This window comes from Nomascus leucogenys, chromosome 1a (assembly GCF_006542625.1).
Source record: "Nomascus leucogenys isolate Asia chromosome 1a, Asia_NLE_v1, whole genome shotgun sequence".
NCBI lineage: Eukaryota > Metazoa > Chordata > Mammalia > Primates > Hylobatidae > Nomascus > Nomascus leucogenys.
Genome location: NC_044381.1, coordinates 78,577,793 through 79,154,508, shown reverse-complemented (window position 1 = coordinate 79,154,508; position 576,716 = coordinate 78,577,793). Strand labels below are relative to the sequence as shown.

The 576,716-nt window shown below is 39.1% G+C and overlaps 3 protein-coding genes, 1 long non-coding RNA gene and 2 pseudogenes across 14 annotated transcripts; 1 reads left to right on the top strand and 5 right to left on the bottom strand.

The window, feature by feature from the left end:
- Positions 1-108,084: 108,084 nt before the first annotated feature.
- On the bottom strand, positions 108,085-119,346 carry LOC100591212. The gene is made up of 4 exons (XR_001115155.2): positions 119,091-119,346; positions 117,872-117,995; positions 108,592-108,707; positions 108,085-108,480 (listed from the first exon to the last, which is right to left on the bottom strand). It is a non-coding gene; the product is annotated as an uncharacterized LOC100591212 (long non-coding RNA).
- A 4,752-nt stretch (positions 119,347-124,098) lies between these two features.
- On the bottom strand, positions 124,099-435,845 carry SYT16 (synaptotagmin 16). Of its 8 annotated transcripts, none has more exons than XM_030811764.1 (8): positions 435,211-435,318; positions 271,174-271,353; positions 244,980-245,646; positions 166,822-167,034; positions 161,246-161,502; positions 155,359-155,799; positions 152,255-152,444; positions 124,099-136,261 (listed from the first exon to the last, which is right to left on the bottom strand). In XM_030811764.1, the coding sequence occupies exons 3-8, from the start codon at positions 245,500-245,502 to the stop codon at positions 135,948-135,950; spliced, it is 1,938 nt and encodes a 645-aa protein (XP_030667624.1). In that variant the 5' UTR covers positions 245,503-245,646; positions 271,174-271,353; positions 435,211-435,318; the 3' UTR covers positions 124,099-135,947. The 8 variants fall into 8 exon arrangements, with proteins under 8 accessions (XP_030667624.1, XP_030667629.1, XP_030667670.1 ...); XM_030811769.1 differs by lacking the exon at positions 435,211-435,318 and adding an exon at positions 435,668-435,717 and having other exon boundaries at positions 134,948-136,261; XM_030811810.1 differs by lacking the exons at positions 244,980-245,646; positions 435,211-435,318 and adding an exon at positions 435,668-435,845 and having other exon boundaries at positions 134,948-136,261.
- Positions 382,474-383,804, bottom strand: LOC100587625 (annotated as a pseudogene).
- Positions 417,310-417,926, top strand: LOC100590535 (annotated as a pseudogene).
- Positions 435,846-451,792: 15,947 nt separating the features above from the next.
- Positions 451,793-485,793, bottom strand: SNAPC1 (small nuclear RNA activating complex polypeptide 1). Its single transcript, XM_003267785.1, has 10 exons — positions 485,562-485,793; positions 481,138-481,297; positions 480,824-480,964; positions 479,439-479,543; positions 471,946-472,104; positions 470,069-470,137; positions 469,299-469,361; positions 465,833-465,983; positions 455,343-455,438; positions 451,793-453,284 (listed from the first exon to the last, which is right to left on the bottom strand). The coding sequence occupies exons 1-10, from the start codon at positions 485,687-485,689 to the stop codon at positions 453,250-453,252; spliced, it is 1,107 nt and encodes a 368-aa protein (XP_003267833.1). The 5' UTR covers positions 485,690-485,793; the 3' UTR covers positions 451,793-453,249.
- Positions 485,794-498,925: 13,132 nt separating this feature from the next.
- On the bottom strand, positions 498,926-551,936 carry HIF1A (hypoxia inducible factor 1 subunit alpha). 4 transcript variants are annotated; one of them, XM_003267779.3, is made up of 15 exons: positions 551,446-551,936; positions 526,647-526,837; positions 525,536-525,681; positions 525,367-525,451; positions 520,347-520,459; positions 519,499-519,701; positions 514,630-514,736; positions 512,864-513,011; positions 510,049-510,269; positions 508,783-509,069; positions 506,527-506,649; positions 505,966-506,399; positions 502,333-502,441; positions 501,359-501,485; positions 498,926-500,251 (listed from the first exon to the last, which is right to left on the bottom strand). In XM_003267779.3, exons 1-15 carry the CDS (start codon positions 551,478-551,480, stop codon positions 500,100-500,102), a joined length of 2,481 nt encoding a protein of 826 aa, XP_003267827.1. In that variant the 5' UTR covers positions 551,481-551,936; the 3' UTR covers positions 498,926-500,099. The 4 variants fall into 4 exon arrangements, with proteins under 4 accessions (XP_003267827.1, XP_012359844.1, XP_003267829.1 ...); XM_012504390.1 differs by having other exon boundaries at positions 526,647-526,840; positions 551,446-551,889; XM_003267781.4 differs by lacking the exon at positions 551,446-551,936 and adding an exon at positions 549,335-549,453 and having other exon boundaries at positions 526,647-526,840.
- Positions 551,937-576,716: the final 24,780 nt, after the last annotated feature.

The window sequence follows — 576,716 nt, the reverse complement described above, 5'->3', positions numbered from 1 at the left end:
TTCACAAAAGGCAGAACATCTTTACAAGTGAGTAATTTATAAGCCTGTTTCCTGCATGTAGAATTTTTGAAGCCTGACAGCCTTCTTTCATTTCTTCCTCTCTATCAGTTTTAGCCCAAACTGGCAGTGTTTCTGATGGTATAACATCCTCAAGAATGGTGTGGGTTTTCCATGTATGTTCCAAGGACTTACTCCATTAGACAAGATGCTCCTTCAAAGATCCTTCCTGGATAATCTCATCTCTATTTTTCACTTCTCCTGACATGGTTTAGGGGACCAATGAAATATAAGACATAATGTGATTGAATTCTTGGACCTTTGATCCTTACAAGGAGCTAGCGAAAAGTTGTCCAGCCATAATCTTGGCTTTCTCTCCAGAGCACAACTTACTGACCACAAATCTCCTGATTGTAGCATTTTTTTCCATCTGGATAGGCTGAGAAATTCCCAAGTACCCAAGTCCTAGTTCTTTTTCTGCTTAGAGGACTTTCTCCAATCTGTCTCTTTTCTGTCACATTTCACTACAAGAAAGCAAGAAGATACCAAGCTAAACCTTCAACGCTTTGCTGATATTACATCAGCTAAACATCCACAAGTTCATAACCATGAGCTCTTCTTTCCATATAACAGTAGAATACAATTCAGCTGAGCTTTCTTCACTAAATCACAAGAATCTCCTTTACTCTCATCTCCATCAACAGCCAGTTAAATTTGAATTTCATATAAACAATAAAGACTACTTTATATAGATATGTCTCAAATATTGCCTGGGACATGCTTAAACTGAAATATAATTTTCCATTTACCTGAAATTCAAGTTTAACTGGCATCCTGAATTTTTATTTGCTAAATCTGATGTCAGTGAGGTGCCATGGATGATTCTGAGAGAACAGAATACAGAATAGAGAAATGATGAAGATGGGGAAGAAAAGCAGAAATTCACAATATAAGACTATGTATGGGATGGAAGACTTCTTCAAGGAGCCACAACAGGAAGCCCTGAATTCCAGGTAGGCAACGCTAAATATTCAGAGAAGGTGGAATGTGGGGCAGAGGGATTAATCCTGAAACAGCCACAGGCATTGAGGAAGAGCATGCTTCATCTCATTACATTTCTAGAAGAGCAAAGTTTTTTTCATTTTTCTCTGGACTTCCTGTGGGTATGTATACACATACACACAAACACACGCACACAAGATCTATGTGCATGGAAGCACCATGATGATTTTGGTCATACTTATTAATAAAATCTTTTTCCTCAGTGGCAACCTATTGGGGGAACCCACCCCCAATATTTCAACGTAGGTTCTTTCTATTTTCCATAAGTGTTGGACGGCTGAAAAATAGAGACCCTGTTTTCTGTTGTTTAAGATGTTTATCAAGACAAGACTCTGGTATTAAGATCACATGTTATCATCATTGCTACTATTATTTTTCTAACACCATTACAGTGCATTTATGGGAGAGAAGAACCACCATACTTTTGTATCATTAAATAATGTTACGAGTAGCAATCAGGAACAAGGAAAAGATTCAGCTTCCGCTGACTCAGATCCAGTGAAAATGTTGGGAGAATCCAGAGGCAGATGTGAAGGTACCAAAGGAGGACATAGAGATCCTGAGACAAAAGATTTTAAAAGAGCTGTAGCAATTTAACCTTCAGAATGAAAAAAAAAAGTGAACAGTGTTACTCAAACGCATGAAGGATAATCATTATACAGCTGCCTCTCATCTCCATTAAATCCAGAAAATTTACTCTGGATATACATTCTTATTCCTGATAAAGTATTAGACATAATCCTAGGAGACTAATTTTCTGGTGGGGATCGTCTAAAACAGGAACTTCACATCTATCTGGAATAATGTGGGAACATTCTGGCCTATATATTTTTCTGGAAATAAATGAGCCTGAGAATTCTATTAAAATAACATCTACACTATAATGTTAAATAATTATCATTTAGAAAAAATGATTTCTTGTATGTAGTTTATTTTTCCGTATCCATCCCACATCTCTTCTCTAGACTTATTCTTAGTAATTTAACTATCTCATACCTACTAATTTTATTTATTTGTTTTACCCTTCTTTATTCTGCTTAGAAGTTTGGAGGTAAGATTCTTTTTAATGTCTTTTCCTTTAATGGCTGAAAAAGTACATATTAAATGTAAACATTTTAGAAAACAAAGACAACTCAAAAGAAGATCGAAACTGCCCATAATCTCAATTAAAACATTCTGGCACATGTTATCCAGACTTTTCTGAAAACATGTGGGACAGGAAAAAAAAATAGTATATTTAGTATTCACAATCTCTCAATGCCTGTGACCAGCCCATGGAGGTTTTTTTTCTCTTTGCTCACTCTGTTTCTTGACTTTTGTCATGCAGAATTAGGCAGTTGAGATTATGAAGGAGTAGAAAGAGTTGAGTGATTTACGCTGGAAACAGCAAAACTTACTCTCCAGGAAGATCAAAGGAGGAGGATGTAAATGAGGAGGGGGAAAGAGTGAGAAAGACCAGAGCCATTCCAGTGGAAATTAAGGATGAGTCCTGGGGAAAGAGAGGGAATAATTGGGTAGCTTTCATTCTCCAATGACTAAGACATTGGGGCAATGGGAACCAGAAGAGAAACTTTAAGTAGATTAGATGTGTGTTATGAAAAAAATCCCCTCTAATGTTTTCCAAGAGAGCACATACACAAAAAAAGTGATTTACATTCATTCTTTTTGAGATTTTTCTCAGGTTTTTTGTTGTTATTTCTGAAGATGACCTTATGCCAAGGTTGACTTCAAGGGAACAGCAAACTATCCTAGCTATATGGTGTGCATAAATTTTGCCCAATTTTAATTATATTGCATATGCCTTTGTATAACCATCTTGATTCTTAGCAAAATGTTCATTAATGGTAATTAACTGTAATCAGTACACAGTCATTTTTAATTAACATACTATAACTGTACATCTAGGTTGATTATGTGTTCAATACCCTAAATAATACCTTGCTGAACATCTTTATGTATCAAGATTATTCTTTCTTTAAAATATTTCTTAAGAGACAGGGTCTCAGAATTCAAATTATTGGATCATTTTCAATAAAAATAAAGTAAACTTAAAAGGAAAATGGTTTATATTGATCATTTTTCAATAAAAATAGGGGGAAATTTTTAAAGGAGAATTATTGGGCCAAAGCGTATAAACGTTTTAATACTCTTGAGTCATGCTAACAAAGTGCTTTCCAAAAAGATATCAATTCTATTCTATTAGCACTTGGACCATCAGTGGATGAAGTTGCACGTTTTACTATATTTTCTCCAGTATTAAACATTCTCATGTTCAAAGAAATAATTATTTGTACATTCACTGAAGAGCCCTGGGGTTCAGATAATACCTTAAAAATTGACCCAAAAGCTTCAAATCATTCCTTGACCTTCTCGATGTCCCTGAAGGCCCATTTCAGTCAGATACTAATTAAATGGCAGCCAGGACTTTGAGTTGAAGAAATTGTTGTTTTCGTTTTTCAGAAGAAAGAGACAAATTACACGAATTACAGGAAAACAAGATCAAGTGAGGAAATTTGTTTTCAAAGGAACCTCTTCCACAGGAGTCATGAGTTTTATCTTATTCTCCCAATCTGCCTTCAACTTTGGTACCAGAGCCTCTGTGGTCAGAGTGATGGCAGAGGACAAGTGTGTAAGATCTGCCCTCATCAGTGGAGGGTGACATTCTGCACAACAGCCAATCCGAGGGAGGAAAGCAGTCAAGTCAGTTTTACAGAGATTTTCAGTACCAATTAGCAACTCTTAAAAAGATGTTTCTCGTAAATTCAGAATACCAGAACCATTTTTTCTGAGCTGTTCAAATTTCTTCTGACTTGGATGAGGGGATGTACGCACAGTAATGTTAAATGCTTGACACTATTCAAAAGAAACAACAAAGATTGGAAGTACACATTTTAGATCATTTAAATCTCTAAATTCACATCACCATCATACCCTTTCTGTAAGTTTATACATAGAATCTATCAAAGACGTAGGAGGGTCCAATCCTCAGGCTGTCATATGATTAGCACTTCAAGGAAGATTATATCTTGTCTGGGCAGCAGACTGTAAGAGATGATGCTCTGTTAGTTCTTCCTCTCTGAGCATCAGAATAATGGCTGCACATGTCAGTGGATCCCTTAAATTAAAGTTAACGATCCTGGCATGGTTACCCATTTGCTAGGCTTTATATTAGCAGAAAAATGTTCTGCAAATGACTCATTTTACCCTGCAGAATATACCACACAGATTTTTCTAAACCATGAAGTTATTAATTCACCCATACAATGTAAGGCTGGTTGTGAAATTAGCCTGGGCCCTTGCTTACCAGAGAGTTGGTGAAATCTTTCACCTGCTATGTCTCAGAATTATCTGAACCCAGACCCCATCTGAATGTTTTTTGCTCACCCTGGTTGTATTTGTATCTTCTGGGTCCCTGCTTCCCCATTATGACCTGAGTTGAAAAGGACTGTTGCTTAAATCAGGAAACAACTAATTTGATGATCCCAGTTTAGAGGTTGATTTACTAATTGGTGGCACTGATATCTGGGTTAATATATCACCTATGATAATTAGCGTCTAGCCCTATGAAAGCATGCTAAACATTTACAAACTTTTTCAGAGAATAAAAATAGTAATAATCATATTGATAATACATGCCATTTATTAAATTCCTGGTTTTTTGCCATAGATTACAATCATCCAACAAATTGTTGTCATTCATTCATTCACTTATTCAACAAATATTAACTGGACTCCAGCGTGTCTCAGACACCTAAGACCCAGGCTGAAAGGTGACTGTAACGTAGACCTTGATGAAGAGAATGGAGTATGCTATAAGAGATGCCCCTGCAAGTGTCAGACAAAGCTGGAGGAGACAGGATAAATAATACGGGGAGGTCACAGGGGTCTTCCTTGAGGAGGCAGCATCTGAGCTGCTAGAGGCAGAGTGGCTAGAAGCCAATTGCAGAAGTCTAAGCGCTCAATGACTGTAAAGGAACAAAGACATTGGCAATGTGAACGAAGAATTCATGATGAACACATTGGATTTATGGAATAAAAAGGGTAAAGGACTCTTAGCCTAGGAGGTGAATGGCAGTGCTAGCATCCAAATTTGCTCCAAGCAAATTTGGGGTGAAAGATGAGGAGTTCATCCTCATTTCATATATATAAAGAAACTAAAGCTCAAAATGTGCAAACATCCAACCCAAGGTCACACTAGTGGTTAATGGCCAAACTGGAATTCAAATATATTTTGGCTACCTCTAAATTTAGGCTCTTTCATTTATCTAACCTACTTTGTTAGTCTCCTTCTAGGAAAACTCACTGATAGCAGTTTGATTTCATTGGAGACAGTAAGAGGTATTTACTAAAAGCAAAGCTAGCTTATTTTTTGTCCCTGTGCTCACCAGAAAAGGTACCAAATCTAAAGCTATTTTTCTCCTCCCCACCACTCCTCACCCCTTTGGTCTTATTTTTTCTATTAGATTCCCTACAGAACAATAAGCCCTGAAAAGGAAAGGCATTTGATGACCCTCACACAGCTCAGCAAAATTATCATTATCTGCAAACTACATATTTGCATGTCTATATTGCCCAGTTTTAAAGGCCTGATGAAATTGCTTTTCTGTTGTTGCTGTCATGGTATCCAAAAGTAGATGCAGGTTGTAAAGTCAGCAAGGGGCAAAACACACTTTGCTGACAGTAGAACTCACTCATTAATCTTAGCTATTGAGTGAAAGACAATTTAGGTTTTAAGTCATCAACTTTCCATAAGGTTGGAATTACCAAATGAAAGAAAAGGTACCCCTTTTTTGTTTTAGAAAAATTGTTACAACCCTTTATGCTTTACTGGCAGATGGTAAGCCACAGACTTTGAACTACTCCAAGTTTCCTATACTGAATTTCAAGTATAAATATAAGCTGAAAAAAGTATTCAAAATTATAAACTTTGTGTCATTCAACCAAAATCTATTTGGGTTAATTCAGCCAAAATCTATTTGGGTTAAAATTATAAAATTTGTCTTATTCAACCAACATCTATCCAGGTTAATTAAACCTTATTAAAATTAAGGGAAAGTATTTCCTGATGTCTGAAAGAACCACATGGAACTTCATAATGTTACTACCTAAAAGTTTTTAAGAATATTTTGAAGTCACTATGTCAATCTTGTAATCCTTTCCATTAAATAGAAAAAGTACCAGTATCAGGAATCTTCAGCATTTAACATAAATATTTGATAGTCCAATTTAAAGAACTACCAACATCCCATCCATCAACATGCCAAATGGAAGAACGGAGTAATCTGCTAGAGTCTAACACCTAGTTATACAGAAATAAATGATGCTCTTCACTCCTATACATTTCACCAGTTTCTTATGTAAACACAGTGCAAAGATTAGTAAATATTTTTATTTACCTAATTTATTGATATTAATTACTACAAATTGTTCAGTGAAAATGTACTATCAAAAATGCCCTAAGGAGAATTACAAAATATTTCATTTACTTAGAAACTGACTTTTGCCTCCAGAAAGCTTTGAATATTTAACAAAAGCACAACTTTCTAACAAAACCCCAAAATTGCAGAATACCATTTTCTAATTTATTCAGCTCTAAAGTGGTCAAAAAGTCAGTCCTATAGTCTGAGGAGAGGTCATGGGATGAAAGACCACAAAACACAGCTATCAGACTTAAATGTGAAAATGTTACTTGTTCTGTAAATACCCATGCCATATGAAATAATTTCTGCTTGTTGGTACATTCAACCAAATATTTGCTGAGCATATACTTCCTTTACTAAGTATATCTAGTTCTTCGAAAAATACTGAGTAGTGTTTTTTTTTGTGCGTGTTTTTTTGTTTTTGTTTTTGAGACAGTGTTTCGCTCTTGTTACCCAGACTGGAATACAACGGCATGACTTCGGCTTACCGCAACCTCTGCCTCTCAGGTTCGAGTGATTCTCCTGCCTCAGCCTCCTGAGTAGCTGGAATTATAGGTGACTACCACCATGCCTGGCTAATTTTTGTATTTTTAGTACAGACAGCATTTCACCACATTGGCCATGCTGGTCTCGAACTCCTGACCTCGGGTGATCCTCTCGCCTTGACCTCCCAAAGTGCTGGGATTACAGGCATGAACCACCGCTGGCCAAGAATTATGATTTCTAAGCCAATTTGGGATATTTTGCCTAATCCCTGTCTTCATTTCTAATATTCATATAAGACAATGAACATTAACTAGCCGCAGTAATGCGGATTGAGCAAGTTGTTTCAAGGAAATGAAAGATGAGCATTCTCAAGGAGTTGTTTTGTGAAGAAAAGAAAATCGTAGTAGGAATATAGAGGAAGTACTATAGTACCGTTCGGACAGCTTCAAGTTTCTTATATGTGGTTAAGGAAAATAATATCAACTGGTTTGAGGTAAAGATAAAAGAAAGTAGAGGACTGAAAATAGTTCCAATAGTGGGACTTCTCTTTTCTCAGATTCACACAGTGCCATGGCACAGAGCATGGCATAATTCATGGAAGAACTGAGATTTGAGGGATTTGAACTGAGCATTGGAGGATATCCAGGACTTAGACATGTAAGGAAGTGAGAAGAAAAAAAAAAGTCATTTGTCAATGCTGGGCCCTTGAATGTGGGAGTTGAGTAGGGGGAGAGGTAACATCAGCAAGCCCTAGCTTCCAGAGGAGATGAGACCTCCAAGGATGGAGACTGATAGAAATAAAAACTATGAATGGCAGATCGTGCCAGGTCTGCAAAGCCCATTATAAACCCTGGGTTTGCTCCTGAAGGTCTATTCAACATCTTCTGGTGGGGCAGCGGGGGGCAGGGGTGGATAAGGAGGGGGATGCTAAAATACATAATGGCATGTTTTTCACAGGAAAGCTGTCAATCCGGCAGCTTAACTGCAAGCTAAGCTGGCAAGTCCCTAGAATTAGTGTTTATAAATTTCTGGTCCCTGGGATTGGTAACAGGGAAGCATGTGATTGCTTCATCCTTTGTGCACAAACTTTTCCCATCAGAAATCACAATCACTCAAAATAACCCAGATACTATGGGAGACGTGCTCCTCAATAAATAGATTTCATGCTAAAATACTCTCAGAGAAAGAAAGAGGCTTTGAGTGACAGTTGCTTCTTGCGGTAACTGATTGGCTGGGACCCAATGTCTAAGCTTACTTCCAGTGAGCTCCAAAGCTGAGTCAACCAAATGTTAAAAGTGATGAAGAAGGTGCTGCGAACAAGGTTAGTAATAGTATGTTACATTTTTACCTCACTTCTAAACTGCAACTAAGGATGAAACCATTATGTGCAACCTACTATTAACACCATGTTTCTTTAAGTATTTGGGCAGGAATATTGACTACCTATTAGTTCTGCATCAGCAAATTGAAGAGAGTGAAAATGTAAGGAATCTTGCTCAGTGTGCAGCTAAACTAAGAGATGTAAGGGAGAAAGCTTATCAATTAGCTTAACATACTGAAATGACAAAAAGTGCAAGCCCCAATATAATGCCTGAAAGCAATGGTAGGAGCTGAAGTAAGCTGACCACTACGGGCAATTTTGATTCTGCTAGCTAAGCATCAAACAGCCCCAAACTTGCTAGAATGCTGACTTCTAGTCATGGAATGACTGCCAATAATGCTCATGTATAAAGTGCAGACTGACATGGGGAAGAACAAATCAAGATGACCCATCTAAATATTCTCTCAATAATAGGAGAACTAGTGGGGTTAGCTGACTCTTCACCTTGAGCCCTACTGACGGGTGCCATCTTGGACTTGAAGATTACCACTCCAGAGCCATCTAAGTCATTATTCCTGGATGTCCTTTATAAAAGGATGGTTTTACTAAAATACAAATATTTACAGATGACAAAAAAGGTGTTTCTTACCAAGTTGTATGATAAAAGGAATGAAACAGTGTCAGACTGTTTTGTGACTGATTTAACAGGGCTACAAAAGCAAACCATACCCTGTATTTGGAGGTAAGGTATTCTCCATGAAGTAGAAATGCATGTTCACTCAGGAAATTATCTTGAAGAATGAATAAAGGAAACCAGTTAGGCAAGAGACCTGAGATTGGGTTTGAATAGGGTAGTAATTATAATTTGGAAAGCCACAGTATAAGAGAGGGAGTCATTGTGAAAGACAACTACACACAAAAGAGCTTCTGTCTCAGTGGAGCATGCTGACCTAGTATGCAGTAGGGCAGCAAAACAGAGAGGCCAGAGAAGCTTACCCAAAGGAGCATGTTTCCATAAGCCTGCATGAAAAAGTACTCAAGTAAATGCTCAGAAATAACAGAGGCATATAGACCAATGAAATAGAATTGAGAGTCCAGAAATAAACCATATGTGTATGTATATATATATATGTGTGTGTGTGTGTGTGTGTGTGTGTGTGTGTGCGTGTGTGTACGTGTGCGTGTGTGTGTGTGTGTATAGTCAAATGATTTTTACAGGGTTGCCAGAACCATCCAATGGGGAAAAAATAGACTCCTAAATGAAGGTTCTGGGACATTTGTATTTGCATGTGTGCAAAAGAATGAAGTTGAACCTTTTTCTCAAACCCTATATAGAAAAACTAACTGAAAATTAGCCAAAGAACTAAATGTAATAGCTAAAACTATAAAACTCTGAGAAAAAAGACATAGGGATAAATCCATAAGACCTTGAATTTAGTAAAAGATTCTTAGATAATGACACCAAAAGCATGAGCAACAAAAGGAAAAATAAATAAAACTTCATCAAAATTAAAAAATTTTGTGCTTCAAAGGACAGCATCAAGAAAGTGAAAAGATAACTCATAGAATGGGAGAAGATATTTTCATGTTATATATCTGATAAGGAACTTATGTCTAAAGTATATAAAGCAATATCACAACTAAATAATAAGACAAACCAATGAAAACTGAGGAAAGGATCTGAATAGACATTTCTCTACGGAATATATACAAGTGGCCAATAAGCACATGAAAAGATGTTTGAAATCATTAATTATCAGGAAAATACAAATTAAAACCACAATGAGATATCACTAGAATGGCTAGAATTAAAAAGTCAGATAATAACAAGTGTTGATGACAGTATAGCAACATCAGAATCTCACTGCTGGTGGGAAAGTAAAATGGTACAACTGCTTTGGGGAATAGCCTGGCATTTCCCTAAACCATTAAACATAGAGTAATTCCCCTATGTTTTCCTGGGTAGCTTTAGGATTTCAGCTCTCACATTTAAGTCTTATCTATTTGGAGTTGATTTGTATGTAGCATGTGGAATAAGCATCCAAGTTTATTCTTCTTCATGTGTGTATTAGTTCATTCTCACACTGCTGATAAAGACATACCTGAGACTGGGCAATTTACAAAAGAAAGGTTTAGTGGACTTACAATTCTACAGGGCTGGGGAAGCCTCACAATCATGACAGAAGGCAAGGAGGGGCAAGTCACATCTTACATGGCTGGCAGCAGGTAAAGAGAGAGCTTGTGCAGAGAAACTCTCATTTTTAAAACCATCAGATCTCATGAGACCCATTCACTATCATGAGAAAAGCACAGGAAAGACTTGCCCTCATGATTCAATCATCTTCCACCAGGTCCGTCCCACAACACGTAGGAATTATGGGAGCTACAAATGAGATTTGGGTGGGGACACAGAACCAAACCATATCTTTCTGCCCCTGGTCCCTCCCAAATCTCATATCTTCACATTTCAAAATGAATCATGCCTTCCCATCAGTCCCCCAAAGTCTCAACTTATTTCAGCATTAACTCAGAAGCCCACAGTCCAAAGTTTCATCCAAGACAAGTCAAGTCCCTTCCACCTATGAGCCTGTAAAGTCAAAACCAAGTTAGTTACTTCCTAGATACAATAGGGCTACAGGCATTGAGTAAATACAGCCATTTCAAACGGGAGAAATTGGCCAGAACAAAGGGGCTACAGGCCCCATGCAAGTACAAAATCCAGTGGGGCAGTCAAATCTTAAAGCTCCAAAATGATCTCCTTTGATTCCATGTCTCACATCCAGGTCACACTGAAGTAAGAGGAGGGTTTCCATGGTCTTGGACAGCTCTGCCCTTGTGGCTTTTGGGGTACAGCCTCCCTCCTGGCTGCCTTCATGAGCTGGCATTGAGTGTCTACAACTTTTCCAGGTGCACAGTGCAAGCTGTCAGTGTATCTACCATTCTGGTGTCTGGAGGATGGTGGCCCCCTTCTAACAGCTCCACTAGGCAGTGCCACAGTAGGGACTCTGTGTGGGGACTTCCACCCCACATTTCCCTTCCACATTGCCCTAGCAGAGGTTCTCCATGAGGACCCTGCCCCTACAGCAAACTTCTGCCTGGGCATCCAGGCATTTCCATACATCTTCTGAAATGTAGGCAGAGGTTCCCAAACCTCAATTCTTGACTTCTGTGCACTCACAGGCTCAATACCACATGGAAGCTGCCAAGCCTTGAGGCTTGCCTCCTCTGAAACATAGCTAGAGCTCTATGTTAGCCCCTTTCAGCCACAGCTGGAGCAGCTGGGATGCAGGGCACCAAGTTCCTAGGCTGCACACAGCACAGAGACCCTGGGCCCAGCACATGAAACCATTTTTTCCTCCTAGGCCTTCAAGCCTGTGATGTGAGGAGCTGCCATAAAGGTCTCTGACATGCTGTGGAGACGTTTTCCCTATTGTCTTGGGGATTAACATTTGGATCATTACTTATGCAAATTTCTGCAGCCAGCTTGAATTTTTCCTCAGAAGATGAGATTTTCTTTTCTATTGCATTGTCAGGCTGCAAATTTTCCAAACTTTAATGCTCTGTTTCCCTTTTGAAACTAAAAACCTTTAACAGCACCCAAGCCACTTCTTGAATGCTTTGCTGCTTAGAAATTTCTTCCATTAGATACCCTAAATCATCTCTCTCAAGTTCAAAGTTCCACAAATCTCTATGGCAGGGACAAAATGCCACCAGTCTACTTGCTAAAACATAACAAGAGTCACCTTTGCTCCAGTTCCTAATAAGTTCCTCATCTCTACCTGAGACCTTATTGTTCATATCACTGTCAGCAGTTTTGTCAAAGCCACCCAAGAAGTCTCTAGGAAGTTCCAAACTTTCCCACATTTCCCTATCTTCTTCTGAGCCCTCCAAATTGTTCCAACCTCTGCCTGTTACCCAGATCCAAAGTCACTTGCATATTTTCAGGTATCTTTTCAGCAACACCACACTCTCCTGGTACCAATTTACTGTATTGGTCTGTTCTCACTCTGCTAATAAAGACATACCCAAGACTGGGCAATTTACAAAAGAAAGAGGTTTAATGGACTTACAATTCCACATAGCTGGGGAAGCCTCACAATAATGGTGGAAGGCAAGGAGGGGCAAGTCACATCTTACATGGATGGCAACAGGCAAAGAGAGAGCTTGCACAGAGAAACTCCCCTTTTAAAACCATCAAATCTCATGAGAACCATTCACTATCATGAGAACAGCACAGGAAAGACTTGCCCCCATGATTCAGTCATCTCCCACTAGGTCCCTCCCACAACACGTGGGAAACATGGGAGCTACAAAATGAGATTTGGGTGGGGACACACAGCCAAACCATATCAATTTGGATATCCAGTTTTCCCAACATCATTTATTGAAGAGATTGTCCTTTCCCCATTGTGTGTTCTTTGGTACATTTGTGCCATCTTTATCATGGCATCTTTGTTGAAAACCAATTGCCCTTATAGACTTGGATTTATTTCTGGGCTTTCCTGTTCCATTAGTCTATATGTCTGTTTTTATGTCAGTTCCATGGTGTTTTGATTATAAGTCATTTTATAATATATTTTAAAATCAGGGAGTGTGATGCCTCCAAGTTTTTGTTTTTTTTTCTTTTTTTGTTGAAGATTGCTTTGGTTATTTGAAGTCTTTTCTGGCTTCACACATATTTTAAGATTTTTCTTTCTATTCTGTGAAAAACGATATGAGATTTTGATAGAAATTACACTGAATCTGTAGATTCCTTTGAGTAGTACAGATATTTTAAAAATATTAATCCTCCAATCATGATCATGAGATATCTTTTATTTTTGTTTCTTCAATTTCCTTCATCAAGCTTTTATAGTTTTCTGTGTACAGATCTTTCATCTCCTTGGTTAAATTTACTAAGTATTTTTTGACACCATGAGATTATTAATTTTTGGATCATCCATTATTAGCACATAGAAATGTTACTGATCTTTCTATTATGTTTTCATAACCTGCAACTTTAATAAATTTGTTTACCCATTCTAATAATTTTTGGTGGAGCCTTCAGAGTTGTCTATATATGTAATCATGTCATCAGCAGAGAAACTTTTACTTCATCCTTTCCTATACAGATGCCTTTTATTTCTTGATAAACCTTTAGCAAGACTTACAAATTTTAAAGAGAGAGATAAAAGGCACAACCAATATCAGGAATAAAAGAGATATCATTACAAAGCCCAGAGATATTAAAAGGACAATAAGAGAATATGCAATTGACAATTCCTCAAGAACCAGAGACTACCAAAATTTACTCAAACATAATCTGAAAAGTTTTACAACTAATAAATAAATTGAATCTATAATTTAAAATCTCCCAAAACAATCACCTCGAGGCCCTATGATTTTACCTAAGAATTTGCCAAACATTTAAGAAAGAATTGACACAAATTCTGCATATACTCTTCCAAATAATATAAAGAAGGCAATACTTCCCAATGAATATTATAAGGCCAAGTTAGTCCTGCTACTGAAACTGACAAAACAATGTTAAAGAAAACAGTAGACCAAATACCCCTCATAAACATACACGTAAAAATTCTCAAAAAAAAGAAGTAGTTTTACTCTAGCAATATATAAAGGGAATAATATAACAGGATCAAGTGGTATTTATTCTAGGAATGCAAGGCTGGTTCAACATACAAACTCAATTAATATAATCCATTACATTAAATTCTAAATAAACATAGAATGATTCTATCAACTGGTGTAGAAAAAAAGAGCGTTTGACAAAATTCAACATCCATTTATGATTAAGAACCCTTAAACAAGGCATAAAAGGCATCTGCAAAAACCTAGAGCTAACATCATTCTCAATGGTGAAATACTGAATGCTTTCTAAGACCAGGCAATAATGTCCACTATAACTTTTATTCAACATTGTACTCAAAATTTTCGCCAGTACAATTAAGGAAGGAAAGGACAGATGGGATAATGGGCAGAAGGACAGAGGGAAGAGAGTCATACAAAATGAAAAGGAAGAAATAAAACACTCTTCAAACACTGAAGACATAATCGTGTATACAATCCCATAAATCTAGGGGGTAAAAACGTGCAACTAAAAAACTGTGTTTAACAAGATCACAGGATACAAGGCCAACACTAAGATATCAACCATATTTCTACTGCCTAGCTGTGCTAGGCAGAATAGTGACCTTCCAAAGATATCCACGACAATACTGCAAGATTCCCAGAACCTGTTAATATATTACTTTACATGGCAAAAAAGGACTTTGTGGATATTACTAAGGTTATGGGCCTTGAAATAGAGAGATTATCCTGGATTATCCAGGTGGGACCAATAAAATTGCATAATTCCTTAAAATTGCAAAATATTCTTACCTATAATCAGAGAGAGATGCAAGAATGGATGGAAGTCAAAGAACTTCACATAACATTGTTGATTTTGCAGATGGAAGAAAGGTGCCATAAGCCAAGGAATGTGACTAACCTCTAGAATCTAAAATAGGCAAGCATTCTCCCCTAGAGCCTTCAGAAAGAAACAGCCCTGCTAACCATTTTAATTTTAGCCCAGTGAGAATCCAGTTGGATTTCTGACCTACAGAAAAAATAGTAAGATAACAACTATGTGTTGTTTAAAGCCATTAAGTGTGTGGCAATTTGTTACAATAGCAATAGAAAATTAATATAATAGTAATGAACAATTGGAAAAAGAAAGTTTAAACAATTTACAATAGCTCTGAAAATATGTAATATTTTGGTTTAAATCTAACAAAACATGGACAGAAACTGTATGTTAAAAACAATAAAATGCTGATGAAACAATTCAAAGGACACCTAAGTAAATTGACAAACATACCTTGTTTGTGGATTGGAAAACAGCGTAGGAAAGATCTCAGTTCTCTCTTTCTGTATCAATCTCAGATTCCCTGCAATCCCAATAAAATCCCCAGCAAGATTTATGACATAGAATTAGCCGAGCTGATGCTAAAATGTCTATGGAAAGGCAAAGGAAACACAATTTTGAATAAAAAAGAATAAACTTGGAAGACTCACACTATCCAATTTTAAGATTACAAAATAAAGCTACAGTAATCACAAAGTGTGAGACTGGTGAAAAGATGAACACATGGATCAATGGAATAGGGTCTAGAAGTAAAACCCTAGACATACGGCCAGAAAAAAATGATTTTTAATAGATGCAAAGGGAATTCAGTAGACATAATAATCTTTTCAAAAAATTGTTCCAAAACAATTGATAATCCATATGCAAAAACATAAAATAAACCTTGACCCCATACCCCTAACATCATCATTAATGGTGAAATACTGAATACTTTCCACCTAAGATCAGGGAATAATGTCCACTATCACAACTTTTATTTAACATTATACCCAAGATCCTAGCCAGCACTATAAAGCAAAGAAAGGACAGATGGAAAAATGGACAGAAAATTATACAAAATAAATACATAAAGTTATGCAAAATTCATGAAATTACACAAAAATTTTGAATGGATTATATATTTAAATATAAAACAGTTATAAAACTTTTAGAAGAAAACCAGGGAAAAAATCTTTATAATCTAACCTTAGGAAAAGAGATTTTAGACGTGTCACCAAAGGCATAATCCAGAAAAGAAAAAATTCATTAACTGAACTCCATCAAAATAAAAAAAATTTTGCTCTGCCAATGACAGATAAGAGACTTCAAAGACAAAATACCACTGGGAAAAAATTTTTCAAATCACACATTCGAAGGATCTGTATCCTAATATGCAAAGAATTCTCAAAGCTCCATAACAAAATAAACCACCTGATTTAAAAACAGGCATAAGGCTTTACCAAAGATTATTCGAAAAAGGCAAATAAGCCCATAGCAAGATGTCCAACATCACTAGATATTCTGGGAAAACAAAACAATAATGAGCTATCACTATACACGAATTAGAATGGCCAAAATGAAAAATACTGACAGCATACTAGGTGCTGATAAGGATACAGAGCAATTGGAACCATTGTACCTTTGCCTGAGGAAATGCAAAATGGTATAGACCCTCTAGAAAATAGCTTGGTAATTTCTTATAAAGGTAAACATACACCTATATATGATTCAGCAGTCCACTCATAGTATTCACCCTGGAAAAATAAAAACATGTTCACACTAAAACCTGCATATAAATGTTTATAGCATCTCTGTTCACAATCACCAAAAGATGAAAAACAAATGCCTTTCAATGGTTGAATGGATAAATACACTGTTAGGCCCATACAACAGAAAGCTACTAAGCAAGAGAAAGGAAAGAACTATTGAAACATGTAACAACATGGATAAATCCTAAAGTGATCACCCTGGGTTAAAGAAGCCAGTTTCGAAAAGTTACGTACTTTACGATTCTGTTTCTATAACATTCTGTAAAATAACTACAGATAGAAAGCAGATCGGTGGTTGCTGGGGGATAGGAGTGGGAGGAGTGTAGAATGGTTCTATATCATGATTACAGTGGAAGTTACACAGATAACAAATCTATACCTGTATTAATATTCATAGAACTGTATACCCCAAGAAGGTCAATTTTCCTGATTGGTCACATAAAAATTAAAAGTTTTTAAAGACACAGACTGGTTTCCAAGGTGCTGAAAGTCTAATAAGTTGAGGTAGATGAAAAATAACTCACAATCACACTCACACACACATACACACAAACACACACCTGATGCTAGAGACTCAATCACCCCCCACCCTATAGAAAGAGCACTTGTCTTACTCAGCTTTGTTTTACCATTCTCAAGATTTTGTACTCAGTAAGTAGTAATGGGACTGAACAGCTGATGAATGGTTTGTGTGGCTGCCCGACCATGGCTCACTGGCACAGAACCTGCCATGTTTACTCCATGGTGCTTTATCAGTCATGGAAACTTGAGGCTGAGAGAAAGATAGGATCCATACCTCCCTTTGTGCAATCAAAGATCACTAGAAGTGTGTACCATGTCCACTGACGGAAGGAATAAGAGTGGATTAAGATATTGCACATTGTGAATCTTCAAAAACCATATATTGAATGAATTCATTGAGGAACAAAGGTAGGGATGTTAAGGCACCTGAGTTTGAAGACATTTTTATGGACACATAGGCAAGGTTCTCCCAACAATCTGCAGTCAAGGAAGAAAAGTAACCTGCTGACTTTTATAGTATAATATAATCTTGCCTCTGAGCACAGTTACTTCTTTCAGAAGCAAAAATGGCTCCCAGGTCTCAAGAATATAATTTAAGTATAATGTTCTGAAATTTACTACTATAGACACTCCTTTCCTTTCTAATAGGAACCTGCAAGAAATAATTTAGGTTGCGGAGTTCTTTAATTTTGTTTTCATAGATGCAGTGAAATAAAACAAAGTTTTGCTCCATAGAAAAACAAAACCGTGAGCTTTTTTGTTGTCATGTGCTGATATGACCTGTAACACACAGGTTCCGAAAAGAGAACATATAAGACAAGTACATTTCCTACCTTATAGGCCCAGCAAAGGAACAAATAAATAACCTAGACAGACTATAATTAAGTGGCTTGAGAGAGGGATGAATTGCCGTGACTCTCAGAAGCAAGAGAGTACCTCTGGAGGACATGGGTAAGGGAAGGTGGGATCAAGGAAAGCTTTGTTGAAGATAATCTCTTTTAGCCTTTTTCTGTTCTAGCAATTGTTGCTTGTAGAATATTCTCTAATCTTCCATGCATATAGCAGATGAGGACTTTCAGTGTCCACTCTAACAATATTTTCATCTTCCAGAGGGTAAACTAAAGAGTTGGAAAATATTGCCTTTGGTTTGTTCAATTGCTCTTTTTCTGCAAGTAGCAAAATCTCGTTCCCTTTCCAAACAGTGAGAGCTCTTAGAAGAAAGGTGAATGTTTGGGATTAGGGCTGGCAATAAATCATCTCAGGCTGAGCACTTAAAACACTGTCCTAAGGCACTGTGTAAATATGAGCAAAAAAGACTACCTGCTGTCTAAATTATCTCTACCCCTCTATTTTCTTCTCTTTCCCATCAAATTCAATCACATTGTTTCCCTTATACAAAGATATAAGGAAGCCATTTTTCACAGCCTAAGAAAGCCCATTTCAACTTGTAAAGTTTTCATTGTGCAATAATAACAATCAAAAAGAAAACTACATGCTATATTCCTTTACCCCAAGGAGGAAAAAAATCTGTCATTTCCTCTTGGTATCAGCCACTGGCTGGCAGAGGAAGCTGGAGAAGCCCCTGGAGCTAAGTTACTTTGGGATCGAAGGCCATTGTTTATTTCTACTTTTATCCAAACATATTCTCGTATATCAATTTGATAGCACTTTCACAAATGGCCACTCCCATCTCAAAGGTTTTTATGCCATTGTTCTTATCACTTACATCTTTTATAACCATTAAGATCACACTGTTAGCCACACTGTATTGAGTTCTCATTAAGTATCAGGCATTGTGTTGTAATCCCCACAACAGTCCTGTGAGGTAATTATCATTAGTCCTGTTTTACAAATGAGAAAAGATGGACAACACAATGCAACCAGGAAGAGCTTCTCCCACTTAGAGAGACCAGACTATCAAGTAAACCAGCACACTTCAAAGAGATTTGGAAAGAAGGCACTGAGAGTGGACAGAAGGAGGACTCAGATCCCCGGAAGAAGCTGGAATTCCTGCATGGGCTTGCTGAGCACCAGAACTAATTCCTCGTCCTGAGCAGCTCCTAAAGAAGGGGTGAGTGAAACAGGCATGAAGTGACCAACTATTGTCAGAGACCTCCAGGATCCTAGCCACAGGAGACCCCAAAACCAAACTAGACATTTGAGTTGACAGGGAAAACTGCCTGGAGAGTTGCAGAGACAGAACCCTAGTCTGCATGGAGCCCAGAAGATTTGGTGCAGGAATAGCTGCAGGGGAGCACAAACATGGGTGCTCATCTGCCAAGCCTCATCATACTGTTCTAGGTGGCTTTGGTCTTTGTTAGCTGCCAGACCTAAAGAGAGTAGGGCTGTCTTGCTCGTGGGATAGGGCCAGTCTGATCTAAATGCCCCTGTCTGCCGGCTTCTCCCAGGCTTCCTGCCTGGCCTCACCCACTTGCAGTGCACCCTCAGCTGCCGCAGTGAAATGCTTGACTATAGCTACCACTATAGCTCTTTCACTAGCAGCCCCCATATACCCATTAGAACACTTTTGCAGACAGACTTCCACCAACACCCACCCACCTACAGCCTTCCCATGCCAGTGCACACTAGCCACAGCCTCCCTCTGCTGCCCACAGGTGCATATGCACACATAACCCCACTGCCACCCCACTAGATTGCTTTTGTTTGCAGCCCCAGTCACAAAGTCATTGCCAGCAGACTGGGAATACCCGAGCCCTTCCAGCACAGCAGGTGTTCTACCTTCAGAAGCCAGAGAACAAAGCCGTGGGCCTGGTCCCAACCCCTCAAGGTTAGAGCACACAGCCTAGGAATGCTGAGCTGAGCTTTGGCCCCCTGAAAGCATCTAGAAATGAAGCCAATCAACTAAACCCAACTTATACCAGAGTCAAACCATCAAGGGCATCAAAGAATGTAAAAGCAAAAATCCCCATCCAAAATACAGCAAGTTCAAAAGTCAAAGAAACATTAGCCCATACAGATGAGAAAGAACCAGCCCAAGAATTCTGGCAATGCTAAAAGCTAGAGTTACCACTTACCTGTAATTGACTGCACCAGTTCTTCAGCAGTAGTTCTTAATCAGATTGAAATGGCTGAAATGACAGTCATAGAATTTAGAATCTGGATGGCAAGGGAGCTCCAAAAGATACAGGAGAAGGTTGAAATACAATCTAAAGAAAGCTATACAATGATCCAAGAGTTGAAAGCTGACATAACCATTTTAAGAGAGAACCACACTGAACTTCTGGAAATGAAGAATTCCCTATTTCATAATGCAATTGAAAACATTAATAACAGAATAGACCAAGCCAAGGAAAGAACCTCAGAGCTCAAAGGCTGCTCCTTTGAATCAATGCAGATAAAAATAAAGAAAAAAGAATTTTAAAAAGAATGAAACCTCTGAGAAATGAGTTTATGTAAAAAGACCAAACCTACAACTCAATAGCATTTCTGAAAGAGATGGAGACCAAGCAAATTGGAAAACATATTTAAGGATAATGTCCACAAAAATATCCCAACTCACTAGAGAGGTTGATGTTCAAATTCAGAAAATGCAGAGAATCCCTGTGAGATACTATATAAGATGACCGTTCCCAAGAAACAGTCATTATATTTTCCATGGTCAATGTGAAAGAAAAAATTTTAAAGTCAGCAAGAGAAATGGATCAGGTCACCTAAAAATGGAACCTCATCAGGCTAACTGTGGACCTTTCAGCAGAAACCTTATAAACCAGAAGAGACTGGGGGCCTATATTTAGCATCCTTAAAGAAAAGAAATGCCAATCAAGAATTTCATATCCAGCCAAATTAAGTTTGGTAAGCAAAGGAGATATAAAATCCTTTTTAAACAAGCAAATGCTAAGGAAATGTGTTACCACCAGACCTGCCTTACATGAGGACCTTAAGGGAATGCTAAATATAGAAACAAAAGACTGATACTTACCACCACAAAAACATGCATAAGTGCATATCCCACTGACACTGTAAAGCAACTATATAATCAAGTCCACATAACAACCAGATAACGACATGATACAGGATAAAATCCTCATGTATCAATATTGGCCTTAAACATAAATGGACTAAATGCTTCACTTAAAAGGCACAGAGTGGCAAGTTAGATAAAGAATCAAGACCCAATTTTATGCTGTCTTCAAGAGATCCATCTCACATTCAATGACACTCATAGGCTCAAAGTAAAAGGATGGAGAAAGATCTATCAAGCAAATGGAAAACAAAAAGAGCAGGGGCTGCTGTTCTTATTTCAGACAAAACAGACATTAAGCTAACAATAATCATGAAGGGACATTACATAAAGTGTTCAATTCAACAAGAGGACTTAACTCTCCTAAATATATATGTGCCCAGCTTTAGAGCACCAGATTCATAAAACAAGTTCTTAGAGACCTACAAAGACACTTAGATAAGCACACAATAATATTTGCAGACTCCAACACCCCAATCACAATGTTAGGCTGATCATTGAGGTAGAAAACTAATAAAGATATTCTGGACCTAAACTTGACACTTCACAAATGGAACTAACAGACATCTATAGAATCCCCTACCTGAAACAACAGAATATACAGTTTTCTCACCTGCACACAGCACATACTCTAGGATCAACTACATGTTAGACCATAAAGCAATTCTTGACAAATTCAAAATAAGCGAATCATACCAACCACACTCTTGGACCACAGTGCAATAAAAATAGCAATCAATACCAAGAAGATCTCTCAAAACGAGACAATTACATGAAATTAAAAAACTTTCTCCTGAATGACTTTTCATTAAAGAATGAAATTAAGGCAGAAATCAAAAATTCTTTGAAACTAATGAAAACAAAGATACAACATACCAAAACCTCTGGGACACAACTAAAACAGTATTAAAAGGAAAGTTTACAGTATTAAACACCTTCATTAAGAAGGTAAAATGATCTCAGATTAATAAACTAACATCCTACCTAAAGGAACTAGAAAAACAAGAGCAATCGACCCCAAAGCTAGCAAAAGAAAATAACCAAAATCAGAGCTTAACAAAACAAAATTGATATGTGAAAATCTCTACAAAAGAACTAAACCAAAAGTTGATTATTTGAAAGAACAAGATGGATAGACTGATAGCTAGGCTAATAAAGAAAAAAGAAGACCCAGATAAAAACAATGAGAAACGACAAAAGTAACATTAACACCAACCCCACAGAAATACAAAAAACTCTCAGAGACTATTATGTACACCTCTATGCAGGCAAACGAGAAAACCTACAAGAAATGGATAAATTCCTAGAAGCATACAACCTCCAAAAATTGAACCAGGAAGAAATTGAAACCCCGAGCAGTCTAAAAGCAAGTTCTTGAATCAGGAACAGAAAAACTACCAAATGGAAAACCTCTGGATTAGACAGATTCAGAGTCAAATTCTAACACATGTACAAAGAAGAGCTGACACCAATTCTACTGAAATTATTTCCAGAAAAAGCAAAGAGAGGGTACTCCTCCCCTACTCATTCTGTTAGGTCAGTATCATTCTGATACCAAAACATGTGGGAGAGACATGAAAAAAAAGAAAACTTCAGGTTAATATACCTGATGAAGATAGATGCAAAAATCCTCAGTAAAATACCAGAAACCCCAATCCAGCAACACATCAAAAAGCTAATCTACCATAATCAAGTAGGCTTTATTCCTGGGAGGCAAGAATGGTTCAACACATGCAAGTCAATAAATGTGATTCATCACATAAACAGAATTAAAAACAAAAATCACATAATTATCTCAATAGATGCAGAAAAGGCCTTTGATAATATTCAACATCCCTTCATGTTAAAAAAAAAAAAAAAACTCAAACTAGCCATCAAACGAATATACTTAAAATAATAAGAGCCACCTATTACAAATCCACACCCAACATCATTCTGAATGGGCAAAAGCTAAAAGCATTTCGTTTGAGAGCCAAAACAAGGTAAAGGTGCCCACTCTCATCGCTCCTAGTCAACATAGCACTGGAAGTCCTAGTCAAAGTAATCAGGCAAGAAAAAGAAATAAAAGGAGAAGAACTAAAACTACTTCTCCATATACACTATGATTCTATACTAGAAAACTTCATAGTCTCTGCCCAAAGACTCCTAGTTCTGATAAATAACTTTAGTAAAGTTTCATAATACAAAATCAAGGTACAAAAACCAGTAGCATTTCAAAACTACAAAAATGCCCAAGCTGAGAGCCAAATCAAAAATGTAATCCCATTCACAATAGCTACAATAAGAATAAAATGGCTAGGAATAAGTCTAACTGGAGAGGTGAAAGATCTCCACATGAGAATTTCAAAACATTAAAAAAATCAGAGATGACAAAAATGAAAATACATGTCATGCTCATGGATAGGAAGAATCGATATTGTTAAAATGGCTGTACTGCCCAAAACAATTTATAGACTCAATGCTATTCCTATCAAACTACAAATGGCATTCTTCACAGAATTAGAAAAAAAATTACTTTAAATTCTTATGGAACCCAAAAAGAGCCTAAATAGCCACAGCAATTTTAAGCAGAAAGAATAAAGCCAGAGGCATCACACTATCAGACTTCAAACTATACTACAAGCCTGCGGTAACCAAAACAGTATTGTAATGGTACAAAAACAGACACATGGACTAATGAAACAGGTTAAAGAACCTAGAAATAAAGCCATACACCTACAGCCATCTGATCTTCAACAAAGTTGATGATAACAAACAATGGGGAAAAGACACCCTGGATTCAATAGATGGTGCTGGAATAATTGGCTAGCCATATGCAGAAGATTAAAACTGGACCCTTTCATCTTATAAAAAATCAACTCAAATTGATTAAAGACTTAAATATAAGACCTAAAACTATGAAAGCCCTAGAAAGAAACCAAGGAAATCCATTTTGGACATAGGCCTTGCCAAAGATTTCACAATGAAGTCTCCAAAAGCAATTACAACAAAACCAAAATAGTTGAGTGTAACTAAAGAGCTTAGCATAGCAAAATAACTATTACCAGTGTAAACAGATAATCTACAGTATGGGAGAAAATATTTACCAAATATCTGACAAAAGTCTAACAGCCAAAATCTGTAAGGTACTTAAACAAATCAACAAGCAAAAAATAAACAGCCCCATTAAAAAACGGGAAAAGGACATAAACAGAGAATTCTCAAAAGACAACATATATGCAGCCAACAAGCACATGAAAAAATGCTCAACATCACTAATCATTAGAAAAATGCAAATCAAAACCCCAGTGAGATACCATTTCACACCAGTCAGAATGGCAATTATCCAAAAGTCAAAAAATAACAGGTGCTGGCAAGGTTGTTTAGGAAAGAGAATGCTTATACACTGCTGGCTGGGAATGTAAATTAGTTCAACCACTATGGAAAGCAGTTTGAATATTTCTCAAAGAACTTAGAACTACTATTCCACCCAGGCATCACATTACCAGGCATATACCCAAAGGAATGTTAAGCATTCTACCAAAAAGACACATGCACTCACATGTTCATTGTTGTACTATTCACAATAGCAGAGACATGGAATCAACCTAGATGCCCATCAATAGTGGACTGGATTTTTTAAATGTGGTACATATACACATGAAATACTATATAGCCATTTAAAAAATTGAATCTTGTTCTTTGCAGAAACATGGATGCAGCTACAGGACATTATCCTAAACAAATTAACATAGCAACAGAAAACCAAATAGCACATATTCTCACTTACAAGTGGGAGCTAAACATTGAGTACACATGGACACAAAGATGGAAACAATAGACACCAGAGCCTACTTGAGATGGGAGGGTGGGAGGAGGAGGAAGATTGAAAAACTACCTATCAGGCACCATGCTCACTGCTTGAGGCATGAAATCATTTGTACACCAAACCCCAGCATAATGCAATTTACCCACGTAACAAACCTGCACATGTACCCCCTGAACCTAAAATTAAAGCTGAAGAAAAAAAAAAGAGACATGGAGACAAAATGAAGTAACTTGCCCAAGTGAATATATAGTACAGCTCACATAGGAACTCAGGTGTATTTGATCTTCAAAAATTATGAAACTTGATACTTGAGTAGGACTCTTCTTTTTGTTGAAGAATTTTGCCAATGACTCAATACTGAAGGTAACAATAAATATATTCTAAAGAAAAGCTGCCAGCCGGGCACAGTGGCCCATGCTTGTAATCTCAGCACTTTGGGAGGCCGAGGTGGGCAGATCACCTGAGGTCAGGAGTTCCAGACCAGCCTGACCAACATGGAGAAACCCCATCTCTACTAAAAATACAAAAATTAGCCCGGCATGGTAGTGCATGCCTGTAATCCCAGATACTCGGGAGGCTGAGGCAGGAGAATCGCTTGAACCTGGGAGGCGGAGGTTGTGGTGAGCTGAGATTGCACCATTGCACTCCAGCCTGGGCAAGAAGAGTGAAACTCCATCTCAAAAAAAAAAAAAAAATGCCAAACGTATTTCCAAAGCACTAACACAATTCTGAGATGATGAGAGATCATCATCTCATCATCTACCTTCAGCAGATAGAAGGCTAAACACTGAAAAAGAGTTACTGCAGGACAAGATCTGAGAGAGGGCAAGGAACAATGGACAGATACACAGTTAATCTCAGCTGGCATGTGCATCACCAATGTAAGGGAGTTCTGATCTGTGAGAACCCAGACAAGTGTCTCAAAGAACCGGCACTTGGATACCTACCTGCAACAGAGGGCTTCTTTGGGCCAGGTATCAGTCAAGAGAGGACCTTAATTATAGGACTAGATAAGTAAAGATTTTTGTCCCTTGCATCTGATTTCCTCTCCTCTGTAAGTACTAAAATGGGAGGCAGAAGAAATATAGAAAAATTGAAGACTAGATTACATCCTCTTCCCCTGTGGGTCCCAGTTGTGAGTATGGCCCACAATTGGAAGAGAGAAAAGAGGCTATGAATTGGATGTGAGACTCAAGCTTTTAAGTATTTGGTAGGAATTTTAATACTTGAAATCAAGTCTTAGTTACCAATGGGATACTATTCTTACAACAAAAAGGGTGAAAACTCTAGGATTTGCCCAAGGACAAGAGAGAACAGAGCATGTTAAAAGATAATAGTTAAGATGGGGTGTGCAGATGTGTCCAATGTTCCCCCACAACAAGTACATTTAAAAATCCAAAGCAATATTTGACACAATTACACTAGAGTAAAAGGGAGCCATCTCAAGGGGTACTAAAGTTTTAAAAAAACATGCAAGACAGCATAATTAGTTTTTTTAAAGTATTCCCGAGAAACAATAATGTTTACCTACAAAGCATGTGGCTTGTCATCAGTGAAAAAGGAGGCATTACTTTTCATTTTATAACCTTTCCACAGTTTCAATTCTTACCATATATATGTTATAGTTAAAATATCAATTAAAAATGATTCCATTTATTTCTGGATATAATATGAAGCAACCTTTTGAAATTTTTTTAAAAATTAATTTTTGCCAAGCCTCCAGTTGTTTTGTCTATTCACTTACAAAGAATCAGGAAAAATGTATTATTATTTTTACAAAAATAATTGTATGGTCTTCCTTGTACTATATCAGTCAGTAGTTTAAGGGGAAATAAACCACTCTGGACACTTTCATTAAAGTTCCCCTCACCCTGGGTTGTGTCTGGTATTTTTCTTAGTCCATTTGGGCTGCTATAACAAAACACCTTAGACTGAGTAACTTATCAACAACAGACATTTTTCACAGTTCTTGAGGCTGGGAAGTCCAAGATCAAGGCAGCAGCATATGTTTGGTGAGGGCCTGCTTCCTCAAAGAGGGCACCTTTTCACTGCATCTTCACATGGTGGAAGGTGTTCTCTCAAGCCTCTTTTATAAGGGCACTAATCCCATTCATGATGCTTCCAGCCTCATGACCTAAATAACCCTACTGCCCTGGGAGTTAGATTTCAACCTAAGAATTTTAAGGAAACACAAACACTCAGACCAAAGCAGTATTTCTGACTCTAGCATAGCTGCCATTGGCCAGGGTTCTGAAGCAGCCAGAGCTGTGTGTTTTCACTTTGTGCCACAGCCATGCTTGTGATAAAAGCTACAGGAAGCAACTGATTGGTGCGTGCACTGAAAGATCTCATTCGTTGATGAGGGAGTTCCAGAGTGATGCCAGCCCTGTCACTGAAATTTACCACACAGAACCTCAAAATCCAATTATCACTCATTTTCTCCACCTTCTTACCACTTGTATTTGACAACTGCTTGGTGACAATGAAAGTAACGTTTTCCATCTCAGGTATTATGCTGGTGGGCCAGATTAACTTCTGGAAAGATTTAATCATCTTTGAGAGGACAGCTCCTCTAATAACATCCCTTTTTCTATCTGGTCCAAATTAGTATTTGTTTGAATGATTCTCATCCTGAGACTTAGCTCCCCTATCACCATATACTGAGTGGGCTTTGTTAAAAAACCAGAGGCTGAGCCTCTTTTTAAGAAGCACTAATTCTGTGGCTGCCTACTTCCAGCTGTATCTTGATACACAGAAATGCACTTGAGGTTGTCCATCAGGATAAGCATTAAAATTGGGTCACAGAAAAAAAAACAGGTTATAAAAGAGCCTGTGTGGAATGAGCTCTTTAAAATGAATGCGTATGTCTAGAAAAATATATCATTATGTGATCAGTGACTATCTGTATAGTGGGATTACTAATCACCTTTATTTGCTTTATGCTGATACACTTTGATTTTCTTCCAGTACACATATGTTGCATCTTTAATCACACAAAATAACAAAGCTATTTTAAACATTTAATTGTCATTATTTCAGAGTTAGAGAATTTGAAAGATGATTAGGGAAGGCTTCAAATTTGAGAAATAGCTCTAAAAAGACCTTTTGAAACTGGCAGTCGTGATACTCTACCCTTTTCCAACTCTTACTCATTTGCTGAAATGGCTTGTGTGTAATTAGCCTACTTTCTGATTTGTCTGAATTTCTAAGCAGAAAGGTATGGGGAATGATATGGCATCAGTAACTGAATAGCATGCTAACAATGCCAGAGTTTTCAGTATCTCTGTAGACAAACTGTGTGTGTAGGGGGAAGGGAGGGTGTGTGTGTGAGAAATCTTCTCTAGATGGTCCACTGGGAAAGGGTTACAGTCACAGCAAATGAAGTTCTTCAGAAGTCCTCAGCTGGAGACAGACAGCAGTACACGCAAGACAGGAAGGAGTGTTTTTTTCCTGCATGCACCCCAAACTGCTCCCATGTGACAACATGCTACAGCATTCGCTGGTAGTTGGACATTAGGTGAGCCCAGAGCTTTCACGACAGACATCTCTTCTCAGCATGCTGGTGACCTGTGAAGCTGCCCAGAGAGAGAGGGATGGGGAAAAAAATGGCTACAGCTGTTTCTGGCTGATCCTCTGATGCTGGCATTTGGGGCAATATGTCTGAGGTATCTGTTTTTAGCCAACATGCTAAGTATTACTGTTCTTCCATAAGACAGCAGATTTATCTTAGGGCTTATAGGGATCTAATAAATAGCATTATTCTTATTCCTTGCCAGTGTTTAATAACTAGAATGATTGAGAAGCTGAAAAGATGAAAATCAAAATGCCAGATTTATTTCTGATAGAGCTGTTGAAGAACAAGGCTTAGGTGTGGGCTACAATTGGGCTTCCTGACAATGAACCCCAAAATTAGCCCTGCACAGACATAGGCAGTACTTGTGAAACTGCAGGCCTGTGTTTGTGTTGTGGGTACCCTGATAAGTCTATAGCACAGAGGAGCACGTCAGATTGCTTGCTCCCTGCAGGCAGGCAGGCAAATGTCATAGAGAAGAAAAGTGAGAGGAATGCCAGCCCAAACGTGTGTGGCTTATTTCCTCAACTTACCAATCAGAAAACAAAAGGAGTATGTGAGAAGGGCAGGGAGAGAAGCCAGGTGTGGATAGACAATACAAGGGAATAAGCTGTTTACCTAGAGTATTTGGTCTTACTTGCATTCTAGTCCTCACCACACAACTAGCTCTATCAAGTTGGCAGAGAGGGGTCATTAACCTTTTTGTGTCTGTTTTCTCATCTTTATGATGGTGTGTTGGCCCAAATTAGTAATAGCCTAATTAGGGTGATCTTTTACAATCTAGTTTCTTCCAGAATTCTTTCCAAATTTCAAAATTTTATTCTATGTTTTTTTTCTTCCCTAAGGTATCACTATCCACTATATATGTTAAGCTCTCTTGATGTTAAAACAAAAAATGTGAACAGGGTGGAATACGTGCTAAAAAAAAAAATTTAGAGCAATTATCCATCATTGACCCAAGGGGAAAAATATCCGAAATGCTAAATACTAAATCATTTGTAAAAGCTGATTAAACATTCAAATAAGAGAAACATTAAGTGATGATTTATACCTTTCTCCTCCATGAATATGCAGTAGGCTAGAAGATAGTTTCCCAGTTTTTATCCACGTCATGCAATTTGCTCATATCTATTACTATAAAGGACTATTCACTTTGAAACTTGGGTCATCTGAGAGAGAATATAAATAAACAAGACCACGTTAGCTGACAGAATTGGAGCTCAAGTCTGGATGTTAGCCAAGCATAGGTGATGGTGAAGTGTGGAAATTACCTAACAGCAAGGCTCAAATCTGACAGAAGAATGTATTAACACATCATATAACATGGCCCTCAACCCAATCAGAAATTCACTTCTTAAGCTGTTTTTGCACATATTGGAACAGACAGGATAACTACAGATAAACTAAACCACTAAGTCACCACTTGCCCAAACAGGCAGAGTTAGGGAAAAGAAAATGGACAAGTTTATGCCCTTCACTCATTCAACAAGAATTTTTTGAGCACCTTCTCTGTGCCAGGCACTGTGTTAGGAACTAGAGGTTATGGAAGTAAGACTAAGCCCTTGTTTTGAGTTTTCTCCCAAATGAGACATTTTCAAAACTGATTGAAACAAACTGAGCTATCTATCTTTAGCAAGACAGTAAAGAGTAGAGAGGGCATGATGCAGTAGAGTATCCCAAACAGAGTTATTTGTCCTACTGATGATTCATGACAAAGTTTCTCAGGCCCAGAACAAAGTGAAAAATTCAGATGTACGTGAATGTGGAGGTGGGGAGTGTGATTTGTTGGGTAAGGTTTGAAACAATTACTGGGAAAATTATTTAGTCTAACCTTAGTCCCTCCAAATTGTTTGGTATAAAAATTTTTAATAAAATGTAATATTAGTAAATAGTTGATTCTCTTTGTAATGTCCTCATTTTGCAAACTAAAAAGCTAGCAACCCTATGTCAGTCCCCAAATTGTTTTAGAAATGTTACTTGTTCTTAATTACTGAAGGTTTGGGAATTCTACTAGAAACAATAAAGAAGGTATGCAGATTGAGTTGGCAGATTTTCTACGCCCTTGAATGAAAAGGGAAGTTGATAAACCTCAAATTAGTAGATACTGACATAGTAAGGAAGAGTAGGTTGACATATAGTAAGTGTAAAATCATTGAGTCAGCTCTCCTTATTTTGTGGATTGATTCTAAAGCCTGGATCTAGATTTGTCTGTGATCACAGGCTTGTTGGGGCAAAAAACATTTTTCTTTGGAAACTCTGAACACCCTGTTCAAGAGTGGCCAGTTTTTATTGTCTGGTTTTCACACATTTTGGGGATAAAACTGAAGGAGGAGGAAGCTGGCAAACTTCTCAGTAGGAAATATACAAACCTTGCTCTTAAGAGAACAAATCCTACTTTTGCTATTTCTGTATGAGACAACACAAATGAGTAAATTATAACAAGCCAGATATGGAATATAAACAGCAGAAGTCTATAGCTCATATTTGAAAGGTAACTTATGGATCAGATATGTTTCCCCAAAATTCGTATGTTGAAACCCTAATCCTCATGTGGTGGCATTTGGAGGTAGGGCCATTGGGAGGTCATTATGGTTAGACTAAGTCATGAGGTAGAGCTCCCTTGATGGAATTAACACCCTTATAAAAAGAAGAGGAGACACAAGATCCCCTCTGTCTATGTGCACTTACTAAGGAAAGGTCAAGTCAGGATATAACCAGGAAGAGAGCCCTCCTTAAGAACCTGACCATGCGGTACCCTGACATCAGATTTCCAGCATTCAGAATCATGAGAAATAAATGTTTGTCAGTCTATGGTAATTTTTATAGCAGCCCAAACTAAGACAGAAATTGGTACTGACAGGTAGGGTGCTGCTATAACAAACACCTAAAAATGTGCAAGCAGTTTTGGAACTGGGAAATGAGTAGAGGCAGGATGAATTTGGAGGTACATGCTGGAAAAAGTCAATATTGCCATGAAGGAAGTTTTAAAGGCTATTCTTGTGAAGGCTTGGAAAGAAAACACAGCTGGAAATAAAAGCTCTATTTTCTTTGAGAATATATACTCATGAACAAAATACTGGTAGAAATATGGATCGTAAAAGCCATTCTGATAATATCTCAGACAAAAATAAGCAACATGTTATTGGAAACAGGAGGAATGGTGATCCTTTTTTATAAAGTAGCAAAGAAGTTGGCTGAATTGTTCATGTTCTAATGTTTTGTGAAAGGTGAAATTTGGGAATAATGAAATTTTATATTTAGCTGAGGAGATTTCTAAGCAAAGTGTTGAAGTGGTGGCTTTGTTCCTCCTAACAGCTTATTGTTAAATGCAAGAAGCCAAATGAATTGAAGATGGAATTGATCTTCAAATATGTGTTTGGGGAGGGGGTGGGTAGAGGGATAAGGAATTGTTAAGCAAAAAGAAACCAGAACTTAAAGACTTGGAAAATTCTCAGCCTATCTGTATTTTTAAAAATGAGAACACATATTCGGAAAAGAACTCTAAGAGTGTGGGCTTCATGATCATTTAATAAGGAGATTACTGCATATGTGAACCACTATCCTAATCAGCCACTCAGCAGGAACACTGCCAGTTTTAACTGAAGGGGATGGAGATAGGACAGAATGAAGAAAGACTGTCAAATGTCTTAATTTTATAAGACAGAACTATAGAATACTATGGCCACAAATATGCAGTGTTTGAAAATAAGGGAAGATTTATACTGAAGACAATTCAGAGATAATCAGGACTGCCTCCACAGTTTCAAAGGATTGGGGCAATCTCCTCAGTTTCAACATGTCAGACAGCCCCACAGTTTGGGGTGACAAAGCTATTGGGGCACAGCTACCAGAAGCCTTGGAGTCATGACCCCCTACCTGGCAGAGCTCTGGGAATAGAATCTCCAACTGGCATAGCTCTGAAAAGGCAACCCTGACCTGGTATAGCTTTGAAGGCAGGATCTCCATCCCACTGTGTTCAGAAGAAGGGACTTCTACCCTGTTAAAATTTTTTCATAACATTTGTTAGAGACAATACGGAAGACTATTCAAAAAGGACTACTGCAATGGGGGCTTTTCAGTAGGGGAGAGAGATCAGGTTCAATTCTGAAAACAACAAGGACAAGTGAAAATGTATAGCTAAGGAGTAGGTTTAGGGTGGGGGTCAGTGGATTACTAAAATAAAACATTAAGGCTTTGGGGGATTCTGGCTAAACTGCTTGACAGGTTTCTTGCTGAAGGCAGACCAGAGTGATAAGATATCAAGAATGAGGACTTTTCACTGAACTGACTCATCAGAATTCTTGCTAAAACTGAACTAACTGGCCCAGGGACAGAGCCCAAGGTCAAGACCAGATCAAAAAGAGTAGGAGCCTGTCTCAAGTTTGATCAAGGAGAGACTCTGTCAGACCTCCCTCTCATTCAAGGAAAAAAGAGATAGTCTTCTTTTCTTTGAATAATGTAAGTCCATTTCTCATTCAGACACTTTTGTTTATTAAGGACCAGTGGAACTCTTTGTTAAGACTTAGTAGTAGAGAAGCCAGTCAAGAAGATTTATACACATTGGGCTTAAAGTATCTTTAGAAAATAGAGTGAAGATTGCTGAGGCAGTCCCACAGATTTCCTAGTTGGCAGTTTGAATACTTTTGTGATGGCATAGACATCAGTGTCATGGATTTTTTTTTTTTTTGAGAAGAGCATGAAAGTGTTCAGTTTTAGCTCACAGGGCTTCTTTAGATAGTCCAAATAAGGATCAGGGCAATCAGGTTTTAGTTCTCAATGGTGCCATGTCAGAAGAGTGGGAGAAAAATTGGAAACATTAGAGAGTTGTAGCCAGATATTGGAGAAAACTAAAAGAATTGATCCTGTCCAGGTTAGAAATAGAAAAAAAAAAAAGTACATCAAGAGGTGAGAAATAGCCCAAACGCAATGAATACCCACAAAAAATGGATTCTAGTTTTCCACCAAAAGATAAAATATCTTTCTACAGTCATCCCCATTTTGATTAAAGTTAATCAAAATAAGACAACTTCTCTTCATAAAATAAGTCTGGTCTCATTAAATTTAGCCTGATTATGTAACAGCAGCAATAATAGAGATTGACTGCATAGGACTTTTTTTAAGTCAGTTTTGCTGGAATGTTTAACAAGGAATCTCAGATTAGACCTTCAAAAAAGCCTCTCAATGCTGGGAAATCTAGCCAAGAACTTGCCATTAGACTGTGCCTGCCATAACTAGATTTGAGTGAATTCATTTCTTCTTGAGGTCTCCAAAATATCCTATGTTTCCTAGGCCAACCAGGAAATGACTAACCAGGAAATTAGTCACCTGTAAGATTGGGAACCTTATAATCCAAGTATAAGAATAGCTTTTCCAAGAGGACTGTATAAGCATTCATTGCTTAAGTCATCCTCAGTTTATTTAAACGGTCTGATCATAACTGATTCCAGGTACATCATACTCAAATATGACATTTCAGTCAAAACCTGGATAATATAACAAATGTTTCCAATTATGTTCTGTTACAAGAATAACATATTCTTATTAAACTTATGCAAATAACTACATTACCATAAAGAATATTCAGAATTATAGAAGGATCAGGTAGAGAGAGAAATAAATGTTTCATTTTTATTTACAAAGGTATAAAATCTAAATTGTTGAGAGTTAGAGACTGCTTAATGGAAAAGAAAAAGAGGTTCCTTATACATGGACTACAGAACTTTAAAGGACCAGTAAGTTTTCAGCACAAAGTAATAAAAAAACACCACGTGGAAGGAAAATAATCAGCCTGCTCTAGCCATTCTCTCCCACCTAAGGCAGGCAAGGTCTGAGAAGCACTCGTGAAATTCAGTCTAGAAGCAAATGATCACCAAAGACTGAGACCTAACCATAAGATCATAGAATGCTTCTCCTCTTCCCACACCTTACTACCATATTAATAAGGCCTAGCCTATTTACAGCACTTTCTTTTATCCATTACATGGTGTCTGACTATAAAGAAAAGTTTACTAAACAAACTAAGAGCTAAAAAACAGAAGTTGAAGAGATAGAGCAAGAATCAGAATCAGACATGGCAGAGATGTAGGAACTAGCAAACCAGGAATTTGAAATAACTCATTAATATGCTAAAAAGCCCAAAGGATAAAGTGGACAGCATGCAAGAACAGATTGGCAGTATAAGAAGAAGACACAAATCATAGGAAAACAACTTTAAAATACTAAAGATCAAAGAAAAAAATTAAGAATGCCTTTGATGGTGCTATAGTTTGAATGTGTACCCCCAAAGTTTATATGTTAGAAACTTGATCCCTAATGTAGAGGTGTGGGAGATGGGGCCTAGTGAGGGGTAAGAGCTCTGCCCTCATGAATGGATTAATGCCATTATTGTGGAAGTAGGTTCATTATCACAGGACTGGGTTCTTATAAAAAGATGAGTTTGGCCCTCTTGTTCATTTTCTCTCACCCTCTCTTTGCCCTTCTGCTATGGGATGACACACAAAGCAGGCTTTGAAAGATGCCAGCCCCTCAGTCTTGGGCTTCCCAGCCTCCAGAACCATGAGCCAATAGGTTTTTGTTCATTATAAATTACCTTGTCTGTGGTATTCTGTTATAGCAGCAAAAATGGACTAATACCAAAAATTGGTACCAAGAATTGGAGTAGTTGCTATAACAAATACATGAAAATGTGGAAGTGGCTTTGAAACTGGGTAATGAGTAGAGGCTGGAACAGTTTTCAAGGAAATGCTAGGAAAAGCCTATATTTTCACAAAAGGAGCATTAAAGGTGATTCTGGTGAGGGTTCAGAAAAAAAGGAGAGCTGTAGGGAAAATATTTAAGTTCCTAAAGATTATTTTCAAGTAGTCATGATTAGAATGTTGGTAGATATATAAACAGTAAAGGCCATTCTGATGAGGTCTCATAACAATGCGGGCTATCTTCTTGGAAACTGGAGCAAAGCCTATTCTTGTTATAAGGTGGCAAAGAAATAGTCTGGATCGTGTTCATGTCCCAGGGCTTGGTGGAAGGCAGAGTTTAAGATCATTGAACTAGGATATCTGGCAAAAGAAACTCTATGTAAAATTTGAAGGAGCTCTGTGGCTTCTTTTAACTGCCTAGAGTAAAATAAAAGAGAAATGATTTAAAGGTGGAATTTATAATTAAAAGGAAAGCAAACAGATTTTTAAGATTTGCAGCCTTGTCACATAAAGAACAACAAAACTTACAGGATCCAGCCAAATGATGCTTAATAAAGGGATCAGTATGGCTATAAAAAATCCAAGTGGTATTCATCTAGATAATGGCAGAATGGCCCTAAAGACATTTGGAAATATTTGAGGCTGCCCTTCCCATCACAGGCCCAGAGCTTTGGAAGGCAGAATGGTTTTGAGCCACAGGCCAGAGGCACCCTCCATAGGATTGCTTCCCTGGGATGCCTCAAGTCTCTGCTCCCACATTGCAGCACAATACTCTTCAGATGTTCCAGTTGTGGCTCAGGCAGTCCTGGGTGTAACTCAGACCTCTGCTCCATAAAGCACAAGCAGTAAACCTTGATGGTATTCATGTGGTGCCAATTTTTTAGGCTTGCAGAATATACAGGGTGTGGGGCCATGGCAGCATTCACCTAGACTTCAAAGAATGTATCAGACAGCCTGGGGGCCCAGGTAGAAACTTGTTACAGAGGTGGAGCTACCACAGTGATCCCCAAGTAGAGTAGGGTAAGGCCCAGTGGAACTGTGGAGTCAGAGCTGCCACAGAGAGCCCAGAACTGTAGAGTTACCAGCATATAGCACAGCCTAGGAGAGCTGCAGGCAAAAGACTCCAATCCATGAGAGCTCCTACATGGGCTGAACTCAGCAAAGCCATGGGGCAGGGCTGCCTGAGGCCTTGGTAGCCCAAGCCCTACCCTCATGTGTCTGGAAGGTGGGACTTGGAGTGAAAGATGATTATTTCCATGCCTCAGGATTTAGTTTTGTTTGCCTGGTTGGGTTTTTAACTTACTTGAGACTAGTTACCCCTCCCCACTTTTTTTTAACCTATTTCTCACTTTTAGAATGGGAACATTTATTTTATGGCTGTCCTACCGCTGTATTTTGGAAGTAGATAACTTGTTTTTCTTTCACAGGGCCACAGATGGAGGAAAATTTGCCTCATGATGAGTCATGTCTCAAGTATCACCCATATCTGATTTAGATGAGGCTTCGGACTTGGACTTTTGAGTTGATGCTAGACTAAGGTAAGACTCTGAGGCTACTGGGATTTTGCATGTGAGAAGCACATAAATTTGGGGGTCCATGGGTGGCATGCTATGATTCGAATATATCCCCCAAAATTTATGTGTTGGAACCTGATCACTAATGTGGAGGTTTTAGGAGATGGGCCCTGATGGGAGGTGTTTGGGTAATGAGGGTTCCGTCCTCATGAATGGATTAATGCCATTATTATGAGTGCATTTATTATTACAGGAGGGTTTCCTTATTTACAAAAAGACTTTATCCCCCCTTGCTCCCTTTCTCACCCTATCTTTGCCCTTCTACCATGGCACAACACAGTGAGAAGGCTCTAGCTAGATGCCAGACCCTCAGGTTTGGACTTTCCAGCCTCCAAACTATAAGCCAATAAATTTCTGTTCATTATAAATTACCCTATCTTTGGTTCTATTAGTCCATTCTCACACTGCTATTAATATAAAGAACTACCCGAGACTGGCTAATTTATAAATGAAAAAGTTTGACTCACATTTCTGCATGGCTGGGGAGGCCTCAGGAAACTTACAATAATGGCAAAGGGGACATCAACATGTCCTTCACATGGCAGCAGGAGAGAGAAGTCCAGAAGTAAGTAGGGTAAAGTCCCTTATAACATCATCAGATCTTGTGAGAACTCACTCGCTATCATGAGAACAGCATAGGGCAACTGACCCCATGATTCAATTACTCCCACAAGTTTCCTCCCAGGACACGTAGGGATTATGGGAACTACAATTTAAGATGAGATTTGGGTGGGGACACAGCCAAACCATATCAGTGGCATTCTGTTATAATAGCAAAAACAGACTAAAACAGATGGGCTTAGTATACTGGACACAGCTCAAAGAATCTCTAAAATTGAGAATATAGCAATAGAAAACTCCAAAACTGAAAAGCAAAGAGGAAGAAGAAAAGAAGAAAAGAAAAAAGCAGAACATCCAAGAACTGTGGGATAACTACAAGAAAGAAAGGAACAGGAGAAATACTTGAAACAATAGTGACTGGGAATTTCCCCCAAGTTAATGCCAGACACTAAACCACAGATTTGAGAAGCTCAGAGTAAATCAAACAGGATAAATGACCAAAAAAATGCAAAACATAAAAAAAACAAGAAAACTCTATACCTATCAAACTATAGAAAAGAAAAGATACAGAAAACAATCCCAAAAGAAGCCACAGAGAAAAAGCATCTTACCTACAGAGGACCAATGATTGGAATTATATCTGACTTCTCAGAAATCATGCAGGCAAAAAGAGTGATTTAAAGTGTTGATAAAAAAAAAAATCAACTGGGTGGAGCAAAGATGGCCGAATAGGAACAGCTCCAGTCTACAGCTCCCAGCGTGAGCAATGCAGAAGACGGGTGATTTCTGCATTTCCAACTGAGGTACCAGGTTCATCTCACTGGGGAGTGTCAGAAGGTGGGTGCAGGAGAGTGGGTGCAGCACACGGAGCATAAGCTAAAGCGCCACCCAGGAAGCTCAAGGGATCAGGGAATTCCTTTTCCCAGTCAAAGAAAGGGGTGACAGATGGCACCTGGAAAATCGAGTCACTCCCACCCTAATACTGCACTTTTCCAATGGTCTTAGCAAACGGCACACCAGGAGATTATATCCCATGCCTGGCTCAGAGGGTCCTACGCCCACAGAGCCTCACTTATTGCTAGCACAGCAGTCTGAGATCAAACTGCAAGGAAGCAGCAAGGCTGGGGTAGGGTGCCCACCATTGCCGAGGCTTGAGTAGGTAAACAAAGCGGCCTGGAAGCTCGAACTGGGTGGAGCCCACCGCAGATCAAGGAGGCCTGCCTGCCTCTGTAGACTCCACCTCTGGGGGCAGGGCATAGCCAAACAAAAGGCAGCAGAAACCTCTCCAGACTTAAATGTCCCAGTCTGACAGCTTTGAAGAGAGTAGTGGTTCTCCCAGCATGCAGCTTGAGATCAGAGAATGGACAGACTGCCTCCTCAAGTGGGTCCCTGAACCCCGAGTAGCCTAACTGGGAGGCAGACTGACACCTCACACAGCCAGGTACTCCTCTGAGACAAAACTTCCAGAGGAACAATCAGGCAGCAACATTTTCTGTTCACGAATATCCGCTGTTCTGCAGCCTCCACTGCTGATACCCAGGCAAACAGGGTCTGGAGTGGACCTCCAGCAAACTCCAACAGACATGCAGCTGAGGGTCCTGACTGTTAGAAGGAAAACTAACAAACAGAAAGGACATTCACACCAAAACCCCATCTGTATGTCACCATCATCAAAGACCAAAGGTAGATAAAACCACAAAGATGGGAAAAAAACAGAGCAGAAAAACTGGAAACTCTAAAAATCAGAGCACCTCTCCTCCTCCAAAGGAATGCAGCTCCTCACCAGCAACGGAACAAAGCTGGACAGAGAATGACTTTCATGAGTTGAGATAAGAAGGCTTCAGAAGATCAAACTACTCTGAGTAAAAGGAGGAAGTTTGAACCCATGACAAAGAAGTTAAAAATTTTGAAAAAAAATTAGATGAATGGCTAACTAGAATAACCAATGCAGAGAGGTCCTTAAAGGACCTGATAGAGCTGAAAACCATGGCACGAGAACTACGTGATAAATGCACAAGCCTCAGTAGCTGATTCGATCAATTGGAAAAAAGGGTATCAGTGATGGAAGATGAAATGAATGAAATGAAGCGAGAAGAGAAGTTTAGAGAAAAAAGAATAAAAAGAAACAAAGCCTCCAAGAAATATGGGACTATGTGAAAAGACCAAATCTACATCTGATTGGTGTACCTGAAAGTGATGGGGAGAATGGAATCAAGTTGGAAAACACTCTGCAGGATATTATCCAGGAGAACTTCCCCAATCTAGCAAGGCAGGCCAACATTCAGATTCAGGAAATAGAGAGAACGCCACAAACATACTCCTCGAGAAGAGCAACTCCAAGACACATAACTGTTAGATTCACCAAAGTTGGAATGAAGGAAAAAATGTTAAGGGCAGCCAGAGAGAAAGGTCTGGTTACCCACAAAGGGAAGCCCATCAGACTAGCAGCAGATCTCTTGGCAGAAACTCTACAAGCCAGAAGAGAGTGGGGCCAATATTCAACATTCTTAAAGAAAAGAATTTTCAACCCAGAATTTCATATCCAGCCAAACTAAGCTTCATAAGTGAAGGAGAAATAAAATCCTTTACAGACAAGCAAATGCTGAGAGATTTTGTCACCACGAGGCCTGCCCTAATAGAGCTCCTGAAGGAAGCACTAAATATGGAAAGGAACAACTGGTACCAGCCACTGAAAAAACATGCCAAATTGTAGAGACCATCGAGGCTAGGAAGGAACTGCATCAACTAACGAGCAGAATAACCAGCTAACATCATAATGACAGGATCAAATTCACACATAACAATATTAACCTTAAATGTAAATGGGCTAAATGCTCCAATTAAAAGACACAGACTGGAAAATTGGATAAAGAGTCAAGACCCATCAGAGTGCTATATTCAGGAAACCCATCTCACGTGCAGAGAAACACATAGGCTCAAAATAAAGGGATGCAGGAAGATCTATCAAGCAAATGGAAAACAAAAAAAGACAGGGGTTGCAATCCTAGTCTCTGATAAAATGGACTTTAAACCAACAAAGATCAAAAGAGACAAAGAAGGCCATTACATAATGGTAAAGGGATCAATTCAACAAGAAGAGCGAATTATCCTAAATATATATGCACCCAATACAGGAGCAACCAGATTCATAAAGCAAGTCCTTAGAGATCTACAAAGAAACCTAGACTCCCACACAATAATAATGGGAGACTTTAGCACCCTACTGTCAACATTAGACAGATCAACGAGACAGAAAGTTAACAAGGATAGCCAGGAACTGAACTCAGCTCTGCACCAAGCAGACCTAATAGACATCTACAGAACTCTCCACCCCAAATCAACAGAGTATACATTCTTTTCAACACCACACCACACCTATTCCAAAATTGACCACATAGTTGGAAGTAAAGCTCTCCTCAGCAAATGTAAAAGAACAGAAATTATAACAAACTGTCTCTCAGACCACAGTGCAATCAAACTAAAACTCAGGATTAAGAAACTCACTCAAAACCACTCAACTACATGGAAACTGAACAACCTGCTCCTGAATGACTACTGGGTACATAACGAAATGAAGGCAGAAATAAAGATGTTCTTGGAAACCAATGAGAACAAAGACACAACATACCAGAATCTCTGGGACACATGCAAAGCAGTGTGTAGAGGGAAATTTATAACACTAAATGCCCACAAGAGAAAGCAAGAAACATCTAAAATTGACACATTAACAACACAATTAAAAGAACTACAGAAGCAAGAGCAAACACATTCAAAAGCTAGCAGAAGGCAAGAAATAACTAAGATCAGAGCAGAACTGAAGGAAATAGAGACACAAAAAAACCCTTCAAAAAATTAATGAATCCAGGAGCTGGTTTTTTGAAAAGATCAATAAAATTGATAGACTGCTAGCAAGACTAATGAAGAGAGAGAAGAATCAAATAGATGCAATAAAAAATGATAAAGGGGCTATGACTACCCCCACAGAAATACAAACAACCGTCAGAGAATACACAACCAAACTAGAAAATCTAGAAGAAATGGATAAATTCCTCGACAAATACACCCTCGCAAGACTAAACCAGGAAGAATTTGAATCTCTGAATAGACCAATAACAGGCTCTGAAATTGAGGCAATAATTAATAGCTTACCACCCAAAAAAAGTCCAGGACCAGATGGATTCACAGTCAAATTCTACCAGAGGTACAAGGAGGAGCTGGTACCATTCCTTCTGAAACTATTCCAATCAATAAAGAGGGAATCCTCCCTAACTCATTTTATGAGGCCAGCATCATCCTGATACCAAAGCCTGGCAGAGACACACACACAAAAAAAGAGAATTTTAGACCAATATCCCTGATGGACATCAATGCAAAAATCCTCAATAAAATACTGGTAAACCGAATCCAGCAGAACATCAAAAAGCTTATCCACCATGATCAAATGGGCTTCATCCCTGGGATGCAAGGCTGGTTCAACATACACAAATCAATAAATGTAATCCAGCATATAAACAGCACCAACGACAAAAACCACATGATTATCTCAATAGATGAAGAAAAGGCCTTTGACAAAATTCAACAACCCTTCATGCTAAAAACTCTCAGTAAATTAGGTATTGATGGGACGGATCTCAAAATAATAAGAGCTACCTATGACAAACCCACAGCCAATATCATATTGAATGGGCAAAAACTGGAAGCATTCCCTTTAAAAACTGGCACAAGACAGGGATGCCCTCTCTCACCACTCCTATTCAACATAGTGCTGGAAGTTCTGGCCAGGGCAATCAGGCAGGAGAAGGAAATAAAGGGTATTAAATTAGGAAAAGAGGAAGTCAAATTGTCCCTGTTTGCAGATGACATGATTGTATATCTAGGAAACCCCATCGTCTCAGCCCAAAATCTCCTTAAGCTGATAGGCAACTTCAGCAAAGTCTCAGGATACAAAATCAATGTGCAAAAATCACAAGCATTCTTATACACCAATAACAGACAAACAGAGAGCCAAATCATGAGTGAACTCCTATTCCCAATTGCTTCAAACGGAATAAAATACCTAGGAATCTAACTTACAAGGGAAGTGAAGGACCTCTTCAAGGAGAACTACAAACCACTGCTCAATGAAGTAAAAGAGGATACAAACAAATAGAAGAACATTCCATGCTCGTGGGCATGAAGAATCAATATTGTGAAAATGGCCATACTGCCCAAGGGAATTTATAGATTCAATGCCATCCCCATCAAGCTACCAATGACTTTCTTCACAGAATTGGAAAAAACTACTTTAAAGTTCATATGGAACCAAAAAAGAGCCCGCATCGCCAAGTCAATTCTAAACCAAAAGAACAAAGCTGGAGGCATCACGCTACCTGACTTCAAACTCTACTACAAGGCTACAGTAACCAAAACAGCATGGTAGTGGTACCAAAACAGAGATATAGACCAATGGAACAGAACAGAGCCCTCAGAAATAATGCCGCATATCTACAACTATCTGAACTTGACAAAACTGACAAAAACAAGAAATGGGGAAAGGATTCCCTATTTAATAAATGGTGCTGGCTATTACATTTAATAAATGGAAAACAGGCTAGCTATATGTAGAAAGCTGAAACTGGATCCCTTCCTTACACCTTATACTAAAATTAATTCAAGATGGACTAAAGATTTAAATGTTAGACCTAAAACCATAAGAACCTTAGAAGAAAACCTAGGCAATACCATTCAGGACATAGGCATGGGCAAGGACTTCATGTCTAAAACACCAAAAGCAATGGCAACAAAAGCCAAAATTGACAAATGGGATCTAATTAAACTAAAGAGCTTCTGCACAGCAAAAGAAACTACTATCAGAGTGAACAGGCAACCTACAGAATGGGAGAAAATTTTTGCAATCTACTCATCTGACAAAGGGCTAATATCCAGAATCTACAATGAACTCAAAAAAATTTACAAGAATAAAACAAACAACCCCATCAAAAAGTGGGTGAAGGATATGAACAGACACTTCTCAAAAGAAGACATTTATGCAGCCAAAAGACACATGAAAAAATGCTCATCATCACTGGCCATCAGAGAAATGCAAATCAAAACCACAGTGAGATACCATCTCACACCAGTTAGAATGATAATCATTAAAAAGTCAGGAAACAACAGGTGCTGGAAAGGATGTGGAGAAATAGGATACTTTTACACTGCTGGTGGGACTGTAAACTAGTTCAACCACTGTGGAAGTCAGTGTGGCGATTCCTCAGGAATCTAGAACTAGAAATACCATTTGACCCAGCCATCCCATTACTGGGTATATACCCAAAGGATTATAAAACATGCTGCTATAAAGACACATGTACACATATGTTTATTGTGGCACTATTCACAGTAGTAAAGACTTGGAACCAACCCAAATGTCCAACAATGATAGACTAGATTAAGAAAATGTGGCACATATACACCATGGAATACTATGCAGCCATAAAAAAGGATAAGTTCATGTTCTTTGTAGGGACATGGATGAAGCTGGAAACCATCATTCTCAGCAAACTATCACAAGGACAAAAAACCAAACACCGCATGTTGTCACTCATAGGTGGGAATTGAACAATGGGAACACATGGATACAGGAAGGAGAACATCATACACCGGGGCCTGTTGTGGGGTGGGAGGAGGGGGAAGGGACAGCATTAGGAGATATATCTAATGTTAAATGATGAGTCATTGGGTGCAGCACACCAACATGGCACGTGTATACATATGCAACAAACCTGCACATTATGCACATGTACCCTAAAACTTAAAGTATAATAAAAAAAAGAAAATAGATTATACTTTGAAGATATCGTGGGCATTATGAAAAAGTTTAAAAACCCACACTTCATGAGGTTTAGGAGAACAGAGGGCGATTTGCCAATACCTATGAAAATTACTAATATATTTTCTCTTTGACCTAGAAATTCCTCATCTTGGAATATAGAGATACTTGCACATGTGTGAAATGGAATATGTGCAAAAACTTTATTTAGTATAACTTAACAACACAATATGAGAAACAACCTAAATATCAATCAAAAAAGCAGCTCATTAAATGTATTACAGTGCATCTGTATAATGGAATATCTTATAGCCATTAAAGAAAAATAAGCAATGTGCAGAAAAATTAAGGTGTAATTAAGATGTAAAATACGTGTTTCCATTTACAAAAAAAAGAGAAGAAAAAGGATAACTATGTGTGAGGGCTTATTTATACATGCATAAAGTTTCCCTGGCAATACACAGAGGAAACTGTATCTTGCCTTTCTGCCTGGAGAAAACTCAGTGGGACAGATGTGGGAGGAAGACTTTTCTCTAGTTTTGAATTTTGAGCCATGTGACTATATTGCCTAAACAAAATAAATAAATGCATTTTAGAAACACACACACACACAAAATCAACCTAGAATTCTGTACATCCTGTGAAATTATCCCTCAAAAATGAAGGAGAAAAAGATTTTCTCAAACAAAAATTGAGAGAACTTGTTGCCAGTGGATCTGCCTTGCAAGAAATGTTAAAAGAAGTTCTTTAAAGAAAGTAATATGGGTCAAAAACTGAGCTCTACATAAAGGAAGCACGTGGAAGAAGAAATAAGATAAAATAAAAACTTTTATTTTCCTTATCCTTAATCTAATGGATAAATTTGTTCAAGATAATAATAGCCACAATACATCTGATTATATATATTTATTTTTTATGTATATGTATGCTATATATACATATATAAGTGAAATGAATGACAGCAATGATATAAGGGATGAGTGAGAGAAATTGGAATTTTGTTATTATAAGCTAATACTTCCCTTGAAGTAGTATAGTGTTATTTGAAACTGGACTTGGATTAGTTGTACATATATATTCCAAACTATATAACCACTCAAAAAAGGTAAAATATACATATTTTATATGTACATGTACATAAAATATATAAAATACATATTTTATATGTATATGTACATAAAATATATAAAATATATATTTTATATGTATATCTACATAAAATATATAAACTATGTTTTATATGTATATGTACATAAAATATATAAATTATATATTTTATATGTATATGTACTTTATATAATATATAATTTATATGTATAATATGTACTTTGTATATATAATATATATTTTATATGCATAATATGTACTTTGTATATATAATATGTATTTTATGTGCATAATATGTACTTTGTATATATAATGTATAATATATATATTTATTTTATATCTATAATATATACTATATATGATATATAATATATATTATATATACTAAATATGATACATAATATATATTATATATACTATATATGGTATATAATATATATTATATATACTATATATGGTATATAATATATGTTATATACATATCATATATGTGATATATAGTATATAGTATATATACTATATATCTATATATGATATATAGTATATAGTATATATACTATATATCTATATATGATATATAGTATATATCATATATATCATATATAATATATGATATATATGATATATATGATACGTATCATATATATTATATATGATACGTATCATATATAGTTTACATATGCTATATCATATATAGTTTACATATACGATATATCATATATAGTTTACATATACGATATATCATATATAGTTTACATATATAATGTATAGTTTATATATGATGCATAGTTTATATATAATATATAGTTTATATATAATATATAATATATAGTTTATATATAACATATAGTTTACATATAACATATAATATATAGTTATATATAATATATAGTTTATATATAATATATAGTTATATATAATATATAGTTTATATATAATATATAGTTATATATAATATATAGTTTATATATATTATATGTATTTTATATATAAGATATTAGGTATATTTTATATATAATATATTATATATTTTATATATAATATATATTTTATATATAATATATAATATATTATATATTGTATATTATAATATATATTTTATATCTAATATCTTATATATATTTTATATATAATATATTATACATATTATATTGTATATTATATTATATAATATATTACATTATATATATTATATACTATATAGTATATTACATTATATATTATACAGTATATTACATTATATATTGTATTATATATTATACATTATATGATATTATATATTATATATAATATATAAAAGGTAAAGTATATATATAAAACTAGGTAAAGTATATATATATATATATATAACTAGCAAGCTAAATAAAATTGAATTACACAAACTGCTCAATTAGAACCACAAAATGCAAAAAAAATGTGGAACATAAGAATAGGAACAAAGAAAAGGCAAAAAAATTAATAGAACTGCAAAAAGAAACAGAAGAATCCACTATTATAGATGAAGACTTTGAGATTCCTCTATTAGAAATGGATAGATCCAGCAAGCAAGAAGGATACAGTTGAACTCAACAATACTATCAATCAGCTGTATATAATTGACACCTAGATACTACTTCATCCAACAACAGCAGAATATACTTTCTTCTCAAGCTCACATGAAACATTCACCAAGGTAGACCACATTCTAGGTCACAAATCCCGCCTTAACAGATTTAAGAGAACAGAAATTATATGTCTGTTCTTCGATCAAAATGAAATTAAACTAGATATCAGTAACAGAAAGAACTGGAAAATCCCAAAGTACGTGGAGGCTAAGAACATTTCTGAATAACACATGGGTCAAAAAAGAAACCTTAAGAGAAAATTTTAAGCATTTTGAATTTATTGAAAATTAAAATACAGCATCAAATTTGGTGAGAGGCAGTGAAAGAAGTACTTAGAGGAAAATTTATAGCATTTTCTTCATGTATTGGAAAAGAAGAAAGATCTAAAATCAATGATCTGTGTGTTTATCTTAGGAAACTGGAAACAGCAAATTAAACTCAAAGTAAACAGGAAAAAGAAAATAATTAAAATTACAGCAGAAATCAATAAAATTGGAAATACAGAAAATCAATGAAGCCAAAAGCTAGAATCATTTAGGTTTAAAAGATTAATAAAATTGATAGGCCTCTAGCCAGACTAAGGAAAGAAGAATTATACACCATAATTTACTCAGGTATGAAAGGCTGTTTCAATATTGAAAATCAATTAAGATAATACATTACATATAAAGGCTAAAACTTAAAATCACATGATCACATCAATAGATGCAAAAAAGCATTTGACAAATGCCAATACCATTCATGATAAAAAAAAAATCTCTCAGTAAACTTAGAATAGATGGGGCTTTTCTCAACTTGAAGAGTATCTACAAAAAAAGCTATAGTTAACCTCATACTACATGTTTACAAACTGGAAGTGTTCTTACTAAAATCAGGAACAAGGAAAGGATGTCTCCTCTCATCACTAGTTTTTTGTTTGTTTGTTTGTTTTGGGGTGTTGCTTAAATACTCCCCAAGTGGCCTTTATTTCACAAAATTATTTTTATTAAAATTATTTTATCTACTACTTTTACCGTGTGATGCTATTTAAATGAAAAAAACAAGTGGCAAACTCACAACTTATGTCCTTCAAGTCATTTCTTCTGCTTTGAGGCTGAACGTATCGGACAGCATTAGTTCCCAGGCCTAGGCCAGTGAATTCTTAATGCTCTCACATTAACCTGAACTTGGACTTTCACATGAGGTCGGGTACCCATTATACCAAAGACAATTCTGTATCTTGTCATGTGGCCCAGGCGGAGGCTTAGATATTGTATGTCCTTGTGTGTGCTGTTTCCCCCAGCCCATTACTGAATCAATAAGCCAGTCTCTGAAAACACTGGTCTGCATGGGATGAAGTCTACCATTAGGAAGGATGGAGCAATACGATGTAAGCCAGAATTGTAGAAAATAAAAATGATGGAAACTTCTACATGAGACCTATATTAGGTTTTCTATTTTGTTACTTTAATAAATTGCCACAGTTTTAGCTGCTTAAAACATGCTATCATCTGACAGTTCTATTGGTCCAAAGTCCACCTGGTCTCACTGGACTAAAATTAAGGTGTCAGCAGGGCTGCACTCCTTTCCAGAGGCTCTAGTGGAGAATCTACTTTCTTGCCTTTTCCAGCTTCTGGATGGCACACACACTCCCTGGCTTCTGACCCTTTCCTTCCCATCTTCAAAACTAGCAGTGTCTAGTCAAGTCTTTCTTAAAAGTCTCTTTGACACGGACTCTTTTTTGCCTTCTTCTTCCACGCTGAGGGATCTTTGTGATTACATTGGGCCCACCTAGTAAGGCAGGATCCTCTGCTTGTTTTAAGGTCAGCTGATTAGCAAAGTTTTTCCCTTTTCTTTCGTAACCTAACAAATGCAGGTTCTGAGGTTATGTGGTAGGAAGGGGTGTTATTCTCACAACCCCTTTTGAGAGTGTCTATTTGGCAAATACTTTTTTTTGAGACAGGGTCTCACCCATCACTAGTTTTTAACATCATGCTGGAAGTCTTAGCTAATGAAATAAGACAAGAAAATAAAAGGAATACTGATAGGGGAGGAAACCATAAGCCTATCTTTGTTTGCAGATGACATAATCATCTATGTAGAAAATCCCAAAGAATTCTGGAATAAGCAATTATAGCAAAGTTGCAGGATAAAAGATTAGTATACAAAAAAAATCTCATATAAAAACACAATACCATTTACAGTAGCATCTCATAAAAATGAAATACTTGGGAATAAATCTAACAAAATATGTTCAAGATCTGTATGAGGAAAACTACAAAAGTGATTGAAGAAATCAAGAACAAACTAAATAAAAAGAGATACTCCATGTTTATGGGTAGGAAAACTTAATATTGTCAAGAGGTCAGTACTTTCCAACATGATCTATAGATTCCGTACAATCCCAATCAAAATCCAAGAAAGTTATTTTGTGGATACAGTATTGACAAACTGATTCTAAAGTTTATATGGGGAGGCAAAAGACTCAGAATAGCCAACACAATATTGAAAGAGAACAATAAAGTTGGAAGACTGCCAATACCCAACTCTAAGACTTAGTGTAAAGCCATAGTAATCAAGACAGTGTGGTACTGGTGAAAGAATAGACTGATATAAAGTAGAAAAATATATCTGTGGAACAGAATAGAGAGCCCAGAAATAGACCCAATTAACATAGTCAACTAATCTTTGACAAAGGAGCAAGGGTAATACAGTACAGAAAAGATAGTCTTTTCCACAAGTAGTGCTAAGCAACTGGACATCTACATACAAAAAATATGAATCTAGACACAGATATTATACCCTTTATAATAATTAATTTAAAATGGATCACGGAACTAAATATAAAAGGAGAACTATAAAATTCAAAGATATCACAGGGGAAAACCTAGATGACCTTGGGTATCATAATGACTTTTTAGATGTAACATGAAAGGCATGATCTATGAAAAAAATCATTGATAAGCTGGACGTTATTAAAATTAAAAACTTCTCTGCAAAATACGTATCAATAGAACAAAAAAAGCCATAGATGAGGAGAAAACATTTGCAAAAGACACATCTGATTAAAAAAAACTGTTACCCAAAATATAAAAAAGGACTCAAAATTCAACAGTAAAAAAAAAAAAAAACCCAGTTAAAAAATAGAACAGAGATCTTGACAACCCATCAAAGAGGATATGCAGATGGCAAATAAGCATATGAAAAGATGTTCCACATCACATCAGAGAAATGCAAATTAAAGTAATGATATACCACAATACATCTATTGGAATGACCAAAATTCACAACACTGACAACACCAAAGGCTATTGATGGTATGAAGCAACAGGAATTCTCATACATTACTAGTGAGAATGGAAAATGGTAAGGCTACTTTGGAAGACTGTACCAATTTCTCACGAGACTAAACATACTGTTACTATATGATCCAGCAATTGTGCTCCTTGGCATTTACCCAAAGGAAATAAAAACTTATATCCATACAAAAAGCTGCACATGGATTTTTATAGCAGCTTTGTTCATAATTGACAAAACTTGGAAGCAAGCAAGATGTACTTCAATAGGTGAATACATAAACTGTGGTACACACAGAAAATGGAGTATTACTCAGTGCTGAAAATGAGACATCAAGTCATGGAAAAACATGGAGAAAGTTTAAACACATACTACTAAACATAAGAAACCACTCTGAACAGGCTGCATACTGCATAATTCCAACCATATTATATTCTGGAAAAGGCAAAACTACAGAGACAGTAAAAAAATCAAAAGCTGCCAGGGGTTAGGGGGTAGGAAGTGATAAATGGGCAGAACACAGGATTTATTTTTTATGGGCCGGGGGGCGGTTAGCAATGCGGTTTTTTTTTTTTTTTTTTAAGTTCTGGGATACATGTGCAGAATGTGCAGGTTACATAGGTATACATGTGCCATAGTGGTTTGCTTCACTGATCAACCTGTCATCTAAGGTTTTCAGCCCCACATGCATTAGGTATTTGTCCTAATGCTCTCCCTCCCCTTACCCCCACTGCTCCCCAGCCAACAGGCCCTGGTATGTGATGTTCCCCTTCCTGTGTCCACGTGTTCTCATTGTTCAGCTCCCACTTATGAGTGAGAACATGTGGTGTTTGCTTTTCTATTCCTGAGAACGCAGAATTTTTAGAGCAGTAAAACTACTCCCTACAATACCATAACGGATATGTCAGTATACATTTGTCCAAACCCTTAGAACACACATCAACAGTAGACCCTAATGTGAACTATGGACTTGAGGTGATTATGATGTGTCAATGTAGGTTCAACTGTAACAAATGCACTCCTCTTCTGGGGGATGTTGGTAATGGGACAGGAGATGCATGTGTGGGAATAGGGAGCATGTGAGAGATATCTGTACTTCCTTTCATGTGGCTGTAAACCTAAAACTGCTTTTTAAAAATCCAATCAGGTTATTAAAATGGCACCATTGACAAGGGAATTTGTTTCTGTGGTATATAACATTTTAAAACAAGTGAAATTACAACGAATAACATATTAGGACATACCATGGAAAGTAAGGACATTGACAAAGGTTTAGAAACTTCATACAATTTCTGAAATATTTATAATAATATTTACCCGTACAAACATAATTTAGGAAAGATTAGCATCTTTTCTTATATGACAATGCCTTACATGAAATTCAACGTATCAACTAATGAAATTATCTTTAACATGTCTTTTTCTACCAAGTAAAAGAACAAATCTTTTGAGATTTTCCAGGGGGGGCCTCTGGAAAACCTCAAGATCAGTTTGAAAACAATATTTCATTTAGGATTTTATTTCAGGAAGCCACAATTGCCAAAAATATAAAAAAAAACTTAGCTCTTTTAAAAGTGAAACGTCTCAGTTCTCTTAAATAATCGAGGACATGACGAAAGTGAACATAAATCACAAGAAAATATTCTGATAAAACACAGAATCTTTGTTTCCTAGGCAGATCACTTGAAAGATAAGGTAAAACCTTTTTTACAATTTCTTAACAGCAGATCAATAATGCATGAGAATGTTGTCTTTTTTGACAGAAAGACACCAAAATTCTAGGTTTATATCAGTGTACTTTTGATATTGAGTTTATTTTTTAAAAAACAATTTATAAAATAAACTCATTTACCTTTAGCTAGCTCAACTATACATAAAATTACTTCTCTGCAAACCTTCTACAACTTTCTGTATTCATTCTGGTTTAGAAGCTTTTCCACACATTTCCCTCTCTCATTCTAGAATAACCAGCCATTCTACATCACAATAAAATTACTCTTTTTTCCTTAACAAAAACACATCCTTTATATCTTGTATAGTTTTATCAAAAATATATCCTACTTTTCTTGTAGACTTTGCATGCAGAGTTGTTTCTCCTTATTCCCATATATTGATTATAATTTTAATTATAGTAAATTTAATTTAATTATATAAATTTAATTTTAGTAAACTTTTAGAGAAATTCGGAGTAGATGATTGTGAACTACCTGTCACACAACAGTGTTCTCTGAAAGACTAGCAAATTTTATGAATACACCACCTCACCATTTTATAGGCATATGCTGTTTCATAATACAAATTCTCAAGGTGGCAAAAAGAACTGTTTATTAACAAGCTCAAATATAATTAGTCTCTCTCTGTATATATCATATATAAATAAGAAGACAAACATAAACTTGTATTTAGCAAAGTATGTTTTAGTACTTTTGTTTCAAAAGTACATTTGTTTAGAAATGATATAGACTCTTAATATCTAACTTGGCATAACTCTAAAGGATTCAAGTCACCAAAAAGATTTTTGGAAATGTATTTTTATATAGACACATAACACTGAACAGGGCTGGCTATCATCTCCAGTTATTTCCCTGCTAAGTATTTTTTAACCTCATATTACTAGTAGATCCAAGTAGATAATAATATATGTTCATATTATATTTAATGCTAACTCAGAATATAAAGCTGTTTTTATTAAACCAATACTATTAAACTGGCCCCTTTTTTAGGAAATATTTACCCAACCCATGTGAATTTGAAATACATTTTAGTTGGTTGTTGCATTTCTGGAAGTTTGGGAAGACAAGTCATATGAGCACTTATTTCTCTCTAAGCCAATTAGAACAGAACTACTTTAAGGAATTTTATAAACTTGGTAATAGTATGTAGAAGCAGGGAAATATACATGATAATATACATACATGTATACATAGAGACAAGATGCAAATTGAGATCTGTGGTTTTATTTTAAAATTTTAGCCCTGGGTCAGGCATAAAAACAAAAACTCAACAGTTTACATGAGTTGTTTTTCACTTTTTGCTCCATTTTATACTTTTATCCAATTTGTGTTTGTAACAGATGAAACAATTAAGTTTACCTGCTTAGTGTGAGGGTGAGTGCTTTTACCAATATTTATGAAGACTTTTAAGATTTCCTTTTGCTATGATCTGTAATCTTATCAAGGTAATAAACGACATTTTAGACAAGACACTGAGGGGACATCAAAGCTGTCTGGGTGTATCCAAAGCCTTATCCATCTGTTTCTAATTAGCTTTTTTTCTTTCCAGCCTCAGGTAGTTGATTTTGGGGGTCTGAGTTCCTTGAGAGTCCCACAGTGGGTCATGGGGCTAAAATTTTAGGGACTATAGGGAGCTGAGAAGCTGAACTGGGAAGGGAAAGGCCTGGCAGAAGCAAGCAGAGGGGTGGAGGATATAGGGGCTTGAAAGAACAATATCCAAGGACACAAAGGAGCTGAAGGGAAGACAAAACATGGTAAAAGGAGAAAGAAGTGAAGGTGATGGGAAGGGAAAGGTCTTAGAGGAGCCAGTTTGGGGAGATCATGTTTCCCAAAGATGCTATCAAATTTCCAAATTTGACACTGAGTTCAAGAAGGGAAGTTTTGGTGACTGATAAGTTCCCAAGAAGTGGGATCAAATAGAACAGAGAAGCCACACAAGGATCCAGGATAAAAATTTTCAACCCAAGAGTCAGGGAGTGAACCCCACTCAAAATAAGGAGCCAGAAAGAACTTTCAGCCCAGGAAGTACCTTTAATTATAAGAATGAAACTGCCCCTACCATCCGTCAGTAGACTGCCATTCAGAGCACTAGCTCAGAACCTAGACTCACCAATGAATCTGATCCCGAGTGGTGGAAGCCATAACTGTTAAAGAGAAAAAAATTAGACACCTGTTAATGACTTGTTAAAGATTCTATTCAAAAGAGACCACTGCTATGGGGCTTGACAGCAGAGAGAGATCAGGGGCTTGACAGGGAGAGAGATCAGGCTCAATTCTGTATACAACAAGAACAAGTAGGGATTTATAGCCAAGGAGAAGGTTTGATGGTGGGGATGTCAGTGGATTTCTAAGAGGAAACATCAAGGCTATGGGGGGATTCTGGCTAAGCAACCTAACAGGACTCTTACTGAAGTCAAGGAAAAGTGGTAAGATAAAAAAGGTGAGAGATTTGCACTGGACTGACTCATCAGGGTTCTTACTTAAACTGAACTAAGTGGCCCAAGGACAGGGCCCAAAGCTAGGGCTTAGTCAGAAAGAGGACTCAGAGGAGCCTGATTCAAATTCATTCAAGGAGAGTCCATTGTCATCCCCAGTGGGTCTAAAGGGCAGAGAACTGGACCAAATATTTTATTCTAAAGCTTTAAAACCTCATGGAGTTTGCCTTGCTAGGTTCAGGACTTGCTTTGGACCTGTCACCCCTTCCTTCCTCTGTCTTCCTCCCATTTGGAATGGGAATATCTATCTCATGCCTGTCCAACCATTGCATTTTGAAAACATGTAATTTGTCTGATTTCACAGGATGGAGAGGAATTTTGCCTCAGGATTAATCATACCTCAAGTCTCTTCCATATATGATTTAGATGATATTTAGATAAGACTCTGGATTTTAGAATTAACACTGGAATGAATTAAGACTTTTGGGCTGTTTGAATGGAATAAATGTATTTTGCAAGTGAGAAGGACATAAATCATAGAGGTCCAGGAACAGAATGCAATGGACTGAACGTTTGTGTCCCTCCATATGTTGAAGTCCTAATCCCCAATATGGTGGTATTTGGAGACAGGACCTTTGGAAAGTAATTAGGATTAGATTAGGTCATGAGGGTAGATCCTGCATGATAGAATTCATATACTTATAAAAATAGGAGGAGACAGGAGATCTCTTGCTTCACCATGAGAAGACACAGCAAGAAGGCGGCCATCAACAAGCCAGGAAGAGGGCCCTCACTAGGAATCAAATCAGCCAGCACCTTGCTCCTGAATTTCCCAGCCTCCATAACTGAGAGAAATCAGTTTCTGCTGTTTAAGCCACTCAGTCTATGGTATGCTGTTAGAGCAGTCTGCGCAGACGAAGACAATAACCAAGGGTCCATATGACTTTGGGGACATCTTACAAAATGCACCCTGTAGAGGTAAACTCATCCTGAACTACACACAATCCTGACCCCAATGATGTTCTCTATTGAAGCTGAGAGGTGAGATGGAAAAGAAAACCAGCAGTGGTTTGGGGGCTGCTCAATAAACAAAGTAATTAAATGGTAAGTGAATTACAGAGGTCTTAAAGCAAAGACCTTATATGCTTAATACCCATCTCCCCAATCACCTGCTGTATAACCCTTTGTTCAAGTTCATAATTAATTCCCGTTTTTCAGATGCAGTTTCATTCTATTTTATTTAGTCCTTTTCCTTTCTTGCCATCTTCCAGGTACATTAGTTGCCATGGGAACCATGATGCTAATTTTAAGGGTGGAGCCCAGAGAGATCCACAAACACAGAGGAAAAGAGATTTAATCTTTTTGATTGAAATGTAGACCCCAAAGTAGAAAATTTGGGGTTGAAATATAGACCCAAATTGGAAAATTGCCAAAGTTAAATAAACCACATGTGGCTTTAACCTCACAAATATATCCTTCATGGACCAGTTCACTTCCTCGGGCACATGAACCAAGTAATAAAAAACCTAACAGTAAAATCATCAAACATACAGAGGTCTCTGTGCTATTCTTTACTGGAGTTTTTACATAAAGTAATCTATGAGGAAAGTGGTTCCCATAAAAGGATCTGACTGAAGGATTTATGTTTTCTTGTCTCTCAGATGTGAGCCAGAGTCAAGCTCTTATAAACCATTGCCCTCTTTTCTATGGGTACCTATGTTATATTGCCTTCTGCTAAATTTTATCTAATTAAATGACTAAAGCCTTTCAAACTTTCTTAATGACCAAGAAGACGTTTTTCCAAAGAACCTATCAAAAACATCCAAGTCTAGAGTACTTGGGTCACTGTCTTGCCAGTGTTATGCTATTGCCATGGCTCTCTCTCCAATGTAGCGCCTGGCCATAAACTCAATCACCCCCACTAACTTAACTCAGACATTTTATTCCTGGCCTTGCCATCCAACGGGCACTAAATGTTAGTTTCAATACAACAAAATTATGTTAAAGAATGTAAGTTCTTTTATAACCCAGAGTGTTCTAAGAGTCATAATAAAACCTGTGTTCACTCCAATCCTTTGAGTTCATCTTTTACCATTTGGGTTTTCATACTGGAGATCATTGTATTTAGCCATGTAGAACATTCATGTCCTGCTGTTCTAGCAATGTTCTTCATATCCTATGGCACTGGACTCTGAAAGGGCCGATTCTGTATTGACATTGCAGGAGCAAGTTAAAATATTCCATTTTCTTCCCAACAGTAAGTCAGTGGGAAAGCATCAACCTTCTCAAGGTCAATATGTACCAGCTAGGAAATAGTGTGCTCAAAGAGGATAGCTGAAGAACTTTCAGTAAATGGACTACCGAGATGTGGCAAGAGATAAGGGAACAGGTAAGTGGCAGTACTTAGAACTAGGAAACAGAGGAGTCCTTCGGATCTGAAGGGGCAAGAGGAAGAGCAGCCACTGGAACCCAGCAGGAAGTTGTCAGACAGGAGCCACTTGAAAGAAGCTGTGGCATTTAGTAGAGGAATGCAGCCCCTGCCAGACTGCAGCCCAGAGGAAAAGGAATGTGTTGGGATGGGGGAGATAATCCTATAGCATCTCTCTTCTCCCGCTCTCTGATTGCCTCCCCGCACCTCCCTTTGACTCTAACCAGAATATAGTAGGCACAGGAGCCAGGCGATCATTAGAGGTCAGCCTGCTGGGGGCAAAAATCAGGGTGAAGAATGGAGGTAGATCTAGAGGTGCAGACAGAATATTCAGCACACAGTGCTGTTTGTAGACTTATAAACAAGCCAGTGCTCACCAAGGGACAGAAGCCTCCTCGTGTGCTGATAGAAGCCCTAGGAATTTGAAACACCTACCTTGCTACTGGAAGAGGAGAGACACACTAACCAACTGGAAAACACTAATGAGCACACTAGAGAGTTACCAAGACAGATGACTCACACGTGCACCTGGAAATAAATGCCACACCACATCTGAAAGGCGCAGCATCTCCCCTCTAAGTCTTTTACTTTGCAGAGACTAAAAACTCGAACTATAGGAGAAATCGTCACAATTCTAATAGCCAAAATTTGTTGGACACACCATGTGCCTGACTGTTAAAAACACTGTGCCCAAATTAACTCACTTAATTCTCACAACAACTCTATGAGATAAACAGCATTATTATCACTATTTTCTGGATGAGAAAAGTTAAATAGACTGAGAAATAGAGAAGCTACACACCAAGTCAGTAATGATACCAGGTTCCGAACCCAAACCGTCTGACTTTAGAGTCTGCACTTTCAAATGCTACACTTAAGGTGAGCACTCTTAACCATGTTTATTTTTAATATAGTTGAACTGCTCATCCATTATTTTCGTGTTGCCAGCATCTAACATCGCATTTGAACAGGTATGAAAGTAGCTACAGAGTTACAGAATTTCACAGCTGAAACGAACAGTAGCAACTCATTTCACTAGTAGAGAAATACAGATGCAAATGCACAGATTGATACTTAGTATATTTCTACCTGAGGTGTGGTACCAGAGACAAGATTAAAACTCATCTCCTAACCACTTTACCATGGCCCTTAGAACTTCACTGCAACTCCCCCTGCATGCAAAGAACTTGTGCCAGGCACTACAAGGGAGAAAAAATTCAGAGGAGAACTTGCCTTCCAGGTGCGACCAGCATGGACTAAGAGGAACTAAGGTAAGTATCACCATGAGAATCTAAGCGGTCTTGCTCACAACAGTGATTCCTCACAAAGTGTAATGGAGTTTAGAGAGCAATCATGTTTTTTCCAGAGGGGCATCTGATAGGGTAAGGTAAAGGGGATGACCTCTGGCTTAGGATTTTCAGAATAGGTCATACATGAGGAGTAATTTCTAGTTCACAAAGTTTATCTAGGGCCACCAATGATCTGTCAAGTTAGAGATAAAAGTGCTGCTCCCTAGAAACCTAAGAAACTTTGAAGTTTGTGAGGTGTGAGGTAGGGGATTTGTGGATACAAAGCACCAACAATGCCTTGCCTTCCCCCACCATTCAAGATTCTGCACCCCAATCACCCACAGGGTGCCATCGTTCAGGGGCTCTTTCCTTAAGAATTGAGCAGTAGATTGAAATAAAGTTTTAAAATAATGGAATGGATGAAGGCTATCAATAGGAAGAGCAATTATAGAATGCCAGTAGATGGAATTGTGCCCTACGGTATCATGAGATGTAATAACACTCTATCTTAAAGGAGACTTCCAGAGAGGGTAGATTTCTTCACCTTGAAGAACGTGCCCCAGCATTTGTGATTTAGACAAAGACCCCAGGAGGAGTCTACAGTCCCCCTTTGCTCTTGCTCCATTAGGCAGGCAAGCCAAGTAAAGGGCGTTCAAGCCATAGCATTAATGCTTTTTCTTCCATTATCCTCAGAGTAAGCCCACTAAACTTGCCATTCCCGTCACCTTCTCTTAAAGATTTTCCTTCAAAGCTCAAATGAGTCATTTAGAAGGTAAATAAATCCTCCATGAATGTATCTAAAATTTAGTTTCCACATCTACAAATTCCTGACCAACCACCTTACTCTGAACTGTTCCAAACACCACTGGCTGTCCACTTCCCTCCTCATGCCACCCCTCCAGCAGTGTTCAGCCTTCTCTGTGTATGCAATTATTCCATAAGTCTCCTGGGGTGGGGGCAAGTACAGGACATTCTTTTTAACTATATCCCATAATGCCCCCTTATGGTCAGTGCAGAGTAAAGGGTTATTGGTTTAATATAGTTTAATTACATGCAGTGGAAGATAAAATAGCTACAAAAAAAATGGCTTCTCAATGTTTTGGGGCTTTTCCCCACTTTGGAACTTCTCTTTTAGTGATCCCCACTCTGCTTGACTATCTCCAAAGCACTGTGTGTTGAGTGAACCAGTTGTCTTCTCAGGTATCACAAACCTCATGGTTTCTGCACTTTCCCTGAAGAGCCAGGGCAAACCATTTCTAACTGCTGCGCTGCACAATTTCCTCCAGAGAACCATTCCCGGAGCTCACTGATCTCACCAAACCCAGTTTGGTGGCCCTGTGACAGCCATTCAGCAGGCTGCATTGTGTCACACACTTGTCATGGTGTACAATGACTGATCTGTGCAGTTAGTTATGTAACACCCAAACCTAACTCAGGTCCCAGTCTCCTCAGACACCTTCACCATTCACAGCTCCCTTCAGGCTCATGGAAACCAACTATTCATCTTCAGAACAGTGATTTAAGAAGTTTTGAGTGGCCTTTCCAGGACAAATGTAGACACCATGAGAATATCTAGCAGTAAAGGGATATCACTAGCTCGTCAAGATTTTATCCAAGGTCTCAGTCTCTAGGTGTACTTGAAGGGTTTATTAGTCCGTTTTCATGCTGCTGATAAAGACATACCTGAGACTGGGAAGAAAAAGAGTTTCAATTGGATTTACAGTTCCACATGGCTGGGGAGGCCTCAGAATCATGTGGGAGGTGAAAGGTACTTCTCACATGGCAGCAGCAAGAAAAAAATGAGGAAGATGCAAAAGCAGAAACCCCTGATACGACCATTAGATCTCATGAGACTTATTCACTACCATGAGAACAGTAAGGGGGAAATTGCTCCCACGGTTCAAATTATCTCTCCCCAGGTCCCTCCCACAATTCAGGATGAGATTTGGGTGGAGAGACAGAGCCAAACCTTATCAAAGGGGATTTCTATCATCAACACTTGCAAGAATTTGGTCCTCTACTACAAGAATGGAACAAAAATAAAATGAATCCAAGGCCTTCTGTAAGCAGTGACAGGGAGATGGTAGCACGGTACCAGATTCAAGAGAAGGAGGCTCTCCTGCAAACAAGGAGGGCTCACAGCTGGCCTTTGGAGGATGGATGCTATTCTGCACTAAGAAGAGGAAGTAAGAAGACAGTCAACATGAATGGGATGGCCACGGAAATGACAGAATGTGAATCATAATGTGGAGTATACCATATGGTTGGAGAGGAGAAGTGGGAATGTTGATAATGAAGGTTAGTGCCAGATTATGGAGGATGTTGAGAATCCAGCTGCAAGGTTGGAACTTTGAACAACACATAGCTCTCTAAAAATCAGCTTTCAACAAAGAAATTGGCCACTTCTAAATGTGGTGACCTTCCATTATTAGAAGTTTGTCAATAGCCGATCTGTTAGGGGTGAACAATCAAAGGTTTTCCACTCTATGTTGTGGAGTGCAGAATTAGGCAGTGCAACAGAGGAACTTAGAATGTGGCATCAAACACCTAAATTTAAGACCAGCTCTGTTCTTTACTGCCTTTGTTATCCTAGGGTTGTAATTATAAGCCTCCTATCATCTGTAAAATGAGCATAATAGTAACTGCATCAGAGGGTGATTGGACAAAGTACATGCAATATGTGAATCTACTTTGTAAAAGTAGATTGTACCAATAATAGTTAATATTAACAAGTGTTAAACTTCTTTCCAACTTGCAATTCTGTGTTTATAGCCTAAAAATGTTATGGTCCAGAAGAGTGTTATGATGAAAATTATGTTGTAAGAACAATGGAACCTTTATAAGGCAAGATGAATTGAAGAGAACGTAGAGGTAGGGGGGAAGTTCTTAGGTAGCATAGAATGAAGTGATGGTGTAGGGTAAGCACAGCCTAAACTAAGACGGGAGCAATGGAAAAGGAAAAGAAAAGGATTATAGGGTTTTTTTTAATTATGTAAGTATATTTAGGAATCAAAGGTGACTGAGATCACAGATAAAATAGCTTTTTTGAAGCACCCCAGTTGCAGCACTTCCAGATTAAGCGAGAGACTGTCTAGGGATACACTATGCAATTCAGTAACCACTCACATGTGTACTGAGCACTTGAAACGCAGCTACCTCAACCTGAAATGTGCTGCAACTGTCAAGTACACACCTAGTTTCAAAGACCTAATATGAAAAAAGAATGTAATGCATCCCCATAATTTTATACTGATTATATGTGAAATGATGTCATATTGGTTTAAAGTTAAAATATTTTAAAAATTAATTTTACTTGTTGCACTTCACTTTTTAAATGTATCTACCAGCAAACTGTACAATATAGGTGTGACTGACATTATGTTTTTGTTGAACTCTACTGGTCTGGTGTATGATTCTCAATAAAATTGCAATGGAGCTTTTCTCATCTAGACATCCCAGAGGTCTCTCCCAGTACATACGAATCAGCAGAAACTATGAGTGGTCCTGTTTTTGAAGATGCTCCTCAGTGATTATAAGAGCCATAGAGTATCTGTACTAGAACATTCTAAGTGTGCTTCATAAGCTTTATTTTTGTACATGCATCACCTGGGGAGCTCATTAATCAGCTAACTTCAACTCCAGAGATTCTGATGAGTTCGATCTGAAATGAGCCTGAGGTCCCCTGGAATGTTCACTTACTATGCTCTGCACATGATCTAACTCAAGGGACCCTAGAACCACATTTGAAGAAATACCTCTCTGGAGGTGGGAAGTGCTGTTACACAAGGAACAGGTGAAAACAACCACCAGCATTGTACCAGCAATGCAGGGGCACAAAAGGGGAAGAGGACAATAAGGAAAGTAATTACTTAAGTAATTTGATATATGGCATTACAAAAAATATATCAAAATAATCAGAAAGTCATAACTGTTTATCTTGTTTAACTTTTAACTTTTTGGTTTGGAAAATTCTTCTATTATTTTAAATTACATGACAAGGAGTGGGTATAATCTTTTCAGAGCTTGGAGCTTCTACAGATTTGATCTTAACACTTAATAAAAATATTGCCCCAAACGTGGAGGCTGCTCTATCTTCTACTGTAGGATATTAGGATCAGAAGGATCTGTATGGACATTAGCCTTTGGGTTCATTAATCCTGAGGGCAGAGAGTCTTACCTTTTGGTCTTGATTTACTGTTTTTTGTTGTTTTGTAAATCAGATCATCCTTATTAAAGAAAGGAAAACTGCTGCATTCAGAGGAAGATAGATCTTTAGAAAACATTGTCAGGCAGAAGGCCTTTGGCTCATTAACTACCCAGGTTAAGGTCCCTCTTGCAGAGCCCTAAAGGACTCACCAATACCACAGCAGGAGAACCAATACCCCGGGCAAATGTCTTCCTGCCTACAGAAAGTCTCTTAGAAGAGAAGGTTCTAATTCTAGTTAAAAGCTCTCCCACCTCGATCTGCTTGGAACCCGGATTTAGGCTCTGATTCACCATCTCTGCATTCCAATAGCATGCAAATCACACCAAGAGCTGGAGTCCATTAAAAAAAATTTTAACAGATTTCTTAAGTGGTCATAAATCTTGTTTCTGATGTGTTCTGTTTCTTCCAACAAGTACCTTGCCATTAATGAGAGAATTATTTTAAGCCAATTCAAGATCCTCAAATTTAATCACATTTCCATATGACTTATTTTAGCAAATTGTTATAAAACAGGCAGTAGTTAGCAGAAAGTGACCACCATGCTAAAGCGTCCCTGGAAGATGATACTGTTGTTTTCACACCTGGGCAATTTGATTGACCTTCAGCAATTTAATTGACCTTCATCTTTTTGTCCCCTTGTAGTAGTCATGATGGCATGGTTGAATACCCCATATTTGTGAAAGTGTCCTTCTTTGTGCTCACAGAACATATGGCTGAGGTCAGAGAGATGACTTGAAACATAACTAACTAGGCCATTGTGGAATTAAGCCTATGACCCCAGCCTTTCAAACCTCAGCTTCTAATAGACTCAACCAGCCGGCCAATGTAGAGGATAGAGCACTGCATTACACTGTGTAAAGGCAAATCTTGGGAAATCTAAGGCTGGTAGTGTCAAAGGCACAGAAGCATCAGGCCCTATACTTCTCACCTGCATAAAGGAGTAAAGCCTGCAGGAGTTAAGAAACCTGTAAAAGGTGATATAATTAGTTAATGCCAGAGCCAGGGCCAATGTCCAAGTTCTAATTGCTAGGTTTAGAACTATTTCTCTTTAACATTAATTATGGAAATAACTATAATGTGTCTTCATCAAAAACTAAAGTAAGTAGGTATAAAGACCCTTAATTTTACATATACAGAAAAATAACCACAGATTATTTTAGTTTTCCTATCAAATCATCTATAACAATTTATTCACGATTTGCCATGGGTGGAGTATGTACTAGGAATGTGGGCATTATTAGACCCATTTTAGAAATGAGGACCCTGAGAAGTTGAGTGTTTATCCATGTTCATACAATGAAGAAATGGCAGAGTCTGAAGCCAACTTACTCTTTTCTACCTTCGAAGTGGACCATATTAACCACTATGCTACACCACCTCTTAGAACATCACCCACCATGTACAACGGGGTTTTGTTAGGGTCCTGAAGCTAGCTTAACTTCCTGCCAAAACTAGATCCTCATCCCTATGACCCTGCCCCTGACCACTCCCCACCCACACACACACTGCTGCCCATCTTCACTGTCTAGTGTCAATTTACCATGGGAATTTTCTGTGTGTTCTAATTAGGTTCAGCAGGGCCCTTGCCTAAAACTACCTAGTGGCCAAATGCTCCCCATTAGAAAGCACATTCCTGTAGATGTGAAGTATGATACCTAGAATGTCTTCAGAAGGAAAAGGAAGTTTGTGGAGCCTGTTGGAGCACTGTATAAATGTAACTCTTCGTTTGCAACTTGGCCACAAAGCCATCCAGCTTCAGAAGACATGGGAAGAAAGAGTTTACCCAAGCCCCAAAGTTCTCCTCCATGAATCCCACTTCCTCCTTCTACCTCTCACCTCTCAAATCTTAGATACTCATCAAGGCAATTGCTTCAGATTCATTTCGATTCTTTTCTTACACAGCTGAGGACCCAGATGGAAACATGAGGCCGCTCATGACCATACAACTTAGCCTCCACCCAAGCAAGAACACTTTGAGAGTGTAAGGGGACACTACTGCTAAATGTGTTGGCCTATCAGACGTAAGATAGGCTATCCTAGGCCACCTCAATATATAATCAACCTGTCATACCTCCCAGTCGCCTTCTCTGCAAGACAGTTTTTAACGGACTGCTGAGGCAAAGGGCACAACTGCAGCAGCAGCGCTTTCCCAGGAAGGGCATCTCCCCGGGTGGCTGCTGTTACTGGCACACAGAGCCTGCAAGGGCAACAGCTGGCAAGGCAGGTTGGCTCACTTTAATTCAAATTGAACTCCTTCTACTGAAATCTAGTTTATTCTGAAAGGGGTGCTGAGGATATTGTTCATGGAGCTGCATTTCTCAGCAAACTAGATCCAAAAGGCACCAAGTGGAAAAAGCAGGACACCTGTGAGCCATAACACAATTTGGCTGAGACACTTACTGCTACCAAGAGAAGAGCAAATGCAAAGGTTTGCTGCCACCTGCTGTTGCATATTCGTCCTTGCAAACAAGATGACAGCAGCTGGGCTTGAGGCATTTGGTGCTTTGGGACATCTCCAGGAACCCAGACTCTTCAACTTACTCATACCAGAGCTGAACCACGGGGCCATCAAGCATGTATTTCACAAGCATTTGTTGTGAACCTTCTGCACCCTAATCTAGGGAAGGAGATAAAAAGATGATTAAGATGAGACTCCTACCAGTGCTGAATTTAAATCTGTTTCATGAGAGGACAGAGAGCAGGGCAGTGAGAAGTTGAGGGCAGAGATATTGTCTGGAATATCTTTGCATCTTCCAAAAAAAGGGTTTACCTTGTGAGGTGTCAAAATGATTATTAGCTACCCAAGGAAGATGCACGTTCTAGTAATTTTTCTTTCATTTTGATTAGAAATCAATGAATGTGGCACACAGGAGCTGGTCCTAGAGAAATCTATGAAGTAGGGATTATCTTCACCCTTTCCTCATGATCCCTAGCCTTTTGTCTCTGTTTCTGTCATATCTAGGGACCCAGTGGTATCAGATTATGACAGGGACATTGAATTTTTTCTCATTATGGTCTTTTAACTTTTAAATTCAGGGGTACATATGCAGGATGTGCAGGTTTGTCAACATAAGTAAACCTGTGTCATGGGGGTTTGTTGTACAGATTATTTCATCGCCCAGATAATAAGCATACTACCCATTATTTTTTCTGATCCTCTCCCTCCTCTCACCCTTCACCCTCTGACAGACCCCAGTATGTGTTGGTCCCCTCTTTGTGCCCATGTGCTCTCATCATTTAGCTCCCACTTATAAGTGAGAACATGCAGTATTTGGTTTCCTGTTCCTTTGTTAGATTGCTAAGGATAATGGCTGATACAGTTTGGCTGTGTCCTCACCCAAATCTCATCTTGTGGTTCCCATAATCCCCATGTGTCATGGGAGGGACTTGGTGGGAGGTAATTGAATCGTGGTGGTGGTTCCCCCATGCTATTCTTATGATAGGAAATTCTCACAAGATCCGATGGTTTTATAAAGGGCTTCCTCCTTTATAAAAAGCGTCCTTTGCCCACTTATTAATGGGGTTGTTTTTTCCTGTAAATTTAAGTTCCTTATAGATGCTGGATATTAGACCTTTATCAGGTGTATAGTTTGCAAAATTTTTCCCCCATTCTGTAGGCTGTTTACTGTTGAGTTTCTTTTGCTGTGCAGCAGCTCTTTAGTTTAATTAGATCCCATTTGTCAATTTTTGCTTTTGTAGCATTTGCTTTTGGCATCTTTGTCATAAAATCTTTACTTGCACCTATGTCCTGAAGGGTATTGCCTAGGTCGTCTTCCAGGGTTTTCATAGTTTTAAGTCTCTAACCCATCTTAAGTTAATTTTTGTATATGATATAAGGAAGGGGTCCAGCTTCAACTGTTTGCATATGGCCAGCCAGTTCTCCCAGCACTATTTATTGAAAAGGGAATCCTTTCCCCATTACTTTTGTCAGGATTGTTGAAGATCAGATGGTTGTAGGTGTGTAGCCTTATTTCTGGGTTCTCCATTCTGTTCCATTGGTTAATGTGTCTGTTTTTGTACCAGTACCATGCTGTTTTGGTTATTGTAGCCCTGTAGTATAGTTTGAAGTTGGGTAGCATGATGCCTCCAGCTTTGTTCTTTTTGCTTAGGATTGCATTGACTATATGGGCTCTTTTTTGGTACCATATAAATTTTAAAATAGTTTTTTCTAGTTCTGTGAAGAATGTCAATGGTAGCTTAATGGGAATAGCATCGAATCTATAAATTCCTTTGGGCAGTAAGGCCATTTTAATGATACTGAGATTTCTTATTCAAGAGCATGGAATGTTTTTTCATTTGTTTGTGTCATCTCTTCTAAATACATTAAACCCTTTCTAAGGACTTGAAAGCAGAGGAAGAGCATGTAAAAGGAACAGTGCAAAATATAATGTGAACTGGTTAAAAAGAAAAATGCCATCAGGTATCATATGTAAGTTTTTGCCTCAATTGTTGATGTTGGGGAAGGAGCTGATGCCTCCATAATTGGGTTTCCCAAATTAAATGGGATAGCTGATAAGTGTGGTCATTAAGACATGACTTGAACTTGACTGCCTAGGATCCAAGTCTGGCTTTATCTTTTAGTAATTATGTAGCACCTTAAATGAATCACTTGACTTCTCTGTAGCTGTATTTTTGCTTATAAAATAATGGTAATAATATCTACTTCACACAGGAGAACACTTTGAAAGTATAAGGGTGCACTATAATAAATATTCCATTATCATTTCAATGGAAATAAGCAGATAATTATTTTAAAATATGTAAAGCAGAACAGTATCTGATACACATAAACACTCAACAAATTGTGCATGCCTGTATATTCCTGTATTTCCATCATACCCCTTACTGCCAACTACCTATAATCAGATAATCAGAATAAACTAAATTTTCTGAGGTTTCAATGACTTCATAGTAACTAATGGTTAAGTGGCTCCTGGAACCTGCTCTAGTTGTCAGTGTGGAGCTGTCTGTAGAATCACCTCCATATTATTTCCTACCACATGCCTCTTAGGAGGTCTGTTTCATGTGAATTTGTGAATCAGAAACATAAGAAACATAAACTGGTAAAAAGCAAAACCCAAGAAGTAGCAAATGGGTCATTTTAACTGCTGATGTTAGTTAGGCAAACTGACAGAGGAAAACAAACTACAGTCCCAAGCTTTCAGCAGTGGGAGAAACTGCTCTAGATGTACTCTGGAGAAAAGTCATCCCCACTTCCTCCAAAAACAATGGAGACTTATAAAGCCTATCCACCTCTGCAGCATGGAAATTTTGTAAGCAGTGGCTATAGTAAGCATTTTAGAGAATCAGAAAGGAAGTGCTTTGAAATCCCCAGCTTTATATCCCAATACAGACACACAATTGGTAACAACTGAATTTAGAGTTTAAACCATGAACAACTGCAGACAGGAAAACTGATGATACTCTGGAGTTGGTACGCCTGCCCTGATTCAAACAGGGGACCTGCTGACCATCACCTACCTCAAACCAGAAGGCAAACAGGAGAAAATGGGTAACAGGCACAGATGATCATGACAAGAAAGGGCAAACGCGGAAAACCAGGATGGCGACATTTCCTCTAGGGAAGGGCTTCTCTCATGTTAATGAGAAAGGATTATATTGTAATCGTAGCTATTATTTATAATGTGTTTCGTCGGTGTACTTAGGCCTGTTAAGGAAAATAAACATTGATCATCCCAAGGTCTCTTTCAATCTCAGTTGAAATTGAGCTGATGTTCTCTTCATAAAATCCCAACTTTTTTGACAGGATCTTGTTGTGTCATCCAGGCTGGAATACAGTGGCACAATCTCAGATCACTGCAACTTCCATCTCCCAGGCTCAAGCAATTATCCTGCCTCAGCCTCCTGAGTAGCTGGGACTACAGCTGCGTGACACGGTACCTGGCTAATTTTTGTTTTTTGTTTTTTTAGTAGAGACGGGGTTTCACCATGTTAGCCAAGTGGGTCTCAAACTCCTGTCCTCAAGTGATCCTCCTGCCTTATCCTCCCAAAGTGCTGGGATTATAGGTGTGAGCCACACACCCAGCCTAAAATCCCAACTTGTAAAATAATTTATTAAAATTTGTAGAAAAATACTAAAACAAGTCTATTCCTGTGTCTGTATGCAGTATGTTAAACTTGTCTTTCTTTAGCTATATTTTTTGACCCAAATTCAATTTTAAGGTGATCAGACTGATAAATCTTAATGTCCCTGTAGAAAACAGTGGATTTCTGATCCAGTGAGCATCATGGAAATTGATCAGAGTGACATCAAAATAAAAAAAAAAAGTAGGGCCAAAAAACTTTAACTGCATAGCTTCAGTCTCAATATGAATAGCTTGACAATTTGTCCAGACACTGCTTTCTACATAAAATTTAAGAATAAACCCCTTCTCAGCTCACTTGAAGAAACATGATCAATAAGAACAACGTTTTATTCCCAAATTATATTAAACTTTCCCATATAACAGTTCTCAGAGTCATCTACCGCTTTATCACATTCACCCTGAATCCTTACATATTTTTATAGTAAACACCTTATTGAAATTTACTTTCTATGACTATAGCAATGTTTCTACCAAAGTCAGTTACTGGAAATGGGGGAAATGCCAGATTCTGAGTTATTATTTTTATCATAAAGAGGAGCTGGTATGGTTAAGAAGATAGGTCATCCTACTTCATGTTCATTTAAAATAATGCAGGGAAAGGGAAAACTCAGTATCAATTTAGACTGAGCAAGTTTCCAATTTGAGAATGTGAGGTCGAAAGTGTCCACTAATGAGTTGTTCAAACTTGGTTGGTGAAGACTCTTGACCTGTGACAAAACTGAGGAAATCTTAGGCTAGCATTTCTTTGCTGACCCAAACAGAGTCTAGTTAATCACCTGAAAGACTGTCCTGCACATCACAGAAGAATCCCTCAGAAACTGCCCTTCGGTGCCTGCATATCAGAGCTGAGCTGCCACATGTCACAGTGCGCTTGATAGAGGTGAAGACAAAGGGAGACTTAATCTCAGATCCAGCATTGTTTCTTTCAGAGAACGCAGAGGAGAGATGCCGAGGAAAAAACACTTCAGTGGAAGAAAAAGCAAGAGCTTCACACTTTTCTCTCCATCTCATTGATTAGCACGCAGTCCCTATATCCTCATTTCCTGGTAGAAATCCAGCTGTGACACCATATTGATTGTGAGGGGAATGTGACCCTGTTAAGATGCTTCCACTTTTCAAAAATTCTTCCCATCTTCCTGTTCTTCCTCTTCTCCCAATTATTGCCCCTTATTTATTAACAAAAAATTGTGAAGCAGGAATAATCTAATCACATAAGAGATTAGAAAAGGGATTTGTGCAGATTTTCCTTTGAAATCCACACATAATTATGGACTGGGAAGGTTAGAATAAGTTGCTCCTTCTCTTGGTGGGCACGTGTTTAACAGTAGAAGAAAGAGAAGGTGCATATGGCTGTTAAAGACCTGATAGAATTTAAAAGAGGAAGAATGTACTAGAGATATTTAAAGGGGCACTAGAAAGCAAGCAAGAAATTTTCTGTTCCGTCGTTAAAGGTTGGCAGTAAGTGGCAAATTCTACAATGAGGTGGCATTTATAAGTTCACAGTGACATTAATTCAGTAAAGCAACTGGAGAAGTAACTGACAAAACAGTGAAACTAACTGGTATTTTGTACATGGTGCACGTGAACTACTAAGAAAAGGGGTTTCTGTTCCAATCCAGAGTAGCAAGCATCAAAAGGCTACCAGCATGAGCAAGAGTCCTTCCTGGGATGGAGAGAAAAGTATTCTTATGGCACATCCAGTCTGTGTGCACTGATAACCAAGACACATGCCCTGCATTTTCATACTGAGATGGCTATTTTTGCCTACACGTCCTTTTCAGTCCTAGTATTCTCCAAACTTCTGTCTATTCTTGCATTTACTCACTTACTATTTTGCAAGATACCGTGCAAAGTCCTAGGAAGTCAATGATTAAAAGACTCAGATAATACCCTTAAGTATCATAACCTATCATGTCTACAAATAATTCCTATAAATTCTATCATAGTGATATATACACATACTATAGAGAGAGGAGGAGTGGAGGAGGAAGGAGAGAATGAGAACTGAGAGCATAGGTGAGGGCTTCACTCAGCCTGGTAATTCAAAAGGTGTCACTGAAACAGGAAGGAATGTTGGAACTGAAACTTGAAGAGTGAGAAGATTTTTGGAAGGTCAGCAATGGAGTGGGACATAGTAGGCCATGTTAGCGCTTAAGGAACACCATGCACAGAGATTTAAAAGCATAGGCTGACAGAGCTATTCAGCTAACTATAAATCCTGCAATCACCCTCAATGTTTTCTATTGCTTCTTTGGCTGAATTTTGGTAGACTATAATTTCATACAATGACCCAAATCAATGTACCTAATGTGAAAGAATCACAGCATTGGACTCAGAAGGCTCTTTTCATGACCTTATTAGTGGTGGCTGTCAGTGAATTCAGTGAGCTGAGGTGATATGGTTTGGCTGTGTCCCCACCCAAATCTCAATTTGAATTGTATCTCCCAGAATTCCCACGTGTTATGGGAGGGACCCAGGGGGAGGTAATTGAATCATGGGGGCCGGTCCTTCCTCTGCTATTCTCCTCTGATATTCTCATGGCAGTTAATAAGTCTCACGAGATCTGATGGGTTTATCAGGGGCTTCCACTTTTGCTTCTTCCTCATTTTCTCTTGCCTCTACCATGTAAGAAGTGCTTTTCGCCTCCCACCAGGATTCTGAAGCATCCCCAGCCATATGGAACCGTAAGTCCAATTAAACCTCCCTTTCTTCCCAGTCTCAGGAATAAAGACATCAGCAGCAGCAGGAAAACAGACTAATACATGAGGGAGTGAAGAACAGCTCTCAAGACAAGCAAATGCACCATTGGACGGGCACACAGGTAGAGGCTAGGAATATGGCTTTGGAGTCAGGATGGGATGCCTGTGAGTGTCATGTAGGATGATGACAGATATTCAGCACCATGTCTGGCACATAAGCAGCACTTCATAAATATCAGATGCTACTCTATTACTTACTAAATTATTGGAAGGTGTATTCTATAGTTATACTGCGATATTTATGACTTTTGCTATCCATTAAGACATTTAGCTCTATAGGATGCACGTGTGAGTGAACAAGATGAGTAATATGAAATTATCTGGTGATTTTCCAAAAGAATTTAAATCTAAAAATCTATGTAAATTGTCATAACAATAACTCATAGTCCATAAACTATTTTTATACAATGTAGATTCACACACATATGTATATTTCTATCTATAGTAGCTATTCATAGTATAAACAAGAAAAATAGGAGAATAGGTAGGTGTCATTTTCACTACATGACAGATATTTGTAAAAGGATTTTTTTTTTTGCCAGATTATAAATAGGTAGGATTTTTTAATGGGACAAATTGACTGTAATTCTGGTGTCACTCACAAGTGGGAGTTGAACAATGAGAACACATAGACACAGGGAGGGGAACATCACATACTGGGGCCTGTCGGGGAGGTGGGGGGCAAGGGGAAGGAGAGCATTAGGACAAATACCTAATGCATGCAGGGCTTAAAATCTAGACAACGGGTTGATGGGTGCAGCAAACCACCATGGCACATGTGTACCTATGTAACAAATCTGCACATTCTGCACACATATCCCAGAACTTAAAGTACAATAAATGTAAAAGGATTCTTTTAAATGTTGCTTCCTGAGGGATTTTCACTTTTTACTACATTTTCTTGTTAGTTTGATAATATCTAGCAGGGAAAGATGTTCTATGTCAATTTGCATGTTTACCTTCTCTTTAGATGAGTGTTAGTATTTGGCTTGCCCAAAACATTCCTGAAGAGGTCAGATATTTTAAGGCCAAGACAAAAGTTAGATTTTTTTTTCCCATTGTGGCTGCATCATCATCTCTTAGAAAAAAAAAAAAAAAAACCTCAGCCAAATGCATACAAATGAATTATATGCCACTCGGTAATTTTCAAGAAAAAAATTATGAGTCAGGAATAACACTATGATGACTCAATCATCCACATAAGTCTCAGAAAACAGGAAAAACAACAGACTGTTTTCCATTTTAACATCAGTTGGTAAATATTAATTCACTAACCTCAATATACAGAAGATTGAATTTGAATCACAGACTATGGCAATAGAAACATGTGTGCAAAAGAAATAGTTCTGACCAAAGAGGTAGGAAGACACACTACATACCATGTCAGAATCTATGAATCTGAGAGTGACAAGCATTTGTCCAACAAATATTTCTGGAGCCAATACTATATGTCAGGCACTGTTCTAGGTGCTAGGACAAGAGCAATGCATAAAACAGACAAAAACCACTGCACTCATGTTGCTCACATTCCCAGGTCATTCATTTTCATCCCAACTTAAGCTTGTTCACCCTAAGAATTTAGATGTATTTGGATGTGGAGGATGCTCTACTGGGCCACCCATATCTCCAGATCCTCTTTCAAGAATGAAGGACTTGCTTCCTGAGCTGCTGGGAGTGCTGCTATCAACCCTTTCTAGAGATCTGAATTAGCTTTAAAAAAAAAAAAAAGTTTCACCTAACATCAGACCACCTTCCAGGGCATCCCATACCCAAAGAGTGATAAACACAGAGACATAAAGGCCCAATCTCCTCACTACAACTTAGGACAAGGGGCATGTCAGCTTCAGAGCAGCCTATGGCATCAGTAGAGATCTCTACTGGCTCTGCATTGGGATGCAACTTCCCCTCCTGCTTCCTTACTATCCACAAGAATTGATCCCAAGAGCATTACCAAAAACATTCTCTAATAAGCTCCTGCATGCCTTTCTCTATCTTAAAGTTGGCTTCCCGGGGAACCCAATCCGCAGGCATTGTCCTTGGGAGTGAGAAAACAAACGTCAAGATAAGAATTTTCATGTGGACTGCCTGCCCACCTGCTGGCAATGTGCCATCTACCCCATCTCTGATGCTAGAGGCAGCACACATACCTCCTGGCACAAGATAATAGGATAACTGTTGACACTTTTCCAATGGAAGGGAATGTATTGGCTGGATTTTGAGGCAAAATGGAGAAAGAGCAACCATGAGGACAGTGAAATAGGGTAGCTACTGCCACCTGCTGAAGCTCTAAAAAAAAAAACAACAAAAAGTTGAGATGGATACATTGGCAATTAAAAGCTAAATATAAGAAGAGTAAGTACTTCCATGGTAACAAATAAAGAGGTTCTTATCTCCTCAGCAGTAGGGCAGGAAAAGCTGTGAATCCCACGAAGGAACAGTCAGGTTTTATAGAAGATTAAACTCCCAACCAAGGAAGATCAGCTGTGCCACAGTCAAGGCCCTGATTTGAAAAGAATAGGAGCCTGACATATGGAATCGGAACGTCTAAGTTAATGGACTCAAATCTTGACTCACCAGACTGCCGTAAATTCTCTAAGCCTGCGGAATTGGCCCAATTTTCCCAGTTAAGGGCTAGCACTCTTCTTTGCTTGAGTACCATTCATAGATCTCACCCATGCAAAAGAACATGTGCCCCCTCAGGATTTGCCCTCACTTTCCTTCCCGGTCACTTGACAAATAAATATGGTTAAGTCACAACATAACTCAGTTGGGAACATGCTAAAAGGAGAGGTACTTTAATCCTAAAGTAACTGTATGGTACACTTGTGCCCAGAAAGATGTAAGTAGGAATTTCGGTGTCCTAGATCAAGGTGGGTAAAACAAATTTGAATAAGAGTTTGATATAGGAGTAGTTTCTTATAATACAGTCTTTAACGCTCCGGCAAGGACCCTTGGAAATGATGAAAACATACTGCTAGGCTGACTCATACTGAATGAGAAATACAAGAATTACTACCAGACAATGGAAGAAGAGATTGAAAGACTCAAGAAATGAATATGTCAAAATATACTATGAAAGTCCAGAAAATGCACCAGATTATTTCACAAGTGGGCTGGAGGATATGCCATTTACTAAAGCAATAAAGAGTGTCTAGTGAGAGGGGCAACAGCATCACTAAGGTGGTTTGTGGGGGCTCTCCTACATAGGCCAAGGCAGATGTAGAAATGAGCTCACTACTAACAGTGGGCGGTTAGATCCTTGAAACAATCAAGGCCGTGTATCAGCGCTTAACCAGGAGACTGGGTGGATGAAAGTATTGTAATGAATGTCAGCAAAAGGGAGCATGACTCATAGAGATGGTTAATAGAAAACAGCTTTGCTAGAGGCAAACTAGATGGGCAAGCAATAAGGGCACTTAAGCTGTACAATCAAAAGAAATCCAAGATGGTTAATCAGGAGTCTGAAAGCTGCCATCTCAATGCAGTCACAATCCCTTTCTCAGCTTCTAGACCTAAGCTAAGTTTCAGAATCAGAACCCATGGATGGAAAAAGTAGTCAGGTTTCCAGGAGGAAGAACCCAGCAATACCATGGCAAGTATGCTGGGAATGATTCCTCCAGTCTCTTTTCAAAGAGACCTATGCAATTGATTAGGAAACTACGGAGTTGAAAAAGGGAAATTGAAACATGTTAAGGACTGTTGACAGAGTCTGAGTTGACAATGATACCCGAATACTCAAACAGTCTACATCCAATGACTGATCAACTGAGGCCTATAAAATTCCTAGACCGCAACTCCAGAGAACCGTGAAAGGCCATCCCAGGCCTAGAGCTTCCCATGAGATTGGCTGAGAGCTTTTGGGGGACCATGTTGCATCTCATCCTCTCTCTGCCCAATCCTACTTCCTTTCCTTCCTTTCATGGGGGTTGACAGCAAGGACATTTCATATGAAATATTCTGCACGCTAATCTCATTTTCAGAGGCCACTTCCTAGGTTAACCGATCTGCAACATTGGGCAAGTCAGGGAAACTGGTGGAAAATGAGAGGTTCCTTGTGCTGGATATCTCCCATATCTATTCTCCACTCTTCTTCCTGCTCTGTTCCCTTCTCTATGGACTGCATCATCCAAGCCCTTTGCCCACTGGCTTCTCAAGGGAGACCCACAGGAGACTGAAGAGAGAATAAAACAATCAAAATACATAAGGCCCAGGCTCCCTAACTGTCTTCTTACAGTTTGGGCCATGGCTGCAATGCTCCACTGAAAACCTTGACTTTAAAAAGTGACCCTTTCTCAGGTTCAGAGGTGTAGCTCTCTGCAGTTTCCCTGAATTGTCCCCCACTTCCTCGCTCTTGTTTCGCTCTTTTGGATTTAAGAGTAGGAGTGAACCTTGTCTATTGTTAACCACAGAGAGTTTCATTGGCCTTTTTTGGTTTCCCTTAACTCTGCCCACACTTTTGTAGAGGATTCCTTATTAAGTGCTCTTTAATTACCCTACCCAAGTATGTCATCTGTTTTCTGCTGTGTCCCTGATAAACACAGACCAGTAGAGGTTTACTTGTATGGAGATGCAAGCAGCCTTCTGAGAAATAAATCTTCCTAAGGAACGAGAGAGAGGGCACACAGCCTTAGCTGGAGGCGTAAGGCTAACAGATAAGATTGTGGGCTTAGAAATCAGAAGTTCTGGGTTCAAATGTACAGCTGACAAGTGACTTCACCTCTATAAGTCTTACTTTACTCATCTATGTACTCAAGAAAACTGTGATACCTACCTGTGTCAGGATGCTTTCAGCTTCACGGAACAGAAAACCCGAACCAAACTGGCCAAAATAATCACATTTATCACCGACAGCAGGATAGTAAGAGATTGTGAGAACTCTAGGTTGTAGTTGCATCACGACTCTGGCACCATTTCGCTGCACTTCTCTTGTTTTACTTTCCTTTGCACGGTTTATCTTCAGACTAGCTTCCCTTACTGTTGAAAGAAGGCCATGAACAGCAATAGCAGGGATGTGCTTCCTTTGTCTCCTCCGGTGTAGTGAATGTCTTTCACCCAAATCACGGAGTAAAAGCCTTATCCTTCATTCTAATTGGTTCAACTTACTTTGCTTGTCCACGCCTGTACCAGTGAAAATTGCCCTGATTGGCTACGGCCTGGGCACTGAGCCAATCATTGTCAAGGAAGATGATATTACCATGATTAATTTAAACTAATTAGGATCTAACCCTGGAGGTAAAGGTAGGGATCCCATCCTGAGTCTCACATGCTTCCTCAGGGGAAAGATAGATACGTTTCAGGTGAAGGGCTCAGGTGAATACCAGCCAGCATTAGCAGGTGCTGAGTGGATCCTACAGGCAGAAGAGTCATCTAATGCACCTGTCCCTGTTCTCCAACATTCTGTAGAGAGCAGGCTTGGAATGGTGTAGCTGTACGCAGAGAAGGGCTGTGCTCCAGGCAAAGGACATCATCTCCTGTTACTCTCCATTTTTGTGATTGAGTTTGGTCACCAAGTTGTCTGAGTTGAGCCTCACGATTGTGATTTGTGCACTTTTCTATATGTTTGCTTAGAAAGCATATATTCTTTATAAAAAATGTCCGACTTCACATTTTCTGTCAAATTACCACTCACCTTTCATTTCCTGTTCTAAGAGGTTTATCAAAGAGAAATGTAGCACCCCATTTCTCCATCTTCCTCTCCTTCCTTAACACACACTCAACAGGCTGCTCGCCCCACGGTTCCCCCATAATTGCTGAAGCTGTGACCACCAACTGTTAAGCCAGTGGACCCATGTCAGTCTTCATTTTATCTGACCTCACAGCAGCCCTCCACACAATTGACCTCTCTCTCTCCTTTGGTTTCTGTGACTCTATACTTCCTCGGCTTTCCTCCTATAACTCTCATCGTTGCTTGGGATTCTTTGATTACACATCCTCCTCTACACAGCTTCTAAATGTTGGAGATATATGCTAGTAGTTCTCAAACTTTAGCATGAATCAGAATCATCTGGGGAACTTGTTAACACTCAGATTGCTGGGCTCTGCTCCCACTTCTGATTCCAGTGAATCAGAAACTTGCATTTCTAATAAGTTCCCAGGTGACACGGCTGCTCTAGGGATCACACTTTGAGGACAACTTTCCTACCTGACTTTCTTCCAGACCCCAAATCTATATATTTGACAATACTACTTAGCTATTTCTCAGGCATTTCCATGCTACTTGTCCAAAACTGACCTCATGAAATTGTACCCGTATCTGCTTCTCTTCCAGTTGCCCATGGTCTTAATAAACTCAATTACTTACTGAGGCCACAGACTTGGGTGCCATTCTTGATTATTCCCTCTCCCTCACTCTTCATATAACTAGTTACTACCTCATGGCTCCTTTACCTCCTACATGTCTGGAATCCATCCCTTTTATCTCCACCAGCACTAAAACCTTATGCCTGGAAGGTGGCATATCTTCCCAACTAGTCTCCCAGCATCTGTACACTGAACTATTCTCCACATGTCTGCCAGAGTGAGCTTCTCTAACTCAAATTGGATCGCATCACATTCTTATTTTAAACCTCTGCATAGTTTCCCAAATGCTCTTAGATAAATGCCAAGTCCATAGTACAGCCTATAGGCTGTGGGAGATTATCTCTAGCCTCGTCTCATGCCTCTCTCCATTAGGCACTGACTGTCCTGGGCCCACCCTGTTTCTCACATGTACTCAATTCCTTCTTCCTGGGGCCCTGTGTGCATGGCTTTCCTTCCTGCCCGACTCTCTTGCCCTTCTGCCGTCACCTCATTAACTTCTAGTCATTCTTGGCTTCCCAACCTGCGTTGTTTTAAATTCTGCAGGTATTTAAATTCCACAAGGATTTAAAACACCTGTACTTGTCCTTCATGATGCTTGTCAAAAATATTGTTGGTAATTAAATGGCATTTCATTTAGTTCTGAACTATGAAAAAGCAGCAGCCCTGTCTGTCTTGCTTGTAGTATACCCCAACTATAGTTAGCACTCAATAAATAATTTTGAAAAAAGAATGAATGAATGTGTTTGAGGGCACAGAGGAAAAACCTACTGTCTCTGGACTTAGAGGTGCTCTGCAGAAGATGAGACATATGAGTTGAATTGAGTCTTAAAAGATGCACAGGAGTTTGCCAGGTGAACAAAGTCTTTGTAGAATTTTCTCACAGTGATCAGCCCAAAAGAGTGACAAGGTTCCTACCTGTGTCTCTCAAAAGTGTTTCTTCAGTGCCATAAGGAGGCTTTGGGCTGCCTGAAGGGTGGCCACTCATCCAGAAGCTTTTGTATTCAGATTCAAATCCTGTTCTGTTTATGTAGGAGAGAGACTGGCTACAGGAAGAGAGGTGGGTGAGAGGTTTGCAGGACACACCACCAGACCTGTCCTCAGAACAGTGAATATTCCCACGCCCGCAAATCAGAAAGAACCCAGGGATAGAAAATCCACTGGAGAGTCATGGGATTAGGAGGGAAAGTGAGGGTATCCCCCTGCCAGGTTGACCTGAGAAATTGAGAGTAAGCGTGTGAGGGTAAGAGATAAGACAAGAACTTCATCTATGGGGGTTTATTTTCATCTTTTCAAGCTTCAAGATCTGCAACATCCCTGCACCCTTGTAAATAGTTACCCCTTTCCTCAGATTAATGTCACAAAGGGCGAACGCCAGCGTAGGACTTGTTGATTCTTGGCCTTGAATAAATAATACCTTTTAGACGAAAGTTATGTGACTACTGCATCCCCATTGTTGTCTCTCTTCTTTTAGTAGATCCACAGATAATTGGGAAAACGATTGTTACACATCTGTTCCACCGCAGAGCAGGCTTTTAAACTAATGAAACATCGCCATCTAGAGTAGAATGGCTTGTGCTGCAGCAAGTCACCCAGAAAGAGAACCTGACCACAGAATCCTAGAATCACACAATTGCATGTTGGAAAGCGGTTCTCTGGAGTAATGTGGAAAACTTCACCATTTTGCGTCCCTTTTGAGCTGGCAATGCCCCCTTACAGGAATGTATTCAATGAAATTTATTCCCAAACTGGAATCAACAAACCACTAGAAATCATGAGACATTACAGACCTGTAAACTCTAAAGTTTGTGAAATGATGGATGTATTCAAAATTAATTAATGGATGCACAAACAGATTTATACATTTCTTATCAGAGAGACATTTGTAACAGCAAAAATCTGAACTAATAATCATGTTCAACAATGGAGAACTTGCTGAATGGATTGTGTAACATTTTATAATCACCAAAAATAGTATTGTAGAAGAATATTTAATGACTTAAAAAGTTATCACCACAAATATATAAGGTGATTGTGTGTGTGTGCATGTGTGAGTGTGTGTGTGTAAAAGCCAGGTTTTTTTTAAAAAAAAAAAAAAAGGCCAGTATGTCCAGTATCATTTTGCTTTAGGAAGAGAAGGAGAAAAAGAAGAGAAAGAGGAAGGGAAATATATATATAGCAAAATACAGATAGTGATTGAGTGGTGGATTAAAAGTCATTTCTAGGCCTGGCGCAGTGGCTCATGCCTGTAATCTGGCACTTTGGGAGGCCGAGGCGGGCTGATCACCTGAGGTCGGGAGTTTGAGACCAGCCTGACCAACACGGAGAAACCCTACCTCTACTAAAAATACAAAATTAGCCGGATGTGGTGGCACATGCCTGTAATCCCAGCTACTCGGGAGGCTGAGGCAGGGGAATCACTTGAACCCAGGAGGCGGAGGTTTTGGTGAGCTGAGATCGCGCCCTTGTACTCCAGCCTGGGCAACAAGAGCAAAAGTCCATCTCACAAAAAAAAAAAAAAAAAAAAAAAAAAAAAAAAAAAAAAAAAAAAGTCACTTCTATATTCTTCTTTTTTCTTCCCTATATTTTTTAGGTTTTCCACCATAAACATCATGTTATTATTGAATTGTGCTTTTCTAATAGAAATAAAAACAGTAATATAACAAAGGGTTTATAAAGACAAACCACTTCACTGCAGCTCTAAGCACTCACCTGCACCCGAAATAATACCACAGGGGGGAGAATTCAATCTCAGTCATCAGTGGAGGCACACACACACGTGCACACGTGCACACACACATACATACACACACATACTCACACAGCTGTGGCAAAGCAGTCCCAGGACCTTAGGTAGTGGCAACAGGCAGGGAGGCCTCCTCTGGTTTAGCAAAGAAGAGCCCTGTTTCAGCTTGGTTTACCCTCTTCAGATCTAGCTGTTTCAGGGAATGGAAATATTTTATATAGCCAAAGCTCCCAAAAGCTGCAGTCCTGTCTCCCACAACCATCTAAGCAGTGTATCCCTGCCTGCTCTTTTCTGGGCTGCATAGACCTCTACTCCCCTTCCAAGTCCAAGGGAAATCTTTCCTCCCCAGTTTTTTGAAAACTTGTCCACCATTGTATTCCACTGAATACCTGGAATGGAGATATTCATTCTCTCTCTTTTTTTTTTTTTTTTTTTTTTTTTGAGACGTTGTCTTGCTCTGTCATCCAGGCTGGAGTGCAGTGGTGCCATCTCGGCTCACTACAAGCTCCACCCCCCAGGGTTCACGCCATTCTCCTGCCTCAGCCTCCCGAGTAGCTGGGACTACAAGCGCCCGCCACCACGCCCAGCTAATTTCTTTGTATTTTTTAGTAGAGACAGGGTTTCACCATGTTGGCCAGGATGATCTCGATCTCCTGACCTCGTGATCCGCCCGCCTTGGCCTCCCAAAGTGCTGGGATTACAGGCGTGAGCCACCGCACCCGGCCTCATTCTCTCTTATATTCACATCAGACATATTGATCAGGCAGCATACAAATGAAAGTTTAGTGCTTGGCAATTCCTGGGACATGACCTTAACATGTAGGTAGGAGAGCCGTTCTAGCTGGGAGAGAACTGGTTAACGAAAGTAAGCCCTTTCCAGCACTACAGCAACATCCTCAGTGCCAGCAGGGAAAACATCAAAGAGGTGAATAAGACAACCCAGGTGGATAAAGGAATTGACTGGATCACATCAGGCCTCAAATACCAGAGGAGAGGGGGAAGAAAAAAATTGCCCAAATTTTTGTTCCCCTTTATTCTTATCATTGGTGCTCTTTGTCCTTCTTGATGGTGTCATTTTAATGTTTAACACCACACTTAGTCACATTCCATGTTCCCTTTTGTATTATAAAGGTTGCCAGTCTTCTTTTTATTGGCCATGGAATTGTTCAATTTCCCATTCTTGCAATATAGGCTCTCAGGGATCTTAACATTTGCTTTGTCTATGGATGTTGCATGTTGGGAAAGCCACTCTCAGCTCTGAGCAGTAATTTCAGCATCTAGAGTCCTGAAGGAAGCCATCAAGTATTAATTGACCATGATTAGATGTTGTATACCACTAGAACTGAGAAGAAGATAAAAGTCACTGGCGATGAGCTTCCTGAGTATAAACACTGCTAAGGGAGTGAAGGCTGCAATTATAAACTGCAACACAGATCAAGTTACCATGAAGTTACCAACTTTTTACATGGCAACAGGAGGGAGGTCTTTTTACAAATTTTTAAACTTTTAATAATTTGGGAAGACTATTTTTAAGTATCACATCATCTACCACTGCCACAATTTCATAGTTATCAAAAATACCAGGATCTTAAATTGAGACATATTAATCAGCTGCTCCTATTCATTTATTCAACAAATATTATTGAGTGCTTACTAAGAGCAAGGCTTGCAGCTTGGCACTGAAGAACAAAACAAACATTGTCTCTGTGATCCTGGGGTTTATGGTTTATTGGGGGAAACTTGCCTTTAGAATGCAGAACTATAAGAGTTATAATACACATGGTTTCCAGGTATGCACTTCTGTAACAACCCCCGATTTTTGTCTGGGATCCCTTCCACTGCACTTACAGTCCAAGTCCAAGGGTAGGACACAATACCCAAAGCTAAGCCAGTCAGTCTGTTTTGCTCATCTGTGTTTAGGAATCGGTTCTGGGTTGGGTTTATGACCCAGGGAAAGCCAATCAGAACTAATAAGGACACAATTCCCAACCCTCAGTTTGAGCTATCAGAGATTAGGAATCTTTCATTTCCCACTAGACAGACAGAAAATATGCAGTTGGAACCCCATTGCAAGAGGGCAGACAATAGAGGCAGGAGCAGAACCAGGGAGGCTGGCAGAGAGGAAAACTGGCGCCCAAGGCATGGTCCAAGCCTCCATTCATTTCATTTAAAGTAGCTGTAATTCTGGAACTTCTATGTCCCTTGAGCCAATGTTTTCCCTAATTGGGTTGTGTTTCTGACACTAACAACTGAAAATGTGTAGATTGATAGGTAAAGCCCAGTACAGCATAGGATTCAGCCACTAAAAAAAGTTTTCCTAAAGAAATGTCCTGTAAACTTAGAAGACATATTAAAAGAGCTCACCAGAGAACCCTGGCTATTGTCACACATTGTGCACTGCCTGCAATGGTTTCATCCATATTGCTCTTAGGACGTGATTATTACGCGCTTTCCTGACTTTCAGATGGAAAAGAAAATGTTGTCAATCCCCTGAACAACCCAGTCATTCTTAGTGAGAGGGACAGTATGAAGAAGGCTGTGTGGTAAAGAAGGAAAACAAAAAAGACACAAAATAAATCAGAAGCCAGTCACACTTAAAAGTTGGGCACACCAGACTCCCACTGCAGATCCAGAATAAATAGCAGACAGGAAGAACAGACAGACACACACACTCCTGCCACACATATGCACATATCAACATACTGCAATGATGCTTTAATAATGCCAACTAATTACGCCATCTTTCATAGAGAGATACAGTAATTGTGTTTCTCGAGTGTGGTGACATAAGCATTTTCAGATTCTACAATGTAACCATTTTGAAAAATAAGTTGAGAGTATCTATCCAGAGTCTTATAAATGTATTTGACTTTAAAATTCCACTTTTATAAATCTATCATAAGAAAACTGAAAAGGCTTTATGTATGATATTGATAAAAGTACTATCGGTAATATCAAAAAATTAAAATCATTTATATTTCCAACAAAAATATAACATTATTGTCCCTCTAATTGAATAAGTATTTACACCAAAGGATGTTTTTCAAAAGCCAATAATGACAGAAGAATTTTTGTTGTAATGATAAGTGAAAAGAACTGGATATAAACTTGCATGTATGCCATCATCTTGACCCTGGGAAAACAAACTATGTTCATTTTAATTTATAGGAATAAATGAGAAATTGATTACATGCATTTCCCAGTGAGATTAATCTTAGCCGTTCTGGTATGATCAAAGTAGTCAGCTCAATTTTCCCCGAGTCCTCATCTGGATATTCAATGTGGTCAGCTGTCATGGGTGGTTTTGTTATGTCAGGAGACTTGATAGCCCAGACTGATAAACTAAACAGACAGTTATACCAGATTTGGGCTGGGCTGCCCACCACTGAGCTGAGCAGTTGTTAATATTGACACAATTTCTGTTAACAATGTGATCACATGCACTGCTGTACTTAAAGTGTAGTTTATATGTCACATCCTCATTTTTTCCCTTTTTTGTTAGTGTGCATTATAGATATGTGTTACCCAAAACCACATCAATTATACATACAAGCAAAAGTTACAATAATCTTATTTTTAAATATGTTTTTCTTTCTTCTGGGACATGAAAAATGGATTCATCTGGTAAATAGCCCTGATATCTGATTCATACATAAGAAAATAGACTATTTCCTGTCAAGAAAACTGTTCCAGAATGTAAAACTAAACAGGCAATCCAGTTCCCTCACGTACAAGTAGCCATTAGTAAAAGATGTACTCCCTTATGTGACATCAGAGGATGTTCTGTTACACCCAGGAAAGTGGGAAGGGGATAATGAAGTGGCGAGTACAATTCACAAAGATAATCGTTTTCATTTGATGGAGGAAAAAATAACATAGGCGTCTACTATAAAAGGTTATTTTAAAAGGCAAATCACAGGAAAAATAATCTAAAAGCCTAAAAATCTCTTACAAATGCCTGCCTGAATTCAATGACCAAAAGCCCGAATTTCAAGACCCTAAGGGAATTTCTGTGGACATCTGCACTGGTGATGAGAGGAGCAATCTCCAGTGCTCACCTATTCCTCATCGCCTGTGTTTTTTGCGTGTGTGTTTCTCACGCACCAACCAGAGCTAGTTACCACAAAACCGAGAGAGTGTAGAATCAGTCATTAAGTTGGTCCCAGAAACCATGGTGGCTGGGGTCTCAATTGTGACAAGATTTACAAGATCTAAGATCTAGCATTTTACTCTGCAAAATACAGCACCTTTGGGGATGTTTAGAAGCTTTCCATTTATCTACAAGGCATTTCTACTTCAGTGTCTCTCCACCCACAGGTACCCCATGGAAGAAGCTTAATAATAGTTCACCATATGTATGTCTATATTAGAAAATGCCTGGCAAATAGTAAGTTCTACATAAATGTTACTTAATCATCTGCATTATTATTATATATATAGTATATATGTATTCATTTAATCCTTACAATTCTATGAAGCAAGTACTATCATTCTCATTTTATACATAAGGAAACTGAGGCTCAGGGTGACTCAATAACTTTTTCATTTTATGATTAGTAAATAGAAGAGCAGAGATTTCAACCAGGGGTCCTTGAGACTATACTGATGAATGTATCAATGAGCAATGAAGAAACAATAGGCTCTAACACCTAATACCCATCTTTGTGTGCCTCAGCTACTGCTCTAATGACTAGTTTCTTTTGCTTTTTTCTTTTTTTTTTTAACTGTATTGGTTTTTGTTCATTTTTTAATTGTTGTATTGAGTTTTTAATTTTTATTTTTATTTCAATAGTTTTGGGTGTACAGGTGGTTTTTTGTTACATGGATACGTTCTTTAGTGGTGATTTCTGAGATTTTGGTGCACCCGTCACCCGAGCAGTGTACACTGTCCGCAGTATGTAGTCTTTTACCCCTTACCCCTCCACCCGCTTCCCTGACACCTAGACCCCAAAGCCCATTAGATTATTCTTATGCCGCTGCATCCTCATAGCTTAGCTCCCACTTATAAGTGAGAATATATAATTCAAATGACTAGTTTCTCTATCATTTATTATTTCCAAGCCCTTGTCTGGGGCTCTGAATTCTACCACCTACTCTCCCTGACTACAGAGCAACTCCTGTGCCTACATTTATGACATATGCAAAGCTCCATCTGTGCTGACATCGCAGACTCTGTCCCCATCTTCCTAGCCCAGGCTTCCTGGGACATGTTCTCCTATTTGGTAACATACTGATCATTGGCTCCACACCTCTTTGTTTCATGTTTCTCTCTCTTCGGCTACCATTTATTGTACACAGTGTTATTCCGTTAATATAATTGATTGAGTAACGCTTCCTCTGTGAAGCCACCTTTATTATATCTGTGTGTGTACATAGATATGTGTTTGTTTATTTACGGTTATTAGATCCCATTACTCTCAGCTCCTGTGGCATCCTATTTTTAATTACTATGGCTTTATAATAATGTTCCGTGATTGGTTCAGCAAATATTTTCTCCTTGCTCTCTCCTCTTCAAAATTTTATTATCTGGGCAAGCATGGTGGCTCACGCCTGTAATCCCAGCACTTTGGGAGGCCTAGGTGGATGGATCACGAGGTCAAGAGATCAAGATCATCCTGGCCAACATGGTGAAACCCCGTCTCTACTAAAAATACAAAAAATATTGGGCATGGTGGTGCGCGCCTGTAGTCCCAGCTACTCAGGAGGCTGAGGCAGGAGAATCGCTTTAACCTGGGAGGCGGAGGTTGCAGTGAGCCGAGATCACGTCACTGCACTCCACCCTGGTGACAGAGCAAGACTCCATCCCAGAAAAAAAAAAAAAAAAATTCATCCCCATAGTTTTATTCATTTAGAAGATCAGAATGACACCGGAATCATATTGCTGAAAGTTTTTTTAAAAGAGGTTTTATTCGAATTTCATTAAACATATAAATTAGTTTGGAAAAAAATGATATATTTATGGTAGTCACACTCCCCATCTAAAAATATGGTTCATCTCTCTCAGGTGTCCTGGTGTGTTAGGGTAAATCCATGAAATAGGATACCCTGAATGACTGTTATATCAAATATTTATTTGTACTTTTATTGCTATTCTGAATGGTATCCTTATTTCATTATTCTTTTTCCTAGCTGATAGTTACTACTTAATAGAAAAGCTTTTATTCCTCTACTTTTAAATCCGTCACCTAATTAAATTTTCTTATTATAGCTAATGGTTTTTTAATGGATTTTTTGTGTTGTGTCCATGGGAATAATACTATCTAAAACTAATAACGTCTACATTTTCTGTACCCATACCTAGAAATTCCAGGGCAACATTAAATAAAAGTAGTCATAGTAGGCATGCTTAGTGCACTACTAATTATGGAGGAAATGTTTCCGTTATTTCATTATTAAGTACATAACGTAGAATTGGAAACACGGAATGATATTCATTATCTTGTTAAAAACATCTTACACTTCTAGTTTACTGAGAGATTGGTTTTTATCAGAAACTAGAAATATTTCATATTCTTCCTTTATTAATATAATATGCTTTATTTCTAGCTTTTTTAGTTGAAACATCCTTATATCTCCAAAATAAAACTCATTTGGTCTTGATACATTAGTCTCTTCATTTACTACTGAATTTAGTATTTGACAACTGCATGTATAGCGTTTGTTCTGTTTTTCCTGTCTATGTTACATTTGACTGGATTTGTTGTCAGAGTTTCCCTAAATTTAAAAATAAACTGGAGTTATTATAAAGTCAAAAACAACAGATGCTGGTGAGGCTGTGGAGAAAAGGGAACACTTATATGCCATTAGTAGGAATGTAAATTAGTTCAGCCACTGTGGAAAGCAGTTTGGAGATGTCTCAAAGAACTTAAAACAGAGCTACCATTTAACCCAGCAATCCCATTACTAGCTATATGCCCAAAGGAAAATAGATAATTATACCAAAAACACACATGCACTTATAGTAGTAGTTCCACACTTCACAATAGCAAAGACATGGCATCAACCTAGGTGTCTATCAATGGTGAACTGGATAAAGAAAATGTGGTACATATGCACCATGGAGTAGTATGCAGCCATAAAAAATGAACTTGTGTCCTTTGCAGCAACATGGATGGAGCTGGAGGCCATTATCCTAAGCAAACTAACATTGGAACAGAAAACTAAATGCCACATATTCTCACTTATAAGTGGAAGCTGAACATTGAGCACCCATGGACATAAATGTGGGAACACTGCATACTACTAGACAGGGGAGGGAGGAAGCAAGGGTCAAAAACTACCTATTGGATACTCTGCTCACTACCAGGGTGCAATATACCTATGAAACAAACCTACACACGTACCCTCTGCATCTAAAAGTTGAAAACAATAAAACTACAAACTACAAATGAATGGAAAGCTTTTTATCTTTTTCTACACTATTTAACAGTTGATATACTATGTCTTCAATGCTTGAAATAATTCAAATTGCTAAGAATATCTGGCCCCACCAATTTTTTTGTAATTAAACTTTGATAATTTTTAAAGTTCTTGCTTCTTCAGCTTACCAATTTCACCTCCATTTCATTTTGGTTATTTATAATTTCTCCAAAAAAAATATTTTACTGAGATTTTCTGGCTTATGGGCATAAAGAAAGCTGTACATACCTTTTACTTGTAATTTTGAAAATCAATCATTTATAGAATTACTGTTTTTCTCTATTTTTCTTAATCCAACTTAGCAATGGTTTTTCTGCCCATTTTATACTTTTTTAAAAGAATGAACTCCTGAATTTATTTACCAATGCTATGAATTTTTCTGTATTATAATTTATTAACTTCTAAATATATATTCAATATACTTCTGCTTTTTCCATGTTTATTTTGCTGTAATATTTCCAACTTCTAAATTGAATGCCTTGTTTGTTATCATTTGTTCTTTTTAAATAGGAAGAATATATGCAGCTATAAATTTTTATCTGAGACTATTTCATCACAGCACAAAACTTTTGATATGTATTGTGTTCATTCTTTTCAAATAGTCTGTACATTTTTGCTCTGATACAATCCTTTGCTTTTGTTTTGTCAAGTTTATATTGGCTAATTCAACCATAGTATCTGGTATCTTGTGCTTTCGTATTTCATATTTTTAAAATTTTTATTATTTGTATTATCTAAATGGACTACATTTCCTTTACTTTTATTTTATTTAGTAAAAACTTTCAAAGCCACTATAACTCTGATACCAAAGCATTTTTTTTCTTCAGATGGATTCTCACTCTGTCACCCAGGCTGACGTGCTAGTGGTGCGATCTCGGCTCACTGCAACCTCTGCCTACCGGGTTCAAGCGATTCTCCCATCTCAGCCTCCCGAATAGCTGGGATTACAGGTGCCCACCACTGCGCCTGGTTCATTTTTGTATTTTTAGTAGAGACGGGGTTTCACCATTTTGGTCAGGCTGGTCTCGAACTCCTGACCTCAGGTGATCCACTTGCCTCGGCCTCCTAAAGTGCTGGGATTACAGGCGTGAGCCACCGTGTCTGGCCCTAAAGCATTTTTTAAAAAGACCATGTCATTATAGAGAAATGAAATTCCTAATTAAGACTCAACAAATCAAATTCAAAAAGGAAATAGAAATACATTACAACCAAATAACATTTAGTGTAGGAATGTAAGGATTGTTCAACTTAGAAAATCTATTAAATAAAAAGTTGAAAAATAAAGCGTCTTGTCAATAGATGCCAAAAAAGTTAATTTAATGAAATTCCATGTACTTTGCTAATGAAAACCTTCAACAAACTAATAATTGAAGAAAAATTCCTTAATCTAATAAAAGCCATCCCTGGTTTGGGTATTAGGGTGGCTTCATAGAATGAATTAGGGAGGGTTCCTTCTTTCTCTATCTTGTGGAATAGTGTCAAAAGGATTGGTACCAATTCTTCTTTGAATGTCTGGTAGAATTCTGCTGTGAATCCGTCTGGTCCTGGACTTTTTTGTGTTGGTAATTTTTAAATTACCATTTCAATCTTGCTGCTTGTTATTGGTCTATTCATGGTATCTCATTCTTCCTGATTTAAGCTAGGAAGGTTGTATTTTTCCAGGAATTTATCCATCTCTTCTAGGTATTCTAGTTTATGTGTGTAAAGGTGTTCATAGTAGCCTTGAATGATCTTTTGTATTTCAATGGTGTCAGTTGTAATATCTCCCCTTTTGTTTCTTAGTGAGGTTATTTGCAGGTACCATTGCTTTCATCATGTTCTTTGTTGCCTGTGTACATTGATTTTTGGGGTTTTTTTTTTTAACTTGTATTTTTGTTTTATAGGTCCTGTGTTATTTATGCTTTAAAGAGGTTCCGTTTTGATGTGTTTCCAGGATTTGTTTCAAGACTTAGAGCTCCTTTTAGCAGTTCTTGTAGTGGTGGCTTGGTAATTTGTCAACTTTTCCTCAAACATAGTGAGCCCTTTAATCTGTATGCTGAGAAGTATTTTCTTCAGTGATTTCTTTTAGTATCTCTTCTGTGACAGTTGTTTATCCTTCATAAATCTTTATACTTTAAACATTTTTCTCCACTGCATGTCCTCTGTAAATATTCTTTTTCATGATACTTAAAACTCTAATCAATTTTTGCCTCTGCATTAGGGAAGAAGTCATTAAATTTACTTTCATATTGCTACTCTCTGTTACTGATTTTATATTTACATTCTGCTGTTTCTGATGCTGATTTTAATTGTTTTGTATTTTTAATTGCTGTGTAATCTTTTTTCATTGCATTCAGCTTCACCTTGAAATAGTGGCTTTTGAGCTCATCTGGTCATCTCTTCTCTGTAACTTTTTCTCTTTTTATAGCTTTTCATTCCTATTTTATAGATGCTATATCGTCACTTATGTTACTGTGGACACTAACTTTTTCTAAACTTTTTTCTGACACCAGGAATTCATCATTTGAAGAGACTGTCATTCCTCTGAATTTTAACAATTATGTAATATCTCTTGTATTCCAACATAATTTCACATGTTGAACAACATCCCAGCTGTTGTTGAAGTCTGTTATTATTTTTCAGTTTACTCCTCGTGGAATGAGAAAAGATCTGTCTAGTCCCAATGTTTGCCAACAAACAGGGATTATGGCTTAGCTTTAACACAGCTTACTACAGTTGGAGGGTATAATGATATATTAGCATCTAACTTGATTTCCAGGGTTTAGAGTTATTCTGCTATTATGGCTTTGCTGGATTTCAGTGAAATCATTAATCCTATTCCTGCTATTTGACTATCTGATTTGGTGAACCATTGGAGTATTAGGGCTGTTCTTCTTTTTGTTCCCACCCACAGCCTTTTTATATATTGGTACTCTATCTCCAGTAATACAAAGTAAAACTGTTTGCCACCTCCCCACCCAAATGCCGATTTCTTGTCCTGTTGTTTTCTGGAAGTTTCAGTATCCAAATGAATGTTGAAAAAGAGGTACTAATAAGGAAGGTGAAAATAAGGGTTGGCACGTGGAGACAGTACTCAGATAGGACTATAAAGACCCCAATCAGAAGGCAAGCAAAGAAATGAGAAAGGGATGATGATGGGTTAGTTAAGTTTCAGGTGGCAAAATAGATGTCAACATCACTTCAGCTCCATTTGTCTTAGAAAATAGAAAATTTTCCCAGAAACTGGCAATAGATAAGGTGCAGCTTAGGTTTAAAGGTATTTTGAGTTTGTGTGTAATGGGGGGAACAGTGGTTCGTAGGGAGAGAGTGTGTGCCTTTACAGTGGACATCATAGTAGAAAGTAGGGGGTCAGTCAAGTGATTATTGACATGTATATTTCAACCCAGAAGTTTCTACCCTACACTGTAGACCTGCAAAAATCTGCTAGGAAATTGTTGAAATTGCCCACTATCTAAAAACTCTTAAAGTTGGCAATTGCTTCATATGCCTGAAGGGAAAATACAGATAAATTCAACCTCCACTGGAATCAGGTGGAAGAGGATAAAGATTTAGTAGTTTAAATGCACTATTAATTTATGTTGAAGTCACTGAAAATACTCATATCTTATGAATAATATTAATTACTGCTAGTAGAGTGTTCCTATTCCATTTGGGCTTGCAAATGTCAGCAGAAACCCAAGTCTGTCACAAATCAACATAATAAGATAATATTTCTGAAATATTACCAGATGTATTTTCATTTTCTAAAATTCTTGTTTCATATGTGGAAGCTGAGGCATCCAGCACTTCAGAGGAAGGAAAGATACAGCCAAGAACAACAAAGAAATCGTCCAACGCTGACTTTCAAAACAAACTTTCTAAAAGAGCATAAGTAGAAACAATAGTCTTTGGTTGCCAGAGCCAGGCATTGGAGAGAAAGGCGTTCTCTTAATCAAACAGCGTCCCTTTAAATATCCAGAATTATCTCTGGCTAACGCTTTTCTCCTTTTGCCTAAACTAGTTGTGTTTCTGTCACATGCAGTAAGAAGAATCCTTATCAATATATTGCCTTTTTAATGTGCTAAACTCTAGCTTCAATGTACAATACTCAGTGAACTGAGCTCTGGGTTCAAAATTAAGAACCCCAAATTTTATATTTACTTATTACTGCCTTTCGATGTAAGGTTGAGCAATCCATCAGTTTGCTGTTTTCAGTTTAATGGATTTCACCTAAAAGTCCATCTTTTCTAAGAAGCCTTTCCTGGCTATGGATAAAAGCAGTATGTCTCAGTACTAATTATTCCATCTATTAATATGATCTCTTGCAATATACCTAAAATTAGCATATAATATCCCTACCTCTTTTACTAATTTGATTTTAGCATAATATTTCTTTTATTTACTTGTTTGAAGATTTGCTCTGAGTTTGACCACAAGTAACAGCTATTGTGTTGCTCCATGATGGTGCCTACGGAGGTTAGAAATTGGATCTTTTCGTCTTGTCCTGAAAGCACCTTCTTCAGCACCACATGCATTTGTCATTGTGCTCCGTTTTAGCGTCTGCATTTATTTAACACGCCTTCTACTTGGTAGTTTCATTTTGTTGTTAACTGTTCATTCGCAATATAAATTATCTTTTATTGCTAGCGTCCAGTGAATAGGAAATGTGTGTTTTGTTCCATGGACTTACTTTCATTATCATCCTAGTAAATAAGTATGAGTTTACCTGAGTTTTACTATGTGTGAAGTGCCCTGTAAAGGGAATTTCACAGACAGGCCTATATCTATTCATTTATTCATTCAAGAAACATTTATTTAGTTCATGAGGATAAAGAGAAAAACAAAAGACACTCATTCTCCTGGGGATGTCACAGAGTAGAGGAGGGGACAGACAAAATCAGTTATGGCAACAAAGAATAACAGGGCTGTGAAACATGAGTGGAATAATATTGAAGCTTAACTCCTTTAATCTCTAGAATTTGTTAATGATTATGTTATCAGGCTACTGAAACCACTGCTGAACAGGTTATTATAATTACTGAAAAATATTCAGAACTGGGGAGGAGTTAAGATTTCCGGCTTCTACCCCAGATTTCAATCTTGAATCACATAACCTCTTGGGTTCTGTTCTCTCTATAAAAGGAGAATGCTACATGAGATGGCCTCCAACATTCTATCTGGCTATCACATGCCACAAATCTGTAATTCTAAAGGCTACAGAAGAAACTTCTCTACAACTAGTTCAAACTGCAACCTCTCAATAACACACAGCTTTGAAGTTCTGGTTCACTGCCATCTTATCTAGCTATGTTTAATCTCCCCTCAAGATGAACTATCTGTGTGGGAATTAAAAATTGGACACATTATTGGTAACTATACCACATTCCTGTGAATCAGACCAATAGCCATCTGGCCCTTGAGTGTGTTTGAAAACACTGCCAAGCTTGGGGAAGGGCCCTTACTCAGGCGTCTGGCAAGTATTGAGTCAGACTCTCGCTGTGATTGGAGTTCTTTGTTGGAAAAACTATTTGTGCTTGGGAAGGCTGTACTGCCTGTGTTGTGGGCATCACTTAGCTAATAGGAGCATGGCCTGGAAAATAAACAGTGAGAATGTCCTGGCAATGCTTTCCTTTATGCCCCTGTGTCAGTCACTCTCAGTTCATTTGTGGTGTGTATGTGTATATACGTTAGGTTTCCTTAGCACGTTCTTGGCAGGAAAAAAAAGAAATACCTCCTCTTATTTTGAAGTCTCCTCCATCTAATTAATTCATACGCATTGGCTTAGAACAGAGCATCTTTTATAAAGAATAAATACCTCATGCTTTGAGAAGTCTCATGAGAAGCATCAGAATTACTCGTCTGGAACCATTTTATACCGGGCCATTTTTGAATGAGTGAGGAACCTAGAATAACTGGAAAACTAAAGGTTTCTCATTATTTCTAAATCAGTAACGAAATTTTCTTAATCAGATTAATGGACTGACATTTTAATCTTGCATTGTTATTTATTTTACTCAGCTAAAATTTTTTTAGTTGGATCCTTAACCTTGGCATGGTATTAAATGCTGTACATGAGATAATTGGTGCTTCTCTTAGTAAACCTAAGACTTAGGTGAAATTGTTTCCCCTGGTTTAGAGACAAGACAACCAAAGTTTAATGCTTTTTCCATTTAGGAAAAAAAATGCAGCTCGCTGCCAGCACTCATTTAGTTTTACATAAACACATTCTTTGAGGCTAAAGCCAATCTGACTGATTTTCAATGTGAAAATAAAATATAAAAACTGTTCTTGGACTTACTTCTAAACAGAACTAACCTCAGAATCATCCATTTCAGAAGAAATCGAATTCATCAAATGAATCGTTGACCAACAACTCCTCGTCGTAGGAATGCTACATTTTCTAGGATTTGACATTTTCAGCGATGGAGAATTATACATTTTTGTAAATGAAAAATACCACTACTAAAAAGAGAATGCTATCAGTAGAATGGTGTCTCTTGTTTCCAAAGTTGATATAGTAGATCGATGTGAAAATAATAATAAAAGCGAGATATTTTGTGGCAAAGTTATCTTGGAGTAAACGCTGCAGCCGCCAACAAGTCATCTCAAGGAAAACAGGAAAAGGGTTAAAGAAGCTTAGACAGGAAATTTCCCAAAGTCCTACAGGTATAGGTAGCGGCATTAAGGCTTGAAGCTGGGTCTATCTTACTCCAAAACCATTTTTCTAAGCACAACAATACACTCTGTCACAGTGAAGGCTCGCAGTCAGGCCACGGGAGTTCTAATTTTGGCTCTACCACCAACCAGCTGGACAGCGCTGGACTAGTTTCTTAAACTCTTTGTACCTCAGTTTTCTTAATTATAAATTTGAAAATAATAAAATGTAACTTTTATGGTTGGTGAGAAGTCAATTAAATACTTACAGAACCTCACATATAGTAAATGCTGAACAAATGGTAGCTATTTTAATTTTTGTTCATTCAGCATAGCACTGGCTGAATGAACTAAAGACAAATTATCAGGAAAGATCAAGATAATATGTGGCCTCCATATCCAAGGGCCATATAGTCTAGGGGAGAGGAGAGATATGTAATGAAATAATTCAACACAAGGCAGACAATGAAAAAGAGAGAGAGAGATACAAAATGCTATAAAGGCTCAAATGAAAAAAAGAGTATATCCAGTTGGAAGAGTACAAGACATTTAATGAAAAAAAAAAACGACATTAGAATTGGACCAAAAATGAACGGAGCATTTAAATTGCTGGTCATATAGTTCTAGACACTGGGATCAAAAAAGAAAAATCCCACTGTCTGATAGTGTTTTATGTCCACAAATCAGATTATAAAATCATGAAGAGCAAAGACTGCTTCTGTTGTTCCCTCCTGAGTACTGCAAAACAAACGTGGGTGTTCTGAGTGTCAATATTCACTCACATCACCAACCCCTAGGGACAAGTTTGTTCACAATTGTGGCAGCAGCCTGCACCCCACACCATCATCTCTCACTCCATTGCAAGTCTCTGGCACCTTGTAAGTCATCCATATCTGTGAGCACTGGAAACTAGAGAAAATTTTGTAAGGAGAAGGCCCACATGGAAGGTCAAGGAGGTCCATATACACCATATGGAATTTTAAGGAGTATGCCCAGAGAAATTATTTGTCAGAGACTCATAATGATATAATATTTTTGAGTAATTATCAGTAGTTCTAGAAGATTTAGCAATTGGCTTTCTAACTGCTTCCCCCACTCAACTCCCTCCTAATCCTAGACTTATATTTTCAGCTGCTTTATTGATGTTCCACTTGAATGTTTCACTCCAAGGTAAAATATGAAACACTGAGTTGATGATCCCTGTCCCTACCTCATGTTCTTCCTTTTTCTTTGTCTGTAAGTGTTCCACCATTGTTCCATTTGTCCAAAATCTAAACGACCGCCATCCAATAGAAATAGAATGTGAGCCACGTACATAATTTTAAATTTTCTAGTATCCACACTAAACATTTTTAAAGAAACAGATTAATTTCAAATATATTCTATATAATGCAGCATATAATAAATATTAGCATTTCAACATGTAAGCAATGTGATATTTACATTCTTTAATATAAAAACCTTAGAAATCCAGAGTATATTTTACAATTACAGTACATCTCAATTTAGACCATCCACAGTTCAAGCGGCCAGTTGCTACATTACTGTGTCTACATCTGAAAAGTGACTCTTCACTCTTATTCCCTCACCCTCCATCTCCAAGCATTTAGTGTGTCTCTTTAATGTCTCTCATAACTATTTTGCCATTTCTATTCAACACATGTAAGACCAACCCTTCCAAAATGCTATCAAAAACACCATCAATGGCTTCCAGTTGCCTACCAAAGAGGATTCAGATGCCTCACACTGGTGTTCAAAGCCTTCCACAAAAGGTGCCCTGATTATTTTATGGCATCACTTTTCTTTGCCCCTCTCTAACACTCGTCTCCTTCAATTAATCCAGAATACAGATTGTTCCCCCATCGTATCCCTACTTTCCCAACCCTTTCCCTTTGGTCATTGGCTCCCCTCTCTGCCTATTAAAATTTTACTCTTTCTTCAAAGTTGTTGCTGAACTCTACTTTTTCATTAATACTTGCCTGTTTTTCCCAACTAGATAGAATCTCTTCATTATTTTATTGCACAATTCTGTATTTCTCATGCAACTTAGACAAATCTATTTTGTGTATATTTTTCTTATCCCTTCTAATTTTTAGCCTGTTGCGAGCCAGGATGGAATCTTTACAATCTCAGTATCCCAGGCAACAGTCAACTGGTTCCTTGAATCTACAAATAGATACCTAAGAGAAGCCAATCTCTGAGACCCATTGGTGAAGAAAAGCAAAAGTGCAGAAAACCATCTTTTCGAAAGAGCTTTCCATCATTCAGGCAACAGTAAGCACCCAGAAAGGCTGGGAGATTTAATGTCATATTTTTTTTTCTATGAGCTTAAATGGGAAGTTAAGGTTAAAACCCAAAAAGCTAGCCTACAACCTCTCTTTTGGAGATGTGTTTTCAGGCAGCATTGTTTTGGAAAGTGCTGCACAGGAGAGAGAAGGCTGGCATCATTACTGAAGTGCTGTCATATTATAATTCAGGTATAAATGTGTGCATCCTCACCATCTCCAGGGGCATTTTTCCCAATACTATAATCTTGTTTTTGGCTGAGGACATCCCTTATATCTCCCAGATGATGTCTAATTCTATAACCAGGACAATTACTGGGTCTTTGTTCCAGGGTAATAGGATACAAGTTTATAAATCAGTAGGCCAGTGGTATGTAAAAATAACATAAAAGTTTCTTTAGATAAAACCAAATCCATCAAACTAAATTCATTGTACAATATGCAAGCGAGGGTAGCAATCATTTCAGCCATCTGTCTGCAAGACACTCACACCCTTGGAGCAAATTCAAAGAAGGAAAAACAGCACTGTCGAAGTTTTGGGCCCATGCCTAGGGTTCTTTTCCTCTAAATATAGGAACAAATATTTAATTCCCTGGAGCATTTGTTCCCACTGTCCAGGTTGCTTCCATGCTGCTGCCTCCCCACAACTTGACTGCTTCTTATCCCCAGGCAGAAATCTCTCTCCGTCATTGCTGCCTACATCAATTCCATTCCATGCAGTTGAGCAGGGATTCGAGAAAGTGGACATAATACAAACCAGAGACAGTGAACTACTTAATGTTTTGGGGTTTGTTTGTTTTCCAGCTCCTAATGGCCTATCAACTACAACAGAGTGAAGAGTTTTTGTAGTTGGCTCATTTTGAAAGCTAAACAGAGACAACAGTTTCTAGTTTATCTGGGCCTCTTAATTATTTAGTATCAACAGAGATAATTTCCTTGGGGAGCTTGACATGAAAAGGAGTTTAGTCTACATGTGTTTTATAAAAATAGGGCAATCAGGATAAGGTTCCATTGTAAGAAGACAGTTTCCCTATTCACGGTAATCACAAGTAGTAAGGCCTGCCCTGGAAGGGCTTGGTTTCCATGGTGACATCACGTTGATACTTGAGCCCCAGCAGCCTCTAGTTGGCAAGATTAGACACCTTAAGCAGTCCTGCTCTCTCCTGACAAGCTGCAGCTGGCTATTGACCAGTGGACATGGCCCTGGAGCACCTTGGGGTAAGCTCTCCCAGGAGAAAGACGTCCAGTCTTTCCTCCTGCCAATGAGGTCAAGTGAACATGAAGTATTTTAATTAGATAATTAAAGAATTGTACCCTTTTTTTCACAAACTGATAAAAAGAAAGTGGCGGTAATATCAGACATACAGATAAAACTTCTGTGTTTGGCTTCTTCATAAACTATAGAAATACTATGACCATAATTGATCAAAGTGGTGCTGTATTCTACTTGTATGCATGAACTAATAATAATTTAATATCTCTTCTTTTGCATTGAGGGGAGTAATAATTTTGTATAACTTGAGTTTACATAGAACTGTTTGTAAACACTTCTAATTATAAAATCCATGGGGCAACAGTATGAATACCTTTCAGATAAGTACATGTTTAGGAGTGAGTCTCACTGTATGGAACATATGGAGGAATTGTAAGAAAACTAGTACAATATGAAGAAACGACTGGGGTGATTTAACCAAGGCCTTTGAAAGATTTGTCCTGGTAGAATTATTGTGAATATATAATTTCAGTGACAGCAATCAAGTCTGAAACAGAAGCAGTGGGCCAGGAATAAGCTAGAATAAGGTTGGGGACTAGTGTGGGGAAATAAAAACAGAAATTTTTTGGTGGTGGATCTTCGTTTTGAGGTTAAAACTATCAACTCACAAATTCTGCTATATTTAAGCTTCTCAATGTGGCTTGAAATTCTCATGCAGATTCCAAGGTTATTGAAAGAAACGCCCTGAGGCACTCACCCTTTCTTTTACTTCTTAATGGTAATAAATAAAGAGGCCCATTCACCTGCAATTGATGGTTTCTCTCTCTCTCTCTTGCTCCCACTCTTGCGCGCTCTGTGTGTGTGTGTGTGTGTGTATGTGTGTGTGTGTGTGTGTGTGTGTTCCATAAATTTTTTCTTTCTTCTATTTTTTGTTTATTTATTTTTTTTGAGACAGGTTCTTGCTCTGTTGCCCAGGCTGGAGTGCAACAGTGTGATCCTGGCTCACTGCAGCCTCAACCTCAGGGGCTCAAATGATTCTCCTACCTCAGCCCCCTGAGTAGCTGGGACCACAGGCATGCACTGCCACACCTGGCTAGTGTTTTTTTAATTATTTGTTGAGACAAGATCTCACTATGTTACCTAGGCTGGTCTTGAACTCCTGGTCTCAAGCTGTCCTCTTGCCTCAGCCTCCCAAAGTGTTAGGATTACAGGCATGAGCCACCAAGCCCAGCTTACAAATTTCAATATGAAAGAAAATTATATCGACCAACTTTTAAACTTTAAAGTAGAACACCAATGGAAAAAAAATACATTTATTTGTTTAAAAAATAAACTAAGAGTCATTTGGACAGTGCCATTTATTACTACCAGATATGCTCCAGGCAGTATCCAAGGCACTTACATAATATAATATTTAAGATTGATTCTTTACTGCTGGAAAGTGCTGATCAGCTCTTTATGTCACTGCCTTGGATGTGTCTGTTCATATGTGTTTAAGTTTCTACTAACACATACATGATAGTCTGTCATTTATATGAGTCAGTTGTTCATTTAAATTGAAATAACTGGGTTGCTCAAATAACTGTACATTTAATCAAGACTTTGTCTTGCTAGATGATATGGTTTGGCTGTGTCCCACCCAAATCGCACCGTGAATTGTAATAATCCCCACATGTCAAGTGCAGGGCCAGGTGGAGATAACTAAATCGTGGGGGCAGTTTCCCCCATATTATTCTCCTGATAGTGAATAAGTCTTACAAGATCTGATGACTTTATAAATGGGAGTTCCCCTGCACAAGCTCTCTTGCCTGCCACCATATAAGATGTGTCTTTGCTTCTCCTTTGCCTTCCACCATGATTGTGAGGCCTCCTCATCCATGGGGAACTGTGAATCCCCATTAAACCTCTTTCCTTTAAAAATTACTCAGTCTTGGGTCTGGTAGTGTGAGAATGAACACAGTAAATTGGTACTGGGTGGTGGGGCACTGCTGTAAAGATACCTGATAATGTGGAAGCGAATTTGGAACTGGGTAACAGGCAGAGGTTGGAACAGTTTGGAGGGCGCAGAAGACAGGACAATGTGGGAAAGTTTGGAACTTCCTAGAGACTTGTTGAATGGCTTTGAACAAAATGCTGATAGTGATATGGACAATAAGGTCCAGGCTGAGTTGGTCTCAGATGGAAATAAGGAATTTGTTGGGAACTGGAATAAAGGTGACTTTTGCTATGTTTTACAAAGAGACTGACAGCACTTTGCCCCTGCCCTAGAGATCTGTGGAACCTTGAACTTGAGAGAGATGATTTAAGACATCTGGCAGAAGAAATTTTCTAAGCAGCATGGTGATCAGGATTTGCTTGGGTGCTCTTGAAAGTATTCAGTTTTATGTATTCACGGAGAAGTGGTTTGGAATTGGAACTTATGTTTAAAAGGGAAGCAGAGCATAAAAGTTTAGAAAATTTGCAGCCTAATGATGTGATAGAAAAGAAAAACCCATTTTCTGAGGAACAATTCAACCTGGCTGCATAAGTAATAAGGAGCAAAATGTTAATCACCAAAACAATGGAGAAAATGCCTCCAGGGCATGTCAGAGGTCTTCACAGCAGCCCCTACCATCACAGGTCTGGAGGCCTAGGAATGAAAAATGGCTTTGTGGGCCGGGCCCAGGGCCTTGCTGCTTTGTGCAGTCTTGGGAGTTGGTGCTCTGCATCCCAGCCATGGCTAAAAAGGGCCAGTGTAGAGCACAGGCCATTGCTTCAGAGGGTGCAAGCCCCAAGCCTTGGTGGTTTCCACATGGTGTTGAGCCTGTGGGTGCACAAAAGCCAACAATTGAGGTTTGGTAACCTCTGCCTAGATTTCAGAGGAGATGTGGCAACTCCTGGATGTCCAGGCAGAAATCTGCTGCAGGGGCAGGGCCCTCATGGAGAACCTCTGCTAGGGCAGTCGAGAAGGGAAATGTGGGGTTGGATCCCCCAAACAGAGTTCCCACTGGGGCACTACCTAGTGGAGCTGTGAGAAGAAGGCCACTGTCCTCCAGAACCCAGAATAGTAGATCCACCAATAGCTTACACCGTGTGCCTGCAAAAGCCACAGACACTCAATGGCAGCCCATGAAAACAGCCGAGAGGGAGGCTGTACCCTGAAAAGCCACAGGGGTGGAGCTGCCCAAGACCATGGGAACCTACCTCTTGCATCAGCATGACCCGGATGTGAGACATGGAGTCAAAGGAGATCATTTTGGACCCTTAAGATTTGACTGCCCTGCTGGATTTTGGACTTGCATGGGGCCCGTAGCCCCATTGTTCTGGCCAATTTCTCCTATTTGGAATGGCTGTATTTACCCAATACCCATAACCCCATTGTATTAGGAAGTACCTAACTTGCTTTTGATTTTACAGGCTTATAAGCAGAAGAGACTTGCCTTGTCTCAGGTGAGACTTTTGACTGTAGACTTTCAAGTTAATGCTGAAATTAGTTAAAACTTTGGGGGACTGTTGGGAAGGCATGATTCATTTTGCAAAGTGAGGACATGAGATTTGGGAAGGGCCAGGGGTAGAATGGCTTGGCCACGTTTCCACCCAAAACTCACCTTGAATTGTAATAATCCCCACATGTCAAGGGTAGGGTCAGGTGGAGGTGATGGAATCGCGGGGGAGGTTTCTCCCATACTGTTCTTATGGTAGTGAATAAATCTCATGCTATCTGATGGTTTTATAAATGAGAGTTCCCCTGCACAAGCTCTCTTGCCTGCTGCCATGTAAGACATGACTTTGCTCCCCATTTGCCTTCTGCCATGATTGTGAAGCCTCCCCAGCCATGTGGAACTGTGAGTCCATTAAACTTCTTTCCTTTATAAATTACCCAGTCTCAGGTATGTCTTTATTAGCAGTGAGAACAGACTAAAACACTGGATATACACAGAAAAAGGTTATTTGCTTTGAAACACCTACATGGCCACTGGTGCCCCAGGTGAGTCAGTGTTTTGTAGGGGCCCCAGGATCATCTGTTTGCAAAGCTGATAACAAACACTAGCTCCTGCTAGAAAGAGAGGGACGCTCTCTCTTTGGTGCATGCCAGTTCACCTAATGAATCCAAGTTCATCTAATGCCCAGTTCACCTAATGAATCCAAGTTCATCTAATGCCCAGTTCACCTAAGGAATCATGGAGAATGATGCACACACCCACTGCTGTTCAATGGGTAGAGGAGCTAGCTGTCTTTCACCCTGAGATTTATAGTTGTTATGTTTAAATAATGCCTAAATGGAGTCAGTTCTGTTGTGTCTTTTTAATGACATGCACTATCTAAAAACCATTTCAGGGTCACTCAGTGAAGAAACTGTGCCAGGAGACTGGGAATATCTTCTAAATCCTTAAGCAAACTGTGCTGAAAACAAACTGCTGAAAGAAATATACGCATATGACTTTAAAATGATGCCTCTGGAAAAAAGGGACATACAGCAGCTGCCAGATGTTCATGATCCCACCTCCCCTACTTAACAAAGGCACCTATATTTCACCAGAAATAAAATTTTATTAGTAACATGTCAAATGTTTTAAAATACAATTACCTTTCTTCTTCCTCTCAGTTTAAAAAACAATCCAATAAAAACTCTAAATCATGACCCAAATATTTTTAAATGTGAAAAAGACATATTTTAGATTATGTAACAGATACACATTTTCCCAAATAAATGTTGTAGAACACCATCTGCTTGATATTTGAGTGCATTCCCACAGAAATAAATTTCTGCTTCTCTTCCTTCATTAATGGTTTATGACAAATTTATGACACTATATTTCACAATAGCTATACCAAAATTTTATGACCAAAAGAGCCTGACAAAAATCACTTGGCATGCTCAAATTAGACAATTTATGTGACGCTCTCATTTACACCAATCCTCCACCCCTTACTGAGACCCCAGCGACTGAGGAGAAATAGAAAAATCACTGTAGGGGAAGATCTCACAGAATAAAGCTCAAAAAAGAGTTCAAGACATGAAGTTACAGATCCAGGTGCCATTTTCAGCTCGGATTTTCCATAATCTTCAGCTTATGCAGCTACCCAAAATTCTGAATTTAATGTAGGATGTTTTTGTAAGGTTGTCTCAGATTTTGCCAAGCAAGAAATTGCTAAATTCTTGTTAACTGTGAACAGAATTTCATCTTTGTTACCAAATGGAGCTCCCTTATGTGAGTATAATCAAGAGGAAAATCAAGAAGAGAAATTTACCACGTGTCATCTCCTGACTGATAAGAATGCTATATGACTCTACCCATGTTCCTTTCCTGCGCTTGATATGGAGAAAACTTGTAAGAGGAATAATCTTTGCATTTTACTCTACAGAGTATTATAGTATTTGTGGCAAATTTGGAAAACCAGTGTTGTGGTTTTCTGATTTTACTTTATGCAGTTTATTTCTTAAAAGAAAAAAATTCTTGCAGAACACAGACATGAACACAGAGTCTTTGAGAGTTTAAGAGTATAGGCTTCAGTGTGCATATTTCTCAAAAGATGTAGAATCTCCCAACTCAAAGCATGGTCGATGAATTGGCAGCATCCACATCACCTGGGAGATTTGAGAGATGAAGACCTTCATTCCTCATCCCAAACCTACTAAAAGGGATCTGTATTTTCACAAGATCCCTAGTGACTTGTATGCTCAAGAAGAACTAATGTAATGTTTTCAATCCACCCAACCCTAAAGGATAATCCTTGAGAAAGACAAAACTACTTTAGTGGGGAAATTTTGTCCGTAATATTCAACCAGGAATGTAACAACTTTTAGACATGGCCCAATTAATAAAGAAACAAAAAACCTGAAATTTATCTTGTTGCTGCTGTATAGTAATGAAATATAAGAATAATAACATATAAATTAAAATGCCATATTTTACATAAATATTCATGACCTGATTGAATTAATTATACACAACCTTCCACTGTTTCCAACCTAAGTAGTTTCTTTTGTGAGACATACACAACTGTTAACTATTATACTGAATTCTAGAAACATGAAAATTGCCTTACTAAACAATTATTTGATGACTAAGTACAATAGCTTCAAAAAGAATTTTGTTCACCCAGTAATGACCATGTTACTATGATGAATTCTTATTTGATACACTCCAGAAACTTTCCCAAAGGAGTTCAGCCAGTACTGCAAATTGTTACTTTCCTCTAAGTATCAATGATAGGGAGCAAGGTGTGGGTGAAGAATAGAACTATAACTTCCACTTACAATGGACTATAAAGACTGGGGTCAGGCTGTGATTTAAAGAGGAAACCAGAGGGAGAGAAGGAAGGTGGGCTCCAGTACCTGGTGTTAAGAAATACCGAAGTGGCCGGGTGCGGTGGCTCACGCTTGTAATCCCAGCACTTTGGGAGGCCGAGGCGGGCGGATCACGAGGTCAGCAGATCGAGACCACGGTGAAACCCCGTCTCTACTAAAAATACAAAAAAAAAAATTAGCCAGGCGTGTTGGCGGGCGCCTGTAGTCCCAGCTACTCGGGAGGCTGAGGCAGGAGAATGGCGTGAACCCGGGAGGCGGAGCTTGCAGTGAGCCGAGATCGCGCCACTGCACTCCAGCCTGGGCGACAGAGCGAGACTCCGTCTCCAAAAAAAAAAAAAAAAAAGAAAGAAATACCGAAGTTCATTCAAGCAATTCACCAGCACAAGGCAAATTAAAGAAGGCTGCCCCTCTGAGCTTGCACACAACATACACAACTTTCAGGCTGTGATTTCTTGATTCTCTTTCTCCTTTAAGGCTCTCCTTAACATTAATATTAATCTGATTTGTTCCACAAAAGAACATGGAAGCTAGAGAGGTAAGGGGAGAAGGAATTGTTTCCTACCTGATTTGTCTCCCCACCACACGCACAAGATACGCCCCAGGGGTGGGCTAAGGTCAGCCATACTTCCCTTAGGCAATAGTGGCTTTTTGCCAACGATAAATACGCCGTAAAGCAAAATGTACCCTCTCCTTTCCTTCTAAGATCTGGGTCAGGAAAACTTTCCTTCACCTTGCGCATCTTCTCACCTGCAAACACTTTCTGAAAGACATGTTTGATAGCCATCCCAGTTTGGAAAACAGAAATGCAGGTACTGCATTTGAATTTGGTAAAACAAAACCAAATAATCTGAGTTCTGGGACTGTGCATTATTCACTTATGTATCCCCAGCCCTAGCACAGTGCCTAGCTCATAATAGCTGCTCAATAAATGGTGGTAAATTGCACTTATTTTCAAGTCTTCTAGCACTGAGTTTGTTAAATCTTGGGTGTTACATTGAAACCAGATAATGCATTTGAGCTTATTCATTTTCCATTTATACACAGGCTTATCCTTTAGCCTTTCCCTCACCTTAATTATTTTCTATTTTTCCTTTGCTTGTCCACCCAAAGAGCTCAGTTTCCGGGAAATTTTACAGTAGTAACACTTTGCAAATAGTAGATATGCCGAAAAGAATCGAGTCTTATGCATCACAGGTGAATGAAAGAAAGGCTCAATGCATTGCAGAGATCAGGTGTTTTGTGTGCAGCAGACACAGGAAAGCAAAATTGAGTATAGCAAGCAAGAACACCCCCCCACACACACAACAAAGCAACTTTTTCTTTCACTTACTAATCCTACTCTTTATTTCTCTGGCCCTGCCCTCTTTTTCCTCTCTTCTTCATTTTTCCTCTTCTACTTTTTTATGTTCTTCTTTACTTGGCCTTTAGGCTAGGCGGACACCCACAAGAAAGATCAACATTACCAAAGGTTCTCTATTTTCTATCTCACCTTCCTTATCATAAGGACGGCTCTTGTCACCAGAGAAAGGATGTCCAGGTTTAAAAAAAAAAAAGTTGTAACTGGTCTTCCACCTTTTGCATCTCCTGTAATAAAGCACGCTGGGTAGTCAGCAAAGCAAGCCTGTATTTGGGTCTCCCTACATATCAGTTTGCCATGCTAAAACCCCGGTAGCCTATTAGCTCACTCAGACAAGTTTACACAGTTTACATACAAATTTTCTAAATCAAGATAACATTAGTCAACCCCTTATCTATGAGTTGTTTATTGGGAAAAATAATTAAATGCCCTACAAGATATTTTTTAATTACCTGTTTCAAGGCAGACACTTTTTTAAAAAAGCATATTAACAAATATCACTGGGGAGGGATAGCATTAGGAGAAATACCTAATGTAGATGACAGGTTGATGGGTGCAGCAAACCACCATGGCACGTGTATACCTACGTAACAAACCTGCACATTCTGCACATGTATGCTAGAACTTAAAAAAAAAAACACTGGTTTTTAAGACAGTTCCTTCTCGATGTATGAATGTATAGATGAGAAAACTCAGTTAATGATGTCATCAAATAAAACAGGCTTTTATATCTGTCACTGGTTCATTGCTCAAGAGTTCTTTCTTCAAGATTTATTAAACACAATAAATATTACAATGTCACACTTTTTTGATATTTTTTTCTCTTCCTCTCTTCTCTATGCCAAAGTATATATATTTCAATCCTCAATCAATTTCGATATGTGGCATTTTTGTAAGTCATATCTATTAGCATTGGTGTCTTTTACTTATAGACACGGTCCTAAACCAAGTGAAATGTTCATTTCAGGAAATATTTTAAAGTATTAGAAAGCTAATTCTACCTTCAAAATTGTATGATGGTGTAACTATCCCATCAAATTTGGAGTTTTTCAAATAAGATGTTATTTTTTAAAAGAAGTGTTCTGATAAATTATTTTATAAGCAGTGAAATAAAATTTTTGAAACTTTGGTACCAAATCTTGCCCTCAAATTAATTTTTAAACATTTAAATCTGTATTTCAAAGCTAGCTTGTCATTTATACTAAGTTGCCTTTAAAAATTAACCTAAATTATAATTTTTTACTTTCTTCTAAAGCATTTCTTCCTAATTTTGATTGAGTAATTAAACATAAGCCTCATAGTCTTATCAACAATACATCTATGTGGTCTCCAACAATGCAGGCTAATTAGGGAACCAACACTCTTTATACCAACGGAATTCATGTTAATCACCCCAGTAATTAGTTAGAGGGACCAAGTATTGAATCAAAACTAAAACCAAATTTCTCTTGAATAGAAGAAAGTCTTCTTGGTTACAAGTTGGCATCCAACTAGGGAAGATACTTTGTTGACAAGTCACCATACATAGATTGTTTTCCAAGGCATATGATTCCTAAAGGTCGGTAGTATCTTCATTTACAGCAGTGCCCTTGATTACCATTATTATGTATAAAGTGTTCTGAAAGCACATTAGTAAGCAAATCATTCCAAACCCCTTTAACAATGTTCTTCTATGTCCTATGCAATCCTTGCTTTAGATTCTTATCTTCATTATCATAGTCTTCCTAACACTCATCTTTGAGTCTTTGGTATTTTCTTAAATACACCTTTGGCACCTAGTTTTTCCAATCTGTTTTATCAGTTAATGACAATTCTTTAAATGATATGCTCCATAGGACAAAACTTCAGACACTGAAATCAGACATCTCACTCAAACCTGAAAGAACAGTATGAACCACTTCAAACAATTTCATGAATCTATCCAACTTGTTAAATAATTATCTGTAAAACTGCAAAACATAGGGACTTATCTAAACTTCACTACCAAAGGCATTCTGAAACAATTTGTCAAATAGTGAATGATCAACTATTATACAAAAATCAGTGCAAAGTTTCATCCAGGCAGCCTTAAATGTACTCTTAGCTAGATGAAGAAATAACATCATGTGGAATTTGTTGTTCTCATTAATTTTTGCAGATAAGGTTTCTAAAAAGTATCAACTCATTAAAAACAAATTTTAACCTGCCTACTCTTTTCCTGAGCTTCACAGCCTATAAAAAAAAAATAAATAAAATGTAAACTGCTAACTAAAGGTCCACCACAAATTTTAACCAACCTGTAGAACTTATAGATAAGCCCATCTGCAAGGCTATTTTGTTAAATTTCACTTTTAAAGAGAAAAGTCTAAGCCCTCCCCACAAAATAGCAAAATGGATCAGCTTGGAGTAATCTGGTTGTTACATTCAGCAGTTTAGTGGCAGTGTCTTTGCCCCATCTTGAATTGCTACTAATGGTAAAAGGAGAATGGTGTCAGACAATTATTTGGCACAATGCTTGACAAGTCAAAGCACTTCAGAAAGAACCAGCCCTTCCTCATATCATTTACAGAAAATTAAATGTGTTCCACCCTTCATCCTCAGGGACATGGCATTATCAGTTTAATCTGTTACTTTCATTACTTTCCAGTAAGAGTGGCAGAATTTGGAAATCGGGCATAAAAGAAAATTTTTCATCTGTATAATTGTTTAATGTAGGCCGCTTCCTACAAATCTTATGTTTAAAAAAAAAATCTTTGCTTCTAAAGCGCTAAAAGACCGCTTTATCAAATGTGAACATATTTTCTATTCAATTTGATGATTCTAAGGACTGCTGAGTAATAACCATTGCTCTCTCCAATCAGTTCAGCATGCATCTCATCTTTGATATCAAGTGCACTGGTAATGAGTGCCTTATATTAACATCTTCACTATAAACAGTTCAAGCATTTAGAAACAAAGTATCAATGGACTTAACAGTTACTTTAATTCATTTTATAAATAAGCAACTGAGAATTTTGCTCCAAGTGGCTGCTAGTGTAGCCCATTTCATAAATGGCATTATCCGAAGCATAAGGCACAATATGATACGAATGCAGCTCTTCATAATAGAGAGACTGAGAACAGCATTCCTGTACCATAAACTTCAGCCGTTTTCTTGTATCAGAATATGCAGTCTTATAACAGGGAGCTTCTTTAAAGTATTCATAGCTCTCTTTCTCCGTCTCTAGATGTATCTTCCTCAGCAAATTGTTAATTAACACAGACCTTCTTAAGTAGGTTTCTGGGTCTTCAAGAAACCTGAGCTTCTCCAGAGAAAGTTTCAGAATGCAAGTTCTGTCCTCAGGTAATATCAGGTGCTGGAAAGCAAACACGATCATTAAATCTATATTTAGAAAAACAAAAACTACAGCTTTTTACTGTTGAAAATAGTCATAAAAATGAAACAATAATAATAAGTAAACCCTTACTTTTGGAAAATACCCATGGTAATCTTGATGTAAATCTTCTTCTTCTGCATATTTTCTCTTAAAGTAGGCTACTTTCGACGTTGTTAATGTGTATGTTAATACTTTTGTTGGATAAGCTAAACAAATAAAATAATTGAGGAAAGGTCAGATTTTATTGTGGCAAATAGTATCTTATAATATAAATTTTATCTATAAAAATAAACTGGTGATCCCAGAAATTGGTAGTCTCCCTTCAACGTGGTGAAGCAGTGACAACTGCCCTGGATTGAAAAGCCTGCAGGCAGGAAAATACCACCATTCACACCCAAAACAGATGTTCTAGATAGGATACTCACATTCATTTCCGTATGCAGCCCCTCAGAGATCAAATACCAATATACTATTTTATTTCATGCCATTTAATGTCAAAACACACCCAAATTTGAAATGGAATTTAATGGGAGGAGAAAAGAAATTTTTCATCATTCTTTTAGTTAAACTGCCTAATACAGAGAGGACATTTAGCGTCACTAGGTTGATGAAATTGGCATAAAATAGTTGGCAGCCCAACTACACTTTAAAGAAATAATGGTGTATCTATAGACAAAACACTCTATGATATGATTATGGTGTAGCCATCGTCCTAACACATGGTTTAACGGTGTTCTAAGTAAATGAAAGATTTAGGTAACGTTCTAACTTGCAAACTTGACCTTGTCATAATACTGAAAGTGAAGACCTTTGTTTTCTCCTTTAAAATACGATTGCTACTGAGGTTCTGAATTGTTTAAGGAAGGACGGAGTTCCAAAAGCCAATTTTCAGTAATCGTTTAGTTTAACGATAGTGCTTAAGGGAGTTCCCAGAGTGTACTCTAGGTGGCACTCATATCACAAAAAGGAGGCAGGATCAACTTTAAAAGCTAAAGACAAGCAGCTTCCTAGAGAAAGCACTGAATGAATTTAGAAAACAAATTGAGTCCAGTTCAATTCTCATCCAACCTCAGGGGACCAGGCCAGAAAGAAACTTCATATTTAAACATCATTTCTTTTACCCTTAATACACATCCTCAAATATTTCAATGTGTTGAAACCATTTAGTTCACAAAACAATGAATAATGCATGTTAGTTAAATAAATCTACAGCAAGACATTTGATGGTTTTCCACTAAAATCTTAAATTTTTCTAAGCTTATATATTTAAAATGTGTTCAAGAATTTGTTTTTTCTAGTTTGTCCTCCAACTCAGTGGCATCTAAGCTACAAAAGCTTCCCGCAACTTTTTGTAGCTAAATGATTTTCCTCAGTCAGTAAGAAAAGCTACAAAATCATTCCCAAGCATTCCAATTTTTCACTGGCACCACTGTGGATTATTAACCCAAGAGAGCCTTAAGTTATAGTTGTTATGTTTTGTTAAGGGAATGAAGAATTTTTAAACACTGGTGTATCTGATCTTAAAAGAAATGCGTATGTCATGATAATTCACAACGGAACTGAAGCAAAGACAATAGTTGCTACTATACCTACACAGTCCCTGAATTCAGTAAGCAAACTCAGCTTACATAGAGTTTTCACTGATTTCAAAAGTTTGGGAAAGAAGAACAAAACTGATTGTATAGAGAACAAAGAAAGCATCACTGAAACCAGGTTTCTCAGGGGCTGTTTTTTAGTAAACTGCATTTTCTTTGGTATATTTTTTAAGGATTTAATCAAATAATTTGGTGAAGCTTTGGGTTATCCTGTGTGACAATTACTTGTACTCCTTTTTTTTTAATTATTATGCTTTAGGTTTTAGGGTACATGTGCACAATGTGCAGGTTTGTTACATATGTATCCATGTGCCATGTTGTTTTGCTGCACCCATTAACTCGTCATTTAGCATTAGGTATATCTCCTAATGCTGTCCCTCCCCCCTCGGACTTGTACTTCTTTTTAAACTGTTTAACTAATTCATGTAATGGTAGTTTTCAAATGTTAGTGAGCATCAGAATTATCTGGAGGGTATGTTAAACCCAATTGCTGGGTCCCACCCACAGAGTTTCTAATTCAGTAGATCTGGGCTAGGAGCAGTGAATTTGCATTTCTAACAAATTTCCAGGTGATGCTGATGCTGCCAGTCTGGGGATTGCATTTTGAGAGCCTCTAGGTTGCAGCATTCAGCAGGTGTAGTAGTAGCACTATGGCAACAAGTTAAGAGCAGAACATTCAGTCAATCAGCTGATTGCCATAGCAATAGAATGCCAGGCAATTGGCTTGATTGATTGTTGTTGTTGTTGCTATTGCTTCCCTACACTGGCTTAGATGCTTTAGCCTCATGAACAAAGCCAGACTGCATTTTAACTAAATAGTGAAGAATGAAGTCACTTTTCTTGGGTTCACATTGAGAAGCATCAATGGCTATTATTAGCATTATAGCTGGGCAGGTCTCTAATTTTTTTAACAAGCTCTAATGACTTACTATAGTGTAGGTGACGGTGAGGAAAGACTAGAAAATGAGATGAGTAACTTCATCATGAGCAAACATGACTTTCTTATATGTATCTTTTTAAAATGTCTGCTCATTTTATCTTCCAATGTAATGCAATATCTACAGCATTTATGACCAATTAAGAATCTTTTAATGAGTGATACAAGGGAAGGCAGGTGGCAGATTAGAGAACCAAATGACAAACAAACTTATAGTTCTGGCTCCCAAGTGCACCTCCAGGAAAGATATTTAACAGATCAAGGCCAAAAAAATCATATCAAATGATTCCAAGGTTCATAAAGACTGTCTGGCTATCATCAACCAATTAGCCTAATATACTGAATGTATCAGATCCTGAAAGTACAGAGAAAATTCTCAGGAGTTCTAGATTTGAGTCTCGGCTCCTCCATGGGCAACACACTTAGCCATTTAGTTTATTCCTCTTAAAAAAATACCCCCATGGGTTGTTAAAATGCTGAAAAGCCTTCACAGCTGGTATCGGTTTGACAATTACCTCTTTGCAAGCTGTTTAGCTATTTAAAATGTTTTCAGTATCAATTTTGGAGGATGGCTCTAGCCACTTTTAGGTTAAAATATATAGCAAACATAAGTTCCTACGTCTGTTTGCTTGGCTGGATTAGAACTCAAAACATTCAGAGCTGATAACTATGTATCCATCACCTGATTCAGCCTCCTCAGTGTCCAGATGAGAAAACTACAGCCTAGATGAGTTCAATAATTTACATTCTGGTATGTGGCTAAGAGTTTGGGTTTTGAAGTCAGATGGAAGTGGTCTGAATTCCAGCTCTGCTGCTTCTTATTTGTGTGACTTGGAGCAAATTACATAAACTCTCTAGAAACCTCATTTGTAAAGTAAGGATAGAAATAACACTGGCTCATAAGATCATTGAAATAATTCATAGAAAGTGACTGGCACTGTGCCTAGCATATAGTAAACACTCAATCAAATTGTAGACCTTATTTGTGCCATTAGTCACAAATCTATCACATAGAAGCAAAGCCCAGCCTGGCCTCCTAGCTCTGACTCAAAGACTCCACTACCCTGCCTCCCAAAGATACTAGATTGTAATCAGACAGTTAAAAAAACTGCAAGAAGATATTGCAAATGATCAAGTTGAAAAAAAGTAGTAGATTCTATAACAACTCCAGATATTTCTGGTGTATTGCCACTGGTCATGCATTTTGGGTGAAGGAGGTGTAAACTATTTTTGAAACATACAGGTAATCATCTGGATAATTAATTAAAGCTGATCTGACTATCCAAACAAGTTTGGTTGTTATGATGCAGTAAACATGTGTAAATCTGTTATGGTTCTCCTGCAACTAAAAGGCCAAACTCAACCCAGCCTATTATTCAAATAAAGATGATGAAATAGACAAGAAAAAAAATGAAATGACTTTATGTCTTCATATTCTGAGTGTTCTGAGCTCTGAGAACAGTATGTAAATTACAAAACTGAATTAGGCTGAGCCTAAATTTATCTCTGAAAGTGAAATGGCTAATGCTGGCTTGAATATTCAAGCTGTTTCTAATGCTATATCCTCTGGGCCCGTAAAATATCTACGCCAGGCTCAGTGTATTTGGTAGTATAAAACATCAATAACCAACAAATTAAAAGTTACGGAACACAGTGACCATCCCTGTCATTAGAGTTCTAGCAATACAATTTATATATAATTCTTTAAATAAATGTTTAAAATGTGATTACAAATGATTGCTCAAATGCTCTTCCTGATTGCTCTGCTTCTGCCTCCAGAAGACTAAAATCCTATTATGGTGCAAGTGATTTCATTTGGTACATGGCCTGGGGACAGTACATTAAAGAAACATCATCAGCAAATTAATTTACAAACACTTTGAGATAACAGACCACAGTAAAAAGAACAACTCCTGTCAAAGTAATCCATTCTTTGTCCAAGACTCAAAAGCTGGAGACATGGTGAAGAAGTGATGAGTTCAATATATCTGAATTTTAGTTTGGTTTTCATTCCCCCCGCCCCCCGCCGACAACATTTAAATCAAAACATTCCAAAAACAGAGTTGAAACCATCCTATTAGATGTGTGCATCCTACCCACAGATGGAAGGGGTGGAGGCTGATCAATGAGGAGAAAGAAGGTGGGTTCCATCTCAGATCAACAACTGACTTGTGTTATAGATAAATCAGGCACCTCAGCTTCACAAAGTCTTACTGATTTTTCTTTGTAACATGTTAGCCTGGCATGAGCCTTTAAAAGTGCAATTGTCCCTATCTAGCTAAATAATGCTTTGCTGGTGACAAAGCTACTGGAGGTATTTCCTTAAGGGCCATGACTATAGTTGATTAGAAAGAGTTACCCCAACTGTCCCTGCTAACCACATTCTGCAGTCACGCTGCATGGCTTAAAATACTTCAGCGTAACCTTCTAGTTGTGTCCAACGGCACTAGTTCAAATACCAGCTCTACAGTTTATTTGCTTACTGACTTTAGCCAAGATATTTAACCTCAAAGAGCCTACCTTTTCTTTATCTGTTAAACGGGGGGAAAATATCAAACTCATTGAGTTTTACTGGAATTAGAAGAGATGATGTTTAAAAAGATGATGTTTACTCAGTGCCTGTCACATGTGTTCATATTTCCTGCTCAATAAATGTTACATATTATTATTGCAGTGACTTCATTTTGAAATCATAAGTACATATCCTGCTCAGCAGCGTTATGTTATACCTAGGACAATGGTCCTCTCTTTAGTGCTAAGCATGGGCTGCGTGAAGCATTCATGAGTGTATTCAAGAAGGTAGATGGATGCAAAGTTCAAGGCTATGATGCTGTGCCTTCTGGAGACCTTTGGCTCTGTTGATGTTTAACAATATTCCATCAGCCATCTTTCTTCTCTCACATAACCCCCTTGCCTAGCACCTTTCTGGATAATATCCTTTATGGTAGCAGAACTCAGTGCCAGGTTTTATCTCCAAATCAATGGAGCAATCTGTGTCTTCAGATTTATCCACCCCAAGCACAATATTGACTTTACTGGCAATTTAGAATTACCAACAAGTTCCAGCTCCTAGCAGACTTTCTTAGGAACTTCCAGGAATACTGAGAGCCAACGACTTAGAAGAGTTTCTCAAGATACCAGCGGCATTGTCTGGTACTAGATTGCATCCATGTCCCTTGGGATAACCCCAAGCACAGGCATGGAATAGTAAAGAAATCCCTACCAGTTCCACAAGCCTATCCTACTCCAATGGTAATTTGGTAATTGATCTCTGAACCAAACAGAACACCATTAGGTTTCCTTAGATGCTGCACTAAAGTCAATTGCTGCCGTGATCTGGCCCTGCTAATGATAGAGGCGAAGTGCAGGAGGCTTCTTGGGTAAACTTTGTGATTTTCCACCCCCTAGAAGTGCATTCCTGATTTTGAGGAATGATGCTTCCTTTTACCCCATCTTTTACTTTGGAGAGTAGAAATGAATTAGAAAGAAAATTGCTTTTTTGGAACCACATTGCAGTATACGGGTTCCAAGAAATCCATTGCCTAGATATATGCTGGAGAGATACTACAACTTCCCTCCATACCCAGGACTGGTACTCAAAGAAAAGAGTTTCAATCCCTAACCTATGGATAACAGTAGCCTTTCTAAAAGTACCTGATCTATATCACTCACATTGTCTTCCACTTTGATATCACCACCACCACCACCACTCCACGCTTGAGTATATTAACAAAAACATCTATCCAGGCCAATGTTGCTTCTGCTATCCTAGAAGGGTTGTAAAAAAACATAAGATTGAGCTAATCATTAATTTTACTCACTTTAAAACACATGAGGATTCGCCTGGAGTTGGATGACTCTCTGCCCTCACTCATATGGTACCTGATTTGTCTTTCACCTGGGTTTGCTCTAGTGGTGAAATAATTTTCATTCACAGTGTACCTTTTCGCTAAAGAGCTATAGGTGCTTCCATGGAGTAGCACACAGCTATACTATACAGCCATAAAAAAGCATGAAATCATGTCCTTTGCATCAACATAGATGGAGCTGGAAGCCATTATCCTAAGAGAACTAACACGTGAACAGAAAACCAAATACTTCATCTTCTCATTTATAAGTGGGAGCTACATTGAGTACACATGAACACGAAGAACAGACACAGGGGCCTACTTGAGGGAGGAGGGTGAGGATACAAAAACTACCTCTCAGGTACTATGCTTATTACCAGGGTGGTGAAATAATCTGTAGACCAAACCCAGTGACACACAATTCACCCATATAACAATCCTCCACATGTACCCGTGAACATAAAAGTTTTTCTGAAAGAGCTATAGGCGCTTCATTAAATTGTGGTACGTTCATGCTCAAGCAATCTACTTAAGCTTGTAGTCTTATACCCCACATTAGACAGACAGAAAATGAGCCATGAAGCAGTAAAATGAGCAGCACATGGAGGCAGAATTGAGGTTCTAGGCTCTTGAGTCTTGACTCTCTTTACAATATTCCCGACTTTTCTTCATGTTCCTTACTCATGCTCCCTTTTCCTAAGCACTTTGAAAACAATATGTACTCTGAAACACACACGCAGAATAGACTTCCCAGCCTCAAATTTGTTCCTCCTATCCTTCTAAGCACCACTGATATTTAGATAACCCTTGTGTTTCTACCAAGAAGCCTTTTTGCTGCACTTTACTTTCTGTCGTTCTTTTGTTTTCTAAATATAAGGCTATATTACAATATTGAGCACAACATTGGTTAGCTCTTAGTGCTTTTCAGTAATATCCTTCTGCCACCCCTTTCCCCCAGCTGAGAATTATTGCAGTGAATTGGACGGCTCTGTTAATTAGCCCATTTGTATAAATTTAATTAGGAAAAAGAAATATAAAAAATGGTATCAGATTACAAAGGGTAAACATTAATGTATTAACACTATTTAGATAAACAACTTAAAAAGAAAAAGGAAAAAAGAATCGACAAGGATTGGCCTCTCCCAAAACTCGAAGGTATCCTTCCTTCGTTTTAGTGCTGAAGGGTTTTGGTCAATGTACTCCTACCTCTGCTTCAGAGTTAGCAGTTGAGCCTTTTCTAGGTTTCTGAGGCATATTGCTTTGACAAATAGAGCAATCTGAATTGATTATTCCTTGTCTTTAGAGTTACTGTTGGATGCCAGCTGACATGAGTCATCAGTAGAGAGCCCAGGTATGGAGATAAGGGCCTCAACCTCTTGATAAAAGTTTTCAACATCTCTCTGTGCATCAAGGCGTCTTCTAAATTCCATGAAGTTTACATGACATAAAATTGAACATAGAATTTTCACACATACCTAAAAACTTCCAACTAGAGTATATGAGTAAAAAAGACTGAAATTAGAATTTGGTTTAGTTTTAACCTGCTTGATCTCAGCTTTAGCCAAATCTTATACTCCTAAGTGCATGCCTTCTTTATAACCCATTACATACACAAGTGCAGCTGGTGTTCAAATTGATGAGGGTGACTAGATCCTTAAATAAAAATTGGTGGAATTTTTTCCACACTCTAACTTTGGACCCACCAATGTCTCCAGGATTAAATGTGGATATTATAATGATACCATTTGATTTATTTTTGTTGATTTAAATAAATAAATAAAGCTAAATACCATAAAATTTTCTAACGAATGACTTTTCAAACAGATCCGTTTGTCCAAGTTGCACAGGATATAGTCTGTGTATTACACATTTATGACAGAATCAAAATTAAAATTTAAGAACCTCTTTCACTGGCCTTTTTGATTGTGGCAGTGGTCTCAACGAAAGGGCAGACTGATTCATGTAAATCAAAGGGCACTGAATGAGCTTCAACTTTTATGCACATGACATAAGAGATAGGCTGTGGTATAAATTACTAATCACACAACTAATTCATCTACATGAACCAATAATTGTGGCTGCTTTGCTCAAACTTTCTTCAGATTGATAGCATGAATGGAACTCTGTATACATCTCATGGCAGATGACGGTAAATATTATTGATCTCCTTGGGTTGTTTCTCACCATAAAATACAGTCAGTATGATAAATGAAGGAAGAAGGGTGGATGGTGCTAAGGGCTAACAAAACCAACATTTTTCACAGTTCAAATGCTAATCTTTAATGCTTAAAATTATTAAACTACAGATATTTAAATAAGTGACTATAGAGATCAATAATCTTAAAGTCTCATGGTATTCATAAATCTGTACCACTAGACCAGAATAAATTTTCAAATAGATTTCTGAATAAAAATTGTCAATTATTTATTTTTATAAAGGGAGGAAAGAAATGGGATGAAATGCAGCATGGCATATTCTTATAAATTTGATTGTGATTTGCTAGGCTGGTTACCTATAGGAAGGACACAGTACATGTGAAAGTTACAAATGCTGGAGAGTTGCACACTCATTTAAGATGTATTCAGTCTTGAAAATTGAGTTTAAAATGTTGAAGCCTCATAAGTTTCTATCATCATGACCTTATGCAAATTAAATTTGAAACATCACAATAATCTCTTTCTGCAACTTGGAGAGTTCTCCTCACTTCCTTCATTCAGACATGCACTCGTGTGCTCAGTAGGCTTCCGCTTGGCATGTTCCCGGAGCCAGGCTACCTAATTTGGCCCACCCTATTCACATGGGTCTTAGAGAGCAAAATCTGCCAGCCCACAAATGTCCTTTTTACAGAAAACCTCTGTTGACTTCTACCCAGCAACCATCTATATAAACAACCCCTTATATTGATCTTGTAAGTTATGGTAATGTTACATTAGCATTCATTTCTCTGGATACATATTTAAACAGTAATTTCTTTTAAGCTAGCAATTACCTGGTAATGCTGAATCAATCCGAAAAGTGTATTTCTAGAACAGCTTCAGAAAATCTGGTGAGAGTTCCCCTTTGCACAGCGAGCATTTCTCACAGCCTCAGGGTCATGAATGGTTACCTGAGATCTTGAAACAAGGAGACAGACACAAATAACATCGGGCGAGTCAGGACTGCACTGACATGAACTGGTTCTCAAGTCAGGAGAAAGCCTGCAGCAGGAGGATACTATCTAAGATATTTGAGATGGGGTTGGTCTGGGCTAGATAGATAGATAAACCTTCAAACACACACAATCACTTCAGTGTTCTCCAGATTTAAGTTTAAACATGAGGAATCTTAACTACCCTAAGAAATTTGGAAATAACTGAATAACTCATCTTACCAGTTATTTACTTGGGAGATTATTTTTGGAAGATTATCAGTAGGCTGATTTAAAAAAAAAATCAGAGTCATTCTTAAGTTTTAATGCCAGATTTTATATAATTTCAGGAAGTATTCCCTCTAAAGTAACAAACCAGCAGTTAAAACACAAACCCAGTCTTTCTTTGGAATGCACATTCTTTCTCACAAGATTTGAAATCGCCAAATGCTACTTTTTCTTTGAAGACAGCATTTCTTTAAAGGGCCATGTTTAACTGCACCTTTTCTACATGGATGTATGCTTACGGATCTCATCATCTTCTAAATTTAGAGAGATGCGCTTTCCAAAGGAAGATAGGCAGCCAATAAGGAGGATCCCATCAAAAGAGAGGTGAGTTACTATGGTTACTTTTCAGGAGGTTGAGTAACAGTGAACGGCTGCTCTTGGCCAAATGGACCCTTTCCAGAGGAGGACCTAAAAAGAATGTTGCTATCCATACGTGTTGATTCAATTAGTCGAGACTACACTATGTCGTTTGAGCTTTAACCACAGGGTTTCTATGGGCGCTTGCTGCTTCCAGGCTAGCCGCACATAGGCAGCGAAGTCAGCGGAAAAACAAGGACTGAAAACTTCCGAACGCTAACCTAATAGCGAAGAGCAGGGGAATCTTCACCCAAGAACCAAGCCCAAGATTTACATTTAAAAAATCAAATCAGGTCATTTGGGACCAGCAGCTGGCCACTCTTCAATGGCTGGGGGCGGGGTGGGATCCCGGAACACGTCCCTATCCTCCCCCTCAAGGAAAGGACTCTCTTCTGAGCTCGGAGGAAGGCACCTGGCTGGATGAATCCAGACATACCTTGCGAGCTGGGTCCACTCACCAAATCGGCGCATGCACCTGTTAGGTAGAAGCGCGGGGTTCGGTGCTCACTCCTGCTTTTGCGGCTGTCACTCTTCAGTCGGGCGCTGACAGCGGCAGTAGCGGCAACTGCAGCTCGGCGGGCAGCCCTGGCTCCTGCAGGTCCGTCCCTCCAGTCTCTGAAGCGCCTCTCACTCCGGGTTCGCAGCGCTAGGCGGGCGCGCAGCTGTTCTCAGCTCGCATTGGACCACAGGGAGCAGATGTTACCCGGTTGCTAGGAGCGTTGCTAGGAGGCGATGACGCCCCTCCACAGCTCGGGAGCAACTTTCCTGTAGGTCGAGTGCGCCGGCGGGGGCTGCTGGGAGCAAGGTTGAGAGCTGGAACGCCGAGGCGCGGTGAACAAAGAGCCCCGACAGAGGGGTCCCGACTGCGCTCGCCTAAGTTGGGGCCGGCAGAGTGGGCTGGGAGGCTGGGGCTGGGCGAGAGCCGCGGGCCCGGGTAGGTGAGCGGCCCCGCGCCTCCCCGGGCAGGTCACTCGCCGCAGGCCTTGGCTCGGTGTCCCCTGCGGAGGTCGGGTTTGGCGGGAGGGGTGGGGCGGCACTTTAAGCGGCTGAGGAAGCAGCGGGGTTTGACTCAATGTTTTTTTTTTTTTTTTTTTAGACCCTGACCCTTTCTCTGGGATACTCTTCGCCTTGGAGTAGGATCCTGAGAAGAGAGAACCGGATGAGTTCGTGGGTGTGACCCGGGATGAGGCGTTTGGGGATGAGCAGTACGGGATCTTCCGCCTTCTGGGACCCTCCTCCCTTGTGTGTTCGTGTTTGTGTCTGCAGGTTTGAGCACTTGATAGATTCTGAGGAGGGATATATTAACTAATCCATAAAAATCAGCCTAGAGTCTAATTCCTTTTGGCGTTGTCTGTGGCTGCCTACTGGCAGGGTGCCTCAGATTTAAAAAAAAAAAAAAAAAAAAAAAGTTCTTGTGGTCTAAAACACGTCCCTCACACAATTAGAAAGTCTTCATTTTGGTCCAACAGCTAATGAAAACCGCAGGCCAACAAACTTCTTTAACATGAAAATGCACAAAAGCAAAGGTATCTTTCACAAAGGAGACTAGAGGTGTGCATGTTTTAGCCTTTAGTATACTTTAGTGTACATGTACACTTTAGTATAAATTTACCCAAATGATTGCATAATTTCTCATATCTCAAGCTATGTTTTTATGTTTTACATTGCTTTTGTTGTTGTTGTTAAATAGGGCTGTTTTCTTGGGGATGGGGGATGATTAGAACATCAAAGTGGGCAATTTGGGTAGCCAGTAAGCCAAATTAAAGAAGGGAAGATGAAAAATCTACTAGAGAAATGTTACCCAAAGCTATCTTCGGAGAGAGAATCGCACTGAAGAAGAGACCCATCACTTCCCTGGTTCCCTGTAGAGTCACACCAGGGCCTGGAAGGAAGACAGCACTACTGGGAATCAATTAGAAAGGAAAGTTGCTGTCTTTGGAGCCAGGGCAGGGCTGCTGTGCAGTGTTACGTTGATTCCTGTGGTGGCTGGCACTCTGTGAGGCGGAAGGGGCTACACCAGCGACCCCACCACTCTCAGGGCCCCCTGCTTGCTCTCTCAGCACCTACTGAACGCCTGTGGCAAAGCTAACAGTTTGTTAGCCCTAAGATTGAAAAAGCCGGTAACCTAAAACCGAACTGTCTAAAGAAGTAATAATAAACCAAAGTGGGTTGAAGATCTGATCATAAAGTTTCAGCTATCGGGTATGACAGGGGGCTTTGAGACGGGTACACTTCAAATCCAGGAGATGGTCCTAGCCAGAAGCACACCATTGCTACTTACTTCTTAGTTGGAATAAGGGCAAGTTGCAGCTTATATCTCAATGAGCCTTGTCTTCTTGTCCAGCTCATCTCAAAACACTCTCCTCCTTGCTCTTTAAGGTCCAGTCACGCTGGACTTTTTTCAGTTTCCTTGAATAGGGAAGGGTCTCACTTGCCTAAGGTATTTTGTACATGCTGTTTCTTCTATCTTAATGTGCCTCCCTTTTACCTGGCTTACTCCTACTCAGCTTTCACATCTCAGCTTAAATACCACTTCCTCATAGCAGCTTCCCCTGACAGCCTCCCACCGACTACATTAGCCCCCTAATTACATTCCCAATTCACCCTACCAATCCTGTTTCACAATATCCATCACTCCAGATTTTAAGCTAGTTCACCTGGTTAACACCGTGTCCCCACTGTCTAGCACACAGTGCCTGGTACATCAAAGGTAACCAAGAACGCATGGGAATAGATGAATCCACCCTGCCTGGTTTGAGGTCCCTGTTTTCACCTTAGCTACGTAGCTATCAGTTCATGAACTTACACTAACCGTGAAGGCAGCCACTAGTTGCTGTCTTTACAGTTACTCAAGCAGAAGAGGGGAGCTGGGGGAAAGCCTATTATACAGAAAATAGTTTTCTTCCCTTAATGAGAATTGTGTTTATAAAGCGACTTTTTTTTTTCCTTTTCAAAACATCTTATAAAGGTCACTACCTGCATTTTAATAGCACTGGGAAATACTCACCTAAAGTCATTTATATCTTTTTCTAATTCTCGTCTTTCCACACCCTCTAAAGTGGTTGTGAGTCCTCCGAGATGAACGGTTTCATTTTTCGTTAAAATACTCCTCTACTTCAGGTAAAAGCAGCCTCCATAATCACACGCAATATCTTATGGAGAAAAAAAATGTATTTGGGAGCAACTAGGTAATTTGACCAGTATGGACGGTATGTCTAGTGTTAGACTTTAATCTGAATAGTCCAGGAAATCTTTCCTATTGTCAGTTTAACTCAACAAGTAATTGCCAAATCCCCTCCTCCTCTGGGACTACCTCAAGATATAACAGATGTTGGAAGACACGAAAGAAAGGTCAAGGTAATCCAAGATCACAGGATTCCTTGATGGCATAACTGGAATTAGAAAACAGGCATGATTTTAATCTTGACTGTGTTATTTATGTCTGAATACATAATTTGATAAATTCTGCAATTCTCCTTGTAAGATTAGAATCTTTCACTAAGCAATTTTGGATTTTAAAATACACAGTAAAATTCCATACTACCTACCTTAGAATTTATCCAAATTCTAATCTTCTCACCACTCAGTCTTGTCCCTCCTCGAGATGACCATAGATATAATGCCAATCCTGTCTCCTACTTCTTATCTGTTTGCTGAAAAGAATCAGATGTTTTATTATGTAGTGGAATGCACATTAAAATTTATCAGCACTGTGAAATGTCACCCAAACTTCCCCTTGAGCCATATTTCTGAATCTTTCTGGAGCAACTCCAGAGAATCTGTAAGGAGACTATGAAGCTTACGATACATACCATGTGATTTGACTTATTTGACTTATCAATAAAATGCTACACGGGATTTTTTAATTACTACAAAAGACAAAAAAAAGAACCAAAGAACCAGAGTCATAGATGGCTGTCTCAATTATTTTAACATTTCAGCATGGATAAGCCTGTGTCGAAGCAATGTCACAAGATAGCAATCATTTGCCAAGTTTAAGCTCTCCAGATGACATACTCTAAGATTCATATGTGGAAAAATGTTTCCTCTGCATTATTCTTCTTTTGCTCATATATTTGCTTTAATGTTTTCGGTATGCCATATATGTATGTACCTACTAGCGCACAGACACACGTAGAAGTGGTCAACCTTGCTCAGCCTACTAGCTCAAAACTCTTTGCCCTGTGGCTTTGGAAATGTAAACTCAAATGGTCTTTATCTGCAACAATGCTCCTTCACAGTGTTGAAATGGTCTAAGTCTAAGGTGACTATGGATGTACAAGTAGAAGTAGAACCCTTAATCAGCCCATAGTGTTCTAGCGCTGTCATGGGTTAGAAAGAACTTAAGCAACCAATAAGCTTGCCATTGGCAAGCTTTTCATAAATAATCACCAGTACCACAACATTTCAAATAATTTTTTTAAAAAAGTAAGTATGCCGTAACTTAACTGACTTAACGGGAGTCTTACCAATACTGTTTCATTTTCTCGGGCGTATAAATAAACTACAATTCCCAGCCTTCTTAAATATAGGTGGACCCATTAGACTAGTTCTGGCCAATGGAGTTTGGGCAGAAGTGAAGAGCAGCACCTCTAAGCCTGTCCCCTAAAACACATCATTTCACCCTCACGGCTTTTCTTCCTCCATTTGCATGGCAATACGTTCCTTCAAAGTCCACAAGGACTCTGAATGACCAAATCACAAAAGGAGCCTCAATCCCTGACATACTGCTAGAATAAAACTGAATGGCCAAAAACATCCCAGATTAGGGAGAAATAAACCTTTCTTATGGGAGTCAACTGACATTTTGGGTTATTACAACAGGTAACATTACCTCAACTAATACAGAATTGTAAAATTGTTTTAAAATTGTCACTGAAACATCTATAGAATTGTATTTCTCTATGCTTTCCTGTTTGGGGGAAGTCAGCCATGTTTTGAGTGCTATGTAGGTGTCTGAATAAAATAACTCAGCTCCCTCTACTTCTAGCTTGTTGCATCTGAGCCTTGCAAACTTCTGAGAACTGGGTATTCATAGAGGGGAAAGTGTTCTGGACAAGAGCTTCTCTAATGAGGAATTACATACACTTTTGTACATGAACACCTACACTTTGCATTTTGCCTTCTCAGAATCCCCTTTAGATGCAATTTAATTAATTCAGGTGATCCTTACCTGATGTTCTTCAAGTCAGCATTTGAACTGATATATGTTGATTTGCATATGTGTTCACCATAAAAGCCTACAGCACCCTGAAACCAAATAAACTGTATGGATCGTACATGTAATGCTTATAGTTCTAAAATATATGTCTGCAGTTGGTATGGTTTTGAAGTTAATGGTTTTTGTATATACTAAAATAAGCAGTATCATTCAGGCCCATAAAATTTGCATGTTGATGCTGCAAAACTGTATCTTTTTTTAACATAAAAAATTTTCACACATGTACATATAAGCCATCTGCTAAAACTTTATTGATAAAACCAGTAGCAGCAGTTTTACAAAATTGGAATGATTTTCGGTTTTCATGAACTATCATGAATTCAGTTGCAGCAGACATTTTATACAAACTGGGGCTAATGCTTCTTCTATGTTTCTGTTTTAAACAAAAAGCAATTAGAATTTATCCTCATGCATTTAAATATCTAATACAGAAATAGTGTTTAGACTGCATAAAATATGCTTTCCAACATCACTGTAAGACTGAACATCTGCCTTAAGTATTATTTGCACAAGAAAAACAGTATAATTCTTCTAATCATGAATTTATTCCTTGTCACAGGTAAAGTTTTACATTTTCTAACATTTTCAAAGGGCGTTTCTAACAAAAAGTATTGACATTCAATATTTCACTGATTGGTCTTGTTTAAACACAATACGTAATAGTAAGATAGTAATACATTAAAACCATTTTTATGAAATCTTAAAGACTACAAAAGGTAGAAAGGTATTCTAGTTTTTAACAATTAAAAAATTTCCACACCTTTTCCTATACACAAATTATCCACTGATAGAAGTAAATTTAGAAATAGGATGGGTCATTACATTCTACAGCTGTTTGTTCTGGTAACAGCTAGTGATACATTCATGCTTCTTTAATAAGAGACACCATGAGTCAATAAGTCATACTATGAGAAACACAAGGACACCCACATGGAATGTTCTGAAGATTGTCAGAAGTTTCTAAAATAAGGGTTCAATTCTTCTGAGGAGAAATTTTTTCTCTCTCTCTCTTGAACCTCTGGACCACATAGGAATTCTCTACTGGAAAACTAGAGGAGGAACTATAATAGCATCCAGGTCTGAAAATGCCTACGAAACACTGGGAGAGGATTGGGGTGGCTTCCACCTTACAACTAACAAAACTGGCCTTGAACAATCAATTTGCCAAGAAATTCTTCCAGTGACTTAGAAATCTAGAGGAAGACCAGATTTTATACTAAACCATGTTATACTTAACTATCCACAAAAGTGAAATTTACAAAATTATTGACTGCCTTTGACAACCACCAAAACTCAGCACAGTCTAGTACATAGAAATAATATATTAAAGTAAGCATAGAATAGAAAAAATACACGTTTACAATGTTAATACATCTGCAGCATCCAGCTGTGAGTAGAATAGTAATATAAAGCACATTCCCTGCTAAGAACAGTGTACTCCATGTAGGGTAAAATCTCCTGAAAATCTCCTAAAATAGTTACATATGTTCAAAATGAATGAATCATTCACATTTACATTTTTTTCATGAAAGTTCTTCAAGGACACCCATCAAAAGTTGAGATATAAAGGAAAACCAATAAAATATTTTAGAACAACAGAGCTGTACACAGTATGCATATGGTGAAACATAAATGTGTGAATGTGAACAACTGTTTCAGATGCCATATGAAGACCAAAAATATTGAGAAAGTCAGATTTATCTTGCACTGTGAACACAAATAAAATATTGCTATGAAATCTTGGATGTACCTTAAAAATGATTTTGTAAATCTTTACTTTTTCTGTGGGATAATAAAATGGCATTTATGAAGAAAATGATTACATGAGTGAGGAAAGTCACTTGGGAGGAGAGAGATGGACAAGATTGATTCTTCAAAAGAAAAATAATAAAGTAGATTGAAGGACCTTTTTTGGCAGGGGAAGAATTTTTCTAAGTACTGTATTCAAATCCACTTTGTAGGGGAGGAAAAGCTATTTCATTTAATACTTTCCCTGTACTCAAAGTTAGGCTGTTCTAAAGAAAGGTCTGCATTCAATTCAAAGGTTGGCGAACCCGCTGAAAACATGGATTTGCAGTTTGTTATATGATCCGTGTTTGAACAAAAAAATTATAACCTAATATTTTATTTCTAGCTTCTCAGAGACAGAACGGCTAAAGACCATTCAACTATAACTTGTATTCAGACAAATTACTGACATTCTATGAATATGGCCCACTGATTGGCAGAGGTCTAAAAGTGTCAAATACTTGGAAATATTGACATAAAGAGTTGATATGACCTTAATATAAAAATAACAAACTATCCTGTAGTCTTCAAAAACACTGCAAGTCTTCAAAAATTCTGCAAAATGTCTTTCCATCTATCACCTTGTCATATTTATGGCCCTGTTATATAGTGGGGTCTCAAAGTGTTCATTATATTAATGAAGGAATGAATGAATCCTGTTCCTACAACCACCTGGTAAAAATAGGTAAAATGAGTATTACTATTCCCATCTGATAGATGCAACAATGAAGGCTTGAAGAAATTGTGACTTAATATTTATTTTTGAGCTCATTAGTGGAAGATTTGATCTCAGAACACAGGCCTCATCAACTTTAATCCAGTATTCTTTACACAACTATACCTTCATCTCTGCAATAATGCCAGGTTCTGCAAGTTGCTCTAGCTACAAAGCAAAGAGCAGTCAGAAGACGTATAAATAATCTCAAAATGTTTCTCGGATACGAATCATTGGCCAGGCCTCCCCCTTCACCCGGAGTGACTATCAGTGTTATCTTTCCAACACACATCTACTTGTTCATGCAACCTATACATTAGCATGGGTTATCTTTTCATTCAGAATTCAGAGCTGCTGTGTGAGCCAGATGCTTACATACCATTTTTAATTGATTTGTACAATTAACTATGACGGGGCACAATCACAAAGCTTCCTTTCTCTTGGCAGGAGTGGTAAATGTAAAGTCATATAAACTAGCAACAGAAGGTGATTTTCTATCATGAATCAGTAATAACATAATTAGCACTTTTTCTCGACAGGTATTTAACTCATTGCTCAACAAAAGAAGACACTACAGAGTTACTAAATTTGGGATCACATCTTCGTAACCTTCAGAACTTTCTGTTTAGATTCCAATGGAGGGAAAAACTCGTAGATAGGGTAATATAAATTATGAAATTATTATATTTTTTCATAAATCTCCTCCTCCAATGTAAAATAAGCTCAATATCATATAGGTGAAATTTATTCTAGACTGGAAGTTGCTACATTTTATTTGATGGATCACATAAAATATATGAAGCTTTTCCTGAGAGCATACACTTTAATAAAATTTGCCATAGCAACTGGAACTAGAAATAAAAGCAAATAGGTCATAAATGGTGATACAACCAGACAATGAAATATTATTCAGCACTTAAAATAAATGAACTATCAAGCCACAAAAAGACATGAAAACTTACATGACTACCCCTAAGTGAAAAAAAAAAAAAAGCCAATCTGAAAAGGCTACATACTGTATGACATTCTGGAAAAGGCAAAACTATAGGGACAGCATAAGGACCAGTGGATGCCAGGGCTTAGGTGGGAGGAAGGAATGAATAGGCAGAGCACAGAGGATTTTTAGGGCAGTGAAAATCTTCTGTATAATACTACAATAATGGACACACGTCATTGTGCATTGGTCAAAACCCATAAAATACACAACACCAAGAATGAACCTTAATATGAACTACGCGCTTTGGGTGATAATGATATGTCAATGAAGGTTCATCAGCTGTAACAAATATACCACTGTGGTGTTCAAAATGTTCACGGGGGAGAAGGTTGTGTTTGGAGTATATGAGAACTCTCTGTATTTTAGGATCAATTTTGCTGTGAACCTAAAACCCTAAAAAATAAAATTTATTAATTTTCTTAAAAAGTAGATCTCAAAGACCAGCTTTTGCCCGAAAATGCAGGTCAAATCGTATCCCAAAACTATAACAGAAAATATTGTAACAGAAACCTCTTTCACAACAAGGTATACAAATACTAATTTCTTATTCACAAACTTAAAATCTATACTGAAATTAAGTTTTAAAATTCTGGAAAGGACTTTGTATTTCACAAAATTGAATTTGCGGCTGCATTCACATGGTGGCATAATAAAAGACTATTATAATTTTACAGAGTTGTGAATTAATAAAGATTATCATAACCCACAAGGAAATGTGGCAAAATTAGTAAGCTTTGGTCAAGGCATTTGGCTATAAGGAACTTGACAAAGAAACACTCTCAAAAAAGAAACATGGTCCTAGAATGCAACTATCTTAAAATAACTTACATGAAAATATCTTTTAATGTACATCTTCCTCACCTAATCCAAGTGTTTACTGGCAGGCTTCTGATATTCTCAGACATCAAGATCTTTACTAAACAAGATATGTACATTTTTTATTATGGACTATCAACTGGGCAACACGAAAAACTTGCTTTCAGTCAGAATTTTTAGGCCACCAAAGATTTTGAGTTAATTTGCATGTACTAAGACATATTGAGTAGAATTACAAACAATAAATCCATTGGAAAAACTCCTGCTTTAAAAATGGGTTGAGTCTAGGAAAAAAGTATTGGTCTATCTGCCAAGGTAGGGACACTCCCAATGTTGACCTTTACCTATTTCATAAGGATGCCCCAAATGTATTCAGTTTTTAAGACTAGTTTTAGTCACAGAGAGGTAAGCAGGGCTCTTTGTTTAGATTGTCACCTCTCTGGCGGCTACTGTTACCAGTTCACTCTTTCAAAAAGCAAAGGGTAGCAATGCCTTTGACTATTAAAACACAGAGCTTGTAAGAAATGTGTCAAGTTTGTACAGACCTAGCATTCCAGGATCTAACTTACTGTCTTGCAAAGGGCATGCAGTATTTAATTATAAAAGTCAAGAATACTAAATATCCTATTTGATGCTATAATTCTTTTCACTCCTGGAATGGAATGATGCATTTCCTCCCCCAGATACAAAACATATCCATTTATTTTGAATGAAAGCATAGACTGACAAATAAGTGTATCTATTTCTTAATTAGAGACAGGGTAATAACTTTCACCTTCCCTAAATCTTCTGCCTTTCAAAGGGGGAAAGAGACAATTACAGAAATACATTAAGCCAAAAATTCAAGGTTAATAAAAGATCTTATTATTTACCTAGATTTCTTATCAGACTCTGGTTTTTAAAAAGAATATTTAGAAACAAAAAAAATATTGTTGAACTTAAACTATTTTATCCATCTGCCATTCTCCAACCCCTAACCCTGAGTCTGGAACATTTACGCTTAAAAAGGTCTTGTTTTTTGGTTTTTTTGAGACAGTCTCACTCTGCTACCCAGGCTGAATGCAGTGGTATGATCCCGGCTCACTGCAGCCTTGACCTCACAGGCTCAAGCAATCCTCCCACCTCAGCCTCCTAAGGAGCTGGGACTATAGGCGCACACCACCATACCCAGCAAATTTTTGGTATTTTGTAGAGACAAGACCTCACCATGTTGCCCAGGCTGGTCTAGAAATCCTGAACACAAGCTGTTCTCCCACCTCGGCCTCCCAAAGTGCTGGGATTACAGGTGTGAGCCACCATGCCCAACCTATAAAGGTCTTTTTGAATGAATAAATTTTGTATAAAACAACAAAAAAAAACCCAGCAACTAGATACTTCAAGGGGGAAGTGAAGTAAACAAAAATAATGCATAAATATGGCAATACAATGGGAAGTCAGCCTTCTCATCATCCTCAAGGTGAAACTGGTAACACTGTCACTCAAAGGCATGAAGTAAAAATTCCCATGGAGAAACCTTAAGGTAGCATTAGTGAGCAATGGAAAGCAGTTAGCAAGTTAGCGGCGTCATTCCAAGAAGGGCCTCAGATCTCCATGACTGCCTATGGGCTTGTTCTATAAAGCCTCGAGCTGTTTCACAGGTTCCACAGTGGATATAAATAAGGTGATTATTGTCTGTGTGTCTAGGATACGGTTTTGTGACCCAAGGGAAACAAAAACAGTCAAAGCACCATAGGAGAGGAAACTCGCCCCGAGCCTGCAGGCATCCCCAAAGCCCTAAACAAAACCCAAATAGGAACTCTTCAGAGAAACCTTTCTATGATGCAGAGAAAAATCAATGTGGAAAAAATGTCCAAAGTGGAAGAGGACAGGCCTGGAGTGTTATTGTTGATTCTTTTTTAACGTTACACCTAAATATTAGAAGGAACTTTATAAAGGGTATATTCGTGGGTGTCCTCTCATTCTTCTTTAGCAGAACCAAGACTTCAAGTACATTTTTCTATTTTAAAAAACTTCCAAAGATGATAATTCTCTGACACCCCCATCCCCACAAATTTCCCATATAATGCAACCAAGACTCACTGCCAGTCCAAGGCTTCCTAGACGCTTGCCCCAATAAATTCAGCCAATGTTTCACCTTCCAATACTAGTAACAAGGAACTCTACTGTTTATGGCACATAGTTAGACTAACTTAACAGTTGTATATTGGTAAGCATCATTGTATAATGACGACTAACTGCTTCAATGTGCACTCATAGCACTCTAAAGAGATTTTAAGTTCTGTGCCAGCCCAGATAGCATAGTGCTAGACAAATGAATACATTTTGAATTAATGAGAAACAACCTTCACATAATTCTCCAGACTTGACTTAGGGGGATGCTCTGAAATCTATCCATGTGGTCAAGAAGAGAAAGTGTGCAGCAGCCCCCTGGTTAGAACTTCTGGATCATTGTTACTAGAAATCTCCTCAGCCTTCTTCCCTCCCATCTAACTCCTTCACCTTCCCTACATGTTTAATTATTCCCTACTAAAAGCCCTAAGCTAAGTGATTCTCCAATGTCTTCATGTTTCTCCTTAATTGGGATACTGAGGACTCAAAACAGTGCTTTGGGAATTTGATTATATTAGGAGTGTAGCCTTGCACTTCTCATCCCAGAATCATGTTTCGTTTAAAACCACAAGTAGCACATGACTGATTCATGGCACCTGGTTACACTAAATTTGAAGTGGTTTGCTCCTGAAGACTTCTCTAGATTAAATGTCAACAAAGATTTTTCTAAATTCTCCAGAAACTCTTTTTACTCAAGGTTTGAATCACTTGAAAACAAGTGGACATGCTATTATATCAACAAGCCACTCTTAAAAACCATTTTAAAAAGTAGTATCAACTGAATCTCTTTCATTATGATCTCATAAGGGAAACAGTGATAATTTGTTCTGAATAGAACATTCCAGTCAAACACATACGTTTTGAGAGCTGTGTTATTAGAGTATTTTTAAATGTTTGGCTATCAGGATATAAAATGGATATATAATGTAGGTTTTAAAGAAAGTGTTACCCATTTTTAAAAGAGTCTCAGTATAGTATCACATTTATTTTACTTTTTTGGATCACAGTTGAAATATGTAGTCAAACTGCCATTGTCACCAACTCTTTTGATAAAGGCAACAAGGTGCCTTGTCCATTTATGAATAAGAGAACTGGAGACAAGGAGAGGCCTTGTTTGTGATCGATCAGCAGGTACACACAAACCATCAAGGATTTGTACTCCCTCCAAACTAAGGGGATAAATGCAAAGACTTGGTTCTGCCACAGTTGGACTCTATTAAGGCTCAATTTCCTCCACATACCAGGCTTATCTCTGATTAGGCTGTCCTGATGAAGCCTCCTTTATTTACAAATCCAGCCTGGCTTCATGAGCCTATCCTTGTTACAGTATCTGAACGTTGGTTTTCGTTTTTCTCTAGTGTTATAGTAACATTTGCTAGAAAGAGAAGATACATCTTAAATATTTTCTTTTTCAGGCATGACTGTAAGGAGGAACTATGGAATGCTAACTACATGCCCGGCTCTATGCTTGGCGCATTACATCTGTGATTTCACTGATATCTTTTAAGACACCTAATGAGGTAGGTATTATTTCCATTTTCCAGTTGAAGAAACCAGGACACAGGCTGGTTAAGTAATTTTCTTAAGGCCACACAGCAGAGTTTCATGTAAACCCAGGCTAGGATCACAGTTTGTGCCAACTTCACTGTGCTATGCCAATCTCATTGCCTTAGGACAGTTTCGTTTCTCCCATCTTTAAATATTTTTCAGAATTCTACAAGTTTTAGAAAGGTGATAGCAAGTTGATCTGATATGTATTTTGGTTTATTAGTTTACTCTCCTTACATACTACTCACTGGAGGATGCTAAATGTATCCAGCACATTTATTTATTCTTTAATTCTTCCATAGGTGTGCTGTATGACCTTTTTATTTTGTTGTAAATGACTTTGCCCAAATGAATAATTTTTAAGACAAAAACACTTTTACCATTTCAGGATTATCCATCAATTGCTTTGCTCTTAGATCAAATAGAATAGAATGTTCTTTAACCACAGTTTCCTCAAAACAAAAGGAGATACCACATGCATGTTCTAGTCCTGTTTCTTTATCAGTAAAGAATATGCCTCCATCTGGTTTTATGACAATTACAAATAATCCTTTCCTACTTACTTTTCTGCTTTTAAAATACAAAGTCCTCTGCTGCAAAAGGATAACCAGTTTTTTTGGAAACCCGCAGTGATGTCCACACCGAATCATCAATTAAATCAAACTGGTGGCTATCAGAGAAGCACTTTTATTTAACCTAATGCTAGTTTCTACTTAAATAGTACTTCATCTGGAAAGAAAAGAATTTTGGTTCTCAGATAAGGTCATCTAAAGCACAGTGACTGCACAAGAGGTAACAGTAATTTGTAAAATATTATGAAATCTACACATTGAAAAGGCAGAAGCTGTGTTTCAGGCTCACTGGCACCTAGGACTATGGAGAATATTGACATTTGATGTCAGTTAATTTTCAATGAAGGATGTCAGAATTAATAGTGCCTAAAGTGAATGACTATGCAATGCCATACTCTTTTCCCTCTCACAAACATGGTGATGATTCTTTCCCTGATTTCATGCAGGTGGAATGCCGAGTATAATACATCCAAAGGCATTACAAATTCTTCTTATGTTAGGGAAGGCAAGACACCCCCACCTCCAACAGTTACGCAGCATCAGCAAAAACAGAGTCCAAAACAACTGTGCATCACACTGGGAGCCAGTGAAGGAGAGGGAACGGAGAGCAGGTGTTCGGCTGCCTGGTGAATGGTCCATTTAAAAATTCAACAATAGTCAGAGGGGAGCAGGGAGTACAACAGCCACCACCGTAATTGGTGAAATCAGGATTTCTCAATTCAGTGTAAACTCACACCCTAAAAGAAGGCACACTATAAAGCAGATTTCCATAAACCCAGCGCATCATTTACTCTTAACGATATTATTTTAAAAGCATGCTCTTCAGGCAAAATCACTGAAAGACCGACTCAAGCAATAAAAACCAGTGCTGCTTCAATGTCAAATCTCCCTATGAGATATTAATCATTAGCTGGAAGAAATAGGCACAAGCAGTTTTTCACTGCAGAACCAACTAATTATCTTTCATAACTCTTTTGAAAACCAAATGTAAAAGCTCAAGTGAAAAACATGTTAAATGCATTTGTGTCTAGACTTTGCCAAGAAAATAAGGGAGTTTAAGTGCACAAAATCAAAAGATCTTACTAAACTAGAATTTCAAATCAAGGTAAAAAAAAATCAGCCACATATTGTTATATATCTTGTCTTCAGCATTTAAATTTATACAATCAGCTGAGGGTGAATGTTGCTGTATATTCAAGATGTACATGCATCCTATTTGGTGAGCAGCACCAACATAGTAAAATTATAAAAATAAAAAATGTTTTCAGGCATTCCTTCCCTTAAAATGGTGTGCATTCCTGTAAACTGTATCATAAACAGACCATTGGAAGGCAGTTCAAGCACACAAATATCTTCACTACACCAGCCGAAAACCTTAAAAATGGGTGGGTCTTGGGAACAGAAAATGAAGTATAGGTGATTATTGGGTACCACGAAACAAGGATGCAGCAGCAGGAAAATATGAGAAGGAAAAATTCAGGGCTGTCTGTACAATATATACAGATTTTTTTCAAATGTAAATTTTAAAATGAATGCTGCTATTATGTTACTGCATAAAGGAAAGCATAGCGAGGCTGTTCTACTTCCCTTTAAACACAAGGCATAAAGAGTAAGAGATGTGAAAAGCCAATTCTTTGTGCTGCTACTTAATCAATCGCACTCAGTTCTACTCAATGACTTAGCCGCGCTGCAAAGACCACTCAGCAGTAAATGGATATAATGCTGGAAAAGCACGCTGAGGTCTCCCAAAGAAAGGCAGGGCACAAACCCAGAGGAACATGGTTTTATTACACATTCCTAATAACTGAGCAGCCATATATATGAAACTCCCATGACCTGAAAAGTAATTAAGGTATTAATTTTATTTCACAAATTCTCATTCTTCCATATGAAATCTTTCATTCAAAGACTGAACCCTGAAAGCATAGTAGAGTTATCCTGTGCCCTAGTCTGGTCTTGTCAGGATAACCATTACACACTGGAAGGAATAAATATGTTCTTCAAGTGTTACAGCCTACGCTTACAATCTGTCAAAACGTGGAGCTGAGGAGGAGTTATGTGTTTTTCACTGTATACAGCCATCACTAGCTATCACTCTTCCCACAGACAGGAAAAAGTCCACAATGAAACACAGAAACTAAAAATAGGTGACTGAGCAATTGCTCAGAAGAGCTGCACATCGAGCGCAGGGATTAAATGTACATACATTCTTTCCCTATTTTTTTATTAATGCCAATTGAAAGTAACTGAAATTAAGGGCCCAGACCTATGAATAAGGAAAGTAAACATGCACTGCATAAATATGTCAAATTAAGTCATAAGTATAATCCCATGCTCATAACCATACAAGATCAGTGTTCTGAATGGCACATGCCCAGATTGCAAGTAGTGACTAATATATGTTGTTGCAAATGCCATAAAAAATGACAGTTATAGGCACTTCAAATGCTCAGAGAAAAACTTAATGTCATTCCACACAAGCTGAAAATATTTCTCCATTCACAGGTGTTACAACATGTTCACTTTGAAGAGTCAATCAAATCAATATTTATTAAAGACTCACTGTGTACAATTTACTATGCTCTAGTGATGGAAAATACTCAATTTTAAAAGAGCATGGTTTACATGCAGTACATTCAAAATATTCATATATGAGTATATATAATTGAACATAGAAAAAGTATAATCCAAAAGAACACCAGAATCAGAAAAATCAATAAATCTATGACTGAAGTAGTCTTATTTTTCGTTTTCTTATTCTGTAAGAACTTATTGGGTGAGAAAGACAGCATAAAAACCTTGAAAGCTACAAGTTTGAAATCTTACATACTCAAAAGGAGACAAGTTGTCTTAAAACAGTAGTTTCTGAACTCTTTTCTTGCTTCAAAATGATTCATCTAACCAAATCTCATAGAAACCACAAAATATAAGATAAAAGAGGTATTTAATTAATACAAATTTATTTTAAAAGTGCAAGTTTATAATATTTACTCGTTAGGTAAATAGGTTTCTTTGATAAAGAGAAAAATGTGAAATAAGAGTTTATGGATTAGAGTTAGATTCTTTTATGAGGCTCAGCATCTGATTCATTTCTATATTTTGGAGTTTTTGTACCATATTAAGAAAATTCTGATTCATCCACCTAAATGGTTGCAAATAGTAACAATTAACAGCTCCCTTGCAATCTCAGGTTACTCTTCAAGCAAACAGAGACAGCAGAAGAAGCTTCACCCCATACCCTGAACTAAAACTCAGTGATCTATTGGCACAAATTAACTCATCAGTGGTCTTAATTGTGGTATAACATTTTCCATATGGACACTTCATTGTGTATGTGTGTTTTTAAAATTACAATATTTAAATCCAAATCAAACCATTGAGAAACCCAAAACTCCCACTCACAATGTCCTAGGGGTTAGTGGAATCTGTTTTTGAAACCCTGAAACCCTTGCCAGGACACTTGATGTCAGTAGACAGCAACATAGGTAACCAAGGTGGACACAGCACACAAATGCAGGTTAGCAAACCTAGGATTCCAGCAAAGTGTGCCATCTGCAGATCTGCTGGCCTTTGGTTTCCTTCATCTCCTCCCAGTGATCTTGTTCCTCCTCTCCACTGCTGTTCTGGCCCAGGGCAATCCAGCCAATCATCTCTTTACGCTTCATAGTACGCCTGTTATAAACGGAAATCATCAACGTGACATCAGACAGCTGAAAGAGGGCCACCTGGAAAACAAAGGTCTCCTTATAGACAGGATTGGGCTGACCACGCCGAATGGACGTCTTGCAACGGGACATCTCTTGACCCACAGAATTGAGGAGAAAGAGTTTTCCATATGTATCTAAGACAAAAAAAAAAAAAAAGGGTGGGGTGGGGATGATAAGAAACATTAGTGCTCTCTGTTTGGCTAGACTAGTTGTAACATTTATATGGGCTACAAATCTCTCCTTCCAGCATACTGATCAGTATCCTTAAGCCTGGTTCTTGCTGTTGGGCAACACATCTTGCATGAGTTATTAAGGAAGGGAATTATTACCTTGAATACCTAATGTTTCATGTGGCTCACTATCCAGCACACATTGCTGATGTTTATTAGTACCTCTCCGTGCACAGAGTGTATACATTCGCGCACAGGCATATGTGCAATGGTGCTTGTGGGCAGGCACAGTTCTTCATCTACATTTATTTATGTAACAAGATAAATATACACATTTTGCTCTACATGATTTTTTTCATAATCAAATTGTTATTTTATGCCTGAATTGGAGAATTCTTTTCTCACTCTCTACATATTCATATGTGTGTGTATGTGTGTGTGCGTGTGTGTGTGTGTGTGTGAGAGAGAGAGACAGACAGACAGACAGACAGACAAGGTCTTGCTCTGTTGCCCAGGCTGGGGTGCAGTGGCATGATCACAGCTCACTAAAGCCTTGACTTCTGGGCCCAAAGCGATCCTACCCCATCAGCCTCCTGAGTAGCTAGAACCACAATCATGCACCATCATGCCCAGCTAATTTTTTAACTTTTTGTAGAAATAGGGTCTCCCTATGTTGCCCAGGCGTCTACATATCCTTTGGACCATCTCATCCACTCCCATAGTTTCAGTGACATCTACCAAGTCCATAGGTCTGGCCTCAACTTATCTCCCAAACTCGAGATCCAACTGAATACTACACTTCTTCTCTTGAAATCCTACACTAATCTTACACTCAATATGCCCCCAACTCTAAACGTTTGCTGTTCCAGTGTTCCCTATTCCTGTGAATAGCAGCATCGTTCACCAAATTATCCAAGTGAGAAATCAGGACCTCATTTTTCACAAGACTGACTTCTTCATTCCCAGTCCACCCAATCAGTTGCCACGTTCTGTTGACTCTAATTCTCAAACAGCTCCCAAATCTACCCACTTCTTTCCATCCCCAGTGCCTCTGACCTTTGTGTACACTGTAAGCTCAGGTTGCCAGCATTTCTCACCTATATTACCTCAGGTTTCCTCACTGACCTCCTAGTCAGGGGACTGCCACAGCAATCTCTGTAAAATACAGAACTGGCCATGTCACTCTCACTAATAAACACAAACAAAGTCTTCAATACATCCCACTAGTCTCAAGATAAAAGCTCAATTTCTTGGTGTAGACGCTCTTCTTTGGCCCTATCTTCTAGTCTCATTGCTTACCACTGCTGCCATTATACACTGCATTCTACTACATTGAACTTCCTCCCCTCCTCCAACCCAATTTGTTCTTTTTCCCTGTCTCATCTGTACATGCTCCCCATGCTCTGACATCCTGACTAATACTCAGCCTCATATGACTTTTGTTCATTAAGTTCAATTTGGATATCACTTTATCTGGGAATATTTGCTGACCTTTCTGACCTTTTTCTCTCACTCCCACCAGTTCACATAACCCTCTTATAGTCTCCACTAAAACCTAGTTTTAGCCTGTCTCAGCACTGATCACCAGTATTATCACTGCCTATTTGTCTGCAAAGATGCAGTTTTCCAATGGTAGAGAGAGGGACTGCCTTATTAACCATTGTACCCCTGATGCTTATAGCTCGTGACTACCATGTGCTAGACCTTCAATAAACATTTTGTAATGAATGTTCATGCCTAGTCAGGAAGCTCAACTTTTTCTTTCAGCCTCAAGTTTTCAAACTTGTGCCATGAAGCTAAACCTCCTCACTGTAGAACCCCTCCACTAGAATGCCAGAAAACAGTGACTAGCATCATTATAGAAAGGAAAGAAAGCATTCAAATTTTACCAACATGATCTCCTTTTGCTAAAATTCCTGAATGGAACCATCATAAAATAATTATCTCCTCAATCACATTTTTATTAAAATCAATTTATAAATGTCTTGACCTTTATCTGCAATTTTTACTACTAACATGCACACATTATTCTCCTTAAAACTCAAAATGTTAGGGTGTTTCCCAAATTCAATCATTCCGTACTTTCTGTTCAATGCAGGCAGCAAGCTGATTAGTGTTTACTGCTCATTTTCCCACCTAACGACCAGTCAAACTTTTTAAAGCGTAAACGCAGATCTCTGTAATTTACTGTTCTCTCCAAGAGCATTGTAGGATAGGAAACAAATTACAACCTGCAGTTTTCTTTCTATGTTGATCTTTTTCTATTCCAGTTTGATGTGTTATTTTATGCACTTATCTGCTGAGAAACACAAGGTGTGAAATTACACTTCAGGTGTGAAAACACTTCTCTGTCTCAGAAACAGGGCTCTCTTCTCTTCAAACTGTTCTACAGAAAAAGCTGTCAGAAAACCAACAATGAGGGAGTGGATTTGTGTTTCTGAAGCTGCATAGCTACATGACTCCTGTAGAAAAAGTTCAACGCAGTCACCAAACTGATTGGGCAATTGTGCTGCCAGGTATAGCAGTGGGAATTGAGTTAATCTTGCAAACAAAAGCATGCTCATTTCACAAAGAGAGCAATTTCAAGCTTTATCCTGCCATAAGATTATTTTCTAATTATGAGAAAGGCCACTTACTACCAAATTACTATCACTGAAGTTGGATTGTATGTGTATAATGCAGAGAAATAATAATAATCTTAAAAGCAATCCAGTCTGAAGACACCAGACAAAAGGAAGGAAAATGTTCATTGTTCTAGTTCAAAAGGGAAACTTCTATTAACAATAATAATGCACCTACTTCTTAACTTTCAGAGCAGAGGCTTTGCCCAGGAAATTCTGCTTCTACGGAATAGCTGGGGAGCATGACCAGGGTCTTTTGGGGTTCCGTGACTTACTCTGATGAACACCAGTCAGAACGAATGGAGAAAGACTCTAGCTAAGTAAATATGCCATTTAAATAGGCTCTGTTTTAATCTTTGGAAACTGGTAATAGTGGCTACAAAACAATGCTGAGCAATATTTTCTTTTCTGGTGGTGATTCAGAAAGCTTTATAGTATCTTTAGTAACTCAGAACCATTAGCAAAACACTGAATGGGTCATAATCCCTTGACAGCCCTGTCAACTCTTTTACTAGTCACTTGCCTTTTTCTTGCTAAAGGAAGGTGCCACTTGTACTAAAATATTTATAATAGTATGTAATCCCCAAATTATTATGGCACAAAAGTACGTCATTTGGAACTCAGAAGGCATTTTTCCAAAGAAACAACATGGTACCCAGTAGTTAAACAGCCCCCACAAAATACCTACCCATTTGCAGCATGATTTTCTACCAATTGCTGAGCTGAGCCTTGGCCTGGGGGTCAGAGGAACTATGAATCTCTGGGATACAGGGTAAGAGAAAGGAATTTGGCCATTTAACTTTCCCTTTTAATTTATTAATATGTATAAACGATTTTAAACATATATGAAAATAAAAAAATAATATCACACAAACTGACAGGATATTTAGAATTTGTCACATATGCTACTAATGTTTCTGCCTTTTTAAGAAATAAAACATTGCAACTGAAGATCCTTTAGTCTCCATCTTTGGGATCCTGTCCAACTTCTTTTCTCAACAAAGGTAACTACTATGTTGGATTTGGGGTTTATCATTTCCATATATGTATTTAAACTTTCAATATGTAAATACAGGTGTCCAAAATATATTTAATAGAATTTTGCACATTAGAAAATTTAACATTGTAGTGTATGTCTTTCTGAAACTTAATTTACCATTAATTTTTTATATTATACATGTATGTGATTCATTTATTTCATCTTCTGTGTAATGTTCCAATGTATTAATAAATCATAATTCATTTTTTCATTCTGTTAATGAACACTTAATTGCTTATAACTACCAAGAATTAAAAAGATTTCAGTGAACGTTTTTCTCTATTTTGCATTATATCAATATTCAAAAATTTCTCTGGGATATACCTAGAAATGAATGACTGTGCTCTTTACAAATTCTAGACACAAAATCTTTGCTAGTTGTATTAATTGCTACTACCTTCTACCTGCCTTTCAGCTTCATTTATAGTCACTTGTAGTACAAATGTTTTAAATTTTTGTGGAATCAGGTTTATTGGTGTCTTCTTTTAAGTTGATACTTTTTAAAAGAAACCATACCCAAATTCAATAGTCTCCCATATTATCTTCTGAATCTTAAGATCTTATTTTTCACATTTGATCTTTAATACAGCTGTAATTGAGCTTTGCATGTGGTGTGAGGTAGGGATCTAAATTTTTTTCTATATGGGAAGGATTATTCATTAAATAATCTATTATCTCCCCACTAATTTGTAATGCCATGTCTGTCAAATATCAAGTTTCCAAGCTTCAGTGTCTTTCCCTAAGTCTGACAATGTTTATTATAATCATTTTATAACATGTCTTGATATCTGCTAGGGATAATCCCTCTACCATCTTTTTAAAAGCTATTTTAGTTATTCTACTCTCTTGCTTGGTTTAATTGGCTCTTGGGTATGAATTTTAGAATGAGTTTGCCAAGCTCTGTAAAAAACAAAACAAAATTAAAAAAAAAAACAAACTAAAACAAAAATACTAAGAAACACTTGGGATTCTGGTTGGTATTGTACTGGACATATAATTTGGAAACAAACTTGTTTTTACAATATGGAATATTCTTGCTAATGAACATAGTATATATAGATGTGTGTGTGCTTGTGTGTGTGTGTGTGTATATAGCTTCCCTTTCTGTCTTTCATAAAGTTCTGTTGTTTTTCTATAATTTTCATATTTATCTTTATTATTTTTTGGTATCTTAGATATTTTGTTCCTATTATAAATAGTAACATTTTAAAGCTCCACTTTCTGATTGTTGCTGATGTATTATAACACAACTGATTTTATATAAGAAATATTATTTTATAGATTTTCATTTATTTTTAATGTTGATAATCAGATTTTCTACAAATAATGAATGGCAGCTTCATTTCTTCCTTTCAATCTTTAAATGTTTATTTATTTTTCTTATTATACTGAACTGCCTCAAGCTTCCAGTCTAATATTAAACAAAACTGCTGGTGGGAATCCTTATTTTGCTCTTGACTATAAAGGGATTTGAGGATTAAGAATTGGTATAGATTTCTGTAAAATATCCACTGTCAAGTTGAGCAAGTTTCTTTCTGTGCCACATTATTAGTTATTGATATTTACTACAATATCCACCATTCTAAGATCTTTCCTGGGTGAAAGATTTAAACCCTTAAAATGACATTCCCGTAGTCTCTTATCAGTAAGGTTACACTAAAGAAAGCTACGGCAAGAGACAGGAAAGTGGAAGGGGAGAGAGCCCCAGTACTCTAGAACCAGTTGCAGGCATGTGTAGGCATGAGAAGATGACAATGGAAAAATTTTGCCCATAGTCATCATTAGATGAGAATGGAAAAATTTTGCCCATATTGATCAAAGATCCCTATAAAAAAAATCACCTGTCCTGTGTGCAAACAGTTCAGAGCCTGTTGACATCTCTCCTGTAATGCCTTATACTCCTGAACTTCCGGAAAACAGTCTTCCTGATCTTTACTCCCTTGTCTTCCAATGTTTAAACCTGATAATAACTTCTGATCAAACATACCTAGAATATTTGCTATTTTCCTGAAAATATGTGACTGATAAAGTAATTGCTAACCTGAACTGGAATGTTGCTATCATAAAAATAAAATAAGATTGGGGATTGGTCTAGAAGTTGGGTATCAGGTAATGAATAAACTAATATCAGAGGATATAACAGTGAAGATCCATAATCCATATTATGAGATGGTAAAACTTCCACCTGCTATAACTTAGAATAAAGAACATGTGCCTAATGAGTTTGTTGCTCTAAAAAAAAGAAATTGAAAAATTGAATGTTAGAAGTATATTCAGTACTACTGGCTGCATTTAGGAGGAAGAGGGGAAAAGTTAAGCTTGGGAAAGAACTGACCAGTATGGAAGAAAAAAGAGAAAATACAGAAATTCAGACCTGGCTGGAAGAGTTGATTGATTCTGGATCTCTGAAGAAAGAGATTTTAAAAGGCTTTGAGCCACAAAGGCCCAGTAAACTTTCTCAGGTGAATAATGTGATATTTAATTCAAGTCAAATATCAAATTAAGGGTGTGGTCTTTATACCAGATTTGAATTATCTGAGCCACGTGACTGAGTTCGGAAAAATGGAATATGAGAAGTGATAAATGTCACCTTCAATCATGGTTATATTCAACCACTCCCACCCAAGCAAGAAATCTTCCATGCTGTCTCTTCCCTTTGCATGCCAACAATGGAGATCACATGTTGAATATCATCACCTCAGTAATATCATCACCTCAGTAAACGGCAAGTGCCTGTATGTCTCAGTTACAGCTTAGAGAAGAGTCACATAACTACTTTGGACTGTAATGCAAAGGAGAAATAAGCTTGTGCTGTGTGAAGCCCCTGAGTCAGCAGGGTTTAATCGTCATTACATCATAGCCTAGTCTATATTAATACATCTTCTATTACACATCTGCTAAGATTTTTGTCAGTAATGAAGAGTGCATTTTGCCAAAAGCAACTTTTTGCATCTATTGAGATAATCATAATTTTTTCAAAAATTTTATTTTTTAATCAAAAGCTTCTATTTGCATCTACTGAGATTATCATAAGGCTTTCTCATAAACCAGTTAATATGGTGAATTACACTGGCAGATTCTCCTAATATTAAATCATTCTTGCATTCCTGAGCTAAGCCCAATTTATTGGTCATTAATGGCTTCCTTCCTTATATATTATAAAGCTAGGTAGACCCAGTATAAACTGTAGTGTGTTTATACTATGAGGCAGTGTGAGGAAGAGGGGCAGGGAGGGACTGGGAAAAAGAGAGAGACCTTAATCTAATATCTATCTTTTACACAGCAATTTTTGTCCCTTTATATTTATTGTGACTACTGACATATTTTGATTTATATTTACTGTTTGGTTTGTGCTTTCTATTTATCATGCATTTTTCTACACTTTAAAAAATATTTTCTCTGCTTTCTATTGAATTGGTTACATTTGCTTTGTTCTCATTTATTCCCTCTATTGGTTTAAAAGATTAAAATTTTAATATGTTCACTTGGTTTAATGTCTAAAATTAATCAAAATCTCCACTCTCTTCTATTTTTAAATCTCTTAATTTTTTAAATAGACTTTATTTTTTAGAACTGTTTTAGTTTCTTAACAAAATTGAGCAGAAGGTACAGAGATTTCCCATAAACTCCCTGCTCCCACATACATACAGCCTCCTAATCTCTTCATTTTAATACTAGTATTTCTTTTCCTTGAAGCAACATCAGTCTAAACATCCAGCTCTCATATGTCTTACTCATAACCTGGTTTTGCAATATCCTCTGATCTCTCTCCAGTGTATTTTTTTCAATTTTAAAAAATTGTGTTAAAATACACAAAACAAAATTTACCATTTTAACATATTAAAGTGTACATTTCAGTGGTATTAAATACATTCAGAATGTTGTACAACATCACCACCATCCATCTCCAGAACTCTTTTCATCTTGTAAAAACTGAAACTCCATATCCATTAAATGATAACTCCCCATTTCCCTCTCCTCCACCCCCTGGCAACCACCATTCTACTGGCTTTTATGATTTTTTTCCTACTCTAAATACCTCTTATAAGTGGAATCATACAGTGTTTGTCTTTTTGTGACTGGCTTATTTCATTTAGCATAATGTCCTCAAGGTTCATCCATACTGCAGCATATGTCAGAATTTTTTCCTTTTTAAGGCTGAATAGTATTCCTTATATGTATATACCACATTTTGCTCATACATTAATCCCTCAATGGACACTTAGGCTGCTTCCACATTTTAGCTATAGTGAATAATGTTGCTATGAACATGACCCTGCTTTCAATTCCTTGGAGTACATACCCACAAATGGATTTGCTGGGTTATGTGGTGATTCTATTTTTCATCTTTTCAGGAACTGTCATACTGTTTTCCACAGGACCTGTACCATTTTACATTCCTATCAGTAATGGACAAGGGCTCCAATTTCTCCACATTCTCATTAACACTTGTTAGTGTGTGTGTGTGTGTGTGTGTTATAGTAGCCATCCTAATGGGTATGAGGTGGTATCTCACTGTAGTTTTGATTTGCATTTTCCTGATGATTGATTTTGAGCATTTTTTCATATTTCCATTGGCCATTTATATATCAGCTTTGGAGGAATGTCTACTCAAGTCTTTAATCCATTTTTTAAACACACATTGTCTTGTTGTTGAGTTTTAGCAGTTCTCTATATATTCTGGATATTAGTTTGTTATCAGATATATAATTTGCAAATATTTTCTCCCATTCTACGGGTGGTCTATTTACTCTATTCTCTTTTGATGCATAAAATTTTTGAACTTACATGAAGTCCAGTTGTCTATTTTTAATTTTGTTGCCTATGCATTTGTTGTCATATCCAAGAAATCACCGCCAAATCCAAGGTCATAAAGTTTTTTCCCTATGTTTTCTTCAAAGAGTTTTATAGTTTTAGGTGTTATATTTAGGTCTTTCATCCATTTTGAGTTCATTTTTATATATGGTGTTAGGTAAGGATCCAACTTCATGCTTTTGCAGGTTGAAATCCACTTTTTCTAGCACCATTGGTTGAATAGACTATCCTTCTCCCTTTGAATGGTCTCGGCAGCCTTGTCAAAAATCATTTGGAGTCACTCTCCTGTTCCCATATTTATGTAATTTCTGCCTAGAATTTTATTACCATTTTGTGGTAGTACCCCAATATTAGTCATTTTTCCTACTGCTCCTGTTTTTGCTTTATGCAATCCATGCAGGCCTACATTTACTTACATGTTAACCACTTTATTTGTTCATTCTTCCTTCTTGCTTCTCATTACTTCCTTCTAATTTCAACTGCTTTCTTTCTCAATTGCATCATTTAGTTGCTTTTTTCTAATGAAAAACTCTGTCAAACTTTGTGGAAAATATCTTTATTTTTCCTTCACTCAGGGAACAAAATGCTAAGCTGAGTATTTTTCTCCCAATACTTTGATATTCTTTTCCCATTGTCCTCTGGTTTCTATTAATGTTGTTAAAAAGTCTGTCCTCAGTCTTACTGTGATTCCTCTGTAGGTAACTGGGTTTTTTAACATCTGTATTGCAATATAATTGACATACCATGTGACATGGTTTGGCTGTGTCCCCAGCCAAATCTCGTCTTGAATTGTGGCTCCCACACTTCCCATATGTTGTGGGAGGGACCCGGTGGGAGGTAACTGAATCATGGGGGTGGTCTTTCCCATGCTGTTCTCATGATAGTGAATAAATATCATGAGATCTGATGGTTTTATAAAGGGGAGTTTCCCTGCACAAGTTCTCTCTTGTCTGCCGCCATGTAAGACATGCCTTTTGCCTTCCATCATGATTGTGAGGCCTCCCCAGCCACGTGGAACTGTGAGTCCACTAAACCTCTTTTACTTTATAAATTACTCAGTCTTGGGTATGTCTTTATCAGCAGCATAAAAACAGACTAATACACCATGGTAACTATCTTTTCTTTCCTATTGCTTTTAATATTTTTAACTTTGATATCATTGTGAGAATTAAATGAGTTGATGTAGAAAAAGGAATATCACCTATGCACTCAATAAGTTAGTGCCTCATCTAAATTTTCATATGAAATGGCCATGACTCTGAGCAGACAGTGGCTCTCAATACACTATATTTAACAAAAACTGGACCAGGATTCTAAAAGAAGGTCATATGTCTCATATATATTCATTTTCACTGAGTCTTTTTTTCCCTGCACTCTGTTTGTGGAGCACACTTGCTGAATCCCACTTGTTCTTCACACAAAACATGAGGGAGCTTGATTTGCTTGTTTTTCTTTCCTTTAGTCTCTGCTATTGTGAGTGCCTAACAAGGTTAATATGCTGCTGCTGCTGTTAAGTATTATCATTTGGGGTGTAATTATCATGTGTGGCTAATCATGCACATGCTGAGAAGCTGGGGAACTTGTTTTTAACTGGAGGGAACATCTTAATGACAGTTTTTGACAAGGACCATTATATCTGTACATATACACATATATACACAATGCAGTAATACACTGTAGAAGGAGACATAGAAAAGATGAAGATGGAGAAAAAGAACCTGTCAACACAATAGCTAACATTTTTGAAACACAGCAGTATATCTGTAACACTAGCTTGTTAACCTCATTTAATAAGGAAAATGTAATTCAGAGAGGTTAAATCAAATGTTGAGGCCATGCAGCAGTTGGATAGCAGGGCTAGGATAAGAACAGAATAGAGCTGCAAAGTTGTTATTGAATTGCTTTCCCGTGAAGCCAAATTCAAAAGATGATCAAACGTTTCTAACTCTTACTGCTAACTTTTCCAAAAGCATTTGTAAGTGCACATCAGGATTTCAGATGTCTGCTAGACACTATACACTGCTTTTTCATCTGGACCATTAGCCAGGGACAGACCTGGAGGTTATCATTTGCCATCAGAAGATTTGTAGACTACCCTATACCATCTTAATAGCAACAATAGTTTTGAACACTGACCACGTGTAGTAAATGAGACATGACCTTGAAAATGGCTGGCGTGACGTTTGGCACGTCGTTACTTGATTTGCACTAAGGTAAGTTCATGCTGCTACCGCACTTATATATGTTTATAAATAGGTTCTATAGGCTAGTGACAGTAATTTTCAAATAGCCTATTTTATTTTCCTTAGCCCACATGTATGATTTTTTTTAAAAATCACAACACTTTATAACATGGGCATTTTCACCGAAAGATAATTGATTGATAGACAAATAGATACATAGAAATGAAGTTAGAAAAGAAGAAATGCCCAGCCAAATACTTTCCCTTGTGATGGAGTGGTTTATGGAGGACACTATAGACGATACCCTCAGGTTCAGATGCTCAGTACCCCTTTTTTTTTTTTTTTTTTTTTTTTTTTTGAGATGGTATCTCACTCTGTGGCCCAGGCTGGAGTGCAGTGGTGCGATCTTGGCACACTGCAACCTCCACCTCCCAGGTTCCAGCAATTCTCCTGCCTCAGCCTCCTAAGCAGCTGGGATTACAGGCACCTGCCACCATGCCCGGCTAATTTTTTGTATTTTTAGTAGACATGGGGTTTCACCATTTTGACCAGGCTGGTCTCAAACTCCTGACCTCAGGTGATCTGCCCACCTAGGCCTCCCAAAGTGCTGGGATTACAGGCATGAGCCACCAAGCCCAGCCAGTACCCCGTCTTTCTGATCCAAGGTTTATCTAGGGAAACAGAGTGACATCTCAATCACTCTAATTAAAAAAACAAAAACAAAAAGTATTGCCAACCACAGAAGTCCCTATCCATGGCTAAGACTCATATTTTACTTTTACCAACTTGACCCAGCTTATCTACTTCATACCACACTAGATCGTATTCCCCAGTATTTTATACCTAAAATTTAAAATACATAGAACATTAGAAATAATTGTACAGTGGAGGTCCATATACCCACCACCTTAAGTTTTCAATTGTTTTTTTTTTATTTTCTCACATATCTGTGCCTCTATTCATCCATTAATCCATTTTAATTGTAGCCATTGTTGCTCTTCAATGCTAAAAATTTCAACATGCATTTCATTAGCTAGAGTTTAATATTTTACAGTTCTTTTTTAAGGTAAAATTTACCTATAGTGAAGTGTACAAAGCTCAGTGCCATTCACCAACTTCTGACAAATGCATACATCCATTTAACTCACATCCCTATCAATATATAGATAAAAAATTTTAAAGAATAACAAAATACAGAATATTCCCATCACCCCAGAACATTTCCTCATGTCCCTACCTAGTACATCCTAGCACCAATACCATTCCTGACCAACCACTCCTTTGCTTTTTTTCCCCACTATAGAGTAGTTTTGCTTACCGCAGAACTTCTTACCAGTGGAATCAAGCAGTAGGTAACTCAGTAAGTTTGTGAGATCCCTCCATGCTGTTGAATGCCTAAGTTTAATTTTATTACTTTTTATTGCTGAATAGTATTCAATTATATAAGTGTATCTTAATTTGCTTATTCACTCTTCTCTAGATGGGCGTGAGGACTGTCTAGTTTTTGTCGTTATGAATAAAGCTGCTATAAACATTCTCGTATGGGTCTTTTTTTCTTTTTTGACTGATCGGTTACTGCCCAAGAATGTAACTGCTAGATTCTCAGTGCATGTTTAGTTTTATAAAAAAAAAAAAAAATCTTCTACGCCTTTTCCTAAAGTGGTTGCTCCATTTTACACTCCCACCAAGAATGTATTCTCCACATCCTCACCAATACTTGGTGCAAATTTTTCAATTTAGCCATGCTGGGGGCTGTGCAGTGGAGGCTCTGGTTGGAGCCGGTGGAGACTCACATTTCTATTCTTGCCCCCACTAGCTCCAGCCCATCAGAGAAAGGAGCCCTCTTGCCCAAGGATTTTACCTCAGAAGGGGAGGGGGTTTCTATCTCAGTGGCTTATTTCTTCTAAGATCCCAAAAGAGGAGAAGAACTTCATTTACTGTTTGTTCAGTTCCTCCGTCTTACTTAGGAGGAAAAGTTTAAAAAATATCCGATTATCTAACTGGGTCAGGTTGGTGAATTCAAAGTTGCCTTTTGTTTTATGATATATTTTCAGGCAAAAAGATTCTCACTTCTAAATCCTAGCCGCTGTCTCTCTTTCCAGCAACATGTAAAACCTTAACAATATTCAAGAGAAGAAAAGTTCCTGACACTCAGGCTCAACCTATTTCCCTTCACACTTCCCTAAGAACCATTCTTTACGTGATCATGACCGCCCCGTCGGGCAGGATTGAGCTCATGGAGGAGGTAACTGCACCTCAGCCGAGAGCCTCAACCACAAGCTGTCGTGGCCCTCAGTGGTACAAGTTCCCCTGGCCGGCGGCGACCCTGTGGTGCACTCCGCAGCAGGACCCCGGCTGCTGCTGGCTCTCCCTCTGCCGTGGGGAGCGGTGCACTTGGCACGCGGCCTCCGCCTTTCCCCGCTCACAGCTCCATTCCTCTCCTGGCTCCTGTCCTCTCTTCTTCTCCCTCTCTTCCTTCCAACTCTTCTCAGTTACCTCATAAAACTCGTGTCCCCTCATTCTTTCTCTCTCTTGTTCTCTTCCATATGGGAACTAAAAATGTATCCCAAGCTTGCCATGTAACTGTCAAAGTAGTGTGAGTGCCATAATGAAGCAAGACATAATGAAAAACCAAGGCCGTCGACATCTAAAGCCCTTGAAAATTCCAAGAGGTCCCTTTCAGAAGCTCCACAAAGGAACCTTCTACTTTCTCATCCCTTCCTAATTAAACTGGCTTTTCCTCAAGTACCAGCATTCTACAGAGACAAAAAACTTTTGTCTTCACTATTGGGTTTCTATTTTAATTACTAGCATCACAGCAGCATTGTTTTCTATTCCATGGGTTGCAAAGATACAACATGTCAGTTACATTTTAAGTTTTATTGCAACACTACGCCTATGGCAAATCATGTACTAAATGCCAAATAGACTTAAACTTCTGGAATAAAATCAATTTCTAAATTAGGACTTGCCTTTTCTTCCTATTTGGTTTTAAATATTTGTTACAAGAATCTCATCTTTAGCATATTTATATAGTTATTTATTAAGATATAATAGTTCCTTCCTCAACATCACAGTTTTGCATGTATTACAGGTATGTAAACTTATAAAGTATATACTATACTGACTCCTTTTTTATAGATGAGGAAACTGAGATTCAGAACAGTTTCATAACACAATTTTTTTGTTTGTTTGTTGTTTTTTGTTTTTTTGAGACAGAGTCTCATTCTGTCACCCAGGCTGGAGTGCGGTGGTGCCATCTTGGTTCACTGCAACCTCCACCTCCTGGGTTCAAGCTATTCTCTGGCCTCAGCCTCCCAAGTAGCTGGGATTACAGGCATGCACCACCAAGCTCAGCTAATTTTTGTTATTTTCCATAGAGATGGGGTTTCTCCATGTTGGCCAGGCTGGTCTCGAACCCCTGACCTGAGATGATCCATTCACCTCGGCCTCCCAAAGTGCTGGGATTACAGGCATTGAACCACCGCACCCAACCGGTAACTCACAACTATTATAATAAGTGGCAGAGCCTGAATTCACACCTTGGTTTGTCGGCCTCCAGCTGGTACTTTCTCAAGCACCATGATGTACCTCTCCTCTGGATTACCTGGTACCGCCCAATATACAAAATTAAGCTTCTCAGCATGGACTTAAATAGGCCATGATTGTGTGATCCACGACCCCATCATTCTCTGCATCTCTACCATGTTCCTAAAAAATTGTTCAGACTTTACCTGATCTCAGAAGGACAGGAAAAGAGGTTAGCAAAAGTTCATAAGGCAAAGCAGTAAATCCAGACAGACCTCTAGTAAATTCAGAGCTATTCTGGAAAACAAATTGGTATCTAGCAAAAAGAGTCTAGCTATGCAATTAATAATAAGCATCTATTATGCATTCTAAATAGCCCTCGTGTGGCTCTGAGTGTCGACATAGAATATGGCTGATAAACCCAGTCTATTCTGTTATCCAAAGTGCTGGGGCATTCCTTACTAATTTGCCCTAATGGTTTTCATACAAGTTGACTAACAAGATACCCCCATTCCACAGATCCTTTGTGGGCTGCAGCACCGTTAAGGGCAAAAAAAGAGTGAGAGCCCAGATTCAGTTGTAGATGACTCTTTTCCAGTGGCGCTCCTAGTTCTTCACCTGCTGCTGACACATGAGGCCTGAGTCCACTGACTCTTTCAGCCTGCCACAAATATACTGATTTCATCCTTCTTTCAATAACAGTTTGGTGCCCATGGTAGGCAGGCTCCCTAGCCCTCCACTCTACTCCCTTCTAGTTTACCTTCCTGACTTGAAAGACTAGAAATTCAATAACATTTTCAGACTCTCTTGCAGCTAGCATTCCAGATCAAAATTCAGTCCTCCAATTAGGTGTATTTGTATGAGGTTCAGAAGGCAGAAGCAAAAAAGAAACCATCTTCCTGTCCCCCTTTCAAGCTGTTTTGCTGAAAAACAAGATCATAAAAAGGTAAGCTAACTTTTTAACAGCATGCTTCTAATGTTCAGTCTCTAACTTCCTAGATAGTGAGAGGCTGTTGAGGCAACTGAAAACAGCAGCTTTTTGAGTCTGGCGTTCTGAACCTTGGACTGCAGCTCTGGGGATATACTTTGAACCCCTCTTTCCAGTTACAATCTCAAAAGTCGCAGTTCCCCTGGAGAGCCAGTCCTGCATTGCCCCAGATCTGCCTCCTTTACTTCCTTTCTCTGCCACCACCACAACCATTAACATTTCTTGTGCATTCACTACGTGGTAGGCATGGTACTAAATGCTTTAAATAAATCATTTCATTTAAACTCCAAAACAACTCCATCAGGAAGGTACTATTAATATCTTTTTTTGTCAGATGAGTTAGCTGTGTTCTGAAAAGGGATAAATTGCACAGGATCAGATCAACGCTACTGGTTAAGTGGTAGGTAAAGCTGGAATTCAATCCCAGATCTGCCTTACTCCAAAGCCAGAGCTCTTTTTCTTTAAAGTTGAGGGCCTAGGACATATTAGCAGATTTTAATTGCCCATACACATTATGTTGCTGAAAATGCTGTTCATTCTTTTCCTTTAAACAATATAGACACACAGGCCAGCCTATTTCATGTCCAGATACATCTAGATAGCAAAGAAGTCTAATTAAATAGAAAGCCATTTAAAAATACAGAGGTATCTCTTTGTGAAAGCTTGCTTAAGCCATAATAAGATCATTTTTATGGTAAAAATTAAAGAACTAAGATGAAAGCAGACAGGGCTTTCCACTTGCCTCTGGAAGAACCAGAGCTGGGAGAACAGACTCACACTTACCAGGTGCTCGGTTAACAGCGAGGTTTCGGAAATGGCTGCCTTTGATCATTTCCACAGATAATCGCCCCGTTGTGGCATTGTACGAGAGCCCCACCAACAGCTCTGGCGCCCCTCCATGAGACAGCGACTGCGTGGATGAAGTACTATCACTGTGAGAAACCGCAGATGGGCTGAGCGGAGACCCTCCACTCTGGAGGGGAAGAACAACAAAGCATCCATTGGCCCACGCTGCACTACTCTCTTTCAGAGAAAGCCGATATTATGTTTGGTGAAATTGTGACCCAATCCCCAATGACTGCCAAAGATGACTAAGGGCGCACTCGGCGTGAATTACAATGGGCCCAGGGAGCACAGTCATGGATGAGATCCCTGCATTAGGAACTGACATATTTGTTTCAAGAGCTGTCTCCATTCAATATTTCCTCTCTAAAGACAAAATGGACAAAGACGTTATTACTAGTGTAAATCAAACCCTCTAAGATACAAGGAGAGTTAATAATACATTCAATATAGACTCAAATTCCCTCCTGCGTAATCTGTGCTTGGATGTTTCTAAAGAACCCCTCCACTCCAGGCCTGAGGTTTGTTTCTGTTCTCTGCGGCTCCTTGATGAATATGGCAATACAGGAGCGTTGTGTCTTAACTATTAAAGAAATGACCACTGGACGTCTACCCCCACATAGAACATTTGGCTCCTAGTTCTGCTTAAGGTTGTTAAATATATGCCAGGTGCCAAATTTTGCCTTTTAAAGAAATAACTTACATTACAAATGAGCACTTTTACAACTGTTTGAGAAAAAAGACAACACATGGGTTGTGGGTCTCAGCAACCTGGCAGGCACCAAGTGAGCCCAGGAGAACCTGAGCTTTCTGTCATGTTTATTCATGGGCACGCTTCTCCTGAGCACCTACCCGTCCCCACCAGGCATGGGCACGTCAGGAGGAGGAGCGCAAAACTGAGCAGGATACTGATTGTCCCTCAAGGCACGGGAGTAGGAATCAGTCCTGAGGGGGCAGGCAATCCTGTCCCCCTGAAACGCCATCTCCTCCACCAGAAACAAGGGCCTTAGACTTGACTTAAACCTTCCTTTTCAATGTCTGAAATCATTTCTTCAAATTTCTGGCCAGAAACTCAATAATTAGAACCAATAAAAGGAATCAAATATTCTGCCCATCTGCAGGAAAGTATCCTGTTTACCAAACCACAGACATTTCTGCAGAGCGCCCCTCCATCTAACCCGAGGCTGTATGGAACACAATCTGTAAATGGCAGGGCTAGGTGGTTGTGATAGATGCCTTACAGACCCTGCTGTCTAGAAGATAAAAATTCAACAATGAAATATTTGCTTACTTTTAAGTGAGACTCACTCCCCCTCCTGTGCTCCTATAAAAGCTCCCCGCAGTGGCACCTGTCACTCACTGCTTGCCTCTCCCATCAAATTCTGGATCCGTATAAATCTCTCAGTCCCTGGTGCAGAGCCTGATGTCTGGCACATAACTATGCTCAACAAATAACTGGTGAATGAAAGATTTTCACCTGCTAAGTTCTTTTACACTAGCTCATTTTCCCCATTCAACTCCGTGCCACCAGCACACAGCATAGGGCCTAGCAAGCATAAATATGGGTCTGATCATCCCCATTCCCAAGCTCTATCACGCAGGATCCCTTCTGATCTCCGTTGCATTCTGTTCTCCATCATTTCAGATGTGCTTTACTCAGATATTAAGAAAAAAGGGAGATCTGAGCAGAGATGAGACATCATCTGGCTTATACTTTAAAAAGCTCATTCTGGCTCCCATGTCCAGAAGAGTCTGTAGAGGCAAAGGCAGAAGTGGAAGGACCACCGCTGAGCAGCTATTTCAGTAATCCAGCAGAGAGCCAGGCTCTGGCTGTACCTGAAGATAGAGTCAATAGGATTTCAGGTGGAAAATAGAAAAGTCACAGATGACTTCTGAGATTTTTGACCCCAGCAACTGGAAGAATGAAACTGCCTTCAAGCAACATGGGGAAGACTGCAGGTAGAATAGATTTGGGGAGGCAAAACTCAGGATTTCAAGTCCGAAGATGTTAATTTTGAGACATTATTGGACATTTAAGTAGACGGATCTGCCACCACTACAGTCCAGCCTGTCTCCTTTGTTCTTCCTCAGATATGACAAGCTTCCCCCCTCCCCTGGCCACCCCACATCCTGACTGCTTGCATGTGCTGTTCCATCTGTCTGGAACTCTCATCCTCCTCACGTCACCAGCCTCGTTCTCTCCAGGCTTTGAGTTCTGGCGTTTTACCACCACCTCAAAGAAACTTTCTCTGATCCTCTAAACAAGCAGCAGCCTATCACTCTCTCCTTGCCCGCTTGGCCACCACTAGACTGCAAGCTCTCCAAGGGCAGAGGCATCGCCTGCTTAGTTCTTTCCTGCATCCACTTTGCCTATACCAAAATTGACAGTAAACATCTCTGAATGAATGACTGATTGACCCCAGAGCCTAGAGAGCTCCCTGATCTGTTAACATGGTTTTGCAAAAGGAGATGGGCATATTACATGACATATAACCCACAGCAGTAGTGAGCTGCCCATCCTGTAGACATGTAAATTATGACACCTTTCCTTGAAACCCTGGAGCAAGCAGGGAAATGGGGTATGAGGAAAGACTGTAGTAATACAAATGAAAGGTTTTAGAAGTGGCTGAAGTTCTGGGCCGCTATCTCAGTCTGCCCCAGCATACCCGTTAAGAACCTTGCCCAGAAAGTCCCATCTCTGAGATTCATCATGATGCAGATTGGGGGCAGGAGGAGTAGGATCAGTTATCCACAAACCAGAAGGCCAAGCCACCTTCCCTGTTTTTCTCCATGCCCTCCACCACACTGCTGCTATCTTGTCCTAAAATGGACAGGGCATTTATCCATCAGATTATCAGGAAGACAGGCATGAAAGACCCATTGTACCATGAAGTGCAAATCATGGCTTACAAGGGTGAGGAGAGCCAAATGGAAAATTAAATTAAAGTCTCTGAATTCACAGAATGAATGTACTAAATCAAGGGCTGACAATCCCAGGTCTTCGAACACACCACGTCATTAGCAGCACCATTTAACATACTCACGCTTATATTATTTCTTGGCTCCAGAACCAGCGTCACTTTCATTTCCCCTTCTGGGTGCAGGTGGCTGAGATAGAATAGTTTCTCTCCCATCATTCTCTCTCGGGTCATCTTCCGGGCAGCATACAGGCGGAAGCGGACAGCACAGGCGGCCACGTCTCTGGGCTCCAGCTTGGCAAAGGTGACCTTCTCCCTGAAGATGGGGTTGGGCCCTCTCTGTATGTTCGTCCTGCCCCTCTGTTTCTTACCAGGCAGCAGCACTACATGAACTTGCCAGGAGTTGACACCACTTCGGTCCTTATCTGGGAGGCCCTGTGCCCTCACAATGGTCACTGTGAGCTTCTGGCTGGCGGCTCTATATTCAAAGATGACATCTAGGTCACCACACTTTGAGATGGGCTCTGAGACCCCGGATGGCACCTGCAAATTGGTCCTGTCCTGTTCCTGTTGCAGGCAGAGGAAACAATTAGAAATGGAAATGATGATACCAAATTACATTTTGGCCAGTTGGTGCCCCTTTGTGCTCCTTCAGAATCCCTGCTTCGTAACTGCCAGTGTATTCCCTCTATATCAGATAGGTCTGTTTACTGGTCTATCACTGCATTAAACTGTGAATTCTTTGACGGCAAAGTGCCTAGCATATGGTGCGCCTTCGTGAATGTTTTTGGAATGGATAACTAAATCTTTTATATTTTTGCAAAGTGTTTTCATATATACTGCCTCTCAAAAAGCACAATTGCCCAGGATCATTGAAACCAACTGAGATGCTAAATCTAAAATTAAGTCAACAGGCAATTGTCCATAGGCGACTTTTCCTTATGTCCCTAAATACAGATGGTTGAGCCTGAGCCTGTTCTCCACAGGCAAGAGTTTTCTACAGACAAGAATTTTGATGGGAGTCCCAGGAAGGTGATGCTTCAGCATATTTTCAATCTTAAGTGGGAGAAAAGGTTTAGGGCTGAGCTTCTCAAACTTTAATGTAGACCTAAATCATCTGAGAATTCTGATTCAGTAGGTCTGGAGTGGAGCTTGAGATTCTGCCATTTCTGGGACATGCACAAGGGATGTTGACGCTGCCAGCCTCGGCTCACACTTTGAGCAGCAAGGGTTTAGGGGGACACCTCCACAGCCCTTTAGTAAACAGCAACACTGAGCCTGGAGCCAGAACACCTAAACTAAAATCATAACTTTACCACTGACTAGCTTTTTCACCCTGGCCAAATAGACCAGCCTCTCGGTATTCTAGCTTAAAAATGCACATTAATGTGCCTACTTGCTGGTGTGTTGTTGTGAGGTTTTCACCGATGTGAAAATACCTGGCTCAGACCAGACTGCATAAATATCTATTCCCACCACTGGACTGGTGCTACCTATTCTCAAACACATATCCCTCTTTATGGAATGTCACCCTTGGGTAGCAATTTACTTGCAGCCACTCAGATCTGATGACCTAACTGGGAAAACTGAGCTGAGCCGCATTTATTATAATGAACCACCCCACTAACAAATTATAAATAATGTCAATAATAATTCTGTTTTCCTCTGAAGGCATGATCTTTACCTGTAACTAAACTTTGAACTGATTCTTATTGCAAACCAGTTCTTATTTATGCAATTGAACACCAGACCTTGCTAATTTAGAGATCTCATTTCAAATTATAATAAAATGCCTCAAAATCTGCATCCATCAGTGAAACTTTCCCACATAGTCTGGGTGAAAGTTCACGGTTCTCTGGGTTCATATTTCCTTAGGAAGCCCAGGCCTACCACTTAACTAGCTCTAGGACACTGGGCAAGTTATTTAATCCTTTCCATGTTCTATTTTCCTCAACTGTAAAATGGAGATGGTACCTTCTGTGTAGGAATGTTGTAAAAAGTAGAGGACTTGACAGACAGTAGACATCTAATAAATATCCTTTTAAGATTCAAATTAGCCTGCAAGAAAATTTAGATTTCTTTTAAAATAAGTGAAGTTTCTTATATCCTTTCCTCTGAGCATGCAATCATGCGTGAGTGTTTCTATTCAGAGGTACTTAGTTTCAAGTGATAAAAGTGGTTGCTATAGAGACCTTTGAATACAACTGACTAGTGTATATATATTAGAAGCAAGTCTCCAAGGATTTAGGCCAACTCAAAAATCAAGTCAGAATCTTCTCTCAAACTCCCGTGTCTCTTCCTAAAACTCCCATCTATTTTAGCCTACTCTTGATCATCTCTGTATTGCATTTCTGACCATAAGTAATAACAGCTAACATCTACTAAGCTATTTCTTATGCCAAATGCCATATCAAATCCTTTACAGACTATAAAAATTGGCTCTTAAATACTTCAGATCTTCTTGGCCTTAACTCATGTTCCCTCTTCCCCTAAGGCACAACCTATCTGGGCTCTAAGTAGTTTCAGCCTGGAACTACTCAATGAAGTCTTACCTTCTACCCACACAATATAATTCTCATTTCTTATCATTGGTCTCTCTGTTGACTGCCAAGGCTTAGACAGCTACAGAATCCTGCTTGACACCAATATATGTAAAGTCTACTTTTTGCCCCGTAGTCAGTTGTCCTATCAGTTCATACAGCTTCTTGGAGTGTGATCACACAAGATCAAGCAATTAGCCATACTGAGTGGTGGCCAATTCAACTGTGTATTCTCATACTTGATCTCCCTTCTTCCCTGCTTTACTTCCCTTGTCTTGCACTTTTGTTCCCTGGGGTTGCAGTCCCAAAGTAGGGAACAAAGCCTTTACTTAGGCTCTGCTTTTTTGAGGAACCCAACTAAGAAACATTATCTTTTTGAATATTTACATCAACGCAATGAGGTAGGTATTTTAATATCTTCGTTTTATGGAGGAAGAAACTAAAGCTTAGAAAGACTAAATAACTAACACGCTCTCTCCCCCCAAGCCCAGATCAAATTCCCAGACAAGATTATCCAGGACTCATTCCCTGGCAGTTTGAGTCCTGGGCCTGCCTGACCTCGTATTCAATACTCAAAATTCCAAACCTTATTTTGAAACATACAGTCTCTTTTCTTCTTCCCCAAACCTTTAGGCATAACTATTTCTACATATATACGTGTGTGTGTGTGTGTGTGTGTGTGTGTAGAGAGAGAGAGAGAGAGAGAGAGAGCGAGAGAGCACAAGAGAGAGCGAGCGCACACAAGATGAAGAAGGGAGAAGACGGAAGGTGGGGGTTGGAATCACACTCTCTGTGGTTTTCACATCCTTTGAGGCCCCTGCTCTTACTGTTAGTTAATAGCTCTTAGTTTTGTCAACTTCAATGCCAAGGTAAAAATATTTTAGTGAATGAGGAGCTCTCTCCACTTATGTCTCAGGCTATCTCTTCAGATAAATGCTCACTCCACCTGCAGGTTTCTAAGAGAGTCCTGGGTAGAGCTACTGACTGTCCTAAGAATTCCTCTGAATAAACAGATCCTGCCAATGGCTGGGCTTTGGATAGGCCAATTCAAGCTGTGGCCCATGAAAACTGGGCTTTGTGGCCCCTCCCTGGGTTGATTTGAGAAAAAGACTTGTGAATGTTGGTATTTTCATAGCAATTAATTATTTCAACACACTTTACCTCTCACCAGGCAACTGAAGGACCTCCTCATGTGGGTACTGTTAATACCACTAATCCATCTGACCTTCCTGCAAGGTAAAAATCTCTTCATTCTTATCCCCATTTGGCAGATTTTAATTAACTTCTCAAGGCCAACCAATTAATCAGTGGAAAGCAAAGATGAAAAGTGGGACACCTGTCTCCCTGTGTGCTCAAAATCACCAGCCACACTCCCATTGTCTTCCCTGCCAAGCCCTGGGTCTGCAGGAAAAAGCCAAAGGTCTTTGCCAGCAGAGAAGAGCAGAGCTCGAAAATCCATCAGCCTAACAGGTAGTCACACTGCACGACCAGTTTCCTGCTGAGACAAAATAAATGATTCCTTGAGCTCCCATATCCTGGGCTTTTCCTTAAGATGAGAATACTTGTGTCAAATTGTCAAAACCCATGTAGGTTTAAAGATTTTCTGTCAAATTGAAAGCCTTTCTGTTTTAGTAAGATAGTGTTGATGTCATCTGTGTGGCCTAAAGTAAACAGGCCTACAATATGTTCCTGATGCCAGATACACAGGGGAAGGCAGAGTTCTCAATACAGCTAAGAGGCAAATAAATCAATTCTTAAAAGGCAAGCTAAGCCTGCAAAGCAGGCAGTTACGGGAACTGCCTCTGAGTTGGATTTGAAGTTCTACTGTAGGAGCACCAAATTACAGTTTTTTCTCAAAATAGATAGGAGGTTGAATGGAGCACACAGAGATGTCTGGGTATTTTTGGAGTCTGAGAACATTTAGTACCCTTAATACCGAGTCTTCTATTAAAGCTCCAGCAGGCAGGTAAATGGGAGGTGACCTGGAGAAGGCACTGCCAAGCCTCATGGCACAATCACCAAGGAGATAGAGTATCAATAGGCAGGCAAATAGTTTGGTCTGTTTTGTTTTTGGGTGAGAGATTCAAAGTATTTTTTAAATGTTAGTGTGTGGGATTTGATATGGCTTGGTAGTAAACTAACGGGTAAGCAGAATTTTTTCTTTTTTTAAACAAAATGTATAAAGTTAATGGCTTTGGGTGCCTCTATGTGAAGGGCTGCTTTTTAACAAGCCACAAACCACATATGTGAGCTACCATTTCTGGTCCTCAGCAGAGACATCTACACACGGGCACAGATGTGTATGCGTACCCCTCCTTAGATACTACCTACACGCGCCAACGTGTTAGCAGTAAGGCTTGGAAACAGGGTTTTCTGTGATTTTTTTTTTTTTTACCTTGAGCATTTAGCATGTGTGACACTCCAAGTCCTAACAAGAGATGCATCCTGTTTATTTTCTCAAATGGATGCTAATAAAATCCATTCACCTCTCTCCTCCTTCCCCCATCCCTGCAAATTATATTAAAGGTTTATATATGTATATGACTTATTTCATCAAAATTAATTTCAAATTAGGTATTAAACACCATTCCTTAATGCCTTCCAATGTCACAGAATCATGATAGGAGGGATCTATCTAATGGAAAAATAACCGTAAGGGCCAGTAAAAGCAAACAATTTGGTAAAATCCTTATCACAGTGCCTGGCATATATTAACTGCTCAATAAATGGTAGCTACTACCATCATCACCTCCAGCCGTATCTCTGGATTGATTGTTACATTTATTCTGGACTAAGCTTTAATTGAAAAAGAACTTTGGAAGAAGTATCTTTTATCAGAGATTTACTACAAAAAGCAGTGTCAATGGCCAGAGGGCCATTACTGATTAATGCTCTCTCCTAGGCACAAAATATATGTTGTATATATATTTACAGTGCAAGATCTGCATCATTATACCTTGTATAATTTCACTTGGGAGGCCATTTCATTTTAGTTCAATTTTCAAATAATTTTCATATCAAATAATCATAACTTGAGATTTGGGCTAAATAAAAATAGACTCCACTTAATTGAAACCATGAAGTTAATAAACCAGTCCCTCTAAAGAACTGAAAATTCCATTATTTACAATTAAGCCTATAAAAAGCCTTTATACAAAAGAAAAGCCTGGCAGTTTCTGGATCCATTCTGCCACCATTCTTATTTTTCTTTATTTTTTTTTTTACCATTCTTCCTTTTTTTTCCATTTTGAGAGAAATTTATGATTCTTTTATTGACATGCATGGGATTTTTGTCATCTGAACAAAAATTTATTGCAGATAAAGGTAATGCTTCCTTTCTGGAATTTTTTTTTTTTTTTTTTTTTTTTTTTTTTTTTTTTTTTTTTTTTTTTTAGTGAGATGAGGAGAAAGGAGAATGCAAAGAGGGGAAGGGGAAAGGGAACCAATGAAAGAATGAAAAACAAATAACTTGCCTCTGGACTCCACATGGAGGAGCTGTCAGTGGCATAGGAATCTTCAAATCCCCGGCTACTAAAAGCCGCCTCCATCTCCAAGCTGCCCTCTGTGGATTGGCGCCTGAGGCTTTGGACCACACTGGACTCTTGGTGAGATGTGCCGTGGTGTTTGGCATCCCCCCTCTCACATGGGGACTGTGAGTGAGCAGGGATGTGGTCATCTTCACCGTAGGAGAGATTCTCAGAATAACGCCGTTGGCTGGCTCCATCCAAATCTAAATTTGCAATAAGAAAACCATTTCGAATGCATTATTTTTTAACACCTTTTTACCTAGAGAAATTGAGTAATTGCAGTCACAACAATCAAGACTGCAGAAACAGAACCCATACCAATAACACCTGCAGAAACATAATTCTATCCATACAGTGAAGAAACCTGATCCATAAAATGAAAAAGAACATTATCTCATTATGTGGGGGATCAGAAAGCTTAATACTTTTTAAATATGAGTGTGGAGAATGTGTATTTATGTCAAAAGGATAAAATAGACACAGCATTTTGCTGGAGCTAATGACCACAAGACTTCTGCAATGGATCTAGAAAGCAAAAAGAGTCATCTAATATGGAGATCATATGGTCTCCCGACTCTACCATGCTTCCTTTTCTCTTCAGTGTTTACTATATTACCTTCTGCTCAAAAAGCTTCAGTGACCCTACCAAGTAAAAAGTTCTCTCCTTGATCCATGGTCTTGGATTGACATGATCTGAGTTTAAATCCTGTCTCTGCCATAAGAACCCGGACAATATTCAAATTCTCTGAATCTTTGCTTCTTTATCTAAAAAATGATAAAAGCCATCAGAGGGTCACTGTGGACACATGAAATAATATTCACCTGGAAGCCAGCAGGCCTACCATAAATATTAGCCTTGCTTACCTGCCTGGCCTGAACTGGCCTCATCCAACCCATCCAACCTCATTTTCCACTGCTTCCCAAGTGACCATGTCTCATTCCTCTGGTCTCACTGGTTTATGAAAATGCTAGCTGTGTATTTCTGCCCACAGTGCCCCTCAAACCCTCCCTGTGTCCTGTCCTCCCTCCCCATACAACTCCTGAGCCTTCCCTGACTCCTTCAGTCTCCACACTTTTCTCTCTCAGCACCCCTCACCTCCATTCATCCCTTTCGTCTTCCTACGTGTCAAGAGTGTCCGGAGATGGTCAGGAAAATCTGGCAGGGTCTTCCTAAGAAATAGCTGCCCCCACTATTTGCCTCTCACACCCAAAGAGAAATTGAGGATCTCTTATTTCTTTGGCCTCTTTTCTCCTCCAGCAGACCCCATCCCAGGATGAAAGAAAACTAGAGATTTAGACAGGACAAGGGAGTGGGCTGGCAAAGTCTATGTCATAAAGCTCTTATATATACATTGTATGGTAGCAATTGTTTTTCCTCGTTAGCCTTATACCTCAGCTATTAATAGAATGTAAGCTCCTGGATGGTACTAAGCCACATATATCTACTGCATAGTCTTTATCTGCCAGTGCGTTATCACTTACCCTTCAGAGAACTTTAAAGTCTATGTAGGTAACAAATATTGAAAGCAGCCAGGTATGCAGCAATATGAGTGGTGGCGACAGGGGTTCACCAGAGTACATGACCCATGTATAGTAAGCATTCAAACTTTAAAAATATGTTATCAACCAGACCATATAAAAACATCTTCAGGCAGATCCTTGGGGCAGAACTTCAGACTCCTGGTATGGGGTTTTGTAAAATCACAGCAGGCCATTGAGAAAGTTCCCTATCTTCCTTGTTATCCTTAAGTATTCAGTTCAGACCCCTTGGAAACACTTTTATAGGACATCGCAAAATTTTTACATCCAGACTTTCGGTTATTTGGCAAACGTACTAAAAACAGGCCACACAAAATGACAGAACAAGGAAAAATCCACATGCAAAAACCTACAACATAAAGCAGGATTTTCTTCTAAGTCTCTAATTAGCACACCCATTCCTCGCATATGCGAACAGTAAAATGTCCTATTAAACAGTGGGTCATCCATCAACATGTGTAGAGCCCAGCAGGATTTCAGCACAAAATTTTACTTTGCCAAGAAATTACCCCCATAAAATTGTCTCATGACTTTAACTCCTACGGTGATAATACCAAGATCAGTAATAAGAGAATTTTCAAAACTACATTAAGCCTTGAAAAGTTATTCATAACTGAAAAACATAAGAATGATATTAATGTAACAAACCATTTTCCATGACAGACAAGCAAGGAATGAATTAGGGAAGCAAATCTGGGGTACAAGTCAAGTTGCGAGGAGGAGGAAAGGGAAAGGTGATTCACCTTTCCATAAAGCAGTCTTCCCGTGCCTTTAAATTAAAGAAGATCATGGCACCTTCAACACACGCACAAAAGTAATTGCCTGTTGTCAGAGAAATGTATCCTGGCTTCTCAGAAATTATAGGCCATAACTATGTCACATCAACCAAATTTATTTTAACAGAGAAATTCTTCCACTTGCTTAGTCCATATCCCACTTTGATGGAATAAAACCCCATTATTCAAATACTTTTTTCAAACTCCCAACCTCTCTCCCCGATCACCACCCAAATACAAAGACTTCTGCTTACCATCTGTGACGGCAATTTTTATGTGTCAACTTGGCTAGACTATAGGCACCAATTACTCAAACACTAAATCTACGTATTGCTGTGAAGGTATTTTATAAATGTGATTAAAGCCTATGATCAGTTGACTTTAAGCAAAGGAGATTATCCTACATAAGCAGTCAGCTGAAAGACCTGAAGAGAACTGAAGTTCCCTGAAGAAGAAATTTAACCTAAGAACTACAGCTTCAGCTCATGCCTAGAGTTTCCCCCTACCTTTCCCAACAACCTGTCCCGCAAATATGGGGGCTGTGTATTTCTGTTACCTAGCCAGCCACCACCTTCATATAAACCAATTCTTTGCAGTGAATCTCTTGGGGTACACACACACACACACACACACACACACACACACACCTGCATGTGCAGGTGTTTGTATGTACATGTACATTCTGTATGTACATATATGCATGTAATCCTGCTGATTCTAGTTCTCCAATTGAACCATGACAGATATACCATCTCAAACAAAACTGAGTACACACTCTAGAGACAATTGAGCTGGTTTTGAGGACACCAGAGTAATAACATCTAGCTTGTAGGAAATATCCTCAGAATAACTATTCCATACACAAAAATAAGGTTACTGCTAGAAAAAAAAAAAAAAAGCCCCAGGAAATGGACTATTATTCTGCAGCTAACCTTTCAGGCCTAAAGACCTTGCATACAGTCCTTCAATCCAGACCACTTAGACCAAAAACCCTCTTTAACGTTATCAGGAATGCATTGACAATTAGTGTGCAATAACCCTAAATCAGATACACAGGACAAAAGAGAACTTGCCTGGAATATGGTTCTAAATAGCCTCATCACAGAATCTAGAATGAAGGATTTCACTTAAGATTAAATATGAGACAACCTACCAATAGCTCATTCATGTTTCAGATTTTACTTGGGTTTGGCCCTTTAATTTCACTGTCCAACACTTTTGAACGCATTTTTAAAGTGGAAGAACTGTTTCTACAACTAAATTTGATCTTACAAAACAATGTTTACAGTGGAATAAAACAGCTAAATAGAGAACAGGCATACCAAAAAATTCCTCTCTGGAGTGCATGCTTAATCTTTTCATGATTCTTTACCACTGAAAAAAATCCACTGATATAAAGATGAACAAAAAAAAATCAAGCAATAAAAACCATGTTAACATTTCCATGGCATCTGGTAACCTAAAATTTGGCATGTGGCTATTTCTATGAAAATCCCGCTGATCTTCTTCAAAATCTACAGGTACTTCATTCAATGTAGTAGATTTTTTTTCCTCTTTAACCTTTTCTATCACCATCTGTCTAAAATTCAGAAATGCCAGTTAGGACAAGAGATAATTTGTTGCTCATTCCAGGAAGGATAAGGGTTAGAATGGTTGTCAGAACCCTCAGAACATCAGCCATTTGTGTAAATCAGAAGCCAGACACTTGGGCTTTTGGGAAATGGGGCCATTAGCTTTAGGATTAAACAAGCTGTTCTCAGGGAATCAACTGCTATTAACTTTCATTAGCTAACATTTGCCCTCTCAATGGAGAGAAAGGAATGCTGTGATGTAACATCAGAGAAAGAGAAAAGCCAAGAGAGGGGGTGGGGAAATGACAGTGTCAGCGGCCACTGATGTTGTGGTTCGGTTATATAAGGCCTTTACTTATTAATTTGAGCTAAAAAGAATGGCAATAAAATACATGATGTTGGCTTATGTCAATAAGTCAGATTACATGACGGATAGCAAGTTATTCCTGCCGGAAATTAGGGGTCTTTTTGTTAATTCCACCTCTTTAATCCTTTATTCTGTCTGCTTGTCCTGTGATCATCCTCAAATCAAAATTTCTTCTTTTTTATCTTCTCTCCATTTCTGCACCCTCCTTTTTATCTGTCTGGGTTTGAAAACATGGAACATCTACAGCTATGCCCTCATTTGACTGACCACCTTCCCAAAAGGAAAGAAGGAATAGTTAGAGAGCACAGGTAACTGAGACCAGGTCATGAAGGTGGGTGGCATAGCATTTTCTCTTGCTTTTTTACCAAATACACTTCACAGACCCTTCCCTGTTACAATGGCTGTGTCTATTCAGGGCTCTGGGCATAAAGGAGTCAGATAGATACCTTGACCTTTGCTTGGGAAAGCACAAAGAAATAGTGTACTGTTCTGTTTGCATCCTCTCTCCAGGTTACTTTGGAGGGGAGGGGAGGAGGACCTATAACGAGGTCTGCCCAACATCCCAAGCTGGCCACCCTACCTTTGAGTATCCCCTCCCCTTTGTGAAATGTAAATTTAGGATGATGATGCTGGAGAATGACATAAGACTTTGTGCTTACCCAGTAATTTTCATGCAGGTGGGGTGTGTCAGAAACTACAGGGACTGAGGGTAAGGATGCAGGGGCATGTGCTGTTTGAAAAAGGTTATTTAATATTGTTACACTACTTTTTTTATTCGAAAGATAAAAATACCCATTGCTTTCATAATGCAAACTAATTAGAAGAAAGGCTTCAAAATATCTTCTGGAATTATATAGATATATGGAAAACTTATTTTATGATTCTAAATGGGAGAAATGGCACAGACTGTCAATGTCAGTGGACAGGTACATGACATTTTCATATTTATCAAAAGGGAACAAGATTTGCTAAGCTCAATAAATACTATTCTAAATTTAGGAAGAAGTGGCCAATAAGAAAGAAAGGGAAGGGGTCCCACAACCTAGTATCGAGACCCACCCACTCCTGATCCATTCCCTCTCTCAACCTCCTGCATGGCAGTCCCCTTGAGAGGTTTAAAGCAGCCCCTTTGCTCCACGTACTGCGTCCTGTCTCATTTTCTTTTCCTCTCTGGACCCTCAGATGCAGAGTGCGGAGGTTGAATAACTCAGATGCACTCTTACCATTGGCCATCCCTGGTCTAAAGAAAGGGTGTGAGGCAAAGAATACCTTCGCAGGCAGATACTTCTGTGCCATCTTCTCCGTGTGTCAACAACGAGCGGCTGAATTTTGGTTTCTGCTCCAATCCTGTCTGCTTTCCTTTCTCAGATGTCACTGAACGGAAACTCTGGGACCGGGACACGGAAATCTCAAATTGTTTGATCACCTCCTCGTCACTGTCAGAAGATGTGGACAGCTCTTCGTCATCCCCAAAGCTGTTGACTGGGAGTAAACAAGAGCCATGAGTCACCTGTGTGGCCTATGTGCTCGAATACAGAGATAGACTCTCCAGGAAAACAGAAGAGAAGAACATGGACAATGAGTTTGAATGAAGGCACACTCAAACTGGATAGAAAAAAATTTAAAGCACTTTTGCAACACAAATGTGAGTCCAAAGCAAAGAATGCTCACGAAGGTAATCAGAAAGACAGTATATAGCTAGAACCCAAGACAAATCATTGGGACATCCATAATCTTCATAATGAACCCTCATGTTGAGCCAGGCAGCCCTGCTGATTTGTTATGTTGCTTAAATGTGTTCATAACTGGAAACAGAACGTTTATCAGCACATTTGCCTTATATGCAGTTCTAGTCAATGACCATGGGATGTATGCTCTTCATCTCATCTCATTTATTAAAACACACATAGCCAATCCCCACTTCGGAGAAGGAATATCTACAACACGATTTTCCAAAAGCTTTCTAGTTTTGAAAAGAAACTCCACCAGGCGCAGTGGTTCACGCCTGTAATCCCAGCACGTTGGGAGGCCGAGGTGGGCAGATCACTTGAGGTCAGGAGTTCCAGACCAGCCTGGCCAACATGGCAAAACCCTCTCTCTACAAAATATACAAAAATTAGCCAGGCAGTGTGTCAGGAGCCTGTAATCCTGGCTACTCGGGAGGCTGAGACAGGAGAATCACTTGAATCCAGGAAGTGGAGGTTGCAGTGAGCTGAGATCGCACCACTGCACTCCAGCCTCGGTGACAGAGTGAGACACCGTCTCAAAAAAAAAAACAAAAGAAAAGAAAAAGAAGAGAAAAGAGACTCATTGTGTGTGTGTGTGTTTTAACTCATTTAAAAATTTTCTGAATCTTTCTCAGCATCAACAACCCAACCTTTGAAAAATAAGTTGTATTGTATATATTTGAGATTTACAACATGATGGTATGGGATACATACAGATAGAAAAAGGGTTCCTAGAGTGAAGCAAATTAACATATCTATCACCTCACATAGTTACTTGTTTGTGTAACAAGAGCAGCTGAAATCTACTTATTCAACAAAAGCCCCTAATGAAATACAGTTTTATTCACTATAATCCACATTTTATAGGTTAGATCTGTAGACTTGTTCACCCTGCATATCCGCTTTGTATACTTTGACATGCATCCTTATTCCTGCCCCCTGCCCCTTGGTAACTGGTTTTTTGTTTGTTTTTTTTTTTTTTAGATTCCACATCTAAGTGAAATGATGCACTATGTCTCTTTCTGTGCCTGGCTTATTTCATTTAGCATAATGTCCTCCAGTTCCATTCATGTTAGGGCAAATGGCAGATCTCCTTTTTAAAAAATTTTTTTCATTGTCAATATAAAAATCTCCTTCCTTTCTAAGGCATATTTATGTACCACAATTTCTTCATCCATTTGTCCACTGATGGACACTTAGGTTGTTTCCTTATCTTGGCTACTGTGAATAATGCTGCAGTGAGCATGGGAGTGCAGATACCTTTATGAGGTGGTGATTTCACCTCCTTTAGGTATATACCCAGAAGATGGACTTGTGAATCATATAGTAGTATATTATTAATTTTTTTTCTTTTCTTTGAGACAGAGCCTCGCTCTGCCACCCAGGCTGGAGTGCAGTGGCACAATCTCAGCTCACTGCAACCTCTGCCTCCTAGGTTCAAGCAATTCTCATGCCTCAGCCACCAGAGTAGCTGAGATTACAGGCATGCACCAAAATACCCAGCTTTATTTATTTATTTATTTATTTGTTTGTTTTAGTAGAAACAGGGTTTCACCATGTTGGCCAGGGCCTCCCAAAGTGTTGGGATTACAGGCGTGAGCCACCGTGCCCCCAGCCTATTGTTAATTTATTTAGGAACCTCTATACTGTTTTCCATAACAGCTGCAACCATGTACATTCCCATCAACAGTGTGCTAGAGTTCCCTCTTCTCCATACCCTCACCAACACACATTGTCTTTTGTGTTTTTGATAATAGCCTTCCCAATGAAACACCCTTTGAATTATTCATACACTTTTCCCACATCCTTGATATACCAGCACACGGGCCCTCTTTCAGTTTCTCCAACAGGCCGAGATTGTTCCTGCTGTTGAGCTCTTTGACTTTGTTGTTCCTTCTGTCTCCCCCAGGTGTTTACATGTCTGGCTGCTTCACATCACAGGTCTCGGCTTGACTGGCACTTCATCCTGCAGTCCTCCCTGAACATCCTCCCTGAAGTAGTTGCCTTCATAGCACTAAGATTTAGTTCTCTGTTCTCCCCTATAACTTCCATGAAAATAAGGATATTTCCTATTTTGTTAACTGATGTCTCTCAATATGTAAAACAATGCCTGCTGCACACTAAGTAGTTCATAAACACTTGTTAAATATTGAATGACTTGGTGAATACCCAGAGTTCTCCTAAGCCTGAGTGTATATCCATGCGCACACACACACATGCACACACACAGTTCCCTGTGCTTAGAATACTCTTCTCCAGCCCCTATATACACTAGTCAGGAATCTACCTCATCACCGAGGTCTCAGCTTAGACATCACTTCTTCCAGAAAGTCTTTCCCTGCCCTCTCACAGCAGGTTAAGAGCTCCCTGCATGTGCTGTAAAACAATTTTCTGTTCTCTCTTGTCAGTGCTCCCTCGGATGCCATGGCAGCTTTACCTATCTAACTGCAAGTTACCCCACCTAACCTGCATATACCGTGAGGGTGAGGAGCACAGCAGACTGCCCACATTTGCATCCAGGTCCTATCTCCAAGCCAGGCACACAGCAGACTACTCTGTAAGTATTTACTGAATGCGAATTGGAAACCATAAGTAATGGAGAATAATTTTTCATCATTTTATATCCCAAAGTCACCTAGTGATTCCAGAGAAGAATATGGTTGTTCATTCACAGATGGGTCCTGAAGATCACTTCTGAATCAGAAGCCAGGAAGGAATAAAAAGCCATATTTCAAGTGACAGAAAATACTTTTAAACACCAGCCTGGTCAAAACATGTATTCTCTGGCTTGTCTTAGAGCTGACATTCCTGAGGTTCTTTGGAAGACTAGCAATAATAACACACTTACTGAGTGCTCATTACGTGCCAGGCACTGTCATAAGTGCCTTACGCACAAAACCTTTACGATTATTTCCATTTTTCCAAGTAAGAAAATTGAGGCAGAGAGAAGTACACAGCTGGCAGAAGATCACACTGCCAATTAAGAGCAGAACCAAGATCTGACTTAAAGCAGCCAGTCTCTAGCACTCACATTTCTAATCACAGTGCTGGAGAATCAGAGAGAGATGGTGGAAAGAACTCTCACTCTGTGTACTCACATTAACTAGTGGAGCTCCTGTGGCCAAGTCTCTTAACCTCTCTTATGCCTTGTTTTAGGATCATTTTAAAGGTCTGGATCATCTCCCAGGTCTTTTCTAGCTCTAAAATTCTCCAACTCCAAACTTCCTGCTGGACACGCATCAACATTTGATTTGTTTTTCACTGATCTCTTTTATGGAGCAGCTTCTCCATGAACATAAGAGTACATCTTTGTCATCTCACTTAATTCTATTGGCTGCATCTAACACCACAGTAGGGCTTGAAAACCTAAGTGTCAGAAGAGACTAGTTTTCCCAGCATTACTCCAATAAGCTATGCAAATACCATTCCATCAGAAAACCACTATAATGACCAGTCTCTTCATGCCTCCATGTGCTGGGCATAGCACTCTAGAATGGGATGGACCATTGCATATAGGAGAGATCCAGGGACAACGGGAACAAAATCAAACTACTTCTACCTTTAGAGTACAGGACCAGCTAAGCACCTGGGGAGATACATGAATGTGAGAGGTGTCTGGATTAGACAACAATTGGAGTGCTTTCCAACTCTGAGATTCCATTCTAATTTATATCTTTAGGCCAATTTTTAAAATTTAAGTAGTCCTAATTCATCCATTTCAAATGAGTTAGCCAATGTATGGATATCTTTCCATCTATAAAATTAATAATTGCAATGAATTTATTAGTATATGGTTCTTGATTTTTTTTCAGTGAGCCATTGATCATCCACGGAGCAAAAATTCTCCTTGCCTGATATACAATCATACAATAGTTATAACATTTCCCATATACTAAACATATATACCAGCTACCTTCTTGGGACTTTGCATCTACCCATTCCATGAAGTAGGAATTCTATTCTGATTATATACACAGAAACAAAAGACAGAGAAAAGTTAAGTAACTTGTCATAAGGCAACAAATTTAAGACATTATCAAAGTTGGGACTTAAGCGTAGCATCTATGTCCCTAACCACTGTGCATATCATCAGATTTCATTGCATTAGGAAGCTGAAGCCCTATCTAGCTTACTCCTCATAGTAAGGTTCAGGGAGCTCTCCTGCTTCCACCCTGAAACCTGTCAAGAGTGCTTTCTTTGTGATGGATAAAGGAAGAGCAGAGCAGTGAAAAGGGCAGCAGCAGTGTAGATGTGAGTACATACAGGCTTATTGCTCCTTGTGGGATTATAAATACATCTGCACGTGCTATTCTAAGCCTCACTCCCCAAGGAGCTCAGGGAATTCTCAGTCTAAAAATGAAACTTGCGATCTCTTGCAAAGGCCACTGAGCAGCAATAGAAGTCAGTAGTGGCACTGTTACAGTAATAAAAGCAATCCTTTATGCAGCATTTATCACATGCCAGGCATTGTTCTACTGCTTGACATATGTTAACTTATTTACCCCTCACAACAACCTAAGGAAGTGGGTACTATTATTATCCCCAGGCTATGAATGAAGAAACTAAGGCACAATGAGGTTAATAACTTGCCACAGTCATAACAGTTTATAAGCAGTGGGCCAAGATTCAAACCCAAGCTGTCTTGCTCCGAAGTCCATGTTATTAATAGTCCATTACGCTCCCTCTACCATCTGTTTCCCCGTGGAAAAAACTTCTTAAATTCTGGACAAAATGGATGCAACTGTGTTTTATCACAAGGAAAATAAAATCACATACATTGGGCTGGAAAAGATTTTCATGAGCATCTATTCCCTCTATTTCACATAGAAAAACTAAAGCCAAAAAGCTGAAGTGATTTGCCCACCATCACACCAAACCAGGACCAATCTAAAGTCTACCATGTTCCAAGTCAATGGTTTTTCCATAGCATTTTCCAATCTCTCCCCAATGGTTTTTTTTTTTTTTTTTTTTTTCAAATTTAAAGTTTAGCTCTTGTCTATTTGCAAGATCCCAGCTACTTGCCTTTCAACGTATCTATGCTACCAACTAAATAGCTGATGTGGGTTTCATTTAACTTAATCTTTGAAAATCACAAGGTCTCATCTAAGTTGTGACACTTATTTCAGCAATAAGATAGTATTTTCTGAAGCGTCATATAAATACCAAGTTCAAATCGCTTTCCAATTAAGTACCAAGGAAATAATACAGTAGAAATTTTTATTAAAATCTTTACCTCTTCATCCAATTAACTGGCTAATGTGACAGAAAAAAAAGTTACACAATTATTGTAAATGTGGATACACCTTGAAGCTGAAAGACTGTTCATTTCACTCAATCACAGAATTCAGACAGATCTCAGATATCATCTAAACATCTGCCACCAAAGAGAAGGCTGACTCTCCTGCAATCTTTCTGACACGTGTACTCCAGTAGCTTCCTCCCTTTATTAACACACAATCAAGGTGCTACTGTGGGCTTCTTGCACTGGCAGGCAATTAATGACTTTGACAGACAGAGAGGTATCTAAAAATGACCTATCAATATCAAGTTCCTATTGCAATGAAGCCAGAGTGTTCCTCTCTCTAATTTTTAATCTTTTTTTTTTTCTAGTTTAAGGAGGGGCAGAGGAAATTCCATCTTTATCTTCCAAAGAGACAGGATGGTTGGGTCTTAGCATGACAGAAACTGGCTGTTGGGAGTAGTATCAGCCACGGCTATAGTGGTTAAGAGCAAAGAATGTGAAGCCAAGCTGACAGAGTTAAAAACTGGGATGTTACATTTGCGAGTTTGGGACCTAAGCAAGATCCTTCACCCTCTCTAAACTTCAGTGTCCTCATTTTGATATCCCTTACCTCTTAAAATTGTTGAGAAGATTAAATGAGATAAGCCACGTAAAGGCACTCAGCATATGTCTGGCATATGATATACTTTTTAAATGTTTAACTACTATTGTTATATTCATCGTCTTCATCAGCATCCCCCATCATGTCTCTGCCCTTTGTGGAAATCCTTTTCTCCAGCTTGGCATTTATACGCAAAGGAAAGCATGTGCCTTCTCCCAGGGTCTGACTTTGAGAACTCACCATTAGGGTTGTTGTAGTGGAAGGGTGGAAAATACAAGGGCTGAGGCAGGAGGAGTTAAAGCTGATAGTGTGGGTTGTACTGCCCACCTTACCTTACAATCCTTTTTCCCAAGCCTGGAGGTGGAGTGCTCTGTAGGAGCTAACAACACTGCCTGGAAGTGGGAAGTGCCCAACACCTGCTCATTTTGTTGCTTCTTTTAAGGAAACAAAATTACCAACTGGCGATGCAAAGAGAGGATTTCTTGAGCCTGTCTGCTGCTACTTTACAGATGCAGAAAAAAATTATAAATGATCAGAGCAGCTCCAAGCTTATTAATTCCTTCCCTCCCACATAGGAGCAATGCAGTGGAGGCAAGTATTGCTTACATCGTATAGACGGGAAGTAGAGACAGGTAGGGGTGGGTTGTGCTCAGTGGTGCAGTACCCGAGTGCTACTTTCAACTACAATTTCAGGAAATCCCTCAGATACGAGATTTCTCCAATATCCACAGCAAATGGCTGCCTGTGTTGGTTGGATAAGGATAGAAATAAGGATAAGAAAAAGCAGAAAGGAGATCAAAGATGACAACTGCCCACATTAGACCCTAGGAAAAACGGCCACATTTCTAAAAGCACAATCTGGCCATTCCTGGACTCAAACAAGTTAGGAAAAGAGTTTTATAAATTACCCAGTCTTGATTTTTTTCAGACTATTCCCTGAGGAAGTCTAAGGTTCCCCAAAGGTGCTTCAATGCCAATGTAGACGTGGAGGTGTGTAAGGGATGCAACGCACAGGTTGGGCTCTGCACCCTTTTCAATCAGGGCTATTTTGTTTTAATATGCTTTATATTTTCATAAGATTATGCTGGGGGGAGAAGCAAGACTCTGACACATTAAGTTTTAAAAACACTGATGTAAACAAACTCCTTCATTCTCCTTCATCCCCCCCTTAAATAGAGAAATTAAGGCTGAGGCTACTTAAGAGACTTGAGTACAATCAAATAGCTAGTAAGTGGCAGAAAAAAGATCAACATCTGGTCCTCCTGCAAACATCTGTTTTGTCACCCAAACCTCGTATGAGATGTTTTGACAACTCCATTTCACATAGGAACAAAGCGATGGCAGTTGTAATAGTTAAATATGAGTGAGTCAAATAGAAAATCTTCCATTGCAATTGGTAACATACAAAGCACTATACTAGGAAACAAGTTACAATATTGAAAATTCCGATTCTGATAATGGTAGAGTGATTCAAACTAACCCCTCTACAAGTAAAAATTATAAATTCACAACAACATTTTTTAAGTCAACTATTTGAAGGCATGGTGAGCAAGAGCAGGCAGAAATTGGAGGAGATCCAATTTCTGAAAGAAGGGAACACAGATTATATATATACTTGCTGTTTTTTTTTTCATTGCTCTAGCAGCTACTGAGAAAGAGGTGTTAAAATCTCTAACTTATATTTTGAAATTTTATTTCCTCTTTTAGTTTGTTACTTCTTCCTTCATGTATTTTGAAGCCCTTAATAGGTGCATACACACTTACAATTTTGTGTCTTCTTGATGAATTGACCACTTTACCACTACAAAACATACTTCTTTCTTTCTCCTAATACTCCTTGTCTTGAAGTCTACTTTGTCTGATATTAATGTAACTGCACTAGCTTCCTTATGCTCACAGTTTGCATAACTCATATTTTTTAATTCTTTCATTTTCAACCCGTCTGTGTTTATATTTAATGTATGCTTCTTATAGCTATAATACAGTTGGATCTTGCTTTTTTCTTCGTTTTGACAATCTGTACTTTCAAGTGAGATATTTATTTAATTTGCATTTAATGTATGAACATTGTTGGGTTTAGGTAAGTCATTTTGCTGTTTGTTTTCTATTTGTTGCATCTGTTTTTTCATCTTCAGTTGCTCTTACTACTTTACGTATGTGTTAATAACCTGTTGGCTTAGAATTCAATTTTAATTTGTCTATTAAGTTCTTTAGCTATACCTATTTGCATTTTCTTTTGTCAACGGTTGTTCTAGGGATTGTGTCCTAAGTGAATCGCAGTCTATTTTAAGATAGTGTTATATCAATTTACAAAATTTATACGTTGCATTATACAATATTATACCACTCTACAATGATTTGTACTTTGCAACAGTATAATTTACCGCCCCCTCCTTTGTGTTATTGTCATCTCATATTTAACTTCACATCTTATCGACCCCACAATGCAATATTGTATCTTTTATTATCTCTGTACCTTGACATACAGTTGATCATAATGACATGCACTTGAAAAGAGTGTTCTGCAGTTTTGGGACATAGAGTTCAATAAATATCAAATAGTACCAATCTCTACACAACTCTTACAGAAAGAAGAGAAAGAACATTTCTCAACCCATTTTATGATGCCAGCATAATCCTAATATAAACACCTTTTAACAAAGACAAGTATAGAAAATCATATACCAATATCTCTTATGATTATAGTCATAAAAAATCCTCAGCAATATATTAAAAAAAGAAATCCAATAATGTTATTTAAAGGATTATATATTATGACCACATAAGGTTTATCCTAGAAAGGCAAGGTTGGTTTAAGATACTAAAGTTGATGCAATTCACCAAATTAACACAGTAAAAAAGAAAAACCAAATAATCATCTCAACACATACAGAAAAAAATGCTGACAGAATTTATTGTCAATTTCTGATTAAAAAAAAAATTCACCATCCTGTGGATATTTCTCAATCTTGAAAGAAAAGGAGTGTAGGGAATCTACTAAAACCCTATAGCTAAAATCAACTATGACAACTACTTAGTGAATTTGGCAAGGTCATTATGTAAAAATCAATTCTATTTTTATATTCTAGTAACAAATTACAAATGAAATTTTTTTAAAAATTCCATTTAGAAAGAGCATCAAAATGCACTAATACTTAGAAGTCAATTTAACAAAAGGCATTCAAAACTCTCACACTAAAAGCAATAAAACGTTACTGAGAGAAAATAGAGGACTCAACATTGTTAAGATGCTAATTTCCCTAATGATTTAATGCAATCCAAACCAAAATCCAAACAGAGGTTTTTTGTCAAATTTGACAAGTAGACTCTGAAGTGTTTAAGAAAACATAAAGGACCTAGAATAGTCAAAATAATTTTTAAGAAGAACAAAGTAGGGGGACCCACCTATCTGATTTTAAGACTTATTACATAGCTACATTAAATCAAGACAACTTGCTATTGGCAAAAGGATAGATCAATAAATCAATGAAGCAGAATAGAGAGTCCAGAAATAGTGCCACACAGGTATGATCTATTATTTTTTCACAACAGTGCCAACGTAATTCAATATTAAAGTCTTTTCGAAAACTGATGCTTGAGCATAAGGGTATCTATTTGGGAAAAGAAACATCAACCCTTCTATCTCACATTGAGTGTGTGTGTGTGTGTGTATGTGTATACATACACACACATATATGATTTTGATTAATTTATATATATGTAGATCTATATAATTTATATATGTAGATATACATATATATTAATTAATCCTAAATCTAACTGTAAAACTTTAAACTATAGAACACCCAGGAAAAACTTCAGAGCAATCTTTTGTGACCTTAGGATATACAAAAGCATTAACCATACCAGAAAAAAATTGTTAAGTTGGACTCCATCAAAATTAAAAACTTTTGCTCTTTGAACAATGTCATTTACAAAAAGGCAAGCCATAGGCTGAGGGAAAATAAAGGGCTTCTATCTAGAATTTATAAAGACCCTTTACAACTCATAAATAACACAACCAACAAAATTTAAAAATCCAGACACTTCATAAATTAATGTGTACAAATGGCTTATGAACAAATGAAAGATGCTCCACATCAGTGATCATCAGGGTAAGACACAGTAAAACTACATGAGATATCGATAAATTGAGGGCAGTTTTTAAAAATCTTTTCTTTTTTTAACTTTTAAGTCCAGGGGTACGTGTGCAGGTTTGTTACACAGGCAAACTTGTGTCATGGGGCTTTTTTTGTACAGATTATTTTATCACCCAGATACGAAGCCTAGTACCCATTAGTTATTTTTCTTGATCCTCTCCCTCCTCCCACCCTCCACCTTCCCGAAGGTCCCAGTGTCTGTTGTTCCCCTCTATGTGTCCATGTGTTCTCACCATTTAGCTCCCACTTAAAAGTGAGAACATGCAGTATTTGATTTTCTGCTCCTGTGTTAGTTTGCTAAGGATAATGGCCTCCAGCTCCATCCATGTCCCAGCAACGGACATGATCTCATTCTTTTTTATGACTGCATAGTATTCCAGGGTGCATATGTGCCACATTTTCTTTATCTAGTCTACCATCCACGGACATTTAGGCTGATTCCATGTCTTTACTATTGACAAAATTTTAAAAAACTTAACATATCAAAGTCAAGGAAGCAAAGCATCTGGAGCCCTCATACACTCCTGGTGAAAATGTAAAATGATAAAACTACTTTTGAACACTATTTGGCAGTTTCTTAAGAATTTAGGCCAGACATGGTGGCTCATGCCTGTAATCCCAGCACTTTGGGAGGCCAAGGCGGGCAGATTAACTAAGATCAGAGATCGAGACCAGCCTGGCCAGCATGGTGAAACCCCATCTCTACTAAAAAACACAAAAAATAGCTGGGCATGGTGACACATGCCTGTAATCCCAGCTACTCAGGAGGCTGAGGCAGGAGAATCACTTGAACCTGGGAGGCGGAGGTTGCAGTGAGCTGAGACTGCACCACTGCACTCCAGCCTGGGTGACAGAGTGAGACTCCTTCTCAAAAAAAAAAAAAAAAAGAATTTAAACATAACATACATTTGACCATATAATCTAGCCACCCACTCCCAGATATCTTCCCAAGAAAAACAAAGACACATGTTCACACAGACTTACAAATATTCATAGAAGCTTCATGTGTAATAGTCAAAATCTGGAAGCAAACCAAAAGCCTGGCAACACATGAACAGATAAACAAATTGTGGAATATCAATACGATGGAATACTACTCAGAAATCAAAAGGAAGGAACTATTTATACCTGCAACAACATGAATGAATCTCAAAAGCATTAAACTACTGGGAAAAAAGGTGAAAAAAATGTGCATCATATAACTCCATCTATATAATAATCTAAAAATTCAAAATAATATATAGTGACAGAAAACAGATCCATGGTTGCCTGGGGTGGGGTTAGAGAGAGAAATGGATTACAAAGAGGCAGGAGGAAATTTTTGGAGTGATGTAAATATATGTTTTCTTGACTGTGGTATTTGTTTCACAAGTACAATATGTCAAAACTCAACAACTTGTGTACTTTATGTATGTGCAGTTTATTGTACTTCAATTGTGCCTCAGTGGAGTTTTTTTAAAGGTGGCTTAAAAGAAATCTGTATCTTATAGCAGCCTTACCTCTTCCCATTGCGAGACCCAGAGGATCTCCCCTTGGTGACTCAAATATTCCCAGCATTAAGCCATCTCTGCAGTTGAGAAAGCTCAAATCCATAAGTCATGAGCCAATAAGCACTTGTCTTCCTGCTCTAAACCTAGGAAAGAAGCCCGAGTACCCATGAAATGTTGCATTTCTCTACTCCCCACTGTATAAACCTGGGAAGTTCTTCTGGCATTCCTATTTATATTGTGAGTTCCTAGACAAGCCTTTAAATCCAGCCCAGAGCTTACTTGTCTGACCCCGCCCCCATGTCTCTAGTTATTGGATCCTCTTCCCTGTCCCAGCAGCCACGAACTAAGGTCAGACCCAACTAACTCTGAATACAGACAATGATACTACAACCCGGGCCCTTCTGGTGCCATATTCAGCCCACTGTATTTATGCCCATAAGAAAAAGTGTTTACCTATTGTGATGGTTAATATTGAGTGTCAACTTGATTGGACTGAAGGATGCAAAGTATTGTTCCTGGGTATATCTGTGAGGGTGTTGCCAAAGGAGATTAACATTTGAGTCAGTGAAATGGGAAAGGCAGACCCACTCTCAATCTGGGTGGGAACCATCTAATCAGCTTCCACCATGGCCAGAATAAAATGCAGGCCGAAGAACATGGAAAAAGTAGACTGGTTGAGCCTTCTGGCCTCCACCTTTCTCCCACGCTGAATGCTTCCTGCCCTTGAACATCGGATTCCAAGTTCTTCAGCTTTGGGACTCTTGGACTTTCGACCACAGACTGAGGCTGCACTGTCGGCTTCACTACTTTTGAGGTTTTGGGACTCGGACTGACTTCCTTGCTCCTCAGCTTGCAGATAGCCCATTGCAGAACTTTACCTTGTGATCATGCGAGTCAATACCCCTTAATAAACTTCCCTTTATATATACATCCATCCTATTAGCTTTGTTCCTCTGGAGAACCCTGACAAATACACCTATATCAGCCCCAAGTTGTCCTTGCATCTTTGAGCAGGGATTTGTGTTGCTGATTATTCACCTAAGGGATCCACCCTATATCAAGGGCTCCTCTAGCCTCTTTGAGGCTTATTTTCTTTCCCCACCAGGCCAAACCCATCAAAGATAAAAGAAGAGCCATGATGAAAGTACTGAGAGGTAGGGTGATTGGTTCTGACTGCAGGGATCACAAAACCCTCACCATAGGTAGTATTCTAAACAGATCCATATCTGTAGTCAGATTCACTGGGCCCTCCTTTCTCACTGCAAGGACTCTCAAGTAACGATGTTTTCTGAACATTCGGCTTTGATGATTACTCTAAGCTGTTTCATCACTGCAACAAGATTCACCTAGACAAAAGCAAGTGTGAAACTGTCAGCCTCTCTAACTCTTCTAAGCTCTGCTCTCTCATTTGTACGCCTCCTACAAGGGAATTGCTTGATAGGACCCCAGTGTTGTGTTGTTTTCCTGCTATGGTGGCATTTGCATACAAATTAATGGCCAAGACTGTAATTTACTCTGCTGAGAACTGAGGTGACCTGATAATTAAATTTCTGCACATGCAGAGAAAACACAAAACCAAACAGTTGTTCTTGCTTTCTTTCCCCAAACCCCCAATATTTCTCTATCACTCCAATGAATCCTTACAAGCAAATGTTGAGTCAACATTTTAATTTACAAATTCTCTGATTAGAAAGATTTTTTTTTAATCTCATTGCCATAGATTCTAAAACGAAGGGCCTGGGATGTATAAACAGGCTGAAAAAGATCATGAATGGCTCTTGCAATTTTCAGGTGTTGTGAGTTTCTAGCTTTCTAGCTGTTCAGTTCATTCACCAGTCTTCCCATCCCATGCTGTAAATCATCCTCAAGGCAATTTCTAAAGTTATTCTTTTATCTCACAATAGAGCCAAGTCAAGCGACAGAGATAATCTCTATAAGGCAGTTACAAACTCTCCTCAGCGTTGACTCTATAATGAATATATCCAAATATACCACAACAACTGAAAATAAATAGACTGAATATTAAGAATAGACTCACTGGCCAGGCACAGTGGCTCACATCTGTAATCCCAGCACTTTGGGAGGCCAAGGCAGGCACATCACCTGAGCCCAGGAGTTTGAAACCAGCCTGGGCAACATGAGGAAACTGTGCCTCTACAAAAAATACAAAAACTACCTGAGCGTGGTGGCACACACCTGTAGTCCCAGTTACTAGTAAGGCTGAGGTGGGAGGATCGCTTGAGCCTGGGAGATTGAGGCTGCAGTGAGCCATGATCATGCCACTGCACTCCAGCCTGGATGACAGAGTGAGACCCTAACTCAAAAAAAAAAAAAAAAAAACTCACTTAACTAACAGCTTTTTTAAAAGCCATATTCCAAAACAAAAATCATACAATCTGTAGATCAGATATTTGGTGGTGGTGTGCTTATACTAGAATAGGAGCCCCCAAATGATTCCCTGATAAAATCTAATAATAAATAACTTTTCTCCATTTGCAAAAAGAAAAACGGAAAAGGTTTTCTAAATGTTCACTTTTCCCTCTGACATTTCCATGCCGTGGATGCCTGTTATCACACACATGCTGACAAGAATAAGCAGGTAATAAAACAAATGAATATTAACAAAGAAACTTGGAAATAGCTAATCACGTTTCTTTCTCCAGCTTGCTTTGTCATGGATATGCACATTCATGGCTGTGACTGTTAAATGGCTTCCATAATCTAGTCATATTTTCCACTGGTAAAATGATTGCTGATTCATGATGAAAATAAATCCATTAAAGTTTCATGGGGTTCCACAAAAAGCACCTCGACTTTTTAGGCATTCAACCACCTAAAAACAAGCCTGGCAGCATTGAACAAAAAATTGCCCTAGATATAATAATGCTCTTTGTTCCATTCATTTTCATAATTGTCATACAGAGTTTAGTTTACCTTCTATTATTTTTCTTATTTACATTTTCTAAATAGGTTTACGTAGTCGTGACTCCCCTAACATTTCTGAGGAATTTGCAGTCTTAATTCATACTTCTCTAGTCTCTGCCTTTAGCATCTATTATACTATTAAGAATAAAGCATATGCTTCAATAGTGAATGAACAAAGGAATTTAAAAATTGGTACAATACTGTATTAGGGTTCAGCAGAGAAATAGAATCAATAGGATATAAATGTGTATAGAAAGATTTGTTATAAGAGATGAGCTTATGCAATCATGGGAGCTGAGAAGTGCCAAGGTCTGCAGTCAGCATGCTGGAAACCCAAGAAAGCCAGTGATGTAGTTTCAGTCTGACTTTGAAGGTCTGAGAACCAGGGGAACCAATAACATAAGTTCCAGTCAGAGTCCAGAGACTTAAGAATCAGGAGAGCTGATGATGTAAGTTTCAGTCTGAGGGCAGGAGAAGGCTCATGTCCTTGAGAAAGGATCCCCTTTGCTCTAGTGTCCAAAAAACGTCTTTTTCATTTCCATCTGAGACTTCATCAGAATGGACTTTACTATCCACATTTCTACCAACAATCTGGACATGATTATTTACGTATTCTCTTGGAAGATGGGAGTTTTCTCTAGAGCTCTCCTCTTTTTTGAGCCCTTACCAGAATCACTTTTAAAAGTTCCTTCATGACAATTTTGGCATCTTCTAGCATGTACTTCAAAACCCTTCCAGCCTCTACCCATTACCCGGTTCCAAAGCTGCCTTCACATTTGTAGATATTTATTACAGCAGCACCCCACTGCTCAGAACCAATTTATGTCTTTCATGCTGCTATAAAAAAGCATCATAGACTGAGTGATTTATAAACAGCAGACATTTATTTCTTATAGTTCTTGAGGCTAGAAGTCTGAAATTGGGATGCCAGCATGCTTAGGCTCTGGTGAGGGCCCACTTCTAGGCTGCAGATAGCTGACTTCTCTTTTTATCCTCACATGACAGAAAGAGAGCTCACTAACTGCCTTGCCTTTTCTTATCGAGGCACTAATACCGTTCATGAGGGCTCCATCTCCATGACCTAATTACTTCCCAAAGACTCTACTTCTAAGTACCAACCCATCAGGATTAGGGTTTTAACAAATGAGTGTTTTGGGGGGGGATGTAAACATTTAGTGCATAACACCCCACAAACACACAGAAGATAATACATTAGAGGGATTAAACTAGCTTAAGGATGGAAAACAATCAAGGAATACATAGTAATGTCATGCATATGTGGAAGATTTACAAAAATTAGGCCTATATTAGGCCACCAGCACAGAAGCTTCAGAGCTACAATAAGACCACAGTCTAATTTCAACACCATTAGAAATAAAAGTCTCTTAAAAATTATAAAAATGCTTTTGGAAACCAGAAACCACATTTTTAAATAATTGATGGGTCAAAGAAGAAGCCCTAATTGGAATGATAAAATATTTACAACTGAAAAATAATGAACACATCACATACCATACATTTGTGGGGTATAGTTAAAGTGGTACTTAAAGGAAATTCATGGATTAATTTAATGCACATATTAGAAAGCAAAAATAGATTGAAAAATTAATATGATAAATGATCAACTTAAGATGTTATCAATCAACAGTTTAAACCAAAGCAAAATACAAGGAAGAACTATAAAAGATAAAAGCAGGTATTAATAAAAATAATAATATAAAGAAAACATAACAAAATCAGAGATGATAAAGACTGAATTTTTTTAAAATGTCTCCCAGGCTGGAGTGCACAGCTCACTGCAGCCTCGACCACCCAGGCTCAAGGGATCCTCCCCACTCAGCCTCCCAAGGAACTGAGACTACAGGTGTGTGCCACCACACCCAGCCAATTTTCTAACTTTTTATAAAGACAGAGTTTCACCAGGTTGCCAAGGCTAATCTCAAACTGCTGGGCTTAGGTGATCTACCTGCCTCGGCCTCTCAAAGTGCTAGGCATACAGCCACCATGCCAGGCCAAAAACTGCATGTTTTAAACGATAAGCCACTAACAAGATAGACTGAGAGGTAAGACTATATATACAGTGAACCTTTAAAAATCCAAAGAGAAAAAAATAAGTTTAAGCAACTAAGCAATTTTAAAAAGAAAAATAAAGGGAGGTGGAGAAAAGATGGCTGAATAGGAACAGCTCCAGTCTACAGCTCCTAGCGTGAGCGACGCAGAAGATGGGTGATTTCTGCATTTCCATCTCAGGTACTGGGTTCATCTCACTGGGGAGTGCCAGACAGTGGGTGCAGGACAGTGGGTGCAGTGCACCATGCATGAGCCGAAGCAGGTTGAGGCATCATCTCACCAGGGAAGCAAAAGGGGTCAGGGAATTCCCTTTCTTAGTCAAAAAAAGGGGTAACAGACCGCACCTGGAAAATCGGGTCACTCCCACCCTAATACTGCACTTTTCCAACAGGCTTAACAAACAGCACGCCGGGATATTATATCCTGCACCTGGCTCAGAGGGTCCTACGCCCACAGAGCCTCGCTCATTGCTAGCACAACAGTCTGAGATCAAACAGCAAGGTGGCAGCGAGTTTGGGGGAGGGGCACCTGCCATTGCCCAGGCTTAAGTAGGTAAACAAACCAGCCAGGAAGCTCGAACTGGGTGGAGCCCACCACAGCTCAAGGAGGCCTGCCTGCCTCTGTAGGCTCCACCTCTGGGGGCAGGGCACAGACAAACAAAAGGCAGCAGTAACCTCTGCAGACTTAAATGTCCCTGTCTGACAGCTTTGAAGAGACCAGTGGTTCTCCCAACACACAGCTGGAGATCTGAGAACGGGAAGACTGCCTCCTCAAGTGGGTCCCTGACCCCCAAGTAGCCTAACTGGGAGGCACCCCTCAGTAGGGGCAGACTGACAACACACATGGCCAGGTACTCCGCTGAGACAAAACTTCCAGAGGAATGATCAGGCAGCAGCATTTGCGGTTCACCAATATCTGCTGTTCTGCAGCCACTGCTACTGATACCCAGGCAAACAGGGTCTGGAGTAGACCTCCAGCAAACTCCAACAGACATGCAGCTGAGGGTCCTGACTGTTAGAAGGAAAACTAACAAACAGAAAGGACATTCACACCAAAAACCCATCTGTACGTCACCATCATCAAACACCAAAGGTAGATAAAACCACAAAGATGGGGAAAAAAACAGAGCAGAAAAACTGGAACTCTAAAAATCAGAGCGCCTCTCCTCCTCCAAAGGAATGCAGCTCCTCACCAGCAACGGAACAAAGCTGGACAGAGAATGACTTTGACAAGTTGAGAGAGGAAGCCTTCAGAAGATCAAACTACTCGGAGCTAAAGTAGGAACTTCGAACCAATGGCAAAGAAGTTAAAAACCTTGAAAAAAAATTAGACAAATGGCTAACTAGAATAACCAATGCAAAGAAGTCCTTAAAGGACCTGATGGAGCTGAAAACCATGGCACGAGAACTATGTGACGAATGCACAAGTCTCAGTAGCTGATGCGATCAACTGGAAGAAAGGGTATCAGTGATGGAAGACAAAATGAATTAAATGAAGCGAGAAGTTTAGAGAAAAAAGAAAAAAAAGAAATGAATAAAGCCTCCAAGAAATATGGAACTATGTGAAAAGACCAAATCTATGTCTGATTGGTGTACCTGAAAATAACAGGGAGAATGGAACCAAGTTGGAAAACACTCTGCAGGATATTATCCAGGAGAACTTCCCCAATCTAGCAAGGCAGGCCAACATTCAGATTCAGGAAATACAGAGAACACCACAAACATACTCCTCGAGAAGAGAAACTCCAAGACACATAATTGTCAGATTCACCAAAGTTGAAATGAAGGAAAAAATGTTAAGGGCAGCCAGGGAGAAAGGTCCGGTTACCCACAAAGGGAAGCCCATCAGACTAACAGCTGATCTCTTGGCAGAAACTCTACAAGCCAGAAGAGAGTGGGGGCCAATATTCAACATTCTTAAAGAAAAGAATTTTCAGCCCAGAATTTCATATCCAGCCAAAGTAAGCTTCATAAGTGAAGGAGAAATAAAATCCTTTACAGACAAGCAAATGCTGAGTGATTTTGTCACCACCAGGCCTGACCTAAAAGAGCTCCTGAAGGAAGCACTGAACACGGAAAGCAACAACTGGCACCAGCCACTGCAAAAATATGCCAAATTGTAAAGACCATCAAGGCGAGGAAGAAACTGCACCAACAAGCAAAATAACCAGCCAACATCATACTGACAGGATCAAATTTACACATAACAATATTAACTTTAAATGTAAATGGGCTAAATGCTCCAATTAAAAGACACAGACTGGCAAATTGGATAAAGAGTCAAGACCCATTAGTGTGCTGTATTCAGGAAACCCATCTCACCTGCAGAGACACACATAGGCTCAAAATAAAGGGATGGAGGAAGATCTACCAAGCAAATGGAAAACAAAAAAAGGCAGGGGTTGCAATCCTAGTCTCTGATAAACAGACTTTAAACCAACAAAGATCAAAAGAGACAAAGAAGGCCATTACATAATGGTAAAGGGATCAATTCAACAAGAAGAGCTAACTATCCTAAATATATATGCACCCAATACAGGAGCAACCAGATTCATAAAGCAAGTCCTGAGTGACCTACAAAGAGACTTAGACTCCCACACAATAATAATGGGAGACTTTAACACCCCACTGTCAACAGTAGACAGATCATTGAGACAGAAAGTTAACAAGGATATCCAGGAATTGAACTCACCTCTGCACCAAGCGGACCTAATAGACATCTACAGAACTCTCCACCCCAAATCAACAGAGTATACATTCTTTTCAGCACCGCACCACACCTATTCAAAAATTGGCCACATAGTTGGAAGTAAAGCCCTCCTCAGCAAATGTAAAACAACAGAAATTATAACAAACTGTCTCTCAGACCACAGTGCAATCAAATTAGAACTCAGGATTAAGAAACTCACTCAAAACTGCTCAACTACATGGAAACTGAACAACCTGCTCCTGAATAACTACTGGGTACATGGCGAAATGAAGGCAGAAATAAAGATGTTCTTTGAAACCAACGAGAACAAAGACACAGCATACCAGAATCTCTGGGACACATTCAAAGCAGTGTGTAGAGGGAAATTTATAGCACTAAATGCCCACAAGAGAAAGCAGGAAAGATCTAAAATTGACACCCTAACATCACAATTAAAAGAACTAGAAAAGCAAGAGCAAACACATTCAAAAGCTAGCAGAAGGCAAGAAATAACTAAGATCAGAGCAGAGCTGAAGGAGATAGAGACATAAAAAACCCTTCAAAAAATCAATGAATCCAGGAGCCGGTTTTTTGAAACGATCAACAAAATTGATAGACCGCTAGCAAGACTAATAAAGAAGAAAAGAGAGAAGAATCAAATAGATGCAATAAAAAATGATAAACGGGATATCACCACCGATCCCACAGAAATACAAACTACCATCAGAGAATACTATAAACACCTCTACGCAAATAAACTAGAAAATCTAGAAGAAATGGATAAATTCCTCGACACATACACCCTCCCAAGACTAAACCAGGAAGAAGTTGAATCTCTGAATGGACCAATAACAGGCTCTGAAATTGAGGCAATAATTAATAGCTTACCAACCAAAAAAAGTCCAGGACCAGATGGATTCACAGCCGAATTCTACCAGAGGTACAAGGACGAACTGGTACCATTCCTTCTGAAACTATTCCAATCAATAGAAAAAGAGGGAATCCTCCCTAACTCATTTTATGAGGCCAGCATCATCCTGATACCAAAGACTGGCAGAGACACAACCAAAAAAGAGAATTTTAGACTAATATCCTTGATGAACATTGATGCAAATATCCTCAATAAAATACTGGCAAACCGAATCCAGCAGCACATCAAAAAGCTTATCCACATGATCAAGTGGGCTGCATCCCTGGGATGCAAGGCTGGTTCAACATATGAAAATCAATAAATGTAATCCAGCATATAAACAGAACCAAAGACAAAAACCACATGATTACCTCAATAGATGCAGAAAAGGCCTTTGACAAAATTCAACAACACTTCATGCTAAAAACTCTCAATAAATTAGGTAATGATGGCAAGTATCTCAAAATAATAAGAGCTATCTATGACAAACCCATGGCCAATATCATACTGAATGGACAAAAACTGGAAGCATTCCCTTTGAAAACTGGCACAAGACAGGGATGCCCTCTCTCACCACTCCTATTCAACATAGCATTGGAAGTTCTGGCCAGGGCAATCAGGCAGGAGAAGGAAATAAAGGGCATTCAATTAGGAAAAGAGGAAGTAGTCAAATGGTCCCTGTTTGCAGATGACATGACTGTATATCTAGAAAACCCCATTGTCTCAGCCCAAAATCTCCTTAAGCTGATAAGCAACTTCAGCAAAGTCTCAGGATACAAAATCAACGTGCAAAAATCACAAGCATTCTTATACACCAATAACAGACAAACAGAGAGCCAAATCATGAGTGAACTCCCATTCACAATTGCTTCAAAGAGAATAAAATACCTAGGAATCCAACTTACAAGGGATGTGAAGGACCTCTTCAAGGAGAACTACAAATCACTGCTCAATGAAATAAAAGAGGATACAAGACACAATACAATAAAAGAGGATACAAACATTCCATGCTCATGGGTAGGAAGAATCAATATCATGAAAATGTCCATACTGCCCAAGGGAATTTATAGATTCAATGCCATCGCCATCAAGCTACCAATGACTTCCTTCACAGAATTGGAAAAAACTACTTTAAAGTTCATATGGAACCAAAAAAGAGCTCTCATTGCCAAGTCAATCCTAAGCCAAAAGAACAAAGCTGGAGGCATCACTCTACCTGACTTCAAACTATACTACAAGGCTATAGTAACCAAAACAGCATGGTACTGGTACCAAAACAGAGATATAGACCAATGGAACACAACAGAGCCCTCAGAAATAATGCCACATATCTACAACTATCTGATCTTTGACAAACCTGACAAAAACAAGCAATGGGGAAAGGATTCCCTATTTAATAAATGGTGCTGGGAAAACTGGCTAGCCATATGGAGAAAGCTGAAACTGGATCCCTTCCTTACACCTTATACAAAAATTAATTCAAGATGGATTAAAGACTTACATGTTAGACCTAAAACCATAAAAACCCTAGAAGAAAACCTAGGCAATACCATTCAGGACATAGGCATGGGCAAGGACTTCATGTCTAAAACACCAAAAGCAATGGCAACAAAGGCCAAAATTGACAAATGGGATCTAATTAAACTAAAGAGCTTCTGCATAGCAAAAGAAACTACCATCAGAGTGGACAGGTAACCTACAGAATGGGAGAAAATTTTTGCAACCTACTCATCTGACAAAGGGCTAATATTCAGAATCTACAATGAACTCAAACAAATTTACAAGAAAAAAACAAACAACCCCATCAAAAAGTGGGCAAAGGACATGAACAGACACTTCTCAAAAGAAGACATTTAAGCAGCCAAAAGATACATGAAAAAATGCTCATCATCACTGGCCATCAGAGAAATGCAAATCAAAACCACAATGAGATACCATCTCACACCAGTTAGAATGGCCATCATTAAAAAGTCAGGAAACAACAGGTGCTAGAGAGGATGTGGAGAAATAGGAACACTTTTACACTGTTGGTGGGACTATAAACTAGTTCAACCATTGTGGAAGTCAGTGTGGCGATTCCTCAGGGATCTAGAACTAGAAATACCATTTGACCTAGCCATCTCATTACTGGGTATATACCCAAAGGATTATAAATCATGCTGCTATAAAGACACATGCACACATATGTTTATTGTGGCATTATTCACAATAGCAAAGACTTGGAACCAACCCAAATGTCCAACAATGATAGACTGGATTAAGAAAATGCGGCACATATACACCATGGAATACTATGCAGCCATAAAAAAGGATGAGTTCATGTCCTTTGTAGGGACATGAATGAAGCTGGAAACCATCATTCTCAGCAAACTATCGCAAGGACAAAAAACCAAACACTGCATGTTCTCACTCATAGGTGGGAATTGAACAATGAGAACGCATGGACACAGGAAGGGGAACATCACACACCGGGGCCTGTTGTGGGGTGGGGGGAGGGGGGAGGGATAGCATTAGGAGATATACCTAATGTTAAATGACGAGTTAATGGGTGCAGCACACCAACATGGCACATGTATACATAGTTAACAAACCTGCAGGTTGTGCACACGTACCCTAAAAGTATAATAATAATAAAATTTTAAAAAAGAAAAATATAAAACATACAGACCAACAACCATTACAGAAATAATATTTAGAAAAAAATTCCAAAAGACTTAGCACACCCAGATGGTTTTATACACCTTTGTCCAACCTTCAAAGACTAGGTGACTGCTCTTTTATAGTAGATGTTTTAGAAGGAAAAACTTCCCATATAATTATATGAGAATAATGTAAACTCAAGGAAGGTAATTTATACAGTCGATCAATCTCACTTATGATCCTAGTAGCAAATATCCTAAACTACATAGCAGCAAACAAAATTTATTTATTTTATTTTATTTTTTTTAGACATAGTCTCACTCTGTCGCCCAGGCTGGAATGCAATGGCACAATCTTGGCTCACTGCAACCTCCGCCTCCCAGGTTCAAGCAATCCTCCTCCCTCAGCCTCCTGAGTAGCTGGGATTACAGGTGCGTGCCACCATGCCCAGCTACTTTTTGTATTTTTAGTAGAGATGGGGTTTCACCATGTTGGCCAGGCTGATCTCAAATTCCTGACCTCGTGATCCACCCGCCTCCGACTCCCAAAGTGCTAGAATTACATGCATGAGCCACCGCACTGGCCACAAAATTTATAACGTATTAAAAATAGTTGTTGTTGGTATATGCAGAGGATTGGTTCTAGGACATAACCCCCACATATTCTTATCAGCACTTACTCAAGTCCAGCAGTTAGCCCAGCAAAACCCACAAAGACCTGGAACCAACCCAAATGCCCATCAATGATAGACAGGATAAAGAAAATATGGCACATATACACAATGGAATACCATGCAGCCATGAAAAAGAATGAGTTCATATTCTTTGCAGGGACATGGATGAAGCTGGAAACCATCATTCTTAGCAAACTAACACAAGAACAGAAAACCAAACACCTCATGTTCTCACCCATAAGTGGGAGTTGAACAGTGAGAACACATGGACAGAGGGAGGGGAACATCACACACCGGGGCCTGTTGGGGGTGGGGAGGAAAGGGGAGGGAGAACATTAGCACAAATACCTAACGCAGGCGGGGCTTAAAACCTAGATGATGGGTTGATAGGTACAGCAAACCACCATGGCATGTGTATACCTATGTAACAAACCTGCACATTCTGCACATGTATCCCAGAACTTAAAGTAAAATTAAAAGAAAAAAGGAAAAGTCAGCCTTCTATATAGTCAAGTTTTGAATCCCAGGAATACTGTAATTTCTCTTTCCTATTTTTTTTTTTTTCCACAGACAGGGTCTTGCTCTGTCACCCAGGCTGGAGTCCAGTGGTACAATCATAGCTCACTGCAGCCTCAAACTTCTGGGCTCAAATGATCCTCCCTCCTCAGCCTCCAAGTTGTGTACTTTTGATCCATGTGTGAATGAAAAAGACCCCCTAAAAATGGAACTGTGCAGTTCGAATCTATGTTATTCAAGAGTCAGTGGTACATTAAGAATAAGAGCCTATAGCATAGGCCAGGCATGGTGGTTCATGCCTGTAATCCCAGCACTTTGAGAGGCCGAGGTAGGAGGATTGCTTGAGGCCAGGAGTTCTAAACTAGCCTGGGTAACATAGCAAGATTCTGTCTCTACAAAAACAGTTTATAGCAGTCATGCAAAGAAGTTTAAGTATCACGAAAGTCTCTTAAATATAATTAATCTCATTGACAGGTTAGGGATGAAAAACATATAATCATCTCAATAGATATGGAAAATCAATTTTAAAAATTTCAACATCAAGGCCGGGCGTGGTGGCTCATGCCTGTAATCCCAGCACTTTGGGAGGTCAAGGCAGGCGGATCACGAAGTCAAGAGATCGAGACCATCCTGGCCAACATGGTGAATCCCCGTCTCTACTAAAAACACAAAAAATTAGCTGGGCATGGTGGTGGGCACCTGTAGTCCCAGCTACTCAGGAGGCAGGAGAATGGCGTGAACCCAGGAGGTGGAGCTTGCAGTCAGCCAAGATCACACCACTGCACTCCAGCCTGGGTGACAGAGAAAGACTCCATCTCAAAAAAAAAAAAAAAAAAGAAAGAAAAATTTCAACATCCATTCCTGATTTTTTAAAAAAGAAAGTCTTAACAAACTAGGAATAGAAGATAACTTTCTCAACCTGAGAGAGAAAATCTATCAAGTATCACAGTCGATAGCGAAACTTTAGCATTCCTCAGAGATAATTCAAGACAACAATACATATCCTCATCACTTCCTTTTGAGGGGGTACTGGAGGTCTTAGAAGTACTATAGGACAAGAAAAATAAATGAAGTACATGAATTGGAAAGCAAGAAATAAAATTTCAAAAACAGAACTTTCTATGTAAAAAAAAAAAAAAGAGAAACCACAGGCAACCTTTAAAACTATTAAGAATTTATCAAGGACACTTCTGTTTCTGATCAAGATGGAATAACAAGTACCGAATTTACCAACACATAGACATAAAACAGGCAAAGATGGAGGCATAAACAATGGTTCTCAAGATACTGAACTCTAGTAAACAAAAAGCAGGGATTCCTGAGAGGTGAAAAATGAGAAAGGTAAGTCCTATGATTGCCCAAGCTGGCTCCCTAGAGAAAATTACCAGGCCACAGCTCAGAGAAGAGGACTCAAGACAAAGCTGGTGGTTTCCCTAATTTGAGAAGATGGAGTTAGATGTCCAGGGAGGTCAAGGACGTAAGAGCTCACAGAAACAGTATTAAAGAGGAAACCTGCCAAGAGAAAGAACTCCAGAGATACACAGTATGTGAGTGTTTAGCTGAATACTGATCAATATATACATGTGAGGATTCAGAATCATGAAAACAACCACTTGAAATGATTGGCAGGAACAGTACCCAGGGCTCACTGAGAGCCACGAATAGTGCCTTTTCCAGCTAGAATGGAAACCTCATTATTAACAGTGCACAGGGTAAACTCTTCAGAAAGATTTGGCCTCGGTAATGAGGAACAATCAGCCTCCAGGTAGACCATTGCTTTAGCCCTTCCTAAGAAAGCTTAAAGCAAGATCTGAAATGATTGAAGAGCCACTACACAACTTAACAACATCCTGGAACAAAGCTCAAAAATATTTATATATATCTTGCATGCAAAGGTAAAATTCACAATGTGTGATATTCAATCAAAAATTTTGGGGCTGGGCATGGTGGCTCACACCTATAATCCTAGCACTTTGGGAGGCTGAGATGGGAGGATCACTTGAGGCCAGGAGTTCAAGACCAGCCTGGTCAACATAGCAAGATCCCATCCCCCAAAAAAAAGAAGAAGAAGAAAATTTTTAGGGATGCAGAAAAGAAAATACACCCATAATGAGGGGGAAAGTCAATCAACTGACATGGAGCTAGAAATTACACAGAGAATAATTAGTAGGAAAGGACAGTTTATATTACTATATTCCATATATTCAACAAACTAGACAACAGATTGAACCTGATAGGTAAAGAGATGAAAGATTCAAATGAAACTTATAGAGATGAAAATTAAGCACTGTAAAATATACTGATTGGGATTGATGGCAGATTTGGGCAATGCAGAATACAAGACTAGTGAGCTTGAAAACAGCAATAGAAACCATCCAAAATGAAACACACAGAAAAATAATCAACGTAAGAAACATGAAGAAAGCACCAGTGAGATGTGGGACAATTTCAGGTGGCACAATACATATGTAATGGGAAACCCTGAAGGAGACAGGGGGCAGAAAAAAAAATCTAAAAAATAATGGCCCATATGGTGAAACCCCATCTCTACTAAAAATATAAAAAGTTAGCTGGGCATGGTGGCACTCACCTGTAGACCCAGCTACTCAGGAGGCTGAGGCAGGACAATTGCTTGAACCTGGGAGGCGGAGGTTGCAGTGAGCTGAGATCATGCCACTGCACTCCAGCCCAGGTGACAGAGCAAGACTCCCATCTCAAAAAAAAAAAAAAATGGTCCAGAGTTTTCTGTATTTGATGAAAATTATAAGCCCACCAATTCGACAGGCTCAACACAGTCTGAGCCTGAGAAAAATGGTGAAAACTCTATCAAGGCATATAATAAATTCCTTAAAATCAGTTAAAAGAAGCCAGGAACAGAACACAAAGAGTGAACACTAATACAAACTGTGGGCTTTAAGTAATAAGTGTGATGGTTAACACTGAGTGTCAACTTGATTGAAGGATGCACAGTATTGTTTGTGGGTGTGTTTGTGAGGGTGCTGCCAAAGGAGATTAACATTTGAGTCAGTGGAGTGGGAAAGGCAGACCCACTGTTAATCTGGGTGGGCACAACCTAATCAGAATAAAAAGCAGGCAGAAGAACATGAAAAGGCTAGACAGGCCTAGCCTCCCAGACTACATCTTTCTCCCGTGCCCGATGCTTCCTGCCCTTGAACATCAGACTCCAAGTTCTTCAGCTTTCGAACTTGGACTGGCTTCCTTGCTCCTCAGCTTACAGGCAGCCTATTGTGGGACCTTGTGATTGTGTGAGTTAACACTCCTTAATAAACTCCCCTTTATATATACATCTATCCTATTAGTTCTGTCCCTCTAGAGAACCCTAATTCAATAAGGTACCAATAACAGTTCATCAATTGTAACAAACATACCACACCAATCTAAGATGTTAACAGGGGAAACAAGGCAGGAAGAGGTAAGAGTATATGGGACCTCTTGGTACTTTCTGCTCTCTATTTCCATAAACCTAAAATTGCTCTAAAAATAATCTATTTTTTAAAAGTAGTTAGAGGAAAAAGAGATGTTTCATGTACAAAGGAACACAGATAAGGATGACAGCAGAATTCTCATTTTAAAATCTCACTGTGAAACAATATTTCTTAAATGCAGAAAGAAAAAAAACTGACAGAATTCTATACTTAGACAAAATATCTTTCAAAAACGAAGGCAAAATACACTTTTCAGAAAGAATTCATCACTGTCAGACCTGCAAAACAAAAAATGTTAAAGTCAGTCCTGCAAGCAAAAGAAAAATACCAAATATAAATCTGGATCTATGCACCTGAAATCACTATGTGGATAAATACATAAAGATTTAGGTTCTTATTATTTAAACCTCTTTTTGAAATGTCCCAATTGTACGTATGTGTTGTAGCAGGCAGATGTTAACTTTGACCTTCCAGCATCTTTCTCTCTTTTTTACTAACAATATCTTGATTTTCTTTTAGAAAACCACCCCTCTCCATATCTTCATGAGGTTTGGGTGAGATTGATCCCACATTCGTTCATTTTAGGCTGGGCAAAAAACTCAAGTCTAGCCAATGATAACGAGCCTCGGGACTTTGCTGGAAATATTATGAGCGAGCTTCCCCATTCCTGCAGCTGTGGTGGATAAACAAGTAGAACATAAACTGGTATCTGCCATCATCTGGGGAAAGTCTGCCTAAGAAAGAAGCCAACACAGTAAAAAAAGAAAAAAAGAAAAGCAGAACCAAGATTGCTGCTATATTACTGCCTTCAACACCCTCCGTGAACTGGAGCAAATAATTCTATCCAGCACTCACTGGATATGCTTTTCAAGCACATCACTTTTCACTAACGTGAGTCAGTAAAATCTAGTGTGTGTGTGTGTGTGTGTGTGTGTGTGTGTGTGTGTGTGTGTGTATGCTTAAGCCCCTCTGAATTTGGCTTCCATCACTTGAGCCCAGATGTATTCTCATATAGTGGTGAAGTGCAAAAGTATTATAGGTGAGAGCTCAGAGATCTCTGTTCAAGATCTGCCTCTGTCAACACGTAATTATGAAATCTTGGCCAAAGAACTTTATATTGCTCTCTCTGCTGAATTCCTGCAATAAATGCTGTCTCTATTTTTAATGCATTAAAAATGTATTAAATTCATTAAACATATCAATATATACTGTCTTGTGATGTCTTCTATCTCGACTAGCTGTTTAAATCTTTATTAACATTTTATTCATTTAATGTCTTATTTCTTCAGGTTGCATGTCCTTGTGTCCTCACACATAGCTAATGCTACCCTCTCTTAACCCAACATAGACCTAGCATACATAATATGTGGAAGTGGATTTTAGGGCCTTCTCAGCTTAGAATACTATATGAAACTATAATAATATCATAGCCCCAAATACCATTCATTACTGCTCCCTGATTTCATGGCATTCTATTCGTAATGACCGAGGCACCTTATGCCTTGTCTTTTCAACACTGCAAGTTCCCTGCAGCTGCAGGGTCTGCGTTAGGTCTCCACAACCCCAAGATGGATCACTGTTAGCATACTGAAAGCATTAGCTGAATTAAACTAAACTAGATCAAAATTTCCTCTTACAGTCAGAAATTTTTTTCTTCACTGAAGAAGAGGAGAAGTGAAGCATAAAGGATTCAGAATTTTAAAAACCCAAGTTAGGGTCCTAGTTCTGCCACTTGTTAGCTGTGTAACTTGCCATTTGTCACTTTACTTCTCTGACCTTCCATTTCTTCCTATATAAATGGGAATAATAATCCCTGCCTTGCCTTACAAAGTTGCTGTGACGAGCAAAAGAAATAATTTGTAGGCACAAAAGAACTCTACGCAACGTTTATTAGGCATTATGATGTGCTCCTCGTGTTACATATAATAATCCATTTAAAACTTACAATATCCTCAGAGAAAGCTATTAAATCGTTATTCAACAGATGAAGTTACTGAAGCCCAGAAAAGTTAAGTAACATGTGGGTGGGCCCTTTCTGATTCTCAAGTACATAGTCCTTCCATCACACTTTCCTGCTGGGTCAACACAAAGCACAAATGCCAGGTGTTCCATTCCTCAGGTTCCAGGGAACTATAAAGGCCAAACAGCGAGATGGGCCTCAAAACCAAAATGACACAAAACAAATGAGTCCTGGGACCCAAAGAGTCCTTGCTTTCCACAGTAGCTACGATCAACAAAATCGTGGAATATGTGCCACTGTTGATTAAGCGGATGGATTTGTAAATAAGTGATTTTCCCTCAATTCACTTTTCTTTTCCTATCCTGCTTCCAGGCTTGTTATAGCTCCACTCTGCCAGCTCCAAACAGAACGTAGACAGGGGTTTCCCCAGGGCCCACACATGGCCGGTAGTTTTATCTTGCAGGCATCCCTGATGGATTTTGTTGCCGCTAGAGTAAGGTATATGAATTGGATTCTGAGGCCACACTCAGGAAAGACTACCATATATCTTCTATATCAAAAGTAGAAGTTGTGAATTGGTTATGGTACTCTTTTATGGTACTCAATCAACAGTAATGACTCTATGACATGCCAGGCTCAAGCCTGATGCAGATGTACATGGTGATCATAAAAAGGCCTCTGCCCATACCTGGCTACAGGTTACCAACATACAGTTACAATATCACCAGCTCTCTCTTCTATGACACTAAAAGGCTCTGGGGGGCCACAAAGCAGGCAGGAAAGTCAGGTTCACTTACGAAATCAGAAATAGCCCAGATGATTCACTAGCTTAGACATGCCAAGTCCATTGTTGGAACCCTTGGGATTAGATGTTCCAGGATTCAGGTTCTTTCAGATTTTAAAAACACAATATGGTATATGTACCATATATTATTTAATATCCCAGTGGAGTCTGAGGAAACACCTTATAATAAAACACATTAATAATTAAAACATGATTATTCAAACTAACAGAGATAAGTAAACACTCTAAATAACCTCATCTCAGTTAAAACAATCTTAACGACAAGAAAAACATTCCAGTTTTAGATGGTTTGGTTTTTAGAATTCCAGATAAAGGTCTGTACACCTACATTAAGAATAGTGGGTGGAGCCAAGATGGCCGAATAGGAACAGCTCCGGTCTACAGCTCCCAGCGTGAGCAACACAGAAGACGGGTGATTTCTGCATTTCCATCTGAGGTACCGGGTTCATCACACTAGGGAGTGCCAAACAGTGGGTGCAGGACAGTCGGTGCAGCGCACCGTGCGTGAGCCAAAGCAGGGCGAGGCATTGCCTCACTCGGGAAGCACAAGGGGTCAGGGAGTTCCCTTTCCTAGTCAAAGAAAGGGGTGACAGATGGCACCTGGAAAATCGGGTCACACTCACCCTAATACTGCGCTTTTTCCAACAGGCTTGGAAAACGGCCCACCAGGAGTTTGTGTCCTGCACCTGGCTCAGAGGGTCCTACGCCCACGGAGTCTCGCTGATTGCTAGCACAGCAGTCTGAGATCAAACTGCAAGGCAGCAGCGAGGCCGGGGGAGGGGCGCCCGCCATTGCCCAGGCTTCCTTAAGTAAACAAAGCAGCCAGGAAGCTCAAACTGGGTGGAGCCCACCACAGCTCAAGGAGGCCTGCCTGCCTCTGTAGGCTCCACCTCTGGGGGCAGGGCACAGACAAACAAAAAGACAGCAGGAACCTCTGCAGATTTAAATGTCCCTGTCTGACAGCTTTGAAGAGAGTAGTGGTTCTCCCAGCACACAGCTGGAGATCTGAGAACCAGCAGACTGCCTCCTAAAGTGGGACCCTGACCCCTGAGCAGCCTAACTGGGAGGCACCCCCCAGTAGGACAGACTGACACCTCACTCAGCCGGGTACTCCTCTGAGACAAAACTTCCAGAGGAACGATCAGACAGCTGAATTTGCGGTTCACGAAAATCCGCTGCTCTGCAGCCACCACTGCTGACACCCAGCCAAACAGGGTCTGGAGTGGACCTCTAGCAAACTCCAACAGACCTGCAGCTGAGGGTCCTGTTAGAAGGAAAAGTAACAAACAGAAAGGACACCCACACCAAAAACCCATCTGTACATCACCATCATCAAAGACCAAAAGTAGAAAAAACTACAAAGATGGGGAGAAAACAGAGCAGAAAAACTGGAAACTCTAAAAAGCAGAGCGCCTCTCCTCCTCCAAAGGAATGCAGTTCCTCACCAGCAATGGAACAAAGCTGGACAGAGAATGACTTTGACGAGTTGAGAGAAGAAGGCTTCAGACGATCAAACTACTCCAAGTTACAGGAGGAAATTCAAACCAATGGCAAAGAAGTTAAAAACTTTGAAAAAAAATTAGACGAATGTTTAACTAAAATAACCAATGCAGAGAAGTGCTTAAAGGAGCTGATGGAGCTGAAAGCCAAGTTTCGAGAACTACATGAAGACTGCAGAAGCCTCAGTAGCCGATGGGATCAACTGGAAGAAAGGGTATCAGTGATGGAAGATGAAATGAATGAAATGAAGCAAGAAGGGAAGTTTAGAGAAAAAAAGAATAAAAAGAAACAAACAAACCCTCCAAGAAATATGGGACTATGTGAAAAGACCAATCCTACGTCTGATTGGTGTACCTGAAAGTGACAGGGAGAATGGAACCAAGTTGGAAAACACTCTGCAGGATATTATCCAGGAGAACTTCCCCAATCTAGCAAGGCAGGCCAACATTCAGATTCGGGAAATACAGAGAACACCACAAACATACTCCTCAAGAAGAGCAACTCCAAGACACATAATTATCAGATTCACCAAAGTTGAAATGAAGGAAAAAATGTTAAGGGCAGCCAGAGAGAAAGGTCCGGTTACCCACAAAGGGCAGCCCATCAGACTAACAGCTGATTTCTTGGCAGAAACTCTACAAGCCAGAAGAGAGTGGGGGCCAATATTCAACATTCTTAAAGAAAAGAATTTTCAACCCAGAATTTCATATCCAGCCAAACTAAGCTTCATAAGTGAAGGAGAAATAAAATACTTTACAGACAAGCAAATGCTGAGTGATTTTGTCACCACCAGGCCTGCCCTAAAAGAGCTCCTGAAGGAAGCACTGAACATGGAAAGGAACAACCGGTACCAGCCACTGCAAAAACATGACAAATTGTAAAGACCATTGAGGCTAGGAAGAAACTGCCTCAACTAACGAGCAAAATAACCAGCTAACATCATAATGACAGGACCAAATTGACACATAACAATATTAACTTTAAATGTAAAAGGGCTAAATGCTCCAATTAAAAGATACAGACCAGCAAATTGGATAAGGAGTCAAGACCCATCAGTGTGCTGTATTCAGGAAACCCATCTCATGTGCAGAGACACACATAGACTCAAAATAAAGGGATGGAGGAAGATCTACCAAGCAAATGGAAAACAAAAAAAGGCAGGGGTTGCAATCCTAGTCTCTGATAAAATAGACTTTAAACCAACAAAGATCAAAAGAGACAAAGAAGGCCATTACATAATGGTAAAGGGATCAATTCAACAAGAAGAGCTAACTATCCTAAATATATATGCACCCAACACAGGAGCACCCAGATTCATAAAGCAAGTCCTGAGTGACCTACAAAGAGACTTAGACTCCCACACAATAATAATGGGAGATTTTAACACCCCACTATCAACATTAGACAGATCGACGAGACAGAAAGTTAACAAAGATATCCAGGAATTGAACTCAGCTCTGCACCAAGCAGACCTAATAGACATCTACAGGACTCTCCACCACAAATCAACAGAATATACATTTTTTTCAGCACCGCACTACACCTATTCCAAAATTGACCACATAGTTGGAAGTAAAGCTCTCCTCAGCAAATGTAAAAGAACAGAAATTATAACAAACTGTCTCTCAGACCACAGTGCAATCAAACTAGAACTCAGGATTAAGAAACTCACTCAAAACCACTCAACTACATGGAAACTGAACAACCTGCTCCTGAATGACTACTGGGTACATAATGAAATGAAGGCAGAAATAAAGATGTTCTTTGAAACCAACAAGAACAAAGACACAACATACCAGAATCTCTGGGACACATTCAAAGTAGTGTGTAGGGGAAATTTATAGCACTAAATGCCCACAAGAGAAAGCAGGAAAGATCCAAAATTGACACCCTAACATCACAATTAAAAGAACTAGAAAAGCAAGAGCAAACACATTCAAAAGCTAGCAGAAGGCAAGAAATAACTAAGATCAGAGCAGAACGGAAGGAAATAGAGACACAAAAAACCCTTCAAAAAATTAATGAATCCAGGAGCTGGTTTATTTGAAAAGATCAACAAAATGGATAGACCACTAGCAAGACTAATAAAGAAGAAAAGAGAGAAGAATCAAATAGATGCAATAAAAAATGATAAAAGGGATATCACCACCGATCCCACAGAAATACAATCTACCATCAGAGAATACTACAAACACCTCTATGCAAATCAACTAGAAAATCTAGAAGAAATGGATAAATTCCTCAACAAATACACCCTCCCAAGACTAAACCAGGAAGAAGTTGAATCTCTGAATAGACCAATAACGGGCTCTGAAATTGTGGCAATAATCAATAGCTTACTAACGAAAAAGAGTCCAGGACCTGATGGATTCACAGCCGAATTCTACCAGAGGTACAAGGAGGAACTGGTACCATTCCTTCTGAAACTATTCCAATCAATAGAAAAAAAGGGAATCCTCCCTAACACATTTTATGAGGCCAGCATCATCCTGATACCAAAGCCTGGCAGAGACATAACCAAAAAAGAGAATTTTAGACCAATATCCTTGATGAACATTGGTGCAAATATCATCAATAAAATACTGGCAAACCGAATCCAGCAGCACATCAAAAAGCTTATCCACCATGATCAAGTGGGCTTCAGCCCTGGGATGCAAGGCCAGTTCAACATACGCAAATCAATAAATGTAATCCAGCATATAAACAGAACCAAAGACAAAAGCCACATGATTATCTCAATAGATGCAGAAAAGGCCTTTGACAAAATTCAACAACCCTTCATGCTAAAAACTCTCAATAAATTAGGTATTGATGGGACGTATCTCAAAATAATAAGAGCTATCTATGACAAACCCACACCCAATATCATACCGAATGGGCAAAAACTGGAAGCATTCCCTTTAAAAACTGGCACAAGACAGGGATGCCCTCTCTCACCACTCCTATCCAACATAGTGTTGGAAGTTCTGGCCAGTGCAATCAGGCAGGAGAAGGAAATAAAGGGTATTCAATTAGGAAAAGAAGAAGTCAAATTGTCCCTGTTTGCAGATGACATGATTGTATATCTAGAAAACCCCACTGTCTCAGCCCAAAATCTCAAGCTGGTAAGCAACTTCAGCAAAGTCTCAGGATACAAAATCAATGTACAAAAACCACAACCATCCTTCTACACCAATAACAGACAAACAGAGAGCCAAATCATGAGTGAACTCCCATTCACAATTGCTTCAAAGAGAATAAAATACCTAGGAATCCAACTTATAAGGGACGTGAAGGACCTCTTCAAGGAGAACTACAAACCACTGCTCAATGAAATAAAAGAGGATACAAACAAATGGAAGAACATTCCATGCTCATGGGTTGAAAGAATCAATATCGTGAAAATGGCCATACTGCCCAAGGTAATTTATAGATTCAATGCCATCCCCATCAAGCCACCAATGACTTTCTTCACAGAATTGGAAAAAACTACTTTAAAGTTCATACGGAACCAAAAAAGAGCCCGCATCGCCAAGTCAATCCTAAGCCAAAAGAACAAAGCTGGAGGCATCATGCTACCTGACTTCAAACTATACTACAAGGCAACAGTAACCAAAACAGCATGGTACTGGTACCAAAACAGAGATATAGACCAATGGAACAGAACAGAACCCTCAGAAATAATGCCACATATCTACAACTATCTGATCTTTGACAAACCTGACAAAAACAAGAAATGGGGAAAGGATTCCCTATTTAATAAATGGTGCTGGGAAAACTGGCTAGCCATATGGAGAAAGCTGAAACTGGATCCCTTCCTTACACCTTATACAAAAATTAATTCAAGATGGATTAAAGACTTACATGTTAGATCTAAAACCATAAAAACCCTAGAAAAAACCTAAGCAATACCATTCAGGACATAGGCATGGGCAAGGACTTCATGTCTAAAACACTAAAAGCAATGGCAACAAAGGCCAAAATTGACAAATGGGATCTAATTAAACTAAAGAGCTTCTGCACAGCAAAAGAAACTACCATCAGAGTGAACAGGCAACCTACAAAATGGGAGAAAATTTTTGCAACCTACTCATCTGACAAAGGGCTAATATCCAGAATCTACAATGAACTCAAACAAATTTACAAGAAAAAAACAAACAACCCTATCAAAAAGTGGACGAAGGACATGAACAGACACTTCTCAAAAGAAGACATTTATGCAGCCAAAAAACACATGAAAAAATGCTCATCATCACTGGCCATCAGAGAAATGCAAATCAAAACCACAATGAGATACCATCTCACACCAGTTAGAATGGCCATCATTAAAAAGTCAGGAAACAACAGGTGCTGGAGAGGATGTGGAGAAACAGGAACACTTTTACACTGTTGGTGGGACTGTAAACTAGTTCAACCATTGTGGAAGTCAGTGTGGCGATTCCTCAGGGATCTAGAACTAGAAATACCATTTGAGCCAGCCATCCCATTACTGGGTATATACCCAAAGGACTATAAATCATGCTGCTATAAAGACACATGCGCACGTATGTTTATTGTGGCACTATTCACAATAGCAAAGACTTGGAACCAACCCAAATGTCCAACAATGATAGACTGGATTAAGAAAATGTGGCACATATACACCATGGAATACTATGCAGCCATAAAAAAGGATGAGTTCATGTCCTTTGTAGGGACATGGATGAAACTGGAAAACATCATTCTCAGTAAACTATCACAAGGACAAAAAACCAAACACCACATGTTCTCACTCAGAGGTGGGAATTGAACAATGAGAACACATGGACACAGGAAGGGGAACATCACACTCCGGGGACTGTTGTGGGGTGGGGGGAGGGGGGAGGGATAGCATTAGGAGATATACCCAATGCTAAATGACGAGTTAATGGGTGCAGCACACCAACATGGCACATGGATACATATGTAACAAACCTGTACATTGTGCACATGTACCCTAAAACCTAAAGTATAATAATAAAAAAAATACGTTAACCAAGAGTACACAAGACCTCTATGGAGAAAATGTTCAAACTCTAATAAAAGTTGTAGGAAAAAAAAAAAGAATAGTGTTGAAAACATCAATTTAAGACACAAGCTAATTATGTGTCCCTGATTTCTAGAAGGACATCCCAAACCACATGTTGATAGTTAATAAAGACATGTAAACTTTTTCCCTAAGAGATTATTGGTAAATTAATATAAATTTAAGACACAGGATAGAGTCTGGAGATGATAGCATATGCAAGGAAGTTACATAAACACAAAGAAAACACTAAAAAACTACAGGACCTTGTGAGCAGGAATCCTGCCATAACTAAGCCAAAGGGGTAAAAAAAGCTCATGCCTCTGAAATTCATTTAAAGTGGGGACCAGATTCTCAGAGCATCTGAGACCTGACTGTAGCTCAGAGGCAAAAGTGTCTAAGAAACACAATAACTTGTTCTTAGTTGCTACATACAGTGGAGGCTTTTCAGTCTTCATTTGCCATCCTCTCAGCAGAACAGGTGGCCAATGACCAAGTTCCTTCCCTTGTCCTCCATGACAACACAGCCTCATTTTCCTCTGTTCTCTTTGTTCATCTCAGCCCCTGAAGCCAACTCATTTCTTCTACCATCTCTTGGCACCAGTGCTCCTCAGGAATCTACTGTGAGCACTTGGTCAGTATATGGTGTGGCTGTGTCCCCACCCAAATCTCATCTTGAGTTGTAGCTCCCATAATCCCCATGTGTCATGGGAGGGACCTGGTGGGAGGTAATTCAATCATGAGGGTGGGTTTTTCCCATGCTTTTCTCGTGCTAGTGAATAAGTCTCATGAGAGCTGATGGTTTTATAAAGGACAGCTCCCCTGCACAGGCTCTCTTGCCTGCCACTATGTAAGACGTGCCTTCGCTCCTCCTTTGCCTTCTGCCATGATTATGAAGCCTCCCCAGCCATGTGGAACTGTGAGTCTATTAAACCTCTTTCCTTAATAAATTACACAGTCTTGGATATGTCTTTATTAGCCACATGAGAATGGACTAACACAATGAGTCCACATGCTCTCTCTGCAAATCTTAACCCACAGCTCCAACTCCCACCTCCATAATGATGGCCAGCAGAGCAGCTTCTCCATCCCTCTCTTTGCTGAACTCTTGACACATGTATTCAACACTACCTCTAGCCTCACCTTTCACCACGTCCCCACCCTGCCCATCTCCGCTTCCAGCCATACCCAACCAATGTGTGGTTACCTCTTTTCTTTTTTCAGGTCCTCATGTCTCTATGCCCAGGATGTCTCTGCTCCCATACTCTCATTTCCAACTTTAACTTCATTCTTCAAAATGCTCTAAGCTTCACCTGCTTTGGGATCTATTCTCCACCTCCCACAGAAAACAAATCTGAGCTTGGGTTCCTTTCCTTCATTTTCATTCCTCCTACGCCCTGTGCTTACCCCTATGGAAGCACTTACCAAAATAATCTGAAGCTCTCCCTTTACTTGTAATGTTCCCCCCACCAGACTGACAGCTCCTTAAAAGTAGAAGCAGGATCCCTCTCCCTGCATCCTCAGAGCCTACATAGCTTGCGCAGTGTCAGCCTAACAGCAGCTGCTCGATAAATATTTATTGAATGAAGGCAGTAATTAATTAGCCCCATCCTACTGTAGTTGGAGGAGTAGGAATTCTAAAAGTATCTAACATGGAAAAGCATCTATCACCATAACCAGCACAATGGGTGCTTAACACGGATCTGTTGAATGAATCAATTATATATTTCATTAGTCTTTATAGGACTCTTCATCTTGAAATTCAGATATATGTGAAATTCAGATTAAATGGGCTTTTGTGCTCTGGATTTTAGCCCCAACTTTTATAAGAAAGTGTCTTTCAAGTTCCAAATAGCTTACAAAGCAATGCGTGGAACAACACCCATTGGTAAGCAAGGGCTGTGTGCACACCAGTGAAACACTGTTAATCAAATTTAGTTTCTATTAGTCTATTTTCACTTCTCTTCCCCAAACCTGGAAATTGATATCTGTCTCTTTGATGGAATTATATATTCCTTCATTATTTTCTTCCCATATTGTATCCGTCCTTTGTCTTCATGTTCTTTTTCTCTTAAGTGGATTCAACATTCTTAAGAGCTATTATAAAATGATAAAAAGATTAACAGAATAGTCTGACCAAATGATTAGGACAAAGTAAAAATCAAAGCAGTATACAGCACAAATAGAAAGAATTCATACTTTCAAAAATAAGATACTAAACAACTGGGCTACATGCCCTTGGAACTGCTGTATGCTGAGTTCTGGAATATATGCTAAAACTGGTCATGATCCAAATTGGATTTAAGGGGAGTCTAGCAACATGTTAAAGAACCTTCATACAAGAACCTACCACAGCTCTTGAGGCAAGCTGTGCCCAGAAGATTTGACCCTTCATACACAAAAATTACCCTTCCGATGCACCAGAAAAACAGACGACACACATAAATACTTAAGGTCACTTCAAAGACAATACTATCTGTCATACCAAAGCCACAAGGCAAACTAAGAAGCTTTCGGGGTAGGACAGTCAGTCAAATCCACCCTTAGACAGAAAAACTTTTGTCATTTTCTGGAAGATCAATTGGAACAGTTTTTGTTTTGTTTGTGAGGAAGGCTTTTTTAAAAAACAGCTTTATTGACATATAATCACATAACAATTCACCAATTTTAAGTATACAGTTCAATGTTGTACAGACTTATGCAACCATCACAATCAATTTTAGCACATTTTCATTGCATGAAAAGGAAACCTCATATCTATTACCTGTCACCAACCCATTCTCCCCCACCCCTGGAATCCTGCCTATCCCCTCAGCCCTAGTCAGCATAATCTACTTCCTGTCTGTATGGAATGGCCTATTGTGGACATTGCATATAAAAAAGAGTCATATAACATGTGGCATTTTGTTACTGACTTCTTTCATTTGCATGTTGCCAAGCTTCACCCATGTTGTAGCATATGTCAGTAGTTCATTCTTCTTATATCCAAGTAATATTCCATTCAATGAATAAACTACATTTTGTTGATGCATTCATCAGTTGATGGACATTTGGGTTGTGTTCATTTTTCAGCTATTATGACTGATGGTACTATGAATATTCATGTACAGGATTTTGTCTGAATATATGTTTTCATTTCTCTTGAATTTATGCCTAGGAGTGGCACTGCTGGGTTGTATGGTAACTCTATGTTTAATCTGTTGATGAACTGCTATACTATTTTCCAAAGAGGCTAAACAATTTAACATTCCCACTAGCAGTATATTAAGGTTCCAATTTTTCCACATCCTCACCAACACTTGTTATTACCTATCTTTTTTATTACAGCCATGCTGGTGGGTACAGGGTGGCACCTCATTGTGGTTTCAATCTGCTTTTCTCTGATAGCTAAGAATGTTGAGTATTTTTTCATGTACTTATTGGTCATTTGTATATCTTCTCTAGAAAAATAGACATATTCAAGTCCTCTGCCCATTTTAGTTGGGCTTTTTATTATTTAGTTGTAATAACTCTTTATACATTCTTGATGCATGTCCCTTACTAGATGTAAAATTTGCAAGTGCCTTCCCTCATTCTTTAGGATGTCTTCTCACTTTGCTGATCATATCATTTTCAGCACAAAAATTCTGAATTTCAATAACATCCAATATATCTAATTTTTTGTTTTGTCACTTGTGCTTTTAGTGTTATATCTAATATGGCTTTGCATAACCCAAAGTCATGAAGATTTACTCTCAGGTTTCTTTCTAAAAGTTTTATTGTTTTAACTTTTACATTTATGTCTATGGATCTATCTGAGTTTATTGTGTGTATGGTATAAGAAGGCTGTGTTTTCATTGGATATTAATTATATATTCATAAATTACACAGCAGCTCTCATGTCTTTCCATTTCCTATGGGGCACTAACTCAATACCTCTCCGTTCCACCTCACTCATGCTCTCATATACTCTCTTTTTTCACACTGGCTCATGAACTTGTGAAACAACTCAATTGATTCATGATTACTAAATTTCTTCCAGAATATGTGTTCTTGCTTTGAAAATTAAAAAGTGAGGTATCCTCTTTTATAACCAAGTAATATTCCCTTTGATGGATAGACCACATTTTGCCAGTTCCTGTGCTTTGTGCATCAGGTCGGGGAGGAAAGATATCCCTCATACGATAACCAAGATTTATACACTTATCAGTCATATTGTCAAACATTTTATTTCCACTTTGACTTTCAGGAGAAAAAAAATGCAATTGATTTCATTCATAACACAATCCGAAGGTACACATTCTTATTTTGATTTATAAAATAGCTATATACTTACTTTTCAACTGTCCTATGGTTTTTAATATGTACTCTTGCCTTAATATTTAAAATCAAACACAATATTTAGCCATCTATTATTTTCTATATTATACTTTTTCTTAAATATTTACAGAGAAATATTTTTCCGTAAGTTTAGTATGCTAATTGAACTTCAGTGGTAGCTTAATTTCATAAAATGTTTTTCAAAGTTTGTTAAACTGTAATTTATGATCTAGTATTAGATTTGCATTTAACAGTTGCTATATTTCTAAAATTAGAATTAAAAGTGAACCAATTCAGATGGGTTTATACCCAAAACAGTTAGGGATAAAAATTTCTTTCATTGTAGTGACACTTTCATTAGCTAAATGGTCTGTAACAAAAAAAAAAGATTGTGTTTACTAAAACATTTTAGTCCTGAAACAACCACTCCTCCCTCCAACCCAATTAAATTTTTTTTAATATGTTAAATTTACCTTAATTTTTTTTTTTTACTAACTGTGGAAGCTCCACAATCTGTCAATATTATGTTTAATCAGATTTCCAAAACTTCCGGATGAGAGTTTCGCTTGCAAAACTAATGAGGCATTTAGAGCTAAAATATCATTGTCATTATTCAGTATCATTACCCTATATGAATTCATTTTTATAAGCTCAAATAACTAATATATTCATAAATTCAAATAAGAATTTTCTGTGTATTAGGTACACAAAACCATCCTAAGCTAATAGATATTACAAAATAATAGATTCAAAATTGCCACTGCTTGCAGGAGTCAAGTAAATGATCCTTGACTCTTTTAAATATCATAGACTAACAGACTTTTAGGATGGTATACTATTCTAATTCTTATCTTACCAAGAAAGGAATTAAAGGCCACAAAGACTACATGGTTTTACCATAGTGAAGAAAATGACAAAATTACCTTAACAGCATCCTACATTTCTATGGAATTTTAAATTTTATTAAGATATTCAGTTGCTAGCAATCATGCCAACATTCTCCCTCTTTCCTTTTAAGCTTCCACCCTTCTTTTGTAACTTGAGTTTCTTTCAATGTCACGTGCTTTCTTTTCACTCAACTTACTGGGTCATTTAATTCATCATTCCCATTTTAGTCATCCAAGCCACCGAATTTCCTTCTAACCTCTCTAGCCATTGTCAAGACAATTCACCTGATATTCTGTACTCCATTAAATTCCCTTCCATTTTTATAGTCTGCAAATTGTGCTGCTGCCTTTCTTAGATTTTAGTGTCTACAGCCTCTTGCTTTTAGGGTTCATATGAAGTCCATCATCCCTGTATAGGCCCTCCCTTATCATAACAGCCTTTCAGTAGCAGAAATACCTAAAGCCTTCTTCTTTGGGTGAAACTCTGATACAGACACAACCCACTACTAATTCCAGTACAAGGCTTGTTTCTCCGGTGTCAAGAATCAATCAATTGTAAGTTACCATCTTATCAAGATGTTTTAATTTACCCAGGGAGTTGAGTTTATATTGAGTCATTACATGACTCATAAGGTCTGTTCCCTGTCACCACCTAATCATGTGGTTTACAGCAAGTTCACTATTATATATTCTCCAGGTCTCAGTTTCCTCGACAGTAATGAGGGGACTCTCCTGGATTTTAACTTACTTTTAGCTCTAAAACACTGTGATTCTTCTCACTTCCAGGCTCACATTTGCCCCTCTTGTTTTCATGACTAGTAGAAGCGAAAAGATGCCCGAAAGTTCAACTACCTGTTCACATAGATTAGTAGCTATTTGCCTTTCAAATGAAGTTGAACTATTTTCCTCCACCTTTAAAATACACTGTGAACATCATCTCCATTTCTGAACAGCTCCACAGTGTTTTTCTAACTATAGTGTTTGTGCTAAATGTGAATAGACCAGCAAATTAATGCAGTTTAGCTCATTCGAAATCCAGATTGGCAAGTCTCTTTCTCTGAACTCAACCAAACAGGAGTCAGTTTTAAAGGCATGGTTGTGTTTCATATAGGGAGGAGGCTTGTATTTATTTGTGCATCGTGGCCTTTCATTTTTTAACACAAGCCATACATTTTCAAAGAGACTTGAAAGCAAACTTGCAAAATATTAAACAAAGCAGGTTTTAACAGTTCAAGAAAATCTGTCGTATAGCTTATGTGCTTTACAAACATCCCATGTAATCCTCACAGCAATACTGTGAGGCAGGCGCTATTATTTCCCGCACTTTATAGATAAGGAAACTGAGGCAGCTAAGTTAGCAGGCTCAAAGTAGCCTAGGCTTCAATCCCACATAGTCTGGGAGCACATTATTCAACCTGAAATCAAGTGATATGGCATCTCTGGTGCTTATTAATAACCAAATGCAACAGATAAATCATGGTTTTGATTTCCTTTCTTTGCGGCTTTCATTTTATAAATACAAAAGGCCACTGTCTGACAATCCATTTTGTTTCATCAATGCTTGAATTCAATCAACGATAATACACTCTTGGCTAATTGAGAGAAAGGTTAAAGCCACCTTTGAATGTGATTAACAAATAACCAAATGAAAAACAAAAACCTTTATACCTATGGCAGACTGATCAGAGCTACATTCTGCTCCTGGCAAGAAGTGAAACAGGTAGTTCAACTGCAGTTGTGTGAAAGAGAAAGTGAGAGTAATAAACAAAATATATAGCACAAATCTAGATGGGATTTAGACTGGTGTAGTGCTATGTATCTCTTATTTTCCAACAAATTAAGGTAAATTGAGGCCACACTTGTCTCCGTACAATTCATCATCCAAAGACATTTCAGAACGATTTCCACACAGAGGATCCATCACATAACATCAACATCACAATGGTTGCATTTTCAATATTCTCTGAGTAAGTTCTGTTTAAAACACTTTCAAAACTAATTTTTTTCCTGGCAGGATGATATAAGCGGACAAAACTACCATGCTACTGAAAAGGAATTGATCAAAATACAGAGTCAGAGATGCTGGCAAAAATGGCTTTAATCTGAGCAGAAAGATACATTTCAGTTTGGCTTTGTATTGAATATTTTCAATAATGGTCAAATTTTCCTACTGTCCTAACTTCCTTAACAAAGCTAAACATCTTACAGCTTATCTGTGCTATCTCGTGATGCCTCTTCGTGGAAGAAGGTGGGAGGAATGGGTGGTGGAGGGTGGTCAGCAACCAGCTGCTGTTAAAATCTGTCAACTGGCAAGTGAAGCCTTCTGATTTGTGAGCAATTTCCAAAAGAAAAAAAATCAGAACTACCATCTGGGAAGTAGGAAGAAGATACCACTTGGCAAAAATGATTCAGAAAACACAGGCAAACACAGAAACACACACAAACATATCAATGTGTACACACACATACACACAGAGAAAGGCAATGGCCTCAGCTGATAAAACCATCAATCTCCTCCTACTACTTTTTTTTCCAACTAGACTAACATCAAAAGGGAGGTCAGAGGGTGAGTGACAGAACTATTGACTGGATTCTGTTGATAGCCCCACTGCTGACTCACTACTCTACTTCAAGCAAACCACCTGTTATGAATTTAGGGCATAGTTTATCAATTTGCAAAGCAGGTGTGTGCATTCTCACCTTCCACAAATCATGAAGCTCATTTAAATGAGGATTTCAAAGAACTGTGCTATTCTGGGAATAGAACTCCCAAAAGGAAGCGTAACATGTCATTTTTAGAGTTCCACATGATCTCCACACACTCATCAAGAGTCTTCACAATCAAGAGAAAACCACCAGTGGGCACCGCTATTTGCTCACGCAGGTGCAGTGGAAAAGCCTGACGCCTATTCCCAGCATGAAACATGGCTGCCCCAAGTATTGGAAGAACATGATGCTCTTTCTATCTCCTTTTCCTCCCACATTCACCCAAGACTGTGCTCCAAAGGGACCACTTCATACCCAGGTGTGATGGTGGGTGCCTGTAATCCCAACTACTCAGGAGGCTGAGGCACAAGAATCACTTGAACCGGGGAGGCAGAGGTTGCAATGAGCTGAGATCACGCCACTGCACTCCAGCCTGGACAGCAGAGCGGGACTGTCTCAAAGCGGGGGGGGGGGGGGGGGTGGGCAGGGAGGGGGAAGAACCATTTCATTCCTAACTGTGATGCTCAGGCTGGCCCTGTGGGAACCACTCAGATGAAAAGTACTTATGCAAAGCTTGCCACTCTGGCCTCATTCTGAATTTTGCACTGAGGGATAGGATAGCTACATTCAGTATTAAGAAATAGTTCCCAGAACTTAATGTTAAAACATTCCACATTTGTCTTTGATTTCACCTGATAAATTCCACTCAGTTTCTCCTACTTTTTCTGAATTACACTTCAAGGTACTGTCATTATGCACAGTACTTTCAAGTTCATAGTTATGAATTAATTGTAAATTTTCTTTTACAATTATCTTTTAAACTCAATTAAAAATAGTACGGGGTTTACTTTTTTAAAAAAAGAATATTTATTTCAGCACTAGTTGTACAATAGAAGAACATAAGACTTTAGTCTCTCAGAATAGTAATATTTTAATGGCTTTTCCCGTTCAATCATAAACCTGTTCTCCTTAATTAGCCTTTTCAGGTAAACCTTAATCCTACTTTGACAATTATAATTAACACAGAAATTAATATAAAAATTTTTCCAACTCACCTAAAAGTTTAAACGAACAGAGGAATTTCATGGTTAATTGTGTATAGAGAGAGCATAACATTGTGGTTAAGAGACAGGCTGCCTATATTCAAATCTTGGTCTGTCGAATATGAGCTGTGTGACCCTGGGCTTAAATGCTCTGTGCCTCAGCTTCCTCTTTTGTAAAATGGAGTTAATAGTATTTATAGAATTGTTGGGAGGATTGAATGATTTAATGTACATAAAGCATTTAGAACTCTTACAGTAAGCGGGCTTTCAGGAAGCGATAGTGATTATAATCATTGTCATCCCAACCACAACACTGTCCAATATAACCTAGTAAATGCACAACCCACTGTGTTTGGGGCTCTAATCAAACCATTGCAAGACAATCAATTGAAGGTAGAAGCCAAACATAAACGACTAGTCAGCACATCATATAATGGCATAACACAACTGAGCAAATTCTGCCTTCCAAAACCCAGCCAGGCCAGGAAGGACACAGAGATGTCTTCTCAATATAGAGAACCTGAGATGGAACATCACAGCCTTCAGTGGTAAGAAGGATAAGGGTAATAACTCTTTCTGGTGTATAAAACTCAGAGGTTTCTCTTTCCCAAAGAATCAAATCCCACATTTGGCACAACCCCCAGCAGTGAAGAAGTCTGCAATAAAAATGAGCAACATTTCAGAAATATACCGCCTGCACAAAATATAAAGTTCCCTCTGAAATAAAAAGGCTCTTTTCAAGCAGCTTGGGGAAGGCAAAAAAGGAGAACACAAGACTCAAATTAAACATGGCTGACTACAGACTTCTGAGATGTGTTTCCAATCAGGGATCCATGTCTGATTCAATGGGCAGGTCAAGACAGTGAAACTCCCAACATAACATAAAACATGCAAGGTCATGGTGCTGCAGGAACCAAAGGATAGTGATCACTGATATGTCACCTCTGAGAATATTACTGTGGTGCATGTAAGGCTGGATTGAAATACAACAACCAACTCATGCTTCAGTATCAAAAATGGAATAATCTAGTGAGAGAAGGATGATATTAAACATTTTTAAACAGTCAATGAAACACAGGTAACAACCTATCAGAATACTGTCTGCATGTAAAAGCTTTGCTTATACCCATCCCTTCCATGTGCCCTTATACAGACCTAGGTCTAGAGCTACCAACCAGAAACTGAGGTTCCTCTCCATCTCTGTTCTTGGGCTCTACTTCTGAGATGGCTACAGCCATTCTCTTTCTTGGTCCTACATCGATACCATTGGATCTACATTCATTTTGGAAAGCATGGCTATCAGAGACGTAACATGGTCAAGGCTGAATTAGGATGGGAAGCCATATACCGCAGTCACAGATGCTAAGGGGAGGAAACAGGAAAAGTAAGAAGCTCAATGTGCTCTCAGGGAACTTTCTCTCATTTTCCCACCATTTTCAATGAAATAACTTAAAGGCTAATTTCAGAAAAAGATGAATTTAAGGCAAAGAGCATTAAATGACAGAGAAGTTAGTTTTACAAATGATAAGACAAAATTCGCAATGAAGACATCAGCATCATAAACAATTTTGTGGAGACACACAGCATTGAAATGTATAAAAAATATTTAAGATATGCATGAAAAAACATTTTAAGTCTCTGAAAGATCAAGTAGGCAAAAAAGTAGTTGAAAATAAAAATATAACTAACAGCTTCAGGTACATAAAACTTCATCCCTTAAAAGCAAAAAGGACACCTAATTTTAAAGTGTCAAAGTACCTATACTTGGTCTTAAAGCAAAATCCAATAAATTACTAGAAGGAGAAGCTGTTATTCATTTATTCTCATATATTCTCTGAGCACCTTCTACATGCTATGCTGTATACTGGCTCTGATGTTACAGTAGTAACCAAGACAGACATGCTGCTGACTCTACAAAGCTTAGAAACTAGCAAATGAAAGAGAAAAGAAAATGGGGGCTACGATTTGACTGTGTCTCCTTCAAAATCCAGGTGTTGCCAAAGTGGTAGTATTAAGAGGTGGGGCCTTTAAGAGGTGATTAGGCCATGAGGGCTCCTTCTTTGTGAATAGGACTAAGACACTTACAAAAGAGGCTTCACATAGTGAGCTCACTCAGTGAGCTTGCTCTCTTGCCCTTCCACCTTCTGCCATGTGAGGATGCAGCAAGAAGGCCTTCACCAGACACCAGACACCAGACACCAGTGCTTGATCTTGGATATCCCAACCTCCAGAACTGTGAGAAATGTCTTTTCTTTATAAATTACTCAGCCTCAAGTATTTAGTTATAACAACATAAACAGATTAACAAAATGGGTAACTGCAACAGTCTGAAATATACTTTGATATGACGATTGTATGGATCATGGGAGACATTCCCCCCACCCATTGTGATCCATGTGATACTTAAGGAAAAGGGCAGGTTGCTAAGCAAACAAAAAGACAGGGACAAAGAGCTACTCCAAACTTTGAGGGCTCAGATACTACACTACATGTAATAATTTACTATAAGGTATATAAAAGAAAAGCTACCTAATTTTTTAATGAAGACAGCAAAGTGTAGCAAAATTGGAGAATCACCACACATAACTAAATAAGGTTTACCTCAAGAATTCAAGAATAGTTTAATATTAGTAATTAATATGTATCATTTGATCCAATAGGAAAATTTAATTAGAGAAATATTTTTATTGTTATTTCTTTAAAAACAATTTGCAAGTGACTATGGCAAGGGTGCAGAGTACAGGTTAATATTCAAAAGTCAACTGCTTTCCTATATACCAACGATAAAACTAAAATAGACCAGCAATAAATTTGAAATTTAAAATACAATACCACTTACATTAGCACCCCCCAAAATGAAACACTTAGAAACATTTTTGACATTTTGGGGCTGGATAACCTAAAAATATACAAAAAATAATGAAAAAAATAAACATTTCACCAAAGGCACAATCCATGAAATAAATAATAAATTGGACTGCATTAAATTAAAAACATCTGCTCTGCAAAACACACTGTCAAGAGAACCATAAGACATGCCACAGACTGAGAGGAAATACCTGTGAAAGATATATCTGATAAAGGATTGTTTTCCAAAGTATACAGGCAACTCTTAAAACTCAACAGTAAGGAAATGAAAGACCCAATTAAAAATGGGCAGAATGTTTGAATAGATACCCCACCAGAAAATATATACCGATGGCAAATAAGCATAGGAAAATACACTCACCCTCATACGTCATTCAGGGGCTGCAAATTAAAACACCAATAAGATACCACTACATACTTATTAGAAATGGTAAATGCTGGCAAGGATGTGAAGCAATAGGAACTTTCATTCATTACTGGCGGGAATGCAAAATGGTACAACCACTTTGGAAGACAGTTTGGCAGTCTCTTACAAAACTAAGATTTTACTATATGATACAACAATTGTGTATTTGTCCAAAAGAATTGAAAACACATCTACACAAAAACCTGTACACAGATATTTATAGCAGCTTTATTTATAATTGCCAAAATTTAGAAGCAACTAAGATGTCCTTCAGTAGGTGAATGGATACATAAACTGGTACATCTAGATAATGGAATATTATACAGCCCTGAAAAGAAATGAGCTATCAAGCCATGAAAAGATATGGAGAAATCTTAAATGCATATTCCTAGGTGAAAAAAGCCAACGTGAAACACCTATATACTATATGACTCCAACTATATAATATTCTGGTAAAGACAAAATTACAGAAACAGTAAAAAGATCAGTGGTTGCCAGGGTTAGTGAGGAAGCAGTTATGAATAAGCAGAGCACAGAAGATTTTTTAAAGCAGTGAAAATATTATGTATGATGCTATAATGGTAGATGCATATTATTATATACTTGTCAAAAACCATAAACATACAACACCAAGAGTGAATGCTAATATAAACTGTAGACTTTGGGTGATAATGATGTTTCAATGCAGGTTTACTGATTGTAATAAATCTACCACTCTGGTGGAGAAGAATGATAGTGGGGGGAAAAAGGGGAACACAGGGTGTAAGGGAACTACGCACTTTCTGATCAGTTTTACTGGGAACTTAAAACTGCTCTAAAAAGTCTATTAACTAAAAAGCTATCTGTTTTCTGTAATTTTTATTTTAAGGATAATACACATACATTGCTTTTCTTGAATCGAAGAGTAGTAATCAGTAATAAAAATGGCAATCCTTTATCCCACCTCTCAGTTTTGCTCCTCTGCAGCCAACATTTTAAACTCTTAGAGCTGATTCTTCTGGTATTTACCTCATTTTTCTAAGTATATTTACACTACTACTTTTCAATTATCAAGTTTGGATATTATAAAATTCCTGTGGTAGATGAAACTCTATTTTGCACTACTTCCATTCTCTTCCACCTTTGTCCAAATATTATATACAAAATTTTTCATTAAGTCAACAGTTGCTATTTATATTATTATGACCATAAAGATACTGTTCATATCTGAGCTGCTTTACTAATATTTGTAAAAGGGTAACAGGAAAAAATTCAGAAAATATTCCACATTCCTAAGTGGAAAGGCATATTTTAAAGACATAATTTCTTCCTCTACTTTTTATATTAGATTAACACCATAAGGTTTTTATGGGAAAATGATAAAACATTTTCCTATATACACTTTAGAATCAAACAGCCAAGACTAGTACATGTTTGAAAAAGAATACAGTACCAATGTTTGGTTAAAGATAAGATAAACAGGACATGCTTTGCAAGGTAGCAAGACTACATGATTAAAAAACTAAGGATGGAGTACCTTTTATCAGAATAACCATCCCACAAAAGCCACCTCTAAAAGCTGAATGAAAAAATACACACGATTGTTTGAACAAAATTTTGAAGCTATTCAAGAACAACTGGCACAGGTAGGACTTAAGAATCTATGATCCTTGAGAGAAGAAAAGCACTGAAGGTAAACTACACATTCACTTCAACTACTTCTTTGGGAGCACTGTTCAAAATCCCAGCATGGGGAACTAGAGATGAAGAGAAAACGGTAAAATCAGCCAAAGCAGCTGGTGCAAAATTCCTGGGAGTAGGTAAGCACAGTAGAGTGAACCCAAAAATCTGAGTAAAAATTTCCCCCAAGTTGTTGTCCAATTCCTAAGCTGGCAGCTGGGAAACTAAGAAGCTAAGCAGAGATTTTATCACCTGTATGTTTGGGGGAAGTCAGAGATTGGAGGTCAAATTCTACTAAGGTAAAGTACACTTGATAAATACTTGGACTTTCATTGAGATCTGAGGCACTGCAGGTTAGTAATAAGAGCCATCTCTAAGAATAAAGGTAAGACTGCAATAAACCTACCCAAACAAAGCCTAAAATAAGCCCTTGAAAGTGTCAAGTTAATCCACTGGTATTCCAGCTCCCAGCCAGCAGGGAAAAAGAAGAAAAACTCATGGAAAGCCTCAACAATTTTTGATCCACAATGTTTGGCAGTAAGTCACAAATTACTGGGCTTACTGAAAAAACAGTACCAAACGACACAAAACCAAAGAGAAAATCAGTCAACAGAAATAGAACCACAAACGATTCTAACAATGAAGTTATCAGACAAGGACTTTAAAATTACTAAGATTAATATGTTTTTAAAAATTTTTAAGCATGAATATTTAAATAGAGATGTAGAATCTGTTTATAAGGGGACTCAAATGGAAAATCTAGAACTTAAAAGTAGCTATAACTAAAATTAAGAATCCAATTGATAGCTTTGCACAGTGGCAGTATCATAGCCAATGAGTTCGCAATTATTGCTAAGTGAAAGAATCCAACTGATGAACCCAATTGGCAGATTAGACAAAGCAAAGCAGACGAGAAGTAAAGTGAAAATGCCTACACTGAAGTACATTTTTTAAAACCGGATAGAAAAAAAAGCACAAATAGTGTATGACATATATACGTGTGTGTGTGTGTGTGTGTGTGTGTGTGTGTGTGTGAGATAGACATTATAGAAGAAGAAAAGGAAATGTGGCAGAAGCAGTATCTGAAGAAATAGGGGCCAAAAATTCTCCAAAATGGATGAAACATCGAACACGAAATCAAGATAAATAAAAAGCAGATCACACCTAAATACATCATGGTAAAACTGCTTAAGAAAACAAAGAGAACTCGCAGAAACAGCCAGTGCGGAACAGAATATTAGCTTCAAAAGAACAACAATAAGAATGAGGTCTAAATAGTCAACAAAAAATTTCAAAGCTGGAAGACAATGCAATGATATATTTAAAGTGCTGAAACAAAAAAAGAACTACCAATTCAGAATTTTACTTCAAAAATCAAGGAAAATACATTTCAAACACATATATGCTAAGAAATTCATAACCAGCAGACTGGCACTATGAGAAGTACTAAATGGAACTTTTGAAGCTAACAGAAAACAGTCTCATATGGAATTATGGAAATGTAGAAGGGAAGATTGAGTACATGTGTAGGTAGATATAAAATACTGACTAACAAGAATTATAATACTCTTCCCATTGGAAAAGATTATCTCCCACTCCTTAAAAAAAGAAAAAGAAAAGATTTGCAAAATTATAACTTTTACTGAACCCATTAGAAAGCACTTGGCTTTAAGGGCAACCAAAATAACCCAAAATCTAAGAAAAGACAGGAGCTCCAAAGGGAGACAAGATACTAGAATTTGCTTACCTGAGACAGACACTGGACCCCTGACAAGCCATTAGGAAGAATTTCAGCTAAAAGTTTTAACAGACTGCTAAAGACCAAGTATGAGTTAGCATGAGAGCACAAAACTTCTAGGAGCTTCAGACAAAATAGAAATTTACACCCACTCACAGACTCTTCTCAACCACCTTCACCGGATGCTAATGAGAAAGACTGGGGGCTGAGGGAGAGACTAGAGAAAGCCTCCCTTCTAGTCCATTCTTGGTAGAGGGAAACAGCAGGCACGGTGGAAAACAGCACTAAATCCACACAGATTCTTGTCCATCTTTCCTAGGAAAAAATAGACTTAAGCCACTGGGGGAAGGACAGAAAATCCTGTTGGCTTTTGGGCACAGTTGAAGACCTCTGCAACTGGGGAAAGGGAACAGGAAAAAACAACAACAGAAAAAAAATAATAATAATAATAAAATAAAATAACCTCAACCTATAACACTGTAGAGTGGCAGGAATAGAGCCTGGGCCCAGGTCATGAGATGTCTCCTACATCTGAGAAAGAGGCAGGATTAATGAGAAAGTCACGCCCATGACAGCCAAGGAGGTAACACCCACCTAAGACCACACTTGCACCAGAACAACAAAGACCACCACTCCATTCTGCCCACTAGGCAAATTCCAAGCAATGCCTTAGAAAATGCAATAAAACTGATTTTGGATTTTACTCTTGCCTTCTGGAGTGATTGTGACCATAGAAGCAATGGAATAATCATCCCCTCAAAATGATCAACTCACACTCTATAAAAGCGTATTTGGAAAAATATTTGCAGAACATCACAAAAAGCCTTAATAATTATCATAATACAAGATGAGTTCTTAGGAGAGGAATTAAGAAGAAAATTTCCAACACAGAATAAAACCATGAGCAGGGAACCGACATAGAGAGCAGGTACACAGGTTTTTTAAAAATCAGAAACAGCTCACACTCCAAGAAAGAATAAAATGTCACCACTTATGGTGTGAACCTTCACAGCTTTGCTCTTTCTCAAGCCACCTGCATCCTGAGAAGCCATGTGGCTGCATGGATCATGCCCATGGTCACCGCCAAGCAGCACAGGTGGTGTGTGCCAGCACTGGGGACATGCAGTGCCCCAACCATCACAGTGGTTATGCTCGCTTAGAAACCTCCAGCTTGATCCTAGGAGGCTCCTGATGCCCACCAGGAATTTTAGCTAAGCTTCACCAAGATTCCCTGAGTTTAACCAAAGTCAGGACCAGGTGGAAAGAGCCCGCTGCTGGCTGGTGAAAACGAACTGGAGAGAGGGAAATGAAAACATGGACACTTTTTTGAGAGTTGAAAGGGAATCTCCATTACCTTTCGTCCCCCCCCTCCCTTGGAAAATGTGGAAAACTTTGAAACTGACCCCTCCAAATTCAATTCAACATTTCCTGGGCAAATTTATGGGTAACTTTAGGAACTATCCTAAAGATCTATAAAAGAATAAAGACGGAGAGAGAAGAGGACAGAAAGAGGGAGAGGGAGAGTGTATGCAGTAGGATCACATCTGCTTTCCTAAAATTAGGTGACAAAGATGGATATTATTATATACTATATTATACAAGATATATACACACACAGTAGTAAACTTGAGTGAGGTGGCATGTTAATGTACTTTTACTATTGAGGAGGTGAAAAAATTCTTTAAGAAAATGAAATAATTGAGGCTTTTAAACATTATGGAATCACTAAAGTTCTTTCCATCCCACTGAAATAAGGTGTCACAAAATAAGGGATCGGAATTCAACACGAGAACTCCATCAAGACTGTCGGGCAAATTTCTTCAGGAACCACTACATGTGATTTATGAAGTGACCCAGATAAAATCAAATTCCTTCATGAATTTAAACCTATCTCCAACTAGTAAGTTAGAAAAAAACCTGAAAGGATTTCTTTACTTAAAATTTTAAAAAAGAACAATTCCCTTGACTAATTCTGACTACTGCCTATCTCCAAGCCTTCTGGCAGCATTACTAGTGTTTGACGGGATTGTGGTCAGGCCACCATTTAGAATCCGGTGTCAGATAGGTGCTTTTAAAGGATGTAGTGGACAGCTCATCTTCACAGGAGCCCCAGGAAAAGGGGCTAGTGCCTGCTCCACTGCAATCACGCCTCATAGGGTGGAACAGGGACTTCCCATGACTTAGATTACACTCTGCCTACTGTCTGATAATATAGCTGGCTAGCAAAAGAGGGCTCACTGTGTTTGTAAATGTATCCCATGAAGAAGCAAACACCTGGAAGCATCTCCTTTGATTCTAGGCCAAATTTCACATTTCAAAAGACCGTAAAGATAAAACAAAAAAAAAGTGCGGCAATATGTGAAAAAAGAAAATGTGCTTGTTTCATCCTAATTCTGTGCCTGGGTTTGTGTAGGTTCTCACATCTAACTAGATACCATTATCCTCACATTTCAGATGAGAAAAGACAGCCTCTACCTGTTCCCACAGGTACACGGCAAGGAAGTAGCAGCGCCAGCATTTGAACCCAGATGGCTCCAAAAACCAGGGTCTTCACACACACGCTCACTGTGATAAGCTAAAAAATGGGACTGACTCATTTCATGAAAAAAACATATCAAATATCTTCATTTCTGTGTTTTAGTTCCACATTCCCCAATTCTTTTAAGAGAAAGGCACATTCTAATTCTGCTAGATAATCTGCTAAAATTTAAGCTTAAAAATAAAATCTTTTGTATTACTACAGTGTTGTTCCTTCTGTTCAAGCTTTGGCCTACTTCTCTCTAAGGCATTGTGAAGAAAAACTTCACTTTTCCTTACATGTCAATAGCTTATAATTCCACTGATTACAAAACTAAAAATGTCTCGCAGCAAATTCAGTCACTTAATTTGTGAATGCTGTCACAATGAACTGTTTGGAAACAGAGTACACCAAATTTTTTTTAAGTATTCTTTCATTTATTCAACAAAGATTTGTCACCACTGTGAGGCAAGCGCAGATGCAGGGGCAACACCAGTGAAAGAGGTGGATGGAAACGCCTGCCCTCGTGGAAACAAAGAAAGAAGTAAAACAGGTCCAATAGTAAGAAGTACCATAGAGTGAAACATAAGGCATGGAAAGGGGATGGGGACAGGTGGAGAATGGAGGGAAGTACCATTTACGTTCATGTAATCAGTGAGACCTCTGAGGGGGCCACATTGGAGCAAAGACCCAATGGAAGTGAGTAATCCAGCCCTGGGGAGATGTGGAGTTTGGGTGTTCCAGACAGGGGAAACAGCTAGTGCAAAAGCATAACTAGCGTTTTAGAAGAAGACCCAAGGTAGACCGGGCACAGTGGCTCATGCCTGTAATCCCAGCACTTTGGGAGGCCAAGGTGGGCGGATCACCTGAGGTCAGGAGTTCGAGACCAGCCTGGCCAACATGGTGAAACCCCGTCTACTGAAAACACAAAAAATTAGCCAGGTGTGGTGGCGGGTGCCTATAATCCTAGTTACTTGGGAGGCTGAGGTAGGAGAATCACTTGATCCTGGGAGGCAGAGGTTGCAGTGAGCTGAGATCGTGCCATTGCACTCCAGCCTGGGTGACAAGAGCGAGACTTAGTCTCAAAAAAAAAAAAGAAGAAGAAGAAGAAGGAAGAAGAAGGAGAAGAAGGAGAAGAAGGAGAAGAAGGAGAAGAAGGAGAAGAAGGAGAAGGAAGGAGAAGAAGGAGAAGAAGGAGAAGGAGAAGGAGAAGAAGGAAGAAGAAGGAAGAAGGAGAAGAAGGAGAAGAAGGAGAAGAAGGAGAAGAAGGAGAAGAAGGAAGAAGAAGGAGAAGAAGGAGAAGAAGGAGAAGAAGGAGAAGAAGAAGAGGGACCCAAGGGAACCAGAGTTCCTGAATCAGAGTGAACAAAGAGAAAGGAACAGAATGAGGTCAGAGAGGCAACAGAGCTAGATGACACAGGACCTTATTGCCACTACAGGGGCTCTGGCTTTTACTCGAAACGCTTTGGAAACTATTGACAGCAAAGGAATGACATGCTTTGACATAAGTTTAAAAGGAATGCACTATGTTGAAAACAGACCACATGAGAGGGAGAGGTGGATACAGAGAAATCAGGAGGTGAGTTCAGTAACACAGGGCGAGGTGGCTCATGCCTATAATCCCAGCACTGTGAGAAGTTGAAGCCAGAGGATTGCTTCAGGCCAGGAATTCAAGACTAGCCTGGGTAACATAATGAGAATATCAGCTTCTATTGAGAGACAGGTGATACACTGTCTCTACAAACAAATGAAAAAAAATAGCCAGGTATCATGGTGTGCACCTGTAGTCCTAGCTACTCAGGAGGCTGAGGTCGGAGGATCACCTGAACACAGGAGCTCAAGGCTGCCATGAGCTATGATCGCACCACTGCATTCCAGCCTGGGTGACAGCACAAGACCTCATTTCAAAACAAAAAACAAAAAACCACACACTGAGAATAATGGTTGCTTAAAGCACCATGATAGCAGTGATGGTGGGAAGACGCAGCCTGAGTTTAGATATATTGTTATGGTAGAGCCAACCAGAGTTGCTGATGGATTACATGCATGAATAAAAGGGAGAGGTCTGAATAACCCAAGATTTTTAACCTGAGAAACTAGAAGAATGAAGTTGCTATTTAGAGATAAGCATAATTGTGGAAAGTACAGGATTTTGAGAGGAGGTCAGAAATTCAGATTTGGACACACTAATTTTGAGATATCTGTTAGACATCCAAGCAGAGTTGTAAGCATATGCTTGGATAATTCAAGCATAGTTTATAGATTTGTCAGCATGTGAATGAGATTAGGATGTGATGATATCAGGAAGAGAGACCAATCGTAAGGCTGAGCCCCAGATCACGGTAACATTTAGAAGTCAGGGAGGCATTGGAGATCAAGCAAAGGAGACTAAGAGAAGGTGACCAGGTAAGTAGGAGGAAGCATTTATTTCCTACACCAACAATGAAACTTTGGATCTCTAAAGAATTATTAATAAAACCAGTATTTGATGAATATCAGTTTTCACAAATTTTCTTTTTTTAAATCCCCCCAATTCAAAAATTCCTTAAAACAGAGCAACCCAAAACAGCATGCCACTAAGATTCTCTGGGCACGTCCTCCTCAAGTCTTCTACTTTGCCTGACAAAGTTATGGCAGAATCTTAGTAAAATTTAACTAACCTTCCCACTAACTTAAGTTGTGAAATATTTATTATGAATCTAGCACAGGAAAATCACAGAACTAAACACACTGGTGATGGGATACAGGGATGAGTAATAATATGGGGTCCCTGTTCTAAAGAGTCCATAGTTTAGCAGGAGAGCTCAAATATATACATCAGAAATAGAGATACAAAGTTAACATAGATAAAATCATAGCAGTTATAAAAACATGTTTAGGCATCAAATACTTACAATTTGAAAAGAATCCCGTTATAAGCAATGCCATAACTTTTTTTTTTTTTTTTTTTTTTTTTTTTTTGAGACAGAGTCTAGCTCTGTCACCCAGGCTGGAGTGCAGTGGCGTGATCTCAGCTCACTTCAAGCTCCGCCTCCCGGGTTCATGCCATTCTCCTGCCTCAGCCTCCCGAGCAGCTGGGACTACAGGCACCCACCACCATGCCCGGCTAATTTTTTTTTGTATTTTTAGTAGAGATGGGGTTGCACCGTGTTAGCCAAGATGGTCTCGAACTCCTGACCTTGTGATCCGCCCGTCTCGGCCTCCCGAAGTGCTGGGATTACAGGCATGAGACACCACACCCGGCCAATGCCATAACTTTAAAGCAAAATGTACTCGAATTATTTCAAAGACTCAAATGACAATGATCTTATTAAATGTTCTTCAGCACTAATATTGAATGATAGTGCCTCTCTGGTATGTATAACATCTCTCTCATCTTTGCTACAAAATCTTTTAACAGGAGGACACCTCTTGTGAAAATGACTTGGAGCTGTGCCATGGAAACTGAAACATCATGACTTCATTTCCACAGCTGGAGTGCCAAAAAAGAGTTACTGCTCCCTTGATCTTTTGTTCCTGGAGCATGCTCAGAAAGTGTTGCCAGAACACATCAAGAGACACTGTAGATGGTTTCACTATTGACAAGTTTTCTGAAACAGACCCATTCATGGCTGTTCATGGTAACGGTGATACCACATTAGCCACACCTGTGCAACCAGAGCTCCAGGACTATCCTGGGGGAAGGACTCATATGTCTTGCCTTATATCTCAAAGAAACAACGACTAAGAGTGAAGGCTGACACAATAATAGTCACAATTTATTTTCACTTATTTTAGTTCGTTCAGGCTGCCATAACAGCATACCATAAACTGACTGGCTCATGAACAACAGAAATTTATTTCTCACAGTTCTGGAGGCTGAGAAATTCAAGATCAAGGTGTCAGCAGATCCAGTGTCTCATGAAGGCCAACTTCTGAGATGGAGTCTTCTCACTGTGTCCTCACATGGTAGAGGAGGCAAGGCGGCTTCTGGGGCCTCTTTTATAAGGGCACTCATCCCATTCATGAGGGCTCTGCTTTCATGATCTGATCATCTCCCAAAGGTCCCACCTCCTAACATCATCATACTGGGGACTGTGTTTTAACATGTGAATTTGTGGAGGAGACACAAAAACCTTCAGATCATAGCACTTGTTTTTTAAGTCCTCATTAATGTTGGGAGGAGAAGGTCAAGGTGAATCTCAGGATGCAGTCTTTTTACCTTATGTCTTCATAAGGCAAACACAGAGTGTCAGAAATGTTAAGAACTTTGGCTGCATTCTTCTAGTAATCTGTAATCTAAAAGTATTTATAGGATATTTACTCTGGTCATTTTTCTGGAGATGATGAAATACAGTGGTGACAGCTAAGATTAGGTTTATGTTCCTTCATTTAGTCATTCATTTTTTTTTTGTTAATGAAACTGATGCCATGCTAAATGCTGGCAATGTAAAAATTATTTTAAAAGCATAAACCCCTCAAAGAGTCTACAGATTTGAGTGGGTACACCCATAAAAAAAATTTAGATACAATATAAAATCTATTATTGAGAAATGTAACATGCTATCGGAACATAGAAGACGAAGCAGCTAACTGCCAGAAAAAGGCAAGGAGAGGGAATGTGCAGAATGCAACAGAAGCTGGAGAAAGAAGACAAGGAAGTCTTCCTAGAGAAAATGCTGCTTGAGATGACTCTTGAAAGATGAACAGTTTTCACGAGGAAGGCACAAGGTTGGGGGAGATGAAACCAAAGGTTTTAGGTATAAAGTATACTTGGTATTTCAGGATGCTAGAAGACAGTAGACGTAAATCACTGAAGGCTATGTATCTTTCAAAGGAAGTTGTACTGGAAGGCTTTTTGTATGAGAAAATATGAAATCTGATGCAGAGTTTAAAATGAACATTCTGAGGGGGAAACTCAAGAATGAATAACAGATGGAAATAACATAAAAATAGAGAAACCAGCCGGGCACGATGGCTCATGCCTGTAATCCCAGCCCTTTGGGAAGCCAAGGTGGGTGGATCACCTGAGGTCAGGAGTTCGAGTCCGGCCTGGCCAACATGGTGAAATCCCGTCTCTACTGAAAATACAAAAATTAGTTGGGTGTGGTGGTGGGCGCCTGTAATCCCAGCTACTTAGGAGGCTGAGGCAGGAGAATTGCTTGAACCCAGGAGGCGGAGGTTGCAGTGAGCTGAGACTGCACCATTACACTCTGGACATTATTGGAATAGACCAAGCAGAAGAGGATGTGTATCTGAATTAAGGTAGTAGGGGTAGGGAAGAGTTGGACAGATACAAGATAAGTAGCAGAGACGGAATCAGTAGGATTTGGTATATACTGAACAAAATATAGGCAAGGTAGGGGAGCTATGAAGGATAAGAGAGTGAGAAGGACTTGTATCTTACTTTGATAACAAGATTTCCATAACTGAAATAATAAAGGAAGATGATTCGTTATGTTTTTAAACATGTATGTGATATCATTCATCCACGTGAAGGCAGCTAGATCTATGAACCCACGGTTCGAAAGAGGTCCAGACTAGAGATGAAGATCTGTCATGGAAGTCATGGAAGGATGCATAAGAGGGAACCAAATATTTAAGGGACAGGCAGAGGAAGGTGAATGAAAAGGAATGACTAGGTGTGGCAGGGAGAAAACCAGGAACAAGCGGAGTCCAGAACCCAGGTGAGGAATGAATTTCATGGGGGAAATAGTCAACAATTTTTTTTTTTTTTTTGAGACGGAATCTCGCTCTGTTGCCCAGGCTGGAGTGCAGTGGCACAGTCTCGGCTCACGGCAACCTCTGCCTCCCAGGTTCAAGCAATTCTTCTGCCTCAGCCTCTCGAGTAGCTGGGACTACAGGTGCCCACCACTATGCCCAGCTAATTTTTTTGTTTTTTGTAGAGACGGGGTTTCACCATATTGGCCAGGCTGGTCTTGAACGCCTGACCTCATGATCTGCCTGCCTCGGTCTCCCAATGTACTGGGATTACAGGCATGAGCCACCGCACTTGGCCAAATAGTCAACAATTTTAACTGTCAAAATACGTCAGGTAAATTTGAAGGAGGTGGGGAGGAAGACTGATTTTGTGAGTAAACCATTTAGGAGGTCACGGCAATCCAAACAAACAAAAATACATGCCCATGGGAGTGACAGAATAGAAGCCAAATCACAGTGAATGAAGAAGCAGGCAGGAGGAAGTGGAGACTGCAAACACAGCCTATTTTCCCATAAAATCCTTAAACTCGACCTAGGAATGTGTAAGTCCACTCTCAGAAACCGTAACATCCAGGAATTTTTTCATTGCCAGTAAATGCTGTTGAGCTGAATTTCTTGTAGCAAAGGCATGGGCTGGAAGTGGGAGCACTTCGACCCCGTTTGGGACAACCACCACCATGAGGAGAATGCCTTGATCTTTTGAGTCAGACACACGTGGCTTGAAAACCCAGCTTCTTTACCAGATAGTGACACTGAACAAGCTACTTAACCTCCCTAAAATGATTACCTTTTATTTAAAAATAAGAATAATAATCTACCACCACTCTGGATCCACCTCATAACATTTCGATGATGATTAATATAATGTATGTAAAATGTCTACCATAAGTTAAGGTTACAACATAGTTAACTACTATATAGATAACTACTATATAGTTAAGGTTGTCACTCTCTATTTATTATTGCTAACATTCGCAATTGAGAAGTTCTTCCCCTGAAGTGATCTACAAAATCAATAAGGATTCTTGGCAAGTCTCTTGTCTTAGGCACTTTCTGTGCGAAAGCTCATGCTAGTGTGAGTTTTCCTGCAGTCTGCATTCCTTTTACTCTCTTTATAATTTCAAAATCAGTTCAAATATATAGATTTAGCTTGTAACCAAAATCATCTTAAGAACAATTCCTCGACACACCATTTGCAGAATAGCCAAGGTAAAGTAAAAGTTGCCTTTTAAGACAAAAATATAATTTCCTCACCTAAAAAAAAATTGTAAGAGTGAATAACTCATATGAAGGCATGTAAGTAGCTCCCACCTTTTGTGCAATTTCTCTATTTATTTAATGGACAATATGGAATCCTGTGGTAAGAAGATGCTAAAGTAGTCCCCCCTGAGCCCCATTTTCTAGTGTCCATGCCTTTGGTGCCCCTCCCCCTTCAGTGTTGATGGCACTTGTGCTTCCAACCAGCAGAATACAGCACAGGTGATAAGATGTCACACCACAATTACATTACATGAGATTCCTTTTGCTATCAGACTCTAGCTTGATGAAGTAAGCAGACATGTTGGGGAAGCCTGTGTGGCAAGGTAGCCTCTGGGACCACAGGCAGCCTCCAGCAGTTGAGGGTGGCCTCCAACCAACAGCCAGCAAGAAGCTGGGGCCCTCAGTCCTATCACTACAAAGATATCAATTCTGCCAACAACCTAAGAGAGCTTAGAGGTAGACTTTTCCCCAGTCAAACTTCCAGATGAGGATGCAGCCTAGCTGATACTTTGATTACAGCCATGTGAGACCCTAAGCAAAGGATTCAGCTAACATATGCCTGGACTCCTAATCCATAGAAACTGTGAAATAATAAATGTGTGTTGTTTTAAGCCACTAAATGTGTAGTAATATGTTATGCATGAATGTATAACTAATACAGATCTTATATGGTTACACCATTCTAAAAAGGTGCATTAGAGAGATTTTTTTTTAACATGCAGGAAAAAAGCCATGATCTAAATCAGCAGTGACAGATGATGCGCAGCATCAAAAATATATATATATATATTGTGTTCCCTGACTTGTGGCAGACACGTGTCCATAAGCACTGAGAAATCGGTGTTTGGGGTCCTATGGTGATATATGGCATATGTGGTGACACAACAAATCTAGGCTTTTCCTTGAAACAGGCTTGTAACCAGCATTCAATGTAAAAGCAGTGGAGAGGTCTATGAATGGCATTGACTCCTCTAATAGAGCTGTGGGGTTTTTTGACACCGAGCATCTATTCTTTCCACTTCTGGAATCTTCATTTTCTTCAGTAAATCGCCTTTCCTCCACTCTCAAGGTCGTTTCTGGAAAAGCTCTCTACCCCAAACACCAGAAGTAGCAGGTGACTTAGGCCTGGCCAATCAGAACATCACATTTCCCTGGCTTCAGTGATTGCTAAAGTTTGTCACATAATTTAAGTCAAGCCACGTGAATCAAGCCAATTAGTGCTAATTCCAGGATCTTCTTCTTATTGCCAGAAAGTGGTGTTTGTTTTTTTTTTTCTCCACTGGATTATAACCTAGGAGGATATAAACCTGGAGGTTCTGGCAACCATCTGTCTATGCATGGAGCTTGAGAATGGAGCTAGCTCAGATGGAAGTAGAGATTAGAAACTGGGGATGAAGGGGAGAAACCAGGTCCCAAAGATAACATTTGCACTTCTGGATAGAACTCTCCATGAAACCAGATTTACTCCCAGATTCATCCATTATTTGAGCTCAGGCCTTTATCTTTGCTTTTAAGAAACCGAGAAATTCCTAATTTGAGTTTAGTTCAGTTGTGTAAATAGCGTGGTTTCTGGGACATAAGCAATATTGCCTCTATGTCACTTTATGGCTAAGAATAAATCTAACTTCGCGAAGGGAAATATTAAGGGTAAGAAATCGTGGTTCATATATAAACTGATTTAGCAGACACCAACAGAAGTAGCTGCTGGTCATTATGCATCTAAATGCTGAAGAACAGTTTTCTAACTTTCTGCACATAGGTTTTGCAGTGGCTAGTTTTTGTGAGATCGAAACAGAATAAAAACTAAGTAGTTCCTGAAGAACCTAAAGTTCTTATTTTGCTTTTGAAATAGGCTCTGATATTAGAGCTTAAGAAGATACTGCTTGATGTTTCAACTTTGTTTATCCCCACCCCCGCCTCCCTGCAAAAAAAGACAAACAATTTTTGAAATAATATAAAAATTCTCAAAATCTTTCCATGAACAGCAATGTCTCCTGTGATGATCCTATACCTGGCATCCTTCAGTAAAAATGTATCAAATATTAGGAAATTTCTAGGATAGCAGAAATTCCAGAGTAACAACTGGATGGTATTACTGATGACCAGATGCTACTAAGCACAGGCAAAGTGGATCAATCGAATACCAAACACTCCTCACCCCACCCCAGGGCATGTCCAGTTATTTTTCCCTATACCCAGAATGTTCTTCCCGCAATATTTGCACAGCTCTCATCTTCACTTCATTCATGTCTCTGTTTACATGCTGCCTTCTCAGAGAGATCATCCTATAAAACATAGGACCACCCTGTTAAGGTAGCATTCATCTAATTAATTTGTATCCCCTTATCCTGCTTTATTTTTCCACCTGGGACTTTTCATCACCTGACATGTTATATTTATTTGTTTGGCTGGTGAATATCAGATATGGGTAAGACATGGATGTCTGCTTCATCAGTTACCTATAACTTCCAGAAAGTCGCAGTTTACCTGCAGAATCTAAGTTTTGTGCAATTAACATAGAGTATTTTAAAATCTGCACAAATGCTTTGACAATACTTTCATTACACTATTGGTCAAATTTCAGGAAAGCAGAAATTATTTCAACAGAGGCAATTTATTTAATACAGGGAATTGGTTTCACAGGTACTGGATGTCAAGTGAATAGGAAAAAGAATAGGGAAATAGGCCAGAGATTACAACTGCATGAAGCAGCTACCACCCCTAGGGCTGAGGAACCAAAGGGAAGCAGTCAAATTATCAGAAATCGGAAGCGCCACAGAACTGGGCTCAGGCATCTGAGGAGGAGAAACGGTCTGACGGGTGCTATTCCTCTGAGTGGGTTGAAATGAGGCTGGTTCTGGAACACTGAAAGAAGTTACAGACAAGAACCCAAACTGCTGATAGCAGAGTGAAGGGCTGTGCTGGAGAACCCCTAATAGGAACAGTGAGTAAAACAGGAATCAGTAAGTCCCTTCTCACCTCCTCCCATCTTTCAATGTCTTTTTACTGCTCTTTTGGGCATAGGAGAACCTAGGAGAATCCCGCCAACACAGCAGAACTGTAGTTTGCAGAATTCTAAACCCAACATCCAAAGCAGAATCTAGAAGAATGGATTTGAGCTGAGAGATAGTAGTGTGAGAACCAGCACAGATTCCAATGCATTTCTCCAATTTTATCTTCTTAGAAAAGCCAAATTGAAAATGAATGGTACAGTGATTAACTCCTGACTGTATTATTACCAGTTTCCTCTTGTAAACTTGGTTGACTTTAATCTGGAGTAACACAGATGAAATTCAGGAAGTCCATGAACCCATGAAATGTCATTACAAATTTTTTTGATATGTCATGATGTATCTTTCCGGACAAGTGAGTTCGTAACGTTCATTAAAGTTTCAGAGGAGCCTGTAACCCTCCTAAGATTTGGAATCACTGCCCATGTTCTCATTTGTTCATTATTTAAACTTGCTATTAAACACACAGACAACTTCTAATACTTAGATTCTTTTAATGCCTTAAGTTCACTATTGACTATGACTCTCTTGGTGACAGAGAAAAGAAGCCACTTTGAACCACCTAAAGATAAAGCAGGGGAAGGGAAGGAAATTTATTCAAGGGACCTCGAGCAGGAAAGAAACTACCTACTTTAAGAAGGAGGTGTAGAATAGGACTGTCTCTTCATACATACCATCTAAATAAACTCCAGTATATGTGCTCAAAGAGATATTAATATTGCAGAATTATTTTTAATAGTGAAAGTTTAGAAACAAACTAAATGTTCATCAACTGAAGGATGGAAAATGGTATATTAATTAATACAGTTGACTACCATGTAGCAGTAAGAATAAAACAAATCTACATGTATCTGCATAACTCAAAAACATAACATTGAGAAGGAAGGAAAAAAGTTGCAAAATAATACGTTTAGCATTATATCACTTGTATAAAGTTTTAAAACATGCAAAGTTATGTTATGTGTAGATTACAGTTACATACGCTTGCAGCAAAAAAAAAAAAGAAAACAGAAACACAATGGGAACCGTAATTTCCAAATTTAGATTTGTTTTACCCCAGTGAGTAGAGAAAAGAAAGAAAACAAAAAGGGCTTCTCGGGGGATTTCAATTCCCTCTGTCCTGGATGGCTTCTTTAAAATAAATCTGAAGTATGACAAAATGTTAAGATCTGGCAAAGTGGCGATTTGTGACTCTTTGTTATATTACTCTATATTTTTCTGTTTTAAAAATGTTTCATAAACTTAAAAACTAGGAAATGTAAAGGGCACTAAGAACTCCATTAGCAATGACCTAGACCAGCCCTTAGCATAGTTAACATGAGTTCAAAGAGAAGAGGAACTTATAATCACATTGCAGAAACTCCTCCCACTGTAAGGCTCCTTTTCAGAAACAAGACTTGCTCACCTCAGGGGCGGATATGGGAAGAGGGTACCATAGAAGAAAGAAGGGAGATTTACCAAAGGAAAAAGAATGGAAGAGGGAAGAAGAGGATAATATCTCCATGATATTTTTATAAATAAATAAATAAACAACACACAAACACACAGGTAAGAATATTCCTCAGGAAGAAGAACTAAGATACATGAAAAAAGATCTTACTAATTTTGTAGTTCCTGTCTAGCTCTGGCTTCTTCCCCTTTAGGCTGGGTAATTGAAAAAAAGATATCCCTGCTCTTACTTTTTATAGGGCAAGGGAAACTTCTGAGCTTTAAAAAAAAAAAAAAATTATCAAGTGATTCCACTAATAAAGAAAATTTTTTTTATTCCTTGAGAATTGTTAAAATGGGATTTAAGCTTATCTGGAGGATAACTTGCCTCTAATTCCTCTAATCCATTCCTAATTATGTTAAGAATAGAAAAAAAAAAGGACTTAATTTTCTTATTTTGAATCTGTCCTTCAAAATGTTCCAGTATTCTATCATAACAACATCCAGAAGTCAAAGTAAGGATTGAATCATCTGATCATTTGTATCTTACATATTCTAACTTCTGTCCACATAGGATTTTGTTATATGCCTGAAATTTCCTCCAAAAATGACATAAAACTGCAAAATAAGTAACAATGGGAATAATCATCTTCTCACCTTAAACGTTAAGGCTTTGAAAACTGTATGTCAGCTGCTAACATGTTTATTAATATGTACCCTTGCCAAAACATGCAAATCAAAATATCAAGAAAATTAACTTTATAAAGCTTTCAGAAAACAGATTCTGAAGCAGCCACAGAATATTAAACCTTTTTCCCTGGACAGTTCTGGATAACCAAAGGAACATGATGGCAAATACCATCAAATGAAGGACTAACAAATGAAGATAAATTTCACTAGGCATAGGCTTACTTTCAAGAAAGCACTTATGCAATGGAAAAGCAAAGTTCCAGTATTGCAAAGGAAGGAAAGGTGGAATGCAACATTTGACATGCAGTAGTATATCCTGTAGAAAAGATAAGGCCTCTATGATTTGTGAATCAGCTATATTATCTGATACCATTTAGCCTCAATTGCCACGAGCAATCCCGATAATAGTGACAGAAGAAAATACCTTCAATCCGCAAAGGGTTGAAATCAATCAACAACTAAGAACACTGTAGGATTTTCCCTTCCATGTTACATTAGCCTAGCAGAGTAATCTGGTTGAAAAGTCAAATATCACCATGATTTCAAAGCCTGTTGTTCTGTATTTTAAGTACGTTCCGAGATTGTTTCTAAAGTTCTATATGCCAATGTGCTTGGAATACGTTAATTCCATTAGCAGGCTATTTCAGGAAATAGTGAGCATATTTCTTGGAAACAAATATATGTGGTTAAAAAACAGCTTCAAAAAAAGCATGAGCTGAAAAACTGCAAACAAAGATGATTTTTAAATGCAATTAGAACTACTTCCCATCACATATCAAAGGTGTCATAGCTGCTTCTCTACTGAGAAGGTGGTGTTTTGGATTTGAGTCTTTAAACCAAAAAGCCTATCTTGGGATGACACTATAAGTAGTCTCTCTGCCTCTTAATCATCGGCAACTGCTAAATGAAGTGTATCTATTTTCTCTGTTACATTACTATTGGCAACCAGGTCCTTAGTAAGTGCCCAGAAATGTTCCCATGGTTACAAAAAGCATTCAGCATCCCTCTTGTTTTGGGCCAATTTAGCTTAAAATCTATTGTGGAGAAAAATATGGCACATTAAGAAACATAAAATCAAGATACAACATTATGAAAAGAATTCAAGGTTAAATGGGAAAAGCGAGCTTGACAAGGCTTTTTAAGACGTGCACATAAATCACCGATTAAAACGCTGCTTTTCCCTAGCGTATTTCCTAATACTGCTCTTCAACAGACTGCAAAGCAGCCCATGTACTATGGCTTACATCACCCCATAGTATAAAGGAACAAATGAGTGCATGAGGAGTGAGTGCATGAGGAGTCTTCCAGACTGTTAACCCATTAGTAAAATCAAAAACAAAAACAAAACAAAACAAAACAAAACAAAAAAACAGGTGTTTTAACACCCATACAGCTGAGAGTCCAATCACATATCCTAGTTTTATAGGGCCCTCAGGGTACTTAAATATTTTGAAGAAAGAGAAATAAGAGCTTTTGTTCAATGGCTAAAAGGCATTTGAAGTAAATTAGTGGGCTCTATCACATCAGCAAGAGAGAGAAATGGAAGTTCCCTAGAGGCAATTTAGGCAAGCTCCTCCATCTATAAAGCTGTGAGTGAATCGGGCCGAGGCTGTCTCATTCTAAGCCCATGCTGCATTCACAATTCCCACTGCCACCACAGAGCCAGGGCATTAAAAACATTTTTGCATCCTCTGGAACAAAATAAACAAGTGATATAGGCTTCTGCACAGTCTGAAGGAGAGGCCCGTGGCTTATACTTGTGTATACTTGTCTGTTCCCCACAATGCTTTGTACGTGGTAGGTGTTCAATATATATTTGATTGGTTAAAAGGGGCCATAGTATAACACCTCTCTTTATAGAGAAATGTTCCTCCTCATATCTACTTACACACCCACACCACTCTTTATCATTTTCTACTGCTCTTATTTTGCCTGTGAAATGGAAAGAAGTGGGTGGAATTCAAAGTCATAATGCTGTTTAAGGACTAATGTGAAAACTTCCAGGAAGATAAAGGGAGCATACTTTTCCCTCTTCTTCCCTCTAAGTACCACCCTAAACCCTAGACATTGTCTATAAAACGGAGATCAGAAGACTGAGAAGTGCAGAGAAGAAGGCAGAATGGATAGGAACCTTGGGACTCAAGGAACAACACAGTCGTGAGTTCCCTGGGCTCTTTTACCTCATATATCCCAGACCTGAAGCTGAAGAAGCTGGCAACACAAAAATGCCAATGTACACCGACCAAAACAAAAGTCTCAATAAAGGCTTGCTCTCTCTGCCCAAAGGACTAGGAAAGGGACAGCCAAGTAAGACAGAAAATGTTTAGATAGGACCTGCTCTACTCCAGCCAAACAGCACAGAAAAAAATTGTGTCCTCATCTTCACCCATGACAACAAGGCCACATAGGGAACCTAGACTTCCATCCTCACCAATCTGTAATGAGGCAACCCAATACTCTCACAGGGCATGCCAGACAAGGCCAAGCTAGGAACCAGAACCTCTATCCCTGATGCCAGAGGTGAGTATCCCCCACCCGCACAGTGTTCACTGGAGACCATCTGGGAAGCCTCGTCTTCCACCCCTGCCTGGAAGTCATGAGGCACACCTCCCCCTCCCCATTTAGGTGATGTCAAAGGAGGTCTAGTAGAGACCCAAGACTTTCACCAGAACCCAGTGGTAATGAGGCCACCCACACCGCAGGGTCAGTGGAAACCACATGAGAAGATGGAACTCCCATCTTAACTCAGCATTAATGAAGAGCACCTCTTCAAGGGTCAAAGAGGCCAAGAGGGGAACCTCATCTTCTACCTCCACAGTAATGAGGTGGTATCCCATTGCATGCCAGAACCATGTCACAGACTCTTTATGGCATGTCTTTTTGGTGGAACAATGACAAAATAATGATAATTATTTCTCTTTATATGTTCACATTCTCTTAGGTTCCTTCTTACAAGCTACTATAATAGTTCTCCAATATTCTTCCCTCCAATTTAGCCTCCAAACTGATGCTAAAGTTATCCTTCTATATCAGAGTTCCGTGGGTGTTACCCTTGATTAAGATCTTTCTAAGATTCCCAACTGTTTACAGGATTACATGGTTTGCCTCTGTGTCCCCACCCAAATCTCATCTTGAATTGTAATCCCCATGTGTGGAGGGAGGGACCTGGTGGGAGGTGATTGGATCATGCAGGCAGTTTCCCCCATGCTGTTCTCATGATAGTGAGGGAGTACTCATGAGATCTGAGGGTTTAAAAGTGACACTTCCCTTTTGCTCACTCTCGCTTGTGTGCTCTCTCTCTCTCTGTCTCTCCTGTTGCCATGTAAGATGTGCCTTGCTTCTCCTTCACCTTCTGCCATAATTGTAAGTTTATTCAGGCCTCCCCAGCCATGCAGAACTGTGAGTCAATTAAAGCTTTTTTCTTTATAAATTACCCAGTCTCGGGTACGTCTTTATAGCAGTGTGAAAATGGACTAATACACAGGATGAAGGCTAAATCCTTAACACAAAATCAAAGATCTTCCCAATCATAGCCTTAGCTCTAGCCTCATGATCCATCCCTGAAAATGTCAGGCTTGTTCACATGTCAGCATTCATGACATTTCCTCCAGTTGGAATGCCTTTCTCCTTCCATTCACCTATTAAATTCTGACTCATCCTCACAAGAACCTTATCTGATCACCTCTGACAAAATCATCATAAAAGTTATCATGTACATAACTATAACTTCTCACGAACTTTTTTTATAGGATTGGTTACATATATCTTACACATCACAGAACTCTTTAATGGAAGACCAATATGTTCTTTACACAATTATCCCTCAGCCCAAACGTGCTACCCAGTTTAATAAGAATGTCCAATTCAATTTCACAGTGTAGCGTTAAGTATATAAACTCTATGTTCCAGCTTCTACGTAAGATGTAGACAGTTGGAAATAATGCTCCCACTCTTTAAACAACAACAAAATTTCTTTAGGGTAGGGGCTTGTTGGTTACACAGTTTTGTCAATATTGGCTCCATCTTTAACATTGTCTCCTCTTTTTGCCTATGCATCAGAGAGTGTCACTCTTTTCAGGCTTTTGTCCCTTTCCCAGGAAAAGCCTGCTATTATGCATTACTTATTGTTTGCTAGTGTGATGTGGTTGAGCTGGAGGTTGTGTTTCCTGCTGTTGTAGAGTGCTCTCGGTCTTAGGTAATTGCTGTGTTCCTATGTCTTGAGGTTAGGACATTGGGGAAGGGTAGCTGATATGTTTTGGCTGTGTCCCCACCCAAATCTCATCTTGAATTGCAGTTCCCATAATCCCCACGTGTGGTGGGAGGGACCCAAAGGCAGGTAATTGAATCATGGGGGTGGTTTCCCCCATGCTATTCTCACAATAGTGTGTAAGTTCTCATGAGCTCTGATGGTTTTACAAGGGACTTCCCCCTTTACTCAGCTCTCATTCTTCTTGCTGCTACCATGTGAAGGATACGTTTGCTTCCCCTTCCACCAAGACTTTAAGTTTCCTGAGGCCTCTCCAGCCCTGTGGAACTATGAGTCAACTAAACCTCTTTTCTTTTTAAATTACCCAGTCTCAGGCAGTTCTTGATAGCAGCATGAGAATGCACAAATACAACAGCAAATCCTGTTGCTTTCAGACCATAGGTAAAGACATGTTAAGGTGAGTGAGCAGAACAGAATAAACACTTCTATCCCTGGGGAAGGGGCAGGAAAAACTCCTGGGGTCAGACCACTGGAGATTCCCCTGTCTCCGGGGAGAGAGACAGGATTACTGAGAATGTCCTAACCTCAAGACATAGGAACACAGCAATTGCCTAAGATCGAGAGCACTCTACAACAGCAGGAAACACAACCTCCAACTCAACCACATCACACTAGCAAACAATAAGTAATGCATAATAACAGGCTTTTCCTGGGAAAGGGACAAAAGCCTGAAAAGAGAGACACTCTCTGATGCATAGGCAAAAAGAGGAGACAATGTTAAAGATGGAGCCAATATTGACAAAACTGTGTAACCAACAAGCCCCTACCCTAAACACAAGGTAGTAATAGAGACTTTTGAAGTCTGTATTGCACTGAGATGAACAATAACAACAAAACAAAAACCCAACTCAAATGCTGACTAAACTGACTCAACCCCCTCACACTAAACACCCTGCATTAGACAAGACTTGCTCACTTCCAGGCAAAAAATATCACATACTTTCCCTACATATAATGTTCTATTTTCAGTCATAAATTACAAGACAAACAAAAAAGAAACAAAGAAAAACATCCTGTCAAGAGACAAAACAACCAAGACAGCCAAACTCAAATATGACTCAGATATTGGATCTATCAGACAAGGAATTTTAAAATAACTGTGATTAATATGTTAAAAGCCATAATGAAAAGGGGGGAATGTACATGAAGTGATGAGCAGAGGGACTGAAACTATTTTAAAATGCAATCAAATCAAAATGCTAGAAGTGAGAAACATGGTAACAGAAATAAAAAAGGCTTTTGTAGACTTGATTCTGTCAAAGAAAATATTAGTAAACTTGAAGATGATATGTTAGTAGGTACTACCCAAACTGAACTACGAAGAACAAAAAAAAAAGTAATGAAACAAAGAAAAATATCTGAGAGCTGTGGGACAATACCAAACAATCTAGTATTTGTATAACCGGAATACCAGAAGGAGGAACAAGAGAGAATGGGGTAGAATAAATATTTGAAGACATGATCACCAAAACTTTTTCAAAAGTAATGAAAGCATTAAACCCACAGACCTAATAAGCTTAGAAAACACAAGAAAAATAAATACCAAAACATACACATGCATGCATGTCCATGCACAAACACTCCTAGACACACTCTACTGAAGACCAAAGATAAAGACAAAATCTTGAAAGCTCCAAGTGAAAGAAACACATATTACATGCAGAAAAATAAAGGAAAGTATTATAGCAAGCCATAAGATAGTGAAATGGCAATCTCAAAATGCTGAAAGAAAATGACTGGCAACCAACATTCTATACCTAGCTAAAATATTTTTCAAATAATTGAGAAAATTTTTCAAGCAAAAGCTGACATAATACTTTAGCAGCATATATACTGTATAAGAAATATTAAAATGAAGAATGCTTCAAATTGAATAAATGAAGGTAATAAATAAAAATGCTTAAAATATTTTTAAACATAAATGTCAAGCATTTTTCAAAGAAAAGTTGAGATAATTCATTAGTGGTATATGTTCATGTGGCATAAATGAGGTAAATATAATCTTTTTATCTTTTTAAATTTTTGGTTTTGAGGAGGGGTTTTTAAAAATTATTTTTAGAGATGGGGTCTCAATCTGTCACCTAAGCTGGAGTGCAGTGGCACAATCACAGTTCACTGCAGCCTTAAACTCCTGGGCTCAAGCATTCCTCCCACCTCAGCCTTTTTGTCTTATTTTAACCATTCTAAGAGATAACCAATAGTCTAGGGCAAAGCAGTATCAGTGTATTATATGTTTATTGCATGTATAAGACTAAAATATATGACATCAATAAAACAAAGGATAAGCAGGAAGAATTGAGTACACTGTTGCAACATCATCAAACTATACATGAAATAGTACAGTATTATTTCAAGATAGACTGAAGTTAATTAAAGATCCATGCATTAAGGATCCTAGGATGACCATTAAGCCTTTTTTAACATGAGCCCAGAGTGGCTATATAATGAAATCATAAAAATACTCAATACAAAGAAAGCAGAAAAATTAGGATAAAAGAAACAAAGAACAGATGGAACAAACAAATCAATCTAGCAAGAAGACAGATTTTAATTCAGCAATATCAACAATTATATTAAATACAAACAGTTAAAACAAATTAAAAGTGGAAGCTTGTCATATTGGACTAAAAAGTAAGACCCAATTACATGCTATGTACTAGAAACCCACCATATAAAATAGGTTTAAAGTTAAAGAATGGAAAAGAATATATCATGTCAGCACTAATCAAAAGAAAGTTGGAGTAGCTGTATTAATATCAAAGTAGAATTTAGGACAAGAAATATTACTAGAGGTAAAAATGGTACATTACATAATGACAAAGAGGTCAATTCACCAAGAAGATACATATTTCTAATACGTGTACGCACTTAACAGAGCTTCAAACTACGTAAAGAAAAAACTGATAGAAATAAAAAAGAGAAATAGCCAAATCCACAATCAGAGTTACAGACTTCAATACTCCTCCCTTACTGATCAACAGAACAAAATCAGTACGCTAAAAAAAAAAAAAAAAAAAAAAAAAAAAAAAAAAAAATTGAGAGACAAAGTATTAGAAAATCTGAAAAACAGCCTCAAAAAACTTGTAATTTATAGAATACTCTCTCCAGTAACAGAATATACAATCTTTCCAAGTGCACATGAAATATCCAACAATTCAGGACAGGGTAATAAAACAAACCTTAATTAATTTTTAAAAACTAAAATAACGGAAAGTTTGTGCTCAAGCCATAATGGAATAAAACTAGAAATCAACGACAGAAAAATATACAGAATATTCCCAATATTTGGAACTTAACCAACACACTTTTAAATAACCAATGCAGTAAAGAGGAGTAACAAGGGAAATTAGAAAATATTTTTAATTGAATGAAAATAAAAACAAAATACATTAATACTTATTAGATACAGCTAAAGCATTGCTGAGAGGGAAAATTATACATCCATAATAGAAAATAAGAAAGAACGAATTATTCCCAAAGCAAGAAAAACAAAGAAAATAATAATAACAGAAATTAATGAAATCAAGCACAGAAAAACAATAGAGATAAATTAATTAAACCAAAAATGAGATATTTGGAAAAAACACAGATAGGTAAGTGGATAGACAAATAATCCTCTAGCCAGACAGATCAACAACAAAAAAAGACAAAAAGTACCAATATCAGGAAATAATGGGAGAAATTACTATAAATCCTAACAACATTTAAAAAGTAATTAATTACTATGTCCATAACTTCAACAACAGATGAAATGAAAAAATTTGAAAAACTCAGTGCCAAAAAATCACTTAGGAAAAAAACAAATATACCTATTAAATAAATTGAGTTTATGTTTCAAAACCTTCCCACAAAGAAAATCCCAGGCTCAGAAGGCTTCATTGAAAAATTCTAGCAAACATTAAAAAGTAATAATTGTACACAAATTTTTCTAGCTTATAGGAAAGGAAAAACACTTCACAACTCATTTTATGAAATCAACATTACCCAGAACCAAAGATATTGCAAGAAAACTACAGACCGATATCCCTAATAAAAATAAATGGAAAAAAATCTTTAGCAAAGACTAACAAATCAAATCCAGTAATACATTAAAAGAACACCATAACATGACCAAGTGGATTTTATCCAAGCTATGCAAAATTGGCTCAACTTTCAAAACATAGTGTAATTTATTTCAACATACTAAACAACAAAATCATACGATCATCTCAATAGATGTGAAACAGCATTTGACAGAATTTAACATCCTTTTTTGATAAAACTCTCAGGAAGCTAGAATACAAGGGAACTTCACCATAATAAAGAGCATCTACAGAAGCCTGCACCTAACTACTGAGTATAATAGAGAAAGACTGAAAGATTTAACACTGTTTAAGATTGAGGCAAGGATATTCACTCTCACCAGTCTTATCTAACATGATAATAGAAGCCCTCTCCAGTGTAATCAATCAAGAAAAAGAAATAATAGACATTGATATTAGAAATAAATAAATAAAACTGGAGACAACAGAAATATTCCTCAACTGATCAATCAACAAACTGGTGCATTCATTCAATGGAATATGATTCAGCAATTAAAAAGGGAAAACTACTGAAACACACAACACCATGGGTGAATCTCAAACGCGTTATGATAGGTGAAAGAAGCTGGACTCAAAAGACGACAAACTGCCTAATTCCATTTATATGACATTCTGAAAAAGATAAAACAGGAGAAGCTAAAAATGTATCCACACGTGTCTGGGGCTGGAATAGGGAAAGGATTGACTAAAAAGGAATGTAGGAGAATTTTCTGACATAACAAAACCATTTTATACTTTGGTTGTGGTGGCTACAAGACTGTGTCTATTTGTCAAAAAGCATAGAACTATACACTAAGGATGAATTTTATTATAGTAAATTATACCTTTAAGAGGAAAAAAAAGAATACGTGTATGTGTAAATGTTAGAATGAGACTGCCTGAGCTCTGCTTCTTCCTATAATAAATGTGGATATTGGGTAGGTTCTCAAACTCTCTCACCATCAATTTTCTCAACTGTAAAGTGAGAGTAATAACAGCATCTACCTCTTGACATTGTTAACTTTCCTTGTTGCTGTTCCATCGTTAATTATTATTTGATCTCCTACCCAGCACTGTGCTCGTTGTTAAGAAAACACAGATGAATCTATGGCATGGTCCCTGACTTCCTGGAGGCTCCAATCTAGTCAATAAGCATCTCTGGAAAGGCCAAATGAACACAATTGTTTTACTGCCATTAGATTTTACAATTACAAAAATTAGCAAAATTAGTGGTATGCCAAATTCACATCAATTTCAAATATAGTTCAACCTTTTCAAGAATGTTCTAAAATAGGAATCAAAATTTCAACTCAAATCTAAGAAATTTGACGGCTGGCCCAGATATTTCTAGAATATTTCTATAGACAATTTTAAAAGAGTCAAAATTGCAGTTATCTACAGCTTATCAGGTTCAGAAAGAGTATCAGCCTACCTCATTTTCACTAATTTATTCTAGCATTTCAATGTTACTTTAATTTGAATAAAAGTATCAAGAGAGCATTATGAGAAGAATATGAAATTGTGTTTCCTTATATGCCAAGGCTTCATATATCTGGATAAAACTTTTCCCTAAAAAGACAAAGCTAATAGGAATCATGGAAGATGAATGAAGGGACTATGAGGTATTCCAGAAAAGTCTGCTCTCTCCAACAAGAGGGACATTAATAACTTTGTCTTTAGATCACATAAATGACTCACCAATCTGTGTGACTTATATGTGCATTACAACTACACACCATGCACACATACCCAAATCCCTTCTGTGCATATCATTTACCTCTGTCCCTTAACCAGGTGGAATGTCCTTACTTCAAGGTTAGAGTATTACAGGCATGAGAAATTCATGCTGGAACATACCACAGCTACTTTTAGAGAGTTAATTACATTTTTATCATATTCAATATACATTTATTGAAGGCCCAATATGTGCTCAGTTCTCACAGCATGAATCTTTATAGGCAGTTTTTATTAAATGTGTCCTTACCATTCAGAGCTAAAAGAAAATCAAGCTATTCTTATTTCAAAGATTTCCTATCCACTGTCATCTCACATCACATCTCAGTGAAACACTGTGAGAAGTGTTCTTGGAGTGTTATCAACTAAAAATTCTGCAATAAGTATGGCTTTTTGCACAGGATTTCACACTGAATAATATAGTAACATCTAGAAATTCCTAACCTAGAAGAAAAAAAGAACATTTTACAAGATATTTTTAAAAGCATGACATGTGCACAAGGGGCTTCTCAAACAGAATCCACAGACTCGTTTTCACCATTTCACTTGCTCAGAACTATTGTTTTGAAATATGGAACTCCCAAATGTGGATCTTCCAAAGCTTTATATATTGAAAATATTCCTAAGGATTATATCTCTCAATCAGAAGCCAGCACGTGGGAAGGTATAAGAGAGAGAAAAGTAAAATCCACATGATAACTAAAAACAAGTCAAAATAAAATAAGTAGAAATGCTCTTTGGAGGAACGCAGAGAAAATGATGACTGGCTAGCTTACCTTGCTTTTTTCCATTAACAGTTTCTAAAGTACCAGGGAGCTGGCTGTCAAAGCCATGTTGAAGGCCACTTCTTTGCTTTTCAAGGTGATGCTCTTCCTCCGCAATAGAAGAAAGCACATGTGGTAACTTGTGGTCATCACTGGCCCAACTGGGCCACTGGGACATTGTGGAACATGAGTCCTCTGCATGTTGGCTAAGCCTTGGGCTTGAATTTTGGGCAGAGTCCTGCAAATCACTATTACAACATGAGAAATGATCCACTTCAAGAAACAAGGAATTTGCATCCTCTTGACTCCAATCATTGTCTTGTTCTTCATCTTCAAAGTACGTTTCCTGCATCTGAATATTATCTAAGTCCTGATCTAGTTTGTCACTCAATTTAGAGTCTTGTTTGCTTATGTTAACCAGCGAAGCAGATAACATATCTCCTGCTTGCTGGAGAGCTTCATAAACCCGAGAAATCCAGGAAGAGAAAGGCTGGAAGAAGTTCTGAGCATCCTGAGACGCCATGGCCAACACCATGGCCAGCTATCTGATGTCTACAGTGTCCAGTTGTTCAGTTCCTTCAGTGCTCTGAATTGAATGTGAACTATAGAATAAGCATGTTGAGAAATTAATTTGGAGGTCTCTTAATGGCTGTGAATATTTCACTCTCAAAACTTCCAGCTGAAACAGAGGAAAGAAATACTTACACCTGTTAAAGTTACAACCTCAGACCCATCACCAGATACTTACAGACAATGTCAAACAGCATTTGGGCACAAAAAGGGATCATCATGGAAATCTTAAAATGTTAAATAAAAATGACTGTGAAAGTCTAGATGTAGATTATTTCAATGCCTATTCACCTCCACAGCCATGTGGAAAACTTCCATTAGCAGTAATGGGTTCTGTTCACGTGGACTGAGAGGAGTCTATTGCCACAGACCATCCTTAACAGTGTGAAAAGGATAAATGAATCTTCATTAAGATCCAGTTGGGCCTGACATTTTGAAACGCAAAAAAGGTCAGATATTTCATCTACAGACCTGCAGATCCCAGACAGCTGACTAATAAGCATCTCTGCTTTATGACACTAAAGTTTATACTTGCAAAGGAAGTATGTGTCTGGAATTAAAAAGCTTTAAACAAATCTTAAAATAGGATTTTATATTTTTATGCAATCTCTAGAAATCATATCTATTCTTGGGGAGCAATCGCTGAAAAACTGAGGGTGGCAAATGGATTATCTAGCTTACTGGAGGCATGTCCCTGGAATCTCATTGCTTTTGTCTATGTTCCAACCTCCCGAAGACAGATAGCTCTCCACAATCTTTCAGACTCGTAAGTCACACTTCATCCCACAAGATTTACAGCCTGAAGGAAGCAGCTCCAGGATATCAACAGAACCACAGGACACTATAAAGACCCCAGAGCTAAATATTTATACTTACATGTATACGTGCATACAATGTATACATACGCATATGTGTGTATATATCTTATTGCTATTACAGTGTTCATCAACAGCTTAAGATGAATGTTACAAATGACTAGTGGGCCTAACTCACTGCTTAAACTTAATTACCCAATATCTTGTATAGCAATAGCTTCCTTTTAACTAAATCTACTAGCTGTCCCTTAGTCTCTTGACCTCAGCCACTGCATGTGATATGACTACTTACATTCTAAAACTTTTTTATTAGCCATTCCTGGATGCACTGACTTATTCAATAAACAAATATTGATTATCTATTAAATGCTGGCACAATGCCAGGGATAAGGTACTCCTGAAGGCTTTGTCTCGATAAGAGTCCACATTTCAGTTAAAGGGAAACTGAGCTCTCCACATTTCCCCCTTATGCTGAATAATTCATGTGTCGCTCTTTCAGGCTCCTCCTTGTCTTACCACCACCTACATGTATACAACCAAATCTTGTCCTATGGCTTCCCTTCCTTATTATATTCACCAGCTGCAAGAGTAGGCCCATCCCTACATTTCAATTAACACCTTTTTGAAACTCCAAAATATACATCTCCAGCCTTTGCTCAATTTTTCTTTCCAGACTTATATCTGTGGCTGTCAAAGCCAGTGATTCTCAAACTCTGGTGTGTCAGAAACACCTAGTGAGCTAATAAAGAACACAAAGGCCCAGGTTGGTTGAAGGAAAAGGGCCTAGTCTGAACCCTGGGATTTTTGGCAAGTACTCCAGGTGAGTCTGACACTCTCAGAAGTTTGAGAAACACTCATAGACTTGGATGTCTCACTAAATTCTCAAATTCAGCTCATCCAAACCTAGTGTATCACTTTGCTACAAGCGTTCATCACTCTAGACTCACAACATGGGTGATTGTGAATTTCTCTCTTCAACACTCCCTTCTTCCATTCCAAATTCTGTTAGTTTTTGGTCTCCAAAGTTTCTCTTTCATCATATTTTGTACAGTTATCACATTTCCCACACTCTAGTTCCCTCAGATACTACATACCTAGTTCGCCTCATACTCTCTTCTTACCCAGACTCAATTCATTCTGTTTGCTCACCATAGCCTGATTTTATATGAGGTTTACGCCTGTCTCCTCCTCTAGAATGGAGGCTCCCTGGATGGCAGGGGTTGTCTGTTTTGTTCTCTATTTTATCCCCATTGCCTAGAAGTGTGCTGAGCGTATAGTGAATTCTCAATAACAAATCGTATTAAAAATCATGCAAAAAACAACACCTAGCATATATAATGTACTCAATAAATTTGTTAAGTTAATGGATAAATTCTGTCCAGAAGTGTCAAAGGGATGTTAAACAACGTTATCACATAAGTTCCCTGCATAGTAACAACAGTAAAGATCCTTTTGCCATTTGTTACATCCCATTTCACCACTCAAAGTTTTTTGTTTTTGTTTTTTTTTCTCTGCAAGTATTTTGTATAAGTTACTAAGCTTCAGCACATCACAGATTTACAAGGTTCTCTCTGAGATTCCAGTGGCTTTAGCTCCCACAGCCATCTTTTTGGTACCTTAAACTTTTTAAGCCAGAAATGACACATTTTTCCTTAATCATTCTTCCATCATTCTATTACACACGAAAAAACTTTGAGTTTTTTGTTGTTGCTTTTCTGAATTTTTTTAATTTTTTTTATTTAAGTTCTGGGATACATGTGCAGACATGCAGGTTTGTTACATAGGTATACATGTGCCATGGTGATTTCCTGCACCTATCAATCTGTCATCTAGGTTTTAAGCCCCACATGCATTAGGTATTTGTCCTAATGCTCTCCCTCCCCTCGCCCCCCACACCCCAACAGGCCCAGGTGTGTGATGTTCCCCTTCCTGTGTCCATGTGTTCTCATTGTTCAACTCCCACTTTTGAGTGAGAACATGCGGTGTTTGGTAGAAAACTTTGTTTTCATATGCAACCCAAAGTCTCTGAATTTGAGCCAGCATCTTCTTGTTGAAATCTTCAAATCAGTACAGCTCATATTCTTGGCCTCATATCCCCTTGGTTTCTATAATCTCCTTCATCAAAACAAAAATGAAAAAATTCATTTTTTACAAAAATTGACAGTTCATCAAAATGGCAATTTTTATAGAAAATGAATTTTGATCATTCTCCTAGTTTTAAAGAAAAAAAGCCATTATGGTTCCCTATTACTTACACTGCAAAGTTTGAGCACTGGTGCTGTCAAAATCACTACTCATCTATGTTTGTTGATATAGTGTTTTTTAAAAATTAATCTGAATGTTTCCAACTCAGTATAATCTTCACCTCTCCCTGTTGTTTACAATCCACTTGCTTCACTCGTTTCTATGTGGCCTGCCCGACCCCTGGATGCATTTGAATTTCCAAGCCCCACTCTATAGGATAAAGTTCAAATTCTTTACTATGAGGCGAAATGCTCAAAAAAACAATAATAATAATGATCAGCACCATCCAACTGGGCTTAGTGCTGGGGGGATCCTAAAGGCTTCCTGCGAAGTGTAAACACTTTAATTGCTGAATCACTGGGTCTGAGGAGGTCTAGAGGTGCAAAAGGACACTGGAAGGGGCCTCGGATCGGTGGCTATTTATCATCCAGCTCGGAACTAATTTCAGGACAACAGCAACTCATGGAGCTCTGCCTTTCGTCCTCACTGAACACCTAGCGGTGTCTGAGCTGTCCCCAGTAACGCTGCCGCACCATGAGAACTCAGCCTTTCCTTACCACTCCTCGCTGTAAAGTCCTGTGCGCCAGTCTCACTGACACACTAAGCATTTTCCAAAGTGACTGTGCTCTTTCCTGACTTCTGTTTGTTTTGCCCAGAATGACTTCTTTCCCTAAACTGCCTGATACTCATTTTTTATGAGGAAATGTTTGTTGCTTCCTCTGTCAACTCTTCATCTACATCAAAGGTGTGGCCTCAGAGTGCTTTGAATGTGCCTTTATGATATAATGTTTCACTCGGTATGATGGATATTTGTCAGTCTTCCTCTTCCAATGGACTGGGAGTCCACAAGTGCTAGGGCTATGCTTATACTTTGTAGCTCCAGAATCCACACAGGGCAGGGGCTCTCCATGTTCCATGAATGAATGAATGAAGGAATGAATGAACAAAGTTACTAGTGAAAACATTTAAAGCTAAGTAAACCTGATTCCTTTCTATTTATTCATCTCTAAAGTGGCATTAACGCACTAGATGACTTCTAACACCCTTTCTGCTCCGAAACCCAAGAATTTGCCATTGTGCGCCACAGAACATTATAATATTGAGGATGGATACAACCAGAAGCAAGATGCCTTTTCATGGAATAGTTCTGTACTTCTTTGTCAATAACCATCGTTAGATGATCCCAGAATAATTGGAAAGAAGCCAAATCTCAGTCTCTATATAAAACAGTGTCCAGTTGTTATATTCTAAAATACTCAAAAAGGAATGAAACCTACAGCTGGAATCTGAAAAGCTACCTAGTTAGCAATACCAGAGATCTTTCATTTTATACTAAATCAGCCTAACACCAAAGAGGGCCAGCACTGGCAGGGTAACCATGGAGATATCTTTGTGGCTTAGGTAAATTTCAACTTGATTGGCAGAGCACACCAAGGATAATAATGCCAGATATATACCGTATCCTACTTCTTTGGTGGCTTTCTTACAGCTAACAAGAAGACAAAGTATCTTCTGATATTTTAGAAAACACACACACACAAACATACACACACAAACACGAAAAATAGAAAAAAGAGTCCAGTTCCCTGGATTAGAAGGAAAAATACATTTAAGGTCTTATCATATCTGAGAAGGCCCATTATTACAATTGAAATGGTTCATGATATCTCACTATTATGAAAGTATAAAATAAGACAACAAAAAAAGATGGTGTGTGTGTGTGTATGTGTGTGTGTGTGTGTTTAACATTCAAGCTTCCATCACAAACGTGACCTGGGAAGATTTACAAAGTATTGAAGTACTCAGAATAAACTGGCAATCTAAGAAAGAATTAGTAGCAATTGATAAAGATTTTTAAAAGCCATAAATAAATACATTCTTAAAGGCTACTTTTTTAAAATCTTGGTTTAATTAGAATTCTATTTTAATTAAGATCATTTTATACATAGGAAATGACTAAGCAGTAAATATTAAAGAGTTATGTTTCTGTAGAAAGAAAAACTATCAAATTCCTGAACCATATGTTTTATCAAATATTTTGATTGTTCTCACCAAAGCTAACTGTGAACAGAGAAGAGGTATTCCATCCCAGAATAACAATGCTCATAGTCCTTTAAGGGCTGTTAGTTAAATCTTTCCAACCCCATTTTCTATCTGATGGGGTTGCTTGCAGGGTGGGGGGACAGTTACGACCTAAGAAGAAATACCAGATTCTAGAAGCTGTGCCTTAAAAATCTGTTATTTTGGTGAAAGCTAAAGTAGAAGCCTGTATGCCTGTGTGATTTTCAAAGGATTGTCAACTAACTCCTGGAGAGAATCAGACACATTCTGAAAGACAAGAACATGTTTCCAATAATATGGTCCCCAGGTAACCAAATATCAAATCAAAATTTTATACAAGTTCATCTACTGAAGTATGCTGATGTTCATCATTTTTTGAAGGAGAAATCACTTGGAAAAATATACTCTTCTCATTCTTCACCAAGACTCATAGGTCAGTCACAAGTAAAAGTCAAGAACCATGGGTTTATTTCAAGTGTCTTCTCATAGCTGTCAGTTAACTTTCTTGTGTCACCTATAAAACGTTGGTTATTTACTGTTGACATACTAGAGTAGTCATAAAGCTAATAATTTTTAGGACAATTATCATGCCTTTTGGAGAAAGACATTTTGCATAGACCTGGTATAAATAAGAAAACTTAGGAAGATGAATAATGCATGAAGTCAAAATAAGAACTATAAAATAGGCTGCAATTCATCCTTCACATGATTCAAAGGAGTCTACAGGTGTTTTCCGTTAAGAGCAAACTTCTTATGTGGGTTGGAATATGTGTCATTGAAATGAAATATCTTCTACAGCATTTGTCCAAAATGTGTTCTAAATGTTGGCATCTCAACAAATATATAAAGGGACTACTGAGGACTCTTTCTGGCAAAAATATGGATACAGTACAGCCATACTGTCACTGCCAGGGCATGAGCAATCCAATAGGCCTTTTTACACTGGACTTCGGGGAGGCAGTTAATATAAAATGAAATGTGAAGCTGCCGTATAATCAAAATATACTTTCATCATTAGACACAGAAAAATGAGACAATATAAAGGAAAGACATATTAATAGCTTTAGAATCATACAAAACAAGGTTGTCTTGTATCTGCCTCTCACTTACTCCACAGCACAAGGCAAATCATACTAGCTGAGTGCATCTAAATGTTCTCATCTAGGAGAATGAGATCCTAGTAAGATCTCAGGAAAATCACTACTCTTGCAACTCACCATGGAAATCACATTAGACAATTTTTTGTTGTTGTTGTTTTTGTTTTGTTTTTGAGGTGGAGTCTTGCTCTGTTGCCCAGGCTGGAGTGCAGTGGCATGATCTCGGCTCACTGCAACCGCCACCTTCCAGGTTCAAGCGATTCTCCCGCCTCAGCCTCCCAAGTAGCTGGGATTACAGGCTCCTGCCACCACGCCCGGCTAATTTTTATATTTTTAGTAGAAACGGGGTTTCGCCATGTTGGCCAGGCTGGTCTCAAACTCCTGACCTCAGGTTATCCGCCCACCTCAACCTACCAAAGTGCTGGGATTACACAGACAATATTTTTAAAGCACCTATAACAGAGCCAAGTATTAACAGGCACTCAACATCAGGTATTCAATATTAATCCCAAATTCATCATATTTCAAAAGGTGAAAATATATTAAATTCCTATCATCTTTTCCCTAATGAGGTAATACCACGGAAAAAATGGTACTATCATTATATCATTTTCCAAACACTATATAGTATATAATGTTTTTTGACAACTTATATGAATAAAAACTCTTTGTGGAAGATATTGGCCTTTCCATTTTACAGTTGAAAAAAACTGAGGCTCAGAAAGGGTAGGTGACTTGCCCCAGGTTTATATCTATAATACAGGTGGAACTGCTATTTCAACAAGGGAACGGAATCCTTTGTTGAATTCCAAATTCTTACTTTAACCATTACTCCAAATCTTAAAAAAAAAAATGCAATTAGATAGTGAAGAAACTAGAAACAAAAAAAGGTAAAGTGATTTTCCTAGTAAGTGACAAGTGTGAGGTTCAAATCCAGTTTTGTCCGGCTCTGAAGTTTATTCTCACTGTTTCTAGTACACCACAGTTGCCTGTTTCACTAACGGAACTCTTTAAAAAATGTAAAATATCACAGCTACTTTTGAAAATAAGTGTAATGAAGTTTAAAAAAATTATAAACTTCTGCTTAAGTCAAGTAAGGGTTATATTTAAATATATTTTTAAACTCTACCCAAAAAATAGCTTTAGAGCATGATGATCTCAAACAAACTAGGACTGGCTCAATAAAAGTTTTACATTGCTCAAGGTTTACAACATTATAGCAATAGCACATTGTAAGTATTCCTTAAATTTCATAAGCCCATTGAGTATTTTTGAGTATTTATGATATCCAAGGCAGAGATTTAAACATGCTCCGCAAATACTCAGTGGTTATATAAATACATAAGGTCTTCAGCATCTGCAGAAGGACTATTTAACATGGCTTTAATGACACAATATTTTTAACAAGACTATCACCGCTCTTACACAGAAATCCATTTTCAGATACACACATAATAAAATTTTTATGAAAAAAGAATGAATTCTATTTAACTATACTTGCCTTTTTAAAACCCCAACCAAAATGAGGAAGAATCTTATTGTCATCCAATCTAAAGCAATCACTACAGACCATTTCCAAAAGGGCATCTGTACTCCAGGGCCATCGGCGCACATCTACTGGCCCCTGGTAGAGGTGATTCTGAAATCTCAAATAACATCCACAGTATGAAGCAATATAATTAGGAGGTAATGTAATAAAATTGAAGAAGGCAAAATGCAGGCACAATAGGAATTACATCCAGACTATAAGATATACCAGATTACTGATTTTTGTCCCCAAAGCACAGATGGAAACATCATTTGTATCACTTGAAAAGGCACTAGACTCAAAAGTAGGCCAAAAATGATGGAACTAAGGTCACTGTAACCCTCTTGAGATAGATTAAAAAATATTCTAAATATCAGCAATCATTCAGTGTTTGTTAAAGTTTTTTTTTTTACTAATTATAAAAGTAATATCAGCCTTATAAAAATGTGGTAAAAAAATGAAAAAATCATTCATAATCCCTCCACCTTAACACAACTCCAATTATTTTTGCACATTTCTTCTATCATTTTCCTTGTAATTTGCACAGTTATCATCGGGTTATATAAGAAACCAATAACTACCTCTGACAACTCTTTCTCCTTTAGAATTTATTACCAAGGCCTACCCATTCTTTCATCTAAATAACTCTGAACTCTATGGCCTTCTGCCACCTAAACAGGTAATACTTGAGTCCAAGTCACCATTATTTCCTAACTGAACCACTTCAACAGCTGCATTCACTTCTACCCCATTTCCACAAAATGAACTTTGTGATCTTTCTAAGATGCACATTTGATCACGTCATTCAGTGTTTAAAATGGCTTCCCATTGCACTTATGGCAAAGTTCAAAATTCACAGGACTCAGAAGGCCATGCCTGGTTGGCTCCATCTTGTCTTTAAGTGCTATTTGCTCTCCATGCTGGGGCATCTCACCTCCTCCTTTTAGTTGCTCAGGCTCCTCTCACAGGCTGAGAAAGCTCTTCTCCCTCCAGGCTCCCTGACCCTGACAGTGCCCATCCATCTCCTTTCAGGTCCCGGGTTACACTTCACTTTTCAGAAAGTTTACCCCCCCCGCCATAATCCACACTAAATGATGTCGCTGAAATATTCTCTCATAACACCTCTTATTTCTTATTAACACTTACTATAATTGTAACTTGTTGATGACTTATAACATTATTTCTTTTAATATCTGTCTTTCTCACTAAACAAGACGTTGTATGAGATCACAGAGTAGGTTAATTGTTGTCTTTGCCATGTTGTCAGCATCAAGCAGAGTAAATGACTACCATAGAATAGGCCATCAATATTTTTGAATATTTGAATACACAGCTCCACATATATACGCATACACAAATACTACATACTGCTTCTTTCAGTTAAAATTTTAACACATTTTGCATGTTTCTACAGTCTTTTATGCTTACCATTTTAAATGATTTAATATTTTAAAAACTAGATTTTCATTTAGGGCCTCAATATCTTTTCCCAAATTCAAATCTATGAAAGTACCTGTTCTAATGAGAACACTTGGACACAGGAAGGGGAACATCACACACCGGGGCCTGTTGTGGGGTGGGGGGAGGGGGCAGGGATACCATTAGGAGATATACCTAATGTAAATGACGAGTTAATGGGTGCAGCATACCAACATGGCATATGTAACAAACCTGCATGTTGTGCACATGTACCCTAGAACTTAAAGTATAAAAAAATATATATATATAAAAAATTTAAAAAATAAAAAATAAAAAAGTACCTGTTCTAATAATAATATTCAATCCTTTACATTTCAAGAAAAAATACCCAGTATTCTCCATCGGAATGAGAATGTCTATAAATTGCATTAATTCAGACATCATAAATTTGGCATTTATTAGTCTTTTGATAGGAGCTACGCTAAAGCTTACTTCTGTATTTTCTATTTTAAAAAATCTATAGCTGGTTAAACAACTTAATAAATAACAATAATAATCAGGGGTCTGTTTACCTTATAATTACTTTTATTTTTTTTTCATTAAGATATTAAGAGAGACAGTGGAATGACACTAAAATAGGTATCAGGCACCATGAACCAGTTCCACCACTGTACTACTTATGAACTCAAAAAATATGTTTAATATCCTGGGCTTCCTTTTTTCACCTGCAAATGATAGAATTACACTTGGTAAGTTGTCAGTGTTCTCTGAAGATAACATTCTAAAGCAGGATCTTGGGGAGCTCCCCTTAGCCACCTCCATTGGACTTGTTACTACTGTTGGTAGCCAATACACATATAATTCATTTTGTTTCAAACATAACTGTGATATAGACGTATCACAAATTGTAGCATCTAGCAGCCACGTCTAGCACATAGAAGTCACTCAAGAAATATTTATATCGAATAAATTTGAACTCAATTGAGACTGGCCTCCATAAATTAGATCTGCTTAATCAGGAGGTTAACCTCCTAAAAAATCTAAGGAATAGTTTTTATAAATTTTAAACTATTTGCAAAATGTCGAATGAATGAGGTTTTCCCTGGAGATCATCTTCATACCTTTTTCAGAGTCTTAAAGGGATCTCTGTTTCCCAGTGTCACTTCTATAAAGAGTGCAGATTGCTGAAATTGGTCTGTCTCTGAAAGACACCCTACAACCAACAATTACACAACAGGTTTTAATCTGGTCCCCACTCTGGGATGAGGAAAATATAAATCTTTCATCTGATGAAAGTTTTATTGATAGGCAGAAAACCATTCCATTACAAATTACTAATTCATTGCAAATGTTTCTTCTAGATCCTAGGACACAGCCTCACATTCTTATTTATACTGGCCCCCTCCTATGAATGAACACATCAGCATTCATAAATTGAAAGTCTCTATCTAAATCAATGCTAACAACTGTTTGATATTTTCCTTACATTCTCTCCTCATTTGTTTACACAAGCTTCAAACTAAACAGGTAGTAAAATATTCTCTCCTCATTTGTTTACACAAGCTTCAAACTAAACAGGTAGTAAAGTTGTTCATTACTGAAGTAACTATTGCTACACATTTTATCTTCTTCATTAGTGGTTATCAAAATGAGGTCTCCTAGGGTCCTTGATGAGTGGGCTGTTAGAATAATAATGCTAATAAGATGACGTTGTCAATGCTTCTGTGTCTGGCAAACATTAATAATCAGATCCTCTTGGGATCCCATCAAAAACAGCAGCCTTAATGGGATCTTTGTGGTTGCAAACATAAGTAGGTTACGTGAGTGGTACATGATGTCTCTCAGGTCTACCGAGCCAAAGTGACCCCAATCAAAGCATATTTGAAAACACTCCTTTTACATTTCCCTTTCTACTGGCAGGGAATTTCACATAAGAACTGGGAAGCACTGTTTTCTAGGCATGATAGTGGAGCCAAATGTTCTTAACTAATTCTACATACATGTGTGACCTATTTTATAGCATTATATATAGTTATACAGATTGTATCTATTCAGTTAAACCAAAATGCTAGTTATATTTCTATTTTAAGCCAACAATGCCTGTCTGTTGCTTTTTCCTTCTCTTTCTTCTTGAATCCTTCCAATTCCTCACTAAAAGACGTGGAATCTTGCTTACTGAGGAACAGCAAATACCCTGCAGTCTTCTGTTAGCATAGCTCAGTTCATATTCAACTAAAATTTACTACCATCACCCATAATGAATAAGATTCTACTTTCCGATAGCAAAATACTAAAATTTCATTCCAAAAAGAACTTTAATATAAATATGAGTCCTGCAATAGAGCAGCTAATGGAAAGGAAAGTCTTCCAAGTGATAGGAAAATGACATTTCACATTGGCTTCCATTTCTAAGCACAGTCCCACATAAAATACACATTTGATTCATTTCAGCTTCTTTGGAGAAATTCTAAATGGAATTCTTGCCCTAAAATGTTATTAAAATTAATACCAGTTAGGTCTTCGACCACAAAAACAAACAATAGGAAAAATAAAAATTTAAAAGGACTCTGACATCTTTCCAACATAGACGAAAGAAACACTGAGTATAGCTTTCATAGGCACTAATTGTTTGGGGGCAGAAGGGGGTAGAGGGATTTGGGAAGATCAAATGCAAACCTTTAAAAAACCTTTCTGTTAAACAGTCAAGGTAAAACATTGAAAGCTTCACCATACTTTCTGTAATGTCTTGTAATACTATGATTTGGATTTTGCTTCAAGATAATTTTGATAAGAAATATTCAAAGGGTTAATGCCCTAAAAGTAGGTTCTCTTCATCACCGTGTTCCCATCAAATGTTCTGCACTTTTGTGGAGTGGCAACTATAAATTACCACTCTGTAGTCAATGCTTACTGGGGAAAAACAAAAAAGATAAGCAGTTTTTAATCACATAGCAATTTCATTCAATAAAGCTGACATTAAGCCAGGAGCAGTAGCTCACACCTGTTAACCCTGGACTTTGAGTGGCCAAGGTGGGAGGACTCCTTGAGGCCAGGAATTTGAGACCAGCCTAGGCAACATAGTGAGACCCCCATCTCTAGAAAAAGTAGAAAAATTAACTAGGTGTGGTAGCTTGCAACTGAAGCCCAAGCTACTTAGGAAACTGAGGCTGAAGTATTGCTTGAGCCCAGTAAGTTGAGATCACAGTGAGCTATGATCATACCACTGCACTCTAGCCTGGATGACATAGAAAGATCCCATCTCTAAAAACAAACAAACAAAAAAACCTGAAATTATTTGTTCAAAAGTATCAAGAACTGTTTAGGGGATCCAGAGTAGAAAAACTATAAGAAAATAAGATTCAAAATGTTTTTCAAATTTCTAAATTCACACACTTCAAATAATACCTGTCATCTTTTCATTAAACTTCAATCAAAATGTCCAAAATAACACAAGCTTGCCATTATTATGAGAGCTTTTATGAATAAGGTATTTGCTCCTTAAGTAGGCTTTAGAGGAATACATATATTTTTAATGGAAGTGTATAAACACAGACATGCTCTTTCTTTTACTTTAATCTGTCAGGCTAAGAAAAGTAATGAAATTTTAAACCTGTTACTCCAAAAACTAGTTTAAAACTAATTACTCAAATAGCTAGTTAAGCACATAAACTCGTAGACACCCACTTCAATGCAGAAAGTCACTGCTCCTAATTCATTCTATTCAAACAACACAAATATCTCTTTTCCTTGCTTCCCACCTATCAAATAATTATGATTTTAATTTAAGGCATATATCTCTTTAAAGTGTAATAAACATTAGGGTCTTGCTGACAAGAGAAGCACAAAATCCCAATATCCCTCTGATAAATGCAACTTTTACCACCTATGGTATCCTCCAGACAGTATGTATCTTGGAGAGAGATTTCTCTGGAAGACGCCATCGAGAGAACAGCTGTTGTTAATGATGCCAGTCTTTAGCATGTGCAGACAAGCACACAAGCTTTAAACTTACAAAACATGTCCTCATCTATAATTGAAAATGACATATTTATCTCCACTACATGAAAAATCCTTCAAAACTTCCCATAAAGTAGGGGGAGATAGTTTCACTGTCTCCAGCAAGAAGATGTGCATTTCAGGCTGCCTGAGATCATCCTGGAGACCCATTGATATGGTTTGGCTATGTCCCTACCCAAATCTCTTCTTGAACTATAGCTCCCATAATTCCCACGTGTTATGGGAGGGACCTGGTGGGAGATAATTGAATCTTGGGGGCAGTTTCCCCCATACTGTTCTTGTGGTAGTGAATAAGTCTCATGAGATCTGTTGGTTTTATAAGGGGAAATCCCTTTCACTTGGCTCTCATTCTCTCTATCTTGCCTGCTGCCAAGTAAGATGTGCCTTTCACCTTCCACCATGATTGTGAGGCCTCCCCAGTCACATGGAACTCTGAGTCCATTAAACTTTTTTCTTTATAAATTACCCAGTCTCAGGTATATCTTTATCAACAGTGTGAAAACGGACTAATACACTCATGCTGCAGGACTGAAGGAAGAACTATCAACCAAGCAAAAAGCATTTACTGAGTGTTTCTATGTGGACTACCAAGGTTTACTGAGGGCTGTCTAGAATTCTCAGTCATAAAATTCCATGCTATGACTATTTCAAACACAGAATGGCTCCAGAGCTTCTACTAAAAATAAGACTCAGAACTATATATGTTAAATATATATATACCCATATGTTACACAGCCATTGGTAAAGTGAAAAAGCATGAAGGAAATCTTCTGCAGCTTTTGAAATAGTGATGTGTGTTTAGGGAGCTCTCAAACTTAGGTGTTAAACATTTCCACAGCAATTCATACTTAAAGAGAGCTTCGGATTTGTTTTTATTACCATCCTAGCATCACAGAGGAAGCTCAAATGCCCCAAGAAGAATCTGTTTCTAAGGAAACTCACCATGCACCCTTATGTAAATAACTCAGAAAGCAGGGCTGCTCATATTCCAACTGTAAATGTGCACAGATCTGTCAAATGACTTCTAGTTCCCTCCCAACCTCGAACCTAATGCCTCCATCTCCAGCAATCAGCTGGCTGTGTAACACGTTCATTTGCCGGGTCAAACTCTCAAGCAGGGGACAATAACCCGTGTCTAAGTTGCAAGAAAACAAATAGTAAAGGATGGAGATTTTAAAGGGATGTTCTCTGAGCCAGGGAAACAAGAAAATGGAGACGGGAGAGTATCATTTGGAAATGAATTGTCTTTGTTAATAATTGTTGAAGCTGTGTGATGGACATATGGGGTTCATTACATGATTTTCTCTCCACTTTCTTGTATGTTTGAACGTTTCCATAGTAAGTTTTTTTAGTGAAGATTTTCTTTTCCCAACCTCCCCACCATAATATACTGAAGGAAACAAAAACACAAATACAGATAGATGGAAGGTAAGATCCTACGATGGTTAATTTTATGCATCAGTGTGTCTAAGCCATGGTGCCCAGATACTTGGTCAAATGTTAGTCTAGATGTTTCTGTGAGAATATTATTGTAGATGAGATTAATAATTAAATCAGTGTACTCTATGCAAAGCAGATTGCCCTCCATAATGTGGGTGGGCCTCATCCAATTCACTGAAGGCCTTAATGGTACAAAAACTGATCTCCCACAAACAAGAAGAAATTGTGCAGCAGACAGTCTTCAGACTGGAAGTGCAAAATTAGCTGTTCCCTCGATCTCCAGTCTATCAGCTCAACTTGCAGATTTAACACTCACCAGCTTCCATGATCACGTAAGCTAATTCCTTAAAATCTCTCTCTGCACACAACCAGACACATACACACACACACACACACACACACACACAATGTTGGTACTGTTTCTCTGGAAAAACTCTCTCTAATAGAGCTCCCTATAGCCATTACAGAATTTTCAGTTTTTCTGCCCAGCAATGAGCAAGATGGTCTCAGTCCTATCTAAAGCACATCTCCCTGTCCTGTCAATTAGTCTTTTTTAAAGCCCTTACCATGTTTATAACAATCTATAATTATTTTATTTATTTGCCTCTTTACTTTTGGTTTTGTTTTTCCCTGTCCTCACCAAAAGCATGTAATTTCTAAGAGAGTAGGGACTACATCTCTCTTTTTCACCATTTTATTTCCAGCACTTAGCACAATGTATGGCATGACATAGATTCACAATGAATAATGTTGAATGGATGAATAAATATTCTCAAACCAGTAATCTCTCAGCTGAGTTTTTTGGAATTTGCACCCACCAAACAGGTGATGGGCCCATCTGAATTATTATAAGCCTATATATTTTTAAAGCAAAATATAAGATTAATATCAATTCTCAGTTATTTGTGCCTTACTCAAGTAACCAAAACCAGTGACTATGCACTGCAACGAGATATATCAAGGCTTGTCCTGATGTTCAAATAAACTTTTACAGTTCTTCAATTTTCAAATGTTTAACATCATATATTAGGTTGAACCATATCAAACTTCTCACCTACAAAAACAGCAATTCCATAGTGCAATATAATGTAACCCATAGTGAGAGAAATGCATATTCTATGCAAATTAAGATATTAAAATCAGAAGAGAAAATACCTTGCAACTTAGATTACTCACAAGTGTGCTTCCCACACTAGGGACCACCCTTCCAGTTGGGTTTTGTTTTACCTATACCCCAGTGGAGACAGGTGACACAAGAAGTATAAAGGGGACATTTTATGTATCCTATTATTTCAGGACAAAAAACTACAAAAGTGGAGGGCTTGGGGAATGTAGAAGATATCAGTTTTCTAAAGAGCATTCAATCCTTAATTCTAAAACAATTGGGGATTGAAAACTTAATTCTAAAACTTATTGTGCAATTCTATAGACTGTCAAAAAGTATCCCAGTGGAATTTCTTTTTTCTTTTTGAGACAGAGTCTTGCTCTGTCACCAGGCTGGAGTGCAGTGGCACAATCTCAACTCACTGCAACCTCTGCCTCCCAGGTTCAAGTGATTCTCCTGCCTCAGCCTCCTGGGTAGCAGGGACTACAGACGCACACCACCACGTCCAGCTAATTTTTGTATTTTTAGTAGAGACGGAGTTTCACCATGTTGGCCAGGATGATCTCGATCTCCTGACCTCGTGATCCGCCCACTTCAGCCTGCCAAAGTGCTGGGATTACAGGCATGAGCCACCGTGCCTGGCCAGAATTTATTTTTGATCATCTAATGAAAAAGAAAAGGAGGGGAATATGTACTCTTTTTTTATTCCAAGATATTTGATTCATTTAAGATTCATCTGAGAAGGACATGCCTAAAAGGAAGCCACTGCACAGACCTGCAGGTGATGGAACCTAGACTCTGGGTACAGGTAAAAGAAAATTCATTGCTAAAGAAGGCAACAAAATGCCCCAGGAAAGAAGACTATAGATTGTGCTGATTTTACATTATCCTGAAAAAATAGCTTTCTCTGCCTATATTTAATTCATCAATCATACTAAATATGAAGTATGAGGAAGCTGACGATGGTTATTTACAACTATAAGATGAGCACATGGCTAAATGTTCCTCTCCATCTCAAGGAGCCAAAAATAATAATAATAATAATAAGACCACCCCTACATCCCTATATCAGGCTACTATACTATCTATTTTTATTTTTACATTTGTTTCAGATCCTGATTCACACCATTTTACAAAATTTGTCATTATTCTTCCTTATATGCACATAAAAGGAAAACAGAATGTTATCCAAATCATTAAGAGGATACTGAAAGATATAGAGATGGGACAGCCAGACTCTTCTGTTTTGGCCAAATTCACCAAAAACTTCTAAAAGTCTCGAAGTCTTGAATTTAAATTAAAGTTGGTTATAATTTGACAACCTTGAATAATCTTATAGAATAGACAACTTTCCTAAATAACTTATTTTTTATTCCCTGTGCAGAAGTCAACTGCTGGTAGTGTCACAATATATATGGGGCAGTGGGGAGGAAAAGCATCATGAAGGAAAAACCTTGTTTGCTCACAAGGTGGACTAAAGCAGTGAGGGAGGGAACCAGGTGGAAAAACCACCAGATGGATACTTTGTATGGGCAGCAGCTAAGGGGCACTGGTCCAGTGTTAACACTCTGCTCAAGCACTTCCCTTCCTGACTTAAAAGGGGAACTTAACAATAAGCCTACCCCTTTTCATCAATGGTTCTCCACCTGGCCACACCTTTAAATCACCTGGCATTCTTTTTAAAGCTGTAAATTTGCCCTGCCACTCCCCACTGTGATGTAATTAATTTGCAGTGAGCCTCACACTGGTAGTTTTTAAAAGCTTCCCAGAATTGAGATCCTGTGTGGTTCAACTGAGGTTACAGTTAGAAAATACCCTGACTGCTAATTACAATCTCTATCATAGGTGTCTGACAAGCTTTTGTTATATCTTTCTTTGTAAGAATCATTATAACCCCAGCTGAGGAGTGTGGAATACCAGCGCTGGAGGAAAATTGAGAAAAGAGAATCTTGCCTCCAATTTTCATCAGCTCTCCTTATTTGAAAAGATTGGAATCCACTGCCAAGTGGGGCTTCCACCTTCTTCGCCTGCTCTAGTGGGCTGAATGGTAGCTCCCCAGAGATATGTCCATGTCCTAATCCCTGGAATCTCTGTTATATTATTTGAAAAAAGGGCCTTTCATTGCAGATGTAATCAAATGAAGAATCTGAGATGAGACTAGATTCCTTGATTACCTCCAGTGACTAATGACACAGAGAAGAAGGTGATGTGAAGACAGAGGAGGGAGAGATTGGAATGATACAGCCACAAGCCAAAGAATGCCAAGGATGGCTGGCAGCCACCAGGAGCAAGGAGCAAGGCATGGAACAGGTTCTCCCTAGAGTCTCCAGGGATTGTGGCCCTGCTGACACCTTGATTTCAGAATATGGGTCTCCAGAATTGTGCAAAAATAATTTATGTTGTTTTAAGACAACAAGTTTGTAGTTATTTGTTATGGCAGCCACAGGAAACTAATACGTCCCACAAATCTTCCATTCTCCTATTTTTTTCAACCCAGAAGTTTACTTCAAAGCTATGAAGTAGTGGATTAAGTTGGGAAGATTAGGTGGGCAGAAAAATGGGGTGATAATGGTAAGGCTTTGTGCCCCCGCCCAAACCTCATCTTGAATTGTAATCCCCATAATCCCTGTAATCCCCACGTGGCAAGGGAGAGACCAGGTGGAGGTAACTGAAACATGGGGGTGGTTTCCCCCATGCTGTTCTCATGATAATGAGTGAGTATCATGAAATCTGATGGTTTCATAAGGAGCTATTCCCCCTTTGCTTGGCACTTCTTCCTGCTGCCTTGTAAAGAAGGTGCCTGCCTCCCCCTCTCCTTCTGCTATGATTAAGTTTCCTGAGGTCTCTCCAGCCACACTGAACTGTGAGTCAGTTAAACCTCTTTCATTTATAAATTACTCAGTTTCAGCCAGTCCTTTATAGCAGTATGAAAATTGACTAATACAGTAAATTGGTACTGCCAAGAGTGGGGTACTGCTATAAAGATACTTGAAAATGTGGAAGCAACTTCAGAACTGGGTAACAGGCAAAGGCTGGAACAGTTTGGAGAGTTTGGAAGAAGACAGGAAGATGTGAGAAAATTTGGAGCTTCCTAGAGACTTGTTGAATGGCTTTGACCAAAATGCTAATAATGATGTGGACAACAAAGTCCAGGCTGAGGTGGTCTCAGATGGAGATGAGGAACTTCTTGGAAACAGGAGCAAAGGCCACCTTTGCTATGCTTTAGCAAAGAGACTAACAGCCTTTTGCCCCTGCCCTAGGGTCCTAGAGATCTATGGGACTTTGAACTTGACAGAAATTATCTGAATTTAAAACTTATGTTTAAAAGGAAAGCAGAGCATGAGTTTGGAAAATTTGCATCCTGACTATGCAATAGAAAAAAAAAAAAAAATTTTCTGGGCAGAAATTCAAGCTGGCTGCAGAAATTTGTATAAGTAATAAGGAGCTGAATGTTAATCACCAAGACAATGGGGAAAATGTCTCCAGGGCATGTCAGAGGTCCTCATGGCAGCCCTTCCCATCACAGGCTCAGAGGCCTAGGAGGACAAAATGTGTTTGTGGGCCAGGCCCAGGGCCTTGCTGTTTTGTACAGTCTTGGGAGTTGGTGCCCTGCATCCCAGTCACGGCTAAAAGGGGCCAATATACAGCTCAGGGTGTTGCTTCAGAGAGTACAAGCCCCAAGTCTTGATAGCTTACATGTGTTGGGCCTGTGGGTGCACAGAAGTCAAGAATTGAAGTTTGGGAACCTCTGCCAAGATTTCAGAGGATGTATGAAAATGTCTGGATGTGCAGGCAGAAGTTTGCTGCAGGAGCTGAGTCCTCATGGAGAACCTCTACTACAGAAGTGAGAAAGGGAAATGGGTGGAAGCCCCCACACAGGGTCCCCACTGGGGTACTACTTAATAATCTGTAAGGAGAGGGCCCCTGTCCTCCAGACCCAAGAATGGTAGATCCACCAACAGCTTGCACCATGTGCCTGGAAAAGCCACAGCCACTCAATGCCAGCCCATGAAAGCAACCTGCAGAGCCACAGGAATGGAGCTGCCAAAGACCATGGGAACCCACCTCTTGCATCAGCATGACCTGGATGTGAGACATGGAGTCAAAGGAAACCATTTCAGAGCTTTAAGATGTGACTGCCCCACTGGATTTTGGACCTGCATGGTGCCTGTAGCCCCTTTGTTTTGGCCAATTTCTCCCATTTGGAATGGGTGTATTTACCCAATGCCTGTACCTGTATTGTATCTAAGAAGTAACTAACTTGCTTTTGATTTTACAGGCTCATAGGTGGAAGGGACTTGCCTTGTCTCAGATGAGACTTTGGACTTGGACTTCTGAGTTAATGCTGAAATGAGTTAAGACTTTGGGGGACTGTTGGGAAGGCATTATTGGTTTGAAATGTGAAAGAGACATGAGATTTGGGGGGAACCAGGAGCAGAATGATATGGTTAGGCTTTGTGTCCCCACCCAAACCTCATCTTGAATTGTAATCCCCAGAGCTAGAGGAGAAGTTGTTATGGTAACCCTAAGAATCAAATAGGATCCCCATAATCCCCACATGCCAAGGGAGAAACTAGGTGGAGGTAATTGAATCATGGGGATGGTTTCTCTCATGCTGTTCTAATGATAGTGAGTGAGTTCTCACAAGATCTGATGGTTTTATAAGGCACTCTTCCCCCTTCATTCGGCACCTCTTCCAGCTGCCTTGTGAAGAAGGCTCCTGCCTCCCCCTCACCTTCCACCATGATTAAGTTTACTGAGGCCTCTCCAGCCATGCTGAACTGTGAGTCAATTAAACCTTTTTTATTTATAAATTACCCAGTCTCAGGCAGTTCCTTATAGCAGTATGAAAATGGACTGATACATGAGGCAATTAAGATGTTGGCCACTGGGGTGAGGCAATGTTTAGTCTGACTCCCAGCCTTGCCATTTAATGGCTTGAAAAAAAAATTCATCTCTCTCACCCTCGGTTTTCTCATCTATAAAATGGAGATTATATTAGCACCTGTTTGTTGAATTGTGAGTGGGAAAGGTACACAGATGGTCCTCAGTTTACAATGGTTCAACATATGATCTTTTTGTCTTAATCTAATATTCTCAATTTATGATGGGTTTATCTAGAATTAACATCATTGTAAGTGGAGGAGCCTGTGTACTTGAACATACTCTCACCTAAATGCAGAAATAAAATGAAAAATATTTGATAACATTATGGCCCAAGCAAAAAGAATCTGGCCACACCTGCTGGGGTAGGTCAGAAGCCCCTGCTGAATCAGAAGGTATCTGTTTAGTTGCAGGTAGAGAGGAGAGAGTAATCTTGTGTGGGCACCAGCCAGTTGGGCCTTTCTACCAACTGGTAGGGAGAAATTGTCACATTTTAGCAGCCATGCTTCTGAGCTCCTGCTGAGCACCAGCTTTGCCTCAATGTACAAAACCTGTTTCCTTACTTACTCAGTGATCTTATCTTTCTCTGGAGAATCCTCCACCTTCCCATGCTCAGTGTTGAGAAACTAAACTTAAACTTGCCACTCAAAGTAACTTGGTCAATTTCATTTTGGATAAAGTATCAGTCTTTGGGATTTCCACTGCCACTTTCATGTTCCCTTGCAGCAGGGAGCATCTGGGCATTGGTGTGAGTTTATTTAACATGATGTGCTGTTCCTGCTGGCTCCTGCTGACTCCAGGAGAATCAACCTCTGCCTTACGGCATTCCATAGCAGAAGTACCTCTTGGTGATGACCCTAAGCAGCACAAGCTGTGTAATTTGCAAGACTCAGTGCAAAATGAAAATGCAGGGCCCTTGAAAATCACTAAGAATTTCAAGACCGCAACAGCACATCATCACTAAGCTAAGCACAGGGGCCCTTCTAAGTGTAGGCTTTGTGCAGTTGTGCAGTTCCATGCCCATGAAGCCAGCTCTGACTACAAAAGGCCTTGGACTGTTCATCCTCCAGCCTCCAATCCAGGCCCACCTCATGGTAACCTGCAATAACTCCCCAGCAGGCACATTGACTCATTCCTCTGCTACCTTCTCTGCCCCTGCTTCCACTGCCAGGGTCAGGCAGAAATTTCTAAAACAAGTGTTCTCCCGCTCACCGGAGGAACTGTAGCAGCGGCGTCTTCTCAAGTTCTCTCTTCCTCCAGCACCACCAGTATATTCACCCCACCACAGCCCCCCAGGCCCACATGGGACACTAGTGAGGCAATCTCCTGCCACAATTCCAAAAAGAAGCATGTGGCACTCTCCTTTCTGATTCTTCTTCGGGCCTGTTGAATTCCAACCTTCTTATCACAACCAGCCTGACTGGGTCCCACATCTGTCCTCCTCTTCAGGGTCTGGTCCAGGAAACACTTCATGGTCTCCAAACCTCTTTCCCTTCACCTCTTCAAGTCATGGTCTGCCCTTTCCAGAAGAGGAAAGGCATTCTTCTTCCCTTCCCTGCCTGGGAGGAAATGCCCTCATGTCACATTGTCTATGCTTTCTACATTGTGCCTCTTAAACTGAAACTCTTTGCACCAACTCCTAAATTTTGCTTTTGGAATATAAAGTTTTTTGGAGGGGGGCAGCAAACAAAACAAAACAACCAAAATATTCTCTCTTTCTCTCTCCCCCCTTCTCTCAAAGCTGGGCTTCTTTTAGAAACTATTATCTCACTGTGAAATTTTTAATCAGTTTTTTGTCTCAAAGCTGAATATTGGCTTTTTTGTTCCAACTGATATCCATCCTTCCCCCAAAGCAATCACTGTCAATGAACAAGAACGTTACATAAAGAAATCAAATAATGCATGTAAAATACTTAGAATAACAATGCATGTAAAATACTTGGCAATACTAATTGCTAAATAAACAATAGTTACCAATGATCATTATCTGTATTATTATTATTACTATTACCTATGTCATTAGGAAAACACCATTCCAGTTTATTTGTCCCCTTGCCTAAATCCAGACAGAATGACGTGTGTAAACTCTTTAAGCTTTAAAATATATATAGCCTAAACGAAAGCAAGGTATTTTTGTCAAGCAAATCATTTTGCATAGTAGGTTTGGAAAATAAACATCCACTCTTGCCTCTCTGATGTTACCACATAATCAAAAAGAATTATTTTATTCTTCAGAACTTCACATATATTAGATTAAAATAATTCTGTTTCTGATATTCTATCATTTTTTGACCAACAAAAATGGCAATCTCATATGGTTTAATCTAAGAGTAGGATGGTCTCATTTTTATTAGTTCTCTTCCATTCACAGACTGAAAGCTAGAGAAGAAGTTGCTATGGTAACTCTAAGAACCAAACAGAATCACAGAATGAGAATGGGAGAAGCCTAGTCCAGACTTATCAATTTGCAAATGAAGACTTAAGGCTCAGAGAGGTGAAGTGAGTTTCCCAAAATATCGTGGCCAATTAGTGGCAAAACTAAGCTCTGTCTGTCTGTACTGGGCTTCTTCCCACCACACCAGGCTGCCTGCCTTCCTTCTTTATGTTTGTCAAAATATGTTAAGAACATCCCAACGTCACTGAGAAATCAGTACTCTGAGGATAATTAAGGCAAATATCAAAGGTTAGACACAATCTGGGGTAGAAGCACGTTTTTCAAAGACTTTTGATAACAATAATTTAACTTGTAAAAGGAGAAATGTCAAAGTGAAGGTGTTTGCTTTTTAGACATTATAATTTGGGGATGCTCCTGAAGAAACTATTTTTAAAGCTCCCTTTACATGACCCCACTCTGAATTTGAGACATGTATTTTTCAGTGTTTCCTGAGTGAACAGCTTTTGTTCATGCTTTATTGTTATTGTTTCAACATTCTTAAAACCTCAACTTATTTGCAAGTATAATTCATAATTGTCTCTAAAATATTCAGATAAAATGTCAAACAAGACAAAAAGGAAATATTTTAAATAGTTCTAACCTCAGTTCCTCATAACCATTATAGTTTGCAAAGGAGGAAACATCACCAACTTTAATCTCTCAATTTAAGTAATGAATACAATTCATTAATGTGTGATGTCATTCCTAGCAGCCATTACTGTGACTTGCTATTGCTGTTGCATTGCTATAGGCACTATGCTGGTGTCTCTACAGAATTAATTAATTTATAATCTAGGTTGACTCTGTGAGAGATGCACTGATAATCCCAATATGCAAACAAGGAAACTGAAGTTCATAATGGTTCCATAATTTGCCAAGGTCACATAACGAGTGACAGCCAGCTACTGAAGGGAGAGAAATAGAATCATGATGAATCCTACCTTCATATCGCCCCATGGCCAAACAGACATCTGTTCATCTCACTCACCTATGTCCCAGCTGGGACAGTAGAGTCTAAACCATTCATAAGTCCCAGCTTTTGCATGGCAAGCTCTAATTAAAATATTCCATTCTATTTTCAGAATAAGTCATATGTCCCATGGGAAGTTCAAAAAATAAGGCCACTGCAACAGCAGGAATGCCAAAGCACTTGCCAAATCTGCAATTTACACCTCTCTCATTATTATTATCTCACATAGATATTTAAAAATATGTCTGCACACTCTTTGATACTCTTCCCCTCAAAAAGTAGAACTGAATTTCCCAAACTTAGAGCTTGAGCTGTGCTCAGTGAACAAATGCAATGTGATAAAAGTGACATTGTAAGACTTCCCATGCTAGGGCATAAAAAGAGCAGTGGCCGCTTGCTTTCTCATGGATCTCTCACTCCAGGGAAAGCCAGCTGCCACATCATAAAGCACTCAAGTAGCCTTGTGGAGGGTTCCACATGGATCTCATCTGAGGCCTCTTGCCATCCTGGAGGGGACTCTGACACCACAGTCCAGCCTTCAGACAACATTCTTACTGAAGCCTTGAGATGACATTCTAACTGCAGCCTTACAACAGACTCTGATCTGGAATCACCCAACTAAGACATGCCTCAATTTCTGAACTTCAAGAACTGTTAGATAATGAATTTTTGTTAAGTTACTAAGTCTTGGGATAATTTGTTATAAGCAGTAGATAATATGCCTTTATTCCTACATTATGCCTTTCTTGTAACAAGGCAAAAAAGCTGAACTATCCATGGCTACAAAAGCTGCCATATTAGTAAGCCAAATATTCTCCTTGGTCCAGGCATACTTAGAACACACCAAGAACATAGGATACCTGGAGGGTACTCTCCTCAAGACCTTCCCTTCACTCAAAAAAAAATGTAAGGTTGCTCCTTGACCAGGTACATCATGCCCCATACCTTGTGGGGTATGGAAAAGGAGAGTAATAATCAGACTGATAAAAAAAAAAAACAGCAAAGTTATGATCTGTAAGATAAGAGTACTCTCTTCAAATGCCCCACATCTGTGTGACGATAACCATCCCTCTGTAAGAACATCCTGTATCACAAAGTTCTATGCTTCAGTAATTGAAAATAGAATATGTCCTTTAAGAGCAGGAAGCCAATTATTTCTGTAAGTGTGTTATTTTTCCCTCATCAAATTGAAGGCAGTAAGTAAATGACATAGTATACTCAGTGAGCTTAAAGAGTAAAAACCTCCCTTTAGAAAAGTGACCATTTCCATACAAGGTGGGACATGGTCCTGAGCACTGAAAAATCTCAAAAACAGCTAACAAGTGAAATGTCAACATCGTTCTAACATCATGAGACTAAAACGCATCAAGGCTCTTGTCAAACAGAACACATATTTTTGTCTCCAAGCATTAATCAGAGGAAAACTCAACAGAGACTTCTAGAGAGCTAAGAAGATGCGAAGTGGTGGTCAGAGCCTCTTCCCATCTGCTCCTTGAACTCTAGGGAGAACATTACTTTCATAAAGATAATGTATTCTTTAGTAAAGTCAATTCATCATGTCCACCCTGACCCAGACCACAGCAAGTTGCCAAGCCCAGGAATATTGGAAGCGTAATGCTTACCCAGCCCCTTGTGAATCCCAGTCTTTTCTTTAGAGTGCTTTCTTTTCCCTCGATGCTCCAGGAAAGGAAGTCCTCCTATCGTTTCAAAACACAGCTTCTTGTTGATGAAGAGGAAGAGGACGGCCAGCAGAACAATAAAGACCCCAACGGCAGACAAGAAGCCAATGGCTTCAGGAGTGACTGGCGAGAGAACACAAAGAAAAAAATATCATCACAATGAGAGTGACCTAAGTTTCGGTTCTAACAAATCTTGGTCAATGCTATTCAGAATCTTTAGTTTTATTAATGAGAAACAACAAATACTCTACAAGTCCTGACTCTGGCTGACATCCCCCAAGACTGTGTACCGGGGAAAGGGAAAGGACTGTTGGCCAGTACGTCCTGTGATGCTGGCTCCTCAGATGAGAGACCTCTATACCTTTGAATGTGTAGTTTCTTCTACCTGGAGTACAACTCTTCTTGCTCCTGTCCTCAACCCAGTATTCAACTTCAAACACACAATTAGGAGAGAGTTCAATCAAATGGGTTTAGCTGGACATGGTTGACCAGTGTTATAAAAGCAGGTCTCCAAAAATGCAGCTGCCTAAAGCTTACACAATCATCACTTGAGACAAATTTTCAGATGGATACTTCCATCGATGTTAGCGATTGGAGGGAAAGTCATTTCCTGGATACATTGTTGCAAATCCAACTGTGCAATTTGATCATGGCTATCAACAGCAATAAGAAAATTAATAATTCATGCCATCCATATCAGAAATTCAAATTGTAGTTTTGACTACTAACATTTTAGAATTTTGGAAGATGAAATTCCATTTCTTCCTTCCCCTCCTCCTCCTCCTCCTCCTCCTCCTCATCAGTATCAAAAAACTCGGCCCTTTAACTGACCTGGGTAAGTACTACCCAGTATGCCTCAAAGAGTCCCAGCCATCATATTCAGCTATGAGCATATATAACAGGGAGACCAGAGGAGCTAGTTCAGAGTTTAGGGAAGAATCCTCTAAGGAAGTGACATTCGAGCCAAAGTGACATTCAGTAAAGACATCCAGAAATTAACTTGTATAAAGGGTTAGATTACAGAACAAATGTCATTAAGAATGATTCAAGGGAATTGGGTATATGTGAACGCTTATGCACATGAATCTCCTAAGGGCAGCTTTAATCAGTGGGCAGGTTTAATATATGATTTAATAATACAAATAATACAAAGCCTTAATAATATGAAGGGATAATACTCACCTAACCTTACTATCCAGATAGAGAAAAGATTAATCAAACCAATCTCAACACCTTGAAAAGATAAAGAAATAAATGATACTGCCTTACTGAATCAACCTAGTGGCAAGCCAATATAAGAACAAACAAAATAAAACAAAAATAGCAGGCAAGATAATAGCTTTATAGTCTGCAAAATAATAATAGTGCCTGCTATCAAAACCAACACAAACCATGAAAAATAAAGTACGTGTATAATGATTATGCCCTCTCCCTTCAGAAGCAGTACCCGGTAGCAGTAGTTATAGGCAAGGGACCAGCAGTCACAGTGCTTGGTTGAAATGACATTACCACTTACTACCTGTGTGGCCTTTGGCAAATTATTTAACCTCTTTGTGCTTCAGTGTGCTAAACTATAAAAGGAGAAAACAAACACAGCTACATCAAAGATTAACAGAGGTAACACATGGAAAGTAATTGATGTGGTACTTGACAAACAGAGTCCTTAAACAGGAGTAAACCATCTTTCTCATCACCAACTTTCCAGAGCTACTAAAATATCTAGGAGTTGTCAAATATGGGATGGATCAGCTGCTTTGTACTCAGTCTGAGCTCTGGATCCCATCCTCCTCCCCTCTCTAGCTTTTTGCCCTTCATTCTTATATTGTCAGCCACTCTCCCTTGTGGATGCAGTGTCTTTCTCATTTGCATGAGAAATGCACCAGGTGTCTCCCATCCTTTAAAATTCCCTCCTCACCACCACATGCTCCTCAACCACACCCCTTTATCTTCTTCTTTCCACAATCAACCATATTCAAAGTATTTTCTACACTCATCACCATTTTTTTTTCTGAGACAGAGTCTTACTCCATCATACAGGCTAGAATGCAGTGGCGCAATCCTGGCTCACTGCAACCTCCGCCTCCCGAGTTTAAGCGATTCTCATGCCTCAGCTTCTTGAGTAGCTGAGATTTCAGGCGTGCACCACCATGCCCAGCTAATTTTGGTATTTTTAGTAGAGACGAGGTTTTGGTATATTTCCCAGGCTGGTCTTGAACTCCTGACCTCAAGTGATCTACCTACCTTGGCCTCCCAAAGTGCTGGGATTACAGGCATAAGCCACCGCACCCAGCCTCATCTCCACTTTCTTACCTCTAAAGTTGCTGGTACTCTATACCTAGATTCCCACTGACCTCCCTGTTTCTAGCCTTGCCCCCTCAAGTCCATTCTCCATACAATAGCCAGAACAATCATTCTGAAATGTATAAGTCATTTCACTTGTAAGTTTGTTCAATTGCCCTTCTAAAGCCTTCTATAGCAGGTTGAGCTGTGGCCTCAAGTACATATGTTCACCATGAGTCTCAGAAGGTGACCCTATTTGGAATAAAGGTCTCTGAAGATGTAATTAGGGTAAGGATTTTGAAATGAGTTCATCCCAGATTAGGGTAGCACCTAAATTCAATGATGAGTGTCCTTATGAGACAGCAAAAAAAGAAGGCACGGAGAGATGAAAGCCACTTGAAGCCCAGGGCAGAGATTTGAGTTACAAAACCTCAGGTTAAGGAGTGCGAAGGGTGGCCAGCAGTCACCAGAAGCTAGGAGACAGGCACAGAACAGATTCTCCCTCAAAGCCTACAGAGAACCAATCTGCCAACACCTTGATTTTGAACCGCTGGCCTCCAAAACTGTGAGAGTAGATTTCTGTTGTCTTAAGTCACCAAGTTTGTGGTAATTTGCTGCAATAACAACCCTAGGAAACTAATGCACCATCCAATGGCATTCCATTACCCAGAGGACAAAACCTGAATTACCTAACTCAGTTTACAAGGCCCTTCATGACCTGGATACTGATTCCAGTCTTTATCGCTCATCACTCCCCAACATCAAACTCTTTCTTGTTGCTGTGTTCACCTATTTCTGGTTCCCCAAATGTAGGTCACACCTCCAGATCTTCGCATATTTCAACTCCCTGGGACAACTGCTCCTCTGGCTAATCTGATACCATGCTTCCTTTGAAAACCTTTCTTGTTCTTCTAGACAAAGCTGGGTGCTTCTACAGTGTGTTGCCACCTACCAAGCCCTTGACAGCTTCTTCAACCAATTTCAAATGTTAAATTTTAAACTTCGTAAGAACAGGGACTAGTCTGAGTTACTCATTGTACTCTCAGCAGCTAGCATAAGGTAAGCATTCAACAGATAATTTGTTGCCTGAATAAATGTTGGAACTCTTCTATGTTACAACACATTGGCCAATGTGCCTGTAAGTGAAAACTCCTGGAAAGATATACCTCAAGGGTGTCGGTAAAACTACCAACATAGGACATGATTTACGTTAAGATAGGTCTTAGGAAAAAGAGGATTCCTGTATAAGCAGAAATATCTGCATCTTATAATGTCATTAATTAATGAAACTCAATTTTTATTTTTGAATAAGGGATCTTTTTCCATCATAAAAGCAGCATGAAACTCATTACATAAAATCTGCAAAATAAGGAAAAAGATAAAACAACTCACTACTAAGATTTTGTGTGCTTCCTTTCAGTCACTTTAGCTACTTGGCAAATATAAAATCGTAAAGACTTCACTGTTTTGACTTATAAATATTCGTATTTATTAAAAAGTTTTAATTATTTTTAAATAAGTTAAAGAAAAAATAAGTAATTCATGCATAGAGTAGAATGTTTGGAAAATATTAGAAAATATAAAAATGATCATAATGTTCAATCTTATCACCTGTCACAGTTAACATTTTAGCTTGGTAAATAATTTTTTCTTAACTTTTTTAAATCATAATTGAGATACTATTTCATATGCTTATATTAATGAATTTAATGTAAAAACATTCACAGATTGAAGGTAATATGAAGAAATTATTCAATATAATCTCTAAAGACACAAGAAAAAGTATAGGAAATGGCCCTTATGTTACTCGAAATAACTCTGCTTTTTTGGAGAAGAAACATTTTTGTTAATAACAATTCTTGTAGTAATGGCTTAACTATGGATGGGTATAAAATTTTTAAGTAAGTCCCAATATTTTTTTCTTCCCAAAATTATACAGACATTGCTCCATCACCTTTCAGCCTTAATGCTCCACAAATAAGTGTGATGATGCAGCTTACTTTTCGTTACTGTAGGGGCAACAGAATTTTTCAGTCTGTATGCTACTAGAACCTTTTCCTTTATAACACAAAAATGTTACCAGAATGTATCTTTCTGTGAGTCTCTTTTGTTCATTTTTCCTGGAAGCCAGATTTCATCAGATATCCACGGTTTTTTTTTTTTCAAGCTTAGGAGAGTTTTCTTCAATTGCATCTTCGATAATTTCTTCTATTTCAACTGCTCTTGTTCCATCTTAAACTACATTACTATTTCTTCAGCTACAAACTTTCATTTTTCTCTATTTGTTTTTTCCTCTACAATCTGACAGATCTTAAACATTCCCTACACATTTTCACTAAGTTAAAGAAGTTAAAACATGCTTATAATCACTCTGCCATATGCACTATTGTGACCTTGCAATATCTGACTCAGAGAAACAGTGAAGACATGGTCTTTCTCCATGCTTTCAGGTTGGGGCATTCAGGGGTGAGGGATGGGGAACATTAGAAATAAGTTCAAGTCTAGCTAAGGAGAGAGAAAGCTTAGTTCAGTTAGAGAAGGTTAGAGAAAGGCAAGTTTGGTTATTTCAAAAGAGTTCATGTTTCTTCCGGAATCTATTAATTTCATCTTTTTCTGTGCTTATGAGTACTTAGTGAGAAGTCTAAAGAAGTGCATGAAGGACTGTTAGCCATAGCTATGTTAAACTGTAGATTTGATTATGTGCTTTCTAAATAAGTAGAGTGTCATAGAAATGACTCAGAAGGCGGCAGCAAAAGGCTTATAGGATTGCTTAATCAGGGTTGCACAAAAAGTGCCCTGTTTAGACATGTTTAAAATTCCAAATATAACTCAGCAATTCTACTCCTAGGTATGCACCCAAGAGAACTGAAAATGCAGTCACACCTTGGATATAGTGCAGGTTTAGCTCCAGACCATCACAATAAAGCAAGTCACACAATTTCTTTGTTTCCCAGTGCACATAAAAGTTACGTTTACACTATACTGTAGGTTCTTAAATGTGCAATAGCAGGATATCTTTTAAAAACCATGTACATACCTTAATTAAAAATACTTTATTGCTAAAAAAATGCTAAAAATCACTGATCCCTCAGTGAAACATAATCTTTCTATTTATGGAGGATGTTGTCTCAATGTTGACGGCTGTTGAATGATCAGGGCAGGTAGTTACTGAAGGTTGGGGTGGCTGTTATCTTAAAATAAGACAACAATGAAGTTTGCCTCACCGATTGACTCTTCCTTTCACGAAAGATTTCTCTGTAGCATATGATGCTGTTTGAGAGCATTTTATCCACAGCAGAACTTCTTTCAAAATCCTCTCAAACTCTTTCACTGCTATATCAACTAACTTTATGCAGCATCCTAAATCCTTTGTTGTCATTTCAACAACGTTCACAGCATCTTCACTAGGAGTAGATTCTATCTTAAGAAACCACTTTCTTTATCTACAGGAAGGCCACTTTTCATCTGTTCAAGTTTGAGCATGAGATTGCAACAATTCAGTCACATCGTTAGGCTCCACTTCTAATTCTAGTTCGCTGGCTATTTCCATCACATTTGCAGTTACTTCTTCCACGGAAATATTGAACCCCACAAAGTCATCCAAGAGGGTTAGAATCAACTTCTTCCAAACTCCTGATAATATTGATATTTTGACCTCCCATGAATCATAAATGCCCTTAATAGCATCTAGAATGGTGAACCTTTCCAAATGTTTTCAATGTACTTTGCCCAAATGAGTCAGAGGAATCACTATCTATGGAAGCTATAGCCTTGCAAAACATATTTCTTAAATAATGAGCTTGAAAGTTGAACTTACTCCTTGAACCATCGGCTGCAGAGTGGATGTTGTGTTAGCAGGCATGTAAACAACATTTTTCTCCTTGTACATCTCCACCAGAGCTCTTGCATGACCAGGTGCATTTTCAGTGAGCAGTAATATTTTGAAAGGAGTCTCCTTTTTCTGAGCAGTAAGTCTCAACAGTGGGTTTACAATATTCAGTAAACCATTCTATAAATAGATGTGCTGTCAACCAGGCTTTGTTGTTCCATTTCTAAAGCACAGGCAGACAAGACTGAGCATAATTCTTAAGGGTCCTGGAATTTTTTTAATGGTCAATGAGCATTGGCTTCAACTTAAAGTCACCAGCTACATTAGCCCTTACCAACAGGGCCAGCTTGTCCTTTGAAGCTTTGAAGCCAGGCATTGACGTCTCCTCTCTAGCCATGAAAATCCTAGGTGGTCTCTTCTTCCAATAGAAGACTGTTTGGTCTATATTGAAGATCTGATCTTAGGTAGACCATCTGTATAACTTGCTGCTGCTACATCAGCCTGTGCTGCTTCACCTTGCACTTTCATGTAATGGGGATGGCGTTTTTCCTTGAACCTCATGAACCAACCTCTTCTGGTTTCAAGCTTTTCTTCTGCAGCTTCCTGACCTCTCTCAGCCTTCATAGAATTAAAGAGACTTAGGGTTTTACTCTGGATTAGGCGTTGCCTTAAGGGAATGCTATAGCTGGTTTGATTTTCTATCTAGACCACTAAAACCTTCTCCATATCAGCAATAAGGCTGTTTTGCTTCCTTATCATTTGTCTGTTCACTGGAGTAGCACTTTTAATTCTCTTCAATACTTTTCCTTTGCATTCACAACTTGGCTAGCTGCTCGGTACAAGAGATCTAGCTTTTGGCTTATCTCAGCTTTGGACATGTCTTGCTCATGAAGTATAATAATTTTTAGCTTTTGATTTAAAGTGAGAGACTCTTGCTTTCACTTAAACACTTAGAGGCCATTGGAGGGTTGTTAATTGGCCTAATTTTAATATTGTTGTGTCTCAAGGAATAAGAAGGCCTGAGGAGACGGAGACAGATAGAGGAACAACTGGTCAGTGGGGCAGTCAGGACTTACACAATATTTATCAATTAAGTTATTCCATGGACACTATCGCAGCTCTAGAAATTGACCCTAAGGAAATGGAGATACGTAAACTGCTTGACAAATACATCAAAATAACCATCTTTAAAAAGCTCAGTGAGCTATAAGAAAACACAAATAGACTAATTTAATAAATAAATCAGGAAAACAATATGTGAGCAAAATAAGAAGCACAATTAAGAAATAGAAGCCACAAGAAATAAAGAAGCAAACACAAATACTGGAATTGAAGATACAATGTCTGAACTGAAGAGAGAGCTTCAACTTACTCAAGCAGAATAAAGAATGAGTGAATTCAAAGACAAGTCATTTGAAATTACCCAGTCAGAGGAACAGAATGAAAAGAGTAAAGAAAGTTTACAAGACTCATGAGACACTCTCAGGTGAACAAATATATGCATTATGGAAGTCCAAAAAGGAGAATACAGAAAGGGGCAAAGAGTGTATTTGAGGAAATAATCACCAAAACTTCCTAAATACTGGGAGGAACATAGACATCCAGATTTATGAATCTCAAAACTCTCTAGATTGAACACAAAAAGATCTATACCAAGACACATTAGAATTAAATTGTCAAAAGTCAAAGAGAAAGAATTTTGAAAGAATCAAGAGAAAAGTCACATGTCACATTCAAGAGACCCCCAAACAGACTATCAGTTAATTTCCCAGCAGAAATCTTGCAGGACAGAAGACAATGGGATGATACAAGTACTGGGAGAAAAACTACAAAACAAAAATATTTACCTGGCAAAACTGGTTTTTTTTAAAACTTTTAAGTTCAGGGATATATATGCAGGTTTTTTATACAGCTAAATTGCATGTCACAGGGGTTGGTGTATAGATTACTTCATCACCCAGGTAATAAGCATAGTATCCAATAGGTAGTTTTTCAAATCCCACCCTCCTCCCATTCTCCATCCTCAAGTAGGCCCTGGTGTCTGTTGTTCCCTTCTTTGTGTCCCTATGCTCTCAATGTTTAGCTCTCACTTATAAGTGAGAACATGTGTTATTTGATTTTCTGTCCCTGTGTTAGTTTACTTAGGGTAATGGCCTCCAGCTCCATCCATGTTTCTGCAAAGGACATAATCTCATTCTTTTTTATGGCTATGTAGTATTCCACAGCATATATGTACCACATTTTCTTTATCAAGTCTATCATTGATGGGCATTTAGGTTGATTCCATGACTTTGCTATTGTGAATGGTGCTGCAATGAACATACACATGCATGTATCTTTATGGTGCAATAATTTATATTCCTTTGGCTATATACTCACAAATGGGATTGGTGGGTTGAATGGTAATTCTGTTTTAAGTTCTTTCAGAAATCATTAACTTGCTTTCCACAATAGTTAAACTAATTTACATTCCCACCAGCAGTGTATAAGTGTTCACTTTTCTACACAACCTTGCCAGCATCTGTTATTTTTGGACTTTTTAATAATATGCATTGTGACTGGTATATGATGATGTCACTTTGTGGTTTTGATTTGCATTTATATAATGATTAGTGATATTGAGCATTTTTTCACTTACTTGTTGGCCACGTGCATGTCTTTTGAAAAGTGTCTGTTCATGTACTTTGCTCACTCTTTAATAGGGTTGCTTATTTTTGCTTGTAAGATTTTGTAAGTTTCTTATAGATTCTGAATATTAGACCTTTGTTGGATGGATAGTTTGCAAATAGTTTCTCCTATTCTGTAGGTTGTTAGTTTACTCTGTTGATAGTTTCCTTTGCTGTGCAGAAGCTCTTTCATTTAATTAGGTCCCAGGTGTCAATTTTTGTCATCGTTGCAATTGCTTTTGGCATCTTTGTCATAAAATCTTTACCAGGATTGACATCCAGAATGGTATTTCCTAGGTTACCTTCCAGGGTTTTTATAGTTTTAGGTTTTACATTTAAGTCTTTAATCCATCTTGCGTTAATTTTTTGTATATGGTGTAAAGAAGGTGTCCAGTTTTAATTTTCTGCACATGGCTAGCCAGTTATCCCAGCACCATTTGTTGAATAGGCAGTCTTTTCCTCATTGCTTATTTTTGTGGACTTTGTCAAAGATCAGATGATTGTAGGTGTATGGCATTACTTCTAGGCTCTCTATTCTGTTCCATTGATCCAAGTGTCTGTTTCTGTGCCAATACCATGCTGTTTTGGTTACTGTAGCCTTGCAGGATATTTTGAAATCAAGTAATGTGATGCCTCCCAGTTCTGTCCCAACATCATACTGAATGGGCAAAAGCTGGAAGCATTCCCCTTGAAAACTAGCACAAGACAAGGATGGCCTAGCTCTCATCACTCCTACTCAACATAGTATGGAAGTCATGGCCAGAGCAATCAGGCAAGAGAAAGAAAAAAAGAGCATTCAAATAGGAAGAGAAGAAGTCAAACTATCCATGTTTGCAGATGATATTATTCTATACCTAGAAAACCCCATAGTCTCTGTCCAAAAGCTCCTTGATCTTATAAACAACTTCAGCAAAGTTTCAGGACACAAAATAAATGTATGAAAATCACTGGCATCCCTATACACTAATAACATCTAAGCTGAGAGCCAATCAAGAAAAAAAATCCCATTCACAATAGACACAAAAAGAATAAAATACCTCAGAATACAGCTAACCAGGAAAGTGAAGGATCTCTACAATAAGAACTACAAAACACTGCTCAAAGAAATTAGAGATGACGCAAACAAACAGGAAAACATTCCATGCTCATGGGTAGGAAGAATCAATATTTTTTAAATGGCCATACTGCCTAAAGCAATTTATAGATTCAATGTTATTTCTATCAAACTACAAGTGACATTCTTCACAGAATTAGAAAAAACTACTTTAAAATTCATATGCAAACAAAAAAGAGCCTAATGAAGAAGGCAATTCTAAGCAAAAAAACAAAACTGTTCTTTAAGAATGAAAAAGATATAAAGACTTCCCCAAATAAAAACTGAATTAAGGAGGCTGAAGTGGGCAGATCACTTGAGCACAGGAGTTCGAGACTAGCCTGAGCAAAATGGACAGACCCCATCTCTACAAAAACTTTAAAAGTTAGTCAGGCATGGTGGCATAAACATGTAGTCTCAGTTATTATACTCGGGAGGCTAAGGTGGGAGGATCACTTGAGCCTGAGAGGTCAAGGCTGCAGTGAACCCGTGATTGCACCACTGCACTCCAGCCTGGGTGACAGAGTGAAACCCTGTCCCCCGAGCCCCCCAAAAAAACTAAGGTAGTGCATCACCATTAGACCCGCCTTACAAGAAGTACTCAAGGGAATTCTTCGAGTGGAAATGAAAAGATGCTAAAGAACACAAAAGCATATGAAAATATAAAACTCACTACTAAAGGTAAATATAAACACAGAATATTGTGCTACTATAGTGGCAGTGTATAAATCTCATTTAACACCAGAATGTAAATTAAAAGAAAAGATAGTAAGAATAACTATAACCGCAGAAATTTGTTCATAAAAACATAACATAGCAAGAAACAAAATATGACATCAGTTGCACAAAGCATTGGGGGAAGACATAAAGTGCAGAACTTGTGTATGTGATTGAAGTTATCAGCTTAAAATACACTGCTATAACTATAAAGTGTTCAATGTAAACTCCATAACAAAAAAGTACAGTAGATGCACACAGATAAAAAAATTAATCAAAGCATATCTCCATAAAAAAAATCAAAACACAAAGAAAGACACTAAGAGAAAAAGAAAGGAAGAAGAGAACTACAAAAGAGACAGAAAACAATTAACAACATGGCAATAGTAAGCCCCTATCTATAAATAATTCCATTAAACATAAGTGAACTAAACATTCCAATTAAAAGACATAGAATGGCTGAATAGATTAAAACAAAAAACAAGACCTAACTACATGCCACATATAAAAGAGTCACATTAGATTTAAGAACACACATAGGCTGAAAAGGAAAATGGTGGATAAAGATATTCCATGCAAATGGTAACCAAAAGACAGCAAAGTAGCTATACTCATATTAGACAAAATGGACACTAAGACAAAAACTGTCACAAGAGACAAAGACGGGCGTTTCATAATGACAAAAGGGTCAATTCTACAGGGATCTATAACAACTATAAATATATATGCTCCAAACATGAAAACACCCGAAATATAAAACAAACATTGACAAATCTGAAGTGAAAAATAGGTAGCAATGCAATATAATAGAAGACGTCAATATCCTACTCTCTATAATATATAGACCATCTAGACAAAAAAAATCAATAAAAAGCAGAACTAAATAACACTACAGGTCAAATGGACCTAACAGATACATATGGAACATTCCATCCAATAGCAGCAGAGTAATCATTCTTCTCAATTACACACAGAACATTCTCCAGCATGGATAACATGCTAGGTCACAAAAAAATTCTTAACAAATTTAGAAGACTGAAATCATTACAAATATATTTTTCAGTCACAATGAAATAAAACTGAAAAAGCAGAAAAAATGGGAAATTCACAAATACATGGAAATTAAGTAACACCGCAAATAATTATGAGGTCAAAGAATGAATCAAAAAGGAAATTAATATTTATCAGGACACAAAAAATACAACATACCAAATCCTATGTGACTCAGGAAAGCAGTACTAGAAGAGAAGTTTAAAGCAATAAATACGTACATTAAAGAAGAAAGATCTCAAATAAAAAACCTAACTATATACCTCAAGAAACAGAAAAATAAAAAAATACTAAACAAAAAATTAGCAGAAGGAAGAAAATAGTAAAGGTAAGATCAGAAAAAAATGGACTAGAGAATAGAAGAACAATTTTAAAAATTGAAAAAACTGAGTTGTTTTTCTGAAAAGATAAACAAAATCAACAAACCCTTAGCTGAACTAAGAAAAAAAAAAGAGAACTCGAAATCAGAGATGAAAGGGAAGATATTACAACTGAACCTACAATTAAAAAGAATCATAAATGAATATTATGAATAATTATACATTAGTGAATTAGACAACTAAGAAGAAATGGAGAAGTTCGAGCAACATATGACCTACCTAAAACAAGAAGTAACAGAAAGCCTGAACAAACCAATGACAAATTAGGATATTGAAGGAATAATCAAAAAACTCCCAACAAAGTCGAGCCCAGGACAAGATGGCTTCAAAAGTTTATTCTAAAAACATTTAAAGAATTAATAACAATCCTTAAACTCTTAAAAAGAGAAGAAGAGGGAACACTTCCAAACTCGTTTTATGAGGCCGTTATCACCAAATACCAACACCAGACAAAACCACCACAAGAAAATAAAACTACAGGCCAATTTCCCTAATAAATGAATATACAAAAATCTTCAACAAAAACACTAGCAAACTGAATTCTACAGCACATTAAAAGGGCCATACATCAAGATCAACTGAGATTTATCCCTGTGATGCCAGGATGGTTCCACATACACAAATCAATCCATGAAATATGCCTCATTAACATAATGAAAGATAAAAATCACATAATCATCTCAATAGATGCAGAAAAAGCATTTGACAAAATTCAACATTGTCTCATAATTGAAAAACTCTCAATAAGTACAGAAGGAACTTACTTCAACAAAATCAGGGCCACTTATTCAAAGCCCGCAGGTAACATCATTTCAACAATGAAAAGTGGAAAGCTTCCCTCTAAGATCCAAAATAAGACAAGGATGACCATACTCCCATCTCCAAAAGTGCTCTCCAATATAGTCCTGAAAGTCCTAACCAGAAAAATTAGGGAAGAAAAAGAAATGAAAGGCATCCAAATCAGAATGGAAGCAGTTAAAACTTTCTCTGTCTGCAGATGGCATAAGTTTCCATGTAGAAAACCCTAAAGACTCTTAAAAAAAAATAAAAAACTGTTAGAACTAATCAGTGAATTCAGTAATGCTGCAGGATTTAAAAATTAACATATAAAAATCAGTTGTGCTTCTATACACTAACAATGACCTATTTGAATGAGTAATTAGAAAACAATTGCACTTACAGTATCGAAAAGAATAAAATAATAAACTTAAGGAGGTGAAAGACTTATACATGGAAAACTACAAAACATTGATGAAAGGAATTTTAAAAGATACAAATAACTGGAAAGACATCCCATGATCATGAATTGGAATAATAAATATTGTCTATCTTAGCAATGTATAGATTTTTTAAAAATCTATAGATTTAATGCAATCCCTGTCAAAATCACAATAGCATGTTTTAAAGCAATAGAAAAAAAATCCTAAAGCTTATTCAAAATCATAAGACTCTTAATAGCCAAAGCAATATTGAGTAAGAAAAACAAAAGCTAGAGGTAGCACACTCCCTGATGTCAAAACATATTGCAAAGCTATAGTAATCAAAACAGTATGGCACTTACATAAAAACAGAGAGATAGCTCAATGGAACAGAATAGAGAGCCCAGTGATAAACAGACACGAATATGGTCAACTGATCTTTGACAAGGGTGTCGAGAGTACACAATTGGGAAAGAACAGTCTTTTCCACAAATGGTTCAGTAAAATTGGATATCCACGTGCAAAACAATGAAATTGGACCCTTATCTCATACCGTACACAAAAATCAACTCGAAATGGATTAAAGACTTAAACAGAAGACCTGAAACAATAAAACTTTTAGAAGAAAACTTAGTTTTAAAAGCTTCTAAACACTGAACTGGGCAAATCAATTCTTAGATAGGACACCAAAAGCACAGACAACAAAAGCAAAAATAAACAAACAGGATTACATCAAACTTAAAAGTTTCTGCACAGCAAAGGAAACAATTAACCAAATGAAAAGGTAACCTATGGAATGAGAGAAAATATTTTCAGGCCATATATCTGATAAAGGATTAATATTAAAAATATATAAGGACCTCCTAAAACTAAATAGCAAACATATCAAATAACCCAATTAATAAATGGGCAAAGGACCTAAATAGGCATTTCTCCAAAGATGGCATGTAAATGACCAACAGGTACTCAAAATCACTAGTCATCAGGGAAATGCAAATCAAAACCACAATGAGATATCACCTCAGATCTGTTAGAATGACCATTATGAAAGAAAGAGAAAGAGAAAAATAAAAGAAAAAAGAAGCAAGTGTTGGGGAGGATATGAAGAAAAGGGAACCCTTTTACACTGTTGATGGGAATGTAAATTGGTACAGACACTATGAAAACCAAGATGGATATTCCTCAAAAAATTAACCATAGAATTACCACTTGATCCAGCAATCTAGCTTGCACATACATTCAAAAAGGAATTGAAATCTGAATCCCAAAAGGTATCTGCACTCCCATGTTCACTGAAGTATTATTCACAATAGCCAAGATACGGAATCAACCTAAGTATCCATCAATGGATGAATGGATAAAGAAAATGTGGTATATACATAAGATAAAATATTATTCAGCCTTAGAAATCCTGCCATTTGTGACAACATGGATGAACCTAAAGAACATTATTCTAAGTAAAATAAGACACACAGAGAAAGATAAATACAGTACCACATGATCTCATATATGCAATAGATTTATAATAGTCAAACACATAAAAGCAGAGAGAATGTTAGGTGCCAGCGGCTGGAGCAGAAAATGGGGAGTTGTAGTTCAACAAATACGAAGTTTCAGTTATACAAACTAAATAAGATCTGGAGATCTACTGTACAATATAGGGCCTATGATCGACAATACTGTATTGTATATGTAAAAAATTTGCTAAGAGGGTAGATTTTATGTTAAGTACTCTTGACTTCACCCCCAAAATAGTGGGGGGGGACAGTATGAAACTTTTAGAGGCAATGAACAAGTTTATACCATTGATAGTGATGATGGCTTGATCATTTCACAGGTATATACTTATCTGCAAACACATCAAGCTGTCTACACTAAACACCCACAGCTTTTGTATGTTAATCACATCTCAATAAATCAGTTAAGTACTATATACCATCCTGCTATGGTAAAGACTGAAAAACTGAAGTATTAATACATGCTACATCATGGGTGAACCTTGAAAACATTATTAAAAGGGTCTGAATTTTATGATATATGAATTTTATCTCAAAAAAAGTTTTAAATTCAAAATATATATATTTTTTAAAATCATAATTTCCTTAGATTTTGAGAGTTATTTCCTTCATATTTAAACATTCTATAATTTTATTATTCAACATTTAGAATTAAAAATAAAGTTTAAATATTATAGGTCATGAGAACTGTAGTCAGCACAGTGCTACAATTAATGTGTAACACTGAACAGAGCAAGCCAACAGCTCTATCAGTATAAGCCAAGGTGGCATCTGAGTCTAAACAAAATTAGAGACTTTGACAGGGAAGCTTTAAAGGCATGTTGCATCCCTATATACAAATGCTATAGTGAAGAAAAGTAGTATATATATCATCTGCTATAGATGACAAGGGCACATATGTCAAGAAATTTAAGTGCCATCTGCAGAGTAACTCGTCTAATTATTCCAGTAATTACTAAATTGGAAATCAGATGGCTGTAAAGTTTGGTCACATAGTTCATGCTAAAAACTTCCTCAAAGTTAACTGTATGTCTGGCATGCCACTGGATAGCCCCATCTGTTGATTTTCAAGCAATGGCTCAAGGAGAAGGCAGAACATATAACGACATAAATAGAGATGCTTCAGCATGTCACACAGTCACTAGATGTTTGTAAATTTCATTCTATGGTTGGTGAAGGGGTAAAAAAAAAAAAAAAAAGGCTAACCAATTGCAGCCATCTGACTCACAACAAGAACTAGAAATAAGATTAAAGGAAGCTGAAAATTTATTTAACAAAATAGTAAGGAGGGAACCAGATAACTGAGCAAAAACAATACAATTAAAAAGTAAAGGTAAAATTTCACAGGTATTACAAACTTTCTGCCATCACTGTGGGAAGTGTGAGGAATCTCATTAAAAACATGAGGAAAGCCTGAGGTAAATCTAAAATGCCACTTATAGATCCCTCCCATCTTTGAGTATCCATTATCCTGAAAGTTCTCCTTCCAATGAAATAACCTCGATTTCACTCATCCATTTAGAAAGCAGCAGAAGTTTGAGACATTCTATGATGTTTTCAAACCGTCATGCAGCAGAAGTCCCTGACTTAAACCTAAGCTTTGTTTGGATTCTGGTCTTGCTTGAGCATGACTACATTCTCCTCCAGGAATCCACTTCCCCAAGGACCACAGCGCCGCCCAGGAAAGGCAGTGAACAAGGTCAGAGTAGAGGTGACCTGGGTACAGCACGGGTGTCTACCATTCAGTTTGACCCAAGCCCAGACTCCTTCAGTCCCAGGATAAGGAAGTGACAATCAAAGGTATAGCATTAGGTATCAGCAGCTTTTGCAAAACAAGGAGATGTTTTCAAAGGCAATTTCAGCAGCAGTAAGAGATGAGGCCTTAGACCTCAGAATTCAACAGGACGGTGGAGACAGCAGTTGGCTCCAGCATCAGTGCTGGTGACTTTCAGTGTCATCAACAATTTAGGAGGTCACCATGGGGTAACCAGAGAGAGCAAGAGAGCAAATGCTGTGAACAAAAGGCTTGGTCTGCAGAGTACAAGAGAGAGGTCTCCTGGAGACCTCTAGAACTACCTGGCAGGCATTATATGGAGGTTGAAGTTTTCAAAGAGGAGATTTAAAAAAATTTTTTGGACCATTTCTCTTGCTTTGACCAGCATAATCACAGATACTACAGTTTATGTTCAGATGTTCTTTGCAATCAACAAAAAGGAGGTAAGAAATTGGAAACCTTCAAGCACCGACAACCAATGAGTCTGTTCTCTATAAAAAGCAACTTAAGGACACAAATTCAAAATATCTGTACAATTAGACTCATTTCTATATTAGTTGTTTATACAACCAACTACAAAATTAAATAAGCCACTTAAAAATTAATACAGAACAAGTTACACTGAGAGCTTTAATTTTCCTTTTTTGCTATGTGATGCTTCTAGAACTAATAGAAGAGAAGAACAAAGTCTGTGATACTTCGCAGCATATTATTTTGCCAATGTTCTACATCCAGAGCTAGTCAGGCATTATAAGCGTAATAATATTCATAGATACTCAGTCATTTTTCTAAAAATTTCTGAAACTGTGAAATATAAAAAATATATATTTAAAGTTAGGAAAATGGGTGATTCCACTTAAATGTTCTTCCTAGTTAATAACTAACAAAGATATGTTAACTACATGTTAAAACAAATCCTTTGGAAGGAAAAAATAGACCTTTCAAAAAATAGGAAAAAAAGTGGCTTAATGAAACCTAAGTGAGATTTTAACATGTTCCAAAATAAAACATAGCAACATATGGAGTCACTAGCAACCAATCATTTTTCAAAACACTTGAGAACACAACATTTGGGGGTATACATGGGGTGCTATCTTTAATATAATAAAATATGTGTGTTGAAATAAGTCCATCATCTTCTGAGAATTAAGTAACCTATCTGCTTTACATGTTTAAAATGTACATTCTCTCTTAGCGTTAACACACACAGACACATACACTTCTAGAAGCTGAAAATTATCAGCAAACTTGCTCTCCTTTCCTTTAATACTCAGATGTAGGCTCAGAAGCAACCTTTAATGATGAAAATGGTTGAGATGCACCGATAGTCCATGGAGTGAATCTCTGAGACTTTCCTCGCTTGTCTGAGTTTCCCTGCACACTTCAGCTATTCTCCACTCTCTGCAGACCTCTCCATTTTCCTGTATCTTCCCAGATGGGGAAGAGAATAGAAAACCAGCAAAAGGTGATTTGTTAGTTCATAAGGCCACAGTCAACATTTCTGGATGGCTGGGTTTTCAATGGCATGCTTACGTTGCTGAATTTAATTAAGCAATACATGAGCCTTGTACAATTTATGTCATTTGCCAAAAAAAAAAAAAAAAAAAAAATCAGTTAGCATGAATATCACTGTATCAGTTCAACATCGTTGAGCTTAATGGCCAGGCACAGTGGCTCATGCCTATAATCCCAACACTTTGTGAAGCTGAGGCAGAAGGACGCTTGAGCCCAGGAGTTCGAAACCAGCCTGGGCAACATGGCGAAACCTGTCTCTACTGAAATACAAAAATTAGCTGGGCATGGTGGCACCTACCTGTAGTACCAGCTATTAGGGAGGCAGAGGTGGGAGGATCACTTGAGCCTAGGAGGTTGAGGCTGCACTGAGCAGTGATCACACCGCTGCCCTCCATCCTGGGCAACAGAGTGAGACCCTATCTTAAAATATATACTGAATATAATATAATTATAGAAATAATTAGGAACATATGCCCAATAAAAGTATGTCATGTTGAAATGTCAGAGAATATTCAAACACGTTATTTTGGGGGATTGGTTGTTGAGTCAATGGGGCAATTTAACTTTCACATAAAAAGAGAATATTTTTACAAATGAGAGAGATTGAGAGACAAGTCTACTTCAGACAGATAAAAAAACTCTTGGAAGAAAGACATCCGACTTTCTTCAACTCTCCAAAACAAATGCATTTGGAAAACATTTGGAGTGAAATATAATTTTGATTTGTTTGTAACTTTATTTTCAACTCACAGAAGACTGCCCACACAGTGAGACTAAAACTTTAACAGAATTGTTTGTCACTAATCCAATACCCTTAAAAAGACAAATCATTTTCTTGCAGCCTAAAACAAATATTTTTTAAAAGATGATTATAAAACTCTCCCCATTTTAACTCTTGACCCCCAAAGTAAGGTGTAGAACTGGGTGCTTAAGGACTTGCCTAAGTAGTACGTGGGACATCTAGAAATAAGAATACTGAAAGACCCATTCAATCCCAAACTTTTCAGACAACACATTTTCTTGTGTTCAAAAGGTTACCTGTCCACAGATACAAGTTCACCCTGTTACTAAGAATTCGTTTGTTGGGAGCATTCAAAATCTGCAGATATTTCAGATGACAGCAAAAATGCACAGCCCTAACCAATAAAACCAATTATCTAGCGTTAGTGTCCCTTTTTAAAGCTCAGACCACAAACAACCGTTTAGGTAACAACCATTGAACAAAACTATCATATATTCAAATAAAATCGGCATCCTTTATCTATTCAAGTTCCTTAGTAGGAACCTCTTCCTAAGAGGAAGTTTCTCTAGAGTTAATTTCTGGGGGAAAAGAAAACAAAAACCCTCTTCCAAAACAGATGGGATTCTAATCGATTCTCAGATTTCTCTACTAGAAGTATTTACTGGTTCTTTTTAATTACAAAAAAAGACACCATAAATTGTCTGTTTTACTGTCTGTGCTAATTTCACTTCATTATATCCTCGGAGTAAGCTATTATTTTCCCACTGGTTCCCATGGCATTTTTCATTATCAGCTGCTAATTGTCTAGCATTCACATAGGACTGTGAACCAAGTAGGCTGCCGCGTGGGCCGAAGTTCTAGAGGAAGCTGAACAGCAATAGGATTCAGCATTGTTATTATTGTGACACATTAGAAAATTTCCACCCACTTGCGTGCCCACATCACTCTGCTGCACATCATCTGTACCGAGAGGGGCTGTGCACTGAAGCATGGGAGGCCATCTGTACCAGGCATTCCACTTGGTGATTATCACTACACATCAAGGGAAGATTACACGGGGCCAAAGGGTTGCAGCTGTGAAAGCCATAGGTCTGGCTCCATATGGCAAGCATGGGTGTTGATCTTAAAACACAACTACTACAGGCCCATCTAAAACAGTCCTTTATTTCTAACCTTGAGCACAAGTACCTAACTCAGCCCAATTAATCCCTCAAACTTCCCCCATTTACCTTTCCAGAATCAAGGCCAATTTAGAGACGTAAACAATTTTTAAAGATGTAAAGAGGTTGGAGGCTTTTTAATAGATTTTAACATGTGTTGCTCCTTGAAACCATTCCCAGTGGGGATGTGGATATCCGGGGCTAATTACATTTGACCTTATAAATTCAGAAAGGGCCAAACAAAAGCTATTAGAACAGCCCAAACAACATGCAACATTTTACACATTTAGGTCAGGAGGGAGTTGTCAAAGCCTCTTAATTCGCAAAGCAGACAAGGACTATAAAACTGGGACTTTGAGGCACAGAAGGTGGTGCTTTTATTCTTGTGCTTTGCAGGCACCGTGTTACAAAGTCTTGTGAAACAAAGCCCTGATTTCATAGCAAGCTATGTGCTCAACTTTCACCAGAAAAGTGTGCCTCCTTAGGGAACATCCTCTAACGGTACGGAGCTACCCTCACCAGATCAGAATCACAGGGGGCTAAAGTACTTACGTGGGTTAACCGAGATCATTCGAATGCTGTAAAATGTGAATGATATAGGATGACTTTAAGCTGAGCCTCACTTATTGCCGCATCCAATAACAACCTCACAGTCCAAATTCTATTCTAGGACTTTGTTGGTTAAGAATACAAGAATCAGCCCAGTGCGGTGTGGTGAGCATCTATAGTCTCAGGTACTCAGGGAGCTGAGGTGAAAGAATCGCTTTGAGCCCAGGAATTGAAGGCTTTCGTGCACTATGATTATACCCGTGAACAGCCACTGCACTCCAGCCTGAGCAACATAGCAAAGTCTATCTCTTTTCAAAAAAGGAAAATAAAAGAAAAAAAATATATGAGATTTAAAGTTCACACAGAGATACTCAGTCTCTGTGGACTGGTTAATTCTAATTAAAACAGCCACAGGCTGAAAGGCAGAGAAACATAGTGGATATAAAAAGAGTACTCGGCCGTGAGTTAGGAGATTCTGGTCTAGTGTACTAACTCTATAACCAGGGTGATATGGGGTGCTGAGGACAGGGTTGTGTCTTGTCTTGGAGATGTCATTGTGCTTTCACATAGATGTGTGACAAATCAGAACACCTAACTTTATACTATAATGATTATTCCTGGCCAGGAAACTAGAACCAATCTCGTATCTGGGGGTGGATTCACTTAAGATGAAATGACAGATCAAAAGGTTGCTTGGTGAGCAATGAATAAGAGCAAGAAAAGCTGGATCTTCTCAAGGTCTATTTCCATCCATCTACTAGGTAGATGACTCAGCTGTCTCCTCCTAAGGACTCTCTCACTCAGATTCCAGAATGGCCTTTTAAAATCAGAAGACCCAAACCTCTGGGCAGAGCTAGAACCCACATCACACATCCTTATTCTTCAGCTTTACTTTCTGTATGCCTAAGTCATCACCAGAATCTCCTCGTTCAGGGTTCTCTTCCTATCACTTCAACCGCTTTCTCAAAGTTCCACCTCTCTGCTCACCTCACAAAGTTTTTATGATCTTCAAGATTCTGAGCTTGGTTCTGTTCCCACTTTAACAAGGATTCCTTCACATATTTTCTGCATTTTTCTCGTGGCTTTAGCTGTCATTGAGGGCTACCAAATATGTCAAATCTCTAATCTGGCACATATATCCCTACCAGGATGTCCTGCAGGATTCCTAACATTATCAAGCGTGGGACTTCACTCACTCTCCTCTTCAAAGGTCCTCTGAAACTTCCCAAATATGCACCACTTCATTCTTAGCGCAGTGCTTCAATCAGACCCTTACCATTCCGAGGCTGGACTGCCGCGAAAGCCTCCAGTTTCAGGTTGTCCTCCATCTCCTTTCCCTTAGAATTTTTTATTTATTTATATATTTTTTTTAGTTTTGTAAAAGCCTAGTCCAAGTTTTCAGCTCCTTAATTTCTCAAAAATATAACTCGGGTCTCTGATAGAGAGGACTTAGCTAGACTAAGCTACTTTGATAACCTTACAGGATAGTGAGGTTCAAATGGAGATCACTTCACAAACACGGCTGAACAATGATTATTTTACACACATACGCTTACGCAGGATACTGCCAGATCCCTCACAACTCCAATCCATTCTACTAACCCCTAACAGAATTAGGTACATGAGCCACAGATATGGTTATACTTAAAAGCTTCTAGGGCTCTCCTCTGAAATTTAAAGCTCAAAATATTATAATACTCAAGACTCTTTCTAAACCAGCCTCAGACCACCTTTCCAGTTTGGTTACCAAGCAGACCTTCCAGATACTTTATGCTTAGCCTCACCAGATTACTCATTTTTCTAAACACACCACGTACTTCCAAACTTTTGTGCATTGCCTCATAATAATCCCTGTCCCTGGAATAAACTCTCCCCAGGTAAAGTCCTACTCATGTTGTTAGGACCCTCTGGAAAGTCAACTCCTCTACAAAGCCTATCCAAGTCCCACCTGGCAGAAGGAATGAATGCACCCTTTGCACAATGCTTGTGCCTTTACACTAAGCTCATTTCAGTGCATCATTGTTAGTTTAATCCAGCTGTTATCCCCACTAGGCTGTAGTTTATTGAAGCCAGAGATGGCATCTTATTATTCATCATCATATTCCTAATGCCTTATTCATAATAGAGCCATGTTACTTTAATTGAATAAAAAAGTATAACCTCCAGGATTACATTTTGCTTTAAGTCATTTTATGCACAATAACCCTATCAGTAAACTGTCACTGAATAAGAGTATGGAATGAGATATATCTCTGGAAGATTCCTCAAGAAAATTAATCCCACAGGTAGTGTGTCCTTGTTGGCTGTAACAAGCATGTGGCTCTGCTGCTCTTGCCCTATGGTTTAGGTGCCTCAGTGGTTCTGGGGCTGTGTCAACTATCAAATGTGCAGGCTAAGAAAACTATTATCTTAAAACTGTTAATTTAGAAGGAACCCTGGAGGACTTTGACTCAACCCTTCATTTTACACACACACACACACACACACACACACACACACACACACACACACGAAGGACTAAAATCAGAGGCCAAAAGATCCACCCAAAATACCCAGCAATATTGTAGCAGAGCTGAGACCGGAGCCCAGGATTCCCCATGCATTCTGACAGTACTGGCTTTACCAGTCTCTGCTGCTTCTCCCTGAGACCGTCTTACATAGAATCACAGCATCAACTCTTTGCAGCAGTAGTGCTCTCCTCCCAACCAAGAACCTCCAACAACTCACCAAATGAAGGACCTCACTGTATACCACCCTGTCTGACAACCATCGGCATCTGCTTGAATGTATCTGATGGCTGGGAAGCTCATGACTCTGCCAAGCAGTGCAACGGTTCTTTGTCCACATCTTCTGCTTAGACATTCTTCCTCACAAAGAAAGCCAGCACCAATTCTGCAAATAGCTAAAGACAGCTCTATGCCTCCCCAATTTTTTCTGTAATCTAAACAATTGTAGTTTCTTCAACCATTTGTCAAAACATATGGTTGTGACTCCCAATTTTACTAGTTGCCCTCCTCTGCCCCACAGAATAGGACCTAGTCCTAAACAGTTTGGGGCTTTGAAAAAGAGAACAGAAAGCCTCTGAAAGAGTGTTATTCAGAGCCCATTTCTCTAACTTTCCAATCCAAAATTGCCATTTCCATCAGCTCCGTAGGATGTCTGAGCAGTAATATGTGGGACCCATTAACAGAAAAGAGTACCCAAGAATGTTTTCTTTTTTTAAATATATTTTAGTGGTACAAGTGCAGGTTTCTTAGATGCATATATTGTGTCATGAAGTCTGACCTTTCAGATATCACCTGAATAGTGAAAATTGTATCCAATAGGTCATTATTCAGCCCTCACCCCCCTCCTACCGTCCAACCTTTTGGAGTCTCCAACATCTATTATTCCACTCTGCATATCCATGTGTACTTATTGTTTAGCTCCCACTTATAAGTGAGAACATGCAGTATTTGACTTTCTGTTTCTGTATCATTTCCTTCAAAATAATGGTTTCAGTTCCATCCATGTTGCTGCAAAATACATTATTTCATCCTTTTTTTTAATATACTTTAAGTTCTTGGATACATGTGCAGAACATGCAGATTTGTTATATAGGTATACATGTGCCATGGTGGTTTGCTGCACCCAGCAACCTGTCATCTACATTAGGTATTTCTCCTAATGCTATCTCTCCTCTAGCCCCTCACCCCCTGACAGGCCCTGGTGTGTGATGTTCCCCTCCCTGTGTCCATGTGTTCTAATTGATCAGCTCCCACTCATGAGTGAGAACACGTGGTGTTTGATTTTCTCTTCATGTGTTAGTTTGCTGAGAATGATGGTTTCCAGCTTCATCCATGTCCCTGCAGAGAACATGAACTCATCCTTTTTTTATGACTGCATAGTATTCCATGGTGTATATATGCCACATTTTCTTTATCCAGTCTATCATTGATGGGCATTTGGGTTAGTTCCAAGTCTTTGCTATTGTGAACAGTGCTGCAATAAACATACGTATGCATGTGTATTTATAGTACAATGATTTATAATCCTTTGGGCATATACCCAGTAATGGGATTGCTGAGTCAAATGGTATTTCTAGTTCTAGATCCTTCAGGAATTGCCACACTGTCTTCCACAATGGTTGAACTAATTTACACTCCCACCAACAGTGTAAAAACGTTTCTATTTCTCCACATCCTTTCCAGCATCTGTTGTTTCCTGACTGTTTAATAATCACCATTCTAACTGGCATGAGATGGTATCTCACTGTGGTTTTGATTTGCATTTCTGTAATGACCAGTGATGATGAGCTTTCTTTCATATGTTTGTTGACCACATAAATGTTTTCTTTTGAGAAGTGTCTGTTCATATCCTTTGCTTACTTTTTGATGGGGTTGTTTTTTCTCTTGTAAGTTTGTTTAAGTTCCTTGTACATTCTGGATATTAGCCCTTTGTCAGATGGATAGATTGCAAAAATTTTCTCCCATTCTGTAGGTTGCCTGTTCACTCTGATGATAGTTTCTTTTGCTGTGCAGAAGCTCTTTAGTTTAATTAATCCCATTTGTTTATTTTGGCTTTTGTTGCCATTGCTTTTGGTGTTTTAGTCTTGAAGTCTTTGGCCATGCCTATGTTCTGAATAGTATTGCCTAGGTTTTCTTCTAGGGTTTGTATGGTTTTAGGTCTTACATTTAAGTCTTTAATCCATCTTGAGTTAATTTTTGTATAAGATGTAAGGAAGGGATCCAGTTTCAGCTTTCTACATATGGCTACCCAGTTTTCCCAACACTGTTTTTTAAATAGGAAATCATTTCCCCATTGCTTGTTTTTATTAGGTTTGTCAAAGATCAGATGGTTGTAGACATATGTGTGGTATTATTTCTGAGGGCTCCGTTCCGTTCCATTGGTCTATATCTCTGTTTTGGTACCAGTACCATGCTGTTTTGGTTACTGTAGCCTTGTAGTATAGTTTGAAATCAGGTAGTGTGATGCCTCCAGCTTTGTTCTTTTTGCTCAGGATTGTCCTGGCTATATGGACTCTTTTTTGGTTCCATATGAAGCTTAGAGTAATTTTTTCTAATTCTGTGAAGAAAGTCAAAGGTAGCTTGATGGGGATAGCACTGAATCTACAAATTACTTTGGGCAGTATGGCCATTTTCACAATATTCATTCTTCCTATCCATTAGCATGGAATGTTTTTCCACTTGTTTGTGTCCTCTCTTATTTCGTTGAGCAGTGGTTTGTAGTGCTCCTTGAAGAGGTCCTTCACACCCCGTGTAAGTTGGATTCCTAGGTATTTTATTCTCTTTGTAGCAATTGTGAATGGGAATTCACTCATGATTTGGCTCTCTGTTTGTCTATTATTGGTATATAGGAATGCTTGTGATTTTTGCACACCGATTTTGTATCCTGAGCCTTTGCTGAAGTTGCTTATCAGCTTAAGGAGATTTTGGGCTGAGATGATGGAGTTTTCTAAACGTACACTCATGTCATCTGCAAACAGAGACAACTTGACTTCCTCTCTTCCTATTCAAATACCGTTTCTTTCTTTCTCTTGCCTGATTGCCCTGACCAGAACTTTCAATATTATGTTGAAAAGGAGTGGTAAGAGAGGGCATTCTTGTCTTGTGCTGGTTTTCAAAGGGAATGCTTCCACCTTTTGCCCATTCAGTATGACACTGGCTGTGGGCTTGTCATAAATAGTTCTTATTATTTTGAGATTCATTCCATCGATGCCTAATATATCGAGAGTTTTTAGCATGAAGGGGTATTGAATTTTATTGAAGGCCTTTTCTGCATCTATTGAGATAATCATGTGGATTTTGTCATTAGTTCTGTTTATGTGATGGATTATGTTTATTGATTTGCAAATGTTGAACCAGCCTTGCATCCCAGGGATGAAGCCCACTTGATCATGGTGGATAAGCTTTTTGATGTGCTGCTGGATTTGATTTGTCAATATTTTATTGAGGATTTTCACATCAATGTTCATTCAGGATATTGCCCTGAAATTTTCTTTTTTTGTTGTATCTCAGTCAGGTTTTGATATCAGGATGATGCTGGCCTCATAAAACGAGTTAGAGAGGAGTCCCTCTTTTTCTATTGTTCAGAATAGTTTTAGAAGGAATGGTATCAGCTCCTCTTTGTACCTCTGGTAGAATTCAGCTGTGAATCCATCTGGTCTTGGGCTTTTTTTGGTTGGTAGGCTATTAATTACTACCTCAATTTCAGAACTTATTATTGGTCTATTCAGAGATTCGACTTCTTCCTGGTTTAGTCCTGGGAGGGTGTCTGTGTCCAGGAATTTATCCATTTCTTCTAGATTTGCTGGTTTATTTGTGTAGAGGTGTTTATAGTATTCTCTGATGGTAGTTTGTGTTTCTGTGGGATCAGTGGTGATATCCCCTTTTTCATTTTTTATTGTGTCTATTTGATTCTTCTCTCTTTTCTTCTTTATTAATCTGGCTAGTGGTCTATCTACTTTATTAATCTTTTCAAAAAACCAGTTCCTGGATTCATTGATTTTTTGAAGGGTTTTTCATGTCTCTATCTCCTTCAGTTCTGTTCTGATCTTTGTTATGAGCATGTTGTTTTTCAACTGATTTATATTCGATAGAAACCTAAGGATGGAAAACTATTAGATGCAAATACCCATGAAAAAAATTTGGGGCCAGAATACCCTAGAACACAAACAAATAAAACTAAAACTTTACAGAATGAATTTAAACATTTCAAGACATCCTTGCCTGCTTTTCTCCTTTCAACCCCCATCTTTAGTCTAGGAAAACACTCACTAAAATATCAGTTCAAAACCAAAAATACTCAGTACATATCATTGACAGGATCACAGTCATCTAAATTCCTGCTGAGATTCTGTTTCAGAATCCTACTGTGAGTCAAAAAACAGAAGAAGAAATATATTTCTCAGCTTATCTGGCATCTCTCCAAGCTAAACTTTCATTATTTAAACCTAGTGGAGTGTCATTTTGATAACACCACTGGTATTTTTACTAAAGAGAGTGAAGATTGAATAAAGCCTATTCTCCAACATGGTGAACTAGCCTGACACCACTCCATCAATAATTTAACTGCTTACTGAGCATCCATTCATGACTGGAACTTGATTTCTAACTTCAAGAAGCTTAATAAGTATTCTCAAGGAAGGCTCTATGTGTGGGAAATTTATTCCACACAAAACAAGACTTGAAAAGGGGACAATAAGGATCAAATATTATAAAATAAGAAATGATTTTAAAGGAGGCCGAGTGACTTAGCAAGAAACACTCCAACAACTTGATGTAAAAACATCCCATTATCTACATCTGTAAGCAATGCCTTATCTAAAATAAAAATAAGACTAACATCTGAAACTTGTAAATTATATAATATTCATTGTTGAGTTGCAGAAAAGCAGTATATTCTGCCAATTTCTGAACATCTTTCATATTCATAAATACATTTGATTGATGAGTAATATTTTTTTATATATGGTCAAAGAAGCCTTGCCAGGCAAAGGCAAAAAATGTCTTCTACCTTTGGATGGATTTCATCTGGCTCCAGATACTTTCCAAAAAGCTTATTGACTTGTATTTAAGACAAATCATTTCAATTGTTCACAAACTGAAAATTGAGACCCTGCCCCCCACTTCATTGAGAACTTGTAGTGGGAAGGGGTACCTTTGCACCTGTGGTCATAGCAATGGGGTTTGTCAATTTGGGAAAGGGATGGGGACTGTGGAGGAAGTACTAAAGGGAGCTGCAGAGCTAAGAAGAAAAGAGAGATTCCACTTGACTAGATAAAGGGAAAAAATGAGTGGACTTTGATGCCGCAGGCTGGGGCAAGGGAAGATAGAATGAGAGGTATTGAGCAGAAGACTTTATCTCATGGAGGACAGGATTGTGCTGGAAAAAGGGAAAAGTAGCAAGAATGTCTCACAAAAGTCACTGCGGATTGCAAGAAGAGTCCCAGATTTCAGGGAAGAATGAGAGGGCTATGAATGAAGATTTAGAAAAAAACAACTGAAACTGTCACCCTTCCCCAAGGCAAAGAATAGCCCAAAGAGTGAGGATACTGTTGTAGACCTGAATTATTACTGGTTGGTTGATATATGAGCTGATGCCTGAATGGTAGAGCTCTGAATCTGAGCCCCTTGGAGTCCTTGGATGATGAAGCATTTAACGAGGCATCATTAAGGGATAGCTAGTGACTGGTAAAGTCCTGGCAGCGGCTGACCCAAGGCAGGCCATAGGCACAGGGAAAGAGGCTGGCGTTTGTGCAATTAACCCTTTTGAGGCAGAGAACCTCACCTTCAACGCTGATAGGCATGTGTTTGTCTATAGATCCCAAACTAACATAACAAAAGGAGCACTACCCCTCCCCATTGCAACATGCCCATCCAAACTTTCCCTTAGATTGTAACTCTTGGTTCCAAATAAGTGGTCTTTCTGCACGGGAAAGGGGCAAACGTCACAGTCTCCCCTAAGGCCCAGGAAGCCTTTCATTTCAGTGGAGTCTGGAAGGGAAGGCGAAGCCTATCTGTGATTATTCAAGCAGATCTGCCCCCAGGCAAGCAAAACTTACAGACCTTGTCAACCATTCCGGTTCTCAGTCTGATCTAGGAACAGCCGGTCTGAAGAGCATTCCAGGGAAGCCTGCCCCACCACTATGTGGGTGACAAAAGGAAAACCTGAGAGGGAGGGAGATGGAGAAGGGGCCAAGCAAGATCTGAATCTCCAGGGAAGCTACTCAGAACAAAGACAAGCAGAATAATAATTATTATACTTTATACTTACATGGCATTTACTATGTGCCAGGCACTTTACGCTCATTTAAATCTGACAAGGGTCCTAAGACATTGAAATTATTATTATTATCACTTAACAGATGAGAAATATACTGAGGCTTGGAGAATGACTTATCCAAAGTTGCAGAATGCTGTGTCAGAGCCAGAATTTTACCCTGGCAGTCTGGCTCAAGACCTTATTTTAATCACTCTGCTATCCTGCCTTATCATAGTTTTTTAGAGGATTTTTTTGTTGTTGTTTATTTGAGGCTAGAATGCAACAGACACTGTCCATAGGGATTCAGTGGCCGTGAGGAGGGCCATTTAGACTCAAATCAAGAGAGAGGAACAAGAATTTAGAAGCAATAACATGAGGACCTTTAAGCATCAGCCTAAGGCCAGTAGATGGAAACAGAAAAAAAAAAAAAAAAAAGAAATAAAAGGAATGTCACCTCAAAAGCTGAGGTTAAAGAATTCAAAAATATGTGCTAACCCCGTGAAAAGGATAATAATGAAAACTATGTAGTTGCAACTTAATTCATCTGTTTATTCTGTATATTCTGTTCATCTTCAGAGATTTCCTCCCATCATTATAAAAATTATCATGCACATAAACAGTTGACTGCAATAAATATGGTAAGAAACTAGCATTGCCAGAGTTTTTTTGAAGAAAAAGGAGAAAGGCTGCTAATTCTAAGATTGGGAGTTGAAAAGCCCCCAGATGACATCAGCCTAAATTCTCCTAGAAAAGAATGACAGGAAGCTGGCTCAGGGAACTTTCTCTGTGGAGGTGACCCATTTTATCACCATAGATAGGACTGAGGTGTACAGCGAGGGCCTGGGATGAGAGGTCAGGGGAGGTGCTCAGCCTCTGTCCTTTCATTCATCCTTCTTCTTCCCCCTTAGACACTGCGATGGACTGAATTGTGTCTCCCATAAAATTCACAGATTGAAGTCCTAACCCCTAGTACCTCAGAAGGTCACTGTATTTGGAGATAAGGTCTTTAGAGAGAAGCTAAAATGAGGCCTTAAAAGTGGGCCCAGATCCAACACGACTGGCATCCTCATAACAAGAGGAAGTCTGGCCACAGGCATGTACACACGTGAAGGAAAGATCGTACAAAGATAGAAGGAGATGGCCATGTAGAGCCCAAGCAAAGAAGCCTCAGAATGGAACCAACCATGCGGACACCTTGATCTCAGACTTCTGTCCTCCAGGACTGTGAGAAAATAGATCTCTGCTGTTGAAGCTTTGCAGTTGGTGGCATTTGTGAAAGCAGAGCTAGTGAACTAATACAGTGTCTTTCGTGAACTGTAGGTGTGCATAGGAGGATTATTTGCTAGCTGTCTCACTGAATAAACATGTGCTTCCTGGCCCTAAAACAGACTGCCAGTTAGTGCTTTGGGGGGATTATGCATCCATGAGGAACAGGAGGAGAAAATAATTAAAGGTCCTCCAGACTTCTATAGCAAAGTTCCTGGACACATAACCCCCTGGTTCATGTCCTTTTTTGTTTTTTTTTGTTTTTGTTTTTATTTAAGACCAAGTCTCACTCTGTTGCCCAGGCTGGAGTGCAGTGGCACGATCTCAGCTCACTACAATCTCCGTCTACTGGGTTCAAGCAATTCTCCTGCCTCAGCCTCCCAAGTAGCTGGGATTATAGGCACCCGCCACCATGCCCAGCTAATTTTTGTATTTTTAGTAGAGACAAGGTTTCACCATGCTGGCCAGGCTGGTCTTGGGCTCCTGACCTTAAGTGATCCACCCGCCTTGGTCTCCCAAAGTGCTGGGATTACAGGCATGAGCCACTGCGCCTGGCCTCATGTCTGTCCTTTTTATATCCTTTAGGAATTACCACAAAATCCCTTTAGATTCTGCTTCCACACTCCCTCTGTCCCCTAAATTCATCCTTCTTAGGATCAAACAAAATTCATCTTCACCTGTTTTTTAACCATGTCAGTCCCCCTTAACTGGTGTTATTGATTTCTCATTAGCTACAATATAAAGCCCAAATTCCTTTGCTTGTCTCTTAAGGATACCCCTTAAATCCTTTTGCTTGTCTCTTAATGTCAACTCCAGGTTTATCCCACTGTGCCCCCAAAGGAAGCCTTGTAGTTCAACAGAGTTAACAACCTCAGTGCATTGCCCTGGAGAGAGCATTATTTATTCATTTCTAGGCCTCCGGACCTTTAATCCAATCCCCTCCCCAAGAACGCCTTCCTAGTCAAGTCCCCTCCCACCCAGCCAACCCTGAAGGTGAACTGTATGGCACTCCCACACTACTTACCTGGCAAACATCTCGTATCTGGCAAGCTGGGCAGCTGTTTTCTACTTTGTGAAGCCCTTGGAGGCCCAGGCCTAATATTCCTTGTACCCTCCCCACCCAGCTCATACAGTGTCTATCACAGGGTTTTGGGTACAGTATCATTCACTAAACACCAGGGAAGCAAATAAGGAGAAAAAGGTGTGAAAGCAGAGCCTGTAGCAATCCCCACCCTGTTTGCGTATCTCATTTCTTAAAAAGTTATTTATCCTTAGGTAATTCATTGAAAAATTAAACTTATAGTCTAGATATGTGGTCTCATCCCTCCAAGTTTCCTGTCTGAAACACCCTGTGTGTGTGTTTGTGTCTTGGGGGGTAGGAGGTTGGGGCAACAGAAGAGGCCTCAGATGAAAGTTAAAATGGGTATTCCTCAATGGACTGTAAGCTCCTCGAAGGCAGGACACTCATGTGCCATTTTCTCCCTTATACTTGTACAAGCGGGTATTCTGTCATTATGTGTGACTGACACATAGACACATGGATCAATTATAAGCCTGACCATAAACATGGGAGTCCCTGGGGTTTCCCACTGCCAAGATAGGGACAAGTTTCCATCCTTCCTCTTTCTTCTGGTTCTCTAACCCAACAAAGCCAAATGCCACATCATATCTGGGAAGCCTGGTGCCTAATGCTGACTTCCATTTCTGCCACTGAAACAACAAAAACAATCTCTTATTGAAAATTGTCCCAACACTCTCCAGATCTCCATGGAAAGGCAAGTGGGGCTTCCTGCCCATCCACAGTGGCTGTATGTCAAGAAATTACCCTGACTGGTCATGAGATCGTTAGAGACTTTGTCAGCAAATGCTTCAGTAATTTTAATCAAAAAGGCAGAGGAGCAGTGGAGATTGAGCACAGGCTGGAGTTGGAAACTGATAAATAAAATCTAAAAGCTAAGTAGGTCTTACAGCTCCTTTGCACCTTACTTTCAAAGGACTTCCCCTCACAATTGGCAAAGTAAGGAAGTTAGTCTTCCCCCAGGGCAAAGGATCGCCTTTTCTTTTCAAGAACTCGCTAAACCACTTAACTCTGCTAAACAAGGAGAGAAAACATTTCAAACTGCAAGGCATGGTTGCCATTAACACTGGCCTTGCTCCAGCAATTACAAATGATAACCAACTTTAAAAATCATGATGGACTACTGCTTCAAAGCAAAATCAGTTTAAAGCAAATGTAAACTTTGAAGCTCTTAGAAATAGAATCACAGAGACATCACCACCCATTGGGAAATCCCTGCTCCAGCCAGCCCAGCCTCCACCGAAGCAAGTGATAGCACTGTTCCTGGCACAGTCTTTTTTGCTGGCTTTTGTTGTCTGTAAGACAAGTTCATGCTTATGCTGGACAGCTGATGAAGAGGACTTTTAGTCCTTGTAAATTCACCAATGAGAACAATTTGTTCAGATTTCACAAAACAAGGATGCACGGGTACCCCTTGTGACATCAGGTATAAATGCTGCCATTTTTAGAAAACCTGAAAACAAGTTTTAATTGTTCAAGGAAGGGAACATGCCAGGCCCAGCAGCCTGAGGGTGATGAAAAGTTGCCAAGGATGGTACCTGGGCTTGTGACCCTCTCTCTGGGAGTGTCAAAGAGCTAAGGCAATCATGTAAAGGAACATGGCTATAAAGGCAGACACAGAACAGAGGAGGGGATGGACAGGTGGTGCAGGGAGCAGAGAGGAAGGCCAGGCGGATGTGGAAAATGAAAAGAGAAAAAGTGATAGAGGAGGTGCAGCAACATCGTTACATTCTAAAATGCAAATTCTCTATGGAATCTCAGGGACAATTGTGGCAGGACCTCTTCCCTGTGTCATGCCTAATCAAAATAAGGAATGTATTTCTGTGACGTTACCACCGATGATTAGTGAACTCATTAGCCGCCTTGTGGCACTGGGAGTCAGTCACCTCCAGTTGATAGAATGATGCTCTGCCCTATCTATCCCCCAGCAGCCGGAACAAATTCAAAATGATCTAGTATCAACTTTCTCATTTCTACTAAACCATAGTTATCAGTACTTTTTTCTTTGCTGGGAAATCATGGCAGAAAATGATGACTCCTCATGCATTGCTATGGAAACCCTTAAACTTCCTCTAGAAACCATCAAAAAGAGGCAGCGCATAACCCCACTCTGACTTTCAATCACGATTCTCTCCAAGGAAGAAAACTGAAAATCAGATGGATTCATTCCGAGTTCCTTTTTCCAATCAAACAGATGGGATTTAGATAAGCTCTTAAAGCAAATTGTGATTCATATAATAATATGTAAACTTATCTCAAATCTCAGAGGTTTTTTTCCTAAAGAAGGTTCCAATAATTAAAGCAGTGCTATACAACTGAAATTCCATTAGAGCAATATAGTTAGACACAAGTTTCTCTGAGCTAAAATATTTACAAGCCCTGGCTGAAGGGTCAGAATACTTGCACCCTTTACTCAATGTATTAAAACATTGATGATTTTGAAAAAATGTACTATTAAAACATATAACAAAATTTTTTCATATGTTATTTAATGATTTCTAAAATACATTCAAAAGAACCTACTATGTGCTTACCATGATGCAAAGCAAGATCAAGAACAAACTAACCATAATTACTATCAGAAACATCCTTCTAAGTCTACCAACTTAGGGCCCACCTGGGACTCATCCAGGTGAAGGTCCTAAATTCACAGGCCAAACACTTTCCCAACAAAACTCTAGGTTGAAGGGAAACTACCATGTGTCAATTCTGTGCTTGGTCAGTTTCACCACTCCAACAACTAGATGGGTTTTCTTACCCTCACTGGTATAGATCAGGACACACAGGCTTAGAGAATGACCAAGCTGCCCCTTGGTTACAACGCCCCAGTTAGGTGAAGAGCCAGGCTAGGCCAGCACCAGCAACCAAAGGTTAGGACTTTTCTGCTGCAGGCAGCAGAATGACTCTGGCTAAAAAATGCAACCAAACTATAATGAAAAGATATGCAAAGACCACCAGATAGAAAGAAAAGGGAACAAATAAGACATGAAAAGGGCCAGAATGAGGACAGCGTGGGCATCTGCGTAGGAGAAATTAATGGGAGCCACTGCCGGCATGAATCAGCTTCCATCACTGCAGGGCCTTGAGTTCCCCTATTGAAAGGTCACGCTGACCTCTTGGCTGGAGGAGCAAGGCCATCTGATTGACAGCCCCACCCAAACTGCCTGCGATGGCAAGTAGTGCCACCCCCAAGTAAAATTAGAGGGGAAGAAGGAATGGGCAAAAATAGATAACTATGGAAGGTGATGGATATATTAATTTGCTTACCTGTGGTAATCATTTTCCTATACATATCAAAATATCATGTTGCACACCTTAAATTTATGCAATAAATAAATTTTGAAAATAAAAAGGAAGAAGGAATGAAAATACTCTTTCGCAAAACTGTACTGAGTTCACTATAATAAAATTGCCATAACGTACCCAAGCCACAAAGTTTTAAACTCTGGAAAGTGTATTGCAAGTCCACTTTGTTTTCACTACGGGTTACAAATGAATTAAACAGAGCAGAGTCATCTTCAAATAATGGGATTTTAGATCTGAAAGGAACCTCAGAGGTCAACTAGAACAATTCTATCACTTCGCAGGTAAGGAAACAGGATTTGTCCCAGGTTCCACAAGCTAATGAGAAGCAGAACTAGAATGGAGTTTGCCTCAGTCCAGACCAATCTCTGCCCACTATGCTGCATCCAACGCTTTTGGGTCACCACAATAAAATCTCAATGTGGTGAAATAACTTAGTCATCTCCTTAGCACTGGCTATAATGCAATTTAATACATCTAAGCACGTGCTACCCACCAGTGTAGTCCCAAACCACATCATTTTTTTTTTTTTTTTTTTGAACGAGTCTCGCTCTGTCGCCAGCTGGAGTGCAGTGCACAATCTCGCTCACTGCAAGCTCCGCCTGCCGGTTCACGCCATTCTCCTGCCTCAGCCTCTCCGAGTAGCTGGACTACAGGCCCCCACCACACCCGGCTAATTTTTTGTATTTTAGTAGAGACGGGTTCACCGTGGTCTCGATCTCTACTCGTGATCCGCCTCGCCTCCCAAGTGCTGGGATTACAAGCGTGAGCCATCGCGCCCGGCCACCAAACCACATCATTTCTTCCCAGAGTTTCCTTTGCATAACAGTGCCTCAATTCTGGTATTACATGTCAGTTTAGGATTTACACATTCATAAAGCATTCTACACTTTTTGTCATACAGAGGTTTTCTCAGGCTGAATCACCACTTTAACAACAAAAAAAGAAACTTTAGATGATTAACATTTAATGGGGACTTGTTGACTTGCCATGTACTTTTTAAGCCATTTACATATAGGTACAAAAAAATGTAAGCACAGAATTATTTGAAGAAATAGAAAAATAGAAATAAACTAAATGTCAAAATGAAAGAAGGGTTGAATCAAATGATAGTATATCTATGTGATTTAAAAAGCAAACAAAAAAAGTTTATACAATCATGAATGTTATAAGCATAGAAATATCTCATAAGCTAGTTGAAAGTTTATGCAGAAAAAGTATATGCAGCAAAATCTTTATTTCCACAAAAACAATAGTAATACATGAATGTATATGTGCATATATATATAACTATGTATATGTATACATACATATATACACATACTCTCATATATAAATATACACACAAATATGCATGTGTATGTGTGTACATATATGTATATATACACATATACACAATTTGTATTAAAATGCTAATTTGGGGAATAGGGAAATAGAATATAAGTATTTTTAAATATTCTCCTTATTTTCTATTCTTCTAGTATGACTGTTTTTTTCTTAAATAGAAAATAACTTACTTTGTAAATGTCCAAACACTTTGCCACCTAGGCAGTACTCCACTGTGTCTGATAATCTAACCCTCACTATCTACCCTAAGCCATCATACTAACGGGAACAGTGCTGGCCTCTGCACACAACTAGCCCTTTAGCTGGGAAGGGGCCACCTTGTGAGTGTACTCTCTCCCAGAGACTAGGGCAAGAGGAGGTAAATGGTGACCAGAACAGCTCAACTCTGAACAGGACAGCTTTGTTTTGTTTCTCCTGCCATCTCTTTTGTTTCAGAGTCCATGGATTGACTAGAACAGCTCTTCACCCTTGGACTTTTGAGAGAAAAATCACACAACTGTACTATACAGTCCTACATTCAGGGATGAGTGTAGGGTAGAGGCTGGGAAAACAGGATGAAAGAGTCAGGTTTGATTATTCCAACTTTCACTGATTTTATTTTGTAATTTTAGGGACACTAAGTGAGACCTCTTGCTTCAGATTCAGATACCTTCTTTCTATAGTCAGAATCTTTGTGAAAGCAGACAATGGGAAAGGAGCTTTGTGTCTGTCTCTTCCCCTCCTCCCAGCTCTCATCTCTGACAGGCAGCGTGGTGATTTAACTGTCAGCACTAAGTGGCACATCTTCTTTCAAGGGACTCCACGGAACACTCCATAAACCGACAAAAGAATATAACAAACAAACAAGTGCCTGAAAGCTTTTGCGTTTCCACGGCAACTAGCCTGGCTTTCCCAAACTCACCTGTCAAACATGTTCCACCAAAAAAGAGAATGTAGCTAACAACACACCTGATACCTTATTAATGCTTTTGTATATACCTGATCAATGTTTACAAAAACAGCCAGTCAGAGCTAGCTATGACCATGCCACAACTATCCTGGACTGGGCAGTCGATTTTTACTCTTAATTTTGAGTGAGCAGAGATGTCAGTCTGGTCCATTCAACAGGCATTTATGGGACTCACTCCCTGCCATATAAAATGCAGCAACTACATACATGAGGCATGAGTAGCTTAATCTCATGAGCAGATAAGGTCTAAAGCAAAGATGGGGAAGGGGTGTAGGGGAGAGAGAAGATCTATCTGTGTGCCCCATGTCAAGTCTCCTTTCAGACTCTGATATGGTTTGGCTCTGTGTCCCCACCCAAATCTCATCCCTAATTGTAATCTCCATAATCCCCACGTGTTGACGGAAGGACCTGGTAGGAGGTGATTTGATCATGGGGGTGGTTTCCCCCATGTTGTTCTCATGATAGTGAGTGAATTGTCACGAGATCTGATGGTTTTATAAGGTTTAACAGTTCCTCCTTCACACGCTGTCTCTCACCTGCTGCCATGTAAGATGTGCCTGCTTCCCCTTCCACCACGATTGTAAGTTTCCTGAGGCCTCCCCAGCCATGGGGAACTGTGGGAAATTAAACCTCTTTTCTTTATAAACTACTCAGTCTCAGGCAGTTCTTCATAGCAGTGTGAAAACAGACTAACACAGACTCCTATCAGAAATCAGAAGCCTGTAAACACTGAAGGGGGCCATGGGTCCACCCTTAGTTTCCAGCATTTGGTATAGTCAGAAAGGCGAGGCCAACCCTGAGACTTTTCTGCGTAGCAATGATACCAGTTCTCTGGAGGGATGGTAAGAGAGTATCTCAGTTGTGAAGGAGCTGGGTGTGCTGGTTGGTGGCCATAGCGCCCAGTGTGTGTTCAACTGGTTAAAGCAGTGTCCACTTCCAAAGTAAAATTATCCTCTTTTCCATCCATCAAAGTCACCTTTGATGTCAAGCTCTCTAGTCTTCCCATTAATTCAAAAGATCCAAGAGCAGGAAGGTCAACTTAAGAAAAGGACACTGTTGGTGGTACTGCGAACTGGTACAATTTTCCTTGAGGGCAGTTTTCTAATACATATCAAATACCATTAACATTCCAGAGCCTTTGACCCAGCTATTACACTTAAAGAGTTTATTCTAAGGAAATGATCCTAGATGTACACACGGATACAGCAAACATATTAATTGCAGGGCTGTTCACAATAGGGAAAAAATGGAAACAACCTAAAAGTTCAATATGAGACAGGCACTAAGTTTTAGTACAGTCACACAAAGGCATTTCATGCAGCCATTAAAAGGGCTGTAGAAAAACTTTTGTACTACTATACTAAATGAAGAGTGGGTTTTAAAACATAAAATATAGATGTAGGCATATGAATAACTAGAAAGCTATACATCAAAATAATAAAAATAATCATCTCTGAGTGTCTTCATTGTGGACTTTTTTTCATTTATCAAGTTGGCTACAATAAAATGCTATCACATAACTTAAAAAACAAGGCAATATTTTTAAAAAAGAAAATAAGAGAAAGAATATATGTTGGCTCCATCCTGTTCCTAGAAAAGTATATGCAAAATATAACAAATTGACTTTTAATCTATCTCCTCTAAGAAAGAATCCTGACTTGGACTAACGTGCTGGAAAATGGGCTGTTTTCATTTATTCATTATTTACTAATTTCCTCCTATTTACAAAGTTGAGGTGCTGCATAGACAGTGTGGAGGTAGGAGAGCCACTGAAAGCCTTGGAGGCAAGAAAGTAATATGAGATCTGCATGTGCATTGGAATGGCGCACTCCAGAGGTAGGAAGACAAGTATGTTTTCTATTGCTGCTGTAGCAAATTATCACAAACTTAGTAGCTTAAAAGAGTACACATTTATTTTCTTACAGTTCTGTAGGTCAGAAGTCCAAAATGGGTCTCACCAGGCTAAGAGCAAGGTGTGAAGAGGGTGGCATTCCATTCTGGAAGCACTAAAAGAGAATCCATTTCCTTATCTTTCCCTGCCTCTACAAGTGGCTCAAATTCCTTGGCTCATGGTCCCTTTCTCTATGTTCAAACCCAGCAGCAACAGCTAGTGGAGTTCTTCTTATATTGCATTACTCTGACCTCTTTGTCTGCTTCCCTCTTCCACTTGCATAGACTCTTGTAATTATATTGGTCCCACCTGGACAACCCAGCATGCTTTCCCTATTTAAAGGCCAGTTGATTAGCAACCTTAATTACCCATTGTCATGTAACCTAACATATTCACGGGTCCTGGAGATTAGGATGTGAACATCTTTAGGGGATATGGGGCACTATTTGGCCTACTAGAACCAGTTAAAAATCATTACAATGATCCAGATGAGAGCCAGAAGGATGGCAATGGCCAAAGGGAAGGGGTGGAAAAGGCAGTTCCATCAGACGTTAAGGTTGAAACTTCTAGGATTTGGTGGTGGTCAGATATGGAAAGCGACTTGCAGCCTAGCTGCCAGGTGACAGCTGTGACCACTCACAGAGACGGGGGACACATGCAAAGGACCAGGTGAGGGAGGGAGATAATGTGATACACATGCAGAACCGGAGGTGCTCATGGGATGTCTGGGTACACATGGCTCTGTGAACAGGTGGTCTGGAGGGAGGTCTGGCTAGAGAAAAAGAAATAGGAGACAGCGGCATAAAACTCATGGATAAAGTGAGAGATAGGAGAAGATCAAGCCATCTGCTCTAGTATGAATCACATGGAAAGAACAGAAAAGCCTGCCTTTATGAATATAAGCATCTTGTACTCAGCATCCACAGGTTTAGAAGCCCTAGATAAGATGTGAGCACCACATGGGTCAGGAAGGATTATTCTCAAGGTGGATTAAGCGAGCTGGCCCCTTCCTTGCTCAATTAAAGCCATAGGGAAAAGTGCCTTATGTTTCCATAGTTTTAAAGTACTTCTGTAATTTAACAACACCATGTAACTGCCTTATATACAAATTGACCTGGTGAACTATGTTATTATGCAAAGGCTACACTCTATTTCAGCAGTCTTACCCACTCTTTCAGTTTTAAAAAAAGGCAATTGAGCAACACTTAAAACCATATTTAAGCCATCAAAAGTTTTCAATCACACTGATAACAAATTTTGAAACTCCTTTGCTATGATATTACCCTTTTAGAAACACGCACAGAGAAAAATAAGAAAACCAATTTGATTACCCAAACTCAGCTTCTCACAACACATTCTCCAGACATCAATGCCCCAGCAATGCAGTAGAAACAAACACCTAAGATATTTCAGACACGCCTTCACTGTAAATTCAGGGATCAAAGGCAAAAGAAAAAAGTTTTATCAATTTTGGTTTTGCCCAACTACTGCTTAAACAAGTATTCTTCCCTGAAACATTTAAAATCCAGAAAGAGGCAGGGGGGTGTTGCTAGGCACGACCGCCAGGTCAATATCCCTTACGCATACTTTTGTGAATCTCTCCTCTTCACCTGACTTGTACGCATCCTCCCCTACAAACAACATAAACACTTTTCTCTGTTCCTGTCCATCTCTCTGTGTGAAACTTTATAAACACCTAGAATTGTATTTCATAAAATTCAAACGACTCAAACCTCCAGCGACTCCAACGGGGTTTTTGTAGTCGGCCAAACCTGAGGGGTTAGTGAGCAGGCTTGACCAACAAATTTCACAGAAGCTGCTCCACCAGCTGCTACAGAGATGCACTGAGGATAGCTAGATGAACTGACTACATAAAAACAGCCTGAACTGTCTTTACTAGTAATCCCTGGATCACTCTTCCTTTGGGCCTCAGAATGGAGAGAAAAACCGAACTAAGCCAGTGCTGAAGAGGTGAACCAGCAGAAATGTGTTTAGCATGAGGATTTTTCATAGATATTTAGCAATGTTCTTGCTCCATGGTACAAAGTGAATTTTCCCCTGCACACACAGGTTGTCACTAATGACTATGCACACAAGAAGTGTCAGGCTTGTGCCTACTAAATCACCTTTCTTCCTGCAGGAGATGGTGCTTTGGGACGTGCTTTTATCCATATTTATGTACTTATCCTCATTATCGTGTTCCTGATAACAAGCTGTGTGTTATGCCCTAGCCTCAAAAGGAAGTAATGCTCTCAGTTCTTAACCCAGGTTATTTAAAAAATAACCAGACGCCTCCGGTGTGCTTGTGAAAAGAAGAGTAGCCGATATCTACAGACTTAAGCCCCTCTAATAGCAAAGAAGCAAGCTCTGCAAATGAGAACAAAATGTAATTGCCACTGCCTGTTTCTGCCAATCCCAGAAGACTGGGCTTCTCACCTAGGTATAAAATTATCAGGTAAATGTCAGATCATGTTGCCATGGGATTTCTGGTGACTAGAGATCACTAAGCCTTCTACACACCCTCTCTGAACTAGGTATTCAGACACACAAAAAGGAAGCTTCACATAGGCTCACTTAGCTCAAAGACACATATGCCAAGGTCAAGACTATGTTAAAAGCTGCAAACAAGCACAAGACAGCAAAATTTCACTTATGTCCTTTTTTCCTGCCAATTGTTCCTCAGCAAACAGATTTCTAGCACCTACTTTCTTTAAGTAAGTGCCCCTGATGTCCATTCCTATCTCTTAGGAGGACAAAGCAAATCAATTCCACTGCAGCTCCCGTCAACATCCCTTCCCCTCCTTCCCACCTCTAGCCTCTGTCTAGCTCCGCCTTTCAACCCCTCCATTTTCTATAACGCTCAGGTGAACTGTATGACACAGATCTATAACGCTCAGGTGATCTGTATGATACAGATCCATAAGGGGTTTGAACATGCAACAACAGGAGTTTCAATTTAAGAGAAAACAAATAGGTTAAATATCAAAATTACACCTATTACAGTTCTTATACTATTTTCAAAGTAAACTAGCCCCTTCCCTCAGAACACCAAAGTTAGCCTGAGGATTGTTCAGAACAACCAACTTACCCAGCTCTCTGGAGCTTTCACGACTGTAAAGCAAGTTAAACCAGGCATGATATTTCCTTGAGAAAGTTGATTCAATTGAGGCTACCTAGTACTTCCTGGAAAAGCACCTCCACCTCCCCTTCTGACACTAGGTTATTAACTTTTTTCTAACTCTAAGTCATAATGACTTCTTGCTCTCCTTGGAGTTAATAATACGTACCCCAACTGTGCAAAACTGCAGTTCCCACCCAGCAGGGGTAAAGGAAAGCCAGCTGCTTACTTGAGTGTGAGACTCACCCAAGGAATGTTTGCTAACGGGGAGGTAGAGAAACTGGTCTGACTCACCATGATAGCCATTACAACCTTCTGCCTTAATAATTTAATCATTTTTTAAAAAACACATAACCACCTGTTCAATGGCATTATTAGTTCTGTCTTTATGGGAAAAAAATTATCATCCTGATAAATTTGCTGCAAATTATTATTCATTTGCTATCAAACTGTAAGTAATTACTCCCTTTAGGGAACAGATGTAATTTGCTGCCCTGACTAAACTCAGACTCTGGCCATAAATATTTTGGTTAATAAAAAAAGTGCTTTCTCTTATTTGTGCCTAAAGCTCCTACAATAAAAAGCCAGTGCAGGATCACAGCTGGGACGCTGATGAAGACAAAATGCCTAGTCTCCTGTGAATATCGTAACCTGGAATAAAAATACATTACTCCCAAGTAGTCATCACTCATTTTTTCACTGAATAGCTTTATAGAGCCTCAGGCTGAGATGAAGTCCTGCTTCCTGGAATTTAAAACCAAGAGGGTCACAGAAGCTAAAAATCACTGCTTTTGCATAGGTAAAACTGTGAAGCCAGAGGCAATAGCTGGGCTGCTACTCTGAAAACTAAAAAGGTGAAGTTATGTGGGATGTAGGATCACTGTCGCTGAGTTGTAACAGATTTTTAACGTTCCTGTTTCATACAGGAGGAGTCCTATATTACAGCTGAGTCTTTGTTACGGGATTACTAATTAGTCTATTTCACCTAAGTAAAAAAGAAAACTAGTATTTTATTTTTATACATGTTTTTAAAAAGCATAGAAACTCAGAGTTAAGGAAGACCCCACAATAGTAGTTTTTATCTCTGGAGCTAAGGACACCCTCTGAAATTGAAAGCCCTGAACCCTCTACTGGCAGGGTGGGGGGTGAGGGGGAGGGGACACACAAACTAAATTGTGTAAATATATTCATAGAATGTATTCATGTCCCCTTAAAATTCACCTAAAAAGCCCTTCGAGGTCCTCAAAGTCCAAGTTAAGAATTTCCACTTCAGAGGTAATATCTGGCCACTGCCTCAGTCCAATTCTCCCACGAGGCCAATACAGAAAAACAGTATCTCTTTCACATTATAGGTCTTTAAAGAGTCGAAGGTGCTGTCCTTCCAACTGACCTTAATTAGACATGATTTTTACACTCTTATTCTCCTGGTCATATGAGTTTCTTCCCAAAGCACAGAAGCAGAATGTTCTGGAAAATGAAACAGCATGCCTTGAAGTGAGTTCCCCCAACACTCATCCCCCATACAGAGTCTGAAGTCTCACTAGCTAAGGGTGTTGCAGAGAAGATGTAAGAATCCAGACTAAACTATATTCAAATGTCTGTTTGTCTATGTCCTTCATAGGGGTGGCAATAAAAACTAAACACCGTTTCCCATGAGTTTCAACCAGACAGAGCACATACTCTAACTTTGACTCTTTGCATTAATTTGGGCTGAGTAAACCTTATTTTTAGCCCCAAGAAAGCAAATTCCTTCTAGCATCTAATGTCTAGATTTTTTGGAAGTCACAACTTGACTTCTATTGAGTTCTCAGTCTATGAAACCCCGATATCGCCTACACATATGCTGCTAAGTCATAGCACTCACCATTCCTGGTGACCATTTACTCATTTAGACCATATATTGTTATTGACAGCATGTCATGTACCAAGCATAATCCAGACATACAGCCAGGATTAAGGCAGAAGAAGTCCCTGCCTTCACAGAGTTTACACAGTGTTCTTACACAATCTGAACCATGACCCTGGTCCTAGATTTTCCAAGTTTTCCTTTGGCTTTTACATTCTTGTGAAATCTCCACCTTTTCCTTGAGGGAAAAATACCACCAGTCATGTGTAGGCCCCACACACGGCTTTCAGATAATTCTTCCAGGAATGCTCTCTCACCTTCAAGGTAAGAGATTCCGATTTATTCAATTTAGGTGAAAAGGGAGAGGAACATAATCATTGCATCGTAAGATGTTAGAAGAAAATAAGGCCAAAACGTGAAACATGGTCAAAATAAAGCCTAACCATGAAATTTTCATAAGAGAACACATGTTCTCTGTACACATGTTCTCTGTACAAGGAAAACTGTGTATGCATTTCTAAAAATCTTAGAGAAGAAACCCCCTTTTTTGTACATTAATTACAATAAGACTAAGCAATGCTAAATAGTTTCTGAAGTAATCTTGAAAAGTATTTGTTTTCCACATTTTAATGCTAAGAATATAATTAGCTACTTAAAAGCAAATGCTAATACACCATTTTGTGTCCACGTTGGACACTCTTTGCACAACACATGATTTGATACTAATCTATGCCAAGATTTTCTTCTACAGTCACAAATTAACTAAAACTGGCCACAGGAATTCCTTTCTTACTGCCAAAAAGCTCTCTTTTCAGGCTTAACATTTTCCAATCTCAGCATAAAGACCCATCCCAGGTGTAAATAGCTGAAAGAAGGGCAAGAAGGAAGGAAGAGAATTGAAAAAGCAATCAAAGAGCGTCTTACCATCAGAATCTATGCTAGGTTACCATGCCAGAGACTGCCCCCCAGTGTTTATTCTGTCCTTCTTCCTTAGGAATAGAACAACCTTAGCTAGGCCAATGGCTGTGCCAAATCGAGAGGGCGCTTCCCAGCACCTCTAACAACTGGATGAAACCATATAACTAAGGATTGGCAAATGAGATGCAAGTGTACATTTTATAGGCAACTTTGAGATGTGTTAAAGATGGTGAAGCAATGAGACAGAAGCAGCCTGGGTCCCTAAGGATCAAGAAGCTAACACAATCACCCAAAACTCAAGTGCCCATGAACTTTGCTTACATGATAGAGAAATAAACTAACTGGTTAAAGGCACCATAATTTGGGGCTGTCTGTCACTTGTGGCCGAATTTAGTCCTAACCGATACAGCAAGTTTATCTAATCCATACACTATTTCTATTAGGTACTGCTCATCATTGCCATTTTACATAATAAGAAACTGAGGAATATTTCTGCTAGGTCTCTCATAAGCAAGAGGGTTTCATACACGGAAAGAAAAACATGGTAGTATGAGAAAAAAAGAAGCACAAGTTGGTGCAATATGTAGCCAACAGCACTAACTAGATTGTCATCAAAGGTTTTTATACAGAATTTTGAGGGTTAGATACTCAAACCAAGATTTCATTCAGGTGATTGATTCAATAATGAAAAGGAAATACACCCTCGTTCTGAATTCATAACACACTAGTTGTTTACCTCCTAAATTGCTGCTGCTGCTACAAACACTTCTACTCTCTGGTTAAACTGCAATGAAGTTTCCAAGCCTTGCTTAATAATTTCATCTGAAAGACAACTCTAAACCTTACATATCATAATGTGCTGACACCCAGGGATTATCTTGGCTCCGAGGTCTCATATACCCTCCAATAATCTCACAGACCTGCAAATCATTAGGGGCTCTGGGGTGATTTGGTTTAATAATCTCAATAAATAAACTTCACCCAATTTAACCCCACCTTTTTTATCTCTCCATGCCCCCAGCACAGTGCTGGGCGTAACCAAGGTCATCAAAAACAGTCATTTAAAGGGACTGTCTACTATGCAAGACTCACCAATTCAACTTTTATGTCAAAATAATTTCAGTGTCTCTATATCTCCTTCCTTTCATCCTGATTCAGCATAGACTGTAATCTTTCTTGTATAGCACTTTGTATTAACTTTGCCTGAGATTTACCTTTTAAGGGAAACTATTCATTTCTGCAAACAAAAAAGACTGACAGCAGTCACAAAATACATTAATTGTGATCTTAATGAAGAATGTAGTCTTACAATCATTTTTGTCAACATGGTTTTAGAGGGAGGTCAAATTCCTATTAATAATATGTTGGTTTTGAATCTTTATAAAGACATGACGGCACGATTTTCAAGAATTTTTTTTTAAAAAAAAACCAAATACTAGATAATTAAGTTGTAACAGTCAAACCCTTAAACTCAAAATTCATTTCCATTTGTCTGGCACAGACATTTAACTGTACTACGTCCCAATAACTTCAGTAGGATGTTTAGAGGCTATAAATAAAGTTTCCCTCCAGTTATTACTAGGGCGCCTATTTGGAAACAACTGTAAAACAAACAGCTTGAAATGTTTCCTCTCGCTCACTGGCCAAAACACAGGAAGCGATTGTCATCTAGTGGTGAGGTCAGGAAATAAGAGATTTGGGGAAGAGAGGTTTGGGGTTCCTGGAATGGTTGCTTGATTCTGTAACAAATCAAGCAGTAGAAATCAATACAATTTATCACCAAGAACAGTGCAAGTCAAGCCACATGGCTGAATTTAGTCATAACTGATACAGTGAATTTATTTAATCTGTACACTATTTAAATTAGGTAGTCTTCATCATTGCCATTTTACATAATAAGAAAGTAAAGAATAATTCTGCTAAAAAAGGTAGAGAGAGAGAGTTGTTAAGTTGTATTGATATACTTCTTATGAATGAGTTTGGTGCCATAGTTCCATAATTTGTAGCCCAAATAATTGGAATATTCTTTTGTTGCCCTAATAATTTTCTACACAATATTCATAAGGGCCATTCTCTTCCAGCCTGCCGTAATGAGTAGAAAGAATAGTATACAAATAGGCCCACTTCATTTTTTTCTCTTTTTTGAGATGTAGTCTTGCCCTGTTGCCCAGGCTGGAGTGCAATGGCGAGATCTTGGCTCACTGCAACCTCCGCCTCCCGGGTTCAAGCGATTCTCCTGCCTCAGCCTCCTGAGTAGCTGGGAGTACAAGCTCCTGCCACTGCACCCAGATATTTTTTTGTATTTTTAGTGGAGATACGGTTTCACCATGTTGGCCAGGCTTGTCTTGAACTCCTGACCTTGTGATCGGCCCGCCTTGGCCTCCCAAAGTGGTGAGATTACAGGCATGAGCTACCATGCCTGGCCTACAAATAGTCCACTTCTTTGTAACACTAGTTTCATTGCTACCCATGCAAATTTATAAACCATTTCTTTTTTTTTTTTTAACTTTAATTTTAGGTTCAGGGGTACATGTACAAGTTTGTAAATTCAAGGTAGGTAAATGCAAGTCACAGGGGTTTGTTGTACAGATTATTTCATCACTCAAGTACTAAGCCTAGTACCCAATAGTTATTTTTTCTGATGTTTTCCCTCCACCTACTCTCTACCCTCAAGTGGGCTCCAGTACCTGTTGTTCCCCTCTTTGTGTCCAAGAGTTCTCATTATTTAGCTCCCACTTATAAGTGAGAAGATGCAGTGTTTGGTTTTCTGTTCCTGGGTTAATTTGCTAAGGATAATGGATTCCAGCTCCATCCATGTTCCTGCAAAGGACATGATCTCATTCTTTTTATGGCTGCATAGTATTCCATGATGTATATGGACCACATTTTCTTTATCCAATCTGCCACTGGTGGGCATTTAGGTTGATTCCATGTCTTTACCATTGCAAATAGTGCTGCAATGAACAGACATGTGCATGTGACCTTATGGTAGAATGATTTATATTTCTTTGGGTATATACCCAGTAATAGGATTGCTAGGTGGAATGGTAGTACTGTTTAGCTCTTTGAGGAATCACCATGCTGCTTATAAAGCATTTCTTTTCTCTTTACACAAGGCACTAAGTTGAACCCTAAGTATGTTCTTTCTTTTGAGACTGTAGCATTGACAATTAAACATGTGCCAGATACTCTCATTTTAGACATAAGAACCCTGGGCCCACTTTAAAGCCAGGGAAAAAGCTCACAGAAGTACTTGCTTAGGGTAAAACAGCTAGTATTTTATTGAAGCTATGACTTGAAACCAGGTCTGTCTGCTGCAAAGTCCTTTCTCTTAATCACTGCACTATTACTGGCTCTTTCATCCTACTTCCTATAGGACATGTGCTTTGAGGTGGTTGCCCCATAGGTGACAGCCTGCTACCTGTCCACTCTCTCTTGCTGGGTTCTCCCTGTGACTAATGACAACTAGCAGTATAGCTGGCTTGAGTTAGACAATGTTGAAATAGAAGAGGCCAAACAAAATGGTTCTTCTGTGGCTCTTGAGCCCCTTACTCTAAGTCAACAAAGCTACCAGGGCTCAGAGCAGCAGCTCACAACCCAAGGTGACACCAGTCAATATGGAATACAGACCTCTAAGGAAAGAACTGAGAATGAATACATAGATAGGGCAGACATGAAATTAAACATCGACACTGCCTCCAGAGCAAAGGTTATGAATGTAACAGAAACACTGAAGTTTCCTGCTACAGAGACTGAGACTGGGAAAATGGTCCCCTTGCTTATGATTAGTAACAGAAGGCTCCTGGAAGGATAATTTCAGGTGCTGTCAGGATGAGGAAGTGGCTCACGGCCTTTGCAATAAGGAGCAATGGAGTTAGACCTGATTCAAGAGGCAAAGTGACACCCCGGGCAGGAGGAGAAGGTTCTAAAAGAACCCACTGCTGCAGGAATATGAGTTATATAACAATAATTAAGCAAAACTGGAGCATTTATTCAGTCAAGCTCTGTTTTTCAAGGCTTACTGTGCCAGGTTCTGTGCTAGATGCTGAGGGAACAAAGATGAAGGAGTCAGTGCATATTCTTCAAAGGGAGGCAAGAGACAAATCAAAGTTTAATCGTTACATGTAAACTACCAAGCTGGAAGTGAGCACAGAGGACTGGGGGACACAGGGAAGGGTTTCCTCCAACAGCCTGGAGGTCTTTAGTTGCTTAACCTAGTAGTTATGAGCATCTGGAGTCACACCGTAAAGGGTCACATCCTGGTTCTACCACTTACTGCTCTTTAATCTAGGCATGCTACTGCTTAAACTTTCTGGGCCTCAATTTCTTCACCTGTAAAATGGAAACAAGAATAGCATCTAATTCATGAGGGTGTTATAAAGATTAAAGCTTAAAAGAGAGTCTGACACATCCAGTAAATAATCAATAAGTCAACTATTTGTATGGCTGGATAGAACAATAAATATTCATTCAACAAATGAATGAAATCAACAATTTGGGAGTGAGAGAAATCAGGAGGAAGTCTGCATCTACAATGCCGACGGGACACCCCAGTAAATGTTTCTAGAGACAGGCCTGGACCTAGAGATATAAATTTGAGAATCATTGAGTGGTTGTAGTCATGGAAATGGATGAGATCATCTAAGAAGAGAGAAAGGACAGACAGAAAGGTTAAAACCAAGTTCTTGGGTGGAGCCAAGATGGCCGAATAGGAACAGCTCCGGTCTCCAGCTCCCAGGCTGAGCGACACAGAAGATGGGTGATTTCTGCATTTCTGCTTGAGGTACTGGTTTCATCTCACTAGGGAGTGCCAAACAGTGGGTGCAGGACAGTCGGTGAAGCACACTGTGCACGAGCCGAAGCAGGGCGAGGCATTGCCTCACTCGGGAAGTGCAAGGGGTCACAGAGTTCCCTTTCCTAGTCAAAGAAAGGGGTAACAGACGGCACCTGGAATATCGGGTCAGTCCCACCCTAATACTGCACTTTTCCAACGGGCCTGGAAAATGGCACACTAGGAGATTGTGTCCCGCACCTGGCTCGGAGGGTCCTATGCCCACGGAATCTCGCTGATTGCTAGCACGGCAGTCTGAGATCAAGCGGCAAGGTGGCAGCGAGGCTGGGGGAGGGGCGCCCGCCATTGCCCAGGCTTGCTTAGGTAAACAAAGCAGCCAGGAAGCTCGAACTGGGTGGAGCCCACCACAGCTCAAGGAGGCCTGCCTGCCTCTGTAGGCTCCATCTCTGGGGGCAGGGCACAGACAAACAAAAACTCAGCAGGAACCTCCACAGACTTACATCTCCCTGTCTGACTGACAGCTTTGAAGACAGTAGTGGTTCTCCCAGCACGCAGCTGGAGATCTGAGACCGGACAGACTGCCTCCTAAAGTGGGTCCCTCACCCCTGAGCAGCCTAACTGGGAGGCACCCCCCCAGTAGGGACAGACTGACACCTCACTCGGCCGGGTACTCCTCTGAGACAAAACTTCCAGAGGAACTATCAGACAGCTGAATTTGTGGTCTCACGAAAATCCGCTGTTCTGCAGCCACCGCTGCTGACACCCAGCCAAACAGGGTCTGGAGTGGACCTCTAGTAAACTCCAACAGACCTGCAGCTGAGGGTCCTGTCTGGTAGAAGGAAAACTAACAAACAGAAAGGACATCCACACCAAAAACCCATCTGTACATCACCATCTTCAAAGACAAAAAGTAGATAAAACCACAAAGATGGGGAAAAAACAGAACACAAAAACTGGAAACTCTAAAAAGCAGAGCACCTCTCCTCCTCCAAAGGAATGCAGTTCCTCACCAGCAATGGAACAAAGCTGGATGGAGGATGACTTTGACGAGTTGAGAGAAGAAGGCTTCAGACGATCAAAATACTCTGAGCTACGACAGGAAATTCAAAACAATAGCAAAGAAGTTAAAAACTTTGAAAAAAAATTAGAAGAATGAATAACTAGAATAACCAATGGAGAGAAGGGCTTAAAGGAGCTGATGGAGCTGAAAGCCAAGTTTTGAGAACTACGCGAAGATTGCAGAAGCCTCAGTAGCAGATGTGATCAACTGGAAGAAAGGGTATCGCTGATGGAAGATGAAATGAATGAAATGAAGTGAGAAGGGAAGTTTAGAGAAAAAAGAATAAAAAGAAATGAACAAAGCCTCCAAGAAATTTGGGACTATGTGAAAAGACCAAACCTACGTCTGATTGGTGTACCTGAAAATGATGGGGAGAATGGAACCAAGTTGGGAAACACTCTGCAAGATATTATCCAGGAGAACTTCCCCAATCTAGCAAGGCAGGCCAACATTCAGATTCAGGAAATACAGAGAACGCCACAAAGATACTCCTCGAGAAGTGCAACTCCAAGACACATAATTGTCAGATTCACCAAAGTTGAAATGAAGGAAAAAATGTTAAGGGCAGCCAGAGAGAAAGGTCGGGTTACCCACAAAGGGAAGCCCATCAGAGTAACAGCTGATCTCTCGGCAGAAACTCTACAAGCCAGAAGACAGTGGGGGCCGATATTCAACATTCTTAAAGAAAAGAATTTTCAACCCAGAATTTCCTATCCAGCCAAACTAAGCTTCATAAGTGAAGGAGAAATAAAATGCTTTACAGACAAGCAAACACTGAGTGATTTTGTCACCACCAGGCCTGCCCAAAAAGAGCTCCTGAAGGAAGCACTGAACATGGAAAGGAACAACCGGTACCAGCCACTGCAAAAACATGCCAAATTGTAAAGACCATTGAGGCTAGGAAGAAACTGCAGCAACTAACGAGCAAAATAACCAACTAACATCATAATGACAGGATCAGATTCACACATAACAATATTAACTTTAAATGTAAATGGGCTAAATGCTCCAATTAAAAGACACAGACTGGCAAACTGGATAAGGAGTCAGGACCCATCAGTGTGCTGTATTCAGGAAACCCATCTCACATGCAGAGACACACATAGACTCAAAATAAAGGGATGGAGGAAGATCTACCAAGCAAATGGAAAACAAAAAAAGGCAGGGGTTGCAATCCTAGTCTCTGATAAAATAGACTTTAAACCAACAAAGATCAAAAGAGACAAAGAAGGCCATTACATAATGGTAAAGGGATCAATTCAACAAGAAGAGCTAACTATCCTAAATATATATGCACCCAACACAGGAGCACCCAGATTCATAAAGCAAGTCCTGAGTGACCTACAAAGGGACTTAAACTCCCACACAATAATAATGGGAGATTTTAACACCCCACTGTCAACATTAGACAGATCAACGAGACAGAAAGTTAACAAGGATATCCAGGAATTGAACTCAGCTCTACATAAAGTGGACCTAATAGACATCTACAGAACTCTCCACCCCAAATCAACAGAATATACATTTTTTTCAGCACCACACCACACCTATTCCAAAATTGACCACATAGTTGGAAGTATAGCAAATGTAAAAGAACAGAAATTATAACAAACTGTCTCTCAGACCACAGTGCAATCAAACTAGAACTCAGGATTAAGAAACTCACTCAAAACCACTCAACTACATGGAAACTGAACAACCTGCTCCTGAATGACTATTGGGTACATAATGAAATGAAGGCAGAAATAAAGATGTTCTTTGAAACCAACGAGAACAAAGACACAACATACCAGAATCTCTGGGACACGTTCAAAGCAGTGTGTAGAGGGAAATTTATAGCACTAAATGCCCACAAGAGAAATCAGGAAAGATCCAAAATTGACACCCTAACATCACAATTAAAAGAACTAGAAAAGAAAGAGCAAACACATTCAAAAGCTAGCAGAAGGCTAGAAATAACTAAAATCAGAGCAGAACTGAAGGAAATAGAGACACAAAAAACCCTTCAAAAAATTAATGAATCCAGGAGCTGGTTTTTTGAAAAGATCAACAAAATGGATAGACCACTAGCAAGACTAATAAAGAAGAAAAGAGAGAAGAATCAAATAGATGCAATAAAAAATGAAAAAGGGGATATCACCACCGATCCCACAGAAATACAATCTACCATCAGAGAATACTACAAACACCTCTACGCAAATAAGCTAGAAAATCCAGAAGAAATGGATAAATTCCTCGACAAATACACCCTCCCAAGACTAAATCAGGAAGAAGTTGAATCTCTGAATAGACCAATAACAGGTTCTGAAATTGTGGCAATAATCAATAGCTTACCAACCAAAAAGAGTCCAGGACCTGATGGATTCACAGCTGAATTCTACCAGAGGTACAAGGAGGAACTGGTACCATTCCTTCTGAAACTATTCCAATCGATAGAAAAAGAGGGAATCCTCCCTAACACATTTTATGAAGCCAGCATCGTCCTGATACCAAAGCCTGGCAGAGACATAACCAAAAAAGAGAATTTCAGACCAATATCCTTGATGAACATTGATGCAAAAATCCTCAATAAAATACTGGCAAACCGAATCCAGCAGCACATCAAAAAGCTTATCCACCATAATCAAGTGGGCTTCATCCCTGGGATGCAAGGCTGGTTCAACATATGCAAATCAATAAATGTAATCCAGCATATAAACAGAACCAAAGACAAAATCCACATGATTATCTCAATAGATGCAGAAAAGGCCTTTGACAAAATTCAACAGCCCTTCATGCTAAAAACTCTCAATAAATTAGGTATTGATGGGACGTATCTCAAAATAATAAGAGCTATCTACGACAAACCCACAGCCAATATCATCTTGAATGGGCAAAAACTGGAAGCATTCCCTCTGAAAACTGGCACAAGACAGGGATGCCCTCTCTCACCACTCCTATTCAATATAGTGCTGGAAGTTCTGGCCAGAGCAATCAGGCAGGAGAAGGAAATAAAGGATATTCAATTAGGAAAAGAGGAAGTCAAATTGTCCCTGTTTGCAGATGACATGATTGTATATCTAGAAAACCCCATTGTCTCAGCCCAAAATCTCCTTAAGCTGATTAGCAACTTCAGCAAAGTCTCAGGATACAAAATCAATGTACAAAAATCACAAGCATTCTTGTACACCAATCACAGACAAACAGAGAGCCAAATCATGAGTGAACTCCCATTCACAATTGCTTCAAAGAGAATAAAATACCTAGGAATCCAACTTACAAGGGATGTGAAGGACCTCTTCAAGGAGAACTACAAACCACTGCTCAATGAAATAAAAGAGGATACAAACAAATGGAAGAACATTCCATGCTCATGGGTTGGAAGAATCAATATCATGAAAATGGCCATACTGCCCAAGGGAATTTATAGATTCAATGCCATCCCCATCAAGCTACCAATGACTTTCTTCACAGAATTGGAAAAAACTACTTTGAAGTTCATATGGAACCAAAAAAGAGCCCGCATTGCCAAGTCAATCCTAAGCCAAAAGAACAAAGCTGGAGGCATCACGCTACCTGACTTTAAACTATACTACAAGGCTACAGTAACCAAAACAGCATGGTACTGGTACCACAACAGAGACATAGATCAATGGAACAGAACAGAGCCCTCAGAAATGATGCCGCATATCTACAACTATCTGATCTTTGACAAACCTGACAAAAACAAGAAATGGGGAAAGGATTCCCTATTTAATAAATGGTGCTGGGAAAACTGGCTAGCCATATGTAGAAAGCTGAAACTGGATCCCTTCCTTACACCTTATACAAAAATTAATTCAAGATGGATTAAAGACTTACATGTTAGACCTAAAACCATTAAAATCCTACAAGAAAACCTAGGCAATACCATTCAGGACATAGGCGTGGGCAAGGACTTCATGTCTAAAACACCAAAAGCAATGGCAACAAAAGCCAAAATTGACAAATGGGATCTCATTAAACTAAAGAGCTTCTGCACAGCAAAAGAAACTACCATCAGAGTGAACAGGTAACCTACAGAATGGGAGAAAATTTTTGCAACCTACTCATCTGACAAAGGGCTAATATCCAGAATCTACAATGAATTCAAACAAATTTACAAGAAAAAAACAAACAACCCCATCAAAAAGTGGGCAAAGGACATGAACAGACACTTCTCAAAAGAAGACATTTATGCAGCCAAAAAACACATGAAGAAATGCTCATCATCACTGGCCATCAGAGAAATGCAAATCAAAACCACAGTGGGATACCATCTCACACCAGTTAGAATGGCTATCATTAAAAAATCAGGAAACAACAGGTGCTGGAGAGGATGTGGAGAACTAGGAACACTTTTACATTGTTGGTGGGACTGTAAACTAGTTCAACCATTGTGGAAGTCAGTGTGGCGATTCCTCAGGGATCTAGAACTAGAAATACCATTTGACCCAGCCATCCCATTACTGGGTATATACCCAAAGGACTATAAATCATGCTGCTATAAAGACACATGCACACGTATGTTTGTTGCGGCACTATTCACAATAGCAAAGAGTTGGAACCAACCCAAATGTCCAACAACGATAGACTGGATTAAGGAAATGTGGCACATATACACCATGGAATACTATGCAGCCATAAAAAAGGATGAGTTCGTGTCCTTTGTAGGGACATGGATGAAACTGGAAAACATCATTCTCAGTAAACTATCGCAAGGACAAAAAACCAAACACTGCATGTTCTCACCCATAGGTGGGAATTGAACAATGAGAACTCATGGACACAGGAAGGGGAACATCACACTCCGGGGACTGTTGTGGGGTGGGGGAGGGGGGAGGGACAGCATTAGGAGATACACCTAATGCTAAATGACGAGTTAATGGGTGCAGGAAATCAACATGGCACATGGATACATATGTAACAAACCTGCACATTGTGCACATGTACCCTAAAACCTAAAGTATAATAAAAAAAAATAAATAAAATAAAAAAAAAAACAACAAGTTCTTCGTCACACACCGGGGCCTGTTGGGGGGTGGGGGACAAGGGGAGGGACAGCATTAGGACAAATACCTAATGCATGTGGGTCTTAAAACCTAGATGACAGCTTGATAGGTGAGGTGCAGCAAACCACCATTGCACATGTATACCTATTAACAAACCTGCATGTTTTGCACATGTATCCCAGAACTTAAAGTAAAATAAATTTTAAAAAACCAAGTTCTTAACAGTGGAAACACTTAGAATTCAGGACAAGAAGGGAAACAGCAAAGGAAAATAAAAGGGTGGAGGAAGCAACCAACAAGGTAGGAGGAAAAACAGGTTTATGGTAACCAGGTGAATAAGAGGCCAAAGGACCAGCAACAGCAAAGGCACAGGCGTGTGAAACAGCAATGTGTGTATGTCGGGGGGCCTGGAGCATGCAGAAATCTCCAGCAGTTCAAAACTTTCTGAGCATAAATTGAGAGGCAGTGGGGAGATGAAAACTGAGATATAAGAAAAACAGAGGGTGATAAACTGTGTATCAAGGATCTGAGATGACTAAATCATCTCAGAGGCTTGAGGAGGTTTTCACCACGACAGAGTTCTGGCCAAGTGTGCATATCAGATAGCTTTTTCTAGCAGCTATCTGGATGATGCCTACGGGAAGCAAAATAATGCCCTTTCTCTTCTATGTCTATGTCCTAATCCCTGGAACCTGTGGATATGAGAGATTACATGGCAAAGGGGAAGAGTGCAGATGGAATTAAGGTTGCTAATCAGATGACCTTAAAATAGGGAAATTATACTGAATTATCCAGATGGGTCCAGTGGAATCACAAGGGTTCTTAAAACTGGGAGAGGGAATCAGATAAAAAGGACCAGAGAAATGGCAACATGAGAACTCAACCCACTACTGCTGACTTTGAAGATGGAGGAAGAGGCCATGAGCCAAGGAAGGTGGGCAGCCTCTAGAAGCCAGAAATGGCAAGAAAACTGATTCTCTCCTAGGGCCTCCAGAAATAAGTGCCATTCTGCTGACATCTTGATTTTATCCCAGGGAGATGAGTCTCGAACTTTTGAACCACAAACTGCATGATAATAAACTTGTATGCATTTGCACCACTAAGTTTGTGGTAATTTGTTACATCAGCAAAAAGAAACTAGCACAATGTCTTTAAGAGGTAAAACACTAGAAGCAGAAAACCCAACTAGGAGGCTGTTGCATTTCATGCAGAGGACAGATGATGATCTGTCTTAGGAAAATGGGACAGGGTAGGGAACAGTGTCTACTGTTTACCTGATCTTGTGCCTAGCGACATATTTCTATCACATTTTTATCAGGTCTAATAATGGAACACATGTATTGCAGCAAAGTTAAAATACATCCCTGTTGGAGAAACAACTACCTAATGAATTGAATTGGAAGCTACTGCCAAAGGCAGGTTAAAAAAGAGTCAGGAACCTTTAAGACTGCACCCCAGGACCTGTCTCTTCTATGAATCCTCCCCATGTGTTGGGTTTAGTCTTACATGATTTCCAAAAGTTATAAAAATGTTTTTCTAGCTCCTGATTCTCTCCTCTACATTTCCCTGACACCTAGCAATGCCTTGCCTACATGCTTGCAACACTAATAATTTTCTCTTTCAGGAGGTACCTTCTGCTTCTGTTTTTCCACACAAGTAATTCATATTCATTGTAGAAAAATCAGAACACAAACAAGAAAAAGAAGGTAAATCAACCATGATTCCTCACCCCACCCCCCAGAGATAACTTTTTTTTTGTATTTTCAGAGCTATCTTTGAGAATGTTATATTAATATTTATACATATTCATGTATTTTATTTTTAAAAGTGGAATCATACTCTTATAAAACATCATGCTTTTCTTGCCAGGCAATACATTATGAATCTTTCCATGAATATAAACATTTAAAATATAATTCTTACAGGCTACTAAGTATTTTCAACGTAAGAATATACCATCATTTATTCCCTCAGTCCCCTCATCACTGGACATTTGACTTTATTTTTCCTTTATCCCCCATCTCCTGTATTTCCCCTCTTTTCTTCCAGGTGTTTGCAGTCATCACCACCTGTTGGCTTTAGGTCAGCCATGCTACAGTTTATGGCTCCTAGCCCCATGGACGCTCTGGGGGGATGCTTTGGTTCCAGGCTGCCATATTTCCCCCCATATAATTAATTACTTAGATCTCTGGGTCCTTCTAATCAGGACACTGGATAATGAGACAAAAGTTGTTTAAAACAGAACAACAAACTTGACCTTCGTTGATAATGTTAATAGTGGCCAGCAATATACATCAATTTGAAAATGCCTTCCTGCCAAAGCTTTGGTTACTAAAACTAAAAGTTCCATACCTTATGATTCCTTATGCAGGTTGAGCATCTCTAATTCAAAAATCTGAAGTGCTCCAAAATTCAAAACTCTTTGAATACCGACAGGACACCACATGGGTGACTGAGATAGTGACACCCTTGCTTTCTGATTGTTCTATATACACAAACATCGTTTCATGCACAAAAGCATTTAAAATATTGTTTAAGACTACCTTCAGATTATGTGTATAAGGTATATATGAAACATAAATGAACTTCATGTTTAGACTTGTGTCCCATCCCCAAAATATCTCATTATGTATATGCAAATATTCCAAAAGCCAAAAGCCAAAACACTCTGCTCCCAAACATTTCAGATAAGGGATACTTAACCTATAGTTTATAGTTCTGTGTTTATTTATAATTAGAACAGCCTTGTTCTGACTCTCATTTGCAAGTGACAAAAAAAAGTCCAACTCAAGTACCTTTAAGCAAAAAAAAGTGGTTTCACACAACTTAAAATCAGATATAATCACATCCAGAAACTCAAACAATATCAAGAAGCTGCCCTCCTTGACCTCTTGACTCTGCTTTCAATTGCACTGGCTTTACATTTTGGTTGGGAATGTTTCCCCTTAAGCGGTAACTAGGCTTCTATGATCATAGCTCCAAGTCTAGTAGAAGATAGCTTCCTTCCTCAATATGCTCCCCTAAAAAAATCTTTGAACTGGCTCTTATTGGACCACTAGGCTTATTTAGTTGTCTGTGAACCAGTCAAGCCCCGTGGCCCAGAGGATGAATAGGCCATTGATTTGATTCGTCACAGGACTCCCATGCTGTGTACTAAGTATGACCAAAGAGACAGGGTACAATTACCAGGAGGAAAACAGATGCTGTGTAAACAAGGCAATAGACATCCATGCAAGGATGGAACTCTCCAAGACAGTGATCTTCACTTGTTGGGATCACAGACCCGTCTGAGAATCTCAGTATGGAGGTTCTTCAAAAAACTATAGACCTACCATATGATCCAGCAATCCCACTGCTGGGTATATATCCAAAAGAAAGCAAATCAGTATGTTGAAGAGATATCTGCATTCTCATGTTTATTGCAGCACTATTAATAATAGCCAAAATATAAAATCAACCTAAGTGTCTATCAACAGATGAATGGATAAAGAAAATGTGTCATATATACACAATAAAATACTATTTGGTTAAAGAAAGAATGAAATCCTGTCATTTTTAACAACTAGATGGAACTGGAGGTCACTGTCTTAAATGAAATAAGCCAGGCACAGAAAGACAAATATCTCATGTTCTTACTCATATGTGGGAGCCAAAAGAAAAAAAGTGGATGTCATGGAGGTAGAGAGTAGAATGGCAGTTACCAGAGGCTGGGAAGGATCGGGGGAGAGGAGATAGGGAGAGGCTGGTTAATGAGTCCAATACAGCTAGATAAAAGGAATAGGTTCTACTGTTCGATAGCACAGCAGGGTGACTATAGTCATCAATAATTTTTTGCACAGTTCAAAATAGCTAGAAGAGAAGATTTGGAAGGTTCTTAACACAAAGAAATGATAAATGTTTGAAGTGATATATGAATTACCCCGATTTCATCATTATACACAGTATGCATGTATCAAAATATCACCTGTATCCCATAAATATTTGCAACTATTACTCATCAATAAAAAAAATAAATATCAGGGGAAAAAGCCCTCTGAGAATCTAATATAAGCTCTCCATGGAGTAATATGAACACACAGAAACACAAAAGATCGCACATACAATGCATTTGTGAAATGGAAATTTATTTTCTTCACCTAGGCAGAATATAAAAGCAGCCTTATAAAAAGTTATGTTTCTCACTCATTTTTTATGAAAAAAATTAATGGATATTTCCTGAACAAATATTGAAATCCAAATTTTGCTCCACAAAAGAAAATCTGCTCAAAGCTAAATTTCAATAAGAAGGTTGAAGTTATTGATTTGGAATTATAAAATGGTTTTCAAATAGAATGCAAGTCATCTTTAGTATTTAAGCAACGTTGCATTTTGATAGCAACCAGTCCTGAAAAAAAATGCTTAAAGACACGCAACAGCAAAGAATCAAAGTATGTCTTTCACCTTGACAGACAGAAAACACTGTATCAAGGAACACAAGAATGCTCCAAGATGTAGGTTGAATTCATGTTGTACTATTTCTTTTGTCCCCAAACCCATGAGATCATCTTTGGCAAAGACTATATCTCTGATGCACTGATGTCAGCAGGGAAAGGATTAATAATCCATGCTTTAATGTAAAGGTCTTCTAAGTAGAAGCAACCTTCAAATGGGTTCTTCAGCATTTCCAGATGTCTGGAGATTTCTGACCATAGAAAGATCAATTGACAAAGCATAGTCACACTGGACGCCAACACACAGGAGCAATTTTCCCAGCAGTGAACTTCATATAGATATGTATTTCCTTTAGAGTAGAAATCTGTTCAAAAACAATTGTCCATCATGGTATATGTTAAGAAGTAAAAAGGTATACCTAATAAATGTATGTATACACACACATGTTCAAAAAAGAAAACAATGAAGAATTAACTCCTCATTCTCAAATGATTTCAAGTGGGTTTTTTATCTCTCTAAAAAAAAGTTGTCCTAAACTTGTTCCTATAGTTCAATTCAATGTTTCAAAAATGCAATGTCTATAAATTCAAAGAATTTCTGGCAGTAGGGAATTTTATATTATGTTTCTAGTTCATGGCTATGTTATGTATGCATATATCTATATTACATATTACATGAATTATATGTATGTGTGCGCTGTTTTAAAAAAAAATTCAATCTTCTTCAAACGTAAGTATCTTGAGAACAGGGTCTTTGTTGCCATCACTGCTATATCCTTCTTGGCCAAAAATCTAAAGCCATGTTCATCTAACCACTTTACCACCCAAAAAAAGGCAGATATATTTTGTTGACCATCCGGCTATCCTCATTATCCTGTTTATGAAATTCAGAACATGACAGAAAAAGAGGGGTATCATTTATTGTCACCTCAAACTACAAATCCATGAAAAAAATAAGTGGGTTGAGGCATGGAGAGTGATAGGGGCTATTGTTCCAGACTATGTGATTAGGAGCACAGTAGATAAGGGAAGAGTTGGAGGAGATGAGGCTGGACCAGATCATGTACAACCTATGGGCCATGGTAAGAATTTGGATCTGATTCTAGGTGTAATTGGAAACCAGTGGAGGGTTTTAAGCCAGAGTGTAACAAGGCCTGATTCACAGCATAAAAGTCTCAGTTTGCTGCTGTCCGGAGAACAGGCTAAAAGGGGCAAGGCTGTAAGAAGGGAAATTACTTAGGAGCCTCCCTCAGGAGCTCAAGAGAAGGATAATGGTGGCTTATAACTGGGTAAAAGCAATGGATGTGGATATATTTTTGAGGAGAAACCCAAGTCAACTTGTTGGTATGACTGATAGACTGGATATAAAGCATGAAGAAAATGAGTCAAAGATAACCCCAAGGTTTTTGGCCTCAGCCAACAGATGGTGCCACTTTACACAACTGGGGAACGCTGGAGGAGGAACAGGTGGTATGGAGGAATCTGATGGTAGGGAGTCTGTCCTGAACATGCTCAATTAGAGAGGCCTACTGGACACTTAAGTGAAAATGCTGATTGGATAAATGAGTCTGGATTTCAGGTCAACACTGGAGATAAAAATAGAGAGTCCTAAGAGTATGCTAAAATAGTGTGCATGGGACTGAATGAGATCCCTTCATATAGACAGCATGATTCAGCCACAACATGTGGAGCTTTTGCTTCACCAAAACAGCAAAAAATAGTGTGTCATCTGTGCCTCATTGGAGTTCAGAGAACCAAGATTTTCCTTCCAGTTGGAGTTTTGCCTAGCAAAGAAATTTTGCTTGGTCCTGAGCTTCAGAAGTCATGAAGCTTCTCCAACTCCAAAGTGATCCAACAAAATATTACAGAGAAATTAATGCTATCCCAAACTGAACAAATTATAACTCTCTCTACCATTTCAAAGATGTCAACAGCCTTTTAATGTTCCAAAAGGGGCTCACAGAATAGGGAAAATAGGAGAGGCTACCCTGAGAAATCCCAGTAATTTCATCCATTTGAATGCTAAAGAAATGTGACCTTATTTCTCCAAGACCTGCTTCAAAATGTGAGACTGGCCAGTAAATCTGGAGCTTCTCTAATAGTGTGTGGATTATTTTCCTTCGCACTGCAAAAAGAAAGTTTGCAGACAAGGCTATGTTGGAAAAATCCAAGTTTGGGCCCAGGCTTTTAAACTGAATGAGCCTTTTTCTTATGAAGATCCATCTTGCCTGGTGTATTTTCAAAATTCATATGCAAGTTCGTCCCTGTAACTTTATTAAGTTTTATCTGACAAAGACACACACACACACACACACACACACAAAGAAGGATGATCTTATTTTCTTCTATCATTTTTAGTTGAGGCAAAAACTAGTGTAAATACAGTCCAGTGTCCATAATCATAACAGCAGAGTATATTTTCTTTCATTTCCACCAATGGGAAATTGTTCAACTTCAAAATATAGAAAAGACAATAATTGTACATCACCTATCATTATGCATTAGCATTCTATGCTGCCTTACTCCTAATGTCTTACATATTAATTTTTTCTTAAGGGCAATCTCTAAAGATGTAAAAAGAAAAACAATATTTTTTAATTTTTTGGTCAGCCACCAATCCCCTCCAGTCTATAGACTATAGTCTTTAACGTATAAAGTAGTCCTCAGGTTTCCATGGTAGCAAACTATATTTCCAGAACCCATCATTCATTCATCCTTTCAACAAATATTGGGTGGAGCATATGCTATGTTCTGGGCACCACAGCTCTAGGCACACAGCCACACGCTGAACAAAATCCCTATACTCACGAGCACACATTCTAATGGCAGAAATAGACAAATTAATAAACAAATATATGGTATATTTGCACATCGTGACAAAATGCTAAGAAGAAAAACGTGGCTAGGCAAGGAGATAAAAACATATTTGAGCTGTCCACAGGGTAGGTAGGGATATGGAGAAGGGAAGATTTCTAAGGAATGTCACATTGAGCAAAATCTGGATGAAATGAAGAAGGACCAAGACTCCAGATTCTCTAATAGAATTCATGACCCATCACTCTGTACCTCATGTTTCTATCCCACTTTATATCTTTATTCATTCATTCATTCTTGAATGCCTACCACATCCCTGGCACTTTTCCTGGGGCTCTTTTGTAGCTTTAGTTCATTCTGTTTCTGTCTGTTCCTATCAAGAGATTACAGTGATGGGGACTAGATCATCTTTATCTTTGTAGCTCCTTTAGTGCTTTGTATGTGGGGGAATGATATGTTTGATGGAGAGATTAATGGATAGATAAATGGACTCATAGCCTAAAACTTAAGTACTTCCAGGAGTCAAAACTATTATTTTCTTTGCTACTTCCTGAGTCAATATACATCTTCTCTCAGGAGAACACTAAGGTTACACAGACTCCTCGTAGAGCACTCAACACAATAAATCAGGTTAGGCCCACTGGGAAATAAAGGATTAAAGTAAAAGGAAATCTTTGATTAAAAATGTAGTTCATTATTCAACACTCTTTGCTAGACAGCAAACATAAAGGCCATAAACCTTGCCTTAGCTCAATAATTCAAAGAGCTTCCAAACATAGGATAATACAAATCGACTCTTTTGAAATCATACCCAACAAATGACTCATTGGTCATAAGTACACACAATGTCACATTTGTGTGAAACGCTGTCAGTGCAACAGCAGTAAGCAAAATGAAAATGAATTTAGTAATCCTAGCCTATCCTCTGATTTTTTAAAGAAGCCCACATATTCCCCCTTTTTCATGCATAATTCTGTTTCTCAGCGCTTAGCAAAGTCTTTTCAAATTAGAGGTAAGGTTTGATAAATTCTTAGTCCCCCAGCATGGGACATGTACCCAGAGAAGTAGTGTCAAATAGTAACTGGTAATCAAAATTCATTATAAAATGGCATTAAAACTTAAAGACACATCACTCTCATAATCATCTTGAAAATATACATGACATTAATAAATTTGCAATTGAATTTTTGCCAGCCTGTCTTGTAAGGTACATACCAAATGCCTTCCCAACAATTATCTGCCACTATAATCATTTGGTAAATTACAGCAATAATACATTTGTTTCCCCCTAACTGCACTTTTTGCACCATGCAGATAATATTCCTCATGCAAACCCGTTTCTGTTATTTTAAAGATCAAACATCCTTTCACCTGAGAGGTGCAGAGGAGCTGGTTCCCTTGGCAACCATAATTTGCTTCCAGTTCAATGGAACATTGAGTTCTTTTTCACAGGTTCACTGCACCAAGTGGCCAATCACAGCTCAGAGAGCCCCACTTCCTTTGCAAAGCACTATAAAAAAGTCTGTTGCTAAGGTGTTTTTGTTATGGTTAAATGAACCTCTTAGATATTGATTTTAATGCTTTCAATTTTTTAAGCCGCTGTGGTGTTCAGCTTTTTCTTAAACACATAGGACATAGCTCCTCTGAGCCTCTTTTTCATCTGCCTTGGCTCTTTCATTTCAATGATGCAAATCCACTGGCATCTTCTTTTGTACATTTTTCAACAGAAAACAACAATTGCCTTGCTGAATGAGGAAGGGCTTGGGACAGCACCTGCTTTTCCAACTCTGGTGTGATATGATCCAGAACTGTAAGAATGTGAATGCCCCTCCAAATTGGCCAAACTATTACTTTAGACCGAAAATACTTAAAACTACCTAAATCAGGGCTGAATTTATAGTAAAGGTAAGGGCTGTAAACTATTTCAGAAAGTGCCTGGTTCTGATAGCAGATCTTCAAGCCTAGTTAGTCTATGGCCAGTCCTTGAAAATTCAACCTCTGCAACCATCTCAGGGTAATCTAGTTACCTAGTTGGAATCCTAGGAGATACTTGTCCATAGGATAAAAAAGATTTGTCTGAGGAAATGCCTTAAAAATTTTAGTCATAAAAATTCAAGTGTGTAAATTCAAAGTGCTACCTGCAAGTCAGTCAACAGGCAAGAAATTGTTCAATAACAAGATCCCAGTAAAACCACATGCTGTTGCCAGAGAATGAGGAACAGCTTGGGGGAACATCTGAAAATGAAATACTGAAAGTGAATACAGTATAGGAAAACAACTTCGGAAAAATGGTGGGAAGTCATTTGATACCCTGCATGGAGGTTTATTACCTTGCCTCATCAGAGCTAGTTTCAAGTTTTGGAACAGATTTAAAAACAGCATATGGCCGGGCATGGTGGCTCACGCCTGTAATCCCAACACTTTGGGAGGCCGAGGTGGGTGGATCACTTGAGGTCAGGAGTTTGAGACCAGCCTGGCCAACAATGGTAAAACCCCATCTCTACTAAACATACAAAAATTAGCCAGGCATGGTGGCAGGCGCCTGTAATCTCAGCTACTCAGGAGGCTGAAGCAGGAGAATTGCTTCAAACTGGGAGGCGGAGGTTGCAGTGGGCTGAGATCATGCCATTGTACTCTAGCCCAGGCGACAACAGCAAGACTCCGTCTCAAAAAACAAAACAAAACAAAAAAAGGAGATAGCATACATTTTGCAGAAATTATTAATATAGGCTGGGCGCGGGGGCTCACGCCTGTAATCCCAGCACTTTGGGAGGCCAAGGCGGGTGGATCATGAGGTCAGAAGATCAAGACCATCCTGGCTAACTCAGTGAAACCCCGTCTCTACTAAAAATACAAAAAATTAGCCGGGCGAGGTGGCAGGCGCCTGTAGTCCCAGCTACTCGGGAGGCTGAAGTAGGAGAATGGCGTGAACCCTGGAGGCAGAGCTTGCAGTGAGCCGAGATCGCGCCACTGCACTCCAGCCTGGGCGACAGAGCCAGACTAGATCTCAAAAAAAAAAAAGAAAAAGAAATTATTAATATGATGTCATATTTGAAAAAAATAACAGAGTTGGAGGGCATATATGTATATGGATATGAATGATAGCAATGATAGCAAGAGTAGAAATAGCTATCATAATGGGAACATACTTGTCAAATTTAGAGCAGACAGCTTCTGTTCTGTAAAACTGACCTTTAAATGAATGCAAACAGAAACTGAGGACTCACTCAAATTGTACAACAGCCTCTGTATTAAAAAGCAACAAAACCAGTGTGATGCATGGTTTGGCATGGAGCATGACTATGGACAAGGCACATCAGAGAATAGCGCAGAGACAGCTTAGAAGAAAAAAACACAGGTACAGAAAGACCAAGGATGTCGCTAAGTGCTGCCACAGCCATTCTTGATTAAAGCCTCCACAACTATTCTGGTAAAGAAAAATTCTTAGCTAACTCGGGCCATTACTAGCTATATTACATATAATTTGCTTCTAGTTTTGCAGTAAAGTAGTGTGGTATGTTGAATGGTGGACCCAGAAAGATATCTCCATGCCCTAACACTCATAACCTGTGACTATGAGCTTACTTGGGAAAAAGGGGTCTTTGGATACGTAATTAGGTTAAGCAGTTTGAGATAACATCGTCCCAATGAGTCCCAAATCCAGTGACAAGTATCCTTCCAGGAGACACACAGGAGAGACGCACAGGAAGGAGAGAGGAAGACCGTGTGAAGATGGAGGTAGAGACTGAAGTTATGTAGCCACAAGCCAAGAAACACCTGGAGCCATCAGGGGAGGCAAAGAAAGATTCGCTCCCTGGCACCTTCAGAGGGAACATGGCCCTGCCAACACCTTGATTTCAGACTCGGCTCTAGAACTGTGAAAGAACACATTTCTGTTGTTCTAAACCACCAAGTTTGTGGTAATTTGTTATGATGGCCACAGAAAATAAGTAGTATATGCACTGTATATGATGGAATAGTATCTCTTGTGGAGTTTTAAAATTAGAACATAAAGTAAAAGTTGCATGTAGTCTAAAGTACCTTGAAAATCCCCTCTATCACTCTGAAAGTACTCACAAAAATATCCATTATGGTTCATTTTGACTTTGTGCTTAAAATGAATTGATGGGGCCAGGCAGGGTGGCTCCCGTCTGTAATCCCAGCATTTTGGGAGGCTGGGAGTTCAAGACCAACCTGGACAATATAGGTAGACCCCCACCTCTACAAAAAATAAAAAAGTTGGCCAGGTGTAGTAGCATGTGCCTGTAGTTCCAGCTACTTGGGAAGCTGGGGTGGGAGGATCACTTGAGCCCAGGAGTTCAAGGCTGCAGTGAACCATTATCATGCCACTGCACTCCAGCCTGGGTGACAGAGCAAGACTCTGTCAAAAAGAAGAAAGGAAACAAAGGAAGAAAGAAAGAAATGCATTGCTGCTTTTTGGTTGAGCCACAGCCACCAGATGTAGAAGCTAGCTTGCATTTCAGGAACACTTATCAAAAAATCCTGTATCTCTCAGTATTAGATTTTCAATCAGAAAAAGATGTTCATGACCTGAAGGCACCATGGAGCTCAGACTACCAAGAAAGCAATATACTCAGACCTTCCTTCCATCCCTGCTCAGTTTGGAGCAAATGTTCATCAAGAAAAATTAGGAAACAAAACTGTCCACTTATTAAAATTGTGTTCTCCATTTTATTTCAAATTAAATGAACCCCATTAAGTTAGATGTTCATCTAAATCCTATTCCAAATGTGATATAATCCTGTGTTTTCTCATCTTACGGAACCTAAAAAAATACCGAAATGACTTTAAAAAAACAAACACAGGCCCCTCCACAGAAGATTCTGATATAATAGGTCTGGGAAAGTCTGAGAATATGTATTTCTAATGAATGGCAGATAATTCTTATGATCAGACAAATTCGTGAATCAATGATTGAGTCCATGCCATATGTTTGATTCTCTTCAATCTGGCTTATTGCCTTTTAAGTCTCAAGGGAACACTTTGTGAGTTCACCAAGCAGCTAAACCTGGTACACCTAAATCAACTTTGCACTTCACACACTGGTGGAAAAACTGAGAAAAGGGGAAAGACAGGTAAACAGCAGCCTTTAAAGGCCAAAGGCTGGTCTTGTCCTACAGGGGTGGCCCACAACCTTACTCAGGTGAGGACTGTGAAGTATAATATTAAATGATCAACAGGTTCTTAAAGTTGCAAGAGCATGGCTGCATACACACCTCCACCTAAACACAAAGTCTGTCATGCTCTGTCTTCTTTGTATATGGTCCTAAAGATCCTGTGGCACCTGAATCTCTTTGTAGGAACATGACATAAGCTCACTTTATTCAAGTGATATTTCTAAGAGTCAAAAAAAATTATGGAGAAAGGATACTGTGGTAGCCAGTCAGCCTTTAGGATGCACCCCCCTGGGGCTCACATCCTTCTGTGTTCTCTCCCCGTATTGTGCCAGGGTTACCTGTGTGATTCGTAAAACACGGAAAAACTGATGGCACGTCATTTCCGAGGTAGGCCATAAGGAATACTGTGGCTTCTGCCCTACTCTTTCTTCTGGATCCCACACTCTGGGGAGATGTAGGAGCCATATCATGAGCAGCCCTGTGGAGAGGCCCACACGGTGAGCAACTGTGGCCTCCAGCCAACAGCCATGTGTGTGAGTCTGCTTGCAAGTGGATCCTCTGACGCCAATGGAAGGTCTAACTGCAGCCTCAGACAGACCCTGAGCCAGAATCACACAGCCAAGTCACTCCCAAATGCCTGATGCCAAAACCTGTGAAATAATAAAAGTTATTTTAAGCTGCCAACTTGTGGGGTAATTTGTTACATGGCAAAAAGATAATTAATGCATATTTCATGTATTAATGAAGTACATTTTCACTGGTAGTAATCACTGATAAGAACGTCATCTCTAGTTAATACACATGTCTCACTCAGGAAACACAAGCAGGTGTTTTACTGAAAATACTCAAAGCAACCATAACCAAGAATAAAATGATCAAATATTTAAAAGCCATTTGCATGATGCACTTGAACTCAAGTTTCCATGAACCAAGCAGCTATTGAAGGAACTAAATCACTCTGCTCAGCTCACCTTGCCTTTAGAGCAGTTCTTTTAGTTGTAATCACAAAGGGAGCTTGTCTCTGCCTCAACTAGGCTTTTGGAGCAGAAATTCCATGGATTTTTTATATCCATCATAACTTCTAGCACAGGGTATGAATAATAGACATTTAAAACAGTCGTTTACTTCTAAGATGATTTCTAATTTTTAGAACGTGAGCTCTGTGAGACACAAAGTGCTTTGTGTCTCATTTACCATTGTGTCCTCAGAGCCTTGTGGAGCTCCTGGCACATCACAGGCGGATAGTACAAGTACTGGGATGGATGGATGGATGGATGGATGGATGGATGGATGGATGGATAGATGATAGATAGATGGATAGATAGATGGATAGATGGATCAACAGACTGACGGAAGGATGGATGGATGGATGGATGGTCCATCTTGAGTTACTTAGTGTAGCCGTTCATTTACATCATTTTAGAATTTTCACATCAGAGCTAGGAGCAAGAAGAAACTAAAACTGCCTACTCTAGTGCTTAGCAAAGTACTGAACATATAGGAAATGATTTACAAATATTTGCTTCAGGCCATGAAAATAAGAGAAGGAAAACTATACTAAAAAAAGCTGAAGAGCGAGAAAAGAATCTGAAATGCTAAATCAGTGAAAAATCCTTTTTAGCCAATATGCTACAAACAGTACAGAGCCCTAAGAATATTCGTATTTACTCAGAAGGATGAGATGGGAGGATCGCTTGAACCCAGGCATTCGAGGCTACAGCAAGCCATGACTGCACCACTGCACTCCAGCCTGGGTAACAGAAAAAGACTATGCTACTAAAAAACCTAAGGAATAATTCAATGAAGAATCTCTGAGGAAACTGGCTGTCTCAAATTCCGTATCAAAACATTCCATTTTAAAGAAAGTGTTTTACTTCTTTGTTAGTTAGGGAAGCACTAGCTGTGGTAATAAACTCCAATTTTCAGTGTCTTAACATAAGAGAAGTCCATTGCTGGGAGCAGTGACTCACACCTGTAATCCCAGCGCTTTGGAAGTCCAAGGCAGGCGGATCACGAGGTCAAGAGCTCGAGACCATCCTGGCCAATACGGTGAAACCCCGTCTCTACTAAAAATACAAAAATAGCTGGGCATGGTGGTGCATGCCTGTAGTCCCAGCTACTCGGGAGGCTGATACAGGAGAATCGCTTGAACCCGGGATGCAGAGGTTTCAGTGAGCCAAGATTGCGCCACTACACTCCAGCCTGGGCAACAGAGCAAGACTCTGTCTCAAAAAAAAAAAAAAAAAAAACCAAAGAAGTCCAATTGCAGCAGAAGGTAGAATTGGAAGGGATCTGTGTCACATAGTTTTTTAAGGGCTACACTGATAGAGACCCTGCTGTCTTCAACCCTTGACTTCCAAAGAGACCCGGGGTGTGGACAGTCAGCCATCAGGTGTAAGAAGAGAGCAAGGCAAGCAGATAATTACACAGAAGGTTGTCATAGGCTGGGCTTGGAAGCAGCTTACAACACTTCCAGCCACACTCCACTGGCCAGAACTCAGTCAGATGGTCCCAGATGCAAGAAGATCTGGGAAATATAGTTCCTACCTAGACAGCCACTTCTCAGCAACAACTCCACAATATAATAATTTGGTGCAAAAGTAAGTGCAGCAATTTGCCAATAATGGCAAAACCCGCAATTACTTTTGCACCAGCCTAATAAAGAAAGAGTATGAACTTTGGAGGACAGCTAACATCCCTACCCATGAATATTCATTCACACAAAGGTTTTAATACTTGATAAGAGCTTAAGTCTTCTCAAAGATGTGTTCTCAGAAATCATGATTTTAAACTAAAGAATGGTTTAGATGGAATTTCAAGCATCTGAGAATTGTGTTGGGTTTTACTCATCTTTATGGCCCTAGGGCATAAGTCAATGTAGGTAGTTCCTAGAAATCAGGTTATTGAAGGAACAAGGAAGAAATGTAAGGGAGAGGTTTTTGAAGTGGGATATAAGTAAATACATGATATTCTATTCTGACCCCAACTGTGACAGAAGCAATTAGATGGCAACACAAGTTTTAGGCCACACAAGAAAATGTGTTCATGATTATTCCTTCACCTCCTTTGAGTGAATGTTAATGATCTCCCTCTTTTAATAATTGCTATGTTTCTAACCTCCCAGAGGTCCTGCAGGTTCAAGTGAATTATGATTAGGAGCTGCTAATTATAGTAATGAGATATAGGGAAGAAAAGACAAAGGGAAAACTCATAAATATTATACATGTGACAAAAGTGGGCCAAAGCCTTAGTCAATCTGCCTTCAGAGGCCCAGTGAGAAGAATGCAGTATGTCAGCGGGCATTCTCAAAGCCTTGACTTCTTCCAGCTATTCAGGCACCATCACTTCAGTGAGTAGAAAGTCAGTGTTCAAGGATACACAGATTTACTCTTTCCTTGGTAGCTCCCCTTTATCTGAAATCATTACAATCATTAGCTCCACACATACCATTTCCAAGACTCGAGACTCAAACCAGCAAAAGCCAGCACTCACAGCTCTTCATAAAAGTTTAGCCTAAACATGAAGTGACCATTAAGAAACACAACCTCATACCATCACAGGAATGCAAAGCAGGCCTCCAAGGTATGGGCAATCCCAGGTTTGCATTTCACATTACACTGAGCTGCTCCTGCCGAAGCCCTGAAAGGAAGCTGGCATCTGCCTTCTATGGTACGCAGAAGCCGACCCCACACCTAAGCAAAAGGAGTCCAATTGGGAGGCAGGAAGTGAAGCAAACAAGGCAAATTTTGACTTCCTCAGCGTTGACAGTCCTAAATCAAGTCCCACATGTGGTATAATGGAGGGCATTCAAAACTCCACAGAATGGGGAGACCCAGGGGAAAGCCAAGGATGGATAGTTCTAGTGGTATCCAGCGGTTATTGGTTAATGACAGGAAATGCATAGAATTCAGTCAAGTATCCAGTGTGAGCAGTATCCAGGAGAAAATTTGGGGTCCCAGTCACAGGAGTGATTGGGCGTTTGTAGGAATAGACTGAAAAGCAGGGCCAACTTCTCTCAGGAATTACTGACATTCCCTCATTATTGATGCCCTTGAAGGACTTGAGGAAACCCACAAAGTCTTCAGCAGGATGCTGGTCTACAGGCAAGAAAACCAATTCCAACACCTTCAGCATCCCAGCAGTGGTTACCTTTATACCAAGCTCCTGCCACTGGCTGGCAGCTAGCAAGAATCATGTCTACTTGTTAAAGCTTATGAATTTATCTAAACAACCATAGCAAAGACCTGGCCAGGACAAAGACCAATAATATGTTGCCAAAATTACCTATAATCTACTTCCTATAATCTTAATCCACTCATTCCACAGTTTCCATCCCAATCAAAAAATGAATATTTAGTAAATATTTATTAAGCACCTACTTAATATTTATTAAGCCCAGTCATGTTCTAAGCACTAAGGATATGTTAGTCAACCAAACAGGCAGAATTGCTACTTTTGTGGAATTTACATGATACTGAAAAGAAATCCTAATCTACCTTCTTCATTCATAACCTAATTTAAAAAACACAGCCACCTTCTTTCCTTTCACAAGTTACTATCTCATGAAGGGAGACAGACATTTACCATACATTTAATGAGGGCCAACTATGGGAAAGAGCAAGCGGCACAAAGATGAATAAGGCGGAAGCAACAGTCTACTGGGGGAAACCATGCATTTACAAAAGGTTCCAAAATAGCCAGGGGTTACACAGGTTGAATTGTGCCCCACCCTAAAAAAAAAAAGGACATAATGAAGACTTAATCCCCCATTAACTCAAAATGTGGCCTTATTTGGAAATAGGGTCATTGCAAATAGTAGTAGTGAAGATGAGGTCATATTGGAGTAAGGTGGGCCCCTAATCCAGTATGACTGATGTCCTTATAAGAAGATGGTCCCATGAAGATAGAGCCACCAGGGAGAACACTATAGGACTACAAAAGCAGATACTGGCGTTCTGCAGCTGCAAGTCAAGGAATGCCAAATATTGTTGGTAAAAAACTGATATGATTTGACTGTGTCCCCACCCAAATCTCATCTTGAATTGTAGCTCCCATAATTCCCACGTGTTGTGGGAGGGACTTGGTAAGATATAATTGAATCATGAGAGCAGTTTCCCCCATACTGTTCTCGTGGTAGTAAGTCTCACGAGATCTGATGGCTTTGTAAGGGGAAACCAACTGCACTTGGCTCTCATTCTGTCTTGCTGCTGCCATGTACAAAGTGCCTTTCACCTTCTGCCATGATGGTGAGGCCTCTCCAGCCATGTGGAAATGTGAGTCCATTAAACCTTCTTCTTTATAAATTACCCAATCTTGGATATGTCTTTATCAGCAGCGTGAAAATGGACTGATACAACAACCAAACCACCAAAAGCCAAGTTTCAGAGGAAGCATGACCCTGGGACACCTTGATTTTATACTTCCAGCTCCCTGAACTGTGAGAAGATAAATTGCTATTGCTTTAAGCCACCCAGCTGTTGTGCTTTGCTATGGCAGTCCTAAGAAATGAATATACCAGCTAAGCATTATAGCATAGCTAAGAACAGGCTGTGATGCGAATACAGAGGAAGAAATCACTTAACTATACCTGTAATGGGTGAGGAAGGCTTCTCACAGGAAATGCTATTTGCACGGGATCTTGGAATATAATCAGGACTTTTATCAGGTGCATGGGAGAAGTCAAACATGAAGGTCTTTTAGGCTGTGCCAAGGATGAAAAGATATGGCCTTTTGAGGGAATGGCAAGTAATTTGGAGGAGCTGCCAAATTATAAAGCACTTGATATGCTCTAGGCAATTTCCTAAGGGGCACATAGAGAATGAATGGAGGTAGAGAACTACAGGGAGGAGTATAAAGGGTGGACGATACAACTGGAACGTAACATTAGACCCAAATTATGTTGGCACAGCAGGTAATAGGAGACCTTTCAATAATTATAAGCAGGCCTGGAACAGTGGCTTACCCCTATAGTCTCAGCCATTTGGGAGGCCAAGGTGGTTGAATCACCCGAGGTTAGGAGTTAGAGACCAGCCTGGCCAACATGGCAAAACCTTGTCTCTACTAAAAATACAAAAATTAGCTGGGAGCAGTGGAGTGTGCCTGTAATCCCAGCTACTCGGGAGGCTGAGACAGGAGAATCGCTTGAACCCAGGAGGTGGAGGTTGCAGTGAGCCGAGATTGCACCACTGTACTCCAGCCTGGGTGACAGAGCAAGACTCCAAAAAATAATAATAATTATTATTATTATTATTATTACAAGCAGATGAACACTATGATCATGTTCCATTTTTTGATAAGATATTTCTAACAGTGGTGTGCTAAATACACTTGAAACATGAAGACCAGTTACCACGCTACTCAAACAGATCAAGCAGGCTCAACTAATGCATGGGGATGCAGGGGTAACCCAGAATTATTAAGAGGTAGGACAGACATCTGATCAGTGTGTAGGGCATAGGAGACATGAAATAAAGTCAAGACTACTTAAAGGTACAGACTGCTACCCAGAATGCAGAGTTCAAAATCTGTCTCAGCCACTAACCAGCTGTTTGAGCTTAGACAAGTTGTTTAACTTCCCTCATTGTTTCCTCACTTGTAAAATGAAGATACTAGCAACAAAGATGGCTGGGAGGATTCAATGAGTGAATATATAGAAAGTACTTAGGAAAGGCCTGGCACATATTAAGTGCTTTGTATTTGCTGCAGCAGTAGCAGCAGCCATAGGTACACAGGGGATTCTTGGGCCAGGAAGATAAGGACTGCACATTTCCAAAACAAAATGTTTTAAGAGAGCACACGGGAAGAGATTCATTCCAGGTGAAGACAAACTGGTATTAGAGCAGATAGTGCAAAGACACACCAGTCAGAAAGGGAAGGATAGATTAGTTAGATGCTGAGGAAGCCTGAAGGTGGCTGAATCACGAGGAGGAGCTATCACAAGTAAGTCAGAAGGGAAACTGGAAGGCAGGATCACAGAACCCTTCCAAGACCATATCAAGGAACCTACACTGCAGTCAACAAGGCTTCAGGAAGCAGAGCCCTTTCAACCAAGAGGTCTATGTGGCCACCTGGCGTCCAGTCCACCTTCTTTTGGTAAGAAGCCCCACACACCTATTTCCTTGAGGAGTTGCCTCTTCTCCATCGGATGTCTTTGTAACTTAAATCAAGAGGCCTTGCCTTTCCCTGACCAGGTGGTGGGTACATAGTCCAAGCCAAGCCAAACAGGCCCTCCCTCCTTCCTGGAATGGAATTGGGAGGATAGTGATGAAAACACCATGCAAGGCTGGCGTTCACTGGCCCCAATGAACCACTGAGCAATTCCTGCCTCAAGACCTTCAGTGCTACCTAATCCCTGCCCTTTCGGAGCTGCTTCTGTCTCCTGCAGGCCCTCCTCTATTGTTTCAGTAAATTCTCTTTTGATTTAAATTAACAAAAGCTAGTGTCTGTTACAAACCACCAAAGATCCCTTACATCCTAATACAACTCCAATAAATTGGCCTTCCTGGAAATTTGTTTTCAGAATAGAAGTACCAATAAGAAAATAGCGGCCAGGCACAGTGGCTCACACCTGTAATCCCAACACTTTGGGAGGCTGAGGCAGGTGAATCACCTGAGGTCAGGAGTTCGAGACCAGCCTGGCCAACATGGCGAAGCCCCGTCTCAACTAAAAATACAAAAATTAGCTGGACGTGGTGGAAGGCACCTATAATCCAGCTACTCGGGAGGCTGAGGCAGGAGAATCACTTGAACACGGGAAGCAGAGGTTGCAGTGAGCCGAGATTGCACCACTGCATTCCAGCCTGGACAACAGATGAGACTCCATCTCAAAAAAAAAAAAAAAAAAAAGCAGAAATTTAGAGGATGATGCTTATTGCCTGGCAATCAAAGTCACTGCCTGTGGGCTGCCCAAGGTATGAGGTAGGAACCAGCTCTTTCTTCTTTCTCTTACAGAAACTTGAAGTCTAGTTGTATTAATATATCCCATATTCAACAGTGTGTGATATGTGATAACAGAAATTGTAATACGACCTAGATTTCTTGCCTTATGTCAGTCATTTTATCAATCCCTTTTTCCATTTTTTAGATTGACACCAAGAAAGGGGTACTTTTTGGGAAGTGAGTGCTCCCTTCTGAACACAGTTCCTCCCTGGGAGATTCACTGATTGATTTCCCTCATCAGTACCATAGCATTGATGTTAAGAATAAAGGAACCTCCTCACATCAGCTCATTTGTCTTTCTGCTCTGAGCCCAATTGCTCCCCAGGGCTTTGTTCATCTAGGATTCAGTTTCCAACCAACAGGCCTTCCGGCACTGCCTAAGACAGAGACCATTCTGAAGTCAAATCTGTATTTCCACCAGAATCAGTCATCTGATTCTTTCAAATTCTCTCTCATGAGCATGGTTGCAAAGCTCATGATGCTACATTTCAAACTAGACAAAGGCATTCTTCCCCTTACTGATGCTTTGTACCTTTCAAATTTATTCACTCAACCAGCCCATACTGAGTACCTTCCATGTGTTAAGAACAAATGTAGGCAGATTGTTACATCCCTGGAGGGAAGTGAATATTATTCATTATGTATCCCATGCCTAGCAAAGCACCTGGCACATGAAAAGAGACCAAAAAAGGTTTTATTGTCAAAGGAAAAGTTTGCTTCTCTAACAGCCATGGGCAAAGTAGATTTCAACTGCCTCTCCTAGGGCCCTATCCTACCCTCAAATTTCAGGGTACGTGGAGCAAATGGGACTCTGAAGTCATACTACCTGGACTGAAATCCGACCCTACCCTTCTGACTAGGTTACCTAAGGCTAATTACTGCACCTGTGAAAGCCTTAGTTTCCTCTGCAGAATGGGATTAGTAATATCTGCCTCACAAAGTTATTAAAAGAATTAAATGTGAAAATGCATGAAAATCATATGCGGAATACCCAGTACAAAATATAAAATAAATGTAACTGCATCTGGACAAATTTTACAATCACAAATTACAGTGCACAAGAAACATAACTTATTTCCTATAACTCAATTTAATTTCTGACTTTGATCCTCCATTCTGCCCACTATGAAAAATAAAACTCAATTACATAGAAAAATAAAGTATTCTTCGTCCCTCTCTTCTCTGGAGTTGTCCCTAATGGGATCCTGTGTGGGCCTCATCCTGTGCTGGACGGGGACACAACTTATCTCATTCAGTCCCTGGTGCAGACAACAGGCTTCTCAAATAGCTCCCTGGAGTGAGATGTTTGCACACTCTGAGCAGAGACCATCCCTGTCATATCTTTCCAACATACATCCCCCTGTGCTGGCTGGGCGAACCTTTGAGGTTTCAAGTGTACACTCTCAGCTGGTGTCTGTGCCCACTGGAGGGAGTCACACGAACTTTAGATGCTCTACAGTTCCAATCTGCACAGATCTTCAGGACTTGCCCCAGCCTAGACACACCTCAGTGCTGTTTCTACTATGCAGCAGTACCATCATGGCCCCGGGATTTCCTCCATGAGATCTGACATCTCCCTGAACCTCACTCAGGATGCCAGACACAAGTCTTCTCTACTGTCATATTTCTAAATCAAATGGGGTGGAGGGGGTTATACTCCCACAACCCCAACACTCAGCTTGAGATGGATATTAAGAACAGCATGGAACATGCACAGTGAGAGAGATCTCTCTTGCATGCCTTGTCTATCTCTCTTCTCTCTTTTCCTGGTTAAAAGGTCTATATCTACTCAAAGAAGAAAACAAGGATGAGGTAGGTGTGGGGGGAGGTGGGGAATTACAGGGAAGAATTCAATTATAGAGAATTATTCTGACTGTTCACATTTATTTCCTCAACCTTTGTTTCACTCTTCTGTTTTGCATTTAGAAGCTAAGAATTGGCACATTTTCTGCAATTTGCCCCGGACAACTCCTTCGGGGGTAACGGGCAGCTAGAGATGGTTAGGGAAAAATAAAAAGAACCAGAATATTAATCTAGTCATTAACCTCTGATATTATTAAGACAAAATTGGAACTTGGGTTCAGGTGTAGAAATCATTTGATTTGAGTAACTACAGGAAGAACCACGTGTGCAGCAAGTGCAGCCCCAAGAGATGTGGGGCTCCATGACTTTCAAGCAAAGCCTGCCAGGCTCAAGAAGGACAGAAGACCCAGGAGCTCCAGAGGGCAGGGGATTCAGAATGAGAGGACAAGCTCTGACCCAGTCCCTGAGCCAAGTGTGTCTACGGGTTCTAAATGGCTTTCATTTTTCTTTTATCTCCCAGATGGCTTCTGCTTGCCTCCCTCATCTTGCAAATACGGAAATTTCTTTGGTATCTTCTTGACTTGGGGAGCAAATCAGCTGTGTGAGTCTTTTGCTATGCAGGAGCTCCCTGAATCACATATTCCAGGGCTGTTAGCTGCTATTTATTTTTCATCTACAGATGGCTTCATAAAAGCCATTCTCCTTATTCTGAAAAAAGTCCAAGTGGTAGTTAGATATTAATTTAAGATGCAAATCAGGTTATGCAGGTGGCATAAAATAACAGCAGGCTTTAAGAACCACAAATGAGGGGTGGAGCTGACACAGCACCATGCACTGGTTGATGGAAGCACAACTTCTCCCACCCGCTTTCCACAAGATCAACGCCTCCACTGTGAGGCCGTTTTGCTCTTACCTGTAGACAATGTAAAGAAAATTCTAAACACATTGCTGTCTCCTTAAATTCCTCTTCATTTCATGCTGCATCCCCATCCTAGACCAGGGGTCAGCAAATTTTTCTGGAAAGGGTCAAACAGTAAGTATTTTCGGTGTAGGCCATATGGTCTCTGTTGCTACTCCTCATCTCTGCCAATGTAGTGTGAAAGTAGCCACAGACAATATGTAAACAAGTAAGCATGGCTGTGTTCCAATAAAACTTTATTTATAGACATTGAAACTTGAATTCCAAATAAGGTTCACATGAAATATTCTTCTTTTTTTTTTCCACCATTTGAAACTGTAAAAACTATTCTTTGTTCATGCAAAGCAGACAGTGGAACAAAGCCCAGAGGCCATAGTTTGTTGACCTCTGTCTTAGATCATCTCAATTTAATAGGATAAATCTCAGTTCTAACAAGCAACTAATTCTAGTCCCAAGTAATACATAAAAGGAAACTTTATTAACCATTTTTTTTTAGTTTTTGATATGGGAGGAGGGGGCTTGAGTTTACATATTTCTTTATAAATAATGCAAAATTATAAGATGAGCATCTAAAGTGCATAAAGCAAAGTATTTTCAAGGACAACATGTATAAGTGAAAACACTATTATATATTCATTTTTAAAGGGTGACAAGGTCCCTATTTGGCATATTTTACTGGCCTATGTTGAATGGGCATGTATTCAGTCCAAAAAACTCTATTTCTTTATGTAGTCTCCAACCCAGAATTTTCATTAACTCATTCTGGCCTTACCACTACCACCCATTTTCAGTCTGAATGGGTAACTGGCCATACCCAAGGATTTTGTTCCAGAGCAACTGTTAAGGCACAACTTCATGGTTGACAATATACTTGAGCCTTCAACTGGTCCTCTCTGTGCTATGACTTTAGAAGCATTTCTCAAGGACACTCTATCTTCTTCCCAAAAAACCCTTTCCACTATGAGTAGGTACATGGAAATGAAGTAGGCAATCATGTGATAAAACCTCACTTCAGTGTGGGGACTCCAGGACAAAGGGGTTTGTACATTACTTCCCAGGGTATAGCCCAGGGGACCTGTACACCTTGCAGGAAGACCTCTGGTCCAGCTTGGTCCCCACAGCAGTGAATGAGTGATGTATAGGGATTCTTGCTCATATAAGCAAGAATAAGCCTTAGCTGAGCCTCACAAAGCACAAGGCCAGAGAAGATCTGGAAAATTCTGACCGGTTTCTACCCATCCCATCCCCCACACCCACCAAGTCCAAAAAAAAAATGGCTCCAAAGCGGCCAGCTGAGATCTCAGAGAGGTGTAAGGGCAAAGACCAAAGAACAAACTGCAGTAATGACAAGGTAGCCCAGCGCAAACAGAGGTAATCATGAACCACACTGTCCCCACCCGCACTGCCAGGCTGGAGGTAAACCCTACGAGGTTAGCTCATCCTCTGAGGAGAAGAGAAGTAATCAAAGAAAAAAATTCCTAAATAACTAATATTTACCTAAAAATGCAGAATAAATGTACCTTAAATTGACAAGATTAATTTTTTTTTTTGTACAATTCAGGGTAAAGACTCAAAAATCCAATTAATTCAGAATAGTAGGAGTAACAGTGGTAGTAATGAAAGAGTAACAGTAGCAGTAGTAGTAACAATATAGTAGTAATACATAGTAACAGCAGCAGCATCAGTGGTGTGGTAGTAGTAATACAATAGTAGGTAGTGGTGGGGGTAGCAGTAAGAGTAAAATACAGCTAATATTCACTGAGTACTTTCTATTTGCCAGGCCCTGTTTTAAGCACTTTACATAAAATTACTCATTTAATCCTTACAACAGCCCTTTGAGACAAGTATTTATCTTCATTTTGCAGATGAGAAAACTTAGACACAAAAAGGAACAGCTTGAACAAGAAAAAGATTCAATGAATATTTGCTGAGCTGAAAAGTGGACACATTTATGAAATCAAACATAAGCAGGAAGTGGTACCCACACAAAATCAGCAAGGTGTGGGCATCCCAAAGTCACTGGCAAAGTTTCTTGGTGCTCTAGATTTGGAAGCCAGAGGGATTCAGCATTAGAGGAAGAACTTTGATTTTTTTTTAAAAAAAATTTAACTAAACAAAACAGATAAGGACGGGAAACCATCAGAGGCTAAGTTGTTATCAACCCACCTTTGCAATCTAATCATTTCCTCCATTCCTTCACATTAGTTCACAATGGATTCCTTTATCCTTCCTCTGATAAAATGCCATTAACTATACCAGCTTCCAAAAATGAGGTTTCTAGAGCCCCCGTTGTTTCTGCCGTTCTGCACTGCAAGCAGTGGGCAGGGCTGAGGAGTGAGGCAGCTGGCAGGGAGCAAATGTCATTGGGCCCAGATGGGCCAATGCTTTGAGAGAGTGTTGGAGCCCACAGCTACTCCTGGTCCAGAAACTGCCCCACAACAAGCCATGACCCCATCTCTTTGGTGATTTGACATCCTGTCATTTGATTGCTTTTTCTCCATGCAAAAGTCCTTAGTGGTAAACATTTATTTTATAATTAAAGCGATTTTAAGTTTTAAAAACATGATGGTTTCCTACTTAGTCACAGGGAAGATTTGTCATCCCAATTAGGAAATGAAGTGATTCTTGAGTGTGCACAGAATCCAGCCTCCCTGTCTGAGAAGACCACACTGGGCCCTAGATAATCACGCCACCTAGCGGCACACTTGTTCTTCTGAGAACCTCCCTCAATCTGAAATGAGGGTGCCCAGCCATCAGTTAAATTATTCCATCTCACAGCCTATGAATTTCAATAAATATACCATCTGTTCACCTTCTGTGTGGGAGTTCAATCATCTTCTTGGCAGCAGGATTATTCTACAGCAATTACCTATGTCTTTATCACCTCTCATTGAGCTGCAGCAGCCATCTCTGTAAAACCAAAAAGTTTTAAACCACAGTTTCTGCAGATAGGACGGTCTTATGTCTAGAACACAAAAAAGATGTCTACACTTGATTTGGGGGGCAGGGGGTGGGTACAGAGAGAGAACCAAGAACCTAATGAATAGGGTTTTTTTTTTTTTTTTTAATTTCGAGACAGAGTTTCGTTCTTGTTGCCCAGGCCGGAGTGCAATGGTGCAATCTCAGCTCACTGCAACCTCAGCCTCCCGGGCTCAAGCGATTCTTCTTCCTCAGCCTCCCGAATAGCTGGGATTACAGGCACCCGCCACAACGCCCGGCTAATTTTTTGTATTTTTAGTAGAGATGGGGTTTTACCATGTTGGTCAGGCTGGCCTGGAACTCCTGACCTCAGGTGATCTGCCCGCCTTGGCATCCCAAAGTGCTAGGATTACAGGCATGAGCCACCATGCCAGCCAGGCCTTTTTTTCCTGAGCTGTGGGGTAGAACTGAGGAGCCTTCACTTTAGGCTGCCAGGTTTTGATGTGTTGAGGTAACAAGACTTGCAAAAAGAAAAAGGCCACCGCTGACAGAGGAGCTACAGGCTATCAGATGCAGAATCAGGAGATGCAGAATCGGGGGACATGGGACCTACCTCCAGCTCTGCCACCATGTGCACAATCAAGTTGCCTCTCTGAGCCTCAGTTTCCTCTTCCGTAAAATGGGGAGGTTGGAATGGTGACCACTGAACTTCCCTTTGGCTCTGAAATCATAAGATTCTAGTGGATGGAAAATGGGAGCCTACAGCGCAGCCCACGCCCAGATGTACCACTGATTTGCTGAGCTTCACTGAGTTGCTAAGTAAAATTACAGCTAAAAAAAGAAAACGTCACAAGCACCCAAGTGATTTGAATGCTTTTTAAATCTGGATTATTATTAATGATTCTTTTTGCACAGTATATGAGAGGAGGAAGCAAAGGCTTGGTGAGGTTAATTTGCTCCAGGTCACCCCCTAGAAAGTGGGGAAGCTGAAACTTAACTTATGCCATTTGGTTCCAAAGTCTAAGCTCTTATACAGTGCCATATTGGAAGGCTTCACATAAAAGCAGAATTTCAGGACAAGATCTAGAATCAAAGAAGGAATGAAAGGCATTTCAGAGGAAAGCATAAACGTACATGTCATAAATACCCAGTGTTAACTTTATATTGGTTTAGTACCAGCTGCTTGTCATCCAATTATGTATCCAAACAGCCTGGCTATGGCCATAACAATGCTGTGTGCTCCCCAAACCACATTCACTTTCTTTCTGGGCACATAAGAACACGAAGTTTCCCAGTATCTCTTCTGGTAAGAACAAGAAGAGGAACTGGGTTCCAGCTAACGAGAAGTGAGCAGGAATTCTCTACACCATATGAGTGTCGCTATAAAGGCCTGTTTTATACTCTTTTCCTCCTATTCATGCCCTGGAAGTGAAGGACTCCAGTACAGCAGGACCACACCTGTGTCACCACACTGAGGAAGGCTTGTGGAAGGCGGCCCCACCTGCGCTGGACCCTGGCAAAGGGAAGGAAAAAAAAAACCCTTTATTTTGTATTTTACTGAGATATGGGTATTGTTTGTTATGGCAACTACCAACCAATAGCCTGGCCAACGGGAACAGTAATGGTGCCTTAGTTTTTTTGCCGGCCCGGTATCTAATCCCCTTTCTTCTGAATGCAGTCCTCAATTCCCCTTCTCCAGCACTCTGATGTACCTGAACTTCAGTCCACATGGTTCAGAAAGGGATGTCACCACCCCTCCTCAGTTCTAAAGCCTCTTGGTCCCCACATCAGCCAAATGAGAGTCAATCCTGAGACTTTTTGCTGGAACTATTGTGAAAGGGAAACTTTTTCCACTGGGAAGGCCAAGCTGGGGATACAAGTCTGGAGCAGCAGGCAGGTCACCATGGAGGAGAGTCAGCCCTAGAACAAAATCAGCAAAGGGAGCAACAGAGCCATGAGAGGGCTGGCATGAGAGAAGAATAAATGGGGGAAGGAGAAAGAATGGAAGGCAGAGCATGAGAGAAAATGGAGGCCAAGGGTGGCCGGGGAGCAGTGGGGACAAAGCGAGGGCAAAGAGGGAAAGGAGCATGAGGTGTGAAGGAGAGGAGGCAGACGGGGTGAGAGTAGCAGCTAGAGGTGGAGGGAGAGAGAAATCAAGGGGATGGAAAGAGAGATTAGCAAGCAATGGAGAGAGGGGGCCAGGGCGGTGTAGGGAGGGTAGAGTCAGAGAGACGGAGGATCAGGGGAAAGATGCAAGGAAGAAGTGAGAGAGAAGGGAGGAAGAGGAGAGGTTTATGGTGGGAGGATGCAGGGTGAAGGAGATGCAGAGATGCAGAAAGGGGAGTAAGTGGAGAGAAAAGGAGAAAAGGAAGGGAAGGAGGGAGGCAGGGAAGTGAGATCTTCTTTTGAATGCTTCAGTCCAGCCAAACCCAGTCAGCCTCGCCCCTGGGTGAGTCAATAATTTCTTTTGCATTCATCATTTTAATTGGGGTCTGCCATTTGCTGTAGGGAATTTTCTTATATTTTCCAAAACAACCTTTAAAATAGATGAAAGCAACATATGTGTCAAAACATGGACACACAATTATATAACATAGCCAGCAAGAATTGACTACCTTCTACCAAAATAAGAACTTTCAATCTTCAGAGCATCTCTACTACCTTATCTTTTTAGACTTTCCCAGCTGACTTATTCAGCAGGATCCTAGCCTAAGATTATACACTATTACATTTTCTGGCTTCATTCTTTTCCCTATTGCTCCTTTTATCTTGTTCTCTGTTCTAATAAGTTGTTCTACCTTTATCACCTTTTCCTGATGCAAACTGCCTTGTTTCTGTCTTTTGCATGATCATTTAGAATTCTGGAAGGGTCCCAGCTGTTGGTCCCTCCAGTCCTACTTGTCGTCTCAGTGCTGCAGCGGCAGCTACTCAGGCACATTATCTTGATCCCACAGGCCACCAGCTTGAGCTGCTGCTGCTGAAATCATCCAACATGAGTCAACAGTGAGCTGAAATGCATTGTTCTGAATCTCCCTAACGTCACATTCTCAATAGCAACAGCAAGAAACAATTGGCTTGAAATGTGAATCAATGCTCAAATTTGCAAGGTGAAAAAAAAAAAACAGATGAAGATGTGCTTGCCACAAAGAGCAAAAGCAAGAGAGAGATGGATAAATTTATGTGTGTGTGTGTGTGTGTGTCTGTGTGTGTGCATGTGCACACATGTCCTGGAAGGTGGACCAAAAGATAAATTAAAGGATTCAGTTCTCAAATGTTCATCAAGGAATAAAACACTTTGGCTTTCTCTAGAGCCAAAAGAAAAATGAAGTGATTAGTGGAATTTTAAAAGGCAAAGGAAGGAAAGTAGCTTAGCCAAAAGCCAAGGGAGCACTCACACACATTGGAGACAAACGTCACCTCCTTTCTTGTAACTGAAAGCACCTAAACTGAAGTTAGCAACAGAGAGTCTCTGCACTCCAGAGACTTATATTTATTTCCCCAGAATACTTCATATTTATTCAAGCTAAATAATATGTATGACATCTGGGAACAAAGTCTTTTCAAAGAGAAAAATCAACTCAGCCATGCTAATTTTCCTCATTCACCAGCCAACCCCCACATGCAGGAAGCCAGCCCTCTCCGATTCACTCACAGCACCACAGCTATGAAACTGTTCAACACAATCCCAGAGGCTTGGTTTTCCTTAGCTACCCTTATTTACTAACGTATTTACTAACATACGCAATTTACTAACATACACAATTTCTGTCACTGGTGGCCTCAGTTTCTCATGTGTCAATGAATTTCAAGGCTCTATAAAAATCTAGATGCATATAAAAAGATACTGCAGCAAAAGAGCTCAGGTTTTCCTTCTAAAAAGAAGTAAAAATTGTATGTTCTATAGAAGTAAAAATTGTATGTTTTTTTTTTGTTTTTTTTTTTTTTTTTTTTTTTGTCATGAAGGAAACATTCTTGACTATACTTAAGATCACCCAACTACCTGTACCTGGAACTCAGGGATAAATATACCCCCTCCACTTTGGTTGGGGCAGTGAACCTGAATCCTTGTCCTTCTCACTAACCTGTGAAATGAGACGGGCAACTTGAAAGGAAACCCAAAGCACCTTCTCAACAATTCCCAGGGGCCTGCCCCATATCCACAGCTCTGGGAACTCCCCTGGCCCCTCCTTTGTCCAGGGTGGCAGTCCTCCCTCCAACAACCAACCCAAACCACCCACAGCCCAGAAGCTCCCAGCCTTTCTGACTGTTTTCACTTCCACCAACGTACCCGCACAGTCTTGAACATGTGAAACTAAAAGTAAGAGAAGGAAGAAAGGCTTGCTCATGATCCTCCTAACCCAGGGTAGAGCAACATCCTGCCTCTTCATGAACTTTCTCCACTTATAAAAGGTTATTCTTATTTACCGAATCTGGCCTGATTGTATGTCCCCAGTGGCTGTGACAAAGACTGCCTCCTTTGATCAAAACTTGGATCCAGCCCCTGTGAGTCCTCTGCTTGACTAGGCTGACCTTGGGGTTCTCTCTCTGTCCTTGCTGAATCCAGTTTGAGAAAGAATACTGCTAAATGAGTGTCTTAGTCTGTTTTGTGTTGGTATAAAGGAATGCTGAGGCTGCGTAATTTATAAAGAAAAGAGAGTTATTTAGCTCACGATTCTACAAGCTGGAAGGTTCATGATTGTGCATTGGGGGAGGGTCTCAGACTGCTTCCACTCAGGGTGGAAGATGAAAGGGAGTTTGCCTGTGCAGAGGGTACATGAGTGGAGAGGAAGCGAGCAAGACAGAGAGAGAGAAAGAGGGAGAGAGAGAGAGAGGAGAGAGAGAGAGAGAGAGAGAGAGAAAGAGGGAGGGAGGGAGAGAGGGAGAGAGAGAGAGAGAGCAAGAGCAAGCAGAGGGAAGTACCAGGATCTTTTTAACAAACAGCTTTTGGAGGAACTAATAGAGCAAGAACTCACTCAACTGCCCTCCAGAGTGGGCATTAATGGATTCATGAGGGATCCATTCCCTTGACCCAAACATCTCCCATTACAGCCCCACCTCCAACATTGAGATCAGATTTCGACATGAGGTTTAGGGGGACAAACATCTAAACTAATAGCAGTCAGTTGAGGGAAAATGTCCCCAATCTTGGCATCTGACCACCCTCTAGAGTATCTTATAAACCTGGCCTGCCTTCAGCAATAATTATACCAATTTGGCTTAGCCAGTAACCCCTTATCTTTGAAGTTTCCTCTTGATAATTTTCCATCCACTGACCCCTACCATGCTCGGTGGTTATAAACCCCCACTTGTCTTTGTTGGAGTCAGAGTTGAGTCCAGTCCCTCTCTTCCACTGCAAGACCCTATGGCAGTGGTACCTGCAACTATCACCATGCCTCCCTTGAATAAAGTCTGCCTTACCAACTTTACCAAGTTTTTGAATCTCTTTTTTCTTTAACAGCTCTAAATACCTTATTTTATGCAATGACTATCATGACCTTTTCTGGGCCTCCTACAGTGAATGTGATCCTAAGTCCTTGTATCAATACCAGCACAAAACCTAAATGTGACAGAGGATTACAAGATGTGGTGTTACAGAGAGACAGCTATTAGCTTTATCCTCATCATTGTACCTTTTTAGAAAAAAATACAGATATATCTTGTTTTATTATGCTTTCATTCATTGTACTTCACAGATATTGCTTTTTTTTTTTTAACAAATTGAAGGTTGGTGGCAACCCTGCATTGAGCAAGTGTATCAGCACAATATTTCCAACAGCACATGCCTCACTTTGTGTCTCTGTCACATTTTTGTAATTCACACAATAATTTCAAACCTTTACATTATTATTATATCTGTCATGGTGATCTGTGATCAGTGACCTTTGATGTTACTATTGTAATTGTTTTGGGTGCCACAAACTGCACCCATATAAGACAGTAAGCTTAATCAATAATTGCTGTGTGTGTTCTGACCACTCCCTTGACCAGTCATTCCCCCACATCTCTCCCTTTTCTTGGACCTAGTTATTCCCTGAGACACAACACTATTGAAATTAGGCCAATTAAGCTGGGCATGGTGGCTCACGCCTGTAGTCCCAGCACTTTGGGAGACCAAGGTGAGCGGATCTCTTGAGATCAGGAGTTTGAGACCAGCCTGGCCAATATGACAAAACCCCGTCTCTACTAAAAATACAAAAATTAGCCGGGCATGGTGGCGTGCGCCTGTAATCCCAGCTACTCGGGAGGCTGAGGCAGGAGAATCGTTAGAACCTGGGAGACGGTTGCAGTGAGCCAAGATCATGCCACTGCACTGGGCAACAGAGTGTGATTCCGTCTCGAAAAAAAAAAAAGAAAAGAAATTAGGCCAATTAATAATCTTACAATGGCCTCTAAGTGTTCAAGTGGAAGGAGGAGTCACAGATATCTCACTTTAAATTAAAAGATAAAAATGATAAAGCTGAGTGAGAAAAGCATGTCAAAAGCCAAGACAAGGTAAAAGCTAGGCCTCTTGCACCAAAGAGTTAGCCAAGTTGTGAATGCAAAGGAGAAGTCCTTGAAGGAAATTTAAATTGCTACTTCAGTGAACACAGGCATGATAAGAAAGCAAAACAGCCTTACTGCTGATATGAAGAATGTTTTAGTGGTCTGGATAGAAGGTCAAACCAACCACAACATTTGCTCAAGGCAAAGCCTAATCAAGAGCAAGGCCCTAACTCTCTTCAATTCTATGAAGGCTGAGAGGTGCAGAAGGAAGCTACAGAAGAAAACTTGGAAGCTCAGAGGTTGGTTCATGAGGTTTAAGGAAAGAAGCCATCTCCATAATATAAAAGTGCAAGGCAAAGCAGCAAGTGCTGATGTAGAAGCTGCGGCAATTTATCCTGAAGATCTGGCTAAGATCATTGATGAAAGTGGCTATACCAAACAACAGATTTTCCATGTACACAAAACAGCCTTCTATTGGAAGATGTCATCTAGGACTTTCATGGCTAGAGAAGAGAAATCAGTGCCTGGCTTCAAGGCTTCAATGGACATGCTGACTCTCTTGGTTGGGCCTAATGTAGCTGGTGACTAAATTGAAGCCAGTGCTCACTGGCCATTCTGAAAATCCTAGGACCCCTAAGAACTATGCTCAGTGTACTCTGCGTGTGCTCTAGAAATAAAATAACAAAGCCTGGATGACAGCGTATCTGTTTATAGAACAATTTACTAAACATTGTAAGCCCAGTGTTGAGACCTACTGCTCAGAAAAAGATTCCTTTCAAAATACTACTGCTCACTGACAGCACACCTTTTCACCCAAGAGCTCTGATGGAGATGTATAAGGAGATAAATGTTATTTACATGCCTGCTAACACAACATCCACTCTGCAGCCCATTGATCAAGGAGGAATTTCAATTTTCAAGTCTTATTATTTAAGAAATACATTTCATGGCCAGGCGCAGTGGCTCACGCCTGTAATCCCAGCTCTCAGGGAGGCAAGAGGCGGGAGGATAGCTTGAGCCCAGGAGTTCGAGACCTGCCTGGGCAATATAGCGAGACCCCGTTCTCCACAAAAAGGAAAAAAAAAAGACAAAAAAAAATTAAGGGTAACTCCCCTTAAAGAAATACATTTCATAAGGCTACCGCTACCATATTAAAACCTTCTGGAAAGGATTCACTAAATGTCATTAAGAACATTTGTGATTCATGGGAGGAGGCCAAAATATCAACATTAACAGAAGTTTGGAAGAAGTTGATTTCAACCCTTATGAATGACTTTTGGGGGACTCAAGACTTCAGTAGGGACATAACTGCAGTGGAAATAGCAAGAGAACTAGAATTAGAAGTGGAGCCTAAAGATCTGACTGAATTGATGCAATCTTATGATCAAACTTGAATGAATGAGGAAGTGCTTCTTACAGATGAGCAGATGAGCAAAGTGGTTTCTTAAGACAGAATCTACTCCTGGTGAAGACGCTGTGAACATGGCTGAAGTGACAACAAACGATTTAGAATAATACAAAAGCTTAGTTGACAAAGAAGTGGCAAGGTTTGAGAGGATTGACTCTCGTTTTGAAAAGAGTTCCACTGTGGGTAAAATGCTATCAAACAGCATCACATGCTACAGAGAAATCTTTTGTGAAACGAAGAGTCAATCAATGCGGCAAACTTCATTGTTGTCTTATTTTTAAAAATTGCCACAGCCGGCCGGATGCGGTGGCTCACGCCTGTAATCCCAGCACTTTGAGAGGCCAAAGCGGGCAGATCACGAGGTCAGGAGATCGAGACCATCCTGGCCAACATGGTGAAACCCCATCTCTACTAAAAATACAAAAACTTAGCTGGGCATGGTGGCGGCGCCTGTAATCCCAGCTACTCGGGAGGCTGAGGCAGGAGAATGGGGTGAACCCGGGAGACAGAGCTTGCAGTGAGCCAAGATCGCTCCACTGCACTCCAGCCTGGGCAACAGAGCGAGACTCTGTCTCAAAAAAAAAAAAAAAAAAATGCCACAGCCTCCTCAACCTTCAGTAACCACCACCCTGATCATTCAGCAGCCATCAACGTCGAAGCAAAACCCTCAAGCAAAAAGATTAGGATTCACTGAAGACTTAGATGACTGTTGGTATTTTTTAGCTATAAAATATTTTGAATTAAGGTATGTACTTCTTAAGGCATCACTTTATTGCACACTTAATAGACTACATAATAGTGTAAACATAACTTTTATACGCACTGAGAAACCAAAAAATGTATGTGACTCATTCAATTGAGATATTTGCTTTATTGTGGTGGTCTAGAACCAAACCTGCAATATCTCCAAAGTAAGCCTGTAAACAGAAATAAGATCTATCAATTAAGACACTCTAAAACAGGATTCTGTATGTTTTCTAAATGTCTCCTTGCTTTGTCAAACCCCCAATGACCACTTATTAAATATTTATCTGACTGTATGTGCAAGGATTCATCCACCCACAAATGTTAATGCTAGGCAGAATTCACCTTCAGTGTTCCCTGAATGCCACAAGAGAATGTTCAGCCAGTCCTTGTAACCTCAGTAATCATCATCATCATCATCATCATCATCATCATCATCATATCTGCCATGCACTTTACATAAATAAATTTAATCCTCGCAAAAACACTCCATGGCCATGGGAGGTAATTATCTACCCTCTCTCCCTTTTTAGATAAAGAAACTGAGGCAAAGAAAAAGTAAGTAACTCACCCAACATTCTAAAACCAGCTGAATCAAGTTTAGAATCCAAGAGTCTGGTTCAAGAGCCCATGATCTTACTCTCAACTCCACTACCTCCTTGTGTCCATTTGAAATAAGGTATCTGTTTACACAGTATTAGACAGATAATGAAATTGTGATGATACTTTCTGAAGCAACAGCACCTAAGAAGTAAGGAAACCTGGAAGTGACTCAGTCAAATAAATCAGTAGAGGTTATTTTGCTCAGATCTTTCATGGGAAAAATCATTCCATTATGTTTATGGCCCCATGTCAAAAGAGCACAATTTGGCTTTATTTCCTGGAGTCCTCTGGTTTATAGTGGGTCCCAAAAGAGAGAAATCTTCTGGAGACTTTTCAATGCTGTACAAAACCACCGATCACATTTATTGACTTTCTGCCCTACAAACAGTGGGAAGAGTGACTTCATCCCCCAATCAGCATAACAGATCTTGACACTGCATGAGCAAAAGCTTTTTGCACTCCAAAAAAGCAATTATTTTCTGTGGAAAAAAAAAATTCAACTTCTTAGGCATAATGAATCCACCTATTAATCTTGTCCTGCTACTCCTGCTAATTTTGGAAACAGGAAAGTAGTCACACCTTGTTGCTCTCGAATTTAAAAACAGGGCACATCATCAAAAACAAAGAACTTTTCAACTTTGTCCTTCAACTGGTCAGGCTTTCTTGCAAGTGGCAACTTCCAATCAGTGGAGAAGAGAAGCTCTTTATCACTTTAAACCTAGGTTTTTTCATTGTAGGATATATGCGTATCATTGACTGAAGCACAGTGCCTTTAGTAATACAGAAGATACTTCCTTAACTAGTTGAAGATCTGTGTTTAAGAAAGGAGGCGAGGTAATAATTAACTTACTTTTGATCACTTCTAACAATCTTTAATATTAATAAAGGAAGCCTGAAGAGTTTTCTTTTTAATGTTTTTATAAGACTTATTGCTGATGAATGGATTGCTAGGTAGCTCATCAACCCAGATAACTAGTTATACACTTCCTTCTCGTAGTTACCGAAAATCTACCTGCTATTATTGAAAAATAGTCCTGAGATTTCAATTTGGAGAAAAGGTAGGTGGAGAAAGACAAAGGCCACTGATAGGTGTGTAGTTGTAGAGGATACAGGAGTGGCAGTGAAATCCAAAGGATGCCGATATGGTTTGGCTGTGTCCCCACCCAAAACCTCATCTTGAATTGTAATCTCCATAATCCCCACATGTCAAGGGTGGGACCAAGTGGAGGTAATCGGATCATGGGAGCAGTTTCCCCCATGCTGTTCTCATGACAGTTAGTGAGTCTCAAAACATCTGATGGTTTTATAAGCATCTGGCATTTCTCCTGCTTGCACTCAAGCCATCCTGCCACCCTGTGAAGAAGGCGCCTGCTTTCGCCATGATTGTAAGTTTTCCGGGGTCTTCTCAGCAATGTGGAATTGTGAGTCAATTAAATCTCTTTCCTTTATAAAATACCCAGACTCAGGTATTTTTTCATAGCAGTGTAAGAACAGACTAATACAGTAAATTGGTACCAAGAGTGGGGTACTGCTACAAGGATATCCAAAAATGTAGAAGCGAATTTGGAACTGGATAACAGGCACAGGATGGAACAGTTTGGAGGGCTCAAATGACAGGAAAATGTAGGAAAGTTTGGAACTTCCTAGAGACTTGTTGAATGGCTTTGACCAAAATGCTGATAGTGATATGGACAATGAAGTCCAGGCTGAGGTGGTCCTAGATGGAGATGAGGAACCTGTTGGGAACTGGAGTAAAGGTCACTCTTGGTATGCTTTAGCAAAGAGACTAGTGACATTTTGCCTCTGCCCTAGAGATCTGTGGAACTATAAACTTGGGAGAAATGATTTTGGGTATCTGGTAGAAGAAATTTCTAAGCAGTAAAGTGTTCAAGAGGAAGCAGAGCAAAAACGTTTGAAAAATTTGCAGGCCAATGATGTGACAGAAAAGAAAAACCTATTTTCTGGGAAGAAATTCAAGCCAGCTGCAGAAATTTGCATAAGTAATGAGAAGCCAAATATTAATCACCAAGGCAATGGAGAAAATGTCTCCAGGGCATGTCAGAGACCTTCCTGGCAGCCCCTCCCATCACAGGCCTGGAAGCCTAGGAGGGAAAAATGGTTTCCTGGGCCTGTCCCAGTGCTCCCCTGCTCTGTGCAGCCTCAGGACATTGTGCCTGGCATCCCAGCTGCTTCAGCTCCAGCCATGGCTAAAAGGGGCAAAGGTACAGCTCAGGCCATTGCTTCAGAAGGTGCAAGTCCCATGCAGCCTTGGATGTGAGACATGGAGTCAAAGGAGATCGTCTTGGAACTTTAAGATTTCATGACTGGCCTATTGGATTTCAGATTTGCATAGAGCCTGAAGCCCCTTTGTTTTTGCCAATGTATCTTATTTGGAACAGGTCTATTTACCCAATGCCTGTACTCCCATTGTATCTAGAAAGTAACTAACTTGCTTTCAATTTTACAGGCTCATAGGCAGAAGGGACTTGCCTTGTCTCAGATGAGACTTTGGACTTGGACTTCTGGGTTAATGCTGGAATGAGCTAAGATTTGGGGGAACAGTTGGAAAGGCATGATCGTGTTTTGAAATGTGAGAACATGAGATACGGGAGGGGCTGGGGAGGAATTATATTGTTTGGTTTGGTCCTCACCCAAAATCTCATCTTGAATTGTAATCCCTGTAATCCCCATGTGTTAAGGGCAAGACTAGGTGGAGGTAATTGGATCATGAGGGTAGTTTCTCATAGTGAGTGAGTCTCATGAGATCTGATGGTTTTCTAAGCATCTGGCATTTCTCCTGCTTGCATTCATTCTGTCCTGCTGCCCTGTGAAGAAGTCTTGGGTATTTCTTCATAGCAGTGTAAGAAGAGACTAATACAGATGCTTTGAAAATGTGGAAAGAATAGTGATATTAAAATTAACTATAAATTACTTATCATGTAATTTGTTTTTAATAGTGCAATCCTGTACTCTCTTGTTTATTATCCTTTGTTTATTCTATTTTTATAATTGAGAGGATAGTATATGGCACAACGTCTGCCATATGAGGGTGATTTAATTAGACTTGTATTTTAAAAGGATCACTTTGGCTGCTATGTGGAGACTAATTGGAAGGAAGTAATACCTGAGTTCAGAACAGTTCAGAACAAAAACAGATTAGAAGCTGTTTCAGTAATTCAATATAATGGCATGCCAGAAGAATGCAAATGAACATAGAAAGAAGAGGATGAATTTGGAAAAAGTATGCAGGCAGTAGCATGGTCAGAAATCATGGATTGGATGCGGGAATGAGAAAAAGTAAGGAGTTAAGGTTTCTGGCCTAGTGGATGTTATTGGTATATTCTCAAAAGGGGAATACTAGTGGAGGAGGGGGTCTGTAGAAGAAGATGATAAACACATTTTGGACCTGTTGAAGTTGAGGTACCCGTAAGACATTTAAGTAGACGTGAGACAAACGTGACTGGATATATATAGTCACTCCTAAAACCCAGGCAACAAATATTTGTCAATCTACTGTCAACACTGGACTAGACACTGGGAATGGAACAGTGAAAAAGCTATACATCACCATAGCCATTGTGGAACTTACAGTCTAGGTGAAGAGAAGGGCATTCAACAAGTAGTCACCCAAATGCAAAAAATGGAAGCCATGAAAATGAAGTGTTTCAAAATGGGCAAGGGCTAATTACATCAAATGATGCTAAGAGATGGAGAGGATATTAACAGAGCTGTCTATGGATTTGATAACAAGGACGACACTGGTATCATGACAAGAGCTGCCTCAATGGAATACTGAAACGGAAGCCAGATAAAAGTGAATTGAAAAGAAAACTGTACAGTAAGGAAGTAGAGACAGTGACTATAGGACTTTTATTCAAAAGGTTTTGCTGAGAAGGGGAGCAGCCAAATGGAGCACTGGCTAGAAAGGGACATAAATGTCAAGGGAGAGTGATTTCAGATTTAAGATGGAAGACTGTAAAGCACGTTTGTATGTTACTGGGAATATTCCAGCAGAAAGGGAGAAAGTGATTATGTTAAGAAAGGGAACTTTGCAAAAGCCAAGTCAGTAAGACCAGAAAAATATAATAAAAACACAAACATTTTTCTTTGGGGAGGTAGTGATGGAAGAGAGCACCAGGGGGCTTCATGGATGCAAATAATGTTCTGTTTTTTGATCTAGGTGCTAGTTAAATAAATGTGTTCATTTTGTGAAGATGTATCAAGAGGCGACCTTATGATGTGTGCTCTTTCCTGTATGTATGCTACATGTCAATCAAGTTGTTTAAAAGTAGGATTAGAAAAAAGAAAACAAAAACCATCATTTTTGCAAGTGTTATGATTACCTATAAAGAAAACCCTGACAAATTTATAAATCATTATAAATAAAAATTTCACAAAGTGGCTGCATATAAGAATAATACACAAGTCAACAGTACCACAACAAAAAAAGTTCAATTTTTAGTACACCATTTACAATAGAAACAAAAACCATAAAATATCTAGTAAAAAATTAACAAAATATATATTTAACCTGTAAGCAGAAAATTGTGAAATTTTGCTGAAAGATATTAAGGAAAAACTAAATCGAGCAATATATGTGTTAATGAATAGGAAGATTTGATTTTGCAGTGATTTAATTCTTCCAAAATTGATCTAGAGACTCAATGAAACTCCAATCAAAACCCCAACAGGATTTTGTGGAACTTTACAAGCTAATTCTAAAATGCACATGAAATAGTAAAGGACCAAAAACAGCTGATTCACATCTGAAGAATCAAAAGGAATGCTTGCTCTGCCCTGTGTCTAGACTTGTTAAAGCTACATAACCACCTGTAAAGCAACTAAGACAGTATGATGTAGTCACAGAGATGCTCTGACCCGCTAGTCCAGAAACAGACCCCCCATACCCATGTATGGAAGTTTGTTACATGATTAAGAGGACTATATAATTTGTCATACAAACTGGGGTACTTTAGGGGGAACTGTTTATTCATGGTTATGCCAGGCCAACAAATGGAAACTATCATTGAATTGGGCAAATGAGGATGCATGCCCAGTATATCTGTGGCAGCATTGGAGGTAAATAAGCAGAAGCAGCTTTTGGTGGGAACTAAGACATTTCATCTGCAGACAGAGGTGGGAAATGGAGTGCAAATAAAGACATGAGTGGGGTGCTGGATTCGATGATGGGCATGTGGCCTGCCTTACTACTTTTATCTTTTCAGTAAATTTGGAAGCAACATAGTCAGCTAAGAGTGAATAGGAAAGGAGCCCAGAAAGCTGGGGCGAGAGAAGACTCTAGAGAGTAGAAGGACAAAAATCCAAAGGATAGATGGCAGGATTGCCAGGCAGCGTCAAGGGCTAATGTTAGATCTATGTCAGGCATTTGTAGATCACTGAGCACAATTATGCATTTTTCTCCTGACATATTTAACTGCTTAAATGATATAATGTGAAATCTAAACCAGTGAAAAAGGAAAAGAGAGAAAGGGGATCATAGACAATGAAAATGTGGTAGGCCATGGATTAGAGGTCTGTGGGGTGATAACACTAGAAACTCCGGCCAGGAGGGTGGGACAGGAGTCGGAGAGCAGGTACCTTAAAACGAAGATGTTGAAGATGGTGCCGTTTATTGGTGATGAAAAAGCAAGGGACCCACGGAAACGGGGGTTGGCAATATTATTATCTGGGTCCTAAAATCATAGATCATGCAACGTTAGAGCTGAAGTCCAGAGAGGTGAATTGCTTGTCAAAAGTACTAAGAGAGAATGTTTACTGAGATCTTACTATTTTCCAAGAGCACAGAGATGAAAGTATGACAAGCACCCTTGGCTGAAAGGGCATCCTTACTTGCTCACAGTTGTAATCTCTCTGTCACTCATTTTATTAACCTGAAGGTCAAGTAGGAGAGACAAGAAAAGGCACACTTTTCTGTTTTGGTTTTTAAATCCTTATGGAAGCCAGAGAGAAAAAGTATTAATAACACAGTTGTCCTGGCTGCTTTGGTGGTATTCCAAGGTGGGATATGGCTGGCCCTCTTCCTTACAGGCACATTGAGTGTATCAAGAGAAATGGACTCACACGTAAAAAAAAAAAAAAAAAACAAATTAATAGCAGGAAAGGGTTGGGGAGAGATATCCAATTCTGTATATAAAAGATTATTCATAGCTTACAGTGGTAGCACTGAAGGGAAGTCTGGGGGTTTAGAGCCAACACTCTCATTATCCTAAATATAAACATTACAAACTAAGTATGCTTGCTACATAGACACTGCCTCTAAATAAATCCCCTAAGAGCACCTAGAATGCCACTCCAAGCCCCTGCTATTTAGAAATTCTGTACCTCCCACAGCAGGTTGGCAAAAATCTTTCTAACATTCTCTGACTCTTCCTAGTCCACAGCAGAAGAGGGAGAGCCTTGAATTTATTTTGGATTCTGCAGTGATAGGAAGAGAGGCAAGTACAGGCTGAAAAAAAGGATCAGAAATTCAAATTACTTCAAAAACCCAGGTTTTGGTATGAATGGTGGAAATGTCTTCCTTTTCTTTTCTCAAATCAAAGTCCCTCGGATTTGGCAAGCCAGTGCGAGAGGTGTGAAGTTGTTTCAAGTGTGGCTATGTAGATTCAGAGACTGATTTCATGTCCAGGTACAACTGAAAATCAGACACCTTGTGCTTCAGTCAAGTCCCTGCATTTGAGAGTCATGAAAATTAAAGCTGCCCCACAGTGTTTCCTTTCATGCTCCTGATAACAAGTCTACTTCTCAGCTCTCTTTAAATTGAGATTTCCGGATCAACCTGGTATTCCCACAAATGGACGTTTACATAACTGAGCAAAAAGGAGGCAAGAAATAACTGCCTTTGGCTTGCGGCTTTCTAGGAGAAATGTTTGAAACATACTGAGAATGTTTTAAAGCTTTTCTAATCATCTTCATTTTCAATATGAGTTTTTTTCTTTGTGAAGATAAAAAGAAGAGGCAAAGGGGAACTACATCTCATGGCCCTTTTAAGTTTTTTGCCTCTGCATACTGTAATACTCTTATTGAAACTATCTGATTTTCCTGGGATCCCTGGAGAATGGTGAGTAGAAATGATCAGTGTTCATACACCCCAAGGCCTTGCCCAGGGCAGGTATACTGGCAGTGTGTGCCTGTGTGCCCAGGGCAGGTATACTGGCAGTCTGTGTCTGTGTGCCTGGGACATTCTGCTCTTATCACCCTGCTTAGTCAGAAACACCCAGGGATTAAGGTTCTACCTACCAGTTTCCCATTGTCTAGTTAACGCCTAAATAATTCCAGAATGTTTCCAACCAACTACAAGTCTCAATTTTCCTTCTGGGTGCTCCTGAAAGAGTAAATGTTCCCACCCAAACTGAAGACCAAGGAACTCATTGTTGCAGGAATCATGTGACCCTGAGTACACACAGCTCCCCAGGGAGAAGGCCACAGGGCAAGCTCTCAACTCTGGACAGAAATGAGGACACCCAGGAACTCCATGTTTAAGCGTTTCTATGCCCAGCCTGGATCTGGGAGTCCAGCACTCTTTAGCAGGGGCTAAGGAGAAAAATGGGACTGACTTTTAAGTTCTAATTACCTGGGAAACTTTTGAACCCTCAGGGGCTGAGGTTATACCTCAGATCTAACGAAGCAGAATTTCTGGGTGTAAGTCTCAGGTGTGTGTTTTTTGGAAAGATCTCAGAGATTCATATATACGGGTAAGGTTGCAATTCACGGTCCTCCCTTAGCACAGGAAGTGGAGTCCTCATACTTCACAAAAGATCTGTGTTTCTGCCTGACCCCAGCCCTAACTGTGGGACCGTGGGAGTGTGTGTGACAACCTTCCCTCCCTGAGGTGCAGACAAGAATGCCAACCAGATGTCAAACCATCACATTCAGACAAAAGGTGGAGTACTGCACTCCACCACCGCCGGTCTCCAGGCTTCCTGGGAGGGAAAAAGACCCAAGGACCAGCTCCTGAAGAAAACCGATCATCTCCCACCCACCTCCCCAGGTAGTACTGTCATTTGATTGGCACAGTTTTGAGACAATGCATTAGGAACAACAGAGAATTTGCTGAGTGGAAGAAAGGTAGGAGGTCTGATGAGAAAAACAACCCCTGCCAGGAGGAAAAAAGAGGTGCTTTCCCCTTCAGCTCTGTTTGGATAACCGGTAGGTGAACTCTGAAAGTAAATGACCTGGTTTCTCCAACTGTAGCTGAGGCACAAGATATTTCTGTTCCTAAGCAACAGACAGATGCCTTGATTTCCCATCCTAGCTCAGGCTGGAATAATTGAATTCCCTGTTTCCTTTATGGCTCAGCCCCTGCTTCCTACCTACCTGCAGGGCAAAAGCTTGAAATGTGCTGTCCCCTTCCCCGATGCTATTTCACACACAGACAGTAATTTTCAGAAAGACTTGGTCATGTTCTTTTTGGGTACAAGGAAAGGAACATAATCTAGAACGCCATCTGTCTTCCTGAAATAGCCAATAGTGGCACTATTTTTACCCAGCAATTATCAAACAAATGGAGTCATTTGAAAGAGTCACAGCTGTTCCTCGGTGTTATCTCAGTACAAATATGACACAGCGCATGCTGATTTTGTTTTCTGCTTTGTGTCTCATGTACACCAAGGCAGTGATAATTTCTCAACCTCCCATCCGAACACAAGTCAAAGTGTGTACTCCACAACTGAGTCACTCAGCCAAATTAAAAATCCCTTATTATCTTGATTACATGGTCAGGGTTTCATTAAATGTGGTTCTCATTTAGAAAGCAAATGCAATGAACTGCACATTTCAGAGCGAGTGCTAGGAAGCTGTTCAATCTCACAGAACACAAGTTTTTTTCCTGGTTAAATGCAACCTGAAACAAGTATTGGTACTCTTGATTTTATATGTATATTAGCATTTTTAACAAAAAAGCAAATTATGCAAAACGAATCCTACTTTTCCATTATCAACCTTCATCATAAATTCAGGAAGATGCCTTATTGAAATAAATATCCCTAGTAAACACAGTAAACACGCACTCACACACACATGCATGTGCACACGCGCGTGTGCGCACACACACACATGCAACTCTATCAAGCATCTATCATTCTTTTTATCCACCTGTATCTGAACCCTAGGTTAGAACTAGGTTTGGGAAATTCCCCAACCTAACAAGGCAGCGGTCACCTCCCACGATGACTGCAAAAATACCAAGGACTTGCTTTCCCAGCTTCCTTGGCACCTGGGACAAAGGAACATGGTCTAGGCACCACCAATCAGACATACCCATCCCAGTGTACAGAGATCACCCAGTGTTCCCTCTGGGAATAGAGATGCCATAAGGAATACAGAGGTCCCACAATGCAGGGCTGGTGCAGGCACACGTGGTTTGGTACCAATGGCACCTGGGGTGCCATCTGCAGCCTTTAGTGCTCTGCAGTAACAGGAGTATCCACCAACCCAGCTCTGCAGGCTGACTTGGACTCTGTCCCTGGCTTCATAGCTACAATCTGGCTCTCCAGCCCTCCCAGAAATCTGTGAACCAAGCAGCATCTTTTAAACAATTCATTTGCTGTTTAATCAACCAGCACTGGTGTTTATTGCCACAACCAAAAACCTTACATGAGAAAAAAATTTTTAATGTTTTAACCACATGAAAACCAATCATATCCTTGAAGTTTTCATTACCCTTCAAAATTTTCCATCTCTTTCCTAATTCTTGAGTTTCCAGTCTTTATTTTATGTACACCCAATCCACATAAATGTCTCCAATTCCCAAAGATTCCCTGATTCCTCACTTTCAACTAGGAACATAACCAAACAGAAAGGTCAAAGTCACAGAAGGAAGATACAGGTTGACACAGCCCTTTTCGTATAAGACTATTCCCCAAGGATCAAGAAGCATTACATCTATACTCTAAAGCCATAACACTGATATCAGGTGATGCACAGGTGATTGAGCCCTCATCAATTTTGAGCAATGCTTCTCAAACTGTAATCTGCTTATGAATCTCATGGCAATTGTGCCAAAATGTAGACTGATTTAGTATGCCTAAGAGTCCACAGCTCTAACAAGCTCCCAGGCAGGTTACTGGTCCACAACTGCACTTTGCATAGCAAAGTTTTCAGTGCTCAGGTAACTATTCCAATGTCCCCAGAATAAAACTCTCCCCAGAGAGAAAAAATTCAGTCTGTTTTCTTTCCATTTTCTGGAGCTCATCTCCCTACTTTTCCTTTTAATTTTATATTTAGAATAACCAGACTCTAACGTGGCAATACATTCCATCATTTGGCACATGCCTCACACCAAATGGAAAATTTCTTATGTGCAAAATGTTAGAACATGTAAAAAAAAAAAAAAAGATCTTGCTTCATTGGCTCTGAAAATGTTAAATTCTATAAAACTAGCCTATTTAATACAAGAGCCATTTAGGCTTTCAGTTTGGATACTACAGAGAAAATTGTCTATTTTATGGTCCCAAAGAGTCTCATCTGGATGGACTCTAATTTTTTTTTCAAATATAAATGAAAAGTATGAAGACTTATCTTTGAAGCACTGTAATACCTGGACACAAAGGTGTGATGACACAAGAAAGAAATATTCTCTGTACCTTGTCTGATATAAAAATATATTGTGTATGTACAGTTGTTCCTCGCTATATACAAGGGATTGGTTCTAGGACCCATCGCCCCCTCATATAAAAAAATCCACATACACTCAAGTCCTGCAGTAGGCCCTGTGGAACCCACTCATGCAAAAAGTCGGCCCTCCGGATATGTGGCATTCGCATCCTTCAAATGCTGTTTGTTGGGAAAACATCCATGTGTGAGTGGATCCATACAGTCCAAGCCCACATTGTTCAAGGGTCAACTTTATTTCCATGTCTCACTTTCCTCTCCTGCACTTAATAGAGTTCCACAGTAATGTCTTTGAAAGGGACTGTCCCTTGTCAATAGGAACAAAATTGTTTTGCAAAATTCTAGGCAACTAGAGTTCATAGTTCATATTCACCATACTCTATAAAGCTGGTGCCATCAGCAGCTCTTACCCCCAAATTCACCTCCAAAATTGGCCATCACATTTTTCTGAGAATTTCTGAGTATTAATCTGAGTATTTTTCTGAGTATTAATTATTCTGAGTATTAATGCAATTACTGAAGGCAGAATATATTCTCCTTTACTTAAAACAATGACAACTCCTCACTAAACATATCCAACATTTCACGATACATACGAAAATTTTAAAAGGCCCACCATCCCGTTTTAATACCTCTAGAAAGAACTGCAATCAGTTATGGTTTCCTAGAAGACCACAGGGTAGAAGAAGACATCATCCCACTTTTGGCTATCATAACATGTAGTTCTGTTTTTTGTATGATGATGGATAGCTTAGATTACTGGTCAGAATAGGAAATGGTTCATTAATTAGGGACATTTTGGCACTCCTGTGAATATTTACCCTTGGGGTATTACACATGGATTCTCTTCCCACTTTGCTCACTTTGTACCTCCCCTACTCATGTGAGAAAAGGGTTTTTAAAAAATGCATCCAAGTTAAGCTATGAATAAATGTTATTCACAAAAGAGATTCATTTTCAGGTGAGTATTCTGAAAAATGTCAAGCTCCGTGGCCAATGGGCATAGGCAGTAAGTACAAAGGAAGGGACCAGTGGCAGCCAGGGCTCTGGAGGAAAGACAGTAGGAGAAAAAGGAAAGATGGTTTGTTAAGGAGAAGCCAGGCAAACCCAGCATGACAGCAAGAGGCCTGAGATGAACCAGGAAAAAATGCCTATCCATCCTCTCACCCCATCTCATTCATGATTGTCTGTGGCATGGTGGTTTCTCTTCAGATAATGGGAAAAGCCTATAACTCTTTCGGGGAAAGAATTATACTTTTTCAACCAAGGACTCTCCAAGCTTGCAATAGCAAACATTAGGGACTATTTGAGATCATATACTTAAATTTCACAGGTTTTTATAACTCATGGGTCTTCTTTTCCCAGGAAGGATCTATCTACAATCAATATTTTAGTTGGCCCATTCTCAGTAAAACATTGAACCCTCTTTAACAAATGATTGCCTTTCATGAAAAAACCAAACCGATAAAGCTAATGAAATTGCTTTTGGATACATCATATCTATGAATACAATGTTTTAGTATGAGTCTCATCTGTATTCTACTCAAAATCAAATTATTGTCATTGTAACTGCTTACCAGAAAAGATTAATTAATTATTTTTACCAATGTGTAAACAATTTATGCAAAACTAAACACAGTCAATAGAGATTGAATTAGGCATCCAAACAGACAAGAGCTAACTCCCTGCCCTGAAAGAGAATAAAACAAGAGAAGCCATGAGCTGTGATGAGGGCAGCTGAACCAACGTCTGCATTTCCCAAAGCACAACACAGAGTAGAAAGAATTCTATATGGGATGTGCCCCGGGTCTTAGCAGCCCAACACCTCTCTACTCAGTTCCTCTTCTCAGTTACCACAGAAAATAATGAGCAAGAAATTGTCTTCTCTTGAGAAGAAACAGGAAGGGGCAGGAAAAGCACGGTGAAGAGTTGAAGCTGCTGAGATCCAGTTAAATTCATGTGAACTAATGCAGGGAGATCTCAAACATGTTTCAAATCAAGACTTATCTTCAAATTGGCTGTATTAAGAACTTTTAAATTTAGATAAGACAGCCCCAGGTATGATGGTATATTAAGGGAGAAAATTATAAATAAACCAGATATCCAAAAATAAGGGAAGACCTAGCATAAGAAAAGATAAATATTTAAGAGGATTGATATCCCAATTACTCTGACTTGATCTTTACACATTACATGAAAGTATCAAAACATTATATATGTACTCTAAAAATAGGTACATCTATTATATATCAATTAAAATATGTATTTACAAAGAAATAAACAAAAACAAGGGAAGAGTTTATGAGTATGCATTGGGCCATTCATTATGCATCAATCAATGCTACAAGACAATATATCAAATGTTTATAATTGTTTTAAAATCAGGGTATGAAGCTGCATACATAGTGTGATTGAAGCTATTGATAACTACTATTTATCGAATGCTTCATATTTTATTTTCAATCCCTGCTACAATATTGCAAGGAAGGTACAATTACCCACACATTTTACTGGTAAGAAAATGAGTCTTAAAGAAGATAATGTTCCCAAGATAAAAAAGAATTAAAAATGAAACACTGATAATAAATTGTAGGGTCAAGCAACTCCAAAGTCTCATTTTACTAACAATATTGCCTAAAAACTTCATAGAGGACAAAAAAATACTGAAAGAAAATGTGCTATGATAACACTTTATAGAATGGCATTTTATATCATTTAATATATTGTCTATAATGTGGTATTGTCTTTATAATTATTGTAATTTCACATGGAAAAGTTAGTTAAGGAATCCAGCTCTGATCATAATATAGTAATAGGGATTAAATTTATCTTTCTGCCTTAAACAACCACAACACTGGACAAAATATATAAAATGGTTTTTAAAGATGCAGGAAAGCAGGCAACACTAAATGGTGATCCCTGAGAGAAAGAACAAATGAATAAAGTGATCCTTGTGGGTGCTCCAGCTCACTGCCTGGAGAGCAGGTCACAGGACAGGGAAGGGGAGCCCAAACAGACCCAGAACAGAGTCTTGCTCAGTTGAATAGAAGCAACGTGGAGTTTGGGGAAGCCACAGTGACTAGAATTTGTGGGGTAAAGCACTGCAGAAGAGACATTCACAGACAGGATTTCCTTTGAGTCTTTGAGTACAGATCAGCACACGTGTATTAAGAAACTAACAAGACCAGGAAAAGAACCACCAGAAAGGTACAATCAAAAAATCCCTAGAGCTCATAAAAAGCTGGGAATAATTTATGTTGTCACTAGCCAGTGGGCAAAAAATACTAATATATGGAGTATAAAGTGGAATACTTAAAGGTTGATTGCCTCATTAGTAGGGCCAAATTAGCAGTATATTATGGGATGATTTATACCCACCTAGAAAGGTTTAAAAGCAAGTTTCAACAAAACTAGATGAAGTCAAGCTGGCTTAACTGCCTTCCAGAACACAGCCAAAAATACTTAAAGAAATAAAATGAACCACCATACAACAATATAAAATTCACAATATCTAACATCCAACCCGAAATTACCAGGCAGGCAAAAAAGAAAAATGGGGAGTGAGAGTGGGAGAGATTCAATAACTAGAAACAGACCCAGTAATGACAGAGATTATAGGATTATTAGGCAAGGTAGTTGAAACAGCTATTATAAATGTACCCCCACAAAGGCATATTGAGAACAGAAATGGAAGATAAAAAGAGACATAAGTCAAATTTATGGAGATTAATAATATAATAACTGAGATGAAAAATACACCGATGAGATTAACAGAAGATTAGGTATTGTAGAAGATTTAGGGACATGAAGACATTGCAATAAAACCTAGACAAAATAAAACACAGAGTAAAATGACTTTTAAGAAAAGAAGTTCAAAAGAAGACAACATCATGTGGCCTACCATACGTATAACTGGAGTCTCAGAGAAAGGAAGTGTAACAAAAATATTTGAAGAAACAATTGGCCAAAAAATTTTACCAATATGAAGAAAATTATAAACCTACATATCCAAGGAGTTGGGTAAACCCCAAGCAGAAACAATAAGAACACCAAACTAAAGTGCATCATCATCAGGTATCTAAAAAAACAGTGACAAAGAAAAACTGAAAAGCAGGCAAGAAAAAAAAAAAGACACCACATTACGTACAAAGGAACAGCAATGAGAATGACAATACAGTTCTCATCAGAAACAATGCAAGTCAGAAGACAGTGGAACAACGTATTTAAAGCAATGAACAAAATAGCTGGCAAACTAGAATTCTATACCTAGCAAAAATATCCTTCAAAAATGAAAGTAAATACTTTTTCAGACATGCAAAATCTAAAAGAATATATGAGCATCATTGCACATAGTAAAGGAAGTCCTTCAGTAAAAGGCAAATAATACCAGGTGGAAATTTGTATCTACGCAAAGGGATGAAGAGCATCAGAAATGGTAAAAGAGTGAGTAGATATAAATTTTTTCTTATTTTTAATATACTTAGAAGATAACTTCTAAAGCAAAGATAATATATTGTTGCGTGTCTTGGTCAATTTGGGCTTCTATAACAAATTAGCAGACTGGGTGGTTTAAACAACAAATATTTATTTCTCACAGTTCTGTGGAAAGGGAAGTCCAAGTTCAAGGCACTGGAAGATGTAGTGTCTGGTTAGAGCCTGCTCCCAGGTTTGCAGATAGCCATCTTCTCTTCATAACCTCACATGGCAGAGAACAAAAAAAACAGAAAGAAAACTCTCTCATGTCTCTTATTATAAGGACCCTAATCCCATTCATGAAGTTTCCATTCTCTTGACTAAACTATCTCCCAAAGCTTTCACCTACAAATGCCATCACATTGGGCATTAGGCTTCAACAGGTGAGTTGTGGAGGGATACAAACGTTCAGTCCATAGCAGTTGGGTGTATAACATATGGGGCAGTAAAATGTATGACAACAACATAAAGACCAAGAGAAAAAGAACTATACAATTTTAAGTTTCTTAAAATATGTGAGAATCACTGTAACATTATTTGAAAGTAGATGTTGATAAATTTAAAAGTTATACCGTAAACTCTAGAGCAACCATTAAACAACAAAAAAGATAGAGCTAATAAGCCAAAAAAAACCTAAAATATAATATTAATAAATTTTTATTTAATCCAAAAGAAGGTAGAAACAAAGCAAAAAGAACAAAGACAGATAAGACAAATAGAAAACAAATAATAAAATGGTAGGTTTAAATCCAAATGGAATCTTAAATGGAAATGTCTTAAATGGAATCTTAAATGGAAATGTCTAAACTCACCAACTAAAAAACAGACTATAAAATTGGATAAAAGGACAATACTCATACTATGTATGCTATCTACAAGACATACACTTTAAGTAAAAAGACAGAATTATTACAAGTAAAAAAGATAGAAAAAACATAAACCACACTAAAACTAACTGAAATAAAGCTGAGTGGCTATACTAAGGTTAAATTTCAGAATAAAATATTACCAAAGAAAAGGATCATTTCATAATGATAAAGGGATCAAGTCATCAGGAGTACGTAGAAATCTTGAATGTTTATTCAGATAATAAAAAACTTCAAAATGCATGAAGCAAATGCTGATGGAATTAGAAGGATAAACGTACAGACTAATTCATAAGTATTGTTGGATATTTTAATACCAGAACCTCAATAATTGATAGAAAAAGTAAACAGAAATTCAGTAAGGATATAAAACACTAGAAAAACACTATCAATAAAATTAATCAGCATTTATAGAACAACCAACAAAAACAAAGTATTCTTATAAAGTGAACATGGGACATTTACGCAGACCATAATCTGGGCAACAAAACAAGTCTTAACACATTTAAAAGGAATCATCTCATACAAATGTTATTGAAAGAGAGTTAAATAAGAAATCAATAATAAAAAGGTTTCTAGACAGTTCCCCCAAATATTTGGAAACTAAAGAACATACTTATAAATATCCCATGATTAAAAGAAGTCAAAAGGGAAATTTAAAAAATTTTTGAAATGAATAAAAATGAAGACAAAATATACCAAAATGCAATGCAGCAAAAGTAGTGCTTATATTATAAAAATACAAAGATTTAAAATCAATCCTTCCATTTTAAGAAATCTGACAAATAAGAGCAAAATATAACAAAATAAGCAGATGAAAGGAAATAATAAGCAGATGAAAGCAAAAATCAATGAAATAAAATTTTTTAAAATAACAAAAAAATCTAAACCAAATGTTATTTCTTTGGAAAAAATAATACAATCGATAAACCTCTAATCACACTGATTAAGATTGAAAAAAGAGAGAAGACACCATTCTCAGAAAAGAGAGAAAGAATATCTCTTTAAATCCTATAGACATTAAAAGGCTGACGGGAATATTATGAACAACATTATGCCAATAAACTTGAAAATGTTAATGAAGTGGATAAGTTTCTTGAAACACACATACTACCAAAGTCTACTCAAAAAGAAACAAAACACAAAAATAGCCTAATATCTATTAAAGAAATTGAATGTATAGCTTAAAAAAAAAAAGAGCCTCCAGGACTAGATAACTTCACTAGGAAATTCTAGTAAACATTTTAAAACAAAATAATATCAGCTTTTCACAAACACTTCAAAAAAATGGAAGATTAGGAAATACCTCCCAACTCATTCTATGAGGCCAAAATTATCTTGATATCAAAGCTAAGGAAAAACTATAAGGAAAAGTTGTTTTAATTTTTATTTTTAATTATGTATACATTATAGTTTTACATATTTATTGAGTTCATGTGATGTTTTGATACAGGCATACAATTTTTAATTATCAAATCAGCCTTTATCATTTCTTTGTGTTAGGAACATTCCAATTCCACTCTTTTAGTTATTTTAAAATATACAATAAATTATGTTAACTATCACCCTATTGTGCTACTCAATACTAGATGTTATTCATTCTAACTGTATTTTTGAACCCATTAACTATCTCCACTTTATGGCCACCTCGCCACTACCCTTCCCAGACTCGGGCAACTATTATTCTACTCTCTACTTTAGGGAAAGAAAATTTAGACCAGTATTTTTCATGAACAAGAATATAGACACATAAAACTCTTAAAATTTTATCCAAAGAAACCCAACCTAAAAGAGGTAATACATAAGAACAAGTGGAGTTTATCCCAATAATACAAGACTGATTCAACATTCAAAACTCAGTGTAATTCAACATACTAACAGACTAGTTAAAGAAAACCATATGATCTTCTCTACAGATGCAGAAAAAGCACTTGGCAAAATTCAACATCTATTTTTGATCAAAACTTTCAGCAAACTAGGAATAGAAGGCAACTGCCTCAACTTCATAAAGAGCATCTATGAAAAATCTACAAGCAACAGCAGACTTAATGGTAAAAGACTAAATGCTTTCCCCCCAAGACTGGGAGCAAGGTCATCCTATTCAACAGTACAAACTTGTTAAATCACTTCCTAAGTCCTTCATATTTCTTATGCTGATGTAAATAGTATTTTTATTGTAAATAGTAATGTATTTTCATTGTAAATAATACTGTTTCAAGTTAATTGCTAGTATATAGAAAAACAATTTTTGTATATTTTCCCTTGCATCTTGTTAGACTCATTTATTAATTCTAGTAGCTTTTATGTAGATTCCAATTCATAGTTCAGAGCATATGGGTCTTCTAGACGTTGGGTATAGGGGAAATTCACTGAAGACAAACTAGCAAAATTCTCACAAACTGCATGAGAAAATGAGTCACTGTGAGGTTAAATGAGCAAATAAAGAGTTTTACTTCCTCCTTTTCAACCTATATGCCGTTTCTTTTTCTCAACAAATTTTAATGTGCAAACAAGCAAATCCAGGGAGAATTTATTCATAGAAAATGATGAGTTAATTCTAAAATTTACATGGAAATAAAATGACCTAGATTACCCAAAACAGGATTGAAAAAATGAAAAAGAAAAAGAAAGATTCACACTACCTGATTTCAACACTTATTATATATAAAGCTACAGTAATCAAAGCAGTATGATATTAGCATAAAGATAGACACATAGAACAACGAAAGAGAAGACTCCAGAAATAATCTCAAACATATATAAATACTTTTCAAGAAAAATGCCTAGGTAATGCAACCAGGAAAGGATAATCTTCAACAAGTGCTATTAAAATAGTTACATGTGCATATGAAAAAAATGAGCCTAGACCCTTGGCTCACAACATAAGCAAATATATAAAATGCATCACAGATTTAAATGTAACATCTAAAACTATAAAACTTCTAGGAAAAAAACATTGGAGAAAATTCTTTTGACTTTGAATTAGGCAAAGATTTCTTCTGTAGAACACAGAAGGCACTAAATATAAAAGAAAAAACAATAATTGGATTTTATCAAAATTTAAAATTTTTAATCTTTAAAGCATGCTGTTGGAAAAACTAAATGGCAAGCCACCGACTACAGGAGAATATTTGCAAAACATATATCTGACAAAGAACTTGTATGCACACTAAAGAACTCTCATAATGCAATAATAAGACAAACATAATTTTTAAATGAACAAAAGACTTGAACACATATATTACCAAAGAAGAGGTATAGATGGCAAATAAGCATATGAGAAGATGGTCAACGTCATTAGTCATTGGAAAACTGCAAATTAAAACCAGCATGAGATATCTCCTTATAACCATGAGAATGACAAAAATAAAAATAAATTGATGATATCAAGTATAATAGAGGATGTAAAGCAACTGGAAATGTCATACATTGCTAGGGAGAATACAAAATGGTTACAGCCACTATGGAAAACATTTTGGCAATTATTTTTTCCTTTCTCCCCCACCCCACTCTTCCTTTTTTGGCAATTTTTTGTAGAGCTAAATGTGTACCCATCTACCATATAACCCAGCAAGTCAGCTCCTAGGTATCTACCCGAGAAAAATTAAAGCATATATCCACACAAATACTTATACATGAGTATTCATAATAGGTTTTTTTTTTCAGACTACAAAGGTGGTTTTCCTTTATTTTGGTAAACTTTAAAGATCTCATTTTGATACTAATTCAAAATGCCAAATAGAACAACCCACTTTCTGAATAATTAAAACAATTTACATTTTAAACATGTATTTCTGTAGGATGTATTCTATCATCTGAAATATTAATAAGATCCAAGAATTTCTTAAGTAAACAGTAAACTGATCCTAAGTATATAATCTGTGATCAATTTCCTAAGACTAAGTTTACTGCACCTTAATTCCAGGTATAAAATGATTTAGAAAGCATTTTACTGGGGGAGGTGGAAAATAAGGACAGGTAAATGATCTGCAGCTTAAAATACAAAATCCTGTCATGTTACATCTCACATGTTCAAGACACCCTCCATGTGCTGAAAAAAAAAGATGGTTCCCAGAAACAGTAATCCATTAATAAGTCATCCAATATATCACGATTTTTAAAACTCCTTATAAAAAAGGAGTCCATGTATTCACAGATACTGTAGAATCTCCAGCTCCTATGTATATTACTGAAAAATGCAAATAAATATATCTTTGCGGTGTTACAGCAATCCACATCTTTCCCATCAGACTATACCAGTAACCTTAGTACTGTGGAAATGTTCCATTGTTTTGGGCAGCCCAGGCCATGAGGTCCCCCACAACACCCCAAACTGTTAAAGAGTCTAACTCTTGAGCTGCTGATGAGGCCTGGAGGATCTTCACGGCTTTCTGTGATTCATTTCCCAGTTTGTAAATCACATAAATGAGGAGAGCAGCCCCTTCTTGTGCGCCCTGCTTCCCTTCCCGGATTGCTTCTCCTAAGAGCTTCAGGCTCTCCGCATCCCTGCGTTCCAAATACTTCAGAGGGATGTGTAGGGCAAACGACAGATGTTCACCTCCATCTGAGGTCTGATGTCCAGCAACAGATGGGGTGCCCCAGAATCCAGAAGTCGCTTATAGTCGGTGACAGAAACACAATCCTCTGGGCTCAGTAAGTGCAGGGAGCGGCATTTATCGGTGGCTGAGGAGCCACAGAAGGCTTAATAGTCCAGCAGATGAGTCACAGTGGGCCATTTCCCGCAAGCTGCACAGTCGAGCCTGCGGCTCCGCAGCCGAATACAGCGGAAATGCCCTCTCAGGGCATCAAAGAGCAACAGGCTGCCACTGTAAGAGGGGTCCAGACTCGCAGCGATTTTCAGCACTTCCAAGGCCGGCAGGCAGCCCAGGACCCCAGTTACGACACGGAGCCGTCCGCACAGTTGGTCACTGTGTCCGCTGGAGGTGGCCGGGGGAATATGCGGCGATAGCAAAGCCCACCGTCATAATGGTAGGCTGTGATTTGGCCCTCGAAGCACAGGCCACTGGCAGACACTAGGGGCCAACCCGCCAGCACACATGCGGCATTAACCTGGTAGCGAGTGGACACGTTGTCCGAGCAGTCGGCCACCACATCATATCGGCAGACGGGGTCTAGGGTAGTGACTGGCATAAAAGGGCCTGAGTGTACGGCACTCATTCCACCGCCAAACTGAGGCCGCGCGAAGCGGCCTTGGCCTGTCCGGCCAGTGCCTCGCCATGAAGCACTTGGTGGGCCAGGTTGCTCATCTCTACCACGCCACAGTCCGCAAAGCCAAGGCGGCCCACGCCGGCCGCTGCCAAGTACTGCGCCAGTGGACAGCGGAGCCCACCACGTGTCCGCGCACGCCCAGCTCGGGCAGCACTAGCTGCCGGCTATAGAGCAGAATCTCATCTCGGAACAGAGCGGCCTTGGGCGGCAGCGGCAACACCGAAACCAGCCGTTCTGGCTGCGGTTCCTGCTCCTCCAAAAGGGCCGCCGCCAGCTTCTGTTTCAGGGAATTCAATTCCTTCTCACGTTGAACAACTTCAGTCTGTAAGGAGAGTACCTTCTCCTGGGTGATAATAGTTTTATTCATAATAGTCAAAAATTTGAAACAACCCCAAGTCTACCAATTGGTGAATGGATAAACAAATTGTGGTCTATTCATACAAAAGTGTATTCCTCCACATAAAACAGAACAAATTACCAGAATAGTCCATGCAGTATTGAAGAAGAACAAAGTTGGAGGACTGATACTACCAAACTTCAAGACATGCTGTAAAACTACAGACAATGTAGCATTGGTGAAAGAATCGATCAATAGAATAAAACAGAGGGCCAAGAATTAGACCCACATACATACAGTCAATTGATTTTTGACAAAGGAGCAAAGGCAATACAATGGAGCAAAGATAATCTTTTCAACAACTGGTGCTGGAACAACTGGGCTTTGATACGCAAAAAAAAAAAAATAATCTAGACAGACATTTCACCCTTCTCAAAAATTAACTCAAAATGGATCACAGCCTTAAACATAAAACACTAAATTACAAAACCCCTAGAAGACAACATAGGAGAACATCTAGATGATCTGGATTTGGTGATGATTTTTTAGATGCAGCACCAAAGGCACAATCTACAAAAGAAAGAATTGATAAGTTGGACTTTATTAAAATTAAATATTTCTGCTCCGTGAAAGAGAAAGTCAAGTGAATGAGAACATAAGCCATAGACTGGAATAAAATATTTGCAAAACACTATCTGATACAGAACTGTTATCCAAAATATACAAAGAACTGTTAAAATTCAACAGTAAGAACACAAACAACCTGATTGAAAAATGAGCCAAAGACAAGGACTTCATGTCTAAAACACTAAAAGCAATGGCAACAAAAGCCAAAATTGACAAATGGGATCTAATTAAACTAAAGAGCCTCTGCACAGCAAAAGAAACTACCATCAGAGTGAACAGGCAACCTACAGAATGGGAGAAAATTTTTGCAACCTACTCATCTGACAAAGGGCTAATATCCAGAATCTACAGTGAACTCAAACAAATTTACAAGAAAAAAAATCCCCATCAAAAAGTGGGCAAAGGATATGAACAGACACTTCTCAAAAGAAGACATTTATGCAGCCAAAAGACACATGAAAAAATGCTCATCATCACTGGCCATCAGAGAAATGCAAATCAAAACCACAATGAGATATCATCTCACACCAGTTAGAATGGCCATCATTAAAAAGTCAGGAAACAACAGGTGCTGGAGAGGATGTGGAGAAATAGGAACACTTTTACACTGTAAAAGTAAACTAGTTGAACCATTGTGGAAGACAGTGTGGCGATTCCTCAGGGATCTAGAACCAGAAATACCATTTGACCCAGCCATCCCATTACTGGGTATATACCCAAAGGACTATAAATCATGTTGCTATAAGGACACATGCACACATATGTTTATTGTGGCACTACTCACAATAGCAAAGACTTGGAACCAACCCAAATGTCCATCAATGATAGACTAGATTAAGAAAATGTGGCACATATGCACCATGGAATACTATGCAGCCATTAAAATGGATGAATTCATGTACTTTGCAGGGACATGGATTAAGCTGGAAACCATCATTCTCAGCAAACTATCGCAAGGACAAAAAACCAAACACCGCATGTTCTCACTCATAGGTGGGAATTGAACAATGAGAACACATGGACACAGGAAGGGGAACATCACACACAGCGGCCTGTTGTGGGGTGGGGAGAGGGGGGAGGGATAGCATTAGGAGGTATACCTAATGTAAATGACGAGTTAATGGGTGCAGCACACCAACATGGCACATGTATCCATATGTAACAAACCTGCACGTTGTGCACATGTGCCCTAGAACTTAAAGTATAATAAAAATATATATATTAAAAAAAAAAGAAAGAAAAATGAGCCAAAGAACTTTACAAACACCTCACCAAAGAAGATGCGCAGATGGCAAATAAACATGTAAAAAGATGTTCCAGATTATATGTTGTCAGGGAAAGGTAAATTAAAACAATGAGATACACGTGTATAAGAATAGCCAAAACCCAGAACATTGACAATACCAAATGCTGGAGAGGATGTGGAACAACAGGAACTCTTGTTCATTGCTGGTGGGAATGCAAAATGGTACAATCACTTTGGAAGACAGTTTGGAAGTTTCTTACCAAACTAAACACACTTTTACCATATGATCAGTTTTACCATATGATCCATTCTCCTTAGTATTTACCCAAAGGAGTTGAAAATATATGTCCACACAAAAAACTGCACATGAATGTTTATAGCAGCTTTATTCATAATTGCCAAAACTTGGAAGCAACCAAGATGTCCTTCAATAGGTAAATGGATAAACAAACTGGTGAATCGAGATGATAGAACATTATTCAGTGCTAAAAAGAAATAAGCTATCAACCCATGACAAGTTAGGGAAGAAATTTAAATGCATATTACAAAGTGAAAGAAGCCAACCTGAAAAGGCTACATACTGCATGATTCCAACCATATGACATTATGGAAAGGACAAAAACTGTGGAGACAGTAAAAATATCAGTGATTGCCAGAGGTTAGAAAGGGTGGAAGGATGAATGGGCAGAGCACCGATGTTTAGGGCAGTGAAACTACTCTGTATGATACTATAATGATGAATGCATGTCACTATACATTTGTCCAAACTCAGAGAATGTACAACACCAAGAGTGAACCTTAATGTGAACTCTGGACTGTGGATGATGATGATATGCCAGGGCAGGTTCATCAGTGTTAACAAATGTATCAGTCTAGTAGGAGATGCTGATAATGAAGAAGGCTGTGCATGTGTAGGGGCAGGCCGTAGGTGGGAAATCCCTGCACCTCGCCTTCAATTTTAGTGTGAACCTAAAACTACTCTAAAATATGTCTACTTTTTAAAAGGGAATAAATATTGATGCACACAAGAACAATGATGACTCTCCAAAGCATTATGTTAAGTGAAAGAAGCCAGACACAAAAGATGACATATGATATGATCTCATCTATATAAAATTTTAGAGAAGACAAAACTATCATGATGGAAAGCAGATCACTGGTTTCCAGGGTCTGGGAGGTGAGAGAGGAGATTGACTGCACTGGGGCACAAGGGAAATTTTTTGGCATGAGAGAAATGTTCAATAAGATGAATGTGGTGGTAGTTTCAAAACTATACATTTGTCAAAAGTTATAGGATAGTACACTTAAAACTGGTGAATTTTTGCATGCAAATTATACTTTCATAAAGCTATAAGAATATAACAATAGGCCGGGCGCGGTGGCTCAAGCCTGTAATCCCAGCACTTTGGGAGGCCGAGGCGGGCGGATCACGAGGTCAGGACATCGAGACCATCCTGGCTAACACGGTGAAACCCCGTCTCTACTAAAAAATACAAAAAATTAGCCGGGCGTGTTGGCGGGCGCCTGTAGTCCCAGCTACTCGGAGAGGCTGAGGCAGGAGAATGGCGTGAACCCGGGAGGCGGAGCTTGCAGTAAGCCGAGATCGCGCCACTGCACTCCAGCCTGGGGGACAGAGAAAGACTCCGTCTCACAAAAAAAAAAAAAGAATATAACAATAAAGCACAATTCCTCACTTAATTGCACTTCATTTTATTGTGCTTTGCAAATACTGTGTGTGTGTGTGTTTTTTTTTTTTACAAGTTGAAAGTTTGTAGCAACCCTACATCAAGCAAGTCTGTCGGCACTATTTTTCCAAAGTATGTGCTCACTTTGTGACTGTGTGCCAGTATTTTTTAGCAATAAAGTATATTTAATTAAGGTAGGTATTTTTTTGTATATGATGCTATTGTATACTTAATAAACTATAGCATAGTGTAAACATACCTTTTATATGCACTAGGAAACCAAAACATTTGTGTGACTCACTTTATTGAGATACTTGCTTTATTGCAATAGGCCGAAACTGAATCCCGAGTATCTCTAAAATATGCCTATGTAAGAATTCTATCAAACAGGCTGGGCGTGGTGGCCCACACCTGTAATCCCAGCACGTTGGGAGGCCAACGTGGGCAGATTGCTTGAGCCCAGAAATTCGAGACCAGCCCAGGCAACATGCTAAAACCCCGTTTCTACAAAAAAATATAAAAATAAACCAGGCATGATGGCACATGCCTGTGGTCCCAGGTACATGGGGGGCTGAAGCAAGAGCCTGAGCCCAAGAGATCAAGGCTGCAGTGTGTCATGTTTGCACTGCACTCCAGCCTGGGCAACAGAGGGAGACCCTGTCTCAAAAACAAAAAGGAGATTATCCAACAGAAAGTAAAAGGCATCTGTGATTCAACCATCCAGATACTACCACAGTTAAGACTTCTGTGCATTAAAATGTTTATTTTTACAAAAAAAAAATTAGTAAATTTTGCAACTTAATTTTGCAAATTGGTAAGCTTTTTTCACTTAAGATATCCTGAACATTTCTGTGCCCGTAAAGAAATAGAATGACAACATGACCTCTAATGGCTACAAAATAGTCCGCTGGATACATACAAAATAATTGATTCAGATTCCCTCCCAGTTGGTGAGCAGTATTGTGATGAATCTCATTATCAGGAGTCCCACTCTCTGATCACCACCTTCCATACTTCTAGTTCACTCCTTCCTGGTCCTACATTCCAACTCCAGCAAACTTGATTCTTCCTGCTCCTAGATGCCATCAATCCTACCACTTTCTTCACTGCCTCTCACCCTCCTCCTGATTGCTTTCTTCTTCCCCCAGCTTAAAATACCATGGTCAGTCTCCGTACACCTCACTTGAATACTTCCTAAACACTTGCATTTTCCCACTGCATTAGGCCCACTTAGCAAAACCACACCCTGGTAAAATCCAACACTGCCTGTATCAACATAGCTAAACAAGGCTGGAGAAAAACACTTTTGAATCGAATGGCCTCACATGAAATTCATGGCCACAAGCCTCAGGTGGACCCTCAATGTAGTGCAGCGATCTTTCTACTTTTCCCTGCTCCATTTTCTCCCACTCTTTTGGCCCAGTGCCTCTTAAACTATCTGTTGTGAGGACTAGACGTTTTTATTTCCAATCCATTATAGACAAATACTTTTTAAAAATACAGTAAAAATGTTATAGCAATGTCAAGTGCTATAAAAGTTTCTAAAAGCTTACTCTCACTTTCTGTACTCATCTCTTGGCAAGTCAGTAACCAAGGGCTCCCCAACTGGCCACTTTGTGCACTGCAGTCCTAGATGACAAATCTCAAACTGCCAGCACCTCCCCACCTTATTCACTCTCAGTTGATCATCTTGCTTCATCTTTCACTAAAAAGGAATGAAAGACAATCAGTTCTTACTGATATGCAAATGATGTTTACAAAGGTTATTACTACACTCCTATAATTGTTTCTGTGCTGCTTTGCAAAAAATGAAAACTAAAAATAAATCACACCCAAACAAATACAGGCTAGAATGGTTTGTTGTTGTTGTTGTTGTTTGGAAAGAAGCAGTTCTTTCAAAGTAGCTTTGTTACTTGTAGCAAACTGTATACATAAAAACTTTGTGCAACGTAGAGCGACTTTTTCCAAAGATTGTTACCTATTTCAAGGTGGAACCATTAAAACGTACTGAACCACAGTAGAAAAGACAACTATTGAGGCTAATTGAGGAGAAGGGTACTGTATATTTCTCTGGCAACTGTATGTGGGTACATGGACAAGGTCTGTCATCTATTTAGGGACTTGTTTTATATGCCCCCGACCTTATCCTCATCTTTTTGTTTTCTTTTGAATGTACTTTTCCAAACGAAGAATTATAAAATTATTTCAACCTTAGAACCTTAAGATGCCTTCGAATGGATTTATGTTAGTCTTTAGGGAGTCAGTGTGTTGCTGCTTATTATAATATAGTTCAGTTGGAGCCCCAAGTGTGCCATGTCCTCCCCACACTTCCCAGATGCCTTCATCTTCCTGTGAGCACTTGAGCTAGGAATCTCAGGTGACTTAATTTGGTTTTCCAGTGCTGAGGAGGCTACATTGTCTGGGGTATAGATCCAGGGGTTCGCCATTTGGCATTAGAAAATTTAGGACACAGACACAAGGAGTTTAGGAGCAAAGGTTTAATAGGCAGAAGAAGAGAAGCAGCTCTCTGTAGGGAGAGAGGGGGCTTCCGAGAGGAAAAGATGGGCTGGCTGTGGATGTGCCTGATTTTATAGTGAAGCTTGAGGAGGTGGTGTCTGATTTAGGTAGGGCTCACAGATTGGTTTGATCAAATGTGACGTTTACATAGCACGCCCAAATCTGGTGACCCCACCCTAATCTTATTATGCTAATGAACTCTCCGTGTCTGGCCGCCATCTTGTCGCTCTTTACTGTACACATGGCTGGCACCTAAAGGAAGATGGAGCCAACAGGTCTAGTCTCTAGTTCCCGCCAGCATTCACTAGTGCAAGCTCCCAGGTTGGCTGTCTATGTCTGCAGCTGGACTTTACAGGCTGCTCTTTGTTAGAAAATGATTTGGGGCTGGTCGGGCGCGGTAGCTCACTCCTGTAATCCCAACACTTTGGGAGGCCAAGGCGGGCGAATCATGAGGTCAGGAGATCAAGACCATCCTGGCTAACATGGTGAAACCCTGTCTCTACTAAAAATACAAAAAAAAATTAGCCGGGCATAGTGGTGGGCACCTGTAGTCCCAGCTACTCGGGAGGCTGAGGCAGGAGAATGGCGTGAACCCAGGAGGCGAAGCTTGCAGTGAGCCGAGATCGCACAGCTGCACTACAGCCTGGGTGATAGAGCGAGACTCCGTCTCAAAAAAAAAAAAAAAAGAAAAGAAAAAAAAGAATGATTTGGGCCTGCTTTTCACTAAAAAGAAAGCCTTACCGAGGACTCCCATAACCTTACTATCTGCCTAAGTGATTTCTTCTTAACCCCTGTATCAGTGCCTACTCTGTTGAAAAACTAGGTTTTCATTCTTGAGAAGAAAGTTACGGAAGGACACGTTTCCTATCACAAGTTCAAGTACTAATTTTTTTGTTTAATTTCCTTGGTGCGACTTATGCCAAGTAATTATGAAGATTTTTTTTCCTGGGTATTTCATGAAGGCTACGAAGTTGGAACAGGCAAATCCTGGGTGTGAAAGCTTTATTTTATCTACCTCATTTATGTTTTATTTGTTGTAGTCATAGTCTCTGCTTTCCTATTTTAAGACCACTGAAGTATTCCCAGGCCCTGTGTTAAACTTAAGAGTTGATGTATTGGTGGGAAGAACTGAATGTTCAAGATGATTTTTTTATTCCATTTTTTTATAATCTCCTTTTGTACATGTAATAACATTGAGCATATGAATTATTGTTCCTCTAATGCCTTAACGGGAAAGGAGAAAGAAAGATCCTAACTTCTGGGTGGAAAAGTCTTTCCCCTGTATGCGGAAGGCCCTGATTGAAATGTGGACTTAAGACTGTTTGCCAAGTTTCGTCTCTTAGTTATTGCACCTTGACTTTAGGATTCCCCAATTTTTTTTTCTTTCTTTTTTTTTTTGCCAAGCTGTGCCTTTCCTTCTGGAATTGTAAGTGAACACAATAGTACGTGCTTACACTGTGAAGTGGATACTGTTACAGAGAAAACAACAGTGGCTTTCTCACTGTCAAGATGATAGTATCTTGTGAATGTATGATCTACAGAGAAACCCCTGTAGTTTTATCCACCGATGCTGTCTGCTGGAAAATAAATTTTGAATGTTTATCCTCCTGTCAAAATGACAGACAGACAGACAATCAGAAGGGACCAAACTTTCCTTCCATATACTCTTTCTTCCCTTTTATTAGAGATAAATTGCTTGTGTTCCCGTCTTAGGTCAAATCCTCCATTTATGCACTGGATTCCAACCTCTCTTCTACTCAAAGACACTGTTCCATCAATTCTTTCTGTCCTGCATCAGAGATTTTTCCCTTTCTACTGAGTTATTCCTATCAGTGTACATGCTATTATTTCTCCCATCTTAAGAAAATCTCTTGCTCCCACTTCCCCTCCAGCCTCTTGACTGCACTCTCCTTTAGTACTGTCTATACGCACTTTCCAGCCCCTCTTCCTTAACCAACTCCAACCAGGCTTACCGCACCACTCCATTACATTGCTTTCTCAAGGTCACTAGGGAAACCCACTTTGTAAACTCTGGCAGTCAACTGTCCGTCTCTGAAGTAGACACTTTCTATGGTACATGTCATGTTCCCTGGGCCCACCTCTAATTTCAGTCATAGCTGCAGATGGTTCCGTGCTCATTAACAGCATTCCTTAACAAGCACCCACTTCATCTCTCTCTGCTTTCAGCCTCAAGGTTTCGCCCACAAGAGCTTGCAAATCCCGGAAGTAGAGAAGAGTTAACACTCTCAAGAAAACCCTCAACCAAGGGGGACCAGACACATGTCCCAGCTTCCCATTGTCTGAGCAGAAAATTGTGGCTGGCGCTTTACATCCTTCTTAGATGTCTCAGTGGAGCTGACCCCACAGTCTAGAGCAGCTATCTCAATAACACACCCTTTATTGGCTTTCTTCTTCCACTATTTCACTTCCCTACTCTCTCATTCCTGTTCCTGGGATCATCTCCCAGATAAACACCTTGTCTTGTCCACCATCTCTGCCTTAGAGAACCCAAACTAAGATGAACCTCATCTAACTTAACCACATGTGGCATGGTTGATCATTCTCTTTTTTGAAGCAGATTTTTCTTGGCTTCTAGGATATTAAATATCGTGTGTTTTCTCCTACCTCACTGACTGCTCCTTCTCATCCCTGCTAGTTCTTCCTCCCTGAACTCTGGGTCCTTGGCCACATGTCTCCCATGCCTATGCTTACTCCGTTGGTGATGTTAAATCATGGTGTTAAACATCACCCAAATGCTGATGACTCCCATATTTCTGCATCAAGCCCAGATCTTTCCTTTCATCTCCAGACTCAAACACCTAACTGCTTATTCAATATCTCCAATAGGATGTTTAATAGACATCTCAGACTTGGTGTTCCCAAAATGAAATTCCTGATCTCCACTCCTCCCCAACCCTCACCCACCCAAACCCACTCCTTCCACAGTCTTCCCCTCTAAATTTATGGTATCTCCTACCCTCCAGTTTCTCAGGGCAAAAACTTTAGAATGATCTTCAGTATCTCTCATACTTCAGTCTATCTGCAAATCCTGTCTATCCTCAAAATAGTATATATGTATTAAATAGTATATGTGCATATGTATAAAATATTATATTGGAGATAAGTGTGTGTATATCCCCAAAATCTGACTATTCTCACCATTTCCACTGCTACTCCCCTGCTGCCATCATCTGTTGTCTACATTCTACCTAACTGGTGACACTGTCACCCATCTTTAGTGTATCGTCAAAGCAGCAGCCAGAGCAATCCTGTTAAGATGTATGTGTTAGATAACATTATTCTGTTATCAAAACTCTTCATAGTTTCAAATCTCATTCAAAGTAAAATCCAAAGCCTTCCCGCCAGTTTCCAGGGACCATCCCATCACATCTGGCTGTCCATCACTTCTCTAACCTCCCTCCTCCTGCACCCCCTTCCACTTGCTCTGCTCCAGGTGGAGTGACACCCCGCCATTCCTCAACCACACCACATACACTCCTGGCTCCTCCTTTTTATATCTCTTTGCGGACATTGGAGATAACATTTGAATGGGAAGATATAAAATTCACATGTTAATTTTAAATGTTACTTGTGAGAGTCTTTTTTTCAGCTCAGTCTGTTTAGATTTATTCAGACCACTTAGGTTTATTGCAAAAGGACTGGACCCTCTTTCATGGGTCTGTTGGATTCTGCTCCCAAATCATGAAGAAGTAGAAAAACTTTGCCTAGGCATTATAACTGATAAATAAATAACAATATAATTACCACTCTACTCTTACGGTAAATTTTTTTATAATAGTTTCTAGTAGTTTAATAGTCATCCTATTCAATACACATACAGATAGTCCCCAACTGAGGATGGTTCAACTCAAGATTTTTTTCAACATTACAATGGTGCAAAAGCAATATGTATTCAGTAGAAACCATACTTTGAGTACCCATAAAACCATCCTGTTTCTCACTTTCAGTACAGTATTCAATATATTACATGAGATATTCAATAATTTATTATAAAATAGGTTTTGTGCTAGATGAGTTTGCCCAACTCTAGGCCAGTGTAAGTGTTATGAGCATATTAAAGGTAGTGTAGGCTAAACTATGATGTTTGGCAGGTTATGTGTATTAAACACATTTTCGACTTACAATTATTTTCAACTTATGATGGGTTTATCAGGACACAACCCCATCATAAGTCAAGGAGCACCTGTATACATCTGTAGTTCCATGCAAAATTATAGTCTAATTAATCCACCAATATGTACAAGATAAGCTTGTTCCTTACCTTCCTTAGGAAATTAACTTGGATTCAGATAGCATTAAATAGATTCTGAAAATGTAAACATGCCCTAAGTAACCTTTTGACTTGAAGGACTCAGTCTTTGATTTGTAGTTAATGAATTATAAAAAGAGAAAAACTTTCTGGACACCGAGCTAACAATCAATAAATTTATCTCGGTCCTTGTAGATAAAGTACTCATATAACCTTGCTTCCCCATTTCCTATACAAGCAAGTGTGATGAGAGAAAAACCCAAGGTGCTAGATTTTCACTAATATGAGACAAGTGAAAGAAAGATCCCACAAGTCCTTTTCTATATATAGAGGCAGGGTGGGAGTGGTGGAAATATTCACTGTGCATGCCATGGGCTAAGCTAGTGGGAAAAAAAGAATAAGCAACAGTTTTTATAAACTTTAGGTAAGGGTGGAGAAAAATACACTGCAAAAAACTGCTGCTCCATATGAATGTATACACACATATATACACATGATAGAATAACCATGAGTGACGCGTATGTTTCTAGGGAGGCAATCAATGTTGGGTTCCTCGCTTTCCTCACTTTGCTAAATTGGTCAAAGGAGTCCAAGGAAACTAGTTTTCTCCCTAAACAAATGCACAAGAAGGACTCCCAGATGGGCTGACTTTCTGGGTTGGCAAACCAGAGCAGTGACATTATAAACATTGAACATGTGAAAAAAGGAAAGGCACAAGCAAAAGCCAATCCACTTACTATTTCTTACTACAGTAATAGTGACAAGAGCCTCCGAGAGAGGTATAAACACGTGAGCGCGCGTGCGTGCGCTCGTGTGTGTGTGTGTGTGTGTGTATAGTATGATTTTTAAAACTAGGTAAAGTTAGTATAATAAAAATTAGGAAATGCCAGAAGAGATTTTAACATCAGTGGAGTATATTTTAAATTTTTTCATTCAACAAATTAGCCCCTTTTCAAAGAAGTGGCAAAATTATATTATTTATAAGACAATCACTAGATATATAAATAACTTAATTCACAGTGGTGTGATCTAGAACCCAAGTTTAAAGTTGCATAATGAATACTAATACCTTCTTTCAATCTTACAAATATATCTCTGGAAAAAGCATATATACATATACACATGTGTGTATCTGCATGTGTGTGTGTACACATACACATATCGGGGTGGCGGGGGGGTGTGTGTATCAACCTAATATATATAGGCTAAAATAAGTGTTCTGAGCATATTTAAAGTAGGGTAGGGTAAACTATGATGTTCATAGATTATGTGTATTATGTGTATACCTTTTTGACTTACAGTATCAATATGCATGTATATAGACACACATTTAGACATTAGATCAAAAGTTCAAATTTTATGTCCTTGATGAATAAGATGTCCATGAGAAATCCTAATAATTCCAAAGGTAACCACAGACTGAAAGACCTCCAATAATAAATTGTGCTCCCACTACTGTTTCCCTGGGAAGCTCCTTAAAAACCCATCCGTCCCCTGTGCCCGAGTTTTCCCATTTGCAACACGTAAGTGTCTTTGTCCATTCAGACTGCTGTAACAAAATGCCATACACTAGTGCCTTAAAAGCAATAGCAATTTATTTCTTGCAGTTATGGAGGCTGGAAAGTTCCAAGATCAAAGTGCCAGCAGATCTGGTGTCTGGTGAAGTTCTGTTTCCTGGTTCATAGATGGTACCTTCTCCCTGTGTAGAAGGTACAAAGAAGATAGCAGAAGGCCTTAGCCCTATTTTATGAGGGTACTATTCCCATTTATGAAGGTTCTGCCCTCATGACCTTATCACCTCCCATAGGTTCCACCTCGTAATGCCATCATCTTGAGGGTTAGGATTTCAACACATGTACTTGGGGAGACACAAACGTTCAAACCATAACAGTAGGTTTCTCATTGCAGATTAAAAACTGACCCTGAATATAGCAATAGTGAAAAGATGCCCAGCCTCTAAAGGGCCCCAGTGACTCAAGGATCCAAAATGATTTTAATTCTTGTGACTTTAAAGCTCTGTCTGTTTGGGACAAGTAAAGAACAACAAGGCTGGGTGCAGTGGCTTATGCCTGTAATCCCAGCACTTTGGGAGGCCGAGGCAGGTGGATCATTTGAGGTCAGGAGTTGGAGACCAGCCTGGCCAACATGGTGAAACCCCATCTCTACTAAAAATACAAAAATTAGCTGGGCATGGTGGCACATGCATGTAATTCCAGCTACTTAGGAGGCTGAGGCAGGAGAATCACTTGAACCTGGGAGGTGGAAGTTGCAGTAAGCCAAGATCACACCCCTGCACTCCAGTCTGGGCTACAGAGTGAGACTTCTTCTCAAAAAAAAAAAAAAAAAAAAAGTTAAACTCCACACTTTAAATCATCAATAATATAACAGGCAATAAACCTCTGTGTTTACAGTATCAATTTGACTTTTAAAAATCCTAATTAACTTTCTTTCAAATGAAAAAGATGTGTCACTTTTTAAATAATCTCTCACAGCAAAGTCTCAGGATACAAAACCAATATGCAAAAATCACAAGCATTCCTATACACCAACAACAGGCAAGCAAAAAGCCAAATCATGAATGAACTCCCATTCACAATTGCTACAAAAAGAACAAAATACCTAGGAATACAGCTAACAAGGGAAGAACCTCTTCAAGGAGAACTACAAACCACTGCTCAAAGAAATCAGAGGACACAAATAAATGGAGAAACATTCCATGCTCTTGGATAGGAGAATCAATATCATGAAAATGGCCATACTGCCCAAAGTAGTTTATAGATTCAATACTATTCCTATTAAACTACCATTGACATTCTTTACAGAATTAGAAAAAACTATTTTAAAATTCAAATGGAACCAAAAAGAGCCTGAATAGCCAAGACAATCCTAAACAAAAAGAACAAAGCTGGAGGTATCATGCTACCCAACTTCAAACTATCCTACCAGGCTACAGTAACCAAAACAGCATGGTACTGGTACAAAAACAGACACATAGACCAATGGAACAGAATAGAGATCTCAGAAATAAGACTGCACACCTATGACCATCCGATCTTCAACAAATCTGACAAAAAAAAGCAATGGGGAAAGGATTCCCTATTTAATAAATGGTGCTGAGAAAACTGGCTATCCATATGCAGAATATTGAAATGGGAACCCTTCCTTAACCATAGACAAAAATTAACTCAAGATAGATAGATTAAAGACTTAAATGTAAAATCCAAAACTATAAAAACCCAGAAGAAAATCTAGGCAATGCCATTCAGGATATAGGCATGGGCAAAGATTTCATAACGAAAATGCCAAAAGCAATTGCAACGAAAGCAAAAATTGACAAATGGGATCTAATTAAATTAAAGAGCTTCTGCACAACAAAAGAAATTATCAGAGGGAAGAGATAACCTACAGAATGAAGAAATTTTTGCAATCTATCCATCTGACAAAGGTCTAATATCCAGAGTCTACAAGGAACTTAAACAAATTTGCAAGAAAAAAAGCAAACAACCCCATTAAAAAGTGGGCAAAGGACATGAACAGACACTTATCAAAAGAAGACATAGATGCAACCAACAAACATGAAAAAAAGCTCAACATCACTGATTATTAGGGAAATGCAAAGCAAAACCACAGTGAGATATCACCTCGTGCCAGTCAGAATGGCTGTTATTAAAAAGTCAAAAAACAACAGGTGCTGGTGAGGTTGTGGAGAAAAAGGGATGCTTTTACACTATTGGTGGGAGTGTAAATTAGTTCAACCATTGTGGTAGACAGTGCGGTGATTCCTCAAAGACCTAGAGGCAGAAGTACCATTTGACCCAGCTATCCCATTACTAGGTATATACCCAAAGGAATATACATCATTCTGTTATAAAGATATATGCATACATATGTTCATTGCAGCACTATTCACAATACCAAAGACATGGGATCAACCTAAATGCCCATCAATGATAGACTGGATAATGAAAATGTGGTACATATACACCATGGAATACTATGCAGCCATAAAAAGGAACAAGATCATGTCCTTTGCAGGGACATGGATGGATTTGGAAGACATTATCCTCAGGAAACTAATGCAGGAACAGGAAACCAAACACCACATGTTCTCACTTGTAAGTGGGAATTGAATGATGAGAACATATGGACACATGGGGAGAAACAACACAGGCTGGGAACTGTTGGAGGGTGGGTTGGGAGGAGGGAGAGCATCAGGAAGAATAGCTAATGGATGCTGGGCTTAATATGTAGGTGATGAGATGATTTGTGCAGCAAACCATCATGGCACACATTTATCTATGTAACAAACCTGCACATCTTGCACATGTACCCCTGAATTTAAAATAAAAGTTTAAGAAAAAATAATAATAATCTTTCAGAGTAACTGCTATTTTCACAACAGCCAATTCATCCCTTTAACCCTTTCACAAGTTTAAAACTCAAGAAAACATAATGTTGGCCTCAAAAGTAATCTGAAGAACATTCTGATTCACGAATGATTACCAACACATAATAGGGCAAATAGAAAGGTTAGAGGCATTTTCATCCAAATCAAAGCAATAGATTTTTGTTGAATGCATCTGATGTGGAGAGCACTGAAGGGATAAACATAAAAGAATCTCATTCTTCGAAATGTTTACAATTTTGTTACTGGGTAGACATAATAAAGTTAGATAAAATGTTTTTTATTATAAGAACAACCAACGCCATTAAAAACAGGCAAATGATATGTACACTTCTTAAAAGAAGAAATGCAAACAGCTAACAAACCACATGAAAAAAATGTTCAACATCACTATCAGAAAAATGCAAATTAGGCCAGGCACGGTGGCTCATGCCTGTAATCCCAGCACTCTGGGAGGCCAAGGTAGGCAGATAACCTAAGGTCAGGAGTTTGAGACCAGCCTGGCCAACATGGTGAAACCCTATCTCTACTAAAAATACAAAAATTAGCCAGGCATGGTGGTGGGTGCCTGTAATCCCAGCTACTAGGGAAGCTAAGGCAGGAGAATCACTTGAACCCAGGAGGCGGAGGTTGCAGTGAGCCGAGATCACACACTGCACTCCAGCCTGGGTGACAGGAGCAAAACTCTGTCTCAAAAAAAAAAAGAAAAAAAAATGCAAATTAAAACCACACTGAGATACCATCTTACACCAGTCAGAATGACTATTATTAAAAAGTCAAAAATAAGAGATGCTGGAATGGATGCAGAGAAAAGGGAAAGCTCATATTGTCGGTGGGAATGTAAATTAGTTCAAAATCTCTGGAAAAAACTATGGAAATGTCTACCAAGAGGACAATAAATCGTCGTATCAAAAAGATACCTGTGGGAGTGGAGGCAGCACAAGATGGCCCATAGAAGCCTCCCACAACCATCCTCCCTTCAGGAACATCAAATGGAACAACGATCCACACAAAAAAGCACCCATATAAGAATGAAAAATCAAGTGACCAATCACAGTACCTGGTTCTAACTTCATATCACTGAAAGAGGCACTAAAGAGGGTAGGAAAGACAGTCTTGAACTGCCAATGTCACCCCTCTCCCACCCCCGCGCAGTGGCCACATGAGGTAAAGAATCTGTGCACTTGAGGGAGGGGGAGCATAGTGATTGGGACTTTGCACTGGAACTCAGTGCTGCCCTATCACAGCAGAAAGCAACACCAGGCAGAACTCAGCCAGTGCCCATGGATGGAGCATTTAGATGAGCCCTAATCAGAGGGAAATCACCCAGCCAAGCAGTCAGAACTTGAATTTCAGCAAGCCTCGCCACCATAAGCTAAAGTGCTCTGGGGTCCTAAATAAACTTGAAAGGCAATCTATGCCATAACGACTGCAACTCCTACGCAAATCCTAATGCTGTGCTGGGCTGAGAACCAGTGGATTTTGGGGGGCACATGACCTAGTGAGACACCGGCTGGGGCAACTAAGAGAGTGCCTGTGCCAGTCAGCCCTCCCCCAACTCCAGGCAGTGCAGCTCACAGCTCCAAAAAAGACTCCTTCCTTCTGCCTTAGGAGAGGAGAGAGAAGAGTAAAGAGAATTTTGTCTTACAAATTGGATACAAGTTCAGTTACAATAGGATAGGGCACAAGACAGAGTCCAGAGGCCCCCCATTCCAGGGCCTAGTTCCTGGTCATCATTTCTAGGCAAGCTTGGGCCAGAAGGGAGCCTGCTGCCTTGAAGGGAAGAACCCAGTCCTGGCAGGATTCACCTCCTGTTGACTAAAAAGCCCTTGGGCCCTGAATAATTTGCAGCAACAACCAGATAATACATGCTATGGGTCTTGGATGACTCTGAGACATGCTGGCTTCAGGTTTGATCCAGCACATTTCCAGCTGTGGGAGCTATAAGGAGAGAATCCTTTTGCTTGATAAAAGCAGAGGGAAAGGGAAAGGAGGCTTGTCTTACAGCTTAGATACCAGCTCTGTCACAGAAGGGTCAAGCCCTAAGTGGGCCCTTGTGGTTTAGGTGCCAGCTCTGCCACAGTAGAATAAAGCACCAGGTAGATTTCTGACTCCAGGCTCTGTCTCCCAGAGAACATGTCTGGACCTTCCCATGGCCCAGGGAAACTCAGCTCACTGAAGAGAAGGACACAAGTTTAGCTGGTTTCACCACCTGCTGATCATAGAGCCCTAGGTTCTTGAGCAAACATAGGCAGTACCCAGGTAGCGGCTACAGTGGGCCTTGAATGAGGCCCAGTGTTGTGCTGGTTCCAGGTCTGATCAGCACAGTCCCAATGATGGTGGCCACAGGAGTGCTTATGTCATCTGTCCCCCACTTCCAGACTGCTCAGCACAGAGAGAGAGAGAGAGACTCCTTTTGTTTGGGAGAAAGTAAGGAAAGAGAGCAAGAGTCTCTACCTGGTAATCCAGATTATTCTTCTGGATTTTATCCAAGATCACCAAGGTGGTACCTAAGTCTACAAGAGCCACAGCATTATTACTGGACATGGGATGTGTCCTAATGCAGATACAGCTTCAGTGACCAAACACTTAGATCACAACACCCAAGTCCCTTCAAATACCTGGAAAGCTTTCCCAAGAAGAATGAATACAAACAAGCCCAGACAGTGAAGACTACAATAAATACCTAATTCTTCAATGTCCAGACACAGACGAACATCCACAAGCATGAAGACCATACAGGAAAACATGACCTCACCAAACAAACTAAATAAGGCCTCAGGGGTCAATCTGAGAGAGACGGAAATATGTAACCTTTCAGACAGAAAATCCAAATAGCTGTTTTGAGGAAACTCGATGAAATTCAAGATAACACAAAGAATTCAGAATCCTATCAGATAAATGTAACAAAGAGATTGAAATAATTAAAAAGAAACAAGCAGAAATTCTGGAGTTGAAAAACTGCAATTGACATACTGAAGAATGCATTAGAGTCTCTTAACAGCAGAATTAATCAAGAAAAGAAAGAATTAGGCAGCTTGAAGACAGGCTGTTTGAAAATACAATAAGAGGAGATAAAAGAAAAAATAATAGAAAACAATGAAGCACATCTATAATATCTAGAAAATAGTCTTTAAAAGGCAGAGTTATTGGCCATAAAGAGGAGATAAAGAGAGAGATACAAGGGTAGAAAGTTTATTCAAAGGAGTAATAACAGAATTTCCCAAACCTAGAGAAAGATATGAATATTCAAGTATAAGAAGTTTATAGAACACCAAGCAGATTTAACCCAAAGAAGACTACCTCAAGGTATTTAATAATCAAACTCTCGAAGGTCAAAGATAAAGAAAAGAGCCTAAAAGCAGCAAGAGAAAAGAAACAACTAACATAAAATACAATGGGGCTCCAATACATCAGGCAGCAGGCTTTTCAGTGAAAACCTTACAGGTCAGGAGAGAATGGCATGACATATTTAAAGTGCTGGGGGAAAAAAAGACTTCTACCATAGAATAGTATATCTAGCAAAAATCTCCTTCAAAGATAAAGGAAAAATAAAGACTTTCCCAGATAAACGAAAGCTGAAAGATTTCAATAACACCAGACCTGTCCAACAAGAAATGCTAAAGGAAGTACTTCAATTAGGAAGAAAAGGATGTTAATGAACAATAAATCATCTGAAGATGTAAAACTCACTGGTAACAGTAAGTACAAGGAAAAACATACATAACATTCTAACTGTGGTGTATAAACTACTCTTAAGTAGAAAGACTAAATGAACTGACCAAAAATAATAACTACAACAACTTTTCAAGATGTAGACAGTACAGTAAGATATAAAGAGAAACAACAGAAAGTTTAAAAGCAGGAAGACAGAGTTAAGGCATAGAATCTTTATCAGTTTTCTTTTTGTTTGTTTATGCAAATAGCTGTTTTCAGCTTAAAATAATGGGTTATAAGATAGTATTTGCAAGCCTCATGGTAACCTCCAATAAAAAAACATACAACAGATACACAAAAAATAAAATGCAAGAAACTAAATCATACCACCAGAAAAAAATTACCTTCACTAATAGGAAGGCAGGAAGGAATGAAAGAAAGAAGACCACAAAACAACCAGAAAATGACAAAATGGCAGGAGTAAGTTCTTATCAATGGTAACATTGAATGCAAATGGACTAAACTCTCCAATCAAAAGATGCAGGCTGGCAGAATGGATGAAAAAGCAAGACCCAATGATCTGTTGCCTACAAGAAACACTATTCACCTATAAAGACAGACACGGACTGAAAATAAAGGGATGGAAAAAGATATTCCATGCCAATGAAAACTGAAGAAGAGCAGGAATCACTATACTTATATCAGACAAAATAGAGTTCAAGACAAAAACTGTAAGAGGAGACAAAGAAGGTCACTATATAATGATAAAGGGGTCAATTCAGCAGGAGGATATAACAACTTTAAATATATATGCAACTAACACTAGAGAACCCAGATATATAAAGCAAATATTAGAGCTAAAGAGACAGGCCCAGGTACAATAATAGCTAATAATAAGTGGAGTGTTCTACTTCAACACCCCACTTTCAATATTGGACAGATCTTCCAGACAGACAATCAATAAAGAAACATCAGATTTAATCTGCACTATAGACCAAATGGACCTAATGTGTATTTATAGAACATTTCATCCAACAGCTACAGAATACACATTCTTTTCCTCAGCACATGAATAGACCATACATTAGGTCACAAAACAAGTCTTAAAACATTCAAAAAACTGAGATATCAAGCATCTTCTCTTACCACAATGGAATAAAACTAGAGGAATTTGGAAACTATACACATACATGGAAATTAAACAATATGCTCCTGAATGACCAATGGGTCTATGTAGAAATTAAGAAGGAAATTGAAAATTTTCTTGAAACAAATGATAATGGAAACACATAGGTTCCATACCAAAACCTATGAGACACAGTAAAAACAATACTAAGAGGGAAGTTTATAGCTATAAGTGCCTACATCAAAAAACAAGAAAAATTTCAAATAAACAACCTAATAATGCATTTTAAAGAACAAGAGCAAGCCAAACCCAAAATTAGTAGAAGAAAAGAAATAAAGATCAGAACAGAAATAAATAAATTTGAAATGAAGAATACAAAATATCAATGAAATAAAAAGTTGGTTTTTTGAAAAGCTAAACAAAATTCAGAAACCTTTAGCCAGACTAAGAAAAAAGAGAGACGATCCAAATAAATAAAATCAGACACGAAAAGAAGACATTACAACTGATACTGCAGAAATTCAAAGGATCATTAGTGGCTGCTATGAGCAACTATATGCCAATAAATTGAAACATCTAGAAGAAACTGATAAATTTCTAGACACATACAACCTACCAATATTGAACCACGAAGAAATCCAAAATCTGAACAGACAAGTAACAAGATTGAAGTCATAATAAAAAGTCTCCCAGGCCGGGCACAGTGGCTCACACCTGTAATCCCAGCACTTTGGGAGGCTGAGGCAAGCAAATCACAAGATCAGGAGTTCAAGACCAGCCTGGTCAACATGGTGAAGCCCCATCTCCACTAAAAATACAAAAAATTAGCTGGGCATGGTGACAGACGCCTGTAATCCCAGCTACTCGGGAGCCCGAGGCCAGAGAATCACTTGAACCCAGGAGATAGAGGTTGCAGTGAGCTGAGATCATGCCACTGCACTCCAGCTGGGGTGACAGTGTGAGACTCCATCTCAAAAAAAAAGTCTTCTAGTAAAGAAAAGCCTGCAACTCAATGGCTTCACTGCTGAATTCTACCAAACATTTAAAGGAGAACCAATACCAATCCTACTCAAACTCTCAAACTACTCCAAAAAATAGAGGAGAGAATCCTTCCAAATTCGTTCTACAATGCCAGAATTACCCTGATACCAAAACCAGACAAAGACACATTAAAAACAGAAAACTGCAGCCCAATATCTCTGATGAATATTGATGCAAAGGTCCTCAACAAAATACTACCAAACTGAATTCAACAATACATTAAAAAGATCATTCATTATAACCAAGTGGGATTTATTCCTGGGATGCAAGGATGGTTCAACATATGCAAATCAGTCAGTGTGGTACATCATATCAACAGAAGGAAGAACAAAAACTATATGATCATTTCAATTGATGCTGAAAAAGCATTTAATAAAATTCAACATCCCTTCATGATAAAAACCCTAAAAAAAATGGGTATAGCAGAACATACATCAACATAATAAAAGCCATATATAACAGACTCATAGCTAGTATCACACTAAATGAGGAAAAATTTAAAGCCTTTCCTGTAAGATCTGGAACACAACGAGAATGCTCACTTTCACCACTGTTATTTGACATAATACTGGAAGTCCTAGCTAGAGCAATCAGACAAGAGAAAGAAATAAAGGGCATCCAAATTGGAAAGGAAGAAGTCAAATTATCCTTATTTGTGGATGATATGATCTTATATTTGGAAAAACCTAAAGATTCCACCAAAAAAAAACTATTAGAACTGATAAATTCTATAAAGTTGCAGTATACAAAATCAACATACAAAAATCAGCATTTCTACATGACAACAGTAAACAATCTGAAAAATCAAAAAAGTAATACCATTTATAATAGCCACACATAAAATTAAATATCCAGGAATTAAAGAAGGAAAAGAGCTCTATAATGAAAACTAGAAAACACTAATGAACTAAATTGAAGAAGACACCAAAAAATGGAAAGATATTTCATATTCGTGGATTGGAAAAATCAATATTGTTAAAATGTTCATACTACCCAAAGCAATCTACAAACTCAGTGCAATCCCTATCAAAATACCAATGATATTCTTCACATATATAGAAAAAAATTCTAAAATTATATGGAACCACAAAAGAATAGCCAAAATGATCCGAAGCAAAAAGAGCAAAACTGGAAGAATCACATTATCTGACTTCAAATTATACTACAGAGCTGTACTAACCAAAACACCATGATACTGGCATAAGAGCAGATGCATACACCAGTGGAACAGAATAGAGAACCCAGAAACAAAGCCACACACTTATTGTGAACTCATTTTGGACAAAGGTGCCAAGAGCATACACTGAGGAAAAGACAGTCTCTTCAATAAATGGTGGTGGGAAAACTGGATATCCATATGCAGAAGAATGAAACTAGATCCCTATCTCTTGCCTTTTACAAAAATCTAATCAAAATGGATTAAAGACTTAAATCTAAACCCTCAAACTATGAAACTACTACAAGAAAACATCAGGGAAACATTTCAGGACATTGGTCTGGGCAAAAATTTATTGAGTAATACCCCACAGGCACTGGCAACCAAAGCAAAAATGGATAAATGGGATTGCATCAAGTTAAAAAGCTTCTATACAGCAAAGGAAACAATCAACAAAGTTAAGAAATAACCCTATGGAAAGGTGTTCAACATCATTGATCATCAGAGAAATGCAAATCAAAACTACAGTGAGATATCACCTCGTTCCAGTTAAAATGGCTTTTATCCAAAAGGCAAGGAATAACAAATGCTGGCAAGGATGTGGAGCAAAGGGAACACTGTTGGCTGGGATTGTAAATTAGTACAATAACTACGAAGAACAGTTGGGAGGTTCCAAAAAAAACTAAAAATGGAGCTACCATATGATCTAGCAATCCCACTGCTGGGTATATACCTTAAAAAAAAAGATACCAGTATATCAAAGAGAAATCTACACTCCCGTGTTTGTAGCAGCACTGTTCATAATATCCACAATTTGGAAGCAACCTAAGTGTCCATCACAGATGCGTGGATAAAGAAAATGTGGTACTTTTTTTAATTTTTTTTTTATTATTATACTTTAAGTTTTAGGGTACATGTGCACAACGTGCAGGTTTGTTACATATGTATACATGTGCCATGTTGGTGTGCTGCACCCATTAACTCATCATTTAGCATTAGGTATATCACCTAATGCTATCCCTCCCCCTTCCCCGCACCCCACAACAGTCCCCAGTGTGTGATGTTCCCCTTCCTGTGTCCATGTGTTCTCATTGTTCAATTCCCACCTATGAGTGAGAACATGCGGTGTTTGGTTTTTTGTCCTTGCAATAGTTTGCTGAGAATGATGGTTTCCAGCTTCATCCATGTCCCTACAAAGGACACGAACTCATCCTTTTTTATGGCTGCATAGTATTCCATGGTGTATATGTGCCACAGAAAATGTGGCACATATACACAATAGAGTACTATTCAGCCATAAAAAAGAATGAGATCCTGTCATCTGCAAAAACATGGATGGAACTGGAGGTCATTATGCTATGTGAAATAAACCAGGCACAGAAAGACAAACATTGCATGCTCTCATTTATTTGTGGGACCTAAAATTCAAAAGAATCAAACTCATGGACATAGAGAGTAGAAGGGTGGCTATGAGAGGCTAGAAGAGTGGCAGGAGGATAAGGTGGGGATGGTTAATGGGCACAAGAAAGTAGAAAGTATTAATAAGTCCTAGTGTTTGCTAGCACAACAGGGTAACTCCCGTTAATAATAATTGTACATTTTTAAATAACTAAAAGAGTATAGTTAGATTGTTTATAACATAAAGGATTAATGTTTGATGGTATAGATCCCTCATTTTACATGATGTGATTATTACACATTGCATGGCTGTACTGAAACCTCTCATGTACCCCACAAAGATATAAACATACTAGGTACCCACACAAATTAAAATTTAATTTTTAAAGCCTACAACAGATTAAAAAAATAAAAACAAAAGCCATCTGCACTCGTATGTTTATTGCAGCACTATTTAGAATAGCATAGTCAGGGAGCCAACCTAAATGTCCACCAACGGTTGAGTGGATAAAGAAAATGTGGCATAGATACACCATGGAATACCATGAAACCATAAAAAAGAATGAAATCATGTCCTTTGCAGCAACATGGATGGAACTGGAGGCCATTATCTTAAGTGAACTAACACAAAAGCAAAAAAATCAAACATTGCACGTTCTCACTTATAAGTGGGAGCTAACCAAATGGCACACATGAACATAAAGATGGAGAAAAACAAAGCTATCATATGAAGTCTGGGCACTCCACAGAGGGAAGGACTGAAAATTACTTGCTGAGTACAATGTCCAATATTTGGTTGATGGGTACACTAGAAGCCCAACCCCCACCATTACACATGTAATATCCATGTAACAGGCACATATATCCCCTGAATCTAAAATAAAATAATTAAAATTAAAGAATTTCAAATTAAACAGACTTAGCTATTATTTTTTGAGAAACTTTTAAATGAAAACTGCTAATCTAGGAATTCCTCCATTGCTTCTAATTACATGCTAATGAATATGAAAGCAGTGACACAGGATAAAATCATTTCTTTTTCCTGTAACCAGATTCAGTTAGCTGGGGAGCTGCCAAGCATTTTCTGTGACATGAAACAAAACCCTGGAACACAGCTATAAATGTATCCCCATACAATGTCTGCTAAGAATGAATGCTCTGTGATTTTTCTTTTTTGAACTTAAATAATATGGCTCTCTCCAAAAGCATTTCAATGGTGCTGGGAGGCCAAACTGCTATTTCCAGATAACCCTAGGAGATCTTGGGTTACCTCCTATTCTGGCTATCTTTTGGCCCAGGGAAACCTTAGGGGATTTCTACCGCACTTCAGTAGCTCCTCAAGCAAGCCAAATTGGTTACTAGTCCCCAAAACTGGTTCCAAATGACAAAGAACCACAGGGTTAACTTAATCCCATTGCCTTCCCCTCACTTGGGTGACTGTTCCATTGATTATATCTTCCTTTTCACACCTCCGTCTCTCCCCTTCCATTGGCTTTTCCCTCTGAGCCTATAAACAGACTCAAGTCTTCCCTTATAAAATATTTTATTGGAATACTAAGCTGCCTTCTCATCTCCTTATTTTCTCCTACAAATTTATTGATGGAATAGCCTATATTTATGAGCTCTACCTCTTCATCTCCCTTAATACCTAATTACCAGGATGCAGCTATCTCAGCTCCCTTTATGCTGCTTAGCTAACACTAACCTGGAAGCCACCAGCCACCTTGTCACTGCTGTTTTAAAGATCTTTGTTCACTCCCTACCCTTTTGCTTTATGACATTAAAATTGTCTTCCTAATAAAAATAAATGAATAATAAAGAAAAAGGAAATAGGAAAGAAAAGAAAGGAAAAAAGAAAAGAAAAAAGAAAAGGAAAAGGAAAAGAAAAGAGAAATAAATTGTCTTTCTTTGCCTGCTACAGCCACCCTCTTCCTGGGTTTTGCTCCCAACTCTGGCTATTCTTTCCTGGTCTCACTGGTGATACTTTCATTAACCTCCTACTCATCAACATGTATATCCCTACAGCTTTGGCCTTAAAGTTTCTCCTTACTCTACCCACTCGCCCTGGGTGATCTCAACCATTCTTGGGGCTTCCCTAAACTCTCTTCACAGATGTCTCCCAAAACTAAAACCACCAACTTCTCTCCCAGGCTCTAGACTCGTATTTCCAATAGCGCACCTTGCCGCGCTATCCAGAAGTCCCACAGGCTCTTAAATGTGCCCCCAAATGACTCATTATCTTGGCCTCCGAATCTGCTTCTTCTCTTACATTCTGTCTCAATGTGATTTTCAACCAACCACTTGTCAAAACTTGAAAAACTCTATAATCTTTTATTTTCTCCCTTATTCCCTACAGGTAATCTATGACATATAAGCCCTGGATTCCATCTCCAAAATGTCTTATATCCACACATTCCCCATGAATTGTCTGAGTTCAGCCCCTGAATACCTCTTGCTTGACCTAGTCCAATAATCACTAACTCATCTCTCCTTCTCTTCTCCCTTTCCCTTCTTCCTCTTCTGCTTCCCTCTCCTCCTCTTTCCCTTCTCCCTCCCCCTCCTCTTTCCCTTCTCCCTCCCCCTCCTTTCCCTCCTCCCTCCCCCTTTTCCCCCCTCCACAATGTTCCCAGGTTAATGACAGTTTCTTCATCAAGAGAAAAAAACAGAGAAATACAGTTAGCCCTGAGGGACTGGCACATTTCCCTAAGTAAACGCATGGGAATATAATGCAACAGAAAATGGATTGTGACTTGCTGGCCTAAAAAATAAATTAAAATTTCGTTGGCTTTTCAAATGAGGTCAAATGTCATTGGGCTCCAACCCAGCTCATGTTTACTCATTTCCTCAGATAATTCCAAAACATGCACCACTGTCAGCCACAGAGCATTCCCACACTTGTACAGGGGCAGTTCTCACTGCCTGAATGTACTGTACCTCACTCTTTTCCCACCAAGCAGATGCTCTCTCGTGGCACAGCTCAAATATCATCCCATATAGGTTATCTCCTGACATATATAACTCCTCCTGCAATTATCATCACTTCTGTGTTAGTCCATTTTGTGCTGCTATAACAAAATACTACAGACTGGGTGGTTTACGAAGAATGGAAATTTATTTCTCACAGTTCTGGAGGCTGAAAAGTCTCCAAGATCAAGGTACCAGCATCTGGTGAGGGCCTTCTTGACGTGTCCTCACATGGCAGAAGAGCAGCAGAGCATGAATCCACTCCCAAGAGTTGTTTTTATAGTGACATTAATCCATTCATGAGAGCAGAGCCCTATGACCTAAACACCTCCCTTTGGCCCCACATCTCAATAACGTTGCATTGCGGATATGTTTCCAACACATGAATTTTGGAGGGCACATTTAGACTACAGCAACTTCCTTTAGCACTCCCACAGAACTCCAGCTGTATTCCTCTCCTAGCACTTACTACTTGATTACCATTCTGTAATTGTGGCTGCAAACCCAGCACAGTGCTTAGACCATGGCGGGGGGCCTGGTAGGGGGCCGGCAGGGATACACCCTCAGTAAACACCCTTTCACTTGCTAGGGCTGGCCCAAGTAAAGAGAGGATTTTGCCGTAGAAGCCTTAGGCCTGTTGCCTACATCAAACACAATGGAGCACGATGATTTATTGAGATATTAATTTGTACTTTCTTCCTGCTGCTATTGCTGCAATCAGCATTTTTCCCTTCTCCCTTCCAATAACATAGACAACTTTATGTTTGGAGTTTCTGAGTCCTTGGCAAGAGTCACACTCCATTTCTAATAATTTTGTGAATTTCAGGGTAATAAATTGAAGTTTCAAGGTACTTACAAAAGTTCCCATCCAGACAGGGTTTTGTGAAAGAAAGCCTATGCCAAAAGGGAAAGGACAGGAATACTCTCCAGAACAGGAAAGGAATGAGTTTAAGGGATTGTGTTCTGTCAGAAACACAGACCTCATTCCCACCTGTGCCTGGGTAGGTGGGAGCTGGGGGGAGGTCTTCCAGAAAGCCAACAGTAGATGGACATGGTGCATTGTCTCTCAGGGTGGTCGTCAGTGGGTGAACAGCTGGGAGGGTCCTCTGACAGCCTAGTTGCTGGGGATCATGTCTTCAGCAGCAGCATATCGGAACGTGCAATGGTCATGACAGAGCCAACTGTGGGGAGTGGACTGGGCCCCATCCCAAATTTATGGCACTGTACCAGCCTGGGATTCTTGTATTATCCTATGGAGTGGGAAAGGGTATCAGTAATGATTGAGATTTAATTTTCCCACTAGTCAGGTAGTTAATTCAATATAGAAAAATAAAGGAATGTGACCTAAAAGAGAATTGTGCTCTAAAATTAATGTCTACTACATAATGCTCACTCCGACCCCCAGGAAAAGTACAGGATCTCTCAGGGCAGCCCTGAAACAGCTTTGGGACATAACATTGACCTATTCTTGTTTTGAACACACATTATCTAATATGTCAAGATGTCGTTACAGGGGCAACAAAATTTCTTGCATATATATTTCTGTTTAAACCTATTAGAAAGTCTTCTTTTGGTGTATGCTATGATATATCTCTTCAAATCCTATTAGTTCAAAAAGCTAAAGGCAGAAGCAATCCAGGGTGACCAATTTCAGCTTTGCTGGATACTGAGATATAGGAAGGAAGCCGACATCTGGGGAAGTACAGTTCTCAAACATGGCCACAAGGTGGCAGGGTGACTCTGCACGCCAGAAGCATGTCATCCAATATGTGGCTGTTCTGGAATCCACAGAGAAAGAGAACCCGGGAGACAGGCAATATAGAATAATTGGAAAGCCTGTATCTAGAGGACTTTTCCACTGAGTAGTGGATTCTCATATTATTAATGTACTCATCTTCTAGAGGCAAACCCTCCAAGAGCCTCTGTGAGGCCTTAGCAGCTTTCAGATGCGGATTCCCCAGCTCCAAGATCAGCCTCAGCTGCACGGCAGCTCAGGCCTATAATCTCAGCTACTCGGGAGGCTGAGGTGGGAGGATCACTTGAAGCCAGGAGTTCGAGACCAACCTGGCCAACATAGCAAAACCCTGTTTCTACTGAAAATACAAAAAATTAACTGGGCAAAGTGGCCCACACCTGTAGTCCCAGCTACTTAGGGAGGCTGAGTTGGGAGGATCACTTGAGCCCAGGAGACAGAGGTTGCAGTGAATCAAGATCGCACCACTGCACTCCAGCCTGGCCAACAGAGCAAGACCCTGTCTCAAAAAAAAAAAAAATCAGCCTCTCATACTCAGTGGAGAATCATGGAAATCTGTTAGGATCAACTCCTATGCGGAGGCCTGGCCCTGCTCACTAGCACAGAGTTACCACTGAACAGAGGTATCATTTGAAACCCCCTCAATCTCAAAGTCCTGTCTTCAAACAGAAGAAAGACAAGCTCAATGTCAAACTCCTCATCAAATGCAGGCTCAACTGCCTCAGTCAAGGGGAAGTGGCCTATTATCTTCAAATCACTTCCCTTGCTCCTCCTATCAGTAGGGGTTAGTGTACTGTCTGCAGGGGAGGTAGGAGAGATTGGAAAATCTGCAGAGCAATCAGAAAATTAGCATGAAATCATGACAGAAAATAAAAACCTAACTGGATATTAATTTAAGGCCACAAAAAATTATTCATAGAAGCTTAGAAAATCCTAATGAAAGAAACTAAGATAGACATAAATAAATGGATGTAAAGGTTACCTATGACTGAATGGCTAACAAGCTTGTCTCCCTAGCCCTCTCATCAATTCCGTAAGCTGCCATATAACTTTATAGTTGAGAATTTTTTCTTAAAGTAGTTGAGTAGGTTGTATCGTCTGCAATAAAAATCCTGGTTATTACAACAGAAGACAAGGAAACAAATAGAATTAGCAAATCACTCTAGAGAAAAAAGCAAATCAATGGGAGGTGGAGTAGAAAGGAAAATGAGGGACCGGGGAAGGAATGTAGGAGAATGGCTACAGGATTTCAGAAGGCGCACATTTAATACTCAACTTTATACTGTTTATGTTACCAAGATATAAACTTCTCCTATCCCTCCAAACCATCAATTGGTTTTCTACATATTCAAATGCCTTTCAAGTGAATGGACTGCTGATGTTTGTGTGAATTAAAGAAAATTGATTCCTTTTCCTTTGCCGATCTGGGCCATTGCAATGCAGACACAAGAGCAGCCACTGGCAGTAAAGTACAGCGATCAACACACGCAGGTGGAGGCACAAAGAGGTAGAAGGGACCATGAGAAATCAACCCCCAGGAATTCAATTTCTATGATTTGTACGAAGGATATGGGAGTAAAGACTTGAGCTGACCTCTGGGTTATACAAAGATAAGCTGCTCCTAGACCAGTGGTTTTCAAACTTTAGCAAGTACCAGAATCACCTGGGGGGCTCATCAAAACACTGATTGCTACGCTCCACCGGGTTTCTCAGTCAGTGGATCTAAGTTCTGATTAATTAAATTTCTAACAAGTTCCTGGTGATGGTAACATTACTAGTCCAGTAACCATACTTTATAAACCACCATTCTAGGCCAACGAGAGTGGATCTTACTCACCTGGGACATGTAAATTGAGAAAGACAGGAAAAGTTTCTGTGAGCCAGGTAGGAAAATTTTTGTTCCATTATCTATAGTTTAAAATGCATTTTTTTTTTTTTTTTGAGATGGAGTCTTGCTCTGCTGCCCAGGCTGGAGTGCAGTGGCGCAATCTCGGCTCACTGCAAGCTCCACCTCCCAGGTTCATGCCATTCTCCTGGCTCAGCCTCCTGAGTAGCTGGGACTACAGGTGTCCACCACCACACCCGGCTAATTTTTTGTATTTTTAGTAGACACGGGGTTTCACCGTGTTAGCCAGGATGGTCTCGATCTCCTGACCTCGTGATCCGCCCGTCTCGGCCTTCCAAAGTGTTGGGATTACAGGCATGAGCCACTGCGCCCAGCCTAAAATGTATTTTTGTAGAAAATTTTTGTTTGCTTTTGTTATCCATGTGCTGCTGATCAAAGTATAAATTGGTACAATCCTTCTGCAGGGAAATTTGGCAACATCAAAATATTAAATGAGTATATCCTTTGACTCAGCAGTTCTACACCCAGAAGAAGTAAACAGTGTAAAAGATAAATTCAGGAATATTCTGGCAGTATTTTTTGATCTTTTAAAAATCCCTAAATGGCCATTAAAAGGTGATTGATAAAATCGATCATAAAAAAATAAGTCACCTGGCTGGGCACAGTGGCTCACGCCTGTAATCCCAGCACTTTGGGAGGCCGAGGCGGGTGGATCACGAGGTCAGGAGTTTGAGACCAGCCTGGCCAACATAATGAAACCCTGTCTCTACTAAAAATACAAAAAAAAATCAGCTGGGCATGGTGGCAGACGCCTGTAATCCCAGTTACTTGGGAGGCTGAAGCAGGAGAATCACTTGAACCCAGGAGGAGGAGGTTGCAGTGAGCCGAGATTGCGCCACTGCACTCCTGCCTGGGTGACAGTGTGAGACTCTGTCTCAAAAAAAAAAAAAAAAAAATCACCTTTCATGAGACAACATTTACAATGTACTATTTAGTGAAAAGGCAGGTCCTTATACACATTACTCCACTAGTCAGTGCTGCTCAAAGTAGCCGTCTACTAACTGTTTTTTGCTATTCTTAAAGCTATAAATCAGCACACACTGTCTTCTTCCTTGAAAATGTCTTATCACAGCAAATCATGCAACAATTTCTCTTAATATCTTCGTATGCAAAGTGGGTATAAAAGGTCGGGATTTATAAAAAGGTAAGTTTCTTTAAGACCTTAATGAAACTAAAACAAGTGCTTTGGAAACAGAAATATTTCCAAACACATGCCTGGTTTTATGGGAATGCTAGGCTATATACCATCATATATCAACACACATCTTTTTCAAACAATAGGTAATTGGAATACAGCAGTGTGTTTAATGAATAATTTTAGGAGAGAACAATGCAAAGCACCAAGCAGTATTTATATACCAGTACAGCTGGATAGATGGATGGGTGATCTTGTATATCAAATGGGAATCGGGGCTGGGTGCAGTGGCTCACATCTGTAATCCCAACACTTTGGGAGGCCAAGGCAGGCAGATCACCTGAGGTCAGGAGTTCAAGACCAACCTGGCCAACATGGTGACACCCCGTCTCTATTAAAAATACAAAATTAGGAGGCATGGTGGCGCACACCTGTAATCCCAGCAGGAGAATCACTTCAACCTGGGAGGCAGAGGTTGCAGTAAGCCGAGATCACACCATTGCACTCCAGCCTAGGCAACAAGAACAAGATTCTGTCTCAAAAAAAAAAAAAAAAAAAAAAACTAGCCAGGCGCGGTGGCTCATGCCTGTAATCCCAGCACTTTGAGAGGCCAAGGTGGGTGGATCACGAGGCCAAGAGTTTGAGACCAGCCTGGCCAACATAATGGAACCCTGTCTCTACTAAAAATATAAAAAATTAGCCAGGCATGGTGGCGGGTGCCTGTAATCCCAGCTACTCGGGAGGCTGAGGAAGGAGAATTGCCTGAACCCGGGAGGCAGAGGTTGCAGTGAGCCAAGATCGCACCACTGCTCTCCAGCCCGGGCCACAGTGCAAGACTCCGTCTCAAAAAAAAAAAAAAAAAGTGAATCAGGACATCTAACCATGTAGTATACAGAGCTGATATGGATGCATCCTTCCCACTAAAAACACATGGAAATTCTAAATAAAATATAACCAATAAGCAAAATTTACTTCCAAAGAACAAGTATCTCCCAGATTCCAAAATTTAAAAAAAAAAAAAAAATCAAAGCCAGAGCTTCAGCAATCCACTGGAATTTTAGTTTCAGACTTAGAGGCTATGGGACTCCACAGGGAAAAAGAACAGAACTGGAAGCTCCACCTCCAACTCCCTGCAGGAATAAAGCCCTGCACCTTAAAGAATAGTCCTGTAAGTAAAAAGGAAACTGTACACAGCCTGCTCACCAGCCCAAAGAAAGAGCGAGGAAGCTGCTGAGTGCCCTGGTCCTTGAGTTTAAAATTTAAATTAAAAAAAAAAAAAAAAAAAAAAAAAACCACTGCTGGGCGCAGTGGCTAATGTCTGTAATCCCAGCACTTTGGGAGGCCGAGATGGGCGGATCACAAGGTCAGGAGTTCAAGGCCAGCCTGGCCAACGTGGCAAAACTCTGTCTCTACTAAAAATACAAAAATTGGCCGGGCACGGTGGCTCACGCCTGTAATCCCAGCACTTTGGGAGGCCGAGACAGGCAGATCACCTGAGGTCAGAAGTTCGAGACCAGCCTGACCAACATGGAGAAACCCCATTTCTACTAAAAATACAAAATTAGATGGGCATGGTGGCTCATGCCTGTAATCCCAGCTACTCAGGAGGCTGAGGCAGGAGAATCGCTTGAACCCGGGAGGTGGAGGTTACGGTGAGCTGAGATCGAGCCATTGCACTCCAGCCTGGGCGATAAGAATGAGACTCCGTCTCAAAAAAAAAATAAAAATAAAAAAATAAAAAGCCACCCATAAGAAATAGAAATTTTGGGCTTGCACAGGATGAGGGGTCTAAATGTTTCCTCCATACAATTTTTAATACTCCAAGATGAATTGTTACTATAAAAAGTGATCCAGGACCACCATAATTCCTAGGGATACAGTAAGCACAACATGAAAATCTCCGTCCTTACAGACAGAGATTGAAATAAATAATTTTACAGCTCAAAGCTTATGGAAAACTCACTGAAGACGAACTAGCACAATTAAATATCACAGAACACAGGAGGAAACGAATCACCATGAGGGTGAATCAGCAGACCTGAAAATTGACACCTTAAGAAGTGAAAACAATAGATGAATTAAATGGACTACAAAATAGTCAAGTTTTAAAATAATTTAGAAACCATGGTGAAGGAATAAGATACTCTGGCAAAGGGACAGATTTATTTTAAATAACCAAATAAAATTTTATAAATAAAAACTATTATTAGTGGAAAACAAAACTACTGCTAGATTAAATAATATAACAGAGCTACCTTTAAAACGAACTACTGGGCTGGGCCGGGTGCGGTGGCTCACGCCTGTAATCCTAACACCTTGGGAGGCCGAGGTGGGTGGATCACCTGAGGTTAGGAGTTCGAGACCAGCCTGGCCAACATGGTGAAACCCCATCTATTCTAAAAATACAAAAAATTAGCCAGGCATGGTGGCGGGTGCCTGCAATCCCAGCTACTCGGGAGGCTGAGGCAGGAGAATCACTTGAACCCGGGAGGCGGAGGTTGCAGTGAGCTGAGATCATGCCTCTGCTCTCCAGCCTGGGCAACAAGAGCAAAACTCCGTCTCGGAAAAAAAAAAAAAAAAAAAAAAAGAACTACTGGGGTCGCGGGACACCGGGCATAGAGGGCGGTGGTGGTGGGCAGCTGCGGCAGAATGTTGGCTACCAGGGTACTTGGCCTAGTTGGCAAGCGAGCAATTTTCCACCTCGGTGTCTGTACGAGCACACGGAAATGTTGTGAAGAGCGATGACTATGCGCTCCCAGCTTATGTGGATCGACGTGACTCTCCCTTACCCGATGTGGCCCATGCCAAGCACCTGTCTGCCAGACAGAAGGCCTTGAAGGAGAAGGAGAAGGCCTCCTGGAGCAACCGCTCCACGGAGGGGAAAGTCGAGTCCTATCGCATTCAGTTCAAGGAGAGCTTTGCTGAGATGAACAGGGGCGCGAACGAGTGGAAGACGGTTGTGGGCGCTGCCACGTTCTTCCTTGGCTTCACGGCGTTCATTATCATCTGGGAGAAGTGCTGTGTGTACGGCCCCATCCCGCACACCTTTGACAAAGAGTGGGTGGCCATGCGGACCAAGAGGATGCTGGACATGAGGTGAACCCCTGCAGGGCTTCGCCAGCCAAGTGGGACTATGACAAGAACGAGTGGAAGAAGTGAGAGATGCTGTCCTGCTTCTGAGCCTTGCTCTGTCACCTGCATACTATAACTCCATGCCTATATACTGGAAACCTGTTATGCCAAACAGCACCACTGCTAATAAATGACCAGTTTACCTGAAAGAAAAAAAAAAAAAAGAACTACTGAAGTGAAAGAAAAATCTGGAGAAATTACCAGAGAGAAGGTGTGGAGAAGGGAAAAAGGAGAAATAAAGAATATGAATATGAATCAATGAATAGTTAACAGATAAGAAACACAGAAAGAGATGCTTCAGCATATGGCAGTTTAAAGAGGTCTAAGAAGGAAAGAAGGGAATGGGAGAGAGATAATACTCAAAGAGATGACTAAGAATTTTCCAGAATTAGAAAGTGAGAATTAAGACAGAACATGTCTAAATAAAATCAAATCCACACCTATACCCATAATGGTTAAATTTAAGATTTAAAAAAAGAGAAATTCTTAAAATCAACCAGAGGAAGACAATTTATCTAAAAATAAATTATAATTCTCATCAGTGATAGATGATAAAGGACTAAAAAGTAATACATTAAAATGTTGAAGGGACTCTCATTTCTGGACAAGACGGAGTAAGTACAAAAAACAAAAAGCTTCAAGAAAAGTCTGCTCTCTGTGCCTCAGGGTTTCTGACCTTTGGCACTTTTGATTTGGAGCTGGATAATTGCTGTGGGATCTTGTTCTCTGTATTATAGGATATTTAGCAGCATCCCTGGCTAGATGTCAGTGACAACCCTCCAGTTGTGACAACCAAAAATGTCTTAGACATTGGCAAATGTCATCTGGGGGAATAAAATTATCCGCAGTTGAGAATCCATCCCCTTAGCCAAAGGATGTGGAAGAGGGCAGTGCTGCAAGACAGAACCCTTGTGAATATACTCATTGTATTTTAAGCAAACACCACAAAAGAACCGCACCTCTCTGTATCCTCACCAGGCACTGTGAAGAGCCCTGTTGACCATCCTTGCCTGGCACTAACAGCAGAAGTAGCATGCCTTCCCCTCCTCACTGGAATGGATTGGAGCTCTGTTGACCATTCCTGCCCTAAACCAAGACAGGATCAGAAAAGAAGCAGTGCCCCTTCCTTTCTTCAATGGCATAGCGACCGCAGAACCCACATGGACTGCAGGGAGAAGCGCTCTACCACCCTGCACTTACTAACTGAAGGACAGCAAGAGGCAACACCCTACCTCCTCTCGACTAGAGAGTGAGGAAGGATTATGGAGAAAAGGGGACTGGATAAAGAAATCTTATAAATCTGTGTATGAAGTCCTAAATATGCCCCTAAATGGTCCATGCATGAAATCAACTGGAGTCAACATAGTAAAGTTTTGGGAACTGAACTATGGTGAGAAATATCATATAGGTTTCAATTCACCTATGGATAACACACTATATAGAACAGGTCAGAATAGCAGGGCACAGGCTATAAAAACTAAATCAACATTCAAGCCACAGCCCACAAAAGTGAATAAGACATGAGTTTTGAGTCCAAGCAGGTTGATTGCCTCTAAACCAGAGTTTCATTATGTAATACTCAAAATGTCTAGGACACAATCCAAAGTTATTCATCAAAGTTATTCATCATACCAAGAACAGGGAAAATCTTAAAGACAAGACAATCTACAGACACCAACACCAAAGCGACACAAATCTTGGAATTTATGACAAGGATTTTAAAGCGGTTATCACAAAAATGCTCCAAGAAATTATGAACCCTCTTCAAACAAATGGAAAAACCAGTGGGCTCAGAAAAATACTCAAGATATAAGGAACAAAATTGAAAATAATAGAACTGAAAAATACAATAACTTAATTTTTTTTAACTCACTAGCTGGGCTTAATGGCAGAATGGAGATGACAGAGGAAAGAGATCTTGAAAATATATCAATAAAGCCAGGCATGGTGGCTCACGCCTGTAATCCCAGCACTTTGGGAGGCCAAGGCGGGCAGATCACGAGGTCAGGAGATCGAGAACATCCTGGCTAACACGGTGAAACCCCGTCTCTACTAAAAATACAAAAAATTAGCTGGGCGTGGTGGCAGGCCCCTGTAGCCCCAGCTACTCGGGAGGCTGGGGCAGGAGAATGGCGTGAACCCGGGAGGCAGAGCTTGCAGTGAGCCAAGATCTCACCATTGCACTCCAGCCTGGGCAACAGAGCAAGACTCCATCTCAAAAAAAAGAAAAAAAAAAAAAGAAAGGAAAATATATCAATAGAAATTGTCTAATCTGAACAATAGAGAGACAAGTTTAGGAGGAAGGTATGAACAAAGACTCGGAGCTGTGGGACAATAACAAAAAAACTAACATTTTTGTTATCAGAATCTCAGTAGGATAACAGAAGGAATTCAGGACTGAGAAACTATTTCAAGAAATAATGAAAATATCCCAAATTTGGGGAAAGACATAAATCTAGAGATTGAAAAACCTAACTAAACTTCAAACACGAGAAACCCAAAGAAATTCATACCCAGACATATCATAATTAAATTTCTGAAAATTTAAGACAATAAAAAAATCTTGAAAGCAGTCAGACAGCAATGATAAAGTATACATCATGGGATAACAATTCAAATGACACTGGATTTCACATCTAAAATCATAGAGGCCAGAAGGAAGTGGCACTTTTTCTTTTGTGATATATTAATAGATTTATACTTAAATATATGTCAAGCAGAATGCCAACAACTCTACTAAAATATCATTCATGAAATACAACACTAAATAGTAGATATTATTATAAAAATGAGGAAATAGGTTTTAGCAAACTTTATTTTGTCCAATATAACATATTCTCCAATGCAAAATAGCATTGGGTTTATAATGGCTTATTTTTTCATTACAGTTCTTATCTTTTTCAAACGTCTGTCTAAGCCCATAGACTTTATGATCAGTGTTTTGTTCCTGGTCCAATTGGTGGTGGTGTTTTCCCTAACATTTCCATGATTGTGCACATGCTTTGGGCCTAACAATGTTAGGAATAGCCTTAAAGTGAGAATAAGGAAAAAGAATTTGATCTATATTGTCTGTCTGAGAGTAGTCAGGGTCTTCACCCTCAGCCAAAGGACAAACTGTCACTGCACATAGTGGGTCTGAGATGTGTATTCAGATTTATATGTTTATGGTATCAGATAGGATCCGATTCTCCTTTACACTCAGAACAATCTGTATAACTCTATGTGTTTTTCTTCTTTTCCATTTCTACCAAATCTGCACCACATTTTCAGATCCTATGATTATTTTGTTGGGGTGGAAGTGGCACATTTTTCAAGTGCTAAAATAAAGCAACTGTCAAGTCAGAATTCTATACCAGTGAAAATGTCCTTCAAGATCAAAAGGGAAATCGACATTTTTAGATGAAGGAACACTAAGAAAACTTGTTGCCAGCAATCCTACTCTAAAAGAATTGCTAAAGGAAGTTATTTGGACAGAAGGGAAATATTATAAGAGAAATCTGGATCATCAGGAGTGAAAGAAGAGCAACAAAGATGATAAATACCTTGGTAAACATAATAAACCATTCTTCTCATGAATTCTTTAAAATATGTTTGATTCTTGAAGGCAAAAAGTATGTGTATTCGTTTGCTAGGGCTACCATAACAAAGTACCACAAACTGTGGGGTTCAAACAATAACATTTTCTCATATTTCTGGAGATCAGAATTCCAAGAGCAAGGTGCCAGCAAGGTTGGTCTCTTCTGAGGCCTCTCTCTTTGGCTTGTAGATGGCCATCTTCCTCCTGTGTCTTCACATGATCCTCTCTGTGTCTGCGTCCAAGTCTCCTCTTCTTATAATGACACTAGTCATATTGAATTAGGGCTCACTCTAATGACCTCGTTTTAACTTCATTTTAACTGAATTACCTATTTAAAAACCCTAGCTTCAAATACAGTCACATTCTGAAGTCCTGAGGACTAGTACATCAACATATAAATTTGGGGTGTATACAATTTGGCCCATGAGAGAATATGAATATAATATATACCTAAAAATAGAGGAGCGGATAAAGGGACTTATATGGTGGTAAGAATTATATATTCCATTGAAGTGGTGAAATATTGATTCTAAGTAGACAGTGAGAAGTTCAGTATGTGCAGTGTAGTTCCTACTCCACTTAAAAACATACAAAATATGGCAATAAATAAAATATCAAAAATGTGTAAATAATCCAAAATAAGATAGAGAAGGGAAAATAGAATAACCAAAAAAAAAAATCATGACCAATAGGTCTTATCCCAGCAATGTACCTTTGGTTAACAATAATAGCATTGATTATTCTATCAATGACTCATTTCCAGTGTAAAATGGCAGACTGAACACATGCTTTTATTTCTATTGCTGCACCTCAGATTTCTTAGATAAAAGTATTTTTTTAAGGTAAAAACCAACATCGACAAAAAGAGCAAGGGAGAAACAGTAGCAGATGAGAAAGATCAACACATTTTTGGAAGATGAGAAGGATATAGCTAGCAACTACGTCTCACCATCTTTCTTCACTCTGCAAGGCACCTACACAGGGGAAATGCCACAACAGGCTAGCTGATTCATGCAGCAGAATCCCAGAATGGTTCTGTCATTGTAGGTGCCTGTTCCCTCAGAAGGTGGGGAACAGAGATAGGGCTGAAAACAGGAGAATTGGCAGAAAGGATGTATAGAGAGCCAAGCCTCCACCAGATCCAGCAGCCAACAATGAAGCCAGAGGACTATTCCCTTCCTAAGTGTCATGGATTGAATTATGTTCCCGAAAATTCATATGTTGAAGCCCTGACTCCACTACCTCTGAATACAACTATATTTAGAGATGGGGCCTTTAAAGAGGTAGTTCAAATTAAATAAGGTCATAAGGGTGGGACTCTAACTTAATAGGACTGGTGGGCTTACATAGAGAGGAAAAAACACGAGAGCTTTCTCTCCTCCACCCTGGTAAGGACACAGAAAGAAGGTGCCACCGGCAAGCCAGGAATATTAAAAGGGGTTGGGGTATTTATAAGTTGTGTTTGGCCTCACCAAACACCAACCCTGTTGGCACCTCAGTCTTGGACTTATAACCTCTAGAACTGTAAGAAAATACATTTGTGTTGTTTAAGCCACCCAGACAGTGGTATTTTGTTATGCGAGTCCCAGCTGACTAATACACCAAGTCTACAGGGACCTCTGTTTAATTTCTGGAGAAATAAAAGCAGAGAGGCTGTGGGTTTGGAAACCAGGCATCCCACGTGGCAAGAATGAGGTTCTGTACCAAAAATGGAGCATTCAGGACAAGTCCATGATAATAAAAGGGAAGTCTGCCAGGCCTCTTCACCTCCTGGATTCGCAAAATAATGACAACTAGGCTTATGCCCATGAGCACTTTCAGGGAGAGAGACAGAGACAGGAAATTGGAATCTTCATCTGTAAAGAAAATTACCGGGCCCAGAAAAAATACAGCAGCTTCTCAAATAATGTTGTTTTGTTATAACGTTTTGATGAGAACAAAACACTCTATTCCTGACACCAGAGCCACTGTCTGTGTGGAGTTCATGTCCTGCCCATGTCTGCATAGGTTTTCTCTGGGTACCCCAGTTTCCTCGCACATCCCAAAAATGTGCACATGAGGTGAACTAGCATGTCCACATGGTCCCAGTGTGAGTGAGTGTGGCTGTGTGTGAGTGCCCTGAGATGGGATGGCATCCTGTCCAGGGCTGGTTCCAACCTTGTACCTGAGCTGCCAGGACAGGTCCCAGCCACCCACAACCCTGAACGGGAATAAGTGAGTTGAAAAATGAATGAAGAAATAAAAACAAATTATTATAAAATAAAAATTCATAAAGTATATGATAATCATACCAATGCACAAAAATAAATGATGCACTATGAAAGCACTCAGCAAGCCCTTGTTTGCTTTTTGAACTATGGGGTGGCAGGAAGTGCTCCTGACAATTTTCACTCTGCAAAAGTTAATTCATTGATTTGGCCCACCACCCTACGAGCCACTATTACTCACTGATTCACCAAAAATTAGATAAATAATTATCTTACTTGTTTTTATTAATCTTTCTTAAATGTATATGTAGCTCACATTTATTTCAATGTTTAATATTAAAGGGCTTGGGGTCTTTATTTAGAAGTTTTGTGACCAGAAATACACCATAGAAAGTTAGTTCGTTGTTGTTGTTGTTGTTGTTGTTGTTAAGAGAGAGTCTTGCTTTGTTGTCCAGGCTGGAATCAATGGCATGATCTCAGCTCACTGCAGCCTCAGTGTCCCTGGGCTAAAGCCATCCTCCTACCTCAGCCTTCCAAGTAGCTGGGACTACAGGCATGCACCACCAAGCCTGGCTAATTTTTGTATTCTTTTTGTAGAGACGAGGCCTTTCTATGTGGCCCAGGCTGTTGTCAAACTCCTAGGTTCAAGCAATCCACCTGCCTCCACCTCTCAAAGTGCTGGGATTACAGGCATGAGCCCCAGCCAGGAACTTAACTCTTGTTTACATCAATTATTCTACGGTAAAATTGGCTTTGTTATATGTTGTTTCACCTAAAGTCACAAGTTCTAAGAACCTATCAATTATATTAAGTGAAGACTTACTACATCTACAAATACCAAGAGGGGGCCACAGTGAAATGGAATCCTGAATAACCACCCTGAAGTGACACAGCAAGTAAAGCAGCCCACAACCCTGCCCTTACAAGCTGTTTTGGTGCCCCACTCTCATATGTGAAAGAACCACCAAGGATCACACTTCATTTTTCAAGATGCTAGTGGAGGATTTCTTCCAGAATAACCTATGACAGACTAAAAGCGGTTTTCCATTTTTTTGGTTTTAGGGCTCTTTTCTACTTTGAAATTTTAAGGACCCCAAAGCACTTTAGTTTTTGTTTTATTTATTGATATTTACCATATTCAAAATTAAAGATGAGAAATTTTTAAAACGGAAGCATAGACAAGCACAAGTTTGATTAGCCACAGGGTGATGAAGTCATAGCTCCTCATGCCCCCTCTGCAAATTTTAGTGTACACTCAATAAAATGAGAGTAAAAAGACAAATACATTCTTATTATTATGAAAGTAGTTTTGACCTTGCAGACCCTCTAAAAGTCTTAGGGACCACCATTACCTTGAGTTCACACTTTGGAAACTGCTGGAGTGAAGGATGGGACGCAGGAAAAAATGGCAGCCTCGCAGTAGATAAACAGAATGAATTGGGCAAATATTAAAATGCTTATTATAGCCGGGCATGGTGGCTCACGCCTGTAATCCCAGCACTTTGGGAGGCTGAGGCGGGCAGATCACGAGGTCAGGAGATTGAGACCATCCTGGCTAACATGGTGAAACCCCGTCTCTACTAAAAATACGAAAAATTAGCTGGGCGTGGTGGCGGGCGCCTGTAGTCCCAGCTACTTGGGAGGCTGAGGCAGGAGAATGGTGTAAACCCAGGAGGTGGAGGTTGCAGTGAGCCAAGATCCTGCCACTGCACTCCAGCCTGGGAGACAGAGCGAGACTCCACCTCGAAAATAAATAAATAAATAAAATAAAATGCTTATTATATATAAGCCATCACCATGCATATTCAATAGAAAACAAAATTGAGGAAATATCTGCAGAAGTAGTTCTTTCCTTCAAGGAGAATATAGACTAGAATAAGGCCAAACAAGAAAAAGTATATAAGAGATATGAATAAAATGAGTGACAGATTCTGAATGGGAGAGTTGACAAAGATTTCAAAGAGAAAACAGAAGAGCATGGGACTCGGGACACAATGCAGAAAAGAACCCTTTTTAATAAAGTGAGTTCAGACTCTTCTCTTTGTATTCATTTTATATAGACCAATTTTCTCCAAAAAAATAAAAATGTTTGTCTCCAGGATCCAACTGACTTCATAAAGAGTGGGATAGTCTTAAGTTGATTACAAACAGTGTTCAGAGTTTCAAGAAATGGACATGGAATCAAATCAGTACTTTCCATTAACCAAACTCTTGAGAATAGTTTCATATTTTAAACTCTAAGACAATCATCTTAAAGCAAGAATTCAATCAGCAGCTTATTGTCACATGGAACAGTATCATAAAGCAGTCAGTCACTGTCCAGTTTCTAGATTTCTATCACATTATGTTTGTTTTTTGTTTGTTTTTTGAGACAGGGTCTCGCTGTGTCACCCATGCTGGAGTGCAGTGGTGCCACCTCAGCTCACTGCAACCTTTGCCTCCCAGGCTCAAGCGATTCTCCTGCCTCATCCTCCCGAGTATCTGGGGTTACAAGTGTGCACCGCCACACCTAGCTAATTCTTCTTTTTTTTTTTTTTTTTTTTTCTCGTATTTTTAGTAGAGATGGGGTTTTGCCATGTTGGCCAGGCTGGTTTTGTACTCCTGGCTTCAAACAACCTGCCCACCTCAGCCTCCCAAAGTGCTGAGATTACAGGCATTAGCCACCACAACCAGCCTCTATCATGCTTTTTTTAAGTGCAAAGCAATAGCCTGAAGTAGATAAAATCATTAAGAGTATACAACATAAGCATATTAAAACTTTACACTGCATTCCAGGCTGGGCAGCAGAGTAAGACCCTGTCTCTTAAGAACAAATTAAAAATAAAAAAATAGGCCAGGCACAGTGGCTCACACCTGTAATCCCAGCACTTTGGGAGGCTGAGGTGGAAGGATCACGAAGTCAGGAGTTGGAGACCAGCCTGGCCAACATAGTGAAATCCTGCCTCTACAAAAATACAAAAAATTAGCCGGGCATGGTGGCAGGCACCTGTAATTCCAACTACTCAGGAGGCTGAGGCAGGAGAAATCGCTTGAACCCAGGAGGCAGAGGTTGCAGTCAGCTGAGATCGTGCTACTGCACTCCAGCCTGGGTGACAAAAATGAAACTCTGTCTCAAAAAATAAATAAATAAATAATAAAAAAATAGAGCCTTAAAACTTTAAGTAATCCCCTATCCCCGTATAATGCCTCACACATTGGCAAGGTACCCTAAAACAATCCATTTTCTCCCATGAAAAAACAGTTGTTCTTTGGTATCATTCTTCCTCATTTGTCTCACTCTGTGCCCTTTACCCACTTTCAACCTGAGTTTCAGAGCGTCATCCTGACTTCCTGTGTTTTTTAATTTTTCCAAAAATGAGACAATTTGAGTGTTTTCATTTTTATAAATCTGTAACGTTTTCATAAAATTCACAAAGCATACTGCCTTCTGCTTCTTCAGAGCTCACCACAGCAGCCTCTTATTCAGATGGACTTCCCCAATAGCAGCTCGAACACCAAAAATTACCCTTCCAGCACCATTGTTTCTACCGTGCAACAGCTCTCAGGTTGGAAAGAAGAGAACAATTTCTTCTCTGACGGAGGCAATTATTTCAGGCTTTACCACCTGCAATGGTTAATAGTAGGTGTCAACTTGACTGGATTGAAGGATGCCTAGATGGGTGGTGAGCAGTGTTTCTGGATGTGTCTGTGAGGGTGTTTCCAGAAAAGAATGATGCAGGAGTCAGTGGCCTAAGAGAAGCAGACCAATCCTCAATGTGGATAGGCACCATCCAGTTGGCTGGCAGTCCTACTAGGACAAAGAAGGAGTGGGGGAAAAGATGGGGGATCCACCCTCTGCTCTCTCTCTCTCTCCCTGCCAGAGCAGGACTTTCTCCTCCTGCCCTTGGACATCAGACTCCAGGTTCTTCAGCTTTTGGATTGTTGGACTTGTACCAGCAAGCTCCTAGAGGCTCTCAGTCTTTTGGCCTCAGACTGGGAGCTGTACTGTTGGCTTCCCCAGTTTTGAGGCTTTCGGAATTGGACTGAGCCATGCTACCAGGCTCTGTGACAGCCATGCCACTGGCTTCTCTGGTTCTCCAGCTTGCTCATGACATATGCTGGGACTTTACCTTTGTGATCGTGTTAGCCAATTCCCCCCTAATAAATCCATTTTTATAGATGTATCCTATTGGCTTTGTCCCTCTAGAGAACCCTGACTAGTACACCATCCCAATGATATCTAAAGTCTTAAAGAGGAAATGTAATACTCCAAATAAAAATCTAATTGAAGAAGTAGATATAAAAGTTTCATGGGGAGTATAGCAGACAGATTCTAAGATGGCTTATGATTACTCCCATCTCCTAGTACTCACACCCTTGTTTAATCCCTTCCTTTTGAGTTAAGAAGGAACCTATGACTTGCTACTAACCAAGAGAATACAGCAAAGGTGATGGAATGTCACTTGCATGATTCTATTACTAGGAGACTTTCTCCCTTGCTGGCTTTGATGAAGCAAGAGGCCATATTGGGAGGTTCACATAGAAGGGAATTGAGGTAGCCTCTAGCTAAAGCCAGTAAGAAATTGAGGCCCTCACTCCATCAGCCTGCAAGAGTCTGAATCCTGTCAATGCTCATGAGCTCAGTAGTGGATCTGCTCCACTCAAGCCTTCAGATGAGAGCCCAGCCATAGCTGACACCTTGATTGCAGCCAGCAAACTCCTGACCTACAGAGCTGTGGAATGACAGATAAGTGTTTTTTTAAGCTACTAGCTTTGTGGTAATTTGTTATGCAGCAATAGATAACAAATATAGGGGAGTATAAAAAAACACTGTAGAAAATATGACTGTGATTCTAATTATCACCACTAAAATCTAACAATTGATTTGGACTAGTTAGGAAAGATATTGTAATGCACTTCTAAAAAGTTTAAGAAATAGGATGATGGGGTTAGGGGAGAGGGGTCATCCTCTACCTTTTTCCTGTGGAGAAGAAAGGGAGGGCTGTTGAAGGCAGCCCAGCTGCTGAGGGCTCTGCAAACCTGACACTAATAGAGCTGGCGTGTCTCAGCCAAAATACCAAGAATAGTGAAACCAAAGGGAAAAGCAGATTGGCAGGCATGGGGAGTTAGAGCAGGAGCTAGGAAGCAAGAGAGACAGAGAATGTCAACATGGGCAGGGGGAGGATCCCAGGGCAGATGTCTGAGACAGAGAAAGGCTACTCCCAGAAGGAAGGGCTGGATGGCTAAGGTCAGGACCAGTGGAGACAAGGTCATTTATGTATGAGTATTACTAGCATATTAAGCTTTTTTAAAGCTCAATAATGGAGCAGCCAGAAATTTTTCAGGCTTATCAACATCACTGAAGGGGCTTTTATAAAACTTCAGAGCCAGGAGGGCATTCACCTCTGAAAAATGAGGCGGGCTGATCACTTGGGGTCAGGAATTCATGACCAGCCTGGCCAACAGGCTGAAACCCTGTCTCTTCTAAAAATACAAAAATTAGCCAGGCATGGTGGGAGGCACTTGTAATCCCAGCTACTCAGGAGGCTGAGGCAGGAGAATCGCTTGAACCCAGGAGGCGGAGGTTGCAGTGAGCCAAGATCATGCCACTGCACTCCAACCTGGGCGACAGAGCGAGACTCCGTCTCAAAAAAAAAAAACAAAACTCTGAAGAGGTAGCCTGAAACATATCCACCCAGTGCTATAGCCATCCATCAGTCATTCCTGAGAGGGGTAGGCCACGAAGCCCAGAGAGATCGCCAAATGCACATCAGCGGAGAAGTGCTCAAAACCCTCTTGGCTCTTAAATCAAAGAGGTAGCTGTCGTAGCCCTTTTCAGAGCTCATCAGTGAACCCTCTCAAGGTTTCTACAAGTTGTGTGTGTGCACATTTCACAAATCCACATGCTCATGGTACAAGTACACTTGCACAAAACAATAAGCATTGGGGAAGAAAACATGATTATTACTTCTATTTAAAATCTGAGTTCTGCACCTTTGGGTGCTTGTCCTAGATTCTCTTCCCTAGTCTTACATTTGTACGCAGATCACTTTTTCTTAATTTTATATTCCTCACACACAAAAAATGGAATCAATGACTAGGCACCCTGTTTCTGAGAGTCAGATTGTTCTCATAATATGAGGTACACCCTATGGGGAGGTACACGCCACGGGAAGGATCTTGTAGCAGGTAAAGGGACAGACATTTATTAATGCATATGTTGTGCCAGCAACTCTGTTCCATCTCCTTTACTCCTTATAATTCCTCAGAGTGGAATAAGCCAAAGCCTCTGGGAAGTTAAACAATTTACCTATTACCCAGCCTTTGAGTGGCAGGGCCAGAGTTCACAACCCAGGCACCTCTGGAACCAGGCCTGTGCTCTCTTCCACCATACCACACTCAGTTCGTCAATCTTTTGCAATTTCTATTGAGCTAAGCCAATTGAAAACCTACTTGTAATTGGTAGATTATGTTTATGGTGCACTTTTGAATTAAGTATATAAACCAGGGGCATTTTCATGCAGGGTGGGTAAAATCATTTTATGTCTCTCAATCTTTGCTCCATTGTGAGTAAAATTATAGAATGTGACTTATTATATTCCTAAAATTAGAAGCAAGAAGAATATTATATTCTCACAATAAGAAAATTTTATTCTAAAGGGGTAATATCCATCTGTAAATTTAAACTACCTAAAATCAGATACGTATAATTCTTAATGGAAGGATGACAGCTGTGCATAAAATTTTTTTTGTAATATGCGCTTCAGATACCTCTCTAATCTACTAGAAAGCACTGTCAGTGAGTTTGATTATCATCTTAATATACAGACAATTGTTAAATGGCATAATAGGCATCTTATCATTCATAATGCTAAATAATAGTTAATGAATACATAATATTCTACTGACCTAAAAGGACAAATGTCATCCAAATTTACTATACTCAGGAAAAGGGAAGGTTTATTCCTCCCAAGATATCTGTCTTATTTCTTTTATAAAACATAAAGACCAAATTTTACATTCATTTAGAAACTCAGGTTGGTCAAGAAAAAGCTTCACTGGGTTTACCCACTCAAAGATGCCATGGTGAAATGAAAACACAGGAATTCTATTCAAACAGTATGGAATTATTTATGCTGATTTACTCTTAGAATGTTTCAATAAGATAACATCAACTGGGTAAATCAGTTGAGAATATTGCCACCATAACCATCTTTATGTTTTCTTCTAGAATTTAATTCTTGGTTTAAAAACAGGAGGAGCAGTTTAGAAAACAAAACAAGAACAAGCAGGTTCACAGACCTTTTCTTCTACACTGTTTATAGTTACCCAGGCTTAGTCAGCTTTTCAAACTTAAAACAAGTGCACAGCCCATATATGTCAAATCAGTACATTCCTCAGAACTCTGCTATTCTATAACATTAATAATATCTAAATGCTGTTTTGTTTTTTTTTTTTTTTTGAGACAGAGTCTCACTCTGTCACCCAGGCTGGAGTGAGGTGAGGCAATCTCGGCTCACTGCAACCTCCACCTCCCAGATTCAAGTGATTCTCCTGCCTCAGCCTCCCAAGTAGCTGGGATTACAGATGAGTGCCACCACACCCTGCTAATTTTTGTATTTTTAGTAGAGATGGGGTTTCACCATGTTGATCAGGCTGGTCTCAAACTCCTGACCTCGTGATCCACCCGCCTCGGCCTCCCAAAGTTCTGGGATTACAGGCGTGAACCACCGCGCCCGGCCAAGAGTGGAAGTTCTTAACTAAGAAAGAAAGAAGAGCTCTCTGCAGCAGAGAGGGATCCTAAAGAAATGGGTTGCCCTGGGGGAAATTCTTTAACAATGTAAATAATTCTGTTCCTCTTAAAATTTTCACACAACAGTTCAGCATCCATGGATGAATCTTGCTTGAATTAATTATTGCTATGATGGTTTCAAAGTAGTAATTTGCTAACTCTTCATCTATATTTTTTAGTTGGCATCATTTATAAACTTTTTAATAATGACTAGGGTTAGAAATCATTTAACTCAAGATTTTCTGTCCATTTTCAGCTAAAGTGAAGCAATTTTCTTTTAAAGTCTAAGCATCTGAAATCCTGAACATCTCAAGTCACTGTTTAGCACTAGTTTCTAAGGTGGACTTGTTGAGGGCTTATATTTGATCCCCGACCCCCACCCACCCTCTTCCAGGACTGAGCACTGAGTGGAAATTGCTGATGGAATAGACAGGATGGGGAGAAAGGAAACTGCAGGTTGCCAACAAGAAAGAAGAAGGGAAAAAGTGGCTGCTGGTGGAGACCAACTGCAGGGCAGGAACATCAGCCTGTGATGCAACAGGCAAAAATGACACAAGATCAGCCAGGAAACCAGGAGCACCCAAATGGGGACAGATGTCTCCTTTTACAATACCAAATGTTCATCTGTCACAGCCCCAAAGACACATCCACCTGAAAACTGCTAAGATTTCTGGGGTATGATAGAGTTAGATGTTTCCAACATTACCTAAACATGCCTGGCTGTTCCTAAGAAATTCTTACAAACAGACTAAAGTGACTTCAAAACTAAACACCTATAAAAGGAAGTACTAATAATGCAACATATGCCATAAGTGGAATAAAAAAAGAAAAGTAGTGCTTCACTACTTTTGTGTTCTGGAAACAAAATATTATCTGGAATACTTGTCACTGAGGAAATCATGAAATAGTTCAGTACCCAAGTACCACCACTTTATATAACAGACTAGGATCTCAAATTTCCTCACGATTTCATGATAACTTACTGAAAACCAAGTTGAAGCTCTCGAGTTCTCCTTTTCTCCTCTGGAATCTGCCCTTAGACAGCATGCTATCTAGATATAAGAGCATTTTCTATTGGCTATGTTCTTTTTTGTGAACATTATAAGTTTCCAGGCAAATATTTTAAAAATATCTCCATATTTTATATAATTTACATGCTACATTCATATAGAAGGTCTTTCTGGATTCTCTCCAGAAATGACTGGAATAGAACACTTGGATTTTGCCTGGTTTTAGAACCAATTTTTCCCTCAAGGGGAAATTTTGTGGGGGAGAAAAATGGGGGTTGAGGGAAGCAGTCAGCTATAGCCCTAAGGCAATATTGTGCCCAGGTTTGATTTATCTTATCCAGGTCATGTAGTCACTGCATGGTGACAAGACAGGACTGCTAAAGAAGTGATCATCACTCTGTTCCTACCTGCCTCTCACCTGTCACTTCCTCACCTGCAGAGGTAAGGAGGACAGAGGAACAGTAGTTCCTGTATCACTGGAACTTGTTAGAAATGTGAATTCTCAGGATGCACCCCAGACTTACTGAATCAGGAACTCTGGGAGTGAAGTCCAGCGATCTGTTTGAATAAGCCCTCTGGGCAACTCTGATGCATGTTAAAGTTTAAGACCTCCTTTTTAAAAATACTGATGTCAGGGTCTTTTTTAAAGCTCTCTGGGGTAATTCTAATATGCAACTAGGACTAAGAACCAGAGCTAACTAAAGAACTCTATATCTGGGAGAAGCCCTGGGCTCTACATTTTCAGAATCATCTCCATGCTAACAGAAGGTTGTGGGACTTCGGGTTGCAAACGTGGTCAAGCTTTGTGGGACATTTTTCAAGACACTGAGAATACTTTCCTTCTCTCCCTTTTGATAGTAGGGACACATAGTAAGCCTCTCACATTACTTTTGAACAAGAACAAAGAGAAAATAATGTTTCTCCACAGTTTGGAAACCTTTCAGATTTCTAGCTCCATCTCAGCTAAGAAAGAACGTAAGATTGAGCCTAAAAAACTGCTCAAGAGCTGAGATGGTCAAATATCATCATAATTTTTTCATAAACAAAATCAACGGGCAAAAGTTTGATTCTTCAGTACAGTTGAGTATGCCATATAAGGAAGTAGAAGAAACGTCAATCTAAATAAATTGGTATGGAAGCATCTCAGTTTATTTTTTTAGGGTACTAAATGTATCATCTTAACCAAAACATAAGAAAATAAATAGCAGAACAGTGTCCCACTGCATGTGTGTGATGCACAGTTGCCGGTAGATACCTTGAACCCCTTTGCCTTTGTTTTTCATGAATAACACAATAAGGCCAAATCTCATGATCTCCTTCTTTGTTGAGTCTTACTTTGTTAAGCCTCAACCATAATTTTTTTTCCAAACACACACACACACACACACACACACACGAACCGAATCACACTTTGTATAAATGAACAGAGCTGAGGAAAGGTAAATTTGGCCCAAATTAGCTGATTTTACTGGAAACACCTGATCAACATTTTTCTCTTTAAAAAGGAGGAGAGCATGTTGGTATCCCCACACATATCAGATGATGGCAAAACAGCAGGGAGAGGACAACCACCATTTACTGAAGGCCACCTGTGTGCCCATCGCTTGTAAGAGCTATGAATGACAGCCTTGTCCTAATTTAGAGAAACTGAGGACAGTGCCATGGTCCCACTGCTAGTGAATTCTAGAGAGATAAAATACAGGTCTGTTTGACTACAAAAACTCAAGCTCTCCACATTATCCTAAAGCTGTGTTCTTGGCTGGGATAATTGTTTACAAGAAAGATAATAAATTATTGCAGAAATTTTGACATCTCATTTTCCCATCTCTTTTCCTCCTCACCTCTCAAAAAAAAATACCTTCCAAAGGGCCTCTGTAGCCAGCACACCATTCGATTTTTGTTTTTTTCCTCTGTGGCCCAGACTGGAGTGCAATGGCAGGGTCATAGCTCACAGCAACCTCGCATTCCTGGGCTCAGGTGATCCTCCCGCCTCGGCCTCCCAAAGTGCTGGGATTACAGACCTGAGCCATCACATCCAGCCCCATTCACTCATCTAATGAAGCCCGTAACATGTGCCAAACCTGTGCTAGGGACTTTGGATGCTAGGTACGGCAGGTGTGACTTGGTTTTACTCTGAACTCCCTTTGAAGCTTCACTAATACGTATCTGGCTTCAAATGCAACTAACTTAACCAGTTTTCATAGACGGGATTCCAATTTCCAAAGGCACTGAGCCATAAGAGCAGCGGTGCCAAGATGCCAAAAGCAGGCCAACCCAGCGCCTTCCAACGCTTCCATTCAGAGTTTCAACCTAATGTCTCCAGGCACTCCTCCCACCCACTGACCATGGTAACCAGATGCGGTCTCCAGCCGGCCTTGTGCTGCCCGCTGTGAATACAGCCCATGGGCCACCGGGCAGCCGAGCCCTGCAAGCCACCCTGATCCCCAGAAGGCAGACGCACAAACCCGACCCAGAACTCGAGGCGAACCTTGAACTCACAGCGCCAAAAACGCGCAGTGCCTTCGTTTGCCCGGCTCGCTGAAGGCTGGCTCTGGGCCTGGGGGCAGTGCCCGCGAAGGGCTGCGATGCCAGGCCCCGCTGCCACACGGCATCGAGGGTCCCTCCGCCTCGGCGTCGGGCGCACGCCCTTCTGCCACATCCCTCGCGGGGCGCGCCGCCAGGGCCACCTGCCCTTTCAAGCCCCGCCAGGCAGCCAAGGGTGATGAGCGGAGGGGGACCCGGCCGCTGCTACCGCGAGCCAGCACAAAGGCAGCGTCTGAAATCGGAGAACTTCCCACCCTGGGCACCGCGGCCTCCCCCCACCCCTGGCCTCCGCGGCCGGAGCGCACTCACTGTCAGTCGCCATGGTCCGACGAAGGGGCTGCCCGGCGGCCGCCCAGGCTCGGGGAACCAGCGCCGAGCCCGGCCGGGCGCGCGCTCCTCGGCAGGCCGGGTGCGCTCGGGGGCCGCGCCGCGCACAGCCCCTCCTGCCGCGCGCCCCCGCCGCGCCGCCCCGCGCCCGGCAGCCGCCAGCCCTGCGGCCGCTGCCGGCGTCCCAAGAGCCCAGCCTCCCGGGCACAGCGGCCGAGCTGCGGCGCCCGGAGGCTGGATCTCCCCCTCCTCGCCTCGCCGCGTCCGTCCCCCTCCCCTCCTTTCCTTTCCTGCCCCTCCCCCAAAGAGGATGCTCGCAGCAAGTTGGAAACACGCTCCCGGCCACGCTAGTGTCGCCTCTCCACGACACCTTTCCTACAACGTTCCCGCTACATCCTTGTTTTCGTGTCACCTTTTCCATTCGCCGCTTCATCCCTACCTCGAGCTTCTCACCAGCTGGGTTGGGACCCCATGCTCAGCCCCAGGTGGAAGGAGCAAAGCAGGAGAAGAGCTAGGGGTGTGGGGGAGGACGAGCCAGGTGCTGGGCATTAATCCTCCGGGGCAGGAGCTCTCCTGCGAAACCGCTCAACCCCATCTCCGTAGGCTCCAAGTGGGCCGTGTTCTTCATGTCACCCTCTGTTTTGTCTCCGATGTGAAAATAGTTCCCAGCACGTAGTAGGCTCTCAGCAGATTTTGTAAAGTGGGTGAATGGATGTCTTTATAACTGGATGCCTGCATGAATGAATGAATGAATGGCCAACTAACTGATTGGACGTCCTCTGGACGAGCAACTGATACATGACCATAGCCAACCACAGCCCGCCACTGACTAGGGATGGACGCTAGAGTAAGTAAGTGGACCAGGCCGAACGAGTGAGCCAGCGTCTTGTGCCTCACAAGCCATTGTGGTTCAGGAGGGCTCTGAACTGAGGCTGTCAGTTCAGAATGATGTTGTATACATCTTCTCGAAGTCCAAAAACCAATTTCTGATGGATTATTGGATTATTCTGCCATTACTTTTGCACCAACCTAATATATTAGGGGACAGTGGTACATTAGAAACCCCCATCTCCACCACCAGATCCATCATGTGAAGGATCAAATGGCTCAAACACGTGTCCTAAATTACCTGGCAGGCTAGATACTTCTTAAAGAGACAATCCATTTCGCCCAGGCGTGGTGGCTTAAGCCTGTAATCCCAACACTTTGGGAGGCCAAAGTGGGAGAATCACTTTAGCCCGGGAGTTCAAGTCCGCAGTAAACTATGATTGCACCACTGCACTCCAGCCTGGGTGAAAGAGCAAGACCCTGTCCCTAGTTTTTAAAAGAAGAAAAAAGGGCCGGGTTCACACCTGTAATCCTAGCACTTTGAGAGGTCTAGGCAGGTGGATGGCTTGAGCCCAAGAGTTTGAGACAAGTCTGGGCAACATAGTGAGACCCTGTCTCTAGAAAAAATAAAACAAAAATTAGCCAGGCTGGTGGTGCATGCCTGTGGTCTCAGCTACTCAGTAGGCTGAGGGGGAGGATCACTTGAGGCCGAGAGGTGAAGGCTGCAGTGAGCTGAGATCATACCACTGCACTCCAGCCTGGGCGACAGAATGAGACCCTGTCTTAGAAAAATAAAATAAAATAAAAATACAAAGATACAATCAATTTGATGCATTTGGAGATGCACATTCAACCCAATCAGCCCCGGGCTGGATGCTGAGAAGACTGAGGAGCAAGGCTCCTGTCTGCCTGTCCACCAGCTCCCATGTGGCTAGGCAGACAGAAAACTGCCAGAGAACAATGCAGGAGTCCTCTCTGGTCAGTTCACAGAGCACGATGAGGGAGAGAATATTCTGATCAGGTTCCACATTCTGATTCAGTCCACCTGGAGTAGGACTTAGGGGTGTCCTTTTTTTTAATTGTGTTTAGCCTTTATTTGTTTTAACACAGGTGATTCTGAAGCACACTTCTAGTTAAAAACCACAGAGACCTGGTTCATTTGTCTTTCACAACAACCATCTGCAGTAGACCCAAAAGCCAACACTCCTGAAGTGGGTTGGATGGGGAAAAGGAAAACAGAATTAAACATGACCCTGGAGTCTTGAACCTATTTGGTGCTCACAAACCAGGAGGTTAAGCTGGTGTGAGGGCAAAAAGGGTGGGTTGGGTTTGGATTCAACTGAAGGGTCAGTGGAACATGTGTGAGGCTCCTTATTCATTAATCAAACTGGCTTTTCCAAATCAGAAAAAGAAAAAAAATGACAATTCAAAGTGTATGTTCAATAAATGACTTCTGAATAATGGACCTGTTGGATAGCAGGTTTGCATAGCACCAGATGTCAGATGAGAAGGGGTTAATGAACAAGTAGATTTCACAGAGGCGGAGGCCCCAAGCATAGATAATTCTCTTAAAAAGTTTAATGGTGAAGGAATGAAAGAGGATGGAGAGCTTTGGAAGAGAGCAGGATCAAGATAAGATGGGTTTTATGTTTTGTTTTGCTTTAAGATAGATTTTTGTACACATATTCAAGTATTTAATATATAAAAGAATAAATTTTCACTTTTCTATAACTAAATTAACTTTCTGGTCCAAGCCCCTATTACACCCATTGTTAGGGAGTTTGATTTTACTCAGTTCAAGGTAAACATCAATTCAGGCTTTTCTCAGGCAATTCAGAGTTTCCCTTCCTCATTTTTTTCTTGGGGTTGCATCCATGTTTGGAAGGACAGGTTGGGTAGCATCAGGGATGGTAAGAGGTATCAGGCCCCATCTGTCCTTGTTGGGATGTACCTCTTTTGTCTGTACCTCAGAGCTCGTCAGACCTCCACACCCATGAGTGTGGGTGGCAGCCACCACTCTGTCCTCTCCTCCACACCAAAGCCCCTACAGGTCTGACTTTTTCTCCTTGACTTTCCTGTTGCTCTGGAGAGGAAAAGTTTGGCTACTCACCCATTCCATTCTAAGGAAACGTGAGATCTGTGGAGTCTCATGCCTTTTCTAACAAGCCAAACAACCATTTCTTTCTTACCATTCCCTTACTATGTGGTAGAGGGGAGCTCTGCATAATGGACCACCAAGCAAGACATTTACTGTGAAATGAGACAAAGGTCCCCTTACGGCTCAATTTCCCCAGCCTATCTGGAAGTTCTACCACCTCCCCGCCAATGCCTGAGAATGGCATGTTTTTCCAAGAAGGGGTATAGGATGTTTTCAGCCCCATGTAACTGCATAAGGGTGGCTTAAACAATAACACACCTTGTTATATATCAAGGGATCCAAAGGTGGGTGGTTCCGTGGTTGATTTAGCATCTCCACAATGCCCATAAGAACTTGGACTCCCCACCTTCCTCCTCGGCAGTAAGGCTGCTGCAGCACAAAATCTCCCAAATCTGGTGGGAGAGGGGGATATTCCTCCTCGTCTCTCTCTCTCTTTTTTTTTTTTTTTTCTATTTGAGACGGAGTCTCACTCTGTCTCCCAGACTGGAGTGCAGTGGTGCGATCTCGGCTCACTGTAACCTCAGCCTCCCGGGTTCAAGCAATTCTCCTGCCTCAGCCTCCCGAGTAACGGGGATTACAGGCTTCCACCACCATGCCCAGCTAATTTTTGTATTTTTAGTAGAGACAGGGTTTCACCATGTTGGCCAGGACGGTCTCGATCTCCTGACCTCAAGTAATCCACTCACCTCAGCCTCCCAAAATGCTGGGGTTACAGGCATGAGCCACCACGCCCAGCCTCATCTCTCTTTTTTTTATCAGAGAAAGAAATCTTTGTAAAAGCCCTCAAAGGCCTTCTCCACCCTTCTGGTGGCACTGGAGGCTGGGAACGCAAGCATCTGTTATTTTCAGCGTTTATGGCACAAAGTGGATTCTGCCAACAAGGAAGAAGGGGGTGGGAATGACTGCCGGGCCCACCGTCAGTGTCTGCCGTCGTCTTCGTATACCCTCGGCAGACTCTCGCCTCACTGCTGTCCTTTATGACCCTTCTCCGTCCATGGCTAAGGAAACCTATCTCCTAACAGGCTGGAAAACTCACTCTTGAAACATCCTGCTTTCTTACAAATCTCTGTGTCTTACATTTGGACCTTTGCCTTTGAAATTCAAAGCCAAGATTTTGGCTCTTTTGGTTGCCTCCACACCTAAGGCCAGAGAGAGTAAAGTCTAGTTAGAGACAGGGAGACCCAAATGATACGTGAAATTACGTAACAGGAATGAAAAATACGTAACTCCATAGCAAGCTAGTATTTCTTCAGTACACTTATGAAGCGAGAGGAAAGAGCCACTGGAGAAGAAAGATCTAAAATGCAAAGAAAAGGCCAGGCGTGGCGGCTCACGCCTGTGATCCCAACAATTTGGGAGGCCAAGGAAGGCGGATCACCTGAGGCCAGGAGTTTGAGACCACCCTGGCCAACATGGCGAAACCCCATCTCTACTAAAACTACAAAAATTAGCCGTACATGGTGGTGGGATCCTGTAATCAATCCCAGCTACTTGGGAGGCTGAGGCAGGAGAATCGCTTGAACTTGGGAAGCAGAGGTTGCAGTGAGCCGAGATCACACCATTGCACTCCAGCCTGGGTAACAGAGGGAAACTCTGTCTCAAAAATAAAATAAAATAATAAAATAAAATGAAATGCAAAGAAAGGTAGGAACACGTGTTAGTGGCAGCATGGCCAGGACAGGCAGAGAATTTCATCTTTGATCAAGAACCATTTTCAGTCTCAGAAACATAAGTTGAGAAAGAGAGAATGATACGATGCAAAAGGATTTTATGAAGAGGGAGGTTGAGGGAGCTCAGGCATGCGATGCGGTCTCAAGTTTTTCTGTAATGTAGGACCTGAGCTTAGTTGCCAAGAAGGGAAAGAGGTGGATTTGAGGATCTAGAAGCACGGAAGAGGTTTTAAGCTGTCTCTATTAGGAAGAGGAAATGAAAGGGATGAATAGAAGGACTTCCGGCCAGCAGTGGGGGGCCCTCCTGGAGTTAGACCCCAGAAGTGCAGAAGGCAAGGCAGCCATTTGGAAGCAGGTAGTGGAAGCAGATGGAAATTGAATTCTGGGTTACTGTGTCCCCAAAATAGCCAGCCATAGGGCTCAAGGAGTTGGGAGAAATGAGTGGAGCCACAGCAGGAGTGAGGAGGGAGAATGCTGAGGGGCCCAGGGCCTGGAAACCTTGAAGATGAACGGTAGGAGGACAGGCTCAGGTAGTCTGGGTGAATGTTAGCTCTTGGGACTGTATATACATAATAGAGATTGGGACAGAGAAAGGGCAAGACTGAGCAATTGCACTGAAAATGTTTCAGCTGGCCGGGCACGGTGGCTCAAGGCTGTAATCCCAGCACTTTGGGAGGCTGAGGCAGGCAGATCAGGAGGCCAGGAGTTCAAGACCAGCCTTGCCAACATGGTGAAACTTTGTACTAAAAACACAAAAATTAGCTGGGCGTGGTGCCACGTGCCTGTAATCCCAGCTACTCGGGAGGCTGAAGCAGGAGAATCGCTTGAACCAGGGAGTCGGAGGTTACAGTGAGCTGAGATCATGCCACTGCACTCCAGCCTGGCGGCAGAGCAAGATTCCCTCTCAAAACAAAGAAAAGAAAAAAGCTTCAGCAAAGATAATTTACGATTCTTGCAGGGCTCTTCTGACTTACAATTTTGCCATAATTGTAATTCAGATGTCACCATCCACATTGCTTAACTTCATTTCCAGAATAAGGCAGGACAAAGACCTTTTATACACACTGCACAGAAGTTACTGTATAGGCTCTCTGACCCTTGGCTGATGACTACATCCTGCTGACTTTATCAACACTCTGGCTATAAACAAGAAATGAGAGCAAGGCAGGGTGAAGGGCTGCAGCCACATGCTGAGTGGGTCTGTGTCACCGTGGAGACTATTTCTGGTTGAAATAGCTATTGCTTTTTCTTTGTTGCCGTAGGTGGAAATGGAAAAATTATTTTAGCTGTGCGTGTGGCCTGCAAGCTACTGAGCATTTTATCTGACACCAAAGGAGAGGCATTTTTTTATTGTTTTTATAGAACTTACCTTTGAGTTTCATTAGGTGTCTATATCTCTTCCAAATAGTATCCCTGTATATTTCCTAAGCCTCTGAACTCAAGTACTTCAGAACATTCAAATATGACATAGAATATGGTAATAAAAATTATAGGATCTTAAAAATCGCCATTAGATAATAAATAGGATTATGTTCTGATTTAATCCCTGCAAGTCATATGGAGAATGAACAGAAGACAGGGCCACTCAGGTGGAATTCTGGTCTGGAAGGTAGAAGGCAGGGCCTGGGTTTGATGGTTAAATTTCCAACAATGACTGGAGAGATTCAGTGACCTAAACCCAGAAAACCACTGGCTTATGGTTGCCTGTCTCCCACTCCAGGTTGCCCCTATGCTGTCTGAACATGTACAGGCAAGGCAAGTAGTTAAGGAATCTATGAGGTAGAAATTTAGAAGTAGAATTAAGTGTGGGAATAACCAGTTTCAGGGAAAAGTAAGAGTCTGTAGACCAGGCAGACAAATAGGTCAAACGGATGGTTCTACTCTTCAAAGCCATATGTGTGAATACGCTATTGATATTTTTCTTGTAACTAAGTAAAGCCTATTTTTAAAAAGTACTTTTTAGGCTGAGCACAGTGGCTCACGCCTGTAATCCCAGCACTTTGGGAGGCCAAGGAGGGAGGATCACTTGAGGGTCAGGAGTTTGAGACAGCTTGGTCAACATGGTGAAACCCTATCTCTACTAAAAATACAAAAATTAGCCAGGCATTGTGGTGTGTGCCTGTAGTCCCAGCTACTCGGGAGGCTGAGGCAGGAGAATCGCTTGAACCCAGAAGGTGGAGTTTATAGTGAGCCGAGATCGCACCACTGCAGTCCAGCCTGGGCGACAGAGCGAGACTCTGTCTTGGAAGAAAGAAAAAAAAAAGGACTTTTTAGCAGTCATTCAAAAAATAGCCCAAAAAGTACACAGTTATGGAAATAACACTAACGTCTCAAGCAAGACACACTCACCCTGGGGTTAAGTATGTTTGGAGGAGGGAGAGAACAGGGACCCAGAAATGCATTATCATAAATCTCCATTTTTGCCAAAGACAAGCCTAGGCCAGCTTTCACCAGGTAGAAGCCTCAGATTACCCAGCCCAGAATCACCTGGAAAGTTGTTAAAAACGCAGATTTTTAGCCCCCAACCAGCACTTACTGGATCTGAAGCCGACAATGGGACACTGTAATCCGCATATGAGCTAGCCGGGTGTTTCTAATACATCCTAATACATCTAATACTTACCTAGCTCAGGTAGCAGCAGCTGGTTACAGAATAATAAAACTGCCTGGAGACCTGGAATTTCACACCTGGGAGTTTCTGCTTCAGTTTTTTCTATCTACAATGAAGAGCCACTAAATGCTAAGGAGTAGCCACTAGGAAACAAATTTAGTGTTAACAAACTTTTTACAAACTTTTTAAATAAATGACTCTTACTCATATCTAATTAAAGATATCTATTTTGAAAGTCTTCTTATCCTTCTTTTTAATCCTCCATGAAGATAGTGAACTGGTCACAATTCTCTATAATTAAGTCCTCATTTACTAACTGTCTTAGTCTCTTTGGGCTGCTATAATAAAACACTGTAAACTGGGTGCTGGCAAGCAACAGAAATTTATTTCTCACAGTTCTGGAGGCTGGGAAGTCCAAGATCAAATAGCTGGCAGATTCAGTGCACAGCAAGGGTCCATTCCTCTCTGTCACCTCACATGGTGGAAGGGGTGAGGGGTCTCTCTGGGGCCTCTTTTATAAGGGCACTAATCACATTCACGAGGGCTCTGCATGAATGTATTCTTTGCAATACTTATACAGTATCCACTGAGATTCAGACTCGTGTGTAGTGGTTAAAATTGTAGACTCTGGAGCCAGACCACATGGCTTCCAATAACAGTCTCACTACTCACCAGCTCTGTGATCTTAAGCATACTACATGCCATCTTTGTGCCTTTGTTTCTTCTTCTGATAAATTAATACCCACTAGGACTTTCCACTTCTGGCAGTATGACAGACAGATATTTTCAAAGGGCCTTCTCATTCCTCCTGAATATACTACTACAAAAAAAGGTTAATGCATTCTTGTGCTCACCAGAAAGTAGTAGAATCTCCAAGGAGAAAAACAAAACAATTAGCTGAAACCAGAGCAAGAGGCAATAGGATATTAAGCAAGTGGTGTAGAAACCAATGAAGTAGAATTCACCTAATAACTCCTGAAATCAAAAGATCAAACTTGGAGTTTAACCTAAGATTCCAAGGACTCAAAGGACTTTAGAGGTACCAGAACGATAGTATTCTTGGCTCATAGCAGAAGCAAACATAAATCCTCTCTAAAGGAGAGCATCCCAAATTAAGTCCACAGGATTCAGCATAAGAAAATTTGAGCTCCAAATAAAGATCACCACCAAATACAACAAGGATACAAATCACCAAGAGTTAGAATCAGCAAAACAACAAATAATAGACTGGTTGAATTGCAGATACTGAAATTAATATACAGGATGTAAGTTAATTATTCTTGAAATATTTAATGAAATAAAATATGAAATTGAAAAGCTAATCAAAGAACAAGAAAATATAAAACATATCTAGACAGATATAAATAAAACTCTCAGATACAGAACAAAAAAAGTAAAAATTAAAAACTAAATGGATGGAGCTATTGACCAGGCCCGGACTTAGCTCCTCTTGGCACCACAAGTTTCAGGCCAAACGAGGCCTTCCTAGTAGGCTACACCTGCCTAGTTTCATTTCCTGTAGTCATCTAGCCTGCACAAATTGCTAGAGACAGTCTCCTCATTTTATTAAAACTTTATATCAGAAAACATATTTAAATCCACCAAAGAACAAGGTGATTCTGACTTGACAACCCTGAGGAGTCACTCTACATTCTTCATTTTCTTTTTTTTTTTTTTTTTGAGACAGAGTCTCGCTCTGTCGCCCAGGCTGGAGTGCAGTGGCGCAATCTCGGCTCACTGCAAGCTCCGCCTCCCGGGTTCACGCCATTCTCCTGCCTCAGCCTCTCCGAGTAGCTGGGACTACAGGCTCCCGCCACCACGCCCGGCTAATTTTTTGTATTTTTTAGTAGAGACGGGGTTTCACCGTGGTCTCGATCTCCTGACCTCGTGATCCGCCCGCCTCGGCCTCCCAAAGTGCTGGGATTACAAGCGTGAGCCACCACGCCCAGCCCTTCATTTTCTTTTCTGAGGAAACTTAGTCTCAATTATGGAGATACAGAAACATTATAAAGCAATTTAATCCTAATTCTATCAAGTGTAGTTTTGTGAATGAATTATATTTGTAAATATAAGGGATTTTTTTAAGTGGTAACAAGACAAACTATATCTTGTGACTGGCTGGTTCATTTTTATTTACAAATAAACAGGATGATTTTTCCAAACATACACTCTCTAAATAAAGGACAGTGTATTTAGTTTTTAAATACAAAACAAAAAGTTTCTGCTAGGAAAATTTTATGAGCAACTTGTTGAAATTTACAGAGAGAATACATTCAGTTAACCACCTACAATAAAATGACATGTTAGCAAGACAAACAATATACCAATTATGCTGCAAGAAACTAAGAGATAAATCAACTATTTAAAACATGTAATAAAGGCAGGAGAGTTAACCATTTGTGAGACTTTAGCAAAATTCATTTCATTTAAAATCAGACACACCATAAGAAGTTCAGGTCCAACAAATCTTGAGGGTGTTGCCTTCCCTAAAAGTGATCAACTAGCTAGGCAGAATGGCTGGCACCTGTAGGCCCAGCTATTTGGGAGGCTAAGGCAAGAGGATCTCTTGAGCCCAGGAGTTGGAGACCAGCCTGGTGGATATTATGAGGCCTCACTGCAAATAAATAAATAAATAAATAAATAAATAAATAAATGTTGTCAACTGAAGCTAACATAGCCCACTTAATTGTTATGGTGTTGAAGTATTTAAAAATTAGCCTGTAGGTAACGTAATTATATGAAGGTTTTCTTTTTTATTTGTCTTAAGTAAGGTTTTTTAAAACCTCATATTAAAGTGCCTGAGAGAAAAAAAGACTAGTGCATATAAAAATATTTTCCTCAGAGCATAATCTGTAATTAGCCTGATCAAGCTTTGTAGCTTGCAACCAAAACCAAATTAATGACATAATTGATTCTATAGTGCTTAGCATTTAGGGAAGATTAGCCTCCTTGAAAAATCAGAGATTTTTACCGTATTTTCAGAAGTGCATCAATTTATTTCAAGCCATTAGGTTAACAAGACACTAAATTATGATCAAATAGCATTTGGGTGACTTAAATGAGTTAAGTCATATTCCCAATCTAAGTGGAATCTTCGTAAATTAGGAGACACCCTGCACAAATCCAGGGAAGATGGTTCAGTAACTTCAGGGTAAATAGGGGGATGTCACCTAATGATTACTTTCTGTGATACAACTGTAAGGGATTCAATGCTGGCAAGGACATATGCATGTTTATACAACTTTACCTGAGTGCACTCCCCTGTCCATGGCACTGGGCAGGTAGGACTTACGCAGAATGTCGTAGTCTTATCTATCTGAGGAGTCAGAGAATGGAGTTTGGGCTGTCAGAGTGGTTAGAAGTCAAGATGGCAAATCCCTGAAAGGAGAAATCATAGAGAGAAACTCCAAAATCTGTGTATAAAATCCCCTCAGATCTTTGGCTGCAAGCAAGGCAAAAACCCCCATGATTCTAGGGCAAATAGCTAGAAATCTGAAAGTCCCGAGTGGGTATTTCAGCAGCTGACCACCCAAAGGTCTCCTGAGTTCAAAGTTCAAGTCTTGCAAGAATAGAGTGACGTGGCAAACACTTCACAGTTTCCATTAAACTTCAAAAAGCCCACACCTTAGATTTAGGGACCACTTCCAGGACTAAGGGATTTGCCCTAAAACTAAGGACCAAGCTGAATAGATCCACCCTGACAAAGCCTACAATCAAGCCCCTATAAGTATAAGATGCTCTGTCATAACTTAACTGCCTTATAGAACAAAACTCAACATGCTTTAGAGGAAGGTGATAGAATTCAGAGTCCCTAACATGTATTACCATACAATAAAATATTAGTAGACAAGGAAAGAAACAGGAAAATGTAAACCACAGTCAATAAAAAAATTAATCGGTCAATAAAAACAGATATACTGATGCCCCCAATGTTGAAACTAGCAAACACTTCAAGGTAGCTAAATTTGCTAAACCTATAGCACCTACAGTATAAATTTATAGTATCTATAAAATAGTATAAACCTACAGCAAAAAATGTTATAATTGGTGAAGAAATGGTACATTTCAGTGCAGATATGAAAACCATGAAGAAGAACCAAGGAGAAATGTTAGAACTGAAAAATACTATATCTAAAATTAAAGTTATTGAATGGAATTAACAGCAGATTGAATACAAAAGAAATAATTCATGAACTTGAAGACAAGTCAAATCATTCAATCTGAAGCACGGAGAAAAAGATTACTGGGGGTGTGGGAGGAAGTCACAGTAACATTTGGGACAGTATTAAGCAGTTGACAGACATGTAATTGGAGTCCTAGAAAGAGAACCAAGTGAGACTAGTGCAGAAAAACATATACGATATACTGGAAAAATTAACTGCACGAGGCACATCATACAAATGGCTGAAAATAAAGTAAAAAAAAAAAAAAACAAACCACAAACTTAAAAGTGGCCAGAGAAAAAGGGCGTGTTATATACCAAAAAATGGGTAAGAATGAAAACTTCTCATCAGAAACAATGAAGGCTGAAGACATGCAACAATCCTTAACGTGATGAAAGAAAAGAGGTGTCTACCTAGAATTCTAAATCCAGCAAAAATATCCTTCAAAAATGGTTAAATAAAGACTCAAAAAAACAAAATCTAACAGAATTGATTTCCAACAGAACTAAGCTTCAATAAATTAAAAGAATGTCTCCAGGCTGAGGGAAAATTATTCCAGGTGAAAGCATAGATTTGCATGAAGGAATGAAGAGCAGTGGATAAGGTTCCCACGTGGATAAATGTAACAGCTTTTTCTCCTATTTTTTCCTTTATTTAAAGTAAGAATATAACTGTATGATGGGGTTTATATCATAGCAGTAAAATATGATGACAATATCACAAAGGATGGAAGAGGATAAAATGGAATATATCCATCCCTAACTTACAAGTAGATTTTATTACGTCTCATATGCAGATTGTAATCTCAGAGCAAACCCACGCTGTCTGATATTCTTCCACTGTACAATGCTGCTGTCAAGTGAACTTTTTTTTCTTTTCTTTTTTTTTTTTTTTTTTTTTTAAGATAAAGTGTCACTCTGTCCCCCAGGCTGGAGTGCAGTGGTGCAATCTTGGCTCACTGCAGCCTTCACCTCCTGGTTCAAGTGATTCTCCCACTTCAGCCTCCCTAGTAGCTGGGACTATAGGCACGTGCCACCACACACGGCTAATTTTTGTATTTTTAGTAGAGGTGGGGTTTCACCATGTTAGCCAGGCTGGTCTTGAACTCTGGACCTCAGGTGATCCACCTGCCTCGGCCTCCCAAAGTGCTGGGATTACAGGCATGAGCCACCACATCCAGCCAAGTGAACATTTTTGCCATTACTTGTTTACATTATGAAGTTAAAATATTTATGGTAGTGTCTGGCATCATTATCATTTCCATCAAATCCATGAATAGACTGACAAATCCATGAAATTTTACAGGCTTGCCCTACTCACAACCCCTTCTGCAGAAAGCTGACAGAGTTGGGTCCTTCCCCATAATTTGCCCTGTCCTGAGGTATACGACCCTTCTATACCGTCCACAATTGGTTGTATCAGGGATCTGTGTCCTAGTTAAGGGGCATCATCCTTTCAGTTGGACATAAGGGAGGCCAGGCCAGGTGTGGTGGCTCATGCCTGTAATCCCAGCACTTTGGGAGGCCAAGGCAGGCGGATCACTTGAGGTCAGGAGTTCAAGACCAGCCTGGCTAACATGGTGAAACCCCACCTCTACTAAAAATACAAAAATTAGCCAGGTGTGGTGGCATGCACCTGTAATCCCAGCTATTCGGGAGGTTGAGGCAGGAGAATTGTTTAAACACAGGAGGTGGAGGTTGCACTGAGCCGAGATGGCACCACTGCACTCCAGCCTGGGCCACAGAGCAAGACTCTGTCTCAAAAAAGGGGGGGGAAGGGGGCGGGGCTGGGTGTTGTGGCTCACACCTGTAATCCTAGCACTTGGGGAGGCCAAGATGGGTAGATCCTGAGGTCAAGAGTTTAGGACCAGCCTGGCCAACATGGTGAAACCCCATCTCTACTAAAAGTACAAAAAAAAAAAAAAAAATAGTCGGGCATGGTGGCACACACCTGTAGTCCCAGCTACTTGGGAGGCTGAGGCAGGAGAATCACTTGAACCTGGGGGGTGGAGGTTGCAGTGGTCCAAGATTGTGCCTCTTCACTCCAGCCTGGGTGAAAGAGCAAAACTCCATCTAAAAAAAAAAAAAAAAGGAGGCCACAGAATAATCTCCACCCAATCAGGCAGCTCTATTTTGGATTATAACTAATAGAATCAATTCGATCCTCTTTCAGGGACTATAGAGAACAGGAGAGGTAGCAGAGGGGAAAGTGGTCAGGGAAGCTGGAGAGCACATGGCTAAGAGGATGCACATTGTAACTACAGGGCAATAGACATCCACTTCAAAAGCAAGGACTCAACCCAGCCGTCTAAGCTGCTGGTGTTCACTACATAACAAGGAGCCATTTTTTTCCAGCTCTCCAAGAAATTGTGCCTCTGATCAGTATTAAAATAAGCCTCCAGCACTTAAGATAATGTCAATGTGACTTTGTTCCTTGTAACTTAAAGGAGGCAGCCCGAATTCATCATAAAAAGAAAAACCCAGACCTGCAATATACAGCACATTAAAATAAATAAGTCAGGCATAAAAAAAACCACATAAAAAAAGATTATACAACCTGAAGTCTAGGCTTTGACATTTACTTTCATAGAGAGAATAAGAAAAATGTGCAATGAAAATTACTCTATAGTTGTTTAAAAGATACATGAAAACGTGAATACTTAAGCACCCACAGAGTTTGCTCAATGGCATTTAAAAAGCAAGCATTCTTCAAACTACAATTCAAGAATCAAGGGTAAGTTAGGAAGGCATTAGTAATTATGCTTATTTTCCTGGGCTCTTTTCCTCAAAATGAAAGTAATTTCCAGCCCATAAACTCATTTTTAAAGATACCTCAATTAAAGATATTTTATCTCTATATACATGTATAAATCTTTTGTCATAACCAAAATAGGTTATTGGAAATAAAATGTGTATTGTAGCCAATTCGAGTTGAAAAAAAAAGAAACCTGGGTCTCTTTCAGTTGTCAAGCCATGAGAGCTTGGTCTCTTATCTGAAGATCTGTGTAAACACATAAGCTTTCAATTATTATAACTTTAAAAAGCCGCTTCAAAAGTCACCACATAATTACTTTGGTTTCCTTGGCATCCAAGTACTTTTTAAAAGCTTACTTTCTAGCTGTAATTATTTTGAAGTTTAGCATTTGTATCTTTGCATTTCCATTTCCAAAGCACTCTGCAGTTCTTAATATTTTTGAACAAGTCAGTAAAATAGTTTTGTAGCACTTAAAAGTTTTTAACGTAGTTCCCTAATAAATCGCTGTTCTGAAAAATCCCTATATAAGACGAAGTCTTTGCTCAAAAGTTTGTTCACTGTCTCTCCTTTTGCTTGCAAATGGTACAACTGTGTCTGTCTCAGGGAACAATCACTTCAATTGGGTATTGAAGAGACTGGGAATGTTTCTCCTCATTGAATATATGCACTCACAGTTAGGAAAACTTTGAGTTATTAAGACAAAGGGATTATAAACCCAGATGGGATCTTAGATGTGCTTACAACATAAACTTATAATAGTACTACGAAAGAAAACAAAGACAACACTATGATTTCTCATAGAGAACTGCATATTCCCAGGGTAGTTTTCTTCTGAAGGAATTAGGATACTTTACTTCCAAAGTGAAAAATATTCCCCTAATTAAGCATCCATACAAGCTGCATTTTCTTTATGACTCCACTTTTTATTCATGGGTTTTAAGATATCCCAAGTAAACCTGGTATATAACATTACTACTACTATAACTCTAATTATCTACTTTGAACAACGCTTTCATATACTGGGATTTCTGGGAGTGGTGTGATTTTAAAACACAGGGTATGTTTATATACACTGCCACAACCCTTCTTCTCCCACAAAATATTAATTTAGCAAATATTTAATACTGAAATCATGCCTTTATCACTAGTAGAGTTATTATAATTAAGTTGGCAATATAAGTAGCTTAATAGATAACTAGTTATTTGGACTTCATACTTTAAATTTTGAAAACTCACTGTAAAACAGGTATGTTCTATTTGAACTCTGTTCAATGAGCTTCAATTTCCTGTTTAAAGCAAGTCTATCAACTGATCCATACCTTATCTTCAACATATACTCATGAAAAACTCACTATTGCAGCCGGGTGCGGTGGCTCACTCCTATAATCCCAGCACTTTGGGAGGCCAAGGCAGGTAAATCGCTTGAAGTCAGGAGTTTGAGACCAGCCTGGCCAACATAGTGAAACCCCATCTCTATTAAAAATGTAAAAGCAAGGCATGGTAGTGCATGCCTGTAATCCCAGCTACTCGGGAGACTGAGACAGAAGAATCGCTTGAACCCGGGAGGCGAAGGTTGCAGTGAGCCAGGATCATGTTACTGCACTCCATCCTGGGTGACAGTGAGACTCTGTCTCAAAAAAAAAAAAAAAAATTAGCCAAGCATGTGGTCACACACCTGTAGACTCAGCTACTCAAGAGGCTGAGGTGGCAAGATAGCTTCATCTCAGGAGATTGAGGCTGCAGTGAACCATGATCACGTCACTGCTCTCCAGCCTGGGCGACAGAGCAAAACCGTCTCAAAAAAAAAAAAAAAAAAGGAAAAAACGGAAACCTAGGTATATGAAGCCATCACGGAACTGATGTACTATAAGCCAGAGCCAACCTTTGTTGGAACTCACCTGATTTTAATAAACTTTCCGTCTCGTTTAAGCCATTTTGAAGTGGAGTTTTACTGCTGGAAATCCAGAAAGTATCCAGAAAGTATCTTTCTGGATTTCCACGTGTTGGCTTATATAAAAAAACTGAAATTATAAGACTGAGCCCTGTGTTTATGACTCAGAAGCATGACTTACTAACTTTGTGAATGGGGACAGGGCACTACCATCTTGAGGTACAAGTGAAACGATAGCATGTATTTTGTAAGTACAGTTACGAAAAAAGGGCAACTCAGTGTGTTAGCTGTACAATGTCTATAAACTTTTAACAGTCAGACAAGTCCTAGCAAACAACCTACTATATCAAGTGGGGCCAATAATGGATCTACACCCCAACCCCAGACTGTTTAAATCCAAGATGCTCCACCCAATGTCCACATTATGAAAACTGCCCCCCTATGACCAAAAACATTTGAAGTCAAAGGAAACAACTGTGACTGCATGAATGCTAATAAATGAAAATTTTATTTGGGTCAGCATTAGCATTCTGATTTTTAAAGATTAGATATAGAGATATCACGAATTTGATCTTCAACCCAAACTTTTTTTTTTTTTTTTCTTTTTGAGACGAAGTCTCACTCTGTCGCCCAGGCTGGAGTGCAGTGGCGCGATCTTGGCTCACTGGGTTCACACCATTCTCCTGCCTTAGCCTCCCGAGTAGCTGGGATTACAGGCGCCCGCCACCACACCTGGCTTACTTTTTGTATTTTTATTAGAGACGGGGTTTCACTGTGTTAGTCAGAATGGTCTCGATCTCCTGACCTCGTGATCTGCCTGCCTCGGCCTCCCAAAATGCTGGGATTACAGGCATGCAACCCAAACTTTAAATCCCTTAATAATACCATGCTGGAAAACAGCATTTAGTATAATCAACTGTGAAACGGGTTAAGGCTGGGTGCAGTAGCTCACACCTATAATCCCAGTACTTTGGGAGGCTGAGGCAGGAGGATAGCTTGAGCCCAGGAGTTCAAGACCAGCCTGAGCAACATAGCGATACCCCGTCTCTATTAGGGAAAAAAAAAAAAAAAAACAGTTGAGCCAACAACATGATAGGGATATGGTCTGCTATTGGCAGCAATTCAAACAACATGGCTCAAGCAATCTCTATTAAAATGTTTGGAACAAGAAATCAACAGAGAAGCATATTCATGAATCTATAGATTTTTTTTTTTCTGTGAATATCAACTATTCTGTACCAGAGACACATTCTGAAATTTACATTATTATTCTTAAAGATTTTATTAGAAAGTAAAGTACTTACTTAATACATTAGTATTTAAGTACTTAAGTTAGTACTTAAATTAGTATTTAATAATAAACAAGCACTAAAAAATATTTAATTGCAGAAGTAGAAAATACATTGTGAACTTCCTATCAATCACATGTTAAGAGAATGTAAGTTTTATGTATTAAAAAATAAAACAAGGCAAAAACTTTATTGCACTTAACAATATACAAAATAGAATATACAAAATAAAAAATCCATTATCAGATTGTAGATACAAAATAATTAGTTATTTGCATGTAATAAACATTAATATTTCAATAAAAAATATTTTAAATAAAACAGAATAGTATTACCAGACTGTATTAGGACAGCATAGTATCACAAAACGTTATAGGAAATAGTAACAATCTGCAAATAACAGAATTTTTTCTATTACATACTAAATACAAGTTTTATCTCCATTTATGCAAATCATTAAAGAAAATGTTAAAGAATTCTTATTCTAATTTTTTGTACTTTTATTCTAGAACTGTGTATTGCAATTTCCAAGAAATAACCCACAGTTTCCCAGAAGGACTATTTTTAATACTGGCAGTCTTCCTGTTCAATACACAAAATATCAATCTTTTCTTCTGTCAGAAAACTCAAAATTAAAAACTACACCAGGTTCTTTGTTCAGTGTTTTCTCCTCTTCTTGGATGCAGTGAACTCTAAAGACATAAAGTTTAAAAGTCAGTCAGATCTAAAAAAAAAAAACAAACAAAAACAAAACAAAAAAAAAAAAACTGACACTTACACGATAATACCTAATTGATGATATACATTTCAACTACATAGATGTCTAACTGGTACAACACAATAAGAATGCCCTCACAGCAAAGACACAACAAAAAAATCTTAAACCTGACATATTCAAGAATTTTTTCTTCAAAATGATATAGCAGTTTAAAACATACTATCAGCCAGGTACAGTGGCTCACGCCTGTAATCCCAGCACTTTGGGAGGCTGAGGTGGGCGAATCATGAGGTCAGGGGATCGAGACCATCCTGGCTAACATGGTGAAACCCCATCTCTACTAAAATAAATACAAAATATTAGCCGGGCGTGGTGGCACGTGTCTATAGTCCCAGCTACTCAGGAGGCTGAAGCAGGAGAATTGCTTGAACCCAGGAGGTGGAGGTTGCAGTGAGCCAAGATGATGCCACTGCACTCCAGCCTGGACGACAGAGCGAGACTCCATCTCAAAAAAACTAACAAACAAAAACACATAACAACAAAAAATACTACCTCCATTGAGATAGTAAGATCTCAATCTTATTGCAATATCAATCTATTGAGATAGTAGCCCTTAGTCATTCTAAATTCTAATTAATAATAAGTTACTGTGAAGTTGTTTCATATGGGCACACCCTCCCTATAATTATATGAACCTAGGGTGCTAGATCTCAAAGGTATTTAGGCCAGTACTAAGAAGAAGAAAATGACTAAGATTTCAACTTCATTTCAATTAAACCTAGAAATGTAACCCAAAACACTAGTACCATACATCATTCTGGCTACCACAGGAGATGCCAGAACCAACACTCGAATAATTGTCCATCTAGAAACAGCACGAACCTAAAGGTTACTGATCATTAAAAGCAAAGAAAGTAATAGAAAACACAAAAACATGAAAATTATAAAAGATGTGGCAAAAAGAAATATTCTGGCCAGGTACAGTGGTTCCCGCCTGTAATCCCAGCACTTTGGGAAGCCAAGGCAAGCGGATCACTTAAGGTCAGGAGTTCAAGACCAGCCTGGCCAACATGGTGAAACCCCATCTCTACAAAAATACAAAAATGAGCCGGGCATGATGGTGGGTGCCTGTAATCCCAGCTACTTGGGAGGCTGAGGCAGGAGAATCGCTTGAACCCGGGAGATGGTGTTTGCAGTGAGCTGAGATCACGCCATTGCACTCCAGCCTGGGTGACAGAGCAAGACTCTGTCTCAAAAAAAAAAAAAGGAAAAAAGAAAAAAAAAAAATTCCCTACCAGTGAAAAACAAAAGGGAAATGGCAGAAAAAGAAAAAGAGAGAAGACAAGTAAAAAAAAAAAAAAAAAAAACAAATTAAGATGAAAACAAATTCCTAAGCCAGGCACGGTGGCTTATGCCTGTAATCCCAGCACTTTGGAAGGCTGAGGCAAGTGGATCACTTGAGCCCAGGAGTTTGAGACCAGCCTAGGCAACACAGTGAGACCCTGTCTCTACAAAAAATACAAAAATTAGCCAGGCATGGTGGCATGTGCCTTCAGTCCCAGCAACTCAAGAGGCTGAGGCGGGAGGGGAGGATAGCCTGAGCTGGGGAGGTCGAAGCTGTAGTAAGTCACTGTGATCGAATCACCGCACTCCAGCCTGGGCAACCCAGCAAGACCCTGTCTCATGAAAAAAAATAAAGAAAACAAATTCCTGGAAGAGAGCAGCAGTCAGGATTAGAAGTACTGAAACACTGTCCAGATGAAAGCAGGTCAGAGGTCTGACAGAGACATCTCTACAAAGATGAACCTGATAGGATACCTAATGGGTATCCATACCATTCACTTATTGTATTATCCCTGACTTTGAGATGTCATTAATGATATGACTAATACTGAAATTCCCCAATGGGTCAAAGATGAAAGGATCACAAGAACACACAGCAAACTGTCATGTTCCTCAAGGGTTCTAAATCTTGATGCTCTACGAGTATAAGTTAGTTTACTTGACTAGTTTGACAAAATTTTATCTATACCTGTTCCACTCAAACTTTCATTCTCTTCTTCTTCTGTAATTACAGGCATACTCAGACTTAAAGGTTTATCTTCCTTGTGTATATTCTGCACATTACCTAGAAATATTTAGAAAATGATTTTATATGAAAGCAAAGAATATTATAATCTTTGAGAAAACATTTTACAAAAACTGTCATTATTACAGCATAAAAATTAGACATGTAAAAACGGAAACTGTAATGGTAAACAGAAATATGCATTCTAGAATACCTATATTTTTTCAAATACTAACATATTTGTATTTATACTCTGAAAATAGTCTCTAGTTCTTCCACTAGAGAAAACAGAGAAAAAAGGAATAAACAAAATTAGCCAAACACAAATACCGTATTTAATCTTTATCACACACGACAGGGGTTACATCTGCAGCCATCAAAGAATAATCACATATGTTACTTCAACTTTATTAATTACAAATGTAATTTTTTAGTTTAACAGCCTTACTTTTGGATGTGAACATACTTTCTTTTCTCACCACATATGCTCTACAAGATATATTCCTCTAGTCATAATTTGCGATTGACTTTCCATTTTCAAAAACACTAGAGGTTCTCTACATCAACCTTCTGTTACCTGAAGAAGTATCCCAACCAAATTTATCAGATACCACTGTCATATCAAGGACCATTTAGCACACAATTTCCATGTCCCAAAAGCAACCCCCATAAACAGTGACTATTTTTTATGCTGTTTTTCTTTGCCCCAGCACTTTTATCATTTGATATGTTATATCTTGCTTTTTTTTTTTTTTATGGAGTCTCACTCTGTCACCCAGGCTGCAGTGCAGTGGCGCGATCTCAGCTCATTGCAACCTCTGCCTCCTGGGTTCAAGCAATTCTCCTGCCTCTGCCTCCTGAGCCTGCACACTGAGAACAGAAAGACGTTCACTACAGTAAGTGTAACAGAAACACTATTTAAAAAAAAAAAAAAAGACATAAGAACAAAGCACTGCGGCATGAAGCCAGTTAGTATAAAATGCCCCACACTTAAGCTTTTTTTTTTTTTTGAGACAGAGTCTCTCTCTGTAGCCCAGGCTGGAGTACAGTGGCGTAATCTCAGCTCACTGCAACCTCCGTCTCCCAGGCTTAAATGATTCTCATGCCTCAGCCTCCTGAGTAGCTGGGACTACAGGTACACGCCATCACGCCCAGCTAATTTCTGTATTTGTAGTAGAGATGGGGGTTCCACCATGCTAGCCAGGCTGGTTTCAAACTCCTGACCTCAAGTGATCCACCTGCCTCGACCTCCCAAACTGCTGGGATTATAGGCGTGAGCCACCGCACCCGGCCTATTTCTTGATAGAATCATTACATTATAAAACCAAGTAACATAATCCTCATGATGGTGACCATGACTTGTCAGGAGAAAATTAAATTATGTTAAGGATATAGTGTTCCAGAAAATAAGAGCATAAAATATATTTGACTTTAATATATTTATAATTACAAAAATGATAAATGTAGAAAAAAGGAAACATATAAAACAGAATGCAATATATTTGAGAAAGATAGCCAAAAATAATTAAATTTTTAAAAAGTAAATTTTGGCTGGGGGTGGTGGCTCACACCTGTAATCCCAGCATTTTGGGGGGCTGAGGTGGGTGGATCACAAGGCCAGGAGTTCGAGACCAGTCTGGCCAACATGGTGAAACCCTGTTTCTACTAAAAATACAAAAACTAGCTGGGCATGGTGGTGGATGCTTGTAATCCCAGCTACTCGGGAGACGGAGGCAGGAGAATTGCTTGAACCCAGGAGGTGGAGGTTGCAGTGAGCCGAGATCGCGCCACTGCACTCCAGCTCTGGGTGACAGAGCAAGACTCCATCTCGGGAGGGAACAAAAAAGTAAATTTCAACATTGTAATCATTAACCTCAATTATCCATAAAACTAACTCCCTAGAAGGTCTCAGGTGGGCAGTTTTACTATGCTCAAAGATAAATGTGTGGGGTGCAGTGATCAGTAATAGACCATTACTGATTATCCAAACAAATGATTACTAGTCAGGCAGCTAGAATACAACTAACAACAAATTTACTTAAGTGTATGTCTAATCTGAGCTCCAGAGCCACAACTCCAGTGACCTGGGAGGTAGCACAGTATGACAGTTAAAGAATCAGGCTTGGATTCAGACAGACTCGTTCCAGTCTCAGTTCTGCTATGTATTATCTAGAAAGCCTTGGACATGTGAGAAAAAGTTTGTCAGATAAAAAGTGTTACATAGCTGGGTGCGGTGGCTTGCGCCTGTAATCTCAGCACTTCGGGAGGCTGAGGTGGGTGGATTATTTGAGGCCAGGAGTTCGAGACCAACCTGGCTAACATGGTGAGACCCCATCTCTACTAAAAATACAAAAATCAGCCAGGCATGGTGGCGAGCACCTGTAATCGCAGCTACTGGGGAGGCTGAGGCAGGAGAATCGCGTGAACCCAGGAGGTGGAGGTTGCAGTGAGCTCAGATCGTGCCACTGCACTCCAGCCTGGGTGACATAGCAACACTCCGTCTCAAAAAAAAGTGTTACATAAATAGTAGTTGCTATCATCTTCATCCATCATAGCACTGGTATTACTGATGTCCTATCAACATGCATGTTATATTCGAGGAATGGTGAGCACATAATTGAAGCTTAAATAACACAAGCTTAAGTAAATTCCATCAATATACTGAGCACCCATTAATACACCAAGCAATTATTACAGAAATCAGTCTGGAAAGGCAGACTGGAGCAAATTCTCCCCTCAATGAAATCTTTATTGTGTCATCATATTTCTCCAACAAGGACACAAATATCCTCCCAGGTGCTCAGACATTAAGCATTCTTGTCTCACCCCTCTCCACTAGTCTCCGTATTTGGCTCTTATGTCTGTTAGCCTTGCTTCTCTAATTCCTACGACCATGTGGCACACGCTCGTTACTCCTAAATCTGAACTACCGCAACAGCCATCTACGTAGTGTTCCTATTTTCAGTTTGTTCCCAGCTACCTGCCATTCTATTCCCAGAATGATTTTCTTCAAGGAAAACTTTGGGCATGCCACTTTCTTGCTCAAAAGTTTCAGTTGACTCCCCCTCTGCCTACCAACTGAAGTGTAAACTTCTTGATTCCATATTTAAGGCCTGGTCACAATAAAATCCTCAACCTATTTTTCCAGCACTTTTAACATTTAACTCCCCAACATACCCCCTTTACAATCCAGCCTAAATGGACCCCTCACTCTATACTTCCCAGCTACTTTGCCTTTTTCACACCAGCCCCTCTACTTGTCTGAGTCTATGAAATTTTGTTTACCTTATTTGTAAAAAGGTCTTTGGATTTCTACTGATTACTAAAGTAACACATGGTTATATAAAATCCAAACATTGCAGACATTTATGGATAGTTTCTCATTATACTATTCTTGAAAATTAACCACTGGTAATACTTCATACACATCTAGATTTCTTCAGTGCTATATATTATGTTCATGTGTGTATGTATGTATTTTTTTATTAATAGAAATGAGATCATACTCTTTTTAAAAAGCCTTTTCACTATGAAATGTATAGATAATATTGTGTTTTATTTTTAGTCAATATATTTTGGATATACTTTCATAATACAGAGCTTTCCCTAGTTTTTTTTTTTTTTTTTTTTTTTTTTGAGATGGAGTCTTGCTCTGTCACCCAGGCTGAAGAGCGGTGATGCTATGTCAGCTCACTGCAACTTCCATCTCCTGGGTTCAAGTGATTCTCCTGCCTCAGACTGCCAAGTAGCTGGGACTACAGGTGCCCGCCACCACACCCAGCTAATTTTTGTATTTTTAGTAGAGGCAGGGTTTCACCATATTGGCCAGGCTGGTCTTGAACTCCTGACCTTGTGATCTGCCTGCCTCGGCCTCCCAAAGTGCTGGGACTACAGGCGTCAGCCACCGTGCCCAGCCTCCCTCGCTTTTTATAACTGCAAAGTATTCCTTTGTTTGGACTGACAATAATTTTATTTACCCATTATACATTTGATTTGTTTACAGTTTGCCATTTCAAATAATCCTGCAATGAATTTCCTTTTATATTTATGATTTCTACAGAATAAATTCCTAGCAATTCTAAAAGGCATGTACATTTAAAATTTTGACATGATTCTAAATTGCTCTATGAAAAGAATGTGCCAATTTACTCTCCCACTTAAACTGAGATTTTATTTCCTCACACTTTCATTATCAATGGGTATTATCTTTAATCTTTATCAAATAATATAAAAATCATGTTTTAATTTATATATCTTTAATTATAAATGAAATCCAATTATTTCCTATACACACTGACTGTCTGCCTGCATTTGTTATTGCCTGTTCATGTCCTAAGCTATTTTTCTACTGGGTGGTGGCTCTTTTCTTATTCATTTATAAGAGCTCTTTTAAAATTAGAAATTTTAACAGTATCATATGTGCAAATGGATTTGTAAGATCTTTTGCCTTTTATGGAACTGAAGGCTCCTCTTTTTGAAAAACTGTAAAATCAAAAATACCTTTTCACTGTATGGAAATGAACGTTTGATTAATGAGAAACTACAAACTAACCGTTTGGGTCTTTATTATTCAGGTAACTACTTCTGCTTCAGAGTATTTACAATACCTTAGCTGGATTAGTTAAGCCATGATGATCTGAATTCAGATCACATTTTATAATACTTTATTCTTTCTCATGGGTAAATCCTCCCTAACACCCTGAGAAAATTCATTAACAAATCTCAGATGTACTATAGAGCCTGTCCTTAAGTTAGTTTCAGAATTTACAAAACAGTTGTTTTCAGGAACTAATTAAGATATGATTGGTGATATCATAAATTACACCTGTCACGCATTCAAGATGAAAGTTCATTTCATTTAACTTCTTTCTTTTCCTATTTTGCTCTTGTTCCTCCTTTGTTCCTCAACCACATTAAAACATTTTTTTTTCAGGTCTTCAAGAAAGCAGCTTGGCCAGCTTATCTCATTGCTGTGCCTATATGAAGGCAATTAATAAAAGTGCTTGTGAGGTTTTCTAAACCTAAATATCTTTGGTACTTCTGTTAGAGTGAACTAAATACGGCCTGAGAAGGACTCCGTACTTCTATATTTGAGTCCTTGTGGACAAACTGCAATCTAGCTTAATAGGTAGACAAGATTGAAAACCAAATTTAGGAGTATGTGCCTGAACAATAGCTGACTCTTGGCCAATCCCAGTGGCCGTACTTCAACCATTCATACACTGCTGAGTCTTCAAACTGTGTTCAAATAAGGCAAATGCCGAGCTGTAACCAATCCAGCTGCTCTGTACCTCACTTCTGATTTCTGTACCTCATTTCCCTTTTGTTGGCTACAAATCTTCCACCACGTGGCTGCGCTAGAGTCTGAATCTGCTGTGATTCTGGGGGCTGTGCGATACTCCAAACGTTCACTGCTCAGTTAAACTCCTTTATATTTAATTCAGCTGAACAGTTTTTCAGAAAAAAACATTTTAATCTACGAGAAGTTAATTTTTGAAATATAATCAAACTAAACAATATTTTCCTTATGTCTTCTCTATTTGTTCGTGTTTGGCCATCAGTCAGGTTTATTGAAGTATTATTAACATACAATAAAATTCACCCATTTTTGCTGTACAGAGAAGTTTGGACAAATGCACAGTTGTGCAATCTACCACTGCAATGAAAATATAGATTTCCATGACCCCAAAAGTTTCTCTGTGCCACTTTGCATTCAACACCTTCCCCTACCCCTAAGTCCCTAGCAACCAAATACATGTTTTCTGTACCTACAGATTTGCCTTTTCCAGAATGTCATATAAATACAATCACAGATTATATGGCCTTTTGTGTCTGTCTTCTTTCACAGAGCACACTGAATTCAGATTCATCTATGTTGTTACATGTATGATAGCTTTTTTATTGCTGGGTTGTATTTCATTGTATAGATATGCCAGTTTATCCAATCAGCAGAGGAAGGATTTTTAGGCTGTCTGCAGTTCTTGCAATTATGAATAAAGCGATATAAACTTTTGCATACACATTTCTGTGTGAACATTAAGTGTTCATTTCTCTTGTGTAAATACCAAGGAATAGTATTTCTGGGTCGGATGGTAAGTACATGTTTACCTTTTAAAAACTATGAGTTTTCTAAAGTAACCACATCATTCTGGATTCACACCAGAAAAGTATGCAGGTTCCACTTGTTCCAAATCCTCAACAGCTTTTCTCATTACAATTTTTGTTTTGCTTTGTGGGGTCTTTTTTGTTGTTGCCATTCAGGGTTTAGTGAAATGTCATTGTGGTTTTAATTTACATTTCTCTAGTAACTAAAGATGCAGAGCATCTTTTCATATGCTTATTTGCCATCCATATCTTTTCTTTGGTGAAATGTTTTAGCCATTTCTTCATTGGGTGGGCTGTATATTTATTGAGTTAGACTTCTTTATATATTACTATTCGGGATACAAGACCTTTATCAGGGTAGTAGTTTGCAAAAATTTTCTCCCAGTCTGTGGCTTATCTTCTCATCTTCTTAACAGTGTCTTCTGAAGACAAAAATTGTAACTCTGAGAATGCCAATGTATCAATTTTTTTTTGTTTCATGATTTGCTTGTGTTTTTGTGAAAATCTTGCCCAACCCAAGAACACAAACATTTTTCTCCTACATATTTTTTCACAAGTTTTATAATTTAGGTTTCAAATTTAGGTCCATAATCCATTTTGAATTTTTCTTTGGATAAGATAAGGGATATTGGTCTTTAGTTCTTTCTTGCAATGTCAATAAGCTGCAAAGTGTTCCCTCTTGTATTTTCTGAAAGAATCTAGATCACTCCGTTCTTAAATGTTTGCTAAAATTTCCAGAGAAGCCTGGGAATTTAATTTCTTTAGCAGTGTGAGAGGAAAAAGATCTTGGGACCCCAAAATCACTAAGCTAAAGGGAAAAGTCAAGCTGGGAACTGCTTAGGGCAAAACCAGCCTCCCATTCTATTCAAAGTGATCCCTCTGAGGCTCACCTAAGACAAATGCATATCTGATTGCTCCCTCTCCCCTATTACTTATGTGAAATGCAGATTCATTGAGCCAGAGTAAATTGCGTATTATTTGTATTAGGTGGAAGGCCATCAAAGACTCAAAAAATGCAATGCAACTTTTTGTCTTACCTACTTCTAACCTTGAAGCCCCCACTTGCTGCCTTACCAGACCAAACCAATGTACAACTTACACATATTGATGATGTGTCGTGTCTCCCTAAAATATATAAAAGCAAACTGTACCCCGAACACATTGGGCACATGTCTCAGGACTTCCTGAGGTTGTATCACAGGCACATCCTTAACCCCGGCAAAATAAACTTTCTAAATCAACTGAGACCTGTCTCAGATATTTTGGGGTCTCAGTAGACATTAGACTATTCAGATTTCTTCCGTCAGTTTTGGAAATTTGTGTCTCTCTCTTTTTTTTTGGAGACAGAGTTTCGCTCTTGTTGCCCAGGTTGGAGCGCAAAGGCTCCATCTTGGCGTGATCTTGGCTCACCGCAACCTCCGCCTCCCAGGTTCAAGCAATTCTTCTGCCTCAGTCTCCCAAGTAGCTGGGATTACAGGCATGTGCCACCAAGCCCAGCTAGTTTTGTATTTTTAGTAGAGACAGGGTTTCTCCATGTTGGCCAGGCTGGTCTCGAACTCCCGACCTTCAGGTGATCCACCTGCCTCGGCCTCCCACAGTGCTGTGATTACAAGCATTAGCCACAGCGCCCGGCCTGGAAACTTGTGTCTCTTAATAAATTTATTCATTTTATTGAAGCTACCTAACTTACTGGCATAAAATTATTTATAATTTTGCCTTGGTCACCTTTTCATCTTTGTAAGGTCTACAGTGGTAACCCTTACCTCCCTAAATTTTTGTTCCTAATTATTTTTCAGCAAATTCTCTTTAGAATATTTTTAGGCATAAAATCATTCACATATGATAATTTTCTAGGCTCTCTTTCTGATGTCATATCTCCCTTCACTCTCCTGTCTAATTACACTGACTAGCTCTTTAAGAGCAACGTTAAATAAAACTGTAATACTTCTTGCATATTACCATTGAACATGAGGCAGCTTGTAATCTAATACACGCATGCACACACACACTTTTAAGATTAAAGAAATAATCTTCTATTTTATCTAGGGTAGGAGTTAACAAACTATGGCCCCTGGACCAAATGTGACCAACCACCTGCTTTTATACAGTTTTACTGGACTACAACCACACTAATGTGTGTTGGTATTATCTATAGCTACTTTCACATTACAATGGTAGAGCTGAGTAGTTGTGACAGAAACACGACTTACAAAACCTAAAGTATTTACTACCTGGCCTTTTACAGAAACACTTTGGTGACTCCTTGATCTAGAGGATTTTTTTTTTTTTTAATCAAGAATAGATGCTAGATATTATCAAATGTCTTCTTTGGTAACTATTAAAATAAATTCACATTTTCCCCTTTAACCTATTGATGTGGTAAAATCATATTAATAGATTCTGAATGCATCCTGAAATAAGTGTACTCAGTCAAGGTGTTTTTGTGTCTAGGATTATTTTTGATACATGTGATTTAGGATTTTTTCAGTAAGTTTAGTCATATCCTTTAGCATTGTGAAAGGAAGTAGAAAAATCTCCTTTTGAACTATTTCTTGATCATACTTAACAAATATGGTATCTCCTCTGAATTCTCAGTGCACTTCAACGGTGCTACTGTTACAGGACTTAATCATATCTGGGACATATTAAAGGTATTTAACTTCAGTTCTCCCCCTCCACTGCTTCAATATAGGGGGAAAAAAAGGCTGTTAAGGCTGTTAACTTATCTTCATATATTCCTGCAGTAGTTAGGAGTGAATTTCGTTATTAGTCATTAAATATTTACTGTTTCTAATGCTCCTTTTTTTCTCACCTTAAGTAAACCTGTTAATCAAATTCCAAACTTATGTACGGTGCATACACATTGTTCATACAATTTTTAAAAAACCAAACTATTGACGGGCGCGGTGGCTCATGCCTGTAATCCCAGCACTTTGGGAGGTCAAGGTGGGCGAATCACGAAGTCAGGAGTTCAAGACCAGCCTGGCCAACATAGTGAAACCCCGTCTCTACTAAAAATACAAAAAAAAATTACCCAGGCGTGGTGGTGGGCACCTGTAGTCCCAGCTACTTGGGAGGCTGAGACAGGAGAATCTCTTGAACCTGGGAGGCGGAGGTTGCAGTGAGCCAAGATTGCGCCACTGCACTCCAGCCTGGGCAACACAGCAAGACTCTGTCTCAAGAAAAAAAAAAACTAAACCAAACTATTGAAATATATACGAAAGTAATTTCCTTAAGAAGAAAGGTAATTTTACAGATACACTGTGTCAAAGAAAAAGGACATCTTAACACAGCTAAAAAGAAACATGGTTTATAGAATGCATTATTTGTATCTCATTCTACAAATAAGTTTGATTCACACACAAAAATTACTACTAAAATATGCACTGGAGACTACTAAAATATGCACTGGAGGCTGCGCACGGTGGCTCATGCCTGTAATCTCAGCACTTTGGGAGGCCGAGGCAGGTGGATCACCTGAGGTCAGGAGTCCAAGACCAGCCTGGCCAACATGGTGAAACCCCGTCTCTACTAAAAAAATTACAAAAAAAATTAGCTGGGTGTGGTGGCGAGTGCCTGTAGTCCCAGCTACTCAGGAGGCTGAGGCAGAAGAATTGCTTCAACCTGGGAGGCAGAGGTTGCAGTGAGCCAAGATCATGCCGTTGCACTCTAGCCTGGGCAACAAGAGCAAAACTCCCACTCAAAAAAAAAAAAAAAAAAAAAAAAAAAAAAAAAAATGCACTGGATAATTCCAGACTGATTTCATAACTATCTAGCTATTAATTGATGTATCACTTTAGACAAATTATTTAATCTGTATAGGCCTAAATTTCTTTTTGTTTTGACAGAGTCTTGCTCTGTCACCTACGCTGGAGTGAAGTGACATGATCTCAGCTCACCACAACCTCCGCCTTCCGGGTTCAAGCAATTCTCATGCCTCAGCCTCCCAAGTAGCTGGGATTACAGGCATGCGCTACCATGCCTGACTTTTATATTTTTAGTAGAAACAGGGTTTCACCATGTTGGCCAGGCTGGACTTGAACTCCTGACCTCAAGTGATCCATCCACCTAGGCCTCTCAAAGTGCTGGGATTACAGGCATGAGCCATAGCACCCGGCCAGGCCAAAATTTTATCATCTGTAAAATGATACATTTGATATGATGCCTAGGATCCTTTTCAAGCAGTAAGATTCCAAGAATCTAACAGAATTTATTTTTAATATTAAATCTCACAAAAATGTTCTCAAACAAATATCTAATCCTTCTTAACAAGGAAATAAAGATGAGGCAAAGTCGTAAATAAAACCCATTCTCCTTTGTTGAATCTTAGTAAGACTTTAAAAAGTTACCTTTGTTTCTGAAAGACATCTTCCTTCCTGCTGGTTTCAATCTTTCTTTCTTCTCTTTTGCCCTAGTTGCTTTGACTTGCCCTTGACCAGATGCAGAATCAGAGTCAGAAGAGTCAAGTTTGACTTGACGATGCCTTCTTGATTTGGATGCCTTAAGAGTTACAATCCAATTAACCAATAAATTATAAAATGAATCCAAATGATAGGTAATTCAGAGGAAGATAAAATGTACAATCAAAGATGAGGAAAGATTTACAGAAATATCTGTCATAAAGTACTTTACTATTACCCCTGGCTGGCTTACTATAACTACCTGTGTCATGTAAATAGTCTCTTATTTTTATAACATGAAGTTTCCTGCAGCTGTCATCACCATCTACTCACATGGGCTTAAAATGAAGTTGTTCTATTATCTGGCATGGTTGGGCAACAAAGGAGTAGAGGCATCTTCTAATAAATTTATTTCCCTTAGGCACTACCACGCGTTCCAAGTAGAAATACTTCACGCTTGGCTCCAGGTTTGGCCATGTGGCCCAGATCTGGCCACAATGAGTTTAACACCCCCATGGCCAGGGTAATTTGTTGGGAGTGGGGAGGCAAGCAGGCGGGGTATGTGGTATGTATCATGGCTGATGAAATGCTATTTTGGAATTGTCTAACTATTAGGAAGAAAATTCTTTCTTGCCTTGGAAGCTGAAGCTGGGAACATGAAAGGCTGGAGCTGTCAGGAAAACAGCACTTGACGGCAGTGAAAATGGAGGACCAGTCTTAATGATAGCTTTGTCTGAGACACAGATATCTTTAGCCAATCCTGGCTAAGGATTTGTTTTGTTACATCATTAGGTGATTCCCTTACTTGCTTAAGCAAAGAATTTTCAGTTAATGCTGTATATGCAATACAGGTATTAACAGCTCTTTTTTTTCTTTTTTTTTTTTGAGACGGAGTCTTGCTTTGTCACCCAGGCTGGAGTGCAGTGGCACGACCTCAGCTCACTGCAACCTCTACCTCCCGGGTTCACACCATTCTCCTGCCTTAGCCTCCCGAGTAGCTGGGACTACAGGTGCCCACCACCACGCCCAGCTAATTTTTTGTATTTTTAGTAGAGATGGGGTTTCACCGTGTTAGCCAGGATGGTCTCGATCTCCTGACCTCATGATCCGCCCGCCTCAGCCTCCCAAAGTGCTGGGATTACAGGCATGAGCCACCGCACCTGGCCAACAATTCTTAAAAAGCAACCACGTATAGCTGTCTCTCAGTATCCATGGAGGATTAGTTCCAGGACTTCCTTCGGATACCAAAATCCAGAGAAGCTCAAATTCCTGATATAAAATTGTGTGGTATTTGCATATAACCTATGCACTTCCTCCCATATACTTTCAATCATCTCTAGATTACTTATAATACCTAATACTATGTAAATGATTGTCATATTATTCAAGGAATAATGGCGAGGAAAAAAGTCCATACATATTTGGTACAGATGCATTTTTTTTGTTCAAATATTTTCAATCCAGAACTGGTTCAATCCATGGACGCAGAAACCACAGATACACTACAGTAACCAAAACAGCATGGTACTGGTACAAAAACAGACACATAGACCAATGGAACAGGACAGAGAACTCAGAAATAAAGCCACACACCTACAACCACCTGATGGTTGACAAAGTTGACAACAAAAATTGACAAGTGAGACCTAATTAAACTACAGAGCTTCTGTACAACAAAAGAAACAACAGAGTAAACAGACAACCTACAGAATGAGAGAAAACAGTCACAAACTTTGCATTCAATAAAGGTCTAATATTCATAATCTATAAGAAAATTAATTCAACAAACAAAAAACCACCCCATTAAAAAATGGGCAAAGGGCTGGGCACAGTGGCTCACATCTGTAATCCTGGCACTTTGGAAGGCTGAGGTGGGACTGAAAAAACAGGCAGGTGCATTGAAAATCCATAGAGAATAGTGTCACATTCCTCAACCTCAGAGCTAGGCAACTGATCTCCTGTACAAAACAGAAGACCTGCTCTCTGAAGAGGCTAAACGAGAAAGGCTGTGGGCTCAAAGGAAACTGGTGTAGGTGAGGAAGGAGATGAGGCCTCTTATTGAAAATAGAGGGGCTGAGTGAAACCTGCATAAGGAATGGTGAGCCTCGTGGCTGATTCTCTCTGTAGGCTCCCAAAACGTTGGCAGCTGGGCTTATTTCCCACCCTCCTTCCCTAGACAAGGGAGTGAAAGATTGCTCTCTAAATAACTAGATCCAGGACAAAGAAATCTAGAGGTTAGATAAGCTCTTCATCTCCTCTTGACCACCCTTAAATATGAAAAGACATCTGAGGATCTTCAATCATTTTTAAAAAGCCAACAAAATGGGCCAGGTGCAGTGGCTCACGTCTTTAATCCCAGTACTTTGGGAGGCCGAGGCAGGTGGATCACCTGGGGTCAGGAGTTCGAGACCAGCCTGGTGAACATGGAGAAACCCCAACTCTACTAAAAATACAAAATTAGCCATGCGTGGTGACGCATGCCTGTAATCCCAGCTACTCCAGGCTGAGGCAGAAGAATCACTTGAACCTGGGAGGCGGAGGTTGCAGTGAGCCAAAATTGCACCACTGCACTCCAGCCTGGGCAACAAGAGCAAAACTCCGGGTCAAAAAAAAAAAAAGCCAACAAAGTGAAAGAGTTCAAACAAATAGAAAAAAAAGAACTCAGAGGAAATGGGAGGAACCATCAAAAAAAACTGTAGTTAATATCCTTAAAGAGAAAAAGTTATTGCATCCTGTGAAAATGAAAAATACATTAAAAAAAATAAAACAAGAAACATTCAGAGAAAAAAAAATTATTGGTAATGAAAAAATATCAGGAGAAATTTTTTTAAATCAATATAATGGTTCAGAAGATAAAGCCTAAGAAATCTCCCTGAAAATAGAAAATGAGACAGAGACTAGAAATAGAAGAGAAAAATAAGAAAAGCTGAAGAAGAGAAAAGATGCAGGAAAGAACATTTGTATCAAAGAAACAATACAGACACTTCTTCAGAACTGAAGGATACCCGATTAAAAGGAGGTCACCATGAGTGCCAAGGGCAATAAAAAAAGATGCACACCAAGTTACATCATATGTATTAAATGAAATTTCAGAACTCCAGGAACAAAGCAAAACCTAAAACCTTCCAAAATCAGGAATACTAGAAGCTGGAGGACAATAAAGGAAATGGCATCAAAATTCTAGGTAAATATTAGAAGAAACTGCTAAAAGAGAAGAAGTCAAAAATGCTGCCTCTCAAGGTTAGGAATACAAGGGTGGGAAGTGGCAGAGAGAGGCGGACTGTTGTGCTATATAATCTGTCTAGCATTATTTGACTTTTAAAACTAAGTACATATATTACTACTTTGATGAAAAATTGAAATATAATTTAAAAAGCAGTCAATTTCCAAATTACCTTATTAAAGAATAACTTACCTGTATGACAACTGAAAAGGCCTTTGATTTTATTTTCGCTAATGATTCTGCCCTTTCACATCTCTGGATGTAAAACAAGAAGGAAAAAAAAGTTAAAACACACAAACATTATGTGAAAAACTGAATACCCAAGTATTTATTATCAGAAATAAGATTTCAGACAGAAAATAGGGTAAAAGAAACTAACATACACTGGGTATACATTGAGTACACACACATAAACATACACCATATTCTCTCACAGATGTAGCAGGTGCCATAATACCATCCCCATAGTTACAGATCATTTTCATTCAGGATTCAAGGAGGACAGTATGAATGAAAGCCTGGATGATCAGGCAGAGCCCTGAACTGCCATTCCCTCCTCATCTGCCTATACTCAAAGATGGCTCCTTGTCTCATCCACTAAGATGGATGAAAACTCTGGAAGCAGGAAGCAGTATATAGTATAACAGCTCGGACTCTACACTGGTTGAAAGGCTGACAAGTGAGAAAAGATATATTACAAAAGCCTGATCCTGATCCTCTACGAACTGAGGGCACCTTCCATAGTCAAGCTTTGCTTTCCCTGCAGAAAACTATTATCATCCTCTCTCCCAACCTACACCTGATGTGGCCTCCACAAGGCTTCCAGTAAAGAACAAACTACCTTTTCACAGAACCATGATTCAGAATTTTCTCTTATATGTCTTATAATACTGACCATGGGTCACAATGCTCAGTATACAGAATCACAGCCACACATAATATGAATTGCAAAGTTTTCTGACCTCTGTTTCTTGTGAATTTCCTTCCATTTTTTCTTCTCCATCATTAGTTTTTGATTTTAAGGATGGATTCTAAAAGAGCAAAAAAGATACATCATACACACACACACACACACACAAATTTACAATTCAATTAACTGCAAATCAATTTTAGAACAGTGAGAAATCATTACTTTTAATAAATGAAAAACTAAAAGATCATTCACATTATATATCACCTAACATTAAGATCACAGGTTTCAAAATGTTCTACAATTCATCAATAAAATGCTTAAATCCTCCTAACTAATGTGGTAGTCTTTATGTGGTAGTAAGAAAATGGGCTTATTCTCCTTTCCTTCAGGTTTTCAGAGCTCGTAGTAATGCTCTTTGAAGAGAGTTTATCTATTAAAAGAGCATACTGGCTATGCATGGTGGTTAATCCTGTAATCCTAATACTTTGGGAGGCTGAGGTGGGAGGATCGCTGGAGGCCAGGAGTTCCAAACCAGCCTGGACAACATAGCAAGACCCCATCTCTAAAAAAAAACAAATTAAAACTAAACTGGTTCTATCCCTGGCAACATAGCAAGACCGTGTCTCTACAAAAAATAAAAAAAATTAGCTGGGCATGGTGGCACATGTCTGCAAACCCAGTTACTCAGAAGGCTGAGGTGGGTGGATCACTTAAGCCTGGGAGGTCGAGGCTGCAGTGAGCTGTAGTCATGCCACTGCATTCCAGCCAGGGTGACAGAGCAAGAAGACCTTGTCTATATACATATATATATAAAGAATACTAACAAATTTTTACATTAAATGCCTAAGTCATTTGTGTAACCTATTTGTAGGACTTAAAGTATCCAAATATTCTAAAACTTGCTATCTCTCATTAAAATAAATGCAGAGGAATAAAGTTATTTTCTTCTTCCCAAGACTATCTTCTTATCAGTTTGCTTGTTTATCTTTTCTAAAATTAAGTTTTGAGCCAGCTTCCTGCATATAACAGAAAGTGAAAAAGTAGCAAGAAATCTTTCTGAAAGACGATATATAGATAACAATATCTGTGTGGCATTTGTGAAAACACCAACACATTATCAAGACACATAGTAAGTAATCAGAAATTGCTTACTTTAAAAAAAATTTTTTTCCTAGATTTACTAAAATAAGATGGAGTAACAATTTCAAAAGTGAATTTCACAAGGCTAGCCTTTAGGTTTCCAGGGTAAAAAATTTTCTCTAGCTGAAATATGGGTAGCTCTAGCATCAATACTTTTGGTTAAATAAACTAAGTTGAAGATCTGTGTTGAAGAGACTTGTAAAAAGATAAACCACACCAGGTAGACAATATGTAAACAGAGAAACACCTGCCCTATCACAGTAGGAAAAGCCACCACTCAGGTCCCACTGTCTGCTGTCATGCAGCAAAGTGGAATCAGTGTTACCAGACCTTCTGAATTTTAAGGGAAGTTGTATGTCTAGAATTTTAGGTGAAGTCCACAAATACTTAAAAGTTGGTAATTAACTCAAACATTTTAAACAATGTTAGAATCAACACTATGCCAAACAAAACACATCTGGGTGCAGGATTTAGCCCAAAGACTGAGTGTGCAACCCCTAAAAAATGCCAAATTATAAAGTCTGTAATAAATCTGTGGTATAACAAGATTATTTACTCTTCTACCAAAAAAAAAAAAAAGAAAATACGTATCTACTTCATCTATAAGGTTAAATAACATCACATACCTAATAAGTGGCAAAAGTGGAACTAGAAAAGCCAAGTCCTCTAAATCTTAGCTCCACAGGATTATAGCCTCTAATACTAGGCTGCCTCTCAACATTATCATCCATGGATAAACATTCGTGTAAAATGCAATGGTAAGGCACCAAACAAGTGATTGCATACCTTTCTGTCTTTGTGCCACTGCTGATGATCCAAAACTATGTTCTTAATATTGTCAAAAAAATCATCCTTTATCAAGCTAAGGGCTTTATCTGGCTTGGACTTATCAACTGAAATTACACGTTTCATGTTCTGATAGTGATCATGAACATTCAGCATTTCCTAAAAGCAAAAAGATGAGTCCTTTATTTCACTTTTTGAGGAGAAACTAAAAGGCAAAACCAACACAAAATAGTCATCTTCCAAAGTGACTTCCAGTTGATAGGGAATAACATGCTACAGTATATTGAAAATAACATAATCACGTAAGCAAAATAGTACAACTTCATTAACACAGAGGTATGGATTCCAGAGGTATAGATTTACTGACTTACCTCAACAAACATTAACTAAGATACACTTATGGGAAGACAATGGGGAAAGACTAATCAGTTAACATACAATTCCATTCTAGACTATCACAATTATTTGCAGCATGACATATCATTAAATATCACTACTGATAACTAAGATATTTTTATATCATATTGTCACATCAAGAATATTTACACAGTCCTTTATCCTCTGCTAAAAATTCCTATGTAACGACTCTCATCCAATTCGCAACAGAAATCCCAAAACCTATGTGCCTGTTCCCATAAGCTTCACCACTACTTCAGCGGTAAGATTCAGGATTAAAAGATATAGAGGGTAGGCCGGGTGCAGTGGTTCACGCCTATAATCCCAGCACTTTGGGAGGCCAAGGTGGGAGGATCACAAAGTCAGGAGTTCAAGATCAGACTGGCCAACATGGTGAAACCCATCTCTACTAAAAATACAAAAATTAGCCAAGTGTGGGGGTGGGCGCCTGTAATCCCAGCTACCTGGGAGGCTGAGGTAGGAGAAATGCTTGAACCTGGGAGGCGGAGGTTGCAGTGAGCCAAGATTGCATCACCACTGCACTCCAGCAGGGGCAACAGAGCAAGACTCCATCTCAAAAAAAAAAAAAAAGAAAGAAAGAAATTGAGGGTGATTTATGACACCATTTGTGGCATTATTTATTAGATCTTCTTCCTCCAAAAATCTCCAGCCAAATAGGCAGATCTGTGGGGTAAGGAAAAAGACAGCATACTACAGGTGGACTTAAGAAAACCTGGCATAGGGTCTTGGCTCTAAGATCAGGAGAGAACTACTGACACTTCCATCACAGATGGACATTGCAACATCTGAGTCATCCCTAACTCAGACTACTCAATTCATTTCCAGATTTTGGTAGAATCAAAACCTGTTCAAGAAATGAGAAACTAGGCCAGGCACAGTGGCTGACGCCTGTAACCCTGGCACTTTGGGAGGCCGAGGCGGGTGGATCACCTGAGGTCAGGAGTTCGAGACCAGCCAGACAAACATGGAGAAACCCCATCGCTATTAAAAATACAAAGTTAGCTGGGTGTGGTGGCACATGCCTGTAATCCCAGCTACTCGGGAGGCTGAGGTGGGAGAATCACTTGAACCCGGGAGGCAGAGGTTGCGGTGAGCCAAGATCACACCATTGCACTACAGCCTGGACAACAAGAGTGAAACTCCATCTCTCAAAAAAAAAAAAAGAAATGAGAAACTGATCAATAGTGGTGAGTGCTCACATACGCAGGATCTGCAATGGAAAAACAGTGTCCAGACATGGAGAGCCCCTAACTCTTTACAGTTCACACTGGCTATACTCTCATTACTTTTACTTCATGTGAAAGAGAAAGACCACCAGTCAGATCTAGTTTTTGAGTCTGAGCTCTGTCATTTGCTCAAGGTATGACAACTGGGAAGTCCCTCAACCTAAGAATCACATTCACGTTTCGCATTTGTACAAAATGAACAAACCCACCATTGTTAAGTATTAAACAAGCTTATACAGGTGAAAGTATTCTGTATAATGTAAAGCACTATACAAAATTAAAGAAGCCAGGCACGGTAGTGTGCACCTGTAGTCCCAGCTACTCAGAGGGCTGAGGCATGAGGACGGCTTGAGCCCAGGAATTCAAGGCCAACTCAGGCAACATAGCAAGACCCCCACTCTTTAAAAAAAAAAAAAAAAAAGGGCAGAAGAAAATTAAATAAGAAATAAAAGACAGTGCATGGACTTTGGAGCCTTATAGACTTGGACATTTAAACCCAGTGTCTGTACACTATTGTGCCTCACCTTATACAAACTACTTAACTTCTCTAAACCTCAGCTTCCTTATTTTTAAAACTGGGGGCCGGGCACGGTGGATGATGCCTGTAATCCCAGCACTTTGGAAGCCCGAGGTAGGCGGATCACCTGAGGTCAGGAGTTCGAGATTAGCCTGGCCAACATGGTGAAACACCATCTCTACTAAAAATACAAAAAATTAGCCGGGCATGGTGGCAGGCGTCTGTAGTCCGAGCTACTCGGGAGGCTGAGGCAGAAGAACTGCTTGAACCTGGAAGGTGGGGAGGTGGAGGTTGCAGTGAGCCAAGATCGTGCCACTGCACTCCAGCCTGGGCAACAAGAGGGAAACTCTGTCTTGAAAAAAGGCCAGGTGCAGTGTCTCACACCTGTAATCCCAGCACTTTGGGAGGCCGAGGAGGGTGGATCACGAGGTCAGGACATCAAGACCATCCTGGCTAACACGGTGAGCCAAAAAAGTCTCTACTAAAAAAAATACAAAAAGTTAGCTGGGCATGGTGGTGGGCGCCTGTAGTCCCAGATACTATACTCGGGAGGCTAAGGCAGGAGAATGGCGTGAACCCAGGAGGCGGAGCTTGCAGTGAGCCGAGATCTCACTCCAGCCTGGGCAACAGAGTGAGACTCCATCTCAAAAAAAAAAAAAAAACAACCTAGGGAAATACCACCTCCTCTGCAGGGTTACTATGACAATTAGTGAGATAACATACATAAAAAATCTAGCATAGTTCCAGGCACATGGTGAGTACTCAGCACACATGTCCATTATTACAACTGTATAAATGAAGAAATAGAAATGAAATAATTTGCTCCTGGTCCTACTTACATAGCAGCAAGCTAGAATTAGAAGTCAAATGTTTTGATTCAGTATCCTGTTCTCTTTTCATTTTATTACGCCTCCTTAACCACAAAACTAGAACAAGTGGCAAAATCATGACCAGAATTCAGACCTTCTGAAATGAAGACTTAATAGCAGTTGCAGGCAGTAGAAGGAAAATTTGAAAGTATTAAATTTAAGAATTATCAGTGAGAATGGATCACAGGCTATGCTAGGACAAAAGATACAGAGCCAGCAGAAGTATCAAGGGACAAGGCTCTCAAAGCAATTATGTCACAAGCCAGAGATCTGACAGAGCCAGGATAACTTCACAGACTATTCCATTCCTAAAAGCTTCCAGGTATAGGCATTTCATAGCCTGACCCTTCTGATACTCTTCTCTATTCACTCCAAAAGAGTAGACCTCTGTTCATCACCCCCAACTTAAAAGAGCTTAGAATGAAAAAGCATGTTGAAAAAGATACATTGAAAAAATATTTACATTCTACCACCAAATTGGTCAACAGTCAGAAAAATTATAACCAGCCAAGCATGGTGGCTCATGCCTATAATCCCAGCACAGTGGAAGGCCAAGGTAGGAAGATCACCCAAGCTCAGGAGTTCAAGACCAGCCTGGGCAACATAGCAAGACCTTGTCTCTACAATAAATTTTTTAAAATTAGCCAGCATGGGCCAGGCGTAGTGATTCACACCTATAATCCCAGCATTTTGGGAGGCCAAGGTGGGTGGATCACGAGGTCAGAAGTTCAAGACCAGCCTGGCCAAGATGCTGAAACCCTGCCTCTACTGAAAATACAAAGATTAGCCCAGCGTGGTGGCACGCGCTTGTAATCCCAGGTATTCAGGAGGCTGAGACAGAAGAATCGCTTGAACCCGGGTGGCAGTTGCAGTGAGCCAAGATCATAAAACTGCACTCCAGCCTGGGACACAGAGCAAGACTCCATCTCAAAAAAAAAAAAAAAAAAAAAAAAATTAGCCAGCATGGTGGTGAGGGCCTAGCTACTCAGGAGACTGAGGTGGGAGGATCACTTAAGCCCAGGAGACTGAGGGTGCAGTGAGCTATGATCACACCACTGCATTCGAGCCGGGGTGATGAAGCAAGATCCTGTCTCAAAAATTAAAAAAAAGAAATTATAACCAACTGGGTTCAAATCATCTTTTTTCATTAGAATATTGATAAGATTAATGTCTTGCTGTTTGAAAATGTCCTGTGCCTCTCTCTTCATGATTCACATCAGCATTTCTCAGCTTTCTGGTATCCCGAAATCTTTTTTCCATTCTCCACAATTGCTATTTCAAACATTTTCAACTCTCAGTTCCCTGACCCCCATGATGCTCTCTTAAAGTTCAGGCAGTCAGGTCTGTTTGCCTTCTATTTCTCCTCTACACAAAGATTTATAAAAATCCATTCTCACCTTCTTTCCTCAAGTTTCAAAGGAAGAAGTATGCCTTCTGCTCAAGGTTACTCCCTCCACTGTACTCTCAATCACAGACACACCCACCTCCTCCATAGCAGGAACCTTGCTCGCTACCTCTCCTATATACAACCATTCCCTCTAACTGGCTCCTTACCTCACCTCTAAACATAAACATTATGTCTCTCCAATCTCTAAAACTTTACGACTTCCCTCTGCCAAAAAGACAAAATACAAATTCCTTCTATTATACAAAGTACTTTTATCTTATTTAGTTTTGTACATAAACTCTCTCCTACCTCTTTCTTGCTACGGGGCTAGAGGGAAAAAAAATCCTAGTTCTTGTTACACTTCACTCATTTGTTTGTTGAATGACAATTTTCTAACCCCGGTCCCACCTCAGACCAGTCCTTTGCTGTCCAACAAACAGGCACCACAGACATACCGAACTGACTATGAAGCTTAGCTCCATTACTTCCTAACCTAGTCTCTGTAACTCAGTTTCCTCAACTTTAAATCACGGATAAAAACCCCTACTTTTAAAAATAATAATTAAAAATTTTTAAAAACACTTATTTTGCAGAAATGTTGTAGAAGTAAAACAACCTACACAAAATATCTTCCCAGAGTTCCTGCATTATACTATGTCTTCAGATATTGAGGAATATTCAGTTCCTTGTAAAAAGTAATTCTTAACCTTTTTGGGGGACATGAACACCTCTGAGAATGAGGATAGTTACAGTACCTCACCCTAAAAAGGTATCCATATGGGCCGGGCAGGGTGGCTCATGTCTGTAATCGCAGTACTTTGGGAGGCCGAGGTGGGCGGATTGCCTGAGCTCAGGAGTTTGAGACCACCCTGGGCAATATGGTGAAACCCTATCTCTACTAAAATACAAAAAATTAGCCGAGTGGGGTGGCATGTACCTGTAGTCCCAGCCACTCGAGAGGCTGAGGCATGAGAATCGCTTGAGCCCTGGAGGCAGAGGTTGCAGGTTGCAGTGAGCCAAAACTGTGCCACTGCACTCCAACTTGGGCTACAGACTGAGACTCTATCTCAAAAAAAAAAGGATCCATATGTGTGACATCAATTTTTCATACAATGTGGTGTGGGAGAGGGCACATGGACAATCCCCAGCCAGAGATTAAGAATCCTTGCTCAAAAATAAAGTTACTTTACAGAACAGACCCAGAGTGCTCTCAAAAATCAATTTGCTACCTGAATTACAAACAACCTGACAGGTTGATGCTATTACAACATGGGGGCGACCGGGCACAGTGGCTCACACCTGTAAACCCAGCACTTTAGGAGGTCAATGTGTGCAGATTGCTTGAGGATAGGAGTTCAAGACTAACCTGGTCAACATAGTGAAACCTCACCTCTACTAAAAACAGAAAAAATTAGTTGGGTATGGTGGTGCATGCCTGTAATCCCAGCTACTCGGGGGGCTGAGACACGAGAATCACTTGAAACTGGGAGGCAGAGGTTGCTGTGAGCCAAGATCATGCCACTACATTCCAGCCTGGGTGACAGAGGAAGATCCTGTGTCAGGGAAAAGAAAAAAAAAAAAAAAAAAGAACACGGGGGCATCTAAACAAACATTTCAGTAAATCTAAGATCTGATCCCTCTCTTTAAAGTGTAATACAAGAAGACTGAGCAGGGCTGGGGAAAAAGGGAATTAACATTTTTTAAGTGTATACTGTGTGTAATATACCACACTCAGCACTATTTAGGAATCATCTCATTTCAATTCTCACAACAACCAATGAAATAAAATATTATAATCCTAATATTAATGAGGGAGACACTTGGGCTTAAAGAAAATTTAAAAGCATGACCAAGGTGTCCCCTTACCCCCTCGTCTCCTCTCTGTATGTTCTTTTGAAATATCATTGATTTAGAAGCCTGAAACCCTGTACTGAGATTTTGTTTTAACCTCAAAGCAATGCTTTTCTACTCATGCTTAAAAAGATTTGTAACACTACTTATCCATGCATAAGATTTTTCTCAATACTGTACACTCAAACAAAATAACCAAAATATATTATCAAAATAGACTGCTTTCAATGGTGGGTTTTAAAATAAATATTAAAACTCAAGAAGTAGGTTGGGTGCAGTGGCTCACGCCTGTAATCCCAGCACTTTGGGAGACCAAGGTGTGCAGATCACTAGGTCAGGAGATCAAGACCATCCTGGCTAACACAGTAAAGCCCTGTTTCTACCAAAAATACAAAAAATCAGCCGGGCGTGGTGGCACACACCTGTAGCCCCAGCTACTCAGGAGGCTGAGGCAGGAGAATTGCTTGAACCTGGGAGGCGGAGGTTACAGTGAGCTGAGATCGTGCCACTGCACTCCAGCCTGGGTAACAGAGCGAGACTCCGTGTAAAAAAAAAAAAAAAAAAAAAAAAAAAACACTCAGGAAATAAATGCATATTGGTTTTTTTGTTTTTTAAAACGGAGTCTTGCTCTGTTGCCCAGGCTAGAGTGCAGCAGTACGATCTCAGCTCACTGCAACCTCCACCTCCCAGGTTTGTGATTCTCCAGCCTCAGCCTCCCCAGTAGCTGGGACTACAGGCATGCGCCACCACGCCCAGCTAATTTTTGGATTTTTAGTAGAGACGAGATTTCACCATGTTGGCCAGGCTAGACTCAAACTCCTGACCTCGTGATCCACCCACCTTGGCCTCCCAAGTGCTGAGATTACAGGTATGAGCCACCATGCCTGGTCATGCATATTGTTTTTTTAAAAATTAGGTAAAGTCACTTTAAACTCTTGTTTTATGACCTAACTAAAGTCAAATACAAACGGTAGTTTTAGTAACGGAATCCACATATCTTCAGTCTAGGTCCAGTCTTTTACATCTTTTTTTCTCACGCTATTTCAAGATTTGTAAGCCTTGATATATTTAGGCTATTTTATGTCTGATACTCTAGAAATATAGCATCCTAGAGTGGTCAAAATCATCAGAAAAATCAGTATCCAGTAGATGAAGGTATAACCTCAATATGTAGTTGGCAATAAAACAATTTTTAAAAATTTTCAAGAGCATAAAAGAATATTTACCTCTAATACATCAGAAGTGATAAGTTTCATCACACGATCACTTGGGTCCTTAAATTCTTCTGTAACTTCAGCTCGGTGAATTTTTTTCTTCATCCTATACGACAGCTATGTGATAATACATGTCTTTTTAAATGAGTATCTTTTAAACAGTATTTTTAAAAGTATTGAAATATAAGCCAGCACTAAAAATTGTCTATAAGTAAACACAGATAAAACAAAAGCAGCTGTAAGGGTACATCTGTTAAACATCCAAGTTCCAAAGACTGTTAGACTTGTGAAGTATCCTTTCACATGCCATGCCACATGCCTACAAATTCAGATAAGACAGAAATTACATAATTTGCCAGCTAATGGCAGAACCAGAACTAGTGGTCTTCAACCTAGTATCTCAATTACCACAAGATTAAAAAAAAAACAAATGTTATTAGAAGTTTCAACTTTTCACCAAAGAATTTTTAACAATTTTGTATGTCTTTCAGTAACCTGTGATGTTCGAGACAAGAGCAAATGCAGATGCCAAATCTAATTTGTTCTCAAAACAATTCGCTTAATATGTGGCATCCAGATACACTGCATTTAAAAGCAAAGGCTAAATTTTTGTTTGCGGAAAAAAAGCAGTAATTAGAAAATACCTTCTCCTATTTTAAAAAAGCTACAAGGCCGGGCATCGTGGCTCACCTGAGGTGAGCAGCACTTTGGGAGGCTGAGACGGGTGGATCACCTGAGGTCAAGAGTTCAAGACCAGCCTGACCAACATGGTGAAACCTCACCTCTACTAAAAATACAAAAATTAGCCAGGCGTGGTGGCGGGCGCCTGTAGTCCCAGCTACTCGGGAGGCTGAGACAGGAGAATTGCATGAACCCTGGAGGCAGAGGTTGCAGTGAGCTGAGATTGCACCACTGTACTCCAGCCTGGGCAACAGGGCAAGACTCCATATCAAAAAGGCACACACACAAAAAAAGTTACAAGCCAGGCCAGGTGCAGTGGCTCACGCCTGTAATCCCAACACTTTGGGAGGCCAAGGTGAGTGGATCACAAGGTCAAGAGATCGAGACCATCCTGGACAACATGGTGAAACCCTGTCCCTACTAAAAATAGAAAAATTAGCTGGGCGTGGTGGCATGTGCCTGTAGTCCCAGCTACTCGGGAGGCTGAGGCAGGAGAATCGCTTGAACCCGGGAGGCGGAGACTGCAGTGAGCCGAGATGGTGCCACTGCACTCCAGCCTGGGCGACAGAGTGAGACTTTGTCTCAAAAAAAAAAAAAAAGCGAAAAGTCTTGAACACTATCAATACTCATTCCATTTTCTGGAGATTGAGAGGTTTTATGGACCATAAAGTATAATTGCTCATTTTGAAAAAACTAAATTATTTTAGGCAACATACCAATTTGGGCATTGCTGTAAAGTGAAATGCTCTGTCTAGTCGTAGCTTCCTAAAAATATAAGCTGCATCAAAATGCTGTGCATTTACTAAATCTTGCTGAAATTTTAAAACTTCATCCCAATCCTTCAGGGCAACTCTGATCTGCAATCAGGAAGAAAAAAAAGTTGTACTAAATGTAAATATTTTTTTACAAACACATTATAATTTTAAAATACTGGCATTTTATTTAAATCATATTTATATAATATTTATTATTTAAAATATGGTACTTGTTTTACATTTCTGCTAAGGAAAAATAACTCACTAAGTATTACCTTTTGTTTTGGTTGACACAGTTGGGTATTATATAATCCATATAGCAGATACAAAGCACCAACTCTGATCTGGAAGGTGTATGGAGGTAAAAAATATCGCCAAGCCAAAGCTAAAGCTTCTTTTGTAAACATGTTCTTTTCTAAATTTCTCATTCTGCCACTAATAAACAGAGAGAAAATATATTACGACTCATTAAGTGAATAAGTAATGAACAAAAGCCAGAAGTATATACTTGTTTAAATGGTAGTTATAATAATTTGATGACGATTCCATACCCAATTTTTTCATGATTCAAGCACAAAGAGATAATTTTACACCAAGGCAAAGGCAACTACTAGGTAAACATGATGCAGCTTCCAAAAGCATCAACTTTACTTACCAAATTGAAGAGCAAGAAGGAAGGGGTTTCAAATTATTATTGGTTAAATATTTGAAACCATAATGTTAAAATAATCATAGTTATGTTACAGAACTATGTGCATTTTAATATATAATTGTCAAAAATGCTTGTTCTTTGGTGCTGTAGAGAAGTATCACTTGAACATAAATTTTATTTCTTCAGCAAGGCCATTTTTTTACTTTCTGCACAAAAGGATACAGTCGCCAGCAGTTTTGCTACACTGAACAAAGGAGACAGGGTCATTTATAACTTGACGTGTCTACTTTACTGCTGTGCCCAGTTTCTATAGGCTGGAACGGGACTTCACACTCTGTATCTGTCTTGATTGACTAGCAACTTAGAACTTGAAGTAACTTGTGGAATACTGAGAAGGGTAAAAACACTTTTAAATAAGGAAGAGGAACAGGCTATGACTTAATGCTTGCTTGGACCAGTATAAGCACACCAGGGCAAATATTTAGGCTAAATTGTGGCAGCTAAGAGCATAAAGTACACTGATTTCTTTATTACGACTAGCAGATACTTAAGAATGTTAGCACAGGTCTTTGAATAAATTTTGCTTCTAAGATAAGTTACTATTTAGTCTTAATTAGATGTGGAGGAAACTCTTTGAAGAGGAACCTCTACTTTACTTTTTACCTAATGAACATTTTCTCCAATACTCTCAGGGATTTGCACTAAATCTCCTCTGTCCTTGGGAAGCCTAGGTGAAAAAGTTAGAGAAACAGCACAAAGTAACCCACACTCCTAATTGTCCAGAGCACGGCAAGCTCATCAGAAGAAAGGAGGAGCAAGGGAGAAGAGCACACTCCAGCATACAACCAAAAGCTTTGTCCAAACATCCAAGAGAGCAACAAGGCTTCCTTGGCAATCAATCAATGAAATAACATAGGAAATGTACGTGAAAGGAAAATATCTTGGGCACCCAAGATCACTAAGGAAAACTCAAGCTGGAAACTGCTTAGGGCAAACCTGCCTCCCATTCTATTCAAAGTGACTTCTCTGCTCACTGAGATAGATGCCTATCTGATTTTCCTCCTTTGGAAAAGCTAATCAGAAACTCAAAAGAACGGAAGCATTTGTGTATCACCAAGCATTTGTGTATCACCGATTAAGCTCCCTCCCCACTTCCAGTCTTCCTGCCTTTGCTTCAAGTTGTCCCGCCTTTCCAGACCGAACCAATGTACTTCTTACATATATTGATTGATGTCTCATGACTCCCTAAATGCACAAAAAAAACCAAGCTGTGCCCTGACCACCTTGGGCGCATGTCATCACGACTTCTGAGGCTGTGTCACGGGCGCATCCTCAACCTTGGCAAAATAATCTTTCTAAACTAACTGAGACCTGTCTCAAATTTTCGAGGTTCACGTATATTTTTTGTGGACATAAACAGCATAATGAATAAACTATCTGAAACTGTTCTGCTGTGCTAAGTTAACAAAAATTTTTAAAAAACAAGGCCTTAAAAATGTCAATGTAACAGTCTTCTTACCACTTTGGATAAAACACATTTGTGCATATTATAGGTTTCTATGTAAGACCTGAAATTAGTAGATAAAAAATGTCAGATTTTAAATAAGACATTTGCTAAAATAAACGTCTCAAAGTGTTGATGCAAGTGACTAATACACTATACAAATATAAATATGTACAACTTTTACTTTAAAAACAGCAACAAACAATAAAGACATTCGCCCTGCAGCCATAAACAGGGGCTCTATTATATCTGATTACAACGCAGGGGTGGAAGGGAAGTGGGTAGTAGAAGGACGTTTTGGCTCTTCAAATAAGAAATACACGAAAAGAATACAAAATACCTACTCTAGTTATGGTAACCAAAGTAATTTCTCAAGAAAATCCACCACTCCTCTAGTGATTCCTGTTTCTTTTTTCATTTTAGGTTCTCCCTACTAGAAAATGTAAATGTTACATTTTTAGCTAAGTTTTCCTTAAATGCATTTTTCCCCCCAAGAAGTGGTACAGTGGAATACTATGGATTTTAGAAGCAGGCAGATACATAGTTTCCAGCATCTGCTCTACAATCCACTGTCTTTGTAATGGTGGAGAAATTACTTAACCTCTTTAAGACAAGGATAATTATGCCTGCTTTTTATAACTGTCTTATGCAATAAATAAAGCTATAAATACATTGCATTTAGTAGCCACTTAAAAAAAAATTAGTCTCTCTTTTATTAACTGTACAACAAAGAGCTCTTCATCCTCCATTCCTTGCAATTTAAAAACTACAAAGGCAATTTGCTTACACTGACAAAGAGAAAATGAGTTTTTACATTTTGTTCAGAAAAACAGTTTTAATCGTAAGGTTTAACTCATTCAGAAAATCAGTTATTTAGCCTTTTCAATATTATATGTACTATGCGAATAAAAATAGATTCATCCAGTCACTGTCCTCACAGAGGTCAGTCTAGTCAAAGGAAAATTTTAAAACGGTAGTAATAATGAACATTTGACCAGCCTGGCCAACATGGTGAAATACCGTCTCTACTAAAAGTACAAAAATTAGCCAGGCTTGGTGACACGAGCCGTAGTCCCAGCTACTCGGGAAGCTGAGGCAGGAGAATCTCTTGAACCCGGGAAGTGGAGGTTGCAGTGATACGAGATCGCACCATTACACTCCAGCCTGGGTGACAGAGCGAGACTATGTCTCAAGAAAAAAAAAATAATAATGAACATTTATTGAGCACTTAGAATGCATTTCTGATATATCAGCTCATTTAATCTTCACAACTACTATGAGGTTTATCATTGCCTCCATTTTACAGATATGGCAACTCAAGTAACTTGCCCCAAGTCATAGTGGACCCTGCAATCAAATGCAGCCAGTTGGGTTCCATAACCTATGCCCTTAACAATCCCACACTGCCTTTTCAACTATACCATTACAACAAAATGTGGAAAGCGGTGAGATAAAATAAAAACAGGGTGCTATGGGGGGAAAAAACATGAACAGCGTACTCAGTCTAGAAGAGAAAAAAGACTTCCCCCTAGGAAGTCATTTGAGCTTAACCCTGAGTGAATAATAAGGTGGACAAAACAAGAGAGTTGCGGCGGAAACTCCAGGATTAGGAAAAGCCTGTGGAGGGCCAAAAAAAAAAAAAAAAAAAAAGCAGCTGCTGGAGCAAGAAAGTGAGTGCATGGAGGGGACTGACAGGTGAAGCTGGAGAGATACGCAAAAGCCAGTGAGGAATGGTCTTGGCAAGTCAGAGAATTCAAGCGTTATCCCAAAGGCAATGGGCACCACTACAGAGTAATAAGCCGGGGAGTGACATGATCAAATTTGCACTTCTGAAAAACAACTTTGGGCCGGGCGCGGAGGCTCGCTTCTGTAATCCTAGCGCTTTGGGAGGCCGAGGCGGGCGGATCACGAGGTCAGGAGTTCGAGACCGGCCTGGCCAACATAGTAAAACCCCGTCTCTACTAAAAATACAAAAAATTAGCCGGGCGTGGTGCCGGACACCTGTAATCCCAGCTACTCGGGAGGCTGAGGCAGGAGAATCACTTGAACCTGAGAGGCAGAGGGTTGCACTGAGTCGAGACCGCGCCACTGCACTCCAGACTGGGCGACAAAGGGAGACTCCATCTCAAAAAAAAAAAAAAAGACAACTTTGGTCGTTGTAGGAAAGATTAATTCAATCTTGAAGGGTTTTGTCTTTGCTTGTGTGTTTTTAAACATGAGGTCCTAGAACAAGACTGGGGAAGGGCAAATGATAGTGGCCTGGGTCAGGGTGGAGGCAGTGGAGATGGAGAGAGGAGTTTAGAAGGGAGGCCAGGCAGAGACGCATATTTGGGAGGAGGCCGCAACAACCATCAGGGCACAGTGAAACAGAGCAGGGAAAGCGCGTTGCCTGCGCACAGGTGAAGGTCCAGGAGTGATGGAGGCAACCTTCGGTGACTGCCGCTCTTCTCAGCCCTTCCCAAGTGCATTATCGCCGGGAAGGGGGCAAATTTCTACCCCACCTGCGGGCAGGGAGAGGCGGGTAGTGGACAAGAAACACCCACCAGAAGATAGTCCCGAACTTCATGTTTCTCCAGAGCTCCGTGAAGTCCTCGAAGCGTACACTGTCCATCTCCTGGAAGCGGCTGAGCAGCGCCTCGCAGTCGGTCTGCAGGCCGGGAGGAGTCCCCATTGCACCCGAAGCCCGCACGCGTCCGCAGCCCGCACACCTCTAACTGAACAGCCAGCGGTGGTCGCCCAGGAAACGAAGCCCGAACGGCCCGCCCCCTACGGCGTGCGCACACGCGCTCTGTGACGCATTATCCGGCACCTTTAGCTCCGCCTTTATCCGGGCTCTTGCCACCGGTCGTGTGCTTACTGCGCGTGCGTGAAAGCGTTCTGCTGTTTTACTGGCTGAGATTGCTTTCACCTACAGTGCTAAGATCCACTCTTCTACTGAAGAGGTTTCATTGAAGAGGTTTACGTCTAAAGTGTTGTGTTTGCTCACGAGCGGTTTTAGGTCTTCATTTTCCGCTAGGTTATGTAACTTGACTTTACCCTTACTAGCACTCTCCTTTAAAGTGACCCTAGTGTGACATAAGTGAACTTTTGAGCTGGGAAAGAACAGTCCCAACCCGAACCCCACCCCCACGTGGGAAGAGAAGCTAAAGAAGGCTTGCTAGTGAAACAAACTGCACTCATTCTCCTTCTGGTCATCGAGAACCCTAATACTCTGTACCCACATAATACGATGCTTAATGCGTGGCCCTCTCTTTGTAGTCCTGGTATTCTGCAACCACTCTTGAAAAGAAAAGCTGTATTTCATACCCTCTTGTAAACAGCTCCCCTCCTGCCCTGCCACGCATTCACCCCAGTGCTACATAGTACTTAGCAGAAAATACCTGCTTGTTATATTATTATTTGGATGAATTGACTTTTTGTGTACACGCTGCCACCTAGCTTCCTTCCTCCAGGAGCTAGCTGTGGAGTAACATTTTGAACTTTAGACCATTTCTCTGATTGAAAGGTATGCTATCATTCTTTAGGAGACGTATCCTGATAATATTAGAAAAACACTGGGCTTTCTGTCTGTAAATGGAGTATCAACTCACTTTACTTTTCTGATCCTTGACCTGTTTTTTTGTTTGTTTTTTGGATTTGTTTCTTTTTTGTTTGGAGACGGAGTTTCGCTCTTGTTGCCCAGGCTGGAGTGCAGTGGCGGGTCTCGGCTCACTGCAACCTCCGTCTCCCGGGTTCGAGTGATTCTCCTGCCTCAGCCTCCCGAGTAGCTGGGATTACAGGCATGCACTACTCCAACCGGATTTTTTTTTTTTTTTTGTATTTTAGTAGAGACGGGGTTTCACCATGGTGGCCAGGCTGGTCTCGAACTGCTAACCTCAGGTGATCCACTCCCTTCGGCCTCCCAAAGTGTTGGGATTACAGGCGTGAGCCATTGCACCCTGCCCTCTTGACCTGTTTTTTAAATGTTATGTAATATTTTATGTCACAGAAAAATTTATGCGATGTGTGAGATAAAAAGCATAGCAGTTAAACACCTGTGCACCTTTCACCTGTGTAGGAACCAGAACATTACCAACACTTTCACATCAATTCTGCGATTTCCTCCTCTGACCTATTCCTTTGACTGTACCCTACTTTAATCACAACTACTGGTTGGGCGTGGTGGCTCACACCTGAAATCCCAACACTTCGGGAGACAAAGGCAAGAAGATCGCTTGAGCCCAAGAGTTGGAGACCAGCCTGGGAAACATGGTGAAAATTAGCCGGGCATGGTGGTACACACCTGTAGTCCCAGCTACTCAGGAGGCTGAGTTTGGGAGGATCACTTGAGCCTGGGAGGTGGTGATTACAGGAGGCAGAGGTTGCAGTGAGCCGAGATCATGCCACTGCACTCCATCCTGGGCTACGGAGTGAGAGCGAATCTCAAAAAATAAATAAATAACTACCTCGAATTTTGTTTCTCTTTCTCATGTATATATTTTATCACATATGTATGTATATTTAAACGGTATATTTTTTAGTTGTGGTTGGTTTTGAGTTTTATGAAAATGGTATTGCAACTGGCTGGGCGCAGTGGCTCATGCCTGTAATCCCAGCACTTTGGGAGGCCGAGGCGGGTGGATCACGAGGTCAAGAGTTTGAGACCAGCCTGACCAACATAGTGAAACCCCGTCTCTACTAAAAATACAAAAATTAGCTAGGCATAGTGGCACGTGCCTGTAATCCCAGCTACTTGGGAGGCTGGGGCAGAAGAATCGCTTGAACCCGGGAGGTGGAGGTTGCAGTGAGCCCAGATCGCACCACTGCATTCCAGCCTGGGCGACAGGGCGAGACTCTGTCTCAAAAAAAAAAAAAAAAAAAAAAAAAGAAAAGAAAAGAAAAGAAAATGGTATTGCAATTTGTAATATGTATTATTTGAATTGCTTTTAAAACTTGTTTCCAAGATTAACTCATATTATTACTCATAACTAGTTCATTTCTTTTCACTGCTATCTAATATTCTAGTGTACAAAAATATACTGTTTATTCATTATTTCCTCAATGGAAATTTAAGTAGATTCCAGATTTTTCTATCATAAACAATACTACTTTGATCACTTGTATATGTCACCTTTGTAGGGTTGTCAGATAAAATACAAGAGGCCCAATTAAATTTGATTTTCAGATCAACTAAAAAATTATTCATTGTTTATCTAAAATATAATTTAACTGGGCATATTATATTTTTGTTTGCTAAATATGGCAACTCTACTTATATGCTGCAAGAATCTAGATTATATACACCTAGGATCAGAATATATACCTACCATTATCATCACTGTTAAATAATAAGAGGTGCAAGTGTTCAGCTTTATAATTTTAAATTGTTTTTTAGAATAGCTTGACTTGGCCAGGCGTGGTGGCTCATGCCTGTAATCCCAGCACTTTGGGAGGCCAAGGCACGCAGATCACTTGAGGTCAGGAGTTCAAGAACAGCCTGGCCAACAGGACAAAACCCTGTCTCTACTAAAAATACAAAAATTAGCCGGGCGTGGTGGCATGCGCCTGTGGTCCTAGCTACTTGAGAGGCGGAGGTATGACAATCGCTTGAACCCGGGAGGCAGAGGTTGCAGTGAGCCAAGATCCCACCACTGCACTCCAGCCTGGGTGACAGAATGAGACCCTGTCTAAAAAAAAAAAAAAATAGAATAGCTGGACTGATTTTCACTTCACTAGCAGTGCATGAGAGTTCCTACTTGAGCCATATCATCTCACAAATTTGGCTTCTAATTGCGGTCTTAATACACATTTCTCTGATTACTAATGTGGTTGTGCATCTTTTCAAATTCTGATTTTCTATTCATATTTCCTCTACTGTGAAATGCTTGTTTATATATTTTGTCTATTTTTCAATTGTGGCATTTAACTTTTTTATATTGATTTGTAGAAGCACCTTATATATTCTGGATACTGAACTGGTGTTTGTACTATGTGTTGTTGTTTATTTACTAGCTTGTTTTTATTTACTATCTTTATGGTGATTTTTTATGTATAGAAATTTTTTTAATATAGTCAAATTTTAAAATCTTCTCTAATAAGGGCTCTTGTATCTGAAAGTCATAAATATTTTCCCTATATTTCATTATTAGTATAACTAATAAATCTTGAATGCTCAATGACTTAACACAAACTAAGCTTGTTTTCCTTTCACATTAAGTTCAATTAATGACAGGATGGGGTGAGGAGGGTTCTGCTTCAAGCAGTCACCTGGGGACCAAGACTGATAAAAACTCTGCCATCTTCAGTGATTGGCTTTCAAGGTCACCTTGAGCACCTTGAGTGACTTGGCTGGACTGTTTTAGTGAAGACATCTAGCCTGTAGACTGGAGAAGAACGAGAATGTGGAAGATTGCATGAGAGACTTTTATGGGCCAGGCCTGGAAATGGTATGCACTCAAAGGGTGGTTCACTGACTACTACTGGTCTGCAAACTGTTTATTACCTCTCCATCTCACAATAGTACAGAAATTAAGAATAAGTGCTGAGATGGTTTGGCTCTGTGTCTACACCCAAATCTCATCTCGAATTGTAATCCCCACTTGTGGAGGGACAGACCTGTAATCCCCATAGGTTGAGGGAGGGAGGTGATGGAACCATGGAGGAGATTTCCCCCATGCTGTTCTCATGATAGTGAGTTCTCAGGAGATGTGATGGTTTTATTAGTGTTTAACAGTTCCTCCTACACACACACTCTCTCTCTCCCCTGCCACCATGTAAGATGAACGGACCTTCCACCCTGATTGTAAGCTTCTTGAGGCCTCCCTAGCCATGCGGAACTGTGAGTTGATTAAACCTCTTCCCTTTAAAAATTACCCAGTCTCAGGTGTATTTCTTTACAGCAGTGTGAAAACAGACTGATACAAGTGCTTATTAACTTTATATAGCAATTTGATGGAGTAATTTGATATGACTTTTTCGATTTTTAAAAATAATTTAATTTTATTAAAGTTTACAAAAGTATTGGTCCATGATAGATTGGGGGCAAATGGTTCATTACAACAGATAATTTGTGAAACACTGTTATACACCATTTCAGTCCACATTCCATTGGCCAGAACTCAGTCACATGGACCCATTCAGGTGCAAAGGTGGCTGAGAAATGTCATCCCTAATTAGGCAACCTCTCCCCAACAATAGTTCCAATCTCTGGAAAAGGTGCACACATCTTTGTTGGACCATGTATTAGCTCATTCCTGCTGCTATAACAAAATACCATAAAATAGGTAACTTACAAACAACAGAAATTTATTTCTCACAGTTCTGGGAGGCTGGGAAGTCTAAGATCAACATGCTGGCAGATTCTGTGCCTGGTGAGGGCTGCTCTCTGCTTTCAAGATGGCACCTTGTTGCTGTGTCCTCAATGGCATAATAGTGGAAGGACAAAAGAGGCCTAGCTAGTTCCCTCCAGCCCTTTTATAAAATCACTAATCCCATTCATGAGTCCTCATGACTTAATTACCCGCTAAGGCCCTACCTCTTAATGCTATCACATTGGCAATTAAGTTTCAACACATTAATTTTGGGAGACATTCAGACCAAAACAGACTGCCAACATGTCTGCTGCAATTTTATCCAGAAACTCTGAAAGTATTACCTTTCACTTTTAATTTACTGTCATCCATCTAAAAATTTATTTCTATGTATGGTATAAGGATCCTATTTCACTTTTTTCCATATGTATAACCATATGTATGTATATGTATTTTCCATATGTATAATTTTCCAGCATCTGTTATTGAATAGTCCATCCTTTCCCAAAATTCACTTCTGTTATATATCAAGTTGCATGGCTAATTGCAACCAGTACACAACTGTATGGCTTTGTACCTGTTATTAAAATACCAAACCATAGTGCAGTATTTCCATTACTGTTAGTATAACAGTTACCACCCTAAGCCTCCTTAGTACTCGCAACCCAAACACTTGGGCCCCCCAGGCCACAAATCCCTCAACCTCCCAGCCTCTAAAACTGAAGTGGTTAAGCCTGGCACAGGAAGAGACCTTCAGTGCCGGCTCCAGCTTCAGTCTACTCCTAGGGTTGTTATCTACTTTCAAGGCTCCATTTAGATTTCACTTCTCTAACACCACACTCTAATCACTATAGAGTATCTTGACTGTCCTTGAATTTTCACTTTTTCATATAAATTTTAAATTTGACTAGTCAAATTTCTCTGATAGCGCCATTGGGATTTCAATTGAATTACATTAAATCTGTAAGTCAATTTGGGAAGGAATAACATCTTTTTTTTTTTTTTGAGATGGAGTTTTGCTCTCGTTGCCCAGGCTGGAGTGCAATGGCGCGATCTCAGCTCACTGCAACCTCCAACTCCAGGGTTCAAGTGATTCTCCTACCTCAGCCTCCCCAAGTAGCTGGGATCACAGGCATGTGCCACCATACCCAGCTAATTTTGTAGTTTTGGTAGAGATGAGGTTTTACCATGTTGGTCAGGCTAGTCTCAAACTCCTGACCTCAGATGATCCACTCACTTCTGCCTCCCAAAGTGGTGGGATTATAGGCATGAGCCACTGCGCCTGGCCAAAATAATATCTTTATTGTATTATTTCTATCCACAAACATTTCTTTAAGTCACCTGTAGCATCTTTACTGAAGTTTCATAATTTTTCTCCCTTAACTTTTTACTTGTCTTTTGTTAGATTTTTCTTATATGTCTTATGTTTTTGTGTGGCTATTGTATTTACTATCTTTGACTGCCTTACATTTTCTAACTGCTTGATTCCAATACATAAACATGCAATTGAATTATATATATATTTATCTAGTATCCAGTCCCCTTGTTAAACTCCTATAATAATTTTTCTGTTGATTCTTTTAGGCTTTCTATATAGATGATATCTGCAGCTGTGAATAACAGTAGTAATGATAGTTTGCTTTTTCCTTTCCAATCCTTATCGCTTTTATTTATTTCCCTCTTACTTCATTTCCCAGGCTAAGACTTCCCATACTGTTAAAGATAAACCTGGGAGAATGGGTGTGTGCCTGTTCACTAATGTACCATCAGCACCTATAAGTACTTGCTACACAGTAGGTGCTCAATGAAGAATCTAGTGATGTTTTTATTTCAGTTAGTTTACTTTTTAGCTCTAGAATTTCTATTTGGCTCTTTTAAAAATAATTTCTAGCTATTTGTGTTCTGTATTTGATGAATTATTGTCACCATACATTCCTCTACATCTTTAAGCAGAGTTTCCTTTGATTCTTTGAATATACTTTTAATGACTAAAGTCTTTATTAAAAAGTCAGCCATTGAGCTCTCTGTTATGTAATTTCTCTTGCATCCTTTTTTCCTGTGTATAGATCAAATTTTCCTGTTTCTTTTCATATCGCATACATTTTTTATTAAAGATTTGATACTTTAGACAATTTATTATATAAATCTGGGTATTGATTGCTTCCCCTTCTGGAGCTTACTGATTTTGTTTACTTATTTATTTGTTTACTTACTTATTTGTTTACTTACTTGACTGGAGTATTTTAGTGAAGTCCAGTTCCCCAGCTCAGTGTGAAGCTTCTGATGTTGCTCCTCAGAGACTGCAGCCTTGACCTTCCTTAGATCCCTCAGATAGTGGTTTTACCAGTAATCTTTGTCTTTCCCCATCTCTCTGTTAAACTGTCTGCCTTTTAGTATGCACCCAGCTGTTAAGAGTCCACTAATTGCTAGCTGAGTGCTCTGTTGTTTTTGACAATGCCCTGGGGGAATAAATTACTCCATTGTCTAATCCGATTAAATTTAGGCTCCTTTGCAGAGGTAGTTTTTGAGTTTAATCTTGAGGTTTGCTCTGATCCCAGGAAGGCTCTTCTTAGCCATCTCTTCCCTAGCTTTCTCTGGTAAACTAGTGGTCTGCAGTTTAGCTTGTTGCTTTTAGAAGGTACTAGCCTCCTCTTAATTGCTTATAACCAAAATATCCATTGTTTTCAAGAGCACCTTTAGGTTCAAGTTTTCCTCTACTCCGTTCCAAATAAACTAATTTCTTCTGGGAAGAGTTTCAGAATTTTCTTTTCTTATGGATGTTTCTCCCCCTGAGCAAAATCTCTGAGCCACTGCTCCAGCCAGAGCTGAGGATGGGGACGATCACCTTCTTCTCGCAGAGTAACTCTCCTGCATTTTTTTTTTTTTTTTTTGAGACGGAGTTTTGCTCTTGCTCCCCAGGGTGGAGTGCAGTGGCGCGATCTTGGCTCACTGCAACCTCTGCCTCCCGGATTCAAGTGATTGTTCTGCCTCAGCCTCCCAAGTAGCTGGGATTACAGGCACCTGCCACCATGCCTGGCTAACTTTTTGTATTTTTAGTAGAGACGGGGTTTCACCATGTTGGCAAGGCTGGTCTTGAACTCCTGACTTCAAGTGATCCGCCCGCCTTGGCCTCCCAAAGGGCTGAGATTACAGGCATGAGCCACCACGCCCGGCCGACTCTCCTGCTTTATGAGCAAGGCTCTGCAAGGGGGAAGTAGCTTCCATTCATTCTTCTCAGCTTGCCTGTCCTAGCATGGAACTCGCACCCTATATGTGAGCTGCAGTAAGGGCAACTGGGGCTCCACTACTCTCGGTCTGCTGCACCTGGGATAGAGCCACTGCTCTATGAATGCAGTCTGAAAGGAGGAAAGGAGTCCCCAGTCTTTCCATTCTCCAGGCCACACTCATCTGGAATTTAGCCTTTGCAACAGAACATGAGAGCGGGTAGAAATGCTGGCAGCTTGTCCCTCCAGGGAGATACACGACATGGTTTGGATGTTTGTCCCCTCCAAATCTCATGATAAAATGTGATTCCTAATGTTGGCGGTAGGGCCTGGTGGGAGATGATTGGATCATGGAGGTGGATCCCTCATGAATGGTTTAGCACCATCCCCTTGGTGATAAGTGAGTTCTTGTTCAGTTAGTTCACACAGGATCTGGTTGTTTAAGAGTCTGGGACCTCCTCTTTCTCTCTCTTGCTCCCTCTCTCACCATGAGATGTGCTGGCTCCCCCTTCACCTTCTGCCGTAATTGGAAGCTCCTGAGGCCTCATCAGAAGCCAAGCAGATGCTGGTGCCATGCTTCCTATACAGGCTGCAGAACCATAAGCCAATTAAACCTCTTTATAAATTACCAAGCCTCAGGTACTTCTTTTAGCAACACATGAGTGGACTAACACAGAAAATTGGTACCAGGATTGAGGCATTGCTATAAAGATGTGGAAGTGGCTTTCAAACTCTAAACCAAAAGGTATCTAGAACAAATCTCAATCAATTTAGAAAGCTTATTTTCCCAAGGTTAAGGACACACTGGTGACACAGCCTCAGGAGGTCCTGAAGACATGTGCTCAAGGTGATTCGGTTGCTTTTGTACATTTTAGGGAGCCATGAGACATCAATCAATGTGTAAGATATACATTGATTTGGTCCGATTAGGCAGGACAACTTCATATATAAGTTTTATTCCTAAATAAGACATTGTTCTCAGCTTGACTTTTCCCTTGGTTTAGTGATTTTGTGGTTTTGAGATTTATTTTCCTTTCAGAGAACTGAGTAATGGGCAGAGGCTGGAAGAGTTTGAAGGGCTCAGAAGACAGGCAGGTGAGGGAAAGTTTGGAATTTCTTAAAGACTGGTTAAATGGTTGTGACCAAAATGCTCATCGTCCTCTACTGGGATCTGGGGGAAGAAAGAGACACAAATACACACACATATGATGAGTGAGGCTACAGATCAGTTTTTATTAGTAAAAAAGTATCTAAAACACCTCAACTACTTTTGAAAAGTAGTACCTTTGCTTTCTATGAAATTCTATTTGAGGAAACCACAATGAATTTTCCTGAAGGAAACAAATGAAAATAAAATGTAAAATGTAGTGAGCTGTGGATATGCAGAGGCGAAGTTATTTATTCTAAACAATACCTGGCTTTGTACTTTACAATACACTGTGCAATCTGAACATACCAATTATTACAGAGATTAAGGCTCCAAGCTTTTTCCGTATTCTATACACTCATCTCCCTTCTGTCCAACAAGATTATCTTCTCCCAAAGGATTCTGAATAGTTGGCATACAATAAAATCAAAAAAGTAAAAAGGCCAAAAAACCACCCCCCCCAAACCACCAAAATAAAAACGGCACCAAGTGGGATAGCTAAAGTTTCGAGATCCTTAACTAGGCATATCTCAACGTGCTTTATTTAAAATAAACGAACTCTTTGAGTGCCTTAAGAGGAATATATTTAAATAAACATAGAACTCCTCTATTTTTTATTAGATGTCTAATATTTTTAAAAAAGTATTATATAGCTAACCACGATCCAATCTGTTAGAACTCAACTTTTTCTATTCTACAAAGAAAAAGCTTCATACCCCAAAGCATTTGCTTGGGAATTTCGGGAGACAGCTCTTCTGCAATACATCAAGTCCCATTCGCCCACGCCCACCCATCTAACAAACAAAGTTTGGGGAAGCACTAGGCTTCCGACTTTGACAAGTCCCAGAAGACAAAGCCCAAGGCTGACCCCCCACGCCTGGCGCCGCCCGTTCGCAGGCCAGGAGCGGCCAGGGCCTCCCGCATGCGCCCCCACACGTACGCGGAGCAGGCAGCAGCCACTCCACCGCGCCTTGCGCGGCTGGAGCCCCGTAACCCACGGCTGGGGCCGCGGGCGGGGTCCGGGACTGCGGTGCTGCGCCCGAGCACGTACTGAGGCGTGGCCTGCCGCGCGCCGGGCGGGGCTCGGGAAGTTTCTGGGTTGGCTTGAGTTTCGCATCCTCATCATGTAGCGCCAGCCGCACCAGGAACAGAAGGGTGCCGGGTCCCTTCCGCATGCTTGGTATTTTCCCCGCGGGGCTCTGACCGCTGGGGAAGACACCTGCTCTCAGGCACCTGTCTTTCCTCTCCGTCCCAGAATGGAGCCAAGACAAGGGAATAAAGGAAATTCAATAGTACACGGAGATCGGGTGTCTGGGCAGCGTCTTGGAAAAACTATCCACTACAGGTAAGAATAAAAATTATGTCCAAACCTCTGAAAGGTGTGAACATATCAAAGCTCCAGAAGGCGTTCATAGGAAGATTTATGGTAAAGTATAACTTTTATCCTACAGGGAGACTATTTTATATCGAATTCCACTATTTCTCTGTAAAATGATCTGGGACGACAGGTTCACCTCTATTTAAAGGAACGAAATATGAGCAAAGTGGTTAGTGGAAAACTTAAAAAAAAAGTAAAATTTTTTTTCTTTACATTTTTGTTGGTTCCAGCTAGCAACATGTTTGCAAAGGTTTTATTTAACCAAATCTTAATGTTGAAAAAAAGAAAAAAGAGGATTCTTTACTCTGCAACTTGTTTTAGGTATTGCTACTTAAAAATTTTGAACTTTTAGATTAAGTTTCTACAAAGTGAGTAATTTTAAGTTCATCTTTTCTGTACAGAGGTTTCTAGGAGGAAAGTAAGATTTGGGATGATAATCGTGAGGTTATAAAAACTTAAACATATCTATTATGCCATTAAGTCAAAACAGCTCTGGGAAAAAATACCATACATTGATACAGTCTTTTATAGTTTGTGCTTTCCCATTCACTACCTCGTTAATGTGAGTTAATGTCTCCATAACTGGAGATCTCAATCTCTAGTTCAAATTCAGAACCCACTAAATAGCACTTGAAAACACTTTTATTCATTTGTATTTATGCCCTGCCACTCCTCTTAGGACATTCCCTCAATGTGTTATGTGATCTCATTACTTTCAAGTGACATCGGACCCTCAGTTTTCCACACCTCCATTGCCGCCTTCTGTTTGCTATTTAAACAAACAGTTAACAATGGAGAAAAGGGTATGATCAACTGGATTGGCTAGCACTGCAGGGTGGTTAGCTCTATGGGCTTTGGAGTCACTGATGGCCACCTCAAAAGCTCTAAGCCTTAGATCACTTCTTCAAGACTATATACTGTATAGATATACTCCTCCCTTATCTGGTACTGCTATGAATGAACTATATATAGCATTTAGATCTCAAGTGAAGATTTACCCAAGCTCTAAAAGTAATAGATGGCAGACCAAAAATGTAAGCTTAAGTCTCCTGACTCTAAAGTCAAACTTAGAACTTGGTTTGTTTTTAATGATACTGCATTAAAAAAATTAAAATAGCTTTATTCTTTTTCTCCTGTATTTTTATGGAATAGCTACATTTCTTTTATACTCAGAACATTTTTCTGGGTTATGAGTATAAAAGAAATACAGCTGTTTCATAAAATAAGGAGGGGAGAGGAATATTAAGGAGAGAACAACTATTCTAGAATTATAGTTGCCAGGGTTGGGTTATAAGCCTTGGATTAAACCATTATGAAGAAATTTGTGACGGTGCATAAAATTGGGAAGGGCTAGTTCTACTATTCCGTAGCTTAAAGCACTCCAAATAGCTTGTTTTCTCAGTGACTGAGCAGTGGGTACTTGCTTCCTTCCAGCTGTACTGTCCTTTAACGTGGCTTTCCCTTCTCAATGCTTTCAGAAGTCATTTTCCTGAACTCCTGGTCATTACATAATCTACTCATTTACAAATAGTTTTCAACTGAAGCTAATTTGCTACATAAGCATAATTTTTTGATTTGTGACCTGTGAATACTAAGCAACTACTTTATTCTAAAATACCACTTCTAGTATACTACTATCTGTAACTAAATGTTGAAGCACTTTGGGTCACAGTGTTTGTGCTTAAGTATACCTGTGCCCCCCCCAAATTTTGCACTGAATCTTAGTATTGTTAACTTTTGTTCCAAAATTTTCATACAATTGTAATCACTGTCCTCCATTGTAAGATAAAAACAGTTACCTAAGAGAGGCCGGGCGCGGTGGCTCACGCCTGTAATCCTAGCACTTTGGGAGGCCGAGGCGGGCGGATCACGAGGTCAGGAGATCGAGACCATCCTGGCTAACACGGTGAAACCCCGTCTCTACTAAAAATACAAAAAATTAGCCGGGCGAGGTGGCAGGCGCCTGTAGTCCCAGCTACGCGGGAGGCTGAGGCAGGAGAATGGTGTGAACCCCGGGGGGCGAGACTCCATCTCAAAAAAAAAAAAAAAAAAAAAAAAAAAACAGTTACCTAAGAGATCTGTGGCTCAGTTCCTTTTGTTCAGTATATATACCTCAGAGTACAGGACCTAAGGCTCTGGCACTTCCTACATAATTTGTTCATAAAAATAATTTTCTGTACCTGTAGGTGCAGGGATTCATAGTGATTTTTCGGTTTTAAAAAAATATCTTTCTACACTGATTTTTAAAAATGAGATTATCAGTATAAAAGAAATACAACTATTTTGTAAAAGAAAAATACAGGAGGAAAAGAATAAAGCTACTTTGTTTTCAAATGCAGTATCCTTAAAACAAAAACAAACCAAATTTGTTCTAAGTTTGACTTTAGAGTCAGGAAACTTAAGCTTACATTTTTGGTCTGCCATCTACTACTTTTAAAACTTGGGCAATTTATTCATTTGAGGTCTAAATTTATTAATCTGTTAATGGGAATAGATTAGAAATCTTCAGAGAAACTCTAGCCTTTGTAACATTATGTGACTATAATGCTGAGAACTGCTTCACTCATCCCATTCATATTTTAAAAATACTAACATTTTGTGTTTGAGCATTTTAATAGGCTCAGAAACTTAAAAATGACGTTTCTTTTCTAACAACATACTCTTTTCAATGGGATATTATGGTTGTTATTATTTAACATGACATTTAGGGACTCAACATACATTAAGGTGGTGGCAATAAGATAAATGTAGAAATAACCAGTACCATGTAATTTTCATAAGTGCTTAAATTGTTGGCAAACAATTTTATGAGTTGGAGGTGTTGAGGCAAATATTATTAATATTTGAACATAAAAGCTGATCAAAGGGGCCTGGTCCACAGAAGATGTTTATTTGATGTAACAAAACAATACAGTTAGTGTTAGATCCAACCACAAAGAGCAAAAGGAATGAAAAATTTGTACAATGTACATAGAAAAAACAAGATATTTACTGTGACAACTATGTATTCCTAAAATAATGCTTCTAAAATTACTCAATTATTGAAATCTACATGAAAAAAAGGATGTTAATAGCGACAAAGTGCATAAAATCAAACATTGTATTTTGAGCAAATTAACATACTAGGCAATTTTGCTAAGAATGCATGATTTTTTTTTTCTTGTTTACAGTCTGCTCAAAATATCTTTATACCAACAGGGTAGGCAGAACATTTAGGTTTAATATCAGTTACACAATATTAGCATAAACTTCCACAACTACATAGGGTATTGTTTTCTTTTGAGCTGGCAAAGTGACTATAGAAACATCAGATGATTTCTCTGAATTGAGAATTTTATCCAAATAAATGCCACATACCTTCTAGATATATGCATATCTTTCTATATTATGTAAATGGCTTTACCCATTTAAATAATAAACCATACAGCATTTAAGAATCATTATTATGTGATTAACAATGTCATGTTCCAGGTTTAACAATTTCATAGGCCAAAAAAAATTTCTTCTTAAAAACTAGTTTTATAAACGCAGAATATATTCCATGAGTAACTGCTGGTATTTTTTAAGAAAATATATTGTGCAATTGTGGCTACCATGTACTGCTGGCAAAGCATTATTATTTATGTAAAATGTGAAAAAAAGGTGTAAAAATTTTTCAACTGCCTATGATCATGATGAAAGGTTACTCCCTTCTTACAAAAATTATATTGGCATCTTCTTAAAAATAATTCGAAAAAGGGATAAACTCCCTAGCCAAAAATAAATAAATAAAAAGGTGCATTTTTTTTAAAATGATGCTACTGCAATGCAATGGTTTAAATACCAAAAAACTGAGAAAATGAGCTGTCTGTGATCCAGCATTAAAGAACATAGTAAAAAAGAGCATTAATGTAAATTAAGTAGAAAGGGGATCAAAATTGAACTAACCAAGTTTGTGCAGTATTGTAGCCAGGCTTCTAAAATTAGATGTAGAAAATATAAATAGACTGCTTTAGGTAATGAGCCACCAGTGTCCAAAAAAAGGAATGAAATTATGAAAAAGCTCAGTTAACTTGATCCAAAGCTCTGAGTAATTCTTCACCCTGCAGTAGGTTTCTGCTGCCTTGTATAGGAGCATTAACTTCACAATCATAACTGGTCAGCTGTGGTAATCCACTTTCATCCATTGATTGCCCCAGCAGTCTACATGCTAAATCTGAAAAACAAAAGAGATACCTAAGTATACATTCATCTAGTCAATGAATATTTATTAAACACCCACAGTGTGTTAGGTATCATAGAAAATAAAGCAAACTTCTGGAAGGGTTTTTAGTTTACCTGGCAAAACCACAACTATGTAAAAAAGTATAATCAAGTGATACTGTTGCTGTGTCAGAAATGTTTACAGGATACAATCAAGGCACAAAGAAATAACAATTTGGAAAAAGGCATAAATATGGTGGGCATCGAGACTGATGCCTGTAATCCTAGCACAGGCTGAGGCAGGAGGATCACTTGAGGCCAGGAGTTTGAAACCAGCCTGGGCAACATAGTGAGACCCCATCTCTACAAAAACTAGCCAGGTGTGGTGAGGCATGTCTGTAGTGCAAGCTACTCAGGAGGCTGAGGTAGGATGATTGCTTGAGCTTGAGCACAGGAGTTTGAGACTGCAGTGAGCTATGATCATGCCACTGCACTCCAGGCCTGGGCAACAGAGCGAGACCCTGTCTCAAACAAACAAAAAAAAAGAAAAGTAGTCATAAAAATCCACAAATTTCAGCTTCTATCAATATTGACAGCACATGGACATAGATAAGTCAAATAAAATTACTAAAAATGAAAAGCTCCACCTTGAAATGATAATCTCTGTATTAAGACCATTAAATGACATACAACTTTACTTTTTTTTTTTTTTTGAGGCAGAGTTTCACTCTTGTCGCCCAGGCTGGAGTGCAGTGGTGCCATCTTGGCTCACTGCAACCTCTGTCTCCTGGGTTCAAGCAATTCTCATGCCTCAGCCTCCCAAGTAGCTGGGATTACAGGCGCCCGCCACCACGCCCAGCTAATTTTTGTATTTTTAGTAGAGACGGGGTTTCACCATGGTGGCCAGGCTGGTCTCCAACTCCTGACCTCAGATGATCTGGCTGCCTCGGCCTCCCAAAGTGCTGGGATTACAGGTGTGAGCCACTGTGCCCAGCCGCAACTTTACTTTTTAATCTTGCTAAGGAACCAAAGTCATTCTCACTTAGATTAAATCTCCTAAATAAAAATGTTTAATGTATTTTGTCTTTGTGATGTTCAAGGTCAGAAAGAATAAACTAACCAGAGGGTATTAAAATAATTGTCTTTTGCTCCATTCCATTCTGTTCACTAGATTTGCATCCTTTTACACGTTTCCAAGAAAGTGATGTAGTAGCTGCATGATCGTCTGGCTGCTGTAATAATGTTCCCTATAAACAGTAAAGTTATTTCAAGTTTAGTTTGTTGAATTTTTTTTTTTTAAACAACCAAAAACCTTGAAATCAGTGTAAATTTAATAACATTATAGGCAGTTTCTTAAATACTACCCTAAATTATTTTGAATTCCTTAAGTTATTTGCCATCCATTATGACCATTCTGTCTATAAATACTTTCCAGTTAATTTAGTTTGAAAATATCAGAATGTATTATACCACTATTGACTTACCCCAAAACATAGCAGTTCTTTTTTAAATTTGAGATGGGCTCTCACTCTCTCGCCCAGGCTGGAGTGTAGTGGCCTGATCTCAACTCACCACAACCTCTACCTCCCGGGTTCAAGCTGTTCTCCTGCCTCAGCCTCCAGAGTGGCTGGGATTATAGTTGTGCACCACCACGCCTGGCTAATTTTTGTATTTTTAGTAGAGATAGGGTTTCACCAAGTTGGCCAGGCTGGTCTCGAACTCCTGACCTCAAGTGATCCTCACCTTGGCCTCCCAAAGTGCTGGGATTACAGGCATGAGGCACTGTGCGTGGCCAACAGCAGTTCTTTTAATAAGGCAAAGTAACTTAAAGGGAAGAGAATGAGATTGGTGGTGATATTCAGGGTGGAGTAAGGGGAGAACTTCACTTTTTAACTCAAAATACACTGGAATTGTTTGGAATATGTATTTATTAAACATTTGTATTTTTAAAAACCAGTGTATACAGAGTAAAAAAACCCAATGTATAACTTCTGAAAATATAACTTTACTATTTGGAAGAGATGTGGAAACACACACACGCACAGGAAATAGCACATTAGCTAGAAAAGCAAAACCTACTACTCTCATACTTACAATTCCTACTGCTTGAAAAAGTGAACCATCATGTTCCATTTTTCGCTTTCTCTGAGCATTCTGCAAAGCTAGTATCTTTGGATTTAGTTCTTCCTCAGGAACTGTAGTTCTGAAAAGAAAAAAATTCTATATGAAAATATAGCTGTTTTTTTTTTTTTTTCTGAAATACCCAGCGAGCTCTTTTAATACATAATTCCTTAGTTCTCCAATATTAAGGAATATAATATACATAAGATAACTTTCCTGATTACTGAAGTGATCACCTTAAAAGTAAAAGCTTAATTTTTTTTTTTTTTTTTTTTTTTTTTTGGTGAAACGGGGTCTCACTCTGTCAGCCAGGCTGGAGTGCAGAGACATGGTCTTTGCTTACTGCAACCAAGCCCTGCCTCTGGAAGCAAGTGATCCTCCCACCTCAGCCTCTCAAGTAGCTGAGATTATGGCTAATTTATATATATATTTTTTTGTAGAGACGGGATTTCACCATGTTGCTCAGGCTGGTCTCAAACTCCTGAGCGCAAGTGATCCGCCCACCTTGGCCTCCCAAAGTGCTGGGATTACAGGCGTGAGCACCTGGCCTTCAAAGCTTAATTTAACAGAAAATTTTCTACAGTATGCGTATCCCTATTTTATAAAATAGAGCTGAACACGACTAAATTGACACTATTGTAGAGTCAAACAGTTAAATATTGTCCTTTTATTCCACGAATATAACAATGCAGTGATATTGTTGGGACTATTGAAATACAAGATCAATCTCACATTCGTATAGCATTTTCAGTTTATAAAACATTTCAAGTTCATTAGTTCATTTTGACCTTACTTAAGTTCCCAAGATAGATAAGGCAGGCCTATCATACCCATTTTATAAATAAGAACCCTGAGGCCTATTGGGTAACTTTCTCAAAGTCCTACTGCTCACTAGTTGCGATATGGAAGTACAGTCTAGGTCTCCAGATCCCTACCTCCCCTCCCCTGCTCTTCCCACTATGCTATTTTTCACTCAGTATTGATGTGGTTATCAAACATGAACTATGTATATCTAAAATTAATATTAAATTGTGAAGAATTGTTCTAATGAGTAAAGTACATCAGCTTTGTTATATTATTTTGACTTTTCAAGACACCCCACAAACCAAATGCATCATCATAATGGCTCCTTGCTGTTCCAGATAGTTGAGAATGCCAAATAGGTAAGTGATCTTATTTTGCAGTTTTCTTTGGTTTTTAAAAAATCTCTATAAAACTTATATAGACAGGCAAGTTTAAAAATTCTTATATAGATATGTCTTTATGAAATGTAACTCAGTCTATTATGTAAATATCATTGTAGTAGTAGTAGTAGTAGTACTTAGTAGTTATGTTTTTAATGGTTTATCTTAATTTTTGAAATTCCTTTCATAAAAGTTTTCAGTGTATGCTACATTGGAACTAACGTTTACAAACAATTGCTAGCTGGGCGCAGTGGCTCACAACTGTAATCCCAGCACTTTGGGAGGCTGAGGCAGGCGGATCACCTGAGGTCGGGAGTTTGAAACCAGCCTGAACAACCTGGAGAAACCCCATCTCTACTAAAAATACAAAATTAGCTGGGCGTGGTGGCGCATGCCTGTAATCCCAGGTACTCAGGAGGCTGAGGCACAAGATTTGCTTGAACCAGCGAGGCAGCGGTTGTGGGGAGCCGAGATCCGAGATCGCGCCATTGCACTCCAGCCTGGGCAACAAGAGCAAAACTCCGTCTCAAAAAAAAATTGCCAAACTGACCTGATGTGTTGTTACACTTTGGCTTTGACAAGTACAAGAGAACAGTTGTTCAGAAAACTGGATATCCCATCCTCTGTAGCTGATAGTAAACTGTAACTTATAAGTGATTGTCATTTTTATTACTGTATTCATGCATCTGTCAGTCCAACAACCATTGTTTTTTTCTTTTTTTTTTTTGAAACCGAGTTTCACTCTTCTTGCCCAGGCTGGAGTGCAATGGCACAATCTCGGCTCACTGCAGCTTCCACCTCCAGGGTTCAAGCAATTCTCCTGCCTCAACCTCCCAAGTAGCTGGGATTACAGGCGTGTGCCACCACGCCCAGCTAATTTTTGCATTTTTAGTAGACAGGGTTTCACCATGTTGGCCAGTCTGGTCTCAAACTCTTGGCCTCAGGTGATCTACCCGCTTCAGCCTCCCAAAGTGCTGAGATTACAGGCATGAGCCACTGCACCCTGCCTCAACAACCATTTATTGAGGAAGTATTACACATTAGGTCATCAGCTAAGTATTAGTATCATTAAAATGCCCAAGATACTATGATTGCCCTCGTGGGGCTCAGAGTCAAAAGTGAGTTAGTGACACAGTAAATAAAGTAACATAAAGTACTTCTGAGTTCATCTAAAGCCCCAATATCTTTTCTAAGCTTAGGGAAAAGACCTCTCCCAGCACTCTAGGTCAAGGTGGGAATGCTAGGCAGGGAAAAAAGCTATGTGTTCTGGCTACCACAGTGGTTCTTTCCTATTGCTATTGATATCTGGCTTAATCTAGACATAGTAGAGAAGGAATCATTTCCCTCTTCCACACACTTATTAGATAAAACTTAATTTCTTCTAGCTATAGCCTCTAACTTAAAGTATGTGAAATCCCCTTACAAATTATATACAGAAAGTATAACTTAAAAATTGGGTCATGGCCATATGTTTGTTTGAACTAGCTCCATAGAAGTAATAATTCATGCTTAGATTCCTGGTGTACAGTTCAAAAACCTGTGTAGCCTGCAATATATATATAGCTAATGTTCTACAAATACGTAATGAAAAATAAAAGCAACTTTAATACAAGTTAACTATAATGAAATTTTAAAAGAGGGACCTGTAAATATCTATATTGAATGCTGAAGATGGAAGGCTCAATTTGGAATGTGCAATTGGAAATAACCCTTAAATTGGAAGGGCTTTTCTTCAGATAAGCCTAAAAAAGAGCTCTAAGAAATGGAAGCATCTAAGTAGCGAGGGTAGTTAACTAGTCTGATTTAAACAACTGCAGGAAGTACATCTGAGCCAACTTTTACACATTTACAGAACTTACTGAGCTGGATTTTATTTTAAAGGTGTCGGAAGACCCTCTTACATTTAGATAGGTAATTTTAGAATTTATAATTATTTTAGAAAAAATAGGAGCAGGCGTGGTGGCTCACACCTGTAATTCCAGTTCTTTCGGAGGCCGAGGCAGGCGGATCACCTGAAGTCGGGAGTTTGAGACCAGCCTGACCAACATGGAGAAACCCTGTCTCTATGAAAAATACCAAAAAAATTAGCTGGGCGTGGTGGTGCATGCCTGTAATCCCAGCTACTCGGGAGGCTGAAGCAGGAGAATCTCTTGCACCAAGGAGGTGGAGGTTGCCGTGAGCTGAGATTGTGCCACTGCACTCCAGCCTGGGCGACAGAGCGAGACTCTGTCTCAAAAAAAAAGAAAGAAAGAAAAAGAAAAAATATATGAGGTTAATTTAGAAAGTTTTTTGAGTTCTCAAGAATTTGCCTTAGGGCATATCTATCAGAAAGTTTGCTGTAAGTTTAAAAATCATGTACTATCACATACATTTATCTCAAAAATAATAAAAGAACTATAGCTTGAATGTTACACATAAATACCTTTGACTCAAAGCGACAGATAACACGTTAGGGCTTCTTGGATGAGATTTTTCTGTCTGTTCTATGACTCCTTTTCCTGCTCTGTTTGGTGAGGCTGTCCGACTTTGAGTATCTCTATATGGTGATGACGTGGCACTAGTAGTTTCTTTATGTATGTGGGTAGGAGATGGAGATGCAATCAATATCTTAATGTCTTCCATACGGTCTTTTGTCACTGTTTTTAATTCATCAGTGGTGGCAGTGGTAGTGGTGGCATTAGCAGTAGGTTCTTGTATTTGAGTCTGCTGGAATACTGTAACTGTGCTTTGAGGACTTGCGCTTTCAGGGCTTGCGGAACTGCTTTCTAATGGTGACAACTGATCGAAGGAACGTAACTGGAAGTCATCATCCATTGGGATATAGGGAGCTAACATCTCCAAGTCTAAATCTGTGTCCTTTAAAACAGCAAATACATGAGTTTTTACAATGGCCACACCTTATAAATAAAAAACAAGTGAAACCCAAAGTCACTTCAGACTAAAAACTAATGAAATTTAATATAAAACAAATAAGTTCATATACCTGAGTGGAAAATGGGTTCTTTGCTTCTGTGTCTTCAGCAAAAAGTTTTTCTACCAATTCCAACTTGAATTCATTGACCATATCACTATCCACATAAAAACAATATTCACTGGGACTATTAGGCTGTAAAAAGAAATATGTTTACTATTTCCTGAAGAAGCCTCCATATACTTTGCTAGTTGTCAGAATTTTCAAACTAGATCCAGAAAAACCAGAAAACACACAACCAAGTCCATCGTGTTTATCAAATTTTATTTAACTAGGCTGGGCTCGGTGGCTCACGCCTGTAATCCCAGCACTTTGGGAAGCCAAGGTGGGCGGATCCCAAGGTCAAGAGATCGAGACCATCCTGGCCAACATGGTGAAACCTCATCTCTACTAAAAATACAAAATTAGCGGGGCATGGTGGCATACGACTGTAATCCCAGCTACTCAGGAGGCTAAGGCAGGAGAATCACTTGAACCTGGGAGGCGGAGGTTGCAGTGAACCAAGATCATACCACTGCACTCCAGCCTGGCGACAGAGTGAGACTCCATCTCAAAAAAAAAAAAAAAACAATTTTTTTAGTGAAAATAGTGACATTTTGAAGCTTATACTAGTAACTAATTTTGCCAATATACATATTTCTGACTATGTAATATAACATCATTTACAAAATTGAGATGAAAAGAAACACCTTATTCTAAAGAATAAAACCTATTTGGTAATTCACATCCCACAATGGTACCTAATTGACCAATTAACTAGATGCCACATTCACTGGAATTTACCTTTGAACTGAGAAGGCACACTCCTGTGGTGACTGAGCTACCTAAAAATCTCACAGTTACTGTTGGGGGTGGGAGAGTAAAATAAGTTATTTTACCTGCATATACCTGAACGAATATACATTATTACTATTTTAAGAGTTCTGGGCAAGAATTTTAACAAAAAACTATAGCTGTGTATTCTAAGCAAGAAATTTTGCTTTCCTCATTCTAACGTTTTTGTTAGATTTACTTTTGTTAGATAAAAACCAAGACGAATCAAACATTTTTTTTTTTTTGTGCTGGGTAAATTAAGCAACCAGAGCATAGGATATATATTCATTCAACACAAGGCTATGAGATGTCAAATCTCCTACTCTTAGCTTGTCAGTTTTATTCAACAAATACTTAATGTAGAATTATTTACCACTTATTAAAGCTTATTTATGCCTCATTTATCAAGTTATAATGTTCAGATCTAAGTTGCCCTACTCCTGAGCATATTTTTAGATGTAGGAAGCCCTAAAATGGAATCATTCTAGATTTAGAAATAGAGCCCTGTGTGGTATCTCTAGTTTTGGCCAGCCTAGCCTTTAAAGATTATTTTTATTGCGTTCATAGGACAATTAATACCAAGACAGATCCAGAATAAAAAGACCAGTACTAAGTATTTATTTTACATAACACTTGTTATTTTCGTATTATACTTATCCAAAATTTCAAAATAGTGATGGAAATTAGACTAAATTGGGCAAAGAATTTATAAGGTCCTTTCCCATGTAAACCCTGGTAAGTCTATTGCTACCAGACAGTTCTCCACCTCAAAGGGGTAATGGGCCAGGCATGGTAGCTCACACCTGTAATCCTAGTACTTGGGGAGGCCAAGGCAGGAGGATCGCTTGAGCCCAGGAGTTTAAAACCAGCCTGGGCAACATAGTGAGAACCCTGACTCCACACACACACACAAAAAAAAGGTTAAAAACTTAGCCAGGCATGGTGGTGCGGGCCTGTAGTCCCAGCTACTTGGGAGGCTGAGGTGGGAGAATCATTTGAGCCTGGGAGGTTGAGGCTGTGATTGCACCACTGCACTCCAGCCTGGGTGATAGTGAGACTCTTCCTCAAAACAAAACAACAAAACAAAACACAATAAAACAAACTAAAAGGGGTAACAGGTATAGGCTGTAGCTACCTTGAGCACATATTCTCTTTAAATGTCCAAATTCAAGATGTTTTTGTCCTACTGATATAAATAATAGAGAAACAATGTACTTTTCACCTTTTGGTTTATATTAAGCTAGTTTCTTCTCATGTCCCTGACTATCTTTGAGCCTAAAACATGTGCTCAGGTCTAAGTTAGGCAATAGCTCTTGCAATAATTTTAAAGTGCTAAAATTCAAACACACAAATGTAATTTGTGGTTCAAATGAGTGTCTGAATCAAACTTATAAATACATTCTTGAATGTTAAAATCTGAAAGTTGTCCCTTTCTGATTATATTATGACACCTACCTCAGGTGAACTTTGTCTAGTGCTTCCATCAGAAGGACTAGGTGGCTGATCCTGAATCTGGGGCATGGTAAAAGAAAGTTCCAGTGACTCTGGATTTGGTTCTAATTTTAATGCAACTTCTTGATTGAGTGCAGGGTCAGCACTACTTCGAAGCGGCTTTGGTGTTTCAGAGGTGGGTAATGGAGACATTGCCAAATTTATATTCTGTAATTTTTCGTTGGGTGAGGGGAGCATTACATCATTATACAATGGTACTTCCTCAAGTTGCTGGTCATCAGTTTCTGTGTCTGTGGGGAAAAAATATGAGTCAATCTAAAGTATGGAAGGATTTTTTTTTTTTTTAACCCAAGACAGAGTCTTGCTCTGTTGCCCAGGCTGGAGTGCAATGGCGCAATCTCGGCTCACTGCAACCTCTGCCTCCCAGGTTCAAGCAATTCTCTTGCCTCGGCCTCCCAAGTAGCTGGGATTACAGGCGCACACCATCACGCCCAGCTAATTTTTGTATTTTTGGTAGAGATGGGGTTTCACCATGGTGGCCAGGCTGGTCTCGAACTCCTAACCTCCAGTGATCCACCCGCCTCGGCCTCCCAAAGTGCTGGGATTACAGGCGTGAGCCACTGCGCCCGGCCACAAGGATTTTCACATATAAAAAATTTATGTTCTTTTTCACAAAAGGTTTGTCGAATTCATCAAACAAGAAAATGTTACCAAATTTTCCTTCATCAGAAAGTTTACATATAATAGTATAGTATAACCATAAGTCTGAGTTATCTTTACAATCCACGATTGATACCTCCTCTTAATCTCTATGGCATAAAAGACAAAAGGCAATACCAACCTTTTTATATATTAAAATGTTCTCTACTTTAAAATTGCAGTTTTCATCTTCAATGCTTGTCGATGTTATAGTATGACTACTTTTTTATCCTCTAATGCAACAATGCCTACTTCCATATAACTCTGCTAAACTGTGGAGAAAATCTGACAGCAGGATACAGAAATAGAGTAGCCAGGAAAAATTTATGTGGGAAGAAGAAATACCTTAAGGACACTTTGAAGCACAATTTCCAACAATATAAAAAAGCAAGAATGGTAAGAAATTACAGGGGCAAAAATATTTAAGCAAATACATTTAAGAAAACTATAAAAATATATTAGCTTGTAATGTCCAAATGATTACCAACAAAAACCGTAAAGTAATGTTTAGTTGAAATGGGGCTTGCAGCAACAGACACAATTTAGGCGATTAACAAAATAACTACTCACCGTTGCTGCCAAAATCTAAAGATATGATTGTGTCTCCAGCGGCTGGGGCCAGCAAAGTTAAAGCATCAGGTTCCTTCTTAAGTTTGTCAAAGAGGCTACTTGTGTCTTCTGATTCAACTTTGGTGAACAGCTGAGTCATTTTCATATCTGAAGATTCAACCGGTTTAAGGACACATTCTGTTTGTTGAAGGGAGAAAATCAAGTCGTGCTGAATAATACCACTGTCAAAACAAGAGAAATTAGTAATTCACAAATGAGCACTTGATACAGTGAGGGGAAGGGGGACTGTGAAATGGTCTCTTAAAAAATTCTGCTTTATGGACAGGAACATTTTAAGATTTCTTGAAATGCATGATCACTCATGCGTACTATGTCACACTTAGGGTTTTAAAATGCTAATACAAACTAAAGACCCAATAAAATTCACAGTATGCAGCCATAAAAAAGAATGAAATCATGTCCTTTGCAGCAACGTGGATGCATCCAGAGACCATTATCCTAAGTGAGATAACCCAGGAACAGAAAACCAAATGCTGCATGTTCTCACTTGTAAGTGGGAGCTAAACACTGGGTTACTTGTGGACATAAAGATGGCATCAATAGACATTGAGGACTACTAGGGGAGAGGGGCAAGGGTTGACCAACTGTTGGGTATTATGCTCACTACCTGGGTGACAGCATCAGTTGCACCCCAAACCTCAGCATCACATGATATATTCACGTAACAAACCTATGCATGTATCCCCTGAATCAAAAATAAAAGTTGAAATTTAAAAACTTCCCAGTACAAGATAATTTGACTAATTTCAGTTAAGAATTTCAGATATCCAGGCTGGGCGCGGTGGCTCATGCCTGTAATCCCAGCACTTTGGGAGGCTGAGGCGGGTGGATTGCTTGAGCCTGGGAGTTCAAGAGCCTGGCTAACATGGCAAAACCCCGTCTCTACTAAAAATACAAAAAATTAGCCTGGTGTGGTGGTGCACACCTGTAGTCCCAGCTACTTGGGAGGCTGAGGCACAAGAATCGCTTGAGTTCGGGAGGTGGTGTGAGCCAAGATCACGCCACTGCACTCCAGCCTGGGCGACAGAGTGAGACTCCATCTCAAAAAAAAAAAAAAAGAAAAAAGGAATTTCAGATATCCTTTGAGAAGAGTGGTGATGACAAGGCAATTTGTAGTCAAGTACATGAAGGACACCAAAAAATCTTCAGAATTGTTGTGCTGACACACATTATGAAACTGGCACAAAAGAACTCTTTAGCATCAATATGTGAGGCATGTTCTAAGGATAGTCCTAAAGATACACAGATAAATGATCAAGAACTTTCTAAGACAGGGGCCATATTTTCTTTGGTGGTAAGAACATAAGGTGATACCACCTACAGGATACGGTTGAAGAGGGATGATGAGCAAAAGTTTATCTTCACGTTTGGCTTAAATGTAAATTACTCCTTTAATTAACGTATTAAATGTTCACTATCTGAAATGAACTGAGAATGCAAAGATTAAAATGGCCAACTCTTGACCTTAAGAAATTTATAACCCATTGTGAAAGTAGATATGTAAACAATTAAAATACACTGTGGTAACTGCTAAAATAGAGAAGGCTTGCTTCACTGAGAAGCTAACAAGCTGATACTTGGGATCAAGTGGCATTTGCTAGGCAGACTGGGGTGTGAGGAAGAGAAAGACATTCCAAGTGGAGGATTCTTACATAATGGTAAAGCCACAAAAGAACTCTGTGGCACTAATATTAAAACATTAAAGGATGGTGTCAGAAGTGGCAAAAATAAAAAACTGGCCAAAGTCCTCCTAAGAGGGGTGGCCCGAGATGTTAAAGGGAAGGCTAAATCTCTGATACATGAGTATGATGGTAAACAAGGATGCTATACACCTAGGCAAGTGTTTGTCTTGGAAATGATAAAAAGATCGCTAAAATTCTAAGGAAAATAAGATGATGACATATCCACACTAGAAAGCTTAGCCTGGTAGTAATGGGCAAGATGGACTAGAATGTGGTAATAATGTGGACAGGTAGACTAGATGGGGCAGGAGTCTAGTAAAATAGATCATATGAAAAATTAAATTTTGATGTACATAATATTCACAAGCCAAAGAGCTAAGTGAAGAGTTCATGAATATACAAGAGCCATATATTAACATCATATAGCTTATTAATCTCATAGAATTTTTTTTAAATTATACTTTAAGTTCTAGGGTACATGCGCACAACGTGCAGGTTTGTTACATATGTATACATATGCCATGTTGGTGTGCTACATCCATTAACTCGTCATTTACATTAGGTATATCTCCTAATGCTATCCCTCCCCCCCCCAATCTCATAGAATTCCATTTAATTTTCATTATAACCTTCTGAAGGATTATCTACATAGATGAAATTCAGAAAAATGAAGAGACTTCCCCAAGGTCAGGGAGCTAATGAGTAGTAGAGCTATGATACAAACCTAGGCCAGTATTCTTCCTACAAAAAGAACACAGCTGTCTTGAGATAGTATATGCCAATATCTGTATAACTAGACCAAACCAATCAATGGATCTGGTATTTTTTTCATGGTCTTTTTAAAAATAGGAGTGAAGGTATGGGGATAGACAACTACTGACAGTATTTAGTGGCATCACTGTAGAATAGCTGGACTGGAAACCTAGGTCAGAGTATAGAAAATAACAATTTGGTAGTGATGTAAAAGAATTAAAATTTAGTTAATATTTATAATCTTATCTTCCTATAAATGAAAAGAGTATCCAAAAAGAATTACTATTTGTTCCCCAAAAATGTTTATTTCTCAAACTTACCTCACAACATAATTCACACATACAATGCACTGTGGTTGAGAGTTCTTGGTGTTATATATGACAGTTGCTTGAGTTTCAACCCAGACATATCCACCTCTTTTGGCAAGCATCCTGTACTGTCCTGTGGTGACTTGTCCTTTAGTAAACACTAGGGGGGAAAAGGAAAAAGAATCATGCAGAGAAAATATTGTAACTTTGAATTTTCAATTAAATGAACAGATGCTGAATGTTGATCATTGTTTTGGAAAACAAATGTTTATTTAGTGGAATCAGTTGTAACTGCTTATATTCTGACAGTGTGTCCCAGAATAGCTGAAAATATACCCATTTCCTTTTTCAAACCCCCCAAATAAAACTCCTTTGCTGCCAATGAGCTAAGTGAAGAATTCATGAATATACAATCTTCAGTAACTAAAATTCCTTTAATGACTTAGGTTGAAAGTGTCAGATTAGAGAATAATCAATAGCCTTTTTCAAGAAAATGGTGCCGCAATAACTTCCTTAAATTCTGACTACGGTTTCCAGAGAACCAAAGATGCTTTAAAAAGCTGTATATAGCATATTTAAATATAAATTGATACCACATTGTAAGTCTTTTGACAATTTAGGCAATTTAAATTAAATATTGATTTGGGAGAAAGTACTAAATAAATCCTAATGATGGTATTATTTTGAGGATTGGGGGGTCCTGACTGCAGATTTGGATTTACTCTTAAGTTCAAGGCTGATCAATCACACAAACTAAGTGATATTCAGGTATCCTCAAGCACAGTGGAAAGTCATGCATAGGTACAGATTAAACAGGTGAGATAGTCCAAAGTTTAACTTACCTTGGGGATCTTAACATTCGAGTAAAATTCAGAATCAAATCTTATGTCAAAGGTCAAAAATAATTTAATTGTACATTTTAAAGTAACTAAAAGAGGCCGGGTGCCAAGGCATGTGGATAACCTGAGGTCAGGAGTTCGAGACCAGCCTGGCCAACATGGCGAAACCCCGTCTATACTAAAAATACAAAAATTAGCCAGGTGTGGCGGTACACGCCTATAATCCCAGCTACTTGGGAGGATGAGGCAGGAGAATCTCTTGAACCTGGGAGGCGGGGGTTGCAGTGAGCCGAGATTGCTCCACTGCACTCCAGCCTGGGCGACAGAGTGAGATCCTGTCTCAAAAGAAAAAACTAAATAAATAAATAAAATAAAATAACCAAAAGAGTATAACTGGATTGTTTGTCACACAAGATAATGCTTGAGGTGATAGGTACTCCATTTATCCTTATGCACTGCATTGCATGCCTATATCAAAATATCTCATGTAACCCGTAAATATACACAGCTAACTATGCACTTATAAGCATTTTTAAAAATGGTATTTATTACCAAATGTGATGTTCACCACCTTCACATTCATTGATTGTACAAATATTTTCTGAGTGCCTTTTACATACCAACCACTGTTCTGAGTATTTCTGTGAATTCTGAAAATTATGCTATTCAATACTCTATAATATTTGGATTTTCAAAAGTCTTTGTATTTAAAATGCCAGGAAGTTTTGTCTATGATTAAATGATTCTATTTTTACTGATATTTGTTGCAACACATACAAAACACAAAATGGTCAAGATCTCTACTGAATAGGCCTGTTAACACATTTAGTCTAGGAAGACTGTTCATTTCAACCAGAGAATTAGATGGGTAGCCAAACTGTACAGAGGTTGCAACAGTTAAGTAATTAGAGTATCTCTGAGTTCTTCCATTGTACTTACTATCATGATGAGTTTTGGTCAGATGATCAGAGTCCAAAGCATGATAATATTCATAAATTGAGCGGCCTAAAAGTTCTTCTGGCTCATATCCCATCAATTCGGTAATTCTGTTAGTAAAAAATATAAGACTTAAGAAAAAAAAGGGAGACACTGATAAAAATTTTTCTCCTCCCAAGTTAACTGATAGGCATTAATCTTATGGACAAGTGAATTTTCAAAAATAAAGAGCATCCTCCTTTGCTTAGAATAAATTTACACCTCACCTTTAGCAACTACAGTTATTAAATGCAACACCACACATTTCTTTAAGTCCTCTAGGTTCGTCCTGTTATTTAACTCTTTTATCCTGTTCACCCAAACTTGTTACTTATTCTTTTTTTTTGAGACAGTTTCCCTTGTGTTGCTCAGGCTGGAGAGCACAATGAGGTGTGATCTCGGCTCACCACAACCTCCACCTCCTGGGTTCAAGTGATTCCCCTGCCTCAGCCTCCCAAGTAGCTGGGATTACAGGCATGTGTCACCACGCCCAGCTAATTTGGTATTTTTAGTAGGGATGGGGTTTCTCCATGTTGGTCAGGCTGGTCTTGAACTCCTGACCTCAGGTGATCCACCCGCCTCAGCCTCCCCGAAGTACTGGGATTACAGGCATGAGCCAACGTGCCCAGCCTACTTGTTACCTATTCTTATTACATCTCATTATACATACTTTTGGTAACAAGGCAGAGTATTAATAAACAGATAAGAAATACTACTAAACTAAATGGTAAAAGTTGTAAAGGTAGTCACTGACACTTATTTTAAAATATAGATAAAATCTATAACATTTCTTCATAAAGCCAATTCTTTATGTAGTAACTTTTAAGCCCCTAGGCAACACCTCACTTTGAGAGATCAATAGCCATTACACAATTCTAATATCAACCAAAGAGCATCTACACTAAATCGGAACTAAAGGAATTATGTTTTAGAAGATGCTCTTGTACTTAGTTTAGTTTTTGGCATTCCATGAAATTATGGGAGTAATTTAAGATAAAACAATATTTCTAATGAAAATAGATTGGAAAACAATCCAATTACCCTATCTAGCTCGCTGGCAGAGAGTAGACCTTTATTTAAGACACAGACTAGATCTTATTCTCTGTAAGCAGTATGAAATGGCAACCATGACATGAGAAAGAGAAAGCTATCTTCCTAGTACCATGCTGAACAGAAATACTCTCTTCTCAAGTCTTTCTAGGAGCAAAACATGAGTTAAGCTTTTAGATTCTCAGCCTTTAGATTTCAGAGGACTTTCTTACTGAGGTGCAAGCAAACCTTATATAACATGCTGTGTGTCAAAAAAAAAAACCCCACCTAACTACAGGAAGGACATAGGCAAGATAGCCTATAAAGGTATAAAAGTAACATTGCTTGTGTTCTCACACTTAAAGGCAAGATCTTCCATAGTTTATTACAAAATAAATACATAAATGAAAAGCTGAATTTGCCAAAAACCAAACCAAACTCAACTCAAACCCTCAATTCTTTACAAAGGGACATCTCTAAACACAGCAACACCAGGTGGCAGCATTATAAAGGAAAACATGTTTTTAAACAAAATCAGTCATATTTCTTGAAATTATGCTTTAAAAATAATTTTAATTGGTCTTATATTTTTCTGTTTAAATAAAATCCCCATGGAATTAAAAACTTTTTCACTATTCAAATCTTATTATGCCTATGTGTGCCTGACATTATTCTAGGCATGAAAATGCAAAGACAAAACTCAACACGTGGCTAATCTTCCAGTAGATGTACTGTACTACTTAGGAAATAATGTGATAAATGCAGTGATGAGAATCTATTCCATGGAATCCTATGCATGCAAAGGAATGGTGGAATGAGGAACTGCCTCTTATAGGAGACTTATGACTAGAAAGAGACAAAGGAAAGGCAAAACTGCTTTCAGGAAAAAGGTATGGTATAAGCAAAAGATTTTTAAAAATGCTTAACATGGTGCAGGTAACAAAGATTCTATAATACGATTAGTGGAGACAGATATGAGATGATGCTGAAGAAGTAGTTAGGGAGATCAGATTAATGAGGGTATTATTTATATTGTCATAGGAAGCTCTGATTTAATCTAATGTCAATCAGTGCTTCTCAATCTGAGGTATGTCTATCACTAAAAGATACCAAGAAGTCAAAAATATAAACTGTATATGCTTTCCTAGAAGGTCAGTTTTACACATATTGGAGCAAGAAGAGTGAAGTTAATTTAACTTTAGAGAATTACATAGGTTATATTATGTACCAAAGGGGTGGGGGTGTCCAGAAAATATGACCAAAAAGTGTTTTTAATGGACTAGGAAACCCATGATCTAAAGCAGTATACAACTCATTTATTTTGAGGCAGGAACTGTTCATCTTCATTTCTACTTTAGTGCCATGAACACAGTAGATGCTCAAATAAAGTGTTGAATAATTTGTAATGATTATTACTCAGTATAGTAAATAGCAGCTATTTGTGGAATATTTTGGAGTTTAGGAGCTTGATATGTTAGATTTTCTTAAAATTGAGCAATTTTTTCCATAGCTTGGTTCTCAGGGGTTATTAGATGCGAGAAGTTCCTGGAAAGAGCTCTAAACCAGAAAATAACAGTCTGCTGGTCAAACTCAAAACTGTCTTGGTTGATATATGAGCTGGCTGTCTTTACTGTTACCTCCCATCATGATCATTTTGCTAATTTTCTGCTATAACTAGAGGGGAATGTCACTCCCTTTCTCATTTTTGCTCCATTACCTTCCCTTCTCCCTGGCCTCACCTCTACTTTGTTACCTTACGTTTTCAAAAAAATAAAAAATAATTCCTCAAAATAGGATGGAAATCTCTGTTCCATCATACATTTACATGAATACTAGTAGTAAACACCTTAAAATAATTCTTAGCTTTTCTATATTCATTTTCTTAAAGTTCACACCAGTAGTGAAGCATTCACTATGTGCACTAGGCACTCAACAGACTCCTTTAATCCTTACAACATCCTTCTGAGGTATGTTTTTTTTTTTTTTTTTTTTTTTAGAGATGGAGTCTCACTCCGTCTCCCAGGCTGGAGTGCAGTGGTGCAATCTTGGTTCACTGCAACCTCCAACTCCTGGATTCAAGCAATTCTCCTACTTCAGCCTCCCGAGTAGCTGGGATTATGGACACGTGCCCCCATACCCAGCTAATTTTTGTATTTTTAGTAGAGATGGGGTTTTACCATGTTGGCCAGGCTGGTTTCAAACTCCTGACCTCAGGTGATCCACCTGCCTCGGCCTCCCACAGTGCTGGGATTACTGGCATGAGCCACCAGACCCGGCCATGATTCTTATTTTATAGATAAGGAATGTGAGTTTTACAACGGTTAAGTACCAAGGCCAAGGCCACATTGTAAGTATCAGAGCTGCATGCCATGAGTGAATCTAACATGGGATTCCAAAGAGAGAGTTAGGGCCAGAGCATAAATATCTTTGTTTGCCATGCTAAGTTTAGATTGTATTGTGTGGGTCTATTTTTTTTTCAGTCTTTTAAAATGCACATCTTCTTTTGATAAATGAAAATTTAGTTCCCTCATCTAGTATTTTTATAAACAAAATATTTTTGTGTGCAAAGATGAAGGGAAGCATTTGAGGCATTTTCAACAACAGAATGACATGATCTGATTTTCACATTAGGACACCCACTTTCTGGCAACTTAGATGAAAGATTACAAGGGTACAAATCTGTTGGCAAAAAGGCAGCTATGCCAACAACTCAAGTCAAGGGTAATAATGAGCTAATGAATTCAATGGCAGGAGCGCAAGGATGGAAAGGAGGAAATGGATCAAGAGATATATGTAGACAGTAAATCTGTAAGATTTAGACACTAACTGTATGTAGCTAATGAATGTAAAAGAAAAGTTACGGATGACTTCCAAAGTTTTGCTGGAGTCATATGTATATGGTGGTGTATTAACCACGATAAGCGTTATAGGAAGAAAAGCAGTTTTTGATGATGATGTTGTTTGGGGGCAGTAGTGGTACAGTTCAGTCACAGAAATACTTAGTTTACAATATAGAAGAATATCCAGATAGAAATATTAAGTTGGCAATTAAATAGAATTAGTTACAGAGAGAAATGTGGGAAATAGTAATAGAAACCATGGGCAAGGTTGAAGCTTCTCAGGGAAAATATGTAGGATGAAGAGATATACAAACACTTGGCTTTCTAGTCCCCAACCTAAGGTAATCTATCTTTGCTCAGAATACACACTGCGTATCTTTGAAATTCTCTCTTTAAGTAAGTAAAGCCCCTATTGGGGAAAAAAAGACTCATCTTAATTTCTGGATAGCACCTAGTAAAGTAAGCGTTCATAGTACAGAGTAAATGTTCAATAAATGTGGCTGAATTAATTTACAAAGTTAATCTAATATTATAGGATGTATCATTCTGTTCAATTAAGTGGAAAGCATAGTTTAACACTGAGTAATTTTTTTGTTTTTTGTTTTAGATGGAGTCTTGCTCTGTCATCCAGGCTGGAGTGTGGTGGTGTGATCTCAGCTCACCATAACCTCCACCTCCCAGGTTCAAGCGATTCTCCTGCCTCAGCCTCCTGAGTAGTGCCCGCCACCATGCCCCACTAATTTTTGTGTTTTTTAGTAGAGATGGGGTTTCAACACATTGGCCAGGCTGGTCTCGATCTCCTGACTTCAGATGATCCGCTCCCCCTGCCTCGGCCTTCCAAAGTGCTGAGATTACAGCTGTGAGCCACCATGCATGGCCAACGCTGAATCTTTGCTATGGTGAATATTCAATAATGCTGTAGACTAATTAAAAATTTCAAATTCACATTTTAGATCGAATTTACCTTTCGTCACAATAAGAAAATTTCATATCCAGGCTGTGTCGACTGAGGAAAGTCTTGCTATCTAAAGGAATTTCAATATTTGATGGGTGAGGAATGGGTTCACAAATCAGCACCAAGCAGGTCATAGGTGGTTTCTTATACCCACACTGAGGTTGGTTACTGTTGGTATCATATACGTGAATATGGCCTGTGCAGTGCAATACCTGTGTATGAAGAAGAAAACAAAGCAGTTAAAAAAAAATATTTACAATGCTAGGAAACAAAAAAAGCAGAGATAAGTAGTTGAGTCTGACATGGCCAGTAAGCTTTGATAAAATTTACTGTCACTAGTGGATTAATCATGTTTTTGAAAATCAATGAACATTTTTCCTATGATACCACCCATGACCTACTTCCTGCCCAGGGCCTATACATTACTCTTTAAAAAATTCCCCTCATATAAAGTCTAGGCTGCTTTTTCATTCATCTCATCATCATGGCTGTTTGATAGTTATCTCTGGCACTGATGACTATGTTTCAACGTTGAACAAAGATACAAAACCATGATTAATAGAAAATTAAGCCCTATCAGGATTCAAATATTGTGTGGTTGGCAAAGCCAACTGATTAAGTAAGCCTGGTACACCAGTGCCACAATTCACATAATTTAAGTTTGTGCCTCAAATTGGCAAATTACTACACGGTTCTGGATTTTGGGGATCACAGGCAAATCAGTTGAAGATATAAATGTTACATAACCAAACACCAAGGAACTGTAAACCTTCCCTCACAATTCTAAAGTTATCTTAATACTACAATGTCTATGTATAAATAAAGTGTATCATCAATCATAAATAATTTTCACTTACCTTCCATGTTGCAGACTTTATGTTCATAGTTCTTCCTCGGCTAGTTAGGGTACACTTCATTCTGAGAAAAAAGCTTCGCTGTGTGTTTTGTTCTCTACCCTTTTTCACAGGGCCTAATGAAAGCATGAAATACAGTTTTAAAGCAACTAAATATACAAATTTGTTACAATAAAAGTAGCAAAGTGCCCATCACCTAGATCAACTGAATACCTGTTCAATTAAGTCTCAGCATGAACACAGTAATTCATTCCCCTTTTACTCACTCCAGCACACCCAAGAGATCTGACATACACTACTCAGTAGCTGTGATTCCCTGAATTGGCTGAAAGATAATCCGTATTTGGGATAACAGTTAATCATTCAAGCCAGTAAGCTTAGTCAAACTACACAGAAATATAAAAATGGTATGAGTTTGCTCTTTAACTGTGCTATCAGTACACAAGAATCCCTAAAGAAAGAACTTCAGCAAACTCTTCCTATCCTTTCCTGAGGGCACTAGCTCAATTTCTAATAAGCACTCTATGTCTTTATAGAACCTTTAAAATAGCAACTTTCTTGTTAATAACAAATAACATTTTTACATATCTTATTTTTTTCCCCTTAATTTATCTAGCAAAGCAGGCAGAAAATTATTTCTACTTTGTTACTATGAGAAAACAACAACAACAGATCAAATGACTTATCAAAAGTTACAGAAATAGGCAGGGCATGGTGGCTCATGCCTGTAATCCCAGCACTTTGGGAGGCTGAGGCAAGAGGATCACTTGAGGTCAGGAGTTCGAGACCAGCCTGGCCAACATGGTGAAACCCTGTCTCTACTAAAAATACAAAAATTAGCTGGGTGTGGTAGTGGGTACCTGTAATCCCAGCTACTTAGGAGACTGAGGCAGGGAAATCACTTGAACCCGGGAGGCAGAGGTTGCAATGAGCTGAGACTGTGCCACTGTACTCTAACCTGGGCGATAGAGCATGAATCCATCTCAAAAGAAATAAAAAGAAAAAAAAAAAGCTACGGAAATAAAGTCAGAATTAAGTAAAGTCTATTCACTCCTATTTCAAACCTTCTATAACTAAAAATGAGATTATCTTTAGGTGACTAAGGAAATAGCATCTTGCTGGGCGCAGTGGCTCATGCCTCATGCCTGTAATCCTAGCACTTTGGGAGGCTGAGGCAGGAAGATCACTTGAGGCCAGAAGTTTGAGACCATGCTGGCTATCATGGCAAAACCCCATCTCTACTAAAAATATAAATATTAGCTAGGTGTGGTGGCACATGCCTATAATCCCAGCTACTTGGGAGGTTGAGGCATGAGAATCGCTTGAACCCGGGAGGCAAGAGGTTGCAGTGAACTGAGATTGTGCCACTGCACTCCAGCCTGGGTGACAAAGTGAGACACTGTCTCAAAAAAAAAAAATAAAATAAAATAAGGAAATAGCCTCTTGATTTCTTATCTTCATTGGTCAGTGTGCTTCAAAACACATATAAAAATATTTACTATTCAGAACCTGGACTAGATATTGCAGGCAATACAAAGATGAGTAAGATACGCCACCTTTCCTGAAGTTAAAAATGTAGTAGATATAGTAAGGTCAACAAAAACACAATGTAGAGTTGGTACTTGAGACTTATAAAAATGCTTTAAAGAAGGATAGGGAGAGCTTAGAAGATAACTTCTAGTCAAGGGAAGTCAAGAAGTTCTGCTTAGAAAAAGAGACATTAGAATGTCAGTAAGTAGAGATGGGTTAGAAGGGTATTCCAGGGAGAAGGAAGAGAATGAAAAGCACAGAGGTAGGAAAAATAGGACATGTTTGAAAAACAGCATATAGTAATTTGTCCACAACGTAAAGTACATGTAGAAGAGTAGTAAGGCAAAGCTAGAAGGGAAAGTTAGGGCTGTACTACGGAGGGCTGTGGATATCCACATGGAGTCCTGCCTAAATATTCAACAAGGGGCTTTAAAAAAGCACAATCAGTAACTTAAGAAAAATTAACTTAGCAGCAATATATGTTAGAATTAGGTGACTGTAATGAGAGGGCTGAGCCAGTAGCAGCAGTATGAGTGAAAAGAATGGTGGCAAAAGACAAATGAAGAGGTAGAATCTTAATAGACTTGAAAACTGATGGAAATAAGACAGGAGAAATCAAATCTGGAAACTATAATGCTAGTATATTGAAAGAACACTGTCAAGTAGAAAAGAAATGAGAGTAAGTTTAAATGTAGGCATGGTTAGCTAAAAATGCTGGACTCTTGAGGAACAAGATGAATTCTAGCCTATACTCTATGAATAATGGAACTAGGAAAGATGGCCAGTCCTGGTGCTGATGCATGCTATTTGGGTTTACTTAGATAAGAAGTGAATTTGCCCTCCCTGGAAGGATTCAAGAGTATATTTTTAAAAGATGCCATGAGAGCAAAGGGGGGAGGAAGGGAGGGAGTGCGGGAGGGAGGGAGGGGGAGAGAGAGAGAGAGAGAGAGAGAATGTGTGTGTGTTGTGTGTGTGTGTGTAGGTGGTGATGGTTGTGGTAGTGGCAGTAAAGATCCACATGCAAAATCCTTTGGGTATGCTCAGTCCTTCATAATCTAAGCTTGAATTATACTGACCTTTGAAAGGAACCCAAGGCCTTTGAATGGGGACCTGCAGATTAATTTAAAAATCAAGGTAACTGAAAAGTACTAGTGTTTTCCTAATGAGGAAAAAAAAACAAAAAACAAAAAACAACAAACCATTAAAAAAACCTAGATTTTAAACTCTCTAAAATAAGTCATAGTTTTTATAATTTATAAATTCTAAAGCATTTTTCTAGAATTTATATGGAAACTAGGACTATTTGTATAAACACACCACTGGCTCTCAGTGTATCACTAAAATGTGATGCTTTGTAACAGTCCCTGATTTCCAAAAGAGAAAAATCTTCATTTTAATTGCCCAATGGAACATCAATAATTCATTAACCACATTAGGAATGATTTCAAAATGTTTGTGTGCTTTAAGAAAGAACATTTGGTTCGAAACATACATTTAAACTATATTAAGACTGTCTGATTTAGAATAATGCATTAACGTCATTACCAAATCAGAACAAGACTTCCTAATATCCATCCATTTATAGTCCAGCCCCAGGGAAGCACTGAGCAGTCAATATAAACCTCAACTCTGCACATTAGAACTCATATATTAAACTCATTGACAACCCACTTAGGTCCTTGCTCACAGCGTATTTACTCCTCCTTTATACAGAATTCTAAAAAGTATGCATTTGTTTTCCAAATTAACAGTAAAAACACAATATGAAATTAAAAAACAGGAGTCAGGTCCTGCTGACAGCGTGAAAAAAGACAGAATGTGAGAATTCAAGAATATGAAAAGCGCTCCAAAGGACTAATGAGCATGGACTCTGAAGCCAGTCTACTGAAGTTCACCCCAAGCCCTGCGATTTACTAACCAAATAATGTTGGGAAAGTTACTTAGTAACTCTGTGCCTCAGTTTCCTAGTAAAATAGAAATTGTCTAACAGTTAACTTCACAGGGTTGTTGTGAGGAATAAAGGAGTTAAAAGCATATAAAATAGGAAGAACAGTGTCCTGGCACAGAGCATTCTCTCAATGGAGGTTAGCTATTATAATAAATGAGATGAAAAACAAAACCTCAAAAATTATACAAAAAGTAAATTTTAGGTAGTATAATATAGAAGCAAACAAACGTATGCACTTCAATTGGAGAGCAACAAAGAACAGCAGAACATAAGAAATTTTCCTTGTGGTAACTTTCCATCATGAAGAAAAGTTCAATTATGAGCAGTATACACTGCTTAAGAAGGCAGAAATGTGGAAAGACTTTCTTGAATTGTTTTTGTAATTCAAGAGGTACTTTCCAAAAATCTTAGAACACATGATTTTTTTTAATAATTATGATCAGTATACACTGTTTAACAAGACACAAATGTAGAAAGACTTTAATTTTTTAATTCGAGAGGTACTTTCCAAAAATCTCAGAACACTTGATTTTTAACAATTCATTCCTAAGAATTAGAGGTCTTACTGTCTGTTTTTGTTAATATGTGGGCATCCACAATGTAATACTTTATAATCTAACTACACGGTCTCGAATTATTGAGAACATCTGAAAAAGTCAAATAAGCAGTTGCTTGTCTTAAAATTCTGGTGAACTTTTTTTTATTGGGCCTTAGACTCAAACTGGCACCTCAGCTTCAATGGCTGCCTAAAGTCCTATTATCTGCCATTTGTATTATAATTTCTCCTTGCCTTAATGGTGTATTTTAATTTTTAACTCCACCAGGTGTGGTGGCTCATGCCTATAATCCTTGCACTTTGGGAGGCTGAGCTGGGAGGATCACTTGAGTCCAGGAGTTCAAGATCAGCCTGGGCAATACAGCAAGAACCCCCATCTCAATTTAAAAAGAAAAAAAAAAAAGGTAGCCTGGGCGTGGTGGCTCATGCCTGTAATCCCAACACTTTGGGTGGCCGAGGTGAGAGGATGGCTTAAGCCCAGTAGTTCAAGACCAGCCTGAGCAGCATAGTGAGACTTTGTCTCTACAAGTAATTTTTAAAAAATTAGCTGGGCATGGTAGCATGTGTCTGTGGTCCCAGCTAACTTGGGAGACTGAAGTGGGAGGATCGCTTGAGTCCCAGCGGTCAAGGCTGCAGTGAGCTGATTGTGCCACTGCACTCCAGCATGGGCAACAGAGCGAGACCCCATCCTAAAAAAAAAAAAAAAAAAAAAAAAGGTTATTTATAACTCTCTTGGTCATGATTTTAATTTACTTTTCCATTTTATTTCTCACACACGCACAGTTATTTATGCAATTAGGTGGGCTTTCAAAATGAAATTCCTAAAAATTAGAATAATAGTTTTAATGAAGAACAGACTTAACATTTTATTAAACATGAAATAACATTTTGCCTTGGGTAAGTACAATAGCAAAGTTTAACAATTAGCAATAGTATCTGATTATGTAAAACCACCTGTCACATTAAATCAAACAACAGACTTTTCTTACCATTTCTGTGTGTAAGCATTTCTCTCATTTCCTCATGGTCACATGGATGAGTAAAATCAAACACACTGTGTCCAGTTAGTTCAAACTGTAAACACATTTTTAAAAATTAGGGCTATAACATAAAATCATAAAAACATATAGAAGGGCTCTTAATATGTGTGCATTTTACCTGAGTTAATCCCATGTATTTGTTCACATTATCAGAAATGTAAATCATGTCACCATCATCTGTGAGAACCATAACAAAACCATCCAAGGCTTTCAAATAAAAGCAATTCATCTGTGCTTTCATTTCATCTTCAATATCCAAATCACCTAAAAAGGGCACAAGAAGAGGAAAATAATTAGTTAAAAAGTTGTATTTAAATGATACAATATTTAGATGTTTTTATAAAGTTTTCTCGCAGATAACTTTATTTAATATATACAGCCATTTTAACACAGAAAAGTGAAGGCCAGAAGCTAGAAAGACTATAATTAGATGTGCCAGCTGCTTTTCATGATTATTTAAAGTAATGCGGCAAAGCAAACCATAGAAGAAGAAAGAAGAGTCATGTTTTTTATTTATTTATTTATTTATTTATTTATTTTATTATTTTTGAGACGGAGTCTCACTCTGTCGCCCAGGCTGGAGTGCAGTGGCACGATCTCAGCTTACTGCAAGCTCTGCCCTCCGAGTTCAAGCGATTCTCCTGCCTCAGCCTCCCTAGTAGCTGAGATTACAGGCACTTGCCAGCGTGCCCATCTAATTTTTTGTATTTTTGGTATATACGGGGTTTCACTATCTTGGCCAGGCTGGTCTTGAACTCCTGACCTCATGATCCACCTGCCTCGGCCTCCTAAAGTTCTGGGATTACAGGCATGAGCCACTGCGCCTGCCCTGGCCTGAGTCATGTTTTTTAAAGGAAGAAAGGTAGATGGAACTGGATAAAAAGGGGGGAAAAAAAAAAGCCAGTATCTTATTCCTGACTAAAGCTTTAAAAGCAGGTAATAAAAAGGATGAGGATGTTATATTAGAAAAGAATTGACGGTATGTTTAGGAGAATAAAGCAAAACAAATTACAATACATAAAGAATTATTATTTCAAAGAATAACTGATGAGAAAAAAAGAAGCTTGATAAAAATAGTGAGAATTACAGAAAAAATTTTAAACATGTACATATCACAATATAAAGAGGTATACAAAATCAAAACATTGCGACCACCTTCTAAAAATAATTTCTATTTACTTCTAACTTCTAATTTTCAGGCCTATTTATACCCTTGTAAAATAACTCACCAGCATCCAGAAGTTTCCTCACACGCAAATAGCTGATGGTAAGCCTCATAACAGAGGCCTTATCAAGATGCGAACTCACATTATGTGGAAGTGGCAACTGATGAGCAAGCTCATAAAAAACTTCAGATTCTTTACTTCGCCGAGATCTGGCTGCATCTCGAGACTTTTCTTTTCGACGTTCAGAACTTATCCTACTTAAACAACAACAAAAACACAAGATGGAAAGTGTATACAAGTTAATTTGCCTTAACTTGAATAAAACTTTACATTTCTGCTTATCATAGAAGGATTAGAAGATGCCATGCAATTAAGTTACATGGAGATTTGTCTACTAGATTAATGTACTTTTATAAAGGACAACTATAGAAATTTTGGATTACTGCACACATAAGGAACTCTCACCAAAAGGTCAAAACCAAGCTTTAAACCTGTCGGAAGCAGGTGTTTCCTCCCCAGCATGTGTAATTGGAGAGAATATTTTTATTTTAGGCAAAAACTTAAAGTAGCCTGTACATCTAAGGCTGTACTTCATAGAATTCAAAAGTAGTCTCAACACAGAGAAACCATGATTAAGGCTAGAGAAACTACCTAAAGTTGTACATAATAACTTGAAAACAGGAGTTGTTAGCAGGTAGAACGGTAATAGCTACAAACTGATTTCTACTCAAGCTTCTTTAGACTTCAGTACTTTCTCACCCTTTTACCACATGAACAACACTGACGATAAGCTATAGGAACTGATATTAGCAGCTATAAGCCAGTGCAGGTTGCCTCCTCCCTTAGCAGCCCCTTATCTATTACTGGCACAACAGGTGCCAAATAAATGCAGGAATATGGAAGAAGAAAAGCTGTGGCACACACAATATCCAGAATTTAAAGGGATAGGTTAGCAAAGATAAAGGTGTCAATACAATGACATATCTTCAGGGAACTCTTCCAAGAAAGAAGTCAGAAAGATTTTCATTGTCACACCAAGCGAAGCTGTCTTCCTTTGCTTAACTGCCTAGTGACATCTAATAGCTTGTTGAATAGCAAGTTTATTAAAGGTTACCATGTGCCAACATTACCCTGTACTAGGTGCCTAGTTCTCTCACAACAACCTGTAAATAGGTTAAATATTATCCCTATTTTACAAATGAGGGAATTGGCGTTCAATAGGTTAAAAGTAGCCATTATGTAGCAAATAGGATTTGAATCCAGGTGTTTTTTTACTCTAAAGTCTTTGCAGTTCCACAGTATTTCTCTTCTTAATGGGGAATGCTGCTTCTACTTTAAACACTCACATGATCTCCTATGCCCCTCAACTCACTCCTGTTAAATAGGTTCTTCACCAAATGTTAAAAACAGCTATTATGATTTAGTAAGCATTGGGCAGTATGCTAAATAAGGACTTTTAGCCAGCATTATTTTACTTAATCCTCCTTACATCCTGTGAATGAAGTACCGAATTGTCTCCACCTCAAATCTCTCGTCTTTCCAAATGATCTGCAAAGTTGAAAGGTACAACCATAGAAGCAACATTCTGGAGTAACAAGCACAGTTCTCAGCAAATGCTCTTGTTAAAATATAACATGCTGTATTGTGACAATAGTGATACTAGTTTTAGCACTTACTCAAGTTTGTGTGCTTATAGGACTTTTATACTTTAATAAGGAATGTAAGCATGTTATTGAACTTTGATACAAAAATTTCAACTCAAGCATCTAGATCAATTTGAGTACCTTGAAATTTAAGGTGAGCTATTAAAAACTATTATCTTCATCTGGTTAGATGGATGGTGGAGGAAAAAAGGAAGAAACTATTATCACTTAAAACTAGTTATATGAATCTATATGAACTATAGTTATATTAACTAGGATTTTCTCAATGCTGTACAATAAAAAAAATTAGTCACTGAGGCTACATGAAAATGCAAATGCCAGCAGTCTGTAATTTTATTTTTTATTTCACTGCATTGTTCTCTGTAAATGTTTTCAATTTAAACTTAAAAATAAAATGTATGACTTGATCTGTATAAGCAGAAGAGTAAAATAAAAAAAAAAGTATGATGATAATAACTCCAGCATACACTGGAGTTCCATACACCATTCCCAGGATGGGGGTTAACTAGCAGGTCCCTATTGGCCCTAACAGAAAATCCCTCACTTCCTCCCCAACCTCCTTAAGTTGTAGGTGAGAGGCAGTGATAGCTGTGGGAAATAGATTTCTGTCTGGTTCAAATAAAGCCTCCAAAATAGAGTGATGGTCAATTATCTCTTGTTAAACCTGAATATTAGTTCAAATGCCACAATCAGTCCAGGCGTTCTTTGTTACCTAGGCTGGTCTTGAACTCCTAAGCTCAAGCAATTCTCCTGCCTCAGCCTCATAAAGGGCTCAAATTACAGGCTTGAGCCATTGTGCCTGGCCAAAGTGTTCAGAATTTTATAAGCAACTTACTATATTTTTTCTGAACCACTCAACTGATGTAAACTACCAATAAATGACTACCCAAATGAAACACTTGGTGAAAAAATTGAAAACCTTATAATACGTGCTATATATGCTTTTTTTTTTTTTTTTTGTAAATGGAGTTCTGCTCTTGTCACCCAGGCTGGAGTGCAATGGCAAGATCTCGGTTCACTGCAACCTCCACTTCCCAGGTTCAAGCAATTCTCCTGCCTCAGCCTCCTGAGTAGCTGGGATTACAGGCATGTGGTACCATGCCAGGCTAATTTTTGTATTTTTGGTACAGACAGGTTTCACCATGTTGGCCAGGCTTGTCTCGAACTCCAGACCTCAAGTGATCCACCTGCCTCGGCCTCCCAAAGTGCTGGGATTACAGGATCGAGTATATGCTTTTAAAGGGTATCCAATCAAGCTAACTACGGTGAGGGAATGTCTCCAGTTCCTCTGAAATACACGTATTGACCAGAACTTCAAAGATAGCAATGACTATCCAAGGAGTGGCAATAAGCGTCTAAGACAAATCCATTAGAAATGTGAGGTTAGATAAAGCATCTAAAGGCCAGTATATTTAAAAGCTAGTGTAGACTGAAAATAAGACTGAATTTTGGAAGAAAACCAGCCTTCAAGAAAACAACTAATATAGAGTTGACAAACCTGTATTAGATGAAGAAGATGATAAAAATGATTATGTCCTTTATCACACAATGAGTCTAGACATAAACCAATCAAGGGATCTATAATAAAGATTTAATGGAGAAATTTTTATTATATTCTTCATATGTGACTACTGGAGGTCTTATAACATTTCTAAGTAAGCTTAAAGCTTAAAGCTTAAAGCTAAAGCTTCGGAAGTTCTTATGAGTTTCAGCATCTAAACTACTCGACTTCTTGTCTAGTCACAGGAAAGCTAATTTTATCAGTTTTAGACCACAGAATTACAGTACTGACCAAGAATTATTTATGTTAGACCAGGGGGTCTAGGTCCCACAGAGGTGAATCCTGTACTATTTGTTTTACTGCTTACATTGCACAACAGAAGATGCGTAGATCAGAAAGAAGTAAGTACATTTTCCGCATGCAAATAAGGTCACTCTATTTCTCTAAATTTTATAAATTGCATCTATTTTGTTTTTAAGTACAGGTCAAGTGAAGTTCTGCTGCTGCTATGTTCTGCTACTGCATAAGGTACTATATTTCAGTTAAGAGTAGAGTCAAAATACTTTATTTACCCATTTCTATGACTGTTCTAGAACTAAAGTTGGAGTATACTACTGGCAAAATAGCTCAATCTTTGTGGTATTGTAATTTTTACATGCTTACTATTTTATTATTTAACATACATTATTAGACACAAAAGTAACAATTGTATCTTGAAATTATTTTGTATAGGAAATATATTTAGAAAAATAATTTTGAGCCCGTCTTATTAAGCTTCTTGTGTACAAAGTTCATGAATAAGCAAGAGTTGTTTTATAGAGAATGTCTATTATTCTTCAGATTAAGAACATAACATATTTGGTGCTTTGTAGTAGGTCAGTAAAAATTAAAAAAAAAATAAAAGAACACAAAATAATTGTAGGCATTTAAAGTCATCTTTTCGTATTGCACAAAAAGCCTGTTAGCATTCCTAATTGTAAAAATATGTGACTTCAAGAACTGAAGTTAAACCATAACTTTTTAAAATGTTAGATTATCAGATTTATTTCTAATAAAGTTAATGTACCTCAATTATATTATTTGGCGAAATAACTCTTTCTGGCCTTGAAGGTACAAGTTGGTTTTTGTTGTTTTTGCACTTGTGTCAGTATTTCTACAGGACTGACATTCTGAAGTGAAATTTCATGATATAAAAAATGTGCTACTGAAATTTTTTAACATACATAATAGCTTTCCAAATGGTTCTGTGCCCATTTTTGTCTCTGCCAGTTCATGAATGTGTATATCAATTCCCCCATGCACTCTGCAATATTATATATTATGCATCTTTTTAATCTTATTAATTTCTGCTGAGCTGATAGGTGAGAATTTTATCTCATTGTTTTAACTGCCCTGCACTTCTTAAAGTCTCAGGCCCAAAAAAAATGCAAAGAAAAGTTCACATTCACTCTTCAGTTGGCATTTTTGCCTGCAGTTTTATTTTCATTTTATTTTAGAGGCAGAGTCTTGCTCTGTCACCCAGGCTGGAGTACAGTGGAATGATCATAAGCTCACTGCAGCCTTGAAATTGTGGGCTCAAGTGATCCTTCCCCTCCTCTACCTCAGCCTCCCAAGTACCTACAGGCACACGCTACCATACCCAACTAATTCTGTTAAATTTTTTGCAGAGACGGGATCTATGTTGCCTTGACTGGTCCTGAACTCCTTGGCTAAAGCGATCCTTCTGCCTTGGCCTCCCAAAGTGCTAGGATTATAGGTGTGAGCCACCCAACCTGGCCTTTGCCCGTATTTTTAAATCCAAACACCTATGCATGGTGCTTACTATGTACACAGTGGTATTCTAAACATTTTTCACCTATTATTTAATCTTTATTATTATCACCATGTTACAGATAAGGACCCTGGCTAAATAGCTTACCCAACATTACTCCGTTAATAAATGGTAGAACCTATATTCCACTCAAGCAGTCTGGTGTCCATGCAATTAACACTAGACTATGCTGTCTCTCAAAAACTCATCCTAATTACCAAGGCAAGTATTTGTAAGTCTAGGCTATTATTATAAAGTTCGAAATTTGCCTACTTCACATGCCAAAGACATAAAGAAGGAATTATAGGGGTTGGCTTCAGAATTTAGGACTTGACCTAAGCTATTCAGAGAGACTCAGAACCAGGCTCTTTCTTGGAGTTTGCTTATAAATCCAAAATCCTAACTGAAAGGCACCTACAATGGTGATAGATGCTCTCTGCTCTACTGTCTAGCAGCTCTTCAAAGCAAGGTAATCCCTTCCAGTAATGCCAATCATTATGGCAAAAGAGTCAAAAGATGGTAATTCAGTTTATACTCCCAGTAGACTTTATTTGTACAGAGCAGCTATTTCAATATCTAAGTTCAACATTGTTGGTGTTTTACTTGCTCAACATTTGTCTGGCAGTCACAGAAACTTTATTGTTTTTTGTTGTTGTCGTTGTTTTTTCCTGAGACGGAGTTTCACCCTTGTTGGCCAGACTGGAGTGCAATGGCGCGATCTTGGCTCACTGCAACCTCTGCCTCCTGGGTTCAAGCAATTCTCCTGCCTCAGCCTCCCGAGTAGCTGGGATTACAGGCATGTGCCACCACGCCTGGCTAATTTTTGTATTTTTAGTAGAGATGGGGTTTTTCCATGTTGGCCAAGCTGGTCTGGAACTCCTGACCTCAGGTGATCTGCCCACCTCGGCCTCCCAAATTGTTTGGATTATAGGCGTGAGCCACTGCGCCTGGCTCTTCCTTGTTGTTTGTACTCATTTTTAAAGTTCTAACTTGTATTAGGCCAAATTAATGAAGAAAGGCTGAAGTTTTTTAAATATTAAGAACATTTTAGATCTATACCTAAAGCTAACACACATACTATAATGATGCAGTCTCCTCACATGAGGTGATTTTCTGAAACTAACTGGGTTTTAAGTGGGAAGGGTTTTGTCTTCCAGAATTTTGTATGATGGTGGCATAAACACTGGAAGGTAACTCTCAAGGTCTAATCCTCAAGGTTTTTAATTCCATCATTTCCCACAGGAAAACAAAGGGAAAATCCACCAAGTTCTTGGTTTGTATTTTGCAGCACATTTGAAAGAATTTTAGGAACTGAAATACCACCAAACAAATAAACAAAAAGTATAACACCATCAGTACTTAGTAAAACAATATCTCACATTTCCATAACAGAATTCAGTTACTGTTCTTTTTCCTTAAATGGCTTTGAGCATTGTATTGCTGTTTGCATGAGACTGTTTACTAACCTGAGTGTTTTCACAGACTTGGGAAGCTTAGATTTTTGAACGTTCCAGCAAACATTCAATTTGGTGTCAGCTTGACATTAAGATAATACTCCTTACACACAGCTCTACTCCGTATTTCACAATGTGCTCAGTTAATCTACTTTGATTCTATTTTTATAAATCTAAATAATCTCCCTATTGTTTTGGAAAAAACTCTCCAACAGCTTTTTTCCCCCCTCTGCTCCCATACCACAGCAATCAACAACACAGAAGACAACTTCTGTAACCATATCGGGAGGCGGGGGGGTTCCTCTCCACCACCAGGTGAGCAATCGGTTCTGCAGTGGACACCAACTGGGTGTCCTTCAATTCAATTCTAACGCTATCTACCTGGAGACAGTGTCAGGTTGAGGGCTCAGTCCCCAAGACTGCCCTCTCAACACCAGTTGCAAGTCTGGGCCTCAGGAACTTCTGACTGACAGGCTTCAAAAGTTGGGATTCTCACAAACTCATCTTTGCTGGAGCAGTTCACATAACTCAGGGAAATATGTTTACCAGTTTATTATAGAGGATATTACTAAGGATACAGATGAAGAGATGTGTAGGGCAAGGTATGGGAGAAAGGATGCATCTATCAAGTACCATGCACTGTGCCAGGTACTAGAAATATAGCGAGAAGTAGAACAGCCTTTGAGCTTAAATGGCCTCCCACTCTTTAGTCTACTGAAATAGTCACCTAATGCTTTATTTCCAAATGCTTGTCTAGCTGCATCGTGAAGGACATTCAACATTTCAAATTCCTAGGGCTCACTGGGAATTTGAATCTGTAAATTCCGATTCAGTAGATCTAAGTCAGGATCCCAAAACCTGAGTGTTTAAAAACTCCCAAGATGCATATCATACGTAAGTTTGGGAACCACTAGCTGATCATTATTGCTACTGTTACTCTGCTTTAATTTCTTTCTGAAACCATCACCATAAAGATCTTTCCGAAGTAAAGAAATTTGGTATTATGGCCTGATTAAAATCCCATTAAATGTACACAGGACAAAGTCTAATTATTTAAAAGGAAGCCCTCCCTTACCTAGTTCCCTGTCCACCTCTTTATCCTCATCATTTTCCACATTCTTCAGCCACACTGCAGTTACTCAAAAGCACCATAGTATTTCCTTTCTGGCTTGCTTACTCTACTCCTTCTGCCTGGGGTACCATTCCCAATATGTGGTGTGGTAAATTTATGAGAAACTTGTAAAGATTTAATTCAAACATCATTTTTCTTGTTTTTTTTTTTCCCCTCTGGCTTCCAAAACTGGTCCTCTCTGGTAGAACTGATCACTCTAGTTATTTGGCTACATTAATCTTCCTTTACAATGCTTAAAGATTCTTGGGGGCAGGAAACTGTCACACATTCATCTTTGTCTTCTCAGTAGTGATGTGCATAAGTTTGACTTTGACATATTTGGCCCAAATCTGCTATGACTTTGATTTCTGGCACAGGAAAAGCTAACTGCCCTTTCAACATTCTTTTTGGAAATCCCTGATGTGTGCTTTATTAGTGCTCCTAATCATAATTAACCAGCATATCAATGTTAGTACTATTAAATAAACATACTATTTGAATTTACTACAATTATCTGGATATGCATTTTCAAGTATAAGCAAGCATACTAGATATAAGTTACAGTGAAAATCTTATATTCTTTTGTCTCCCTGTTTCTTTGCACCCCTGTAATCTTTTTCTGTAACAGCAACTAGAATAATTCTTTTAACAAGAAATCAAGTCATATCACTCTTCTCTGCTTAAAATGGTTTTTGCCTCATTTAGAGTAAAAGCCAAAGCCCTTCCATAGTCCATATGGGCCTCCACAATGGCCTCATTACCTCTTTGATCTCATCTTCTACCACTTTGCCTCCTTTGCTCATTCTGTTCTAACCATACTAGCCTGCTTACTGTTCTTAAAACACTTCAAACACACTGCCTCCTAGGGCCTTTGCACTAGTTGTTTCCCTTGCTTGACTACTGCTACCCTAAATACCTACGAGGCCTGCTTCTCCACCTTTTTCAAGTATTTGTCCCAGTCTCACCCTCACTGAGATTCCCTGATCACTGCCTCCATCTTGGTCCTCTTGCCCTGCTCTATTTTTATGAAAGCCTAAGTACATATCTTACTTATTTTATTTTCTATCCCACCAATCCACACCTACACTGGAAAGTAAGTTCCATAGAGGCGGAGACTTTTGTCTATTTTGTTCAAGGAACATCCCAAGCACCTAGAACAATTTCCGACACATAAGAAGTATTCAATTATGTGCTGGCTGAATGTATGAATTAATAAGTTGAGATTCAATCACTAGTTGAAATATAAATATATATTTTTTGCAAGAATAAATGCTACAGTAACTGATTATGACAGCTAATTCTGTGTACAAAAACAACCATTTATTAATCTAGCCAAGTTCCTGGCACAGAAAAGCAGCTTAGTAAATGTTAACAAATGAATCGTGGAATAAATGTGAACATAGGCAAACATAGGCATTAGCCACAAGGTAAACATCAGAGCCAGCAGTGTCATCTTCCTGAAGTAGAAAAAAACAGCTATCAATTAAAACAATCACCCACCAGTATAACAATGAAGAATATCACCATAAACCAAGGCAAATAAGTGATCTTGCCAGGAAAGAGACTTAGAGGTGTAAAGAGAGAGCTGAGAAACTAGAAAGCCCATTTGCTGAAAAGAGGTTCAGTGTTTAAGATTAGTTCCCTTATCGCTTTCATCTACACTCATGTCTTTTACTGTTTTGTCCTAAGCTAATGTGGTCAGGAAAATGTATGAGTTACAGTTAATGTTCTTAACCAATTAAATTATTAGCCGGGTGTAATGATGCACTCCTGTAGTTCCAGCTACTCAGGAGGCTGAGGCAGGAGGATTATTTGAGCCCAGGAGTTCAAGGCTGCAGTGAGCTGTGATAGTGCCACTGCACTCCAGACAGAGCAAGACACTGTCTCAAAAAAAAAAAAAAGGAATACTTAAACATCTTTATCATCTTTACGTTTTCCGAACCCAGGCAGAAATAGGAGTTTACTAACTTTGGTTTCCACAGTCTTTTTCAAGAAAGTGCTGTCATGAAGTTTTCATTAAGTTGATACCTAATCCTATTGCTTTTTTTTTTTTTTTTTTTTTTGAGACAGAGTCTCGCACTGTCGCCCAAGGCTGAAGTGCAGTGGCGCGATCTCCGCTCACTGCAACCTCTGCCTCCCAGGTTCAAGCGATTTTCCTGAGTAGCTGGGATTACAGGCGCCTGCCACCACACTGTGCTAAATTTTTGTATTTTTACTAGAGATGGGGTTTCACTATGTTGGCCAGCTGGTCTTGAACTCCTGACCTCATGATCCGCCTGCCTCCGCCTCCGAAAGTGCTAGGATTACAGGCGTGAGCCACCACGCCTGGCCAGCTTTGTTTTTTTAAGGAGGGTTACTTTTAGACAAGTATTTTATATGTATTATTGGAAGTATTATTAATAGGATCTGTTGTTACATTTTCTATCTAGTAATTGTTGCAAAACCAGAATACTTAAAACATCACATGTAACTTTTAAAAACCCTATCTCTACTTAATGGAAAAAATAGCAAAAACTTGACATTTCAAATTAAATATAAATTACATTTTCAAGACAGCTAGCAATCTATTATTTTATCTGGGAAAATGTCTTCTGAATTCTAATCAATAAACTTTAAAAATAAACCTTTAGGATACCCACATGTTAGAGAATGTTATTGATGTATTCAACAAATATTTCTTGATCACCTTCTATGAGTCTAACACTGTTCCCAGAACAGGACATGGTGCAATAAACAAAACAGACCAAGCCCCTACCTTCACGGAGGTTATCTTATGGAACAAATGTATTTTTACATTGCTTGTTGTTATCCAGCAATATTTTACCAGGGTCAATCCCTAACTGACAAAACACGTCACAGAAATTGTCTTTCCATTAAACCAGCTACCATAAAATTTCAGGATAAAAGCAAAGTCTACAAAAATTAATCTTTGCTTATACTAGATGCTACAATATAGTATTATATGAAAAGAGCAGGCTATACAAAAAAAATTGAGTATGATTCCACTCCCATGTGTAATGTATGTGTATAAATATAAACATATGTAGCTATACACACATATAACTCATAGATGCACAGATAAAACCAGAATACAGTGATATACAGTGTTAGCAAAGTTTACAAATATTAACTAGTTTCAAGATGTCAGGATCACAAATTTTTTGTAATTTATTTTAACAAAAATTCACCATGAACTGACACTATCACTGTACCTGTATTTGTCAAAAAACTCTGAAAGAAGTAGTAATCTAACTTGAACTATCATATTTCCTTCCTACTGTATATCCTAAAGAAAAGTATAGACTGAACAGGCAGTATAATTCAGTATCTTCAGTTTCTCATGTTAACCTAATTTTCAAATTTTGAAAATTCTGTATAATTAATTTGAAATTCAAAAAAAAACAGATGAAACGGTTTGTTTCTAAAGAAAAATGTTCAGAATGAATATACTTATTTTATTTTTGAAAGCAACTAAATTTCTTGGTTTAGATCATCATTATCTGAATGGCACGACAACATCTCTTTTAAATATCCATAATTAAAGAAAAGATGGATTTATTCGCCTTCCAATAACCTCACCAAAATGCTTATTTTAAATGTGATTTTCTAATGCAATAAAATAAACGGGGAAAAGAATCACTGTTTTAAATTGGAGGCTTCATTCTGAAAATGAAATCTGTATCACATCTGAAATAGCCATAATGTGCAAATTTTTCACTTACATGTTAATTTATTAAGTAGCTAATACTTTTCCATGTGTTTACATTAACGTGTATTGAAATACTATTTGTAAGAAGAATGTGCTTTTTGTTTTTAGATTATTCCTGACTAGTGATATAAATAAAATCTTTCCTGGTCCAGAATTGGTGTTGAGCCTCTCAACAAATCTTTGAGCCCTGATTATATATAAGGTATTGTGGCGGGTGCAGTGGCTCACACCTGGAATCCCAGCACTTTGGGAGGCTGAGGCGGGCAGATCGCCTGAGGTTGGGAGTTCGAGACCAGCCTGACCAACATGGAGAAACCCCGTCTCTACTAAAAATACAAAATTAGCCAGGCATGGTGCCACATGCCTGTAACCCCAGCTACTCAGGAAGCTGAGGCAGGAGAATCAATTGAACCCAGGAGACGGAGGTTGTGGTGAGCTGAGATTGCACCACTGCACTCCAGCCTAGGCAACAAGAGCAAAACTCCATTTCAAAAAAAAAAAAAAAAAAAAAAAAGTATTGTGCTAGATAAATAAAACAACAAAAATGTGTATGCAAAGTTTTTACTCAAAGATGAAGGTTCTCAAACATCAGTTTTCATCACAGTCCCCTGGAGGAATTCTCAAAACACAGAATGCTTGCCAAGTCAATCCTAAGCCAAAAGAACAAACCTGGAGGCATCATGCTACCTGACTTCAAACTATACTACAAGGCTACAGTAACCAAAACAGCATGGTACTGGTACCAAAACAGAGATATAGACCAATGGAACAGAACAGAGCCCTCAGAAATAATGCCGCATATCTACAACCATCTGATCTTTGACAAACCTGACAAAAACAAGAAATGGGGAAACGATTCCCTATTTAATAAATGGTGCTGGGAAAACTGGCTAGCCATATGTAGAAAGCTGAAACTGGATCCCTTCCTTACACCTTATACTAAAATTAATTCAAGATGGATTAAAGACTTAAACGTTAGACCTAAAACCATAAAAACCCTAGAAGAAAACCTAGGCAATACCATTCAGGACATAGGCATGGGCAAGGACTTCATGTCTAAACACCAAAAGCAATGGCAACAAAAGCCAAAATTGACAAATGGGATCTAATTAAACTAAAGAGCTTCTGCACAGCAAAAGAAACTACCATAAGAGTGAACAGACAACCTACAGAATGGGAGAAAATTTTTGCAATCTACTCATCTGACAAAGGGCTAATATCCAGAATCTACAATGAACTCAAACAAATTTACAAGAAAAAAACAACCCCATCAAAAAGTGGGCGAAGGACATGAACAGACACTTCTCAAAAGAAGACATTTATGCAGCCAAAAAACACAGGAAAAAGTGCTCATCATCACTGGCCATCAGAGAAATGCAAATCAAAACCACAGTGAGATACCATCTCACACAAGTTAGAATGGCGATCATTAAAAAGTCAGGAAACAACAGGTGCTGGAGAGGATGTGGAGAAATAGGAACACTTTTACACTGTTGATGGGACTGTAAAGTAGTTCAACCATTGTGGAAGTCAGTGTGGTGATTCCTCAGGGATCTAGAACTAGAAATACCATTTGACCCAGCCATCCCATTACTGGGTATATACCCAAAGGATTATAAATCATGCTGCTATAAAGACACATGCACACGTATGTTTATTGCGGCACTATTCACAATAGCAAAGAGCTGGAACCAACCCAAATGTCCAACAATGATGGACTGGATTAAGAAAATGTGGCACATACACACCATGGAATACTATGCAGCCATGAAAAAGGATGAGTTCATGTCCTTTGTAGGGACATGGATGAAGCTGGAAACCATCATTCTCAGCAAACTGTCACAAGGACAAAAAACCAAACACCGCATGTTCTCACTCATAGGTGGGAATTGAACAATGAGAACACATGGACACAGGAAGGGGAACATCACACACCGGGGACTGTTGTGGGGTGGGGGCAGAGGGGTGGGATAGCATTAGGAGATATACCTAATTTAAATGACGAGTTAATGGGTGCAGCACACCAACATGGCACATGTATACATATGTAACTAACCTGCACGTTGTGCACATGTACCCTAAAACTTAAAGTATAATTAAAAAAAAAAAAAAACACAGAATGCTGAGCCTTGCTTCCAGAGTTTCTGATTTACGAAGTCTGAATGGTGCCTGAGAATGTGCATTTCTAACAAGTTAGTAGGTGTTACCAATGATGATAATCTGGGGACCACTCTGAGTCCCTCTGCTCTAAGAAAATACTTACATGTTCTTCAAAAATGCCCAAAGAAGTAAAAGAACAACGCTCAAAACTAGTTTGTTACATACTTTTCTCTTTAAAAAACCTACCCAAATGCTTTACAAATACAGGAAATATATCCACCTCCTAAGACATTAATACTACCACATACTTAGAACTTAGTAATTATAAAATACACTAACTATACTGACTAGACTATTCAATGGTTGACCTGTGGTATATATCCACAATCATCGATAGAACTTTTTTTCCTCCAAATATAGAAGGTCAAATCCCAACCCTGGAAATTCAAATTAAAGGCTTGGCACGTCTGTTTAAAAAATAGTATCAACATAATCCTGATGAGCGCTCTTAGCTGTTTAAAGTCTATGTTTCATCTCTGAGTGCTTGTAAAATTTACAAATCCTGGAGTTCCATCCCAAAATTACCAAATCAGAATCTCTGGGGAATGAGTCCCTGGGAATCCATAGAGCAACTAGACACTCAGGTGATTAAACCACAGAAGTTTGAGAAACATTAGCAGGTCTTAAAGCAAAAGCTTAACAGGTAGGCCAGCAAATTTTGAAAAACGAGAAGAATTTATTTTTAGCTATAACTGAATACACATCCTATAACATACCATGTTTGTCAGGCAAAACACTGAATATAGTGGGTTTCACAATACTATGTAATGTGAGGTACAATTGCTAAGAATAAGAAGCTAGCAGTAAAACTCGATAAGCCAGCAAGAATAAGTGTGCGTTTAGTAAAACTTTGCCTTAAACATGTAAGTGCATGAGTAGAGTTCAAAGATGGCCTAATGAAGAATATGGCAACTGAATTTTTTTCCAGTTCTCTGAAACAATTTTTTAAAAGTCAGCTTTTAATACCTTCATGAATGCCACAAACATTCAAGAGTTAAGAATCACTGTTCATGGTTAAGAGCTGTGTATCACTGACTTTCCCCAAATTACCTACTCTATCACTCTTCTCTCTTTGCACTGCATCCTTCTCAGCTTGTAAATCCTTTTCTTTCTGTTTCCCTTATTTATATGCTCTTAGATGGTAACAGATCTAAGACTAGAACCTAAGAAGGTTAGTGACCCTAAACTTTGTGTGTATGTAGAAGAATGTGTCCTTGAAATAATTATTTGCTTAAATATAATAGAATATGCATAAATAATAAAGTAGTTACATAACAGGAAAAAACACATGTATTGAAATAAGGGTATACAATAGAAAGCATACCCTGAAGACTCCTTCTATTAAATATTTAGCTCTAAACCTTGACCATGATGAAGATTCTGGAAATGACAAAGGAGCAGCTCTCCTAAAGCAAGAGTCTCTGTTTTCCAACTATACTAATCCATCCTATCCAATATTACCAAATAAATTTTCCCAAGTGACCTTCTGATCCTGTTTCTTTGTCTTTAAAAAGGGTTAGGTAACACTATTAGTGTGTGGCAGATCTCAGATTCCACCTGAGAATCTCTACCCTTTTCCCCATTTTAATATGAAGCCCCATTTTTAATATGACCTATGCCTTTCCACAAATCAGATGCTCAATATATAATTTTTAAATTCAAAGATTCAAGAAATTTGGGACTATTTTTTAAGAACAGAAGGAAGAAACATGATAGCTACCCTCAGATATTTGAAAAGGATATCACACAAAAGGTGGATTTGGTAACTTATACAACTCCAGAGAGTAATAAATAGGAATTACAACATGGCAGTGCTTTGTTTAATAGAGTTAAAGCAGTGTTGAAGTTACATTCTATAAGAATTTTTAAAATCGTGTTTTCATTTTGGTGGCATTGTAAAAAAAAGAAAAGGCATATTCTACATTATCTAAATGATCTCTCCATAGTTCTGTATACTTGCTTCAAGCCTTCTGTGTTTGAGGCTGCATTTGTTTATAATCAAACTGTTACCAAATGACCACTAAAAGGAACAAGGTTACATTTTTTAATGCAGTATATATACTCAGACTGAGGTCACTGGGTACATCTCAAAAATTCAGAGGATTATTTTGCTCCAAAAGAGATCTGAACATTAATCCTGTGTTAAGAAACACAGGAATAGAAAAGAAAATGAGTAGATTGTCTTGTGAGAATGTTTTGTGTATGTATGTCTGTGAAAATTCTAAAAGCAGACTGGCCAATGCTCCTGTGGTGGTTGATATTAAATAACAAAACTTAAACCCAAAAGTCTGTACTTCGCAAGAACCTCAAACTTCAAAGTGCAATGAACTAAAAATTTAAAAATGGAATATGCTATGAATGAATGAATTAACATCAAAAATGGAATGTTCAACTGTGGCCTGAGCCATCAACGATTCAATGCTGTACTCAATAAATTAGCTGCACAAATACCTGTTGAATAAATGAATGCACAATAATCTGTTATAGATCATAGTATAATAGTTAGGTGCCTGAGTCATGGTTAAGGGTTGAAGAAATTTTTTGAACCATTGAAATAAGTCAACTTAAATTATTCAAGAAAATATCCCTTCATCCATTCACAGTGAAGGCTTTGACTACTGGTTTGACACTATAACCATTTAAATATTTTAACTATGTTAGCTACAAAAGCAGGCAATATCCAACTTTCCTCTGCTAACAAGTTAAAAGACATTTAATGAGATTCTGGACACGAAGAACATGGAAATGTAGGCTTTCTTAATTTCCCTCTCCTTTAACATCCCAAATAAATAGCTTTGAGAGCATTTTTCTTCCTTTAGTATTACCACTATGGAAAATTATTTTAGAATAACATGTCCCTACATAAACCAGTATTTAGTCTGCAAAGGCCAGATGTTCATGGAAAAAAAACAAAGTAAAGGAAAAGCATCAGTAACTATTCTGCCACTATTATTTACTCACTGGTGGTGAATAGCCTTCGTCAGATTATCACGAAGAAGGCTTGAGCGATTCCAAACAATGTTGAAAACAACTTAACAAATATTATAATATTATGAATATAGGGATAGTTTCTACTTAATTAAGCCCTTACTTTGTGCCAAGAGCTGTTCGGAGTGTTTCGTATGAGTTGATGTATCATTTCATTCTCATAACAATCCTATAAGGCAATTATTCTTATCATCCCAATAAAGCAACTTGTGTAAGATCACACAGTAGAGCTAAAAGATCTAGAAAAATGTGTGATCTTAACACATATTTAGTAGAGGAAAGGATCATCTTTTTCTTGAGATGAAAACCCTAACCCATAGAAGAAATACTCAACTTCCCAAAAGTCATGACAAGAACAGTTGCAGAATGACTACGCTTGGTATAAAACTATAGAATATGAATTCAAATGACTTGCAACAAAAAACTCATGGCCCATTGATTACAATGGTAGCACTGATCAAGAGTTCTGTGTATAATAAGATAATATTCTACAAGAAGACAATCAAATATGCTACAATAAGACCTATTTGACTCATAATCAGGGACCTCCATTCACATGGCCAAGCAGGGCAAACCAGCATTCTTCTAGGAAACTGGTACATAGACACTAGAAGAGAAAGGGAGTTTTTTTTTACAATTTTTTTTTAATCTTACAAACTGTATGGATGCAGGTATGGGGATGCTAGCCGTCCTCTTCCACACCATACAGACTGCCTGTCAGTGGCAGAATAAGGCCAGCATGCAAATAGAGCAAAGGTATACAAGCCAAGTAATATCAAGACAAAAGTCAGGGATTATTACACTCTGAGATCATTTGAGACTCTAGATTTGTCTCTTAAACCAAAACTAGATTGTGTTAGCCAATGACTACCTTTTCCCCTCTTAAACTAGATTGAGTTGTATTTTGCTACTTGCAATAAAAAGAATCCTAATATACTTATCAAATTGCCAGTGTTTCAAATTTAAAACTTTAATGATGATAAAGTTCAAGAAAATGACACTCTAAAATACAATTAGGTCAAACTTTCTAGAAGATAAACAGGCAATTATATTGAAAGCTTTAAAATGGATACTTTTTGACCCTGTAATTCTACTTCTTCGAATTTATTATTAAGAAAGAACCATGGGGCCAGGCATGGTGGCTCATGCCTGTAATCCCAGCACTTTTCTCATTTTTTTGAGAATAGGTTTGATAAAAAGGCAATAATGGTAAAATAGACTATATCTGAAATCTAGAGAGTATTAAGAGCCATATATTATGTTAAGTACCCAACATTAATATTATCTAATTTAACCATCACCACAATCCTACAAAATTCTGATACACTTCCTCACTATTTGGACGGGAAAAAATGTAGATGTAAATTTTTTAAAAGCAGGTTAAAAACAGTACTCATTCCCTAATCCTACAGTTATTAACATACATATGTAACAGAGAATTGAGAAATAGCAGACAATGGTCTCTACATAGTGAAAAAGCAGGTGATTTTTATTTCTTTGTGCACCTGTGTAGTTTTTAAATTTTTTCCTCCCAAATTTTTAAATTTCATTAAACATTAAAATAGTTTAGCCAAATCAAATGATCGTAAACATGCTCAGGGAACTCCTATTTAAATGGTATTCTATTATAAAGCAAAGAGAATAATCAATGCTCTTCTATTATAAAGCGAAGAAAATAATCAAGCCCGAACCTTACTATAAAGTAATAGAATTTAAATATCTATATCAAAAAAAGTCAGAGGAGATTCTATAACTTTCTTCTTACCAATCAATGAATCTCAGAGAGACAGGGAACTAAAGAATTAAAACATTATTTTTAATTTTTTTTTTTTTTTGAGACAGCATCTCATACGGTCATCAGGCTGGAGTGCAGTGGTGCGATCTTGGCTCACTGCAACCTCTGCCTCCCAGGTTCAAGCGATTCTCCTGCCTCAGCCTCCCGAGTAGCTGGAATTACAGACATGCGCCACCACATCCCACTTTTTTTTTTTTTTTTTTTTTTTTTTTTGTATTTTTAGTAGAGACGGGGTTTCTCCAAGTTGGTCGGGCTTGTCTTGAACTCCCGACCTCAGGTGATTTGCCTGCCCCGGCCTCCCAAAGTGCTGGGATTACAGGCAGGAGCCACCGTGCCGGGCCGACAATATTTCTAAAGAAACCTTTTAAAAACCTGCATTCTCTTTGTTCATCCAATTATTCAATCATTGTCTCATTTGTTAATTCAAATACTTATTAAGAGCTCACTGTGTACACCACGTACCAGTATTCACACCACAGATTTCTTTTTTAATTTTTTTGAAACAGAGTCTTGCTCTGTCACCCAGGCTGGAGTGCAATGGGGCGATCTTGGCTCACTGCAACCTCTGCCTCCCGGGTTCAAGCAATTCTCCTGCCTCAGCCTCCTAAGTAGCTGGGATTACAGGCGCCCGCCACCACGCCTGGCTAATTTTTGGTATTTTTAGTAGAGATGGGGTTTCACCATGTTGGCCAGGCTGGTATCGAACTCCTGACCTCAGGTGATCCACCCGCCTCGGCATCCCAAAGTACTGGGATTACAAGCATGAGCCACTGCGCCCAGCCCACAAATTTCAAATTCAGTCTACTTGGGATTTGGTCCACTGAAACATATCCAGTTTTATAATGGAAAGGGGGAGGGTAGAAATCATTTTAAAGAAATTTGCTTAGCATCTGAATTTACAAGACTCTTAAGAACAGAAACATATCCCAACCCTCAAAGACTTCAACTTTCGCCTTTAAACCTTATGTTTATTTTTAACCATAGTATTTTTCAGCTGGAAAAACAAATCCTCCCAAACTACTTGGGAAAAAAAAAAGGGGGGGAAACACAGGGGACCTGTCCTTAATGAGTGAAAATTGCATTAAATACTAGACACTTTTAAATTAATTTGCCTAAATATATTGTGACTTTTCAAACAAGTGAAGAACTACATACAGTAAGCTATGTTCCATCACATTTTCCCATTTACAAGACAATAAATTTTCAAAATCATATGTTGAAATAATCTTTGTGGTTAAAACTGTAACCGGTTAAGGTGAAATTTTAAAATAAAGAAACACTCATAAATAACAGTTGAGATCACCAGAACAGCTAAAAGCTAACATCTTGGGAACAGTTTTTAATAAAAATACATTATTTCAATTATTGTTTTAAATCTTAGAGAACAAATTTCCTAATTAAATTGGGCTTTATCAACAATAGAACAGGTGTACACTATTTTACCCAAAAAGTGTTTCTGTGAAAGAGTACTGGCAGAGCAAATCTAAGTCACTAGAAAAATTGAATTCTCATTTTAGAGGTACTTAATCTCCTTTCTGTTAAAGCTTCCACTGGCAAACTGTAGTTAGCTTTCAGCTGGCTAATTATCCACAAACAAGCCCTTAAAAACAATCACTTCAACATATTAGATGGCTACCACTTCACCATATTAGATGGCTGAGAGAGAGAGAAAGAGAAAGAAGAGAAGAGAAGGAAGGAAAGAAAGAAAGAAAGAAAACAAGTGTTTAGAAGGATGTGGAGAAATAGGAACCCTTGTGCACTGTTGGTGGGAATGTAAACGGGTGCAACTGCTATAGAAAACAATATGGTGGTTCCTTGAAAATTAAAAAGGGTTACCATACGATCCAGCATCCCTCTTCTGGATATGTGTTCAAAAAAAGTGAAAGCTTTAAACAGAGATTTGCAGACTCATGTTCATAGCAGCACAGTAACCAAGATGTGGAAGCAACCCAAGTGTCCATTGCTTGATGAATGGAGAAACAAAATATGGTACATATAATGGAATATTGCTCAGACTCAAAAAGGAAGGAAATTCTGACATATGCTACAACATGGATGAACCTTGAGGACATTACACTAAGTGAAATAAGCCCATCACAAAAATATTAAAACCCTATAATTCTATTTATGAGGCATCTAGAGTAGTTAAATTTGCAGAAACAGAAAGTAAAATGGTGGTTGCCAGAGGCTGAGGAGAGAGGGAAATTGGGAGTTGTTTAATGGGTATGATTTCAGCTTTGTAAGATGAAAAAGTTCTGGAAGTTAGTTGCACAATGTGAATATACTTAACACTACTGAACGGTACTTAGGAATGGTTAAGATGGTAAATTTTATGTTAATGCTTTTGAACTACAATTTTAAAAAACAAAAGCTATAGAAAAAAGCCATGAGGTAATCACAATTTTTGGTTTTACGAAACAAAAATTTTTAATTTTGTTTTAAAAATTCAGGTTTTAGATGCTAGATTTCTCTAAAGGGATCATGTCTGGCCAATAGATAAGGGTTTATAAATTTCTACTGCAGAAAACATGAACATTAATACTCAATGCATATATCAAACAGTTAATTCTTGATGTGTCAAGAGACCAAGAGATATAATTATTTTTAAAATTCCAAAGCCTATAGTTAATTTAAACATTCTGACCATATTTTTACCAAAAATACTGAGCAACAAGAAGCTTGGCTTGTCTTAGTTTCAAATTCTCTTTCTAACCTTCCAGAGTTAAGCAGAAAACACATACACACACTGGGTAAAATCCACCCACTGGGTAACTAGTCACAAAGTTTAAAAAATCAATTTCTTAATCGGAAACTCATCCAACATCACATTTAAATTTAGATTATTTTTCTCCTGGTTAAGAAACAGACTTATGTTAATCTTAGATAAAGGGATACAGTATTTTAAGTATCTAAATTAAAAAATTATATATTAAGAGAAGGCATCTATGAACACACAATTTAACCCAAATCTTTAACATCCATGCAAATCAATTTTTAATTTCATCACCAAACATAATAAACTATTTTGAGTTCTTCAGAAAAGAAAAAATCAGTCAAGAGACTAAATAATCCCCCTCAGCTTTCTATACACCACTCTTGACATACAAGAATAGAATGTAACCACAAAATCTAAACCCTGAGCCCAGACACCATTAGAGTCACAGACAATGGCGTTAAAAGTAAAGACAATGGAAGTTAACAGGTAGAAAAGCTGACATTCTCCAAACTGCACAAGGTGCTCTGCAGTAGACCGTAGGAATGAACTCCAATACTTTCTCAGCCTAAAATAACTTGATAGTTCAGTAAATACACACGTGTGGAAGAGTGCATAGACTTCATACAAATTGAGCCACAAAACAGACCAGTAAGACAAGCTTGAAGTCTTGCCTTCAGATGGAACCCAATGGTCTTAACTCTGGAGAAACTCATAAGCAAAGGACAGTTTTTCTACCATGTAGCTGCTTTACTGAGAATATTTTATCAACTCATTATCTTTCAAAAAGATTAATTTTTATAAAATTGTCTAAACTTTGGCATCAAGACAAAAAATGTCTTAAGTTACTGCCAGTACTAAGACTGCAGTGTCTTGCACATATCTTGCTTAAACGAACAGTAAGACTAGAATACTGTGTATGTTTGACTCTAGAGTCCAGAGTAAACTCAAAGTATTCTATTTGGGGAGAAAACACAGGGGTAAGGAATTGTGAAGGAGGAGGCCTCTACTAGAGTAGAGAATAGATCAGATGCTCAAGAAAAATAACTGATACTAGGTGCCAGTATAACCCAAGGATGTACTCTTTTGCCCATTTTAACAGGAAAAAAAAAACCCTTTTCAAGCTCTGGATCCAATGTTAGTCTTTTCACTTTCAGGAGATAGAAAAGATGCATGAAGACACAGAAAAGAAACTAAAGGAAATAGCTGGAAGGACTAGCAAAAAAGAATTTTAAGAGCTGTGGAAGTTTAAACAAGAATTTTAACAGGTAACATCTATTTTCAAGTACACAGTGTCACCAAGACTCCTGGCAATGGGCTAAGTGCTTCACAAGCATTATCTCATTTAACCTTTACAATACTGCTCAGATGGCTGCTATTCTTATCATCATTTCAAAAGGAGGAAAGAAGCTCAGAGGCATTCAGTAACTTGCTCAAGCTCACAAGTGAAGGGCTGGGACCCTTAACTCAGAGGTATCTGCCTCTAGATCCTATGCTCTTAACCACCATATGCTGCTTCCTCAAACAAAGGGACAATCAAAATAGAATTATAAGGAGAAAAGTTTGCTAACAAATGAGAGAGCTTCTTGACTTTTAATGCCAAAGTTAATGAAGGAAATTAAGGAATCTCTATTCTCAGAAATTTTACTTTAATGATTCAGTAATTATTTGTTTTGGAAAACTCTGAAGGAGTCTGGCCTGAAGGCTGAAACAGAATCATTACTCTCTTGACATTCCCTTAAAAATCTAAAAATCAAAATGCACGTGCTATTAAGTAAGTTCAGCCCCTATAACTATGAACCAACATGAAATGTCCTATGTTAAATCTACAATATCATAACCATACCCATTTTCTATTCTGATTTCTTCCAATTCTTCAGGTTTTGAGTTTCCTAGACCTTCTTTTAAAAAGACAAATTTGTTTCCCAAACTCCGACATTGGGAGCTCATTTAAAATGAAAAAAAAAAAATTGCATGAAGAAAATCTCCATCCCTCAACCTCTCAGTTATCTTTCAAAAAACTGTAAATTAGTTAGAAAAGGTCATCTATTATAAACAGCATCTAAAAGTGCTGAGTAACCACCACTTATTAAGTGTTTAAGTTTTCAGTTATATCAAGAACTTCTATACTAAGAAATATGAATCCGTCCAATCCAAGGTTGCCAAGTTTTCAAATGAGAAAATTTTGAAAGTAACAGATGGGCTGAGGAAAATCTAAGAGCTCATTTAGAATTGGGGCTGATGAACAGTAGCTAATTTATTAATTCATTCATTTCAAAACTGCTTCTGATATTCTGAACGGATGAATGGCAAAGAAATGAGTTCAATACTGTATATAAAAAAGTGATTGGTGCATAATTTAATGCATTGCATTAAGTATGATTCAATATATAATAAGGATAGAAAACTGGCACTACACAGAGGTAATCTGCCTTAGGTTTACAATATAGCAGCTTTATCATTTCATCAAAAGCACTGTAATCACCTGCGCAAAATAAACTGCAATTAATTCCTGGTAACTCTTGGAATTAATCTAGACCTGTTTGCTCACTTTTTGAATTTTATAAGTGCCTTCTCTGGTGTATACAAACTAAGAATTTAATATTCTATTGAAGAAGGACCAGGAGAAGGGACCTACAAAACAGCAATATAAACAAGTTTATCTTCTGCTGATACTGATTAGTGAAATTAATCTCTCTGCCAGAAGAGTGGAAGGATTTAACAGCAAAGCCAGTCTACTAACCAAAACTCTTACTCTAAATCTTCAATTCTTTAAATGATTTCCTTAAAAGTTAAAATGCCAAAGTGGGCAAAATTGTGTGTGTGTTGGGGGATGGGGGAGTCCGCTCTTAATACCACTGGACCAACTCACAATTCTCAATCTCTAATGTACCCCTTAGACTCAAACTTCAAGGTGATTTATAAAACGGCATTAAGTTCTAACCGAGTGATTACTTACTTTGGATATATGTTGAAGGTTTTTCTTTAATATACTTCAATTTCAGGAAAATGAGACAGAAAATTTTTGCAACATTTTAGTGCCGCATTTCATTCACTCATCATATACTTTTTTCAGTATCATTAAAACTGTCTGCCTACATTTAACCAGCCCCTATATTTTCATTATTTGAAGAATGAATGAGGCATATATTCATTTATAATATCTGCGTTCTCGTGACAGGTGATATGAACTCAAGTATCCAATTCTGAAGTTCTCTTTAAAATGCTGCCATTTCCCTAAATTCCCATTACTCTGACTCTCAGTCTAGGCAAGTTTTTCAAGGCGATTAAAACGAAACAAAACCTGCACGTGCAGACTAAAAAGTTCTCATCTTAAGGCCATCGCGGCAAATCCCTAATGCACAAAGGCAAAGACACCCGCGACGGCTGGACAACTACAGGACAAGATCGCATCCGACCACGCGAGTCCCTCAGTCGGGAATTCAGGGCCCCAAGTCCACAGGGAAACCAGGACCAGCGTGCAAGGTCCGCCCCAGGGCCGAGTTTTCAATGGAACCGGAGAGGATGGGGGCGGGAAGGAGCGGAAGCTCCGGGTGCAAACCGCGGCTATCGAGCTGCAGCTCATTTCTCTTCCCGGGGTTTTCAGGCTGGGTAAAGTCCCCTCCGGATGCGGCCACAGAGCAGGATGGGTTTTTGAGACGGGTAGGTGGGCGGCGCGAGGCCCCCACGGCCGGCGGGGAGGGCAAGCAGGGCTCAGACCCCGGCCCCTGAAAGCACTTTCGAGGCGTCTCCCACCCCCCACGACAAGATGGCGACGTGGACAGCGGGGGAGCCCGGCCGGCGAGGTTGGGGGAAGAGAGGGGAGGGGAGCAGCAGCAGAAACAAAAAGGCTGCCTCCCCAACCCCATTAACGCCGAGGCCGGCCCGGGAGCCCAGGGCGGGCAGGCGGGCGGGGTCGCCGGGGGAGAAGGCGGCCGGCCGAGGGAATGGGCTTACTTTTTCTTGTCGTTCGCGCCGCCGGCGCCCTCCATGGTGAATAGGTCCCCGCGATGCCTTCACGGCGGGCGGCCCCCAGGATCGCTCCGGCCTAAGCGCTGGCTCCCTCCACACGCGGAGAGAGAAGGAAAGGCAAGTCCAGAGGTGGGGGTGCGAGGCGGGAAACCCCTCGTGAGACCAGAAGCAGGAGAAGCGGGCGGCAATCGCCGGAGTCCGGGCCCGGCTCCGAGCCTCTCCTCAGGTGGCTTGTCAGGGCCCAGCCCGACGCGCTGGCCGAAGCGACGACGAGGGTGATCCTCTTGTCCCCTCAGACGAGGCAGCACTGTGCACTGAGGAGCCGAGGCAGCGTCAGGGGGCGGGCAAGGGCGGAGGCGCGCTCGGGCGCGCAGGGAGGGGAGAAGGGGCGGGAGCGCGCCCGCTCGCCTGCCCAGGCCGGCGCGCGCTCCCGCAGGCCCGCCTCACCTGAGGTGGAGGCGGGTTCCTCGAGAGCCAATGGCGAGCGACGCAGGCGGCAAGTCCCCACCCCAGCCCACGTCGTTCTCAACCAATCAGGAGGTGGTCAGCTGAGGCACAGCTGGGACGCGCCGCGGCGCTCACGTGCTCGTCTGTGTTTAGCGGCGTAGGAAAGAGAAAGGAGCTGGGGGTGCGGCTCAGCCCGGGTCTGGGGACTCTGCGCCTTCTCCTAAGGAAGGCGGTGCTCGGCTTTGGGAGGCGCTGCTGAGAAGGGATTTCGGTTGCCTGGTCCCAAACATGCATCATATTTTCCTACTCTTGGAGCAGTAATGTAATGCTCCCGCTCTTTCTCCTCGGCCTCACTGCTGGGCATGATTGCCGCCCAACTCTGCTGAGCTCTCTGTTCAAAAAAGCAGACTTCGCCTCGTGGCAGCAAGCCCTTCCTTTGGTCTCGTTGCTCAGATGTGTTACAACGGGGTCTTTCCTTGCCAGGTTACCTAACCATGGGTCAGTGTCACCCACCGCACTCTTTGCCACGGAACACAGGGGAACTCCCTTTGTCTACTAAGTTTTTCTGTGGCGGAGTTTAATTACTGAATAAATGCAATTAAAAATAAAAATTAACAACTCTTGCTGTAAACTTCAAGGGAAATAAAGTTGCAGGGAAATCTTAAAATCTGAAACTATGTTAAGCATTTACAAATAGGTATAAATGACTTTAATAAGCATATAAACCAATTTCAGGGAAAGAGTAGAAAAAATGGCCTTTGGCAACTTTGCAAGCTACTAAATAAAACGTAATCACTTTTGTCTTTGGAGGCATAAACTTCAAGCCTGTCAGTCTTCTAAAAGAAAAATATATTTTGAGCCCAACAAAGGAGCATTGCACGTATATCTCCACTTGGTGCTAAATTATTTTACTTCTCACCTTTGCCTTATGAGTTTCTTGTGAAAACCTACCTTTGGGTTGTAAATATAAATATCTGTAGTGGCTTTCAATTGTACTAGCATGTAAAAACAATGGTCTATATAAAAGCATCAAACTCTGACAAGACGACAACCAATGTATACAGCACCTCTTTTTAACTGGTCAGTAGACCTACAAAGATACGATTAAACATTGACCTTAGCGGACACGGTGGTTCCAGCTACTCAGAGGGGTGAGGCTGGAGGATCCCTTTAGCCTGGGAGTTCCAGCCTAGGGAACATAGCGAGACTCCATCTCTTTAAAAAATTTTTGATCTTCACGCTACTTTTGTTTTTTCAGACCTACAACACTAAATGATATGTGTTATGTCTTGAAAAGAACCATGGGAAATGCCTGAAGAGAAGAAAGAATTCAAAATAACTACTCATAATTTCTTTTTTAATTGTGGAAAGAATAATTCGGTAAATTAAAAACCTTTTAGTTTAACATTCTGAAGATACTGTGTTAAGAACGCTGGCTCCAGAGTCAAGTGTGAGCTTGTACGCAGGCTTTGAAACTTACTGGCAAGTCGTTTAATCTCTCCATAACTCAGTTTACTTATTTATAAAGTGGATATAAAAGTGTCTATACCACAGTATTACAGATGGTTAAATGAGATAATACATGTATACTTAGAACAATATCTGGCGCACAGTAAGCACTCAGTAAATGTTAGCTCTTAGTATTGTTGGTGGCGTTATTATTATCATTATTATTATTTTGAGACAGAGTCTCGCTCTGTCCCACAGGCTGGAGCCCAGTGGCGCGATTTCGGCTCACTGCAACTCTGCCTCCCAGGTACAAGTGATTCTCCTGCCTCAGCCTCCCAAGTAGCTGGGATTACAGGCACCCACCACCACACTCGGATAATTTTTCTATTTTTAGTAGAGACGAGGTTTCACCGTTTTGGCCAGGCTGCTCTCGAACTCCTGACCTCAGGTAGTCCACTCACCTCGGGTTCCCAAAGTGCTGGGATTACAGGCATGAGCCACAGTGCCTGGCCTATCATCATTATTATTGTGCTCAAATTTATTCCTCTGTTAACAGTAATTACTCGGGCTTCTCGTACAGTTTAGACATTTTTAACTATCCAAGAATACCAATTATGTTAATATAAATCCGCATATATTTTCTATTTTCAACTTTGGAACTGCCCATCGTGTTCCCACCCTCATTTATAAGGATAGCTGCAGAGATCTTCAATCATTTCCCTTTTCATTATACTTATAGCAATTCTCTCTGGCCAGTGATTATAGTATATAATGTTTGTGACATCAAAAGACAAGCATTTTGTAACAGTAAATCTAAGTCATTAAAAAATTTTGGGATCATTTCAAAAGTTTAAAGCAGAATGATAATTTGATCAGCAAAAAAATTTTAGAATATTCATTAAATTTGCCCTAAAGTTAATTTTCCTTTTCAAAAATGTATAAAATATATTTTTATGTATATGTGTATATGGGTATACACAAATATAAATATGAAAATGGAAAGGAAAGTAGTATATGTGTATGTAAATATGTGTATATACAAATATAAGTATGAACATGGAAAGGAAAGTAGTATATGTGTATGTATATATGTGTATATACAAATATAAATATGAACATGGAAAGCAGTAATATTCAATCAACTAATTTTCACAGTTACAAAGGCACCAAATAGTATCCCCTAATTTAAACAATCCTATTAAATAACAGACACCAAAAAGGAAAATTTCATATAGGATAAAATTTTAAATCTTCCTCTTTACAACCACTTAACAAATGCATTTAGGTTATTACTATGTAAGTATATCTTAACAAACAGTCATTTAATCACTTTCTAACTTTGCAGAACTTTCTGAGTAGACTACAAGATTACTTGCAAATGACCCCATTGACCCTTAGCCCATATTTATTAGGAAACTGGGCAGTGAATCAGGAGGCTAGGTAAAACTTGAAATTTTGATTACTACTAAATAATACAGAGCATTGAGCCTTTTGAAGCTGAAATGCATCAGATGCACACAATTTATAGGGTATCAAACTATACAAGAAGACCTAGTATTCAGTGATTCCTGGCCCATTATTACCCTTAGTTTTTTCTTTTTCTTTAAGCTTTTCATAACAAGAACAATGGCAGCAAAAGGGTATTGTTTGGAAGGAAAGTGCTTACAAGATAAGAGGCATTAAAAATCTTTGTTTTTTCCTTTCAAGAATCAAAACACAAAGTATCTGTAATTCCAACATTTTGGGAGGCTGAGGCAGGAGGATCACTTGAGGCCAGAAGTTTGAGACCAGCCTGGGCAACAAAGCGAAACTCCCATCTCTACAAAAAATTTTAAAAATTAGCTGGGCTTGGTGGTTAGTGCCTGTAGTCGTAGCTACTCTGAAGGCTGAAGCGGGAGGATCACTTTCTCCCAGGAGTTCGAGGCTGCAGAGAGGTATGATTGTGCCACTGCACTCCAGCCTTGACAGAGCAAGACTTTATATCTTAAAAAAACACAACAAACAAACAACAACAACAAAACCCACACACACAGACAGACACACAAAATAAAATGTATATTTATCTGAGTTTAGGGGAATATAAACAGACTGAAAATTTGATATTATAACTTTTCAATTATGATAAATATTTTTAAGATGAATTTACAAAGGAACACCAAGGGGCTTTCAGTTTCCTGTTCAACATGTAAAGAGCTTGGAACTTGTCACTCCCATCCTCACAACAAGAAAAAAAAGCTAAGCAAACTGAAATCGATAACTCTTCTTAGATCCACCAGAGAACTGAGGTCACAGGAAAAACTACTGCCTTAAAAATTAGAGAGACATACAGATAGATACAGAGAGGCACAGCTTTTCAGAGAATCGCAGTTTACCAGGAGCAGAGCCCAGGTACAGAAGCCAGAAGCTGAAGCTAGTTTCACAGCTGGAGCCAACATCAGTAGGAACACTTAACTGTAATTGAGGAATTGCTGGAGGCTCAGTGCAGACTAGCTTGAGAGTTAAAAACTCCAAGGGGGCTCAGTCTGAGAGGGGCCTCAATACTTACCTCAGTTTTACCTCTATGAATCCTGTCAGATTCTCACTGTAAAGATCTGAGAAAAATCTGCTTTGCTTTTGCCAGGGAGAAGGGGTAAGTAACCATCGTGAAATACTCTCAGGGCTCTCTGTTCTTCCTAATAAGACCTGGCCTCAAGGGAAACTCTCTATCAGAGCCTAACCAAATGAATCTACTAAAGGCTAACCAATCTGGAGGAAGGAAAATTACCAACTCTGGTCAGCTCTAGCCTTCCAAATGGGAGAAGGGAAATACTCAACTCAAGCTCACTAAAAGACTTGAGTCCTAATCATAGGACTGCAGAAAGCCCTCCTCTCCCCCTCACCTTATCACCACATCAGAAGAGCTCCTGTGTAATAACGGGGCATTATAGCTAAAAGAACTCAAACCTCAGACCCTATTTTAAGAGTCTCTGGGGACATCCAAAGACAACATAGGATGCAAAAACAAGGACACAGTAGGAAATTTTAGCCTCTGACACCACGAACAGTAACAAAGCCTACCTCTTTGCCAGATAAACATGAAACCTCACACTAAAGGCCCATCTACCTAAGTTCTTTTTACCTGATACAGCATGTCTGGCTTTCAACAACGACAACAACGACAAAAAAATTAAAAATATGCTAAAAGGCAAAAAACACAGTCTGAAGAGACAAACCAGACATCAGAATCAGACTCACACATGGCAGAGATTTTTGAATTTCAGACCAAAAATTTTAAATAAATATGATTAATATGCCAAGGATTCTAAGCAAACAATGGGCAACATGCAAGAACACATGGGTAATGTACTCAGAGATATGGAAGCTCTAAGAAAGAATAAAAAGGAAATGCTAGAAATAAAAAACAATAGAACAAATGAAAAATGCCTTTAATGGGCTCATCAATAGACTGGATATAGCCAAGGAAAGAATAAGTAAGCTTGAAGATATGTCAGTACAAACTTCTAAAACTGAAATGCAAAGCAAAAAAAAAAAAAAAAAAAGAAAAATATGGAACAGAATACCTAAGCACTGTGGGTGCGAGACAATTACAAAAGTTATAACCCAACTGTAATGAAAGTACCAAAAGAGTAGAGAGAGGCAAGGAAAGAAGAAATAGTTAAATAATGACTGAGAATCTTCCAAAATTAATGACAAATACCAAACCACAGATCCAGGCATCTCAGAGAGCACTGACAGGATAAACACAAAAAAATCTACACCTGGACTGGCCAGGGATGGTGACTCGTGCCTGTAATCCCAGCTCTTTTCAAGGCCAAAATGGAAGGATCGCTTGAGCCCAGGAGTAGGTGAGTTAGAGACCAGCCTGGGCAACATAGGGATACTCTGTCCCTACAAAAAATAAAAAATTAGCCCGAGTGGGTGGCATGTGCCTGTAGTCCCAGTTACTTGGGTGGCTGAGGCAGGAGGATTGCTTGAGCCCAGGAGTTCAAGGCCGTAGTGAGCTATGATGGCACCACTGTGCTCCAGCCTGGGCAGCAGTGTGGGACCCTGTCGTTTGTGTGTATGAGTGTGATGGAGTCTCACTCTGTTGGCCAGGCTGGAGTGCAGTGGCACGATTTCGGCCCACTGCAAACTCCACCTCCTAGTTTCAAGGGATTCTTCTGCTTCAACCTCCCAAGTAGCTGGGATTACAGGCGCCTGCCACCACGCCCAGCCAATTTTTGTATTTTTAGTAGAGATGGGTTTCACCATGTTGGCCAGGCTGGTCTTGAACTCCTGACCTCAGGTGATCCGCCCGCCTTGGCATCCCAAAGTGCTGGCATTACAGGCGTGAGCCACCGTGCCCAGCCTAACTCTGTCTCTTAAAGAAACAAATAAACAAAATCTTCAAAATCTACACCTAGCATAGTATTTTCAAAACTGTGGAAAACCAAAGACAAAGAGAACATCTTGAAAGAAGGGGCTGGGGCAAGGGAGTATGGGAGTGAGAGAAAACACCTTACTTATAGAGGTGGAACAATAAGAGTTACATCAAACTTCTTTTCAAAAACCATGCAAGCAAGAAAAGTGTGAGATGAAATACTTAAAGTGTTAAAAGAAAAAACTCACCCATCTAAAATTCTGTACTCAGTGAAATTAACCTTCAAAAATATTGGAGTAAAAATTAAAGGAGTAAATTATCCTTCTTTCTTCAAAAGAAAGTCTGACTTTCTCAGACATATAAAATGGAGGAAATTTGTTGCCAGTTGAGCTGCCTTGCAAGAAATGTTAAAAAGAAGTTCCTCAGAAGCGCCTCTGCCCGGCCGCCCCATCTGGGAAGTGAGGAGCGCCTCTGCCTGGCCACCCATCGTCTGGGATGTGAGGAGCGCCTCTGCCCGGCCACCCATCGTCTGGGATGTGAGGAGCACCTCTGCCCGGCCACCCATCATCTGGGATGTGAGGAGCGCCTCTGCCCGGCTGCCCCGTCTGGGAAGTGAGGAGCACCTCTGCCCGGCCACCCATCGTCTGGGATGTGAGGAGCGCCTCTGCCCGGCCGCCCCGTCTGGGAAGTGAGGAGCACCTCTGCCTGGCCGCCCCATCTGGGATGTGGGGAGCGCCTCTGCCCGGCCGCCCCGTCTGGGAGGTCTGCCATGGAGGCCGGAAGCAATGTGGGGGCTGGATGTGGTGGCTCACGCCTGTAGTCCCAGTACTCTGGGAGGCTGAGGCGGGTTGATCACTTGAGGCTAGGAGCTCGAGACCAGCCTGGCCAACATGGCGAAACATATGAAAAATACAACTGTCAAACCAACCAACGAACCAAGCGACAACACAACAGGTCTACCCTGGAGTCATACTCTAATTTTTTCTATTTTCCTCCCTTTCTGATCCTTTATCCCACTTTCTTTTTCTTCCTCTTCCTTCTCCTTCTTCTTTGTCAAATAGAGGATTGAGTTATTATCATTGATCCATACAAAGTCCCTCTCTCATTTATTTTCTTTAATTCCCACCCCCCGTTTCTATTCCCCGTCTTCCCATGTGCAACCTTCCTAATATGTTTGATATGCATCTTTTTGTTCGTATGTACTTTTAGAAAATGTTTATTGTTTTGTGTGCAAAAAAAATAAAACAAAGTATGGTTTCTACTGAAAAAAAAAAAAAGAAGTTCCTCAGAAAGCAGAAAAATAATATAGATCAGAAAATTGAATCCACATAAAGAAAGGAAGAACATTGTAAAAGGAATGAAGGTAAAATAAAATATTTTCTTTTTCTTAATTGATCTAATACATAATAGTTTGTTCAGAAAAAGAATAGTAAAAATATATTCTGGATTATTTTATGGAAAAGGGAAATGAATGACAGCAATGTTAAAAGGGATGGGACGGAGGAATTAAGAATACTGTTATAAGATACTTGTACTACCAGTGAAGCAGTATAATATTATTTGCAAGTGGACTTGGATTAGTCATATATGTGTATTGCAAACTCTAGGGCAACCAGTAAAATTTTTTTTCTAAAGTATAATTGATATGCTAAGAGAGGAGAAAGAATGGAATTATGTACACTGCTCAATTAAAACCAAAGAAGACAGAAAATGAGTGGAAGACAATACAGAAACAAAGGACAAGAGTAAAAAAGAGAATTCCAAAGAATTGACAAAACAAAACCAAACAAAAAATCTTCTGAAACAAATAAGCTATTATAGAAAAGTTGCAGGATACAAGGTTAATGTACAAGAGTCTATTTCTTTCCTGTGTACAGCAAGGAACAGTTGGAATTTGAGTTAAAAACACAATACCAGCCAGGTGTGGTGGCTCACGCCTGTAATCTCAGCACTTTGGGAGGCCGAGATGGGTGGATCACCTGATGTTAGGAGTTCGAAACCAGCCTGGCCAACATGGTGAAACCCCATCTCTACTAAAAAAAAAAAAAAGCAAAAATCAGCCGGGTATGGTGGCAGGCACCTGTAATCCCAGCTACTCAGGAGGTTGAGGCAGGAGAATTGCTTGAACGTGGGAGGCGGAGGTTTCACTGAGCCCCAATCGCATCACTGCACTCCAGCCTGGATGACAAGAGTGAGACTCTGTCTCAAAAAAAAAAAAAAAAATTACCATTTACATTAGCACCAAAATATTGAAATACTTAGGTATAAATCTAAGAAAATATGTATAAGATCTATATGAGGAAAACTACAAAACTCGATTGAAAGAAAACAAAGGAATCTAAATAAATGGAGAAATAGTTCATGTTCATGGAAAGGAAAATTCAATATTAACAGGTCAGTTCTTTTTCCAGTTGATCTATAGATTTAATGCAATCCAAATCAAAACCCCAGCAACTTACTTTGTGGATATCAACAAGCTAATTCTAATGTTTAACATGGAAAGGCAAAACCAAATAGCCAGTATGGTATTGAAGAAGAACAAATTCAGAGGACTGACACTACTACTACTTCAAGGCTATAATATAAACCTACAGTAATCAAGACAGTGTAGTACTGGCAAAAGTATAGACAAATAGATCAGTGGAACAGAATTTAGAGCCCAGAAATAAGCCCACACAACAATAGCCACTGAAAAAAGCCATTCGTTTTTGACAGAGGAACAAAGGCAATTCAAGAAAGAATAATTTTTTTTTTAGCAAATACTGCTGGAACAACTAGATATCCATATGCAAAGAAAATTAAATCTAGACTCTGACCTTATTACACCTATCACAAAAATTAACTCAAAATGGATTCTAGACCTGAATGTAAAATGGAAAACTATAAAGTTTCTGGAAAATGACATAGGAAAAATTCTAGGTTGACCTTAGGTTTGACAATGAATTTTTAGATACAACACCAAAAGTATAATTCATGAAAGAAAAAATTGCTAAGTTGGACTTCATTAAATTTAGAAAACCTTTTCTCTGCAAAAGACAATGCTAAGAGAATGAAAAGACAGGCCACACATTGGGAGAAAATATTTGCAAAACGCATGTCTGATAAAGGACTTGTATCCAAAATATACAAAAAAACTCTTAAAACTCAACAAAAGGAAAATAAATAACCAAGTTAAAAAGTGGGCATAAGATCTGAATAAACCTTACTAAAGATGTACAGATGACAAACAAGCATATGTAAAGATGCTCTACATCATGTCATTAGGGAATTGCAAATTTTAAATAACAGTGAGATACCACTACACTCTTAAACTACTAAAATCCAAAACACTGATAATAGCATATGCTGATGAGGATGTGGAGCAACTGGAACTCTTCTGTGGCTGGTGAAATGCAAAATGGTACAGCCACTTTGAAAGACAGCTTGTTAGTGTATTACAACACTAAACATAGTCTTACCATACAATCCAGCAGTTGCACTCCTGATTATTTGCCTGCATGAGTTGAAAACTCGTATGTTACCTGAAAACAAATGTTATAGCAACTTTATTCATAATTGCCAAAAATTGTAGACAATCAAGAATTGCTAATAGGTGAATGGATAACATGTTGTGCTGTATCTATACAATGAAATATTATTCATCAATAAACAGAAATGAGCTATCAAGCCACCAAAAGACTTGGAGGAAATTTAGATGCTTATTGCTAAGTGAAAGAAGCCAATCCAAAAAGCCTATATATTGTATAATTCCAACTCTATGGCATTCTGGAAAAGGCAAAACTATGGAGCTGGTAAAAAGATCAGTGGCTGCTAGAGATTAATAGGAAGAGGGGAGGGATGCATAGGTGGAACATAGGGGATTTTCTTAGGATAGTGAAACTATTCTGTATGGTACTCAAATGGTAGATACATGACATTATGCATTAGGCAAAACCCATAGAACTACACAACATTAAGGGAGAACCTTAATACTAACTATAGACTTTAGTTAATAATCATGTATCAATATTGGTTCATAAGTTGTAACAAGTGTCCCAAACTGATGCAAGATGTCAATAATAGGGAAAACCATAAGTTTGGGGGTGGTGAGGAAAGAGAGAGTATTTGGGAATTCCCTGTACCTTCTGTTACAATTTTTCTTTAAACCTAAAACTGCTGTAAGAAATAAAGTCTATTAATTAAAAGGAAAAAAACTGAATACTTTTTTTTTTTTTTTTTTTTTGAGATGGAGTCTCGCTCCGTTGCCAGGCTGGAGTGCAGTGGTGCGATCTTGGCTCACTGCAACCTCCGCCTCCCGGGTTCAAGCGATTCTCCTGCCTCAGCTTCCCAAGTAGCTGGGACTACAGGCACGTGCCACCATGCCCAGCTAATTTTTTTGTATAGTAGAGACGGGGTTTCACCATGTTGGCCAGAATGGTCTCTATGTCTTGTTGGCCAGGATGGTCTCTAGCTCTTGACCTGGTGATCCACCCGCCTCGGCCTCCCAAAGTGCTGGGATTACAGGCGTGAGCCACTGAGCCACTGCACATGGACTGAATACCTTTTTAAAAATTAATCCAAGGCCACTTTCAAAATGAATACCCCCCTTTTTTTTAACCAAAGTCACGTTTTCCTATCTTTCTGAATAAAGCAAAAGGGTTGATGTGTAAGAATAAACCTTAACAAAACATCCCATTCACTATATTCTGAATAGAAAGGAAAATGATATTTGGTGTTTCTCCAACATCAAAGTCAATTGGAAGATTCTTAAAAGCCATGGTTCCATAAGATATTCCATTTCTAGAAAAAGAAGACATAGCAGAGAACAGAGTTGCATTTTTGAAAATTAATGGTAATAGTCTCCCCTGATTCAGACACTTACAGGATTTCAATATATTTCTTCACTCATAAAATTAATTTTTAAATTGTTAAAATGATCAATTTCAATAGCTGAAGAGTAAATAGCATAGCTAGCTATAAGTTGGTATATTAATAAACAGAAAAGGACAGGCATGGTGGCTCCTGCCTGTAATCCCAGCACTTTGGGAGGCCAAGATGGGAGGATTGCTTGAGCCCCGGAGTTTGAAACCAGTCTGGGCAATGTAGTGAGACCCCATCTCTATAAAAAAATTTTAAAAATTAGGCATGGTAGTGTGTGCCTGTAGTCTCACCTGTATGGGAGGTTGAGGCAGGAGGATCGCTTGATCCCAGGAGTTTGAGGCTGCAGTGAGCCATGCTTATGCCACTTCACTCCAGCCTGGGTGACAGAGTGAGACACCGTCTCAAAATAAATACATAAATTACCAGGAGAAGGATATTTATTAAGAATCTGCTTTGCAGGGCCGGGCGCGGTGGCTCATGGCTGTAATCCCAGCACTTTGGGAGGCCGAGGCGGATGGATCACAAGGTCAAGAGTTCAAGACAAGCCTGGCTAACATAGTGAAACCCAGTCTCTACTAAAAATACAAAAATTAGCTGGGCGTGGTGGTGTGTGCCTGTAATCCCAGCTACTCGGGGGGCTGAGGCAGGAGAATCGCTTGAATCTGGGAGGCGGAGGTTGCAGTCAGCTGAGATTGTGCCACTGCACTCTAGCCTGGGTGACAGAGCAAGACTCCATCCTGAAAAAAAAAAAAAAGAATCGGCTTTGCCTGCTTTCTATCTCCCATCCCAGACAATACAATGTGTAAACTTACTTAGATTATACCATTTTATAATTCATCAATTCAATACATTGTGTCCATTCTACTGTGAGTCAGACATATATTTTGGTTTAATCTGCAGGTTTGTGTGCCACTGTAGATAGAGTGTGAGCTCCTTATGGGCTGGAACACTTTTATCTTCACAGCCCCATAATCTAGGATCGGTGCCCGGCACACAAGAACAATCATTTCTTGAGCACCTGCTACATTCCAAACACTGTAATAAGCATTTTAGATATGCTCTTTCCTTTAAGCGTCATGACAGCCCTATGAGGTAGGAATTCTAGTAATCACATTATGCATCAGTAAGTTAATGGTCAAAGAGGAATGGTCAAATACAAAGCCAAAAAGCTAGGAAGCAGTTGAAATAGGATTATGGACCGTGTCGCTCCTTTATTCTACTCCAACGGCGATAATAGTGTGTAGGAAATGCTCACAACTCTGGAATGTGGAGGTGGGGGGAATTACTGGAGGGGAAAAAACACAGTTCATCTTCCTGGAGTGTCAATTTTAGAATGAGAGAAAATTGAGTGATATAACTACATTTGTGATTTTTGGATATGTTTTACATTTAGTTAAAATTTTTTCTTTTTTTTTTTTTTGAGAGGGAGTCTCGCTCTGTCGCCCAGGCTGGAGTGCAGTGGCGCAATCTCAGCTCACTGCAAGCTCCGCCTCCCGGGTTCACGCCATTCTCCTGCCTCAGCCTCTCTGAGTAGCTGGGACTACAGGTGCCCGCCACCACGCCCGGCTAATTTTTTGTATTTTTAGTAGAGACGGGGTTTCACTGTGGTCTCGATCTCCTGACCTCGTGATCCTCCCGCCTCGGCCTCCCAAAGTGCTGGGATTACAAGCGTGAGCCACAACGCCCGGCCAAAATTTTTTCAAATACAGTAAATGAGCAAATACACAAAAGTTCTCCTGACTTCCTTTGCCGATTCCTTCTCTCTAGAGGTCACTGCTGCTATCAATTCTTTGTGTACCTGTCTAGAGGTATTCATTTAGTATACCAAAATATCTGTTTAGTGTCTTTTCCTTTACGTACAAATGATAGAATAGTTTATGCTTTGTCTATCTGCTGAATGTATTTCATGTTACAATATTGTTGGAGATTATTTCCTATAAATTCACATACATCTAATATTTTAAATATTTTATATATCCTACATCTGTTAATTTTTTAAATATTTATTTAAATATTTTATATATCATACATATCACATTAATAAACATAAAAGGACAGGCATAATGGCTCATACCTGTAATCCCAGCACTCTGGGAGATCGAGGTGGGAGGATTGCTGAAAACAAATGTTTAATATTTTAAATATTATAAAATAAGCAGATGTATGATATGTAAAATATTTATATGATATGAAAATATTTTATAAAGTAAACAGATGTATGATAAAGTCAACAAAATCACAAGAATTTTAAAATTAATGTGGCATTAATATTTATAAACAAGTATCTTTTAAATTTAATTGCAAATAAAATTAGATTCCTCTAGGCAGGTTAGCAAAGAGACATTTAATAGCTAGGAAGACAAACTTTTATAGAATGAGAACCTTACATATTCTAGTTTGCTTCAGGAAAACTCCACCGTATCAATTTCCTTATCCGTTTGTGAAAGCTATCAACCTTAAATGAGATGTAAATAGAGAAAATTACTTTCCACCTATATTCACTATTCCAACTAGTTAGAAGATTAGGGTTTTTCTTTCCTTTGTCCTTACTATCTATGGAGTGACAACAATGATTTTGCATCTCATACATCATTTTTCAGCAGCAAGGACACTAAATCTCTTTATCGTAAATGACTAACAATTTCAAAATCCAGTTCAAACCAGCTTAGATGTATCTGATTTTTATGAAAGCGAAAGGTGAAAAATAGCCAATGAATCTAGTAATTCTTCTACTATAGAATTCATCTGCTAGATTTTGACCAAGCTACTGTGACATGAATTAATATTATATAGTTATTTTTTTATTTGGGGCCAAAATTTAAATGTGTTCATATGTCTCTACAGGAGAAACATCTTCAAGTTGTATATACAGTCTGCTGACCTTCTGCCAAAACACTGCTGAACAATAACTCTTGTTAATTGGTGAATCTTCCAGAATTTTTGTGCATTTCCATCCTATTTTGTTTCAATGCTACGAAGAAAACTCTTTTTCTTGTATAATAATAATACAGGCAGTCAGGTGATGGAGGGTAGGTGAGAGAATCTCAAAATAAATCTTAGGACACAAGTTTTTACTTCTATAAGCTATTGTGACACAGTCATTCTCCCAAAAACAACTGTGGTTTCTATCAGGAAGAAAAACACTATCAAAACATTGAAAATGCCAGTGAACATGGCATTTAAAAGTTATTTTTTCCCCTAACTGTTAATTTTCACTACAAGTTGTATCTTTTTTATTTGGGGATTTTTACTATTTTAAAATGAAAAACTGTAATGGAAGAATTAAAGCAGAAAAGAAAGAAGGATCATACATAGCTTAATATTTATCCTAACTTGGTTTTCTTCCCATGTGCCCTAAGCCACTGGCAATTCATATTTTCCAAATTTTGGGTGGATAATGTTTTCCCTTTGATTTTTTTTGTGGGTAATGAAGGAACATTAGCTGTTTGGCTCTTATATTGGAAAACTTATAAAGTCTCCTTTGGTTAAGTGTGTCAGAACTTGTCTACGAAGAAGCAGAAGCAGTCACAAGAAGTTGATTAATTTTATACCTGGACTTGCAAAGACAGGTTAGCTACTCTCTTGTGTGAGTGTAAATTACATGGCAGTATCAAGTAAGCCAGAGCTTCACAGGATTATCTTATTACAGGGATCATGATATTAAATAGGTACTATGTGCCAAGTTTTGGGGTGGATCTTGGGAATTACAGACACCCTCTAACTTTACCTCAACCAACACTTTCTAGTCCTGACTATACCTCCACCCCTCACTTTTTGTCTGCTCTTCTAGGATCATAAGAGACGAAAGGAAGACCATCCAGTGGGTTGTATCTGTGTTTAGACAGACAAGCATCTGAATTCTTGAACTGACTGTCTCTACCACATCCCGCATGTGACCAGGCAAACAGAACATTTTCTGATTTTGCTGCGCAGACATTCTCCAACCCCTGTTCCAGATCCTCTTAGCAAGATCTATCGCAACTTGGTTCAGGAACGAGAGTTTGCCTCAAGGTCTTATTGCTATTGATACTTCATTGATACTTGCTGCTGGAGCAAAGACAAATCCCAGTGCTTGGCTATCTGAGGACCTGTGGGAGGAAATAAGCTGAGAAAACTATGTCTTGGAATAACAGAAGTCCACCCTAAAACACTATTATATTATATTGGTGTAGTGGTGGATACGTGAATGTATGCATATCTTAAATCAAGCTCACACAAAATGAGTTATTTTATTGTATGTAAATTATACCTCCATAAAGTTTGTTAGAAATGATACTGTCATAAAGAGGCTCACCACCTGTTCACTGTATTGCTCTTCCAATTTCTGTTCCTTTCCTTCATGTGATCCTCACCAGACTACATTTCAACTGTCAATTGGTTGATCACCCAGATTTTATCTACACCTTAGCCTATGGTTTTTCATCTCGTCTCTGCCTATGGCCCATTGACTCCTGGATCCCAGCTCTATTTTTCAGTACTTTACACACCCTGCTTCCAGTACCCCAATTGGAAGAATATATATAGCAGTTAACTGTAAGCTGGCAAAAAGGAGGAAAATTCAGGAAGATAAAATAGCTGAATGAATTATCCCCGCTCCAGAACGCAGAGGAAAAATGAAATGACCAGACCCAGATGTTAAAAATTTGTTCCTTGCTCTTCCCTGCCCTAGTAAGGGCTTTTCCATGTTTAGGGGATGAATGCCGCTGAGAGTATTAGCAAAAATACATGTGTCATTGAGTCTGAGGAAGATAACTGAGACATACAGGTATTTCTCATAATGCATGTGGGCATCCACAGACATATTCTTAAATGGCTTAAGGACTTGGAAACTACCTCTAGGAAACCTGAAACTTGAATGTTGGTCCACTAGGGAGAAGAAATGTTCCATTAGCCTTCCAACTAAAGAAATACACTATCAAGAAGAACATTAGCTGTGTGTCCTATAAGCTTGGGAGAATAAGTTACTTTTATTTTAATACATATGTTACTTTTGTGGCCAGTATTTTGGTAAAATATATGCTCTATTATGGCAGTAATTTGTCTGTCTTATTAAGTGCTATATCTGCAGTACCTTCTGTGCATAACACAGCAAAGGAGCTCAATAAATATCATTTTGTTGCTGCCCTAAAAAGAGTTCCATGAGCACTGGTGTGTAGAAGCTCTGGAAATAAGGAATGGTGTGAATAAATAAATAGCTTACTTGGAAGCTCAGTGAAACCCATGTTGGATAATTGCTGTGTTAACTAATCCCAGAAAAGGGAGAATTAGTGTCCTTGAGAACACTCTTTTATGATGTGGTGAAGTGAATGCTATTTATGGATCAGGATCTTGAGTTCTTGACCTGTTCCACCATCTGCAATTCCGATAACACTTCCTTCTTTATGCTTCACTTTTTTCATCCTAAAATAAGGGATTTGAGCATATGATCTCCAATTCTCTTCTAGCTCTAACATTTTATGACAAAGCTCCTCTAAAATAATTTATTTTACACAGCCCTTAGAAAATTAAGACTGAGAGGCCGGGCATGGTGGCTCACGCCTGTAATCCCAGCACTTTGGGAGGCCGAGGTGGGTGGATCACGAGATCAGGAGATCAACACCATCCTGACTAACACGGTGAAACCCTGTCTCTACTAAAAATACAAAAAAATTAGCCAGGCGTGGTGGTGGGCACCTGTAGTCCCAGCTACTCGGGATGCTGAGGCAGGAGAGTGGCGTGAACCCAGAAGGCAGAGCTTGCAGTGAGCCGAGATCATGCCACTGCACTCCAGCCTGGGCGACAGAGTGAGACTCTGTCTCAAAAAACAAAAAAACAACAAAAAAAAAGAAAATTAAGACTGAGAAACATAGAGTGAGTATCATAACTAAATAGGTGGACAATTAGAGTCAAAGACCAGATTTTTGTTAAGTATTACAAAAATAAGAATTCTTCACATTTGAATTGAACATTTAATATTTTCAAAGTGCATTTGCATCCATCTCCTTATTTGATTTTCAAAGCCACCATGCAAAACTATTTAATACATTGCGCTAAGAAATAGGTTTATGGCAGGAGTTCACAAAGATAATTAGTGATAAGACTAGGATTCAAATCTCCAGAATCCTGTTTTAGTTTTTTTCCTTTTAAATATATATTAAGTTGCCTAGTAAAATATTTTACAAATATTTATTTTGAAAATGTAATAGGGCTTTCCTGGATGGGCCAAAACTAAGATTCTAATACAGCTATGGGGACAGAAATAGGCACCTTCCTTTACATGTACATCTATTCCATTCGATTTGATTTATAAGGTTGCTGATAAGCCTTTTGGGAAAGTAACTGAGATAGCATCAATAATTGGATCTCAGGCATATATAGGAACTTATAGATTATGAAGAATCCAATGAGATCAAAATAGAATAAAAAAACAGCTGAATCTCACAGACAATTTGCCCTATAGGGAAAAAGCCTTGTGTGAATTGGATTTAGCAACAAAAGCTAAGGGATTGAAGAGCAGTTCTGGGTTTTTTGTTGGTTTTAAACACATTTAGGTTCTAAGAAATGTTGCTGTGGGACCCTTCAACGTAGTTTAATACAGAAGGCAGAAAACTGTTTCCTTTCTCACCTAGTGACTCACTGCTGCTGTGCTATTACAATTTAGCAAGGGTTGAGAGCACTGGTAGCTGGAGGGGCTGGCAAGGATCTGTACCTGGTGTAAAACATGAACATCGCAGAGGCCAGCAGCAGCGTGTAAGCAGAGCTCCAGCCGGCATTTAGCTGCACTAGAGCCCAAGCATGGCAGAGGCCAGCCACAGTTAGGAAAGTGAAGGACCTGGACTACTTAATTAATGCATGCAAGACATTCCTCCGGGATTCTCAAAAATCTTTAGGGAATTGGAATTCCTGCCTAAACAGGTGGTGACTTCTACTAGCAAAATGTCATACAGGATTACAAGACAATGAGTACTGTTTTCCGGATTTTGGCTCCTCTTAAACCATGCTGTTCTAGCTTGCTTTGTGGTTAGAAGTTTGTCTTAAACTGTCTGAATAATTCTTTTTTTTTTTTTTTTTTTTTTGAAACAGGGTCTCACTCAGTCACCCAGGCTAGAGCGTGGTAGCGCAATCTTGGCTCACAGCAACTTCAGCCTTTTGGAATCAAGTGATCCTCTCACCTCAGCCTCCTGAGTAGCCTCAGGCCCATGCCACCACACCTGGCTAATTTTTGTGTTTTTTTTTGGAGAGACGAGTTTTCACCATATTGCCCAGGCTGGTCTCCAACTCTTCAGCTCAGGTGAACACCCACCTTGGCCTCCCAAAGTGCTGGGATTACAGGCGTGAGCCACTGTGCCCGGCCTGCCTGAATAATTTCTAAGCTTATTCTTAGTGAGTGATCTTGATTTCAACTAACTCCTGAATACCATGCAATTATGTTCTCATTATATTGTTTTAAAATATTTCCAGTGATGGCTGCTAATATGCAAATTAAACTGTCTGAAGTTGAAATACTTCATTAAGTTTCTGAAAAAGCCGACCAATAAATATAAGCTATTTTTTGTGTTTGCGGATTTCCTTTGCTAAATGTGTGTCTCATTCACTTTCTAAAAAAAATGAATTATATCAAAAAATTTACAAATTTTGTTGACAGTTTTCTTCAGAAAAACATCTGACTTTTGTACATAGAGACCTTGTATACTGTTTCTTAACAACACTTAATTTTCTGAAAAGGCAGAAAATGTGACTTACTATGTGACTATATTTTATTGATGGTTTTACTTATTATAGTGAGAGAGTGATAAAGAAGTGGGCTAACATTTTTGCAACTAGTTGATCTGGATGAACAATGCAGTTTAATGCAAGAACATTAAGACATACTTCTTTCAGGTGAGCTATAAACCTTTGTGCCTTCCAGCCACGGAATTTGCTCCATCAGAAGCACCGGACACCTGATTCTCCAACGGCACTTGTGTTGTATCAAACAAAAACTTTATAGTAGCAAAAATCGATGTTCTAGTACAGTCAGTTTCTAAAGAACTTACAAACATCCCTTCTTGCAATATACAATCATCATTGAGACAACAAACAATTGCCATTAAGAGGGTTTTATTGTCAGTAACTTTCATCAATTTGAATCGAAATTTTTTCTTGTTTTGAATGGCCCAATTAACTGCTTTTAAATGTTAACTAACAACTCATACATATGTCTTTTAATTGAATTAGTGCTCAATGGCAGTTTTTCAAAATACTGGATTTTGCTTCATCACTATTGAAATTGCAGTCTAGGCAAATGTTTGAGCATGACCAGGTTTTGTAAGGATTTCTGCAACTTTTTAAGACCCAATCATTTCATCGTCATTTGTTAATGTGTTCTTAACTAAGGAAGTAGCAGTATTACATTGCTCAAAATTCTGTTCGGAAATTTTGAAATATTCTGTAAGTTTACCTTCTTTGTTAAGAACTATTACAATATAAGACACATAGACTGTCTTGAGTTTAATGGGCTTTCAAAAAAATCATAGATATTCAGAAAGATATTCTCAATATTTCTTTTCAGCAGTTGACAAAATTAATGATGGGTTGAATGACTTTTGCAGAATTAAATAATAATGTATAAACTAATTTTACTTAATTCTCAAAGTCCAAGTCACACACAATAGCACTGAGGGTCAAACATAGACAGTACCCACAAGGTAGCCAATGGTGGCCAGTAGACACAGTGTCCACCTCTCACCACACAACCTCAAGACAGAGCAATCCATCAAAAGAAAGTCTGCCAATCACAGCCATCTATTCACCTTAGTTTTATAACATTGATCTTTTTAAACCTTTTGTGTATTTTCCATAAAGTCAATGTCAATATGGCTCATGTAATGCCTAAGAAAACCCAATAAGAGAAATGATATAAAGAATAAGATATTGTCAGGTAGGATCGAGCTTTGGAGAGCCACAAACCATCATGATATTTAAGAGTTTTTTTCCATCCAAGAATCTATTTTTGCTCTTTTGTGGTCAATATTGCCACCTTTCAAAATGCACGTATTAGAGGTACTTGTCACGGGGAAAAAAATGTCATTTGAAGTTCATGGCAAGTCCCGAAAGGACAATCACATTAGACCTCTGGGGGGTTCTGGTACAAAGCCATGCCTTCTGCTGCAAAGAACTACAAACCAGTTAAAAAGCAGCTCTGTGGGCTACTGGGCCATGGTAGGGTTAGAGCATATGACTATGAGACATCAAGTAGCCACATAGCTAGAGCTGCCCATTGTGAGCTGAACTCTTTCAGACTTTACCTAGGGACCCACTTTATAACAAAGGGGTGCAGCTGTGGCACAGGGCCATGGTGTCTGCTGGTTCTATCATATACTATATCCCCAGAAGCCATCCAGCCTGATAGGATGGTGGAACAGACTCTTAAAAATGTATCTGAGCCTTCATCTTGGAGATGATACCCTGTGAATTTGGTTGGTACCATATCCCAGGATGTGAGATAACCTATTATGTGGTACTTCTGTATCCCTAATAGAATACAAGGGTTTGGGAACCAAGGACTGGTATAGGAATGTCCCTTTATATAATCACTTCCAGGAAGCCATTTGAGAAATCCGTACTTTCTGTCCTTGCTTTGGGTTTTGTGAATCTGGAGGCCCTGTTACCAAAGCACATAATAAAAGTATTGCATTTCATGAGAACACATGGACACAGGGAGGGGCACAAGACATGCTGGGACTTGTTGGGGTGAGGGGTAGTGGCAGGGGGAGGGAGAGCATCAGGATAAATAGCTAATGCATGCGGGGCTTAATACCTAGGTGAAGGGTTGATAGGTGCATCAAACCACCATGGCATATGTTTATCTATGTAACAAACTTGCACATGTATCCCGGAACTTAATAAAATTAAAAAAAAGTATTGCATTTTGAGCTCCAGCTGTTACCTGGTCACTTTGGGCTCCATTTTACAAGAGACTAGCAAGCAAGAAAAGGAATCAGTATCCTGGCAAAAGTAATTGTTCCTGATCGTCAGAAGAAGGTAGGGCTACTGCTCCATAGTAGGGGCAGTGAAAAATGTGTTTGGCACTCGGGCCATCCATGGAGCCTCTCTTGGTTTTCCCATGCCCTTTTGTTACAAGTAAATGGATACCATCAACAGCCACCACCGGAGAAGGGTAATGGTAACTAGAGGCTCAGATTCTTCAGGAATGAAGGCTGGGGTTACCCCACCAGGCAAGCTGCCTAGACCAACAGAGGTGTTGAATGAGGGTGGACAGTGCAGGAGGATAATGAGTATCTGTTATGACCCTAAGATATTTTATGGCAGCTTCAGAGGCTAGACACCATCACACTAACCTTTTTAAGTTGTCCAGAAAACATGGGGGTTTCCCAAACAAGCTCCTGGACAAGCTACTCCTAGATGGGGCAAACTTGTAAGAAACAAGTGGAATTGTGAGGTGTGGTGGCAGGCTTTGGTGAATTCTGTGGTGCTCCCCAGAATCTCTTCAGGGTTGGTGCATCTAACCCCAGCTGCTGGGAATATTAACTGATAGCTTGCAGCTTTGTCTCTCTCTGCCCTTTGCCATAGAAAATGACCATGCCAAACTGTATCTCCACTGCGATGGGGTGACCTGCAACCAAAGCCTAGCTCATGTACAGGTACAAACGCATAGCCAAATTACCTCAATCTGAGACAACTCAGAAGGGCCATCTCCATTCCAGAGCTGCCTGCTGGATTAGCTAAAGTCTCAGTTGCAAGTGCACTGGGGACTGGCTTCTCCCTCTGCCCAATACTGTCTTCCTTTCCTCTTTGCAAATATATCTCCTTAGAGATCTCTCCAATAAATCTTTGGCATGCAACTTTGGGTTTCAAGTATGTTTCCAGGAAAGCCAATTGCAGAAACTACACTAGAAAATAATAAAAAAATTCCCCAACAAACCAACCGTAGTAACCTGGTTACCACCAGCTGCAACCAGGTGGTTAAAGTGGCAAACTTTTATGTTTATTACAGCGCTATTTACAATAGCAAAGACTTGGAACCAACAGAAATGCCCATCAGTGATAGACTAGATAAAGAAAATGTGACGTATATACTCCATGGAATACTGTGCAGCCATAAAAAAGAACGAGTTCATGTCCTTTGCGGGGACATGGATGAAGCTGGAAACCATTATCCTCAGCAAACTAACACAAGAACAGAAAACCAAACACGCATGTTCTCACTCGTAAGTGGGAATTGAACAATGAGAACACATGAACACAGGGAGGAGAACATCACAGACTGGGGCCCATCGGAAGGTGGGGGGAAAGGAATGGGAGAGCATTAGGACAAATACCTAATGTATGCGGGGCTTAAAACCTAGATGATGGGTTGATAAGTGCAGCAAACCACCATGGCACGTGTATACCTATGTAACAAACCTACAAGTTCTGCACATATATCCCAGAACTTAAAGTAAAATAAAAATTTAAAAATGGCAAACTTTGCATATGACATTATTATTGTTAACTTCAGGTAAAATAAACTTTTTTGTTGTTGTTGTTGTTATTGTTTTATTTGAGATGGAGTCTCACAATGTCACCCAGGCAGGAGTGCAGTGGTGTGATCTCTGCTCACTGCAACTTCCACCTTCCGAGTTCAAGCAATTCTCCTGCCTCAGCCTCCTGAGTAGTTGAGATTACAGAAGCACAACACCACACTCGGCTAATTTTTTTTTTTTTTGTCTTTTTAGTAGAGACGGGGTTTCACTATGTTGGCCAGGCTGGTCTTGAACTCCTGACGTGATGATCCGCCTGCCTCAGCCTCCCAAAGTGTTGGGATTACAGGCGTGAGCCCCCGCACCTGGCCAGTAAATGTTTACCAATTCAGTCCTGTCTTAATAAGTCTCTTTTGTTTTTTAAAAATGTGGTCTGCCTGAACAAGCATGACAAATATTTATAGTACAGTAGCAGAGATTTGCAGAAAAGTGTAAGTATTTATCACTAAGTAGAAAGTTGATGGAATTTTAGGGGAAAATAGGGTGAGGAGGTAGAGGTGAAAGGGCAGAAATTATCTGTTCTTTCTTCTGTTTATTTCATTTATTTTGTTTTAAAAATAAAAGCTTTGGTCGCTTATGGCTGAAAGTATTCCTTGTGTAAGTCCTGTTAAAAAAAAAAAAAGAGAGAGCGATCTCCCTAGACTTATAGTAGTCTTAAAACAATGTCGTATAGTAGTCTTAAAACACTTTTGCTAATTTTTAGATTTAAGGCTTATAGGTTTATTATTTATTCTCATAGAATGAGCTTTTCAACTTTCTACCTCACAATTACTCATACAATATAATTTATAGAAGAGACTGACCTAAACCCAATCTGACTTAAATTATATTGTGTGGTATTTTGGAGGGCGATTACTGAAAGTCACATCATTGGATTCTTAGCCCAGGGAAACTGTATGGCATCCTAAGTGGAAGCTGTACTAATTCAGGAAATTCCTTGTATATTTCTTAAGAAAACATCCTCAAAAACACTGCTCCGAGACAAGAGCCTCCAGCACAATGCAAAGGTGCCCTAAAGGCCCCATCACAGAGTAATCATAAGAATTGATAAGCACTTTGGTTTGCAGATGAGAATTTTGAGGCATAGGAAGGTGTGACATAATAAAAAAAAATGTATTCGGTCTCTGCTCTTGTTCCTGGCACAGAGCTCCTGAAACTCTTGTAATTTCATGAGCCATTGGGGTGCTACATGCATCTTTTGTTCTAATATTTGGTCATTGACCCTGGTTCCTGACACAGAACTTCTAATCTCTTGGAATTCCTGGGTCATAGGAGCATTTTTTGCTCTAACAAGGAGGCACTTGGCAGGCTCCTGGGTGGGGACTGGCCACCAGAAAGACCAAGCCATGACTTGAAACTTGGAACTTTCAGCCCCACCTTCCATTTTTTTGGAAGGAAACAGGGGCTGGAGATTGAGTTAATAATTAATCATGCTTATGTGATGAAGCCTCCGGAAAAACTATGGGCCAGGTGCAGTGGCTTGTGCCTGTAATCCCAGCACTGTGGGAGGCTAAGGTGGGCAGATCGCTTAAGCCCAGGAGTTTGAGACCAGATCTAGCTAAAAATACAAAAATTAGCTAGGCGTGGTGGTGCACGCCTGTAGTCCTAGCTACTTGGGAGGCTGAGGTGGAAGAATCACTTGGTCCAGGAGGTTGAGGCTGCAGTGAGCCAAGATCACACCACTGCACTCCAGCCTGGGTGACAGAGTAAGACCCTATCTCAAAAAAAAAAAAGAAAAAAAAGAAAAAAGAAAAGAAAAACTGAACTATGGAGTTTGGAGAGCTTCTGGGTTGGTGAACACATCCACGTGATGATAGGGCGGCACACTCAGACTCCACAGGGACAGATGCTCCTGTGCTTGAACCCTTCTGAACCTTGCCCTACATGTCTTGTCATCTGGCTGTCCATTTGTGTGTGTGTGTGTGTGTGTGTGTGTGTGTGTGTGTGTGCGTGTGTATGTATATATATATATATATATATTTTTTTTTTTTTTTTTTTTTTTTCTTTTGAGAGAGAGTCTCACTCTGTCCCCCAGGCTGGAGTGCAGTGGCGTGATCTCAGCTCACTGCAACCTCCGCCTCCCGAGTTCAAGCGATTCTTGTGCCCCAGCCTCTTGAGTAGCTGGTGTGGGATATGATGAGGTTTCTCTTCAAATAATCTGATCAATCTTTTATTCTTTAATTCATAGTACCCCCCCCCCACACGTTTTTTCTCCTTTTTCCTTTTTTCCTTTGTTAGATGCCCAGGCACGCCACAGTACCAGGCATTACCAGTACCAGCTCACATTCCTTTCCTTATTTGGAAACAGGACTAACTTTCTAGCTCATTACAGACACCCCTTCCCCTTCCTCTCCACTTTCTTTTACGTGCCCACCTTATCTAAAAAAATCAAATGTTTAGCCAATCGGAATTAGTTTAGATTGTACGATCTGAACCCGGCCAATGGGGAAAGGGTACAGGGGCAGGACTGACTTGCGTCAGGAATAAAGGCTCTCGTACCCCTTTGTTCAGGTGTGCTCTCATGGCAACTGGCCAAGGAGGCACCCCTCTGCACAGAAGTAAAATTGTTTGGCTAAGAATCCTTTGTTCGAGTGTTCAATTTCCTTAGGATTTTGAGCAATATTCCTAACACTGGGGTT

Excerpts from the sequence above, each read along its gene's own strand:
- SYT16 (XM_030811769.1), bottom strand. The coding sequence starts at position 245,502 with ATGGTGTTGGCCATGGCGTCTCAGGATGCTCAGAACTTCTTCCAGCCT. Across the intron at positions 167,035-244,979 it reads TGTTAATGGAAAAAAGCAAG|TCAACAGCTTTGGGGATGAC; the intron begins GTAAGCTAGCCA and ends GTTTACTCCCAG. Across the intron at positions 152,445-155,358 it reads AGCCAAGAAATAATATAAGC|AGTGGAGGGTCTCCGCTCAG; the intron begins GTGAGTATGTTA and ends CTTCCCCTCCAG.
- SNAPC1 (XM_003267785.1), bottom strand. The coding sequence starts at position 485,689 with ATGGGGACTCCTCCCGGCCTGCAGACCGACTGCGAGGCGCTGCTCAGC. Across the intron at positions 481,298-485,561 it reads AAGTTCGGGACTATCTTCTG|TGGCAGAATGAGAAATTTAG; the intron begins GTGGGTGTTTCT and ends TCTGTTTATTAG. Across the intron at positions 479,544-480,823 it reads TTACAGCAATGCCCAAATTG|CTGTCGTATAGGATGAAGAA; the intron begins GTATGTTGCCTA and ends ATTATCACATAG.
- HIF1A (XM_003267781.4), bottom strand. The coding sequence starts at position 549,438 with ATGAGCTCCCAATGTCGGAGTTTGGGAAACAAATTTGTCTTTTTAAAA. Across the intron at positions 525,682-526,646 it reads GAGGAAACTTCTGGATGCTG|GTGATTTGGATATTGAAGAT; the intron begins GTGAGTTATTTT and ends TGCCCTTTTTAG. Across the intron at positions 510,270-512,863 it reads TGTGTGAATTATGTTGTGAG|TGGTATTATTCAGCACGACT; the intron begins GTAAGTTTGAGA and ends TTGTTTTGACAG.